This window comes from Desmodus rotundus, chromosome 4 (assembly GCF_022682495.2).
Source record: "Desmodus rotundus isolate HL8 chromosome 4, HLdesRot8A.1, whole genome shotgun sequence".
NCBI lineage: Eukaryota > Metazoa > Chordata > Mammalia > Chiroptera > Phyllostomidae > Desmodus > Desmodus rotundus.
Genome location: NC_071390.1, coordinates 100320729 through 100897444, shown reverse-complemented (window position 1 = coordinate 100897444; position 576716 = coordinate 100320729). Strand labels below are relative to the sequence as shown.

At 42.6% G+C, this 576716-nt stretch overlaps 4 protein-coding genes and 2 non-coding genes across 19 annotated transcripts; 2 read left to right on the top strand and 4 right to left on the bottom strand.

Annotated features, from left to right (window-relative positions):
• Positions 1–23050: 23050 nt before the first annotated feature.
• LOC112296392 (small nucleolar RNA SNORA51) lies at positions 23051–23181 on the bottom strand. Its single transcript, XR_002973876.1, has one exon. It is a non-coding gene; the product is annotated as a small nucleolar RNA SNORA51 (small nucleolar RNA).
• Positions 23182–194956: 171775 nt separating this feature from the next.
• Positions 194957–309930, top strand: LEF1 (lymphoid enhancer binding factor 1). Of its 5 annotated transcripts, XM_053923168.1 has the most exons (12): positions 194957–196356; positions 198871–198937; positions 200392–200525; positions 275450–275582; positions 280925–281015; positions 282667–282750; positions 284805–284927; positions 286193–286355; positions 291501–291608; positions 295845–295893; positions 296562–296602; positions 308734–309930. In XM_053923168.1, the coding sequence occupies exons 1-11, from the start codon at positions 196144–196146 to the stop codon at positions 296594–296596; spliced, it is 1200 nt and encodes a 399-aa protein (XP_053779143.1). In that variant the 5' UTR covers positions 194957–196143; the 3' UTR covers positions 296597–296602; positions 308734–309930. The 5 variants fall into 5 exon arrangements, with proteins under 5 accessions (XP_053779143.1, XP_053779145.1, XP_053779142.1 ...); XM_053923170.1 differs by lacking the exon at positions 282667–282750; XM_053923167.1 differs by lacking the exon at positions 296562–296602.
• An 8579-nt stretch (positions 309931–318509) lies between these two features.
• Positions 318510–371151, bottom strand: HADH (hydroxyacyl-CoA dehydrogenase). Its single transcript, XM_024551194.4, has 8 exons — positions 370904–371151; positions 345163–345291; positions 342146–342303; positions 336570–336696; positions 333187–333276; positions 329715–329787; positions 320474–320590; positions 318510–319315 (listed from the first exon to the last, which is right to left on the bottom strand). The coding sequence occupies exons 1-8, from the start codon at positions 371033–371035 to the stop codon at positions 319197–319199; spliced, it is 945 nt and encodes a 314-aa protein (XP_024406962.1). The 5' UTR covers positions 371036–371151; the 3' UTR covers positions 318510–319196.
• A 10617-nt stretch (positions 371152–381768) lies between these two features.
• On the bottom strand, positions 381769–400294 carry CYP2U1 (cytochrome P450 family 2 subfamily U member 1). Of its 4 annotated transcripts, none has more exons than XM_024551204.4 (6): positions 399382–400290; positions 392279–392914; positions 390423–390584; positions 388938–389105; positions 388011–388185; positions 381769–384043 (listed from the first exon to the last, which is right to left on the bottom strand). In XM_024551204.4, the coding sequence occupies exons 1-6, from the start codon at positions 400106–400108 to the stop codon at positions 383989–383991; spliced, it is 1923 nt and encodes a 640-aa protein (XP_024406972.2). In that variant the 5' UTR covers positions 400109–400290; the 3' UTR covers positions 381769–383988. The 4 variants fall into 4 exon arrangements, with proteins under 4 accessions (XP_024406972.2, XP_053778424.1, XP_053778426.1 ...); XM_053922449.2 differs by having other exon boundaries at positions 381769–382581; XM_053922451.2 differs by lacking the exon at positions 388938–389105 and having other exon boundaries at positions 399382–400294.
• LOC112296464 (U6 spliceosomal RNA) lies at positions 384545–384647 on the top strand. Its single transcript, XR_002973909.1, has one exon. It is a non-coding gene; the product is annotated as a U6 spliceosomal RNA (small nuclear RNA).
• Positions 400295–413178: 12884 nt separating the features above from the next.
• SGMS2 (sphingomyelin synthase 2) lies at positions 413179–495731 on the bottom strand. Of its 7 annotated transcripts, none has more exons than XM_053922694.2 (8): positions 495181–495433; positions 468791–468929; positions 436627–437313; positions 433096–433213; positions 427935–428088; positions 420262–420428; positions 418770–419011; positions 413179–413960 (listed from the first exon to the last, which is right to left on the bottom strand). In XM_053922694.2, the coding sequence occupies exons 3-7, from the start codon at positions 437079–437081 to the stop codon at positions 418808–418810; spliced, it is 1098 nt and encodes a 365-aa protein (XP_053778669.1). In that variant the 5' UTR covers positions 437082–437313; positions 468791–468929; positions 495181–495433; the 3' UTR covers positions 413179–413960; positions 418770–418807. The 7 variants fall into 7 exon arrangements, with proteins under 7 accessions (XP_053778669.1, XP_053778671.1, XP_053778668.1 ...); XM_053922696.1 differs by lacking the exon at positions 413179–413960 and adding an exon at positions 452810–452909 and having other exon boundaries at positions 414261–419011; positions 495181–495432; XM_053922693.1 differs by lacking the exons at positions 413179–413960; positions 495181–495433 and adding an exon at positions 495530–495731 and having other exon boundaries at positions 414261–419011.
• Between the last annotated feature and the right edge of the window lie 80985 nt (positions 495732–576716).

The window sequence follows — 576716 nt, the reverse complement described above, 5'->3', positions numbered from 1 at the left end:
AAATTATAGTTGCATAAAACTGTGTGTAAATCTTGACCCAACCTGGCTGCTCAGTGTTCACAGGGCAGGGACTGAGAGCAAACTCCAGGGAGGCCCTGGCCATGTCTGAGAGGGGCAGAGTGAGGAGGACCTAGTCCTTCTTGGGTCTGACCACGGAGCCGGCCCCGGGCAGAAGCAGCATCCTGGGTGCCCTGAGCCTGCTCTAACGGTTACAGGCCAGCAAAAATAAAGACTCCAGGCTGGGCCCAGTGGGCTAGGGGTGGGGTGGCTGGGGGTGGAGGGAATGACAGCTCATATGAGCCACCCCTTACCCTTTTTTATGTGGTAAGGAAATCTAAGATCTAATCCTTAATTGAAAGGTTCAGTGAGGGGGGTCTTGCAGCTCCTCTTCCTGCCATTAATTTTAATTTTAGCCCCCTCTGGCATATTGACGGGAGTGAAGGTGGTGCTTGGGGACCAGCCAATCTGAATCCTGTAGCAGGGGGAAGAGGGGAAAACGCTTCTGCACTGAAATCTGCAAAGCCCCTGAGGAGCAGGCGCACTGGTGGTGCGGCCCAGGTACACAGCGTCCACCCCCTCAAAGCCGCTCCTGCCCAAGACGGGAGACCTGGCCTGTGGCACTGTCCCTCAGCCACCTTTCATGAAGGCCACATTCATCAGATGTGGGATGGGGGTGGGGGGTGGTCAGGGGAGACCTGGATAGAGAATGGGAAAGGGTCCAGAAGATGGGGAGGCGGGGAGAAAATGAACCAACACAGCAGCAGCAAGGAGTGCTGTTGAGGAGCTTTAAAGGAGCATTGCCTGCTCCTTGACCTTTATTTTTGCAGGGGTGTTGGATGCTCCTATGAAATGCGAAGTTAAAATCTGTGGTCGTGCTAATTGAGCTACCGCTTTGGTGCACACTACCTGCTGTTATACAGGACGAGCTTTGTTTTGCGGGAATTAAGACTTTAATAGTGTCTCCTTCGTGTTTTCACCAGTTTAAAGCCGGAGCAAAACATAATTATGGCAAAGGCTGGTAATGGATCAGGTGGTGGCTTTTGCGGCCTCACTGTGTGCCAGACTTTCCCTCCATGTGGCTGTGCTGGCTCCTGTCATCTTCTAATTACCTGTTCCACTTTTGTTTGATAGCTTTAGAAGTTGCCAGGATACTATCTGAATGCAAATTCAATTTCTTTTTTCTTTAAAGGAAACGACAAACAAGAGTAGGTTCTTTTTAGGAGTGGCATACTTCACTCCAGACAAACCGAAGACAAAGGACATGTAAAAGCATCTGTGGTTTTCAAAATCTACCAGAGCCAAACCACCCCCGAATCCACGCCAGCCCCGCCTTGGAGGCAGTGGGCAGAGTCCGTCTCTTCTCTACCTGAGGATTTGCACCAGAAAAAATAAAAAAGAGAAAAGAAAGAAAGAAGTAATCGCACTTACTCATCTCAGAGTGGCAATTGGTGGATTTAACAGGGCCCTGAAAATGAGACTCCTGGGTTTAATACAGCATTTCATTCAAAGGTTCATTTGGCTAATAAAACCCCTGTTTTACACTTGTGTTTGAAGCTCGTCTATTATTCTCTCGCGTGTGGTGTGAACCAGTTTGCTGTGCACTGCGGCTGCTCCTGAGGATAGATATGAATGGCACTTATTAGGAAGGGAAGAGCTCATGAATTCAGATCATCCTTAATGCTGAAATGAGCTGTAATGAAGGCCTGAGATCAAAGTGCTTGAGGAGCTGCAGCCGATAAACAGGCCTCCGTGCTTGGTCCAGGTTACTGCAGAAGGGGATTAGGGAACTTCACTTAAGAAGCCATAATTGTTTATGAGACCCATGGAGGGGAGACACTTTTAACAGACATATAGTCTCCCTCGGAAAAGACAGGCGTTATCAGATATTTTCTACAGGGGAGAGGGAAAGGCTTTAAATGAGTAGCAGGAAGAACAGAAGCAAGGCCATTCTTAGCTCCAGGGAGTACGGGGATGCGGGAAGAACACAGACCCAGAGAGAGGGGAAGAAAGGGGAAGGAGAACAGAGGAGCCACGTGAGCACCGCCGCCTTCCCCTTGGCCCTCTGAATAAGCATAGACCCCCTTTCCCAGGAGAAGCGCACCTCTCTTTTTCCAAATACTGAATGAACGTGAAGCAAAACAGAGCGCCTGAGTGACAGCCGGATCCCTCCCTGCCATGCGTCACTGCAGCAAGAGGCCGGGGAATCGAAAGCAGATGCGGTGGCCTAAGTGCTCCAACATTTCACTCTCCTCCTTGAAAAGATGTCAAGGAGTATTTGTGTTACGTTTGCGGGAAAAGCAGAGACATTCTCTTAAAGGTTGAATGAAAGAGGAGTACAAAGAGTTAATTTGAAACCAGTCAAGCCCCGTGTGCATCTGCTGCTTCAGAAATCCTGCTATTTTAATGACGAATTTATTTTCAAAGCAGTGCTGATTCTTTTGAGGGGAATCCCACCTCTCACAGCTGCACGGTGTGCCCTGCAGTACTGAGCTTTCTCACCCACCTGCTCTTTGTGAAACAGTGTGGACTTCCCAGAGCTGAGCGTGTGCCAAGCTGGCTGAGCCGCCGAGGACCCATCCTCTCTGCCTGCAGCCACCAAAGTGTCAGCGAATACACCACAAACCCCTGCAAAATGGGCAAAGCAACGTGGGGAGCCACACAACCACATGGCGAAGCCACAGCCTCCCTCTCACCTTGCAAAGGACCCTCTTGAATTTTCTATGGTTGATCTGTTAACCTAACTTGGCTTCCCCACTGCCCTGTTCAAAAGCAATTGCATTGAAAATATTATTTGCAAAAAGTTTTCAAAACATCACACCTCAGAATGCTAAACAAAATTCCTATTTTGTATTCCAAGTACAACTCCCAAAGAGACCAGAGGATTCTATCTACTTTAGCTGGAATAGTGCGGGTGTGTTTGTTTTGAAATCGCACCTAGCCATGACGCTCCAAGCTCCCCTTAATAGCTTTTGGTTCCCTTTACAAAAAAAAAAAAAATCTTTATTCCAATACCTCTAATCGTAATGTTCTGGAATTTAAATGTGGTTGCCATGCATTTGGTTATCAACAAAGAACTTCTGGATGAATGCGAGGCCCACTGAACAGAGCAGAATACTGTCCCTTTGTTCCTTGGAGGACACCCATAGTCCTCTCAGCGAGGAGGACCAGGAGATCTTACCTGTGGCTGAGAAACACATCCTGTTCCCCTCTGTAAAGGGAGGTCTCCTTCTAGCTCCTCGAGCTATCTGAGGTCCATTATTATTATCCACTATAGTGTTACAGCAAATACAGTAAAAGGGAAACATTATATCAAATTACCTATTTTATAATTATGACTCACTGAGAAAATGCACAATTTATTCTAAATTAAGTTTAATGAAATGTAAATGGAATAACCTTCATTCTTTCCTTTCAACCTTAATACCCCAATTTTACATACCTTTACAGTTCCCTCAAAGTTGACTGAGAATCTCACAACGAGGTGATGGACACTTTATTTGCGAGTCGTGGCAGTGATAGCAATGGTGATCGTGATAGCAATAGTAGCAATACGAGTAGCAGCAATAGCAATAGTAATGCTGGACTAAAGGCAGGGGACTGAATTTTATGGAACTTCATTGAATGCGTTTTGATATTATTACCCTAGAGCAATAAACTTCACGTGCTTTCTTTCCATCAGTCTCTGCAGTGAGTAAGACAAAGATCACTGTTTGTGCTGTAGCATCGTATAATTTAGAAATCTATGAGATGCAGCTCACAAGTGTTCTTCAGACAGCAGTTTAAAGATGTTCAGGACACAGCCTGCTTCAGGAAAGCATATGGTCTGTTTCTATTGAGTGGACAGAACTCGCATACGCCCCAGGTCCTGGTGAAGGACAGAATTGTCAGGAGCCACCTCTGGCTCTCATCCCCACTTCCGGCCTTACGGTCATGGTGGACCCACTAGTGACCGTCCTGTCACAAGTGCAGTCTGCCAGGCTGCCGGACTGTGCAGACACACCTGTCACAGAGAAACTTCCCAGGCAACTGGGGCAACAGCCACACGGCAGTTGCATTCTGCTCTCCCCACACTCCCCTGGGCCAAGACTTGAGTTTAATGTACCATGCGATCACCTCAATCAGTTATTTTAGTTCACTTTACCTAAATGTTTAAATACATTCTTTCCATCACAAAGCTTAATTGCTTCCAACCGAAACTCTAAAGCAGCATCAAGTAGGAAGCTTGTAAATCCTCATAGTGAACCTACCCGTTGTGCTTCCTCTAATTATGGGTTTCAGACCAAAATCTACTTGGCGGGGGTGTAAACGAACAAGCCCTCTGACTCCTGGTGCAATTCCTCTACCGCGTGCCATAGGCTAGGAAATTATTCTAGAAATATCAGAACAACAATTTGGAGTTTTGTCCCACTTCATATTTTAAGAATGTCAAAGTTGTGCTATGAATGTTTTAAAGATCTGCATATAGGTGTTTGGTGAGACTGGACAATGCACAGGCACGGTGTATAGCATGTGGTCAGTTGAAGCAGAACTGATTGCTTCCCAGCATCCATTCCACCTCTCCTGCATCAGGTAGCGTCTGTGTATGGGACTGTCTACCTTTGCTCTAAATCCAGGGTGGACCCTAAATAGTGTGGACCAGTCAGTAGAATCTCAATTTTCTACCCACAGTGATTGTTTCAGAGAAGGCACATAGCCCAAACTGGTTCAATGGGAATGAAACCCAGAACTTTGCTGATTGGGGGAGAAATTCTTTCTCACTCTGGACAGACTAGTGTGCAGATATGAGCTATGACGTAAAATAGCTATTTTTCTACTAGGAGAAAAATACCTGAGAATAAAGGTAGTACCCAGAGGAGAACCAGGGCTGAAAGGAGAGTAAAGAGCTTCCACATTAACACAAAATGGTTCAAAAATATTTATTGAATGACTGCAGTTATATATAGTGTAATTTGGTCCATGTGAAAATAAAACATTGCTAATCACCACATTTCTATCACTAAAATCTCTATCATTAGAAAGCTCTAAGAAAAGATTTGATAATTGTACAGTACCATATTTTTTATCCATGGTAATAGACCATTGCCTGAGAGAGAATGGACAGCAAAAGATGGTATCAATTCCTGAAAGATTTCTATATTTCCCATAGAACTAAAAGATGTTGCGTGCACTCTCTGCACATGTGGAATAAGTTACAAAAGCTTAAATTGCTAAGGTAAAATGTTTTGAACAAATATCTTAATGGCTCACAGTGAGGAAAAGAAGATCGTCTCAAAAATGGTGATTTGTTCTAAGCCATCCGTTCTCTCACCTGATCTTCCAGTGACCAATGGCTCACAGGTGTGTGGCAGCGGACCAGGGCTCTAAGCCGGGTAAAGACCATCTCCATGCTAAATTAATTGGTTCCCCCACAGATCCTAGAAAACAAACTCAAAGAGGGTGGGGACTGGATTTATTCTCCATTGTGTTCCCACACCCAGTACGGGACACACGGTATGTGCCTGCGTGTGGACAGTTTGTGACACGTGGTAGGCTCTTCGTCATTAGTTGTTGAATAAAAGAACAATACTCATTTATGACCTGAGTCTCATTGGCACTATTCTTATTCTAAGCTTCATATAAGAAGTTGGAGGAAGTGAAAGACGTAACTTAGTTAATTTGCCTTTTTTTCTCCCAAGCTGCTCTTGACCCTCACCAGGTTCTTGCATCCCTCTAAACTCTCTCTAGGATGCCCTCACATACGCTTAAGGCATTTTTCTCGACAGAAAATATGCAGTCTGCCTATAGAGAGAGGAGAAACAAGTGAATTCTTAACCTAAAAAAGGGGATTTGTGACCTTTTTTTTTTTGTTAATTGTGAGACCTTAGAGAAGTCATTTTACCTCTCTGGGTTTCAATTTCCTCATTCTTAAACTAGAAGGAGGGAGTTGAACCGTATGAATAGCTTTTTGAGCTGTGTCTCATAGAACCTGGTGTATTTTGCAGAGCAGAAAGACAGAGGAGTAAGGCCAGGACCCAGGGTTCTCTACTCCCACATAAACACAAGAAGGTTCTGAAGCTGACTGCCTGGGTTCAAATCTCAGCCCTACTCTTTACCAGCTCATAATCTTAGGCAAGTGACTTGACTCTTCTGCATCTTAGTTTCCTCATCTGTAAATAGAGATGACAATAATATTTCTTTATAGAGTGTTATGAGGATTAAATCAATATATAAAACCTGGTACGTGAAAATGCTATATAAATTTTGAACATTATTTGTTTTATATATTGGAGTCCCTCATAATGTTTAGATTTAAATTTTTAAAGGTCTTCTGCTGCCAACAAAACAAAAATACTTAGATTTTTAAAAACATTCAGTCATTAATTTAGAATGTAATAAGGAGTACGAATTGCAAAGGGTCTGGCAGGCTGTCACCTTCTCCAGCTACTGCCGGGCCACTGTCACTGACACCACACCTCTCTGCCACCAGCCAGCCAGACTCTCCCCCATGCTTAGCTCAACACAAGGGGCTTCCGCCCCCCGTGGGAGGTGGCTGTTTCTTCTACAGCTTATTCTACAGTCGGATTCAAAAGGCCTCTGCCGAGCCGGGCAGCTGATGCCTGGCACTAGACAGAGAAGGGCTCCGTGGCTAATTGCTTACATTCCTGTGAAGACTGAAGGAAGAGATAAATTTCCTTAGCAGTCAACATTTCAGGGAAGGCAGTTCTTAACAGAAAATGAAGACTCTCTGAGAAGACAGAAACATCGTGCAGTTTAAAATTTGCAAGGAAGGAGTGCCTGGCAGTTCGACTGCTTTAAAACCTCTTTTGCCCAAGATCCTATATGAATCTAAATAAAACTTGTATAATTATGGCAATTCTCCCCACCAGTAATCTTGCTCAGGAACTTCTTTATTGCCGTTTCACTTCCAGGACATCCTAAAGACTGCGAGGCATCAACTTCTTTTCCTTACCTGGGGAAGAAGGTGAAAGTTCATCGGCATACTTCTCAGGACCTGAGATTATGGCACAATCTATTTTTGGACTTGTCCAGTCTCTTCCCACCCTGGCCTGATACCACCCTTCAGCAAGCCCCATTTTCCTAGTTTGCTCCCTGAATGCTGAGCAAAATTTGGCTTACATATACATTTTTTTAAAAAAGATTTGTTTTCCCTCTTTCTCCCTCTCTTCTTTTGTTTCTCTCCTTGAGCTCACTCAGTATAAATTTTAAAAAGTGCTTCTGCCTGTTTCTTAGGACTAAGGTTGGACAGGGATGTCTCTGTTCCAGAAATATGCTGAGATTAATCCAATTTGCAAGGGCACGCAGGAGCTATAAATATTTGTGGGCGACAGAGAAGAAATTGACCCAACACACAAAGTAAAGGAACTGGGCAGAGGAATGGCCAAATAGCAGTGAGCCCAGATGTCACTCGCTGGGCGCCAGGGGCGATTAGCCACAGTGCCTCCCTTTTGGGGTGAGAAGTGGCAGGAGAGCGGAAGTCTATTATGGCAGTAGACGCGTTCTCTCTCCCTTTTCCTTACCCCCCCCAGCCCATTTCTAACTACCAGTCTGTTGGAGCTTTTAGGGACCAAGTTAGTAATTGAAAACTTCCCACTCGGCAAACCTGCCTCTCTCTGGCTTAGAAGACTGACTTCCTCCTGGGAAGGAGAAAACAGATGCCCACTATCCACTCCCCCACCCTCCACAGCGTTTTCCATACATGCACCCAAGCACATGTGAATTGTTTGAGGTCTAGGGTTTAAGAGCAGACAAGTCAAAATCCACAGAGTTTCTAGAATATTCTCCTTATTCATTCCAATGTAGACAGAATAATTTAGAAATAAATACATTGGTTTATTACTAGGTGATTTATTACTAAAAATGTATTGTTACAGAGAAAAATTTCCACTAAGTGGTCACCAGCCACTTTTTGCATTCTTCCAGGAATGGGGAACTCACTACTACCAAAGGCAACTCAATCATGTGGGCCCAGTTTTCTTCATTAGAAAAACGTTTTGAAATCAAATTAATTGGATTTCAAACTGCTTCCCAACTAAACATACCGATTGCTCTTTTTCCCACCTCTTAGGGTTTTACACAAGTCATCACACATTGCTACTTTATAGTCTACATTTGCAGGGTTTTCTTTTTTATTTGTTCGTATCTGTCTAGGACCCTAACTCTTCTTCTTTCGGAATTATTCTCAATGCTGTGAGTCTTAGAGGAAGGCAGAGCCCTGCCTCCCACCATGGAAGCTGAAGGGGACTGGGCATTCCTTCTACACCTCCCCAGACTCCAGCACATGGTCGTGGAGCCAATTGCAAGCTCTGAGCAGGAGTTTTACTATGTGAGAGGAGGGAAGGGGCAGGCACAGTCCCATACATCCGAGGAAGCGGAGGAGGGTCCAGCAGCAGTGGCCACAGTGTGTCATCGAGGTGGTATTGGGCGGCACCCTGGCTAGATGGTTCTTGCGGCAGAACCACGGTCTGCCCTCCGCTGCCAGCCCCTCAGCTCTTGAGTGTTTGCCTATCAGGGTCCCCAGTCTCCCGATACCCTCAAGTCACCCAATAGCCTCACAACAAACTTCTTTCCTGACTAAGTGAGCCAGACTCAGTGTTTATTGTCAGCAGCCGTGAGCCCTGACTGGTACACTTTCTTTCAAATATTTGAAGATAGTTGTTACGTACTCTTGCTGTCTTTTTTAAACCTCCCTGCTTCCTCCAACACTTTTCCAGATGGTGCAGCTTGCCTTCCCCTCCCCACCTTTATTGCTCACCTACAGATGTGCCCAGTTGTCTCTGCACACCCTGGTGAAGCAGGACTAGCAGGCTCTACTCTCTCCTTCTAGATCTAGACAGATACTTCTAGTAATACTGATGCTACCTAGAACTTGCAACCATATCACACTGTTGACTTGTACTGAGTCAAATTAGGTCCCCAATTCTTTTTTTAAAAAATAATTTATTTATTTTATTTTTTAAAATTTATTTATTTATTTTTATTCAGTTACAATTGTCTGCATTTTCTCCCCTTCCCTCCACCCCACCCCAGCCAGTCCCACCTCCCTCCCCCACCTCTACCCTCCCCCTTGATTTTGTCCCTGTGTCCTTTATAGTAGCTCCTATAAACCCCTCTCCCCACTATCCCCTCCCCACTCCCCTGTGGCTATTGTTATAATGTTCTTAATTTCAATGTCTCTGGTCATATTTTGTTTGCTTTTTTCTTCTATTGATTATGTTCCAGTTAAAGGTGAGATCATATGGTATTTGTCCCTCACTGCCTGGCTTATTTCACTTAGCATAATGCTCTCCAGTTCCATCCATGCCATTGCAAAGGGTATAAGCTCCTTCTTTCTCTCTGCTGCGTAGAATTCCAGTGTGTAAATGTACCATAATTTTTTGATCCACTCATTTGCTGATGGGCACTTAGGTTGCTTCCAGTACTTGGCTATTGTAAGTTGTGCTGCTATGAACATTGAGGTGCATAGGTTCTTTTGGATTGGTGTTTCAGGGTTCTTAGGGTATAATCCCAGCAGTGGAATTGCTGGGTCAAAGGGCAGTTCCATTTTTAGTTTTCTGAGGAAATTCCATACCCCAATTCTTTTTTCTAGGTATTTTAACTAAGCCATATCTCCTTCATTCCATTGTGTGTGTGTGTGTGTGTGTGTGTGTTTTCATTTGAAGTCCTAAGTCATTAACAGGCTCAGAATTTCTCTGTCTTGGGGGAATCCCACATTCCCCAACAGTTAGGGAATGAGTCCGACTGCACATCCCATTTTGTCCAGGGGTCAGTTTTTGACCTACCCCTTTCCTTATTTTTACTACCTCTCCAGGGGCACTGAACAGCCTGCCTGAGTCTCCAAGTCACACAGCTGACCATCCCTCAGGAAAAGCCCCCGCTGGCATGGCCAGCCCTGAGCCCCATGTGCAGGCCCTGCTCCACATGCACCTGCAGGACATCAGGCCCCGGAGGCTACTGCACGGCTTTAGGCATAATGCCTGTTCTGGTCCTTGCAGACTGACCTCCAGGTTTATGTCTCAAATAACTAAACCCCATATTTCAGTGCCTTCTCTGCATTGGTCTTGGACATGGGAAAATGAGGGAAGGTATAAAGAAGGAGATTATAATTGTTGGGTGCTTACGATATACCCACCATGGTACTAAGATATCTTGTCTTAGTCACCAGCTCTCTGTGACAGATATGACTGCCCCAATTTTAGAGATCAGACAATTGCGTCTCAGAGAGGATAAATGATATTCATCCAGGGGCAAATCTAGAATTCAAACCCAGATTTTCTCCAGACTCTCCCGGCCCAGTTCTGACATAAGTAATGAAACTGAAGTATGGGAAGGAGAGTTCGGAGCAGAGAGCCCACCAACACCTGACACAATCTCCTTCTGGATCCATTTCGCCAGTCAATAAAGAGTGTCTTTAAATAAAGAGTGAGTCTTAAGGGTGACTCAGAGTCTTCAGTCATTTCTCCCAAGATAATCTTGTTGCCTCTTCAACACCTTGTATGAAAAATAGGGTCAGTATGTTTAGGCAGATATTCATCCTGGGTGGTCTGCATCCTCAAAGTGCTTCTTAACTGTGAAGGTTATTTCACCAAGACTGTGATAGGCTTTGGGCAAGAGGGTCCCGCCCACCCCAGTCCCACACAACCCCACTCTGAGGACCAGAAATGCTAAAATAGGAGAGGTCTAACCCTCTTCTTGGTCTCACAATGGCCAAAAGGAGTGGGGAGACCTGGGACCTGCTTGGCCAAGTCTTTTGATTCCCCCCAGACTTCTCTCCATGAGGACAAAGCCACGTATGTGCTCACATAGCCTGAAAACTTAATTATGGTCAGTAGCCTGAACCATTTCTGCCACCAAACCTTTTCTATAAAGTGCTTATACATAAAAAAATTGTCTGGGTCGAACTTTGTTCTATTGATTCTTCCAAATAAGAAGGGAAGAACAAAGGTCTGGGTAACCCACCAACTGGAAAATTGGTGTCTGATGAGAGCTGATGGTATCTTCTGGGAGGTAATACGGTGCCGACAGCACTGGCCTAGTTTTGTTTTGAAACCTCCCATCCTGAAACCACAATTGCTACCACTTTGGTGGCAGAAGGAAGATGTTTATCCTTCACCAAGACTGCAAGCTTTCCAGCCCTTTATGTAATCTCCCAGGCCACCAGGGGCCAGCCACATGGTGTCTGCAGATGCAGAGAGAGGCCGACAATTGTCATACCAGGAATTCCTCCACTGTCCTTTTAGTGTGAATAACAGGCCTCTTCCCTTCAGGTTGCTTTGCTTCCTTCCAGCCCAGGGAACCCGAGGCTCCATTACTGACTGCCAACTTCCTACTCAGACCCTACAGCAATTTGTAAGTCAGATTCACAGACCCCCTACTGTCTGTATTTTCATTTGCAAAATGAGCGATTTGCTCTGGGTTGCTTGGCTCCCCTGTGAAGGCAGCCACAAGGGCGGCTCAGCAAGGGGGACAACGGGTCAGTGGAAGTGGAAGTCAGATCCCCAAGCGCACAGCCAGTGCCTGGCCTTGCCTGGATCCCGGGCGCAGTTTTGTCACACAGATTTGCTCTCCAGAAGCCTAGTGCCAGATCTCCTTGTGTGTAATTTGCAGCGACAGAGAAGTCAACCCAGAAGGAAGTGTTGTTGATGAGATGTTTGGGATGACTGGGCAAAGGCAGTGCCCTCTGGCAGCCACCTTCTTTTAACAGACTTTGACGTCTTCTCTTGAGAGAGGAGGCCTGGGAGCAGGGAAAGGAGGTGGCAAAAATTTGTCCTAGCTCACACTCCAGGGGTGAAACAACCCAACGCACTTGTCAAGCGATAAAGACGTGGTGAGGAGATAAAAAACCACAGCCGAAGCTTATTGCCTCAACGGCTACGACATTATCTCACCACTCATTTGGAACATATGTTCAACAGCAGTGTGAGGATTGGGGGTCTCAACTGCACTCTGAACACAGAGGGGAAGAGGTGAGAACTAGTGCATGGGAAAGGCCACGTGACAAATTCCACAGACATTCTGAGATCCGCTTTCCCCTCCCTTCTTCCTCCCAATGCCATCACCAGCATCTCTACCACATGCAAACTATTTTGTCATTGAGAACCAAAATAAACACATGTGGCTGTTTCAGCTACCTGCATTCAACATTTGCAAAGATGGGGTAATGCTACCTTACTCTCCTCCCTGATCGCCTCCCTGCACCCCTTCCGTCAAGGGGAAAAGGTGCAGACTCACACTCTTATCAAGCATTCAAACGATTTCATGGGAACACTACACTTTGTTCTATTCTGGCTTCCCTCACAAGGGGTGGAGGGGGGGGCGGCACATCTTCAAACGCCTGCTAGCTTAAATGGTGACAGCTGCATGCAACGGGCTTGCTTACAGCCCGCCTGGTGCAGTGAGAGATAACTGCAGGGTAGGACTTCAAAGACAGACCCACTGCAGTCATTCCAACAGCCCCGGGCTGCCGCCTCCAGTTGGTGGCTCCCTGCATGCAACAAGTGAGCCAGGGGAAGCTAAGAAATGAGACCTTTCCCATATGCACTGTGAGTTACGATGCAAGAAGGCAAGAATGAACCAAGAGAAGTGTTTAGGACTTTCTGCAAAGTCCTAACCACATTTGTCCCAGACAGATGTTTGTGTCTAAGGTAGATAGCGAAGAGAACCAGCTCATCATAGCGTGTCAGTTTCATCAACACTCATTAGTATAGCAGACTATGAATTACATTTTAAAAGATGGAAATGGGCTGAAAATTTTATTTTGTATGTGTGTGTATTTCCCTGATGTCACCTAAATTACCCATTTTTGCGGAAATCATTTACTAAAAGTTGGCTCCATGTTAAAATGTCTGGTGGCCTTTGATCTTCCACTAAGGAGCCGTTGTGGGAGAAACTGTCACACAGAAGATTCAAGAGATGACTTGAAATCCTCGGCTCCTTGCAATGGGTAGCGCAGATGGCTGTTTAAGGGACCACATTAAAGAGGCACCGTGAAAGGTGGTTATTTCCTGTCTCCTCCATCTGGCAGGTCCTGCAGAAATGCACCCCAAGGAGCAGACTCACTGTGACATTATATAGACAAATGTGGCTGCTGAAGCTTTTGGTGAGGCCATTCACGTTGGTAAATTGCCCCCTCTGCCCACTACCCAGTGCAACCCTCATTCTCCCTTTCTGCCTGCAAAACCCTAATTGAACACGGGCAAATTTATGTAACCTCTAAGCCTTGGTTTTCTTGTCTGTGAAGTGGGAATGAAAATATAATAACTGTAACAAGTTTGTTTTGCTTCTGTTAGGTTGAGTAGGCTCAACAACTTTGAGGAGCCTAATTAATAAGTAAATTATGATGTCTTCATATGATGGAATGTATGGAATTCAAATGATGGAATATAAGACAATCAAAAATGTTTTAAGACACAAGAAGAAGATTGCACTGTGATTATTAAGTGAAAAGAGCAAACATTTTGAAGAATAAATGACAAAATTCATGTAAAATGATTAGTATAGTGTATCACTTGGTCAGCATGTAAAACACTTAAGTTCTTGTCACTTTTACCTCTCCCTTGTCCCCAGTTCAAATACCATCTCCCTTATGAGACCTTATTCAGTTGCTCCATCCAGAGCTCGTCTTTCCTTACAGTCCCATATTCACCCTGCCCTTGGCACTTACCACTGTATACCTTGAATTGTACTAGTTTATGTCACGTTTTGTATTACAAATATTCCTCTCCTTGTTTTGCTTCAATAAACTTGAGTTGGCCCTGCAACTTGAAAGGGAGCTTAACTGCCCTGGCCAGTGTGACTCAGTTGGCTGGAGCACCATCCTATAACAGAAAGGTTGCAGGTTTGATTCCCAGTCAGGGCACATACCTGGGTTACAGGTTCGGTCCCAGGCCCGGGCCGCATGGGAGGTAACCAATCGATGCTTCTTTCATATTGACGTTTCTCCCAATCTCTCTTCCTCTCTCCCTTCCTCTCTCTACAACCCAATGAAAAAATGTCTTCAGGTGAGGGAAAAAAATAAAAGGGAGCTTAACTAATAATTATGGTGTATTCATATGATGGAATATAATATAACCAAAAATAAGACATAGGAAAATGTTATATTGTTAACTGTTAAGTGAAAAAAGTTACATGGAAAACTGATACTACAGTATGTTTGCAAACAATAAAAGAGGACCCCACCCCCCCTAGAAAAAAATTGAAAAAAATTACTGCTAGGAAATACACTAAACAATAACAATGGATATTATTTGGCCATAATTTTTAGCTGATTTTTTATTGCTCATCTTCACATCTCTTTAATTTCCCCATTTCTACTAATCAGGAAAACAAACAGTAATATGCTCTTTTTTAAAGGGTAAATCATGAGGTATGAATATGAGGTAAAAAATAAAGCAATGGACTAGGAAAGATTTCATGAGGTTCCAATTTTATCTGTTCACCCAACAAACATTTTTAGAAGTACTATAAGTATAAGGTTTTAATAAGTGTTATAGGAGAAAACATGTTTAAGACAGGTTCTAACCTCAAGAGTCTAAATATTTAGTTGGAGAGATGGACATACAGACAGAGGTAAGAATATAGGTAGCATCAGAGGAAGAGACAAGGTGAGTGATTTCGGTGGATGTGTCCACCATGCTGGGGAGGGTTGCACAAAGGGGCCTCGCTGAGGACTCCGTAAGCTGGGACAGGGTGCATGGCCATCCCTGATTAAAGAAGTCAGGGATGGAATGATTAAATTAAATCTATATACCTAACATTTTTATTTAAATCATTGATTTCAAACGTTTTCCCCACCAATTTTTTTTCCAGAGTTACTAGCAAGTAGCAAAATAGCTTGAGCATGAATTCCATCAACTTTTGGTTGATCAACCGTGAAATGCCAAAAAGACAAGGAGCAGAAAGGAAGAAAGAAGCAGGCCTGACTATCCTCAACCAGATTTTTCTCCTCACAGACCATTAAGACTTATAAAATTTGATTTTGTAATGCTAAAATATTTTCAATTCTGAATAATGTTATAGAAATTAAGGCTTTCCTGTAATGTTTTTAAATAGGAAGTTTATCTGATTTTTCTCAAAATAATAGAAGTAATTTAATCCTCTACTCTGTCTTAGCCACATTTTTCTCTAGTCTCTGCAAAGCATTTTAGTGGAATTTAGCATTAAGATATCCAAATGCATCTCTTATATAAAGGTGTAACAACAACAGTTTTACTTTGATGGAAAGTGTGTACCTGTCCAAAGTTTCTAGATTCTCCATTCTACTAACTAATGGAAAAGTTGATAATCTCAAACCATGGCAAGTCCAAATAATTGGTTATTCCTTTGCATCACATGTGGGAAGGGCAATGAGAAAGAAGAGAAGTGCCCTACTGGTCCCTTTAAAAGAAGCCATGGTGTCGGTGTCATCAGAGGTGGTCCCAGGGAGGCAGAACAGACACACAGGTTGGTGAGAAACCTTGCTGACACAACCCATTCCACCAATTTAATCAAAGGTGACATTTAGGACAGAAATTCACTTTCAAGAAAGTAAGAGGCTCCTTTAGTCGAGGTCAGAACTTTTTGTTACTTCCCACTAACTCTCAACCCACAGATTTGGGCTTCTGAATGCTTTCTGAAGGCTCTCCACATCAAAAAGTTCACCAAGGAAACACACGTTTCCCAGTTCTGGAGAAATCCCAGAGCCAGTGCTTAAGTGGAGATGTTGATGTCACCACTAGCGACAGCTTTTTATCAGGTTCTTAGGTGCAGTGTCTCAAGGTGGTACTCTTGAGAACGCTCATCCTCATGCATGGCCAGGGGTCCACAGTGACATTCCGATGCTGAATCCATCCCACACGCAGGCCAAACGGCCTCCCGATGCAAGCGGCCAGTGGCAGCCGGTGCCCGTAGCAGCTGAATCCTGGCTGCAGTCCCGTCCAGCCCTCCCTCCTTCTCTGGGGCTCCCCCAAAACTTCTGTTTCAAAGACAAGGCCAGAGGCTGCCTCACACTCGGCCAGAAGCTTGGTCAGAAGCTGGAGGTGTCTCAGCACAAGAACGCAGAGTACACAGCTTAGTCTTATCCCTCCTTGATTTGCAGAACTGAAACTAGAGCCTCCAAGGCAGTTTTCTAAAAACATTTTTTTCAAGTCATTAAAAATATGCATAATATTATCAGTTACCATTTATAGCTTCTGTATTTCTAGTAACTGGCATTGTTGTTACTTGAGGCAAGCCAAAAAATAAGCATGCCAGGAACCGACACGGAGTCTTACGTCACCAAAACAAAACACTCACACTGATAAATGTCAGGTTGGCCTCTTTGTGGTCCCCCCACTTCCTTCTGCGAGTTACAGCTTTGTCCTCTCTGCCACTCTCGGTGTGGGGTGAGGTGTTGAGCAGTACAAAAACTGCAGTCTCTTTCAAAGGTTTCTATGTTCTAAAGGTAGGAGTTTATGGAATGGCCACAACTTAAGCAGATTCAAGAACTCTAACCATTTCCTTTGTCTTAGATCTAGGAATCTAGTAATGTTTTCAAATAATGGATATCCCTGGGAATCGTGCTCATCTGGCGTATTCATCATGCAGAGAGGAAAAGGCAAGATCTTTTTTTGCCGTGAAAACCCTGGGTGGTCAGGGCTGCTTGAAGGAGGGGAAGACACTAGAGACTTTCTCAAGTGGCACTGAACTAACAGAAGTAGGTGTCGGGAGGAAACGTGAAAGCGGAGGGAGGGGTGGGAGGGTGGCGAGATGACTCTGAAAGACCAGGCTGCAGAAAGCCTCGCTCTTCCGTTTTCCCACCGACCAGTCTCACACTCTCAGCATCCATTTCTTTCACTGGCTGACTTATGGCCATTACAGACAAAATAAGAAAAGGTAATCTCTGCAGGGGCCATTGTCATTGGTTTTTGTCTTCCCTAAACCCAACACTCATTACTGCTTTTGTAAAAGAGGAGCTAGTATTCTTGGGTTTACACGTGTGTGTGTGATTTGTTTGTACTTATTTCTGCTCTGGGTAGATGTCACATGCTGCCTGAATGTAAACAAGTGTGCACACATAGTAGACACAAACAACTACTCGTGGTGGTAAAGACTGCCAGACATTCACACCAAATCTCTCTCTCTCTCTTTTTTTCTTTTTTCTGGACACACAGCTAGAAACACTTTGAAGAAAATCCACGCTGACCAGGAGCACTCACTGTGGACTCATTCGTGAGCAAGAAATTGACTGCTGCTGTGTTTAAACCATAACGCATTTTCAGTTCTACTTATGAGAGCAGTTTACCCTAACTTAACAAATACACTCTCGGTCACATCTCATATGAACACACACACACAGCTATCACATAAGCACTGTATCCTCAAAGATCTTTTGAAAGTTAGAGAAAACATTTAGTGTTCTAAGAACAAATTACGTCTGAAGACTATTTTCCAGTTGTCAAAGCACTTTCATGTATAGTCTCTCATATAATCTTTCTAGCAATTTTGCAAGGCAGGTAATCACAGCTTACTGGTGAGAAATCTTGGCTAAAGTGGTGAAGTGGCTCTCATGAAGTCACAGAGCTGGTAAGAGAAAGAGTCGTAGGCTGGGCCTCAACCCAGGCCACTCCCCCTGGAAAGCCCTTTCTCCTTTCCCCCATAGGCTTGCCTGGCCACTTCCACCCCCGTTAGAACTTACCATCTGTTCTTTTGTGACTTAGCGCTGCATGTACATCCACTAAGGCACTTCCCACATTGCATTATACGTATTTATTTACATGGACTCTAAGAGTCCCGAGTTTAAAGGAAGCAGATCTTATTACTTCTTAGACCTACCACAGAATGTAACTCCCAGTTAACTGCCAATCCACCAAAATGGTACCTAATATGGCTCCAAAAGTGTGAGAACAATTTGAAAGGAATAATTGTGGAAAGCAATGTTTCCTTTGATAGAATTCAGGCATGATTAACAAGCCCAGCAAATTTTTTAGAAGTTACATAAGAATCAACTAGGCCTTCCTAATTTTGAAAGCTAGCTGGAACACAGATGATCCCTGGTGAGGTCAGAACCCCAGTAGTCCGTTTAGACTAAGTCAGTTTTGACAGCAGGAGTGATGTGAAATAGCCCTAAATAACCCCAAAGGCAGCTCTGTAAGTGAGCATCGCCGTAAATATACACACAAACACATCTAGCCACACATTAATGAGGAAGAAAGACACTATTCTCTAATTTTCTTTAACTTCACCTTTTTAATGTGTTTATCTCTGTTACAGAAACGCTTCACACGGTCCCATAACCTGCACAAGTTAGGCAATGGTGTTAAGCTATTGTCCACTCGATTATAAGTAACGCACTTTGGGGTAGAGACTCATCACATCTCCACGAGCCATGCAAGCAGTCAGACTTAAATCTTGTAGGGCTTAATTCCTGGCAGCAAAATTACCAGAAAGAACTCTCATCTCCTTCTAGTGGGGGTTTAAGACTTGGCAGTGATGCTGTCCACCCAAGAGTGTGTCCAACCTTTTGGAGTCTCTGGGCCTCTCTGCAGTCTCTGGTAGAAGAAGAGTTGTCTTGGGTCACACATTAAATACATTGCGACACATAATCACAAAAAAATCTCATAATGTTTTAATAAAATTTACGATTTGTGTTGGTCCGCATTCATAGCCATCCTGGGCTGCATGTGGCCTGCGGGCCGCAGGTCGGACACCCCTGGGGGCTCTAAGACTTGGCGGTGATGCTCCAGCTTCATGAAGGCACATAAGGACTGAGGAAGTAATACTGGTCTGCTGGAACCACGTGGGAAATTCTAAAAGACCCACCAGTTGTCACTCCCAGGAATAAAACTGGGAAGGATGAACACAACTCTTGCCAATGTTAGTTTTCTAGACCATGCCTTAGGCATCGTTAGTGAGGAAGAAAGAGAGAGGAAGGGGATGAACTGGTGAGGATTCCTGGCTAAAAGGCAAGATTCCAATGAGCTGTTTAGCCTTTGGTTTCAGCGTTCCCAAACATCATAAAGATTTCAGCTCTTGTAAAAGGGGAGCCAGTTGTTTACAATAGACTATTCTGGAGGGAGTGGGTGTGTCTCCTGAGGCAAATATTTGCCCATAGGAGGTAATAAAATTGAATTAAGCTTTTACTCCACTGCCGTACGTGGTCATCAATGTGATTAGCTCACTCAAGTTTATTTTCAGACCCCGTCAGGCACGAACATTGACAAGAACCTGGCATTTCTCCTTAAGAATATATAATTGACCTTTCAAGTCCGTAATCTTGTTTATCAGAGCGGATGGCAGGGGTTTATGCAGAATAGTTTGCATACCTCTTTGATTTCAGCCCCCTGAGAACCCAAACATGCATCCCACCCAATCCTGTTTTATTTTCGCCATATCCTGTGTTGTTGAATGGGCCTCTTGTAAAAATTCAATGTAACCCCCCCACCTCCAGTTTTTTTCTGGTGTTCTAAACAAATCTTACATCAGTTTTGTAAAATGTGCCGCTTTCTTACATTCCTCAGGCAAACTTTAAAGGTCACAGTTCTAAGGAGTTGGGGAAATCTATTTGTGTGGACAAGAACCCACGTGGGTGAAAGCGAGAAGGCCTCCCAGCAGACAGACAGCAAGCTTTATGGGCAAATTTGCACTCCAGAAAATATTGCATAGAGGTGGGTGGGAGTGCACAGGTCTGGAGTTTTCTTGTCATTCACCGTTTCCTTATGTTACATCTTTTAACAAAACTTTCTGGCAAAAAATGTGCGGACCAACAGCCCTCTTTTTCACCACGGCCAGTGAAATAGAAGGAGAGAACTGCCAGCTCCCCAGGAGGAACTAGAGCTAGTGGGAGAGCTAGAAGGAAACGGCATCAGAGCCTGCTTGCCCCCATCAGAGTTAAATCCACCCGTTAAAACTTCTGTGGGCATTTTCAATTGTGTGCTTTAACTGTTGAGCTCAACCCCTTCTCATCCCGGGGAAATCGTTTTCTCCTTTCACAAACATTCATACGACAACGTTCCTTATACTCGTACACATCCACGCTTTCCCTCTAAATTGGCTTTCAAGTCAGTTCAGGCACCAGCAAGAACCCAAACCACTCTTTGTATGGGTCTGAATGATATGCACAACCAAAGAAATGCACCAAAGATGCCCTCAGCTCTGTTGCCATGAAACTAATAGAGCAATAAACAGAGAAAACCTTCCAGAGACAGCCCGTGCTCCGGGGTTGGATGCGGTGACTCAAAGCAGCAGGCTCCCCACATTAAGAGGAAGAGCAAGGTTGGGGTGTGAGGCTAGGAAAGGGATTACATGTCATAAGAAAAAGGAAATTATGTTGATAATGATTCCTGGAGTCACGACCAACAACGTCAGCCAACGTGCCTCACTGAAAGGCGCCAAGTGTAGGTCCACTGCTGTCAGGGTTAAGACCGCTCTCCACACTGATCGAAGGAAGACCCTCAGAATAAGTTTTCAAATTCAGTACAAATATTGGCCCCCAAATCAGAGATCGTCAGACTCCTAGACTTACTTAACATGTATTAGAACAATTTCCCAGATGACTGTTTTAATTGGAAGCTGGGGCTAACCCTTAATACCACCTGAGACTCATTTGTTCATTCATTTATTGTATTGGTTGGGCACTTACAATATGCAATTTATTTTGCTATTTTCTGTGCAGGATCCAAAGTTGGCAAAGCTAAGAGGTAGGACAGCATTGCATTTAAAAATACGGGCTCTGGTGAAATTCAAATCTTCAGTTTGTCACTTAGTAGATGTGTTATTTAAGCCACACCTACCTCATAGGGTCACTGTAAAGATGAAATGATAATGCATGCAACCCGCTTGGCTGAGCCCCTGGCACGCGGATGTGCCTAGTCCACGTCAGTCATGGCTTTAAACCAGGATTTCTAGAGCAGAGGCAGAGCTTCTGAAGGAGAAAAAGTATTAGACAGGGTCACCCAGACCCTTAACGCTCAAACTTACTCCCTCTTCACACACACCGTACGAATACAGCCCTCAGACTGTCTTCAAGTAAATATTTGCAATTAAGTTTATTTACTCATTTGTGTCAATGTTTTTTTTCTTAAACCGTGTGGGGAAAAAGCAGGGTAGGAGGTTGTGCAGGGCCCACTGTGGACTGGCATTTGAGCCCCAGCAAGTACGGTACAGTCTGTGCCCAGAAGAAACTCCTGCTGGCATCCCCAGAAGCGTGTTTACTTACCCCTACATTATGCCATTGTCCACCTGAAAAGAAAGTCAGTCAGCTGTCGAGGGGGAAAACAGATGACAAGACAATAGTCACGTGTTACAGAAGAGAGGGTTTTTACACACCTCTGGGGTCCTGGACACCTCTGGCTCTGCCCAGGAATGAACTTTCTCAGCAAAGCTTTGGACTCGCTCAGCTGTGTCCCCGCAGAGCTACCTGCAAAGCCTTTTCCTGAAGTGATGGACTTGTCTTTTGCAACCAGTTAGCACCTGTTCTCAAAACTTGATCCCTCCCCGATTTGTTTCAAGTAGAGCCAGGGGATCAGGACTTAATTAGCAGTGATATATCTCTACTGATCAGTTCCATCCCGCTTCCCCCGGGGCCCCAGATTTGTCTATTTGGGATTCCCGTGCTAGCTGGGCGGCTGGTGTTTGCAGCGAGCCGGCAGACCGGTCTGTGCAGTGTTGGGCGGGAGCCCCCCTGGTGGTGCAGCAGATGCTGCCGCCTCCCCAGAGCTGCCACCGACACAGGGACCCTGCCACGAGGCCTCTCTTCGAGTGAGAAGGTGACCGACAGGAGGAGGGCCACAGGCGCTGGAGCTAGCGCGGTGGAAGCCTGAGTCCCTTGTGTTTGCAAATGGCCCTGGGGCTGCTGAAGCAGGATTTTTTTTTTTTTTTCATGAAGGGAAACCGCCTCCTGCTCTGTACCAGCTTGAAGCCAAAATAACTTGTTTTGGCAACCGTTATTTGGCAATTAGGGCCTCAGCTCACTGAAAGCATTCTTCCATGCAAAATATGCCTTGGAAAGAAAACCCTAAACCACATCTGAGTGGAAATATAGGAAATGAACAAAGGGTGACAGAGCAGTGAGAGTCGGAAAGGGAGGAAGAGGGGGCAGAGGCCGGCCCCTGCGGCGGGGGATCGGCAGGGGCGCGACTGGATGTGTCCCCGGCCTGACTCCAAGTTGGGCCCAGGCCACGGGGAGGCCAGAGGCCAAGCCCGGAGGTCTAGTGTGTCTGCGGGGGGTCGTCTCTCATCGTGCCTCCAAGGGGCCCTCGAGCAGGATTTAAGTGAAGGCCAACTACAGCAGCGGGTGTTGCCTGCGACGGGGCTGTCGCAGGGGTGCACACCTCCTAGCCACCTCCCAAAGGGTGTGCAGGGGCAGGACTGGGTGGGCCAGGGCGCTTGCAGACTGACGCACCCTCCAGCGCCGCTAGCCTTTGCTCCCTTTCAGCCTGGCATCGCCCCATGGAGGGGAGGGTGTGGCAGAAACAGCAGTCCATGGCACCCACATCGTTGTTGAAGAGCGAGAGAACACCAAGCGGAATAGCCTCCTTCCTGGTGCAGTCCGACGAATAAGGGGAGGCTCTGACACGCGGCGCTCTGCTCCGCATCCCTGCGTGGGTGTCTCCTGCGTGTTAACCGAGCTATCCCAATGCACACGCTGCCGCGTGCTGTGGACTTCTCTCATGTAGGGAGCGCCTTCTTTCTTCCCTTCCCTCGCCCAACTCCCCAACTATTTTTTTTTCTTTTCTTTCTTTTTTGTTTTTGGTGGCAAACTTAGGGTAAGATTTTGAAGGCAGGATAACACGACTCCACACTGGGCAAAACAAAACCCCATCCTCAAGCGCAGCAGCCACAGAGGGTAAGTGGGTGAGGGCCAGGACGCTGGTCTCACCTTCCTTAAAACCCCAAAGAACCACCTGAAATTACCAACAGAAGTGTAAATGGTTTCATTGCTGACGCTGATGTCACCCTGTCAACGTGCGCATATCCCAGGGACACCGGTTTAACTTCGCAAGTCAACTACTTTCCCCTCAATATTAGGTTAATTTTCTGATGCTTTTTCTTTTCTTTTTTTCTCTTCTCTTTCTTTTCTCTTTCTTCTTTTCTTCTTCCATGTCCCCCCATCCACAATACAGACCAGGCAAAGGACCTGGGCTGCAGTGTGTGCCAGGTGGGTTTACTCTGCCTCCTCTTTCTGTGAGGCCGTGTAAGAACACAGCCTGTGGTAAGCCCTGGGAGGCCTGATTTTTTCTCTAATAGTGTGAATGTTCACACAGAAATTTGTTAATCCTGGGTTGCTTATGCATAGCCATGGGATGAACCATTTCTAGGCTAATCGGAAATTTGTCCGTGTCTGCGTGACCTATTTCTATATAATCATCCACCTGATACACAAGATTTAGTCATTACAACGGCATTTCTGAATTCAGCTTTCATAAGACATATTGGTTTTAACATTGGTACTTTAAAATCAAAGTATTATTTATTTTTGCTTATGTATCAGATTTAAAGTTTCTAGTGGTCATAGACTAAGATATTTAAATTAAATCTGAATAGTATCTGGCACACTATCTTATAAATCTAATGTGATCTATAATTTTGCATAGATAATACCCTCACCTATGTTTAAATGAATGAAATCAGAATATTATCAACTTCTTTCCATTTGTGAATTATCCTTTTAACTTACATGTAGGGTGGCAAGGTAAACCAGACCATGCAGACTTGGAAGAAAAGTCCAGTTAGCTTGGCACCAGTCTTGCCAACTCTCTGTTCCCTCTTTTCTGGGCCCCCTTTGCTGTGTCTTCAAGCCCACAGTCTGGAAGAGTTATGGAGGCTTGGTGGTATGCCAGCACATTTTGGCTTGCCTTTCTTTTGAAAATTTAGGAAGAGTTCTGCCTACAACTTATAAAGAGGGACCCAAAAAACTCCAGAATTATCTTCTGGAGGGTGGGCCTCTTGTAGTACAGGCTTCCTCCACTACGTGAGTGTTCTAGGAACCCATCTGCATCAGTGTACCAGCTGGCGTTGTTGTGAGAGGCTGCGTTCAGATTCAGAGAAATTGTCTTTAAAGACTCTTAATGCGTTTGCCCATTTTATCATGGGTGGTTTACAAGACCCCCTGCCTCACCACGCTGAGTGTTGAGCAGTTTTTGACCCAAAATGGCATGCCCCCCATGCCCTATCTCCCCTATTCACCCTACCTCCCCCAAAGGGACTTTTTGTTGTTGTTGTTTTACTGGATGAAAAAGTCCTCAAAAGGAAATGTTTTGCTGATGTAGAAGAGGTGAAACAAAAAATGGCAAAAGCACTAAAAGGTATCCAAATTAATGAGTTCAAAAACCGGTTTGAGCAGTAGAAAAAAAATGTCTCGATAGGTGTATTGCATCAAAGGCAGAGTACTTTGAAGATGACTGAAGTTTAAGTATGTACAAATAAATACACATTTTTTTACAAATAAATTCTGGGGTTTTGGGGTTTACACTTGTAGTCTGGACCATGAAAAAAGTAAAGTATATAACATTTTCTCTCTGGGCACGGGTATTGAGGTCCCAACGTTCTAAAACGGTTAGTGTCTTTCAAAGTTGGCTCCAAGGGCTTCATCCCTTCTTCAGCCAACCACCTGCACTCACATGGGTGAGCTCTACACGTAGGTGCAGCTGGCTTTTGGAGGGCAACAGGTAGCTACTGACAGGAGCAATAGGAAGAGCATATGATAGCTCTAGAGATTAACTGCATATATGTTTTAATATAAATTTCTGTCACGTTTAGAGATGGCAGCTAGAATATTATGGCAGAATGCTACTCTACCCTTGGAATTGAAGGTATTTCTACCCCCAGCAGAAACAGAAGCTCATTTTGCCAATATTTGAAAGGCCCGTGGGCATAACAGGCATAGAACCTTTTCAGAGTAATTTTTTAAATCAGTTAGTCTTTGGAACATCAAAAGCTATGTAAATTCATATTGCATATTGTAGGAACTAAATAAGTAATTGTTAAATGAATAGATGAATATTAGAATCTGACAGACCTCACATACTTAGCTTCTAAACCAACTTTTAAGGTTCTGGAGTTTTGCAGGTGCATGCATCTCCCTGCATCACTGAAGGACACCCTAGTGTACTCACCCTTAAATCATTCAATACCTGGGTGAGAAGAAAAATGTCCCTAAGCTGATTCTCCTTATTAATTGGCTTAAATGCAGTCAGGAGGCAGGTTACCTGAACGCGAACTGCCTTTTCGTAAACATGCTCGGTGAATTACATGCTAAGATTTTCCTCTTTGTCCACATCTCATAATTAAGACTATTGTCAAAGTAACACATAGCACAGATATCACTTGTCTTTAGCACTCATCTTGACTTATACTTCCTTGCCTGAAGTCACTATGCTGCAGGATGACACTGTCAAGTGCTTTTCTAATAAGTTATTCTTGTTTATATTAGGTTAGTGAAAGACTGCAACAGTTTTAAAAATTAAGCTAAAGAAAGAAATGAAGGGTGAATTTCAGATGTAGCCAGTGAGGCATGGTGGGGAAGTGGGCATGTGTTGTCATCTTGTAAAACCATCTAAAATGCAGTCAGTCAAGCAGGAAGAGCTCAGCAATCTGACTCGGGAAAGTGCCTCATTGGAGCACCGATGGAATTTACCTCCCAAGATTGGGAACTGAATTCTTCTCCATAGGAAGGGCTCCCAGAACAACATACGCATTTGTGTGGATCTCTTGAAAAATTGTAACCACTTTGCTTTGCCCTGGGAGAAGCAGATTTTGCTGACCTTGGGTAAATAAGTTAACCTCTGCAGTTTGGTGTCTGAATCTATACAGAATAACAATTTTGTAGCACTTCCCAGAGACATGAGGAAGATAGTGAGCTGCCGTTAAAGGGCCTGCAGTGCCTCGGGTAGAGCTTCAACGTGAGGTTATCTGTTTGATTGGAAGGTGAGATTATTACCTCTTTGACTGAAATTCATATATATGAGAAACCAACACTGCACCCCAGTGTTGTTCTTAATTCACAGAGGTTGGTGCACTTAGTACGCTAGAGGAGTATTTTATATGTGTTACTCACAGAAAACAACTCCCCTCACAGTGCCCCCAGTGTCTTTGTGCTCTCCCCACGCTGCTCAGGAGCTCGGCGGCCTCCCGCTCCTAAAAGCGAGGGTTTGTCTGTGTCTGTATGTGGGAACAGCAGCATTCAATTCTCTACACAGAGTTTGAGAGTTGTCTCCTTTATTTCCTGTTGACTCAGCTATCTTCTTCCCACATTTTGGGGTTTGTGGTAAATGAAGAATTTGTATTTGGCCACTGGAAACAAGGCTTTTGAATAAGCAGAGAATCATGTGGATCCTATGATTTTTCTAAATGATCTGTAATTCTCCTTTCCTCAGAGACTCATCAACATGAATAGGAATTCTATGTGCATTTGCTAGGAGTGAGACCTCAGTGATAGGAGAAGGCTTAACTAAAAACCATCTAAAACTCAGCTTTAAGATTCCTCACTTCCTTGACATTCTTTCAAAAACAAATGAGCCCTTGTGAATGATGCACAAAGCCTTGTTTTGTTTCTGCAACTTTTCTCCCTCTTGACAGGCAATAGGCCTCCACCAAAGGAAGAAATGCTTAAATTCATACCGATAAAAATAGACGTTGTCTATGCAAATCCGAGGGCGCACTGCAAAAGAACTTGATGTACATTTGACCCAGTCCATTTAATAAATTTGAAGGATTTTACACATACTTTTCTATTTCTCTTTCTACTTTTTATTTCTCTTTTCTTATTCCTTATGCAGTTACCAAAAAGAAAATCTTTAAAATTATGTTAAAGTTCACCATTTTCCCTGTAAACATCCTAAACTGGAGAGTGAACTCATTGTAATCACTCAAAAACCTTTTAACCATTTTTACCTGTACAGTTCACTGCTGGGCCACGTTCACCGCCAACGATCTGCAGAACACCATTGTCTTTTAAGCATCGTACTTTAAAGCTCTCCTCCAAAAGAATTGTTCTCACTCCCAGCACACGACTGGGAATGACTGGTCCCAGCACAAGATTAGGAGGCTTGTTGGAGGCTGGGTCTGGCTTGGGGTGAATGGAGTTCAGGCCCCAGAGGTGAAGGCCTGTCTTGAGCAGAGGGAAGAGGCGGACGTGTGGGCAGACACAGCCACGTCTCCACGTAGCAGACGAATAGGATACACTAGGTCCGCGGGACGCAGCAAACTGTCACAGGAGAATAAACGGTGACGCCAGTGGCAAATTCTCTAGAGAGACGGAGAACAAGGTACGAGGTGCGGGAGGGTTAGAAAGTTCGGAAGGCAGATCTTCAATGAGTAAGCGTCCGGGAGTCCCTGTGGGTCACTGTTTACTTCGCTGCAGGACAAGAATACCTTTTAAGGTGTTGTTTCCTAATTTATTTTTCTTCCTCATTCTTTTGAACTCCCGCTTCCCCCCAGTGTTTACTAGGGAGAAATTAACTCCTTTTCCATCAATCACGACTTTATATTTCATCCTATTCTAAGTATTTTGAAACGGAGCATGTGGGGTTGTAAGGAAAGGTACCTCAACTCTGCTACTAAATACAGCACTCTTCCTTCTTCCTTCTCCTCCCCACCCCGTTAAACTTACCTTGTTGCTCATGTTGGACTTTCATGGTTGCTGTCGTTACTTGCTAACTAGATAAATAGACAGGAATTTGGGGCAGGGCTTGGTAGAAGGGTGTGCAGGGGATGGCGAAGTGTGTTTCCTGACCTTTTCCTGAGGGGGATAATCAGAAGCTTACGAAACTGTGAGGCCAGAGGCTCATGAGCTCAGTGATCAAATGTGGCCCAGAATTTTGGAGAAAGCTATTCTTTCTGCCTTTGCACAGGAGCTAGCGTCACTCTGATATCCCAAAGGTGGCAAGTTCCACGACTCTGTCGTGAGCATTGCTTTTCTCCTCCTGAGTGGTGGCAGAAGAAGCACTCTTCAGAGTGGCTTCCGGGCCAGCAGGTACAGACACTTTGGGACCAAAGGCAGAGAAGAGTGGGGTGGGTATCATGTGGTGACAATAGCTGACAGCCCCATTTGTGGGCACAAGTAAAGCACCCCCTAAGGATTTCCGCAAGTAACCTATGGACCTGTGGAAGAAGGGCTAGGAACCTATTTTATAATATCATCACAAGGGTGGAGGCTTTGCACTGATACATTATATGACTCCAAAATATTCACATTATTCCTAAACTTCCTCTGCCAAATGACAAATACACTAATTATTGTCTAAAACATGTGACTTAATGCCCTAGGGCACAATAATAGCTCAACAAAGGTACTGAGATATTTCCTGTCAGAAGTATCTTATAAAGATTTGCCAGCCAAAGATATGACACTGTATTATTTTAAAGTGGCAAAGATGCTACAAAATTTCAATTCAGTGCAGGACCCACAAAAGTTAACTCATTGGACTAGAAACATATTCTGAGATACAATTATGAGCCAGGTTCTAGGGGTGAAATTATGAAGCAGGGTGTATTCTTTCAACTCGGAGACACAAAGTTAAGAATTATCTGTGTAAGAGAGACCTGGAGGAAACATCAGTACTCGAGGACTATGCAAAGGAGGAGTCCCCTCGGGGACACAAGAGCAGCTGGAGACAAGTGTCCTTCGCGTCCTGGCTCTAGGTTCCCTGTGCACTTCGTCCCCCCAGTGAGGGTACTCCAGGCGTCTGGATATCTTCCCTGGCTGTAGAAGGCGCCAGGGAGGAGCCAGCCTAGAGCAGGGGTTCCCTCTACTTGAATAGCACATTTTTTCTCGACGGCGGAGGCTCCACACTACTCAGAGCATTGTACCAGGTAACGGTCTTCTTTCAGAATCCCGGTGGAGAAGGATTACACAAAATTCTTTCAGCTCCAGGATTCCCAAATCTCTCTGGAAGATCTCCATTCTTTCTCCCTCACCCAGTACCCCTCTTCTACTCAAGTTTAAATCCACAGTCACCTCTCACCCCCTGGTGCTCCTCTGCCTTTTTCATCAGGTTGTACCCCCAGGCCAGGGCCAGGACGGGTTTCTGTTTTGCTTTGCCGTGTTCCCTCTGGTATGACAGGAAACCACCATACATCATGGTGTATCATTTATCTTTCTTACTCTGTGGCGATCTCTATCAACTGTGCTCTAGTTCTCTACTTTGTTTCCTTGAAACTCACACATCCTCTCTTCTCTCAACAAAGCCTGCCTCTTGCAAATGGAAACCTTGGCGTTCACATCTATTTTCCCTAAAATGAGCTTCAACAGCCTCCTTTGGAGAAGCTCAACACTGACTCCTTTGTTTTCGGCTGGTTTCTACCGCCTCCCTGCTGAAGCAAGGGGCGCCCTCCCCTTCAATGGACGGCAGGCAGTGGGAATTACTGGGGAGGAAAAATACATCCAATAATATTTTTAAAATACTGTCCCATTATAGAAGAATGTCAGGCAGCAGCTGAGGTTGAAAACCCTAAATTTGTAGCCGCTCTAATCTCGCTATCGCATGGTTTTCTCTGGCAGCACTCAGGAGGCTGAGCATAAGCAGAGTTGAACAGATCCAGGCTGGGTGTTCAGAGGCAAGTTCTTCGAAAAGAAAGGGACAAATGAGTCGAGCTATTGACAGGACAGTGAGTACTGGATGATGGAAAAAGCGAAGTGAGAAAAGGGCCAGAGGAAACATAAAGGTCAGGAAACTAGAAGTTTCTGAATATTTGGAATGGATTGGGAAGTAACTGAGTGGGAGTGAGTGACAGTCTTAAATGTATAATTTTAGTGATGAAATAGTTTATGGAAGTTCAACTCAGGCGAGGTCATGCCCAAGTGTGTGGAAAAATATCCTGCCACTCTCCCGATTAGGCTATGAATACCAGAGTCGCCTAAAACCCAGTGCACTATTCCTTTGGCATTCCCACCCGAATGGCTCCTTCAACTTCCCCGGGGTGGTCGCTGCCAGCAGGAAGGACTGTAGCGCAGGCTTCCCCGTTTCCTGCCTTCTCGCCGCTCCCTGTGGGAACACCTTGTCCTCGCGTTGGGAGGGCTCTCTAAAACAAAGCCAGGGGAAGAGTAAAACGTTGGCGACACTGATGTCAGCCCTTGTGGGTCTTACATGCTATGTCTTCACTGCTGACCCATGGAAAACAATTCAAAGATACAAGTACAATGAGAATAAGTATTTACAAAATTTACAAAATTGTTTTGTCCATTTTATTAACCCCCATGCCACTGTGACACCTATTTTACAGATGAGGGAAATGAAGGTTCTGTGAGGTTAGTCCAAGTTCACAAAGCTAGTTTATCCACTTTGCCTGTCATACCTGGCCCAGGTACCGTCTCCCTCTCGGACTCGTCTCCTCCTCCTCTCAACCATACCCCACAGCTTGTCCTGTTCCCGACCTGCTTCTTGACCTGTGCGCACTCTGTGCACAGCTCTTTCTGTCTGACTGGCGGCAGGTACTCTATTGCCACATCATCACTCACCCGTGTGCGCACCATCACAGGAGCACCGAGCACAGAGTACGGCTCCTATCAAGGCCCTCTGAGTGGTTCTTCAGTGAAGAAGTAGACAACCTTGGCAACAACGTAGAAGGAAAAGAGCATCTGTGGATAACAGTGCTTCCCATAGTCCATTTGCCAACAGCTCTCATGCCGCTGGGGGCTGCCAGGCTGCGTGCTCTCAAACTGACTTGTGGAAAGAGAAGACGTGAGGGCTTGGACTGACCTGCTCAGGTACACTGAAGGTGATACTCCAGGGAGACAGGAACTTAGGAAATGGGGGTGTCATAGGCAGATAGCCAATCCTGGACCTTTGGGCTTCAGGAAGGAAAGGGCAGGAAGGAGAACAGGATTTTTACAGCCTTGGACATAAAGATCTTCTTGTAAAACCAAACTTCAAAGGGAGACAGAATATCACTCCTCTCCAAAGAGTCTCGTCAATGATCACAGTATCTCTGAGAGGGAAGTGCGTTGGAAGGAGTATTCCTCCAATGAGGAAACAGTGTGAAATGGCTTGATCACCGGCAAACTAGAAAAACATGGCCCAGTGTATTTCCAGACTCTCCCTCTAAAGTGCCAGCAGCGTCCACCAGACCGGTAGCCACTCACTAAAGAGGCATTTACAGAGACCGCGTGAGGCCCAGCACCGCGCCAGGAGGCGGGAAATGCAGTCTCTGGCCTAGAGGGTTTCACACAGCACCTGATCACCAGAGAAGTTTGCAAATAACCGGAACCGGCAAACAAATATCTGTGACACACGGTGCGAAGTACAGGGTAGAAGTGTGAACATGGCTAGGGGATCACAGAGGAGAGAGTGATTACGTTTGCCTGGGAGCATTCAAAAGCCTCTCACTGGAACCGTCTGTCCATCACAAGGCTCAGGGAGCTGACATTATTAGCAGAGCTCTGGGTTAATACCTTGAATGAAGCTGTTAAGTGAGGACAAGCTGTCCGTCCACAGCACTGTTTTCATACCTTACGGCATTATCTTACAGAATTAGTCACCTGCGCCCCCGCTGCCCCCGCAATGGAGATGAACTGTGCGGAGGGTTGTCACAATCCCTCACGTTATTCGGTACTTACCATTTACTACGCTAGTGTCGTTACACGAATTATTAACTTAATTCCCACAACTTGTATCAGTAAAAAATATTTGCATTGCCATTTTATAGATGAAGTTTAGAGGGATTAAGTAGCTTGCCCAATAGTTCACACTGAGACAAATTACTGTTATTTTCAGAACAGTCCCTGTTTGATTAATGAGGGTGATTAGTTGTTTTGGTCACATGTTTACGAAGTTATCCAAATTAGCATTTATTTTTGTTGCTCAAAATTAATAGCGTTCATTTAATTACATAAAATTAACGTTGACCTTTCTCGTGAAATGTTTCCTTTTCTCTCAGTAATACCTCCCCCACAAAGCCCTCTGAACATAAGGAGGTAAAGTAACTATTCACTTGCCTGCCATGTTATGGGCCATGTAGTTGAGATGCGGACAGTGGTCCCACAAGCTCAGAACGCCATTCATATAAGCATGACTGGTGAGTTAGAGTTAAAGAGGCAGCAATTTTTTAAAGCTGCAGCTCAAAATCACCTGGACTGGATGTGTTAAACCAATGCACCTAATTAGAATTGACTTAGAGTGATACCTTTCTTTGTCACTTAATATCCTCTCACCTCCAAATCCAGAGGTTTTTACCTGTACCACAGAAACCTCGCTTCCGAAGGCAGAACACCCACTCTCCAGGCCTTTAGCCTCTTGAACTCAGGCAATGGGAAGTTCAGGTCTCGTGACCACATTCCCACTAGGGAAAATTCCTGATTACCTCACTCTTCCAGCAGAGTTAAGTAAACTCCCACGACAGATAGCCATTTAAAGAAAAGCAGTTGCTGATGAATTAATTATACACAGAGCTGTCTATATCGATGTCACTTAAATGTTAAATTTCCAGCCTCAAAATGCCTGGTTTGAATCCCATCGCCTCTACTCAGTGAGTATGAGTCATTGGGATAGTTATTGAAACTTGCTAAGCCTAACTTGCCTGATTTGTCAAACGCAGGTGATAACTGGGAGAGACTGCAAGTGCCCAAGACCTGACGGGTTTAGTCAGTTAGGATTTCAAAGAAGCCTGAACATCTGTAAGGAAAGTGCCAGCGCTGGTGCTGAAGCCCTTTCTCCCCGTTTCCCACAGTACTGGACTAATAGCTGAGTACACAACTGCTCAGCTGGATTACTTCCTTGTCTCCCTGGGTACCAGATCAGCCATGACCAAATTACCTCTAATGGAATGTAATTCGCTGTGAGTCACTTCTGGGCTAGGTCATACGGATCCTGGAAGAGCAGTCTTCCAAGCACTGTTTGCCCTTTCTCCTGCCAGAAATGGTAACAATGGCAATGATCGTGAGGTACTGCCCACCATCCTGGGGCCCTGGATGACTATATGGAAGAGAGGCATGTGAGTATATCTACTGGATTCATGAGAAAATCAGAATCCTATTCTGTTTCAGTCGTTACATTTTGGATATTGATGCAATAACAGTATATAAATCACCAAAGAGTTATAAGGATTGAGAAGGATAGTACATGTGCTCTTAGCATAAAACATTACTAAGCGTCAGCTATTAATGTGAGAGGCTGTAGTGGCTGTGTTTCCTTAGAACCTGCTCAAACTGAGAGATGTTTTACAACAGGGAGAGGGGAAAAATGAGAAGTCTCCTTCCTGCTCAGGATTTGCCTGAGAAAACCTGCAGGCAAAGCGAGGAATTCTTTGCATTGTCACCGTGACGCCAGTTCCTTTTTGCAGGGAAAGCAAGCAATTGCAGAACTCTTAAGTCCAGTGACTCAGAAGCCTTTATTTGACCCAGAAAACCTCCAGCCAGATTATATAAGGCACAAGGTCAAATAGATAAGATAGATAAGAATCTAAAAGCCAAACAGAAGTCTCTAATTAATGCCAACAATCTGCTCTTTACAGCTTCAATTTGGTCTCTAGTTGGTAGTTAAATTAACTGTAGTTCATTTCCTATTACAGTCAACTTACAATTAGGCATAATAATGAAGGGAAGTAATGGCATTCACGACTAAAAAGAGTGAGTACCACAAAATTCATTTTCTTTGGCTTTGGAACTGTGTGCATGTGGAATGTACATGTACATTCGCCACTGTGCCATCTACACACAGACCTGACCCCTCCCAAAAGAATTAGGAACAATTGGTCCACATCTCTTCTTGGTTGTTGATTTTCTATTCCCATGATTAACTTTACACAGAACTGAAATAAAGTCTTTTGTTTCCTTACTAGTGCAATTATGCAAAATCATTTCTGGACCAGTATTTTATTTAAAGTTCAATCACAGTTTAAAACGAATCCATCAGATTTCTGGAAAATATTAAGCGCACCTCCTACAGCACAATAAGAAGCTCTACAGTAACTGTGGCTGAAACAGTGTCCAGGACGCGGTCTTGTCCTTTCACTCCTCTCGACTCTATTTCGCCTCTGTCCACGTGCCCTGTTGTGAAAAGGGGCATCAACATAGAGACCTGGAATTCTTTAATGAACCATTTTCAGTTCGGTCGCTTTATTTGTAGGAGTTTTACTTTAGTGGGATTCCTCAGGAAGAAGAGTATTTAAGAACTACAAGAGACTATTTGTTTCCTCACCTTTTGACCCATGTTGAGTGTCTGGTTTTCTCCAGCCACATTCTGTTACCAACAATGGGCTATACCAGGACCACAGTATAGGAGGGGTCATTAGCCCTGGGAAGAAAAGAAATAACTCGCACTCCACAGCCACTGATAAGACAGCAGCAGCCTCACCTCCTAAATCAATTCTTGGAGACTCAAAGAAAATTGGGCTACTAAACATTTACTTAATATATTCCCTTCCATTTAAATGCCCCCCAAACCCTCATATGCTGTTAAAAGCAATTTGGCGATACCTGATAAAGATGAAAATGTACATCCCTGAGGACCTAATAATTCTACTCCTAGATATACACCAATGACAAGTATGCACATAAACATACAAGAGCATGCACAGATGTATGTTCATTGCAGAATTGTTCAAGAAGGGAAAACTGGAAATAGCCTAAATGCCTACCAATAAGAGCAAGAAAAAATAAACTGTGCAATGGAAGTCTGCACTGCAGTAGAAGTCTACCCTCTTTTATTTTTTTTTAAACCTCACCCTAGGATATGTTTGTTGATTTTGGAGAAAGAAAGGTGAAGAGAGAGAAAAAGAGAAAGAGAGATAGAAACATCGATGTGTTAGAGATACATTGATTGGTTGCTTCTCATACATGTCTTGACCTAGGTACGTGCCCTGAGTGGGAATCCAACCTGCAAACTTTGGTGTACAGGATGATGCTCCAACCAACTAAACAACCCAGCTAGGGTTATCCATTCTGATTTATAAAGATGTGTGAGTATGAATAAATATAAAAACATAATATTGAGTGAAGAAATCCAGTGGTAGACTTTTATGTTCTAATATACCATTTATACAAAAAGCAAAACTAAATATTATTTATGGATATATATATAGCTATTGCCGTAACTATATATAAATTTAAAAACATGGAATAATTAAAACTCAAATTCAGGATAGTGGTTCTTTCAGAGCAGAGATGGGATACTAAAAAGAAGAATGGGCTCAGGGAGGGTATCAAGAAACTCAACCAAACATCTAGTCTTTTATTTCTTACGAAAAGATTTGAGGAGCTATGACATTATACTAAAATGTGTCAAAGCTCTGTGGAGCATCAATGACTATTCGTGACATTATCTTCTAGGTTTCCCTTATGCCTGAACTATAGGACTTTCTCAAGTGGTGTCTTGATAGTTGGATGTGGGTGGGCGTCATCACTTCATTTATGTTCACAACAGGCAACGTGAGTCATGGCTTCTCCAGAGAGCAGCAGCTGAGGCCCGGCCAGCGTGTGCTGAAGACGAGGGCCCCTTAACTGCCCTGGAACTCCAAGCAGTAGCTAAATATATATGCATTTACATATAGCAAGCATTTATTATGGGCTAGACTGAGTGCTTAACACGCACTATCTCCTGTACTCCTTACAACAATTCCGAGGGTAAGACACTGTTGTTATACCCATTGTATAGATGAGGAAACTGAGTTGTACAGAGCAACAATTTTCATCTTGCGGCACACGTAAACTTCAGTGGTACACCAGAAAGTATATTTTTTGCCCATCTGACAAAAAAAGCAGTTATAATTTTCTTTATTCATACCAGATGCTATTGTTGTATTGGCTGCTGTCATTTTGTTATTTGACAATCTAAGGGAAATGAGGTCAGTGCCCCTGACAAAATAGTCAGGTACTGCATGTTTTAAACATTCTTGTGGGACTGGTTGAAAATTGCTGGTGTAATCTGGCCCGGGTCCCATGGCGCGTGGAGAAGGCAAGAATCACTCCAGGCCCTCTGAGACTCTACCACCACTCTCTACTACCTCCTCACAGTTGATGTCCATCGTCTTTACAAATAGTTACTTTCCAGAATTTTCAGGATCAAGAGTTCACCAAAGTTCCAAGTGCAGGAGGTGTGGGAACCACAGTGTAGCAATTCTCTGACGCTGGAACTGTCCCTGCTGCACACCCGTCACTGCATGCTGAGGACAACTCCTCGGAGAACTTGAAAGCTGTCCTGCCAACCAGGCCTCTACTCGGGAGCCAGGTTGGCTGAGGCCTGTCCTCCTGACAGCTCTGGAGTCAGCAGTGTTCATTCACAGTTTCGATCCATTCAGCGGCAGGCCTGAAACAGAGACGTCATAAATCCCATCAAAATCTCCTCCATTATGTGACACACTTTGTTAGAACAGAATAAGGGGTTCGGCTCTGTTGGACCAAATCAAGTTGGTCTATGTGGAGTATCACATTTTAGATTCAAATCCCTCTTAAATCCTCTGCTTAGGCTCGTGGTTAACAATATTTTTATATCTGTCTGCAGAGATGACAGGCAGCCCAGCTCTGGAGCGGGCCCAGCGGCCTCTGCGCGGCTGCTTTGCGAGGCAGGCTCCATAGATGAAAGGCAGAAATCCCACCACCCCAGTGTCTCCTGATTAGCCTGGAGAAAAGCTGAATGACAAACATGTTTCCAGTCTGCCTGGCCCATGCAGGGAAATGGGGCAATCTGGCCTGAAAGGGGATTTAGACTTTTGTTGTGTGCAAGGGAGGGGGGATGGAGAAAAAAGCTGATTTAAATCCATCCACAATGCTTTCCCTCTTGGTGATCTCTCAGATAAGAGGCAGCCTGGCTGTGGTTCAGACCCCCACCATGCCCGTGCGCCTTCCCTGTGCCCGCCTCACCGCTGGGTAACCTTGGCCCTCTCAACACCAGACACTATATGGATTATGGCAACTGGTCGTTTCAGAGTGCTCGCTCTTTTAGCCAGAACCTCATACTATGCTTGCTGATTAATAAATTTGGCCTACAGTAAAATTCTCTATAGAGCTTCTAGCTTAGAATAAGCCTCGGTACAGTGTATACATTACCTAGTTAGCTATTCAGTTACTTGCACTAATCATATTACCCTATACTAGCTTCAAAATCATATAAAATGCTCCATAAAATGATCACAAGGCTTATGCTGCAAATACTAACTGTTAAACATGTGATTTTTATTACAGACACTTCAATAAGACAGAATGCTTTTCTCTCTTCCCAATAGAGAGGAGTCCACAGATATCGAAAGCATATATGGTTGATGCAGAACTTCTTTTAATTATATAAGTCAATAAATCATCACTTTTTATTACATAATTGTGTGTTCAGGTGGGCAGGGCTTGATGCCAGGTATTTCTGAAAAATCCACAAGCCAGACAGAGGAGAACTCTGTCCTCTAAGAGCATCCATTCTGGCTTCAATGCATACACTTGGGCGTCGCTAGTGTTATGCTGAGGGAATCAAGGGCGGATTCAGGGAAATCGGTCCCCTCCGAGAGGCCCTGGGCCGGGATGTGATTTGAGAAGAGCACCCACAACATGGCTGCCCGCTGCATCTGCTGGCCGCCTGGGTCAGCCAGGGCATCTTGCTCTGCGGGCATCAGTACAGGGCTTCATCAGACACAATTATCAAGACAGTCTCCAGCGACCTCTTATTGCTGCCTTATTTGGGAAAGGGCATTCAGATGCAGATTGACCTAAATCCTATCAACCCGCTCAACCATGTGTGTGACTGTGCGTGTCTGCGTGTGCACCCGCACATCTGTGAACACATATCACATACGCATTTACACGTACATATATTCTCCCAAGAGCTTTTAAACCCCCAACGTAAAATTTCCAAGTGAGGAGAAATGCTTATTCTCCCAGGCAACTTTATCAATTGCTCTTGTGCTCGCCTTATAAATATTTCATAGAAAATATTTATCATGACTCTCCAATCAGATCAGCTTCGAAATGCTCCTCAAAGTGAATTCTCCCCTAACAATAGCTTGATGCAAAAGCTTTTTTTCTGCTTTTAAGCACATGGTCTGCTGCCATAGCAGCACGAATAGTTCTTATTTAATGGAAAAGAAAAGATACTTTATATTGATTCCGTAGTCGCTGAAGGGGGGGACGGGCGGGCAGGACGGTGGAAGGCGGAAGGCGCAGCACATGCGTACCTTGCGCCTCCAGGGTGGAGGCCCAGCCTACCTTGACCTCCCCTCCTCCTCCCCCACAAACGCCTGTGATTATCACTCAGCCTGAATTAGAACTGTAATGGGAAGTGACAAGTTTATGTAAATGATCCACATAAGGATTTTGCTCTTGTTAATACCGAGCAGTTACTTTGGGCTTTCTAATTATTTCATGCCTTCTAGTTCTCTGATGGGGCAGAGATGACTACAGTTGAAAAGTACCCTGTGATTGATAGACTTCTGTCCCCCTGGAGCTCATTAGGGCTCTGGCTTTGGAAGTGGGAAATAACCCTACCAGGCACCCCCACCCGCTCAACCGCCAAAAAAAAAAAAAAAAAAAAAAAAAAGAATTTACCTTAGCACTAGTGATTCTGTAGATTCATTTGTTCAGATTTATGTTCGGTTGGGGAAACAGTGTTATCAGGAAAGTGCACTATTGCCTTTCTGATCCAAACAGACTCTGCTTTGGTGCTTTTGATTTTTGTAAACTGCATGTCGAGTCCCACAGGCTGTATGAGGTAGAACTTGAAGGACATGGAATGCCAACAGGATTTTTCACAAGGAAGAGGAGAAGAGGATCAGGTGAGCAGAGCAGTATGCCATATGGAGCAGCTGTGGACTCTAACCAGACACTAACCATTGTTGCCGCTCTGCAGACTCAGCACTACCTCTTCCTAAGTCACATCCGCGGAGAAATCAATGAAGAGGGCAAACAAAATGGAGTCATTGGTTAGGAAAGTCTGATTGTGTCTTCAGTTTAAATACACCCTGGTGAGAAAGAGAAGTGCTGAAATGGAGCGTGACTGTGAAAGAAATCCATAAAGCTGGAAAGACTTTAAGTTTTATTTGTTTTAGTCTTCCCATTTTAGGGGTTAGAAAAGTAAGAGACAGAGCAGTCACACAGCCAGCTAGCAGTGCAGGCAAAACGGGAGCTGAGCCTGCACCTTCCTACCCGATGCCCACTTGTCTGGGGCAGAACCAGGAAAGGAGTAGAACTGGGGGAGACCAGGTGACGTGAGGTCTGCCGGGGGATGAGGATCGAAGATGAGAAAGCCAAAATCCATTAGTCCAGATATAGGGGGTTCACATTTTTATCTACTACACTCAAATGTGTAAAAACTGGAGCATTATTTACATTTCTATAACAGATGTTACTTTCAAGCCACATATCACTGTGTAGTTAGAACAGATACTTACATGCCCTAATTAAAGTAAGTTCAGTGTCTCTCAGTTTTAAAGTCTCCTTCAGCTTGGTTTATTTTCTTTTGGATAAATATTCAGTCAAATTCAATGTCTAAAGTTCCTACCAGGGCCATTGGTCTTTCAAAAGTTCCCCAATCCCCCATGCCTACTTTCTCAAGAAGCCTTCTGGATATGTTTGCGTGTGTTTGTAGTGACGAGAGGAACTGACTGGTTCAAGTTCAGGAGTGTGGGGTGTTCTCTGGCTCTTTTATTTTTTAAGTATATTTTATTGATTATGCTTTTATAGTTATCTCAGTTTTTCCCCCTTTTCCCCCCTCTGCCCAGTACCTCCTTTCCCCCCCGTGATTCCCCCCACTTAGTTCATGTGCATGGTCATGCATATAAGTTCTTTGGCTTCTCCATTTCCTATACTGTTTCCTATACTGTTCTCAACATCCTCCACTCTGTTCTGCAGAATATGCTTCTAAATATGCTTCTAAATTCCTATACCTTTTCCCCCATTCTCTCGCTTCCCCCTCCCAGCTGATAACTCTCCAAGTGATCTCCATTTCTATTATTCTATTCCTGTTCTAGTCATTTGCTTAGTTTGTTTTTTGTTTTTTAGATTCATTTGTTTATAGTTATGAGTTTGTTGTCATTTTCGTGTACATAGTTTTGATCTTATTCTTTTCTTTAAATAAGACCCTTTAACATGTCATATAATAAGGGTTTTGTGATGATGAACTCCTTTACCTTTACCCTGTCTGAAGCACTTTATCTGTCCTTCAGTTCTAAATGGTAACTTTACTGGACAGAGTAATCTAGATTGTAGGTCCTTGCTTTTCATCCCTTTGAATACTTCTTGCCAGTCCCCTCTTGACTGCAAAGTTTCTTTTGAGAAATCAGCTGACAGTCTTATGGGAACTCCTTTGTAGGCAAGTCTCTCCCTTTCTCTTGCTGCTTTTAAGATTCTCTATCTTTAACCTTTGGCATTTTAATTATGATGTGTCTTGGTGTGGTCCTCTTTGGGTCCAACTTGTTTAGGACTCTCTGTGCTTCCTGGACTTGTATGTCTACTTCCTTTGCCAAATTAAGGAAGTTTCATTATTTTTTCAAATAAGTTTTCAATTTCTTGCTCATCCTCTTCTTCTGGCATCTGTATGATTCAGACTTTGGCCCTTTTGGAGATGTCCCAGGGTCTTCTTAAACTCTCCTCATTTTTTTGAATCTTGTTTCTTCATTTTGTTCTGGTTGAATGTTTATTTCTTCAATGTGTTCCAAATCATTGAGTTGAATCCTGGCTTCTTTCCCTTCACTGTTGGTTTCCTGTGGATTTTTCTTTATTTCCCCTAGAATAGCCTTCATTTCTTCCCTTATACTTTTGCCGTATTCAATGAGCTCTTTGAGCATCCTGACCAACAGTGTTTTGAACTCTGTGTCTGACAGGTTGGCTATCTCCACATCACTTAGTTCTTTTTCTGGGGTCTGTTCTTTTCCTTCATTTGGGCCATATTTCTTCATCTCTTCATTTTGACAGCCTCCCTGTGTCTGTGTAGCTACTTCGTGGTTCTGTGTGGAGGGAGGGGTCGAAGAGAGGACAATGCCACTGCTGACTGACTTCTGGGGGTTTGCCTGGCACTCTCCTCTTTGCCAGTCACTTTACTCACTTCCTGTATGTGACTGGCATCCCTCTAGCTGCTGTCCTGGTTGTGGTTCCCAGAGTGGGTGAGCTTGTGTATGTTCCAGGCTCTCCTGAGAAACCAGTTTCTTCCACCACTTCAGTCCTCACTGGGTTTACAGCCAGTAGTTACTAGGCTTTATTTTTCTCTGTGCTGGAACCCTGGGCTGTGAGGCTGGGATCATTCCCTCACAAGGTGTCCCCCTGATTTTTATCCACAACAAGTGAATGTGGGACTGCTCATTCTGCTGGTTACCACCACCTCGCCACCCCCAGCTTGCTGCCACCATACTGCATCCTCTCCTGCCCAACTCCCCTCTCAGCCCCTCCTACCTATCTGGATGAATATAGCTTCTTTAAGTCCTTGGTTTTTGGACTTTTGTACAGTTCTGAGTATTTTTCTGCATGATTTGCTGGCAGTTCCAGGTTATTTTCATTTTTAAATTAGTTGTGTTCCTTTGTATGGTTGTGCAATGAGGTAAAGTATGTCTACCTACATGTCCATCTTGACTGGATGTTCTCTGGTTCTTTGATGTCTCTTCAGCCATGTCTACCATCAGGTAGATGCACATGCAGACAAGCCTGCTTCCCCTCCCCTCACTCATCTTGGAACCTAAAAAGGAAAGGGGAGGATATTTCTTCAAAATGAGACTTATTAAACTGTAAGATACTTAGATACTTTTTTTTATATTTGACAAATTTTAGCACAATGTCATGACCTTACAATGCCCTTCCCAACCTTTATCATTGACAATGGAGGAAGTATGAGTCAGTTATGAAAAATAAAATAGTTACACATCTGAGCCAAACTGTATAAATTTTGACCCGCTGCTATATATTAGCAACACAGAGCCAGAAACAAAGGCACAAACCATAGACTAGAGATGAGATGAGGCGGTAACTCAAGTGCCAGAGAAGCAAGTAAACCAAACCAGGTAGACGTAAATGGATAAGTATGGAAAGGAAAGAAGGAAATCCTGCAACAGAGGCATACTGCAAAACTTCCACATCAAAGAAAATACAAGAGAGGGAAAGCTTCCCAACTCATTTTGGGAGGCTAATAAAACGTTGATTCTAAAATCAGTATGGACAGGACAAGGAAATAAAGTGCATGCCAATTTAATCTATGAATACAGGTGGGAAAATCCTATATAAGTTACTATCAAAGTGAATCTAATAATGTGCTAAAAAACAAACACAAGTGAGGTTTATCTCAGGGATGCAACAATGGTTTAATATCAGAAAACCTATCTTAAAACAGAAAACAGAAAGAAAGAAGAGGAAAAGGATTGCAAAAGGATTTCATGAAGTTTAATATTTACTTACAATAAAATAATGATGGTCTCAATAGCCAGGAATAGAAGGAAACTGCTTTAATCTGACATAGATTTTATACTAAAAAACTAAGGTCAACGTGATGGCTGCTGGAGAAAACATAAAATTTCCATTCTTGTGACCCTACCATCATTTAACCTGTTACTAGATGTCCTCACCAATAGAAAAAAATTTTAAGGCAAAAAGAAAAAAAGATTATAGGATGTGGTGGTTTAAAATATGTTCACACATTCTCTGATGGTGCCTTCAAAAAGTGGACCCTGATTTTTCTCCCCTTGCACTTGGGTGGGATTTAGTGAATTGCTTCTAACAATAGAGTAAGGTGAAGTAATGCTTTGTGACTTCTGACACCAGTTAGATTCCTGAATTTCTGACCTCAGAGATTGTGTGATAATTATCTGTTGTTTTACGCTGATAAGTTTTGGGATAATTTGTAGCAATTGATAACTGATACACAAACATTGGAATAAAGGATATTAAATTGTCATTCATTGCTGATAATAGGATCACCTACATAGAAAATCCAATAACATCAATAACGTATTAAAACTATGAGAGTTTGGCAAGTTTGCCTTAATGCAAGATCAACTTACAAAAATCAGTAGTCTTTTTCTACCGCAGCAATAACCAACTAGAAAATAAGGTATCATTCACAATAGTACCAGAATTGTAATTTATGTGGAAGTCAATCTTACAATGACTGTGCAAGACATTCTTATGGACAAAATATTAAAATTGTTAATATTAAAATATTAAAAGATAAGGAAAGACTGAATAATGGAAACATACCATATTCAGGGTTGCTGAGTTAGAATTATATATTTCAAAATTCTCCCTCAATAATGTTAAATAAAGACAATAAAAATTCCAGCCAGATTTCCCACCTGCCCAGATGGCTTCCCATCACCTAACACTGTGTCCTCTAAACACCCCATACTGAACACCATAAACACCAGGCTCTGCCTTTACCAGGTTCCTCAGGTAGCCTTTAGCTGGGTCTATATGAAAAGCCTGTCTCACTCTTGTGGCCATGTCTCTTTCCCAAGTTTCAGCCTCCACCATGCACTCTGGCTCACCTTGTTATTTACTGAGTTCCATGCTTCTCTTGTGGCTTGGGCTATGATAAGAGATGAGAAGCTAGGCAAAAGAGGAAGGAGGAGGAGGTGGAAGAGGAAGAAGGTTGAGGGCAGAGCAAAAATAATAACATTTGGGTCCTGTGAAGATAGGACCCCTTTGAAGGCAGTTTCATTATGAAACCAAAAGACCAAAAGATGTGGGATCCTGATTATCAACTCATTTGAATGAACCCATGGGGCATATTTATTTGCATTAATAAAAACTGCTAGAAGTGAAGACTGTTATGCAAAGTTTAGAAAATATATTAGAGGAGAAGATGCCAGACTGTGTTGTTTTTCTAGTCAGCAGACTAATGCAAATGACATTTTTATTGTCTACATGAATAATGAATAAAATAATAGATTTTAAAATTATAAACTAGTTTAGATTTGGTGTGGAGGAGAGGAAAGATAATAAATAGACTTTTATCAAAAAAAACATATAGGATCACCTAAACAGAAGTTCTTCTCATTCATGAGCCAAGAAAGGCTATAGTTGATGAGGAATGCACTCAAAAAGGACATCTTGTAGCTATATTTTAATAAATCATCTGAGTGCATGAGTAATCAAGTAATTCAACCATGAAGGATTTGATTCAATGCTAAGGCAAATATTGGGACCTTATTTAGAATCTGCACTCCCTCTAACATATTCACACCCCACTTCTCCTGACTTACTCCTAATTATGCTTCAAAACTCAACTCTGGCATCAATAGCCCTGCAAAAATGCTTTCCTTTCTATCTCTTCCTTGCACCTCAGTTTCCACTAATTGCCCTTTCTCAATTTACCCTTCATTGCTCCTTCCATAGACTTGTCACCCAAATGGGATTTGTTTATTCATCTCTTTCCCCACTAGACTTTGAGCTCCTAAAGGGCAGGAACTATATCTTGAATTTCTGTCTTCTAAAGACCCAATCAAGCACCTTCAGGATAGTAGTCTCTCAACAATATTCACTCAATGAATGAATGAATGAATGAATGTCATTGCTCTCTATAAAAAGAGAATTAGATATAATTTCTACAAAGCTAAATTGAGTATGCATGCATAAGAGAATAGCATCACTGAGCCAGATGTGAAGGACCAGGAAGAAGAATGAAATAAATAACAAAAGTGTCCAAAGGCATGGAAGAAAGTTATCAGGGACTGGAAGAGACAGAAAAAAGGAATGGTGAGTAGGAATTAAAAAATAAACAACAGAGAAAAGTAAAGAACATATAGTTTAGGCTGCAATAGAGGGAACGGAAAAATAAAAGATATTTCCAAAACCTCAAGATAAGCAAAAGTGCAGTGAAAAGAGGGAAAAGTACCTGTTGCGAAGTGAAGATAGGGCGGGCAGGTTTCAGAAAACTTAACCATACCTGAGGTTCCTACAAAGGAAAAGTGAAGGGTGAAGAAATTAGGAAAACAAAGAAATGGGGAGGTTTAAGGGAAATGAGATTATGCATGCCCAAGAAGTTACATAAAGGACAGAAAGGCAGAATGAAGGAATAAAATAAAAACATTTGTTGAGCATATCCTTGGGCCACTGTGCTAATGTATGTCATTTCATTTACCCTTCATGATGGCAGGCACTATTTTACAGGTGAGGAACTAATAACCTAGAAAAGTAAAGTTTAAGGCTTAAATGCACAGAGTAAGTGGTAGAAATGGGTCTCCAATCTAAATCTTTTGGCCTCTGAAGCTCAGAACCTGAAACGAAAAGGAGGAAGACAAATAAACCAATGTGGGAGGGGAGGAAGAAAAGATTTTTGCAGGAAGCCCAAGTGTACCAGGCACATCTATCAAATGTGGGCGACACACAGCTCAAGGGGGATTGCACAAGCAGTGAAAGAATGTTGAATTCTGCCTTCTGAGCTCTGAGGAAAGAACTTTTTTTAAAAAGCCCAAGAAGGAATGTCTTCTTTTGCACATTCGAGTTTAGTTCTCTCTCTGTAAGAAGAGACACAAACTTGTTGCAACTTAAAGAAGGCAGTACAAACTAAAAGCCAACTCCTGTGTCTCCACATGGGGCCCCAGTTTCATAAGAAAACGGGCAGTTCTCTACATGATAAAGTGGGGAAAGAATTTAAGTTTGGGGGGAGAAATGTATGAAGAGGAGGAGGAAATGAGTAGTCGAGGATGTAATGGCGCACCAGCCACGAGAGCAGCATGAGAGAGGTGAAATGGTGAGCTGAAAGGTCTAATTGGTTTTGTGAAGTGTTGATGTGTGGTTGAGTTAGAATTAGGGTCAGACACCCCTACACAGTCTTCAGCAAAAGCGTCGAAAAATAAACGTTAACATTCTGAAGTGGTTGGACTTCTTATATAAAATGTTGAAGGTTGCCAGGTCAGAGTATGGTTTTAAATGGAGACAGAAGAGCCTGTTTGACAAGAGAAAAGCTAAATCAGAATTGTATATGTAATAATACTTTGAAAACAAACCCATAAAGCATCACATATCAAAAACCTAGAAAACTGAAAGTTACATGTATGTGTCAGAAAATTGCACTACTTGGAATTTGTCTTATGGAAATAATAGATGATATGCATAATGATTTTTGCCTGCCATGATTCCATGGGAAAAAGGATGTGAGGAAAATGACCTGCCCAGCAAAAAGTGCCTGGTTAAATAACTGACGATGCATACTTAGGAATGACTGCTACCCACCTACAGAAAATTACACTGTAGAGTCATTCATTTATTTGGCAAATATTTGTTGATGTGGCTTTTAATGTGGCCAGTGCTGTCCTAGGCTCTGATGACTCAGCTGAAAACAAGAAAATGTTTCTGCCCTCCTGGAATTTATATCCTAGTGGAGGAGAGAGAAAAACAATGTGCAGGTAAACAAATAAATAAGCAATATGATTCAAATGGTGATGAGTGCCAGGAAGAATAAAGAATAAAGGAGGTCCCAGCGGCTGTGGCTCAGGTGGTTGTGTGTCATCCCACAAGCTGAGAGGTCGCTGGTTCGATTCCTAGTCAAGACATATGCCTGAGTTGCGGGTTCAGTCCAAGGTGGGGCACATATGGAAGGCAACTGATTAATGTTTCTCTCCCTCCCTTCCCCTCTCTCTAAAAATCAAAAATAAAATAAACTTTAAAAAAAAAGAAGAAAAGAGGACAGAGACTGATCCAAGTGCATAAGTTATAGCTATTTCTCTAAGGATGTTCAATAAAGTCTCATTGAGCATAGAATCAGCTACTCCACAGGACAATGTGTCCTCTGGCCAGAAGTGTTCTTCTTTTGGGAACCAGGATCTTTATATCTGAGTAGCTCAGAGTTGGAAGGACAGGAAACACAAAATCCCCAGTGTGTAACTAGGAGTGAAGGTGTGCAGGACTACTCCTATTTCCACCCATTGAATCCTAGATTCGTGTATTCTACCTATTGAGACACTCCTCACGTAATTTTGTTAATTTAAAGTGAGTACTTCCCCATCCTCGAAAGCACCTCCAGGAAGACACTTCCGCTATAACTTGAGCTCGTTCCATTGTTCTATTAGGCTGGCAGCTTCTGGGTGGTGCAGTACCCAATATGACTCTGGATCCTGTGGGTCTGTAAAGCGGATTGTTTGGTCTGATGTGATGTCATTGGGGATCTTGTAGAGACAGATTAACCACATCATAAGCTTTCACAATAGGGTATTGGCTGAGATCCTGAAGGCAAGCAAACCCATATTCCAACCACTTGTCTCTTCCAGTCAAGATGAATGCCACCCTTTCTAGTATAAAAGGGACAACAGGTCAACTTGCCACAAGTGGCTGTTACAGACAGCTTGGTCATTTGGCAATAGGGGTTAGCTACATTGTTTTTAGTTGGTGAGATCATGTAGAGATGCCTAATCCTAACCCAGGTCCACAGCAAAACACTTCAAAAATTTCAGTTTCTTTCATTTCAGTTCAATAGACATTTTCATTCTGTCTAACATCTCTCAAAGGTGGCTTTCTGCCCTTGGGAAACTTTTCCCCCTGCTGCTTCCCCATGGAGCCATATTCTTGTTTGCTGACTCCTCCTTTCCACTCAGCCTCCATCCCTGCCTCCATGGCTACCCTCTCCATGCTGTCATTGTGCCAGCTCCAGGATAATGACAGACTCTGGTTGGTATCAGCTGCTAGAGTCATTCTGCCTACTTTTCCATGGTGGGTGCTCTCTGGTGGGCATTTATTGGCATGCAGTCCAAAGGTCTTCACAGTGCATGCTCATCCCCACGTTGACCCACATGCCTTTACTCCTCGTCTCCTATCTCCCGGTCTTTCTTCCTCTAGGATACTGACCAGCTGCCTAGGCTACTTGCCACTGTCTGTGGGTCTGTGTGTATTCTAATCTCAAGCCACTCTGTTCCCCACAGAGTGGGTGACCAGGTGTACCCCCCTAATCTCTGCCAGTGGGAGAATTTTCTGCCACCCCTCAGTGTTTGGTAGTGCAGCTGTTGTCCTTTTTCAGTTGGCACACAAATACAAGGCTGACACATCGTGATCCAAAGATAGCTTTTTCTCCTGTTAGTTGGTCATAAAGGATCCCGGGGGGACTATCTATGTGAGCTGAGGGAGAAGGATGTGGAGGAGAATACTGGTGGATGACATGGATGTGGGCTACCTTGTGCGACTTGCTTGTGCTCTCTGGCCCTACTCATGCTTGGTCCTGATGTTCCACTGGCATCATACGATGGTTCGTGCTGGGCCCACATCACCTCATGACATGGTGGTCTGACAGGGCTTGGCTTAACATGAGCTGTTCTGGTGGCTTGGTCACTTGGTGTCCTAAGGTCAGGCACTCTCAGGGTACAAGGTTGAGAGCTGTTTTTCAACAGGTACATAACTCTCCACTGCAGATGGCACACTTTGCTCCAGACACCCAAAGCCCTGTGTTATTATTCTTCCACTGAGGCCTGTCATAAACTCCAGACGATGACTTTCCCACCATGACATCTCTAAAGCCATAGGGCCTGCTGGTTTATAAGACCTAAGTGGCAGCGCTGGACCACAGCCTGGACCTGCTAGAACTTGCTCTTGATTTTACTCTAAGCCGGTAGTCTCTGTGTCATCTGATGTGGATCAGAGCTGGACCTGCAGGTGTGTAATACGCTGCCTCCAGCACCCAGAGGACTATGAGACGTTATGTTTCCTCCTTTTTGGGGGATGCAAGATGCAGTAATTTGTCTTCCATCTGGGAAGGAATTGGGTGATTTCCCCCCCATGCCCAGACCACTGTGTCCTCAAACACTTCACTAAGTGATCTGAAACTTTATAAGGTTTATTGTTCACCCTCTGGAGGCCATGAACCTGACAGAAGATCAGCCACCTCTTATTCACTGACCTGATTAGCATAATATCATCACTCTAGTCTACCAGTTTGGCAGAAAGTCCCAGTCATTCAAGACTTTTCACACTATATTGTGATAGAACATACGAGAGTTAATATATCCTAAGTCAAGTTTGTGAATGTGATCTGTCGCTTATTCCAAATGTTGTGTTTAATCCTCTTTCCTTATAGAGATGGAAAAGAACATATGTGGCAAATCAATGGCCACATATCATGCACTCCAGGCCTTGTTAATCTGCTGTAGCACAGACCCCACATCCGGCACAGCAGCTGCAGTTGTAGCTACTACACAATTGAGTTTGTAGTTCCCTGTCATCCTCCAGCATCCACCTGTTTTTTTCAGGGGCAGACTATTCAGTAAAATAAAGATATGATGGGTCCACGATGTCAGCATCCTTTAGTCTAGAAAGGTGGCTGAGATGTGATTTTGTTCTTGAGTTATTATTTTTGCTGGAAGTAGGGGAATGGCTTGCTTGGTTCCACTTGGCCTTCCCACTATGACGGATCTTCTTCCAAAGGTGAAGGAACCAATATGGAAACTTTGTCAAATATTGTACGAAGTGTATTTTCTCCCACTGTACACTTGGGGGCAAGGAAATGACCACTGAGTGGTCCATGGACCCAGTGGACCCATGATGAGCCAGAGCTGGGCCAGGATTCAGTTTCTTACTTGGCTGCCATAGTTCCTCATATGATACTTCAGGTCTCTTGGGGTCCATGTTAAGTTGGGACCCTGTGCCAGGGCACCCCCCCTTCTCTAGTGCATGCTCCACAAAGTAAATGGCCACAGGTCTCTTTGGAGAAGGACTGGGGACCCATTACCATCTGCTTGTCATGATGATGCAAAATCCTTCATCCTGAGAATGGCATTTCCTTCAGGTGGAGATTTCTTGGTGCCAAAAGCAGGCAAGAGATTAAAGCTACTTATTAAAGTGACTGTCCTCAGCATCCTGATCACGCATCCTTGATTTGTTTTGACTGAACACCTTGACTAGCTCGCTGTTGGCTGCCTATCTACCTCGTCCCTAGGGGTCCTGTTCTATTACCCAACTGCCTACCTTCCTGTGGGGCAGGCCTCTGACTGCGCTTGGACCTTGCCAGTCAGTTTTTGACCTCCGATGGTTAAGCACCCAACCTAATCCCCGTTGCTATCAGTGAGTCCAGTTTGACAAGCATCTTCTATCCTGAGCCCTCAGCCAGACAGGAGGGTCACCACTGAACTTCTTAGGGGCAACAGTGCCCTCTCACCAGCGCACTCCTTATTGCTTTGGTAAGCGGTGAATCCTCCGAACTCTCCCATGAAGCATAGTCATCTCACATAGCAGATGCGCTGTAATCTGCCCACCTCTCGGGGCCTTTTAATCTCTCCTACCATCTGCCATGGCAACTCTGCTGTTTCTGTCTCACTTAGTGTGGACCATTTCTTTTTCCCTACTTCGAGGACCCCTCCTGACAGTGCATTTGTACCATGGATTAGTGTCCTTGCTGAGTGTTGAACCCTGCAGCCTGGGAAATTACTCTCAAATCAATAAACTTGCCCTTATCCAACTCTGTAGCATGACTCCAGCCTGTGTCCCCCACCTACCCAAATCCAGCATGCGCAGAAACCAGTTCCTTGCGTACTCTCCTAGCTTCTGCTGTTCCATGTTAGAAGGGTCCCATGGCTCCCTTTCCTCCCTTACCAGACACAGAATGTTGCCATCCAGATTATGCTGTGACTTAACCCTTGTTATCCTGACCAGGAAGCAGGGACAGGTCCCAAAGAAAGAGCATGTTCTCTTACAGGAGAAAGGTCTCTGCAGCATCTTCAAGCAAGGACGCAGTGCTCACGTGGAGCAGGGAAAGGCAAACTGCTGCTGCTAGTTCAGAGTTCAGAGAAATCTGAGGTACAAGATCTGGAGTTCATCAACCCAGATGTCTCTATCCCACGTACCAGGAACCCATTCTTTCTTAGCCTACCTGCCTCAACTGAGAATTAAACTTTTAGAGCTCTGTGAATTTTATGATTCAGTCCCAGTCTTGGTCCTTAGCTCTCCATAGCCTCTGGCTATAGAAGATTGGAGCACTTTATAGGCTACCACTCTTAGCATTTGACTGTCAAATAATCATTTCTGCCTTTTATTAGCTTTTCCTGAAGCACTAGATGAGTTTTGCAATAGCCATTCAATTCTGCTGGCCTTATGTTATTTCTCCCTATTTATTAACACTAGCTGGTGCATTTTATTCTACCATCATCTCATCCCAGTTCACCATCAGTGAAAACTTTAACAATGTTCTGCATCCTTTGGCCAGGGGTTATCTCTGCTCTACCCACCACCACTGATGGGGTCCTCATGGCCAGGTACAGGGCAAGTGATCCAGCCCTAAACTTAATGCCTGCCTTCTCAGACCAGTCCCAATACCAACTGTTACGGGCTGGGTTCCCCAGAAAGAAAACTCTGAGACAAAGATTAGCATATTCGAGGTGGTTAAGGAAGTACTCTAGGATTGGGTCTCTGGAAGGGAAGTAGTGGGTTGGGTGAGACTGAAAGGAGAAGTGGGCTGTGATGGAATCCCAATTGAAGATCTCAACCTACCCCACAGGGAATTCTGAAGCAGGACTAGCCCTTCAGAAGTGTCTAGACTCAGGGCTAGGGAGGCTGGCCTTTATTTCCTCGCATCTGTCAGCCCTTAGAAGCTAGCAGCTGATGGAAAGGGGTGTGCCCCTGGGCAAGGCAAGTACTTTTGTCCCACAGTTCTAAAGAGAACTGAGGGCCGAGGGCTGTCTGCCAGTAGCCAACAGTTGGGTAAATCCGTCTTCTAGGTCTGAAGGGGGATCTGGGTGGGATGACACAGCACATGCTACAATCCTCTGGATGAACCAGAAAGATATTCAAAATAGATTAATATGTGAAAGCAAGTATCAGGTTATAAAAGAACACGTCTAGATGACCCCTTCTGGAAGGGTACACCCAAGGCATTGGCAATGGTCCTGTCTTGATAGTGACGGGATTCTGATTTGGTTTTCCTCTTATTTATTTATATTTTCTAATATTCCTTTAATCGATTACTTATAAATTAAGAGGTTCCTTTTAACTTGAAAGTAGTCTGAAGATAAAATTGGGCATATGTGAGAAATTAGAAATAAAGTATTTTAAATGTCCCTTATTATTTTAACCTATTTAATTAAAAATATTTATGTTGTGGCCTTTGTGGTCTTAAGTAGTTGAAAGTATAAAAGTGAGCTAAGGAAAATATATTGGATTTCATAATTAGTAAAAATATTCACACTGCTTAGTTTTCAAATTAAAAGTTATATTGCTACTATAGTGTGGTTTTTATCTGGACACTCAAAAACTCTTAATGAGAAATTATTATAACTCCTAGTTAGCTGATGGACAAAATAAAATATAGAAAGGTAAAGTGATCCAGCCAAAGCCACACAAATTACTGACAGAAAAGATACCCCTGGGTTCTGATTTGGAATCCCATTTTCTAATTATTCAGCTGTCCTTTCTCTAAGGAAAGTTTAGGTCAAGGGCATTAAATACCCGACTCCTTCTAAAATGGCCCTCTTAATTACCAGTGCTCATTAACTTTATGTGTCATTGTTAGAGCAAGGAGGTGGGAAGGGAAGTGGAAGATGTAAAGGAAACAGGAAGTAATACATTAATTTCTAACCAAGGTCAGCTGTTCCCCAGAGCACAGAGCAATCGAAGGTGGATTACTCCAGGAACTCATGTTGGCAAAGAAGTTATTTTGAAAAAGTTTTTAAGATGTGGACAGAAAGTTCTGTCAGATAGAAAATATTCACCAGCTAAAAACTATGGTGAAAAAAAGAGATTTGAGTTTAAATGTTTTTCTACAAGTTCTTTCTTCTATATGTCTATTCTTTACAGAATAAGTTGAAACTAAAGGAACCCATAGGTAAAAAGACTGAGATGGTCTTAATTAAAGGAATCTGAAAGAGAGAGGGAGAGAAGAATGAATGGGGACCTCCAAGCAATTTTTTAGTTTGTCAGGAAATTTGGATGGGCATTTCAATTTTTATAGTCTTCTTCAAGCGGCCTTCAGCCTTGTGGAGAATCACATATTACTAAAGTCATCAGTAAATTACAAATTCATCGTTCATCACTTGAAAAGTAAATAAAACCTGTCTATACAAACTAACAATAGTTTGCCATGTGAGATACATAAATATAAAATACAAGACGTAATTTTCTATGTAGTCAGATGCTACAAACTTCATAGAATTTGTGGACAAGGATAGAAAACAGTTTCAAAAACTAAAGTTGATAAGAATCAACACATAACACCTTAAACAAGCTTAACATCAAATTGACATTAAGTCCTCCCAATGAGATACAAAGGAAGACGTCCTCACCTGTACAGTAGTCTTACAAAAAGGTTTCACCTGGATCTACTAGCAAGCAAAATCCAAAATGTCGGCCTGGAGTTTCACAAAGTCACTGTAATGAAAGGGAAAAAGCCAGAGGTGGGGATAAGGGATTATTCTTGATGAACATTGACTAAAAGAGACATGAGCACTAAATGTAATGAATGATATTTGAGAGAATCCTAGATTTTTTAAGAGTTATATGGAATATTTTTAATTGGGTAAACTTGAACATGGACTATATCTTAGACATCATAACAATATTTTATGCTTGTCTGTGATGATGGTGTTTTGGTTGTAGAGGGGAGCGTTTTTCCGAGATGTGTACTGATGTGTGCTGATGTGTTCAGAGGCAAAATGTCGTGCTGTGTGCAACTTACTGTACAATGCTCAGGGGAAAAAGGAAGTTCATATATAAAAGAGAAATGTTTATGTATATATATTTATAGATACATACATAGAATATGTACATGGATAGAAGTGTTCATGTGTGATGTATATGTATATAAGTATGATATATGTGTATACACATATATATGCACAAATATGTGTGTGTGTATGTACTTACATACTTAGAGAGAGAGATGTGACACAGGTGAACAACTGGTGAATCTAGTTAATATACTATTCGTCAAAGTTTTCTATAGGTTGGACTTTTTTTCAAAAGGAAATAAAAAAATGAACTCAAAATGGAGGTGGTCATTTCATGGAAGTGATCTGTCCACCAATGGAAGGGTGAGTGGCTTTCCCATGTTGTGCGTCTGGCATCACGTCCTCCCACTCAGTGTGTGTGAGCGGCAGGCAGAGGGGAAGGGTGCTGGCTCTCAGTCCTCACGTTGGAGCCCCTTTCAGAGTGGATGTCCAGAGGGATGAGTCTAATCATTCACTGTTTACTCTTTGGTCAAAGGAGATATACTTTTAAACAACTTTTTAATTTATATGAGATGCTAGCTACCAGATACACTCTGGTATAATTTCTTTTTATTTTAAAGAAATTAACAAAGTTTGAGCTTTAGTTGCTTCTTCTAGGGACAATGAAAATAGAGTTCATAAATACATGGCTTATAATCAAAACAAATGTACAATCTGGCTATAGAAATTTAAATTTTGAACCATGGAATAAATAAAAGGCTAGTTTTGTAGTCAAATTAGACTTTTCAAATTCATGATGTCACAAAATATAATTGAATTAGGTTGAACACATGAATTTGACGTTTTCATGGGTCAAAACAGTTGGGGAGAGGCAATTTCATATGGTTCAACTGTAAATTTTCCGTTTATCATACAGATTCAATTTTAATGAGGTGCTTTCATTTGTTCAAAAAAATATCCTCCTAAAAATGTTTACTCAAGCATTGAAAATCCTCTCAATTTTTAGGGAGCTCTATAATTATTTTAAACAACAAAATATTCTGAGGGAAAGACATTCGCCTGAACTGACCTCAACCAGTGCCCACGTTGGGTGTTTTTCATGGTTACCTGGCAGGATCAGTTTGTTCTTTAAGTAAAAAAAAAAAATTAACAGAGATTTAGTAATTATTCCAAAGGACTTGGTCTCACAACATAAATGTTCGATTTTATTTTGCTTGATTTTATCCTTTATTTATTTAACTGTGGTGAGATATACATAACAACACTTGCCGTCACAAGCATTTTAAGTGCGCAGGGTGGTGGCATGAGGCACACGCACACTGTCGCGCAGCTGTCATCGCTGTCCTCTCCAGAAGTTTCATCTTGTAAAACTTCAGCCTTTGGAACCCTCTAAATTATAACTCCTATTCCCCTTCCCCGAGCACGAGGCAGCCGCCATTATTTCTATCTCTACGAATTTGACTATTACAAACATCAATACTTCATGTAAATGGATTCACACAGGATCTGACCTTTTGTGACCGGTTTATTTCATTTCCTCAAGGTTCCTCCAGTAGAGCATGTGTCAGAATTCCCTTCCTTCTTAAGGCTGACTAATATTCCTGTGTGTGTGGAGCACATTTTGTTTATCCATTCACCCATCAGTAAACGTTTGGGTTACTTCCCCCTTTCGGCTCTTGGGAGTGCTGCTGTGGACTTGGGTGTACAAATACCTCTTTGTGACCCTGTCTTCAATTCTTTGTGAGTGTCCCCAGCCATGGGATTGGGATTGGGAGCATATGGTAATTTTATTTTTAATTTTTGAGGAACCACCATGTTGTTTTCCACATTATCTGTACCATATAATATTTCCACCAACAGTGCACAAGGGTTTCAATTTCTCCACATCTTTGCCAGCACTTGTGATTTTGTGAGGGTTCTCTTTTTATAGTAGGCATCCTAACGCATGTGAGGGGGTCAATTTTATTTTTGAACAAGATTTTTAAAGTACATTGTAAATGATTACAAGATCATAATTATATATATCTTTGAAAAGATTTGGGGGAAAAACTATTACTTAATAAACAGGTACCCATGGCTCATATTAATTTACAATGACAACATAAGTCCTGGATTTAAAAACGGACAGAAAATGGCATGCTCTAGAAAGTATTTGAGGAACTAAAAGATGGCTCTATGAAGCAGATGACCTCATGCCGAAGTTGCCCACGAAGAATCTGAATAAAATTGTTTCATGACATGTGTGAGTGGAAAAATACAATCTTTCTAAATTAATATTTTATGCATATAATTTTAAATATGTATGTGTGTCTAAATTAATAAATTATAACTAAGCAATTGCCTGTTGTAGTCATATTCCAAAAGTTTATATATTCAAATTGGCAAAAAAAAAAAAACTAACTTAAAAGTTTATATGTTCGAAACCACCAAAAATATGAGACCAATTTATTTCAGGGCCTCCTTCTACTCAGGTGTGTCCAGAACATGATGTGTCAGGGTTCTCGAAGCACTTCCGACTGCCCCTCTCTTTGCAGAAAAAAACATCCTGGGCACACCCTCCAGGCAGAGACCAGAGCCAGTGTTTGAGAAAGGTGAACTCAAAAATGACTAGCTATGTTTTCAGTGGAAAACTACATGAAGAGGTCATATGCTAGGCCTCAGGAGTCAGACTATAGCAGTATTGCAGAATAGTTCTCCTGTGGGACAGAGAACATCATTTGCCTCAGTATACAACAGGTACAGTGACGGAGTGGGCTGGTCCTGTACAGGGTCGGGCCAGTGTGTGGGAGACCATGTCAGAGGCCTCTGAGCACAAGCAGGCTGCACTGCGCGTGAGGAAAGATCAATTGAACAGTTGTGGCTCTTTTTTCTCCAAGAGCTGATTTGCCTCTTAAACGGGTGCTGACAGAGGTTTCAGAGTGTGCTGCAGACTAAAACAAAACAACCCCTCCCACCCCCCACAACACACACACACACACACACACACACACAGAATTAAGATAGCTAAGAATGGCCCTGGCTCGTTAGCTCAGTGGATTAAGCACAGGCCTATGAATCAAAGGGTTGTGGGTTCGATTCCCAGTCAGGGCACATGCCTGGGTTGTGGGCCACGTCCCCAGTTGGGGAGCACATGAGGAGCAACCACACACTGATGTTTCTCTCCCTCTCTTCTTCCCTTCCCCTCTCTCTAAAAAATAAATATAATCTTTAAAAAAAATAGCTAAGAATGTACATGTTTGATTCAACAAACAAGTTTTGATTGCCTGCTATATGTGTATATCAGAGCTTGTGTTAAATGCAAGCATTAAGCTAAACAGGACCTAATCACAGAGAGAGATGATGATGATGATGGCAGCAATTTCACTGAGCACTGACCATGTGCCAGGTGTGTTCCCAAACAGTTGGTGTGAACCGAGTCAAGTAACTCTCACAGCAACCCTTACCATGGCCTGTGAAGCCCTATGCAATCTGGCCTGAGGTTCCAGCCGACTTCATTTCCTAGCACTGTACTCTCTCCATTGGCCTGTCCTCTTTAGCCACAGTGGTTTTGGGTTCCCTGACCACATCAAGGACATTCCATCTTCAGAGCCTTGGCAATTCTGGTCCCTCTGTCTAGCATGCTGTTTCCCAAGACATCTGCAAGGCTCAATTCTTAATTTCCATCAGGCCCCTCCTCAAGTGTGACTGTATCAGAGAAACCTTCCCTCATCGCCGTATGTAAAATAGCACATCCCTTCCCACCTACAGTGGACGGAGATGCCCCGTGCACACGTCCTTCAGGGCCAAAGCACCGATTCCCCCAGATGCTGAAAGTGATGGCAGTTGACAGCCTGTTCTCAGCACGCTCCAGAAATCACTCTCAGCTGAAGAACCACCTTCCTAGGGGCACGCCCAGGGCCTGATGAAAGCAGGGCATAAATGCCCAATACCCTTGCCCCGCCTGGGGTCAGACCTGAAAGGCCATCCAGCTTCAGAGTTTCCCATGGTGTTAACGGTGGCCCTTTATCTGCCTGTGCCTTTCAGCTCCCACAGGTGTTCATCATGCACACACTCCCTGAGTCCTGCACAGCAGCCTCTGTCTCAGAATCTGCTTCCTGGGGAACTAAACTGCCAACCCCCCGACCCCTGTCATTCTCTTTCTCCCCTACTCTGCTTTATTCTTCTTCAATAACTTAGCACAGCTGAACATACTGCATACTGATTTGCACATCTTTCTCCTCCACATGTTAACTCCTTGAAGGCTGGGATTTATGTTGTTCATCACTATATCCCTCAGGTACCTGGAGTAGCACCTGGCACATAGTAGGAGCTCAAGAAATATTTATTGACTGAAAGGATGGATGGATGGATTAATAAACACCCTAGGAAGTAGATGTTGTTTTTGTTGGCATTTTACAGTAGAGGAAACCAAGGCTCAGAAAGGTTAAGTAACTTGCCCAAAGTCACACAGGTTTGGTGAAGTTAGTAGAAAGACTTGTAAGTGGACTGTTTCAATGGAATGTAGACAGTGAGGCATTGCGTCATGTGCTGAGAACACTAGAAGCAAGCCAAGTAAAAGGACACACTGCTGGGGCACAGTGAAGGGAGAAATGGGAAAAAGTAATTTTTTTCTGTATCAAAATTTTGAAAGGTGTGAAGATTTTGAAAAAGTTAAGAAAGCAAAAAGAATCATTTCACCACCCTGATGAATGGCTAAATATTCTGGACTCCAAGTAAGAATAATCAATTCCCAAGCCAACCCTTTGTTCAGACCTGAAGCCATTCAACATTAGGTGTTTCCATTAAATTTTCTTTTTTTTTCTAAATCATCAGTTACTTATCATTTATCTAAGATTTGGGTTGAAATAGATGAACAATCAAATTTGTTGTCATTGCCTGTATTCCTGGCTTTTCCAAGGTAGCAGGGGCTGGGGGGATAAGCAAGGAGAACAGTCCTTGGTCACACACTGAGAATTTAATGATACCGACAGCTAACAGATGACAAGACTGGGAAAAATGGATCCTTAGAGAAGCCTCTACCTCTTGATTATAAAAGTCCATCTTTAGACAATGGAATAGTTGCTTAGAAAAATACCACTTCTTTGTCTTTTTTTCTCTTGGAAGAAGAAAAGATTAATAAAAAGAAACCGAAAACAAGTCCTAAGTCTCTGTCACAGAGAGAAGTAGTAGAAAGTCACAGTAATTTTTGGAAGGAAAACAAGGGGCTCTGAGGACCTGAGTGAATAAAATGTTGGGGGTGGGGGTGGGGAAAACGGGGTGGGGAGAAAGTCGGCTGTCCTACAGGCAAGAGAAAATCTTGACTTTCTTCTTCCCAACAAAGAAACAAGTAGCTGTCACTTGGACCTTGTAGGCATATTTCAAAGATCACAAGTAAAAATTAACAATACAGGAATATGAAACCATAGAAGAAAATCAAAGAAGAGCACGTGATTTTGGTGGCTTGTGAAGAAAGATAAAGGAAGCAAGGCGACAAAATGAGTTACATCCAAGAGCTAGGGAAAAAAATTAGGCTTTTACAAATCTGCCAAGGGAATAAAACCATGAAAGGGAAGTGTACCGCTAAATAAAGGAGGAAGAGATGAGATGAAAACACAATTAAAATACATAACAGACCACAGTGAAAACTAAAAACTCTTGAGCTCCCTAGAAATCTCTACCACAGTATATTTTTCTGTAATTATTGAGATCTCAAGGTTGATCATCAGGGCACTGAGTTCGATGTGATTGAACTTTGCTTCATCACTGTCTCCTTCACCAAAGGCTAGTTTGGAGCCGGGCCAGCTTTGGATTGGGGTGTTGCATGTGCGAGTATGGGAAGCACAGCCAAAAGGCACCCAGCTTTGTCTCAGTCCTTCCAGAGGCCCCCTCCCACCTCCACCGTGCCCCACCGCCCTACACACACAGCCCCAGACAGGATTACCTGGGGCTTTTCCTTAGTCTTCCACTTCATAGCTACTTATTGACTGCCTGCCTACTAAGTGCCCAGTGCTGTGATAGGCCTAGAACCTGCAAAAGAGAACAAAACAAACAAGGTTTCTGCCTAACATGGAATCACGTGGAAATGGATACATTAATCAGATCATCTTACAAAGATTATATTATAAATCCTCATGAATGCTAAAGAACTATGAGAATGTACCATGTGGGCTCAATCCAGCCTGGTGGGTCAGGGGAATTAAGGTCTGTACCTGTAACTGAAAGACAAGCAGTAGAAGCCAGATTTGAGGGGGTGGGGCTTGCAAAAGAATATTTCAGGCAGAGGAAACAGCCTTTGCAAAGGCCCTGAGTCAGATGGGGTGTGGCACAACTGAGACTCCAAGAAGGCCGGAGTTCGATAGCCAGAAGAGATACAGGGGCTGAGAGGTGAATGGGGACTTGGGGGTTTTGTAGACTTTTGTGGCTATTTTAAGGAATTGTGTCTACTCCAAGAATGAGCAGTGAGGGTTTTTAAGTGGGGGGGGAGGTCTGACAAACCAGATATTTTTATCTAGTCTGTTAAGTGGAGCCAGGACCAACTGGGACTCAGTACAAAATAAAAATGAGGGTCTCAAAAATTAGTAAGAACTTCAAGGCTGTGATAGCAGAGCATTAAACTAAGCACTGGGCCTCCTAAAGCAGCCCAGGTTGGCACAGCCCCTGAGTCCCCAGGATTATTTTGGTCTTTGGTGAGTTAGGATGGCTGTGTGGCAGGTCCTTAGCCTTTGTGCTAGGCCAACTGTGAGCTCCATGAGAAAGCAGGTTGGTCCCCTCACCATGCATGGTTTCTGGTCTTCAATTTCTTAAAACTAACCAGTAAAAGAAAGAGAAGTTGAGCTGAGGTAAATACACGAGAAGCACTCAATCAAGCTGTAGAGACCTGGATGTGAGGATTTTTTCTTTCTTTCTTTTTTTTAATTCTCAATTCAGGACATTCTTATTGATTTTTGAGAGGGGAAGGGAGGGAGAGAGAAACATCAATCAATTGCCTCCCATATGCACTCCTAGGGAGACAAAACAACCAGGAGGCAAGTGCCCTGACTGGGAATTGAACCTGCAACCTTTCGGTTTATGGTCTGATGCTCCAACCAACTGAGCCACACTGGCCAGGGTTTGGCTGTAAGGTTTTTAAGGCTAATACAATTCTCTCTCCAGGCCAGAGTCAAAAATAAGGGGAGGCAAAAGAGGCTCCCAGGGTGCAAAATTTAAGGAGACACTTTTTCTCAAGGTCGTGAAAATCCAGGGTCAGCACCTGAAATTGAGAGCCTCCTTAAAGCTTTTGCCTTCACTTTGGCTTACCTCATCCTACTCCAGGCTCTGGTCAGGGCCATTCACCAGAATTTGTGAATCTGAAGACTCTGATACCAGTTGACACCCCATGCCAGGGCTGGATGAAGACCCGAAGGTTAGGAGGAGGCTGTCTGTGGGTTGGCAACACTTTTGTAGAATTCGGTGACATGGAGCTCTTCTACTTTGGACAAGTAAGCTCGAGCCAGTTAATGACCTGAGACCGCACATCTACCTGAGCCATGTTACACTCTGCACACTGCAGTGACCTGTGACCTTTGGCTCTGGTCAGTCAGAAACAGTGCGGCTGACGTACTTGTCTAGGAGTTCAGACAATTAACGGTGGATGTGAAAACAGCTCCAGCTAGCTCAGCTTGTCTCGTTGATGCTACATTCGCTTCATCCAAATCTCAACAACACACAGGCTCCTGCTATTTTACGCAAAGAGAAATGAAATGGTGATTCTGCTGAACCTTTTCTTTTTCCGTTTTTTGCCATCACACCACTCACCTTCTCCTGCCTGCCTCTTTCCTCCTCTCCTCATCCCCTGCCCCCTAGTTCGCACCCCAGTGGCCATTACAAACCTATTGAAAGTGGTTTTGTTTGTGGCCAAGTCAAAACCCTCTGCAGGTCCCATCAGCGGTCTGGCTGGGTACACCGATAGTCCCTAAAATGCAGACCATCCTCATAAAGTAGTTTGACCCTGGAACCCTGTCTGGCTTTGTCTTTCTTCTGCCTGTTGCTTTGTCTAAATGTTTGCTCCTTTTCTGCCTTGAAAAGTACAATTATTCCATGGCGACTGATTTCCCTGGTAGAGAATGGAACGGCCGTTATTAATTTGTCCTCACATTAATATACTTCATTTCCTTTCATCTTTATTACCCATCTATATCTTCCTCAGAGGTCTTGTTTACATAAAACAGGACTCTTGGATGCAGAAAGTGCTTAATGAGTCTCAGCCTAACCACTACAGAGCAAACACGGCGCACACCCCCTTTATAATTATGAATCATTTGACAGTATTAAAAAACGTCTTCAGCAAGTGGTGCCAGGCAGCTTCTTTCTAGATTTTTTATTACTATAAAGATCAGCCGTAAACTAAATTATGAGCTTGGTCTATGACATTTTGGCCTTAAGCTCTAACAGTAATATGAACTGTGCTCATATTACAGGCTTGAACAATTTGGCTCTTCTTACTCTCACAAGTCCCTCCCTCCCTTGTTTCCTTCCTTCCTTCCTTCCTTCCTTCCTTCCTTCCTTCCTTCCTTCCTTCCTTCCTTCCTTCCTTCATCCTTCCTCCCTCCCTCTCCCCTCCCACCTTTCCTACCCTCCTTCCTTCTTGTTTTAACCATTTGCTCACATTCAGAGCACTACACACAAAGAAATAAGACTTCAGAGGTGTCAGCCCCCTTAATCCTACTCACACTGTTTCCTCACCAGAAGATCTCTGTTCCAGCAAAATGAGTGTCAGAGCCTGAGCTGCTGGCCTGTGAATTGTCCTCTGACTGAGTCTGTATCATGAGCAAAATGCTGAAAGCAGGCACTTCAGTTTGAACAATTAGTTACTGAGCACCTGTCATTGTTTTAACCATTGATGAAAACCAGATGCGGGAGAAATTAATTTTTTCTTTAACTATGGAGTTCAGATCGTTGATCTAGGCTTTGAAGGATGACTAGGAGTTCGCTAGCTAAATAGGGAGAAAAGACCTGTCACAAAGAAAGCCCAAGATAATAAATAAAGATATGGAAATGTAAAAACATACCAGGGTTTGGGGAAGGCTGCTCCAGCCTGTCAGGGTTGCTTCCAGGGATTCTAGGAAGGCATGATTGAACTGGAAGAGGAAACGGAGTGAGGAATAAATGGCTTGTGAAGGGACTTAGGTATATACAGTAACAAGTTGCTCAGTCACACAGAAGTGATCTTTCTTAGTTGTGAATCATTGAGCACAGTTCACCGTGAAATTCAAGGGTGAATAATGTGGGACAATTCATTTTATCACGCAGACATTGTTTGAATGCCTTCTATGTGCACGGCACTAACTAAGCATTAAGAATAGAAAAATGTGGTTCTCACTCTTCAGGGGCTCACAGTCCACCTGGGAATACAGAGGCACTTAAACAACTACAGCTCAAGGCAAAATGAGAAGCGAACGATAGGAAATACATAAAGAAAGCATACGGCTGGGAGCAATGAATGCCACCTGAGAAGGTTCAAAAAGAGTTGACTTGGGTACAAGGAATGACGTGAAACAAGGGCAAGAGCTTCCAGGCATAAGGAATGACCCGAGCAGCATGCGCAGTATGCAAGCGATCAGTCTGTGTTTCGGAAACAGTAGAGAATAGAGGCTGGCTTTGAGGAAGAGTGGTGGTAAAAAGATGGGATGGAATGTGTTTAGGAAAAGCCTTGAATACCATAACAAGAAGCCTAGGCTTTATCCAGATAAAATGGAGATCAATAAAAGGTTACTAAACAGTAACATCATATCAGAGGCATAGTCTAGGCAAATATGTTTCATCTTGAGAACCTACCCTTTTTTATTTAGTAATTGTTGCCAGGAATATTGTATTGAGAAGGATTCTGAGCTCAGTGAGGAAAAAATGATCCATTTATCCATTCAATTATATACTAGCCTAAAAAGTATTCATTCTATTTGAATAAAGAACCTCTGGGAAAAAAATGATTTTATTGTCCTTGGGCACATCTCCCTTTTATTCACCTCAATAAGATCTCAGGGATAGTGAAGCGACACTCATCAGGGGCTTTCATAAGAAAGCAATCCTACCCTAATCAGCTCAACTGCAGAACTGAGACATCATTAGTTAATAATACTGGCCAAGTCTTATGAAGTTCAAAAGTACCATAAACACACTACAAATTGTTATTAGTAACCAATGAAAGAGAAGCACCTCTCCAGCACCCAACATAAAAGACTTTACAGATGGCACTCCCTCCCTCTCCTAGTTTACTGTAACCTCTCACGACACTGCTTCCGCTGATGTCAAGGGCAGCTCTGCTTTTCCTGAATATCAGGGGCCATGGGAATAAACAGGGGCAGCTGGGTGCAGGAAACCTGGGCGTGAATTGCAAAAAAAAAAAAAAAAAAAAAGGGTGGGGTGGTGGGGGGAGAAACAACCCAGATCAGCCGGGAAATCTTAGGAGAAGACAGTCATTAGTCAGAGAAGCAGAATCTTCGAGATGGGGAATTGGATTGATTGAATTCTCAGGTCTAGGTTAGGGGTCTCTCATCAGATCCATAGAATGCCCACCTCCCCAAAGGGTCCCACGGATGAAATTTGAGGGGAGAAAAATAACTTACATCTTTATTTTCAATGACCTGTAATTGAAATTCAGCATTTCCTTTCATTATAAATGTAATCAACAAGCCATAGTGGCATCAGCAGTACCTGTGGTTTTTTTCACTAATAAAAATCGCAATTATTTTCGTGTCATATTACAGTAGTTGCAGATATCTTGAAATGTTGTTTATGGTGGCGACCTAGAATTGTGGTAGGTGTTAGACTCAGTGCTAGGTCTAGATCTTGTTAAGTGTTAATAAAGAAGTTCCTATATTATTACATCATAAATGTAGTTTTTTAAAATATATACAGGCTATTTTTAGAGCAGTTTTAGGTTCACAGAAAAATTGAACAGAAAGTACAGAGTTCCCATATACTCCTGTTCCCCTTCCACACACACAGCCTGCTTACTACCAACATCCAAGACCAGAGTGGTACATTTGTCACAACCGACCAGCCAACATAACACACATCATTATCACCCAGAGTCGGTGGCTGACACTCTGGGGGTTTTGACAAAGGTATAATGGCACATATCCACCCTCATAACATCATACAGAGCAATTCCACTGCCCTACAACTCCTGTGTTCCTCCTACTCAAACTTCCCTCTCCTGGATAGATTTGTAGTTTAAGAACTATTCTGATAACTACTTTACTGTAATTGCTTTCTTTTTTAATCCTATGAATTTTATGTCTTTAAAAATTCTGAGAAGGGCTCCTTGGCTTCCCTAAACTCCCAAAGAGTCTAAGGCAGAAATAACTGTCCCTTCTCCTTTTTGTCTCAGCCTCAGGGATGGGGTCTCCTCTCTTCCTCCCCGGCAAGCAGGCTTTCTTCTTCCACCTGCCCCCTGGGAGACCTTCCATACCTCCTTTATGATGCACAGAGGTTTAACTTTGTCCCAGTCTCTCTCTCTAAACTTGCATACTTAACTCTTTATACTGTGACTGTGAAACTTGTGTGTGATTAGCACACCAAAGATCCTCTGGGTACCAAGACCCACCCTCCTTAACAGCAGGGGGGATTGTAAATAACAATTTTTTTTCCCATCTTATGTTCAAATTAAAGGCTAGAGATTTGTTATATGTCCAGTACAGGAACCAGACCATTTTACATTTCACCCATTCCATAACAAGTAACATGGGGAAATGGTAGTTAAATGGCGCCATCTTTCTAATGTTTTTCCAGGGATATTTTTGTACCCTTTGTAGAAAGGCACCTTGGAACCGGGGGCTTGTCCACCCCTTAATTCCGTTCTGCCTCCATCTGAAGCACCGCTTTCCCACCCCCCTGGCCCGCCCATCCATCTCTTAAGCAAGCATCTCTTCTAGAAGGTGTTTGTTTCCTAACATCCAGGCACCGTCTCTATGGACATAAACAATTATATTGTATTTAACTTGTTTGTTTATTAATAACAGCTAATACTTATTAAGTATCTACCATGTTCCAGGCACTTTTATTTTACAGTCTCAACAGGGGGTTACAAAATGTTTCACGAGGGCTGCACTGTGGTAGGACTTTATAAATCTGATGTTCACAACAACCGTAGTGAGATTACAATCACCCTTAGTTCATGGATGAGGGATTTGTGACCCAAAAAGGTCACCTCATATTTCAAAGGTCACACAAACTTGATCAGTTTGACTTTAAACTCTACATCCAAACCTAAAATTTGAACATTGACTGAATATTTTATGATTTTAAAGAATTATTGTTAACTGTTTCTTTAAGTATGATAACAGTACTATTATTATATATTTAAAGTCCTTTTCTTTTAGAGACACATTCAGAAATATTTACTGATAAAAAATCAAATAAAATCCAGGTCAGTAAATAATGTCAGGCCTAAAGGACAATATGTCATCAGGGCACATGTCAGGGTCACTGTGGTTTAGAAAGACCCAAACCCAATGGCAAGAGCAGGATTTTTCCCCAACAAGCTTTGTGACATTGGCTGAGTCACTACCCTTCCTTTTATTTATAAAAGGTAGCCTTCAAATAAGGTGATGGTTATTTTCTTCTGTCTTGCAGGTCAGTTCCATAATTAATGAGTCTTTAATAGAATGTAGACTGTAGCCAGATATAATCCAATCTGCCTGAGTTTAAACGTACTCTCAATGAAGAAATTATTTTCTTATTCTATGCCAAAAATTTCAATAATGAAACTTCTTACTTCATTTGTGTTTATTTGTATAAGTAGTAGAACCCTTTCTTCAAATGAAATATTATATAGATGCGTAACTTATAAGCCCTTTAAAAAGAGTTGTTCTGGTTTAAATAGGAGCTGAGAATAGCATCCTATAAAAAAATCAGTTGTCCAGCCCTGGCCAGGTGGCTCAGTTGGTTGGAGCATCATTCCATAACCAAAAGGTTGGGGGTTCGATTCCTGGTCAGGGAACATGCCTAGGTTTCAGGTTCAATCCCCGATCAGGGCACACATGGGAGGCAATCAATAAATGTTTCTCTCTCTCTTTCTCATTCTCTCACATGCCCCCTCTCTCCCTCTCCCTTCCTCTCTCTCTCAAATCAATAAACATATTTTTTAAATAATCAGCTGTCCATACCACTCAGAAACTGTTGTAATGATTACATTTATTAACTTATTTAATTTTCATATCATCTAAATAAGATGGATTCCATTTGAAGATGAGGAAACTGAGGCATGGAGAGGTTAAGAAAGTTGTCCAGTGTCATAAATATAGGAAGTATCTAAGCTGAGCAGCCTGGTTCTAGAACCTGTACTCTTAGCTACTATACTATGGCCCTCTCATGTGGTTACACAGTTATCTTTCATTAAGCACTAAGGTCCTTGGGAAAGAGTGGGGATATGCGACTTCGTATTCCCAGTGTCTAGTCAAAATCAGGTATTCAATAACCATGTGTAGAATGAATGAGATTTATTGGACACTTTTCAGATGTGAAATTAAAGCTTATTAAACTTTATGGATATGAATAGGCATAGAGATCAAGCTAAGCCCCTTATTTTTAAGATGAAAAACTTGAGGCCCTAAAAAGTTAAGTGATTTGCCCAAGACCAGCCAGTTAGTAGCAGAACCAGAACTAAAGCCTAGGTCTCTTCACTACTAAGCCACTAAAAGAATCTAAAGCATTAAGGGATTGGATTAACAAATGCTTACTTCTCTTTCTATCTTGAAGCTGTTCTTTTTCTAGTCATGGGACATTGATGATTAGGAGAGTGGTGAAACTTTGTCCTGGCCATAGTAGAGCTGGAGGGCAACCTAGAGGGAGCTTTAGGAGGGGTCCTATGGCATCCAAAAAACCCTTAAGTGTCACCAGTTGGCAAAACACAAAGTACCCACTTGCAAACATTATCACTAACAATATTGCCTGGTTCCCCCAAGTTATCTCTTTCCTTCATAGAACTTGAATGAGGAGACTACAGACTACAGACTCAGCCCCGTTCCAGGCCCAGGAACAATCAGGGTATAATTAAATTCCCCAATTCCACAATTTTTAGAATATGCAACACCTGACTATTCAGTCTGGGACACTGACCTCTTTGCCCTCACATTGTCAAATAAAAACTTTGACAATAGCCAACACAAAAATAGCCATCCATTGTGAATGAATCAAAATTATACTTATTTTTTTTATTAGACTGGCAAAAAGTACATTTTTTGGTGTGCTACAGAATTTTAGTAATTAATTTATGTGTGCCATGAGGTGAAAATGTTGAAAATCACTGATGTGATTTACATCACTGATGTAACAGATCCAAGGAGTGGATAATAGGTGGTGAGTGGAAAGATGTATATAATCTGTCATATTTTTCTTATCGTGAGGAAGTTCAGAGTCACATTTGCTCTCTGATAATAGTAACTATATTAGCTCTCATAACTTGGCTATCTGATCTCACCTTCCCTTAGAGGTTTAATTTTTTTTAAATATTAGGTATGTCTAAATATACATACATTACATATGTATTAATTTTTGCAATTTCCATTCACAACAAGAATGGGTCAGTCACATTTTTTTTAAAAAAATTTTTAAATTAGCTTAAAAAAAAAAGCCCATAAGGCCTTAGACATCCGTGTGGAAGGAGAAATTTAAACCACAATGTTCTTTGCCGTGGATGCCTTCACATTTCTCCCTCTTCCTCTGCCTGTGGTGCAGGGACAGGTCATGCCACCCTAGACACTCCTGCAGAGTAGCATTCAGAACGAAGCCATGCGGCTCAAGTTCCAAACTTACAGTTCCCTCTACAGAAGGTTTAGACTCAAGTATTTCAGCAAGAGGCCTGTTTAAAATGATGTAAAATTTTATTACTTTTATTTTTTAATATATGTTATTGATTATGCTATTGCAGTTGTCCCATTTCCCCCCCCCCCTTTATTCCCCTCTGCCCTGCATACCCCCTCCCACCCACATTCCCCCGCTTTAGTTCATGTCCATGGGTTGTACATACAAGTTCTTTGGCTTCTACATTTCCTCTATTATTCTTAACCTCCCTCTGTCTATTTTCTACCTACCATTTATGTTACTTATTCTCTGTACCTTTTCCCCCTGTCTCCCCCTCCCACTCCCCCACCAATAACCCTCCATACGATCTCCATGATGTAATGAGTACAATGATGTAAAATTTTAAAACTACCAAGGAATGAGAGGCAAGAAATCTTCAGTTGATACACTTCTCTCAATACAGCTCAACCTGTCTTTATTGGGTGTCGAATACATGTTGTGCTCTAAATTGGATGCTGTGAAAGACACAAAATCAAAGAAGTGACTGATGTCCTTTAGGAGATTAGCATCTTCTTGGGGAAACTGACTGTACAGTCAGCTCAAGTGGAGATGGTCTACTCATCCTGAAAGAGGTAAATTCCAAGAACAATTATGACCACAATTATTAATCATTTCCTATGTGTCAGTTGATTCAATAGCCCCTCAACCCTTCCACCATCAAAAAAAAAAACAAAAACCTACAAAGAAGACAAAATTATGATTGCCAATTTACAGAGGAAAACATGGAAGCTGGGAGCAGTCAAGCAGCTTTTCTAGGTCCCCACTGTGTGTAAATGACTGTCAAATCTGAACCCGAATCTGTCTGACCCCAGAGTCTGTACCCATCACCACTTACTTTCATTAAAGAAATGAGCTGTTTTCTGAGTACCTGAAAACACAGAGGTCCAAGCAGTAAGGCAACCCACCCACCATATCACCAACCCTACTGCCAGTTTGTGTGGTATCACTTCATCATTAGGCCTGCAGTGTTATTTTTTGCATAAAATATGAGAGCTTCTGCTATGTGCCACCCAGTTACCTGTGAGCTGGAATGAATTGAGGTATGTAAAACTTTAGAGAACTAAGGATGAAAAGTGTTATAAATAGTATTATTACAAGTGGCAATAAATCAGGTAAAGAATGTAATGTACAAGTTGGAACATAAACTGGAATTAAGCCTCATAAATATAAAAGAACCCAAGGCACGCAGCTCTTTGAATCTAATAGTAAAATTCTTAACCTAAATTTTAGATTAACAAGGCACCCAAACAGCCACCTCAGAAAGGCATAATCTGAGAAAGTTGGGGCAGGATAATCACCAGGAGCATTTTGAAAAGGTGGCTAATCTGATGTGTATCTCTAATGTGTTTTAGGAAAAATTAGGGTAGTAAAATTTGACAGTTTACTATGTGCCAGGGACAGTTTCTCAGCTCTTCGCATTATTAACTCTTTACTCTTCGCAAGAATTCTGTGAAGTCAGTCATATTAGTATTCCCCATTTGAAAGATGGATTTTTAAAATCGAGAAACAGAGTTCATGTGAGTATTTTTACCTGAGGAACAGAGGCCACCTGACTTTTTAAACTGGAGAACTGAGGGCACGAAACTGGTAAGTGGGAAAGTCAGGGTAAGAACTCAGGCAGTTTGGCTCCAGAGTGCACAGTCCTAACGGCAGCGTTTGGCCTAGTACTTATACGTTGATGACTTCCTATTTCTAAATCCTTCTCCCTCTCCCTCTCCCTCTCTATCCCTCTCCCTCTCCCTCTCCCTCTCTCTCTCCATCCCTCTCTCTATCCCTCTCCCTCTCCCTCTCCCTCTCTCTCTCCCTCTCTCTCTCTCCCTCTCTCTCTATCCCTCTCTCTCCCTCTCTCTCCCTCTCCCTCTCCCTCTCTCTCCCTCTCTCTCCCTCTCTCTCTATCCCTCTCCCTCTCTCTCTCCCTCTCTCTCTCTCCCTCTCTCTCTATCCCTCTCTCTCCCTCTCTCTCCCTCTCCCTCTCCCTCTCTCTCCCTCTCTCTCCCTCTCCCTCTCCCTCTCTCTCCCTCTCTCTCCCTCTCCCTCTCCCTCTCTCTCCCTCTCTCTCTCATTGGTTTGTTCTGTTTATCCTTCTGCTCTGTCTTTTTACCATCATTTTCTCTGACCGGCCAATGAATGTTGCAATAAAATACAACAAAACACCACCACAATGACCATGACCTTATTATTCTTTATGAATGAAGCCATCTAGACAATATTAATAAGGAATTTTATATCAAGGAACCTCAAAACAACAAGTGAGTATTTTGCCCTGACACATAGTGTAACAAAAGGAACAGAGAACATACACCCATCAGTTCTTCACACTCAGCGATAACCCTTGCTCTTCGAAGCCTCACAGGCTTCCTTCCTCTGGCAATTCTAACTTGACTTATCTAAAAACTCTGCCCCAAATTGATGCCTTCCAGATAACTCTCTCAGTGTAATTTCATTTCTAAGTATTTTACAGTTGGTCAAATTCTTAGAAATCAATTAAAATGATCCCATGAAGCCCCCAGAAGTAAGCAACTTGCCCAGAGTAACTCAGAGGGTTGGTGCGTACAATGGCGCTGCACCACAGACCTGTCCTGGGCCTGGCTGCCCCGAGTCTGAGTGTGAAGCTGGAACCTGGGCCCTGCTCTCCAGCCAACCTGACCGCCAGTTCCAGGCTCCCCACTTGCTCGATGTGTGAGCTTAAGAATTATTTAATCACACACTACTATCAGAGAGACATTGAAACACAATCATTTCCAAAAGGTATATGACTGTATACTTAGAAAAGCCAAAGAAATTCATTAAAAATCTATTTTATTCCTACATAATTTTTTATCTTCCCTAATCATGATAAATATACAAAAATTAATAATATTCCTGTATATCAATTATAATTCATTACAACATATAATTCATTTCTTCTCAAATAGCTACCAAAAATATGAAATGCTTATAGATTTAGCAAGTAAGATATATTACTTATTTTTGAGAGATAATTTTATTGGTTTGGTAGAAGGAGAAATATTTCTGCTTCCAAATGGAAAAATTACATATACAAAGATGCCTGATTCTTCATATTTTTCACATTCTTTAATGCAAACCCAGTCAAAAGCCCAACAAAAATTTTACTAGCATTCTGCAAAATTAAAGTAAAGTTTATCTGGAAAAACAAATGGGTGAAATTATAAGTAATATATTGAAAAACATTAGCAAGGATAAAAGACTATTTTAATCAGATATTAAAATGTAGTATAAAGCAAATTCAGAACATGGTGTTAGCTCTAATACAAAACTAGACACACACACTAATGGGCCTATGTAGGAAGTTTGTCATGTATAAAAATGTAATATATGATATGGAAATTAGAAATATTTAAATAAATGATGTTATAGTCTTTCATTAAAAATTGGGGAAAAGAAATAAACTTAAGTCTATATGTATCTCTCAAAAAACCCAATTGAAAATTAAAGAAAGAAATAAAAACTAGCACAAAAGATGATCTAATAATAATCAAATATCAAGAGGAATAATAACTTCATAAATTTGAGAAGGAAATTTAAACTATGAACACTAAAACAAAAAAGGCAAATAGACTAAGAAAACAATTTTAGTAAAATTGGAAAGGGTAATTTTTATATCACCTTTGCAATATAATAAGCCTGGTTAATGTTTTTAATAATGTTGAAATGAAACTAAAATAAATTATATAAAGAGCTCCCACATTTGGACAAGAAAATAATAAGACCCTAATAGACAATTAGGCAAAGGACAAACCACAGATAATTTATACTAAGAGAAATAAAATTGATAAACAAGTCTATGGAAAAATTATAGCATCGTTACTGACCAAAGAAATGCAAATCAAAGCAACAATGGGCACCGTTTTCCCACTGCAAAATTGACGAGCATTGTTTTTCACTGTTGGTAAGGTCGTAATGAAACTGTACACTCATACATTTCTGGTATCAAGGTAGAGGAACACAAAGACTTAAGCCATAAAAATGAACTTCAACTGTGTCAAAAAAAACTTATAAGTGGAAAAAGTGTGAGTACAAAGGTGTTTATAGCAGTGTTATAATTTTTAATAAAAATTTTAAGGATTATCTAAATGTCTCAGCATAACAATGTTCTAGGAATGTCTCTAGCAAGCTTTGCCTCACTTCCTGGCCTGCTGTTTCCTCACCTTCAGGTACCTCAGTATTTCTATCACTCACATATCCCAAGCCTTTGGCACAGGCCCTGGCACATAGTAGGGGGTTGAGTCATCATTAAGTGAATGAATGAATGAATGAATAAGTGAGTGAAGGAAAGAGTAGGTGAATGAAATGAATGGAATCCATGTTAAACAGTAGCAGATTGCATTACTATGGCTCTTGATGAAATGTGAAACTATTAATTTGCTAATTATGAAAATTATGTTGCAAACTTGGAAGGCTTCAGTACAGCAGCAGAAAGTGGAAAGAAAGCAGAATACATGACTGACTGCACAGATATGATGATTGTAACTCGATAATTGTTGTAAGCACGTGGACAAACCCCGGAAGATAATATGTAAATCTAATGTTTTTTGTTGGAGTCATGGGATTGTGGATGTTTCAGTCTTTTTCTATTTTTAAAAAGCATATTAATGTTTTTTCTTTTTACAATTGTAAAAAGGCAGGGTAAAAAATTCACAGGCCTTCAGAAAGAATGCTTGGGTACCAGTCTTGACTCTATTATTTAATAGCTTTCTGACCTTGGACAATTTACTGGAACTCTTTGAGCCTCAGTTTCCTCATCCATTAAATGGGGACTGTAATAGCAACCTCGCAGAGCTGTTGTGAGATATAAATGGCCTAATGCTTGTGAAAGAATTTTATAAACTATAAAGTGCTGTGTGAATGTGATGTCATTATTATTAAAGTAGCCTCTGTTTCCTAAGAGAAATAAACTTTTTACTTCTTCCAAATGTCTACATTTGGTTATTTACATAAAATGTAAAAACAATTCCAATGTCCTTGAACTGTACACCATCCTGTGTTTCATGAGCTAATTCAAAACCAGCCCTAAGCCTGGCCTATCAGCAGTAATGGGTTTCCAGCTGGGTAAGTAGAAAGGACTTATGAGAGGCTGGGAATGCATGGGAATAGAGCCCAAAGTGAAGTAGTTTCCCCAGGTAATCAAATCAGGAAAGTCACAGAAATCTATCACCAGCTTTTAAATGTTAATTATTTATGTTTTTGCTTAATGCTTTTATTATTGTTGTTATTCTATTACAGTTGTCCCTACTTCCTTCCCCCTTGCCGTCCTCCACCCAGCCTTCCTCCAGTTCCCACGGTCAACCTCCACACTGTTGTCCATGTCCATGGGTCATTCATACGTGTTTTTTGACTGATACCTTCCCTTCTTTCCACCATTATTCCTTTCCCCTCTCCCCTCTGGCAGTTGTCAGTCTGTTCCCTGTATCCATGTCTCTGGTTATATTTTGCTTATTAGTTAATTTTTTTCATTAGATTCCTCTTATAAGTGAAATCATATGGAGTTTATCTTTCACCAACTAGCTTATTTCACTTAGCATAATAGTCTCCAGTCCCATTCATACTGTCACAAAAGGTAGGAGCTCCTTCTTTTCTTCTGATGCATAGTATTCCATTGTGTAAATGTACCACAGCTTTTTTATCCGCTCATCTAGTGATGGGCACTTGGGCTCTTTCCAGCACTTGGCTATTGAAAACAGCACTGCTGTGAACATAGGGGTGCATAGGTTTTTTGAATTGGTGTTTCAGGATTCTTAGGGTATATTCCCAGTAGTGGAATCATTGGGTCAAAAGGCAGTTCCATTTTAAATTTTTTGGGAAGTTTCCATACTGTTTTCCACAGTGACTGCACCAGTCTGCATTCCCACCAACAGTGCACTAAGGTTCCCTTCTCTCCGCATCCTTGCCAGCACTTGTTGTTTGTTGATTTATTGATGGTAGCCATTCTGACAGGTGTGAGGTGATATCTCATTGTGGTTTTAATTTGCATCTCTCTGATGGCTAATGATGTTGAGCATTTTTTCATGTGTCTATGGGCCCTCTGTATGTCCTCCTTGGAGAATTGTCTATTCAGATCCTTTACCTATTTTTTAATTGGATTGTTTGTTTTCCTAGTGTTGAGTTATATGAGTTCTTTGTATATTTTGGAGATTAAACCCCTATCAGATGTATCATTGGCCAGTGTTCTCCCATACGGTCAGTTTCCTTTTCATTTTGCTGATGGTTTCTTTAGCTGTGCAGAGTTGGGAACCACCCTGCCTGGTTTCAGAAGCTGTAACCCCCCATGGTTAAGGCTGAGTGAAAGATCTTGGGACCCTAAGCCACTGAGGAGACAAAGCTTATCTCCCTGGCGGGGGCACCACCTCTGCCCCCTTTACTTTACCCTGCTTGGCCCCAAGCCTGACCGGTTAGCCAATGACGGGTAAGATTCCTCAAGTGAGGGATGACATAAGACAAGCATGGTCATGAAGAGGCCCTCAGGGAAGGACTTGGGAGGCTATAGAAAAAGGGAGTGATTGACCCTGCCCCTCAGCTCTGACATAGACTGAGTCCTCATTCTGTCAGCAAGAAGTCTCCTAATCTCTTGGCTGCCTTACTTCCCATGCCTTCCTTAAGCCTGAAACAATGCTGGAGGTGGGTGCGGCCCTGTGCTGGAAAGGGCAGATTACCCGGGGTGATCAGGCCTAAGAAAGAATACATAAAATCCTGTGAAACCTACTTTGTTAATACCCTCAGTTTAAATGATAAAGATCCAAGCATGAAATGAGTTTGTTCCCAAAGTTTTATAGCCCTTTAACTATCTGACCCTGACTCAGAATAAGCCCTCATAGTTCTTCGAATGTTATCTATTATTTGATCATTTCTGCCTGACAATGATTGATGAGCTTTATGTATACACCCTGTATTCCTATGCAAATTAAACCCAATAAAAGCCCATTGAGGAACAGGTTCCTGGCCCTTCTCCTTTGAGTTCAGCCACCTTTCCTCCCCAAGCAGATAATGTCTTGGTAGACTTATTTTCATCCGTGGTAGAAAGGGGCTCTGTGGCAGAGCCCCCCACAGTGCAGAAACTTTTAATCATTTAATTTTTAAAACCAAAACCATAAGGGAAAAGTCTTCCTCCCATCCTGTCCCTGGTCACTCAGTCATTCCTCTTCCTCCCAAATGGTGACTATTATTGCTTTAGTATGTGTTCTTCTGTAACAGGGTGCAGGCAATGGGAGGCCCCAAATAGGGATTTATAATGGGGTCCAGAACTCAGGGTGTTCAGGAAATATTAGAGAAAAAAATATATATGATGTCCTCACCCCCACCATCTGAACTGGGGGGTGGGACACATGGAGCAGGGCCATTGAGAGCTGTTTTTTATAGCAACAGCTTTGCAGCTAACCTCTAGAATGGTCATTTAACATATCTGTAACCTTTAACTGGTTTCATAGATATGTTAAATAGCTGTGGCCATGATTTGAGCCAGGGGGGTGGGAGTGACTTCAACCCAGGATGGAACTGGAAAGAAATTCCCCCTGGTTACAGAGCCTGCGTGAGAGCTTGGAGATGATTGACTCCACGTCATGGGACCATGCCTGCCTGGACTTACTATGGCAGCCCAGTAAAGCTGGAAGAATAGGGAATGCTGGCAGGTATAACTGATTGTAGGAGGAGTCAGAAATGGAGCTGCAGAGGAAGATTGGCGTGGGGATTTAAACCCAGGCTCAGCAGCCATACCAGAGAGGACCACTCGGCTTTGGCGGAGTAGGTTGGGACCATGAGGCTTTGGGGTGCTCCCTTTTGCCACGTGGCTTAGGCAGCAGGAGAAACTTTGCCTGGAAGAAAATGGGAGAAAGGACTCTCGCTGGTGGGCCATGAGAAGGTGCCACATGGCTCTGGATTAACTGGAGATTGCGGCAGTGACACAGTGGATGCTGCCAGAACCAAGGGGCTGCCTGAACCATGGACTTCTACTTTTTTTCCTGATATACAGTACCCCGGACTGGGCAAAGGGGAGAAGGAAGGACTGTGTGCATTTGTGGGTATTCTAAACAATTTTAGTATTTTAATGAAGACATTAAGTCATTACTCTAAGTCTGTATAAGTTTTAAATAAATAATTCCTTTCCTTTTCACCAATCTCTGGTATTGAGAGACGTTTTTCCTCTGGTGGCGGGCAAAGCAAACCTAGTGGGGGGGACTCCTGGAGAAAAAAGGGGGGTCCTTTCAGCAATAGTAGTATATTGTTCACCACCATCCCCATGGGTCTGTTCTGTAGTGTTCTGGAAGTGTTCTAAACACTTCCAAATTTTATGCATATGTAAGCAAATATAAAGGTATTAATTTTTTCTTTTCAAAAAACAAACTATGCATCCTGGTGCTATTTACATATTGGCACACAAAGAGTTTCCTTATGCTTTTTTTTTTTTTTTTTTTGCTCAGCAGCAGTGTTCTATTTCATTGAATAGATGTGCCTTTATTTATTTTTATCAGGCTCCTTCGAAAGAACACCCAGGTCATTTCCAGTTATTTGCTCTGCCCCTAAGGAAGGAGGGTCTCATTCTGCCTTAAGTAGTGATAAGGAGCAGCCTTCTAGAGAGCCCATTGCTTGCTTCTCTTCCAAACAATCAATTAGGCCTTTAAAACAACCTACTCACTTGCTCTTCTTGCCCTGGATGGAGACCACATGGTTGGGAGAATTTCAGTTAGCCCTTTTCCTAATAGTCAGTATAATGCTGTATGCAGAGTCTGAAGCCAGACTACCTGGTTCCTATGCCGATCCGTCCCACTTATTCAAATTCTCTCTGTGTCAAAATGGGGATAATAACAGTATACACATCACAGGGTTTTATAAGGCTTAAGGGAGTTAATATGTGCATCAGTGACCTTTTTTATATCCAGCATCTTTCACAGGGTAATTGGAAAGGAGCAACTGAAACAATAAAAGGTGTTTTTATCTCAAAAAATTATGCCCTAAATCGGTGGTTCTCAAAGTACGGCTTGAGGGCCAACAGTATCACCTGGAAACGTGTGAGAAATGCAAACCTACTGAATCAGAAACTCTGAGGGTGGGACCCAGCAATCTGGGTTTTAACAAGCCCTCTAGGTAATTCTCAATGGTTTAAGACCTATTGTTCTAAAATGTAGGGTTTGGCAGGGCAGGGTGGTTTTAAAACCCATTCAGATCACGGAACACCTGAAAATCATGGTTTTTTTTGTGGGACACCATGAATTGGTAACATAAAATTTTATGCATTTTACTAGTGGAAAAATATGCCCATATTATTTTGTATTCTGTTTTCTGCACCTCAAAAATATATACACAATTGTTTTCCTTTAAGTCACATTTCTGGTTTTCTCTTAGCATTTGTTTGCTACTAGTTCTGTAGCACTGATAGATTAAATAGTAGCAGGTGTCAATATTTTAATTAAAATATAGAGGGGAAAATTCAAAGCTGAAAAAAAATCTAACTCCTAAACTCACTCTGTAATTACAAAATGAAATTTAACCACTATGATTTAACTTCAGTCTTTTTTTTTCATTTGTGAATTTATTCAGCGAATGTTTTCTGAGCATTGACTACATTGTCAAAACTGTGCTGAACATTTGCAATTCTAGCGAATAAGACAGGCTGGAGGAGATGACCTGTCCATTGACCTATCATATGATCTATCCACAGAAAATCACAGTCCAACTTGTACTATTACCCATGTTTCCATGCCATTGGGCAGAGTTTACAGGAGGGAACAAGTCATTACTGTTCTTGTTCTTCCTTGGATCCAGCACAGTGGTTTCCCCAATGAAGAAATGCTACTATCCGTAGCATAAACCAGGACAATTTCAGCCAGCTGGCGGAGCCTACCTGGAGCATTATTTTCAGAAAGATTCTGGGACAATATTCTGTCTGGGCACGAAAGAGTGCTATGCACATGAAAGAAGGGAGTACCAACATAAGGGTTCTTTTTATTTGCAACCCTTGAAGAGTGTAGTTTTTCTTTCCCTTTGAACAGGGGAGGCTATTTCTAAGCATTTCTTGGATTATAAAATCATACCATTTTCCTTGTCTACCCCTGAGGCCTCTAATATTGTTGGCCTTCTCCTTTCCCCTGTTACTTTCTTTCTCCAGAGCCATTGGGTATGACCTAGCCAAGTTCAGAGTCAGTGAACAGTGGTTTCCTGATGTCAAGCACATTAGCATGAAATGATTTTCTCTGTGGTGTTTGGGCTGAGGCCCAAGTGCCCAGCCCTGTTGCTTTCTTCCATTGGCTTCAAGTCACCTGGCTTGCTCCTAAGCATGAAGCAGCAGGATTTGTTTTCCTGAATGAGAGAGCCCACACTTTCTCTTTTGCTACGCAGTTGGCATTACACAGATATGAACAAACGTTCCTTCATCTTCCACCTCCATGCCAACCAACCTCTTGGAGTAAACATAAAGAAGATTTCCACTGCGAGCTTTATACAAGAGAACACAAGAGGAGACAAAGTGGGCATTATAGTCAAGAATCTACTGGTTGGGCTGGTTTTCCATTTGCTCTACAATTAAAAAGGTGTGTACAGCATTTCCAGATTGCTTTTTATTTGCTTCCATGCCTCTCTACAAGGTAATCATGAATCCCCATTTAGGATCTATTAGGCTCATAGCTTTAGGGAAGTTTGAACCAGATCAATCTGGCTCATATGGTCAGCTAAACCTTTAATAATGTGGGATGTGTGGTGCAGAAAACCCATTTCATGCTTTAAGAAATAACAAAGACCCAGGCCCTGTCTAGGTAGCTCAGTTGATTACAGCATCATCTCTGTACACCAACGTTGTGAGTTCGATCTCCTGTCAGGGCACCCACAAGAATCAACCAATGAATGCATAAATAAGTGGAACAATAAATCGATCTCTCCATCTCTCTTTCTCTCTCTCTTTCTCTAAAATCAATTAATAAAAATAATTTTTAAAGAGAAATAAAAAATACCCTGAAACTCCAAAGATTTTTTAACCAATTTTGTTCAAGAATAGCCAATATGGAAACACTATGAAGAGATTTTTCAGTTAGTCCTACTGAGAATACACGGAGATTGTATTTATCCTGATTTGCTAAAGACATTAGAAATCACTTTTCTCTCCCCCTAAAATGCTATTTTTTCCTCCTGTTTTCTCTTATTTGCCTCTTTGTTCAGATCCAAATAAATTTATGATACTTGTTCATCACTTGATTTTTCAGGTATTATTTGGACTTCCTTTCCTTAGCCTTCCATTCTAAATCTGTTTTCTTCAGATGCCTTAAATATACTGTTTTTAAGCTCTTTATTTTTCTTTCCATTCATGAAAAAGTGCATATATTTGGGGTTACCTAAGTCTAAATTCTACCACAAAACAATGCTTTATAACTTCTGTAAAGTTGTAAATTGGGTATCAAACCAGTGTTTCCCACAAAATAGTAATTGTAAAAATATTAGGTCTTTACCAGATTGATTCTAATTTTACACTGCTGTGATGTCTGATCAAAAGATGGCCAGTTAGAGACTTCCAGCCAAGACAGAGGTGTAGGTGGATACACTGTGCTTCCTCGCACAACCAAAAGAAGGACAACACACAAATTTAAAACCAAAAAACCAACCAGCACTGACAGAAAATTGAACTGTATGGAAGTCTGATAACCAAGGAGTTAAAGAAGAAACATTCACCCAGACCTGTAGGAAGTGGGGAGATGGGCAGCTGGTGTTGAGAGGACTCTTGGCATGGTGGCAGCTGGCAGACTGGGCAAGGCAGTAGCTGGAGGACCAGGCAGTCCCACATGTGTGTGTGGATAAACTTGGAGGAACAACTGGGGAGCAAGACAGACCACGCAACCCAGGGTTCCAGCACAGGGAAATAAAGCCTCAAAACCTCTGACTGAAAAAAATCTGTGGGGGGTTGCAGCAGTGGGAAAAACTCCCAGCCTCCCAGAAGAGTTCGTTAGAGACACCTACAGAGTCCCAGAACATACATCAACTCACCCTCCTGGGAATCAGCACCAGAAGGGCCCAATTTGCTTGTGGGTAGTGAGGGAAGTGACTGAAAACCAACCAAGAGCTGAGCAAGTGGCACTGCTCCCTCTAGGACCCCTTCCCCCACACAGTGCCACAATACAGCAATGTTTGTTTGTTGCCCCGATCTAGTGAATACCTAAGTTTCCACCCCTCACTACATAACAAGCAAGCCAAGAAAAGAAATGGCCCAAAAGAAAGAACAGATGAAACCTCCAGAAAAAATACAACTAAGCAATGAAGAGATAGCCAACCTATCAGATGCACAGTTCAAAACACTGGTAATCAGGAAGCTAACAGAAATGGTTGAGTATGGTCGCAAAACACAGGAAAAAGTGAAGGCTATGAAAAGTGAAATAAAGGAAAATGTACAGAGAACCAACAGTGATGGGAAGGAAGCCAGGACTCAAATCAACAGTTTGGAGCAGAAGGAATAAATAAACATTCAACTGGGACACAATGAAGAAACAAGAATTCAAAAAAATGAGGAGAGGCTGAGGAACCTCCGGGAAAACTTTAAACATTCCAACATCCAAATCATAAGGGTACCAGAAGGAGAAGAGGAAGAGCAAGAAATTGAAAACTTATTTGAACAAATAATGGAGAACTTCCCTAATCTGGCAAAGGAAATAGACTTCCAAAAAGTCCAGGAAGCTCAGAGAGTCCCAAAGAAGTTGGACCTAAGGAAGCACATACCAAGGCACATCATAATGATATTACCCAAGATTAAAGATCAGGAGAGAATCTGAAAAGCAGCAAGAGAAAAGGAGACAGTTACCTACAAAGGAGTTCCCATAAGACTGTCAGCTGATTTCTCAAAAGAAAACTTGCAGGCAAGAAGGGGCTGGAAAGAAGTATTCAAAGTCATGAAAAGCAAGGACCTATATCCAAGATTACTATATCCAGTAGAGCTATCATTTAGAATGGAAGGGCAGATAAAGTGCTTCCCAGATAAGGTCAAGTTAAAGGAGGTCATCATCACCAAGCCCTTATTCTATGAAATGTTAAAGGGACTTATCTAAGAAAAAGAAGATCAAAACTATGAACAGTAAAATGACAACAAGCTCACAACTATCAACAACTGAACCTAAAACAAAAACAAAAACAAAAAACAAAGCAAACTAGAACAGCAATAGAATCACAGAAATGGAGATCACCTGAAGGGTTATCGGTGGGGAGTGGGTGGAGGAGGAATGGGGGAAAATGTACAGAGAATAAGTAGCATAAATGGTAGGTACAAAGTAGACAAGGGGAGGTAAGAATAGTATAGGAAATGGAGAAGCCAAAGAACTTATATGTATGACCCATCGACATGAACTAAGGGGGGTGAAATTCTAGTGGAGAGGTGCCAGGTGGAGGGGAATAAAAGGGGGAAATGGGACAACTGTAATAGCATAATCAATAAAATATATTAAAAACTATGAAAAAGATGGCCAGTTAATTAATCCTAATAATAATGGATAGAAAGAGTGCTTCAAGTTAAATTAAGTCATAGATTACTATTTTTATAATAATATCAATCCCTCCCCCACACACACCAACAGACAGAAGTGACATTAAGGGTAAAATTGTCTGGCTTACGTTTTGTTGTTTTTCTTCCTGTTTCTTTTTGGAAAACAATGAACAAAGATAGTGAGGGGGAGGGGAAGAGTAAAGGATGAATATCAAGAGATATATGAAAATGCCAGGAACTATCCCTAGAGAGTAAAAAAGTTGGCTTTTGTTGGGACTTTCGAGATTGTGGACGTAATATGCCGTGTCCATTCACTGGCTTTAAATACAGTTTTTATAGCCAGTCATAAAATGGAAAGTAAAGGTTCATTGTGAAACAGTTGGCACATATTTAACAAAGGTAAGACAAGCTGGCACCACTGTAATTTATGCCCATTAGCATAGGGTTCAGTGGTGATCCTGTGGTAGAGGGCACAGCTAATAAAGAAACTTCAAAGGAAGAGAGAACAAATTATGAAATGTAGATTAGTGTAAGCAGTTTACATTTTCAACTATGGTGAAACTAAATTTAACTCACAAAGATTAGCAAATATCACTATTAGTTTATATAACTAACATAGCAATTCTATAAATGAATACAGATTTCCTACAAGTAGTGGCTTAAAACAGACCCAATTTATCGTATCTAAAATCTATACTATTTAACTTCTTCAAGAAATGAAATGATAGCTCATGAGAGCACTAAGAAAGGTTACCTGTCAATCTTTCACTTGTGAAGATCATCTTTGTGAAGACGGAATAACTGGATCCCTTTGCCTGGTAATCACCCTCAATATTTCTAAAAATGGGAACTGACTCCATAATCCTTGGTTTTTCAGGTGAAACAATTCCATCCCCCTCAGCTTTTTCTAATAGAACCCACTTTCTATATCTTTGGTTATTTGATTACTTTTCTCTGGATCTTTTTCCCACTCTCATTTTTAAAATAAAATTGGTCTCAGGAAAGATTCTTCCAAACCTCACCCAGAAACATTTCCATATCTTCTAACTGTATTCTTTTCTTTAGTTGGGGCAGTTCTGTCGAAAAACATAACCAGACACTTTTGAATGCCTAAGAAAAGAGATGGGAACACAAATCAAAGACGACAACCAAACCTCTGAAATCATAATAACACTAATCCCTCTGTTCGTGGATGGAGGGTCTGCGAGCCACATGCGGTCTCGCTGGAGAGCGTGGCTGGAGAACCCGTGAGCTACCAGCTTTGCCATCAGAAAGTCTCTCTGCTTGACTTGGGTCCTGCTGAGTTGCCCAGTGTTTCATACAGGGTCTCTTCCTTCAGTCATTCAGTTTTGATTGTTATGTTCCACCCCTCACCCCCAGAAATTGAGTCTGCTGGTGGCAGTTTTGGAATACTAGACTGTTCAGAACAAGCTATTCAAGTCTGTCCTATTAAGCTTCTTTCCTTTCTCTTTTCTTTATAATATAGACTTTAGAATTCGCAGTTTGACCCCCCATAGGAGCCATGTTGGAAAGTCTTAATACATTTGAAACACATAAAATAGTTCCTTTTAAATTTTACCCTAATCTGGTATTTTAAGGACCAATATTAGAAATAAAAGGTGTAGTACACATTTTTTTCTCTTTATTCCAACAACCATTTTCATTTCCATAGTTGTACTGATTTTGTACTCATTTTTAAACTTATTTCAGCTGCATTTTCAACTTATGTATAATTTGAAATCTATAATGTATCTGTTATTTGCATAAAGTGAGCCATATATACACCTTTCCTTAAAGATGAAAGCAGACAAGGAGGGGCCACATCTGGGGATCACACAACAATTTAGCCCTGTGGCAGCCTCTGTAATATCTGGGACAGCAGAGAAAGCAGGAAGATGTGAGAATGACCCTTGAAGAAGAAACTGAGTATCAACTTCCTATCACTTTCTCTGGATCGAGGCCAGTCCTTAAGAAAGTTGTAAGACTGTGCCTATTCTACTTGGCCGAACAGGGCTAAGTTGCCAACAATGATTATGGGAACGGATTCAGGAGAGTGTAATTAGATTTCTGACGCAAGGTCTGAATGTATTCAACATTACACACCAGTGTTAGCATATACTAGAAAACCTAGCATTTACTAAAACATATAGGAAATTAACTTACTACAAATAAGACAACACTGCAAATAACAGAGTCTCCATGTCCTGAATCTAAGTCCTAGGACTGTGGTTTGTTCGTCTCCTCTTTGCTCTGTGGATACATCTGAGAATGGTGCTAACTATTCAGGGAGGCTGGGTGTCTCAGAATTGCATCCCTTTAGATGAGGCAGCAAAACCTTCTTATTACCCACCACCTGTGAATTTTGGATTTCTCATGTCTACCGTCTTAACTCTTTACACTTCAGTTTTTTGAATCACAACCATCTTTTTGTTTTTTATTATTCACTGGCAAATTTTCTTCTTCTCTAACAGTTCTAATTCTTAATTCCAAAGAGATTGCTTTTGTTTCCCTGACTTATGCTTAGATTAGGGTTGCACCCTCCCCCTACAAAAGTTTACAGCTTTAGAGAGCTACCTCTGTTAAATGTATGATTTTATTCATCCAGTAAAAATAGATTATGAACAGGCAACAAAATGAATATATTCCTTTCCCTATACCCTTCCAGCTGCCTTTTACCTACTTCTCACAATAGGAACTGCCTTATCCAATTTCAAGTTTTGGTTGAATATGTTTAGCCATTTTTGCTCAAAGAATCAAGTCAATGCAATGGAAAAAGTATATTTCTGATCACATATCCCTGTTTCTTTAAAACATATACTTATTTATATTTTTTTAATATTCCATACAGGATGAATTCATGCAGGAGAATTGGGTTTTGACTAGAAACCTTTGCACGTTGATTTCTTTGGTTTAAATTTCCAATGTAGAAGGGGCATGAGCAGTACTGTGATGAGGATACTTAACTCAGTTGTTTTTAGCACATTATTTTAGTCTTGAGAAAGCTGGATAAGTTGAGCTCTTTCTGAGACCCCAGAGATCAAAAGAGAATTCAGTTAAAGGGCAATCGTTTGAAGAGCAACAACTATACTATTCTTCAGCAGAAGTTCTGTGAAATGCATACATTTCTGTGATTCTTAGGCACATGTCAATGCCAAGAAAATCTGTTGGACAATGTAGATCTAGCCATTTAAAACGTGTATGGCCTGTCATTTTGTTTCATGACAGCGGGCTGCACCGTCACGCAAACTGAAGGTATATAGATGTCACTTACCAGTATAGCAATGGTCCCATCAGGCATGCCCCTCACACACACAACTGTGAAATGCCTAGTAGTCAAACAGAGACTTCATGCTGGGACTACACTGTAGAACTGAAAGGAGAGCTACAATCCAAAAATCTTAAACCCCTCCTCACTTATCACCTGTCCTTCAGTACCTCACATCAAAGTGTGGGCCCCACACTGGCAGCACGGGCATCGCTCGGGAGCCTGTTAGAAATGCAGGATCTCTGGCCCAACCTCAGATTTATTAAATCTGTATTTTAACTAGATTTCCAAGAGATTAGTTTGCGTATTAAACTTTCAGTAACACTGTTTAACACATAACTTTCTTTTCTTTATTTAAAAGAAAAATGAGCTGTAAAATTCCCTCTAAAGTTCTAAAGAATCTAAAGTTTTCTCACCGGGAAGTTAAAAATGCTATATTAACCAAAATATATTAATTACAAGTCTCTTGTAAGGCCATCGGCAATGCCCTCCATCTAGATTCATGGGGTGGCCTATTTTACCCAAGCACAAAGGCCTGGAGGGAAAAAAAGAGTTAAAAGACAGCTCTTGGCAAGACATCAGATATATTCCCTTCCATGTTTTACCTTGTCTAGCGAGGAATCTCCCTAGAATCAGCTTCTTTATTTCATACAATTTTCTACCATTTAGAGTCTAGAAAAACTTCAAAGGAGGGCCAGGTGCTCTACGATTAACAGCTGTTTATTATTTTAATTAATTAACTGAAAGAGTTTAGTTCCAAAGAAGTCCTGGGGAGATTCTGAACACAACTGGAAGAGCAGGCAGCCTGTATGCCCACTCAGCACAGATCAACTCCATCCCACAACTTACAGCAGGAGCACCGTGCAGACGGGGGGAGGGGAGGAGACTCCATTCCCAAAAGTTCTGACACTGTCCATCGCCTGTTCCAATTAACACAAGCATGGAACTGTGGGGATCTGACTTCAGGTGGAGTGCCTTTCTTTGGAATGCTTCATGACTTCCAAACCGGCCTGGGGGTCAATTTTCCGCGACGTCAGGCACTGGGCAGGACGTCCAAGGACAGAACGTTTTAGGAATGGGGCATGAGTTCTGGTAGAAAGGGGCGGATAGCTAAAGACTAGGTTCCTAAGGATATGAGGAATAATTTCTCACAATTCTAGGTTGCTTTCACTGGGGACACAACAGCAATTAGTGGCCATTATTGCTAATTCCCCAACTTATCCCTTTTCAGAAAGTACTTAGAGAGTTTCAGGCATTTCAAGGAATCGTTTGTAAATGGGCTTTTAAATTTCTCCTTTGTCGTTTTTCTGCCCAGCCTCTATTGTGTAGCAGGATCTGCAGAGAACAGTCTGAGCACAAGTACATGATTCCTTAACATAGCACTTCCTGAAAAGTGGACTAGGCGTCACCTGGGCCAGAATATTCCAGAGTGCTTTTTAAGATGCTCTCATGAGTCTCCAGATCTACTAAATCGGAATCCTTGGGAGTTGGGTCTTAGAATCTACTTTGTTAACAGCCCTCTGGGGTTTTTTTAGGCTTGAAAACCACTGTTTACAGTTTAAAGTAAGCTGAATTTTGGACTATGAGAGCACTCCAGCTTGCATCAGATTCCATAAGTATCTCCAACAGTTAGGCAGGGCTCTGAATGAGCCTGAGGTGTCTACCATCTTGGGCAATCCCAACTCAGCCTAGATCTTTTTCTCCCTACAGAAGTGTTAGGGGAAGAAGCAAAGTATTATCAGTGGATACCCTGATCCACTGAAATTCTTCCCTAGTGATTTACATTGTAGCTTTGTGGACCTTCAACCCAGATCCTCCCTGCACAGTTAAAAGACGTTTCCACGACCAATGAGCTCCCAGTAGATTCTCTCAGACTGTGGGATTAGAACAATCAATGCAGGAGACAAGTGGTATGCAGCTAGCTGGACTGTAGAAACCCCTCAAGTTTCCCCTAGACTACCCAGGAGCACACAGCATTCCAATTAGGTATCTAGTTGGTCCATGCCTGAACTCCCTTTGCAACAGATTGACCATGTCTTGGGTTGTTTTAGAATTTGCAAAGCCACCAGAATTAGGTCTCCATTTCTTAATTGCTACATTGAAAATGATTAGATTTAAATTTCCCATTAGGATGAGTAGTGGACAGCTCTGGTTGAGTGTGCCTATTCTCCAAGCTCTAAATCCACTGTGTTCTTATTACAGTGTTGGTGTTTCTTTTGTTTTTCCCTGGTAGAAAGGAAACATTTATATGGATACAATGAAAAGGCAGTCCTGAAAGAGAACCATTACAAACAACGTTCTAAGTGTCTATGAGTATTAATACTCAATTTAATTTAAGCTCCAAAGACAACAAACAAATCAATTACTACACATTTTTAAACCACTTACACAGTAAAAGAGTTATCTTTAAATTCTGTTTCTTATCAACTTAGGTTCAGTCTTCCATTGAAATAAGCAGTAATGTAACAGATTTCTGGCAGGGTTTTTTCACCAAAACCATACACCCTGCCCAGATTCATAAGCTGTCATCTGGACACCTACATTTTATGATCAATAGTTAACCTGTCTCATGTTTCATGTAAGGTGAGACTTCCTCTTTGAGGTCCTGTATTTAAAAAGAAATACACAAAGAATGAAGTTTCGCTTCAAAGGAGTAATAAAAGGAATGTTATGCTTGGCCTAAGAACTAAATGATTTCCATTCCCATGAAAAGCAGACAGCCACAGGTATATAACAGGTCCTAATCGGTAACTATCAGTTTTTTTTCCTAAAATGATTGACTTTTGCCCCTATAAACTACTCAGAACTAACCATCTCAGAATGAGGTAAGCTTGACATTTTCATGACAGGAAGTGAACTTTGAGTGACACGCAGCCACTCTCACATTTTAATCCTTTATTGTTTGTGCTGTTAATATCATTGATATGTAAACAAAGATTTATTCTGACGACTCAAGAAAAATTTTAGTCACCCCAGTGATCTACCTATGTAGTGTTTGGTGTTTCTGGATCTGAATTGTCCAGATAATCAGCCAATTCATTTAGAATATTTGAATACAACTTGTATTCAAGCAACAAAAGGGTAAATTATGTTTAATGGTTAGTTAGAGGTTTTAAAAATGTCTCTTTTCAACATAGGCACGTGTCCACAGTCAGATGGGAATGAAGAAGTTGCTGCCTGAGCATCCGTGAAGCTACACGGAGTCAAGGTGAGTGCTTACTCCAAGTTCCCATTGCTCCCAGGCCAAGTGTGCAGTTCTCATTGATATCAGTTTACAAAAGGACTGAGGGCTTGTTTGCCCTTCGTTCCTCAGAGAATCGGTAGGAAATAAAATCAAAGGTTATCACTACTTAATAGATCAAAAATAGAAAACTTTTGAAATAAGTTGAATGATTTGCCTCAGGTTGTAGAATAATTTTGTGCCAAGCCTAGATTAATACTCAGAATGTAGAGAGGTCTGCGAAGAGGGCATAGAGCGTGTTCTCTGGGCCAATTCTCTGTTATCAACAGGACCTCATATATCATTCTTACAAAAATCCCAGGAGGTCAGTCCTCTCATACCCCTTTTCCAGATGAGGAAATAGGGACTGAGCTACCTTCACACACCACTGGAAACTCTCTGAGCCAGGAATCAAACACAGGCCGTCTTTCCTCAAAGCCCATGTCGGTTAAGCTCTAAATCTAGTGTTTCCCGAAGTATAATGTGCACATCGCTCCTTGGTGGAACACGGCAGATGACTAATGCAGCAGTTCGGCTTGACTCTGAATGAAAATCGCCCGTGAAGCTCATTAACCTGCAGAACCCCACAGCCTCCCCAAGAGCTTTGAGTCAGCACCACCCAGGTGATGTCCCGATGGTCTCACCGTGAGAAACTCACTAGGGATGAAAATATAATTAGCACTATGAACCCACTTCACGGGCATTTTCCTTTTTAAATAAACTTAGAAGTAAAAAGCTTGGGGAGGGGATTATAAATTTACGCACATTATTTTTTTTTTCATTTCACTTTATTTAAAGAAGAAAACTTGAAGGAAATGGTAGTAGAAGTGGTAGGGGATCGGTCAAAGATCGTGGAGGCGTGCTCTCCAGACTGAAATCTGGGAAACCCAGTGACTCACTGCCCTGAGATGGAGAGGAAAGGGATGTGCCTCTGTTTGCCCAGATGAAGGCAGGAGCTGAAAAGGCAAAGACTTCCCTGGGAGCTCAGGGGCCCTCTGCTGCTTCAATGGCCCGATAGGACCACTGAGGACACAAGAATGATCACTGAGGTGCTGTCAGCTGGAGGCACAGAGAAGCACCCGGCACCGCCACAGCGGTCCAGCAGCGTGAGGCGCATTACAGCCTCTTCAGGTTCTCTCTCTAAGGGTTCTGGACCATGTGACATCCCAAACCACTCTGATAATTAAAAACAGCATGGAATACCTTCCCCAGAAAAATTCTCCTGTAGACCACAAAAACGTGTTGTAGTGTTTCAGGGGCTTTTCAGGCTCCTTGCAGTTCATCCACAGGCTCCCAATGTGAGAGCTCTTTCTTGATGTGAAAACAAAGACTGCGTTTCAGCCCACGGCCGCCGTGTTTGAATTCGAGTTGCCCTTCCTCTGAGACACTCTTCATCTGGATTCCACGGTTCCTGGCAAGGTGGGGCTGGAGAGAGGGTGTCAGAGTTGTGCCTTGTGCCCTGACTCTACGAGAAGCAGTCAGACGTTGGTACTTTTTCTAGGGAGTACTTTCATGGGAATGTACTCCTTTTACAGGAGAAACAGTTTTTTAAAAACATATTTTTAAAAACTTTATTTAAAAAACCTTTTTAAATGTAAAATAAAACACAAATAACAGAAAACTCCCACAAACCAAAATAATGATGTTGTGAATTATTATCCAGCAGAGAGAGTACCCCCACCACTCAGGCCAAGAACTAGAACTTTGCCAGCCACGGCAGCGCCTTCACGGGCCTCAGCCCCTCACAGCCCCTTCCTCTCTTCAGAAATAACCACTATCCTGAGATTCACAGCAGTCATTTCCTTGTAATTCTTTCTGATTCTATCACACAAGTATCCACCCTAAGACATTGTCATTTAATTTTACCCATCTTTTTCTTTCATCCTCACCCAAGGACATTTTTTCTTTGCTTTTAGAGAGAGAGGAAGGGAGAGAGAGAGAGAGAGAGACTGTCATGAGAGGGAAATAGACTGTCTGCTTCTGGCAGGCTTCCCTGACCAGAACTGAAACCACAACCTTTTGGTGTACGGGACGACACTCCAACCACCTGAACTACATTGGCCAGGGCTCATTTTGCCCATCTTTAAAATCTGGTATATATTTTCAGTCTCTTTTAATCTACCAGTTATCCTCTATGCCTTACTTTTTAAAAATAATGTATCTTTTAAAAAATATCAGGCTATCTCACCACAGTTGCTCACAAAGCCAGATTTTGCTAGCGCATCCCCTCGGTGCCTGCAGTGTACTGTGTTCCTGTGCCCGTGGTATTTCTTGCCAATTGGCAGTCAGGGCCAGAGACTGGGCTAGACTCAGTTTGGACAAGTTCCGGAGGTGTTGTGCTTTTCCATCAAGAAGCAAATAACATCTGGTTTTTCACTTTTTTTGATGTCCGCAGCCATTGCTTTAATACCTGGATCTATTAATTCATTAGGAGTCACAAAATTGTGACACTCGAATTTTATCATTTTGTTTTTACTTGTTAGCTGCAGTTTTATAAGGAGATACCTGGTGGTACCATTCACAAAGACAAGCTTCATAAATGCTTGATTCTTCCCCTTCATCTACTCAGTTTTTAAAGCAGTGAATGGGTCCCTGTTATCTCCAGAAGGTGACCAACTAGTGTAATATATAAACACATATATATAATCATGGACTGACAGACTTAAAAATGTTTGATGGATTTCAAACCTTTGTGATTCTTATCCGTTTTGAAGCTCACATTAGTCAGTGGAATCCTTGTCTTCAAGTTCATTCTCAAGTCCATTAGCCATGACCCTAGCAGTCTTTGATAACTTCTTTGCTATCTGGTATTACAAGATGTTCAAGGCTCATCTTGTATGTCTCCTGGCCCAGACTTGGGATCAGCTGTTTTCCACTAAATCCTGGTTTCTTTTAGATGGGAATGGCATTTCAGGACCACATCTGAGCCCTAAGGATATTCATTGTTTCTAGGCCTTTCCAGTGAACAGAGCTAGTGAGTACACACACCAGACATGCCTATATGTCTTTTTAAAATACCACACCTCGTAAAGTCCTAGTGGTATTTCCAACACCAATCTAGACAACCCAGATTTTCTCAGGGTTCATGGAACAATATTTAAAGTTGTTCCATGTTGATTCCAAGTTTTTGTGCCCTTTCTACTTGCAAGTCAGTTTTTGCTAGATGCAAGATCTTGGCACACATTTTCCTTGAGTGTCTTTAGTATTTTACACCATTTTCTTCTGTCAGAAAACATTGCTCTTGTTAAGTCTGATGATCATCTAACTGTATTTTCATTTTATGTCATATGTTTTCTTTTTCTATATGCACAAAGGATTAAGATTTTTTCCCCCTTTTTCTTTAAAGTGCAGTAATTTTACAAGAATTTTTCCTGGTGTTGGTCTTTCTGGGTTGATATTCTGAGGTTCACAGTGTGCCTTTTGAAATGTCATTTTAATTATTTTTCTATTTCAAAAACATTTTCTGGAATTTTATATTTGTTCTACTCCTGCACATTGGTTTTCTTCCTTAGGGACTCCTGTTATCTGCATATTATCTTTTCTTTGCCTATTTTTAAATATCTGCCTCATTGCCTTAAATCATTTTTATTTCTTTTGTCATTTCTTTTTGAGCTTTAATTTTTTTCTCCTGTTCACCTCCTCTTAGGGAATTATTTATTATAGTTATTCACTCTTTCATTTTTTCTAATTTAGCCTTTGCTTTTCTTTTATTTTAAATTATTTTTGACACCTGTTCCCTGACTTCTGAATTTTTCAATTTTTTTGTTGTTTTATCATGTTTTGAATAATGTTTTAAAATCTTTATCTTGTTTTAAAATAGTATATTGTAGTTTTTATCTTTTTTGCACATCTTTCTGGTATGTTTTATTGCCTGTAGAGATTTTATTCTGCCCTCAATTTTTTTTTCTTAAAGTAACTGTGTAGAATTTGACCTCGATAATTTTCTGTTGCTAATTTTTATGTCAAATTAGGTTTCCTGAACTTTTAAGAAGAATTTTGTTCACACAGCTTTTCTAACTTCACAGAGATCTCTCCTTTCTTGTTTTCACAGATTGTTTAAAAAATATCTATAGCAGCTACAAATACGTGACAAGCACTCCCCCAAACTGCAAAGGCCATCGAAAACAAGGAGAGTCTGAGACACTGGCACAGCCAAGAGGAGCTCCAGGAGGCGTGATGGCAGAATGTAATGTGGCATCCTGGCTGGGACCCTGGAGCATGACAAGAAATTAGGTAAAAACTAAGAAAATCTGAATAAACTGTGAACTGCAGTTAATAGCAATGTATCAGTATTGGTTCATTAATTATAAGAACAGTATGATACCAATAAAGATTTAAAGATGTTAATAACAGGGGAAACTGGGTTGGGAATATATGGGAACTCTATACTATCTTCTCAATTTTTCTGTAAATCTAAAACTGTTCTAAAAACAAGTCTACCGCACACACACACACACACACACACTCCAGCAGCATCAGCTTTCTCTCTAACACTTCCTGGCTCAGTTTTCCCCACCCACTCACCCACTTTTATCTGAACCTTCTCTTTCCTTCACTCTTCAGGCTGTTCCTGCTCCAGTCACTTTAAGCCTTGACATAGGAAACTTGTATCACCAGCCGATGAGGTGGGCCGAACCTGACAGTTTCAGCTGTTGTTATCAAACTGGCCTGCTTTTGTTCCCAGAGTCATCTACCTTGGGATTCTTCCATTCTCATATTTATCAACCTGGCCTCATTGCTTCCTTCTGTTTTCTCTTACACAAATGCCAGAAAATGCTGGTCTCATGGCTCTATTTAGGGTTCACTGGTTTACCTTGTTCCCTTGTTGTGTGTGTGTGTGTTTTTCTTTAATACATGTTGTCCGTGGATATTTGATTTTATTATCTGGTTGCTCTGTTGGCTTTTTTCCTTACTGTTTAGGATCCTGAGCCTTCACAGTGTACACACACATACACTTCTTACAGTTTTATTGAAATATAATTCACATACAATTCACCCTGTATTTTTTATGGGGAAGTTAGGAAACCCCACGAATCATGCTGCCACCATTTCCCAGCATTGACAACGCAGACCATCGAGATGGTGAGGGGTTCACCATGGTAGAAGACGCAATGTCTCATTCAACTACAGGTGGGCCAGAACAGCGTGTGTGTGGCAGAGATGCGGTGCTGTACATTTTGGGGTGTTCAAAAGCTGAAATTCAAGGGCTTTCTGTCACGTGTGGCCTATCACCAGTCCACAATTATTAACGGTGCTATAGTAGCAGCATTGGCAAAGACATTTGAAATCCAGCAACCATCCCAATAATCTCATTAATTTTATTTTCTTTCTGGCCTGAGTTTCTCTGACTTGACCAGGCTTTGAGGACTGAAAAGAAAACCCAAAACATACACAAGAGTAATTTCACCATCGTCTGCCAGAGCATGCGTATCTGTGGAATTTTCCTTCCCTCACCCGGAAACACAGCTCTGCACTGGAGGAGGTCTCCAAGAGACAACACCCACGTAACATCAGAACAAAGATGCTGCGAAATGATACACCTTATTTCCAGGGGTCCACTACAAAAAATCTTAAAAGAAAACACTCAAGCTCTCAAGGTCTCCTCTGAATTTCCTTCTGGCGTCCATGATTTGGGGGACTCAGGGCCTGCAGCACCATCCTGAAGAGTGTTTCCCAGGCCTGTGGAACAAGGAGCTGTGTGTTGCCGAGGCCCCACCAGCCTCATTCTACTACCAACTCTGATAGACACATTTAGCAGGGCCAGCTCACGCCACAGTCTGTGAACTGCTAACTGTGCAAAATCGAAATTGTTAGAGCTATTCCACTCAGCCCCCAACAATTTCTTCCCCGAGGTGTTAGTGAGTTTAATATGACCTTATACAAATTTCCTACCTTCTGTCTGCCCCGGCCCGTTCTTTAAGCAAAGAGCTAACAGGCAGCCAGGGAGAGGAAGTAATAGGGTCCCTCCCATGACCCATGGCCTGGATAATCAAGCCCCAAATAAAGGACAATGGGCTCCATAATGTCTTATTTTAAAGCTACAACCAGGCCTTGTTGGAATGAGACAGTGGCTCTTTCTCCCCAGAACATTCTGAGGATGAGAGGCCACCCTCAGAATGCCACCCTAACACAGACTAATCCCCGTGCACACCACTAGTCATGGTTTGTTTTCTTAAATAGCAAAAGTTTATTTTATTTCACTGCTCCATCAAAATTATTTATCTCATTTATCCTACCTAGTGTGTTTTGCCAGAACTAACATGCATGAAAATTATGTTAATGGGCCTTGGACTGGTTTTAATGTACTTCATATAATCAAGAAACTAAACAAACAGAAAGGGCTCTGAAAGGTGCTCATTCTCCTCGGAAGAACCGCTTGCTCTTGTAAGACACGTTTTTGAGGAGAGTAACTGCCAAGGACCAAACCACCAGCAGTGCCCTTAGAAAAGACCTGTTTATTCAAAAAAGAAAAGAGACGAGGGAGTGATCATTGTATCCCCATTCCATCAAGTACCCCAGGTTTGCACGAACCAGAGGTGGTTTCATGGAGAGAGACTGGGAAGTGATTTGGAAAGGATTCTTAACACGTAAACTGACCAAGAGAAAAAGTGTTTTGATTTTTGAGGAGAAGCCAGCTTGGTGGAAATCATCCATTGCTGGAGGAAATCAATGTGTGTATACACAGGGATGTCACGATAATGCTGGCCTGGTGGTCTCCTTCCAAAGCTCACTGACGTAGGGAAAAGCCATATTATAAAGAAGTCTTTCTGCTACTACTGAGAAATGACTATCCTAGGATTTAGTACAAGTTGGACCCACATTATCATAAATTTTCCTCCATAAATAGGTCTTATGAAAAAACTCCACTAAACTTGCTAAAGAACTGAAATTGTCAGCAGCAGTTTTAAACAGTTTTGTGAAATGACTCTAAACATTTATATTTATATGCTAATTTTTTATAAACAACTGAAACATTTCTTGAGAGCCTGAAATGGGGCTAGTTTCTAGGATACAACAACCACAGAAGACACACAATAAACCCCCATTAACAATATCAAAAGAATGGTAAAACCAGAGAGAATCTATGTGTCTCAAGTGAAAATAAAGATACTGGTGAGCTATTTTCAGTCATTTAAATAAGCAATAGTATCAGATGAATTGATTGACTGATCAGACTTATAGAGTTGAACTTAGTGGTTAAAATGACCAAAATATGTGATCTCAAATGGATTGTAATGTGTAAAATATGTAATCTTCATTCTTAGCTCAGATCCCACCCAGGACATTGGTGTTACCTCTGTTTCAGTGACAGGAGGAACTTTGTGCATTTCATGGGAGAAATGAAGCTGCCTTTCAAGTATTTTTGTTGTTGTTATTGGTGTTTGTCTAATCTGTCCTCCACTGAGAACAAGAAGTATTTTTGCTTCTTTAAGAATAAGAAGGCAAGCCCTGACAGGTGTGGTTCGGTGGGTTGGGTGTTGTCCCACAAAGCTAAAGGTCACCAGTTCGATTCCCACTCAGGGCATATGCCTGGGTTGTGGGGCCTGGTTGGGGCACCTGTGAGAGGCAACCGATCAATGTTTCTGTTACACACATCAGTGTTTCTTTTCCTCCCTTTCTCTCTCCCTTCCTCTCCCTTTAAAGTAAATAAATAAAAATTTTTAAATTAAAAGAATAAGAAAGCAAAACACAGCTGGATGTCACCAGCTCAGAAAAGCAGGCTGAGGTAAGTGTGAGAGTAAGTAGCAGGAGCAAGTTGCTGAAGCAGGGCCCTGGAGATTGCAGGCTGGCAGAGTCTACGAACCAAGTAGGGGCCTGAAATATAACATAATTTCAATAAAGCACCTTCACAGCCCATGTCCACTAGTAGATGAATGAAAAAAAAAAAAGCTGTGATATAGTTTCAGAATAGAATACTACTGAACCATAAAAATGAGGAAATCTTATCTTTTTTGACAGCAATTGATGGACCTGGAGAGCATTGTGCTAAGTGCAATAAGCCAGCCAGAGAAAGACAAATACGTGATTTCACTCATATGTGGAATCTAATGAACAAAATGAACTAACAAGCCAAACACAGACTCATAGACAAAGAGCAGGCTGACAGCTGTCAAGGTGGTGGGGGTTGGGGTGCTGGAGGTGGAGGGATTGAGAAAAAAGGAAAACAAACTCATGGACATGGAACAATGGTGTGGGGATAGTTGGTGGATGGGGCATGGGGGGAGGCAGAGGAGGGTAAAGGGGGGGTAAATAGTGAAGGAAGGAGATTTGACTTGGTATTCTGAACACACAATACAGTGTACAAATGATGTGTTGTGGAATTGCGCACCTGAAACCTGTATAATATTGTTAACTCCATCACCCCAATAAAATCAATAAAAAGGAAAAAATAAAATAAAGCACCTTCCTAATGTGGTTCAACAATAGCTAAAACTTCACAATTGAAAGTTTTGTTCTTTGACTCAAATTAAACAAGTCCTTATCTATAGAAATAAAAATATATACTCCTGAAGAGAAGTGGCATATTAAACTTATCATTTATTTTGCATTTCAAATTCTTTCCTTACTTTTTGTTGTAAGAAGGAGCAGATTGGGAAGGGGCTGTGTGGGAGGAAGGGCACAGAGGTAGCAGTGGTGAGGTGGAGAGAAAAGGGGACAAAGGGTGAGAGGACCCCTGTGGTGAAAGGAGTAAATAAACCCTGAAGGGTGAAATAATGAAAGTAGAAGTATAAGTAAAACTAGAAATGGAAGTCAAATCTTAACCATACATTTTCCCCCTTCAGCACTTCATTTACAGTCGTCCTGCAGGTGGAACAAGATACCAACCCCTCTCCACTCTGTTCAATCTTGTGGCAAATACTAGGTCTATGAGTATGCCACATTTTAAAAAAGATGTTGATCAACTGTTGTACACCCAGAGGAGTATGACTAGGAAGATGAAAATTCTGCAGGATCTTTGAGGAGACTATGTATGTTTAGCTAGAGAAGATTTAGTAGAAGCATCATAATTAACTCAGAGTTTGTAAGGCTCAAGAAGGCAGATAAAGACGTACACTTACAAGTTGCCCTTGAAAATACACAGAGGACCAATGAGAGGAGATACATGTGGAATCAGAGCAAAATTTTCTTACATTCAGAATCCTTCACAAAATAGTGAGGGCCCTATCTCTAGATATATTCAAGAGTTGGCTTCTGAGTTTCATTAGAGTTGTTGCAGAAAGAAATTATATTAGTGAGAGCTCCCCAATGCAAGTGACAAAAAGTAATTGAAATGGCTTAACCAAAAAAACAAACCAACTTCCAGCCAAGATGGGGGTGTAGGTAGATAATGCTTCACTTTCTCGTACAACTAAAAGAAGGATAACAACAAATGTAAAAACAAAAAATAACCAAAACTGCCAGAAAATTGAACTGTATGGAAGTCCAATAACCAAGGAGTTAAAGAAGAAACATTCATCCAGACTGGTAGGAGGTGAAGAGACAGGCAGCTGGGGCAGAGAGGATGCATGGACCAGGTGGGTGAGGTGGTGGCTGGTGGACCAGGCAGTCCCCTATTCACGATGCAGATAAATTGGGAGGAACAACTGGGGAGTGAGATAGAATGCCCAACCCAGGGCTCCAGTGCAGGGAAATAAAGCCTTAAAACCTCTGGCTATAAAAACCTGGGGGGATGTGGTTGTGGGAGACATTCCAGTCTCGTAGGAGAGTCTGTTGGAGGGGCCACAGGATCCTAGAATGTATATAAATCCACCCACCTTGGAATCAGCACCAGAAGGGCACAATTCACTTGTGGGAAGTGGGGGAAGTGACTGAAAGTGGGGCAAGAGCCAAGCAAGCGGCATTGTTTCCTTTCTGACCCCTCCCCCACATGCAGTGCCACAATGCAACAAAGTGGGCTGCTCTACCCTGGTGAATATCTAAGGCTCCATACCTTAAATATAACAGGTGTTCCAAGACAAAGAAATATGGCCCCAATGAAAGAACTAGGACTCAAATCAATGATTTGGAACAGAAGGAAGAAATAAACATTCAAGTGGAACAGAATGGAGAAAAAATTTAAAAAAAAAATGAGGAGAGACTTAAGAACTTCTGGGACAATTTTAAATGTTCCACCATCTGAATCACAAGGCTGCCAGAAGGAGAAGAGGAAGAGCAAGAAAGTGAAAATTTATTTGAAAAAAATAATGAGGAGAACTTCCCCAACCTGGCAAAGGAAACAGACTTCCAAGAAGTCAAGGAAGCTCAGGGAGTCCCAAAGAAGTTGGACACAAGGAGGAACACACCAAGACACATCATAATTAAATTATCCAGGATTAAAGATAAGGAGATGATCTTAAATGCAACAAGAGAAAAGTAGACAGTTACCTACAAAGGAGTTCCCATAAGACTATTAGCTGATTTCTCAAAAGAAACCTTGTAGGCAAGAAGGGGCTGAAAAGAAGTATTCAAAGTCATGAAAGGCAAGGACCTACATCCAAGATTACTCTATCCAGCAGAGTTATCATTTAGAATGGAAGGGCAGATAAAGTGCTTCCCAGATAAGATCAAGTTAAAGGAGGTCATCATCACCAAGCCTGTATTACATGAAATGTTAAATGTACTTATCTAAGAAAAAGAAGAAGATCAAAACTATGAACAGTAAAGTGACAACGAACTCACAACTATCAAGAACTGAACCTAAAACAAAAACAAAAACAAACTAAGCAAACAACTAGAACAGGAACAGAATCATAGAAATGGAGATCACATGGAGAGTTATCAGCAGGGAGGGTGAGGAGGAAGAATGCAGGAAAAGGTACAGGGCATAAGAAACATAAATGGTAGGTATAAAATAGACAAGAAGAGGTTAAAAATAGTATGGGAAATGGAGAAGCCACAGAACTTATATTCATGACCCATCGACATGAACTAAGGGGGGGAAATGCTGGAGGAAGGAGAGGTACAGGACAGAGTGGAATAAAGGGGAGAAAAAAATGGGACAACTGTAATAGCATAAATCAATAAAATATACTTTAAAAAATCATAAAATAAAATAAATGGCTTAACCAAAAAAGAAAATAAATTGTTTCAGTGTAATTCTAGATTCAGCGTAGACAGATCCAGAAGCACAAATGGTATCACCAGGAATCTCCATTATTCAGTTATGCCTGCTTTTGGCTTGGCTTCGTACTCAGGCACATTATCCTGAGATGGTGGCAAAGCTGACAACCTAGAGCTTCAGTTTTACACTACACCAACTAAGCAACAGAAGTGGAAAGAGTTTTTTTCCTTCTTGATAACACCAGCAATTGCTAGACTTCACTCTAGCTTGGATCAAATGCCTCCCCTGAACTTATCTATATGGCCATGGGAAAGCAGCAATCCCATTAGCCAGAACTAAGTCACATGCTAACCTCTACACAGATTTTGGTCGTCAGGCCTTGTGTGTGTACATCCTGAGAGCAAAAGAGGCAAGTGGTCATGAAGTCAATAATCCCTCCCTCTCAAAACATGTAGACTCGAGAGTTGCCAAGGGAAAATCAGGTGCTATTATCAGAAAACGAGGGAAGAGTTTCAGGGCAGACAAAAATTATAGCCATCCTCTAATAGGGGCTCTTCATAGGGTAGGAGACAGTCCTACAAAACTTGTACTGCCTTTTCTAATTAAAATTTTATTGCTAAGTCACACTTGCTAAGTCAAGAACTGGGTACTTATTCTATAATTAAAGCCAAACTGCTGACTTTTTAGTGACTTAATCCCTTAGATATTCAGTAATATTGACACAGAAAGTGAATTATTCAAGTAATAGCCTATTATTCACCTCTCTTTGTAAGATCTATATAAATGGAAACCAGTGGTGTGCTGGTAAAAAAAAAAAAGGCTCTCTGGAAAATAAAGCCCTGATGTATACTACAATGTTGGCCAATTCCCATTGTGTAAATACTCCCCTAAAGGCCAGTTTCAAGCTATCAACACGAGGTCACTAAGCACGGGGTTGGGAAGAAATGCATGTACTCGTGGCTCCTGAGTTGGTGCTGTCCAGCTCCAGCACACCACTTAACAAGCCTGTGAGAAATGATTTCAGATGAAGGAGTGCAGTTTTGTTTTTTTTTTCCGATTTAATTTGAAGATAGAGTAAGAGACTATGGATTTAAAACATAACATTAAATATTTAAATTAAGTATGTCAATTTTCCTACAGCAAATGCTGTTAATTATAACAGCAGATTTTTTTCAACATGATATGGAATTTCCTCTTGAAGTCTTCATAAAATAGTTGTCATTTCTTATGGCTGAATTTGAATGATCTAACAGACACATTGCTAGCTAGTGGCTTATCATGATATCTCCAGACTCCTAAGGCCCCTCTCTACCTTACAAAAGCTGGTCTACTTTTTGCCCCCCCCCCAAAAAAAGCCACCTAATGGGTAATAAAAATGTCTATAATAGTTTATCAAAGATTTGACTTATTTTGTGACAAATACAAAAACATCCCACAAAAGCAAGTACAAATGTATATGAATGTCATATGGTGAGCATTCGGCAAGAAGGGAAGAGACTATGAGGAAATGCACAGAAACTCTACAGGAGTGTAACTCTTGGCAGTGTAAGAACCTGTACAAGCTACCCCTAGCAAAGCATCTTATTATGGTTCCTTCCTTATTAAAGGTCTCAGTTCAACCTTTAAGCATCTTATATCCCAGATAGACAATGACAATTATCTTTTTAAAAGGAATTGCTTTTAATTGAACCTTTTCAAATATTGTAAAATAGAATATAGCTAAATACATGTTTCTTAGTTTGTTTATAGCATCATGTTGCCGGTTGTAAGAAGCCATCCAAACTGGTGAGGCCCGAAGCAGGGATGAGAGTGGATGGAAGCCAGAGGTGCACGGAGGACAAGATCAAGGGGCTGCCCAGGGAGGCCGGAAACAGGGACTTCTGCCGCTCTCCAAAGTAGATGAGGCTGCTTGTTCCATTTATCATGTCATAGATAGAACAATGTAGAATATCTTTTTAAAAATTTGAAATCTCAATTTTGAAACGGGTGTATTTTAAAATTTTTGTGGGGAAGGTCTTTTTAAGGAAAACATAAAACCCAAAAACCATACAAGAAAAGATTGACCTATTGAATTTGCCTCAAAATTTGAAACTTCCATAGGAAAAAATACCACAAATAAAGTATAAAAAGTCAAACTTAATAAAACTTTTGCAATACATGAAAAACATCTCTTACAAATCAGAAGGAAGGAAGGAAGAAAGGAAGGAAGGAAGGAAGGAAGGGAGGGAAAGAAAGAAAAAGAAAGAAGGAGGCAAAGGAGAAGTAAAAAAGGAAGGCAAAAAGAAAAGTAAACAAAAGACAAATAGGAAAAGCTTCTCATAATTTTATATACTTCACTTATAATTTTAAAATAAAACATCACTCACAATTTTTAACATGTATATTAACACAAGAATAAAGAATCCTTTTTTTAACCTACACACCTAAAATTAAAGCAAGCATGTCATCAAGTGTTTGGTGGGAGATAAATTATGCAACTTCCCTCAAGGACAACTTGGCAAAACACCAAAATTTAAAATGCATGTATTCTTTGACTTTGTAATTTTACCTAAATCCAGAATCCAGAAAAATAAATGAAATCAAAATTTTGACTAATTAAAAAACAAGCCACCTAAAAATGAACACTATTGTTCCTAGATGATTTATGATATAATTTATAATATGAGAGAATGTGAGCTTTCTTAGGCTGGACTGATGGATAGCAGGTCCACTTGGAAGAATATTTATGAGCAGAACTAATAACAAATTCGGAGCCTACTTTGATCTGTGACTTGCTTGAATTGGCTTTACCTTTGTCCTCCCCCAGACTGATCATCCCGTAGAAAGTGAGGTTATTCAACACCCAGCATATCACTTATGTTAGTGAGTTATGAGCAACACTGTGCCAGAGGCCAGGGAGGGGAGAGTGTGTGAGTCAGGGTAACAGAAAACTAGATGCTTTGAGACTGCATAGGTGAAAGTGGCTTTATAGAAGACATTACCTGAAATAGGTCTTGAAAACCAAGAGGGGATTGAAAAGCTGCAAAGGATTGGAAAGGGTCTTCCAAGGGTAGGGGAGAACAAGACCAGGAGTCAGCAATGGGCAGGGAAATTCAAGACTTAAAGACAGGCCTAGAAGATATTGAAACAGGAGCAATTAGAGTCTTGCCGCTTATCCACAACCATCGACAGACCAAGGAAAACAGAGCCCCTGGGTGGCAAGTTCTTCTATATCACCTGTGTGCCAAACTATGCATTCATGACTCTCCCTCAAAAGTCTTGTTTTGACCTACAGATCTATTTACTCTAAATTTTTCCTTTAAGTCTACTATTGTTCTCAGCCTCATCCTAAGGGATAATATATGTGAAATAACAGGTTCGATATGCTGGAAACAGTTCCTCTAGTACAGGTCAAGTAAACCCATAGCCAATAAAATGTTTTTAAAAGTTCATTGTAGATCACTTAACATGATACTGTGAACCAGCCAGAAGACACACATCCCACCTTGACAAATTCTGGTCTTCAGACATAGTTGCTTCTCACTGAGCCCTGGGAAAGCTGTCATTTATGTTTACATCTCATATGACGACCTAGCCCAACCATGAAGTGTGAATCTGAGGGTACCACATGGCATTTTTAAACAGTGCTGAAGCACAAACCAGCATCCAGTAGAACGAGAAACTCACATTTGGCGGGGGGGGGGGGGGGGGGGGGAATTCTCATGTGCTGTCTGTGTGCTGGTTATTTCGATTTTCTTATGAATGGATGTGGGATTTACACAAAATCAAATAATGTAACTCACAAGTAACCTCCTAATGCAGACACCTTCATATTCCAGAACCCTGACAACCTGATATTAAATATCATTTCAAAGTGGTTTTGGCTCAGTTTTGAATTCCAACCTTTGAGGAAGGTTGTTGGATCCCACTTAAAAGGACAACTGTCCTCTAAGGAGGAAGACCACAAAACCACAAGAAACAAGAAAAAAATACAACCATCAATTATCTTACAACGTTTACTAAGGACAGAAGAGCTTTCAAAATAGTGTGGCAGCCAGTTGGAATCATGGTATGGTTTCTCCTTTATCTGTTCACTTGCCTAACGTACATGCATTCACGTCTCCCACAGCATAGATCCAGGTGACCAAGGGTGATTTTTAACTGGGATTATAACTGTGTTAGTATGGATCTCTCTGCATGTAAAACTCTGTGACTTATCTTCTACTGGGGACAGAAAAGAATCAGGGAACCGTGGCTGCCTTACTGTCCTGGTTTGGGGATTCTGGCAGAGTCTGTTTCTACTCCTCTGTTAATCACTAAACCATAACAAGAATGCTCTTCTGCATGTGGCTGGTGAGGGTGAAGTGGGATAGGGCTGAAGGTTCCAGGTGAGGCATGCTCTGGGGCACTGGGAGGGAACAACTAAAATGATTAACTGTTTGGGAAACAGTGCTCATAGTGAAAGAAGTAAAATAATTTAGATATATTGTGTCAAGAAAAGACAGCTGAGGGCAATGATGTGACTCTGTTCTTAAAAGATAGGGGTGGTTATTGACAGTCGGATGACAAGGATCTGCGGACCCCATGCACGTGAGTGGAGCAACACTGAACTTGACAGGAGGTGTTTCTTGTGAGCTGCAACTCCTGGACTGCTTTCTAGAATATCAACAGTGCATGAGGGTGGGGCAGCCAACGGGCGGCCACGCAGAGTCTGGAGTCAGACGCTGAGCCTCAGTTTCCTTCCCTGTGAAGTAACAGTCACAGAGCCTGCCTCATTAAGTTTTTGTGAGGATTGTATAGTAATAGGTAAAATGCTCAACCCATGCCTGGCACGTAAGTTCTGTGTGTTTGCTAAGGTTGATTTGTTCGTATGACAGGAACTGCAAGCACTTGCTCCATTTCCATCAAGATTAAGAAGTTTGGGGATTAAATGAAAGTGCATAAAAATGAGGTGAGATGAGCAAACGAAATTTGTTACAAAGGGGAAGTGGAAATCTTATCCTTCGGGGTTGGCCTGTTTTTGTTGTTTGAGACAGCGTTTCTGAGCTGGTGGTGTGCACACAGTCCTTCCTAAAGGACACAAAATGACCTGTTAGTTCTTCCAAGGCAGCTAATTTGGTATCAACAATGTAACCACACCAGCTTTGGTTAAGAAATTTCCCCCAACTGCATCTCACAGGAAGCATCTCCTCTCAAGGTCTGTTGACTTGCATGTTATGTTACTCGCATGCATATGGCCGGCAGATCTTTGGACCCACCAGTCAATAAACATGTGTGATGGCGTCTCTTCCTATGGCAGGAGGGGGATGAAGAAGTGTCTCTGAATCCAAACTTTACAAAGGATGTGAGCGGGCTCTGTGGGTCTCCGCTGTCCATGTCAGTCAATAAAATTAGATCCTTACATCTCCTCTTTCTTGAAGGCATTTAATGAGTTACATATTCTTTGCTTAAAGAAGCACACTCGAGTAACAATACAGTTTGTGGGCAGAAAGAAAAAAAAAACCTACTCAGGCTAGGTTCTGATGCCATTAAAAACTTGGTGATAGGAAGTAACCTCAAACACTGGTGAAATCTTCTGAACGAAGTGGGAGTCGGCCTGCTGAAAGACTGCAGGATCCCATCTGAGGGGGGAGCTGCCTAGTGGCAGGCAGATGTGGCTCGGTGGGTGTTAAATCCTGGAAATCCTTGACATTTGCAGATCGTCTATTCACAGTAGACCATTGGGGTGCAACTCAATGGCCTCCACCACATAATCATTTGTAATTCTGCTGCAAGGCTGGAGTTCTTGAAAGGCCACATAGCTGGTGCTGGGACCTGGTGGACTACCCAAGGGCAGTCCAACATGTCAACATTGGGACAATTGACTTACTGTACCCAGTGGAACAACGTTTGAGAGTAAGAGGAGATGTTATTAATAACTACAATGGGACAAGAGTCATAAACTGAGTCTGTCCTGGGCAAATGGAAACATACTGTCACCCCTCCTTCTCCATCTTTAGAATCCTCTATTAGTGTCAGCCTCATCTCTGTTTAATCACTTAAAAAATGATTTCTTTATTTAAAATGGCAATAAAGTGAGGGATGCATTTTTAATTCAGACTTGTTAACTCGCATGAAGTTTTGCAGACAAGGGGGGGAGCCGTAAAACACGTCCATTTTGACAATTCATCAAAATCTTGCGCTAGAACTATTATGAGGCTCCCCAAAATTTACTGAATTGACAAACAGAGCATCACTCTGAAGACAATAGGTCCTCACCCAATTTCTATCAAAGGAGACGATGCCCCCCCCCCCCCGCCCCCAAGCAAAGCTCCAACCCACCCCTAAGGATTGTTACTCAGAGCACTGCAGGGAATGATCACGTGGGTCCCTGGTGAGATTTACATCCTGTAAGTTTCTTACTGAGAGCTGAAATTGATGAATTAACTTGAAAAAATTTTCAATTAGGAACATCATATAAAAACAGCCCTACTAAGGCTTCTGGGTAAGAGGAAATAGGCAAATAGCACATGCTGTACACTCAGAGAATGCTGCACACTCTTTGCTAGACTCTCTGTGTATGAGCTCTGACTGAACCTGCGCAACTCTATTTAGCAGCTTGAGAAATGAGAAAGCTTGTGTATTTGCTCAAGGAAAGTCAGTTAGATTTTCAGGAAATGTTTTACACAATCATGATCAGGAGGCAGTGGAAAATCAACTTTCATATTCTGTTCACCTGGGAAGGGGAAGAGAAATTAATTATTTGTTGCCTCCAAGAAACCACTGCAATTGACTCTATCGTGCAGGACAGCATTCTGGAGGCTAAGCAGACTGAGGCTAAGTAGACAAACTTAACCTGTCTGTCTGTTGGCCGTGATTGTGTTGCTCCATGCAATTCCCAGGACATCTGGAGGAATTCTGGGGCAGCCTGAGTGACAACAACAGGGCAGTGATTTGCAAATGTTTTACTATTAATAGTAAGAAAGCCCTATTTTAGGGAAGCTCTTTCCAACTTTAATCTAACATCTGTTGATCCATTAATGAAGAGGAAGAAAGTGGCATTAAGGGATGTACTGGAAAGAGACAGAAACTACAAATTACAGCCCAGAAGTGACTGAAAGCATTTTGTTACAAATGCAATGATAAAAGTGAGGCCCTGGCTGGGTAGCTCAGTTGGTTAAAGCATCTTCTGATACTCCAAGGTTGCAGGTTCGATCCCTGTCAGGGCACAAACAAGAATCAACCAATGAGAGCGTAAATAAGTGGAACAACAAATCAATGTTTCTTTCCCCCTCTTCCTTTCTCTCTGTAAAGTCAATAAACGAAAAGTGAGGAAAGCCCCAGTCGGTTTAAAAACTAGGCACCAGTCTGCGGTGCACAGCTCCCGGATGAACTCACCAGGTGAGAAGGCGAACAGACTCAGGTTTACACTGCAGTGATTATCTGTAATTATCAATTGGATTTTTTTTTTTTACATGAAAGGAGACAGGTTGTATTTATGTTGCAACAATCCACTTAAGTACAGTTTCTGTGAATTCTGTCTATGATGGGAGATGGGAGGATGTGGGGAAGAATTCTCTTCAGTCAAAGCTTTAAATGAAAATGTGTTTCATGTCACCACAAGTCAGGTAAATGCAATGATCTGGGACTTTTAATTCATAAAGGAAACATTGGAAGACTGACACTGGCAGATTTCAAAAGTAAAAGAATAATTCCACTACCTGGCAAGATTGCCTGGGTTTGTGTGTCCAACAGGGCAGTGTGTTCAAAGATGAAAAAATGTTTTGGTTGACTTTCTCCAGGACACGCCTTCACTCCGGGAAAACTCCTTTGATAGAAACAGCTTTCCTACTCCTCCCATGGCCCCTGGCAAACTCCTGCTCCTCATTCAAATGCATCTCAAGTGGGACCTCTGCGTGAAGCCTTCTCCTGACCCCTCTGTGATCCCTTAGAGACTCCTTTGGTCCCCTGTGCAGGCATACCTGTCCCAGGCTCCTCACACACCACACCAGGTTAGCACTGGAGAGTGATGGGCCTCCAGCACGTCACCCCTCCAGCCCCAGGGCTGACTGAATGACCGGAAGGATCAGACACAGGATCTCTTCCTCATTCAATACCCAAGAAGACGCTGTGCGCACCTAGTAGAAGGCTTCTGTACAGTACGGGGCAAAGCAGCAGCTTGCAGGTAAGTGTCGGTTTGCGCGCATGTGTGTATGTGTTGCCCACTAGACCGTGAGTTCCTTGGGCCCAGGAACTTATTGATCTTATTGGTCTTATTGATCTTTTATAATCTTTGCTTACATAGTACAGATTATATGTGCCTCATACATCAATGGATATGCCCATGCAATAAACTGCATGAAAATAATGTAACCATGCACCTTTTCTAAAAATCCCATTTCCCAAGTTTTTATTTTCTAGGATCCATCTAGATTTTTAAATGATTTTATTTTTACCGTAACTGAAGTAGCCTCAAATTTGTGAAGGAATCCACGTTTGTATTTCCAGCCTTGCGTTCCAAACACAGGTAAGCGACTTCCAACTTGCCTCTCCGCTTGTATATCCAACAGGCATCTCAAGCCTTTTGTGGTCAGAATAGAACTGTGGATTTTATCCTCCCCCCACCCTTGAAACTGATACTCCTCGTTCTGGCCATCTCATTATCCTCAGTACGTATCTTGTATCTCCAATTTCAAATCTAACCACTGCTATCACCCTGGCCTGAGCCACTGCCATCTCACCTGAATGACTTCCATCTAGTCACCTGTTCCCTACACACAGCAACAGCTATTGTGCTCTCCTTAAGATAATATTCCCACACTCAAAATCCTCCAATGGCTTCTTAAGATACCCAGAACAAAATCCAAAGTCCTTCTAAGCAGCTCCAATGTTCGTAGGCCCACACTCCATTCTGCAGTAGGAACCTGACTGCTCATCCTCTTCTTAGGACCCATTAGGACCCGTTCTATTTGCCCACAATGCACTGCGGGTCTTCTCCTGGGCAGCTCCATCTGGTCCTCCTGCCTCAGCCTGAGCGTTGGCTCCTCAGAGGAGCCTTCCCCCACCAACTCTCTGAAGTAGATCTCCAAACACTCGCTAGAACATCTCCTTATTTTATTTGCTTTGCAAATTATTTTGTTATTGTTACTCTCCCCACCAGAGTGCAAAGTTTGTGAGAGTTGAGAATTTGCCTGTTTCATTCAGCTGTATCCCCAGCTCCTAGAACAGAACAGGTGCTCACTTGTGGGAAGAAGAGGGAGGAATTTTGAAAAACAGAAACAAAAAACATGATGTCAACAAGAAATCTGAATTTCAGTACAGTCACCAGGAAGCGGCTGTTCTGTAGGCATGTGACGCTTTCTTTGTTGTCCTCCCTCGGAGTGAGAGAGGACTGCACACAAAGAACACTCTAGTGACAAATGTGCAGCTGTTGTTCTGTGACGACATCCACAGCATGGGAGACCGTCAGTGTGCTGGGAGAACAGATGTGACCCAAATTGCCTGAAGGGCCAGCACAGCTGTGTTGGACATGCGGCCTGCTCAAAAGACAGTGGGCAAGACTCCTGACCTCACAGAAGAGACTCTCACTGACAGAAAGCACTGTGGCAGATCCAAAACATGCTATTGCAAAGAAACAGGCCCACTCTGCAGTGCAATGGAAGGAGGCTGAAGAACAGGCGTCTTTTATAAAATACGAATCTTGATCCTACCATGACCCAAACCCAGGTCACTGTGGCACATTAGCTCCCTATTTCGGATACATACATTTGCCTCTGGTCTCTCTAATGATGGCCCCCGGATACCGATCTCACATGTGCCAACAACCCCTTTGTGTCACAGCGAAAATGGTACATAGGTACAGGCACACCCCATAGGCCATCCCACAATGAATTTCATTACTTGTGGTCATTTTAGTGGCCAGGATGATGTATAACATGAGCTGTGTGATGACTGTGATAACTGCTCGTCCCTGGGGTTATCAGAGCCACCAGCACGGTACCAACTGTATGGACATTATGTGGACACAACTCTACAGATTCCTCCAGCCTCCTCTGTGCTCTTGCTTGAGAATCTAAAAGACTCACTAGTCTCCCTCCATAACCACCCACCAACTCATCTAAAAATATCTAATTTTTGCTTTCCAGTCAATTCTAGGGGAAAGAGTCCTTACTCTGCTTTTAGTTGAGTCCTTACTTTTCTGCCCTGTGGAAGAACATGGATTTTGCAATCACACACATCGCATGATCTGGGCAAGTCAGTGAACTCCTGCCATCCGGGAGCTCCTCTGATGTTCCCTGTCCCCATTTCAGGCCCATTCATAATCAGCAAGTCACATTTTGGCCGTCACCTACCACAAGCAGGAAACATTGCGCATCTCAAGAAACACTTTTCCGTGAACCCTCTTGTGCCACACGGCCTATGTGCCGACAGGGGCTGCGGTGGAAAGGACACACCTCAGAGCTCTGTGATGCGGTTACTGGACGAGGTGGATGGAGGGCCAAGCCCTGTCCTTTAGCGGCTGTGAGTGCAGTGAAGGACAGCCTCTGACAGAGCTGGGTTTTGAGATAAGATAGTTAGGAATTCAAGCTCTGGAATAAAAAAATGTCCGATTCTGTCACTTACTGGCTATGTGATACCAGGTGGCTAACAACCTCTTCAGCTTCTGTTTCTGAAAATGAAAAACCAATGCAGCATCTACCTTGTAGGCTGATGAAAGGATTGAATTGCATCTTTAGTTATACTTATTATTTGATGACTTTGTTAGAAGGTCCAATTAAGAAGGTCAGCGGCTCTCCCTGTCCTGTGTTTCCCATGTTCCTGGAGGGTCATCAGAGGCAGGGCATGTGGCAGCAAAGGCAGGCCCCCCAAAACCAATTACCTGGGAGTCTAGCGCACAGGCGCCCTGGCATGGGTACTGTGTGAAAAATAATGATGGAAGTACCCACCTCATAAGGTAAGATAATTGTGAGAACTAAGTGAGATACATCTTGTGAGACTACCTAGAGTCTGAGAAGTCATTTTCTTTTCTTCTTTCCTTTGCATGGTTTGGAAAATATCTGAAGTCTTTATTTAGTAACTTAGAAAAACATTTTTTTACCTAATATCTGAAGAAACTATCTCTTTCCATGATAGATTTTGGGAGTGCTATGTGTTTACTGCACTTTTTTCCTAGTGCTCTCCCCTTCCTTTCACCCCATGAGCCTTCTTTCCCCTCGCTGTCCCTCTATTCTGACATCAATTTACATTGGGTCGCAGAGTCCTGGTACAAGAGCTCTACCGTGGCACCAATCTCAGAACGACTTTTTTAAATGGTCGATTTCTACAGAAAAAAGCAGAATCCTAGCAGGATGCATCCTGCCACACACCAATAGATATTCTTTTTTTTTTCTGCTTTGAAAAAATGGCTCTTTTGGTATTTTATGCAAATGAACTTTGACTATAAGTTGGAAACACATTCAGCTGCCTCCTCAAGCAAAAATGTCTCTAGCATGTGAGAATTCTTGAAAGTCCTTGAATAAAAATTCACTTCCCTCAAGAGTTGTACTGATGTATTTTTAATATTGCTATTTTTCTTTTATTGTTGCGTAGAATGCATTCTAATTTTATTTGTAGTTTATAATAAAAAGGAACCAAGGGAAAAACTAGTAAGGGTCTATTGAAAGAGTTAAATCATTTCCCTACAGCTTTTCTAAGCGGAACTGATAGTCTTAGTCTGACTTAGAGAGCTGGAATAGAAAGGCTGCCAACATCTGCTTTGGTCAGAGACAGATAAAAGAGACTAATTCATAGTGGGAATAACCCATGTATGGCATTCTGTATTCCATTACCCTTTTCACAAAAACACACCCATGATATAGATAGACAGATATATTTCTATTTCAACTTTTCCACAGTGGAGACAAAAGAAAAGTAAAAGGCTCGAAAGAGTTATTGTTGATTTTGTTACCTAAAGTGAAGCCAGGAGGCACAGCACACACACCGACATCACCACTCTGCAAGAGTGGGTCTTAGCAATTTCGCAGAACGGGTCTTAAAACTTAACATTACAGAAAGGAAAATAAATTTTCACAAACCCATGGAAACATGGGTTAAGGCTGACATAAATGACTGAAATGCAAGAATAAAGTAAAATCTTTATCTTTTAGTGTCAACCTTCTCTCCATTAACACTAATTCAAGAACTGCTCACGTGTAGCCAGATGAACTAGTCTGAGACCCTCTTTTCTCACTATTGACAAAGATGCTAACAGGGAGGCAAGAGAAGTGGTTAGCTGTCTGGATAATTGGTGAAATGAGTAAGCCACACAGCAATGATCAGGACATGGCTGTATCTAGAGATCAACCCAAGAAAAAATGTTCTGCATTTGGCAGGGGTGCAGCTGTGGAGGCGGGAGGGGTATTTGTTTTCTTGGGTTGGTCAGCTGGTTGGTTGGCTGGGGATGAAGACTGTCAATTCCATTTCTTACCTAAGAACACACAAAAAGCTTCCAATACCCAGGGTCATCGAGAAACTCGTTTAACTCTGAGTTACTTCAGATGAGTAACTCAGGCTTAAAATCTACTTTCCTTTTTGACAGCGATATTTGCATAATTGAAACAGTATTGTGATAGGAAGAGGGTTTTCTGGTATACATTTGACAATGACCAGGACAATCTCGAGTCACAGCAGCCCAGTGGAAAACTACAAGCCACCCAGGACTTGTGACGCCCACTCTGAACATGGAGGGGTGGGGGCTCTTGTTTTCCTTGAGGTTTGAATCCTCATCTCCTTACTTAAAAACTAAGCACAAGCCTTTCATGACTATCCTACTTTTTTGCTCTCCTACCTCTTTCCTTCTTTCTTTTCTTCTTGGTCATCTTTCTCACCCTCTCTTTCTCTTCCATTGCCTTGGAAATTGGTCACAACCTGGGTGGGGAATGTCTTCTAGCTGAATACTGAAAGCTCACTGGGGGCTGAGACTGTACAATGAAGGCCAGGAGAGGTAATCAAATAAACACTTTTAATTAATTAAATGGAATAAAGTTAATAAAGTAGAAAAAATTAATAAAAAGAATAAAATACAACGAAACCAGGATGAACCCCAAAGCCCTGTACTGAGTAAGAAGCTCCCACACAGGGAGGGTGGGGCTGACGTGGCATACTGTTCCTTACATCTCAGAATCTGAAAACATTTGCTTGTGAGCAACTGTCTTGTAAATAACAACTGTAGCCTTTGATACTCAGAACACAATTCAAATGTTTTATATTTCTGGATTCTTTAAACATCTGAGAACCTTCATTAACCGAAACTCAGGGAAATGGAACATTACCACCACCACCACCAAATATATTTAGAAATTTTGTCATCCCACTTTTATGAGAAAGATTTAATAATTTCCAAATTATATTTTATTGATTATGCTATTGCAATTGTCCCAATTTTCCCCTTTTTCCATCCTCCACCCAGCATCCCCCACTCCCTCAGGCCACCCCCACACCTTTGTTCATGTCCATGGGTCATGTGTAGGTTCTTTGGTTTCCACTTCCTAAACTGCACTTTACATCCCCATGGCTATTCTGTAACTACCTATTTGTACTTCTTAACCCCCTCACCTGTTCAACCATTCCCCCACCCCACACCACATCTGGCAACCATGAAAATGCTCTCCATATCCATGATTCTGTCTCTGTTCTTTTTGTTGGCTTAGTTTGTTTTTTAGATTCAGTTATTGATAGATATGTATTTTGCTATTTTATTGTTCATAATTTTGATCTTCTTTTTCTTAAATAAGTCCTTTTAACATTTCATATCATAATGATTTGGTGATGATGAACTCCTTTAGTTTTTCGTCTCTGGGAAGCTCTTTATCTGCCCTTCAATTCCAAATGATAGCTTTGCTGGCTAGAGCAATCTTGGCTGTAGGTCCCTGCTTTTCATGACTTTGGATATTTTTTGGACAATCCCATCTAGCACAAAAAGTCTCTTTTGAGAAATCAGCTGACAGTCTTATGGCAACTCCCCTGTAGGTAACAATCTGATTTTTTCTTGCTGCTTTTAAAATTGCCTCTTCATCTTTAACCTTTGGCATTTTAATGATGATGTGCCTTGGAGTGGGTCTCTTTGCATCCATCTTCTGTGGGATGCTCTGTGCTTCCTGGACTTGCACATCTATCTCCTTCACCAAATTAGGGAAGTTTTCTTTCATTCTTTTTTCAAACAGATTTCCAATTTCTTGCTCTTTCTCTTCTCCTTCTGGCACCCCCTATGATGTGAATATTGGAAAGCTTGAAGTTGTCCCACAGGCTGCTTACACGATCCTTGTTTTTTTTGGATTCTTTTTTCTTCTTGTTGTTCTTATTGGTTGTTTTTTTGGATCCTTATGCTACAAATCATTGCTTTGATTCTCAGCTTTATTCACTCTACTGTTGATTCCCTGTGAATTGTTCTTATTTCAATTAGTGTATTCTTTCTTTCTGACTGAATTTTTTTGTGCTGTTGAGGTTGTCACTAAGTTCCTTGAACATCCTAATAACCAGTGTTTTGAACACGGCATCTGATAGATTGCTCATCTCCATTTTGTTTAGTTCTTTTTCTCAACTTCTGTTCTGTTCTTTCATTTCGGCCATGTTTCTTTGACACCTCATTTTGGCAGCCTCCCTGTGTTTGTTTCTATATCTTAAGTAGAGGTGCTATGATTCTTGTCTTAGTAGTGTGGCCTAATGTAGTAGGTGTCCTGTTGGGTCCAGTGGCACAGCATACCTATCACTCAAGCTGGATACTCAAGGTGCACCCTCTGTGTGGGTTGAGTACACCCTCCTCTTGTAGTTGACACTTTATTGCTATTGGAAGGTCAATGGAAGGGATTTACCCAGGCCAGTCAGCTGCAAAGGACTGGCTGTGACCACTGACCACCAATCTCTGCCCTCCATGGAGGATCAGCTATGCAGGGGCAGGGTGGTGGTACCCTGACCTGGTCTGTAGCTGTCCATTCGGTGCACAGACTCTGGGGTTTCCATGGCAGTACAGGTCAAGGTCAGCCACCACATGTGTTCTGCCTGGAGCCACCCTGCATGAGCTACAAAGCAATCTGAGACAGCTGCTACTTGTGCTGGACTTAGAGGTTCCCAGGCGAAGCTAAGGTATGAATCTAGGTTGGCTGCTGCTAGGGCCAGGCCTGGGGCCTCTTAGAAAGAGGGAAGGGGGCTGGGAGCTCACTGAGGCCAGCTATTGCTTGTTTGAGAGAATTTAGAAAGTTGTGAAGCATGAGGGAGTCACTCATATGGAACCACTATTAACAGCTTGGGTGGGCCCATGAGTTGAGGGTGGAGCCTCAGGGAATCACCAGAGCAGGACAAACAGTGTTAGCTAGGTTGATGGAGTCTCAGATATGGCACACACCTGCCAGCTCTGTGGCTCTGTGGGGGGAAGGATCAGAAAAGGAAAAATGGCCTACTGTTTTGTATGGGAGAAAGCTGTCCCCCAGCTCTCACCTGGATGCCAGATACTTCGGTTCATCCCCATATGCCACTGGCCCAGGAGTTGTGAGTAGGACCATTTTTTCAAGTGTGTGAATGCTGGGCAGCCTTTCAAGCTGCCACCCCAATGCTGGAGCTCAGAGGGAGTAAGTCTGAATAAGTCTGTGTGTGGATTCTTTAAAAGGAACTGCTTGGGGATCCAGCAGTTTCTCCCACTGACTCAATCCCTACTGGCTTTTGCAGCCAGACATTATGGGGAGTTATCTTCCTTTCATAGGAACCCTGGGCTGGGGGTGGGGCCTGATGTGGGGCTGGGACCCCTCGCTCTGGAGATATCCCTCCTGAACTTTTATCTACCACACGTGGGTGTGGGACCAGCCCATTTCATGTCTCCACATCTCTGCCCCTCTGTCCCTTCTACCAGTCTGGATGGGTGTGGATTCTTAAATTCCATAGGTGTCAGACTTCCATTAAACTTGATTTCTGATGGCTCTGAATGATGGTTGTTCTATAGTTAGTTGCAATTTTGATGTGTTTGTGCAAGGAGGTAAGCCGTATTTATCCACACCTCCATCTTGACCAGAAGTTCAGAAAGATTTAAATTTTAAGTGACTCACAGAGACTGCAAGTACAAATGATAAAGATGTGCATGTACACCTAGGACAGTGCATTCAGGCCAATCTCTTAAAGCTTCTACAGGCAGAACATACAATGCTAAGTGCATAATGATCATCTGTGTTCAGAACCTTAATCCTCAAGTAGAACAGAGCCGTGATAATGGAAGAAATATTGTTTTGTCCTCTGTTCTTACTGAAGCAGAAGAAACTGCTACTGCTCTTAAAAAAGATTTTCAACAAGAAAGAGCATTCTTTTTTCTTTGCATTCCAGATAATTGAATTTCTTTTTTCATCTGCCAAAGAATGTCAGTGCTCTGATACTTCTAAGAAATCTGGGAGTAGTAGCCTGGAATTATTTATGATTTATGCCTACTGCCATAAAGGATTTGAGGCCTGGGATTCAAAGAATTGATATGACCAATATGTTATACTCTGCCCTTGACTTTCTGACCAAAGATGTATGCTTCTGCTACTCTAACTGTAAAACAAAGGACCAAGAATCATAGGATGACACAGGGAGAGGGGACCTTTACTACTGAAGACTGTAGATCACTCTGTAGAAAAACAAGTCCTGGAGAAGTAAAATAACCTGTCCAAGCCCGAAGGACTCTCAGTAGAAGAACTAGGAGTAGAGCAGATCCCCTGACTAAAAATCATTTCCCACTGGCCCAGGAGTTGTGAGTAGGACCATTTTTTAAAGTGTGTGAATGCTGGACAGGCTCTGGAAGAACAAAATATTAAGTCCTGTTCTCCTCTAAACACCAAATTCCACCCCGATACTTAGGCTAACCCAGGTGTACTTCAAGTGGGTTACAAACTAGCATCTAAGCTACCACATGGCCACCACCCCGTTCCTCCTTTCTCTGCCATTGTTCCTGGGGATACTGTCCTTGGCAAAGCCACTGACCAAATGGAGTCCAAGAAGCAACTCTGAAACCCCCAGTGCCCACCATTAGGCTTCCAGGCTGCCCGCTGTGTGGATGAAATGGGTGGTGGCGGGTGTTGTCTGCCTCGCGTTCTACGGGCCAGAGCCAGTGACATTAGCACATGCCAGGCCCCCAGGCTGGGGGTGGGACACATAAAGAAAAAGGAGGGATAATAGGTTATAAACTAAAGAGGCAGGAAGCACGTATTGGGAGATGGACTGTGGCTCCGTGGGCTGAGAGTACTAGAGAAAGGGACTGTCGTGAGAGGGCAGTTCACATGAATGGCTGAATCTTTTGTTTTTCACATGTAGTTTATTGTTTTGCTTTGTTTTGTTTTGTTTGCTTTTTATGAATCAGGTCCACATTTAGGGCCGGAAGGAGGAGGGCTAGAAAGACTGTTAGACTGTTTCTTCCTCTCTTTCACCAAAGCTGTGGTTCGTTTTGTGCGGGTCCCAACAGCTCTCTCAAGCAGGCTAAGTACTGTTGTCCCTCACTTGTGCCACAGCTCCTTCTCCAGGACCTAACACAGAAGAGACTTTGCTCTGGGAAAATGGAGGCCAATTCCGAGGAGGAGGAAACTCAACTTTATTAATGTGTCATAGTGTGCTAGTAGAATTTAACATTCAGCTCTCCAGGGGGAAAAATGTATGCATAAGTTTAATATACATTTTATGGATATAAAGAAGGTGTGGCTACAATTTATAAACACAATGAAATACACAGAACTCGGTATATAAATCCTATATACTTAGGCAAATGATTTCTCACAGAATGCTATTATTTTATTTTTATCTAATTCTTGTGTCCTTAGCCAACTTATGGTTGCAATTATCAAACAAGTAAAATTCCCAAAGTATACTGGTTAATATTTTTATTTATGTTAAGGAGTCATAAACAAAAGAAACGTGGGTAAACTGTTTTGTGACTATGGAAGCAGCTTCTTTGCTGAATCCCATAATGTTTTTTTGAATATAGAAGCCTATTTCCTCAAGTTCGAGGGCTATGCACAATGTGATGACTGTAGACACAACCCACACTGAAGTTTAATATGCATCATTACCATTGTCTCCACCACTTTCTTAAGTCTACAGAATCAACAAAATGCTAAACCAAGCCCTAATTTGTAGCTAGTTTCTGTGATGTAATACTCTCATCATGCTGATTTCGAACTGTCACTATGACATCACCAAAGGTGGGGTTGTAAAGAGACCCACCGTGACACAGTCGGTCCACCGGACTGCTGCAATAAGTGCCAATCACCTCAAAAGCACAGGTCGCATTGAAATGTAACAAAATATTTACAGGGTGTTCAGTTTGAGGTATTTTTTACCTTTGTTTTTAATATAACATGTAATTGTAAGTTTATAGAATTTAATTTTTAATCGTGGCTATGTTTAAAAACTGGCTTACAAAATGCCTAAAATCTTACTCATCAGCACTCCTATGCTGGCATAAGCTGGCTCCAGCACTCCACTTGGGGAACAGATACTCTTTTAAGAATGAAGTATCAGGAAAAAAATCCTAATTTCATAAGCTATGTTCATATTAAGTTATAAAGTCATTTGTTAAGAAACTGAATTTTCAAAATCCTTGTCCAGTCAGTGGATTTGGCACTTCTGTTCAAGTGTGTGGGGGGTCAGATTCCCCCACTTCCCCCACATTAACCAGCCCCACCGCCTCTTCCACAGACACCCACTGCACAGAAGGGATTCATTTCACACACCTCATGAGAGCTTCACCTTGTCCTATCCAAAATAACTCTTTCTGGAGCCAATTTTTTAGTGTAATTTATTCCAAACCTTTGATGGGGAAACTTGTACTCTTGAAGCTATTCAGATGTGCAGCCAGCGGGGAGCTCCTGGACCACATTGGCTTCTACAGCTACAGATGCTGCGGCCAGCCCCGACACCCAGGGACACCACGTGGATTTATAACATTCCTGGAGGGATCGCAGATCCACGGCCTGTAAATGAATGCATTATGCTTATCCATGTACATGGTTTTCATCTGTGACAGGTATTTTATGGATTGGAGCCTTCATTTAAATGTTACATAATCCTCCCTTAATAAATAATGTGAATATTCAATGTAGTTGAACAAGAAAGACTGCCTTTGTTTCAGAGTAACGGGTTCAAAAAAAAGAAAAGACTCACCACAGCCTAGAGACTGTAGAGACTGATCATCAAAATATCAGTTACATTAGAAGATATGAGCACACATCTATCAGTTTTATCCTAATGAAAGAAGCATAAATGATGTAAGGAGGTTTGCCTTTTTATATGGTCATCTTGAACTCCCCAGACATAAGAAGTTAGAAAAATGCACCATTTGGTCACACTAACTAATTTGGCTTAACTAAAAGAAAGGCCAGGGTGAATTAATCTTAAATGCTAAGTTAAAAAATACTTTTTACAAAACACTTCGTAAAGCAATTGAGGTGTATTACTCTGCGGCATAAGGCATAACTGCGATTTCTGTCCATGTCACCAAGTGGAACTCTTACTTCAGTGGCTGTCGTGTGTGGGCTACTGATGTCAACTAGGGAATCTGTAACCTCACTTACAGAGTTTCTGCCTGTAGCATTAGCACGGTGCCCGGCTAAACACTGAAAAGGAATTTCTAGAATGAAATGTCTAAATGACTAATGTTTAATGACTAAAGACATTTGATTAACATTATTTTAAAAGTTTCTTCTGTTATTTAGACTAAAGAATATGTTTGTAATTTTACTTATGACACTAATTTCTTAAACATTTTCTCCATTAATACTATCAAAATTCAGTCCTTCACTAAATTATTATGTTTAGATTATGGGAGCTGATAATTAAGAAGTTATATAGCTCCTCTGTTGTTTTGTCCTGTCTGGGATCCATTTCCCTTTCTTCCATTAACAGCACCCTGATTTTTTCCTGGGAAATCAGCTCTCACCTTCTTATGGTCCATCAGGATATATATAAGTTGACCCCAACCTCAGTCCACAGATGAGTATATGACATCCAAACCTGGATTTCTTCCTGCTGTCCACAGCAACTGATTTAGGGGTGAGCATGTGACCCATTCGGAACCAATAAAATCCACTCCCCAGACTTCTGCTAGGACTGGTATCAGATAGACGCCCTCTTGCTGCTAGTGTGCTAATCTGGTAGGGGTATGCTTGGTGTTGATGGTAACCACATTAAGCTTAAGGAGAGAGCCAGACCAGGAATGAGGCCAGTGCAAGGGAATGCAGAGCTGAGAGATAAGGAAAGATAGAGTCCTGCCGAGTGATATTATCTGCATGACTGTGCAGTGACTAAAGGCTGCTCTGGTTTGGGATTTTTCAATTTCATAAACCTATAATTGAGTTGGGCTTCTGTCATTAACAGCCAGATGAGTCTATTCCACAAGTTTCTTCTATGCTGATTTTCAAAGCTTACTCTCCTTGGTTACATTTTAAATCCCATTGGAAGTAAATACATTTATTCAGCTGGCCATATGCATGATTTAAAGTCTTGCTAAACTTTCCAAACATTATAATTAAGGACTTCAGTAATTCAGAAAGCCAAGAGTTATGTTTTAACGGAATCTATGAAGAAAAGGGTTTTCTGTGTAGCTTGATAGTACACAGGAGCTAAAAAGGTACCTTGTTTTCAGAAAATAACTCAAATTTTGGGAGAGTAGTATTCAAAAAGTCCTTCATACAGGACTTTTTTGTACTGTTAAATAATACCTATCACCACCAATAGGCAGGAACCTAGAAAGACGGCATTACAGTGGCACAAGTACGGATTCTCAAAGTGAAAAACCTAGAAGATTGCCACTCATCTAGGATTCATGGAATGTCTCACAAAACTTCTCAAAGTGGATCTTAAAGAAAACTGTCCTTAAACAATTTCTTATCATCTCAAATACTGTACCATGGACTCAAAAGTGGATGGAAGCGCACAGAGAGAGAAGCTTTAATCTGGGTATGGGTAACACTGTGGGGACTTACCAATTGCTTGATCCAGGGTGTTAGCTTTAGTGTCTCCATCTAGAAAATTAGGGTGATATTTTTTCCTTGTAAGAATCAGTACAGACAGTGAACTTTAAATACCCCAAGAGCTCTATAAATGAGATCTCAGCTATCATTTTCATCAACATACTGTTAATTTTATTATGTTTATTGACAGAATTCATGTACTTTAAAGAAAATCTGGTGTGGAAAGCAGTTAGTATACAGGGAATTTATCCACAAAGCCCCAGTCTGTGTACCTAAGACAGACCTAAACAGGGGTTTAAGTCTTTGCAACAAGAAGGTAGATAGTATGGGTGCTCCTCTGCTTTGTGAACTGTGCTTGACTGTGGGTAGCATACTGAGCCTTGCTTTTCTATCCACAGCTGACTCAGACTCCGGCCAGTGGGGTCGGTATGTTGTGGCTGCAACAAACAACTTCAAAAGGACTACAGAAGTCGTGTGGAGAAAAAGGGACAGCACGGCCACTCTCTCAGTGAGAGAGGGCCCCAACCCCTGCCTGGACAGGCTTTTATTGCTTTTCTGTGTACATTACATCATACTCCTCATTTACTATGCACAGGTTTGCTTTAGGTGATTATTTTTACAGGTAACAAAGGAGAGGATGTTGCTAATTACTTCAAAAAAAAAAAAAGGATATTTGCAAATGCAAGGGGAAAGGTGGTTGAACTGGTTACACTCCATACTTGGGAAGTTTAGCATAGGTTTTAGGAAAGTTATTTTAAAGATATGCAGTAAACATTTGCTGCCTCAATTCAGGGTGAAGGAGTTTTAGCAAAAATCAAGACTCATAGCAGCCTAGGTACTATGCAGGCCTGATTCCCCACGGAAAACCACCCCATGGGCTCTGTTCCTGTGTGCTGACTGACTCCCCACCAGTTTTCTGAATCAGGGTCTGGGCTACATTCAGCACTGCCATGCAGAACGGTTCCCTACCCTCAGCCACATACTAAGCACTTACCAGAGCTACCAGTGTGTATAAGACAGTCTCTAATTCTAAGAGCACAGAAGCCATCTATAGAAGTAAATGTATCTTGGACCAAGCATAGCATGAGTGCTAGAACAGATGGGCAGGCAAAGGGCTATCTCAGGGGCAAAAAAAAAAAAAAAAAAAAAAAAGGATTAAATCCATTTGACCATCAAAAATGGGCATTTCTGCATCATTTTAGAAATGGCTTAGGATTAAACTGGTGCTATGTAAGTATCCTCACAAGAACAAGGAAAAATATGCAAAAAGGCACTGAGTAGTGAAAATGCATATGGGATTCATGGAGTTAGGGATAAACTATGAGTGAAGGTTCATCAGATTGGGAAGGGCTGGGAACAGCTAGATAAGAAGGTGAGTTTTATTCCATAAGCGGTAATGAATTATTGCATTTTTAAATGAGTGAGCCACAAAACCAAGCTAAAAATTAGGAAGAAAATTCAAGCATTAGTGTAAAGGGTTTCTTTTTTTTTTAGGTATTTTTTAAAAGATTATATTACTTTATTTTTAGAGAGGGGAAGGGTGGAAGAAAGAGAGGGAGAGAAACATCGATGTGAGAGAGATACATCAATCAGTTGCCTCTTGCACATCCCCAACTGAGGACCTGGCCTGCAACCCAGGCATGTGCCATGAGTGGGAATCGAACCAATGACCTTTCAGTCAACAGGCTGGCACTCAATCCACTGACCCGCATCAGCCAGGGTGTGAAGGATTTCTTGCATAGGAGAAAATATATTGTCAGGTAGAGAAGCAGGGAGTGCTGTAATTTATCCAGTTGAGGGAATGCTAGAATCTGAATTAGCAAGTGCCAGTGGACACGAAAATGAAGGAAGATATTCCAGTGACTTCTGCAAATACGCTAAAAATATTACTTGATACAAAATTGGATATGGGCAATAAAGGAAAGCACCAGTACTTATTGATAGAATGACTAGGAAGTTGATAATAATACTAATCAAGTAGGAAATTCAAGTAGAGAAACATGGTTGGAAATGAAGGCATATTGTGTACTTTTGGAGTTTGGGGTGGTGGTAACATAGGGCAAGAGATAGTGAAAGTCAACTGGAAATGAAGATATCTAGTCAGGATGAAGGTAAGAGCTAGAGATAGAGATTTAGACCTCGTGAGACCTTCCCCAAGGAGAAACTGTTGAATGGTACATGGGGGTACGTGTAAAAAGAAAAGCCAGAAGTGACCCAGCCCCTCAGAAGTGGAGGGGTGGCGAGTTTTATGAGGGAGTGGTCCTCTCATAACAGGCTGCATGAAGAAGGAAGATGAAGAGCAGCATTTGCCCATTCAAAGCTCAATTTGACTTGAACTGAAAGCTTGCAATTTTTTAAAAATCCAATTGTATATATACAAATATTGCAATTTTTTTAAATCCACAAAACCAGGGCCAATTAACACACTGACTGTAAAACTAGATATTATAACAAGGTGGCTTAAGCAAGAATAATCATTTACATTCCTTAAATCCCAAGCACTCTCTCAAATGTTATTTTCTGGAGGGGGGGTTCCCCAAAGGAAAAAGTAACATTAGGGATTTGGGTGATTTTTTTTTAGCGTAACATTTTTTAATGTTTTTCTATTTTTTAAATATTTCAATCAACTTTATTTACAAAATACTCACCTAGGAATTACAATTCTACAAAGCATCCATTTGTAAAAATATACAATCAGATTATGATAGATAATTCAAATTTACTTTAGGAGAAAGACAAAAGAATTTTGGTTTCTTGCTTTTCTAGAAGCTCAGCAATGAAAGAGAATCCAGTCTAAGAAGAGGAAAATGGGAACTCCTTGTTGGAGAGATACCTATTTTGATAGAAGGATATTGCAAACCAGAAAAACTGCTTGGCAAAAAAGGTCCTCATTGTGGTTCATGAAAGTCTCCTCAGAAAACAAGAAGATAGTGGCCCGTTGGATCCACCAGCATCACAAACACTTAATTGGAGTTACAGGTGAAGGAGCAAAACAAAGGTGCAAAGCTCAGAGGAGGGAAGAGAAAGGGTCTTCCCTCTAATCAGGGCTGACCCCTGGGGCAGGACCACGCCAGAGGACTCAGCATGGAGCCCTAATGGAAGAGGCCACTGGTGGTTTCATAAACTTGATTTTTTTCCCAGTGCCTACATTTCCAGAAGAATCAGTCTTTCAGTGTATTTAGATCTGACTGTTTAAATTTGTTTGCTCAGTTCTTTTACTCTAAAATCTGTTTCACTCTGAAAGACAAGAATTAGTTAAATGGAAAAATGAAATGGAATTAACTTCCACTGGTCACCTCCTTCTTACCTGTTCCTGATCACTCATAGTTAAAGCTGATGTCTTTTTAGGATAACTTGTGGTTACTAAGCATTCATGTAAGTTTAAACATCTCAAAATTTTTACACTTTCTTTCAAGTACTTTGGAAAGTTGCATAGCAAAATGTTTCTCCCCTTCTCTAGCAGATGGTTTTTAACTGAGTGAAAACTTTTGCTCAAAAGAGAGAGAGTTATCCAAAATTCAAGGTTTGCTGCCCATGCCATCATTTCCAATCTGCCACAATGAGGACCTGGACTCAAGTTTCCAGCTGCCACACAGTCTTATGCAGCTTCTCCAGAAGCTCAAGACACAAATCCAAAGCAGTTCCAGCCTCTTCATAGCCCTGATGGACTACACAGAGTTGCTGTTAGCTGCCAGTGTCCAGGGAGTTACAACAAACCAAGCAGAACACAGAATTCAACCTAGATCCACCCCTGCCCCTGGTAAATGGGAGAGCCTGTCAGTGGAGCAGGTCCATGACACTGCCCCCTCAACTCTTCTCTCTTCTCTTCCCCCCCCCTTTCCCTCCCTGCCTCTCTCCGCTCCTCCCCCTTCCCTTCCTTCCTTCCTCCTTTTCTTCCTTACTTTCTTCCTCCTTCCCTCCTCTCCTTTTACAATTTTATTGAAAAGTAGTTGACATAAAATAAACTGCCTATATTTAAATTGCCAATTTGATAAGCTTTGCCAGGTATGTACCCATAAAAACATCACTACAATCAAGATAACATTTCCATCGCCCCCCAAAGTTTCCTGGTGGCCCTTTGTAATCCACCCTTGCTTCCACCTCCACCCCAGGCAAACTCTGACCCGCGTTCTATCACTATAGATTTGTTTGCATTTTCTAGAATTTTATGTAAATGGAACCATGCATTATGCACTCCTTTTTGTCTGTCTTAAAGCATAATGATTTTGATATTCATTCACGGTTTTTGTGGGTCAGCACTTTTTTCCTTTTGTGGTAGAATTCTGTTATCTAGACATACCATAATGTGTTTAACTATTCACCTATTGATGAGCCCAGTTCTATAAATGGAGTTGCTGTGAACATTTGCATATGAGTGTTTGTGTGAAAATATGCTTTCCTTTCTCTTGGGTAAACACCCAGGACTAAAATGTCTGGTCATGGGGTAGGTATATGTTTAACTTTTTAAGACATTGCCAAAACCTTTGTATCGCAGCATTGGTATAATTTCTTCCCTACGTGTGTGGTAGGACACACAAATAAAGCCATCTGGGCTGGGAATTCTCTTTGTGGGAAAAATTTAACTACTAATTCAATATCTTTAATAAGTATAGGATTACTTAATGTTGTTTCAATTCCCTCTCTTTTCTTCTGTTTTGTTTTCTTTTTTCTATTTGTGGTCCTTTCTCTTTCTGTGTTTCATTTTGGATAGTTTAAATTTGTATGCCTTCAAACATACTAATACTCTTTTCTGTAGTGTTGAGTCTGCTATTAATCCCATCTGGTCTATATTTTATCTCAAGCATTAATTTTTCATCTCTAGAAGTTTGATTTAGGTCTTTTTTATCTTTTCAATGTCTCTCCTTACCATGGTTATATTTTCCTCTATTTTCTTGAACATATAAAGCACATTTTAAATGGCTATTTTAATGTCCTTATCTATTAATCTTATGATTCATGTCATACCTGGGTCTGTTTCTCTTGGCTGGTTTTGTTCCTTGGTATATATTATATATCTTCCCATTTCTTTGCAGGCCTAGTCATTTTTTTTAGATGCCAGCCATTGTGGCTCTTTAGCTGTGGAGTGATGTATTCCTGCTCTGGTATTCCTTTATATATTCTTGAACCTTGTTCTGGGAAAGTTAAGTTACTTAGAAATAGGTTGATCCTTTCAAAGTTGCTTTTAATTTTTGTCAGGCAGGGTCATAGCAACATTTAGTGACCCACAACTAAGGAAACACCTTTCTGAGCACTCTACTGAGTATCCTATGTGTGAAGAGGTCTGAATGGTGAAAAGGTGAACTATCCCTGGCTCTGTGTGAGTCTGGGGATTGCCCTACTTCTACTTACTCCTTCCCTTTGCCTCAGAGTTTTCCCCCATACATGCGCTGACCAGTACTCAGCTAAAGACTTGAGGGTACCCTCTGCATATCTCCAGAGCATTCTCTCTCTCTCTCTGTCCCCCACCCTGTAGCTCTCTGCTCTCTGGTACTCCAACCTGTGAATTCTAACCACCTTTGTCTTCTCAAGGCACAGACTCTTTCTCCTCCACTCAGGGAGGAAACTCACTGCAGCCTGGAGACGTTCACGAGGCAGTGAGCTGGGCCGATCATAGGACACGCTTCGCTCTCTTCTCTTTTCTCAGAGATCATTGTCCTCCACTATTTCAAAGTAACTAAATGCTATTATTGTTTTACATGCTTTCACCCATCTTTTTAGTTGTGTAAGGCAGAAGGGCAAAAACACACTGCCAATTACTCCATCACAGCATGATTTGTAACTCTGATTCAAGGGATTTAAGAGCAGGTTCAGAGACCTGAACTATAAATTCCACGGGTTAACGTTGAACAATTTCTACAAATTTCTCAGTCTGACCCACAGCCACTAACACATATGAAGGGAATTCAGTGTTCCTGATGGGAATCCTATTTTCATGTTCATAAATTAGGATTCCAATTATTGGTGTGTGCTGCTCCACATTTTCAAATCCTAGCCCAGAGATTCGGAGATACTTTCTCTCTCACTTTGTGTATGTGTGTGGGGGGAGGAGGGGGTTGGGAGGGGGTGAGCAGGGAGTGCTCCTTCAGACACACATGTGTATATATTTTGTATCCAGCTGTGTGACTGAATTTAGACTTAAAATAAAATTGATGGGTACACTTTGTTTAATGCATGCAAACAGGAAATTGTTACTTGTGAATTCATTAATTAGAATCCTGTTTATGACATTATTGCAAAGGATAATCCTTTGCTCACAAAAGTGAGATCCTGCTGTCAGAATGAAAGAGAGACTGAGGTTCTGTTAAGGAACCACCTTAGAAGTTCACTGCACAGCCAGCCAGTTTCAGTCCAGAGCCTCCTGTATCTCCCATCTCCTAAGACTGGGTCTTCCTCTCAAAGGAGTAGGCTCTTGACTGCACTAGAGCCTTTCATAAGTATTAGTCACCAATTCATCCCGCCTCCCCCTTCCTCTGAATCTATTCCTACAGCCACCTTGGCTGCCTGCCCAGACCCTTGACTTCTTCTCAAATTTGGACTCACTTTGTTTTCCATGCCTGGCTGAACCCAAGGCCCATCTACCTTTCCTTGACCTTTGGTATAAACTTTCTAGGCTCCTGTCTGCCTGTCCACCTGGCCATTGCTTGGCTTTATGCCCAGTATATGTTAAAAGCAAAAAAGCAGGATATAGGGATCTACTTGTTTCCTCTGAACTATGGAAAGGCAGCCAGCGGCCAAGCAGGATGGATATGGTACCTATTTATAACGTTAAATGAACCAAGGACGTACATACAGTTCAACCAAACACTACTTAAGCCAGGTGCTATGCAAAGGTCTGGAAAACAAGCTGAAAACCAACACTAGCCCTGATGATGGGGGCTCACATTCTAGTTTGGGGGACAGACAAGAAGGAGATTGTAATACAGCATGTGAAAGAACCATGGCTTCTCCTTGCCTGTCTAGTTTCAGACACTCTGCTTTCACTTACCTACATGTTCGGACAACAGACTAGACACATCACTAAGTGACTGATACCGTGTCCAGACTGGTTTCCAAAACCCGTCTATATGTCTGTTTTTAGGGCTCAATTATAAATTCCCAAAGGATAGGGGTCATGTCTTATTTCTCTTTTGTCGTTCCCCGTGCCTCACATAAATTTTCCTTATACTAAAATATATGCAATTCATACATATAAGGGTCTACTATAAAGCAATAAGTTAATTATAAAAGAAATACATAATAAACTAAAGTACGCCTTCTGATAAGTAGCAATAATTCTATTTAAGGAAATAGAGATGGTTACAATTCACAGTGGGAAGTTAATAGGTTAACTAAATGGTTAAAAGATTAATAAAGTAAATGTATTAAAGTTGTTCATGTTTGTTCATCTTACCCCAAGTGACACCGTTAATGTATGTGTGTAGTAAGGTCCCACCCACACATGGGCAACTGCGGCACCGCCGGCACCAAGCACTTGGGTGATGGACAAGATGGCAGCTAGAACTCATATTTTCAAACCAGGAAAAAACATCTACATTCTGCCATCATTACTGTTTTTCATCATCTTTTGGCCACTACTTTGATCTACCACACCTCTGCTCTATATAAAGTTGCCTAAGAGAAAGAAGATAACCCTAGATAGTTTTGTGTCTAAGAAAAGGTAGTAGTAAGGATTTAACTAGCAGCCACGGAGGGGCAGGAGGTGGGGAGGAGGTCCAGCTGACTCTGTTGGTTAGGAATCTTCCAAGTGGCAAAAAACTAAACTCAAACTGATATAATAATAAATAAATAATAAAGGTAAAGGGTTTATGCTTCAGGTACTGCTAGATTCCGGGCTCAGACAATGTCACCGGAACCCCGTGTCTCCACCTCACCGTTCAGCCCTCCTCTGTGTCAGCTTCACTTTCAGCCTTCATTCAGCTCACTGAACAATTCTACCTTTGAGGGAAGCTGATTGCAGCGACGTATCTTCCAGAAACTTAGCATCGTGTATGATAATGAATAAAGGATGAATAAAATTGTTTGAACCACTCTCTGCTGTGTTACACTGCAGTGTCAAGGTCAGGGACAAAAGCATGAAACTCGATCTAACCAAGAGAGGAGCAGCCCCTTCCATGTTAGCAGTCCCTGACTCAGTGGTGCGGTCAGTTCTCACGAACACAAGCTGTGTCACACAAAATGAACGGTACGCGATTCCGTGTGTCTGTTGAAGGCAATGAAACTTCATGAGCAGTACGTGTTCAGTGTCTCTCACAAAGACCATGATGTGATTCATAATTCAGTTTTTAATTGCATTTTATGTCCTCAGTTATGCATTGTCATGGTAAAATAATATCATTTAGTTCTAGCCTTTGTATTGGTCTGGTTTAGTACACATAATTTTGCAAAGTCAGATTGTTTTTAGTCAAGTATTTATTTCAAGCAGAGTACTTGGTCCAAAGTAGGGGGGCGACGAGTATATTTTAAATGAGAGCCCTCCATCTTCAACAGTCTGTCAGTGTGGTGTTTTTCTGACGCTGCCAGCACCTGCGTGCCAGCTTACTAACTCACCCACCGAGTGCACACCGCTACCAGTCATACTCTGTGTGTGTGTGTGTGTTCTAATTGGGGTTTAACTCACGTGTAATGCAATGCACAGATCTCAAGTGCTCAAGAATCAAACTTCATGAATTTTTACCAGATGAATAAACTTGTGTGACTATCAACCAGCTCAATAAATAAAACATTTCCAGGAGGCTTCCTTAGGCCCCTCCCTGACAGTACCCCACCAAAGATAACTGCTGTCTGACCGCTATCTCTATGGATTCGCCTTATTTTGAACTTCATATACATAAAATCATACACTGTATCAGTTATCTTCATATTACAACAAACCACCCCAAAGCATGGTTTTTTAAAACAACAACCATTTATCTTATTTGCTCACAGTTCTTTCGGTAGGCGATTTGGCCTGGGCTCAGCTCTGCTGTTTGTCCCACCTTGGGTCACACACGCCGCTTCTGTCATCCGCCAACTCAGTTTGGTGCTTCATCATGTAAAAGGGCCCAAATAAATCTCTGGTGACTTTTTACTGTTCGTCTGGACTTTATCACATGGCATTCATGTCCCAAGAAGGTGAGAGCTGCAAGACTCCCAAGCTCAGGCTGAGAAGTGATCATACGTTGCCTCGTCCACATTCTCTTGGTCAAAATAGGTCATAACAGCAACTGACACTCACAGGAGGAACACCCAGACCCTGTCTCCTATTGGGTATAGTTGCAAAATATATGTGACCCTTTTTAATTCAACACATATAACAGATACTATTTTATGTCTGACTTCTTCCACTCAACATTATGCCTATAAAATTCATACATGATAGTGTGGTTACTATTCTGAAAACATTTTTCTAAGCAGTAATTGCAAAGCATTGTGACCTAGAAGTTTCACAGTGGCTTGGAAGCCTATTTCAACACCACTACCCATGTGTCTTCTTAGGTTCTCTAACAAAACTTTGGATTTTTTTCTCAGTCATATATTCCCATAATTCCTTTAATGGTTAAAAAAAAGTTTTTTTACATAGCCATTTTTTAATGACTTTGGTCTAAACAAATTTCCTTGAACAATCAAAATACAAATACTTTTTTCTGAATGGCCTAGAGATACGTGGCAAAGCTAGGATGTCGATGACAGGCAGGGCGCAGTAGCTGAGTCAGACAAACATGACCGGAATCACGCCAGCACCAAAGTGGGAGACGAGGGTAAGGGGAGGGCGAGTAACATTTATTGGAGACCTACTGGGTGAAAAGCACGGTGCTGTGCACTCTGCCTAAGGGACCTCAGTGAATCTTCACAGTATTGTGAGGTGAGCTTGATTATTCCCATATTATAGATGAGTAAGTAAGGCTCCTCTACCCACCGAAGTCATTTGTCTGCAAAGTGGCAGAGCCTAGATATACATTTTCAAATGGGCTACCTAGCATTGTATCAAATAATTGTGAAACGAATGTCTTCAAGATGAGGAAGATTCATGAATTACAACAAATCAGACTGAAACTAATTCCTTGATTAGCACTTGAATACACGGAGACTCAGAGAAAGCCAAATGACAGGTGTTGCAAACTTCTCAGCATGTCCTCAAAACACAAACTAAAATGCCTCATAGTTTTTTATGAATCATTTTTCAAATCAAATCCTCACCTGCCTCAGGTGTCAGAGGATGAAATAACACTGTCCACGTGCCCAGGACTGAAACCACCGTGTAGTTGAAATGAACCAGGGTGCAAGAAGAGTATGCCCAAGCCCGTGTTCACATATTCCGTTTCCTGACACTACCCTCCCATTCCAAATTGCTCTGTGCCCTGAGATGACGGCCTTCTGAGCTCCCCAATAAAGCGCGCAGTGCTCTACTGGAGTCTCTGTTCCCACCTTCCCTGTTCACCCCTGACTCGCTCTGCGCTGACAACATTGGACAAGTCTATGTCCTCTGCACACCAGATACCACCCCCACAGGCCCTTCGGTCTCTGCTCAACCCTCTCATGGGCACAAAAACAACCCATCCAAACCTGGGGCATGATTTACAATTTAAGAGTACAGTGGTCCTTCGGTATCCACAGGGCATTTGTTCCAGGTCCCTTCTCAGATACAAAAAGCTGTGGATGCTAAAGTATCTTAGTTGGCCTTCCAAATCCACAGGTTCGCAACCATGGCTATGGAGGGCTGACTGAATATAGTTTGTGCTTCCTACAGTTTTGTTGCAGTAGGAAAACACTTGGTTCTGTATCACATGCTGTCAAAACAATGTATCTCCACACACAACTGTTAATTCTCCCATTTTCAACACACACACACATGTGCATACACACAAATGCACACACACTGCTTCATGCAACAACCTCTTCATGGAAGTTGATCAATGCCCTTGTTTTTTCAGTCTGTTACTAAAAAAGGCATTTTTCTCTCCTGTCAAAGCTAAATATTTTCCATAATGATCTAGGCCTTTTTAAGAAAGAAAATAAAACTAAATCAATAATCTATTCCTGCTGCAATTGTCTCGGCCTTTGAGGTGCTTTTCAAAGCTGCGATTCACTGGGGAGCTCTGAGGATCGCCCGCCCCAGGCTGGACAAAATTCATGTTCTGCTCCCACAGACTACCTAAGAGAACACAGGACTGAAGTCTCCTGAGTCTTAGAACTTCACCCCTGGGTGACATGTGGGACATGTCTGTGAAAAAGCAACACTACTTGCTGGCACTTGGGGGTTTGGAGGCTGAATGATTTAGTGGACAGGCTAAGTCCTAGGCCTGCTCCTGGCCAATGTGTGGCCTTGGGGAGGCTAATACATGTTTCTAGAAAACAGAAATGATACTTTCTATCTCATATTACTGCTGTGGGAGTCAATGACATAATTCATGGGATGTGCCTGGTACACTACCTCGCCCATAAGGAGGCTCAGTAAATGTTAGCTATTATTGTTTCCCTAAACTGTCAGTATCACCATTGCACCTTCAGCCTGACTCCCCATCTCCTTCCTGCCTCCTATTACTGGAATGTTGCCCTAGATGGAAGTTTCCACCCTCTGTCCTCGCTTCCCATACTCTCATTCCTATTTGGCTCAACCCCATCCCACCCCCCACTCCACCAGGCTCTTCCACTCTGCCCTGTGGAACCTCTGTCCTAATGTAAACACATACACTCTTTGTCCTTTTTCCTCAATGCTGGCTTGTGCCTAAGCCAGCCCTTTCGAAGGTGACCTGCAACCCATCTCCTTGGAGGGAAGCATACCCCAATGACAAACTGAGTGCTTCAGTAATCTCCAAACACCTGTTTACCCTGAAATCAAAGCTGTCCACCTAGATCTCTTTCCTCCCTTTTTCTTGCTGCCGTATTTCTCAGCTTTTTCATAATTCTACTTGGTTTTGGTTGTTCAGACTCACGTATTTAACAATTACTGTGCATTAATCGATGCATGAAACCCTGCATCTAGCACAGGAATAAAAGGTAAATAAGAACTATGCATTCGAGTTCTCCGAATTAGCATTCTGGTGGGAAGGCAGACAGGTGGTGCTAGCGAGAGAAGGGAGGCAGAAGGAGCGCTACAAGGAGAGAGTGCTGGTGCAGCGGAAGCTCCAACCCTGGAGCGCCTCCAGGTCCATTACATCAGCCCTTCTAAGCCCTGTCTCTTTTGTGACCTGGTCACCCCCACTTTTCTACTTTCCCTGCCCAGAAACAGACTCCCACTTTTGATCTGGTCATCCACAATTCAGAGTTGCTCACCTCCAAGACCTTAAATTGCCCTCTTTGATGATAACCTCCAATCCCTATTAAACTTGCTCTCTGCTTCATTTTCCATTAATTCTTAATATTCCCCATCCTCACTGCTCATTGGTCTCTTTTAGACTTTTTACAATCTCCATCTAGTGCCACCAATTCTATCTGCCCCTGTTCCCAGTCTTACCTTACGTGAGTCTTCAAACCATCCATATTCACATTTCTCTTCCCAAGATGCTATTATTGGAAACGTTAAAAATAAAAATAATTTAACACTCGTGTGCTCTCATCCCATGAAACCCAATCACAGTCCCTACAAAGCCAGTTGCACATCGTTCCCTTTCTCCAAATCCTCCTACCATTTTGTCTCAGCTGAGGCCATGGACCCATTCCTCCTCAAATTATCTTTAAATTTCATCCAGTTTTTCATCTTTCTTTCCCAGCCAAGAGCACAATTTTCTGCTTGCCAAGGCTAACCACTATTCATGTGACCTTGATCTTCCAGGTCACCTCCTTGAGCAGCCATATCAATTGTCAGTTTACTTGATTCTCCTCTTTTTCCCCCTCCACTGATCCTGCCTAATCAGCCTACAAGCAAGCTGAAATTGCTCTCCCTATCCTAAAAGAGCATTCCCTTGATATACTACCCCATAGGCCATCACCCATTCTCTTCTCACAGCCAACTCCTTGAAAGTAGCCTTGTGTCACCAGTTCCTGCTCCCTGACCCACTCACTGTATCTCATGCCTGTGATCTGGCTGCCGGCCACTGGCTTTCACAGTATTGCTGCAGCCCAGACCAAGAAAAATACAGGCTACTGGAGAAATCACTCAAAACCAAGGTTAAAACAGAATAGTTAGGCTTTTGCTGTGAAATTCTCACAAGAATTAAACACCACCCAATTCTCACGGTTGTATGTTGCTGATTTAAAAAGAAAAAACAATGTCCTTAATTGTTTTTCTGAAAGAGGAAGAAACTTCAGGATGTAAATTACAAATCATGTGAGCTCTTTTTCCTCTTTCCTAAAATACTTTAATTTTTGGAGCGTAATGACAATATATAGTATTTCAGAGAACCATCTTGATTTATAATGTATGACTTTTCCATTTTGCATTGAATGAATCCTATCATGTCTTATGGTTTATACAGTATTCTTTATTTATAAAAGTATCTCCTAAGTTTAACTAATTCTTCCACTATTCTGAAGACAGGAAAGAAAAGGCATAGAAGTCTGGGGAAACCTATCTAGAATGAATACATAGTATAGTATGTTTATAATCTCCTGTCCTTGCGACCAGAGACCATAATAGACACCCTTCTAACTATTGGAGAATAAAATTCAATATTATTATTATGTTTTCACGAGTTTCAGAAGGCTTTCACACATGCTGGTTCTGTCCATGCCTTTACTGTGACTCACTTTCCCTGGGATTCTGTTGACAATCTGTTCTAATGCCTTAGTGAGAAGCCTAGAGTAAAAGTCCTGTACCCATCATTAAGGCTGGGATACATCTTGTATTTGTCCAGCACTGCGCACTTACACAATGTTATTCACTCACCAAAGGGAATTCTGGGCACCATGAAACAAGCCACAGGAACACTATAGACATTTCCCACAATTATTTGTTCCAAAGTAAATACATTCCCTTTGATTTTGACAAAACCATAAAACACAGAAGTGTATTGTAAGGCTCTGTTTAGCTGTGTGTTTACCAATACCCTGGAGGCTTCACTCTTTGAAATGCACGCTTACCTCATGCTGTTTCATCTGCCATCACTTGGCATGCCTGTATGTTATACCTAACAATCAGATGTCAGCAGGGACAAACAATGAACTAATTCATGCCTTACATTCCGTTTGTGAAGGATTATCATGATTTGGCTTAAATAAGACTCTGCCTGGATTACAGGTTTCAAAGCACGAGAAGTGCTGACCGAGCCTGGGTCCCTGATACAACACATGAAACAAAAAATATTCATACTGTCGCTGCCCAAGGACTGCACAGGTGCTAACTCATGTACCGTACAGGAAACACAACAGAGTGTACAGAAGGTTGCCATTTCTAAATTGTATCACTGTTCTTCTCAACCATAACAACAGCTTTGTTTTCGCTGCACTTTCTTGTCTCTTCCGATCAAAAAGGCCTTCAATGTTTGTGCCCCGCCCACGCCATATCTCTGCTCTCCAAAAATCAGACAGTCACTTCAAGGGGGCACTCTGTTTTCATTCGGATAGAAAACTTCTCTTTGCTCTCTTCATCTATTTCATTAGCTTATGGGAAAAGTCGGATTGTAAAAGAGCTCACAAGTAAAGTTTATAGTTATATGTCAGGCACTAATCTTCCAAGAAACAATACAGAAGGGTCTTGTAGCTTTATGACCTCCTTCACTCCAGTTCACTTACATCCATTCCCGTGGACACACCTTAGCTTTATCACCACCTGGAACTGGGTCACCCTGAACTCAAACCACACCTTCCTACCTATGCCCTTCTCCCACTCCTTTCCTCTTTTCAAATGTATTATTTGATATTACTGACACCTTAATTTCTCTTTCCTTGGAGTTCTCTAAACATACCTGGATTCAGACACTCGCTTACCTAGAGCCTACAGTTAGAATTTCCGATAACACTCTATCCAGTGCGCTTCATTCTAGCCTCCTTTGTGCCCTCCCTGCTGTCCCCATGACCACCCCAGCTCAGTCCGATCCGACTGAACCACCGAAGGCTTGGTGGAATGGCACGGCCCCAGAAAAAGCCCTGGCCTTTGGAATGAGTCTGTGGTTTGCAACTGCTTCCGCCAATAGCCAGCTTAATCTCCATCAGCCTCAGTTTCTCATCTGGGTGTTAGAAACAATCATAGGCTTCGTTATGAGAAATAAAGAATGAGCATCTTAACCGTATAGCATAGATCCTGGCACATAGTAGGTATGAGTAAATGGCAACTAGCATTATTTTTTCTGTCGCTGGAAAATATTGCATATTCATATTGCTGATCGTCATTATAAATGTATGAGCCCCAAGGCTCATCTGGGCTTATCTGGGCCCTCAAGGAGTTCTCATCCCTCTCCACAACAGCTGTTGTGAACCTTACCACTTCCCTCAAAGGTCCTACCAGCTCCCTGCCTCATTGCCCTCAGCAGGCAGCCTAACCTCCTCCTTCACTGAGAAACAGGTGCCTGTAAGCAAGTGCACATTCCTCTTCTGTCCTGACCTCCATCAGCCTTTCATCACGCCTCCTCTCTCACTCTACTCCTATCTCAGGGAAAGAAGTATCCTTGCTTATGAGATCAATAACTAAATGACACAGGACGTATGTATCGAATGCTGACCATCAGTATGTCGGGCCCTGTGCTGGGTGTCAACTTGCCCTCACACATCTTTAGCTTCATACAGGAGTCAGACCAGTAAACAAACAAGAACCAAACAACGGGATTCATGTTACAACACATGCAAAGACAGGTATAAGCCAAGACTTGCAAGCAGCTAGGACAGCTTTCTATAGGAGGTTGCACCTAAGCTGAAAACTGAAGAAATAGTAGTAACCAGGTTTGGGGAAGGGGAGGGGCTTTCGGGCAAAGAAAGTAGGATATGCAAATCATGGAAAGTGGAAGAGCCAGGGGCTGGGCCTAGATTTCATTACAGGTGTAAGAAACCTGGAGCAGCACAGCGGTTGGATACAGCAGCTGGGCTGGAAACTCGGTTTGTGGCGCTAAGTGGGTAGGAATGGAGAAGCCGGACGACCCTCCCGCCTTGCTCCAAAGCAACTCTGGTGCTATAGAGGATGATCATAAAAACCCCTAACTGGGGTATGACACTCTGTGCTGGACATGGAATGACATCCCCTACATATGACTCAGGAGGGACCTATTGATTATGACCACAGTCCTTAGGAAAGATGGGCCAAAGTCACTGCACCATTTCCTGCAGGAAAGGAATTGAAGTTGGAACCATATTTGTTTAGAAATCTGGCTTGCTTCCCCCTACCCCACCCCCGGCTTTCTTCTTCTTCTTTTTTTTACCATATGCACCTCCATGAACAGATTAGAGAGAAAGTTGTCCTTTTATATCCCAAATAAGGCAAAATTAAGTTTTATGCACCTTTCAAAATGTAGGCCCACAACTTCTTCTTTGGAAAGCAAAGAAAATATTGGAGATCTTCGCAGTTTACTAGAAAGACATTCTGGGCCAGCTTCAGTGACCTTGCCAGGGCCATGGCCATGCTCCGCCACCCTTCCCACCCCGCTTCCCCTGCTCAGGTCTGAGATCTTCCAGATAGCTGCAGATTCTCGTCCTCAAGCAGAGGGTTTGTAGGGTAAATGGAGGCAGTCTGGCTTCCTCAGCCAGGAGTCTTGGTAACTAAGGGAAGCGGTTTCCCATAACCTTGAGAGTGGGCCTGATGTGCAGTGTTCTCACAGCCTTGAGACTGAGTCCTATAAACTGTTCCCATAGCCTTGAGGGGGCTCACATGTGTAGTATGAAGCTCTGTTGCAAAAGATTTGTTGGCACCCTGCCAGCTTTGTTTGTCTCTAGTCCTTAAGCAGGTAGTGACTCCCCACTGGGTGCCATGACATGTGTTATGCAAGGGGACAGGTGACATACAGTGTGCCCTGCAGGGACAATGTAGGGAGACACACAGCTTGCAGTGTGTATGGCTCGCCCACCTTTGACTAAAGGCCTATCAGACATCCCAATGGCCCTGTGAATATCGTTTCATCTGCCCGAATACCATGAACTTATCCGGCTTTGAATGGTCGCAACACAGGGCTCAAGGCCATGTGGGTCTTATCCAAATCTTGTTTAGATATTAGTTTCGAAAGAAATAAAAGGATATGAAATCATGTGACTGGGTTCTACCCCTTGATGCATGGAATTTTTGTCTCTACGCTTCAAAGAAGTGAAGTCATCATTCCCTTGGTGGTTGTCATAGTTCCCATTTCCAACACAGAGCTTCAAAAACTCTTGGCATTTTTTAAGTGATAAGAGAGATAATGGTGTCTTTGTTGATCTCTTTCTGATTAATTTGTAAGAACTTTATAAGTTTTGTTTTGCCATATTGGCTGCAAAATAATTTTCAATTCAATGAAGCATTTTTCAGTGCAAAATGTTTTACGTCCTAGAAGGATTTTAACTTTTACTAATATTGCAATGGTCCCCTCTCTTGTGTTCAGTGTATTTTGTCTTAAATTCTTTTCTCTTACAATATTTCTATTCCTAATTTTCTTTTGCATGCATTTTACTTCTATCTTTTCATGTCTCTTTTTAAACATAATTCTTTGTCAGCTAATTTTAAATATATCTCTTATGAAAAAAATATAAGTGGTCTTGCCTTTTTACCCAAATGGAAAGCCTTTGCTTGTTGTTGAGTGCTATAAGGAAGAGAATTAACTCATTCACACTTATTGTAACTACTGATATATTACTACTGACTTAGTCTTATTCCTGCCATCTTAATTTGTACTTCAATGTATTACACTTGCTCTTTGCTTCCTTCCTTCTTTGTTACATTTTGCCCTTTTTATCCCAATAAATACAACTGAACTTATATATCTCTATCAAAGTCAAGAATTATTCAGAATCTATAATCTATCTTTACACAACTGATCTATCTTCAAGATCAGATTGAGCAGAATTTTAATTCCCCTCCCCTCTCTTAGGCTTCATTGAAGTAAACTGAAATTTTGGCTACAGATTGTTTTATTGTTGTAATTTATTTCTTCTGATATAAAAATCCTACCTTAGCTGTAGGATTTCTGTGTGTGGAATTCTGGGGCTATGGTCATTTTTCCTTAGAATCCATCATCTCCTAGCTTATAGTGTTTGTTTATGAGAAGTCAGATTCCAATCTGATTATCTTTCTTGTTTTCCTGATTTTCTATTTTTTTACCTCACCTAGAAGCTTGGATTGAGAATTTTCAAAGCATATGAAGTAAAAAGTTACTCAAAAAGAAAACAGTAATGCCTGTCTTGAGGATTTAATGGTTTCATAAAAGCGATTTAAGAATAATTTATATTCTACTAGAAAATAATGGCTAAGTTTTTTAAAAGGCATAATAATTAGTTTTTAAATGAGTAGCAAAAGAGCAAATGTGATTTATCTCTATGACCAAAACAAATAGGCTAGGCAGAATGAATTATTTTTGGAAAGTTTATAAAGTTAAGTACTACAAAATAAGTTTCTCAAGAGTCCACGAGGGTCCCTGGAATTGGGAGGGAATTCCAGGTCCAATCATATAACATTCAGAAATAGAAGAGGATGTGTCAGGCACTTCACCTGCATTATTCTTCATGACCAGTTCACAAAGAAGATAAATACTCACTCGAGCCCAGGGCACTAGTAAGTAAGTGGCAGAACCAGAATTTCCACCCAGGATTCTAGGCCTTGTCTAACGTCTTCTTTGGAGCACACCTTGCAGAAGTGAATGCTGAGTCCCTTCAACCTCCAAGTTGTTATCTAGGTAGACCCTATTCAATGTACTTAGTTTTAAAGGAAAAATAAGGCCTAGAACTTTTCTTCTTGTTATTAAAAATTGGTCCATGAGCCCTGACTGGTGTGGCTCAGTGGATTGGGCATTGTCCTGCAAAATGAAAGGTCACTGGTTCAATTCCCAATCAGGGCACATGCCTGGGCTGTGGGCCAGGCCTCCTGGTCGGGGCATGCAAGAGGCAATCAATCAATATTTCTCTCAGCACATCGATGTTTCTCTCCTTCTCTTTCTCCCTCCCTTCCCTTTTCTTTAAAAATAAGTGAATAAAGTCTTTGAAAACTAACTAACTAAATAAATAAATTAGGCCACGAATCTGTGATGCAGAAGAAAAATGTCCTTATCCAGGTGCATTTTTATACATTAGCATTTAGGGCAAATTGCCCAGAACTCCAACACTAATTTACCTCCAACTTCTCAACCCATAGTTACAGTTGAGTCTTTGGCAAGTAGATTTCCCTGAGGGTAATAGTCAAATTAAGAATCTCCTTAAAGAAAAGGTGTTAGTCTTAGGCAACAATTCAAAGCTTGGTGTTCAGAGGTGGGAGGCACTCAGCAGTGCCCTGGTGGTAAAGGAGGTGAGAGATTGCCTGTTTCCCTTGGCTCACCCCTGCTTAATGGACCAGTGGTAGGATTTCATGTGTAGCGGTGACAATCTTTACTTTGCACTTAAAATTATAGTGAACCGTATTTTAACTTCTAACTCAAAGGTTGTTATAGCAGATTTGGGGGCGGGAGGGTGAACATTTCCAGGATCACACTTGAACTGCCTGCAAGTATGAAAAAGCAAGGTGAGTGTGGCAGTCCAGACAGGTACTGCCCACACCTCTCCTGTGCCCTTACAGCAGAACTCAAATGGTTGAGTTTGTTCCCATTGAACTGACAGTCCCCTTGGCTCCACCAGGAAAATAATCACAATATCGACAATAACTAAATTCATAGATCATTTGCTATTTGATAAGTATATTCTAAGGGCTTTCTTTACCCTTCATTTAATTCTCACAACAACTCTGTAAGTTTAGATACCTTTTCCATTAGATGGGAAAACTAAGGCCCAGTGACATTAAGTGATTTGCTGACGATTATACAGCTGGTCAGAGGCAGATTCAGGATTTGAACCATATAAACTGACTCCTGAATATGAATAACTAACCACTGCCACTTACAAGGTTTTGTGTGATCACATCTGACCTTTAGAGAAAATATTTTTGTCACTTCGATCAATGTTGCTAGGACTGAGTGAGAGTTTTATTGAGAAAGTTGACTGTTACAGGACTAACTCCTATAAAGTTAAGCAGTATCCTTTGCAGACTGAAAGGGATCCAGAAGACAAAATGTCAAAGAAATGTAAACACCAAGATGGGGTGGGGTGGAAATCAGTGGTGGGACTATAGCAAGGGGAAGCCACAACTGAATGAACAGGTCAGTACTTATCCCCAAAACACAGTCTGTGGCAGCAAGATTAAGTTGGGCCTCACTTCCTGGTAAGGTACTGAACTTGCTCACTGTCCTGATCAGAAGTGATTTAAGAATTGGGTATAATTTATCTGAAGAAATCCAAAACACTAATTTGAAGAGTGCATCATTACGTTCCTTACAGCATTTTTTACAATAGCCAAGACATGGAAGCAACCTAAGTGTGCATCAATAGACGACTGGATGAAGAAGATGTGGTGCATATATTCCATGAAATATACTGAGCCGTAAAAAAGGATGGAATCTTACCATTGATGACAACATGGATGGACCTAGAAGGCATATGTAAGTGAAATAAGACAGACAAAGACAAGTTCCACATAATTTCCCTTACAGGTGGAATCTAGAGAACAAATAAACAAGCAAACAAAACAGAAACAGGCTCATAGACAGAGAGATCAGACCGATGGTTGCACGATCGTTGGGGGCAGGGTGGAAAAGGCGAAGAAAGTAGGAAGTACAGACTGGTAGTTACAAAACAGTCACGGGGATGGAAAGCACAGCATAGGGAATGCTGTCAATACTATTGTAATAACAGTGTATGGTGCCAGGTGGATACTGGATTTATCAGAGAGATCATTCAGTAAATTACATAAATGTCTAACCACTTGCTGTATACCTGACACTGATATAAAATGATATTGAATGCCAACTGTAATTTTTAAAAAAGAATTGGGTATGGCTGAGCCAAATGGAAAACGTGTGGGGGAGGGGCTGAGAAGGCAGAGGCTGGAAACCAGAATAAACATAAAAGGAAAAACTTTCAGATCCATGTCCAATTCCAACTTGGGAAAACATGTACTAATAATTTCCCAGTTTGAATTAAATTTCTACTGTCTAAGATATCTGACCTACGTTAATGTCCCTTTATTATATGCATTGAGTAAAAGGAATGTTCAATGCAAGTTTGTTGATTGATGTCTATGTGAGATAGAAGGAAGGATTGCCCTTCGTGTTCTCCCCATCTCCCAGGGATTCTCTGTTGCCAGTGAGCACCTCCCCCAATAGGACACCCACTCAAGAAAGCCTGCAGCCGCACCATGGCCAGGGGATGGCTGGCTAGGTCACAGATGGCCCACATGAGCTTGACCCATCAGATACAGGGTGTGGCAAACCAAGGAATCAACAGCCCTGCCTAAAACAGCCAATGGGGCTTTTTTTGAAATACCCACAAAGGACTGTCTCAAATTAACTAAAATTCCTCTTCAGTGAAGTAGGACTGACTAGGAACCTAGAGATCAGAGCCTTAGGTATAAGCTTTCCTGGCTGGCTTTTTAACTTTATACGGCTGTGAAAGACCTGGGTTTTTTTCGTGATGTGCATCTTCTCACATTCAAGGTTTTCAGTCAAGGATGTCTCTGGCTATCCGGGGGAGATATTGGCAGCTGGAAGGGGAGATTGGCTACCTTTTATTTCCATCAACCTTAGAGGCGTTGCTTTTGGCCAAACTTCCCACACCATGTGAAAGGATTCTCTTTCTTCTCCTTTTGATCTAGTTTTCTGGCAAGACGAATGTACTGTTTCTTAGTACTCCCGTCCACTGGCCAAGGCACAGACTGTTTGGACACACGGCCCCATTTCTATAACCCTTGAACCTTCAGGAGATGTGTGCGCCAGGGTGGACAGTGGGTCTGCTGGGGCCCCATCCAGAACAGAGAAGGAGTCGGGGGGTCACATCCTCATGGGACACAAGTCTAGGAAAAGACATAAGCTCCATGGGATGAGGGTCTGTGCCGGTCTTGTGCTGCCTCTGTCCCCAGCTCTGATCATAAAGCCCGGGACACAGCGAGCATTCAGTTAAGGTGGCGGGTGTTCAATAACGTCTTCTATGGGAATTTCTGAGTAAACTTCCTCTTGCACAGAACCTAGTGGTGCTAACTGGCGGCGCACGGGATAACCTGGAACAAATTTTTCCCATCTGTATTCTGAGTGGCTAACACTATAGATTATAACATCTTTCCCACATATTTTCTGGGACTCTAGACTCAAAAGGTGCTCAGCAAAAAATTGATTTAGTGATCAAGCAGTCACTTGGGGTTCCCAATTCATATTATTCTATTAAAGAGAACTTTCAGTTTTTCTGTAAAGAAACATGTTTAATTTAACCCAGAATTTCTTTATATTTCTTTTCACTATGGAGTCATCACCTTGCATGCATTAGTTGCTATCCCAAGGAACTAGTGCCCCTTGGAACTCACCTTGTAATTACATTCAGAAACACTGAGTTATATCGTGATTGGCCCTCCATTGCTCCCAACCGTCTTTCAAATGGATATTCTAGACTTCCCTCTGAAGTCATTTATTAGGTGAGACTGAGGAACTGTACTTTCCAAGTCACCCTACATGAAAATAGGAATAAAAGCCCCCATCTTTCACCCTAAGAAGAGAGAGGTTAACACTCTCTGAGGACTTTGCTAAGGGTGCACTGCCTGGCCTGGAGCTCAGGGTGGCTCAGGCACCTGGTGGGAGCAGAAGTTGGACCACTGGTCACAAAGAACGCTGGCCTCCTGTGACTGCCTGTGACCTGTCAACCTGGCGAGGCTAATGTACCTAGTTATAAGATTAAACACTAATCTGGGTGTTGTTGGGAAGGTATTTTGTAGATGTGGCTAACATCTACAATCAGTTGACTTTAAGTAAAGGAGATTATCCTCAATAATCAGTCTGGGCCTCTTCCAATCAGCTGAAAGTTCTTAAAAAGAAAAACTAAGGTTTTTCCTGAGGACAAAGAAATTTCACCTGAGTGTGTCCAGTGTCCTGCTGGTTCTGGTTCTCGGGTAGAGCCCTGATTAGTGCTAACACACTTTTCAAGCACAGTAAGGAAGGATGAACACAGCATCCTCCCCTCAGGCTGCATAAAGGGTCTGCCTCAAAGCCGTGGGGAATATTAGAATCTGCAGTGACAAGAAGGCTGGAAAGGAGAGACAAAGAAGCCCTTTGCCCTCTACCCCAGGGGAGTGTGTGCCCCCGATCAGTCTGGGTCTCTTCCGGGTTGCTGCCCGGCAGTGGGGCAGGAGGAATTGCTTGTGTTTCCCTGTCTAGGCACACCCAGGGGCACTAATTTGTGTAAAAGAACGCCTGCCTTCAAGTTAACGAATTTTTCACAGTTTAACAGTACCTTGGGGCATTTGTTTTGATTTAAGATGAAGAGCCTAGATTTGTACGTATTGTGGAGACAGACTGCAGTGCTCCCTTTGGGAGCAATGGGAAATCTGGCCCATTCACCAGCATTGACACGAGGGAGAGATGGGACATGTGTGTGCACTTACATGGACTTTCTTTTCACGGTCTATAAGGAGGACTTTAATTTTCATAATTTATGCTGAAAACATTAAAATATGCATACTCAGCAATTCCAGGTCTAAGATTTACCCTCAGGACATGTGCAAAGTTATAACTTATAAAGGATTTCATTTCAATTGTAAAACATTAGAAGCCACTTAAATATTGAACATAAGAGGTCAGCAAGCTATGACATAGCAATATACAATAGAATAAAATAAAAATAGCTACGATTCATTTAATAGTGTGTGAGGCACTGTTCTACAAGGGTTTCATATGTATTAACTCAGTCCTCACCACAAATCTACAAGGCAGGCTCTCTCATCTTCTTTCACAGATGAGCAAACTAAGGCACAGAGCGAGTGACAGGTAAACTGCACGAGGTCACACAGCTCACGGATGGAACCAGGACGCCAGCCTGGGCACGACGCGCTGTGTCTCTGCTGTGCCTCGCTCTCAGAAGGAGGATGTCATTTCAAACAGCTGTATGTTCATACATGTATTTACAAGGCATAGCAACAGCAAAGATGGAAAGTGCTACACTTTGAAATCAGTGAGCTTCTTTTTTCATTGCTCATCTCTATATACTACATTTTCTACCATAAATGTCTAATATTGATCATTTATATGTTAAAAATAAAAACAAAAAAATCATGTTATTATTTTTACTGGGAGCCAGCTGGATGCAGACTGATGTTGAGGGTAGCAACTCAAGCCAGAATGTTCCAGAAGAACACGGACCAGGCAGCACAGGAGGGCTCCTACCGCACGCGACCTCCAGGCTCCCTAGTCACACACACTGTCCGTGAGTCAGTGAGCCAATGAACTCTCTGCTAGGAATAGAGAGCTGATCAGGGGACATCTCCTGGACCTTCCTTTAGCTAGTTTCCAAACCTCAGTTTTCTCCACCCAGCCAAGTGTTATGGTTGCCAACAGTGACCAGGAGTTTCAAGTCCATCGTCTTTTGAAAAGTCAGGAAAAATAGGAAGTAACGCACGTGATGAGTTGGACTCCACAGAACTCTGCGGTGTGCTCTGCATCTCCTGCAGACTGCATACCTGTTGAGTGACGTGAAAAGGAATCTGAAATGTAAAGTTTAGCACTGGATGGACTCTTAGAGATATAATCCAAATATCTTCATTTGACAAAGATCCCAAAGCTCAGAGAGCTGAAATAACTCGCACTGCTACCTGGATGCCAAAGGCAGAACTAGATTTAAAACCCAAGTTTTTAGCGCCTAGTCCAATGCTCTCCCATTCAGCGTGCTGAATGGGGCTTGGACTCAGGTGAAATGAGGGAAGGAAATGTTGGTGTGAAAACAATAGATATTTTATGAAACCCATTTTCTATTCACTCATTCCATTAGCAATATATACAAAAGAGAAGTACATAAAGTCAATCATGAAGTTTCCCCCACCTTCACACACGACAACTCCCCACCAGGAGGTGATTACTGCAGTCAGTAACTTGGGGTGTGACCTTCCCCTTTGGGGTGTGACCTTCCCCTTCCCCTACAAACCCCCTTGCAGAATGTCCTAGATGTATTTACTAGTGTGCTAGATACAGTTCACTCTGGTTCCTGAGAGCCAACATAACTTTTCAGGAAAGTTGTGAGCTGGTTGTTAAACACAGTCAGTAAAAGTTGTAAGTACTCAAAACTCATCACTTCCTCTTTTTTTTACTACAGTTTACTATCATCTACCTCTTGGGGTTATTTACATTTATTATATTTCTATGGTAGAAACAGAAATGGTGTTTCACTGTGCATCTTTTCCCAACTTCAAGCCCAGTGATGGTGCAGCGGTAGAATCTGCCAGAGTGGGAGTATTTACACCACGGAAATTGACAAACACTACAAATCAGGCCTCCCCTCCCTTCTCCTTCCTCCAGAGAGCCAATATTTAAGCATTTATTAACATACCATAATAGACTGTTTTACAAGGTTTTTTTTGTTTCTATAAAGAAACAAGGTGGGTAAAACTTTTAAAAGTCTGTTAAATGCATTTCTGTTCCTTGGTGGAAACAGCGAAGAAACACTCACTGAAACATGTAAAACATCTTTGCCATCAAACTGTTTTTTAAACTGTAATTCTTTTCTCCCTCGATAAACTGCTCCCTTGATAATCTAGCCTTTTATTTTAACTAAATCCCAGTTCCTTTTAACTTTCCTCTTCAGGTTTAACTGCCTCCCACCTCAGTTCACCCCCACACATTTCAAGCCCTCTGAAAGAGAGAAGAAGCATTTTTAATGGTAAAGGTGAACTTTTTCAAAGGTAATTACTTAATAGGCAACCAAACAAGAATGGCTGGGTTTCCTTTGCCTGGTAAGCACTAGATCTTGTTAGCTGCTACTCCGACACTCCTCCGCTGTCGAGTGTCAGAGGGAAAGCAATATACTAACGTCGCTTTTGTTTACACACCAAAAGATTAGGTTTCCTTGAATTCCAAAGGAATTTCAGAAGATTAACTTTCAGATAGGAAACTTCATAGGCTGAGCAGGCTGAGAAAAGAAAAAAGAAAATAAAATCATGTCACCCTCAAGCAGTTCCATCAAGGGATGAAATTTTAAATCACATCATGTCTCACACCCATTTCTTAGTGCAAAATAAATCACTTGAACAGAGTGCAAGCCAATTTTTACTTTAAAAATGTTGTGTCCTAAGGCTGTCTTCTTGAACTTCAAAAGCACACTTTGTAATTACTCTACCTATCAAAGGAGACTCAACATTTCACCCCCAATCTTTTTCAGTCTGTGTTATCACTTTTAATTGTTAATAAACCACATGAATTTTAAACTGATTATTCTGTTTAGAAATTCTACACTAAATTATAATAAATGAATTTATTTATGAACAAGCTTATCAAGTGGGTCTTTTTCTCTGCCCTTCATTGGTTTTATTTTTAGTAATTTCTGACATTTTGGAGACACAGCAATTCGTGCCCTTCGTTTTTTAAAAGAACAGTGTTCTGGGAATGAGAAGGATAAAAAGAAGTCAGGGATTTTGCCATTGACATCATTTGATTGTGGGTTGTGAGCTTGACTGCGACATTTGTTTGTTTGAAGGAAAGTGAAAAACTAAGAAATAATTTGCTAGGTTCAGACCACACTATTAACGTGTATAATTCATTCATATTTATTTAAACCCTTCATCTTCTTTTTTTAATATATATATATTTTTTAATTTTTATTGTTATTCAATTACAGTTGTATGCCTTTTCTTCTTAACAAGTTTTTCCACAACCTGGAATTAACCAGCTAAGTACTTCTTACTGTCAACCCCTGTCACGGTAGATGCTGACCGTGCCTACCTGAGAAAAGCATTCGTTTACAAACCATACTTTTCCAGCTTGGCCAATTTTCTCTCGGAGTACAAACAAAACATCCTTGGGATGGAAGCATGCCATGTTTGTTCCCACTTGGACACCAAGCTCAAATTTCAGGAGCAGGGAGCACTGGCTGCCTGACTCAGAAGTTCTCAGAACATCCTTCTGAGACCCTAACTGTACACGTAGTGCTGAACCTTCCACCTTTTGGGAGCGCCCTCTGCTCTGTCACCCTTCCCAACTTCCTGGATGAAACTGGCATGCCTTTCCCATGTCCCCACCCAGGAGCAGCTATCACTGCTCCACCCTCCCATCATCAGCATCCTCATCCTGTAACAAGGGTTTTCTGTGGTGCCAAGCACTGTTCTACATGTTTTACACATGTTAACTGAAGTAATCCTCACCGCTACCCTGTTGTAAGTGCCGTTATTATTCCCACTTTATCCATAAGGACGCTGAGGCCCCAAGAGGTTGGTGTCTGAAGTCACCCAGCTGGTAGATGACAGAGCAGGACAGCTCCAGGGACTGTGCAGTCAAGTGCTCTACCATACCGCCTTTCCGCATTGAGCTACTTAGCTACCTGGTAGTTTCTCCACTGGCTCACACCTTCTCAGAGGGTGGGGACCATCTCTTATCCATTCCTACAACTCCCAGAGCACCGGCTATAGCACTTGGTAGATGGTAGGGGCTCCTTAACTGTTAATGGAGTGAATGAATGGAGTTTTCCTACCATTTCCAGGTATGTGAATTGAGAGATATCCCCACAAGAAGCTGGCTTGTGGTAGCATCAGAGAAAGAGCTCACCAAGCGGGTGGCTCTGGGCTTACATGGCCTAAAGCCAAGATCTGCCCACTCCTGGGTCATATGAGGTAAGCAACAAAACTGACTTTGTCAATCAGGTAAACACTAATCCATTATCCCCTTCCCTAGAAAGGAAGGCGCCCCGGGTGGCACTTGACATTGATGCTGGTATAAGCTGCAGGCTCATCCTGGGTTGGTGGTAAAGAGGGGAAAGTTGCCATTAGCATATTTTTCTGACTCTGTTAGCACTCCCCTAGCAAAATGATAATGTAATGTATTTAATTATTTATGCATACCCTATCTTTCCCCCCAAATGGTATAAGTATTCAGCAGGTTTATAAACTGGAAGTGGAAAGAAATAAAACAAAAATAAGGACAACGAATGGAACTTAAATAGGGACAACAAACAGAAGGAGGAGGCCCACACAAAAATGTGCATGGTAGAGTTATTAAACGTCTGCTATGGCTGGGCAAAAGACTGAAATGCATATGGCATTGCACACTGCACATTCACAGACTGGCCTGTTGGATCTTCACTGTGACCGTTCCCTACAGCTAATGTTATCACGTTTAGGTTGCAGGTGAGGAACTTGAGGCTCAAAGAAATCATGGAACTTGACCAAGTTCACAGAGAGAGTAAGTGTGACTGTAACCAAGGCCGACACAAACTTTGTGGGGTAAGAAACTGTAGTTGACCCTTAAACAACACAGATTTGAACTGTGGGGGTCTACTTACACACCGATTTTTTTCAATAAATAATGTAAATGTATTTTCTCTTCCTTATGATTTTCTTAGTAACGTTGTCTTCACTCTAGCTTAATTTATTATAAAAATAAAGTATATAATACATATAACATGCAAAATATGTGTTAATCAACTGTTTATGTTCTCGGTAAGGCTTCTGGCCAGCAGTAGAATATTCATAGTTAAGTTTTGGGAGAGTCAAAAGTTATCTCGGATTTTAGACCATGCAGGGGGTAGGTCTCCTTATCCCACACATTGTTCTGGGAGAGTTACTTCCAAGGAAGGACCTATGCCTTACCAAGGTGGACTCACCTCCCTCCTCCCTCTCTGCCCCTCCAGCTTCACCTCTGTCTCCGTCACTTCCACTCGCCGCCCCACCCCACCACCCGCCGCAGGACAGTTCCCCACCTGAGCAAACCTAAGGAAAGTGCTTCGACATTGCCTTTACAGAAATGTGTTTCTGAGCCTCTGCAGCTGCCATTTACAGAAGGCCCCACTGTAGGGTGCACCAGTCTCACAGTGAACATAATCCTACACACTTAGACGTGGGATTAGTGGCAGCCAGGCACACTGAGGAACAAAACTTCCTCAGCCTCCAGCTGACTTGACCTGGGAAGGAGAGGTCCAGCTGATACGCTAGCAATCTTCCCCGAACAATGAAACAATTCAGCATTTTCTGTTCGCAGATCCAAGCACCACTAAAAGGATCTTACCAACGACACAAACACCCTGCTGCCCCCACCTTGGCTGACTCTCCTCGCATGGCCCCATTCTGGCTGTGATAATGTACAGCGTGTATAGATGTAGGCACTTCTCTTCAGAAAGCTAATCACAGCTCAGGGTAGCTTGAAGTACCTGAGTCCAGTGACTTTGGCCAGCTGTAAATCCATCTACCAACAACAGACTGGATTTTTAATAAATGCTTGTGAAGGAACATGAATTAAAGGCCAAAGATACCTCAAAAAAAAAGAAAAGGGATTTTAGGAAATAGTTCAATCATCTTTTTAGTCAAATACTCTAATAAGACAAGCACAAAATAACAGACAACTCATTTACTGGAACAAACTTCGAAGATAATATAGCGCTCCTTCACTTTACAGATGAAGAAATTGAGGCCCAAAGGAGGTAAATGAGTGCTCCAAGGTCACAGTACAAGTTAGTGGTGGGACAAGAAACCAAGAACAAGACAGGCAGCAGGAGAAGGAAAGCAGTAAAAAGAAAGCAGCTTTGAGAACCCAAGGCTGCTGGGATGATACAGTCTCCTCCATAAGTCGGAGACACACACCCTGTGTCTCCCACTGGCCTCGATGGGGATCAACACTCCCTCCCCATTACTATACCCACTGCTCACACCCAGCCTGGAGCAGGTGCGATTTCACATTTCCATCTGGGGACGTTGTCACAGATGGTAAGATGCAGACTGGAGAACAGAAGTCAGTTGAGTCCCTACCTACACTCAGTGGGTCCACTTCCCACCCCAGGAATGGGCGAGGGAGGAGAACAGTACAAGGAGCAGCAGCAGTTGCTTTATTTATCCCTATTCATATATGTCCCCCTCCCCCCGCAAAAAACAACCTGTTGCAAAAAGGTTTCAAGATGACTGGTTTTCTCTAAGGCCTAAGAATCAGAAGTCTAGGACCTTTCGCATTTAAAAAATGCCACAATGAAAAGTGAGTTCAGAATGCCATCGTCCTATTGCAAGTGAACAGCTGAAATACCCTCTTCAACTTGCTTACAAAAATAAGTCAAAGAGGAATTGGAAAGAAGACTACAGAACGTGTTCACTGAGTTCTGGGTTTTAAAAAATCAGTATTATCACTGAACAACTAGCTTCCTTTCTTCTATAGTCCAGTACTGTAGCTTGAAGTAACATTTGGCCCTTGGTGACAGTCCTCCTAGGACGCTACATCTGCTCCTAACTGTCATCTTGGAGGCTCAAGACAGAAGCTGGAGCCCTTAAGGGACTCCTGAAACCTGGATTCTAATTTATTCACTGTTGATTTATTTACACACTTGTTTTCTAAACTCCTTTGTGATGTTTAATAATACATAAAATTAAGTTTTACCATATAAATAAAACTGATCACCACTGCCAGCTGCAGCAAAGATAACTGCTAAACTGTAGATCAGCAGAGAGGGGCAGTGTTCAGAGCCTGGATATGCAAACCAGCATGAAACACTGCGTGTAACTGAGCACATCTGGGAAAAGAAACCCACTGCCGCTTAAAATACCTACTCTATTCTGTAGCACATCTGTGATGCAATTAAAGAACCTAGTGCACAATTAAAATTCAGGTCAGCACACAGCAACAATGGGGCTCTTTGATGTGAGGTCAGCTTTGGTCATTCTCACAGACTCATTAAACAGGTTAATCAACTTAGTGCAGGATATAGGACAGGAGTAACCCCAAATCTAATTACCATTACTCTGAAAGCATCGGCAGAAAGATCTGTTTTATTTGTTTGACACAGCAACTGCTGCTTCACTGTCAGCGCACACGGGAGCTAAAGGCATCCTTTCTGGAATTGTGGCCTTTCCCCCAGCTTACAAAATGTAGATATTACACAGATACTTGTTTGTATTTATTATTAATGAATATGTTACAAAAATAGATGATCTGGTGTGTGCCTTTCTTTGTTTCCCTACACGGTTCTCTTTCCTGGTTAAAGTAACAAACGAGGGGTTGTGTTTGTGGCATCTTCCTCATGTTCTTTCCATTTGTTTGTCTTCCTTGGAGTCAAGAAGGTGCTAATGTGATACATGCAGTTCAGATAAGTAGACCTGGTTCAAGTTCTCATAATGTGCTTCACCCAGTACCTGCAAGGAAGAATAGTTACCACAGGCAAGTGGTGCCTATTATGAGTGCTTTAGTAGAAGGATCTGGACTTTAGATCAAATAGGCCTGGATTTGAATCCAGCTCCCCCATCTGCAGATGCTCCTTTGAGAACTGAAGATCATAATCTACTGTGCAGTGTTGTTGTGAGGATGCAATAAAGTAACAAATATAAAGTGCTCAGTGCCGTGCTTGGCACATGATAGAACTTAGTGGTGACTGTTCTTATCATTAAGGAAACGCTTTCCTAAGTCACTGAAGAATATATAACATCATTAATCAGGGTACAGTTTTCCTTCCCTCCCTTAAAGACAGTATTCAGTGCTTCTTAATACAAACCACTGGGTTTTTTAATGATGAAATTGAACATACAATATGATGTAAAATTAAATAATGGAAATCACTCACTAGACTTTTAAAAAACAGGGCTGTATGGCCTCAGAAGGAAGGCACTGTGAGTAGATATCACAGGCACCCAAAAGCTTCCTGTGTCATACTCAAGTAAGATATAGGGAGTCTCATCTTTGGAGAGCAGGAGGTAACATGGGGATACTCAGGTAGCCCCAATAACTCTGGAATATCCCTTAGGAAAGAACACTTCACTTGGTGCTCATTATTCATGGTAGTTAATGTTCCATAACATCACCGCAAATATAGAACCATTGTTTCTAGAGGAAATAGAGGATTAGGTTCCTGTGAGGCTCTGTTCACAACGTTTTTGTCAACTGATTGACACATAACCTTGTTTTCTATGTGTTTCTGTTTTAAAACACTGCATTTAATATACATTGTTGATTCATTAACATTGAACTCATGGGCAACATCCTTTCAACTCTTGACTGAATGAAGCTTATCTAAACATGTTTTCTCCAGAAAGCACATCACGGCCCTCCTGCACAAGAACACCAAATTGCACTGGGCAGGGGCAATTTTAAACAGCAAAATCGCCAACAAAATAATACAAAAAGTATGGCACCAAACTGACTACAAATAGGACACTTGTTTATAATATGAGGACAGAAACAAGAACACAGAAGGGTGTGTGGTTTGACCTCAGCTGGGAAACCTATGCATTAGGCAACTCAAAGTTTTCATCAGTCTTTGCATGTCTGTGAATGAGTGTGAAAGCACCAATATTAATTGTGGGGGGTACAAATAAATGTGAACAAGTAGGTGAATTCACAGATGCAAAACCCATGAATAATGAGTATCAACTATGTGAACTTGAAAATTGACATATCACCTCTCAGTACGTTCAAAATAGCAAGTCTTTTCTTCAAAGTTTGAAGGAAAGTTCTTTCTTTGCGTAAGCACCAGGTGAAGCTGTTGACTTGAAATTAGGGACCACAGTGCATGAAAAGCATTAGAACAATATTTTTTTATTATTTTAATTATTTTTATTGAGTATACTGTTACACTTCTCCCAATTTTCCACCTTTGTGCCCTTCTAACCAGTACCCCAGTTTTCCTCAGGCAATCCCCACACCATTGTTCATGCCCATGAGTCATGCGTATAAATTCTTTGGCTTCTCTATTTCCTCTACTGTACTTTGCATCCCCATGGCTACTCTGTAACTACCAGTTTGTACTTCTTAACCCCTCGTCTCTTCACCCATTCACCAACACGCCTTCCCATCTGCCAACCATCAAAACACACTCTGTATCCATGGTTCTGTCTCTGTTCTTCTTGTCGGCTTAGTTCATTTTTTAGATTCAATTGTTGATAGATACGCATTTGTTGCCATTTTATTGTTCATAGTTTTGACCTTTTTTCTTAAATAAGTCCTTTTAACATTTCACATAATAATGGTTTGGTAACGATGAACTCCTTTAGTTTTTTCTTTCTTGGGAAGCTCTTTATCTGCCCTTCGATTCTAAATGATAGCTTTGCTGGGTTGAGCAATCTTGGCTGTAGGTCCCTGCTTTTCATGACTTTGAATATTTCTTGACAATCCTTTCTTGCCTGCAAAGGCTCTTTTGAGAAATCAGCTGACAGTCTTATGGCAACTCCCCTGTAGGTAACAATCTGCTTTTTTATTGCTGCTTTTAAATTTTTCTCTTTGTCTTTAACCTTTGGCATTTTAATTATGATGTGTCTTGGAGTGGGCCTCTTTGCATCCACACTGTTTGGGATGTTCTGTGCTTCCTGGACTTGCTCATCTATCTTCTTCACCAAATTAGGGAAGTTTTCTTTCATTCTTTTTTCAAATAGATTTCCAATTTCTTGCTCTTTCTTGTCTCCTTCTGGCACCCCATATGACATGACTGTTGGAAAGTTTGAAGTTGTCACACAGGCTGCCTACACTATCCTCCTTTTTTGGATTCTTTTTTCTTCTTGTTGTTCTGATTGGTTGTTTTTGGTTCTTTATGTTCCAAATCATTGATTTGATTCTCAGCATTCTACTGTTGTTTTCCTGTAAATTGTTATTTATTTTAATTAATGTATCCTTCATTTCTGACTGGATCTTTTTTTATGCTGCTGAAGTTCTCACTAAGTTCCTTGAATATCCTTATAACCAGTGGTTTGAACTCTACATCTGATAGATTGTTCATCTCCATTTTGTTTAGGCCTATTTCTGGAATTTTGACTATCCTTTCATTTGGGTTATGTTCCTTTGTCTCCTGATTTTGGCAGCCTCCCTGTGTTAGTTTCTATGTATTAGGTAGAGCTTCTATGACTCCCTTCTTGGCAGTGTTGCCTAAGGTAGTAGGTATCCTATAGGGTCCAGTGGCACAGCCTCCCCTATCACCCAAGCTGAGTACTTGAGGCGAGTCCTTTGTGTGGGCTGAATATACCCTCCTCTTGTAGTTGAGCCTTGATTGCTATTGGCAGGTCAATGGGAGAGATTTACCCAGGCCAGTCAGCCACAAGGACTGGCTGTGACCACTGGCCACCAACCTCTTCCCTCCATGGAGGATCAGCTGTGCTGGGACAGGGTGGCAGTACTCTGATGTAGTCTGCAGTTGTCCACTGTGTGTGCAGGCCCTGGGATTTCCTGGGTGGTGCAGGCCAAGGTCAGCCCCCACCTGTATTCTGCCTGGGGCCACCCTCCATGAGCTATAAAGCAATCTGAGATAGCTACTACTTGTGCTGGGCTTGGACATTCCCACTCAAAGCCCTACTATGAATCTAGGCCGGCTACTGCTAGTGTCAGGCCTGTGGCCACTTAGCAAGCAGTATGGGGGATGGAAGCTCACTTAGGCCAGCTGTTGCATGTTTGATAGGATTTAGGTAGTTGTGAAGTATAAGCCAAGAGCAGCCATTCATATAAAAAAGTCACAATTAACAGTTCGGGTGGGCCCATAAGTTGGGTGGGAGTGGGAACAGAGTCTCAGGCGATCTCCAGGGCAAACAATGTTAGCCAGATTGATGGAGACTCAGGCGTGGCACTGGCCTGCCAGCTCTGTGGCTCTGTTAGGGGAGGGCTCAGAAAGAGACAATGGCCTCTGCCCACCTTTCTATCTGAGGAAAAACTGTCCCCCAGCTCTCACCTTGATGCCAAACACATTGTTTCCTCCCCACATGCCACTGGTGCCCTTCAAGCTGCAACCCTGGTACTGGATCTTGGAAAGAGTGAGTATGAATAAGTCCATGTGTGGGTTCTTTAAGGGGAACTGCTTGGGACTCAAGAAGTTTCTTCCACTGACTCAGTCCCCATCGGTTTTTTCAGCCAGAAGTTATGGGGAGTTACCTTCCTGATACTGGATCACTGGGCTAAGGAGCCTTATACACACGCTGGTGTGGGGCTGGGATTCCTCACTCCTGAGATATCCCTCCCAAATTTTTATCCACTACACATGAGTATGAGACCAGCCCCTCTCCACGTCTCCACCCCTTCTACTAGTCTGGATGGATGTGGTTTCTTTTAATTCTGTAGTTGTCAGACTTCCATTCAACTCAACTTCTGACAGTTCTGAGTGATGGTTGTTCTTATTTTAGTTGTAATTTCGATGTGGTTGTGCAAGGAGGCAAGACATGTTTACCTATGCCGCCATCTTGACCAGATGTCTAGAACAACATTTTAAACTTTAAAGCAAAACTCTAGAGAGTCTCTGAGTTAGGAGATCTTAACTATGAGAAGCAAGAGTGAACTGAGGCCAATTAAAAGGTCTGTAAATTCAGGTCTCCCATAACCCATTTGTTATGGAATAGTAAATAAAAGTATAACAACAAAAAGTAATAGCTTATAATTATGCAGTGTTTATTTGGTACTAGGCATGAATCTAAGTTTAACTTATCAGTTAAATATATATTAACAAAGTAATTTATAAATACATTTACTATTATTATTTAAGCATTGTTGTCTTCCTCATTTTTCTTGAAAAAAGTTGGTTTGGATGCCCCAGGAATGAAGCCCCTGGTGATTGAAAGCAGCAAGGTGCACTGGTAGGAAGACTAGAAGCCATGGTTTTCTAGAAGTGTTCTCAGCCCCGCACCCCTGACATAAGAGCATCTATGAACTCATGCAGAAAACAGCCACAACTACCGTATTTTGCCATGTATAATGCGCACTTTTTTGCCCATATTTTTTAGGGAAAAATAGGGTGTACATTATACATGGGTATAAGGATTACATTCCATGGATATGATAATGTGTGTGATAATGTGGGTAATAATCCCATGTATAATGGGCACAAAAACATGGGTGCACATTATACACAGCAAACTACAGTCGTTTCAATGAACTAACCAAATGGCATTTTTTTCAGAGAGCTAGATAATTTTTAGGAGGATAAAATGTTAGACCTTGATGGGAGCCTAATTGAACACCTCCTTTTTCAGAGAAGAAAAATGAACTCACAGATATTAAGTTACAGATAATATATTAATAATATATGTATGATTTGACAGTTAGAAAAATTATGTTATCTCCCTAACTGTGTGGCTCAGTGGGCTGGGCATCATCCTGCAAACCAAAAGGTTACCAGTTCAATTTCCGGTCAGGGTACATGCCTGGTTTTCGGGCCAGGTCCCCAGTTGGGGGTGTGCAAGAAGCAACCAATTGATGTTTCTCTCAGCACATGGATGGTTCTCTCCCTTTCTTTCTTCCTCCTTTCCCCTCTCTCTAAAAATAAATGAATAAATAAGTCTTTTAAAAAACAACAAGAAAAATTATATAATCATAACAATAGAGGTTGACAGTAATTTGATGAAACCCACAATTTAAAAGAAGATAAATGAGGATGGGTGCTTGCCCTATTACAATTAAAATATGTTATAAAAGCCATATCATTTTAAAATATATGGCACTGAAGAATTAAACAGACAGACCAGTGTCATGAAATATTGGCACTGAAAAAGTCCATTTAGTTTTTTCCATAAAATAAAAGACACGTTTTTCATTTCACCAAAAGCTTTATTGATTTGGATGTTTTGAGTATGTCAGCTATCTTCTGTGTGGTATAACATTGATTGTTCTCGATTAATGTCTTGATGTGATCGCTATCAACTTCAACTGGTCTACCTGACTGTGGAACATCATCCAGTGAGAAATCTCCAGCACAAAACTTCACAAACCACTTTTGACACATTGGATCAGTCACAGCACCCTCTCCATACACTGCACAAATCTTTTCTTGCATTTCAGTTGCATTTTTACTTTTCTTGAAATAATAAAGGATAATATGCTGAAATGTTGCATATTTTCTTCCATCTTCAATATTAAAATGGCAACACAAAAAGATTCACCCATTTTGATAAGTTTTTTTTAATGCACATTGATTTGACAGCTGTCACAATACAATGTAACAAAATTGTTTCTTTTCTTTTCTAACAAAGTTGCTTTGAATGAAACTAAAGACAATGAAGCACTACTAGAGCCATCTTATGGAAAAAACAAACGAAGTTTTTGGCCAATCCAATATATACCCACAAACAAATCATAGTGTGTTTATATGGATGTATGGGTAATCATCTATAGTATCACTTGAAATTATTCACCATAATAAGATATAGGTAGATTAATGAGCTAAATATTTTTATAAACTAGAAAATACAGGTAAAATATGTTGATATTTATCAGACCTCCATTAAGAAGGGCATTTTAATTTTACAATATTGGAAGAAATTACAAAAGAAAATACTATGTAAAAATTTTAGCCTTCTGTTTAAAAAATTGCCAAATGTTAAAGTAAACAAAACGAGAAATATATTTTAGCAGACTGATGGCTATCTAACCAATATCCATTCTCTCCTTTTCACTTACTAACAGAACTCCAATTTCCTCAAAGTACCAATGTACTTTGGTACCAATTTAAAATCCTGTTTTAGACATGTTTGCAGTGAGGTGTGGCTAGGCGATAATTTAGATTGAAGGAACATACAGGAGATTGCTAAACGAATCATACAGAGAAGCTTCATAACAAGACAAACTGCAGCGAACACTGGGTGCTCTGCCCAGACGCCCTCAGAAACCCGTTATCCTCTCTGTGCACCCTTTTTTCTGTGGGTTCTGATCCTAATGCTTGGCACCTGTTTCTTTCTTTAGACAACTACCTTTGGCTGCTACAGCCCCTCTGCCCAGATATCAGAAGTCTGGGTCTTCACATCCCCATCCCTCCTCCACCGATTGGGACAGGAGGCTGAACGTGGAGCCACTTGGCTTCAGAATGACACCAACCTGTGGGATTTATGCTCAGAATTCCCCTTGAGATTAGGCCGAAGCACTTCTTTGTTTGCCTTCATCTTTTCCTTTATGCTGCTTCCTTTTCTCCATTCACTAATTTCTCCTAGAAATTCTTCCTTAGTCAATACATGAACTAACAGTAAATGCAAAAAACTAACACATGAACAGGCCAGGGTCTACTTCTGGGGAATCTGACCTAAGTCATATTCTCAGCTGGCATACCCTTCTATCTTTCATTTCTTTGCCCTTCACTCTGCCACCTTTTTCCTTCCTGGAGCCTGGAAGAAATGCCCAGAGGTTCAGCAGCCATTTGGCCACCATGAAGCAATAAGCACAGAGTCAAAGGTCCATGCACTAAGAATGATATAGAAATAAAATGGAAAGAACCCGAGTATCCGGTGACATAAGTTATACTAGTCCTGGACTGACACCCTTAGACTTATTTTAGCATAAGACAAGTAAATACCTTTGTTTTCTTGACTGGTGTAGCATGTAATAACGCACTTCCCTGCCCTGGCTGGTGTGGCTTAGTGGATTGAGTGCCAGCCTATGAACCAAACTGTCACCGGATCGATTCCCAGTCAGGGCACATGCCTGGTTTGCAGGCCAGGTCCCCAGTAGGGGCTGCACGAGATGCGAACACACGTTGAGGTTTCTCTCCCTCCCTTCCCCTCTGTCTAAAAACAAATAAATAAAATATTTTTAAAATAATGCACACCCCCAAGATGTCCACATCTTAATCTCTTAAACCTGTCGTTATGACCTTGAACCTGTAGTTATGATAAGTTACAGGACAAAGAGGAATTACAGGCATAGATGGAATTAAGAACAGGGAGAGTTTTATATGTGGGCCCCGTATAATCACAGGAATCTTTAAAAGTGAGAGAGGGAAGCGGAGGAGAGATCAGAGCCAGAGAAGATGTGGTGGTGGGAGCAGAGGTGAGAGTGATGGTATGTGAGAAGGACTCAGCCTGCCCTCGCTGGCTTTGAAGACATAGGAAGGGATCATCAGCCAGGAATGCTGGCCAACTCCAGAAACAGGAACGGGCAAGAAAACAGATTCTCTCCTCTGTGGCCTCCAGGAGGGAACACAGCCCGGCCAACACCTTGATTTTAGCCCAATGAGACCCATTTTAGACCTCTGACCTAAAGAACTGTAAAAGAATAAATTTGTGTTGTTTAAGCCACCAAGTTTATGGTAATATGCTAAAGCAACAATAGAAAACTGATACACCTGTGTTTACTAGAAATTTGCTAAGGAAGATTTGAAACATTCTCATCAGAAAAAAAAGGTAACTTACTATTGAGGTGATGGATGTGTTAATTAACTTGATTTTGGTAATAATTTATATATATACATATATATATCTCAAATCATCACCTTGTATACTTTAAATATATACAATTGTGTTGGTTACTTATACCTCAATAAAACTAGGGGGACTAATACACCTGATTTTCTGCTACTTGTAGCCTAATTCATTATAGTATAATAGAACATGAAGAAAATACAGAAATCATACTGTATGTTTCCAACTAAAATAAGTATTAAGGAAAGGCTAAAAGAAAAGATTTTTAAAAATAAGTATTAAGGAAAGGCTAAAAGGAAAGATTTTTAAATGGTAATATTTGGGGTGCTTTTTCCTTCTTTCTATTACTATTTTGTATAAGTCATATCCCAATGGCTACTTCTCTCACTTTACTCAGCTCTCTTTAATAGGAAAAAGAAAATAAACATTGCCTTAAAAATAACTACATCACAGAATGCTATTTGTGATAATACATGGAAGGAAATGGAAGGCCCAGTGCTGGGATGAAGGAGGGGATGAGGCTTTGCCTGGGAGCCCTGGGAAGGCCTCAGAGAGGGGCAGTAACTGAGTGGGATCTTATCCAGGCCCACAAAGGAAGAAGGGCTCTCCAGGTAGAGGAACGGCTGCGCACCAGCCCCAGCATGTTGAGCAAACTGCAAACAGCTGTGATGGCCATAATGTGGCATGGGAAGAAGAGAGCAAGCGGAAGATTGGGCATGGACAAGTAGAAGTCAGACCTGAAAGGGCTTTACATCATGAATAGTAGAGTTTGACCTTCATTCTCTGGGGAAGTAATTTTTGGCAGGAAAGTGCCATGATCATATTTGTAATTTATAGAGATTTTCTGCCAGTGTGAAGATGGACAGGGGAGCCAGAGGCAATGGATAAATCAGTTCTATTGCCACTGTCCAGGCAAGAAGTCTGAACTGAAGCACAAGCCAGGGAGATGAGACAAAGAACAAATTCAACCGATACATGAAGAATCTCTGAACCAAGGGGAATGTTTTAGAGGAAATAATGGGGTCGACTCCCAGTGCTTATTGAGCATCTTTCTACCACTTTCCCCTAGTTTTTAAAATGACAGCTAACACACACACTGGAAACAAAGCAATTAAATGCATGGCATGTGCAGCTCCATGAATTATCACAAAGTGTATACACTCAAATAATCACCACACAACCAGTTACTTCTTGGGTCATTGGGGCCTCAAAGGAAATGACATTCACTTGCTCCGACCAAAAGCCTAGAAGTCATCTTTTATTACTTTCTACTCTTCAGATCATACATCTAAACCATCAGCAAGTCCTATCAGCTCTAACCTTCAAAATAAATCCAGAACCCAGCCTGTTCTCACCATCTCCTTCTACTACCCTACTCAGAGCCAGCATCATTTCCAACCTGAACGCTTGCCACAGCTTCCTGCCTGCTCTCTCTCAGCCCTCCCTTGCTCCTGGCAATCTGTTCTCCACACAGCTACTGGAGTGGTCCTTCTAACATGGGGATTGCATCCTGTTACTCCCTGTGATGAATTACCTTAATGGCCTTAGTTCTTTGTCCCTTCCTAAGATGGTGACATTTGTCACTTTGCAGTGATCTGGCCCACCCACTTTGATTCAGGGGTCAGCTGTGTGATTTGCATGGTAGATATGATGCAAGCAGAAGCTTACACTGGATTTGAGCATTAAGACTTTTTCTTTGCACCCTGGCTGGTGTGACTCAGTGGGTTGAGTGCCTGCCTCAAAACCAAAAGGTCACCAGTTAGATTCCTATCAATGTTTCTCTCCCTCTCTTTCTCTTTCCCTTCCCTTCTCTCTAAAAAATGAATAAAATCTTTTAAGAAAGGACTTTTTCTTTGCAAAATTGTGTCATATTCCATGCTTCTCCCAACTTAACTGAGGTCAGAATTCAAGTCTCACAAAATGCACCTGATTGGTATGAGCTAATTCACATCCGCAGCTCTGCTGCAAGGGCAGCTATGAGCAATAGGCACTACGCTATTGGAAGAAGCACACGAATGAAGTTACCATGAATAGAGAACGACCCCTGTCTCACAGACTATCGCCCTATCTTCCCACTCCAGCGTGCCTGTCCTGATTGCCTTGCACAGCCTTGCCCCCGTACCTGCCATTGCCCCCGGCTCCCCCACTCTACTCTCTGGCTCTCAGGGTCCTGGTCAGTATCCCACCTTTCCCTTGGACCCTTCCCCACCCACACTGGCCCATGTTGGTCTCTGTCCCACTCTGCACAGTGCCTTTTAGCAATCTCCTCCCAAACTCCAAAGCTGGCGTTAGATAAATAAAATCTCCTCTCCCTCACTATGCATCTTTCCCCCTTCCTTCCCACTGCGCTCTGGACTTTATTCAGCTGCCCACCCTATCTTCCCCTTTTCCTGGAAGCTGACCACTTAGCATCATCTTTTGGGTCAACTTTGAGTCCCTAAGAGCCTTGGTCCAGGTCTATACAGTCTCTTCCTCTTCTGACTTTTTTCTTACTGTGTCACATGTGGAACTAGGACTGACTGACCCACTAGGGACAACAACACAATACCTAGAGGCCCACAAAAATGTTTTTATGTTAGTTTCTTTTCAAATAAAAAAGAAAATAATAATAATGAATCCAGCCTGGGTTATATTTGTCTTTGTACTACACATTTGTAAAATATATTTTTACATATTTTTTAATGGAGGAAGGGGCCCACAAAGACAGAAAATCCCGAAGGCAATCAAAAGACTGTGCTGCTGTCTTGTGTGGGTGTATGTGTGTTTGACTGAACTGCAAACTCCTTAAGAATGGAGGTGGCCTCTTTTACATATTTGTTTTTGTTTTTCCTACAGGAACTTTCTTCTTATTAGAAACTTGTTTTAATTGGCCGACCAAGTGCAACACGCCCCCCACAATATAGTGAGATCAGTAGTTCCAGTTTCTTTTCTCCCTTCTAGGGTCAAGGCCCCAGATGGTAGACCCAGTGAGCCCCACACAGTTGCCTATTCTGCGTGAAGATAGTGAAGATCACTCACTTGGGGTTGAAAGTTCATGAGCAGGTAGCATTCTCACACGTTGTTTGTGGAAAGTGAGAGGAGGCAGTCGGTTTTCTCATTCATTGATTCATTCATTCATATAGTGGAATCCTGGCTCCTCTCTTCTAACTAGTTATGTGTCATAGATAAGTAACTTAAGCTCCCTTTACTTCAGCTTCCTGAACTAGAAACTAGTCCATAAATACTAGCTTCCGAGTGCCATGATGAAGAGTGAATGAGCTAATCCACATCGAGGCCTACAGTGGAGCCTGATGCACTTTAGCAATGGTAGCTGTCAGTTAACAGGACAAAAATTTGAGTGCCCACAGGTTTATCAAGGTGGCACATGTCAGTTGAATGAACCAATACCTATCGAACATCCAAAGGCCCTTTCTCTGGGCTCTGTCTCTCCCCAGCTCTCTGCAGCACACAGCCTGGGCCCTTGGGTCAGCTCGACCCAGCTGCATCCGTCAGGCACATTTCGCTCATCAGCCTGAGGGAATGCAGGCACTCTGAACACACGTCTACTGACTGAGGAGAGAACTTGTCAGCCTCCCCATGGGGCTGCAAACAAAGTATCTCTAATAGTGGGGGGTTTACGACAAAAGCCACCTACCGGTCTTCCCAGCCCCAGTTCCGCCTCCATATCAGAATATTCTCCACAGAGCAGCAGACAGATCCTTGCAAAGGTGTGCATTAGAGAACGTCCCTTCCCGGATTATCTTCAAAGGCTTCTCTTTGAGTCTACAGAACAAACTCTCGGTGGCTTACCAAGCCCTCCATTTTCTACCCCAGCCTGCCTCAACAGGATGGTCTCTCTCCCACTCTCCCTCCAACTCCCCACTCCACACTTGACCTTGGCTTTTCAGTTTCTCAAGCAGGACCTTCCCTTTATCTCACAGATCTCCTGCCTGCGCACCCTCTCCCCACATCACACACACACCCGTGGAGTTCCCTCTGCCTGGAGTAATTGTCTCTTCACTTGGCTAATTCTCACTCCACCCTGGGAAATAACTCTGACCCCTAGACCAGATTAGATCCCCCTGCTTTGCTCTCCCACAGCAGCTAGTATGTCCCCAACCATCACTGCAGTGTCTTGTAATTATCTGTTATTAATCTGTCTTTCCCACAGGTTTGTGGGGGGACCACTATGCCTGTCTTGTCCATAATTGTATCCTTGTCACCTAACACAGTGCTTGGCGCTTTGGATCTGTCAACACATATTAGTTGACTGAAAGAATAAATTAGTAAATTAAAGAATAAAGTCCCAAGAAGCAACACCAAAAATAAATCTCAATGCCAAGATTTAGTCTGCACCACTAAAACAGCACAGGGTTGGGGCCAGAGAATAAATGAAGTACATGGGTAACCAGTCCGTTCCTCAGTTTCCTCATCTGTAAATCGGTGATACTAGAAAGCCTGTCTTACAGGGCCGTTGTGATGTTTAAGTGAGTGAACAGAAATAAAGCACTTAGAACAGGTTGTGACACATGCTGGCACTGTATGTGATTATTCTTTTCTCTTATTCACTTGGGTCATTTTTCCTGGGTGGTGCACTTCATCCCACACGGCGAGTGTGGGGGCAGTTCACTGTGGCAAGCACGTGCAGGAAGGGACATTCCTGCACAGGCGAAGTCCAGTGCCCGTCCTCCAGGAGCAGAGAGCAGAAATGGCTGAGGCTGCTATTGCTGGGAGAATCCTGTTATCTACGATATGATACAGATTAGAAAGTTATGAGCCTGCTCTGTGGAAATGCATGTAGCACACTGCTGCATTTTCAGCCCATGTGGAGAGCCGGGCCCAATGAGTATTCCATCTTTATCCTCCCAAGTCCCCAAGAATAAGACATCAAAGAGCGTGTTTGCATCCCTACAACAGATAAGAGCACTGCCATAAGCTTCAAGGTCCACACAAGCTACAGATAGAATAAATTAATAATTTCACATATTTATAAAATATAAATTAACACAAGAAATATATAACTTTAAGTAAAATTCCTGCTTTTTAAAACTGAGCAGCGAAAGACACTTTGATAAGTGAAAGGCTAGTAAGTTTTCATTACATGGCGTCACCAAATTGGCATTTATCACACGGAGTAAATCAGGTGTCTCTGATGTATAGATGCTGACACAACAGAAGCATCAGGCTACTTTGATGCAGACAGAAGGGTTGGAATCCAGAAAATTGACTTTTTAAAATTACATTCATTATTTGGCCTTTTTTTTAACAATAGGAAAGCAAGTAATATGATCAGTAAGAATTCTAGAGGCTCTAGTGCATTTATATAAGCACAGTAAATTACTCATGAAACCATGAAGCATTTACCTCTGTCTTTGTGTATAATATACCACGCCTGTGTGGAACCCAGTTCGCTTTGATGGTAAACAGCTATTCTTTCTGAAACCCGGCCTTCTCTTACTCTGATCTGTGTTGAGAGGTTCCCTTAATAGCTGAACTGGTTTTCCTGGAAGAAGAAAAAGAAAGCAGTGTGAAAAATGTATTGGACTTTTTTCTTTTCTATAATACTGTCAGGATAATTTACATTCATATGCAAAGATGTAAAGATCCATATTCCAGCTTTTCTGAGAAGCAATAAAAATGTAAAGCAGAATCTTACATTAAACATACCACAGCAAAGAAAAATTCGTCAGTGTATTCTGCAAGGACATAATAAATTGAAAACCAACCTTTCCTCTCCTGGTGCCTCTGACCCTGAAACAGAACAGTATGTACATCTGCAAAAATGCCACAGGCGAGTAGATTATTCATCACTGGGTGTGGGGATTATTTTGTTGCTAGATAGGCTTGAGGTAGACTGGGCATTATCTATGAGATACGTCCAAACATTATTAAGGACATATCATGAGAAAAGAGACCAACCTTATAACTTCAGGTTCTATTTTCCTCATAAAAAATTTTCCATTCAGAACCTGAAATGATATCATTCATACACACACACACACACACACACACACAGATCAGGTATATATATATATCAGGATTTTATAATCATGATAGAAAAAACAAGATTAAAAAAGGAAGACAAGCTCTAGCTGGTGTGGCTCAATGGACTGAGTGCCAGCCTGCGGACCAAAATGTCACCAGTTCGATCCCCAGTCAGAGCATATGCCTGGGTTGTGGGCCAGGTCCCCAGTTGGGGGCATGCAAGAGGCAACCACACATTGATCTTTCTCTCCCTCTTTCACCCTCCTTTCCTGTCTCTCTAAAAATAAATAAATAAATAAAATATTTTTTTAAAAAAGAGGAAGACAAAATCATTAGCATCACCTCCAGGTAAAGAAGTATGTGAGCTCTAATGGAAGACCTTTATGTATAAAGCCAAGAATACTTTATACTGCAAAATGTGTCAAGTTTTACACAGTTAATAGCATTGACTGAAAATGTTAATTATAATAAATGGCCCAGAAAGACCCTGGACTAGAACCTCTCCCTATTATTGCTCAGGATGTTCTGTAGAGCAGACTAAGGAGCCTGTCCCTGCCCTTCTCTCCTGTTCTCTGGCCTTTTCTAAATGCCTCAGGTGAACTACAACATTTCTCTCTGGCAGCAGAGCCAGGAAGCGGCATTCGGAGGACCCAAAGTTACCCTAGAGGAAGCTCTCTAAGGTGCCCCATAGCCACAGCCATGGAAGAGCCACCCTGAGATTCACACAGAATCAGGCCTGTCAACTCCACTCCAGCCTGGGCCACCCAGCCTCTTGGCAATGCCCATCTGGCCAGACACTCCGGCACTGCAGCCACACACAGAACCGCCTGAGAGAAGGGAAGAGATCCTTCCTGCTCCACAGTCCTCCTCTCTCCATGTGTATCTGAGCCAATTCCATCCTTCCCACTAGCAAACCACATTGAGAACAGGATAAAACAGCATTGCATAGAAAGAGGAGAGGCTGGAATCTGCACTTGACAGAACCCTTATTCCCAACCTTCTTCCCACACCTGTTCCTTCACAGCCTAACAATTACATTGGTAAATTCCAAGCTATGGTCCTGACGGATGTATTGGATATAAAGCTTATTTCAGAACAGGGAAGATAGGAAATGGCTGGTGTATAAAAACGACCTCTTATTAGAAATTGGTATTGTACTAAGGGCTCTGCATGCATTAACTCTGGAAGTTTCTATGATCAGATCATTCCATTTTGCAGAGGGTGAAACCTGAGCTCAGACATAAAGGAACTTACCCAAGGTTGCATAGACGCTAAGTGTCTGAGTAAGGTTTAAACCCAGATTTTTAAGAGCCCGTGATTTTAAGCACAGAAACAAATCATACTGTTTATTTTCATAGTTCAGGTAAATGTAGACATTATGAAAAGAACCCATTTATTGATTTAATAAACAATGGTTTCATCAAAATACATATGACAACCTTATCAGTAGCATTTGAAAGACAGCCATTGCAAAGGCATAAAGAAATGTTGATTTGCCTTTACATTACACACACACAGATTTAGGTTCAATGCGTGGAATGCTGCAAGTACAGAAGGAACATGTAGAGCAGGAATGCTGTATCATGCGATTGAATGATCAGATTCTGTGGTCTCAAGGGTTTCCCTCCAGCCATAGGACAAGCGCTGACGTGGTTAACCCCAGAGGCTGCAAAGAGCAGGGTTGCTGCCTCCTCTGTGGGTCAATCAAAGAGCAAGACTACGAAGTGCCAGATGGTTTCCTGACTGGATCCTGGAACAGAGATGACGTGAATGGAAAAACTAGTGAGACCCAAATGAAGTCTGGGGCTTAGTTAAAGTAAGGTCAATGCTAATTCTCAGTTTTGACAAATGCTCCACAGTTATTTAAAATATTAACCTTAGGGCAAACGGGGTGAAGGGAGCATAGGAACATTTTTTGAAAATCTAAATGTTTGGAACCTTTCTGTAAATTTAAAATTATTCCAAAATAAAATATTTGGTTTAAAAAGTTAAGTAAAATTTAGATATAAAAGTGAGAGAGAGAGAGAGAGAATGCTACAGGCCAAAAAGTCATCTTGCTGGACTCTCCCATATCCAAAGGGAAAAACCGTGTGCAATAATTTTGCACAGAGGTTGTTTATGTGTTACTAATATGGTCACACAGATGCAAGCTCACCAACTGTGTATACTTAAATAAAGAGGAAGATGATTCCCAAAGATTATAAGTATACATTAGTTAAGCCAAAACTTGCTTTGTCTGGCTAGCTCTTGGGGGAGATGATCCTCTTGCCAGCACCTCATTAGGAAGGATTCTCTTGCTGGAGTGAGTATGAAAGGAATCTGCTACTAGTCACAAAGGAAGACTTGAAAAAAAGAGCAAAAAATACCATGCTCTTGGTATTACCACGAGCTTGGTATAAAGACCTACCATCTTAAAATTTAATTTTTCCTACATCAATCTGTAAACTTAACAGGTTTTCAAAAAGATAGGCTAACTATTTTTGTGGGGGGGGAACTGGACAAACTCATTTCAATGTCCATAAGCAAGCAAGAATAGCCATGCAAATTTGGAAGAAAAGAGTAATAGGAGAGAACAAGCTCTACCAGATTTCAAAATGCATAAATAAAACTTTTGAAAGTTTTGAAAACAACATGGTACTGGTGCAAGACTAGATGTATGGAATGAAACAGAATGCCCAGAAATAGACCTAAACTTATGATGTAATTTAATATATAGTAGTGCCCTAGCTGGTGTGGCTCAGTGGATTGAGTGCCAGCCTGTGAACCAAAGGGTCGCCGGTTCAATTCCCAGTCTAGGACACATGCCTGGGTTGTAGGCCAGATCCCCAGTAGGGGGTACACAAGAGGCAACCTCACATTGACATTTCCCTCCCTCTCTTTCTCCGTCCCTTCCCCTCTCTAAAAATAAATAAATAATACCTTTTAAAAAATAATAATAGAGTAGTAATTTTTAATATTAATAAAAAGATATGTACTATTCAACAAAAATAGTGTTGAGGCAAGCAGATAGCAATATGGAAAATAACAGTAAAACTGGTTTTTTTACCTTACACCTTCCACAAAAATAAATTCCAGATGTATCAAATATAAACTCATAGGCAAATAGACAAAAGTATGAAAAGATTTTTAAAATAACCTATTTTGGGAAAAGAGTCTTCAAATTTCATGTAAAATCTTTAAGTCATAAAAGATAAATATCTGGATATTTGATTACATAAAAATAAAAACTTTCTGCATGGTGATGGAGGGGAACTAAATAAAATAAAATAAAATACAAAAAGCAAACTGGTAAATACATTTGTGATTCATATTCCAGAGGGAAAAAAGATTATCATCGTTAATATGTAAAGAGTTATAACAAATCAATAAGAAAAAAATAACGATAGAAAAATGGGCAAAGGATATAAACATACAGTTTACAGAATACAAAATGCACAACGAGCTCTTTAAAGGTAGGCAAGGTGTCCGTCCTTACTTGTAAGAGAAGTTCACGTTAATCTATACTGAGACACTGTTTTCACTTTCCAGACTGCAACAGTCCAGAAGTCTGATATCACGCTGTGTTATCAAGGATGTGGGGAAACAGGCACTCTCTCCTATGGCTGTGGGGGAATAAATTGCCTTAATCTTTATGGAAAGTGAGGCAATACAATTTCTACCAAAACCACCAATGCTCATAACTCCCAATCTAACAAATCCAATTCTAGTTATCCTCCAGGCACACTCTCACAATTGCAAAATACCACAACTACAGGAATATTAATCATCCAGCTGTTGGTAATGGCAAGAGATTAGAAACTACCTAAATATGTAGCAATAGAGGACAGGTTAAATAAACTAGGGAACACCCATATAATAGAATACTATGCTACAGATAAAAAGAATGAAACCGTTCTATAGGGATTGAGAGTGAAATGCCTCCAGAATATACCAAGTTAAAAAAAAAAAAAGCAAACGATGAACAACATGCTATCGTTGTGGGGTGGTTTATAAACGGATATAAAATCTGTAGAGGCAAGTGATTGGCTGGGGGGACAAATGTAGAAAAAGACTTGGTGACAGAACTTTGTAAGTTTTCTTTTGGGCCTCTCTAACTATTTTGTAATGGACATTAATTCCATTTTAATCAGGGAAAATCGGCCAAGTTAATTTTGTAAGAAATTCGATCAAACAGTTCGTAACTACTCCATGGCATTTCTGAGAAGAAAGAAAACAAATCAAGCCACCTGGTTCCTCAGGCCCCTCTCCTAGATCCTCTCCAGTCCCTACCTCTCCCTAGGAAAACAATGTCCTGTTAAGCCCTCAAAGCCTTCCAGCTCACTTGTTAAGGTAATTGTGTTTACTCTTTTCCAAATGGAGTAATTTGAATCAGAAAAGTAAACGTGCTCAGTCTTCAGGGTCTTTGATGTCATCTTCCTCCTTGCTCGCATCGCTATGCGCCCAGGGCGCTGCTGCCCAGGGCGGGACACACGCATTCTGCACGCATTGCCATAGCTACACCACCCCGCCTGTGATGGCGACATAAATAAGAAAACCCAAATTTGGACTAAAACAATAGGCTTTGAGAAACACAAGCCGTGGACACTTGCGGAGATCATGAAACTTTGGAGCACTTTAAAATTCCAGAATAATTTCTAGTGTGGCAAAGTCCCAGAGACAAGACTGTTTTCTTTCCTGAAAATAACATCTGATCGAGGTAAATGGCATGTCTGACGCATTAAGAGCCAGTGCCTGTACCTCCTGAGCCTATCAGATGCTTTCCCTCTAGCTGACCCTTGCGAAACATCACATCAGCTCTAAACACAATTTTAGGATTTCAGGTTCCTAAGACCCCAAAGCTGGTGGCTAGTTACTCACACAGGCTGGACCTACGCAGACAGAGGACAGGGCAGTCTGTGCCACACCGCATCAGATGAGCCATTTGAATCATCCCAATAAAACCCTCTAGTCTGTGAGACACCTACTGTCTCCTCTGCCCCAAACCACCAGGCCCCCAGTCCCTTCTCCTCAGTTTGTGGGGTCCTGGGTCTACTCGCCTGAAGCTTAGGTTCTTCTTACTGTTCCCCTTTTGTGACACTCCTTTCCCCCCTTGCCCTTGTAACAACAAATTTGAAGTTAGAAGGTTTTTAAGAAAAAAAATACAAAAAGATTTTTAAATATGCTAGAATTTCCTTTGCTCTTTTAACACCCTGGGGTTAAGCTTCTTTAATGGCATTTAAATCCTTGGGGTTTTCTTTTTCATTACTTTATGTACTTGCAATAAAAACATTCCTTTAGACTTTAGAAATTCTAAATAAAACAAGAACAAAAGAGTGTTCTTTTTTTCAACTCTCCACCCAAATGTTACCACTGTAAATCAAGGTAAGAAAGTAAATTAACTACTGGCATTTAAATGTTTGCTGTCCCAAATATTTATTCCTTCCCTCTCCCCCAAATTTGTTTTATACAAAACAATGCTCATAAAAACAATAAATATTCATTTGTTATCTACTAAAATTTGTAGATCAAAGTACTGTGTGGCCCAAACCCTGAGTAACAAAAAGTGATGCTGTTAGTTCAGCAGGAAGCCCTCCTCTTCCCAGGAGCCACCTGACCAAGTTTTGCTTCCATTTTCTCCAAGTGCTGGCAGTGTTATGCACATACTTAATAATATAATTGTCACTCCACATTTGCATAATACACTTAGCAAATAGTTTGACTCACGCCTTCAGTGCACAGTGTGCTAGAACAGGACACAATCTGGCCTCCGACCTGGGTTTGCATCCAGGTGCTGTCACTTACCTAGCAGCACACTGCCACAGCTGGATTCAGTTCGTCGTGGGTAAGACCAGAGGATGTGCCTACTTCACTGGGATGCTGTGATGACTGAACGAAACAATGTGTCCCTGGCAGCTGGCCGGCAGGCCTGCCCACAATGGCACACACCACGCTTCCTGTTTTCCTGCCTTGCAGGTTTGCCTCCCAGTGCTAAAATGTGAACTCCTCTAAGGAGAAATTAGAGGTCTCCTCTACCTTTGAAATGGACCTACGTGTACAACAAACATCTGATTTTTTAATTCTTTCCTTGGGCTCACAAAACTGCTACTGTGCCCCCCCACATGCATCCCCAACGAGAGGGAACTAGAGCCCCCATTTTTCCTGCCACGTTCCTACTTCTCCTCCAGCCCCATTCAGTCTGAACGTTTGCAGGAGCAGTGAGAGCCTCTGAGAAGAGGTTCTCCCACACCCCAGTTTCGAACCAGGCGAAGTTAACACACCCACCCTTGCCAGTCCGACTTGCCCAGAGCCTCACTGCCCTCCACTAGCTGGGCTTCACCTTGTGCACACACACAGGCACACACAGAGGCCACGCGCACACACGCTTGACTGGGCTCAGCGTGCCGGACAGCCCACCGCTCCCTTGCAGAGCCGCAGGATCGCCAAGGCATTCGAACCTTTCTGTCAGCCCCTCCCATCTGCCCAGAGAGAGGGAACAGCTCCGAGTTTCCCTGAGGTGGATTCCCCATCCCAGACGCTTTGTGTGTGTGCCTTGTTCAGTGACAAAGCTGTAGTAATAAACTTAACAAACAACTTTAAAACGTCTCTACTCTAGGGCAGATTACCAAAGGGCAGATATACTCTCACCCCTGCAAACTGCTCTGTGGTCCTTGAGTGCCCTTGGGCACCTCTTTTAGAGAGTACACGGAGAAAGGATGAGGTCAGGCACTTCTGGCCAAGATGGAGGCAAAGATAAAAATGCTTCGCCTCCTCACACAAACAATTACAACTAGACTACAAAACAAATATCACCAGATTCATCCGAAAAGCGAGCTGTATGGAAGTCCAACAACCAAGGATTTAAGGAAACTACATTCATCCAGATGGGTAGGAGGGGTGGAGAGACGAAGGCACATGGAGAGGTGAAGAAGCATGAAGCTGCAGAGTGGTGCAGAGAGGCACAGAGACGTGGAATGGGTGGTCCCACATCCACATGTGGTGGATAAACATTGGGAGGCAAACCTCAGGAAAAAGGGATTCTAGCCCCAGACCAGACCACCCAACCCAGGGTTCCAGTGCCAGGAAGATAAGTCTCCATAACTTCTGGCTGTAAAAACCAGTGGGGTATGGGGTGGTGGGAGAAACAGCAGGATTCTCAGGACCCTCCTCTTAAAGGACCGCAATGGACTTAGGACTTAATGCAGATGTACCCACCCTGGAATTCAGCACCAGGACAACAGCTGGAAGGGCACCAGTGGCATACTGGGAGAAATTGAAGTGACTGGCAACAGGGCAAGTGCCAGGAGACAGCTTCCTCCTGAGCAAAGCTCCAGAGACCAGAAAGCAGCATTGTCCCCATTCTGAGCCCTCCTCCACACAGAGACACAGAGCAGTGACTCGGTTTGCCCTGTCCTGGTGATTACCTAAGGCTCTGCCCCCCGCAACTTACCAGTGAACTTTTCTACAACAGGCCATGCTACTAAGACAGGGAGTTAGAGCAGCTCTACCTAATACACAGAAACAAACACAGGGGAGCCACCAAAATGAGGAGACAAAGAACTATGGCCCAAATGAAAGAACAGAACAAAACTCCAGAAAAAGGACTAAATGAAATTGACATATGCAACCTATCAGATGCAGAGTTCAATTAAGGAACTCTTAAGTATTTTTAAGGAACTCTTAAGTATTCTTAAGGAATTCATGGGGTGATTCAACAGCATAAAAAAGACCCAGGCAGAAATGAAGGTTATACAAAGTGAAATAAAGAAAAATCTACAGGGAACCAACAGTGGGTCAGATGAAGTCAAGAATCAAATCAATGATTTGGAACATAAGGAAGAAAAAACATTCCATCAGAACAGCAAGAAGAAAAAAGAATTCAAAAAGTAGGATAGGCTAAGGAGCCTCTGGGACATCTCTAAATGTACCAACATCCAAGTCATAGGGGTGTCAGAAGGAGAAGAGGAAGAGCAAGAGCAAGAAATTGAAAACTTATTTGAAAAAATAATGAAAGAAAATTTCTCTAATTTGGTGAAGGAAATAGATATATATCGTATTTTTTGGACTATAAGATGCACTCTCCCCCAAATTGGGGAGGAAAAGGGGGGTGTGTCTTATAGTCCGAATATAGCTTACCTGGCTCGTTGGGGGCAGGCAGTGGAGTGGGGTTTTTTTCCCCTATTTTCCTCCTCTAAAACCTAGTTACAACTTATGGTCCCGTGCATCTTATAGTCCGAAAAACACAGTAAGTCCAGGAAACACAGAGTCCCAAACAAGATGGACCCAAAGAGGACCACACCAAGACACATCACAATTAAAATGCCAAAGGTTAAAGATAAAGAGAGAATCTTAAAAACAGCAAGAGAAAAGGAGACAGTTACTTACAAAGGAGTTCCCATAAGACTGTCAGCAGATTGGTCAAAAGAAACTTTGCAGGTTAGAAGGGATTGGCAAGAAGTATTCAAAGTGGTGAAAAGTAAGGACCCACATCCAAGATTACTCCATCCAGCAAAGCTATCATTTAGAATGGAAGGGCAGATAAAGTGCTTCCCAGGTAAGGTCAAGTTAAAGGAGTTCATCATCACCAAGCCCTTATTATATGAAGTGTTAAAGGGAATTATGCAGTGTCCAGCAGAAGTAACTTCTGCTTGAGTGTGGTTGGCAGGGTAATAATATGGGTGTAATAATTTATAGTTTTAATTTGAACATTTCACCTAAAATGTCATATGGTGTGCCTTAGTGTGATATTGTTATAGTACAGAATTACATGCTTCTGATTTTGTAATAAAAGATTTTGCAATTAAAAAGGCGCACTATTTGTGCCGGACCCTGTATAAGAAAAAGATCATAACTATGAACATTAAATGACAAGAAATGTACAACTACCAACAACTTAATCTAAAAAACAAACTAAGCAAATAAGCAGAACAGAAACAGAATCATAGATATGGAGATCATTTGGAGGGTTATCAGCTGCGAGGGGGAAGGAGAGAGTGGGGGAGAAGTTGCAGGGAGTAAGAAGTATAAGTTGGTAGGTACACAATAGACAGGGGGAGGTTAAGAAGAGTATAGGAAACAGAGTAGCCAAAGAACTTATGTGCATGACCCATGGACATGAACTAAGGAGGGATTACTGGAGGGAATGGAGGTACTGGGTGGAGGAGGGCAAAGGGGGAAAAATTGAGACAACTATAATAGCATAATCAATAAAATATATTTTAAAAATTCTCTGGCACACCACTGTGCCATAGCATACGAGCTGAAAATTGTTAAGCTAAATTATGACCTACTTTAGTATATTATTCAGTGTTTACTTAAATAGCTTGCTTTGGTGGAGTACAGAATGCTAACGAGTCAGTAGATGGATACTGCGGAGGTTCCCAGCTCTTGATGTAGTCTAAAATAAAATAAAACTTTCTTTGTGGATGGAAAAAAAGAGAGAAAGGATGAGGTTATTCATAAACCTGATCAATAGTCCTTGGTGAAATAGACTTCTATCCTACTGAATTATTCAGTGACACATGTTTACCGCTGGACTACGAGCCATCATTGTGCCAGCTGCTGTGAGTGAGACACTATAAGACATGGCCCCTGCCCTCCTCCAGGAGAGGTGGTACAGGGCAAACTTTCCACATCCCAGCTCTGCCACAGATCATCTGGGTGATGCTTAGCCTAGCTCTGAGCTTCCATTTTCATTCTGTGAATTGAGATATGCTGCTTTGCAGACTGTCTCCAGGAGGAGAAATGATGTCGTATGTTCATGGGCATACAGCACAGGGGAGTAGGGGAGTGGTGGAGTCGCTCGGTAACGACAGGTCTTGTTTTGCTGGGGTTTGAGCGCTTGCTGAGAGGCACATAGGAGGAGGGGCCCACACGTAAAGAAACTGCATGGGCACCAGAGTGGACTCCTCCATAGGGTAGAATCCCAGGGTAGTGAACAAAGGATGCATGCTCACGCCTTCTGGGATATGGAAGTCCTCCTCATGGGAGAGGTGGCACGACTTGAGCCACGAAGGATGCTTAGGTACAGGACAAGTGGTGGAGACTGGAATGGCACTGTAGATGGAGGGAATGGCATGAGCAAAGCCTGAAAAACTGCATGTAGTTCGGAATTCCTGGAGCCTGCAGTATAAGCCTGGCCCACGGGGCATAAGACTGTCGTGTGCAGAAAGGAAGCCTGAGGGGGAATCAGCGACAGAGGACTGAAGTTTTAGCCTCCTGCTTGTAAGCACAGGGGGTGTTCATTGAACGTATTTTTTCCTCTTGAAAATCTTTATCTTTATTCATTTTCATTGGCGAAACAATATGTGCTAATTGTTAAAGAAAAATCAAGTTGTAGAAAAGTGCATAGAATAAAAAGCAAATGATCCTGCCCCATTCCTTAGAGAAAACAGTTTAGTTTTCATTGGAGAGTGTTTTAAGCCAGAAAGGGTCATGAACAGATTTTGTCTTTTTTTTTTAGTCACTGAGCATACAGTGAGGACACTGAAGGCAGGTGACAGGGGCAGTGGTTTCAGAGGCACCGAGCGCCTGCATGGAGGCAGCGCAGTGGTGGGGGCAGGAGGGTGGACACAGAAGGAGGAGGCCAGGATGACTCATTGATTTTGGCTGAAGTTGATGAGCTTGGAAATACAGAAGAAACCCAGGTTGGTGAGAAAACATTATTATTATAATTTTGGACACGATGAGTTTGATGTGGCCATGGCACGTGCAGGAAAGGATGTCTTAGCTCTGGGGCTGAGGAGTGCACTCCAGCTTAAAGAAGTAGACGTGGAGTGGATTTCACCTGGCGGCGAGATTGAAGGCCTGCAGTTAAGAAACGAGCAGAGTCCTGACCGGTGTGGCTCAGTAGACTGGGTGTCGTACTGCAAGGCAAGGGGTCACCAGTTTAATTCCTTGTCAGGGCACATGCCTGGCTTGTGGGTTCAGTCCCTGGTTGGGGCGTGTATGAAAGACAACCAACCGATGTTTCTCCCTTGTATGGATGTTGCTCCCCCTCTCTTTCTCCCTCCCTTCCCCTGTCTCTAAAAACAAATAAATAAGTAAATAGAAATGAGCAGAGACAGATTTTTACAGGAAGATGGAAGAGCAGACCCAGAAGGGAAGGGTTCAGTGTCGCAGTCAGTAGGCAGCACAGAACTTCAAGAAGGATCAGAAAGAAGGGAACAAGTAAATTGACTCAGGTGAAACTGAGCATCGCCCTTAGTGTTCCTCAAGGGGCCTTACCAGAATGGGTCCGTCTCATCATGCATGTATGTTATTAGAAAAGAACAGGAGGGAAATGTAACATAATGTCGACAGTAATTATTTCTGGGTGTTGAGATCATGGGTGATTGCTATTTCCTTCTCTTCCAAGAAAAGAGATGAGGGATAAGGGAGAAATAAGAACGTATGATATTCCAAAGGGAGACGTTTGAAGATTACATGGATGAAGCAACTTTATTCAACATGCGCAAGTATTTAAATCATAAGGGAAGATACCAATTTTATGGGGAACAAGCCATAAAATAATATTGCTGCTACATATCACTTCTTGCTGTTTTGTGAAGGAGCCACATGAAGCATGGCAGGAAACTCTTTGGTTCCCTCAGAGACCCGACAGGGCCAGTTAAGGAGCTAGCAGGATGTTCCCCAAACCTCAGTCGTTGAAGTCCATGATTTTTTGTCAAATCCCTTTACCACCAGTTCTGTTATTTAATCAACATTGTATAAACCAACTCACTTTTACACTTGAATGGATCCATTTAATATCACAATTGTAAATAGAAAATCATTATCACAATAAATTGGTTACTGAAAAATAAGTGTAATAAAAACCAAACAGCCCTAGCTGGTGTGGCTCAGTGGATTTGGCCAGCCTGAGAACCAAAGGGTCACCAGTTCAATTCCCAGTCAGAACACATGCCTGGGTTGCAGGCCAAGTCCCCAGTAGGGGGCGTGCGAGAGGCAACTGCACATTGATGTTTCTCTCCCTCTCTCCTTCCTTTCCCCTCTCTCTAAAAATAAATAAATAAATTATTTAAAATAAAAACCAAACAACTGTCAGTAATTCCAGCAAGAAGCTCTCAAGAACCCAAGGTTTTCAGCCTGAGGCCTGAACTAGTTCTCCTGTGAAACAGAGGCTCTGTAAGCACTGTAACTGGTGAAAAGCCTTACTGGTACTGCCTTAGTGTGATTTCTTCAGAAGCAAAGCCTTTGACAAGAACTCAGGTGCAAGTACTTTACTGGAAAGGTGAAGAAACATGGAAACACAAATAAGGGAGTAGGGGCTTGTGATGGAGAAGGGAAGGAAGTCAAGAAATGATGTATCAGGCCATCAATCTCTCCAGGAAACTGGAGCTTAATCCCCTTGGAGAAACTCTGGAAGCCAGTGTAGACTACACCTCTTAATTAGCCCCCACCAGGGGTGAGAGCTATATACCCACTGTTATACCCAGAGTACACTGCACTGTCCTCTTAGTTAGCCCCCACCAGGGGTGAGAGCTATATACCCACTGTTGTACCCAGAGTACACTGCACTGTCCTCTTAGTTAGCCCCCACCAGGGGTGAGAGCTATATACCCACTGTTGTACCCAGAGTACACTGCACTGTCCTCTTAGTTAGCCCCCACCAGGGGTGAGAGCTATATACCCACTGTTGTACCCAGAGTACACTGCACTGTCCTCTTAGTTAGCCCCCACCAGGGGTGAGAGCTATATACCCACTGTTGTACCCAGAGTACACTGCACTGTCCTCTTAGTTAGCCCCCACCAGGGGTGAGAGCTATATACCCACTGTTGTCCAAGGCTGATTCTGGGGACATTACTTCCCCAGCATTCCTGGGCTGCCTTGTGGGCAGCAAGGCAGGCCCCAGAGGCAAGAGAAGACCTCAGGCAAAGAATACCACCAGTGCTGCAGTTGGAAGTCTGGCCTGAGAACACTGACTTGATAGAGGTAAGAGATACAGACCAGCCCACAGAGGCTGCTAGACACTAAACTGAGACTAAAAGATAAAAAAGGAAATAGCTTTCCCATTATTTACGTCAAAGGAATTTATGCTGGGCTGGGCCTGTTAATCACTCAAAATCAACTCCCATACCACCAGCCTAAGGCCTCCCCACGCAATAAGGCCTGAAGCAGCTCCAGAGGCATAGAACCTAACCCAACCACCTTCCTGAGGGGCCTGGCTGAATCTCATCCAGACCAGACCACCGAGAAACAGAGCTTCTAAATACCATATGATCTCACCTTCAACTGGAACATAATCAACAGAAGAAGAAAGCAAACAAAACATAACCAGAGACACTGAAAGTAAGAACAATCTGACAGTAACCAGAGGGGAGGTGGGAGGGGATAATGGGGGGAAGGGTTTTCAGGAACTACTATAAAGGACACACGGACAAAACCAAGGGGGAGGGTTGAAAGCAAGGGAGGGAGAAGGGTTTGGCTGGGGTAGGGGTGGAGCGGTGGGGGGAAAATGCAGACAACTGTAATTGAACAACAATAAAATAATTTTTAAAAGTAGTTAAAATAAAATACATTTAAATTTAAATTTACTTTCCTCCCCATCAATGAGAAATAGCCTCATCATATCTACCTGCCCAGTCGAGTTGTCAAAAAGATTCTTATCCTGTCCAGAGCTCAGTTGCTTAGAGCACTGTGCCAATATGCCAAGGTTGTGGGTTCAATCCTGGGTCAGAGCACATACAAGGAGCAACCAATGAATGCATAAATAAGTGGAACGACAAAGCAGTGTTTCTCTCTCTCTCTCTCTCTTCCCTTTCCTTTCCCTCTCTAAAATCAATAAATACAAATTTTAAAAAAAGATCCCTCTCTATGAAAGCAATTCATTAGGATGAAAATCTATATTGACAATATAGACAAATGAGAATAACTGATCATTTTTTAAAGGAAGTTTATCCGCATAAAAAGACCATCATATTCCTTGATCCATTTAAAATGATTTATTTACAAATATCAAGCTACCCCATCTATAGCTCACAACTACACAAGGGATAAAGTATACAGGTGCCAAGTGCTACCAAACTGTGTGTATACATGTTTAAATATATTCTTTCATTAGCAAACATGTATTGACTCTCTTTATACCAGGAACTGTCCTAGGAGACTAGAGACATAGCAATAAAGGAAATACAAAAATCTCTTCCCTCCAACGAACTACATTCTAGTGGGAAAGATGGTCAATAAAGAAATGAATAATATATAGAGGGTGTCAGCTGACAATAAATGCTACAAATAAAGCAGGAGAAGAGGATGGGGCGTCCCAGTGGCTGGGAAGGGGTTATAATTTTAAATAGGGTGATCAGAGAAAGTTTTACTGGCAAGGGATATTTGGAAAGACCCAAAGGAGGAGAGGGAGTCAGCCAGGTGAAGATTTGGAGAAAGATTACTACAAGAAATAGCCTGTGCAAAGATCCCAGGGCAAGGACATGCCTGAGATTTGAGGAAAAGCAAGAGTCCTGGTAAGGCTGGTGCAGAGTAAACAAGGGAAAGGAGATGCAGCAGGAGACAGGACCAAAAAAGTCAGGAGTGAGAGAAGATAATGAAGGGTCTTGTAAATCACTGAAATGGTCAACATCTGGATGGTCCTGAGCAGAGGAGAGGCCTGAACTCAGGCTTCAGAGGATCACTCTGCTGGCCGTGAAGACAACAGGCAGGTGTGGCGAGGCCAGGAACAACACATTGGTTAGAAGGCTGCTGCTGAAATCCAGATGGAAGATGATGGCAGATTGAGCCGGGGTGATGAGAAGTCATTGGTTCTGGTTATATTTTGCAGGTGAAGGACTTGCAGCTAGATTAGATATGGGGAGTAAGACAAAGAGACTTTTGGCCTGAGTGGCAGCAGAACAGACCTGTCGTTTCTTGAGAGAGAAGACTGTGGAGGAGCAGATCTGGGGAAATATCAGTTAGATTTTGAGCCCGTTAGATGTCAGATGCCTACTAGACATCCAAATGGAGAGGTCTTAGGCAGTTGTACCTGCAGGTCTGTAAGTCAGAGGCTAGGTCCAGGCCAAAGATATAACTCTGGGAGTCACTAGTGTCTAACGTATCTAAGGGCACAAGACTGGATGAGGTCATCAGGGAATGAATAGGTAGAAGAGAAGCAGTTGAGAGGCTGGGCCACAGAGCATTCTGCCAACTTCAGGTGAGGAAGAAGATGAAGAACAAGCCAAGGAGACTGACAGGTGGCCCAGGAGACCAGGAAAGAACCAGAGCTGGTGGGATCCTGGGAGCAAGTGAGAAAGTGAAGAAAGAGTAATCAGCTGTGTCAAACGCTGATGATGAGTCACGGAAGAATCGACCATCAGATTTAGGGAAGCGTAGGGCCCAAAGCACGTCTGAAGTGTGTTCAGGAGAGAATGGGCGAAGAGGCATGTGCCTACACCTGCTGCCCCCTGTGTGCCAGTGGTTTGGGCACTGTTTGGGACCTTTAAAAAAGTCTGATATTTTTCCCCTGACAAAATAAAGTGTAATTAAACATTAGACTTAACTGATTAGTTCAGGTTAACAAAACAGCCTTTTTTCTTCAACAATAGGGTGCTTTGCCTAAGACATTTGATGACTGGTTTAATTTTCTGACTTACTTTTTCCACAAACAAAAATACTGACCACATCCTGTAATGCCTGTAGCATGTATGACAGATATTGTGCGTATAGCATCACTGTTGTGAGCGCCATGTAGTATCTAAGTCAGTAAGTCAGTTTCTGCCCTTCTCTCTGTTCCCTCCTGGTACAGCACCAACGATCTGGAAGAGGAGAGAGAGGAGACAGCGGGATGAAAAAGAGGAGCAAGCAATACGTCTACATTCTCTCCAAGCTGATGATGAAGTTAGTTCTATTTAAATCCAGAAGTAATGTAATGGGTGAACACAAAGTCACGTTCATCAGTGTTCACAGTGGGGCTGGTGGCATAATTACTGACTCAGGCGCAGTGTGACTGGGTTACCAAAATAAAAAGAGAACAGAAATTGCCCCCTCTTCCCTTTTAAATTAAACCTTGTGTCATGTTGATCAGAATACAATCCTGAGTTTTTAACCATATAAATTAGTTGTAATGTCTGCAAGTATCATCCTTATTTGATTGTAAATTCCTCTTTCATCTTAGACAAGAAGAAACTATGAAGAAATAGGATATCACTCATCCTCCGATTTAATGAGAAGTGTGGGCAGTTTTATTCAAAAGATCATAGTCTTAAGCTAGAAGTATAATTATTATTTTATTTATTTCTTTTTCTTTTCTTTCTTTTTCACCTTATTCTTTTTCCTCTTTTTTCCTTCAATAAAAAAGGAGCAGAGAGAGACAGTACCACTGAAATAGAGCCACTTCCCTGAAGTGTTTCTTCCCCAGTGCTGGGAACCCTGAGATAACAGTCCTGTATTCAAATGTGAGAGGCAGAAAATGTCATTTACTTGAAGCATTATATGAAACAGAATAGCTTTTTTTTTTAAATCAACCATAGTAAAGTGAAATACTCACAGTAACTAATGTACGATGTCCATTTGATTTTCAATCTTTTTTCACTTTTAGTAAAAAAAATAGATATAATGACAATGATTGTCATTTAAAGACCAGTTTTGCTGTTACTATTGTTGCACTAATGACTGTAATTAATTATAGAGCATTAACTCTTGTAGGGAAACAAGCAGACAAATGAATACCCACCTTGGTCTAGAAGTGAAGGGGGCAGACAAAAGAAAATATTAATTATTAAGTAAACTTCCTCTCTTGCTTCTTTTTCACAGATTATAACTTAATTTTATTATTGCTCTGTTTACCTCTTTCTTATTATCTCAATTTTCAGCTCACTTATTTCTTACCTACATGGCCACTGCACAAAGGTGTTCCTTACCTAGGTTTCTGGTGACCAATTCACCACCTTGATTCTTAATTCTCTTCATTTTCAGGGGGCAAACTATGAAATCCTCATGGCTCACCAGTGCGAACAGTTTGTCAAGTGATTTCACACCCCACGTGCTTAAGGGCCCGTGGAGAAAGGGGCAGATGAAAGGCGAGGAGAAGCAGGACGGCAGCTCTGGAGCATTTTGCAGTCCATCCTTGGAGTAAATCCTGAATGTGGTTTTCACATTATTGTTTTTATTTCCCTCACAGCATGCAACATCTTTCTGGACTACCAGGATAGAATCCAAGAAGTTCTGACACTTAGCTAAGACATCACCTGACCTGAGTCATGCGGCAATCCATTCCACAGAGAACGATTCTGACCTGTTTACTGATCAGATTGTTCAGGCACAGGCCTTTGAACGCATACTTAAATTGACTAAATTTTCTCCTTCCTGGAAGCCCAGGTTTATTTTCACGTAGGGGAGGGAATGGGGAGAGAACTGAGAGACACAGAGAGCCACTGAGAGAGAGAAGACAAGAATGTCAACTATTTCACAATAAGGGGGAAAAGCATCAGACTGCATCCTGTCTGTATTTTTTAACACTTCCTATAAGAGAAATCCAGGAAATGCATCCCCTCACCCCATCCTTTTTTTTTTTTTTTTACGATGAGTGCTATTTTGTGCCACAGCCAAGAGACCCTCCCATTACCTTTGCTCAACTGTATGTACACAGCAGACTGGACCAGACAGAAGCCAGAGGACTGCTAAGCTCAGGAGCACGTGCTGGAGGCCTGCGCAAATCCGCCGTTTTGCTGTCCTGTGTTGCTACGCCTACTGAAGATCTTCACATTTCCAGGTCTCTCGGATGCAGCTGCCTCTGGAAATCACCCCATCACTTCTTTCTCAACTCACCCCACAGTCTCCTCCCTGAAGCACAGTGACCAGAGCACCCAAGACCTCTTTTGACTGTTGTGTCTGCTGGGGCCACAGACATCACTTCATTGGCTACATTGAAAAACAATTCGTAATACAAATATCTCCCTGAATTTACCTGGTGTTTCACTTCAGCATTTCAATGGCCAACCCTGCACCATGAGTTCCGTTTCTGCCCTTCCTATAAAATATATTATTAGCACATTTTCTGGAAAGGCCTATTTTCATCAGACAGGTTTTTCAGATGGAGACGATAAATCACGTAGAATTTAAGGGATATTTCCAAAGCAGTCAGCAAGGAAAAGATGATCTAACAACAGATGACATTTCACCAAAAAAATGTAGCTTTAAAAGTTGCTTCAAGGTAAGTTGCTCCCATGGGGGGAGGTGATTGAAATGTTCTGTATCTTGATTAGAGGGGTGGTTTCACAGGTGTATGCATTTATAAAAACTCATTGAATTGTACACTTAAAGCCTGTACATTTCACTCCATTCAACTTTAGCCTTAAAAATAAAAAGCCCAGCCCTAGCTGATGTGGCTCAGGTGGTTGGAGCATTGTCCCATGACCCAAAGGTTGCACGTTCGATTCCCCGTCAGAGCCAATACCTAGGTGGCAGGATTGCTCCCCCTCCAGGCAGGGGTGCGAGCCCATGTGATGCCTGGTCGGTCACATAGGATCCCTGGTCCCAGCATGCAGGGAGGCAACCAATCAATGCTTCTCTCTCGCATCGGTGTTTCTCTCTCTCTCTAGAAGCAATGGGAAAAAATGTCCTTGGATGAGGAGAGAGAGAGAGAGAGAGAGAGAGAGAGAGAGAGAGATAGCCCCACCTTGCGCTTCGCTGTAAGTGATCAGAGCCCCTTGCGTTAACTTCCGCGCCACTGGCAGGCCCTGCAACGTGGCCGCTGCGGCACAGTGGCTCCGACGCTGCCGCTGCTGCCTTATCCTCTTCTTGTCCGCGGTGACCTCACAATCTCTTTCTATTTTTTTGTTATTATTGTCAAAATACACAAGGATTGGCTCTTTTATTTTTTAAACCTTTTTAATCATATTATATTTTAACATTTTTAAAGTTTCTTCCTTTAGTAATGTTTGTTCATTGCATATGTTTTTAAAAAGCACAAAGAAGAGGATAAAGCCCACCTGGGCCCCATTATTCAGAGAAAAATCCATTGGTATTTTAGTATATCCTTCTACAGATAGCCAGCAGATTCGGACTGAGTGCCCATTTCTGTGGCAGCAATTGTTGGAGGCACGAGGTATACTGTACTGAACAAGGCAGCGCCCTCGCTATCACAGAGCTTGCATGCTGAAAAATAACAGCAGGAAAGGGATGTTAAGTATCGATACTTGTTCATTTATAATCTTTCACCATGTAACAGTTTAGCCCTGCTATCTTTTCAAGGGAATAAAAGTAATTATACGACATCATTTTCATAGCTGCATAATGCTCCTATGTGGCTAAATTAGAATTTATTTAATAACTCCCCTACTTCAAACAACTAGACCTTTCAAAGTTATAAACCATTCTTCTATGAACATCCTGTCGAGAGCCTTTTGCATGTATTTTTAGTGATTTTCTTGCTGGCAAATAATTTCAGGAATCACCGTTAACATACTTAACTGTTTCCTTTCAAGCACCCTTCACTTTAGTTGTTGCATAAGCTGACTCTTGAACTCTGTATCGTTGATGGAAGAATCTACAGCTCATTTTCGAAACCGTGGGACAGGACGACGTGCTCATGCACTTAAGTCCACATGACGTCGAGGCGCATCGAGGCTTTGAAGGCAAATCCCTCAGCGGAAAATTCTTTACCCATTTCTTCCAGGAAATTACCTAACTTTTCATTGCATCAGGGTTTAAATCCCTGAAATGGGCAGAATGATTTTTGCAACTCTAAAGCATTTGCCTAAGTCGAAGGCGAATGCTTTATTAAGGTACCTTATTGGAAAAAGCCAGGCACAGCACAGAGGAGATTTACTATCTGGCCCACGTGTGGCCAAGAAGTACTAGAGGGAGGAGAGCTGAAAATAAAGCCTGCGGTGTGAGTGGGAGCTCTCCATGCCATATACTTCCTAAGAAACCATTGATCCTAGAGCACTGTAAAGAATTTAGCAGTTTTGCAGGGGAGGAGAAAATCATTTTAGAAAATATGATTCAGGAAATCTTCACCTTATATATTTCTAAGAATGTAGCAAATTAAACAAACTATTCAGCACACACTTGAACCACAACTACTCAGTGAGTCCCTATTATGTGCAAAGCACTATTTTAATCATTTAAGATGATTCTTGCAATCTCAAGCTAGCTCATAAACTTATTTCACCCTCCAATGAAGTTGAAAGTAAGTTTGTAGTTGCTGTAAAACTAGTATGTAACATTATAATATTCTTTGATACATTTTTGATTGTCTACTGTTTTAAGAGAATTGTGCAAGGTGCTTTTGTAGCAAGGGGCTTACAAAGATGAATTAGACAAAAACTTGTCATTAAAGAGTTGATCCACTACAGCTACACTGTCTAATATGGAAGCCTGTAGCCATACATGCTGCTGAGGGGCGGAAATTTGGCTACTATGAACCGAGAGTGCTGTAAGTAAGTGATACACCAAATTCAAACCTTAATATGAAAACAAGAATGTAAAATATTTAATTAATAAGTTTTGATGATGATTACATGTTGAAATGGTAATGTTTTGAATATTGGAGTTAATTGAAATATATTATTAAAATTAATTTAACCTGCTTCTTTCTAGCTTTTTAATTTAAAATTACATGTGACTTGTGTTCTATTTCTATTGGCAGTGTTGATCAGCACAATTATAATTACTAACCTATTTACTGTATATACAATGTGCCAGGTAATTTTATATTAGATATATGTAATGTGCCACAAGGAAGGTATTACAGATGGGGAAACTGAAGGGCAAAGGCTATATTTATTCATTATTCAACACATACGAAGGTCTGTCTAGAAAGTCCAGTCATGTAATATGAAAAAGAGACATTTATTGAAGAAGACACAAGATACAAGAAACATTATACACAGAATAGTTCAAAACACTCTGCAAAATCCTTTGCTGGAATCTCCATCAGCTGCCCCATTATATTTTTTTGAATCTCATTGAGGGTCTGAAATCTCTTCCCTTTCAAAGGTGATTGTAGTTTTGGGAAAAGCCAGAAGTCACAGGGTGCCGAACCTGGGCTGTAGTGGGGCTGATTCACCTGGGTGATTTGATGTTTCACCAAAAATCTCTGCAGGAGACACGATGCAGGTGCATTGTCGTGATGAAGCTGCCGATCCCCAGTTGCCCGCAGCTGTGGCCTTCTGAAGCACCCCAGTAGTCTCTGTGGAGGAATGTGCAAGCAAAAAGCTGATGCAGATTCATTGCTCTACTTCCTCAGTCATTGTGAATGCGATGGCCACACAGTACACATGCTCACTCAGTGGCATCTACTGCCCCCACTGACTAGTACAGTGAAGTGGTCATTGTTCCTGCATGTGCATTCCAGTCCACTCGCCTTGGCTGCCAGGTTACATTGATGTCACAAACCATTCTCATCATGTTAACAATGGCTGGACTTTTTCTGGACAGACATCGTATCTTGTGTATATTCTGTGCACCTAGGGCAGTTGTAGGCAGTAGAGATACAACAAAAGTCCCTACTCCCATGGAACTTATGTTCCAGTGGGAGAGAAAGGTAGTAAATAAAAAGTATAAAAAATATGTCAGGCAGGACAGTGAAGAAAGATGAGGCCTGTGAAAGAACGCATAGTGCCCAGAATCGGGGTGAGGTGGGGTGGGCTATCTTTTAGATAACAAGGTCTGAGAGGGAACTGTCATCTGAGCAGATACATGAGGGAGTGAGTCCTGCCTGGCTTCTGGGCAGAGGCAACAACAAGTAAAAGACTAAGGGGTGTGTGTGTGTGTGTGTGTGTGTGCACTTTACACATTGGAGGAACAGCAGGAGAGCAGTGAACAGGGAGTAGAGGGAGAGGAAGCCAAAAGTCTATTCCTGTAGCAACTTGGAAGCCACCACGACTAGGAAATATTGAAGGATGACTTTGGCTGCCTATGACGCATGGACTGTTGTGGGCATGCCTGGAACCCAGCAAGAGCGGAAGCCGGAGACCAGCTAAGAGGCCACTTGCAGTAATGCAAGAGAGATTTTACAAGGTCTGTCTGACTCAGCCACCAGAGATTTGCTGTTCCTACAATACAAAGTAAAATAATCCAAAAATTATCCAGAGAATTAGACCAGCAAAGGTCAAATATCTGGATAATTTAAGCTTCAAAATATATTTGGGAGTCTGTAGAGTTATCTGAAACGGCAGTAAAAAAACATCACTGTCTAACTTCATAAGACAGTAATTTGTCTCTGTCTCTTGCTTTCTGCCAATTTCACCTAAGGAAAGTGGACTTGAGATCTGCAATTGGAAGAATAGGACTGCAGGACCCTTAAGTCAAATTCAGATCAGGCAGATTAGCTTTATTTTTGCCAAAGAAAAGGGTTTAGTTGAACCAGATGACAATTTTGTAGCCTAAACTATGTGCGTTGGCTGTCCACCTTCTGAATGAGCTCCCTAATTGCTATTTCTGAGATTGAGCATAGCTATACATGCAAGACACAAGCTGTGTCTTGGATAAATATATGTATTAGTCTAAATAACCCCCCTCAATAAATGTGTTTTGATGGACAGAAGTACTTTTAAAAAGAAAGCATCCTCAAGGTCAAATGTTATATAGGCCAAGTCCCTCCTCTGAGAGATATATTAAGGTTTAAAGTAGGTGCCCAGTTTCAAACGAGAACAAGTACAGAGCAGTAACCCCCAAAAAGGACACCCCCAAAGTCTTGTTTTATGAGACGGAGGCTAATCTTGACCCTCCAGGTGGTTTATTTACTTTGGTGGCATTCACTGGAAAATTCTTCAGCTCCTTGTTTCACTGTGCCTGTGTAGGTGTGCTTTCTGGGCACTGGATATAGTTCCTGTCAGTCAGGCAGTTTCCCCCAGAACTAAAATGTACAGATCACGCACATCAAAGGCAGCTGCAGCCACTGCAGCTGAAATTTGCACAAATCTGCGCTTTGAGTAACTGGATAAACAATGAAATGAATGACCTTGTTCTGCATTAATCTCCATAGGACTCTGTTGGTACGGCTCTGGTCTTCAGGCAATAAGGCTGTATGTAGCTGGAGCTTCTGGCTTCCAACCAGGGATTAGGCGCTGGCCCATGGCTGGCAGAGCCCAGGGCCCTGCTCCTATTATAGCCCAGGAAGCCTGAGAAGGCTACAGAGGCCGTCCATCTTAGCAGGTGCCTTTGCCACCATTCAAGAAACCCCTCCATTACCACAGCCATGGAGGAAACACATTTATAAAAATAAGAAAATCCTTTAGCCATACCTCTCCCTTCAGAGAGCTTGCCTTCTTCAACAGAGGCCCCAAGATTTCCTTGAGTATTTTTAGGGCCTCCCCACTGCTCCGGCTCCTCACCCCTCAAAGGAGACAGAACTCTCAGTGCCTTGGGCCATGTTCCTCTTTCCACCAAGAATACATTTCAAAATGGCTGCATCTGTAAAGAAGGGGGAAAGGGAGGACTCAAGCTGATCAATGAATTTGATCGGCATTTACTTCTAATCTGAGATACTTGGGGAAAGATATTTTTTAAAAAGAAACTTACTCCGACATGCCTTCCCCTCTGATGGCCATAGAATCCCTTCGACACTATTGGCAAAGTCTGAGTGTTGCTGCAGAAAGAGGTGGAGCAGCATTGGGCCGTGGGAAACGGAAAACAGAACGCTGGAAACCAGCCCCTACTCCTGCTTCATCCCGTGGTACACAGGTCACATAGAAAGTTTATCCTGAGAGGTAGAGAGGAGGCAGTGACTCCGTCAGCTGGGTTAGCTCAGGTTAGAAAGGGTCCCGCGTGAAACACACTGAGCCGAAGGCCCCGAGTGCTGCACATGTAACACTCCCGTCACTTCCCATCCAGCCCTGGCCATAGTCTTTATTGCCTGGAAAACTTGAGATGCCTCAGTCTGAGACATGCAATCACATTCTATTCTGTAACATAAATTCTGGTGAGATTTACAGTCCCAAGAAACACCTCTTATGCACCATTCTTCTCGCTCTCCCTGTATTCGTATGGCTTTTATTGTCTGAAATACTTTATCCAGGTATATATACATTACCCCTTTCATAGGCCATCAGCCTATATTGTGAGCTGTGTCAAATGCCTCACAAAAAAGTATTCTATTTTCAGTGTCACTTTTCTTCGCCCACTTATCAATTCATTAAGAGCCCATCACAAACATGAGGCAGAGGTAAGGCGCATTCCCTCTCTTCCTGGAATATTCTTTCTCTCATCACACTCACTCTGGGTAGCAAGGGCTAAGGTGACTTTGGAGCCTTTGTAATACCACTGCTGCAGTTGTGGAGACGGTCACAGCAGTGGACATAGGTGCTTGACACCATCCCCATTCCCCCTGCGGTAAAGGCCCCTAGTGCTCTAGGAGTTTCCTGTTTTGTAACTTATGGATCTCCCCAAGAATCATCTTTGCTTTGTGGACTAATAGTACCTTAGATTTGTACATACTTTCACATGCATTATCTCACTGGATTCTTAAAACAATCTTATCAAGTAGGCAGCTATCATACCCATTTTGCAGGAAGGAAACTGAGTCTAGGAGAGGTAGAAAGTCTTTCCTGAGGCCATCACATCATGGGAGGGAGCGGCAAAGCCCACCTCCAACCCAGGGTTTCTGACTGTTTGCATTACACTCTTTCAAAGCTGTCTCTTTCTATTGGTCATGTCTAAAACGAGAGAATACTGTTCAAGAAGCGATTCAAGAGGGGCCTTACAGTTTAACCATCAAGACAGAAACTTTCTAGTCACTTTCTGACTGTAGGAAAAGATTTTTGAAACCTGCCAATAAAAGGACTTCAAATCAGTGAGGCCATTGAGATAATGAGTGCTTTGATAAAAACAAATAATAATATTCACACTGGTTCTGCAGACCCTGACTTCTGTGGGAAAAAAACTATGTGGTGCACCGTACTGTGTGTGTGGAAAAAGCAACATTCTGCAAATACGTGTGCACGTGCTGTGTCAACGTTCTCTTCCCAAATGTGGCTGCAGAAGAAAGTGTGAAGCATACTGAAATGAGACAATATTTATGGCTGAAGAAATTCGGCTCCACATAACGGTAATTATGAACAAGATATTTTCCTTAATAAAATTACTGCAAAACAAAATCTGGAGGACCTAAGTGTTTCCCCATGTCCTCTTTATTTTATTCCATGTGCTCAAGAACGGCTGCAGGAAAGGAAGGGAGAGAGGAAAGGGAGCAGAGGGAGAAAGAGAGTCATAACCAGACGGTCTCTGCTGAGGGTTGGTTTTGCTTTAGAAACTGGAATGTGTCCAGGCTTGATTTTTATTTTCAATTCACATTTCAGATCCAGCTCCCCCAACTCTTTGATCTTTCTCCCTGTCTCCTTACCCGGAAGAGAACCCTTGGCCTTCTCAGCTGGGAGCTGAGAGCACACGTGGAAACACTGGCTCGGATCCATATTCTTGCCAAATTTAGTCACACAAAGGGGCCTGCGAGGGAAAAAAGAAAGGATGAAAGCGGCAGCCGCCGGGACTTCAAAGGCCGCGCCGCCGCGCCGGGTCCTGCGCAGGCGCCGCCCTCCCCAGATATAAGACGAAACTAGCGCGCGGGCGGCCTCTGCGCACCGCTGCCCGGCCAGCCTCCCCGGCCCGAGGGTGGGTGGGGGGTCCCCCAGGGGAGTGAGGGGCGGGGTCCCTGTGCCACCCTCGGGCTGCCCGAGGCCTGTCGCCAGCCAAGTCAGGGCGCTTGAGAAAAGTTCTCAGAACGTAGGAGAAAGACTGTCACGTCCAAGCGCCCTAGGCGAGCTGTGCTGAGCCAATTTATTCCAGCTCCCATTACACTCTATGTTGGGGATCCCCCTTGCAGACGAAATGCCAGCTCAGTGCGGGAGCCGGGACCCTGCGCGGCTTCCCCTCGCAGGCCGAGCGGGGAGGGCGCGCGACAGGGCTCTTCCCGGTCCAGACGGGCCGTTCCGCGCTGCGGCAGTCCGGTCGGAGAATGACGAGAATGACCGGTGGCCTTGGGACTTGAGCCCTTGCGCCCGGTTGGCAGAGGGTCTGCTGGCGAGCCCACAGACCACGGGGTGGGACGCGGCCTGCCCTCGCAGGCCGTGGGAGGGCCGGGACCCTAAACTGGGGCTCCAGGGCCCCCAACCCAACGAGACCAGGACGCCAAGCTCGGCCCGCACCCGGCGCGGAAGAAGCCCCCCGAGGGCGGGCGCGGGCTCCGTGGGCGGACCCGGCGCTGGCCCGCGGAAGCCGGGTGTCCGCAGGCGGCCGGATTTGGGAACGACATTTTTACGGTCCCACGAGCTCTCTGCGGCCCGGCGGGTGGGGGGTTGAGTTTGTTTGTCTTTGGAGGAGAGGAGGCGGAAGAAGCCCTGGGACACAAACTGCCGTTTCCCCCGCCCTCGCCTCTCCCTTTCCCCTTCGTCCGTTAAACTGAAGGTGCGCACAGCTTTCCGTCTCTGTCTCCGGTGAGGCTGGAGTGGAAAACCCGGGCTGCCGGACGGAGCTCCGTCTCTGTAATCGCATTCTTCCTTTCTCCAATCCTCCTTAACCCTCGCTTCTCTCTTTTCGAGCATCCTCGGCCGTGGGCCCCCGCCACCCGGGATCCCAGCAACGTTGTAGCTCGCTGGGAGCGAGTCCAGGCCACACAAAGGGGAAGACCCAAAGCTCGAGTGGGGCGGGGGTGAGGGACCGCGGGGGCGGAGAGGGCTCTGCAGGGCACCGCGCTTTTTCTCTCCTCCCTGTAATTAAGGACTCACTTTAGTGTTTGTAGCTGACTCGATTTGGCAGCAAAATCGCTGGGGTGGGGGTGGGCCCGGTGGGGGTGGGGGGTCATTCTCCTAGTTCCCCTGCGGGCACCCGCGGGGAGCTGCGCCCAGTTTGCCCTGTGGGCAGCGGGCCGCGTCTCCGCTCCCCCTCCCTCGGTTCCGGCGCAGGGTGGGCGCCTCGCCCCCCACGCGCAGCCCTGCCCGCGGCGCCCGGCGCAATGGGAAGTGTTGATATAAAAAAGTCACTGTTCGCTCGCTCCCAAACTAAACCCCAACCAACCAAAGCCACCAAGAGGGGAAAAACCAACAGCAATCCAGCCAGCCCCTAGCAATTGTTTCACGGTCGGAATTAAATCACATCAAAACGCCCCCTGAAACCCACATCCTGAAGGAGTGAACCTGCAACAGCCAACCTCCAGTCGTTCGCTCGAGTTCACACGAACAACCCGCCTCTACATCCGAGGGAAGGGGGCGGCGGGGGTTTCTCTCGCGCCGCACCCACCACATCCCGGACCGTGCACCCCAAGAGGCGGCTGTGTACGTTAATAGCAGCCCCCACACGAATTAGAGACCTGCTGGCGAAGGAAATACCTTTGCCTGGAACTTCACCCCACCTGGAGGGAGAAGGGATCGTCTTCTCAGAGCCACTTCGCCCCTCCTGCGCCCTCACCCCCTTTCCCGGAGAGAGAGCCTCCGTGTGGAAATGTCAACCTCCTTCCCAGACAAAGCTTTTGAAAACTTGGTTGAATGTTTCCTAGTAAAGCACACTTTTTAAAAGACATTTGCAACAATGCTAAGGACAAGCAGCCAACATCTCGCACGCCACAGGGAAGGAAAGCAGTCACGCACACAGAGCCGGGCGCGGGGTGATTCCGAGGGTTATGGCCACGTACTGAAAGCAGACACCCACCTCCGGCCCTTCTAGTAAACAGTTCCCACTGGTTACTGGTCCCCAAATTCCCATCTTCTCGAGTGCCTCATCTCCAGGACACCTGGAGTTGAGTTCCAAATGACTCAGGGAGTCCAGATAATTAACATGAAGGAGAAAATGGGATTCGAGTGAGTTGCCACACTTTTAAACGGAGGGGGCGGGTAAAGTAGGGGGTCGTCATTTAACCTTTTTTGGCTTCCAGAAACTACCTTCTGGCCGTGCTGTGTGCCCTCTCTCCCTCCTCGAGTTTGAGGAAAAGGAACTTCTACCCTGGCTGCTTTGGTGAAGCTGCATTTTTCCAGTTCTTTTCCTGTCGGCCAATTGGCCCCCCCACCCCATATTTCTTTTAGAAAAGAGAGTATAAATGTCTGGCGTAGCGACATGTTCCCATTTCTAGGACGTTCTACTCACACTGGTACACAACTTCAAGGAAAATTGCATATGAATGCCAACCAAAAAATAAAATTGGATTCTTTCCAACCTTTTCAGTATTGCCATATAGACACACTGCAGCAGAGTACTCTTTTTATTTTTCTTCTCTAAGGCATGGCATTGTCAGCTCTGCCAAGTAGCTTTAATGTTTACTCTTCCTGGTTCCCTTCACCAGCCCTATGTCCCCAGAAAGAATTTACATGTGACTGTTCGCCGTACTCTGTGTGACCTAGTGAACCCTTTAAATGATAGTTTTTTAAATCGCTTCCTAGAAAATCCCCATCCCTAGGAAGTAGTTACCAGTTGGAGAAGTTTTAGGTGCTCACGTAGAGCACTGTTATCAGTGTGCCACCGCATTCCCTCTCAGGAAAACAAGAGGGATCTTTGCCTGACTGTTCCGGTATCAGAGAGCTAACGCCTGATTCTGTAGTAGTTTCCTTATTTTCAAATTAAGGGAGATGTAGACACATTTCTTACTGCCCCGTGTTCACTGTTCTGAGGTTTTTACAGATGGCTACTGTATTGGGTATAATAATTTTGCCTGAATTTTTAACTGAGAGGGGTTTGAGAGCAAAGGAACAAAATGTAATGTGTTTTCAAACTTCAGCTTCGCTTATATTGTTAACTTTCACAAAGTATCTCCTTAAAAGTCCTGTCCTTGTATAAAATGCATCAACGAGACAGTGGAGACTGGAGAATTTTTGAGGTTGGATTCGGATTTGCAGCTTCAAGGGTCCCTTTGAGCAGGCAGTCAGATGTGCCCAAAACTGCCAATCTTTTCTCCCTCTGCTGGCCTGGCTCTCCAGGGTCCTTCTGCGTTCTCTTCCTCCTCCTTCGGCTGCTTTTTCATCCTCTGACATTCCCACACACTGTGGGTATAATTTCGAAAATCCAGGGGAGACCTAGGTAACTCTCTATGTACATCACATGGTGAGGCTGTGATGTAAGAGAGCTTATTTCAAAAGCGATAATTAAGATCTTCAGGTTTTTTTCTTCCTCGTCCTATTACTCTCGGTACGCCTGGAGATTTTATTTTTGCTAGTATCTGATCCCTTGTGCTTTGACATTACATTTAGGAAAGCCACGACTCTCCCCCTTGTCCTTCTTGCTTCCGTTCACTCGTGAGTTGAGCCATGTCTGTTATATTTTCTTTTCCCTTCTCTCCCTCCGATTCCCGCCTCATCCGCTCGGTCAGAGCATCTATCAATGTGGTGTCGATCACAGCTGCGGCGGCTCCTCTTTCATCTTTTTCCCCTTGCCAGAGCGGCGCAGGGGTGGGGGGTAGAAGGGGAGGCGGCGAGGAGGTGTGGGTGCGACTGCAGAGGAGGGGGTGGGAAGGAGGTAAGAAGAAAAGAGATACTTAGATGATGAAGTTAAACCAGTCGGGGAGTTTCTTGTCATTTCACGCGGGCAAAGCCTGACTCTCAATAGGTAACAAGAAGAGTCCGGTCCTTCCCTCCCTTGCCAAATTGGCTGATTCTTCCCTCCAGGAGCGCGCTCGCACACAGACGCGTGCGCGCACACACAAACACACCCTAAAACTAGGACTCGTCTTACAGGCTCTGGGAAAAGAAAAAAAAGTCCTCAATCACCACCTCCACTCGCGGTCCCCCTCCTTCCCCCCCCCCCCACGGGCAGCCAAGGAGAGCTGGAGGCGGGGGATGGGAGGGGGAGGAGGAGACGCAAATGGGTAGCTTTTCAGCGCCAGCGAGGCGCGGGAGGAGGAGAAGCGGTGGGGAGGCACAGCCGCTCACCTGCGGGGTAGGGCGCGTTGGAGCGACCCAGGCTGCGTGCTCTCCGGCCAAAGAGCCGGGACGTGCCCAAATCCCGCACACGGCCAAGCCCGCAGCGTCCCCTCCCCGTGGCCGGGAGAATCCGAGGGGTGCAGCCCTTTGCTTTGACAGAGAGGCCCAGCGGAGGCGTGGAGAGCGGTGAGCGAGACAGCCCGCGAGCCAGGCTGAGAAATTCGAGCCGGGAACAAAGAGGGGTCGAGCTCTGAGCGTGTGTGTCGGCTCCAGCTCCTGGAAGAAGCATTTGGGTTCGAGGCCCCTGCTGTGACTCTCCGAGACCCCGCTGTGCCCTCCACTGCCGACTCCCAGCGCTCGACGGCACAAACTTTATTCTTGGCAAACTTCTCTTTTTCTTCTCCTCATCCTCCGCCCCCACCTCCTCCTCCTTCTCCTCCTCCTTCTCCTCCTCCTCCTCCGCCTCCTCCTCCTCCACTAGCAGATTAAACGCGCCTGGGGAAGGAAAACCGAAGCGAAAGGGAAGGAAATAAGAAGCTCTAAAGAGGACATCTCCAGCCCGGTGGCTTATTATTATTATTATTATTATTATTACCCTCCAGGAAGTTGCCAGTTCGTTATCTTCTGATTCTCCTTGCACCTTTGCCGCTGGGGCAGACGGAGCCTTTTTTGCTCAGCTCTCCCTTTTTCTCGGAAAACCAGTTCCCAAGGCGGCATCCGGCTAGGGTTGAAAGGCTTGCGCACAGACGCTCCGACGAACCTTGCTCTGCACTTCGGCAAGTCGTGCCTCTGCTGGAACCAGCGTCCCCGCGCGTCTGCTGGGGGCGTGGGGTGGCCGCCCGCTCAGTGGAGCCTAGAGCACGCCGCACCGCGCCGCACCGCCCCCCCAGAAGTGCCGGCTGCCGGGCCCTCGCAGCCCGGTGCCCGTGGGCCTCCGGAGCGGGCGCCAGCGTCAGTGTTCGCGGAGCGGGAAGGTGCGGGCGGCCTCCGGGACTCCGGAGCCATCGCAGCTGCTCCGGCTGCGGGCCGCCGGCCCCGCGCTAGCCGACCTCGCTTCCGCCCACTCTTACCGCACGCATCCTTCCAATTCTTCTTTCCTCTCCCCCCACTTTTGTTGAGTGCTCCCCCAGCAAAGCGGAGATTACAGAGTGGTCGGGATGCCCCAACTCTCCGGGGCAGGCGGCGGCGGCGGGGGGGACCCGGAACTCTGCGCCACAGACGAGATGATTCCCTTCAAGGACGAGGGCGATCCCCAGAAGGAGAAGATCTTCGCCGAGATCAGTCACCCCGAAGAGGAAGGTGACTTAGCCGACATCAAATCTTCCTTGGTTAACGAGTCCGAAATCATACCGGCCAGCAACGGACACGAGGTGAGTGGGCCGCTGCCCGAGCGCCGAGAGGCGTGGCGGGTCCCGGGATGGAGCTGCGAGTGAGAGAGGCCGGGATGGCGCCAGGCAGCCTCGTCGATGGCCCCTCCTGGGTCCCTCGTTTGCTGGGGGGTGGATGAGCCCCTGGTCAGCTTTCGACCTTTGTGTGTGTGTGTGTGTGTGTGTGTGTGCGCCCCGCGCGCGCGTGTGGGGTGGGAAGTGGAGAGCTGTGCAGGGAAACTTATTCCAGGTGGGTCCGTTTAGGGTTAGGTGGCCAAACCGTTGGTCTGCGGGTGGAGAAGGTGGCCTTTAACACGACGTTTGTCCTTCGGACTTTTCACTGGCGTTGAGAGGGTGCCATGCTCTAAAGCGAGGATGTCTGCAGTGAGAAGTTCTGCCCTAGGACGGAAAACAAAGCAGCCGCTATCTCGGTAGAGATCTCTGCAAAAATGCGTTAAACCACCAAAGGCTTAGGTAGAGACGAGCAGAGCCACAGGCGCAGAGGAAAGGGAGGCGGGCGTGGGACGGGAGGGGCTGGCCCAACCGCCTCGGAGCTGGGCTCGTGCGAAGCCGGCTGAGGGGCTCGCGCCCAGGCAGCGGGGGCAGCGTGGGGCTCGGTTCCCGCGATCGCCGGAGTCCCAGCGCCAGGCCCACTGCCTAGAGCCGTGGGTGCGCTGAGCCGAGCCATCCCTTGCAGCACCTCCCGCAACACTACATTTCTCCCACACGCGTCGCTTAAAAAAAAAAAAAAACACTTATATTTTTGGGGTTACTTTGGGCCCTGTTCAGGCCTTCAATCTACACCGAAGACAGGAGAGTCAGAGCGGTGATGGGACGGAAGCCAGGGCACCCACTCAGGGGAGGGTGGAAAGCGTTTTATCAGATCTCCTGGCCCGTGGCGGGCGACAGCGCTGGTAACTCGAGTAGAGTAAACAGAGACACGTGGGTGCCAGCGGGAGAAAGCCGCGAGCGGGGACCCCGCGGAAGGGCTATTTCAGGCTGTTGTAGAGCTGCAGAAAGGGGTGGGGTGGGCGGGTGGACCCTGACACCGGACGCTCCACTGGCCACCCTAGCTCTGCAGCTGGGAAACGCTTTGAAGGCAGTCCGGTACAAGTGTTCTGACACTTGGATGATTTCACCAACGATTCTTCCCTCCAAAGAAATTTGGAGGGTATACCCTTCTTCCTTAAATGGCATCCTTCTGCCCCCCAAAAGAAAGCGTGTGGTTTGGGGGCGGGGGCATTTGGGGTTTTAAACAACGCGTTTAAGAACACCTCAGAGTTACCTTCTTTATTGCAATGGCAGGGGTGAGTACGCATTTTAAAATGGAAGAGTGGGACCTGGGTTCTAAGGAGCATATAAGCGTGTTCTTTAACCTCTGAATCTTTCTTCCCATTATGCCAATTTGATGGGGACGTGGTGGTGGGAGGTAGGGTGAACCCAACCCCATTTAAATGGTTTGTGACCGTGTGTATTGAGGTGGGGGGGGGAGTCATGGAGTAGGGGGGATACATGTCCAAAGAACGAAAAAAACATCCAAACACTCAGGCCAAACTCTCATGCTTGTAGAGGAGCCTCTATTTCTTCCTACCCATGTCGCTCTCCTTCCTTATTCCACAAATGAATTTGCCACCATTTCACATCTTCTGCATGTTTCTGCTCTGGGGAGAAGGGTGCTGCATTTGAATCCAGGTATTAGGGCTCAGTCAATCTTTGTCCTGGAGGTAAATGGGCATGGGGCAGCCCCGAGGAAGATGGTGAAGGGGGTAATACCACTGATTTGCACGTGGTTGAGCCTGGGTGGATGGTGGTTACCAGAACTGATATTAGCTGGGCTACCTTTTAGATGTCTACAACCCGACTCTCAAATTTTCCTTTCTTTAACCACAGAGTAGTTTACTTTTCTCTTGTAGGCTTGCACTCAGCCAGCCATGGTAGGTTATAAGGAATGGAGCTCCTGCTGGGTCTGGCTTGGGACAGTGGCCTTAAGCCCGCATGTGGGAGTGGTTGGCCTGTTTTTATTTAAAATGTCATTTTCAGTTGCAAAGTGATATTTCAGCGTGCTTTTAATTGGCTTTGATTGAAGTGAACAGTGGTTGAAGAAGCTATCAAAATGATCAACGGCATTAACGCAAACTCCTATCAAAATGATCAACGGCATTAACGCAAACTCCTATCATATTAGGCATCTAAGTAGCCTTGACGCATTTTAGCAAACAGCAGTCAGACCAGCATGTGGATCTTTCCCAAATTTACTATATTGTTGTTGTTTTTCCTCTTATTATTTATCCTTCCTCTACTCCTGGGTAGATAATTATGATTTGGAAGTACTTGTTGAAAAGAAAAGGATTTTCCAGTACTTAACCCTCGCCTCCACCTCTTAGATTACTAAAACAGCTGATTGAGTTGTACCTAACCTCCTCCTTTAAGTTACCAATGGACACATACTTATATTAGTATTGTCACAAACTCTAAGGTGATTTTTTTTCTTTTGGGGGTGGGGATTTATGCTGTTAGGTGGCCAGACAAGCACAAACCTCTCAGGAGTCCTACCATGACAAGGCCAGAGAACACCCTGATGACGGTAAGACTTAATTCTACTTCTCTCAACTTAATCACTTAACAAGTGTAATTTGTGATTGTAAGTATGTTTTGCTATTTTGAGTTCCCCCTCAAAAAGAAAAAAAAGGATCAGATGTGATAAGACTGTGCCCACTCTTTTTAATAAAATGTGGGGAAACCCAGGAAACGTAATGCTTGTCTCTAATGTGTATTTATGTAATTTTAAAACTGTCTTTGAATGAGTTAGGGGCCTTTGGATTTCATTTGGCTTCCAGATTCTTTGTGGAAGAGGAAACAATGACTTTTCCTCTTTTTCTTATTTTACTAAGTTTTAATTGGCTTAGATCTTTAGCATTTGTTCCTGCATTGTTATAAAGAGTGACAGTCTAAACCAATTTATTTTCTAACATGAATAGTTTCACATGGATTTTCATTTGTTAAAATGCTATTTCCACTTACAGTGAGAAGGCAAAGAGAGAATGCATAGAATAAAGCAGGATGCTCAGTAAAGCAGAATCTAACTCGTAGAAATATAAAACTTCATTTGTAAAATTAGGAGCTATGCAAATGAAACATGATAGTCTGACTTCCTCCGCATTTTTTATTCTTGCTCAAAACTTAAAAAATTGAACATGTATTTTTTAGATTTAAGGAGGATTCTGTGTGACTTTAAAAGAATCAAAGAATATGTAGGGTTTCCTCGTTGGGCAGTCTGCTTTTTTCCTTTGATTATTTGCAAGTGGCCTGACCAGACGAGGTGTTTATACATACAGTGTGTCAGCCAGAGAAGAAAGGGAGAGAACTATAATATCAGGCTTCTTTCTGTGCTACAAAGTAGTCACACAGGTTAAAGAGAAGAAATGTATATACTGAACACAAGCAAATTGCCTTGGCAAAATGATGTAAGAGTAGCACATAAAATTAAGCTACTGGAGTTACTCCTTATAAATTTGGGTAGTTCCTCATGTACTAGTTACAGCTCTCTTCCTCAGTAAAATCTAGAAATTTTCTAGAAATTTAGAAGCACAGGTAGGATTTTCAAGCTTGCCTATAAGGTGGAGAGTAAGTTTAAGTGTATAAATATATGCTTGTGTGAATAGCTAGATGGCCTAATATATTTATATTAGAGCTTCAGGTTTGTGTATGTTCTTTCACGTGTCTCTTTTTCTAGTCCAGCCTGTTGGTATCCGAACAAATTAAATTAGATGGGTAACACTTATTTTTGTAAAAACACCAGTCTGTAGTAGCAGTAAATTGAAACACATGTTTTTAAAACATCTGGTTCCCTGCTAATTTCATTTAAGGGAATAAATACTATCAATCTAAAATAGAGCGCAATAATTCAGTTACAATGTTTTGTAAACAACTCTTTTATGAAAGGCCTGATTTGTCATGGAACTAGATGATTTTCAAATAAAAAACAGTAATATGAAAAGGAAGCCAGTGCATCATCAATTGTTCTTTGGATTCTCCCAGGGAAACATCCAGATGGAGGCCTTTACAACAAGGGACCCTCCTACTCGAGTTATTCTGGGTACATAATGATGCCGAATATGAATAATGACCCATACATGTCAAATGGATCTCTTTCTCCACCCATTCCAAGAACAGTGAGTAACATGCAATCTGTAACATGTTGCAGATTATTTTCAGAAGAGCAAATTGATTTGTATTTTGGCAAAATGTTTTTTTAAACACATTGGAAATGCTTTTTATTATATATGACCAGTCAGTCATTGCTAAATAAGATCTGTTATGAGGAATGGCTGCCTTAAAAGTGTTCTAACTTGGATGTCTTGCATTTGGAATTTCATCTATTGGCTTTTTGGGTTAAGATTAATAATAACAGATCACCAATTATCATGAAATCAAGTAAAGTCAACAGATTTATGATTTTATGAGTATTGTGTTTTCTGTGCTGATGAGAGGGGAAAAAGGATTTACTCTTTCAGTTAGCTAAGTAGTATATAGCTTTCACTGCCCTGAGGCTATCCAGCATCAGAACTAAATTGGCTCATTTGGAGCTGAACATTCAGAATGTTACTTCAGCTTCTAAAACAGTGTCCTCCTTGTATTGTATTAGCTAATGTTTCTTTAATATCAGTTGGAATGAGCTATTTTTACTTTATTGTCAATTGTCGAGAAAATGTCACTTAAAGATAACCCTATGAAAACGGTCCTTTTTATCTTGTGATTCAGTTAACGTTTAAAGTTGTAAAAGTGCAATGGCACTATGACTGCACGGTGCAGATGCGTAGCACTGTGAGGGGTTCCAGATCTGTTGCTCGATGGTATTTCTCTTTTGCTGGGAAGCGGAAACCTCATTTATATAAAGCAAGCGTCTAAAGGGGAACATGTAGTATGGGAACGTATGACGTGCTGGTGATGCGGTGCCCCTGAGAACCGTCCCTGTGGCAGGAGGGTTTGCTCTTCACTGCTCCATCAACACACTGACCTTCTTCACTCCATCTCACTCTCCCTCCACCACCTAAAAGCCAACAAAAAGCACGTATGTCTGGGTCTTAGGGATTACAGTTTCGTTCTACCTGGCCCTCCTTGAAGTCAGATTCTGATCGTAAAAATGAACCTATGATTTTTGCCTTCTTAGCCCAGTTCTTCCACTAAGTGAAAAAAATTAGCCACAATCATCTGGAGAAAGTAGTGTCATTCAGACCTCAGTGAACAGAATCTGGGATGGAGAAGATTCACCAAAATTGCCAAGAGGAATGGCTCATACTCACAAGAGTATTTGTGTTTATCTTGATTATCTACAGTACTCAGTTGTTGGAATTATAGGTATATGACATGTAACTATTTTATGTGGGCACTGTAATTTAGATGTTACTGTAATTATTTTTCCACAGTTTTCAAAGAGATATTTGACCTTTTGTGCAGGGAGTAAGATTTTTCTAGTTTTCGTGTCATGGCCACAGTGGTGATCTCGGAGGTCTCTTGACGGTCGCTCTAGGTGATAACAACTTCACATTTCATTCTAAAAGGCTTTTTCAGTATGTAACGTAGAGATGCCTGCGTGGTAAATATGAATCTCCTACCGAGAAAGTGAATAAACTAATAAAAACAAACATAGTTTAATATTTAGAGGCCACCCCCAAATACATGGTTCTCTAAGTTTTAAAATTTGTAGGAGAGTTTGCGTTTCTTGAACTGAACATGCAAACATAGCAGATATTTCTTTTATAACTGTGGTATTTTGTTTTGTTGGGGGGTTTTTAGAGGAATGTGGAGAATATATTTTAGATAAGGAATAATTGAAGATTAGTGTTGAAAGGCTTTTTAGAACAACAAATAATCTTTCTGACAAGTCTAGATTACAGTCTCTAACTTGTTAAACAATAGAAAATAGCCACTAAAACAATCACACTTTTCAAAGCTGAGCACACAGTTAATGCTTAATGAGTATTTGTGGGGATTTGTTCCGTAGTTCAGCTACTTCTTCTTTCAAAACATTTTTAAGGACAATGTAATAAAAATCTATTGGTGTTTATAAATGATCCCTACTAATGTTGAAAATCATTTCTTCTTTTTTTCTTTCAACCAGCAGTTTCTTCCTTCAGCATTTCTCTCCAACTCCCCCTGACCCCTGTATATTAATCATTTTGAAATTTTGATAGAAAATGGAAGGTATTTATTATTAGTGTATGTATTAAAATTTTGAGGCCAGTAAATTGAACAGCCATTCATTGTTAAGGAAAGATTTGTGGCCAGAATAAATGTTGGTGGGTGTAGAGTGGAAGAGAGTGGGGTGTGGTCAGGAAACAGTTACTTTACCCTCTTATCTGCTGCTTTGCTTTATTCTGTTACATTTTAGGACACATTTATTTTAGGCACATTTTCTTGCAGATATTTTGCAGGTTGCACAATTCCAGAAGCTTTTCTGATTTAGCCACAAGGCTATGTCCAATTGTTTTACTTAAGGCTGGACCGAAATGAGTTGCAATCTTTGGTGTTTAATATCTAACAGCTGTTTTTAACGTGTCTGAGACCCAAGACACTTGAATGGGAAGGCAGCCTCTCTCCATCACCCCCTAACCACACTTCTGCCTTCTCGATCTCTAACTCTGTCCTTAGCAGGAGTGTTTGTGTAACCGATGTCCCAGTGATAGGTTTTTATGTGGGGTGTCAGGAACAGGGTGACCATTTGTGTTTGGATTAAGGTGGGAGCAGCCCTCAGGCATCCCTTTACTGGAATTTGCATTACAAACAACTGCTTGTTTACTGCATCTGCCACCTGCAGGTGTTACGACTAGAAAAACATCTGGGGGTGGGGGAAGGTCCCGACTGCTCCTTCCCACACAGAATCTTTGTTAGTAACTGCAGGTAATCTAGAGAATACCAGCTAGGGCTACAGGCACGCACAGAAATGTTTCTGCTGGTAGCTCATTCTGCCAATTCCGTATGCTTTTCCTCTTTTTTAGACAAACACTGACATGTACGGTCACACAGGTTTTACAGTACTTGTGACCTAAGTACAGGATTGCCTACTCAGGAGAACCACCCTGGCCAATCCAGCTTTTTTCCTTCAGGAGGGAAATTTTAATGGGCTAATTACACCCTTCCACAGCTGGAATTCTTAGTGGTGTGTCTATACCACAAATCTTACAGTTGGGTGTTTCTCCGAATTTTAAATAAGAATTCTTAATTCAGATCAAATGGACCTAGCAAGAAAGTACCTATAATGAAAATGCATTTGGTGTCAGAGTGAGTTCTCGCAGCCCAGTAAACCTTGGCTTGTCTTCATAGAGAGTGAGAAGAAGATGCAGGAGCCTGTTGAACACATTAGAGCAAAGACCTGGCGACTGTATTAAAAGCATACGCTCAAGCCTTTCTTTCTCTAAGTCTCCTTTATGAAAATCCCTGTAGGCCAATGGTAAAGGTTAATATTCAAAGAAAAAACTAGTTTGTTTCCTCCTCTGTGGGGTCCTGGCACTTGTATGCCTGAATATCGTGTGAGCAGTGAGCTTGGCCGGCTTTAACCTAGTGAAAGTTCCCATTGGCCTAGTGCACTGTGGTTATTCATCTTAGGCGTCAGGCTTCCATTTGTCCCTCACACAACCCAAATGTTTAACACCTTTGAAGAGAAACATCTCCTTTCTCTTCAGCCGCTTGGGGGAGGGAAAAGCAGCAGGCTTAGTGCAGCTGTCCCACCAACCACGGGAGCACCTGGGCAGCACAGTGCTGCCGACTGCCTGTTTGTTTCTCTGCTTTCTTTCTGAATGGACTTGTACGTGGGAAAGGAAGGTGTCTGTTTGCATTTTATCTTCCTTATTTTTATTAGACACTGCTATTAAAATGTTTCGGGGGTTCTTTTTTCATTATTTCCAACAACTCATTAGTTTGGGTTCCAGTGTATGGTTTTTACCTTAAGGGAATCAACATCTGGATATCTGATGAACAGAATTATACCTATCATACCTTTGTCTTAACCTCCCCCCGTGTTTTTATTTGCTTACAAATAGCTGAAATTTGATTTCTGTCATTGCTCCCATCTGGAATTAAGGAACTAAGGTGGATACGTGCAATCAGTAAGCTTACCCTTAAATCACTGTCACATTCGTGTGTAGCTTTGAAAATAGTCACAGAAATAATAATTCAAGGGTAGAGGAGACTATGGCTTGTATTTTGAGCAAGATTTTTAAAAAGATTTTATTTATTTATTTTTAGACAGAGGGGAAGGGAGGGAGAAAAAGAGGAAGAGCAACATCAATTTGTGGTTGCCTCTCGTGTACCCCCAACCAGGGACCTGGCCTGCAACCCAAACATGTGTCCTGACTGTGAATCAAACTGTGAACCCTTTGGATTGCAGGCCAGCACTCAGTCCACTGAGCCACACCAGCCAGGGCTTGAGCAAGATTTTTAAGAGAGTATGTCTTTCCACTTTACTGCAAGGAGCTACTTACTTTCACTTACTGACAAGTTACTTTTAATTTTCTAATCTGAGTTGTATACTTTTTGGAGTTAAGTGTATTAAATTTTCCTCTTTACCTCAAGTGCAGGAGAAGTTAAGTTTTTAGAAAGTGTGTTCTCTTTCAGATTTGAATATAGATGTCAGAAGAAAGCATGGGAAAATTCCCTAGAGGTTCCAGACTCTTCTGTTTGATTCATTCTTAATTGTACTGCTACAAAGTTGGGAAAAGGTCACAATAAGAATAATTGGGTGCTGTTGCATCCCCCTTACGCAATTATCTTAGCTATCTTACGAACAACAGTTTGCTTATTCCAGTGGCCCAGGGCTCACACTGCATGGGCCTGCGGGCGCTGGTGTATGACTGGTACTGCAAGAGTATGATCCTTATTCAGATATATATTTTTTGAAATAATCTTAGAAATTTCTTGTTTATTTATAAGGACCTGAGAACAAACCAATTTCAGTAAAACAAGGCCATGAAAACAACCTGCAGAAAATCTTCCTCTTTTAAGTAACCTTCTTCTACCCCCATACAGGTCCTGGGTTTGCTCTTATCAACCCCATTATTTTGATTCAGTCTCTCTTGTGGCCAAAGACTTATGTGGGATTTAACAGGACAGAGATAGGGCCTCACAAAGGGGTCTATCTGAACTTGAACTTTAGCCTCAGAAGTATTCTTCCATAATACCAACTGAGAAACTTTTGCAGCTTTTGAGGCTTTTTTTTTTTTTTTTAAACTAATCCTGTTCTTTAGACAGAACCATTTTTGGTTTATGTGACTTTTTTAAAAAAAATTGGATCATTCCATTCTTCTCTGTCTCCTTTTGTTTCTCATTTATGTATTATAGATATGATTAGAATTTTATAAAACTAGTTCCCCTTTGACATTGAGATAGACTTGGAATTTAAAGACAAAAATATGCCAGCATGGTCTGTGGGCCAGCAGAAAAGCACATCTGTTTTATTTCTGGGCAAAGTAGAGCTCAGAGTTACTGGGTTGGCCAAAAAATTCATTTGTTTTTTTCCATACAATGGCCCTAGTAGTACTTAGTTGTCTTTAACTATATTCAAAAAATTTTTGTTAGATTGAATTGTGACAGCTGTCTTATCAGTGTTCATTTAAACAACTTATCAAAATTGATAAATTTTTTGGAGCCATTTTAATATTGAAGATGGGAGAAAATATGCAACATTTTTAGCTTTAGTATTATGCTTTATTATTTCAAGAAAGGTAAAAACACAACTGAAATGCAAAAAAGATTTGTGCAATGTGTGGAGAAGGTGCTGTGACTGATTGAATGTATCAGAAATGGTTTGCGAAGTTTCTTGGTACTATTGACATTTTGGCCAAATGATTCTTTGCTGTGGGGCTCTCTTATGCATTGGAAGATGTTTAGCAGCACCCCTGGCCTCTGCCCACTAGAAGCCAATAATGGGAGATAGCTGATATACTCAAAATACCCAATAAAGTTATTGGTGAAAATGAAAAATATATCTTTTATGGAAAAAACTAAACAGAATTTTTGGCCAACCCAATATAGAGGTACTGCTGTTATGGGACTACAGTTTGTAAAAAGAAGATATTCATTTAACACTTGGATCTTTAACGTTATTAAGGGTTATGCCAAACTGAGACAATTTGTGGAAGGTAATATTGCAGCAATCAAGAGACTTAGTACTTTCTACTGTCCTGACAGTTCCTTACTCATTTGGAAAAGGCAACCGTTGGATTTTATTTAAATAATTAAAAAAATACGTTTTAGCTTCATGGTCACTTTTTAAATATTAATTGTGACCTTATGAAGTCACAGTCTAGGAATGTAGACTCTGCTATAAGCTATTAAGTCATTTTAGGCAACTTAGTGATCCAATCTCTAAGATTTAGAGGCATAAAGCCAGAAAATGACCTACAAATGAACAACGAAGAGTGGGCGGCAGGGTTTGAAATGCACCCACGGGGGAGTGGGGAGTTGAACACAGATAGCGAACAGGGGTTCCTAACTCAAGAGATTTTGGTAAGGTAGCCAACCTCGTCTGTACTATTTATAGACAATTAACCGAGGCTCTTCAGAGGAGTAAAGTCTCTAAAATAGTATGTTTGAACACAGTGCCTCGTCTATCTAGAATTATAAACCTGCCAAAGTTATTTACTTGCTATATGGAGACCACTTACAAAGCTCACTGAAGAATGGTACTCTCCTGCCTTCAGTTTGTAGTGGCAAATTTGCAAGGGTATTAGGGAGCCAACAAGATTTTTGGTTACCTGTGTCCTTTCTCCTATCTGGCTGAGAAATATGACTGGAAGAGATGTTGCATCACAGAGGTCTAGAAATGGGTTTTATTTTTGCAGGTAATGAGAGACAAGTAAACTCTAAAAAACATTTGACTATTGACCATTGTTTCTAGCTATGCCCACAAGTAATTTGTCATACAAATGTGTTGTTGCCCTCCTGGCCGCTGCCCCTTCCCCTCAACCAACTAGCTCAAACCAGTCTTGCCTGTACGCAGCCTTGCGTGCCGACTTCTGCTCCAAGCATATGCAACCCTGCAGCCTGGAGGCGACCTACAGCATGTGGGACACCAACGTTGGCCTCACCCCTGGTTTCTGATGGAGAAAAGGGAAAAGCTATCAAGGCTGCATTCGGCATGCCCCTAGGGGCCTGCCTCAGAAAATCACAAGATGGAGGTGTAGGTAAACAGGGCTTGCCTCCTCGCACACCTCGCAAAAATGCAACTAAACTACAATACAACCATCACCCAGAATCATTAGAAAATTGAGCTGCATGGAAGTCCGACAACCAAGGAATTAAAGAAATCACATCTGTCCAGATGGGTAGGAGGGGCAGAGACACAGAGATGCAGAATGGGCAATCCCACATCCACATGTGGTGGATAAAAATTAGGAGGGATACCTTAGAAGTGAGGGATCCCGGCCCCACACTTGACCACCCAGCCAAGGTTCCATTGCCAGGAAAATAAGTCCCCATAACTTCTGGCTGTAAAAACCAGTGGGGGTTGAGGAGGTGGAAGAAAGTTCAGGATTCTCAGGACTCTACTCTTAAAGGGCCCCAAATGGACTTAGGACTTATGCAGACTCACTCCCTCTGGGCTCCAGCAGTGGGGTAGCAGCTAGAAGGGCACCAGTGGATTACAGGGAGAAACTGAAGTGTCTGGCATCAGGGCGAGTGCCAGGGGACAGCTTCCTCCTGGACAAAACTCCAGAGGCAAGGCAGCAGCCATTGTCCCTTTTCTGAGCCCTCCCCCACACAGAGCCACAGAGCAGTGACACCATGTCTGAGCCTCATCACAAGGGTTTCCTCACCCTGGCGATTACCTAAGGCTCTGCACCATCCAACTTACAGGTGCACTTTTCTACAATAAGTCACACTACTAAGACAGGGAGTTAGAGCAGCTCTGCCTTATACACAGAAACAAGCACAGGGAGGCTGCCAAAATGAGGAGACAAAGAACTATGGCCCAAATGAAAGAACAGAACAAAACTACAGAAAAAGAATTAAATGAAATGGAGATAAGCAACCTATCAGATGGAGAGTTCAAAACACTGGTTATTAGGACTCTTAAGGAACTCACTGTGTACTTCAACAGCATAAAAAAGACCCAGGCAGAAATGAAGGTTACACTAAGTGAAATAAAAAATTTACAGGGAACTAACAAGTGGAGTGGATGAAGCCAAGAATGAAATCAATGATTTGGAACATAAGGAGGAAAAATATTCAATCAGAACAGCAGTAAGAAAGGAACCAAGAGGGAGGCGTAGGTAGACACACTGTGCCTACTCGCACAACCAGAACTGACAGAAAATCGAACGGCAAGGAAGTCCGACACCAAGGAGATAAAAAAGAAACATTCATACCGGTAGGAGGGGCAGAGACGGGCAGCCGGGCGGAGAGGACTCGCGTGGCTGTGGTGGCACCAAGACTGGCGGAGTGTGGGATGAACTGGGCAGGCAGTCTGACCACTGGCATACCCTGCGGCCCCACATTCGCGCACAGATAAACCGGGACAAACGGCGGGGAGCGAAGCAGACCTCACAACCCAGGTCTCCAGCACGGGAAAATAAAGCCTCAAACCTCTGAGTGAAAACACCCGTGGGGGTTGGGGCGGCAGCAGGAGAGACTCCCAGCCTCACAGGAGAGGTTGTTGGAGAGACCCACAGGGGCCTAGAGCGTGCACAAGCCCACTCACTCGGGAACCAGCACCAGAGGGGCCTAATTTGATTGTGGGTAGTGGAGGGAGTGACTGAAATCTGGTGGAGAGTGGAGCAAGCGCCATTGCTCCCTCTCAGCCCCTCCCCCATATACAGCGCAACAACCAGCGTTACCCCGCCCCAGGAAACACCTAAGGCTCCACCACTTTACGTAACAGACGCGCCAAGACAAAAAAAAAAAAAAAAAAAAAAAGGCCCAGATGACAGAACACTTCAAAGCTTCAAAATAATTCAACTAAGCAGTGAACAGATAGCCAACCTATCAGATGCACAGTTCAAAACACTGGTAATTAGGACACTCACAGAATTGGCTGAATTTGGTCGAAAACTAGATGAAAAAATGAAGGCTATGCTAAGAGAGACAAAGGAAAATGTACAGGGAACCAATAGTAATGCGAAGGAAACTGGGACTCAAATCAACAGTGTGGACCAGAAGGAAGAAAGAAACATCCAACCAGAAAAGAATGAAGAAATAAGAATTTGGAAAAATGAGGAGAGGCTTAAGAACCTCCAGGACATCTTGAAACGTTCCAACATCCGAATTATAGGGGTGCCAGAAGGAGAAGAGGAAGAACAAAAAATTGAAAACTTATTTGAACAAATATTGAAGGAGAACTTCCCTAATCTGGCAAAGGAAATAGACTTCCAGGAAGTCCAGGAAGCTCAGAGAGTTCCAAAGAAGCTGGACCCAAGGAGGAACACACCAAGGCACATCGTAATTACATTACCCAAGATTAAGCAGAAGGAGAGAATCTTAGAAGCAGCAAGGGATAAGGACACAGTTCCTACAAAGGAATTCCCATAAGACTGTCAGCTGATTTCTCAAAAGAAACCTTCCAGGCAAGAAGGGGCTGGCGAGAAGTATTCCAAGTCAGGAGAGGCAAGGGCCTACATCCAAGATTACTGTATCCAGCAAAGCTATCATTTAGAATGAAAGGGCAGATAAAGTGCTTCTCAGATAAGGTCAAGTTAAAGGAGTTCATCATCACCAAGCCATTATTATATGAAATGTTAAAGGGAGTTACCTAAGAAAAAGAAGATAGAAAATATGAACAGTAAAAATGATAGCAAACTCACAGTTATAAACAACTGCACCTAAAACAAAAACAAAAGCAAACTAAGCAAACAACTAGAACAGGAACAGAACCACAGAAATGGAGATCATATGGAGGGTTATCAACAGGGGAGTGGGAGGGAGAGAGAGAGGGGGGAAAGGTACAGAGAATAAATAGCATAAATGATAGGTGAAAAATAGACAGGGGGAGGGTAAGAATAGTATAGGAAATGTAGAAGCCAAAGAACTTATAAGTATGACCCATGGACATGAACTATAGGGGGGGAATGTGGGAGGGAGGGGGTGTGCAGGATGGAGTGGAGTGAAGGGGGGGAAATGGGACAACTGTAATAGCATAATCAATAAAGATATTTTTTTAAAAGAAGAACAGCAGTAAGAAATGTGAATCCAGGATAACAAGGATAGTCTAAGGAGCCTCTAGGACCACGTCAAATGTACCAACATTCCCATCATAGGGGTGCCAGAAGGAGAAGAGAAACAGCAAGAAATTGGAAATCTATTTGAAAAACTAATGAGAGAAAACTTCCCTAATTTGATAAAGGAAATAGACATGCAAGTCCAGGAAGCACAGAGAGCCCCAAACAAGATGGATGCAAAGAGGCCCACTCCAAGACACATCATAATTGTAATGCCAACAGTTAAAGATAAAGAGAGAATCTTAAAAGCAGCATGAGAAGTTAGTTACCTACAGGGGAGTTGCCATAAGACTGTCAGCTGGTTTCTGAAAAGAAACTGAAGACTAGAAGAGACTGGTAGCAAGTATTCAAAGTGAAAAAGTACGGACCTACAACCTAGATTCCTCTATCCAGCAAAGCTATCATTTAGAATGGAAAGGCAGATAAAGTGCTTCACAGACAAAGTAAAGGTAATGGAGTTCATCATCACCAAGCCCTTATTATATGAAATGTCAAAGGGACTTATTTAAGAAAAAGAAGAGCAAAACTATGAACATTAAAGTGACAATGAATTCACAACTATCAACAATTGAATCTAAAAAACAAACTAAGCAAGTAAGTAGAACAGAAACAGATTCATAGATATGGAGATCATTTGGAGGGTTATCAGTTGCGAGGGGGAGAGGGAGAAAAGGGGGAAAGGTACAGGGATTAAGTACAAATTGGTAGGTATAGACTAGACAGGCATATTAAGAATAGCATAGGAAATGGAGAAGCCAAAGAACTTATATGCATGACCCATGGACATGAACTAAGGGGGAATTGCAGGAGGGAATGGGGTTCCAGGTGGAGGGGGGCAAAGGGTGAAAATTTGGGACAACTGTAATAGCATAATCAATAATATATATTTTAAGAAAAGAAAAAAGAACCACTAAAGAAAGAAATGTTGTTATGTTCACTTTTAAAAAAGAGGACTTTTGCTACTTTACTCCACATAGAGAGAGGTCGACTGAGGGCTGCTGGGGGGAGGAAAGGCTCTGTAATATAAATAGAGGACTGGCTATAGTATAGTTTAATGTTCCTTCATTATCGTCAGCTTCTGACTGAAACAGGCACCAAAGCAAAATTTTAAAAGCTGACATAGTAAGATATTTTATAAGCCCAACCCATGTATTTTTATTTTGCAATGAAACCTATCAACTGTTGATGATAGTTGATTATCTGATCAATTGATCCAAGACTACTGATAAATTATGACATAGTTACATTCAGCCTAGTACAGAATAGGCACTTCAGAAGATTTGCTGAATAAAGAATGTACTGGAAAATTTTCATGTAGGTTTTTTGGATACTTCCAAAAGACTTCTGCTTTTCTAACCAAATGTTATGTGAAAAGCATAATCTGAATGTGTCTGCTAAATAATCCTTAGCATTTTATTTTAATTTTTCTGCAATTTGTTGCATCAATGAAAAGAGCATTAAACCAATGTCTTTCATGAGGAAGTCCAAGTCACTCCTGACAGAATGTCAAGTTTCCAAGTGAGAGCTGAAAGCAGTCGGTGTCTGAGCTTGCTGCTGGAGTGAAAGGGATGGGAGGAGACCTTCCTGTGAGAACTGGTTCTAAGTACGTATTTCTTACTTAGGTCCAGACACCTAGTTGAAGAAGAGGAGATAATAGAAAAGCGTTTTCTTTTTTTTTTTTTCCCAGAAGGGTACCTGACATGGAAATAGAATAAAAAGAAAGCCATCTTCAATTATGTTTTAGTATCATATGGTTAATGCTTTTCACTTCATTATTATTCTTTCCCAAATAGAAAGGATTCTTTTCTTTTTCAGTAACACTTGAGATATTTTCCGATATTAAAAAATTCTTTGTGTTCTTTCTAAATACATGCGGCAACATCAGTGCCGACTTTTCCAGGCCAGTGTATGTCGTAAATTGATTATATCTTTCTGCAACGGGGCAAGCAATTTCTGAGTCTTCATTGAGGGTAGGCAGTGCCTGTGAAGGCTGAGCCTAGCCCCAAGTCTACTACTCTTCCTCAAGAGCCTTGGGAAATTATTTAACCTCTGTCAGCCTTTGTTTCCTCATTTACAAAATGGCATATTGATGTCTGGTTTGCCTACCTTATATGGTTGATGTAAAATTCAGATAAAGCCTGCAAAAGCACTCAGTTTTCTAGCAAAAGGAGCAAAGTTCGAGTCTTAGATGGTATAAGCCAGTCCTCTGGTTCCCACCTGCTGGGAATTCTGCAGCCACAAGAGTTCTTGGCTGTGGCCGGGAAGCAACTGAAAGGGAAGAAGTTTTTGCTTCTTACTATGCTACCATGCTGACCTGGAATTGGAACACTGAGCGGAGGCCTTACATTAACCTTTAAAAAAGGTTTGCACAAAAAAAGTTTGGGGACCTGTCATTGCACCCCTTACAAAGGTAGCTTTCTTCTCTTGGGCTTCTTTTTCTCCTGATTGTCAGAGCATCTGATCTTCCTCTTGAGCGCCAAAGTCTTCTGTAAGGGAATGAGATGTGTGAGGGACCAGATTTCTAAATTTTGTATTGTTAATAATCTCATATCCTTCTAATATTTGTTACAGAATTTCCAGATGATTCTAAACCCCGTGGATTGGAATAAGAATACATTTTTGGGGAGGCTGCTTTCCCCCCTTAGTCCTGTAGGAACTGGGTTTCTTCTCTCCGCTGCACGATTCTTAGAGAAAGGAGAGCTCTGTAACTGTGGATGTAGAGGACAATGGGCAAGATTTTTACCCCTTTGAATTTTCTTTTAACTGAAATCTTTCTAGCTTTCCTTGGCACCTAAAAGAACCAGGTCCAAGGGGATGTGTTGTCTGGGCAGCAAGAGAAATCAGTGTTTTTTCAGAGTCTCACGGAAAACTCCAGCTTCTATCCTTTCAAGACCGTTTTTTCCCTCACAATAAAACCCAGTGAATATTAACTATATTTCAACATGGAGTCAACTTTCTTGGAACAGAATCCTTTTAAGCACTGTATGTTACACCTCACGATAACCGCGGTCACGTGCATCATCCGCTTCCCCGGCGCGGAAGACTTGGATGAAGGGGAAGATACTGTGGCCTCCTCTCAAGTGTGTTAGACTTTGTCTTGACTCTTAACACTTATATTTTTTTAAAGTTTTAACCCTAAAAGTACTGAAGTAAAATTGTGTTTACTGTTTAGTACGATTGGGTTAACCACTTAGCTCACCAGCAAGGTTCAGAAAAGAATTGTCTCCCAAACAGTGCTTGAATTGGTTTTCATTCATTTTTTTATGTACACATTAAAAGCTTTAAATTAAAACTGAAGTTTGGTTTTTTTGAGAGGGAAAACAATTACTTTTTAAATTCTTTTAAACTACTCCCTTGTGCCAGATCCTGTGTGAGGCAGTTCATGTGGTGATGGTTTTGAATTCCACCTTAACTGAAAACTGTGGCTGGATGCTGCGGTCTCCATATGAAGACTGGGGCCCATCCTCAGGGACAGCAGTGATCTGCCTCGATTTAGTGAGCTGTAGACTCAGTGCGCTTCCCTGAGGTCTACAACCTTATTTTCAGTAAAACAATCATATTTGCCTTTCAGAACATTTATTAATGAATCATAATAGTTATTAAAATGTAAGACAGGAAAGCAATTATTTTGATGATTTTGTTGGAAATTTCTTTTCAATAATCTTAACTATTTTTAATGAAAAGAAGAATAATTCATTAAAAATCAATACATGGTCACTGGAAAAATTAGAAAACTCAGATGAGCAACCGTAATAATGAATATTAAGTTCCCAGGATCCCACTGTCAGAGATGATCACTATTGAAACACACCTGTGGCCTTTAGTTATTCCCATGCACACAGAGAAACATACGTACACACACACAATGTGTGTTACACACTCATGGCAATGGGAGCATGATATACCATTTTGCAACTTGCTTTTTCCCCTGCCTGTGTGATACAGTGGATTTTCACTCCAATGTAATGTCATTTTAAATGATTGCCTAAGCAGTTTTTTGGTAGATATTCAAACGGTATTACCTTCCCCCCTCCCCATCTTAGGCAACATTGTAATTAAATACATATTGTCTCATTAAGTCTTTGTACAAATTCTATTTCTTTGTAATAAATTGCTGGAAGTAGAATTGTAGAATCAAAGGCAGCGCACTTTTTTAAGTTGTAATAACCCAGATTGCAATTCAGCCTTAAACACATTTATTTAAAGTAAGTATTTGAAAGTATGTACTCGATTGTGTTAAGCTTGGTTATGGTTGGTGTTTTGAGGCTGATAATTTTTGTGCATTCTTCCAGTCAAGAATAAGTCCAGCAATAGCCAAGAAGCTGGACAGATGGAGAGCAGACTATGAGCTTACTTATTAATAAGGCTGGACTGCAGAATGTGGCTTGAACCATGACATGAATTTGGACTTCTTTGACTTCCTTAAATTGAATACGCTGCTCCTTGACAGAGGCCGAGGTTTACCTGCCAGAGAATTGGCAATGAAAACAATCCCATGCTTGGGCAAGCTGGCCCCAGAAGAGAAAACCAAGACTCTGTCTGTCTTTGCCCAGTTTCTTCTCTCAATTACCAGAGATGAGTAGGCCTCCCTCCTGGAAAGTGAATGAGGGAATGGGAGAGAAAAAGGCTACTTCTACTGCCAAGAGGGCAGAAATTCCTGCTTTATTGACCAAGCTAAGGAGGAGGGGAGAAGGAGTGGGTGCTTATCTCCTTAGTCCTAACCGTTGATCAGACCGATCAGCCTGTGGACCACACGCCGTGGTGGTAGCGCACCTGGGTGCGTGTGACGGGGGTTGCCGCAGAGGGCACTGCATTGCAGTCAGATCTAGATCCCAGTGCTCGTTCCGAACTAGCTGTGTGCTCTTCAGCCAGTGACTTACTCGCTCTGAACCTTGGTTTCTTCACCTGTCACGTAGACTGCCACCTTTTCTGCTTGTAAAAGTACAGGGTATTCTGTGTTAGTGATACTGTGTCTGGCAGGGGAACCAAGTACAACAAAATTACTGGTGTTCTTGTTGAAAAGGCAGGAACCTGGGCCCATGTACGAATGTCCTGAACCAGAAACTGCAGGCAGGTCGTGCGTATTCTCTCTCAAGTTACTTTATTGGTTCTCATCTGAGATAAGGTTGAAGAAACACTGCCCCAGTAGCTGTTCAAAACTTAACTGAGATTCAGATGACCTAAGTGGCTTACACAAAGTCTCACCCCAAGAAAGCAGTGGAACTTGAACTCGGAGTCAGGTGCTTCGGCCCTGCCCTGAGCTCACTTTCCACGCAGCTCTGTCCAGCCCGTCCCTCACGGAGACTACTGGCACTCTGTTCCCTTCAGTCAGACCTCAGGAGGTTTCGTCCCCCAGTGTCCTCTGCTGACCACAGAATAAAACCCACATTGTTTGGTGTTATTTTTGAAGTTTTCTACAATCTGGACCATACACCTTTCAAGACTTGCCTCCTCGCTTCCCTAGCCTGCAGCTTACAGTTCAGCTACATTTCCAGACCTGCACCTGACACCCATTCCCCCGTCTCCCTGCAGTGCCTTGCCAGTGCGATCTTGTTCCTCCTTCAGGGTCCGGGCCAAGTGGTGTGTCCTCCAGGAAGCTCCTCCTGATTCCACACCAGTTAAGACTAAGTGTTCTTTACTGTGGGTTCCCGTAGGGCCTCTTCATAACTCTGTTACCACGTCTACTAATTGGTTGTCTCTGTGCCTGCATTTCTCACTAGTTGTTAGTTCCTTTAGGATAGGGAGCATGTCTTACTCACGTTCATGGCCCAGAACCCATTATATTACCCTGCATAGAGCAGGTTCGTCCCTGGGTATTTGTAGCATAAATATCGCAGGAATTTTTTCAAAATCCTCACCTGAAGATATGTTTATTGATTTTAGAGAGAGAGGAAAAGAGAGAGAGAGAGACTGAGAAACAGAAACATTGATGTAAGAGCCCTGACTGGGGATCAAACTCAAAACCTCGGTGTATGCCCTGACCAGGGATCACACCTGCAAGTTTTTGGTGTACAGGACAATGCACCAACCAAGTGAGCCAACCCGTTAGGGCTAACAGAAGTTTAAAGACTTGCACGGCGATAACACCAGTTGTCAATTCGTATTTAAATGAAGACTTAAAAATATATAAACTCATACAAAATCGCAAAGCTGGCATTGAGCTTAGAAATTATCTGAGCATTAAATACAGAGTCCACAGACCAGACATTAGCTATTAGTATTGAGTTTGTAGTGTGTGCTAAGACCTGCTTTAGGCTCATTTAATCCTCACAATAACCTGCCAATATTCCCTAATATCCCTATTTTACAGATGAGACACTGCGCATAAAGAGAGTTGAGAAGCTGAGGCATAGGGGGCATAGAAAGGGAGTGGACCAGGAAGTAGAAGGCCAGGTGGAGTAGGTGCTTTGCTTGGATCACACCCCTGCTGGGCAGTGGCACCGCCATGGGGCCCCGGCCCTGACCCCTCCTGCAGGGTGCCCCCTGCAGCCTCGGCTCCTTGCTGCCATCACTGCCACTGGCACACGGAGGATGCTGGGTTATTGTTGAATCAGTGAATTTCTCGTCAATCAGATGTAGTTGATTCGTAACTTACAGGGATTTTTGTATAAAATGAGATATGGTATATGACATTATGAATTGCTTTAACATAATTTTTGATAGTAATAGCTGTTGTGCTAGTGGAGCACATGGGGTCAGAGGCAACCAGTGAGATGCAGGGGAGGGGGAGGTACAGCATGATGGAGAAAATTCCCGCCTGATGATGAGGGGCAGTATTAGTGGAAATAATGATTCTAGAAAGGGGCAAGTTGTAGGACGGCCATTCGTGAGTTTAGCTTAAGGATTATCCAATGTTTTCTCTTTCATGGTAAGAAAACCAAAAAATTAACCAATACCTGGAATGAAACATTTTATATCACGGACATCTTTTTGGTCCATGTTTTATTTAGGTGCCTCAAAAAAATCACCTAACTTAACTCTGAAGCGATGTGGATCTTGACCAGAAGCTTCTGTATGATTGTGGGAGATAGAACTGCATATGGCCTAGAGGTGAGGGAAGGAATAGCATTGATAACATAGTAGAATATAATCTTTCATTAATGTACTTAATGCATTTTTCTTATTAAAGACTATGGCATGAGTACTACTCATCTTTCCATGTTTCCGATAAAGAAACTGGGGCACAGAGAGGTTATGTGATTGCTACAGTCCCACAGTTTAGTAAGTGGTGGGATTTGGATTCCAAGTCAGACACCCCTGATTTAGGAGCCAAGGCCCAATTCATGAACTAGTTTCTCCTCAAAAGGGTGTTGAGAAGAATCCTTTAGTCAATGTCAACAAACTACTTTGAGGGTCATAAAAGCATCTGTTGTATTTGTGTTTCATTAAGTGATGTAGACAGTTCAGCTTTAGTGGTGGCTTTAACAACAGGTTCTAAGAATACTTGAGAATTGCCTTCTGGTTCATTCAACGCGCAGCCATGTAATTGCTCAATGTGTTTATGAGAGTTCCCAGGAAATACTGGATCCTTGGGTGTAACAGACACATGTTGATAAATGTCTAATTTTTATGAAAATCCCATTGCCCACTTCTGCAGGCCCAGGATTCCAAAATCTGAAGAACCAAAGAGAATATAACCAAATAGCTGCATTGCCAAAGAGTTTGTGATTCTTGAATTCTCTTCGGTAAATGATGTTGCCTCCTTATTCCATGAGAACTGAGCATTCACAAGCAAAAAAATATGCTGCCAGAGAGGGTGCTTTACACAATAAGCAATTAAAATGTGGCATGTGCTTCATTTTTTAGACCTGTTAGTGGTGATTTTTGTGGTATCACGGTGTTATGTTAAGTAAGAGAAATTAGTTTAGGATTAACTAGAATTGTGATCATTCCTGAGCAGTTACAACAGTGGGTTTTCTTCAAAAAGTGAAGAAACTTCTTGTTAAGGAGATCTTATTAGGAGTCATCTTTTCTTCTTTTTTACTTTCTCAAAAGGAAACACCTCTTTTTGGCTGGTTTGTTTTTTAAAAAGTAGTAATTTTTTTTAAAGTCAGGGGAAAACTCGTTAGGAACAGAAAAAAGTACTTATTCAGATGCTTTCATTTACACACACACTTTCAGATATTCCTTTTGCATCTGCGCTTAACAATACAAGCATTTTTATAAATGAGTTCATTAGGTCAGTGGTTTATCGTATTTTTTCTATTAAAATATATTGTGTGCTCATCTTTCATGGGAATATATATAGGTCTATATCATCAGTTGTAATGGCTGGCTACTATCCAGTTATAAGAATATTTCAACTTATTGATTTTATCCTCAATTATGAATGTTAAAGTTTTTTATTGTTTGTTTTAAACAATGCTAAAATGAAACTGAAAAATACTTATTTATCTATAATCCTTTTATAGGCTATATAGATTTATATGGAAATCATTTAATTTCTAATAGAAATCAATTTAAATAGATTATAAATATGTATTTTTACATATTTTTATGTGTGATTTACATACTCATATTATGAATTGCTTGTTCATATCTTTCTTGACTTGTGAGAACTCTTTATATATAAAGCATTTAACCATTTTGATCACCTACTCTTTAAATAATAATGGTTCAAATCTATTCTACACCAATATCATCAATGTTTTTCTCTGTTTCCTTACAACTGAGATCTGTCTACTGGTTATCGTATAAGCAATTAGTGACTTGTTACAAGAAAACGCTTTTCAGCATGAGTTTGGCTCATTTCTTGTATTTTATTTCAGGAGATCAGATGCTAATACAGCTTACTTGACCCTTGTAGGATGGTGCAGTAACCAGAAATGACATTTTATTCCACTTCACTCATCAGGAGAAGTTATCTGTGGTGACCGTCTCTGAACTAACCCAAAGTTTAGGGTTAAACAAGTTTCCTGATAGAGTGAAGACTAACACCAGACAAAGTTTATCTCGGTACTAACTTAATCATCCATCCCAGAAGTAGTCACTGAAGGTACCTATTTTGAGAGTTATGGTGCTGAGCCCCATTGTGGATGTTTGACAATTAAGAGTCACCACTCTCAAGGAGCTGACAGTGTAGTGAGCGGGAGACACCCTGCAGACACCCAGAACTCAGCTGGGAGTGAGCAGGAGCCACGTCATTAGTACAGATATGGGTACAGGGTGGCAGGGACAAGCCAGGTCCTCCGGAGTGGGGCAGCCTACTACTGCATCCCACAGGGCAGCAGTTTTTATAAAGTGCCAGTCTTTTCTTTCTCTGCTTTCAGTTCAGTGTGGCCCTTTGGAAGTACGGCAGGGAGTATTCGGTTTACTTGTTTAAAAATGGGTGTGGAGAGAGCTCTGTTCAGTTGGGCCAAGAAAGTTGCTTAATAAACACTTTTTAAATTGAAAGGTCACGCATATTAAGCAACCTAAGACTATTGAAGAAAGAACTCAGAACTACTTACAGGGCATTTAGTTTTATTTATTTTAAAATAGAGTTAGTTAACACATCCATCATGAAACATTTTAAATGAACCATTTATAAACACTGGTGCCGAGTGAGTGAGCTGGGGGCTGGTGAGAATGAAGGCCAGCAGTCAGGCCCTCCTCTGCTTTATGCTGTTGGTACTGCCTCAGCGTTTCGTCAGCACGGCCACCAGAACCCTGGGCGCATAAGGGACATTCGCTCTGTGCCCTCTGGAAGCATAGTTTCAATAGCTGTCAGACTTGACTACAATTAGAACTAGGCAAATGGAATCTCATGAAGGTAGATAAGTTTCCATTTATTTATATGGCACAGTGGCTGGGATCGCGTGCCCTGGACCTGGACCGCCTCAGCCCAAATCCAGGATCAGCCGCTTGCTAGGTGTCTGATGAAAAATTACTTCTAGCTTTCTGTTTCTGTTTCTTGACTCACAAAAAGTTTGAAAAACTCTGTGATAGTTGGAAACACAGCAGGAAATGACTGCTCTGAGGATCACGTGGCGCAGTTACCGTGTATGGGAAACCTTTGGTCAACACCCACGGCAGGGGTCACTGCCCGCGGGGACGGGTGCCCAGGCAGACCTGGGAGGTGCAGGCCCGAGGATGTTTGCTTTCATGTCTTACGTACCATTTATCAAATAATTCTAAGCTGAAAGCAAAGTTAAATAAAGCAAGAGAACATTAACTAGATTTATGAGGGTTTCTTATGTAGCTAATTGGGGAAATAGCCACATTCAATTTTTCAAGAAGAAATGTTTTCTCCCAAGATGGCTGGTAATCAGGAAAGAACAGAAGTTTCTGTGTGGTTATAAGAGAAATGTGACATTTAACCTACAAATGAGGAAACAGTTCATAATTCAGGGACATTTCAGATGTTTGGGGTTTTTTTGTTTATTATTTGTTTTTGCGTGAATTCAGTAATGTGTATGCAATATGAGGTTTGAAAGTTGGCTACCTGAAGAAAATCACATTTTAAAATGTCCTTTAATAAATACTTTTTAAGTCCCATTGTTGCTAATTTAATGGTGGAGCAAAAATACTGACGTGGAGTTAGACAAGTCATCCGCCAGCCATGTGTCTTTGAGCAAGTCCCCAGCTTCTTCAGCCTCGGTTTTCTTATCTAGAGCCTGGTAGCAGCAAGTGGTTGTTGGTGGGCTAAGGGAGGCACTGCCTTGGTAGTGTGCCCATTCAAACCCACGGGGCTTCCTGGTGCCAGGTCTCTGAGCTGGGTCAGAGAAGGAAGCATTTGCACGGCTCCCAGTCCTGCAAGCATCGGAACTGACCTCAGTGCTTTGGCAAAGGAGGTTTTTCTGCCCTGGGAATAAACAAGGTAGAAAATTGACCCAGTACTGCTTTTGCCTGTTCTGGGAGGGCATTTCATTGCTCGTTAGTAGCTTTCTGGGGCACCAGGAGTGCGGACTTTTACCAGGTAACATCTGGATATCTGACTTGAATAGCTCCCCTTACCATAAAAGTCTGCCTCAGGGAATCAGCCCATCCCTATTTTCTGTTCTTCTCTTCTCACTCCCCAGTATAGTCCTCGAATTCCTTGTCCACGACTTCTCGTTCACGTGCTGCCTTTTCATGAGTAAGCATTCTGTTGTGTTAAAGTCATCAGGTAGCTCCATGGACAAAGATTGAGCCACACAGAAGTTTTACTTAGGAAAATCGCGTCCAGGAAGGTCTCCCCTCTGCTGTTTAATAATTTTTTTTAATTGGGTGAAGAGGAATTTATTTACATATTCACTCAACAAACATTTATTCATTGGTTACTTATTGTTTAAGTGACTTCGTTGAGGTATAATTCACACACCACCCAGTTCACCCATTTAAAGTATACAGCTGAATGGTTTTTAGTATTTTCACAGTCAATTTTAGAATGTTTTTATCACCTCACAGAGTAACTCCATACTCTTTAGCTATCATCTCTGTATTTCCAGATTCCCTCATCCCCTGCCCCACTAATCTAAGAAAGATCAGTGGTCTAAGAAACCACTAATCTATTTTTTGTCTCAATAGTTCTCATTTGGGACATTTTATAGGAATGGAATCATGATATGTGGTCATTTGTGGCTGCTTCTTTCACTTAGTATAACATTAGCAAGTTTCATTCAGGCTGTAGCGTCTATCGGTACGTCATTCCCTCTTCCGCTGGCTTTCCATAGCTGTGTCTTGCCCCCAAAGGTTACATCTTCTTGGTGATGCAGACGTGAGCATCAGCGCAGTGAGAAGAAGAGGTGGTTCGGTCCATTTTAGGAGGAAGGAAAATCAAAGTTGATTGACAACTTTAGATTTAAAAATCAGTAGTGAGAAGTTTTTTAATTCCAGGTCCGTGTCAGTCAAAATTTTTGATCATTGTATAATTATTTATGAATTATATGCCCGAATTGTATAATCATCTAATAACTTAGATTACAGTGTACACTTCGGGCAATGTTTATGGTCACTGATGGAAGCTGCGAATTCTGATTTCAAATAAAATTGGTGGTTTCTAATTATTCGGGTCAGCTCCTTGTCAGATCGCATTACAGATTTCAGCTCTGGTGAAAGCTCTTTGTAGAGTTGGTATTAGGAGCATGACAACTGTTAGCCTTGCCATTTCCTTGATGTTTGCCTGTGTTTGCATTATTCAGATTTTTTCAGTCCCCTTGACATTCTTGCCCATCTGACATACAGAGCAAGTGGGGGCACCAGTGATGATGTGTATTAAATATTTTTGTAAAGCTTAAAATTTCTAATGTAAAAATACATTTAGGCCTCGTGGTGTTTTCTCCCTGCGCCGCAGCGGACGATGCTGTGTACTTTTGTGTAGGGCAGTACAGCCCACTGCTGTAGCTTGGTGGGGAACGAGAAGGGGGGCTCTTCCTGTTGGTTCCAGTGAAGTGCTTCTGACAGCCTGGCTGCTGCTTCACAGGAGGGGTTTTTATGAGACCAGCAGACTGTGCAGCACTCACGAAAATACTTCTCTTTTCGGCTGGTTGTGTCAGCCCCTGGCGGTGCGGGTTCCTTGCAGATTGCTCGGAATCACCGGGGTTTGCTGCTGCACACTGGGCCACAAGCTGAATGGGAGTGTGATCCTGGTGCGGCCCAGCCAAATTACGTCACTCGAGGTCGTGCTTCACGCTGACCTTGCGGCTTCTCCTGCTCACCCTCCTGTGGCCCTGCCCTGCAGCAGCTGTGTGGGAATCCTGTTGCCTTCTGTCCCCCAGATTAGAATGTCTGCGTGAGCATGTGGGCTATTTTCAATCAAAAAGGTCATCCTGGGTGTGCTAGTGACGAAATCCCTTGAGAAGAAAGCCCTGCAGTATCTGAGACAGTTCTCAGTCTTTCGTGAGCATGTTGAAAATTGGGCACAGTTCAAATCTTGGCATATTCTGGTGGCTGTTGATGGCGGAACTCTTTGCTAGTCCCCAGGGGGCCCTGCCTGAGAAGCCAGTCATTGCACTTGGAGGCCAGTTTGAAATCATCTCCAAGTGTAAGACTGTTTCTTTCACATGGCTTTGTGACCAACTCTGTTCTTCACTGAAAAAACATCCAAAGGAAATGGGCTTAAATGGTTGACAGAATTTAGGTGGGAAGAAGTGCTTCCAAGGAAGGGCTCTATAAACACTGGATGGTTTATCAGAGGAAAGCATGGAATCTGATTATTTAAAGGTTTCAAGAATAAACGCTTAGTTGTACGAAGCGTCATTAAATGCCTTACCTGGAGGGACCCCAGACCTCTCTCCCTCTCTGCCTTTGAGGCAGTTCTGCCTTCTTTCCAGTAAGCAGCATGCAAACCCTCCAGGTCCTCCAGGAGATTGCATTCCTTCCTGAAGGGAAAAATAAATAGGCCAGCACACGGATTACGCTCTCTAACGAGCCTCCCGTGTATTCTTCCAGTGTTGTCACCTCAGTTCTCCATTATGACAGTTTTTGCTGAGGGGCAGTCTTAGGAGGGTGTGGAGCCCAAGGCCACAGAGGTCGCTGAGAATCCGTGGGCTTCAGTGTGTCTCTGCTCAGCCACGCAGTGTCTCTCTCAAGGTTGGTGGCTGAGCACCCCTCAGGTGCTGTTCAGGTGACTGAAATTCTAAATTGCAGTTTTTCTGCGGAGATCCTTGCAGAACACTGGGCTCCCTGGAAGGAGTCTGACAGGGTGTGTGGGCAGGGGCCTGCATTCAGTCAGCCGGGGTGACTCCTCCTCGGGTACAGATGAAAATCCGGGGATGTGTCCAGTAGCTGCTTTGCTTGTTACTTTGCTGGAGAAGGCTAAGGACAGAATCATAAAAGAAATGGTTTTTGTCTGATAATCTCAATAAACTGAGGCCTTGGGATGTGGAAAATGTGATAAGCTTACTGGAAATGGAAACTAGAGAAAACCATTTGATAACTGGATCTTATTTCTGGCATTTTCTGCAAACAGTGAAATTAAGGAAGGTAAGGAAGGACAGCATTTTTTCAAGAGAAAAGGATCTAGACTTTGAAATGTTATCATTCATATTTTCTTGCAGAAATTTGCTGTTGCAGTTCTGAATTCAGGCAGTTTGCACAACTTCCTCCAAAACAAACAAAAAGCAAACTCCATACAGCACAAACATCAAAACTGAAACCTAGTAAACTGAGGTGGACAGGCTGTTAAAAGAAAGAGTTTTCTAGTTCAGCACAGTTTCAGACAAATTTTTCAAAGAAAATATATAGTTAGGTACCTTACACCCAGGCCTGTTGATTCAAAATCCTGTCAAACAGACAAAGGCAGCTTTTGTTCACCAATTACTTGGAGTTTCAGAACTAAGAGATTTTGTACAAAATTGAAAAGAGGCAAGTTATTTTATAGTCATTTCTTTGATATCATTAAGTTTCAGAACTTCACAGACTTGGAAAAGTAAAAGGCTGATGGTTTATTGACTAATACCTATATAAACAATATTCAGTCTTTGCAAAAAAGGGCTTTAACAAGTGAGATGCATTCAGTTATATAAATTCTTTAAAAATTCTGCTTTTCCACTCTCTCTTAAGCCGTGTCATTTACTACGTTTGGAGTTTCTGCATAAAGCTACATATAAGCTAGGGCAGACATTTTCTCAAATAGCGATGTAAGTGTTGGAATTGGAATGTCAGAGAATTTTCCGACAGCTAGGGAGAGGAATCACTGGGCATAACAACACTGTGTGCGTAGCCCGGAAGATGCAGTATCGTGATATGGTTGACCTGCTTGTTTTCTATGTTGATTCTAAATGCAGTAATGGATTATTTGCACATCGTGCTTAATAATAATGACCAAGATGCCTTAGTTACAGCTCAGGTGAGGGGCGGGGGTTAGGGAGTGGAGGGACTGAGTGAAAAAGAAAAAGGGCTCGTGGACACAGACCACAGTGTGGTGATGTGGTGAGGAGGGCGGTGGAGGTGGAAGGAGGGTGTAAGGGGGATAAATGGTGATGGAAAAAAATACAATAGGAAAAAAAGATAGAAAAAAATCAGAAATACCTTCACTCTTATTTGGTATTTTAAGAAAGAGTAGAATGCTAGTGTTGATATATTTTGATTATTGTATCTGTAAGAACTTTTGTGCCTCAGGTTTGGTGGCCTCAGGTTTTGATTCAAGTGTCAAGGTGTAATCATGGACACAGATTTGTGCCTGCGTATCTGGAGCCTGAACCGAATACCTCCTTTGACTTCTCTGTTGTTATTTTCCTGTTAATAAGGAATCGCGAATTCACAATTTGCCAAATACCTGTGATTCATTACAAATGCAAATTCCAGCCTTACTTAATCGATTGGCAAGGGAGCAGGTGAGGGGGTGGGGCTGCTCTGAGCAGCTGTGCTGGTTCACCTTGCATCAGGTGCCTGCAAAGACTTCAGATCCAATGAATGCATGTCAGAGTCCCTCTCCCAATTGGAATCACTTACCCCATCGTTTTCATTTTACCCTCTGGGCTTGAAAAAGTGTGTATTTAGCCATCAGTTCATTTTGTGTGGTCTGAGTTATAAAAATGCCCCTGCCGTTTTTTCCATATGAAAAACATGTTTTTCATTTGTGGAAACTTATATAATTTTTTTTTGCTGGCTTTCTTTTGTGCTGCTTTAAATTAAAAGCAAATGTACTTCCCTCCCCTTCATTCTTGCTTCCCCACCCCCATCTTTGCATGTTCCAATTACAGAGTTGTGAAAATAAGTCATCTTTCGGCTTTTGTTACTTTAAAACAGCTATCGGTGATGTCAGAGTCAATACTAAAAGCATTAAGAATGCTGGCAGAATGTAATGCAGCTGCGATCCAACATGATGCTGGAAATGGGGTTGAGAGCATAAAGGCTTTCCATATTCCCAGGGCGCACAACTGCTTGCGGCCTTGGCTTTGATCTCTTCAAAGGCTGCTGCCTCCTCCTAGATGGAGAGACTTGGCTGCCACTCGCTTGCATTGAAAAAAGGCAGAGGTCTCTATTCAGGCAGAAATCAATCACTGTGCAGAAACAATTATGTGTAATTCAACCATCATGAAAACAGGACAAGATTACGGGTTTGTTACCTGAGTGACTGTGTGGAGACAGGGAGCAGAGAACACTGGAGTCCTGCTGACATGCCACATCTCGATGACAATTACAGACGTATGAATGATGTGGCAGGCGGGGGAGTCACGATGACAAATGCTGGTCATGCTGTCCAGCAGAGCAGAAAATGAGGTTACAATTGGGAGATAATGTTTGCATATGTAACCATATTTCATCAAGCTGAACAACTTCAGGGAACAGACCCTCAAAAACTCTTCTGGTGTTTGTCTGTGTATGTACACGACCATATGAACGTGTTATTAGCCAAATTAAAGCGCAAATGACCCTAATAACCTGATCATTATACTGGAGGAGAGAAAGACAGTGAAGTTTGGGTTATTACATTAGGTAATTTGGAGTATATACTCCTGACATCAAACTTGAAAAACACAACTAAGTTTCTAACCTATGTATGTGAGTCTGCCTTTCAACATCTTCTGGTTCAAGAGTAACATTTTTGCTTTGAATTTGTTAATCTGCCTCCAAAAAGCATTATGTTTTTTTCATCTTAAGCCCTTTGGGAAATAGTTTTGTCAGTCGAACCACCTTCCCTTATTTTCCAATGTTATTTTTCTAAGGCAGTCTTCTGAAATGCGTTGAAGTTTCCTTTCATTGTGAATGAAAGCAGGGCCTCTTTTCTAGGTAGGAAATAACTTTCTGCTTTAAGTAGACATATATTTAATCTCAGAGCCCTGGCACACAAAGCTGTTGAGGCATTTATTTTTATTTTTATTTTAACTTGCTCTTGTCACCTAACAAAGGCGTAGGAGTAACCTCACACTTTGCCAGCAAGCCCCAGTTAAGGGTTGGGAGGGTGAGGGGCGGTGAGGCAAAATAAGATGAAAACCTAGATGGCTGATTATAAAATGGTATTGCTGCCGCTCAGCTTGCTACCCAGGCCCGGGCTTACCTTTTATGCTGCTCCAGCTTAGACATCAGAGGCGTGAGAGCTGCTTTGAGTTACAGATCTTCAAACAATAAGTCAAAACAAAAAATCAATCCCCTCCAGTCCCTGGGTGCAGTTATCGAAAGATAAAAGAGAAAAATAAAGTTATGCTAAAGCAGATAGAGGGAAGAAGCAGATATGCCAAGGAAACTCGGAGGACAAGTGCAGAGTCGAAGTGGGCCTCGTGCGAGCCAACATCAATGAATTTTGTCTTATCAAAAAGTTTTAGGGTTGCCAGTTCTTTTCACACTGGATCCCGTCTGCTCCAGGGCTGCCTGGAGCATTGGCTTCAATAAAATAAAATGCTTCCCCGCTCCCTTTTAAACATAACCACACAGGAATTAGATTGCATTTCACTCAAGGTATAAAACTTGCCACAGACTTCAACACAAATTAGGGGTTTCAATAATCCCTTGATATTTTGAATATAAATTGAGGGGAGTTTTTTTTATGTTTATTGAAAGCTGTAGATTTACATGAAAAGTAAGGCAAATCTCTATAGTGGTGTGTTTTCTTCAAGCCAGATTTCTAAGGAGGGCTGGAAAGCCCCATGCATTCTTCTTGAGGGAAGAAATCTGTACTTTTCCTGGGTTACGTGTGAGAAATGTCAGATATTTTTGGAGATTAACTTTAAGTATCTATCTAAAATAAAGCATTTTGGCCAGCATTTTGATATATGAGCCAGTATTTATTTTTGAGAATCCAAGTTATAGTAAAAAAAAAAGACATATTTTTAGATATTCTTCTATAACAGTGAACCTGTTGCTCTCTAATTTTATAGCTGTAAACATTTCTGATATTATCCAAGATGGAATTCCTTCCCTAGCACTCCTAACAGTCTTTTCAAAGCGGCAGCCCGCATTTCACTCTTTCCCTTCCCTTGATTTCTCTTCAGTTTCCTCCTGATAGAGTAGTTAGTGTACCTGAACTTGTGTCGGAGAGCCAGCTCCCCATCCATCTCCCTGACCACTGCGGAGCCCAGTCTGCGCCTTGCGGGGTAATCAGATTTCAGATTTTCAGGGAGCAAAGGATAGTTTGCTTAGATAGTTAGAACTGGATGTCCTTCTATTTAAAGAAACATGTTCTATATATAAACTATAGTTAGTTATTTGAGTAAAACCATCATAGCTTGCTTTCATTTGCGTAGTTCAAATGACTCACTGTTTTGAAAATTAAATAAACTCAAACAGAAAACAACCACACACTGCGGGCTGCAACTTTTATTTCCTAGTCTAGAGTTAATGAGCAGAAAAATGGCAGAGCCATTTCCAAACATCTAAGGCCTAAATTTTTTTTTGAACTATTAATGAATGTACTTTATTATAAACATTGAAGCTTCAAGTATGTGCTGTAGGCCCTGAGAGAAGAAGTGGAATGAAGACTCTTTCTAGTTTCTTATCATTAAGCTATGGTAGAGAATTGCAAGCTGTATTTTTAGGCCTTTGTCCTCTGACTCTCCTTCAGGCTGGGTTCAGCTAACGTTTTCACTCCAGCCTCTCTCTACCATTTCCTGTCCTTAATCCCATCTTGTCATCCTTCCAAACTACTTAGAGGATGTTGTTGTAAGTGGCTTCAGGTTCATACTCAAGGAAGAAAAGAAGGCAGAGGAGAAAAATGGGGGCAAGGTGGTGTATGCCACCCATGGGGACCTGCCCCAGCAAGCACCGTTCTGGCCCGGATAGAAGAACCTGTGAATTCCTGACATTCCAGCCCAGAATTCTGAGCTCTTTTACTCTCATGCAGGCAGGGGTGGATGGGTGGGTGGGCGCTAGCCTCTATAATCACTGGCAATATCCTCAACCCCAAATAAACTTCTATGCTCAGTAAAAACATTCTTCAAGATAGAACTTCTAATCCCCTTTTCCAACCAGGTTGCTGTCCCTAAGTGCCTGTTAGGTAAAATGTCTATGCTAGGTAACCTGTCCGGCATGTTCACCTGTGTGTGTGTGTGCACACGTATGTGTACATATAATGCAGTGTTTAAAGCTCATGAATCAGATTGACTGTATGTGAATCTAAGCTCCCCCACTTAATGGCTGTGTGACCTTAAGCAAGTTACTTAAGTATTTCCATCCTCTGTTTCCTTATCCGTGTAATGGGAGTGTAGCCAACCACGAGCTTTGTGTGAAGGCAGCTCAGATGCGAAAGGCAAGATGCTTGACGTCTGGGTGCCAGCAGATGTTAGCTGCTATTGTTGTTGTTCGGAAAGAACACATCTTCTGCATTCAATTGATTACTAACTTTTTGAGACGTACTATTTTTTCTATTTATGCATTTTTGATATTTGAGTTTCTTTATGACCTGTCCCCAGAGTGGCGTCCAGGCTCTGGAGGGAAGCATTGAGTCCCGCCTGTCTTAGGTGAGCCTGAATTTCTACTGAAGGTGCAGAAATAGGAGGTTCTGTGGTGGCCCTAAAGGTGACATAGTCATGGGAGAAAATACATGGCTAATAGTTCCTTAATTTCCTAGGTTTTGGTGATTTGGAATTTAGGGATAAAACCATAATTCACATTTTTCTAATGCTTTTAATAGTCTAAAGGAAATAGCTTATCTCTTTCATAGGAAACATAAACTTTAATTACATGAATGTTATATTTTTGGCATTTTATATTTAGTTGGATATATTCCATAATACAATATTAAGTGCTTATTATAGAGTACTTGCATATGTAATATTTGGAATGATAAAAAGGAAAGTCATATTTCAAATGTTTTGAGTCAAATAAAATAGGGGTTATGGATCTGAACTTTATAATCAGGGATATGGTGGATAAGACAAGCAAGATTCAGGTCACAGGATTAGCACAGTCCTCCAGGACAAAAGCAGGCTCTGGGCTGGCCGCACAGTCGCTGGGCCTGCCCTTCCCCATTCAGATGGCCCCAGCCCGCAGCGCTCGGGCCTCTGATCTGCGCGCCTGCCCGCAGTCAGCAAGGCGGCCTGACCTCTCCCTCTCCTCCTGGCCTTGCGGGCAGTTCTGTCTCATACAAACTCCAAATTGAAATCTAAGTTGCAGTGTGACGATAACTTCATGATATTTAAAATATTACTTGGACCTTCTGCTTTAAAAGGAAATCTCTAACTTTTATGATGCTGGTTTTGTAAAACTGTTTTAAAATAACATATTTAACAGTTTTGCTCCTTTCAGCTTCAAAATTCTGTAAATTGAGAAATATTTATTTGGGGAGGGGCACTAAAATATTTTAATGAATGTTAAGTAACATTAGTTTTAAAGTATTTAAAATAAAAACACTGACTTTACGACAAGCCCAAAGAAACTTACTCTGAAACAGCTCTATCCTTAGCAGAAAGAGCAGTTAGCCTCTTATTTTCCCCCAGCTTCACTGAAGTGTAACTGACAAATAAAAATTGTGTATATTTAAGGTGTACAAGGTGATGTTTTGGTCAAGCTCTCAGAATTGTAAAAAAACACTCAGAGCTCTTATTTGTAATTTTCAGCGACTGCATACCTATATAATATCTTCATAAAAATTTTTGGACAATATCTCCCGTTTTACTCTTGGCCATTTGGAGTTAGAACATTGTTTCAAAGATCTTACAAGTGTAACAGGGTAAATGATCGCACATATTTATGCTTTGGGAAGAAAATATAAATCTTATCGGACCCTAACTGACTTAATTTGACTCCTCGGGCTCTGTAAGACTTTACTGTCACACTTTGTAAGAGGTGTGAATCCTGACTAGCTCCGCAGTGGTCACAGTCCCAACGGGGGACCTTTTGGCGTTTGATCCTAAGTATTGATGAGCTTTCCAGATCTGACTGGGGTATCCAGACTTGGAATGTTAGTATGCGGCATAACTATCGAAAGTTTAAAAAGGAAATTTAAGGAGATGTGCATTATTTCATTAGAAGTATTTGAACTGGCAATTCAGCACACACATGTTTCTATAAAGGTGAACCCTTTGATTTTAGAATATTTGGTTGAACAGCCAGTAGAACTACAGTGTTGAAGATTTCAGGGAATATTTATAGTAGAAAGACAAAGCAGAAATGACATATATTTTATAAAGTGCTAAGTCAACACCACATGGATATTTTAAAGGTAAGAGTTCTTTGTAGAACTTACAGTGTTGCTTGTGCATCTTAGAAAAGATGAACTGTGTTTTATAATAATTTTCAAGTTTTTAATATGATCATCTCCTGGAAGTTATTTTACATTTAAGTTCAGAGGTGTTTTCCCCTTCTCTTGTCTACCACGTTTGTCTCTCTACCTGAATTTTAACCCCACACTGTCACCTTCCTGTGACAGGTCACACTGCTCCCAGATAAAATGATACCAGTTTTCGTTCAGTTGGCCTGTTTGCCCAATAGTATTGTGACTTTTTCTTTGTGAATGGGCAAAGAAGTCAGCCTAAGGAATTTTTAAAGGATGCATTTAATCACACAGACTGATGTACATTTGGGCATGGTGGGGGGAGGGGTATACGTGTCATGAAGCCAAAAATAAGAGATTCCTTGAAACCTCGGCCAATGGGGTCAGTGGGAGGAGGGCAGGAGGAGTCACAGGCTCCAGTGGGCTAGCCCTTGAAGGATTCAGAGTGGATAATTACCAGCCCTGTAGGGCTTGAGGAGGACGACATGTCTCTGCTTGCCTAAAATCTCTCCCCTGCTGGCAGTCCATTGAAATGTCACTCAGCCGGCTCACTTGCTCCCAATTCCCACTGTTACAGGTCCTCCACTGACAAAGCCTACAGGCCCCAGTTCAGTGCCCAAGAACAGAACCTGAGGAAAGGGGGGCCTCAGAAGTGGGCTGGCCTAATATTCTGGCTAGTCAACACAGCCCTCCCTCTCCCCAGGTGAGGCCAACCCCCTGCAGGAGTAACTCCTTCACCTCCCACTATTCCACCATCCCCCACCCCCAGTGGGAGGGGCACCTGCATTTCAGGGCCATCCTGACTAGAAATGGAATCACTCTTCCGTATGTGTTTGAGGCTGCTGTCATTTGCTTTCCTCCCACCCTTCTTCACTCTTCCAGACTAAACAGGTATTCTTAGTTCTTGGAAGCCTCTGGTTTTGGAACTTTTGCTGTTCTGCACCCTTCCTCATTACATGCTTTTTCTGGTTCAATAAAGGCTTGAGGTTCTAACTCAAGTGCTAACTCAGTACTTCAGATTGGGTCTAACCACTGTGGCACAGGGTTGGTCTGTGGCAACCCCCATTCTGGGCATCAGAGAAACCTATTAATGTAGCCAGAGGATTAGTTTAAATCACCTTTTGATACCTGGGCTGAAAGTTAATTTTATGCAACTGAAACTTCTGTCTTTCTCCAACATGTTTGTCTATGGACCCATCAACTTGTAAAGTTTTACATTAATCTGTATTAAATTGCCCCTTCTCAACGTCACTTGGTCATTTTTAGCTGCTTTGGTTCATTTGGATCCAGTGATAATTTTTTTATTCTTCCCATTTTCTTGTCCTGTTGGATTTTGAAAGACAGGCATCTTCACCCTCTTTAAAGGCATTGGTCATTATTGTTCCACTTACTCATGCACTCATTGGTGGATTCCTGTATGTGCCCCTACCCAAGTCGTCGATTGAAATGTGTGTGGAGGCTCAGTAAGACAGAGTCACTGAGCCCTTCATCAGAGGCCTGTAGGCATATTGGAAGGATCCTGCATAGACTTTGGGATCAGATAAGAATCCTGGTTTTGCCTTTGGCTTGCTGTGTGACTTCAAGCAGTTAACTTCTCAAGGTGTTACTTTTCTCATGTCTGAAGTGGTGACACCTCCTGCTTCACAGAGTGGTTGTAGGGATGGAGATCATGTATGTAAATCATCAAACATAGTGCCTGGCACATGGCAGTGGTCAACAAGCATTAGTCCTTCTCTTTTTTCTATGTTTTGGAATCACAGAGAGAAAGTTTCATTCTTCGTCCATGTCTTGAATTAATTAAATCACAGTCTTGCCCAGCAGCTTCACAAGTCCCTTTTTCTAAGGCTGAGTGCCACTTCTTCTGGACTGCTCTTCCTTTGCTCTGACATTGCTGCACATTTGATCTTTAGGTAATGAAATGAGGCTGCTTGGGACGAGAGGTTGACCTTTTTCCTAGTCCTCTTTCATTACGCTGGATTACTTTATCAGCTGGTAATTTAGAAGGATGGTGACATGTAGGAAGAGGCATAGCGGGTAAGGGGGAGGGGCGGTAGCTGTCTTCAGATAGTTGAAGGACTGCTAGCATGGAAGAGGAAGCAGACTGACTTTGCAGAATCACAGAGGACAGAATCATACAGGTCCACAATCCTTTACTCATAAATTTGGAATCAAAACATATCTGTAAATTGAGGCGGGGTTTGTTTTGTTTTGTAAATTTGGTGGCAAAATCTGACCCTAATTAATGTGAAGTTATTTATGGTTTTTATTGCACTAAGCGTACATATTTATATGCCTCATTGCACAACTAAAAATGTGTTTGATTATAGACTACTGCCTTGGAGCAGACCAAGGGCCATGTGTGCCAAATATTACTTTTCTTTTTTTCCAAAATATTACTTTTCTAAAGAAAAATTAATTCATAAAACATATGGTCCCAAGGGTTTCAGTTAAGAGATCGTAGGCCTATACCAATGGGTAAGTGGAAGGAAGTCTTTGAAAGACAAAGTCCAGCCTTTGTCTAAGGAAGCCTTTCACGTAGTACTGCACAATAAAGTGGAGATATTTTCCAATGTGATAACATCTCAAACCCTTGGTAGGGGTGGGGAGGTGCTGTGCACCCACCTCTTAAGGATCTTGTCAGAAGAGTTAATTGAGTAGGAGACTGGACCTCTAGAGTCTCTACCAACCCTGCATTTAACTTAAAAGACACAGTTTGTTTAGCCTCAGGTGGATGAGCTCCAGCAGAGGTTTCTTTGGGAGAATGAGCCCCAGCCCATTCCAAGAATTAATTGGGGCATAAACTAAACATGGGGTGCCGTGCTAGAGAGTGCAGGGACCTAATGATAGAGAGCCTGTGATTGCTTTACATCAATTGCTTACATCTCATGATTACACAGAATTCTGTAGTCATTGTAAATTTCAAATTCCAAATAAAGGTTGTATGAAAAACTCCCTTTTCATAAGGTTGATCTAACCCCCAGGTTCTAGTTGGCTCCATAGCTCAGGGGTTAGAGCACTGGTCTTGTAACCCCCAGGTTCTCAGAGTGTGGTCCTTGGATCAGAAACATCAGCAGAGCCTGGGAACTTCCTAGAAATTCAGATTTCTTCTCCCGTCCTAAGTCTCCTGAGCACTCTGTAGGTGAGGCTGTCCCGGCAGTTCCGCTGCGTGCCGATTCAGTAACCATTACAGACAACACGCCCGGAGGGGGCCGAGATGCCTGCCTTCTAGTCCTCAAAGCATGGTTGTGAGATAGGCCCAGGCTGCTCTGCTACTTCAAAAAGGCTGTAAATGAAACTTAAAATGCGGGAGGAGAATTGGGGAGGAGTAAAGGATTCTAACTGGGACCATGAGAAAGGCTCTTTGGGAAGTGTGTGCTTTAAGACATGACAAGACTTTGGGGGTACAGAATGGGATAGCATTCCTGGCTGAGGGGAAAGGACAATTAACCTCTCCATTGTGGACTCAATTGTATCTAGAATGCCAGTGCCGTATAGCAGCAACAAGGGAGAACTAAGACAATACTACCAGCCAGACTACCAGAGTACATATTTCACATGCTTGGGATATGAAATCAATTCTTTCTGGACCCAAGTGCCTTACGTTATTTCATTTTGCTACCATAGGCACGTAAGTCTAGTCCTATAATGTTTTGGATTCCTGAATCTGTTACCCCATTGCCTGATTAGATCCTCATTCAAGTCATCAAAACAACTTTGAACTTGCATTTGAAATTTCCCTCCCTTTTGACCTAAACCCAAACTTCAGTTCAGTGTACTTCTTGAACTAGAAAGAAATAATCCTGAGTTTTGTGTGTAGTTTGTAAAAACAGTCTCATTGTTCTACCACCATACCCTATACAACACACTCATTTTTTATGGGGAATTTATTATGTTTTAAGCTTTTTGTTCAAGATATGGTTTATACTATATGGTAAACTGCACAAAAGCAGGGTTGTGTCTGATTTTCAGCCTGTCAGAAATTTTAAAATTTTATTTATGTTCCCAAAGGTCCAGTGCTTCACAGAAGCTTAACTGTCACTAGAAGCACATATTGGCCGGTGCCAGCACGCCACCCAGAACAAGGGCTCCTGCGCTGGTCCTCCGCGGCCTCTTCAGACCTCTTGGCAGTTTGTGGAGACTGACTTGGGGCTGTTGCTGGAGAGCTCACGGTGCTTCCAAATGTCTTTCTTTGGACTAACGTTATGTCTAATGATATACGAGAGTGTGTTTTCGTAATGTCCTCTTGCATGATTGTGAAGGCGTGGCCTTAGGTACTTTTGAGTGGCTTAAATTAAGGAAAACTGTGTCTACATAGCACCACCACCAACATGCAATAGTTTAAGATTAAGACAAAAACTTGTATACATAACCAATTGTCTTTCTTCATTGGTTAAGGACAAGCCTAAGTTCCAGGAAGCAATTTGGGGAGGGTCAGGACGGAGACATTATTTTGCTTTATTGCTGATTCACTGGAAAGCCTTTTGGTGAACTGTAAACAGCTAGTAATCATAGGCTGATAACACAGCATCACAGGACTGGCAAGTAACATGAGAGAGCATTCTGGTGCCTTTAAAGATCTCATCAACACGCAGGTAGATATCTGTCAAGCTCTTAATCACTTCGTGTAAAGAGAATCGTATAAGCAGTCTTAGTAATTGGTTCTGGTCACCTGTGTTACAGGCTCGTCTTCCCCTTTGTGAACCTAAATTCCTGCTGCTGCTCTAAAAGCCCTTGTGTAAAGGGAGGAATTTGAAGGACAGTTTTAACTCATCCTTAAACTCCAAGTGAAGTGTGTGAAGTACTATTTTTGCATAAGTGGTCATTGGGGCTGATGATGTTATGGAGAAAAGACATGAAAAGTGGATCTCCCTTGAATACCTTGGTGACTGTTCAGTCTGTAAGTGGCATTGCTACCTATAGCAGGACTTAGGAGGGCCATGTTTCTTTCCAAAACAGATGCCATTCATTATTGGTACTTTAGACAGACTAAGAAAACTGTTCAAAGAATGCACGTGTGATTCCTAGGATTATACCCTAGTAAGTATCCACCCAAATTGACACCACATTTTTGTGCCTTTGTATAACTTAAGATAAACTGGGTATATTTCTAACTTTATTAAACAATCAGACTGCCAGAATGTTACCTGAATTAATTGGGAATATTTTAAAAGTTGTTGGATAGACTTAAAGAGAATGAAGAGAACAACCATCAATAATTTTGTTGCTTGTTTGTCTTTTAAGTGGAACACCCAAAGCGGGGTTTTTGTCCTATATCTGGAATTTTCTCAGAATCCAGAAAAGTGTACTTTTACTTGGATTGTTCTCCCTCCCTCTGCCCTCCATTATTTATGAAGGGCCATGTTTTTGAGAGCAAAGCATTCAAAATTCATGCAATCCGTACGTGGTTTGAGCTTCTACTACCCCTTACAAAAATAATTATGACTCTGAGGCTTAGAGAAACTATGATTCAGAGATATTTTTTCCTCCTAAAAGTATAATTTTCTTTGGAATTCTAGTAGTCTTAGAAACAAGACTGTTTCTAAGTGTTAGAGACAAAGAGAGTATTCCAGATGACCAGTGGTTTGGGGGAAAAGGTTTGTATTTTTCTCTTTTTCTAGTAAGTTGGTTGACTAAACAGTTTGACACTGAGCAGAATTCTGTGTAATCAGAAAGACTTTGAAATGGCTAGAATCCTTGAAAGGTGTTGAAGGAAACTCGGTTTTCTGTGGTCCTCCCTTCGTCCCTTGGGCGCAGCAGGATTGGTAATGTCAGGAACTGGAGAAAGAATGGAGGCAGAAGGAATGTACTGATTCAGCTTTGAGGGGGATGGGAAATGGCTTCACCGTGCCTTATTTTCCTAAGCGATGGTGTTGCCTATGATTTAATCATTCGGGAAGTGCTTATTAATTTTATCTGTGATAGGATTTATTTGATTGCTACAAACAACCATTTACGATAGGCATTTTTATGGATCCTTTTCCTCCTTTTTACTTTGAATCTGTGTTAAAGCAACAGCAAAGGAAGTGAGCTAACTCATACACAGCCTTACCACCCTAATAATAACTCTTTTCGTTTTTCATGATGTGTTCTAGTCCTTGCCCATGTACATGTTTTTTATATTTTATAATCCTATCTGTTTAGATATTTATATCCTTTCTATAAGTATGGGTGCTATATCTTAACTATATATTTATTTTCTATTAAAGTGAACATATTTCACAAATTAGAAAAGTACTCCTTTGGAGTTGGCTTTAAAATAAGTAATATCTTCCCAAAGAGCAAAAAATACTCTTGTTTACTTTGAGTCATCAGTTTATCTTCCCAACCCCCCAAAAATACCCATCACTTTTTCCCTGAGAATTTTAATCCCACTTGGCTTTTCATGATAACTAAGTAGTTTAGCTTATAAGGTAAACATTGGCATTGAGGAGTTCTCGCTCCAGTTTTGTTCATGTTTTCGTTGTGTTTCTTGAAGCCCCTGACTTATCTTTAAGGGACAAGACCGAAGACTTTTGTGAGGGTCCCGACTGCGGGACCCTTTGTGGGAACTCTGCAACAGATGAGGTGAATACTCCCACTTTATAATAGAGTTTGCATGTGTATTTATTTTTGGGAGTTCTCCCTCCTGAGAATAGTGCACACTTTATTGCTGTTTTTCCCCCAGCAATTATATATTATGAAAATATGTTCTCCATGTGTTATATTAGCAAACCTCCAATAGCTGTGCACTTAAAGAAATAGGGCTTGTGAGATTAAAACGGAGATTCAGGGCCATGGAGGAAATCAGGACAGGCACCCAGTCCTTGACCTAGTTCTTTGCCCGGCCCGGAACACTTGAAACCTTAAATTCCGATTTCCCACAGTTCACATTTTACTATTGTACAAATTATAGTCCCTACATCCATAAGTTCTCTGTGACTTCCACTTTCCCACTGTTTACATTCCTAAAATCTCTGGTTCCTTGCCGTGGCAGGGGTGCTATAGCATGTCTTCTGCGTAACTGAGATGGGGCTGCAGTACATGCTCGGCCCAAGGAGGTGAGACGCACTATCAAGCCAGTTCCGGAGACGACCCGTGGGCTCATTGAGGTAGTTTGATGGGTGGTTTTCAAATACATGGAGAGAAGGAGAAATAACATAAGATTTATGACATCACAGTAGTTATTGTAATAATATGTTTATCATCAGTGAACCCCTGGGCTTGCTTCTTCTTGGCCACTGCACTCTCCAGTTCTCTTCAACCTCTCATTGGAGGTTCATAGTTTCAAAAATGAAATCAGTAATCTTTAGGTATCTTTCATTGCTTTAATAGCCCCCACCCCACCCCCAGCTTCCAGAGCTTTGGGATCACATAAGGAGTCCTCCCGGAGGACAACCGCAGGAGTCCCAAGTACCGGCCAGAGCCTCCACCAGTGTCAGCGTGCTGTTCCAGCCTCTGGGCCTTGCCTGGCTCTTTTTTCTGCCAAAACACTTCTCCCACAGGCCAACTTCAGCCCAATACTTCTCCCACAGGCCTGTGAGCTGGGCTGGTCGGCCACTGACCAGTCCAGCTCACAGGCCCTCTCTCCTGGGAAGCTCTCCTTGAGCCTTAGGTGGCCTTAATTACTCCCATAGTATTATATTCAAGCCTCACCCAGAACATTTTTCAGATTGTATCGAAAGTGATTAATTTACATCTCATCCCTGCCATTAGACAGTGTGCGATTTCTTCCTTCAGGGCAGGGACCACCTTTATGTTATTAGCCCCTAAAATGGAGCCACATATACACAAGTGAACAGGTAATGGAGCAGATAAGCAGCACTTTCACCTCATCTCTTCTAAAGGATGGAAATCAGGAGATGAGTGTGTTGAGAAACTATTAAATCACAGTCAGTTTCTAAGTCCTGGTAAGAGACTTAGATGAATAATTTTGATTGGGGAAGTTGACATAATTGACTAAAATAACTTCTGAACACTTGATAAAAATATGCATGATATCTGCTTTTCATTATTGTCAAAAATATAGAATTGGCTTTTTATGTGCATGCGTATATAAAATTTATTTCAATTTAAGAAACTTCTCATTGGAGCTTTAAGTCCTTAGTGAAAAATGAAAGTTGCAGAACATAATTAAAACCACTGGGGGGAAAAAAACCCCACTTGACTCTGTAACAGGACCACTTCCTGTTACAAACAAATAAAACAAACAAATAACAAGAAGCTACTCCAATCCAGTAAAGAGTTCTCATGAATTTAAACCAAGAATTTAAACATTTAAAACTGGCAGATTATTGAGTAGTTTTTGCGGAGTTCAGTAATAAATAACATGATCAGTGTTCACACTGTTATGATTAGTAACTAATAATGCAACATAATACATTTAGGATTACCACCTACATAAATCACAGTGAATTTAAGCACCTCTGTGGGTGTCATTGAATTGAAGTCCCAGGCAAGCCGCGGCTTCTCTGCTGTGGTGGGAAGACTGCACACTCAGGGTCTGCACTTAACCATCTATCACAGGTCAGTTTCCAGGATTTGACTAGTAGGCCTTCCCCCCAGAATGGGGGTGTAGGTTGAAACACTGTGCCTCCTTGCACAACCAAAAGAACGACAACAACAAATTTAAAAACAAAAAACAACCAGAACTGCCAGAAAATCGAACTGTGTGGAAGTCCGACAACCAAGCAGTTAAAGAAGAAACATTCATTCAGACCAGGAGGAGGGGCGGAGATGGGCAGCCAGGGCAGAGAGGATGCTGGGCAAGGTGGCAGCTGGTGGAACAGGTGGTCCCACCTTCTCATGCAGATAAATCCAGTGGAACAACTGGGGGGGGGGGTGAAACATACCGCACAACCCAGGGATCCAGCGTGGGGAAAGAAAGCCTCAAAACCTCTGGCTGTAAAAACCTGTGGGGGTTGAGGTGGCGGGTGGGAGAAACTCCCAGTCCCATAGGAGACTTCATTGGAGAGACTCACAGTGTCCTAGAATGTACACAACCCCACACCCCCAGGAATTAGCACCAGAAGGGCCCAATTTGCTTGTGGGTAGTGGAGGAAGTGACTAAAAGCTGGCTGAGAGCTGAGCAAGTGGCATTGTTCCCTCTCAAACCCCTCCCCCACAGATAGCACCACAACAAAGTGGGTTGCCCAGCCCTGGTGAACACCTAAGGCTCTGCCCCTTAATATGTCACAGGAGCACCCAGACAAAAAAAATATGGCCCAAATGAAAGAACAGATCAAAGCTCCAAAAATAGAACTAAGCGATGAAGAGATAGCCAACATATCAGATGCACAGTTTAAAACACTGGTAATCAGGGTACTCACAGAAATGGTTGAGTATGGTTGAAAAACAGAGGAAGAAGTGAAGGCTATGCAAAGTGAAATAAAGGTAAATGTACAGGGCACCAACAGTGATGGGAAAGAAACGGGGACTCAAGTGAACAGTTTGAACCAGAAAGAAGAAATAAACATTCAACCAGAACACAAGGAAGAAACAAGAATTCAAAAAAATGAGGAGAGGCTTAGGAACCTCTAGGACAATTTTAAACATTCCAACACCCTTAGCGTTAAAAAATAAAAAGTTCTAACATCCAAATCATAGGGGTATCAGAAGAAGAGGAAGAGCAAGAAATTGGAAATGCATTTGAACACATAATGAAGGAGAACTTCCTTAATCTGGCAAAGAAAATAGACTTCCAGAAAGTCCAGGAAGCTCAGAGAGTCCCAAAGAAGTTGGACCCAAGGAAGCACACACCAAGGCACATCATAATTTAATTACCCAAGATTAAAGACAAGGAGAGAATCTGAAAAGCGACCAGAGAAAAGGAGACAGTTACCTATAAAGGAGTTCCCATAAGGCTATCAGCTGATTCCTCAAATAAACTACCAATAATATATACATATCTGCTGAACTTTCATAAGTTTTCACTAAATAAATTTTCATCATCAAGTAAATTCTAAAACACTAAATATTTCACCTGAAATGGTGGGGAATTTAAAAATGATAATGGAATTCTACGCAGCAGAGAGAAAGAAGGAGCTTATACCCTTTGCAACAGCATGGATGAAACTGGAGAGCATTATGCTAAGTGAAATAAGCCAGGTGGTGAGGGACAAATACCATATGATCTCACCTTTAACTGGAACATAATCAACAAAAGAAAAAAGCAAACAAAATACCACCAGAGACATTGAGGGGGGGAACTGTCTAGCAGTGGCCAGGGGGGAGTGAGGTGGGGACAGTGGGAAGAGGGGATTGCAGGAACTATTATAAAGGACACATGGACAAAATCGGGGGGGATGGTGGGGGTGGGGGAGGGAGGTGGGTTCAGCCGGGGTGGGGGGAGGGAAGGGGAGAAAAGGCATACAACTGTAATTGAATAACAATAAAAAATAAATTAAAAAAAATAAAAAAATAAAAATGATAATGTGTGGAGGGGTATATTTAAAAGAACCAGAGTTCTGCCTCTGGAAACAATATTGATAAGATAGTGGCTGAATTATATTGAATTGGTAAGTGCAATGCATACTTAGTAAACTCAGTGCATTAGTCCAGAGAAAAATAATTGCTAGTTTATAATGGGAAAACATGTTGTTTATGAGAATTCTAAGTTGGGAAGAGCTAAATTCTATGTGATTAACCTTCGAGTAGAGAATTCATTGCAGATTTACCAAGTTAGAAAGTGCTGCACCAAAGTATGTGCTCCTTAGTGCTACACTCAAGTATGTAGAACAGAGCTGGGGATACCTAGACAGGAGTGTTGTAGAGAACCTGAGTGTCAGTCCTAGGTCCAGGTTGGACTCTAGACAGATTGCTTGCATATAAAAGAATGTGGATGTCAAAAAAAGCTCTGAAATCTGATACTGTTTTCATAACTTATTTGGTGGCCAAAATTTGATGTGAGACATTTTATAGCCTTTATTTACCCCACTTATTTTGCTGTTCAGTTTTGCTGAAGTGATGTTAATGCATCTGATTAAGGGGTGCTGCCCTAGACTTCTGGGGGCATTATACATTACATAGTTTATATCCTGTGTTACTTTTCATACATATGATAATTCCGTAAACTAAAAACGATTTGGCCCCACGGGTTTCATTCCTATAACACACACATCGAGGACTAGAACCTCGTTACTTCATGTACGTTAGGTTAACAATACTGTACTGTTTCGCTGACAGGAGAGTGTCTGATGTCAGGCAAATCTGGGTTTGAATCTGCCTTTGCCTGTTGCGCTGAGACAAGGGACAGACAGATTATTACTCTGAAAGGATAAAGCTTAGTGTATAGGGTTATTTATTTTCAAAGTTTCTAAAATACAGTGTTTGACAGGTGATAAGTCAAAATACTCCCTAAATTGTAGCTTTGATTATTAATTTTAGATTTAAAACTGATACTGGTCATCTAACAGGTGATGTAATCTAATTCAGGCATCATGCTTGACGATATACTCTAACCAACCGTTTTGCTAAAATAAGCTGAAATTACAGATACAAAGTGAGCCCATCACTTTCATGGAAACGGTTACATTTGTTACCAATGATACAACTCAGACTTGCATGCACAAATTAGAATTGTGGGAATTCTGTATGCTTCACCATAAGCTTGAGCTTCAGTCCTTGAAGATTCTTATGACGAGCTCTTTGGTGATACCGACGACTGCGATTATGATTTTGTATAACGAAATGTGTCAATATTTGAAGATCTGCATAACTCGGTACACCAACATTCTCCAAATAATCAGTACTTGTTACAAAACCATACAAAGGTGTAAGATGTATTCCGGGTACAGGACACACTGAGAAATTTCAATGTGACAGAGTAGGGAAAGTTCACTGGTACGGTTTCAAATTGCATATTATGGCGAACCTTATGAAATCATCACTTATCCAGTATAGCGTTAAAGGGGAATGCTCACAATTATCTAAAAAGTCTATTAAAGTAATTCTTTTCCAACTACATTTCTGTGTGAAGCTAGATTTTTCTACATATACTTCAACCAAAACAACATGTCACCACAGACTTCATACAGAAGCAGATATGAGGATGCAGCTGCTTTCTATTAAGCCAGATGTAAAGGGATTTTCAGAAATGTAAAACAGTGGCGCGTATTTTCCATTAAAACGTTATTTATAGTCACATGCAGTGGATTTACTATTGTTTTTATAAACAAATTAATATTTTTAAATGTTCTTAGTTTTAATTTCTAAAACAGTAAATATTGGTAGATAAAATGCACACAAAGCTCTTTGGGTCCTCAATAATTTTTAAGAGTCAAGGTATCCTGAAGCCAAAATGTTTGAGAACTACTCGTTTAGCAAGTGAAACTTTCAGGCTCCTTCATAGGAAAGACTTGAGGCTGCCGAATGCGCAAACACACACGTGGCTTTTTACTTGTGATCAAGGCTAGTGGTGATGAAACCCACCACTCCACGTAATCCCAGATAGGCCAGTGGCGTTGGCAAGGACCTTAAGATCTTTTATTGAGCATTTGCACTATTTTTTTTTTTTTTGCATTACAGGGGGATTTTTTTGTAAGCGTGGGTAGTTCTCACTGTCATTTTGAACATGACTGTAATATTCTTAAATGACACATTGAGTACCATAAATCTGAAGCCTATCACATATTTAAAGGAGACTCAAATTTCCTGAGTGAAACTTGGTAAGAATCGGTCATGTCCTTAGCTCATACTTAATTAAAACAAAGCAAAACTTCAGTATGTGCATTCAAAGGAGATCAAGAATAGAAATAATCTATTCTAAATGAAAGGAAAAAGAAAGTTTCCCCATTTTAACAGAAACAAAGGCAAATGATTTAGAAACCCAAAGACTTGCTTTTCTCATGTGTGATTTTCGGTAACCTGGTGTTTGAGCTTTCATCTGAACGTGGGAGTTTGCCTGCAGCCTCTGCAGGCAGGGTTATGGTCACAGCCTCTCCCCTTGGCCTTCAGCCCTCAAAACCCCACTAGCACAATTAAAGAGAGTTGGGAGCAGGAAAGCGGAAAACTCATCTTACCGTGTATCCATACAGTACTCCAGAGTGTGAAACAGGAAACCATCAAGACTGGGAAGCCCACCTCTCTGCATAATTTACATCTGTAATCTACATAGTTGCCTTACTGAGAAGGCAGAGAAATGGAGTCATAAAATCCTCCTTTTTAAAATTAACTTTGTTTTCTTTGGTATAAATTACTGGAATGTTATGTGACTGCAAACCCTGTGACATGGAGTATAGCTCTCTCACGATGATGCGCAGCTGGCATATACACACAAAACGTGTTCGGGGAAAAAAACAACAGTTTTTGCTTCGATCAAAAAGAAGCTCAATAGCAGATTAGGCTGAAACCCCAAATGTGTATAAAACAAAATGCAGAAAACAGGTTGGTGGATGTTGTGTTACACCGTCTCATTAAAGAAAATGAGTCAAGATTGATCTAATTATCTCACACCGATTCAGCACATTCACCCACTAAGCCAGGCGGCTGTGGCCATCTCCTGCCACAGCTGTTTAAACTGCTCAGATGACTCATTCTGAGAAGAGACTCTGCCTTTAAGAAAATAAGTAAACAAACTAGTTGAAAAAATTGTCTTCTACCTGATAATCATCTAAGAGAAGCATTGTAATTATGTACTTGGGAGAGTCCCTGGCCTGAGAGGCCTTTCCAAACCTGAACTGGCCTCAGAGAAATGGAGAAGTTTCCATCCGTGCGGCCTTGGAGGCACCGTGTTCATCAAGTCTCACCTCCCTGCTAGTTCGGCTCCAGTGTAGCATTGCTCTTGGCAGTGCACATTCAGACTAAACTTCACACTCAAGCCATTATCAAAACCATTCTCATATAAAATGTGTGGAGGTTGACTACCAGCAAATTGATCTGTTGAGTAATTTATGTCACTGTTTAGCAAATGCAGAAATGTGGATTTGTGAGAGGACAACTCGAGATGAAAGTATGAATTTCTTTGCCACCTCCTGAACTGGCAGTGAGTACTAATAAGCTCATCTTTTTAAAACGAATGTAATGGAAATAAAAATAATTATGCGCTCTTACAAGATGCTTGGAAGAAGCCTAGCTCAGTGTCAGACAGATCTGGATCTGATTCCTGCCTCGACCGCTTACTAACTATGGGATGTTATGCAACTCATTGAGTCTTTCTCAGCCTTACCCAAAAATGGGGATAATTACAGCAATCTCACAAGGTTGTTGTTGGCATCAAACAGGTGTTCGGCACAGTGCGCGCAGTCTAAGTGTTCCAACTGGTAGTGGTAGTCATCGTGACTGTTATCTTTGCCAGTAGTAAGTTGTATTTCACAAGTAATTAAGTTCTGTTATCTTCCTGAGTCTTGGATCTCTTATTTCTAAAATGGGGAGTTGGTCGGTGAGCTCTAAGACTCTCTCAGCTGGACATTCTGAGTGGTTCAGGAGCGTGGCGCGGTGCCCAGCGGAGGGTCCTTCGAGCGTGCTGCTCCCCTCCCCTTCTCCTCTCCCTCCCGTGAGCAGCCCTGGCCAGTTAGCGCCAGGCAGGAGGAGGTTGCTAGATCAAAGCCCCGGGAAAGGTCAGGCGTTCCTGGGGCTGTGGAGCTCAGCTGGCTGCAATAGCTGCCCTTCCCTAATCGAGTACTGAAGAATCTCCCGCCCCTAAGTGGAGAGGCTTTTCTAGAAGGCCTTTTCTGAGCACTGGGCTCAGCTGAGCTGGGGAGAAATTTAAGGGACAGTGAATACCTGTTTGGGGGGTCCCCATCAAAAGCTTTAATTGTGATGCTTTTGTTTTCTTTGGAGATAAGTAAAAGGTAAGAACAGGAAGGTGGAGGCCAAGTCTTGTCATCAAGATGACAACAGTGGTAAATGAGGGTGTAATCAAGCAGTGCGACCATTAAAACCGTGTCATAAGACATTAATCAACAGGAGAAAATATTCAAGTGTATTGGATAAAAACTAGAAGATGAAACATAACAGGTTTTTAAAAATAAGTGTATCTATAAAAAACCATAATAGAGAAAAAAGTTAAGGACAACTTACTGTGTTAAAGCTTTCTTTGGGTGGCAATATCAGGTAGTTTTTGTTTAACTTTTATTTGTATTTTCTAAATGTTTTGCATGAGCTAAGAATTCTAATAAAGAAAAAACAAAGCTGACTTTTTTTAAAAGAAAGAAACCGAATTGTCTTTCGGATGAAAGGCTTAACCTTTTCAGAGAAAAGAGGATGTGTGCATGTGAATTGTGTGCCTGGTGCCGAAGCAACTGCAGCCTGAGTTCACACGTCGCCACCCTCCAGGGCTGTGGGCTTGAGACCAGGGATGCAACCAGTTCTTTGGCTTGTGAAGCAGCGCTCACCCATGCGCAGCACTGTTCTCAGCACTCCAGGCTCAGTAACTGCATGAAGAAGACCGTGCTGTCCGTCCTTTGTGGGAGACTGAAGCACAGGGGAGGTTGACTCAGTCAGTGAGAAGGAAAGCCAAGATTCAAACCCAGAACCCAGACTCCCACCACACACTGTCCTGGCTGCCCTGGGCTCCGACTCTGCCTGCATTCCTGGCCAGCTGCTTTCCAGGCGGAGTTATACATGTGTCATGGCCAGGTGAATTGGGGTGCTGTGGGTACATTCAGGTATGAGTGGACACAAAGGGCTTTTGGACCCTTTTCTCTTACTGGTTGATTCTCTGTCCGGTCAGCTGAGTCCAGTCACTGTGCCCCTGCACTCCTCGCCAGGTCTCGGTCCTAACCCCACAACAACCTGTGTTATCAGGTTCTACTACTTATTTTAACTGAGAGTCAAAATCTTACCTGGCTGTGAGTACAGCAATGCGTCTGTAGCGTCATTTGATATTATAAAACCACCGTTTCTTTTCCTTCTGCATTAGTCAAAGGTTTCACTTCTCCCTACAAAAACAACTTTTCCAAAAGTGGCTCTCCAAAGATGGAGCAAAGCGAGGTCAAGAGGCTAGATCCCTGGCACGGGGTCTTCAAACTGGAGGGGTAGCTAAGCCACCTGTGTCTGTGATGGACAGACCTTTTTATCTCTCTGGGCCTAATTTCCTTCATTGGAAAAACTCAAGGACAGAATTACATGAATCTCAAGGTCTCTCACTGTCCAGATTCTTTGAAAAGCTTCAGTGCCATCCCTCAACATTTTCTTTTACAGATTGTTTTTTCTAGTATATTTCCAAAGCAGAGAGAAGTTAGAGTATTATTGTGTATTTGTGCAACAGCCACTAACTCTTTTGTGGCTTTAACTTCTTCCAGTCTAGTAAGTACCTCAGCTGTGTCCTATTGGTTTATAGCAACTATCTGTAATGTGGCATCCGTTACTAATTTATTTTTGATGGAGAGAACTCAGAGTTAAACAATTCTCGGATTAGCAAAATTGTTTCTACAAAGACTATTATCTTTTCAGAGCAAACCACCTTAATGTAACATTTAAATAGAAATGTTTTCAATGTTACAAAGCAGAGGAGTGATTTGGGCTCACCATGGCCACATGGAGAAGCGGTAACTTTCCAATCTGAAACCAAATTATTTCTCCCTGACTTCCCTTCACCAGGTCTTTTGACTGTTTCTGCTTGCTCCTGTTGTCACCCTCAGGTTGACATATATGTGAAATTGTGCTCATTGGTAATTGATCGCTTTGGACAAATCATGTTTATGAAGTCGGGTATTTACGTGGCCACTAGAGACCTTCTGACTCCAGCAGGGGAATATACCAGTTGCACCAGTGTATGCGTATGTGCACACGCGTGTCGATACACCTTTAGTTGACGCCTGTAATCTAAAATGGATAGTAAATAAAATGCTTTAAGTTCAGCCTCTTGGACTTAGGTTGTCCACGACAAGCCCGTGGAACACAGTTCGAATGCCAACCTCCCCCGCCCCCTTCTTCCCAGGCAGCTGACTCCCTCCCCCCACCACGCCCAGGACTGCTTGCTGCCTGGGGTGACGCCATCCTGGGCAACTGAGGGGCGGGGGGCCCCCGAGTTTCTCTTCACAGAGGTGACAGTCCTCTTCAGACTGTGGACAGTCGTTCCCTGAGACATTGCAGATCTTCGATTTGATGTGATTTGATGGGGACAATTTAGGTGTCACGTGTGACAGGTGCTCTCACTGGGGTCCTACTAACTACCCTGGTTAAACCCTTTCCAGTGTGCAAGGTGTTTCCCTTGTCCTTTGGCTGCTGCTCTCTCATAGTCAGTGTTCTCTCCCTAAACGTTAAATCCTGTATCTTCAGCTCAGGGAGCTCGTCTGCTCATAGGCGCCAAAATTCTCTCTACATTTCCTGCAGAACACTTGTTTTCGTCCCACTTGGAGCTTGTTTACTCAAGCTGCGCAACTTTTCACCTTTGTGCCTTTGCCGTTATCCTCATTTTGTCCTTTCCCTGTAATCACAGGGCCCTTTGGGTGGGGGGCGGGGATGTGTGGTGAAAGCCTCCGTTTCGCCGGAACCGCTTGCTGGAAGGGCCCCGCTGATACTGCTCGCCATGCTGCTGTGCGACAGCAGCGGTACCACCTGTGCAGCTCTTTGCATGTAGAATGCCCTTTGCGCCATCATCTAGGCGTGCTCGGCAGTTCCCCCTGGCCTGTTCTTCCACATTCCCTTATTTGACCCTGACGCATTGCTTAGGTTGGTTTGCCTACCAAATAGTGAACTATAAAGGAGAGAGAAAATCTCTGAAGGACAGTTTTTGTTTGTTTCTTGTTTGCTTGTATGCTAAATACTCTGGGCTATTACAGAGTCACAAAGTTTGAATGCTTGCAACTACTGAGCTGAATAGGCTTACAATGAAAATATGGATTTTTAGTAACTTAATAAAACAAGTAAAAAGTGTTTGAGTAATTTTCGACTTCCTGAAGTTTCCCTCACGTTCTCTTGCCTTCTAAAGCAAACAAACAAACAACAAAAAAGAAATCCAGATTGCTTTAAACTTATTTGTTGCCTTTCTTTTATTCTTTGTCCTCACATAGTGGTTTTTAACGACTTGAGTGTCCAGAGCTCAGACTTTTACAGCTGGAAGTAGGACAAACTGTTTAACTTGAGTCTGTCTTGCCTTTTCTTCGTAGTGCTTATTCTACGCAGTGGTGGCAGAGGGCGGCCACATGGCAGAAACAGCCATCCACTGCTCGTCCTCCCTGCCCTCCCTTCTCTCTCAGCACACGCACCTGCAGCTCACTGGGGGCCCCGGCCTCCCGGCACGGGGGTTACTGTTTGGCAGTTGTCCTCCCTCCCGTTCTAGAGTGCCAGGGAAATCCTGTTGAATTCTTTGAAGAGCAGATTTGTAGGTGTCTTATGTTTTGATATTTTGACAGCACTAGGTACAGACTTGGGTTTAAAGTGCTTGTGATCTGTGGCAAAAACAGGATGTTTTAGGTGAGCCTGACTCTATAGGTGGTAGGCTTGTGGCAGGGTGGGTGCTCCCTACTTGGGTCCCCATTTCCCCCTCCACACCCACAACAGTTCGATTTCTTTGTGTGCGGCCAGTTTCGGGACTTGGCAAGGGACAGTGGTTTAGTAGGTGCTCCCTTCTCCCTCTCACACAGCTCTCTGGGTCCCCCGACCCAGACACAAGTAGTTCCCCGCACCCCCTCTCCCCTGCACTCAGTCATAGCAGCACCTAGCCCTGTGGGCCTCTTCCACCCATCTCCTTTCTGCTTTCCTCACTGTATTCCATCCCATGTGCTTTCTCTCCGATTTCCAAATTGAAAAGTCTGGGTTAGTGGATTTACTGGTCACTGTATTTCTCCTTTGGTGAGTGACATCAGGCAAAGGGTGCGGTTTCCATAGGTATCATCAATTAAACACTCGGTGTATTGTTCCCCTCCGTCACACGTCCCTCTAGAGTGTGTCCCCCAGGTTGCCATGCAGAGGCTCTTGGCAGCGCCAGGCTCTCATTTCCAGGCTCCTGACCCTCCTGGAGCCTCCCTCCAAACGGGCGACTTCTCCCAGTGGTGTTTTGACTTCTTGGCCTAACAGTGTCCTTTATGGGTCTCTGGGGGGTATCTTAGGGACAGAACATTTTGCTTTTCGGAGTTAGATCCTGGCTTGATTCTGCCTTTTCTAAGAGGGCTGCTTCTCTAAAAAGGGTGTAGGTTTCAAACAAGGAGCACAAACTAACCGTGCTCATGCTCAGTCATTGGTGCTGGGTACCAATGACATTTGGTCACTGTGCCACAGACGGTGACTTATTTTCACATTTTATGTATTTAACAAACATTATTATGAGCCAGAAACTGATTCGGACACTGGAATAATAGTAGCTCACTTAATCCCTAACCATCCTGCAGACTAGGTACTGTTACCATGATCCTTATTTTCAGATGAGCCACTGAGAGAACAAGTGACTTGCCCAAGGTCATACCAGGAGCAGCAGAGTTGAGGTTCAGACTCTGGCAGCCGGGCCCCCCTTGCCCTCTGCTTTACCACCACCCCGTGGATGTGTGCCTGTATGTGGGTGGGCTGGCCAACCTGTGCTGGGTCTGACTTCAAGACGCATTCTCTTTGCCTGTGAGAAACCAGGACCAGAATCCTCTATGCAGGGGATTGGAGCACACAGTGAAAAACTAACTCTTTGGCCTAGGAACTCTTTGTACTGGTGTCGATCTTTCCTGGGCCTCTTCTAATGGAGGCGGAAACCTCAGGTGTTCACCGGGCCACACCCAAACCATCATGGGCTCACAGAATGGGGTTCCCGGGAAGGGAGTTTCTAAAGGTCCAGCCGCATGTGCTGTACATAGTTCCTGACCTGTCAGTGTGGCCTACATTGGCTGGTGCCTGCCCAACACTCCAGCACCACTGAACCCCTGATAGGTCATTACCACTCTTCCTTGTTGCCTCCAAACAACCCAGCTCTTTGCCTCCCACTCCACTCACTAGCTGCGGCCCCCTGAGGGGCAATTAGGGCGGGGCTTGATTTCATGGGTGGGACATTGTGCCCGTAGTCCACCTTAAACATAGGGCCTAAATCTGTCTGCCACTGCTTTGTATGCCAGCATCGTTCTTTCTCATCTTGTCTTCCTCTAGCGCATCCTTCCTTCACTCTCCCTCTTGTTAAGTAAGGTGATGGGGATAAATGACGGACTCAGGGCTAGGAATTTAGCTGGTAGCTGCAGAAGGGAAAGACACTTTTTTGTAGCCATCTCTTGTTTTTCTCTTCTCTGTTCCCCTCAAGCAGGAGCGTGGGGACTCTGCAGTGCGGCCTGGCTGCTGAAACATGACTTCGCTGACAGAGTCGTTCGTTGGCTGGGTCCCCCAGGTACACTCAGCAGGTGGTGCTTTCAAAATGAGCTGTAGGTTAGTTGTTGGTCTGAAGGTTGTGAGTTATTTGTTAAGCTGATTAACAAAATGAGCTATAGGCCAATGTGCTGGGAATCAAGATAAAAATACAGCTTCTGTGAAATCATCCAAGCTGTAGGCGGGTTCAGAAGAGAAAATGGGAACGGAAGGAAGGTAGCATGCAGTCTGCACGGGGCACCGCACAGGTAAGTGCCTGTGTGTGCCGTCACAGGGGTTCTGTTCAGACCGTCACCGGGAATCATCTTCTCTTCCTTCTTCTGTCACACGCGTTCCTTGGTGTATTTTATGGAAATACTGGGGGAGGGGGAGATAAGGTTTCCATTAGCCTTATGCCATGCCTAAGAAGAAGTTAGAGGAAATTATTTGCCCAAATTTTCCCAATTGCTAGGAATTTCAGCATATAGAATGATGACCCATCTTTTCCCCAATTTAATAAATGTTCGGTCCGGGACGATCTCAGAGACCCTGCAGTTATAGGACCATCCAGGCTTTGCAGTAGTAGGAATTATTGCCATGAGCTTACTGAGAAGCTGCTGAGTGCTGTTAATTCTATATATTTTTTCCTTACTCTTTATCAAAACATTGTATGGTGGATATTAACGTTTCCATTTTACGGTGGGAGAAATAGAGAGGTTAAGTAACTAGAGAAGGATTATGAAGGTGTAGAGTGGAGATTTGAACCCGGACCTGTCAGTCCTGCCTCACACCGGGAGGCCTGCATGCAGTGCCTGTGCCCGCAGAGGCGTAGATTAGCCGAGCTGCTCTCCTGTGAGGAGTGGACAGAGGAGCATTCTTCGAAGGGTGAAGACAGTAAGAACGTTGATATGTCTGTCTCTCTATTGGAAAACTACCTCCTCTGTTTGGTTCGTTATTATTATTATTAAACATCAGTAGCAGAAGTTCAGTCTCAAAGACAGTTATAATCATCCTATTAGCAACCTTCTAGGCAACAAATGGTTGTGTCACCAGGGACAGATTGAAGCTATTATGCTGTAGAGATCGGAAATGCCCATACTGTATGATGCTTGTGAGAAATTCTGACTTCAGAGAAATGAGAATAAAATAATGAAATGTGTTAATTTTAGAAAGTGAAAACATGCCCCATAAGGAAATGATTATAATACTTAGTGACCTGTGTTGCTGTACTCAAAATAGACAGAAAAATATGACAATTAAGCATTGTTTGGAGGATGTTAGTTTTCTACCTGGAAACCTGTTTAGCCAACATTGCCACCTGCCTTCCTCCCCCACCTGTCCTCTCCACTGGAGATGCCTCACCTGTGCCACCTATAAACAATTGAAAGGAAAGGCTGTTCTAACACAAATCCTCATTACTTTCCCTTTCACACCCCTCCCCCAGTCGACTTTAAAAGTGATAATTGCTTGAAATACTGGGAGAAAGTAATTTGTCTTTGTAAATCTCTGATGAACTTCAAACAAATCTGCACTCCATAATAGTGACTTCTTTTATTTATGGGGCCAGGCAAATGGGTACTTCTGTGGACCTGCTGCGTCTGATTCCCCCACCCCTACCTTCACCCCAAGAGCTTGGGCCTTGGTGATGGAAAATCACTTGTCTGGACTTTTAAAAATTTGTGTACAACAGGAGGTCATAATTTAGAAGCTCAGGGAATGAATGTCTCAGTGTTTAGGACCCTGAGTGTTTTGGTTTCTGTTTTCTAGATTAAAGTTTACAGTAGACAGTAGTAACATCTAATGCTTATTGGCCACTAGTCTGAGCACCTCATGGACATTTATTTTTGTCTAACACACAGTCCTTGCCATAGGCCAGGCACTGTTCTGAGTGGTTTGCAAATATTAATACATGTGCTCCTCACATGGTTCTTCAAGGGTACTTCTGTTTTTGTTCCCACTTTCCGAATGAGAAAACAGGGGCACGTGGGGATGGGCTGACCTGCCACAGTCACCCAGCTGGTAAGTGGCAGAAGAGATGTTCAAACCCAGGCAGTCTGGCTCCGGAGTTAGGGCCTCATCACCTCACTACCCTGGGAGACGCCGTGTCTCCTCCTGGTTTTCAGGGGCCTTCCACAGCCTTCAGCAAGTGAACAGCATTTAGCTTTCATCTGTTAATCATTGAAACAAATTGAGCACCAAGGAAGTGCTCAGGCTAAAACACTAAGGAGGAATCACTGATGGCCTTACAAAGGAGTGGATTTCTCTACTTTCCCCCAATTTAATTAGTTCTTCCACACAGGTGCCAACTCATGCCTAAAGATTGCATGCCTCCAGCAGATAAGTAGCTTCTAGCAGATTCAACAAATTATCCTTTGCCTGCCAAGCTCCTTTGTTATCAAAACTACATCCCTGGGTAGAAATGTAAGTTTTTACACATCAAAGTTTGCCTGCTAAGCTGGGGATACACACAGGAGGGACCTATTGAATTTGATGCTTGGTCTGGATCCAATCCTGTGTTCCTGGTTACAGATAGAAAATGAAAAACACACGTAAGTCGGCTCTAATTATTAGTGAGATCTTCACTTCAGATCCTTTTAATGTAATTAAGAGGGTTAATAGGGGTAGGAGTGCGAGGGAGGAGAGAAGCTTGCCGCTCAACAGGAAGGGCTTGTTTGCTTGTTTTCTGTTTATTTTTAAACCTAGTATTTAACTGTTAATCCTAACCTCGTGTGCACAGTATACTTTATAAAGAAGGAAGTTGAGAAGGTAGTGATTTGTGTGGGTATCCCGAGTGAAACTGTCTTCCTCTTGGCAGAGATCGGTCACGTGGAGTGGGATCCTCACGCTGCTCCTGAACACGGGTAGTTTTCTTGATGGAAGCGTCCCCAGGCCGAAGGCCATGAGGCATCTCCCATGTTTTCGTGTGATTTTCATGCACATGCAGAAGGAAAATAACAATTTTCATGCATGCCTTTGCTTCAGTTTGGATAGGAAAAACCGAGGCCAGTAAGACATCAGCGCTGCACCTCTGAGCCAGGTCAGGTTGCAAGGAGAAAGGGTGAGTGAGTCAAACCCAGAAGCTGAAAGTAAAAAAGGTGCTATGACAAACTGATCGCAGATAAGATGATGATAAACTGAGACCTTTTCATTACCAGCACAGTGGACGGCTTGTTACCAACCCGTCATCTGTTGCACAGCACCTGAAGGCTGATGTGGAAAATCTGAGCCATTTAGAAAGGAAACCTCAAAGCGAAGCACACTGTTAGGAAGCCACATGTCAAGGTCGTGGTCCCTGGCAGCTACACTTCACCGAATCAGTGAATGTAGATGGTCAGGTCTTGTCGATACTTCTCTCTCTCTCTTGAATTCAAGTGCAGATGAGTTTCACTTGATGTTTTTTTGTCTTACCTGTCCCTGTCCAGGCAGCCTGTCCCTTTGTAGCCAGCTTAGCGCTATGGATGCCTGACTGTGGATCGTCAGAGGTGTGCTTTCTGAGGATATCCCGGCTCCCATTATGAGACCTTCCTGTGGTAATTGTCCCCATGAGTTACATGTCTGTACCAGGTTTTCTATATCTTGTCTTGTGCTTACAGGGGAAGTGGCCGTGGGAGGCAGCAGAGTGGCAGACAGTGGGGAGTGAAACTAGGAAAGTGGACTGTTTGACTCCCTCGTAGTCAGGGGACATAACACCCAATTTGTTTTCCTTTGATGGACCTAAAATGTGTGTGTGTGAGTGTGTGTGTGAGAGTGTGTGAAGGCAATCAGCTACTTGACCAAAACATAGGGGGAAATTATGTGAATAACCTAAAAATACTCATGTGAGGCTGACTTCAGTGGCTATCGAAAATAAAATTCATAGTATATGATCTCTTTATATAAGAAAGCTCAAGTAGCACTAAAATTTCCTTTTGTTTTGTAAAATAAAACTTTTTCTTGATTATAATGCAAATGCTTAATATTGTTGGTAGAAATTTTGGAGCATACAGAAAAAAACACAAGAGTGAAAAATCACCTCTAATTCTCCCAAGTTAACACTGGGATTAACATTGCAGTGTGTGTCCAGCCTTTTTGCTGTTTGTCTACATTATTGTATATGAAATTTCATTTTTCCCAGAACTAAGCTGCTACATCTGTGTGATCTTTCTCTTTTTTTATTTTAAACAACCCTTTCCTCCCTCTGTGCCCATGAACTCCAACACGTTTGCCTGCAGAGGTCACTGACCCCAGCCCTTCTTCCTAGTGTCAGTCTGTACGTTTGGGAGGAATGAAAATAATGGGGGCAGAGAGAGCAGACTGCCTGAAGGCCCGGTCAGCCTTTCCACTGAGACCAGAGGGCCTTTTTATCTCAAGAGGCATGTGAGGTGTGGGTTTGGTGTTTTTCTTTTTAATGTTTTCTAGTCAGGCTCACGTTACCAGCCCACTGCTGGACTCTGGGCGACATGCAGTTTGCCTGGCCTGCTGTCTGATGTCTCGTGTCTCTGCCATTACTCAGCCTGTCTGCTTCCTCACTCAGATGGGTTTCTTCTCTCAGAGCCTGCACAGAAGTCGGGAGTATAAATCTGTGTAAACTGCCCTTTATTGTCAAGTGTTTTTTGATGATCATGTGATGTCACATTTTCTAATGTATTTTTAACAGTTTCCCCTATTTATGCAACTAATCTTTGAAACTCGCCCACTATGGAAGTAATAGTATAGAGCTGTAGCGTGGCCGGGGACCAGAAGTCAAGCCCTGGAGGCTGGCGTTGGTTCTACCAACTTTCTAGCCCAGTAACCTCATGCAAGTCACTTTGTTAATTTTGTTGCATGAGATGACAACAAAAATACCCTCATTGGTACAAGAACGTATGGCTTTGTTGTTGCTGGTCTGTTTCTAGTAAACAGCGCCTGTTTATCATTCTTCTTCCACCTCCCTTCCCCGTCCTCATCCACAAAGGCAGCCTTACGGTCCTCTGAGGCTCCTAGTTTGGAAGCCTGGAAGTCTTTCCCGGCCCATCTTCTCTGACACCATACCCACTCTGTCACCACCTTGGGCCTCTCTGCCTCTTCAGCAGCACTCACGTGTGTGGCATTCCTTCTGTCACCGCCATCCCTCCAGCAAGCTACCTCCTGCTGGCCCTGCTGCTCTCCCAGCTGGCCGAGTTTTGCTTTGGACACTCCACGTTATAGTTACTTGCGAACACATCGTACCTCCTTGAGCAGATTCTCAGTTTCTGGTCGCTGAGAGTTTATTTATCTTTGTCCCCTCTGTCTTGCTTCCTTGTCCTGCGCTGCACCTTAACGTGGCACACACTCAGTTTAAAGCTGATGGAGTTGGACAGAAGTAAACGGCATTGACTGGACTATTTACTCTCCTGAGCCAGAGCTGGGCTGACCTTTGGGTCTTTTGGCTGACCTGATGGTGGCGTGGTGTCCTCGGGGCAGCCCTGGATTCGGAGGGAGAGGATCTGGAGTCTGACTGCAGAGAACCAGCTCCTAACTTCCCTGGACATCACTTTCCTCATTGGCTGACTGAGGGTAGTCAGGCTTGCGAGCCCTCAGGCTCCTTTCAGCTCTCGAATTTCATTTTAATAAACTGCTTTGCACTTGATCACTTTGAAGTGGCGATTTTCTTCCTCTCGGATGAGATAAAATGAATACTTCATCTGAAGCCCAGGAGCCATTTTGCACATGCCTGTGATCGGAGGCTAATGAAAGCCCTGACAGCGACCTTACACGGAAAGAGGTGGGTCGTTTCCATCATGAGCACAAGGTTTGACCAGATCCTCTGTAGGGAAATGTGGTGGGAGACTTAACATTTCATTCGTAACAGAAAAAAAAATCATAACTTGAAACATTATTGAAGTTAATTTTAAAACCATTTGGGAAAATGGAGATATTTGAAGTGAAAACAATTTTTAAAATTCTACAAGAGTGGCCTTTCAGGTTTTTATTCCAACCCTAGCTCTCCTCTTCAGGGGTGACTATTACATTGAAGTGGATTCTTCACGCAATTCTAAATTTTAAAAAATGCTGCATTTTAAAATATTTAAACCATAGTACTTGGCACTCCAGGTTAAAATGTTTAGTTTCTAAGTTATTGATGACCGTGAACCTGGTGTGGCGACAGGGCCAGCAGATGCCCTGGGAGCCCTGCCGTGTCTGCCTTGACGCACGGTCCTCAGGTGGGCATCCTCAGCTCCCGGGGCACACACCCGTCTGTCCACCTGGCAGCCGAGAGCAGGTGAGAAGGCAGTGCCAGTTCCCAGGAGCTCTGCACACACCCTGCTCATCCTCTGGCAGGTTGGAGAATACCTGAGAAGGCACATCTTCAGTTCCCACCTGTCAGTTCACCGGAAGTGCCTCCAGGGAGTCAGACTGATGCCATTTATGAACCAACTCCGGAGAGAGCTCCTGGAAGGGGAGGGGTAAAGGGGGAGTAGCAGCCTTAGCGCCATCCCTGCGAGATAGGCCCAGGAACTGTGTCTGTGTGGGAAGGGGGAAGGCTAGCTCCTAGACTAACGTCCTGAATATGATAATGTGGGTGTCATCTGTGTTCGTAACCACATACAGTATGTCATACTTGTGCTGTGGACTGCTTTGATTACATCTAATTCCAAGTTTAGCCTTCTGAGATTCCCCTGTCACCACTGATGTAGAATTACAAGGTTCGGAGATAGAATAGACACAAGTAAAATTTCACTTCACTTTGCCTTACATATAAAGTAAAATTAGCCTTTATTCAGTCCCAATCAGCTGTGTCTTTTGTTTATCTAATTCCAGGGCATTTCCATCACTCCAAAAAGAAGGTTTTTATCTATTAACAGTCACTCCCAACTTTCCCTCCCCTCAGCCTCAGGCAACTACTCACCTACTTTCTGCCTCCATGAATTTGCCTCTTCTGGACTTTTCATGTAAATGGAATCATACAATATGTGGCCTTTTGTTTATTTCTGGTTTATTTCACTTAGTGTAGTTTTCAAGGCTCATCCATATTCTAGCATATGAGAACTTCATTTTTTACATCTGAACAATATTCGATTATATGGATGGATATACAGGCATACTTCGGAGCTATTGTGGGTTTGGTTCCAGAGCGTGGCATGTCGTGAGTATTGCAATAAAGTGAGTCAGTATTTTTGCTGGTGGAGAGTCTTGCCTTCATTTTGTAAAAAATGTAACATCTGTGAAGGGCAATAAAGCAAAGTGCAATACAACGAGGTATGCCTTACCACAGTTTGTTTAACCATTTATCAGTTGATGGGCATTTGGGTTGCTTCTACTTTCTGGCTGTTACGAATAGTGCTTCAGTGAACATTTGTGCGTAAGTATTTATGTGAACATGTGCTTTCAGTTCTCTCGGGTGTATACCTAACAGTGGAATTTCTAGGTCATATGGTAATTCTATGTTTAACTTTTCTGAGGAACTGAAAAACTATTTTCCTATCTATTTATTTTAAATATTTAAAATCCCTAAATATCACCTAATTAAAAAATTTTTAATGGGAGGCAGGGTGTCAAACAAATCAACATACCTGCTTAGAGAAAACACTACTAAATTAGTAGTAAGCTGAGGAGGAAAATTTCAGGTTATGCTAAACAAACAAAAAAGTATATTATTTACAACAATTCATGTCATCTCCACATTTACAGATTAAAACTGGTTTAAATAAGGTTGGTGGGGAAGAAGAATTCCTACAGATTTTTTAATAGACATGTTTAAACTGCTAAAGTAAAGTTTATTTCCAAGAATTACCAGTAACAGTCAAGGCTGAGAAGATATCCTGAGCATTGCTAATCAGCTGGAGGAGTTGAGAGCCCAGAGGACTGACCAATATTAACAGAAACTGGAAAAGGGAAAGTGAAAAAAGCCAAGACGCAGATTTCTTAAAATGATTATCCCTTGTTTTATGGACAGGAGTTTTCTAAATAGAATGACGGCTTACATTCTTTTTGACATTGGATTCTTCAGCTTAACTTGGGGATGACAGGCTTGTGAATAGTCTATACTGTTCTCTAGCATCCTATTAAGATGGTATTGCACAACCACTTCTAAAACATAGCACAGGTGATGATAGCAATGATCCCATGTTGAGAGGAAGGAAAGGTTCTGTGGTGATTTCTTGTTTGGTTACACATTCACAGCTTGACATTTCCCGGGTCTGCCTCTGAGGCCTCTGTGGCCTCTGTGGCCGGTCGCAGGTCACCTTTAGAGAGCGGCCCAGGGCCTGGTGAGAGGGGCTGTCGGCCACTGCGCAAGCAGAAAATAGGCTCCATCGTGGTGTGGTGAGTCCAGCCGCTTTTACTTGCTGTGTGATGTTGGGCTTTTATGAGCATTAAAAAAAAATTTTAAACATGGGGGTAATAATACTTTCCTTACAGGGTAAGGATGAGATCCAAATGAGATAAAAAAAACATGAAAACACTTTGTAAACTAATGTAAATTTGGTTGTTTTTGTTATAGTTTAATTCTGGCTCCCCGCCCCACCTGCCCCAAGACATCAGCCTCCCCTGGGAGTGGCTTATTCATAGCCAGACCCTAAGTTGAGTCGTGTGTTCTCCAGAGAGGACTTATGTTGTGTTTCCTGAGTGAACGTGCCTCGAAGGCAACGGCTTCTCATCTCCCTCTTCGTTAATCTCTAGTCCAGTGCCAGGCAGGCTCCATGCAGTGGGCTGAGGTCATTGCACCCTGATACTCTGCCTCGTGTGGGAAGCTTCGTTCTTTAGTGCACGGATGACAATCTCAACTATTTGCTTTATTTTATGTGTGTAAAAATCATTTGTTATGGATAACTTTTGAAAAAATTACATTAAGCATTTTACACGTAAAAAAACATACATTAACTATTTCCTTGCGAAGAGGGAAGAACGTGCTGGTGAATCTTCTACACGTCTCTTCTCACAGCTGTGCGGTGGGGCCTCTCCTGCCTACGGACTCAAACCCAGGGCTGTGTAAGCCCAGAGACAGTGACCCGGGGACTGATGGCCACATACTCCTTCAGGGTCGGCAGGACCTGGGGCATAGGTCAGGTCATCCTAGATCATGTGAAATGATGGTCTTTGAAATGTCTTATTCTGGAATGATTTCAGACAGAGATGAAGATTATTTTCCTATTGCTTGTCAAAGAGAAATAAGGAAAGAAAAGTTTGTTGCACCTAATAATTCAGGAAGGGGTTCAGTGTTTGCCAGTGGTGTGCTGGTATGTGTTTTAACAACTGGTTTGGGGGGAAATAGTACTGACTTTTCACGTTTGCCAATTTCCATGGTATAAATAGTCCCACCAGGCCAATTTAAAGCTACCAACATAATACTAACGGGCTCTCAAAATTAGTGAAAATTTTGTAATCAGCTTTGGAAAGCTAGTACAAGCAGCCAGCACACTGCTGGAAATTAAGGGTAACCCAGGTGGTTTGGGGAAAAGATTTATCGATCAGGAATGCAGTATCTACCTTGATTTCATTGGTATGTTCCCACCAAAAAGAGGCAAAATGAAGTTCAGGAAAAAAAATTTTCTATTCACAATAAGTGGTTAAAAATGAAATTTATCTTTGATCGTATGGTCACAGAAGCATCTTTTTTCACTAGCAGAGAACAGCTCTTGCCATCTTTGCTGCTACAGTTTTCTGACTGGCTATGCAGCGTCTTTCTTTCATAGTCTGTACCTAGAATTCAGAATCTTTTGGAAGGTCTTTACATTTTGCTTCCTCTTTTTATACCATTGAAACAAATGTTCTTAAGGAAAGTTTTCTATTCTAGTTTGATTTACTTCAGGGCTTTAAAAAGGTGAATCAAAATTACATAAAACCCAATTTTTTATAAGCTTTGTTATTTAAGTTTTCTGCTTTAATTTTCGACTCATTTCAGGATTTTGCTTTTAAATCCAAAACAAAAGGTTCTTTTTCCTTGACTCATATAAGTATATCCTGTGAATAGTGATGTCTACAGCATCATTTTCACTAGAGATAAGCTCTGGGCTTCCCCCCCGCCCCCAGCAATATGCTCTGTTGTGAGATGGAAAAGATGGTTACCCATCAAAGAGTGAGTTAATCATTAATTTTCAGTAAATCTGAAAATGTGTATTAAGTGTTTTTAAAAGTAATCTGAGCTGACTGAGAAGTGGAAGAAGTTACATAAACCACTGCGCAGCAAACCATGTATTCAAAAAGCTCTCTCAAACCTGTAAAAGATAGATATTTAGTAACTTTTTCATACCATAATATGAACTGTTATAGGTTTATACTATGTGTCATATAAATATTAAACTTACTGACTTGGCCCTCAATATGGGGTTTTGAAGTCCAATGTCTGATTGCCAGGCCTGCCACTAAACTTCTCTGACTTTTAGTTTCCTCATCCATAAGTTGCCTTTTCCACAGAAGGAGCTTTTGTTAACAAGTATGCCTGTTTCTTTTGTTTGTTCAGGTCAAACTGGAGTGCAGCTGGGAAAGGAGCAATCTTACCCACGGATTTTCCAGCTGTAAAGCCAAGCTACCTGACAGAAATATAATGCGAGTCGCAAATGCAATTTATATATGAAATTTAAATTTTTTTAGTAGCCACATAAAAAAATAAAAACATAAAATTAATTTTAGTAATTATTACTTCATTTAATGCAATATAGCCAAGATATTATCTCAACATGTAATCAGTATTAACTAGTGTTATTACTTTTTAAAGATTTTATTTATTTTGAGAGATGGGGAAGGGAAGCAGAAAGAGAGGGAGAGAAACATCATTGTGTGAGAGAAATATTGACCAGTTGCTTCTTGCACACCCTCAACTGGGACCTGGCCCTCAACCCAGGCATGTGCCCTGACCAGGAATCGAACCGGGGACCTTTCGGTTTGTAGGCCGGCACTCAATCCACTGAGCCACACCAGCCAGGGCCAATGTTAAGTATTATTTAGATGTTTTACACTCTTGTTTTAAACACTAAATGTTTGAGATCAGTGTATACTTCACACTTAAACCACATCTCCATTTGGACTAGCCGCATTCCAAGCACTGAGAGCAAGTGAGTAGTGGCTGCCGTGTTGGAGTGCAGCTCTATGCAAGAGGCTTGTTGCTTGTCTTACCTGTAAATACTGCAGTCACACAGTCATAGCGATGTTCTGAATTTCCTAATAACCTTTAGCTCTCAGCTAAAGTTTTAGTCTTAGTAGCTGAATACAAAATAATATTATTTGTTGCGTTTTTCCTTTTGATTTCTGACTCTTTGGCAAATTTTACAGAAAAATGAGGGTCCCCACAGACTTAAATGTTGCTCTTTTCACTTTTTAAAACACCCAGTTTTAAGCAAAGAATATTTTATAAATGTGGCACTTAATTAAAATCGTGGTGGCTTGGAGGGACAAAATTGGTACATAAGCCTTCTTATTCAACTGGTTTGTAAATGCTTCCCACCTGATCTTAAAACAAAAATCAATTTTGTTTAAAATGAGGCCGATGCTTTTTATAGTGCGAATGGTCTCTTTTTCAATATGAAATTATTAGGTGTAAGTCTGTTGTCTTTGTCCCCACGGAATTTTGCCCTTCCATTTACAGCCTGAACATCTGGGTAGCTGTGGGACTTCCCTGATCTCGACGGCCATGAAGGCTCCAGCCACCCCTTCCTGCTAAGGAGACCTAGCTCTAGTTTCCTGGGGCCCCAAACAGTCTTCCTTTCGCACTGGACATTCTGAGTGCCAGTGCGGAGCTTCCAACTCTGTGAAACTGGGGACTACAGAGGTGCTGCTGGAGGAAGGCTTCCCTTCCTCTCACATATGCCATCGCTGCGCAGTGGTAGAGAAAGGGGGCAGCGTGCGCCCAGACCAGCACCAGAAAACCCGACTGAGCCTGTCCAGGCTGGACCACTGATGAGGTTCAGAGAACTGGGGGTTCTCTCACCTCACAGCAGTACCCTCTCCCAGGTTCTGGAGAGCCAGGAGTTGCCTCATTTTGTTCAACCCTGGGCCCTGCGGCCTCTGCTCTGAGCTCCGGTAGACAGCATGCTCTTGCTCCTGACGTGTCCCTCACCTTCACTGATTTGTTTACCTTCTTTCCCGGTGACCTACACAAATAGTACTTTCCACAAGCTGACTAACCTCTGGCTTATTAATAATAATGAGTGATTATGCAGTGATTGCCAAGCACCTTTCTCTGGGAACAGGGCGGCAATTTTTAATGTAGAGTCCGTGTTCTCCCCTATAAACACTGCAGCCTCCACCCCAGTCTACTGATGTGTGATTGTATTTGTGTATAAAAACGTTTTCACACAGTGTTCATCAGATCACAAGGCTTGCGATCCAGAAAATGGTAGGAACCACTGGAATCTTGTTCTACCCCATGTCTTTCCACTGCGTAATTTTACCAACACGCGCCCCCCCACAGAACCCCAAGCTTCTGCAGCTCGCTGTCCAGCAGACTCCCCGTCCCTCCTGCCTCCACAGAATCGAGCCATCCTTGCCTTCACCTGTGCCCCCTCCCTTTACTGCACCTCTGGACTTGCAGCATTTTACCACTAGCACTTGTTTTGTTCTTTGGTTTGTTTAGCCTGAATGACTCCAGTTCTTTCTTTTAATTTTCAAAGGACAGTCTTAACACAGACAAAAGACAGTCTGTAACATGAAAACTAATGCGGCACCCAGAGGGTTCAGGGTGTGTGATACAAGTGTTGTGAAATCAATTAAATAATAGGATGTCGCAATGTTTCATAATTAGAAGTCATTCTCCCTTTTTCTCTAATCTTCTCTTAACTTCCATCTTTAACCCCAGTCCCTCTCTTTATAGACTTCAGTCACTGGAAGGTGGTGGTGGGGAGTCCCTCTTGTGTCCCTTTTGGCTCCAAGAATGAGTTCTTCCCCTTTGCAGCCGTTCTCTTCAGCAGTTCACAGAGAAAAATTCACCTGTCCGGGATAAAACGCATCTCTGTTTAATCCACGTTCAGCCATTTACAGGCTGACCTGTGTGGCCTGGGACAAAACTTAGCCTTTCTAAGTTTCAGTTTGTTTCCTCATTTGAAAATAGGGGAGTAAATTTGATCACAAATATGAAAGCATCATTCATGGTTCCTACAATAAGTATTCAGTGAATTGCTTCTTACCGTTCTCACTCAAGCATCCGCATTTTAATTATTGAGACTTATACTTCCTCTCTCTTCAGTTAATTGCCTTTCTTTGATTTGTTTCTGTTGTGTTTACTTCATACAGCATTTAGTGGATTATTAATAATTAATGAATTTTAAGACACTTATATGACTCTTTAATCACCTTAAAGTGTCAGATAATGAAGTTAAAATAGAACTTAAGGTTTATACGTAGCCATGTAATAGAAGAGGTGTGCTTAAATATAAAATAATGATTTTTCTAAAACTTTTCTTGAAAGGCAAATGATTGGCCAAAATCTGATAGGCTGGTTGTTAATGTTGGTCAGAAAGCAAAAGGTTTTACAAACTTTTCCTCAAAATAAATTTATTTGGACCCTTAACTCTGTTTAGAGATTGTCCTTTTCCATTTCATCAGCCAAGACCCGCAGTTACTGCGGAACTCTCCCTGCTTCCCTGCTGTCGGGAGGAGGAAGAAGATGTGCTAATCCTGACCGTGCCCTTGCCCTCTAAACTGCAGCTTCTGTCAGCTTTGATGTGTGAGGCACATACTCTTGACTTTGTAGCCCCTGGACAAAAGGAAGGAAAAAAGAAGAGAAAAACACAAAAACTAACTTTATGTGTAATCAGAATAACTATAACATTACCATGTAATAATGTTTGTAATGGCACTTCATTTTTATCTGCTGAAGATAAATTGGTGATAACGTTTTGTAGATGAGAGAAAAAATAGAAAAAAGTTAAGTGGGTTATCTTTGTCTTCTTATATGGCATTGGGCCTCGCAGCACCCTGAGCTTATCATAGCTGCCCTCTCCCTCCTCCGCTCTTCACTCTCGCTGTTGACTTTTGGAAAGAGAGATTGTGGAGTAGGCCTGACACAGTCACATGGGTCCTTAAAAAGCAGACAGGTTTCCCCACAGGTCATAGAAGAGGAAGTCAGAGATCCAAAACAAGAAGCATTCAAAACGAGCACCATTGCTGGCTCTAAGATTCTGTGTGTTTGTGTGTTTCCTTCTTCTTTACTTCCCATCCCTCCTCCCGACAGGGAAGCAGGGAGAGTTCCGCAGTAACTGCGGGTCACGGCTGAAGAAATGGAAAAGGGCAATCTCTAAAACAAAGCTAAGGGTCGAAATAAATTTATTTTGAGGAAAATTTTTTTAAATTTTTGGCTTTCTCTCCAACATTAACAACCAACAGGTCAGATTTTGGCCAATAACATTTGCCTTTTAAGAAAAGTTTTAGAAAAAGTATTATTTTATATTTAATTGCAACTCTTTTATTGCAAGGTTACTTACCAGGTTATGTGAGTGGCCCCCACCTGATAACCAGCAAGGAAATGGGGACAGATCACCAGGGGCTGAATTGTAGTAACAACCAAAGTGAGCTTGCAGAGCCTCCAGCAGGGGCCCAACCGACCAATACCTTGTGATTCCCCGAGCAGAGCACCCACTCCCACCATGCTGCAATCCTGCCTGTGGAATCTGTGAGATAATTAAGCTGTGAATAAGTTTGTGGTAATTTTTTATGCAGCAATGGAAAATACAAGGATCAGTCCCTGTTTTTCTTATTAAGGCATGAATTCTTTCTTGAAAGGAATCGGCTTCTTAGTGTTGAAAGCCTCATTCAGGCAGTTAGTCATAAGAAATAGGTATTGAATATCTCCGTTTTGCCCAGACCTGCCCCAGATGCTGGGGATGGTTACGAAGTCACAGCCTCTGTCTGGTGCGAGTAAACAGAGGCACAACAGACAGTAGCAGCACAGTGTGGTCAATGCAGAAAGAGTCACGTGTGAGGGGTTGTAAGTACAGAGCAGATGATGAGTGATTGGACAGGAGGGAGTGAAGAAGGCTTCTTAGCGCCAAAGGGTGCAGATCTACATTCATAGCTATTGTATGTCAAGATCTTTTTGAAGACAATAACTCAAAATCTAATAAAAGGACACAAGTCCAGGGTTCTATACTGAATTAAAGGAGTTTCAAAAATTTAAATATTATTTAAATTATTTTTTGTTTGCTTTTCAGATTCCTCTTTTTTTAATGATTTTATTTATGTATTTTTAGAGAGTGGGAGGGGAGGAAGAAAGAGAGGGAGAGAAACACCAATTTGGCAATGTATGGTTGCCTCTCGTGTGCCCCCTACTGGGGAGCTGGCCTGCAACCCAGGCACGTGCCCTGACCAGGAATGGAACTGGCGACCCTTCAGTTTGCAGGCCGGCACTCAATCCACTGAGCCATACCAGCCAGGACAGCTTTTCAGATTCCTCTTGATTTGACATTTAGAATACTAGGAAATAAGAGGGGGGAAATGATAGCTTGGTACATTACATAAACTTTTCATCTTTGTAATCCATAATCAGTTCTTCTCTGAATTCCACATGACTTTTCCATATTACTTTTCACTTTATTAGCTTGGATCACCCATCAATAACTACTTCTGTTCCATTACTTTACTGTAGGCATCTGTTCTTAAAAGTAGGGTCTGTGGACCCCTGGGGCTCCCCGAAGTAGGAGGTGCGTGAGGTCACACCCCTCTCGTGGTAACACCAACGCAGTATGTGCTTCTTCCCCGTGCTGACATTTGCAGTGAGGGTGCAGACACAAGGACGGGCAGCGGTGCTGGTGCCTTGGCACCAGGGAACTGCGAGCAGTCATTGAACCAGCACCACAGCACCCGCCCGGGAAAGGTGACGCCAGTGTCACTTTAGAATGTCCTCGGTGAAGCAGGAAAAATGATTAACATTGTTGAATCTTGGCCTTTGAATGCATACCTAACAAACTGTAGTTTCTTCTGACTTTGGTATTTGGCAGATATTTTCTCACAAATGAGCAGAGTCTCTCTTCAATGAAAACAAGTGACAGCATTTGTGGCCAGTGATAAAGTGTGAGCTTTCAAGCAAAAATTAGAATTTTAGAGATTTGTGTCCATTGCTATGGGCTTGATAGCTTCTTAAATTCTTAGAGCTTTTCTGAGATTGCTGATGATAGGAACACAGGTGATTTTTATAATGTGTAATGAAATACGGCAGCTCAGGGAGCCCGTACTTCCAGATGACTAAGGCAGAGTGTTACTCAGTGATACATGGGTAAATTCATGGTGTGAGGCAGTGGACGTTAATGTACGAGTAGGAAGAGAATATTAATATGGCTTTTGATTCTGCATTGCAATCTGATAAAAACCTACCATTTGCTGAGTTTTGGCATAATATCAAAGAAGAGGATTCACAATTATCTGGGGGGAAAAAAAGCTGTTAAAATAATCCTTTCCTTTCCAATAATTTATCTTTGTGAGGTCAGATTTTCTTCATATACTTCAACCAAATAATATCAAGAAGGAGACTTGAATGTGAAAGCAGATAAGAGAACCCTGTTGTCTTCATTAAACCATATGCTAAAAAGATTCATCAGCCCTGGCTGGTGTAGCTCAGTGGATTGAGCACTGGCCTGAGAACCAAAGGGTCTCCAGTTCGATTCCCAGTCAGGGCACGTGCTTGGGTTATAGGCCAGGTCCCCAGTGTGGGGCATGTAAGAGGCAACCACACATTGATGTTTCTCTCCTCTCTCTCTCTCCCTTTCCCCCCTCTACAAATAAGCAAATAAAAATCTTTAAAAAAAAAAGATTCATGAGAACTGTAAAACAAATTGCCACTCTTCTCATTTAATGCTTTTGTTTAAAAAAAAAATGGTAATTACTCATAGAAATATTTTTATGTTAACATGCTGGGGTTTGTAAATTTTAAATGAGCTAGTAAATACTTTTAAATTTCTCATTTTAGTCTCTAATATTATAAGTATTTATAAATAAACCAACACAAACAAAAGATCATCGAGATCTCAATGATTTTTAAGAGTGTTAAGGTGCCCTGAGAATCAAAAGTTTGAGAACTGCTGCTGTAAGAGATTTTTCAAATGGAGAAACATAGATTGTACTGTCTATTAAATTATAATCTAATAGGAGAAGTAAAGCAAGCACATATAAAAGCTATGTGTATGTGAATGCATAGCAAGTTCTAAACCAGAATGTTCTGCATGGTTAAGGCTTCAAGCCGTAGGTGCCACTTACGATGAATCCTGAAGGGTGGGAGGGATTTCTACAAGCAGTGACAAGAGGAAGCTGTTGAGATCACAGACACTTTCGACTAGAAGTAAAAAATGTTGGCAGAATAGGGAAGGGAGAGTCTGGTGGGGAATTCACCTGAAAGAAAGCATAGTTCTAAATTCTAAAACTTACTCCATTTTAGAGATTGGGGGAGCAAAGTAATTTATTTATTGGCCCTCTTTTTTGTCTTTCTTTTATCCATTCCACAAATATTTATCGAGCATATATTATGTGCCAGGACCTGAGTTAGAGGTTTTGTTTGCATCGCTCATTAGTCCTCACCTTATCCCTGTGAGATATTTTTTCACCCATTTCATGTATGAGGAAACTGAGATTCTGAAAATTAAGTGAATTACCTAGGCTTAGAAAGTAAGTGGCATTTAAATGTTTGGGATTTGAACTCTCTGCCTCCAGTGCCCATGTACTTAAGTTTTAAACTATGTTATCACTCAACCTCTTCCACTTGGCAATCAGAAGATGCCAGAACTGTCTCTTTTAATTCTGTGGAAAACAAGCTGTAGAGTCCAGTGCCACCAACTTGAGTCAAATCCTGCCGCTGCTACTTAACATCCTGTGCAATCTTGTATAAATTCCTTACCGTCTCAGAACCTTGGTTTTCTTCTCTATAACAGAGAAGTCTAACACCTAACTTGGGGGGTGATTTCAGGAGAAAATGAGGCATTGTATGGAAAGCATCACTTTGTAGAGATCTGGGAAAATCATGGGTGGTCCACACCTCTTCTTTCTAGCAGCTCTTCCAGCAGTCTGTTTGTAGTCCTGCTAATGACATCAGTTTTCCCCAAGTGGTCGATTGTTCTGTCCCGGTGCTGCCTGGCCACTGAGCCCATGGCGGGATACACTAGCCTGGTGGGGTGATTCGGACAGAAGCGGAGAAAGATGCTGAGTGGTGAACAGTGTGGGGTAGGAAGAGCAGGGACTTAGTATCGAATAATGCCAGCACAAGTCCTGTCGACTAATTATTACAGAGTTGTGTGTCCAGAAGGACTCAGCCTTCCCACCTATAAATAGAGTGATACTGCCCACTTATGTGGACCAGTGCCAGAGAATGTTAAGGCACGGCCATAACCATAGGCACTTACTGGGTGTCCGATTCATATTAATTCCTTTCCCTGTGACATGTGCCTTCCCCTCTTAGGAAAACATCCCAGGTGTCCAATGATGGGACACCTTTGCCTCCAGAGTTGGGCTCATGGACCATTTGTCCCTTACAACTTCACCAGTGAGCTCCTGCGCAGGAAAGCCTGCAGAGCCTGGGGCCTCATCATGGTCTGCACAGAGCGACTGCATCACAAGCAGTAGCACTCTCCGATTTGAAAGCCACATCAGACCTGAATCAGGTGTTTAGCTTTGGTGGGTCTTAGGAAAGGTGTTCAATACTAAATGTCGCTTTTGAGGTTTGGTTGATGCAAGGACCTTTGTTCCCTTTTGGAGCAAATCAAATCTGCTTCTCTTTGTGGGAAGGCTTAAGATGCTCAGACTCTCATAGGAGGAGGGAAGGCACATGATGACATTACATGGCTTCTATTGTACTTCATGAGTACCAGACTTCCAAAGAGGTCGATAAAAAGTTAAATGCCACCGTAACAATTGAAGCCAGATGAAATCTCTCGGCTAAGTTGGTAGAGTGCTAAAATTTCCCTGGATTCAGCAATTACCAGGAGGATTATTGATAAAATGCACAGCCAATTGATAATGGAACTCAGGTCCTTTCTGCACAGTTGAATCCTGTGCTGTGGGTCAAGTTGAAATCCAGAGATGTGCAGGATGGGGACCAGCTACCAGGCCAGCAGGTTTCTCCCTCCACTTAGCACAACAGGCCCACACCTTAGCCAGGAGGGCGCTGAGCCTCTTTTTAGTCCTTCCCAGAAAGAACCACGTCCTCAGAGGCTGACAGCTTTCATGACAGCTTGAGTTACTGCCAGCGGGGCAGTGGGTCATTTCTGGGAAGACTGCTGTGAGGGGGACTCTCAGGATCCCCAAGAGGCACCTATTTTGTGTCAGCAGGAGGTACAGCTTTTTGGGAACTGTGATGCCACAGGGGTCCATACCTGCAGGGAGCAGCCTGGGTGGCAGCCACACAGGCTTCCGGGAGTGTTTGCCAGACACGGGGAGAAAGGTGGCAGTTGAGTCTCTGCAGGTCTAACTGCTCCCACTGGGGTGCCTCTTCATCTGAGATGGTTCCCGTGCTCAGGACAGAGACCACACAGCCATTCTGTGGATGTACATCCTGTGGGGTACGGCCCAGATGGTCGACGCAGTGTCCAAGGTTTTATGAACTTGGCTCTTCAGGGAGGCTGCGTGGTATGCTGGTAATGAATGTGGCCTCTAGAACCAGACCTCCTGTGTTTGAGTCCCAGCTTTGCCATTTACTCGCTCTACACCCTTGGGAAAGTTGTTTAACTTTTCCATGCCTTAGTTTACCTGCCTCAAAGGTACTCGAAAGTGCCTGGTAAGTATTAGTTGCTATAATAAGGATGTGCTTTGTGGGTAGGATGGCCTGATGGGAAGGGTTTCAAGTTTGAGAAAGGCTTGCAGGTTTCTTACTGAATGTGTGGGTGCTGAGTGTAGGTGGGACAGCTGTCTTCTAGAGCCCACCCTTGATATTTTACACCCCTTTCCCAGTAACCACTCTTTCCATCTTGGTGATTTTTCCTTTGCACACCTGACCGACCACCTGCCTGAGAGTACAGAATGTGCGGTATAGTTGGCATCCAAAGATCGGGGTCCGTGGCCTGACTCGGCCACTTACTGCCCTGTGAACTTAGACCTAAGTTCCTGCACCTCTTTAGCAACATTGGATTTTTCTGGATGACACAAGGCTCCTGGAAACCTCATAAAGGGGGAGTAGTTGTGCACGCTGTTACCCTGGGCAAATGAAACAAAAGACAAACATTGGGAATTCCTGGTGCTTCTCCACTGGAAGCTACAAAACTTGCCTGACTGTACGTATGAATGGAAAAGAATCAAAGCAATGTTTACTTTCTCCCACTTATAGGGAGACATGGAGGAGGGAAAAGCCCCAGAGTGGGAGTCTGCAGACTTGGGTTTTATTAAGTGAGGTCCTAGGTGCACAGAGCAGGAGCTAAAAAGATGGAATTTCTCTACTACTCGGTCCCCTGTTCTGAGTGACTCAGGGGTTTCCACCTGTGTTGTACTCACAGAGACCCTGTGCTACCGGAGCTGTGGGTGAGCAGCCCTGTGTTGTTGTAAGTTCTGAAAGTGGTAGTGGCTTCAGCTGTTCCCTGGTGACCTCTGATTCCTGTTTTAGAAAATAAGGATCTTAGACTATTTAATTTTAAACTGTTGGTTTCTTATATATATAGCATTAACGTGATACTAAGGCATGTAATTGGCTATAGACTGTCTCTCATGTCACCAGGTTTCTTTTATTAATAGTGTTCTGTGTCGTCCTCTCAGATTTTGCTTGTTGTTGTTTTGTATTAGCACAGTTGTTCCTTGTCTCCAATACCCCCACCCCCGTTTCTAGGCCCCTAGAAAGGAAGGTGCATGAGAATAGGGGCCTTTTCTGTGTCACCCATCAGTGCTAAGAGAGTGGTTGGCACATTTTAGGTGCGTAAATATACACATAAGCCCACATACACATGTGTAACCATATATTATAACATACTTACATAAATTTGTCTGTAAAGACTAGGTAGTCACTTGGTTATTCCTCCTCCCCCTCCTTTGCCCCACCCCAAGATCCACCACGTTGTTATTTGGAGATCTGAGGACTAGAATTAGAAATGGTTATATTGTCTGTCTTAAAACTTGCTCCAAGTGGCAATGCCTGGGTCTTGCCTTATATGCGCATTAGTGTCAAAGGACAGAACTTCATGTGGTCAGGGACAGCCCGCAGTGTAGGGCCGAGGACACTTGGCCATGATGGTGATGGGTGGTGTAGGTTGGTTCTGTTTCTATGCATAGAGGAGGTGGCGGGCAGGAGCCAAATATGAACCTTAGAATTACATTCACACATATTATTGAGATTTCATATTGCTTTTATTATTTGGCCACAAAAATGGACATAATCCTTGTTGGCTTTAACACACTACTAGTAGGCTATCCATCTTGCAAAATATAAGACAAGGCCAGAGCTTAAATTAAAATCCTTGGCTTCTTATCTCCTTTCCACAGGAAAGCAAATCTGTGTTGAAAACCGTAAAATTAAGAGGGGAGAGCAAGGATAGCATAATTTAGCAAAAATTCATGGCGCCAGATTCTGAGCTATATGACTGGAGGGATAGGTCAGACATTAAGAAGATGCTGCCTGCTAATGCAACTTCCTTAAGATGGTGCTCTGGAAATAAGAAAGGCAAGAAAATATTTTTTTTCAGAAAATTTCTGCAATGCTTATTCTTTATAACTGCCCTAAGAAGATATCTTTGTAGATTGTTTGGCAATTATACTTCTTACGAGACTTTTGAAATGAAAATCAAAGCTGTTACTCTAAAGTATAGTGGAAATATATTCATTTTAGCACTTTTGTTTCCATTTCAAAAATGGTTGATAACAATATCCTCCTTTCCCTGCACCCACCCTCCCACCAGCCCCTACCTCCCCCAGCATTCCAAATTCCTTGTATTTAAGAAGCTCATCTGTGTATCTGGCAGACTGCATCATTAACACTTGAAAAGCATTGAAACATTTTTTTAACCTTTTACACATTTATATGCATAGATGTCTGTGCTGAGGTATATAGAAAAAAGGCGTGTGGCTTTGATAATGGTGCTCTATTTAATAAATGCCAAGGGCGATACGAGCTACGCAAGTTCTGCCATTAGAGAGGAGCTGTAATTATAAAATAGGGAAAAATCTAGTATGGAAATTATATCATTGTCTAAAAAAGGGTGATTTTTTCCCCCTTACTTTTTTTTTCCCCCATGTTTCTTTTGGGTGGAGGTTGTAATGATAGAGTATAGAGAATTACTGTTACTGGCTGTCAAGAGAATAAGTGTTACTAGGATAATTGTTCCTAATTTCCTGCGGGTAGACCTCCTTGTTGGAGCCACATACCTCTTATACCTAATTTGTAAAGAACATCAAATACAAAATTACGTCTGTCACAGGTGCTGGCGCCACGCACCAGTGTTACGGGCCCTCACCGTTCAGACTCGGACCTGTATTGTAAGGGGTTTTTACTGTGCGCTGCAGTTTTCAGGCATTTCCCCACATTTTTAAATACAGATATTTGCTCCTGGAGAGAGAGATTTCCTATGCATTTTAGTCTGTAGTACGGTAAAAACCTCATTAATTCACACTATGGTGAAGGCGTGTCTGAAGTAGTGAATGAATGAATATTTGAAATTCATTATATCCTGTTCCTCTTAAATTCACAATTACTCATTACTGTAGTGTTTAGAAATGGAGATCTTCATGACACTGCTCTAATTAGTATATGTGTTTAAAACAAATATATTTTGCATGTACCTAATTGTACTGAGTTTACTTTCTTTTGCAGGGGAGGAGGTGCAGAGTTTTTCATAAAAAACTATGTCCTGAATTAGGTTAACCTGACTCTTGTCCATGTTACTGATTTGTTTAGTAATCACTTTCTTGGGGGTAGGGAGCAGGGAGATTCAACTTTAACCAGACAAAAGAATCCCAGATTTCAAATTGATGAAGTCCAAATAAATAACCTGTACCTTTAAAAGTATTGTTATATAGCTTTAGACTTCCAATTTAGATAAATTTACTTTTAAACAAATGTAAAATAAAATATGTTAAAATACATAATGTTAACAATTTAAAATGTTTTTATGAGCTGTATTTCATATTGTGCATTTAAACTCAAGATTGGAGATTCCCTTTTATCAATTAAGATTCCTTGAAACTAGATGAACTGGTCAAGGCCAAGCACAATGGATGGTCAGCTTTGATTCACAAAACTGTAAAACACTGAAAATACTCTATCACGGTTCTTAGAAATGAACAATTGGAGACGTGTGAGTTCTGTAAACTAAGGGGGTAGTAATACAGCAAATTTATATTTATTGGGTTTTTTAAAAATTTGCCCTTCAAATTGGCAACATTTATTCATTTGTTTGTTTATCGAATGACTTTTATTGAGTGCATTTTTATTGTCAGATGCATGTAATGAATAAAGAGCTTATCAAACATTCATAGCTTTTGCTCCAATAACTCTTTGTTGAACTCAACCTGAAGAGATAATTTAAAAGGGAATGTAAATATGTATATACAGAGATTCACGTCATATGGAATAATGGAAATCAACCTGAGTCTCCAAAGGGGAGTTGATTAAATAACGGACAGTCCTCTAATGGGCTATCCAAACACTCAAGGGGTTTTTAACAGGGACAGATTCTGAAGATCTAGACGAGTATCGCAGATGATTTCGGTCGTCCGGGTCTGGAGGAGATTCCTGGATTGTGCTGATGCGCAGCTACTGCAATTGTGTGGCTTTTTCTTCGGGAGAGGAGACAGGAGCTGGGCATCCATTATTAACTGTTGACCTGTGGTTACTTTGCAGTCAAATAAAGTGCCCGTGGTGCAGCCATCCCATGCGGTCCATCCTCTCACCCCCCTCATCACTTACAGCGACGAGCACTTTTCTCCAGGATCACACCCGCCACACATCCCATCAGATGTCAGTTCCAAACAAGGTGAGAGCCCTGCCCTCCCGGGCCTTTTCCAGTTAAGGAGGAGCCATGCCTCGTCAGTCTGAGGGACCTTACAGGTGCCTTCGCTCCATGTCCCTGAGTGGACTCGAATACATTTGTAGGAGACAAGAGTAATTTGATAGCAATTTTTTATAAGCCATAAGAATTGGTTGTTGCTTCTTTTATGTTTCAGGATTTAAAAAAAAAAAGACAAAAAATCTAGAAGGATTATTTTCAAAGTGACAGCTCTGAAATCTAGGGTCCACAATATAATCCAATTCATTATCATACAAATATACTGAAAATTCAATCCTCGGTGGCCCCTGTAGTTACTCATTTACTTCAGCATGTACTAGGTGTTGATGGTAGTGTTAAAAGAAATGTTGGAAAAGAGACAAAGTAGGAGATTTTTACTTTCAAATGTTACCTTTTTGACCATTTAGTGATTTATTTTGGTTTCAATTATATCCCTGTTAGCTTTTGTCCTCGTTTTGTCATCTACCAGCACCAACTTAGATGTAAGTGACAAAGTACAAAACCATAACATGAATCTGACTTCTCTACACCATTCGCAAGCTCTGCTTCTGTATCACTTACAGAAAAACACACAGCAGAGGGGTCTGAAAAGTCTGAACACCGAGGGGGTGGGGCCCTGGCTGTGGGACACAGGGTCAGGCCCTCCAAGCCTGCTGCTGCGGCGTGCTGAGAGCAAACCAGGACGGACTGATTCGCAGGGTGGCTTGTCTTCTCTCCATGTGCAGAATGCACTTGGACCTCAAGGGAATTCTTGGGAGTTCAAAATAAAAGATCCCATATACCTGAAACTAATGTAAGGTTGAATGCCAACTGTGCTTGAAAAGAGACAGAGAGAGAGAGAGAGAAATAAAAGATTGGATAAAACTAAGTGAAGGCAGAGAATAGACAGCACCTCACCATTTTGATCTGAAGTGGATAACAAAATTTATTAAGTTTGTAAAAAAGAGTAGCGTTCAGAGGCTGCGTGTTTTTAGTTGAAGACAAAACACCTTCATTTCCCTCCCTGGTTAACATATGAAACTTATTTGAGGACCTAGTTACTGTTGGACTTTGACTTGAGTGGAGCCCAAGTACCTTTACGTAGAAAAGGTAAGAATCACCTATGCAGAGGTTTCCAGATTTGCCTCTGTTTTAGTCCTCATTTCCAGTTCCTTACTTCCTTTACCAAGGACCTTTAAAGAATAAGAAACATCAAAGACAGCTCTGGGGATTTATGGTGAGAATGGGAACTAAGGCATTTTGGGAAGAAGGCCAAGTTCGAGAGAGAGGCCATGATTGCGACCTTGGTCCTGGTGAGTTTGAGATCTCGAGAGGGAAACACGAGGTGGGCGATTTAAACGCCCCAGTCCCAGAGATGCGCCTGAGCTAGAGATACCCACCTGGGAACTGCAGAGGTGCGGGCGACAGTTTAAAGTAGATGTAAAAACTCAGACAGGCTATTAACAAAAAGAACCCAACAGTATATTTTATTAAGTGTTTGACTATTTATTTATTTAAGTTACATGGTGCTTTCTCTTAGGCCCTGTTCTAAGCACTTCAAAATGAACTTATTTAAAAGAATAACATGTGTTGGTGTAGTAGTTTTTCTCTTAAGAATTCTAGGATGGTTCTGTTTTTTTAAAAAGACAAGTTTGTGACCAGCTAGCAGTTAATTTCTATTTTATCTTCCGTTTCCATCACTTCCTGCTCCCCTACCTTGTTTTGCCTTACCAGCTGTAATTATATCATTGCTTCTCAAAGCTTTTTTTTTTTTAATAAACTCTCCAGAATGTGAGACGGTCCAATGGGCATGACCAAAAGTTGTCTGTTCACAGTTGCTTTGAAGACTTTATTTCCTCCTAAAAGTTTGCGTTACTTTTGTGTCCTACTCCTCGTTCTCTTTGTGTAGCTTTGACGTGAGGCCTTTGGAGCTCCTTCTTGACCTGGCGTCACGCGTCTTGCCCCCACGTGTCTCGGGGTGTGCATGCTTTGCTTTGAGAAGAGCAAATTTACGTGGCTTCGAATTTATATTTTTCCATTTGAGTACATTCATCACCAAAAATAATAATAATAATAATAATAATAATAATAAAGTGGAAAAGCTTACTAGGTTTCTTGCTTTCACTCCTTTTCTCCTTCAGTCCTCCTTTCGGCTTCATCACGGAGCACAGCTAGTCAGAACACGGTGCTGAGGCCAGGCTCACCGATTTCCGCGGTCCCGGATGGCTGGTTAGCTTTATTTAAAATAAACAAAACAAAAGAGTGGCATGTTCATACTCTAATGCTAGATATAACCATCCAATAAATATAAACTGCCAGCAGAAATGATTTGCATTTGTAAGAACATAACTTTCGATTAATGTTCCATGAGGAAGCACATTAGTTTTTACCTTTCTTTCAGGGTGTCGGTGTAGGGGGGTGTGTAGGTGTAGAAAAAGAAAAGGAAGATAATACCAATCATTTCATTATGTCTGGCAAAAATAGAAAAGAGCTTTTAGGAAATACTGGGTTTATATACCTACTTATATCTTTGTACTCTTCCTTGTATCCTGATAAACATGAACAAAGACATCTCACTTATACTGTGTACCGAGCACTTTTCTGTATTACATATATTAATGCATTTATTCTTTACAATAACCCCATTCCATTTTTATTCTGATTTTATGGAATAATAACAACTTCCTCAAAGATAGGTAGTTGAGTGGCAAAACTGATATAACCATACAGTCTGACTCCAAAATCATTTTATCTTTATTTACCAGTTACTTATAAAAGCTTAAAAATTATTAAGGCTATGCCGTGTATAGCCTACGGCACATGGTAAGTGTTCGATAATTACCAGTTAAATGGGTGATGGTAAATGTATCTTTAGTAGATACATTTCTACTCCACAACAGAGTTGGTGGAGTCACATACTCGTAGGAATCTTGAAGAGGACCTTAAAACAACAGCAAGCCGTCTAGAAAACACAGACCCGTTTTTGGCTCATGTAATGACCAAAGCCCCGTCATGTACTTGTGTGTGCCTGCAAAATGGCCAGTGATGTCGACCCAGCGTGGGGAATGGGTCTGTTTAAACACTTTTTCTCACTCGTTCATTTGTTCAGTCATTCAGCAGTACTTATTGAGAACCTCCTGTGGAGACAACCGTGGTTTGACGCATGGACTGGTGAAACACGGTTTCTTCTTCCAAGCAGTATTTAAACTCATGCAGGAAATCCCTTGCACAAACTAACGATGAAACAAAATGAAGAACATCTTTATTACCATGTTAAAGTACAAATAAAATCTTGTAGGGTCAAAGAAGAAAGAGATTTCTCAGAGCTGTAAAATTTAGTATCCCATGGGAAAGGGGTATTTGAAATATGAGCACGATTTTGATAGAAACAGTCAAATTAAATGACTAACATAGGAAGTAGCATGTAGCAGGTGCTAAGTAAATGTTAGTTTTCTCCTTCCTCCTTCAGAACAGTAAAAGTAAATCCAACTAATTTATCTACTTTGTTCTGCTGAGTCACTCCTACACAGAGGCACTGATGTGTTCTGGCATGTTCAGAACAGGGAGTAACATGGGGAGCAAAGTTTTAAGCTTATCTGCTTAGAGACATGTGATTGAAGCAAGTTAATCGCCTGTGTCCCGGTGCCCAGAGCCCGGGACAAACGTGCGCACCCCACCAGTCACTGCACCTCCCTCACAGAGGGATTAAAGGAGACAATTCAGGTAGCCTCTCACCTCTAACCATAATTTTCAAGTTCGTATTTTCGCTAAGTTTCCAAAGTCCTTCTCTGTTGGTCTGGTTTTTATTCTCAAAACTGAGCAACCCCCCTGCAGACCCTGAGGTTTGGGGAGGGACAGGAATCCCAGTTGAGGGTGCTGGCCCACTGGGAAAGTCCTCAGTGACCCTGGTGGGTCGCGAATGCCACTATAGGCCCCCTTAGGACCACCCCTGGTGCTCAGACCTCCCCAGACCCAAGAAAAGTCAGAGTATGAAGTTTGGGGTCTACTGTGACCAAAAGAAGCAGTACATCTAGCCAAAAAAGGAGATTTGAAAAACACTCTTTTAAAAACAGTAAAACATAAGATGATCATGTAAAAACATGTAAACTCTCTACTGAGGGAGAGATTAAAGACCTTTCTCAGTCCTACCTACTTTCTACAATTGAGAAATAGTTTGTCCTAACTTCAAAGTCAAATAAATATCAACTTCAAAGGCAACGCTTCTTAAGTCATTCCCATATGTTTAAGACCTTCAGTATCTTTTAAGATTCAAATGAAACTCATAACCAATTTGAACAGTAGAAAAGCAGAATACAGAAAGAGCATCGTCCATGTGCTCACCCAGCTCCACAAACTGGCCAATCAATGTGTTTACAACCACTGAATGCATCTTCTAAGTCAACTCCAAATGTGTGTTTCTATATGGAAATGTCCGTACAGAGTCAGGGTAGCTGTGTAAGAAAACTGTAGTAGCTTTTTTCTATTCAGAGTCACTCCCATTTCCCCAGATACATTGAATCTAAGTGCTAATGTTGTACATTTTTGTACATGTGTCTCCCCCTTCTTTTCTGTACCCAAGGTAGGATATAAACAAAGAGATGCCATTTGGGACTAGGATTAGGTATAATCTTTAGGTGGTTTTGACAGTTAGAGGAGAGTGTACTCCAGGGAGTGTGAGCTCAAGAAACAATTTGGTGGCTCTCTCATTGTCTGTGCAATACAACTAATCCAGAACAGCTTGACCTTGGCGCGCGGAGGACTCAACTTGATGAAGAGCTTTGTTGGAGCTGAACTGGCAGAGACCAAATGAATCATATCAAGTGTGACCATTATAGGGCTGAAGATGATTCCTAATTAATCTTTGATTCTCTGAGGTATCACATTTCCCAAATCTGTATGTCCATAAGGGAGCCAACACAAATATGAAAGTGGCAATTTACCTAATCCTTGAGCACATGGCAGGTCGTCTGCTTAGGAGGGGCTCTCATTTCCCATTCTACACAAAAACAATGGCCTACCGTTTTCTTAACCAAATGAAATAATGCGGGCAAACTAAATAATTTAAGTGTCTTATTTTGATGGCTTTTATTAGCATCATATTTACTCTTGCAGGAATTCCTCAAGATGTACTGTTTTAAAACCTGTCTTCTCAAATGCTGAAATTTGAAAAGATAGCAAACTGACTTCTGTTAAACAGATCTGATAAATAAATGCTGTTTCATTCTAGACCATAAGAAGTATGGCATAAAGCATTTTGTTGCCTTTCTGTTGCTCTAAGAGTCAAATGTCCCGTGACTCTGAACACTCTACCTCTCCATTCTTTTCAATAGGCATGTCCAGACATCCTCCCGCTCCTGAGATCCCTACCTTCTACCCGCTGTCTCCGGGTGGCGTTGGACAGATCACCCCACCTCTTGGCTGGTAAGATCCTTCCTGCAAACTCCAGCCAGGCACTTGAACACCTGTTCTACTTCCCACTTGTGGAAATCAGCTTTCTGAACGATAACACTTGTGGAGTTGAGGAAATTTTACAACAACAAGGTGGCAACTTTATTTCATTTCAATTTAGAAGATTAGAAAACACACAGACTTTGAAATGGATTGAATCCGTTTGCTTGTATGTGTAGAAAATGATTGTAGCATTTGCTTTGAAGCTTATAGTTGTATGGATTCAATTTGTGGCTTTGGGCATTTGCTATGCCCGTACAAAGTGCTCAGTGTGGTTTTTCTTTTCTGTTTTATTTATGAAAACTTATATTTTTGAAAGAAACTGAGACACATTGAATATCTACAAGTGTGTACTATCTTTGCTTATAAATGGCAAGTGATGTAAATGACATAGAAATAGAGAGAAATTTTAACATAACAAAAGCATCTTTTGAATTTTAATGAAGTAAGCTCCAGCTTGAGTTCAGAGAAGTAAAAAGCTGTTTGGACTCCCCGCCCCCCCACCTCCCGAATCCTGTTGCTCTTTGTTCGTTCTAAAAAATTCTTAACTGTAGCATTTAAAGTTTTCTAAATTATAAAGGTAAGGGAAAGGAAATATATCTTAGGAAGAAAGAATCATTTTCTATAGTATAGCCTATTTTTATTATTTTATTGTGAGCACACATCTTTCCCTGTTCCCTCTCCTGTCCCTTCTCCATTCCTCCCCTCCCCAGTGCTCACCCCGCGGAAATAGGGCTCCAACTAGGGCAGAGTTTTCTCTCTTTAGCCGACTCTCTGCCCCTTCAGGCCCCAGGTCATCGCCCCAATCTCTCTGCCTTGACATCCTCACATTATCTCTTCTTCAGTAAGAAGGGGTCACCCTGCCAGGGAGACCTCACCTCACTCTCTTTAGTATTAGATCTTAGTCGATAACCATTTGAATTAATTGATTGTGTGTACATCTTCGGTCCTACACCAGTCATTGTGTCCGACACTATTAGTTCCTTAGGGGCAGTAACCCTGTGCTGGCAGCGTTGGTGGCAGGGGGAAATACGGGACGTTTCAATGAAAAATGTGAGATGCGGGAGATGGGGGGAGATGGGCTTCTCAGAGTGCAGAGGATAATTATTCCAATGAATTCATCTGTTTTTTGACTCTGACATGGGAATATAGGGGGAGGAGGAGCAGTGTTTTTAAAATATTTGTTCATTCTTATATAAATATGAAGTTTTACTGCCTTCTTTCTTCTTTTTTTCTGAAATTCTCAAAGATTCTGATTAAGAATCCACTAACCTTCTCTGAAAGGAATATTTCACCATTCTCAGGGTTCTGTTATAGTTAATAAACATTTGTTACATGCCTACTTTGTTCAAAGCATTCATGGGGTTGGAAGAGGGGAGGGGATACGGGTAATTCATGAACTGGTTTGTTTTTAAAATTGAGGGTGGGAGATTTCCTTCAAGGCCAACGGTACTTTGATTGGGTGGAGGAAGGGAGGCAATTGGATAACTGAAGAAATGCTGTGGTCTGTGATATTCCAACAATTCTATTTGAATACCTCGCCTTTCTCCCCTCATCAAACTCTTACTGCTGGTTGGTAACTCATGTTTTGTCATTGATGGGTTCCTTTCTTCTGTGACCTCAGGCAAGGTCAGCCTGTCTATCCCATCACGGGAGGCTTCAGGCAACCCTACCCATCCTCACTGTCAGTGGACACTTCCATGTCCAGGTAGGTGGAGGTGCAAACCAGGCACCCAAGGACAAGTTGCTCTTCTGCGCTTGCATCTTGTGCGCCTCTGCTTGCCTCTCGGTTGGCTAGGAGGGTGCGTAGCTCAGCCACGTGTCTGTCTGTGCAGTGTGCCTGGCTCCCACACTAGGTGTTGTAGAGATTCCTGAGTAGGAGCCACACTCTGCGCCCCCACACCAAGCACCAGCCACACCCACCAGGGGGATGGACTCAGCCACAGGGGCAACTGTGCCTCAAGAAGACTTCACTGCCGCCTGGCTGCAGGATGTGACACGTCCCCAAAATGGACATCATAAGAGATTGTTATTCAAAATATGCTGGGGGGTGTGGTAAAGGGGAAGGTAAAGACTGGTTTGGTCTGAGTTCTATCATTTACTTTCTTTGAGGAAAGTTGTGTCAGTTTAATGTGACAGTGTTTGAAAATGCCCAGTTAGTCTAGAGCCTTCCTGGACCAAAGCTGTCAGAAGAGAAAGAATGGTGCTTATTGGCCATCAGGCCTTACGGGGCATGTGTCCTAGTGTGTGAATCAGGCCCTGTGGGGACACAGTGCCGGCGAAGCTCTGTGCGGTCTGCCGCCTCCCTGCTCTGTGTAATGCTTGCTTCTGGAAAGGATGGCTTCTGTGCCCTGTGCTTGACATACACACATTTGTGGCATATCGTCTGTGTGTTTGATGCTGCTTTTTCAAGGGATCTAGCATTATTGTGCCGGAGTCAAACTTTCGGGTTAGTAACAGGTCGTGAATCTTTACTTTTTATGTAGGTATGAAATTCGCAGTTTCTATGGTGAATTTCAGCTCTACAAAAAGACAACATTATTTATTTAGCAAATTGTAAATCTAGCCCGGTGGAAGGGGATGAAATTAATATCTTTCCCCTAAAATATATTTTTACATTTGTCAACATCGTGAGAACCACCTGATGCCAGGCGTTTCTCCCAGGCATCATGTATTTTTGCAAATGATGCATTTAGCAAAGGGTTATTATTTGGTCAAATATTTGTATTTTTACCATGCCACCTTAATTTTTAAAATTTGTTTCTGAAATATTACATATCCAAGCAGTCCTTCCGTCCTTCCCAGATGAAGGAATAAGTTGTACGGGCTGTGATGAAAGACCCGAAAATGTTGTTCCTGCTGAATTAAATGTTTACTTTAAAACAGTTTGAAAAGCAAAGAGTTCTAAAGGATACCCAAATTTATCCAAACCTCTTGTTGAAAGTAGTCTTTATTTATTTTATTTTTCTTGCATGGCAGTTTCCCTCCTTTGTGTTGGATGGTGGTGGATATTTTAAGATTATTTTTTTTATACTCTGCAAGCATATTCGGGAAAAAGCCTTTGTTCAGTGAGTGTAGATTTTACCTTGATGTAGAACTGTACATATTCTTCCCTTTGATTAAACCCTTCCCTTAATTTTGTTATCAGTTTTCCATAAGGCTAGATCTCTCAAACATTCTCTGTAGAAAATTACTTCGGGCGATGTTAAGGGCAACCTCATTAAATTGGGGACTGAAAAATATCTTCCTGTCCCTTATTTTCTCAATTGTTCTCTCCTAATATTAGTAAAGAAGCCAACAATATGAGAAGACTCTTAATGTGATGGTTTCACTGGGAATATAGGCAGAGGTTTTTAAATGTAATTTCTTTAGTTTTTATTTTAAAAATCTTTCAAAAGCTAAATCTTAATAAAGTGTTACATTTCCAATATAATTGTTATTATGGGAATGACTTGAAAACTGCTTTGCAAGAAAAGTGACTCAATTTTTTTTTCTCTTTTATCCTCTGGCCTAGAGCGTCCCAGGAAAAATGCCAGATTCTACTACTAGTTTGGGGGGAAAAGTTTTTATACAAGGAATATTATAAATGTTTTCCACCTGAACACAGAAAGGAAAGAAATTATCAGCCCACTCTAGTTTACAGTTAATGCGCCCATGTGTAACTAACGGCCAGGGGCAGTGAGTGGACTGTTTCAAAATTCCATCTAGCCTTTGCTCCAGCAGCCGCTAGCACGTACTGTTTCTTCTCTTTCCTCCTTTTAGGTTTTCCCACCACATGATTCCTGGTCCTCCTGGTCCCCACACAACTGGCATCCCTCACCCCGCGATTGTGACACCTCAGGTCAAACAAGAGCACCCCCACACTGACAGTGACCTGATGCACGTGTAAGTATGCGTGTGGTCTCCCGCGTGAAAGCCTGCAGACACTGAGGAGTTAAGCACAGTTTCTCCTTCACTGTTGTTGAACCTTCTCTCTCTTTTATTATGGAAACCAGTGTAGCTCTGCTTTGAAAGCTCTGCCCCTCAGGACTTTTAATCAGCTTGATTCTCACTGCCAGCTGATTGTGATTCTGAGATTGGAAAGGAGAACAGACTTCAAAAGGTTAAGGAAACCTCACCAAAATGGAGTAATGTTCAGAGCCCAGGCATTGGATGTCTTGAGCCACATAGCCATTACTACCAGATTTCGGTGGTTTCTGATGGATGGGAGCCCCTGGTGGTCCCTGAATTGGACAGGAGAGTTCAGTGCATGCCCAGGAGGAGTATCCCTGTTTCCAGGCTTTCAAAGCACAGAAGTGAAGGGGAAGGGGCAAACCCACCCAGGATAGGCTCTGGCCACGTACAGGAGCCAGGGGCTAAATTCCTTGAAGAAGTTAGGAATCCAGTTTCTTAATCTAGGGCTTGCAGACTGGGACAGGGAGACAGGGTAGCAGGAAACACGAGGTAGTCTATAAGATCCCTGAGAATGTAGCCCTGGCCGGTGGCTCAGTTGGTGAGTATGTCGTCCCATAAACTGAAAGGTCTAGGGATCAATTTCTTGGTCAGGGCACATGCTTGGGTTGCGGTTTGGTCCCAGGTCCCAGGTGAGTGCAAGAGGCAACCATCCCACCTATCAGTGTTTCTCTCCCTCCCTCTTTCTCCCTCCCTTCCCCTCTCTCTCTTAAAAAACAACCAACCAAACAAATAAACAAACAAAAAAATCTCTTGCAAATGTAGGCAAAAGCAACATGCATGTGTTTGGGGGAGAGAGTCTGAAGTTTCATTAACTCTTCAACTGCCCCCCAACCCCCAAAAAAAGTTAGGAACCTCATTTGAAAGAGGAGTGGCCACTTACACTACAGGGGTGGCTTTCCCAGGTGACCAGTTGCTCAGCCTCCCGGCCCTAAACAGAGCAAGCTCTACACACCCATTTCCATTTTGTGTTAAACACTTGTGCAGCCCCAGGCTGACTTTCGCTAACAGAAGGATGGATACTCACCAAGAATTGCTCTCCTAAGTTGACGGTGTTCAGGCTTGTGGAGAGCTGGAGGGTTGTCCCAGCCCAGGTTTGACTGGTGATGTAAACAGATGCTCTGCTTCTCTCCTCCCCCTTCCGGTCTCTTCCTCCTGCTGCCCACCCCTCCTGCAACACCACTACACCCACCTTTTAGGAAGCCTCAGCACGAACAGAGAAAGGAGCAGGAGCCAAAAAGACCTCACATTAAGAAGCCTCTGAACGCTTTTATGTTATACATGAAAGAAATGAGAGCCAATGTCGTGGCTGAGTGTACCCTGAAAGAAAGTGCAGCTATCAACCAGATTCTAGGCAGAAGGGTAAGTAGTGGGCTGGTAAATACATGCTTATGGGAACTGTGGAGCTGCTTCATTAAAACCTGCCCAAATGTCCTTGCATATCAGGTGGTCACAGTGCATTTGGGGACTCACCAGCCACTTTGGGAAGTAACAAAGAGAACAAGATAAGTGATAGTCTTTTGGAGGATTAAATGATATAAAGCATTGTAAACAACTTGGATTGTACCTGGCACATAAAAAACTTCCTGGAAATGATAACCCCTTTTCCTGTTACCACTCTTTACACAACATTATTTACTGTCTTTTATGTGCCCGGCACTGTAGTTAGGCAATTCGATAATAATTGCTGAATAAAATAGATACAGTCCTTGTCTTCATGGAGTTTAAAGTTTTGTGACACAATACTGATATTAGGCAAGTAATTTCCTGATGGATGTGTAATTAGAATCGTGACATATACTGTGAATACAAAGAACAGCTTCTGTGAGAAAGGACGACAGGAGGCTGGGGAAACCGTATGTCAGCTGAGCCCTGAGGCCGGAGTGGGGGCTCACCAAGTGCTGAGGGGGAGAGGCGGGCGCTCTCCAGATGGAGCCCCATGCATGTGGGCTCACGTCTGGGGCAGGAGAGTCCCGAGCCCGCATAGAGAGCAACGCAAAGGCCCTGGCCGACCAGGGGGCTTCTGGATGAACCCTGGCAAGTATGGCCCATTTTCCACGATAGAAGCAGATCTGTGTGACTCAGAAGCTTTAAGTGGAAGAATTTATATGAACCAGAGAAATCTTTGTTCTAGAAAAATCGCTCTCTGATTCTTAAAGTGTACCTGGGCCGGGTTTCTGGATTGCCCCTTGTCTTTTCATCCCTTCTGTCGCCATTCCTACGATATTTCTGTGAGCCCATGTTACGTCCCAGGCACTAGGCTGCCACGAGGACAGACGCTAAGATTGTTGTAATCCAACCACCAGCCAAAAGGCTAGTCAGTTTTTCCAGGTACTTTCCTCAGGATTGAAATATTTTCAGTTAGGTATCTGAAGAGTGGTGAAAAAAATTGAATATTTTAATTCAAATAACATTTTCTCTGTAGTTACATTGTAATTTTCGAAAAGCTTCATCACCGTTGTTGATGCTTAACATAAATGTGTGGTGGTTTCTTAATTATGCACGTGTGTATCTGATTTTGCAACCTCTCAAGAAATTCATGATTTGCAGATGAACGTTCACTTATGGGTGTCTAACAACCTTTGTGAAACTCAGAGGACCATGTTTTAGCTGTTATTGATGATGATTTTTACCATGTTTATTACAAACCTAATAATACATTTCATAAGAGAAAGCATTCGGGAGATTTCAGGCAGAGAGAAGTGGGCTTTCTTGTATTATCGATTCCTGTTGGGTAGCAGAAACTGCAGCTATTTCCAATCTGCAAGACTCCAGGGTTTCAGGGTTAGGGTGCGGTGACAGATTATAGCTTTTTGGTGCCCTGCATACAATACTCTATCTCCCTGTGGATTCTTAAACACTTAATAACAATAATTACAATGATTTCCCAAGCTAGATCATAGCAGATGAGTGATTCCCATCATCTTTGAAGAACTCTGCCTTAAAAGCTTAGAGACTGATGACCATTTCCCCTGACCCTTTAAAAGAAGAAACCAGAGGAAAAGAGTTAATGTTCTTATTTCAGCTTGTGTAAAACTCTTAGCGTTTTTTTTCTTCCTAGTTTGAGTTAAAGGTTCCCTGTCCCTCCAGCAGGAATTCTTTTCCTTCTCAAGAGAGTAAGTAAGGATATGATATGGAGGTATGATTCCTATTTTTAATGCACGTTTCCCACAATTGCTACTTTCTCAGCTCCCTTAACAATCCCCAGATCAGAGCATGTGTCCTACGGGATGGTTCTCATTTGGGGTCTCTCTCTGTCTTTGATTTGGACACCTGTTTCTATTTATAGGTCTCTGAGATCTTTGATTAAGATCAGGTTTTCTGTCTTTTCATAACTCCCCTCTGGCAGGGTAGTCCTTGCTAGTTCTTTAAAGTTCCTGGCTTTAAAAAGATGAAGTTTTACACTGGGATAATTATAATTCTTAAAAGTGGAACTTCAACCTCTGAACATTTTATCTTTTGATTTTTATGCAACTTTACTGTATCACTCAAATAGAAATGTTCATTCATATGAATTAATCAGTTTTCTTCTTCATATTATAAATAATAACACAAATCTTACTTTAAGATAAACTTTTTTAAAGACCTTCCAGGCTATTAAAGGAAGTCTATTTATTGTAAATGTGCTCTCAGAATTTTTAAATCTCGGAACTGTATAAATTTCTTCAAATTAAGTGGGTATTTTCTGAACAACTTGGTAAAATCTTGACAATGAAATTTAATTTAAAAAAATTAGCTCTTAATTTTTCAGTAAGCAAAAGCAATAGAAAAGCATTTGTAGTCAGTTGTGTGTCAGGAATTCCTATAAAGACCAACTTCCTGTATGTAGGAGACTTTATTTTTGTTTCAGTGCAAAACTTTACTACCATTTGACCTACTGTTTTACTGTGGTAAATGATCTTTTATTTGTGAGTAGATTTTTTGCATTAGAAATATAAGGAAACTAAAAGCAATGGAAAACGCAAGTAAATGGTTTGTGGCCTGCTTTTTCCCCTTGCAGTTGCTCAATTTTCTTAGCTCAGGTCTCTTTCTCAACCTGTTTTCTCCTTTAACTGAAAACTACCTGATTGTTTGGGTAGAAGACCCAGCTTCCCAAATCTTGGGAGATAAGTTTTTTTTTAAAAAAAAAAGTCCTCATCCAAGGACATGCTTATTGATTTTAGAGAGAGGGGAAGGGAGGAAGAGAGAGAGGGAGCAAAGCATCCACGTGAGGGAGAAACATTGATAGGTTGCCTCTCACACATGCCCCGTCCAGGGACCGAACCAGAAATTAAACCCTGACTCTTCGGTCTGCTGGACAGTGCTCCAACCACCTGAACCACACTGGCCAGGGGGAGAGATGAGTTTTATAAAGCTGCCATAAATTATATAAAATTCTATTGCTACATTGCGGTAGCATAATTACTTGTCAAATGAATAAACAATTTATAAAGTAAGGCTTCTTTTCTTTATTTCCTTTTGGTCTTCTTTTTTTGTTCCTTTTTTGTAACACTCTGCCTCCTGACAGTCACATTTACTTAATATCAGATGTGTCTAAACATTAATGATTAGTCTTTTCTTTAAAAAAAAAAGAGGAAAGAAAAAGAAACAGTCAAGGCTGACCTCTTCATTGCACTCAGTCTGCTTCTCCCTGTGAAGGTCTCCAGCACCAGGCAAGGCTCCCAGCTTTAGGAAAGCTGTGGGTTGACAGAAGACTTGTAACTTTTCTTGCCTGGCTGACACTTCCACAGCTGACCCAGACGTGCTTCTTCTAGGTTCCGTTTGACTTACTGTGTTTATTCTGCTAGTACAAAGAAAAGAACTGGGTCTCAGGTAATTTTCCAGGTGTTTTTTCTTTCTTCTGCCCCTCCCTCAACTCTTTTTTAAGAAAGCATATTACCTGATTTAGGCTCAGGCCAAGTCCTGCTGTGTGTTGTACTTAAGTTTACACTGCACTTCTACAGCAATTGAGAAGATAAATCACCTACCCTGTCCAACACAGAGGCCTCGGGTTTTAAGGGGCTTTCAAAGGAAATGGAATTAGTTGACCTCGTGGAGGCGGGAGTGGTGGGTAGGCTGTGGCAAGAGGTGCTTTCGCACTCCTCTTGAGATCAGCGGGTGTTTCTGTTTCCCGAGGAAAGCTCAGGGAAACAAACTCCAGGGCTGGGGCCCTGTGAGGACGACCAAGACTGCGCCTCCTCCTGGAGAACTCCCTGGTCAACCTCTCTCCCTCGCTCCTCCTTCCTTTCCCCAATCCAGCCACAGCTGTCTTTGGTTTTTTTTTTTTCTTGTGTTATCATTTAAAAACACAAGAATGGGGAAATTAAAATCAATATTCAGGGCGGACATGAATGAGAACGACTCCCCTAGCCTTGAATGGAAGGAGTGAAGTGGGAAGCCCCACACCCTAGAGCTGGGGAGAACAGGAGTCGGATGCCCAGGCTCACCCAGAGGGCGGCTGTGGAATGTGCGCATGCGCAAATATGCGGGCTCGGGTCCACTCCTGCAGTGGGCGCCTCTGTGCCATCACCTCTAGCTAATGAGTCCCCCAAAGCTCAACCAATTCTCCTGGAAGGTTCTGGTGACAGATCCCGGCACTGAGGAGGTAGGGAAAATATTTGAAAACTGCCTCCTGCGGGGGTCTGGGGCAAGTTGTGTGCAAATGTATACAACGCAATGTGCAAATGCAAGCTGCCTAAAATCTCAAATGGATACCCTGCCTACATGAGCTGTTTTGCTATATATGATATATATCGGTGATATAAAAGGGAAAAGGAAAGTTTGCAGGGTATCAGCCACTGGATTCTCCAAACAGGTACTACAGCCTCAAATTCTAGATGGCACAATAAACTTAGACAACGCTCCCTGCTTTCCATCAGAAGGAAGTGAAAAGCGGTCACCACGAAGGTGCGTGTGTGACTGCACCGCCCTCAGTGGTCTCCTGTAGACAGTTAGTGCTCACAGAAGTGTAAGGAGAGCGGGGAGAGACTGCGGCAGACTAACTTTTGGTGTCTTGCTTTATAGACAGGATCAAATGAGGAGCTTTCGGGCTCTTCCTAGGACAGCGTGGGAGAGTGTCCGTGGGAAGCGAAGATGTATCTGTGGAAGAGACGTGTAGAAATTATCATATTTTGCCTAAATAAGTGGTACTAAGGCTCAGATATCAGAATATGCTGCAAACTATGAAAAGGACTAAGCTGGGCTTTGAGGTTCAGCAGGAAAGTTCTTTTTAATTTATATTGGAAACGAGAAAGGGTGGGTGTCTGATCATTTACTCTGGGTACTGTGATTGACTTGCATGAGTTTCATGTGACATCAGAGAAGAGAACAGAGAGCCCAAGTTTGAGTCTCTCACTGACCCCCAGACTCCAACTGGATTTCTGAAGCACTTGGTCTTGTGCCATGTAAAAATAAATCAATGTTTAAGTGCGTAACATTTTCATTCTTCAATGTTTGAAACATGAAATGTATATTAGTTTCTACTTTGCTTACTTTTATTTGTTTTTCCCCCTCCCCTTTGTGTTTTAGTGGCATGCCCTCTCCCGTGAAGAGCAGGCTAAATATTATGAATTAGCGCGGAAGGAAAGACAGCTACATATGCAGCTTTATCCAGGCTGGTCTGCAAGAGACAATTATGTAAGGCCCTCTGCGTACTGACACCTGTCTGCTTTGACCCATTCTTTCTTTCTGTGACTTTCATGAGGGAAATATGTTTCATAGTGTATTTAATGTCCTATTTTTGGAAGTTAGTGGACATTGTAATAAAGATTTCATGGATATATCGAATTTCAAAAGCTTCGAGCTGTCAGTTTTTCTCTTTTTTTGGCTATGAATTTTTTAAGTGAAACCTAAAATTAAAAAAACACCTTATATTTACTTTCATCCAAAAAAAAAACAACACTGTATCATTAAGATGTTGGTGAAGATTTTTTAAGCCCATAAACTCATCTGTGAAGGCAACATTAGTGATAACTAATTACATTACCTTCCAGTATTTTTTCTGTGCTTGTGTTTTTATTTTTTACTTGAACGTGTGTGTGTACATACCCTTCTGTGTCATGCTCTTATATGCATGCATTTTTTGTTATGGAGTGGTATTTCTATGTGTCAGTCTTAATTGCTATACAGTATTTCATTGAGTGAATGTCACAATTAGCCATTTTCCCTTCTTTTAGACGTTTAAGTTGCCACCTTTAAAATTTTTTTTACACTTGTAAATAATCCTGCAATGAACATATCTGGGCATAACAGTCTTCTGTATTTAGGACTATTATTTCTGTAGGATAGATTCATAGTAGTTGAATTGTTGAGTTCAAGTATATAAATATTTTAAAAGCTTTTGATACATATTGTCAAATTGCTTCCTAAAAGGAATATATTACTTTACAATTCTTATTTGCAATGTAATCGAGTGAGTACTTTGCCGCAGACTAATCAGTACTGGGGAGAAATTTTTTTTGTTTCATATCGATGTGCTTTGATGTCTATTATCTATTTCATTCAGAGTGGGTATTACTATATTTTTAAAGTTGTACTATAAATACAACTTTATTTATATTGTCGGTTATGTTACTAGAGTGTGAACATCTTACTAATGTAATCTTAATACAGCAAAGAATATTTCCATGGAAGTATATTATATGTGTATCATATAATATAATCACATGTATTATATCACATAAGTATATCACATATTATATAATATGTGATTGAGGGGAACAATTTTGATTATTTAAGCTTTTAATTAAAAAATTTGAAGATCGTTTCCATTTTCCATGGGAAACTGGCCTTCAAAATGAAGTGCCAGCTAAGACCGTCTTAAGTGAAATGGCCCCTTTTTATAAACGCCTGAGTGACACCATTAGTCAATATGTGATTTAACACGTGGCCATTGCAGCAGATAGTCCTATGGGACTGCATGTCGGAGGCCACTTGTCCCCATGATGAGACACTGGGACTTTGGAACACGTTGTTTGTGGTACTGTGCTCCAAAGCAAAATTCACTCGTGGGCGGATTTGGAGCTGCACCGCGGCTACCACGTGACATGGGACAGCTCGTGGGCTACCTGAGTTGTAATAACTACCGAATGCCAATTGTGAAGAGCTGTCTAAATGCCTTCTGTGTTGTTTTCTAATCCTTATAATACTCCCGTAGCATAAATAGTATTACTGCCTTTTACAGAGGAGGGCAACTGAGGAGTCCGGGAGGTTCAGTAGGTTGTCGGTGGCCACGCAGAGACCTGGGTGCGGGTCTCCCCCGGTCTCCCTGGCTGCACTGTCTCCAGAGCAGGCTGGCTCAGCCCTCCAGAGCCTTCTTAAGAACGCTGCTTTCATCGAAGGGTTTTCTCCCCTCAACTGGGCTTCTCTTCTCTTGGCAACAACTAACATCATCTGGGTAGAGCCTTTGCCGGGTCCTTTAAGTGGGAATCAGTTTCCCACCTAAAAGCTCTCATAAACATCCTCTTCTGACCCTGTCCTGGATCTCTCTTGGATGTGGTTTGGCTGAAGGGGAGAGTGGACCCTCCCTCCCCAGCCCGTGGGAGAGCTCCACTGTGCTGCGAATTTGTGTAGATGGAGTTAGCATTGCTGGTGTGTTTGAGTGAAGATTCTGGTTCCGGTCCGTATGTAAAGAAGTAAGTTTTTATCTCTTTTAAAAAGAGGTAAAAGAAACGTCATCTCCCTCTTTTTCTCGCTTCTTCTTCCCATGTGGAGAGATGGGAAGAGACTTTGAAAGAAAGCCAGTGTCATGGGAATTTACCTTGAAAGATTTTCCTCTGCACAATTTTTAAAGGAAATTGTTTTGTATAATTTGATTTTAGGATCCTCTTGAATGAAGGGGAAACCCAGCTTTGTTGCATACAACTTTTATAGTAAGTCAAAATAAGCTGTTAATTACTAAGGCAAACAGAAGCCAATCAAGTGATAGCACTGCAGCTAAAGATACTCTGAAGGACGGTATAAGAACAGCCTAAACTAGTCTTACTGCATCTTAGCACTTGGTGTCGGAATGTTGTCCCGGTCCTCAGTGAGGTCACACTATGTACATCACAGTGATTTACTGTTAAAATGCCCTATTCTCTGGCACCAGAGATTTTATAACTCCAACTTGTTTTCATAACTTTTATAATGGAAGTTTTCATAAACCAAAAACAATGCATGTGTTTTCTTAGGTGAGATCAGCTAAATAATTATATTGCTAGAGCCCTCAAATTTAGTGCTTAATAACCTCAGTATTAGGTATAATTTTATGAAAAATATTTTTATGTTTGCCACACATGAATTTGTTGGTATAAGTTGGCGTGAATACATCCGAACCACTTAGTTCTTTTTGTTTACTGTAGCTGTGTGTTCTCTTGAAACACCTGTCCGTCCCTGGAATGTAGTATAGGTCGTTTCACAAAGGCCATAGCCACATGTCCCAGGCGCCCGCAGGGTGGCAGAGATGTGCTGACTCAGGCGGTGCTCTGATAGGCCCAGGTGTGCTGAGGGACTCCGCAGCCCAGCGCGGCACCAGGGAAGAGCGAGGGGGTGGCTGTGAGCTCTGCTTGAGGGCAGGGTGGGTCAAGACAGAGAAGGTTCCTGGAAGAGGTGACACTAGAGATGAATATTAAGGGACAAACGGAAGGTAGGAGGAGAAAGTGAGGGAGCTGGTTCCACATGTGAAAGAAGCTCACAACACCTTGTGCAAACCGCAGTGATTCCATTTGGAAGGGAGATGCTCTCCCCGTCTGCCCCCCTGCTCCAGAGCACCTTCAGGAGTCTTCAGGCAAGCCTGCCGTTACCGGCACACACCGTGCCCAGGGCCGCTAGCATCTGCTGGTTGCCACGGTGCGTGTGAGGGTAGTTTCGGTCAACTTTCCAAAGCTTTATGGCTGCAAAATGGGCAGGTCACGTGACATGAAGAAAACCTGTATTGGGGTTTTTATAAAAGCATACGCTTTTATGTATTCACACAATATATGCAGTACAATTTTATAGCCTTATGTTTTGTTATTTGTTAAAGTGATTATTATAGCCGACATAAGATAGAGATGTTGGATGTGATCTGTGCTCTGTTACAGTGATTTGAAATACCAGCCTAATCCAGGTTGGTCATTTACTATTCATATAAATCAAATATGTACTGTGTCTATGCCCTATTACAATTATTTTGGGGGGGGGAAAGTAACTATGATGAAAAACAGAAAACTAGACCACTATAAATGGGACCTAAAGTTTTTAGTTTGTGATTAAGATGATTTTGAAATATATTGAAAATTGCATGCATATCCATGTTATTGTGTCTGTTTTAGGAAGCAAGATCCTTATTTGTCAGAAATAAGTCTTTTGAAATTACCTTTAGTTTTCTCAGTTTGATCTTACACTTTAACCCCTGTCCTCGGTCACATAATGCCTACGCCGTGGGGACTGAGGGTCCTCAGTGAACACCCTGAACTTCTGATTGTGAGGTGGGACTTCAGTGAGGAACTTTATCACGAGCAGAAGCAGGAGTGGGGTCTAAGTGTGGTGGTTAGAAAGGCACGTTCTGCCTCCACAAGTGGGTTTTCCTTGAGGGGGTTCTGTGGCCCCCCCGGGGGCGCCCTCTCACAGCACGGGTGTGAGAGCCTCCCAGGGCCAGTGCTGCTGGTGTCCGAGTGAGGCTGTAGAGATGAAGCTCACAGAGAAATGAGAATTTATTTTCCCTCACTTGCTTTCGGACTGTTCCCAGGCACAGATGGGGGGAGGGGGAGGAAGGGGTGGGGAGAGGGAGAGAAATGAACAGGAGGTGTCTTTGTCCCTCTGTTGATTGATCACCTGCCTGCATATTTGTGTCGCGCTCACCCATGCGTTCACAGCACGGGACTAACGCGACAATGCGCTGTCTTCTTCCAGGGTAAGAAAAAGAAGAGGAAGAGGGAGAAACTACAGGAATCGACATCAGGTAGGCCCCATGTGGCTTTTCAGCCAGTTCTCATGCTTCTGACAAACACCTTTAAAGTAGTTTTCGTCTTTCTATGTACACACTGCTTTATTCTGCGGCTGTAACTTGTGATACTTCAACTCCGCTTTTCCTCCTGAAGTTCTTTAAAGATGTTTTAAGAGACCTTTCTTTTCAGTGTGGCTATGTGAGAGTACATCTAAAAACTCCTTTCCCCAGCCTGTCAATCACCTGGAATCCCGGTTAACTGTGGTTGTTTTGTTTTGTTTGGGTTTTGCTTCTTTGTCTTTGTTCTCTTTGCTTTATTAACACTTGGGTTCTTGTATTTGTATAACTATAGTAAAATTTTTTATGATGATTCTATAATATGCTACCTTATATCCCCTTGAGAATCTTTTCTGAGATTTAGGTTATTTAAAAAATATAAAACATGATGGTAGGGCTTATCTTTCCTGTCCATTAATTCAAGGCATCAGTCAGTGAGGTCCTACTTAGTTCCCTTTTTTCTTGCATTAAACGTAAGGCCACTTGGACTGCACAAATAAAAATGGCTGGTATAAGAACCATAAAAAGTAAAGCGAACAAGTCCACGTGATGTTGTAGCTACTACGTATTTGGAATGTTCAAAAACCTCTTCAATAACAATTTGTTAAAGACACAATTTTCTGCAGGTACAGGTCCAAGAATGACAGCTGCCTACATCTGAAACATGGTAAGAACGACTCTCTGGCCCCCCTGCTGACACTAGCTATGAACAGAGGCACTTGCTTGTGGATCTTCTTGCTCACACTGATGCCACTCCACAGTGCTCCTCTGAAGAGGAAATGCCACCAAAATCAAATTAGCGCTTTAACAAAGCTGATGGTTTTTATACCGGCTATGTGTTTGCAATATAGTATGCGTTTATCTCTCCCTTTCTTCCCGTTTTGCCCCGTTAATCTTTCTCCGTTCCCTTTTCCTGAATTCCCTTCTCACCCATTCTTTACTCTGATGAGTGGCATACCTGCCTGCTTGAAACACAAACAAACAACAACACAGACCAGCAAGCAAAATGCGGTTTCCCCCAGCACACCCAGGGCTGTGCGTGAGCAGCCCAGGCCCGTGCCACATCCGGACTCAGCACTTTTTGCTCTTTAGAGATTACTTTCCAATTGAGAAGATGTATTGATACTTAAAAATAATTTATTTGTTTCTTGTCAGAAAGAAAGGTGTGCTTTATTTATTTATTGTTTTAAATATGGCATGGGGACTACTGACTTGATTAACTCTTTTCTGCCAGCAAGTTTTTTCTTTTTTGGCCATCATTGCTAGATCTTTCTCTAGTATTTGTAAGTAATATTTTTTTTCATTTCTTTTGGGTCTAATTTTATTCTTGAACACATAACCGCCAGCCCAGGGAGCCTGGCTTTGTGCATCCATTTGGTCTTTGCTAAGCTTTGAACCCGTGGTGTCTGCACTTTCTCTCCGTGACAGTTCTCTTCCGAGAGGCCACCTTGGACTCTACCCTCTCTCTAGCAACCACATCCAGGTCCCGTCAGTTCTGCCTCTTGGGTCTGCCTGGCTTTCCTCTCACACTCAGCCCATCTCAGGAGCGCAGACTTTCCCATCCGGATTATTTCACAGCCTCTGGTTCATTGTCCCACCTCCAGACTTTCTTGCCAGCTCCCGGAGGGATTTGCTAAAACAAACAGATTGATTGGGTCTCTTCCCAGCTGGAAACGGTCAATGCTCTTCAACTTCTGAAGGATAAAGTACAAACCACCTAGCCAAGCTCCCCCTCGACCCTCTCCTCGGGGTTCTGCCTTCAGTCTCTCCTGCTCTCCACGTCCGTATGAGTCCTGTGCTCAGTCCAAGCAGGAACTCTCAGCGGTCCCCCCGGTCGGTGGAGGCCGCTGCACAGGCTGCCCTCTGCCTGAGAAAGAGGCCCGTCTGCAGTGTGTCTGCGGTGGGCATTGGCCTGCACATCGTTTAGTGCTTGACTAGAACCAGGTGACTCCTGCTTAATTTTTAGAACCAAATTTTGGTGCCGAAATGTCAATGGACTTTCCCCAAAGGAGACAGCAGAGATTTGGGTAGCAAATAGATAAGAATTTTTTTTAATCCTCACCTGAGGATAAATTCGTTGATTTTAGAGAAAGAGGAAGGAAGGGAGAGAGACAGAGGCATCGATTGAGAAACATTGATTGGTTGCCTCTCGTACATGCCCCAACAGGGGCTCAAACCAGATTGGGGGTTGAACCTTCAACTTTTTGGTATATGGGACAGAGTTCCAACCAATAGGGCCACCTGGCCAGGGCTAGCTCTGAATTTTAAATCCACAGTTTGCCTGGGAAATCTACTTCGACTTTTTAATTTTCCTTTTTCCCACCTGTGAAATGGGAATGACGACACCTGCCGCCCACAGTTGTCTCTGTGCCACGGAAGCCTGCCTTCTGCCGTCACCCCCTCTGCACCCCGACTCAGGTGCCCTCTCCCCGGTGCAGTTCCCGATCTTACCTGGGATCCTCGGCTTCTTCAGAACTCCACCCTGCAGTTTAATGCTATCATGAAAGTACAGGGTTTTATGCTGTCATTGAACTAGTGCCGAGCGGTAGGCTTCGCTCCAAGTGAAAAGTGGATCATCCCTCCATCTAGGTGTCCGAACACGGTACCCAAAAAACATCACAGATGCCCCTGTTTCACCTAGTGGCTATTATTTAAGCACCTCTTCTGAGCAGGCCTCCTGGCTTGGTTATTAGGAGCAGGGAGATGACACAACTCCCGCCACTAGAAGCTCATGGCATCGTAATAGAAGTAATTGTAGTAACAATCACATACACAAGCTTTTGTGGGGGTTTTGCCTTCTTTTTGAAAGAATGCTGTCCTTTTAACTACTGCACACAGGTGCGGACAGCAGCCCTTCCTCCCTACTCTTCCTCTACACGGAAGACCCTCCAAAGTGCTGTGTGCCGACGGCTGACATTCACAGATTTAGTCCATCTTCTGTTTGCTCCCAAATCTTCAGTGCTCTTTCTATTAAAAATCATGAAAAAATATGCTTCGTATTTCAAAGTTGGTTATTTGATTTTGTGTTCCTATTAACATTACATAGTATTTTAGAGTAGAACATTAAGCGAATTATATTTTTGTCCTAGACTGTATCTGAAACATCTTTAAAAATAAGTCACAGCTATCACTGTACCTTCCTTCACTTAATTGTTTTTAGAAAACCTTAACTTTAATCTCTCTCTAACCCTCTCCAATCTGTCCCAGAAAAACATACGAAAGTGCCCCCTACGCTCCTCAAGAGAAAATTCCCGCCAGCTGCGGGGTGAGGCTGCAGCCGGAGGGGCTTCACCTACCTAGAATCTCTAGTGACGCGCTCGGCCGCTCCTCCGCCGCCGCAGTCTCTGTCCTCCTCGCCGTCCTGTCTGGCAGCTCATCACTGGCAGCTGTTAGACAAGATCGAGCGACGAGGAGCTGAGATTTGCATTGATAAAGATTTCAGTAAATTAGGGGTGATAATATTCCTACTCTGCCCCCCACTTCTTTCCTTGTTTTTGGAGTTCAGAAACCTTGGTATGTATAGCTGTTGACTTGTTTTGTCATCATTCGGCATTTACTGAGCACCTAATAAATGCCATGTTACATTGTGAGACCTGGAAATAGGGGTTGAATGAGGCAGAGGAGCTCCCTGCTCTCATAATGCCTACACTGTTGTGTGCGCAGGGCTGAAAAATGAACAGGAGAGTGTATGTGCTATCATCAAAATGAAACGGGGATTGGGCTTGGTGGTCTGCTTTGGGTTGGCTGGTCAGGAAGAGCCCTTCTGAGGAGGTGACACTTGATAGTACCCAGTTGTTACTCCTGAAAAGTGGATGGCATTCTGTGTATGGTTCTGGCACAGAGCAGTGGCAGAGAAATGAAAGACAAAGGAGACAGAGCCCCGTGTTGCAGAAAAAGCTTAGACAGGAGTGAGGCCTCTCACACTGGCCCGTGTAAGCTGCCTGGTCTGGGGCGACTCATTTAAAGCCAGTGGACCTCTGGTTCCCCAGGCAGTGGGACTCAAAGGGCTAGACCCGTGGCCTCTAAGGTCCCCCATTGTCTCAGGTCCAACTTCCTAGCTTGCTTTGCTCAGCGTGGTCTACACTGCCTCCCAGTGTTGTTAAAGAGACCCGGGTCTGTTTTATATGCACTAATTTGTATTCTTGATTCTATGCCTGTGGTTTGTATAACCGTTAAAGCCCTGTGTGATCTCGAGAATGACTCCTACGCAGTGTGGTTGCTCTCAGTCCCTGCACAGGTCACTCCTGCCCACCCTGCTCCGCCCCAGAACCAGGGCCTCAGCAGCTCTGCCTCTGGGGAGGCTGGGAGCTCTGCAGACATGGTCGCATGGCTCGTTTGCCAGACGACAGTCATGCCAGTGCTGGCTTCAGCTTAGATACAAACCAAAGACATAAAATATTTGATTAGAATCAATCCTGCCAGCAGTGTGATGTGAAATCTCACGTGACTGGTGTTCACTTCTGAACACAAGTTGCTGACTATTAGCTAAAGCCTGGCTGCCCCTCCTTCGTCAGGTAAAGCTGATGGAACACAGGCTGAGGCCGGGGAGATGTCGTGACTCCCGCAGGAAGCGATTTTTTGAGATGGTTTATTTCTCTTATGTGAAACCTAACGCTGTTTGGGTGTCCTTAAAGAAAAATCCTGCCTCCGTGTCTGCAGCTCAAATGCTGGGCAACTCTTTACGCTGAACTAGGTTGGAATGCGAAGCTGTAAGGAAAATAGCCCCGCTGATAAGGACAAGACTCCCCTCAGCAAATGAAAAAGCCCTCTGAAAACTTGGGTTTCTACTCTTTAAACGGTAAATGTTTCATCTAGAGCCCCCCGTTTGATGGGAGATGCCACTGCAGTTACCTCACGCAGACCAAGGTAGAAACTGGCCCGTTCGGTGGATCCTTATCCACCCAGCCGGGTCCCCGTCTCCCTGTGTGTTCCTCCTTTCGTGTACTATAAGAGTATCTACTCGGGTGAAATCATGTTGAGACAAAGAAATAAGCATTAATCCAGTCTCCATACCTTGCAACAACTTCCAGGATAATTAGACATGGGATCCATAAAAGACATTCCTCCGGCTTGGAGGCAATTCCCAAGCTGTGGGTCTTTCATGAAAGCCAAGTTCATGCTCAGCTTTTGGACTTGTGGGAATGCTGGGAGCCCAGGGCCACAGGGAGTGAGGCTGCCTACATTCTCCTGCGTCCTGCCGGAAGGCCAGTGTCAGGAATGCCAGGTGTTAGTCTATTCACTCTGCAAACATACAATGAAGACTAGTCCCGCAAGTCTAGAAGTGCGTTAGGCAGTGGGGGTGTTTGCTAACTGGACCCTGTTCCTTCCTGGAGTGTTCCCAGTTTAACAAGATAACAGACATACAAATGGGTAATTATAAAGTAATATGTTTTATGCTATGAAGGAGGTGCATGCAGTACATTATATAAATGTAAAGAGAGCAGGAAGTATTGAAAGCAGAATGAGATCAAGGAAGGCCTCCTGGAGGAGGTAACACTTGAGCTATCTGTCACCAGGGAATTCTGGGGTTTGATAGAACAATGATTAAGTTGCTGTGAGTTTCCAGTGTTTTGGTACATGCTTGATTTGTAATATGTAACATCTCAAGAGTTTATCAGAAGTCAAAGATTATTATTAAATACTGAACTTCCCTTCCTCACTTAATTTAAATTCATAAGGAATTAAAGAAGCAAAGATTTAGAATTTTTGAAAAGATGAAAAGGATTATCATTCTGAGTTTACTAATTTAAAAATATAACTTGACAAATTGGTTAGTAACTTTAGCAAAACAAATACAAAGTGCCTACCATCTTAAAATTATATAGATTGAGATATTCTTGTGATATTTTAATGTATTTTCTTTGATTGTATAATATCAAAGAACTAGTTTTTTTTTTTAAAAACTATCTTTTTTTAAAAAAAGCAAGACACCTCTGGCTAAACACAGAGATACAGGCACTCTGCTGCAGACATTCACACACTGCTTTTGGCCCTGGCTTAGTCTTTATCTTGGACACTTGCTAAACTGAGAAGTTACAATGTTTTTTTACTGTAACCTTTGTTTTTCTGGGACTGAGAGGTTTGCGTGTGAGAGAGGCAATTCCAGTACAGTGCACAGTCGTTCATTGTGCAGTACTGGGATTTACATCTTTAAAAAAATTGTTTCTTGCTTTCCATTTGAAAGTGTGGTGTTTGTGAGCCTGCTGAGGTGGTTGGGGTTTGGGAACTTGGGGCCCCTGGGTGCTGTGGGGCCTCCCTCCAGAGTCGACTGGCTACAGCGTGGGGCAGGAGACCTGTTCAGGATGGGTGACCCTGAGGGTCTCTCAGGAGCCTTGCCTGAGGCTGGAGAGGGGCCCCTGCCCTTGCGGCCAGGGCACAGTCCGAATATTTTCAGTGGTCTTGGTGAAAAAATGTTTATTTCATATAGTCTTTGAAGCTCACCCTGCTGCATTGGACGCTGTTGTCCAAACTTTGCTCTAATTTGTCTCCTGCAGCATGACCGTAGTCACCCCCGTTAAGTGCCAGTAAGCCTCTGGAGTTTGCGTCGGGGCTGGCGTGTCCAGTTAGAAAACAGAGCTGTGCTCTTACCAGTAATAAAGCTGGAAGCAGCTAGAAAAGTCTTGTTTGAAGTCTCAAAGTAAAAATTAAGGCTTTTCTACCTAAGAAGGTAGAAAAGTAACACTGTGTTCTCCATTCTTCATCCTTTTGTCACGCACTCGGGCACCAAGTGTTGAGCACTGAGGGAGCCCCTGGCCCAGAGTTGTCACTAAACAAGCAGGAGACGCGTGAGGCTGAGGGTCCTTTGGAAAGGGAGCAGGAAGTCTGCGGGTGGGTGGCCGTCAGACCAGGGAGACCCAGGGAAGACACAGTGCCCCTGGCGGCGGGGGCTGTGCGGCCAAGTCAGCATTTCCCGGGAAAGCGCATGCGCCTGCTGCTCCGGCAAGTGGTCCTTCCAGTGCAGGCCTGGCCCGGGGCACTTCTGCCTACCCTTCGCCACAGCGGTTGGGTCTGGATAACGTCATTCATCTTGCCAGGGGCGATGTTTCGGTCTGACCAAGAGTGGAGGTCTCGGTGGCCAGCAGAGGCCTGGGCTCAACCCCTTCCCTGCGTGTGTTCCTGTCTGAGACGGTGGCCTGCCTGTGCCTTCCCTCCTCTTACGTTTGTCCACAAATCCCGGCTCAACTCATCATGGATGACACTTGACTACAGTGTTCCCTACTAGGGACTTCATAGTAAGAACATTCAACAAGGAAAATCGGCATCTGGAAGTAAGGGCAGGCTTGGTCACACTGTCCTCGGTGGAGATGGCTGCGTAATGACACTGTCTAGACTGCGTAGTGTGTGGACTGCAGGTTTTCACACTCTGCCCCTTCTGGAGGGTGCCGCATTCGCACTCCTGGACGGGAGCCTTCAGGTCACATGTGAGCGCAGGCAGGGTAGGGACTCTGTTTTAAGGGTACAGGAGCAGCTAGAGGAAGCCGAAGACAGTGGGGCAGAGGAAGGCGGTAGAGAAGGGCCTCGGAAAGCTGCGCAAATGCTCTCCCTGCCCCTTATGTCAGTCATTCCCTGAAAATTGCTTCATCCTCCCTCCTGCAGATGGACTCCCCGAGCTCTCTGACCCACTCGTGCACAACGCCCCAGCCTGTGTGTGTCGCTGTCCCAAAGAGATGGCACTGCCTTTGCGTTCCAGAGAAGGGCCTCTGGTGGGCCCAGCATGGTCAGACTGCTGCCCCGAGCCACCGTGGGCTGTGGCCAGAGGAGATGGTCACCCTGCAGATGGCTGTCAGGGCCCACTGCTCCGACCGTGGGTGTGAGGAGTGGGCACGAGAGGAGCGCTGGGCAGCGGCCCGGCACATGTGCGCCGCAATGCCGAGGCCAGCTGTGGCTGGGCCCGTCCACCTCGCGAACAGGACGGTTCTGTCTAGACAGCTGAACGTTGGCGAAGAGGTTGGGAGGGGACTGTGCATGTGGTGAAAGCTTTAAAGATCTCTTCTGTGCTGCAGTGTCCTGGCCGCCAATTCCCCGTCCTTCTTCTGTGGTCAAAAGAGCTAGAATTGTGTGTAAGTTGTGTTGGGTGACAGAAACAGGGAACTGGACCCTTGGCCACAAAGTTGATCACATGTCATTAAAATAGAAGAGAGGGACGGAAATATGAGGCTCATTAAACCCTCTTGAGACACGTAATATTTAGTGGTGTTCATGAAAGTGAGTTAAGGTCAATGCACAGGAACGGCTGATAGAATTGAAAATGTATTTTGGACAAATTTTGTTTAATTGAATGTTTTTCTCACTGAGCCATCTGGAACGATAGAGAAAATTAGCCCTTCTGAATAATGGGGTTTCCCAGAGAACTCTAGGTTTACCTCTTACTTAAGTTAACAAAGCATGTAATGTTTTACTTTTTTGGGTGTAACTCTATCTTCAACAGAGACTACATTGAAATTAAATCTTTCTTAATACCGCCTGTCATTATCCCATGGTGCCTACGATGTGGGTGCGCTCCGTGCTGACAGGCAATGGGTGCTCTGGGCAACGGTTCTTTCTTTTCCTTCAGATCTCTCGCAATCTTGGTTGGCTCTCTGCCGCTATTCTTAATGACCCCAAGTCATGTTGGGTTTTTTAAGAATCTGCTCTTTAAATACTCTGTGCACCCCTTTTCTCATTGAGGCTGTACCCCTCCCGTGCAGTAATATGTCCCTTCTGACATTATGTGAACGTGAGAATGAGAAAACAAGCTTATTAAACAAAGTAAAAATTAAAGGTAACTGGGGCCCGAGCTGGTGCGCGGAGGTTGCTCTCACGAGGAAGGTGAGATGCGCTGTTTTCCCGAGTGAACTTCTTGGGGGTACTGTGGTAGCTGGAGGCTTTGTCACTTCCTCTTCCTCAGCGGCGTTCTTTACTTACGACTGAGGCTGCCAGGTTGAGTGATACCCAGATGAGTGAGGTGGTTGTGCTAAAGCTGTCCGTGAGCTTCAGTAAAGCCGCTTTATTCTTTTTGGCAGAATGAGGAGAAAGGTGTGGTGGAGAGAACATATATTAAGGGCTCAAAAGCTAATCCTGCCACCCATTGGTTGGGTGACCTCAGGCAAGCTGTTTAACCTCACACAGTCCCAAGGTCCGTATCTGTGAATGGAGGGAAATCCGCGGAGCCGTGGTGATGGCACCGTGACGCTGTGCCTGTGAGGATCTTGTCCCAGTGCCCAGCACACCAGTGCTCAGTGGACATTGCTTTTCCTCCTCCGTCACCAGCTCCTTGCAGATGAGACCACCACGGAATCAACAAGGCTGTGACCCACATGGAATCAGGAGGCCTAGATGCCCTTGAGGGGGGTACCTGGGGCCAGTCCCTTAGCCCGCATGCCTGAGGCCCTCTAAGACGACGGCCAGGCTACTACCTCTGTCACGCTGGCTCCCTGCCCTGGAAGTCTGCACTTCTCCTCGCCTGCACCTGTGACGTTGCGTAAGGAAAGAGTTCGTGCCCTGAAATCACAGGCTTTGGTCGGCTGGCCGTGCGGCGGGGCCAAAACACTTGGGCAGCCGGCGTAAAGTGTAGCGTGCTGCTGGAAGGCAGTCTTCCTGCTTAAAATCCGCCTCTGTTCCCCTCTCACAAAACATATCTCTGATACGTCTCCTCAAATTTCACGTCATGACTTTAAAACATTTAAAGTCCCTGGTCCTTGCTAGTAACATTGGGGTGGGGGATAAAGGAAGGATCTTTTACTCCAACCTGCCTTTTTGGGCTCCTCACCACTTCTGATCAAGATGTGATATTACCTGACACCGGCTGTGGGGGTGGGGGGCAGATCTTCACATACTCCTACCGACAGCTCTGCTGTCGCACGCTGACCCGCCCCCGCCCCACTGGCTACGCCAGTCACAACAGGACCACCCTGGGTAAGGGCGCTGGGCTGCGGAACCCCAGGGTATGGGCTGGCAAAGCACTCAGCTTCCTACCTGAGCGCTGATGGAGCAGGAATTACCCCTTTTCCTTTCTTCACTTTTAAGTCAAGGCCTAGACAGCTCTAATGCCTTAGAGTTAGTGCTATTTATCTCCCCGAAACAGGTCCATCTGGAAATCTTCAGATTTTCCTTTGGGCTCCTAATAAATGATTCTGCCCATTTGGGTTTCTGGTTCCGTTTGGTTAGTGGGATATTTTGTCAAGATTGGAGTTTGGTCCAGGAAAGAGAACATCATGGGTTTCAGCTTGGGGGAGGGGTCATCTTGTGCTTCCTTGAAATCCACTCTGCAAACGGCGGCCCACAGGCCGTAGTGACTCCTGGTGGAGGGAACCTGAGCTTTCACTGGCTCCCTTTGAAGAGGGAGCAGTAATTGCGGCTTTGATTGCACCGACTTCACTGGTGGGTTGGGCTGCGCTGGGGCTCGCCTGGCCAGGCCCGGCCTCGCCACGGCCTCCCAGTGAAGCCTTAGATGTGGGAAGTCTCCAGTCTCTGAGCGTCATGCCTGTGGTTTCTTGAAAAGACTCTTGATCTGACCAGTTTTATATCTGTGAAGCAACGCTGTCAGGCCCCCATCTGTCCCGTCTGGACCTAAGCCTTGGTGCACCCCGACAGCCTTGTACTTCTGGGAGCAACCAGGTTCAGACTGCCTTATCTGATAGCGAGATGGTTTCTTTGCCAATTTACTTAAATGTTGGTTCCACTATTAGGAAAGTGTCCAGTGGGATGAGTTACTTTTCTGGTTGACACTTGTACAGAGGAGTTCTGAAGTCCGCTTCTCAGGAGGATTTGTAAGAAGACAAAGATAATGAAGTAATAGTGGGGAAATGTGCAACTACTTGGAAAGAAATGGCTTTAGGAGATGTTGAGATTCTTTCTGGAAGTACACATTATCTCTGCGGTAAATAGCCCCTCTGGACAGCCAAGCTTGTTTTAACAATTGTGTTAGTACTGTGCTCAGCCCAAAGAGGGAGGAGGCGGCTCTTTGGGGTAAGGTTGGAGGGAAGGACGCCTTGGTGAGTGGAGCTGGGGCTGCTGCGGACTGGCAGGGGTCAGGCCCTGCTCAAGCAGTGGGACCACAGCAGGGCCGTGCAGGTCTTGACCTCATGACCTCATGACCTCAGGGTCAGGCTCTGGTTGGGATTAGGGACGGATCCCAACAGAGGGACAGTTTGTCCCCTTCAGCCTGCAGACATTCCTGGCTTCTAATGGCCAGTCCATTCTGAGCCACAGCACTTGCCTTCAGCTGCTGCGAGCCCCTAGGCCAGGGCTGCAAGGCCATCCCTCCTCAGGAGGAGCAGCCTGGAGCAGACCTTTGAAAACCTGGGCTGCGGAAGGAACCGCAGTGCCCTCACCTCTCCTGGGCTCTGCTCCTTTCTCCTGCGAGAGAGAGGGTCCTGCGGCACTCTGATGACCCAGGGGGAAGGGCCGGTAAGTACCCTGCTTACATTTGGAAAACCACAGCGCTGTAGTGTGTTTTCCTGTTAGACAGGGAAAGGGTCATTTTGTAGGGGAAAGGAATTGAAATTGTCACTGAAGACCTCCTCAGCTGACAGCACCCTGCGGCTGATTTCCTTCTATTTTTTCGTTCGTTTTATTTTTTTTGGCAACTACCCAGATATACAGTTTCTCAAGTTTCGATGTGTCATTTTGAGGTCCAGCATTGGGGGCCCTGTGGTCATCACGGTGACAGCTGACACGTTCCCAGGCTCCCAGTGCTCCGTGGGCCTTCCACGCGTCCAGTGGGTGTTACCTCTCCTCCCCACCCAGTTCCCATCTCCCTGAGTTCTCTCCTTCCATAAACAGTGCTTTGCAACTGTGACCCCCTATCCAAAGTTTAGCTTTTATTGTTAAACTGTTTCAAAGCATCCTTCTGTTTCTCCTCTGATGTCTCCACTCACTTGAAAGCATGAAGTTCACTGTTACAATGAATTTTTAAAGAAAATTACTAGTGACAAAGACAGCACAGACACAAGGGCTGGGACTCACCTGCGAGTGTCAGGCACCTGCCTCCCCCAGTTCAAAGCAGGGAGGCAGGTGCTCTCCCGGGCGAGGGAACCAAACTTCGGGATGTTTTCACTTTCCTTTTGTCTTTGTCTCATCCTATTACAAAGTTATATTTTACTTTTAATTGCTTATTAAAATCTCAGCTCATTTTGGGATTGGGGGATTTTCCTTTGTGAAAAGTCATTATCAGCAATATTAAACAACAGTTACTTAAATACTTGTCAAGTGTACATTCCAAGGCTAACATTAGAAATCCTAGTTATTAGGAAGGAAAAAATCTTGAGAACTGTAAAATCGTCAGTAAAATTGGAGAGGCCTGTGCACCTTGGACTGAATGCGGTGAACCGCCACACCCCGGGTGCGGGGGCTTGCGATGGGCGCCGCGTGCGTGCCTGGGCTGGTTGGGGTACGGTTTGGTCCCATGTAGAATCATATCGTGGGCACCCACAGTGGACTCACAAACCCACACCCTTTACATGATGGTTCTTTCCCTGATTTGGCTGTTGCCCGCTATTACAATCCATGTTTGGCCAAGATCCAAAGTATTAAATATATTTCCAAAAAATCTCTTCCACATCAAACATACATACATATGTACACACATAGACATGTACATGGAACCAAAATAAGCGTTTCAGTAAAATATGCTTACCGCTCACATAGTCTGGGGACTTGGGGCTACCGTGCAGCTTGTTTTAACCATCACCAAATCAACAAAGTGGATTAATTCAATGCAGAGACCTTAAGTCATGTACTGTAGCCAGTAGAGGTTAAAACCTTTTCAAGGCCTGTGGCAAATTCACATTAACAGCATTTCATGTGTTCCTTCCTGAGGTGGAAAACGAAGCTCATTCCCAACGTGCAAAGCCAAGGCAGCGGCCCCGGGACCTCTTCTGGAGATGGAAGCTTGTTGAAACCCACACTGTCTCCACGGCTTGCCCAGTCGACCCCAAATGAGAACCGACACCAACTTCACTCCGAGGTCACTGCTAGAGACACTGATCCATAAAGACAATCACTGCCAACCCCCCTTTCATCTACTGCGAGAGCCAAGTTCCAAAATAAAGCGTCACAGGTTTTTTAGAAGAAAATTATAAAGCACATGAGTTTGCTGGCAGGCCCTGGGCCCGCTGAGCAGCTTGCCTCCCCTACCGTCCGCCTGCCGTGCCCTTCCCAGAGCATCTTGCATCCGTACCTGTCACCCTCTGGCCAGGACAGTCACTTGGCTGCTGCGGCTGCCACAAGCAACTGGAGCCGGCAGCCAGCACGCCCTCCCACGTCCCCATGGGGACCTTGTGGAAGAATTCCCTCCTTGTCTTTGTCTTTCCTTTTCTTTCTCTTCCTTTCTCCTTAAGCTTTTATTTAACAGTGCAAAAGGATCAATCTTAGCGTTTGCTTTTTTTTAAACTTGAATTTTTTTTAATTTACACCTTTTAGTTTTAATTTTCGTGTATATTTTGCTAGCTATGAGCTTTTAAGTACAATTCAAAGATCTGGAAAAGTTTGAAATAAAAACGAAATGAAAAGAAGCCGCCTTTGTTTGGAGCAGAATCTTGTCCAGTGAGGGGCTTCTCTGTGAGTGACTTGTAACAAATAGTGGCCTCTGTCTTCACAGGTGTTCGTTAGAGCTAAACAAACCTGACAGCCAAATCCACTCTGTTGGTAGCAGTGGGCAGTACTATTTCATTTTATTTTTCTTCTGATCTCTTCTTTTTTTTTAATGGTAAACCTTAACAGATACTTTCAGTAGACCAGTTTGCAGTGAATTTTCACTTCTTCTCACCCCTTCTTGTAAAAAGCCCAGCACTTGAATTGTCATTACTTTAAATGTTCTGTATTTGTATCTGTTTTTATTAGCCAGGTAGTGGAATTTTATGCCACGTGTTAAAATGATCATTGATGTACCCATTTTTTTTTAAACAGCAAGGCACAGCCTTTCCCCCAGCCTGTCATCTAACGTTTGTCATTCCAGTTTGAGTTAACGTGCTGAGCGTTTTTTAAAAGAAGCTTTGTAATAAAACATTTTTTAAAGTGTAATATTTTAAAAGAGTGAAGTTCCTGCTAATCTGGAGTCGGTAATGGTGCACTAAACCCACGGGCCAGGCGAGAGCTGGCCTGAGGTACCTCGGGTGCAACTTTCTCCTCAAAGGTACTTGTGCGGCAGGGGCCCCACCCCTCCTTCCCATGTATAGGTGGAAATCAGGGCCAAAGCGAAGAGCGTCACCTGGAGTCAGATGGCACTGGCCAGTGGCTCCCCATCCACTGAGCTAGAATGAGGACCATTCGTACTACTGGTGCAACTTAAACCTCTTGCTGAAATTCTATCTCCTCTTTCCAACCTCAGTACAGCTGGGGAACAGCTGGCTACCATACTTGTAACCCTCCACATACTGTACTTGAAGATTGCCGTTAAATCACCCCGCAAATTTCTCTTCTCCAGGCTAAGTAATCCCAATTCCTTGAACCTTTCATCATCAGTCCTTTAATCATTTTTATTACTATCCTCTGGAACCTCTCCAATTCCTCTTCATTTAGTCCTAAACTTGAACCAAGGAAAACTATTCTGTGTTCAGGGGACCTACTTGTTACAAAGGTTTCATATTCATTTGAAAATTATCTCAAATTTTTTTAAAAGATTTTATTTATTTTTAGAAATGGGAAGGGAGAAAGGAAATGTTGATGTGTGAGAAGTGTATCAACAGGTTGCCTCTCGCACGCCCCCTACTGGCCTGCAACCCAAGCAGGCGCTCTGACAGGGGATCAAACCGGTGATGCTTTGGTTCTCAGGCCAGTGCTCAATCCACTGAGCCACACCAGCCAGGACTCTAAAGTTTGGGGTTTTTTTAATGTATGTGAACCAAGTAGTTAAAACTGCCTGAAGGCCCCCACTGTGCTCTTTTCAGGAGTTCACTAGAAAATCCAACAAAATGATGTAAGAAGTGATATTGAAGTGTTACTGTTTTTTGGGGGGGTGGGTCCGCAAAGGTTGTTGCATCATATTGATGGGCTCTTCTGGATCTTGGGAAGAAACCCATTAGTGAGAAAAATTCTATCATGTAAACAGCAAGGATATAAATCTGAGACTCAGGCCCTGCCCAAAGCCCACTTAAGTCTTCTCCCTTGGTTCCTCCTCCTCCACATTTTTTGACACAAAAAAATGAATAAACGATGTTGAAAGAAATAGGTTGTTTGCATCCCTCTGAACCAGTAGTTCCTTCCCTACATTCAGTCCCCTCCTTTTTTGTATTTGCTTTCAGAATAACTTTCCCAGAGAACTTGAATGCCACAGCTGCTTTCTGCAGACAGCAGTTCTGGGGAAGGAGAGTCAAGAGACCCCTAGAGGAGCCGACCACGGAAGCTCCTGGGGGTCACCTGGCCACTGCTTCTCTTGGTCTGGGAGCGATGAGGCTTTCTTCCCAGCCACAGCCTCCGAGCTCAACTGTGTGCCCTGAGGAGGAGGGTGGGTCCGCCTTTTTTCTGGGAGCCAACCTTTCTCTTAGGTCACAGTTGGCACGCCAGCCCTTAGAAAGGGGTGTTTCCAAACAGTTCCGTGACTACAGCTGTCCTAAATACGCTAATTGTTTCCTCTGTAGTTTGGTCGAAGGCTGCAACAACGCGGAACCTCTACTCGGGGTCCATGGGTGCTAACAGGATGTCCGAGTGGCTTTCCTCTGAAGTCACCAGGGAGTACTCCATGGTTCTGATAGAAAAGGGAAAAATGCCACGTGACGGCGTAGTTGTACAAATCACACTTACTACACATGCCACGGGGTGTTATTTTTATGCATAATTTTAAGAGCTGCCTTACTTCCAGGGATATAGACATAACACACAAAACTTTGAACTGCTCTTTAATAGAAACTGAGTAGTTTGCAATTAAGCATCTTAATACTAATATAGTGTGATTCAAAATGCTGCTTATGTAGGTGTATTATGGGAAAAAATAAGATCATTGATTCTGTTGGCTGTCACTGGGTGGATACCATTTCGGAAGTTCCTAAACTTCTGCACCTCTCAGTGGGAAAACCTATATAGTCCTCCTCTGCAGCCAGGAGTGGTTCTGAGGGGGGCTTGGGGGAACGGTGTAGTAAGGGCAGTTACTAAACATCACTCACGTGAATAACCTAAGTTAGAACTTTATACCTATTAGGTAATATAGACTTAATAATTTGCGGTAAATCCTGAAGAACTCAAGTGAAAACTGGCTGTTTACTCAATTGCCCATTTGAGAAACAAGAATGCTCACGTTTACCACTGGGCAGGGCTGTGGGCCGCAGCGACTGGTGCAGAGAGAAAGGACCAGTGCGCCCTCATCCAGTGCATTTCATGGCGCACCTGCCATGGGCTATGCCGAAATAATTGTACACCAGAAAAATGTTTCTACTGTTTATAAGCTTACTCACCACCTGCGTTTGTTATAATGTGCAAGCATCCGTTTCCTGAATAGTAATTTGGACTTTACAAACCAGGTTCCGCGTGAGGAAGGAGGTGGTGCAGCAGACATACACAGAGCTGGACAACACCCCTCCCAGCACTGCTGGGCGCTGCGCACCACCCACCCCCAGCACACCTCCTTGGGGGCTCCATGAGGAGATCACTGACCTCCACAAAGCTGTGGTGAGTGGCGCAGAAGAGAGACACCTGGCACATAGGAAATAGCTAATAAATGAATTTTCCCTTGAGTTGTTCTGTGAGTTGTTATTAAACACATTTTTTTTTGCCCCCTGTAAAAAAATGCCATTCTGTATTGCCTATGCTCATAGGGCTGTGAGCACGTTTCTTCTGTCCATGGAAGCGACAGGCAGCCAGGACCAACCAGGCTGTTCTGGACCAAAGACCAAGGAAATGCAGAATGTTGGCAGAGTCTGAATTGTACTGAGTCATCTACACTGATTTGTTCATAAGCATTTTTCTTACTCTGCAATAGCTTGTTACTCCAACCTCCATCCTGAAGCTTTAGGATGACCGTCTCTATTCGCCCCTTCAGCCTCCGCCACCCACACCCCCCAGAACAGGGGGATGGGGAAGTTCAAGCCACGATCAGGAACCCGGGAGTGCAGTCCTCAGAAGGCTGTGGTCACTGGGGAGGGGCCGGGCTGCAAACTGCGGGTCCGTGGATGAGCTCTGCTGTTCCCCAGTGACCGCCCAGCATTTGACACACCTGTGACTTTTGTAAGAGGACCCTATAAACTAGTTCTCTCTCCTAGCAAAAGAAAACCCCGACACACAGGAGACTTAACAGGAAAGGGTAGATAACAGAAAAATCAAGACAAAAGCATCAGTAACAACCCCAGGCCTGTGAGTGAACGCCATGCCAGCTGTTGGCAGAATCTGTAACAGACCGAGCACTGAAAGGGCACAGGTCTCCGCCCAGGACGTGCACGGAGAAGCACGAGTTTCTACCAGCCATGCGGAGTCTGCTCTTTACCCCTCCCTCCCTCTTGCACCACCTTTTCATCTGACATCGGTGGAGCAAGTGCTGCTCACCTGGGAGCAGTCTGCTGGCGGTGGTCTCTTCCCCCGACTGGAGCCACAGAGCTGACCCAGCGGGGCCAGACGGTGGTGCCCCCAACCGCTCCCGCCACACATGGATTCGGTGCTGCCACCACCACCCTTTCGAAACTTGGACATGGAGGCTAACGAGCTCTGGTAACCTACCTTCCCAGGAGTCTGTGCCAAAACCTCCTCACGGCTCCAGGATGAGGCAGTTAGGGTTCAGCACTTCCAGCCGTCCTGAGCAGATGCTTAGTTCAAACTTGTCTTCCTCCCAGCACTGGGTTGGGAAGCTGCTCAGTTCCCTGTCCTCTAAACCCAGTGGAGTTGATGGCTGTTTATGAAGAGGAAGCAGGACCCAGAGTTCTCATTCTAGGAGGTTTCCCCTTCTAATACTTGCTTGCCTAAAAACGGACTACAGTTTTTGGGTGGAAGAGCCCAGAGGAGGCTGAGGCGTCTCACTGAGGCCCAGAGAACCAGGCTCACCTGGCAGCTTCTCCAGCGATGAAGGCTTGCACCGTCACCCACCGTGTGATGGGGCTTTGCCTTGACAAACTACACTACGGAAGGGTGGAAGTTTAGTTTCTCTTCTGTCCACGTTCCACCATGTCCCTAACTACCGTGTTAGGAAGGCTTGGGACCCTCTCCCCTACGAATTTGCTTTTTCTCTGGGGTCTTAAATTATCCAGTCTACCGTCCGTACATAAAACGTAACTAACTAGCACCAGCCGCCTCCAGCAGCTCACTGGTTTCCTGCCTGCGCCTCCCTCCTGAGTCCCCTGCCAGCGCCTCCCCAGAAGTTTGGGAAGACCTTCCATGGTGGCTGGGGGCGGGGCGTGGAGCTCCAGCGCTCATCTTTTACCCAGGTAGACCCACAACTTAACTTCTAAGACTCGTTTATAAGACTCTTGGGGCTGTTCCCAATCTTCAGCTCTTTCCCCTCAAGCGACGATGTTCCGACTCTGTGAGCCGGAGGCTGTGAAGGAGCTGTGGCTGCCTTCCAAACTGGGCAAAGAGGACTTTGTCACAGTGGGTGCATCATGCAGCGCAGTGCGCTCAACACGTGATGCCCATCGTCTCATTTGGTCCTCAACAGCCCTACAGAACTCGGGCCCCACTTTGCCCACTCTCCCAGACAGACGCCGAAGACAACCCCCAGGACTGCACAGGTGAAGACAGCGGAGCTGAGCACTAGAGCCCACGTCTGTTTAATTCCAAAGCCCATGGTATTAACCATTTACCATGTTGCAGAACTGGTTGATTCTGCAACAGCTACATTTGGTGATTTTAAATAAAACACTGTATGGGTATCAATTATGGGATTTTTGCCTTTCAGGAGTTAAAATTTCTTCTGCTGTAGAAATAAAAACCCTGATTATGAAATATTGAGACTGATTTTAAAAATAGAATTTACACAACCAAATGGGTTGAAAACAGCAATGCTTCCATTGTTCAAAGCAATTTTTGTTACTATTTATGTAGCATCAATGTCTTTACAAAAAATTAGTCTCACAAAATTATTATAGTCATACCTTGTATTTTTAGTAGACTTAATTGGTTACTTTGGTTGAAATGTTAAAGGGATTAAAATCAAGACGGGACAAGACAAAAGCTTGTTTCAAATGTGTGAAAAGTGTAATTGAAAAACCAAGAGAGAAAGCAGAAAGTATGTTGTATAAGTCATGACTAACATATTAGTTCTACCTTCTCTGTCAACTAGTGCTTCAGTCTGCAATGAGCTTCTGAGAGCTGACCTGTTAATGAGTCAGAAAACTTTCTATCTAACAGCACTCAGTGGGGAATCATTTTATACCAGTTTCTCAGTTCCAAAATCTGGCCCAACCTCGCCCCATGCTGTGCCCAAAACTGAAATACAATTTACATTTGATGTCAAAAGAAGCTAGCCAACCATTCCCCCACATAAAACTGTTATTAACAGTGAATCTTATGCACTTTGAAGGTCCATAGTTTTTATTTATGAAGATATCTTCCTACGCATTAAAACTATTCTTCAGGGAGTACGGACTTCTGGCCAAGATGGAGGCATAGGGAGACACGCTTTGCTTCCTCCCACAACCAAAGGTACAACAATTTAAAAACAAAAACAACCAGAACTGCCAGAAATCAAATTGTATGGAAGTCCCACAACCTAGGAGTTAAAGAAGAAACATTCATCCAAACTGGTGCACCAAGACAAAGAAATATGGTTCAAATGAAGGAACAGATCAAAACTCCAGAAAGAGAACTAAGCAACAAAAAGATAGCCAACCTCTCAGATGCACAGTTCAAAAACACTGGTAATCAAGATGCTCAGAGAAATGACTGAATTTGCCACAAAATAAAGATGTGAAGGCCATACAAAGTGAAATAAAACTAAATATACAGGGAACCAACAGTGAAGGGAAGGAAACCAGGACTCAAATCAACAGTTTGGACTAGAAGAAATAAACAAACATTCAACCAGAAGAAAATGAAGAAACAAGCATTCGAAATAATGAGGCCTAGGAACCTCCAGAACAACTTTAAACGTGTCTGAGTCATAGGGGTGCCCAAAGAAGAGGAAGAGCAAGAAATTAAAAACTTATTTGAAAAAATAATGAAGGAGAACTTCCCCAATCTGGCAAATGAAAGACTTCCAGGAAGTCCAGGAAGCTCAGAGAGTCCCAAAGAAGTTGGACCCAAGGAAGCACACACCAAGGCACATCATAATGGCATTTCCCAAGATTAAAGACAAGGAGAGAATCTGAAAAGCAACAAGAGGAAAGGAGACAGTTACCTACAGAGGAATTCCCATAAGACTGTCACCTGATTCCTCAAAAGAAACCCTGCAGGCAATAGGAGGCTGGAAAGATGTATTCAGAGTCTTGAAAGGCAAGGACCTACATGCAAGATGACTCTATCCAGCAAAGCTATCATTTAGAATGGAAGGGCAGATAAAGTGCTTCCCAGATAAGGTCAAGTTAAAGGAGTTCACCAAGCCCTTATTCTATGAAATGTTAAAGGGACTTTCCTAAGAAGATCAAAACTATGAACAGTAAAATGACAACAAACTCAGAACTATCAACAACGGAACCTAAAAAACAAAAAAAAACTAAGCAAACAACTAGAACAGGAACAGAATCAGACACAAAAATAGACATCACATGGAGGGTTAAAAGCAGGAAGGGGCCGAGGGAGAATGGAGGAAAAGGTACAGGGAATAAGAAGCATAATTAATAGGCCCAATTAGGGGAGATTAAGAATAGTATAGGAAATGGAGAAGCCAAAGAACTTGTATGTATGGCCCATGGACAGGAACTAAGGAGGGGAGAATGCTGGAGGGAGGGGGATGCAGGGCAGAGGGGGGTAAAAGGGAGAAAAAGAAATGGGACAACTGTAATAGCATAATCAATAAGATACACATTTTAAAAAAGAAGAAGAAAAAACCCCTATCTCAGAGAACACCACCTTGCTCAGCTGAGGTCTAGGTGAGCTCTAGCTATGCTCAGAGGCTCACTCAATCTTTTTCCAACAAGCCATTTCATCAATTGTGTGCTTTTCCTTCTAATCTCAAATTTTCATTTCTACGATAGGAATATAACCACTAAGAAGGGAGTAAAGGGAAGAGGGGGAAAGTACCCTCTTGACCTAAGACCTGGTAGTTACTGAGGACGCCACTCTCCCCGAAGGCATTTGTGAGGATGTTCAAAAAGCTTCCCAGTCACAAACATGCACAGCAAGACTTTTGAAAATGATAAAAGCGTATTCGGAGGCCAGGGTTTCGACTTGCTGGTAGGCTGAAAGTGCACTTAAGAACCTCAGCCAGAAAAAGACGGCTGTGACCCCGACCCTCACATCCTGGCAGGCTGGTGGTCCCATTGCTGAGTTTTCTCTCTTCCCTGGAATTCAGTGGTCAAGAAAGAGCCCGGACATTTTCGGGGCAAGAGCCCACATCCTGCGGGCAGTCCAGTCAGGGAGAAGGAAATGAAGCCCCTCCCAAGGCCAGAACACATGCCAAAGGTCGAGAGCCAGCCCCAGAGCGAGTGGGCGGCGGGACCACAAGGGTGACCTTGAGTAATGGAAACAGTGGCGGCACCACAGGTGCTTCCTTTTCTTCGTTAGGAAACGTTTTATAAGAATAACCTACAAGTTTCCTAACCAGGTTCTGTGTGTGGTAGAAATGTACATACATATTTATTTTCCTATTATGCTATAGTTAGATGCAAGAAAAAAAAATTAGTAAGTTCCCTTCAATTGGGTGGTGGGGGGAAATTTCTTTAACCCTTAGGCTTATGACCCAGGACCCCAAACAAGGATGCCCATTTTGGGGACAGTCCTATTTGAAAGTCTGGATTTGAAATCCTCAAATTTGCTATTTTGTATTTAATTTTATCATCAAAGCCTAGTTCTAATGCTGGCTCTGCTACAAAAGTTCTGGTGACCTTGGGCATAGAACTTAGGGTCTTTGTTATGAGGTCGCTGCATCTCAGGGTTTCTGATGTCCCTCTAGCTTCAAAATTCTACCTTGGAAGACGCTTTCGCAAGCCAGCGACTGAGAAGCTGCGAAAAAGGAAAAGGAACTCACGGAGGCGGACACCACTGGGGTGATGATCACAGAGGGGAGCGGGCGTGTGGGGACTAAACGGTAATGGTGAAAAATAAAAATAAAAATGATTTAAAAACGAAGTTGACCTTGGCACAGGGATGTGAAGTACAGCGTAGGGAATACAGTCAATGACACCGTAGTAACTGTGTGGTGCCAGGTGGGGACTGGGACTGTCGGGGAGCACTCTGTAACGTATGTGATTGTCTAACCGCTACACTGTACACCTGGACCTAACACAGAATAGTATTAAATGTAAAGGGCAATGGAAAAACACAAAAATTTTAAAAACTTTAAAAAGTAGAAGCAGCAGCTCACGTTAACATTATTTCTCTTTGTTGGCAAAAAATCTGGAGCGACACCTGCGGTGAGGGGCACATGGACACCGCCTGCCCCACCTCCGCACCTCGGCCACTTCCAAAAATAGCGACACACTAGCGACAGGGCAGAGGCTCGCCTAGCTCACCGAGCTTTACTTTTATAACCGTTTAAGTATATTATCATTTTGAATTATACATGTTTATTTCAATTCAAATTTTCACAAATTAAAAGAATGTTTTTATTGGAGTCAATTTATAGGCAGTTTGCAGTAATGATTTCTCATTTAAAAAAAAAAACAATCATTCTGATTTCAGATGTGGATGAAACCTCTTCCAGCAACCCAAGCACATGGACACATTCCTGCCAATTGGGCAGCGCATGTTGATGACGAGTTGAATAGAGACAGGGCACTTAGGTCAAGCCCAGGACACATGGGAAGGCTTGAAGCTGCAGGTAGTGAACGTTCTCAGGAAGGCGCCGTGCGATGCCGCTGCCTACACCACCTCAGACACACCACGGACACGTCCCCAGCCACGCCCCCTCGGCGGCGATGAACCCGGCTGCTCTCGGAGGAAGTGCTTCCCCTCGACGGGTGGATGAGTTTGGGGAATGAGTTGTGAAAATGATGAGGTTCAAAAAAAATGTTTGCTCCAAGGCACCAAGGGTGTAAAGGTTTTTAGAAAACACAGAAATGAACAGACTAAAAAAAGGGCATTCATTTTCAATGGAGGACTCTGCTATATGTAAATAATTATGTCAGCTAGATTATAATCAAAACGCACATCTAACAGACTGTGCTGTGTGAGAGAACGTCTGGCCCAAGAGCATTCCCGCAGGCACTTGGGGCAACTGCTGGTGCGAGCTTCCAGGGTTCCTCCTGGAGCCGGAGAACCTGCACTTGTCATTTGTATTTGTAAAATCCTTCTCCACTCTTCTTGCCAAGCTTCTTTTCTGCTACCATCTTGTTCATGCACGGGCTGGGCTGAAACAAGGGGTTCTGTGCGTCCATCTCATGCCACCCTGTTGAGAGGAGGGGAGAGGGGTTACGACGAAGTGCAGGGTCTATTTCTGCATCTCAGCATTCCCAGGGCAAGTCTAGGGGCAGGGCTTGAGGGGAAGGGTCCCTACTTTGATGGGGAAGAGCCCCTTGGGCGTGGTGCCCCTCGGGCCAACACAGCAGAGGCAGAGGAAGGCTGAGCCGGTGCAGGCCCGGGAGCCCCAAAGGAGATGTGCTGCCTGCCTCCAACCCCCACGCCGCTGAGGCCCGGCTCCGGCTCCGCCGCGGCCCCCCTGAACTCTCTGGTTCATCTCTGGCGGTGGCCCTCGTCGGCACAAACAACTTGCGGAACATGTCAAATATCTGAATTTGCTGCCACTGGTATTTTACATCCTCTCAAAATTCTAAGGGTCATGCTCCAAGTACAACCTTCCTCACTCCTCCCAAACACGTAGGTATTCTTTGTGAAACTTGGTAGTACCAGCTACATTCAACTTCAGTAGTGCAATTTTAACAATTATTTTTACCATCTTCAGAGCCTCTAGAGTAAAATGGACACTTTCTTAAAAAACTGATTTTAGAGAGAGGAAGGGAGAGGGAGAGAGAGAAGCGTCGATTTGTTGTTCCACTTATGTATGCACTCATTGGTTGATTCTTCTAAGAGCCCTGACCAGGGACACAACTTTGGTGTACGGAGATGATGCTCCCACCGAGCCACCTGGCCAGGGCCTAAAATGGACACATTAAAAAAAAAAATGGTTGTGAATCTTGATTGCAGGGGAGGTTATACCGATCAGAACACATGAGGGAATGATGCAAGGCAGCGATGTCCATGTCCAGGTTTCCACACTGCACCGCGGTCACGTAAGATGGGACCATCGGGCAGACTGGGAAAAGGGGTAAACAGAACCTGCCCGCTTTGTATTTGTAACTTCCTGTGAACCTATCGTTACCCAAAAATGGAAAATGAAAAATAAAAAAGGTACCCTGTGAGGGGACACTAGACAGTCGCATCTTTCCTTCTCCCGCCATCTGTGTATTAACTCGAATCTAAGCTGGTGCGGGCAGGCCTCGAAAAGTCTACTGAGACCCTTACCATTTGTTTTAAGTAGGCATTAGAAGTCATGGTCGAGAGGGACTACCTCAACTCAGAGAGAGACACAGGGAATCCCAAGTCCTACCGTCCATGATGAACTTGGTAGTGTCCAGCCCGACGTAATCCAGAAGTTCAAAGGGGCCCATGGGGTACCCGGCTCCCAACTTCATAGCAGTGTCGATGTCTTCCTTGGATGCGTCACCTGGGGAGAAGAGGGCAGCCCCGAGTCACCACCATCTTTCCCACAATTCTCCTTGTCAAGCCATCAGTTCCAGCATTACTAGTTCTACATATTTTCACATTCAAAAAATATTCAGAGTCAGGATTTCTAGCTTGGGTAAGATTTTGCCAAATAAGTCACAAGATTTCAAAGCTATTCCACCAGGCTGTTCTGTGAGGTGAACTCTGTCCTTGGAGAGATAAAGCCCCAGTGGCCTGGAAACATGAGTTACTTTCTAATGGCTTGGAGTTTTCCAACTCTGGAATAATTTACTATAATATCATTTAAAGCTAGAGTAGGTTTTTGATTGATAAATGGACTTATTTTTTTTTAAAGAACTAAGTTTTATGTTTTTGCATTTATTATATATGTCCATTTGTATTTATTATATACATATCTTTCCATTCTAGCTTTCTTGGTTTTACAAGTGGTGAGTATTCCCGTAGAATCACATTGACATAAACCCCTCAGCCAACATAATATTCAAAGAAAAGCCCAACCCTGATTTAGATGGCCATGCAAGTTAGAAAATGTGGTGAGAAGACTAAGACAAGGGCCAATATGCTTTTCCTTGGAACTGTATCCTAAACATATTGTCCTAGGACCACAAGAGGTCTTTACAGAGAACCACCTGTCCTCTTTCTCCGAAACCAGGAATGGGAAGAGTCTCTAATACCAGCTATCTAGAATTTTGTTCCAAAGCATAAAGGGGTAATTATACTAAAGTGTTAAAATACTCAGAGTTGTCCTACCTAAATATTTCAGATTTGGGGGCTTGAGAAACAGGAACTACTTAAACATCTTTAACGGCTTTTTAAAAAGCATATTGAGTAATAAAGTAATGCTAAAGGATTTCAAGGCAGTCCAGGGTGATTAAAATACCAACCAACTATTTGATAAGGGTGACATTATTAGTACTCCACTATTCGGTCAGGAGATCCTGAGAATCAGGATTGGAGGTTCAGGCCATAAGGAGGCCAAGAGAACAAAATGATCACATGCACGAGCCCCATCGGGTGTCCTCACTCACTTGTCCCACTCGCACTCCTATCTGCTATGTACCAGGCACCCGGACTCAGAGTGAGCCAGAGAACCACCACGACCACGGGAGTACGAGCGCTCACGACACAAGGGGAGGACTCGGAGGTGTAAATCAGACATCCCTCCATAACCAGTGCTGGAGATTCACACAGCTCTGTGGGCAAAGATGGAGAGGTCTACTCACATTTCCATTACTTTACCAAAACCACCGCGAGGCCCAGGTTCTAAAACTCCCGAAGAGAATTCCAAGGGAAGAGTGGGCAGGGAAGGGCATTCCAGGCAGCAGGAACAGCACGTACCACGGCAGGAATGAGAAAGAACATGGAAAAGTGGATTCTGCTCACAGAATTTCATTAAGCCCCAAGGCGTCTACAGTGTCAAAGCCGGAATGCTGGAATGACAGCCTAGCACATTCCTCTGGCTCAGCACCTGCTGCCCCCTGTGCCTGGTGCCCAGTGTCCTCAGAATCTGACATCTGCTCAGAGTGCCATCTCTCCCCATGCATATAAACCGGCAACTGTCGGGCCCTCGGCTAGGACCCCTGCCAGAGGTTACTGGTCACAACCTAACTTGTTATCCGTTGGTTAGTGACTAGGGGCTGTCTCCTCTCGTTGGAATATAGACTCCCTGGGGACAGAAATCTGAGAGCATAATGGTCCCAACTTACCTAAACTCATTTAATCAAATCTACATTCAAGGACAGGCAATGAATCCTAGAGGCAAGACTGTAATTCTAGATTCAGACACTCACTCGACCATTTCAAACACACACACACACACACACACACACACACACACACAGCATATCTAAAAAAATAAACGGTTTTACATAGTCAGCACAACTCTAAACTTTACTCTTAGTAATACAGAGGCAAAGAGGCAAAAAGAAGAGAGACAGAAGTAAATAAAACACACATACAAAGATTGGTGTGCCGTGTGGGCGTTCAATGCGGTATCGCGTTTTAGACCAATACTTCCTAACCTTCCTCACAGTGAAGCACATCACTGAGAATCTGACACCCTCTCCAAAAAAAATGTCCATACACACAGAATCCTGCATCAACCATAAGAGGTTCAGGGCGTCCTTGTACCCAGTTAAGAGCCCTTAACTCCAGACAACAAAGAAAAGCTTCCTCAGTGGACTCCCAGATCTTCTGCATCCTCCGAACCTGGGATCTCAGGACCTGCCCCAATGTGGCCCTTTCGCTGGCTCATCGGCGCCACCTACCAGTCATTCTTGGCATTAACCACCACCAGGGTCACAGCAACAAGGCTCAGAACCTCTGCACAGCCAGCATTCCTTTATTTAGCAATAGCAACCTCAATGCCGGTCCTACACCGGCACTTTGTGTGATATTGAGATGAAGACCCAGACACTGCCACAGAAAAGAGGACAGAAGACACTGGAGAAGGGTGGTAAAAACACAGATTAGGTCCAGCCTGCGGCCTGAGGTCACTCCGGCGGGGCGCCAGGACAAGGTGGGGGTGAGGTGTGTGGTGATGAAGGCAGGGGCAGAGGGTAAGGAAAGAAGGCAGGGGCGCCGTACTTGGCAGGTGATGACAGAACCACTGAAGGTCCGGAGGAGGGGAGTGACATTGCAAGCAGGTATCTAGTGACTGGGGGCCTCCCAGGGTGTCGCCCGAGAAGAGCTAACCACGTGGCCCCATCGCCCTGCCCGAGCTGTGATCTGTCAGAGTGGCATCTGATGGGGTCAGCTGTCTGCTACTGGGCACCAGCCTGTTCAAAGGTCTGGAGAGTGAGCTCTGACCCACAGGGATGAGGGTGACCGACCCCACCAATCAGGCCGTAACTATAGTAGGAACAAATGAGACCGGGAAGAGTGAAGACAGAGCTGAAGGGCACTGAGAATGGAGGCCCAGCGCAGACCACCCACGGTGCAGAGCATCCGCGCAGAGGCGAGGGGGCAGTGGAGTGCCTTGAGACACCACGGGGGCAGGAGGGGGATGGTGACAGCCTGTGACTTTCTGCCAGCTGTCCAGCTGCCCAGGATGCTTGAGCAGATGACAACTGAGATGGCCCCTGCTGTGATGCCCACCCCTCGTCCCGACTAGCCCCCATCACCCCAAGGAGCCCTGTGCCAGCCTGTCTGGGTGGAGCACTCGCACCACAGGCCTATCCACAGTGCTTGTTATGGGGTGAATGTCTGTGTCCCCCAGGCTCAGATGTTGAAACCCTATCCCCAATGCAATGATATAAAAAGGTGGGGCCTTTGAGAGGTGATTAGAATTAGATGAGGTCATGGGGGTGGAGCCCCATGAATGGGATTAGAACCCCTTTAAGAGCTTGCTCCCTAGCTCTGCAGTCTCCCCGTGAGGACAGAGCCAGGAGCCAGCAGTCTGCAACTGGAAAGGGCCCCTCACCAGAACCCAGCTGTGCTGTCACGCTGATCTCAGACTTTCAGCCTCCAGAACTGTGAGAAATAAACTTGTTACTTATAAGTCACCCAGTCCACGGTATTCTTGCTACAGCAGCCCGAGCTGACCAAGACAGTGTTGTATGGAGTCCTCCTCAAATGAGTCCAGAGAAGTCACTGACTTCTCTGTACGACTCTGTGCTGGGCCCCGGGGCTCCCCCGGCTGGGGGGCAGGGCAGACACAGCCGGCACTGCCTCCTCACCTCTGGGACAGCAGGCTGCTTTCCATAAAAGCGTGGCAGCCGAGACCAGTTAGAAAAGGACCAGAGGTAGCATGAATGCCTCTGCTGACTGAAGGAGCCTCACTTTATTGAGACAGGCTGACTAGCATGGGGGGACTGGGGTGACCGGGAGGAATCAAAAGTGACAAATGAACAGATGTGACAGGCAAGAGAAGGATGATCCAAAATGGCTTCAGGTTTTGAAGTCAAATGGACACAGGTCAGCCAGCCGCTTGGTGCAGACAAGTGGAAACTGGGTGGCCAGTGTGCACCTAAACACACCTCTGTGTTGGCTGAAGAAGGGAGAACCTTGAGGCAGTGGCAGGGACGCGGTAAGAAGCTGAGGTGTGACAAAAGGGGTTCAGACCACAAGGTGGCTTGCTGAGAGAAAGCGCCCACGCCAGACCCGACACCCAGCTGCTCTAGAAGCACATGCGCTGGGTCAGAGGGTCCATGAAGGCTGTGGGGAAAGGGACAAAGGGACAGCAATGACAGGGTGCTGGGGCAGCATCAAATCAAACTAAGAGCAGTTCCCCCATGGGGTCAGATGCCCCTTCCAGCTTCACCTCACAGGCCGCTAGTGACAGTGCGGGTCAAAGGGAGTCCACCTGTTTAGAAAGGGACCAGAGGCAAGAAGAGGACTTTCCACTTACAATCAGCTACAAGGTGTATCTGAAACTCTATCAAAATGACAGTATGTTTCAGTGAGAAAAACACCATTAGGAGGTGGATCACCCACATGCTACATTGTAACACATTACATGAAAAAACCAACCCCGCCTTTCAAGGTAGGGCAAAACACTTCCCGCTTCTTTGAGGTGTAATTAGGCACATTTGCTGATAGATAAACACAGAAGTGTTGGTTTGATCTTGAGCAAAACTGAGGCAAATGCTTGAAACAGAGAAAAGTTTTAATATTTAAAGCAGATTTTGAGAAAGCAAATGTGCTTTCATCTCTCCAGAAGAGCTGGTATAAACGTTTTGTTTCAAAAATGACATTCTTGGGAACAAGCATTTGTGAAGTAATTGGAAACAATTACATTTGTTTTTTATCCCGTCCTATTAAGGTCTGTTTGCCTTTGAAGCAGATGTGACAGTTACCTTCCCGGTTTGGTGGGGAAGGCAGGCAAGAGGCCACAGGACATTTTGTAACCTGGGCCAGGTCCCAAGTCTTACGTTTCTATCGACAAACGCTAAGAAAACATTTGGACCTCTCCCAGGGTTAAAAAAACAACACCCATCGTGGCACCATGAGCAAGGCCAACAGAACTGTTAGACACGGTCCTTGGCACATTCAGCCCTGTTACTTCCTATCATGCAGCCTCAATTTTATTTTTTTTAATATATTTTATTGATTATGCTATTACAGTTGTCCCATTTTTTTCGTCCCCTTTATCCTCCTCTGACTTACAACTTACACATCACCTCCACTATCATTTCCCCAACTCAATTCATGTCCATGGGTCATACATAAAAGTTCTTTGGCTTCTCCATTTCCCATACTATTCTTACCCTCCCCGTCTATTTTTTTTTTTAATTTTATTTATTTACTTTTAGAGAGAGGGGATGGGGAGGAGAAAGAGAGGGAAACATCCATTTGTGGTTGCCTCTCACAAGCCCCCTACTGGGGACCTGGCCTGCAACTTATGCATGTGCCCTGACTAGGAATCAGACCAGCGACCCTTTGGTTCACAGGCTGTGCTCAATCCCCTGGGCCACACCAGCCAGGGCCCCTTGTCTATTGTGTACATCCCATCTATGCTTTTTAAAAAATTATATTTTATTGATTATGCTATGACTGTTTTCCCAATTTCCCCCCTTATCCCTCCTCCACCCTGCATCCTCCAACCCTCCAGCATCCCCCCGCCTTAGTTCATGTGCATGAGTTGTTCACGTAAGTTCTTTGAGTTCTGTTTCCTCTACCATTTTTGACCTCTCCTCATCTATTTAATGCCTACCAATTATGCTTCTTCCTCCCTGTACCTCTTCCCCCCACTACTCCCCGCCCCCTCCCCACTGAAAACCCTCCATGTGATGTCCATTTCTCCGATTCAGTTCCTGTTCTAGTTGTTTCCTTAGTTCACTTTTGTTTTTGTATTTTTAGGTTTGGTTGTTGATAGTTGTGCATTTGTTGTCATTTTACTGTTCATATTTTTGATCTTCTTTTTCTTAGATAAGTCCCTTTAACATTTCACATAATACTGGCCTGGTGATGATGAACTCCTTTAACTTGACCTTACCTGGGAAGCACTTTATCTGCCCTTCCATTCTAAATGAAAGCTTTGCTGGATTGAGTAATCTTGGATGTAGGTCCTTGCCTTTCATGCCTTCAGATACTTCTTTCCAGTCCTTTCTTGCCTGTAAGGTTTCTTTTGAGAAACCAGCTGATAGTCTTATGGGAACTCCTTTGTAGGTAACTCCTTCCTGTCCTCTTGCTGCTTTTAAGATTCTCTCTTTGTGTTTAATCTTGGGTAACTTAATGATGATGTGCCTTGGTGTGTTCCTCTTTGGGTCCAACTTCTTTAGGACTCTCTGGGCTTCCTGAAAGTCTATGTCCTTTGCCAGATTGGGGAAGTTTTCCTTCATTATTTGTTCAAATAAGTTTTCACTTTCTTGCTGTTGTTCTCCTTCTGGCACCCCTGAGATTTGGATATTAAAACATTTCAGGTTGTCCTAGAGGTTTGTAAGACTCTCTTCACTTTTTTAAATTCTTGTTACTTGATTCTGTTCCTGATGGATGTTTATTTATTCCTTCTGGTCCAAACCATGGATTTGAGTCCTGGTTTCCTTCCTGTCACTGTGGGTTCCCTGAATATTTTGCTTTATTTCATTTTGGGTATCTTTCATTTGTTCTTTCATTTTTCCACCAAGCCCAATCAGTTCTGTGAGCATTTTGATTACCAGGGCTTTTAATTCTCCATCAGATAGGCTGGCTATCTCCTCAACACAGCTCTCTTTCTGAGGTTTTGCTCTGTTCTTTCATTTGGGCCCTATTTTTTTGTTTGGGGCCCCTGTTAAGTTGTAAGGGGGCGGGGCCTTAGGTATTCACCTGGGCAGGGCAACCCTCCTGCTGCGCTAGAGGGCTGCCTGTCGGGGCGGGGCCAGAGAGGGAACAAGACAGCTTGCCTGCTCTCTCTAGCTCACTTTTCAATGAACTCTCATGTGAAACAGGGAGTTTCTCCCACCTCGCCAACTGCCATAGTCCACAACCACCTCAGAGTCTCAGTTTCCCCTTAAGTCAGCCCCTCCCACATAGCCTGCAGCCCCACGGCAGCCAGCCCCAGCCCCACAGCCTGCCGCCTCACCATAGTTTCTCCCCATGTGCCACCTTACCGGTCTGGTTGTTCTGTTGACTGTTTCTTTAATTCCGTGGTTGTCGGAGTTCCATACAGTTTGATTTTCTGGCACTTCTGGTTTTTATTGAATTTAGATTGGTTGTTATTCTCTTTTTGGTTGTGTGACAAAGCAAAGGGTTTCTACCTATACCTGCATCTTGGCTGGAACTCCCCATTTATGCTTATTCCCTGTACCTGTTCCCCCATTCTGCACCTCCCCCTCCCCACTGATAACCCTCCATGTGATCTCCATTTCTGTGATACTGTTCCTGTTCTAGTTGTTTGGGTTTTTTTTTTTAAGGTTCAGTTGTTGATAGTTGTGAGTTTGTTGTCATTTTACTGTTTATAGTTTTGATCTTCTATTTCTTAGATAAGTCCCTTTAACATTTCATATAATAAGGGCTTGGTGATGATGAATACCTTTAACTTGTCCTAATCTGGGAAGCATGTTATCTGCCTTTCCATTTTAAATGATAGCTTTGCTGGATAGAATAATCTCTCCTTATCTTTAATCTTGGATAATGTCATTATGATGTGCCTTGCTGTGTTCCTCCTTGTGTCCAACTTCTTTGGGATTCTCCGAGCTTCCTGAATTTCCCAGAAGTCTATTTCCTTTGCCAGATTGGAGAAGTTTTCTTCTTTATTTTTTCAAATAAGTCTTCAATGTTTTGCTCTTCCTCTTCTCCTTCTGGCATCCCTATGATTTGGATGTTGGAACGTTTAAAGTTGTCCCAGAGGTTCCTCAGCCTCTCCTCATTGTTTTGAATTCTTGTTTTTTTACCCTGTTCTGGCTGAATGTTTATTTCTTCCTTCTGCTCCAAACTGTGGATTTGAGTCACAGTTTCCTTCCCTTCACTGTTGGTTCCCTGTATAGTCTGCTTTATTTCACTTTCACAGACTCCACTTTTCCCTCTGTTTTGTTACCATACTCAACCAATTCTGTGAGCATCTGATAACCAGTGTTTTGAACCATGCATCTGATAGGTTGGCTCTTTGTCACTTATTTGTATTTTTTCTGGAGCTTTGATCTGTTCTTTCATTAGGGGCATATTTTTTTTGTTTCAGAGCAGCTGTGAGGTTGTAAGGGGTGAAGCCTTAGGTATTCGCCAGGGCAGGGTAACCCACATTGCTGTGTTGTGTTGCTGCCTGTAAGGGAAGGGGTCTGAGAGGGAACAGTGCTGCTTGCTCAGCTCTCTACTGGCTTTCAGTCACTTCCCATGCTACCCACAGTCAAATTGGCCCCTCTGCTGCTGATTCCCGGGTGGGTGGGTCTCTCCAATGAACTCTCTTGGGAGGCTGGGTGTTACTCCTGCCTCTGAAACCCCCACAGGTTTTTACCCCCAGAGGTATTGAGGCTTTATTTCCCTGAGATGGAACCCTGGGTTGTGTGGTCTGTGTCACCCCCCAGTTGTTCTTCCTGGTTTATCCGCACACAAATGTGGGACCGCCTAGTTCTCCAGCTGCCGCCTTGCTGCAAGTTCTCTCCACCCAGCTGCCGTCTCCACCCATACTACCAGTCTGGATGAATGTTTCTTCTTTAACTCCTTGGTTATGAGACTTCGTACAGTTCTATATCTTCTGGCAGTTCTGGTTATTTTTTGTTTTTAAATATGTTGCCCTTCTTTTGGTTGTGCGAGGAGGCAAAGTGTATCTACCTACGCCTCCATCTTGGTTGGAAGTTCTGGGTTGCTCGCAGCCTCAATTTTAGAACCTTAAAGGCCACCTGACCCAATGATTTTTACACTATTACTACTATTTTTAGTGATAAATCTTTTAACAACAACAACAAAAAAGACCCAGGCTATAAACCCGGGCTGGCTGTGCAATTGCTCCAGCTGGGACCATGGTGGAGGGTCTTAGAGCCACACCTCAAAGGCCTCACAGGGAACCCAGGGATCCCTGGAAATACAGTGGCAAAGGTAGCAGGGCCCAGGGCAAGGCCGAGTCACACAGCCGGAAAATGGAAGCACCTCCCCTGCCCTGCACAGCCCGCCCTTCCTGCAGACCCCGCATGAGGACTCCAGAGAGCAGTGCCTCCCAGACCTGCTACTCCTGCCCAGCTCAGGACAGCTACCTCGTTCAAACAGCCGGACTGCTTCCATGAGGTATGGCACCAGCAGGCGGTTCACGATAAACCCAGGAGTGTCCTGTGTTAGGAGACAGAAAAATAAAGGGTTAGTGAATTTTCATTGAACTTTACCTTTTGTGAAGTCACCGGGTTGTCCCTTCTCACCTGAGGTTATGTTACCCAGATTTACAGAGCTATACATTTTCGAAACTGGTTTAAAGTGACAGCACGGCCTTACCAGATGTCTCCACTGCATGGATCCTGAAATAAAGGCCGATCAAGGTAGGGGGTATTAGAAGACCACAGCTTTGGGGCAGGGAGACCGGGGCTCACATTCTAACTCTTACCTTGCACCACCCTGAAATTCAGTTTCATCATCTGTGAGACGGGAGTAATCTTTTCTAAGTGCCAAGTTGTGAAGATACGTCGGAAACCACCTTTGCTGGGCATACTGTCCTGTGCTCTAATGGTAGCCCCTTTCCTCCTCTCCTTGCCCACATTCCTGTCAGGGATCTAAAAAAAGAATTGCTCCATCCCAAACAGCCCTCACAGGAGCAGCACTTCTTCCTCAGAGCCATTCCTGGACCATTCAGGATTCTCTCCTGCTTCCACGCACAGTACAGGATGGTCGAGCTGGGAACAGGTTTCCTGGACTACTGAGCAGATGCCCTGAGAGCCAGACCATGGGCCTTCACACACACCACCAAGACCCACCACCCGAGATGACACTTTCCAAGCATCCCCTGCACATGGAAACACTTCCTCATGTCTCCCGGAGGCTGAGTGTGGGGTGTGGATCCACCTACTGATCTCTCCTGGGGGCCTGTGGGGCGGGCTGCAGTTATATATATATTTTTGGTGGTATTTATCTATAGCTGATTCCATCGAGTAAATGCCACCTCCTCTCTTAATGAAGGGCTATGATCTCCCTGCAGGCAGAGTCCTCACCCTGTCCTTGGGTTCCCTTTCTAATATACACAAGGCAATCCACAACATCGAGTTAACGCGTACACTGGGCGGCAAAGCCCCAGGGTTTGGGCCTCTTCTGAGACCATCTCCTACCCCTATCTCCCAGGAATACGGAGATCCACAGAAAGCCTTTACCAGCTTAACCAAGATTATATTAATGAAACAAGTTGAGTTTATAACCAGGGCAAAAATGCTTCTACATCTTCAAAAAGTTTATTGCAGAAACCAAGACAGGGTACCCGAGTACATGAAGCACATCACAGACAAGGTCAGAAGTCAGGAAGCAGCCTGGGAAAAATACCTGCTCCCCTTACAGAATATACAGTTTCTACACAGATACAGTTAGTATTGTCTACATAAAGATCTCGGAAAGAGCGCTAAAATTCACAAAATATTCAAACACACTGCTACCCAAAGAAATACTCACTGGAACAAAATAGCATTTTGCCAGTAAGATTATTGAGAAAGAATTTTTTTCCCCATTAAAATATTCAGTGCTGCTATGGATGCTGAGACAGACGTTTCAAAATATTAGTGGAATGTAAGAGACATCACTTACATTGTTCATATCCTTTTATTTATTTATTAAGTATATTTCGCTATACTTACTATGTGCCTGGTATTGTTCTAAGTATTTTACAAATATTAATTCATTTATTCCTCCTATTAACCCTGAGAGACAAGTACCATTACTACCTCTTTGTGAGGCAGAGGACACTGAGCACAGAGAGATTAGTAACTTGCCCAAGGTTACACAGCTACTAAGCACCAGAGGCAAGATTTAACCTAGTCAGGCTGGCTCTAGAGTCCATGGCCTTACCTGTTCTACACCTGTGAATCTCACTATGAAAACAGACACGCTGCAGGCACAATAAATGCCATTCTTCTTTGTCAGGTGTTGGTAATTACCACTACAATCCTATAGTCCAAATCCAGCCCCCAGCCTTTTTTCTAAATAAAGTTTTATTGGCACGCAGCCACACTCATGGCAGCATGTGTTGTCTGTGCTGCGTTTCTGCTACAACAGCAGGGTTGAGAAGCTGCAGCAGAAACCATGTGGCCTACAGTATTCACTGCTGGCCCTTTACACAAAGGTGTGCAGACCCCCGTCCTGTGTGGTTGCCTTACATTGTCTAGACACCTCACCCACAGCCCGAATAACTGACCCACAAAGACTCCCAGAAAGTGCTAAGGTCTAGCCCAGAGAAAGGGTTCTGGATGCTGTAACAAAGGTAACTTTATGAGACCAAGGAGTTCCCATCCCTGCGTCGGCTGCGGGTACCCCAGCAGGAGACAGATCCTTACTCTCCGTGAGTTACTGACCCCGCTGCCGCTGCTGAAGATGTGCACGGGCTCGACCCTGCACTTCCACTTTCCTAACTAGCTTTCGATTTGCTACACACTGATGTTCTTTCTAATACATTGTTACTATCTGCCACTAACACGGCATAGACTGGTAACAAAGTGCAAATGTAACATCTGGTTAGTAATATGATTTTTTAAAAATTCAGATGATTTAAAACCACAAAACTAAACAAACAACAAATGAGTGTTAAAATGGTGAGACTCCCCAATAACACTACCCTGGACTGGGGCAATGGCACCCACTGGTCTGCTTTCTTTGGCTCCCGGGTCCCCATCAACAGATGACTTCTCCCATGAATCCTGAACGACATGAGTCTTCATGGTTAATACGACACTGTGAGTTCAAAGTTGAGAACCTTTTAGAAAGCAAAGAATGCTCCGAAAAGGACCACGACAACACAGAAACTTATGGTCAAAAAAGCAGGTGAGATACTTATAAAAATTTGTAGTGGCATTTTGTGACACAGCTGCTTCTGTAGAAACACTGCCGAGTCATGCGAAGTGTGGCCCCCAAACTTGGGGGGACCTAGAGATGAGCTAAACTGGCAGCGATTGAGGCAACCAGAGTGAAGCAGTGGACAGCATGGGGGTCACTCTACATCTAATCAGTGGCACCTTAAGAAAGGGAGAAAGGCCGAGGCTTGCTCTCCATCTGCCCACACTTCTCACTGAAAACAACACAACACAGTCCACAGAGCAACATTCCACTGAGATAGAGCTGTTTTAACCCGACCTAGGGCGGCGCGGCTGCTCCTTGCTCGTCACCTCCTAGGCTCGTGCGGTGGTCCGGCAGACACAGAAGCCTCGAGCGTGCTGGGCAGGCATGTGTACACCAGGCTGTGCCCGACGCACTGGGTGGTTCTGGCTCCCTGCGGCCCAACAGAAGCTAAAGCTGACGGGGTAACAAAATCCATTTATGGAAACACAGCCGCTCATCAACAGTCAGCTGGGCCCCATTAGGATCCCAGCCTCTGGCTTCCTGGCTGGCGAGCTAGAAAGGAGGCGCAGCCTGCTGTCACCGCTCATGGACAGGCCTGCAGTCCAAGCGCCCCATCAGTTGTATCACTCTACCACGCAAGAATTCTACCTGCAGTAAGTCAGGGTCCCAGGAAAATCGCCCCTTTTCAAGCTACTCATTCTCTACCTTGCAAGAAACAGGATTCTTTCCCAGGGCTTTGCTGAAGTCCACCAGAGATTCGAATGTCTTCTGGCTGGTCATTGGTGTTTTAATGACCTGGAAGTGCAAAACGGGAAAGAATTATGACCAAGAGTCAGCAAACAATTTTCATAGAACAATTCAAGAAACACTGACCAAAAGCATCCACAGAGGCAGCAAAAATAGAAAGGATCTCAAGCCAGAAACAAAATGCTTACCAAAATGCCCACTATAGATCGTGAAGTACTGCACGATACATGAAGTCGAGGCTTTAGACAGAAATGTGTAGGAGTTTCACAGACTTTGTTGCTGAGACAGACCTGGGCTCACACCGCAATGGCACCACTCACTGGCCCCGTGACTCTGGGCAGCTCTGTGAAACTGACATGACCCTGAAATAATTTTATCTCAAGGAACTGGGGTGAGAATGTAATTAGTTGAGGAGGTAGAACGTCATGTGCAGCCCCGAACAGGTCTGAAGGGCTCACTAAATACTGGCTTTTGCTGGCCTTTTACTTGCTACTGTTCACTGCTTCATGGAGGTAACTAGAAATCTACTGCAGTATGATGACTGCCCCAAAGACTCAGCATGGAGTCCTCCCTTCTCTCAGTAGAGAGAAGGAGCCCCCAAATATTGAGCGATTTGGCCAAGTCACAGATCTCCCGGCCTCTGAGTTGAGTGTCTCCCCATTATTCCATCCTCTTATACACAGATGCCCCAGAGCCTAAAGGCTCCCTTTGCTTCAGAACGGGCTCATCACAGAGAAAGGCTTTCATTTCCACCAAACAGGGGCTCATGGCTGGGGCTTGCTGCCCGCCAGGCACTCTGGGAGGGCGCCCACAGTCCTGTGAGGGCCCAGGAGGTACAGGGCAAGGGTGCAGCAGCCAGCTGGGATCTACAGGGGATGGCATCAAGCACCACGCCTGGAGTCAGCCCTCAGGAAACAGTAAGAGAATTTACCTCTCAGGAATCAGATTTTGGCAAATGGAGAGAGAGCCTGGCATATGTATACTCTATATATAATTTAAATGCCAGTTAAGAAACTTCAACGAGAGTCAAAACAAACAGGCTTGGCTTCGGCCCCAGACCCTCTCTACGAGCTCAGGCAAGGCAGACCGACCCTCAGGCCTCACCTCTCTCCTCTGAGATGGGAGAGTGATACTGGACACGTCCTCGTGAGAGCGCTGAATGGCTTAATGAGCTGTGTCTGTGCGAGAATAAGGCGCTGTACACACGAAGAGAGTTATCATTCGCGTTTCAATGTGATCACAGCGTGGGGTGTGGCGGTGTGTTCTGACACTAAAGGGAAGTAAATGAGTGGGAACAGAGCGCGGCGCCAGGGGACGGAGATGAGCTCTGTAGCACCGGCCAGAGCAGGCGTCACAAATCACCCGCAGTCTGAGAGCTGCTCCCCAGGAGGGGGCAGAAGCCTCCGGCGGAACTTTGCACATGGAGCGAGGGCAGAGGCTGCTAATTATGGAGTTTCAAAATTAATTTGTTGGTTTAAAGAAGTCAATGGTAAAAGTTTTTAACAGAAGGGCTGAATATTATTCATTCTACAAAGAGCAACATGCTACAGGTAATCTGTTATAGGTCCAACAGATTCTGAAAATATACATACAGTTCCAAGTAAAAGAGAAGGTCCACTCAGACACACACGCAAGCGCTGAAGTTAAGGAATGAACACTGAACAGAGAAGAGCACTTTTAGAAAACATTTGCTAGAAAATGCTAACATTTGCTAACAAGCATTGGCTGTTAACAACCAATGTACATTCCCAAAGACACAGACGGGTATTTTCAGATAAACACAGTTGAAAACAACATCATTAGAGTATAAAGTAAGTCTATAAAATGTCTGTATCTCCAAAACACTTATACACATAATATAGTAACTAAAGAAAGTAATTAGTCCCTAAATCCTGAAATGTTAAAAATTCCATTCCCCTTCTTTTGCGCTTTTCTGCATAAAAGAGGGTAAATGTGGTTTCCTCCACTCCCCACACCACCCCCCAACTTCATTCTTCGACTTCTTCAAAAACAGCCTTAGAGAACAGGATAAACTGGAAGAAGCTGGGGAGCAATGTTAGTGGAACAGATGGATTCCTGTCACAAGAGTGGTCAGAGTTGTCACCTGACAGGAAAATATAGTCATCATTAACCTAGAAGCTAATGCTTATGGGCACAAAGGACGGAAGGGGGCCTGCAGGAGAAGGCGGCAGTGGAGAAAGCAGAGCCCCAAACGCCCTGGCAGGGAGGCCCTCAGGGATCTGGGGCCTCCTCCTCGGCTCCAGTCCCCCACACTTGGAGGCCAATAAACCCTGGACCTCACAACAAATGCTACTCTAATAGCTGCTATTCCCCAGACCCTGTAATTAGTCGCCTGTAAAAGGCAAGCTGCCACATCTCAGGTGCAAATTGTCTATTGTGACTCCATCTCCCTCGTCCCCAAGTCTCTAACCAAGCAGAAGCAGCCCAACCAGGAAGCTTCTACCTGAGTGGGGAAGCCCTCCCTGGCCACTCTCTTCCACCTTCAGGTTTGTGGTCAGGATGTTTAAGGTTATCAGGAGCTCTTTAAATAGCTCTGATCGCAACACCTAAGAGATGTGCCTCATCTGGGGACAATACTGAGGCCCTGTTAAATGGGGCCAAATTCACCACAGGAACGGTAGACAAGGTGGTACAGTGGCTTTTGTGTAACACCAGGCTGTCTAATTAGAATTCCACTGACAGCCTGGAGCAAACTGACCTCAACAAGACCACGTGATCCACTCGTTTGCTGATGGGCACTTAGGTTGCTTCCAGTACTTGGCTATTGTAAATTGTGCTGCTATGAACATTGGGGTGCAGAGGAGATTGCAGGAACTATTATAAAGGACACATGGACAAAATCGGGGGGGATGGTGGGCGTAGGGGAGGGAGGTGGGTTCAGCCGGGGCGGGGGAGGGAAGGGGAGAAAAGGCATACAACTGTAATTGAATAACAATTAAAAAAAAAAAAGACCACGTGAACATGTGAAGCTCTCCCTGAGTCTCATTAAGCCAGGGGTCTTCACTGCTGCCTCCCCAGTCTGAGGCCTTTCTCCGCACTGGCCATCAGCTATGGCACAAACAAGTAAATGACAACCACGAAGTTAACAGCCCTCCTGGACACCACGGGTCAGAACACAGGGCTGTGAGGGAACGAAGCACAGGGGCCTTCCACTGGTTCTGAAAGGACGGGCTACAGCCAGAGAATCACAGCACAAGGGCGACGTTCCTTCCACTAAAACCCATCCCGTGCAACCCCAGAGGCAGGGCAGGTACGAATCAGAGAAGCAGGTCCAAGGGCGGGCACAGCAAGCAGACACGCGTGAGCAGGAACCCACTGACCTCCACGAGCTTCATCATGGGCACTGGGTTGAAGAAATGCAGCCCGGCGAATCGGTCCTGTCTGGTGGTGGCGTTGGCTATGCTCGTGATCTGCAAAGAGGAAGTGTTGCTGGCAAAGATTGTGTGTCTGTGGAGAGAAAGATGGTCAGTACTGGAACGAGTCCCATCTTCGGAACGGTCAGGACAACTCTCAGGCGCGATGCACAAGGCGACTGCTTACTGCCCAGGTCTGCGGTCCTGACCCCCGGAGGAAGTCAGAGAAAAGACACTTCTTCCTACAAGAAGCTGAAATCAAACGACCTGGTTGGTTTAATTTTAGTTTTATATTAAGTCATTCAAAAGTTACCTATTTCAAAGGTGCATTTAATCTTTGCCAATCTTTCCTTAATTTTACGGAGCAAAATTTCTCCTCTCTACCTGTATTAGTTAATCACATTACGTGAGAAAAAAAGGAGGCAGCTACTTAACCAACTTCAGTCACAAGACTAAACTTTAAGTGATCAAAAACTAATAAGAGAAAGAAGGACGCATCAGACACACCAAAAATTGTAAAGAAACACCTGGAATCTGGTAGGTAGATACACTGTGCCTCCTTGCACCACCAAAAGTAGGACAACAACAAATGTAAAAACAAAAAATAACCAGAACTGCTAGAAAATCAAACTGTAGGGAAGTCCGACAACAAAAGAATTAAAAGAAGAAACATTCATACAGACTGGTAGGAGGGGCGGAGATGGGCAGCGGGGTGCAAGGCAGCAGCTGGCAGACCCAGCAAGGAGACAGCTAATGGAGCAGGTGGTCCCACATTCAAGTGCGAATAAACTGGGAGGAACAACTGGGGAGCACGACAGACCCCACAACCCAGGGTTCCAGTGTGAGGAAATAAAGCTTCAAAACCTCTGACTGAAAACACCTGTGGAGGTTGAGACATCAGGAGAAACTCCCAGCCTCACAGGAGAGTTCATGAGAGAGACCCACAGGGTTCTAGAACGTACACAAACCCACCCACCCAGGAATCAGCACCAGAAGGCCCAATTTGATTGTGGGTACGGGGGGAAGTAACTGAAAGATGGCTGGCCAGGAGCTGAGGAAGCAGCACTGTTCCCTCTTGGACCCTTCCCCACATACAGTGCCCACAGCACAGCAATGTGGGTTGCCCAGCCCTGGTGAACACCTAAGGCTCCGCCCCTTACTACGTAACAGGAACACTGAGATGAAAGAAAAATGGCCCAAATGAAAGATTAAAGCTCCAGAAAAAATACAACTAAGTGACAAAGAGATAGCCAACCTATCAGATGTAGAGTTCAAAACACTGGTTATCAGGAAGCTCACAGGATTGGTTGAGTATGGTCACAAATAGATGAAAAAATGAAGGCTATGAAAAGTGAAATGAAGGAAAATATACAGGGAACCAACAGTGATGGGAAGGAAACTGGGACTCAAATCAATGATTTGGAGCCAAAGGAAGAAATAAACATTCAACCAGAACAGAATGAAAAAACAAGAATTCAAAACAATGAGGAGAGGCTGGGGAACCTCTGGGACAACTTTAAACATTCCAACATCTGAATCATAGGGGTTCCAGAAGGAGAAGAGGAACAGCAAGAAATTGAACACTTACTTGAAAACATAATGAAGGAGAAATTCCCCAATCTGGCAAAGGAAATAGACTTCTGGGAAGTCCAGGAAGCTCAGAGAGTCCCAAAGAAGTTGGACCCAAGGAAGGACACACCAAGGCACATACATCATAATGACATTTCCCAAGATTAAAGATAAAGAGAGAATCTGAAAAGCAGCAAGAGAAAAGGACACAGTTACCTACAAAGGAGTTCCCATAAGACTGTCAGCTGATTTCTCAGAAAAATCTGTACAGACAAGAAGGGGCTGGAAAGAAGTATTTGAAGGCATGAAAGGCAAGGACCTTTCATGCAAGAGTAACATTATGTGCAAGATGACTCTACCCAGCAAAACTATCATTTAGAATGGAAGGGCAGACAAAGTGCTTCCCAGATAAGGTCAAGTTCAAGGAGGTCATCATCACCAAGCCCTTATTCTATGAAATCTTAAAGGGACTTTTCTAAGAAAAAGAAGATGAAAAATACAAACAGTAAAATGATAACAAACTCACAACTATCAACAACCAAACCTAAAAAAACAAAAACAAAAACAAAAGTGAACTAAGGAAACAACTAGAACAGGAACAGATTCACAGAAATGGAGATCACATGAAGAGTTATGAGCAGGTAGGGGGGTGGGGGAGAATGGGGGAAAAGGTACAGAGAATAAGTAGCATAAATGGTAGGTACAAAATAGACACAGGGAGGTTAAGTAGTATAAGAAATGTAGAAGCCAAAGAACTTATATGTACGACCCATGGACATGAACTAAGGGGGGAATGATGGTGGGAAGGGGGTACAGAGCAGAGGGGAATAAAGGGGAGAAAAAAAATGGAACTGTAATAGCAGAATCAATAAAATACAAAATAAAATTTAAAAAGAAAGACCTGCATTCTCAACTAGAAACATCAGGTAAGACACATGAATACAGATCGTTTGCCGTCGAGTGAAAAACCTTACTTCTCCATTGAATGGGCACTCAAATGAAAAGAGAAGAAAACCACCTGGTCCAAAAGTAGCTTTAAAGGTTATACAAGTAGAACCAGGGAAGGAAAGATACATGCAGATACATGATAAGTGAAGTTTAAGGTATTCCACTTCTAAAAAAGCAGCACCATTTTCCCTCATACATAGAAAATATTTTTAAAAATACACACTGACTTAAACTGAATTTAATTTTTAAGACCATAATAAAGCTCAGTGCCAAACACAGAACAGGCAAATCTTTATTTACACAGGCAAGACTTCTAGGCTTTCCTATGGCGCCACCTTGTGGATGAGTATGCACAACACAGCCTGATGCTAATTAGGACCACCAAGGGGTGGTCACAGTACAGGAGGGAGAGCAGTCCCTTACTGATCACTTGTGGGGGTTCCTGCTTACGGAAGAACAATACTGCAATCTTCCTGAAAAACAGGGACAAGTGGAAGAGGGGCAGAGGGTCAGAAGAAACAAGTAATCTGCAAAGAGGAGTGTGAGGTGAGAGGAGAAGCCAGTGTGACTGGGTGGCTGGCCAAGAGTCTGAAAGAGGAACCACTTCCCTTTAAAGGCACCGTAACTCCTGCCTTTCCCAAACGTCCAAGTTGGCCAATTTAAAAGCTAGGTAGAGGAGCTTTCCTTTTTTAAAAAAAAAATGACATTTTAAAGTTTTAAAATTCTAGTTTTCAAAGTCAGTCAATGGAGGAAATACTATGAACTATTCAGAAGGTACTGAGAAAAGATCCCCTACAGTAATAGTGAGTGTGGGCCACACAAACCAGCACCCTGAACCACAGCAGCAGGCACTTGCAGGGCTGGTGCTCGGGTCTTACAGGAGCTTTGAAGGGCAACCTGCTGCAAATGGGGAACATTTTGTGAAAGGATGAAGTTACAACACAGCCCAGTCCCAAGTGTCCCCAACCCAGGGCACTCCCAGCGCACGTTTCACCCAAAGGGGAAAATGTCTCCTCCCTCGGGGCCTCTACACCACCCGCTTCAAATCGGTGGAGCTGGCACTGCTCCTAACGTTACCTCACATGCCTTCTTTCCACTCAGTGTGCGGCACATTCACTCAGTTTCAACACATTCCCTATACACCCTCACTGTTTCCCTGAAACACTGGACTTTCTTGGACCACGTTTTGTTTTTCCCATTCTGACACTCAGGCACAAAAACAAAACAAACAGACAACCAACAAAAGACCCTACTTTTCTCTTAAATATACTGCTAAGAAACCAACAGCACAAGTCTACTGATCATTAGCAATGCCCGCAGGCCTCAGGTGGAGAGGACAAAAGAGGGTGGTGGGGACTGGGGTGGATCGGGGAGTCCATGAGTGTGGGAAGGGGAGGAAGAGCCGGGACTCAGCTCAGCGGCCGGGGGCCCCAGCTGAGCTTTGTATCTGCAGTTCACACACTGCAGCCAGGGAGTCCTCCTCCAGGGTCCAGCCGTTTCAAAAGACCTTCCTCCTGGAATGTTATCACTGGAACATATTCTGATCTCCTGTTACAGGACCTGACTGCAAACATGGCAGTAAAGTCTCTCTCAATCAAGCTACTTAGAATGAAAACAAGAGTGGGTGGCTGATGCCCAGAAGCAAAGTCACATGTGTGGCGTGCAGTACGCGCCACTACTCCTATTCGAGAGGTTACTAGAGAACCTGGTCTTAGAGTTAGAACTGGGATGGTCTTGGAAACTCTACCCCAACCCCCCAACTTAAATTACAGACGATAAAACTGAGAGCCAGAAGGCTTCACGACAGTCCACGGTCAGAGGGAAGTGGTGGCAGGTGGCCCCAGGCCCCCCACTTTCCCTACAGCCCTTCCATTACTGGACACTGACAAAGAGGGCAGTCAGACCGGTCACCGTCACTAGGGAAGGACCAACATTTCAATAGCGGCGAAACTGCTGGGTTATACTCCCTTTCCTGGGGCAGATGTCTGGTAATCTTAGAGGGTTCCCTGCTGACTTGGGAGCCAACACCCCTACCTTTCTGTCAGATATTTCTGCGGCCCCCAAATGCCAGTGCACAGAGCATGCAGATCAGCACAGTGCTGGACGGGTGACAGAAAGGTAAGCCTCTGCTCTCTGTTAGGGGCAGGGCCTCTCCATACACCAGGCCACGCAGCTCTGAGAGTTGACACTCCACCAGGCTGGCATGCAAGTCTCTCTTTAGCCACTGCTTACTGGTGGCTGCTTCTGACTTACTTTTGTCATATAATCTCATTCTGACTTTCAGTTCCATCGAAGAAGGGAGAAGTGTGGTCAAGCAAAACAAAAGGAGAACATGAATGACTCAGTCAGGTGTCACATTCACCAAAAGCCAAGAGGCAAACACAGCACAAGGCTCCAGACTCTGAGCACCTGAGCTGCATGTGTGAGCAAGCTCGCTGATAGTGCACGGGGTCCTGAGCCCCAGGCACCTGCACGCCTGACCTTCACGGGCTGGCTGTCCCCTCCCGCCCTTTGCCAGAAGGCAGATAAGAACTTCATGCTCCTTTCATGCTCACAAGACTGTTTCAATTTAACATAGGTAAAGCTCAAAACAGGAGAGTTCTGGGGACTCGGTGGGGACACAGGCATCCCCTTCACTTACAACCATACTGTCTGTTCACCTAAACAAATGGGACACATGAAACTACTCCGAGGTTCCTCAGCAGACACCGAAGGACTGGCCCAAGCCTCCTCCATCCTCTGGCCTGGAAGACTCAAGACCCACATGCTGCAAGAGACAGAGGCCATCCCATGGATGGACCCTTCATCGACTATGGGAAATCCCACCCTGGCTAGGGGACGACAATCAGATCAGGACAGTTCAAGCCTCAGGAAGCAAACTGGGAGTCAGGGGTGGAGAACAGAGCAAAGAGCTGCGGGCTAGAGAAGGGGAAGTGGGCTTCATGTCAGAAGATGCCTTCCTGAGAGCAAAGCTGGAACCCGGGAAGGAGCCCTCCGACCCAACGAGAACGTCAGGGGCCACGTACTCAGCAGCAAACTTGTCCAGCCTCTTGAAGAGCTCGGTCTTCACCTTCAGTTTCTCCACAATGGCCTCCACCACCAGGTCCGTGCTGTGGACAACAGATGCCGCGTCCGTGCTGGTTGAGATGCTGCTCAGGGTCTTGCCCACAAATTCATCGCCTGCCTATTGCAGAAGGAGAACATTCACTGAGCTCACTGGAACAAGGTGTGTGATTTGCTGCTTAGGCAGAGGGAAAGGGGAGGGTGAGAAGAGGCCCACACACCCCAGACACAACTTGAACGCCAACTGCAATTCTGAGAAATTAAACTGCCTGTGTTTCTGCTTAGGGACAAGAGCATGTCCATGTACTTCACACCAAGGCAAGAAGTCAGTCTGTGAGCAATCCCAACTGTCGGTCCACCGGCACTGTCAGGTACAGGGCGTAATCTTCCACGCTTTTGGCCACATCTGCTCCTGTTACTAAACTGTCTGTTCACGGCACCTGTGTTGGCCCGCTGTGTCTGTCCCCAGAGTGACAGCCTGCTGTGTCCTGTGCCGTGAAATCTGTCCTCCCAGAAAAGGGGGAAAGCTTAGCTCAAGACCATCCATTAGTCGGGAGGTGGCGCTGGCTATTCCCCTCTCACAGAAGGTCGGGAAGAGCTGAGTAAGGGCAACAGAGAGGGTACAAGAGCCAAACTCAGCAGTCATTCATCGAATAATCATCGCCCATCACGTGCCGGCAACCGGTGTTTCAAAAACATGCCAGACACAGCCTCCGGCTCAAAGGGCTTCAAGTCCTACGTTTTCCTCGTTGGGACTCCAGTCTCCACAAACAGTCTCCAGGCAGAAACGGACAATTCCTCTGGCAACTGCCATTTGGGTTCAAGATGTAATTTGCCCACGGGGCACCAAAATGGTCATAATCAGCACAGGCTCCCACATCATCAGGAAACAGCCAACTATCCAGAGCCGTTCAAAAGAAACATAATGGGAGATGACAGGTAATTTTAAAATATCTATTTGGCCACATTTTAAAAAGGGAAAACAGGTAAAAGTTCTTCTGAACCCAGTATATCTAAGATATTATCATTTCAAACTATAATCAATATTTTAAAAATTTAGATGTGTTATATTCTTTTTTTCTATTGAGTCCTTGAAATCTGGAGTCTGTCTTACACTTCCAGCACAACTCACACTGGACTAGCCGCATGTTAAGTGCTCAACAGCCGCTTGTAGCTAGCGGTGCTGCCCTGGTCAGGGCAGAGCTACGTGAACACAGGGTGTCGACCAGACAGGCTGAAGGTGACACGCCCCTCCTCCAAGCAGGTCCCTGGCAGGGGTGAGAAACACCAGGAGACCGGACTCCTGCGCAGCGGCTCTCCAGGAGCTCAGCCACCTGGGCACAGGGGCACCTATCACACTCAGGACAGGCCCCGTCTCTGCTCAAGGCCGACAGCCCACAGAACTCTGCAGGGCGAACAAGCGAAAATGCAGGTTACGCATCTGGGTCCAGACTCACTGTGAAAACTGTATCCATCCCCACCCCTCTGGTTTTTAAACAGTGACTAGATATTAATAAAATGTAACCCAAAACATGAAGTATCACTTTCACACACCCTATGATGGCTTTTATGAAAGAAGATGGAGAATAAGAAGTGTTGGCCAGGACGCAGAGTATCTGGAACCTTTGCACACTGTTGGTGGGAATGTAAAATAGTGTAGCCACTGTGGAAAACACAGCTGGGTGGTTTCCTCAAAAAAACAAACAAACACAGAACTTCCACAGAACCCAGCGATTCTACCTCTGGGTACATAACTGAAAGGACTGGAAGAGGAACTGGAACAGAGAGTATACAACCTTTCACTGAAGGATTATTTGTAACAGCCAAAAGGTAAAAACAACCAAGTACCCACTGACAGATGAATGGATAAGCAAAACGTGGTATACATACACAATGGAATATTATTCAGTCACGCACAAGAATGAAGTTCATGGATGAGTCCTGAAGACTTATACCAAATGAAAGAGATCAGTCAAAAAAGGACAAATATTGTATGATTTCACTTACATGAGGTCCCTAGAAAAGGCGAATTCAGAGAGACGAAAAGATTAGAGGTTAACAAGGACTGGGGGGAGGAGGGAATGGGGAGCTATTGTTTAATGGGTACAGTTTTTGTTTGGAAAGATGAAAAGGTTTTGGAAGCAGCAGTGATAGTTGTACAACAGTGTGAATGTCATTAAGTCACTGCGTTAAAATGATTAAAATGGCAAATTTTATCTCATACGTATTTTACCACAATAAAAAGTTGGTTAAGGCAACTAGACACATCCCTGTGGATACCTCAGATGAAAGCCCTGCCTGCGCTCTTCTCTGCCCGAGAGGATTTCCGCTGAAGCCACAAGGCAACCAATCTCCAGCAACTCCCGCAAGTTGGCAGAGGTAAACAAAGAGCCACGGGGGTGACTTCTGCAGTACTTCTAATTATTTGTGAAGGTCCAGCGAGCAAGAGTCAGTAAACCAGAGTTCCCACACTTCCGGGGGTTCCTCGGGTTCCTGCACCTCTTCTGCTGCAGACGGTGACAAGGACTCACTCTGCGTTGTCCCCTCTAGTCAGCACGTGCACTACAGGCATAAGACCTTACCTGAGCAATCAGGACTTCTACCCAAGTACACTTTTATCGTATCATTCCCTTTTTAACTTGCAAGTACAAAAATCACCTTCCTGTTTCTCCCTCATCCATCCTCGTAACAAAATAGATGTCATTCTGTCCCAAACTCAGCAGAGAGAATGAGTTCACTACCCACAGAAGCTTACTCCTCAGCCTCAAATCCTACCCAACAATGTGACTATTTACTTCTCCTGTTTTCTAACCAGTGTCCCCTGTATGTTTAGTGACTATGCTATGTTGGTCTAAAGTTATGGAGGAATGGGTTTTACATAAACAAATTGAAAAAGTAGGCAAAGGCCAGCATCTCTCCTTCCCAAGAACGTGACGTGGTTGGAGGACTGGTCTTGGGGACACTGATAACAAGAAATTACCTTGGGGTTTTCTGCGAACTTCTTCTTGGCTACTCTCCGAAGGCTTTCCTCAATTCCCTTTTTGGACTTTGCCAGGATGTCCTCTGTCTGGTCTACCAACACGACTGTGTGGCCAGTTGCGGCAGCAACCTAAAGCAAAAAAAGAATAATTTGTTTAGAAAAGAAAGAAAATATAAAAGTTAAAAAAAAGAGAGATTCATATTCCACATGAACTTTGCCACCATTCTATTCAACACATTAAATAAACAAAATAAGCCAAATTAACTAGACCCAGTTTCTGCTAAGAACACAGCTCTCCCCAGGCACTGCTCTTTACGGGAATGACGACAGATCCCCAATCCTGTGGTCTAAATCAAAGTCCCAAAGGCCACCCTGTAACTACTTCCTGTACTGCCCAGTACAGCATGAAAGCCACCGGCAACATGTGGCTACTCCAATTAATTGGAATTAAGTAAAATTAAAAATTTAGCTCCTTCCCTGGCTAGTGTGGCTCAATGGATTGAGCACTGGCCTAGAACCAAAGGGTCATTGGTTTGATTCCCAGTCAGGGCACATGCCTGGGTTGCAGGCCAGGTCCCCAGTGGGGGCCACACGAGAGGCAACCACACACTGATGTTTGTCTCCCTTTCTTTCTCCCTCCTTTCCCCTCTGTCTAAAAATAAATGAAATCTTAAAAAAAAAATTTAGTTCCTCTGTAAAGTCTATGTTTATCTAATCACTATGTCGAACATCCGAAACTAATACAAAATAACATTGAAAGTGAACTGCAATTGACATTTTTAAAATCTAGCTCCTCAGCAGCGCTCGCCGTCATCCCAGTGCTAAGCAGCTGGCCCCCGGGTGCACCTGCCGCCCCCCCATCAGAGCTGGGGCCGCCTGCGCAGCTCTGCCGCCCACCCTCCGATCACTAAGACGCAAATGGCACCAAAAACCCTCTTGTCCACAAGGGTTATTAATGACACGACTCCCTTGAAAGGAGGCCTTGGCGATCAGCCGATTGAGGAGGGCAGTTCCCCTCCCTTCCCCATACTCGCCCTGGCTGAACCCTGAGGGCACAGTTAGTGAGGCTGCCACGAGTTTAATCATAACCAGCTTAGTTTAGCCGCCACCAGTGACCATTCAACCCCTGTGTCATCACAGTTTACCCATAGTTTTGCCCAGGGCTGTGCAATAGCTGATGTGGCTAAAAATGGACCTGGTCACATTACAGGCAGGTGGGAAAGTGAATCAGTTCAAGCCTTAAGTAGAGGCACATGTGGCCTAATACAAGCATAACGGACAGGAGGCCAGACACTGCGGTGCCCTCCCGGCTCTGCGAAGCCCCTGCAGAACCGGGGCACAGGAGAGGGGCCGGCATGAACCTGCCTGGAGATGGCACTAAAGAGTACGGTGGACCTTTGAACACAAGTTTGAACGGCACAGGTCCACTTACATGTGGATTTTTTTCCAATAAATACTGCAATGTATTTTCTCTTCCTTATGATTTCCTTAATACCTTCTTTATCTTATTTATTTATTACAGATAGAGTATATAATACATCTGACATATAAAATAGGTGTTAATCTAGTGTTTATGTTATTGGTAAGGTTGACAGTCAACAGTGTGCTGTTAGTACTTCAGTTTTGGGGGACTCAAAAGTTATATGTAGATCTTTGTGCCAGAGGGTTGGCACCTCTAACCCCTACAGTGTTCAAGGTCAACTGCATGTGACTTCCAGACAACATGGAGGCATAGGTAGATACGCTGCCTCCTCACACAACCAAAACAAGGACAAGTAATTTAAAAACACAAAACAACAGAAAGGACAGAAAGTGGAACTGTATGGAAGTTAGACAACCAAGGAGTTAAAGAAGAAGCATTCATCCAGACCAGTAGGAGGGGTGGGAACGGGCAGCCGGGGCAGAGAGGACTTGCAGCAAGGTGGCGGCTGGCGGACCTGTTGAGGCAGCAGCTAGCAGAGCAGGCAGTCCCACATTTGTGTGCGGATAAACGGGAGGAACAACTGGGGAGCAAGACAGACCCAACCCAGGGTTCCAGTGTGAAGAAATAAAGCCTCAAAACCTCTGACTGAAAACACCAGTGGGGGTCAAGGCAGCAGCGGCAGAAACTCCCAGCCTCGCAGGAGAGTTCATTAGAGAGACCCACAGGGTCCTAGAACGTACACAAACCCACCCACACAGGAATCAGCACCAGAAGTTCCAATTTGATTGTGGGCACAGGGGGAAGTGACTGAAAGACGGCTGGCCAGGAGCTGAGGAAGCAGCACTGTTCCCTCTCGGACCCTCCCCCACATACAGTGCCTGCAGCACAGCAATGTGGGTTCCCCAGCCCTGGTGAACACCTAAGGCTCCGCCCCTTACTACGTAACAGGAACACTGAGACGAAAGAAAAATGGCCCAAATGAAAGAAAAGATTAAAGCTCCAGAAAAAATACAACTAAGTGACAAAGAGATAGCCAACCTATCAGATGTAGAGTTCAAAACACTGGTTATTAGGAAGCTCACAGAATTGGTTGAGTATGGTCACAAAACAGATGAAAAAATGAAGGCTATGAAAAGTGAAATGAAGGAAAATGTACAGGGAACCAACAGTGGTGGGAAGGAAACTGGGATTCAAATCAACAGTTTGGAGCAGAAGGAATAAATAAACATTCAACCAGAACAGAATGAAAAAACGAGAATTCAAAACAATGAGGAGAGGCTGAGGAACCTCCAGGACAACTTTAAACATTCCAACATCTGAATCATAGGGGTGCCAGAGGGAGAAGAGGAACAGCAAGAAATTGAACACTTACTTGAAAACATAATGAAGGAGAAATTCCCCAATCTGGCAAAGGAAATAGACTTCTGGGAAGTCCAGGAAGCTCAGAGAGTCCCAAAGAAGTTGGACCCAAGGAAGCACACACCAAGGCACATCATAAAGACATTACCCAAGATTAAACAGAAGGAGAGAATCTGAAAAGCAGCAAGAGAAAAGGACACAGTTACCTACAAAGGAGTTCTCATAAGACTGTCAGCTGATTTCTCAAAAGAGACCTTACAGGCAAGAAGGGGCTGGAAAGAAGTATTCAAAGTCATGAAAGGCAAGGACCTATATCCAAGATGACTCAATCCAGCAAAGCTATCATTTAGAATGGAAGGGCAGATAAAGTGCTTCCCAGATAAGGTCAAGTTAAAGGAGGTCATCATCACCAAGCCCTTATTCTATGAAATGTTAAAGGGACTTATCTAAGAAAAATAAGAAGATCAAAAATATGAACAGTAAAATGACAACAGATTCACAACTATTAACAACTGAACCTAAAAAAAAAAAAAAAAAAAAAAAAAAGGACCAATCTAAGCAAACAACTAGAATAGGAACAGAATCACAGAAATGGAGATCACATGGAGGGTTATCAGCAGGGGACGGGGAGACAGGGGGAAGAGGTCCTGGGAATAAGTAGCATAAATGGTAGGTAGAAAATAGACAGGGGGAGGGTAAGAATAGTATAGGAAATGGAGAAGCCAAAGAACTTATATGTATGACCCATGGACATGAACTAAAGTGGGGGAACGTGGGTGGGAGGGGGTGTGCAGAGTAGAGGAACATAAAAGGGGGAAAGCGGGACAACTATAATAGCATAAACAATAAAGTGTTTTTAAAAAAGAGGGTCAACTACCTGTAATTCTAAACCACTGTTAGATGTGAGATTTGTGAAACCAGGCAACTAAAATTCAAAAAACCAAAAAGAAAAAAAAAATAGAAACAGAAGAGCAAAAACTCAAAAGCGAAGAGGTTCAAATCTCATAGACAGATTTCTAAAACTACTTTTAAAAACAGTAAGACAGGCCTTAAATGGAAGTTAACTAAAAACCTGCCCTGCCCTCCCCACTACCCCCATTCTCCCCAGAAAGCTGTAGGTCTGGGCCTGTGGGGCTGGGGACAGAATGGCCAGTGCCTCCGAGCCCACCTAGGGACCACGGAAGGAAGCAATGCCAGGGCCCGAGGGTCTGAGAGCCCCAGCAGGGCAGGGGTCAGGCGGGAAGAAGGCACCCTGATGAAAGGACGGAGGCGGGCGGTTCAGTTGCCCCGTGGACGGAAACCCAGGCTGCGAGCGAGCAGGCAGCACTGTCAAAGTACAACCATGCCCAGCAAGCAAAATGCCCATCGGTCCAGACCACAGTTCTCCCTCAGTTGTGACAGACCAGGGCCCGTCTAGCCAACACCTCAATCACCGGGCACAAATGTGAACCTCCAATTCAATAAGTTCAAAGTAAAAAGAGAAACTTTTTAGAAACTGTGCCAAAAAGACAATACAGCATACTCGAGACTGCTTGCGCCCTTGGCTGGCACCTGGAAACTCAGATGTGAGGAGGAATCCCAACTGCTCCCTGGTAAGGAAGGCTTGCTGCACCTGGACTCTGTGCAACGTGGTTCACGCTGAACCCGTGCTTTCCTTCTGAGAGTCGGGAGTTTTGGCACTCGCTAGGCAGAGGATGCCTACGTGAGCCGCTCCCATAAAAGCCCAGAGCTCTGGGTGTCTAATAAGCATCCCTGGTAAACAAAACTTCATACATGCTGTCACAACCTGTTGCTGGAGGAATTAAGTGTGTCCTTCGTGACTCCACTGGAAGAGGACTCTGGAAGCTTGCGCCTGGTTGCCTCTAGACGTTATCCCCCGCACCTTTTCCCTTGGCTGATTTTACTTTGTATCCTTTTGCTGTAACAAATCATAGCCAGGAGTATGACTCTAGTCTTTCCTGGGTCTCCATGAAACGATTGGCTCCCGGACGCTGTGACCACCAAAATCCACAGATGCTCAAGTCCCTTACATAAAATGATACAACATTTGCATAGAACCTATGCACACCCTCCGGTATATTTTAAATAGTCTCTAGATTACGTATAATACCTAATACAACGTAAATGCCATAAAAATAACTGCTACACTGTATTGTTTAGGGATCAACTTTCAGGAATTTTTTTTCCTGAACATTTCTGGTCTGCAGTTGGTTAAGTCTGCAGATGCACAACCAGCAGGTATGGAGGCCAGACTGTACAGGCTGGGTCCTGTGAGCCGTCTTAGTAAGTCACCAGACCTGGGGTGGAGGGGGTATTGGTGCGGAACTGGGACACAGAACCTAAGAAAGTAAACCTCAAATTCCAGATGGAGCTGGTGATGAAATCAAATGGCTTTGAGACCGGCACCCCTGGGGAGCAACAGCTCAAGGGAGGAGAGGTGACCGACAACCATACAATCCGCTGCAAGGCTGGGCAAGCAGGGGTGCTGGCCTGGGAACCCCCCGCTTTTGCTTTAGCTCCAGTGTTCTGACAAATCCCCCATGGAACGACACAAGTGATTTTCACTTTGTTTCTTTGAACCTCTGACCTAGATCATCCTTGCCAGGCCAGACATAATTCCTGAGGTTCCCAGGTGCCCAGATCCCAACCCACTTTCCCCCACGTCATCTCCAGCCCCCAACACTGAAGGTGTTGGGGTGTAGGGGGAAATTCAAGCCTGAATTTTCTCCTACGCCTGAACGAACACACTCTAGACACTCTGTACACCTGAATGAACACACTCTAGACAACACAATATGTAGACACTGGCCAAAAAAACCACCATTAATTCAAGGGAACATTCAAAAGAACACAATGCACATGTCAGGTGGCCGTATGACAGTGATGGAGTGTGTAAAACATTTGTTTATTTTCCCACCTCACCCAGAACCGGAGTACACAGGGGCCAAACCTAAAAGAGAGGAAGACAACAGATTTCCTGTCCCAGTGTGTGGGTGATCACACTCGTGTTCTGCGACGTTGCCCTTAGCCATACAGTGCCTCACTGATCTGAGAGAAGCTTGTCTTGGGAGAACCTCAAATCACTGGAGCATTTTCCACAGTCCTGGGCTCTCCACAATGTCTGAACTGGTATTTCCAGTCTAGTGAGGAGGTAACACTCCCTAGCAGGGGTCTTTTTTGCCGGGTGAGGCAGGGGTCACTTTCTACTTTAGCTTTTCTTTCCTTGGTTAATTCGCAAAGCTTCAGGAAAATACAAAGGAAATGTTATGGTGTAGTCATTCCAAGACACAGAGAAAAAGGACATCCCTGTTTCAACCCAACAGGGATGTGGATGTGGTTGGTCTGAATGGAGAAAATACAGGCGAAAAAGAGAAGCAGAGGAGTAGAATAGGTAGAAGAGGGTACGGGGGGATAAACGGTGATGGGAGGAGACTTGACTTGGGGTGGTGAACACCCAGTACAATATACAGATGATGTGTTATAGAACCGTACACCTGAAACCTATACAGTTGTATTAACCAATGTCACTCCAATAAATTCAATAAAAAAGAAAAAAAGTAGACACTTTAAGTCTTTTTGAAATGTGTGCCATTTTACAGTGAAACTTTGTGGTGCAGTCCAAAATTTATTGCATAGCAAAACACTACCATTACAGCATAATTCCAAGTGATTTCAAGTCATAGCCGTGTTTTCATTCTACCCACCCACAGAGAGCAACACAATCAAGTTCTTGCAATCATTTCCTGCAGGCATACCCCAGGGGCACAGGTTGGCAAGAACCTGAGAGCAACTTCATCCTTTCAAACCCCAGTGCCTGGCCCACTGTGAGCACTCAATTCACAGTTGTTGAATGAATCAGTGATGAATGAGGCACATCTAGCTCACTGCCTGGCACATATTAGTTGCTTAATAAAAGATCCATAGGATACTGGGTCCCCTGTTCTTTGTGCTAATCTACTCCAAAAGGGGTTGGTATTCCTCTCTAAGCGGTATGTCTAAATGGCCTACCAGAGATGGACTCAGGATGCAAGCAGTCTGTCCCTCCCCCGCAACACAATCTGTGACCACTGAGGCAGCCTTAAGCATGGCTACGCAGACACAGGCCACGTAAAGGCCACCTCATTTCTTCCCCAATCATTACTACACTTGTCTTATTCCTCCCTGAGAGCTGGGAGAGCTTATAGAAGCAATGGTCTCTATCTAACAGAAGGAATATAAACCTTTAAAAAGAACAAAGTCAAATGCAACAAAAATAAGGTATCATGTACTGAGCACCTGCCATGGGCCAGGCACACACTCTGAATATGCCAAGACTGTTTCTGATCAATCCTACAACTTCGTTGAAGAAGACAGCACCCCCGTTTTGCTAAAGAAAGAGAATGAAAGAAGAGGGGTCGGTCGCTCAAGGTCACTCAGCTATGAGGCTGTGATGCCAGTTTCCAAGACTGCCCGGCTCCAGAACTTGTCCTCTTATAACCTAATTAGAGGTCAAGGGATGCTACCTTATTTGCTGAGACAACCAGATTTCAATACACAGTAATAATAAAATGCTATCTTACAGAAATTTCATGTTACTGATTTTTTTATATTCTCCTCTCTACCTTCCTTAGTAACTATGATAGGCTCAGTGATTAATAACAATAAAAATTCCTCCTAAATAACTGCTTGTCAGTTCCTTCCAAAACTAGTACCCTAACCAACACACCTTCACAGTCCTTATGAAATTGTCATCACCTTCCATTTTATAGATGAGGAAACTGGGCCTCGAAGACATTAAGTAACATTTCCAAAGTCCCACGGCCGGTAACAACATAAATAGCATAAGGTTCAATGAAATCACAGTCCTATCCAGAGCAAAAATGAACTGACAAAGAACACCTACACAGACAAATGGCGGTTTCCATGGGAGCATTAAAGACGCAAAAGAACCCTTAACAACACTGGCTCTAGGACAGGGCTTCCCAAACCCCTGCAGCATCAGCACCACCTGGGGACCGGTTAGAAACGCACATTCTCAGACTGCACCCCGAACCCCACGCATCAAACTCTGGGCTGGGGCTCCCAGTGATTCTGATGCTCTAAGGTCTGTGCTCCCATCTGGCTGGTGATTAGAATAAGCAGGGGGACATTTAGGCTGACCACCTCCTGGCCCCACTTGCAGATACTCTGATTCATCAGGTTTGGGGTGGCACATACACACTGGCATCTTTAAAACATCCCCCACGGTGATTCTGATGTGCAGCCCATGTGCCGAGGCAGCACCCCACAATTAGGACTTAACCCAGATCCCTGTCCCTAACCCTCCTCACCCCAGCCACTTCGGGGGCGCCAACTATCTCCTAAACCCACTGACAGGCCATCAACTTTCAATCCTTAAACCATTTGGGTCCAATGTCTTCCTGCTGCTCTCTGTCCAGGAGACAGTTCCAGACATTACTCAGAAGACACTACCCAGAAGACTCCCCTCTTCTTGGCTCTCCCCAAATTCCCCAACAAAAGGCCAGGCTCAATCAGGCCCCCCTTCTGCCTGGGACCCTTGAACATCAGGGCCTTGCTACAGCTCTCCTAAACGACTTGCTTCTGAATTCCTGAAGGTCGGGCCCTACACTTGTCTCCCCAGTTATGTTCTAGTCCCTTGAAATGGCTCTCTTCTAGCCTTGATCTCTGGCCATGTTTGCACCTGCCTTGCCCTGCACTGATGTTGGATTGTCAGCTGCTGGCTACTGGCTCACACCCACCACCCTTAAGCTAGCCACTCTGTGTCATTCTTTTCCACAGGCCACAATGCTGGGAGGAATCCTGAGTCTCCTAGAGAAAAAAATTCCCTTAAAAAGTCCATGGAGGTTTGCTACCCCTAGTAACAGCTATAGTTTAGAGTACTTTCTGTGTGCCAGACACCAGGCCTATCCATCGCATCTCACTTATTATTTAACCAATTCTCCAAGTGTCAAATGCCAATTTTAATGAAGTGTCACTTTACAGCTCTATAGCTTGGTCTCTTAAAGAAAATTATGATTATAAAATCTGCAATAGATAAGCGTGTAAGATTATTTTTGACATCCGGAACATTGAAAAAATTCCTTAGTCATCGCTATGCCTATAGCTAATTATTATTCATCCAAAGGACCCACGGAAAACCCGGGTCTCCAACATGAAGACGGTGCCGACCACGTGGGGCTCCGCTCCTCGGCATTCACAGCCCTTGCGCAGCAATACCGCGTGCCGGTAACCACTCCGTGCTCCCGGCACTTCTCTTTCTGCAACTGCGGCGAAACGTTCTTGGAGGTGGCTCTGTGGCTTCATCTGGCACAAATGATACGCTGAACATAAATGTACATTCTGGCACTGACATCTCAGATCTCACCAGTGATAAAACAACCATTTTTATCATCTATAACACAACTCGTATCTTTAACATTTTAGGATCATCAGTGAAAAATAAAACACATCATTTAAAAACTTAACAGAAATTTTGGATCCTCAACATAAGCTTCAAGGCCATAGTTTAAAAATCAATGACCTCGCAGGAACTCTTATAAAGGACACATGGACAAAATCGGGGGGGATGGTGGGGGTGGGGGAGGGAGGTGGGTTCAGCTGGGGTGGGGGGGAGGGAAGGGGAGAAAAGGCATACAACTGTAATTGAATAACAATAAAAATTAAAAAAAAAAAAATCAATGACCTCATCTAAGCTTTATTGTAACCGTAACACCAAATGTTAAGAAAAAAGGTATGTACACTGAGTTACAGTATCAAAACCACTTAAACTGAAACTAGTGTTAGCACTGAGTCCAACATGCCTCTGTCGGTCCCACAGAGCACCCCAGTTTAGGGGCTCATTACCTTCACCAGCAATGGCCTCCCAACTGTTTCCAGTCTCCAAGCTCACCTCTCGTGACCCTAAATGAATGTTTGCTTCGTCTCCTTAAAGTGCAAGTCTGTCTCCACAGTTTCCATTCCTTCCTCCACTAGACACCCAGGTCTCAACGCGTAAAAAACTCTTAACTCCTAAGGCTGTCCTACACAAGTTCCTTCAGCTTCTTCTTTTTGACCTTAAAATCTCTTCTCCATTTAACTTCTCCCTTTCTTCATTCTTTTCTTGTAAGAATTATCGCTAATTGCCGCTGAGGCCAAGCTCACTCCTATGAAAGGTCATGGAGGTTCATGGGTACAGGCTTCCGGTACTGCTCCCGAATAAAATCAGGAGTCCTGCAAGTGCTTAGATCTTTTCTCAGCTTTTGGCTACACATGGTTTGAAGGCCGAGAACAGAATAAGTACTGTGTTTTTCTTGGAAGCCAAGCAGTTGCACTGGGGTATAAAAACAATCTGGATGACAGGGAAGCCTTCAAACAGGTTGGGTAAAATGCAAATGACTAGAAAATGCGGATTACTAGAAAATGCTTTCCACCAAATGATCAATGGTCACTAACAAAAACCTTGTCTTCTCAGAGGTAAGGACTTTGATCTGCTCGCACCAGTACACCCTTAGGGATGAAGGGGAACTACCATCCCTAGGGGGAGAGTCCACGGTGGGCCCCTCCCTACGCTCATTCCTTTACTGACTGCTTCCTTTTGACTCAACACCCGTGGGCCTGTTCCGGGCCCTGGGATAAGGTGGTGAACAAAACAAAGCCCCTGCTCTCAGAGAGCTTTCACTCCTCATCAATGATCACATTTAATTAATCTTCACGGAGCCTTTGGGGAGGGCTCTGTCAGAACAAACACAGTCTGGAGCTAGGGCTGCCTGCACCCAGAGTTCCCTCGAGGGCTTTGCCTGACCCCAAGAGGCATGGCCGAGTCTAAGGGAGCAGTCCGAGATGGTTCTGAGCTGGGGAAGGGCTGGCCTCTGGAGCCTTTTGCTGCCTGTGAGACAGGAAATGCTCCTTAATCTCTGCAGGGTGTCTTATCTATAAACACAGGGCAATAGGGCTGTTAGGAGGACTAAAGGAGTTAATACAAGTTAAATTCCCAGAATAGTCCTTGACATCACAATAGCTTGTTATTTTCAGTCTAGGCAGTCCCCTCCCTCCTTCTGGGAGGGTCTGAGGCCTAATACAGGGTCCAGGTACAGCCTCCTAAAATAAATTATTTTATACTGCTTTTGAACTTACACCTTCTGATCCCAAGACTTGCTCTCTTTCTGGTTTTTACTTTCAGGTTTTCTATGCCCTTCCATTTTTGCAAACAGGCTGGGATCTCTCTTCATTTAAGAAAGAAAGTGGACTTCCGGCCAAGATAGAGGCATAGCTAGATACACTGTGCCTCCTCGCACAACCAAAAGAAGGACAACATTTAAAAACAAAAAATAACCAGAACTGCCAGAAAATCAAACTCTGTGGAAGTCCAACAACCAAGGAGTTAAAAAAGAAACATTTATCCAGACTGGTAGGAGGGACAGAGACAGAGACAGGCAGCCAGGGTGGAGAGGATGAGCGTCAAGGTGGCAGCTGGAGGACCAGGCAGTGGAGGCAGTGCTAGCAGACCGGGCAGTTCCACATTTGCATGCTGATTAATCGGGAGGAACAACTGGGGAGTAAGACAGACCCCCCTAAAACAGGGTTCCAGTGCGGGGAAATAAAGCCTCAGAACCTCTGACTGAAAAAATGTGTGGGGGTTGAGACAGCAGGAGAAACTCCCAGCCTCACAGGAGAGTTCATTGGAGACACCCACAGGGTGCTAGAATGTACACAAACCCACCCACCCAGGAATCAGGACCAGAAGGGCCCAATTTGCTTGTGGGTAGCAGAGGAAGGGACTGAAAGCCAGCTGAGAGCTGAGCAAGCAGCATTGTTCCCTCTCTGAACCCTCCCCCACATACCGCATCACAACACAGCAAAGTGGGTTGCCCAGCCATGGTGAACACCTAAGGCTCCTCCCCTCAGTACCTCACAGGAATGTGGAGACAAAATAAAATGGCCCAAATGAAAGAACAGGTCAAAGCTCCAGAAAAAATACAACTAAGCAATGAAGAGATAGCCAACCTACCAGATGCAGAGTTCAAAACACTGGTAATCAGGATGCTCACAGAAATGGTTGAGTATGGTCTCAAAACAGACGAAAAAACGAAGGCTATAAAAAGTGAAATGAAGGAAAATATACAGGGAACCAACAGTGAAGGGAAGGAAATCATGACTCAAATCAACAGTTTGGAGCAGAAGGAAGAAATAAACATTCAACCAGAACAGAATGAAGAAACAAGAATTCAAAAATACAAGGAGTAGCTGAGGAACCTCCAGGACAAGGAGAACAGAACAGCAAGAAATTGAAAACCTATTTGAAAAAATAATGGAGAAATTCCCCAATCTGGCAAAGGAAATAGACTTCCAGGAAGTCCAGGAAGCTCAGAGTCCCAAAGAAGTTGGACCCAAGGAAGCACACACCAAGGCACATCATAAAGACATTACCCAAGATTAAACAGAAGGAGAGAATCTAAAAAGCAGCAGGAGAAAAGGAGACAGTTACCTACAAAGGAGTTCCCGGAAGACTGTAAGCTGATTTCTCAAAAGATACCTTGCAGGCAAGAAGGGGCTGGAAAGAAGTATTCAAAGTCATGAAAGGCAAGGACCTATATCCAGGATTGCTCTACCCAGTAGAGCTATGATTTAGAATGGGAGGGCAGATAAAGTGCTTCCCAGATAAGGTCAAGTTAAAGGAGTTCATCATCACCAAGCCCATCATTTTATTCTATGAAATGTTAAAGGGACTTATCTAAGAAAAATAAGAAGATCAAAAATACGAACAGTAAAATGACAACAAATGCACAACTATCAACAACCAAACCTAAAAAAACAAAAATAAAAACAAACTAAGCAAACAAGTAAAACAGGAACAGATTCACAAAAACAGAGATCACATGGAGGGTTATCAGAGGGGAGAGGGATTGGGGAGGGGGAAAAATGGGGGAAAATGTACAGAGAATAAGAAGCATTAATAGTAGGTACAAAATAGACAGGGGGAGGTTAAGAATAGTACAGGAAATGGAGAAGCCAAAGAACTTATATGTATGACCCATGGACATGAACTAAGGTGGGGAAATGATGGTGGAATGGGGGTGCAGAGCGGAGGGGAATAAAGGGGAGAAAAAATGGGACAACTGTAATAGCATAATCAATAAAATATAACAAAAGAAAGAAAGAAAGAAGGAGTGTGGGGGCACAAATATTCTTAGCCACCTGATGCTGGCCGTCACTTTCTCACCAAAGTCCTTCAATTTCTGGGTGGTGCAGTGGCATGTGGAGCACAAGCTCCAGAACGGGACTTCCTAGGTTTAAACCTGGGCTTAGCCACTGACTACGTGACTCTGGGCAAGTGATGCAGCCTCTCTGCCTATGGCTTCCTGATCCGTAATAAGGGTTAATAACAGCACCCACCTCACAGGTTTGTTGTGAGGATTAGAGAAGTTAATGAAGTGCTCAGACCAATGCCAGGCACGTGGAAGGTGCACAGTGCCTGTTAGCTGATGCTCTCCTCACTACATTAGGCACTTCCACTTTCTCCTGAGCCTTGCAATTCATATACCCTAGTGACACAGTTCCTCCACCACCACTGCTGGAGAAAACAAATCGCAGGTAACTCACCAACAGTCTTCTGATTGCTAACATCAAGGCCTGTTCTTTGGCTCCATCTGTACAGCCTGCACTCTGTCAACCAGGGCTTCCTTTCTGAAACTCTTCAGTTTCTTATTTCTACTTCTTATCTGTCTACTCACTTGAGCCATATTAACTGACTTCTCTTAATCTTTTCAGCCTCTAAACAAAGGTATCCTTCAAAGTTCTGCTTTCAATATTCTTTTGTCTCTACATCCTTTTCCTCTGGAATCTCAATCATCCTCAAATTCCAACTATGCCTGAAACCAGCATATTCTGTCCTAAGCTACAGTCATCATCTTGACCTGGAACCAGTTCTTCTCGACCTTCGTTAATGGCGCCGCCTGTCTGAGGGTCACAATCTAGCTGAACAACACTTTCTTTTAACTTCACCCTTACTGTCAGAGAAAGTCTAACCATTATTCAAGGCCCATTTCAAATGCTACACTCCCCAATGAAGCTTTTTTCCCTCCCCAAATGAATGTACTCTTTCCTCTTTTTGAAACCTCAAAGCTAGATTTTTACCACTCTTATTACGGTACTTTATACCACAGTAAACTGTGTCATTTAGATCTTTTTCTAGCGATCTCTGCTCTTAGATTAAAAATCCTGTAATGGCAGGAATTAGTTGGTCTTTGTGTCCCCTAGTACTTATCACACGCCTTGCACATTACGGTTGTCCAATAAATAACGGCTAAATACCAAATGCTTTGGCGTGCAGTAACTGAGCCTGTGCTCTTCTCCAGCCACGCCACACTTCTCTTCCGTGCTAGTCCATGGCTCCACGCCCTGCCTAAGTGGTTTCCACCACCAGGAAGCTCCTTCTCCCTCATCGCTGCCTGGGGGACTCCAACTCATCTCTCATAATCCAACACAGGCTATCTCTGCTTTAGTGCTATGGTGGTCACTTCCTCTTGGGCCTCTACTAATGTACAGATATAGCAGGTCTTTCACCCAGGACTTGAAATACTGAAAGAAGACAAACAAGGCATGGAGCTGGCGTGAGCCACCAATGGCCACTCAGTTGTAGAATAATGGTGGCCCAATCCCCAGGATGTGAGCACAGCCGCTATTTCACCGCTATTTCATGTTGTAAAAACCCACAAATCTCAGAGAAAAGGTCATTAACCAACCAGTATGTAGGAAAAATTCCAGGCAGTAAAGAGCAAAGATGGAATCGTTGACCGATACCAAATTTTGATGATGAACTCAAGATAATACCTGGAAACTTTTCCAACACAGCTGTTATATCATCCACTTCTTCAGAGTCTGAAGTTGCTGTTTCCACAAATCCCAATGTAGTGCGGTTCTGGCACATCCCTATCTGTAGCCCACCAGCATTTCCAGTAAATATACATATATGTATATGTGTATTTCCAGTCATATACATGTATGCAGTACAATATATACATGTCTTTTTTTATATATACTTCTTAAATGTCCTCTCTTCCTTACTACAAGAAGATATATCCTATATGTCATACATCTTAAGTGCTTAGAGCCTTATCTTAAGGTATTTAAACCACCAAAACTTTCCTCTAACAGGTAGGCTGACTGTGCCTTTATTACGGTGAGCTCCTCAGGAGGAGCAATCACATTTTGCCTGTCGTCTAGCCCAATGTCCAGCACATGGGCGACACTTGATAATATTCATGGAAAGAATACATGGACAATAGACCTAGTTTTTAAAAACCTCGATGTGTAAATTATTTTAGGAATAAGTTCTCGAGGAATCACGACAGGTTTTGTTAGAAACAGTAACAAATTTTACAAATTTCAAGTCATTTTAGATTTATGAAAAATCACATTAGTTTGAAAAGGATAGAAAGAAAAAAGTTAATAACCGAAGTCTGTAGTCAATTACCAAGTGGAAAAAAAAATACTTACAAAAGTCTCTGTTCTTTCGGTGATCAGCTGGCTGAACGCCAGGCAGAAGGAAAACTGGAGGACAAGTACAGCACAGTGTGACCACTCCTGGGCTTCTAAGTGGATTCACGCTTGGTTCCCTCCAGGACGTGAATGGGTCATATACCTTTGTCTAAAGGGGCTGCAGGCAAGGGCAGAGGCAGGCAGACCCCGTGTTTGTGTCCCACTCTGAGGGGCACATGTGTGAACAGGTCAAAGATTAGCCACAGACACATAAGCTCGCTCCCTCCAACACAGGTTTCTTCTGTACCACACTAGGGAAACGGAGGCACCTTTGTTTCTCAACCACTGTAATGTCAGAGATGAGAGCAAAAGCATTTATTGTTCATGTTCATTAGTTACAGATAATCAAAACCATCAACTTTTCGAGTAGGAAGATACCCTAGAGATCATTCAGTGCAGTGGCTTTTGAAACTTTCGTAGCCATAAAACCCTTCTTCACAGAAACGCAAAGAGCAATACGTAAAACAGAGGTCAGGGAAGGGAAGTTCGGGAACCATCAAGGACATTCATGGAACCCCTAAAGTCCACAGAGCACAGTGTAAAAACCTCTGATCTATTCATATCCATTAGGGTGGCTATTATTTAAAAAATAGGAAATAAGTGTTGGCAAGGATATGGAAAAACTGAAACCCTTGTGCACTGCTGATGGGAATGCAAAATGGTGCAGCCACTGTGGAATACAGTATGGTGAATCCGCTTCTGGGTATACCCCCCAAAGAACTGAAAGCAAAGCCTCTACCAGATACCCGTACACCCATGTTCACGGCAGCATTATCGCAACAACCAAAAGGGAGAAGCAACCCAAGTGTCCATCAACAATGAACAGATAAACAAAATGTGTTATGTACATGCAATGAAATATTATTCCATTAAAAATACTCCAGTGGAATCTTATTTACTTAAAACAGGAAAAAAAAATCTGTAAAGTTGCAGGATACCAAATCAATACACAAAAATGTTCCATTTCTACTACATCAATAACAAACTAGCAGAAAGACGAATTAAGAAAATGATTCTATTTATAGCTGCAACAAAAAGAACAAAATGCCTAGGAATAAATTTAACCACGGAGGTAAAAGACCTATATACTGTAGGACATAAGAAAACGATAAGCATTGATTAGAGAAACTGAAGACACAAACACATGGAAAGATATTCTCATGGACTGAAAGAATTTATATTATTAAAATGTCGATACCACCCAAAGTAATCAATATGCTCAAGCAACCACTGTCAAAATCCCAATGGCAATTTTATAGAAATAGAACAAAGAATCCTAAAGTTTGTATGGGACCAGGAAAGACCTCAAAGAGCCAAAGCAATCTTGAGAAAGATAAACAAAGTGGAGACAACGCGTGTCCCAATTTCAAACTATATTACAAAACTATGGTAATCAAAACAGTACAGTGTTGGCGGAAAAACAGAGACACAGATCAATGGAACAGATAGAGAGCCCAAAATTAAACCCACACATATATGGTCAATTAATTTATGACAAAGCAGCCAAGAACATTCAGTGGGGAAAGGACACTTTCTTCAATAAATGGTGTTGGGAACTGGACAGCCACATGCAAAAGAGTGAAACTGGACCACTAACTTACACCAATCACAAAAGTTAACTCAAAATGGATCAAAGATTTGAATGTAAGACCTGAGGTCATTAAACTCCTAGAAAAAACTAGGAGGCAAGCTCCCTGACATTGGTCTTAGTGATGATTTTTTGAATTTGATACCAAAAGCAAAGGCAACAAAACTAAAATAAACAAGTGGGACTGCATTAAACTAAAATGCTTCTGCACAAGCAAGGAAACCACCAACAAAATGAAAAGATAGCACACTGAATGAGAGGCAGTATCTACAAATTATATATCTGGTAAGGGGTTAATAGCTAAGATATAAAAAGAACTCATACAACTCAACAGCAAAAAAAAAGGAAAGGAAAAAAATCTAATTTAAAAATGGGCGGAAGAATTGAATAGATATTTTTCCAAGTAAGACATACAGATGTCCAAGAGGTAACTGAAAAGGTGCTCACCATCACTAATCATCAGGGAAATGCAAATCAAAACCACAATGGGACGGCATCTCACACCTGTCCTGTTAGAATGGCTGTCAAAAATAAATGTCAGAGAGGATATGAAGAAAAGAGAACCCTTGTGCCCTGTTAATGGGAATGTAAATTGGTGCAGCTACCATGAAAAACAGTATGGAGGTTCCTCGAAATATTAAAAATAGAATTACCATATAATCCAGCAATTCCACTTTTTATCAAAAAAAAAAAAAAGAAAGCACTAGCTAGAAAAGATGTATGCACCTCCATGTTCACTGCAGCACTATTTACAGCAGCCAAGCTACGGAAGCAACCTACGTGTGCATCGATGGGTGGGTGGATAAAGAAAATGCAGTGTGTGTGTACGCACGCACACACGCACACACACACGGGAATATTATCCAGGCGTAAAAAAGAACTAATCTTGCCATCTGTAACGTGGACAGACCTTGCGGGCATTACGGTAAATGAAACACGTTAGACAAAGAAAGAAATACCATATGATCTCACTTACATGAGGAATCGAAAAGCAAACGAACAAAACACACGGATACAGAGACAGCCTGGTGGATGCCAGAGGCAAGGGAGGCAGCAGTGAAGGGGATTAAAAAGTACAAACTCCCAGCTATATAGTTAATAATACTATGTTGTATATTTGAAAGTTGGTAAGAGAGTGGGTCTTAAAAAGTTTCATCACAAGAACAAAATCGTTGTGAGAGATGTCAGCTAAGCTTGCTGAGGCAATCACTGCTCAGTATGTACAAATACTGGACCGTGACGCTGTGCATCTGATGCTAATACGAAGTTATACTGGCAGTTGTACCTATAATTTTTAAAAAGGAAGGAATTATGACACATGATACAACACATATGAACCCTGAAAACATTACATCAGGTGAAATAAGCCAGTCAGAAAAGGATGAATACTGTCCGATTCCGCTTGTACGAGGTACCTAGAATAGCCCCACTCACAGAGACAGAAAGCAAAGCAGTGCTTGCTAGGGACTGGGAGACGGGGAGTCACTGTTTAATGGGTGTAGAGTTTCAGTTCTGCAAACCGTAGAGTTCTGGAGGTGAATGATCGTGACGGCTTCACAACAGCATGCTAGTACTTACATGCCACGGAACTGTGTATTTCCAAATAGTTAAAACAATAAATTTTGTTATATATGTATCTTTTACAATTTAAAGAAAAGCAAAGGCCTCTGTTCTGATTCAACACAATACCTTCATTTTACCAAGGAAAAAACAGGAACTAAAGCAGAAAAATTATTCACCTAAGATCATAGGCAGGCACTACTATTCTACCTAAATGTAATTCTGTAAAAGGTAGTTTATTGCTTACTCCATCAAACTCTTCAGTGGTTCCTGGTGACCACAAGATAAAAAAGTAGTTCGCACACACGGCATGCAAGGCCTCCAGGGTGCGCATTCACCTCCTCTCCGGACACGCTATTCACTGCTGCCCGGCACTCCAACACGGCAAGGCCTGGAACTCTCCCCATCTGCCGCTGCCTCTCTCACCTCCAGGCCTCTGCACTGCCCACACCTTCTCCCCAGCTTCGCCTGATTAAAGAAACCTGAATATCACCTCCAGATACTAAACATCCTGGCCCCAAGATCCTCTCGGCCTCAGGTAGGTGTCCCTCATGCTCCTATAATACCCCACGTACCTTACCACTGCACCCATCACAATGTGTTACGATCATCTGTTTAAGCGTCATCTCCCCTACTCCCTTACTGCAGGCTCCTGCCTAAATGTCATTCATCCTTGTCTGCTGAGTACCTAACCCCAGCTGGCTGTGGCACGCCCTCAGGAAATGGTGACTTACAAACAGATCTGGTGGAAAAGCCAAGGTCCAGGGCTCTTTTCATCAGGGTAACTGAGGGCCTCCCCTCGCAAAGTGAGCATAACTATTGTGTTGCGGGTTCTTACTTAGCAAAGAATTTCATGTGTCTTAGATGTAAGGGTACCAATCCTACTCATTCCTGAATTATGCACCCAAGTTATCCCAACTTTCTGAGGAGATGGCAGTGGAAGAGTGGACCACAAAAAGTAAACATTTTTCCTCCTACCAAACACCTGTTAATTTTTACAATAAATGAAGAAGACTCTTCCCGGCACTTTAACTCGCGTGACCAATTTAAATCAATCATGAAGAACTCTTGTTTTATGACAGTGACCTACACCCTGTATGACCTTGAGGACGAGCAATCTGCAATGGAAAAAAATTTATTTGAAGGCTATGTCCTCAGCTCCCTAACTTCTGTAGCCTTGGTAGAAGGCAGGCTTAACCAGAGAGAAATATTTTTAGGCAGGGTGCTTCAGAGCTATAAAAATAGACCCAGTGAACAGCACACTTGTCAAAGCCACGAGTGAGTAGTCCAGCCACAGGGCCAAGGAGACGCGCCAAGCGGAAGCACACTGAATTTACGTCTTTACAAACGCATCACCAGATTGGAAGTAGCTTCTCTGAGGCATGACGTGAGTGGTGAATTTGTAAGAACTGCGTCAATCGGTCCAATGAGGTGTCCCACGTGCCCCAACACTACAGCAGGGCTGTGTTTCTCCAACATCACACTCTCGCAGAAAAATCGCAAAGCTGCATGAGCCATCTGCCCCACGGGAATTCCAACTTCCTCCTGACGCCCAGAATAAGTGTGTCTGATCAGTGCCCCCGCGCTAACTGCGCCTCACAAGCTCCTGTGCCTTGCCAACAAGGGCTGGCTTCGGGCTCTCGTGATTTGATCCAGGGAAGAGAAAAGTCATGCATCAGTGACATCTCTCAGAGCTGGCAATTCTGAGTGTGTCATTATCCCTGGTTGTGCAACACTGTAAACACTGCCATCAGCACAAGTTGTCTTCAGTAACTTGCACAATCAGAAAAAGGCATTCTGTCGAGGCTTTCAACCACAACTTACCACTGTAACCAGCTTGTTCTTAAAACAGTTCAATTCACTGGTGGCCTCTTTATATAAACTTACTTAGATTTTTATATTTCAAAAAGTATTTCTACAAAGCCAAGCAAATGTGCCTCTATTTTTAGATAAGAAGTCTGTTAAACATACAAATTTTTTAAAACTTCAGTAAGCATCTAGGTTTGGTAACGTAGAGGAATTATCGCTAACTTCCCTCGCAGGGCTCTCCCCCCAACCCCATCTCCCACAAGTTCTACAAAGGAGAAGGCATAATGGGCCACATTGACAGCATCAATCAAGTCTTAGCTACATTTCAGAATCTCTGAAAGGTGTTACTATGATGGGGACACTTTCTAGGTAGAGGAGAGAGCTACAAATCCACACTGCTCCCCAGGAAGATTAATATGGCAATGCCTGTTAGGATAGTGGCGTTTCAGTGAAAAGGACTAATTAAGAGGCTCCCACAACAATCCACGTAATAACACCTGGCCCAGAAATTGCAAAGGAAAGAGCAGGGGAGAACCTTCCTCATAGAGGAAAGCCTCAGAGCCATCTGCAGTGTAGAACAGACCTGACCACGACCCAGAGTGTGTGTGGCTAGAAGAACAACAATGGCAATAACAAAAGGAGGAAACTCTGGAAAGGGTGAACTGAGTTTTGGCAATGGACTCCGAGTCTATTGGCAGAAAGATGGCGGCTGAGCATCCAAGTAGAGATGATCAGCAGGTGACTCTAACTTTGAGTCTACAGCTGAGGAGAGGTCAAGCTGGTATCTGTGGATTCCAGAGAGCCATGAAGGATCCCCTTGTCCATGGAGGCCACACCCTCAGCTCCCCATAGATAGCAGAGCCAGAGGTGCAGGCACAATCTTGGCCTCTGGGATCTCAAGCCAGTGGAACAGGTGTTAAGAGACCAGACTTACAGCCCCAGCTCTGCCTCTGACCCTTGACCCCACTACCATCTCTGCAGGAGAGATTATTATAATGGTCACATGAAATGATGGAAACATCAAGTACTTTGAACAGAACAAAGTATCGCATTTGTAGAGTAGCTGTTGTTTTTTTTAAGTGTCAGGCTCTTTTGTAAACGCTTTATGAGTATGAACTCATTGTAATACCCCAGCAGGGGTGCCCAACCGGCAGCCCATGGGCTGCATGCGGCCCAGGACGGCTATGATGCAGCCCAACACAAAACTGTAAATTTACTTAAACCCTTTTTTTTTTTTTGCTCATCAGGTTTCATTAGTGTTTGTGTATTTAATGGATGGCCCAAGACAACTCTTCTTCCAGTGTGGCCCAGAGACACCAAAAGGTTGGACACCCCGATGGAGCACTAAGATTTTTCCCAACAATCCACATAATTAGTCTTGAGATCTTTAGAATTGTTTGAGCTCCCCCTTATCTCCCCTATCAAATATCTTTCAAGACTGTTAGGATAATCTAAAATAAGAGTCATCACCAGAGGAGATTTGATGGAGCTATATAAAAGTATTTATTGAATAGTCACCACTGAACACATTAGTATGACTCTAAGCACTTAGCTCATTTAACTCGCAAAACACAGTGAAACAAGTATCCTAATTCCCAGATAAGGGATAGAGGCAGAGAAGGGTTAAAGGACTGGCCCACTGGCCCAAGGCTCCCACAGCCAGGAAAGGAAGGGCGGGGATCCAAACTCCAGCAGGCAGCTCACAGCAGGCTCACTTTCAAGCATTAGACCACCGCTCACCAGACACACAACAGAGAGCAGCAGCTTTATCTTCCTGTGGTTCCAGGAAAGCTGGGCAGGGAGGGGTGTGCCTAAGGCAGAAAGGGAGAGAAGTGACAAGGGCAAGGGAAGGAAATTAGAAACTCAAGCAGGAGACAGACAGCGGTGAGGCTAGATCTAGCACATGGCAGAAAAAACTCCAAACCTGAGGGGCCATCTCTGCTCTACCATGTCCAAAGGTATTCCACGGCATTCTTTTCATGCCCGTCAGCCCCACTCCAAGTCCAAACAGTAACATGCTGACAGATGCTGGCTTACTGCCCCAGTATATCACAAAGAGCAGCAAACAGCCCAATCAAGAAGTGAGCGACAATACAGGAACTGAGGGAAGCACCTAAGCCAAACACACCCCATACCCTCGAGGAGGAAGTTAACACCTGGGAGTAAAAATACCCCTCCCCTAAGAAGAGTCAAAAGAGAGATTGTGCCAGTCTTCTGTGAGCTCAAAACTTCTCCCAGGCCACTGCTAGGTTTTCAAGCAAATTCCAACAGATAAGAATTCACTGTAAAACAGAGGAAAAAGTGAAACGTACGAACAACTCTGATCCCTCTTCTATTCGGCATCAGAAAGTTCAGAGCTGAGGGCAGAGAAAAGTGAGGGGTAAACAAATTCAGTGGCTGAGGAGATGCTTTTGGGTCACCTGAGTCCTTATGAAGCGTCGCAAATGTCAGGCAAATGTTCATCTGTAGCTTAGAATGTTGCCCCCTCTTTTGTTTTAACAGCCTAAGGTGCTCTCCCCAGAAGAAATGAGCACTCTTTGCTTTTTAAGAAAAAAAGAAAGGGAGGAAGGGAGGAAGGATAAAACACACTTGGGGAGAGAAGAACCCAACCGAAATTCAGCCTCTGAAAGGCCATACCCACGGAGCTCACCACTCCTCACCAGTAACTTAACCAACACTACAAGTTCTCTGGGCTCTTTTTTTCCCTCCTTTATAAAGCAAAACACAACCTAATCCCCACTCAAGGGTCATTTGATACTGTAAGTCTCTTTGCCAGCCTAAGTATCCAGCTGATGACAAATTGGCAATTAGAAACAAGTCAGAAGTGTATAATGGGCAAACACAAAAAACAGGTTAACCTTACTTAAATATTAACCTGCAGCCTAAGCAATTTTTTAAAATTTTAGACAAACAAAAAAGCAATGACAGGCAAAGTAGATACTCTTGGAGAATACACATGTACACATAACCTGTGCTCTGATCAACTGTAATTAAAGCACAGACCTCACTAGTCTTAAATTGCTTAATTGCTCAAGAAATGCGTCAGGCTCCCACAAAATCTGCTGAATTTTTTTTTCCATCCTACTCAGCACCAACTGGACCATATGGCAAAAATGATAAATTTTTAAAAATTAAGATTTTTAAACAGAACTACACCTTGATTAAAATTAAAACTATTTCAGAAAGTTCAGGAGAGTGAAGCAAAAGCTGAATTAGCAGCCTACCTTACATGCTAGTTTGTTCTTGTTTTATGAGGATTAACAATACAATAGGGAGAGACCAGGAAGTGCCTTCCGTCTTTTCAGAGGTCCCTGGACAAACTGCAGTATCAGCTGGCACTGGCCTTCAGCATTAAGCGAGATGGACAGAATCACAACCCATACTCTCCATCTAAACGTTACAGGCCTAGCTCAACAGCAACAATTTCCACCACTTGTCCGCTTTTTAGACTTCTGGTCTTTATCAACTTTCGGAATGACAGTTCCATTATATTCCCAACCTGCGGGGTAAACAGCTCTCTCTTATTCCTCCGCAAGTTTCAAAAGGCACTCCCTGGTCCAACTACTCAAGGATTTGATCCACAAGTCTGTGTTCCTATCAATGTCAGTCTCCTCCCTCCTTTCTCATATGAAAGCTCCAACACCATACCCATAATTTTATTAGGTGTCACCTCTGGGCCTTTTTGTGCAACACAACACCTTTTTCCAACCAATAATGGATACAGCATTCCAAGAACTGAGCAACCTTAAATACTGCTTTCTACTTGGTTTTTAATCTCTTTCATTGATGTCTCCAAGGCAGCATCAACAATAGCGTCTGGACCCATCTCCTATATTGGTACTGGAGGCTTAAGGCCCTAATATCTTGTCCTTACAATGTTGTTTAAACCCTGGCTGGATAGCTCAGTTGGTTAAGAGTGTTGTCCCCATATGCCAAGGTTGAGAGGTTCGATCCCCAAGTCAGGGCACATATAAGAAGCAACCAATGAATGCATGAATAAATGAGTGGAACAACAAACGGATGTTTCTCTCTCTCTCCCTTCCTAAAAATCAATACATTAAAAAAAAAAAACTTTTTAAAATGCTGTTTAAATGTTTTTAAACAAATACATTATTTTTTACTTTCCCACAACAAATCTCACGCTCACACTGTGGAAGGTTTTTGGTGGAGCAAGGGAATACAAGTGCACTTAAGCTAAAATTTCTATATACTAAAATGCAGTATAATGTTTGGGCTTATATTAAAGGGACTTACTCCTCACATCCCTTGCAGACAAAAATTAGGGAAACACCATAACCTAGCAGCCAAAGCATCCACACAATAAAATGGGCAACGTATGTCCAGAAACATGGAAAATTGTAAAAAGTTAGAAGGATAAAATCTTAGTGAAATACTGATTTTAGGAAAAAAAGCAATCAAATTAATATGTTGCAAAAAGTTCACAGGGACAGGAAAATTACGATATTTAATAGTAAAAGATTTTTAAAAGATCAAGCATAGAAATGTGGGCTTGACTGGAAGGACATTGAAAAATAAACTCTTTCATGACTGTATCCAATGCATCTGAGTCTCCACTAAGAAAAATTAGTCTCCCCTTCAACATTACAAGGTGCAAAGGGCTGAAATGCTAATATAATCAACTAGGATGTGAAAATCAAGGTTCTCCAGTATGAGCTGGAATTTGCTAAAAATAAATGAGACAAGTATCACAGTATCCGGGTAATCAATTGTACAACTGACCTTGAGCCACAGCTTGGCTGGTACAGGGCAATCTTGAAGAGGTATACTGAGATTGGAGGCCCTCCCGCCTGCGCTTTATCTTCCCCTCCCACTTCTCCAAGTCCTTAAATTGTGCAGGTTTCAGCACAGAGGGCACTGGGTGAAAGGTCAACGTTGTGTTCACAGCCTTCGGTGGACTCACAGGGCCTCTGGAGCAGATTAGGTAACTTTACAAAGCTCTACAAAAGTGGTAACTATTATTATTATTTGTAATCCAGTAAGCAAAGGAAACACACGGGGGGGTTAAAAGGAGAACATTTAGGAGAGCAGAAAACTCCTCTCACAAAGATTATATGATTCTAAAAAATCCCTGGTCGCTGGAAGCAATTTGGGTGTAAGCCAAGAAGCAAGCAAGCACGTTACGTCTCAACCTCGGACACAGACAACACTATCTTCTCTCTGCAAGTCTCAGTTCCAAGGTGCATTCACCAACACGCTCCACCCAGCCCTCATCGGGCCCTGGGGGCGGCTGGAACTTAGACACTAGGAAACGGGCTGAGCCCCAAGACAGTGGATCTTTGGGGCATGAACACTCACAGGCCCAGACCCGAAACGTTTCAACTACACGGGGCAGAAGCGGGGTGGAAATTCCCCGGCTCTCCCGTGGACCCCAGCCTCTCTGCAAGACACCCCACCAGGTCGCTCCCTCCAGCGCTCTCATCTCAGGTGGGCAGCAAAGCGACCTGCGCTGCCGCTGGGCTGCTCACCTGGGCAATGCCGGCGCCCATCAGCCCGCCGCCGATGACCGCCACGTGCTTGACGACGATTTTCTTCGCCGAGGCTGAAGCTGTGGACGTAGAGGATACGGTGCGCACGAACTGCCTGGTTACGAAAGCCATGGTGCAGCGGTGGAGGCGGAGGCGGCCACGGCGACAGCTGCGAGACCCTGCTAAGTAAGCTGAGCTGCGCTGCACCCGCAGCCAGCGGACCTCTGGCGGCAAAGGCCCAGGCGGCCCCGCCTCCCTGCGCGCCCCGGGCGTAGCCGTGACGTCACCGAGGATGGGGCGGGGACCTGCGGCCCGCTCGCCAGTGTCGGAAGCCGTGGGGGAGGTATTCCAGCGGCGCAGGGCGGCGTCTGGGCCCGAATGGGCTGCACCCCTCGCGGTCTTCAGCCGTCTAGCTAGGGGCTCACAGCAGCCAGACATTCTGGGGGACTGAGGGTGACGGCGGAGTGGGGCTGGGCAGTTTGCGCTCCCGGGGGACCGAGAGCCGGCCCTTCCCTTCCTCCCGCCCTTGGTAAGATGAAGACGTAGTGTTGACTTGTTAAATCGTCGCCTTTGATGCTTGTGTATACCTCTGCGCTGAGTTAAAACGTCTTCTTTGATGGTAGTGATGAAGAGACTGAAAATGAGCACCCTTGATTCATGTCGCCAAATAATCAACTCTAGGGATTATTTTACTCTTGTGGATAATGAGTGTTTCTGCTAAAATGGAAAGAAACTACTCACACCGAAATAAATAGCTAATGGCCCATGAGTTTCTATGTAAAGATCAGGTTTAGACATCTTCATACAGGGTGCAGCCAGAGGGCCCCCAAATAGGGATTTGTAATGGGGTCCAGAACTCAGGGTGTCTAGGAAGAGTGTGTGTGTGTGTGTGTGTGTGTGTGTGTGTGTGTGTGTGTGTGATGTCCTCACCCCCACATGTCTGAACTGGGGGATGGGACACATGGAGCAGAGCCATTGAGAGCTGCTTTGCATAGCAACAGTTTTGCAGCTAACCTCTGGCATGGTTATTTAACGTATCTATAACCTTTAACCGGTTTCATGGATATATTAAATACTGTGGCCATGCTTTGAGCCAGGGAGATGGGAGTGACTTCCACCCAGGATGTAACTGGGAGGCAACTCCCTCTGGTTACAGAGCCTGTGTGAGAGCTTGGAGATGACTGGCTCTGCCATGGGGCCATCCCTGCCTGGACTTACTATGGCAGCCCAGCAAATCTGGAAAAATACGGGATGCTGGCAGGTGTAACTGGTTGTGGGAAGAGTTGGAAATGGGGCTGCAGAGGAAGATTGGTGCTGGGATTTAAACCCAGGCACAACAGCCATGACAAGAGGAACCACACAGCTTTAGTAGGGGGGAACTATGTGGCTTTGGGTCTTCCTTTGCCACACAGCTTAGGAAGCTGGAAAGCAAGAGGTAGCAGTGACGCAGAGCTCTCTCTTAGCAGTTTGGAAGAATGCGGGAGAGACGCTGCAGGAAGGAAAGGGGTGAAAGGGCTCTTGCTGGTGGGCCATGGGAAGGTGCCATGTGGTTTTGGATTAAGAACTGGAGATCCTGGTGACACAGCTGATGGTGCTGGGAACCAAGGGAGACCTACCAGCCAAGCACGGATTACTGAGAAGAACCAGGGGCTACCTGAGCCACAGACTTCTATTTCTTTTCCAGAGATACGGTACCCCAGACCAGGCAAAGGGGGGAAGGATGGACTGTGTGTGTTTGTGGGTGTGTTAAAGGACTTTGGGATCTTAATGAAGACATTAAGTCATTACTCTTAAGTCTATATAACTTTTGAATAAATAATTCCTTTCCTTTTTACCAATCTCTGACACTGAGAGCTATAATTCCCTGGTGGCAGGCAAGATGAACCTAGTACAGGGGGACCCCAGGAGAAGGGGGGGTCCATTTGGAAACACTGTGTGACCCCTTCTCCAGTGGCCAATCAAGGAAAACCATGGGAGACCACATGCACAGTAGCTATAAAGTAATACAACTACTTGCACATGCGCAATAAAAGCCCGCCAAAACTAGCCAGGAAGGATCCGCCCTATAAGATTAGAGTCCCTCCAGCCCATGAGGTCAATCTCTGCTTGGAGTTGGCCTGCTGCCATGTTCTCTGCTATAAACTCAGTGTGTTTGGTTCAATTCTTTGTCCAGATCACCAAGAACCTGGTTACCTTTGCCCACCTGTGACAAAATGACTCAGCCAATGTGGCTGAATGGCAGCCCTCAGGCTCATTACCTCACCATGCCACCATCCCTCCAGCTGCCCTCAGCCCAGTGTCCTTCTGAGATCAACCCTCCTCATGGTCAGTCATTAATTCACTGAAGAAATATCTGTTCAGAGCCTTGCCTGTGGCAAGCATCATGCCAAGGGCTTCGGGGAGGGCCAATGTATAAAACAGATGCTGTCCCCACCCTGTGGAGCTCCCGACTGAAAGGTGAAAACAGAAATACACACACAATCCCAGATTTGATAGGGGCCATCAAGGAAGAACAGCAGGGTGGTCAGGGAGGCCTCTGGGGCAGACAGGAGCAGGGTGGGCATAGCTGGGCCAGCTGTGCGGTCGGCCTACTTGTGTGGCTGGAGGAAAACCAGTCTGCTAGAGGTTGGAGGTGCTGTCAGCTGAGCTCCCAGCCAGCGACTGGCACGGTCGGGATCCCATGGGGCCTTGGAGGCCATTTTTAAGGACTCTCATCTTTGCCCATCTGCAAAGGAAGCCACTGGAGGGTTGTGAGCAGGAGAGAGCTGATGAAGTTTACATGTTTAAAGGATCCCGCTGGTGCTGCTGCAGAAGATCAGAGGGGTCAAGAGTGGAAGCAGATGGGTCCTTATCTCTCCCTTTGGTTTTTGGTGGAGTCCTGTCTTATCTTGCTATCTAGAGAGCTCCTTGAGGCCAGGGAGGGTGTCTGCCTTGAAGGTCACAGAGCCTAGGCTGTCCTCCCAGGCCTGGCCGGGGGTGTGGTCTTCTGGCCTGTGCTCTGTCTCTGGGGACAATCTGGGACGCGCTCCACTCTCGGCTCTGCGGGGCTCTGTGGCCGCAGCTCGGGCAGAATGTTTGACAGAGGAGTGCACGTGTTCTCCAAACAGATTTGATTCATGTTTCCAGGAGGAACTTGCAAACAGACTTCTGCTGGCTGCATCCATCAGGGGAGAGACGGGCTCTGTAAACAAAGGCCCACAGGCTGTCTCCATCCTCCAGGCCGACACCTCTCCCTGCAGGTCCCTGGCGGCCCCCTGCCCCACCCTGGCCATTTCACCGTGCTCTGTACCAAGCCCTTCTCCAGAGCCTCAAAGACACACTGTCCCTAATCCCATTTTATAGGTGAGAAAACAGAGGCTCAGAGATCTTAAGTCAGTTGCCCAAGCTCACACAGCCAACCTGGCACTATTACTGTATTTTCCTACTATACTATTAATAAAAATAACAGTTCAGTTACTCACATTTAGTTATGAGTACTCACTAGGTGCCAAGCACTATTCTAAGTGCTTTATGTCGATGAACTCATTTAATCCCCACAACAATACTATAAGGTAAAGGCCCTTACTTTCCCACTTGTCACATATGGAAGCCAAGGCACAGAGAGGGAGGGCAAGTGATTGCCTCAGGTTCTTCCAAGAGTCAGCGGAACGGCGGGACCTGACCCCAGGCAGGGAGAACTCAGAGCACCTCTGCCTCAGCACTCCCCACACTCCACCCACTGCCCCTTGCTTTTCTGGCCTCCTGGGAGTGAACAGCAGGCCCATTACTCTCCCTCACTTTGTCTCTGTGTGAGAAATGGGGAAACCAAGGCCCCAAGAAGAGAAGGGACTGTGTCCCAGGACATGGCTTCCAGGCAGAGTGGGGCCTGGAAGGGGCCTGGGGGCTGTCCTTTTCAGAGGCCAGGAAAGGAGGTGGGGACCTGGTCCCCCCTCCCCAGCAATGCCACTGCCTTGCTGCTGTGTGCTGCCCTGTGACAAGTCACATGCCCTGTCTGAGCCTCAGTTGCCCCATCTGCTCAATGGGAAAGCCTGCTGTAAAACCACATGAGTGCAGGGCTGGTGGGACATCCTGTTGCCTGGCCTGGGTTCCTGTGCAGGGAGTGGAATGTCCGAGCAGCGTGGTTCTGGGGTAGAAAGTCCCATGGGGTGGGACCAAGCTGGGCCTCCTCCACTGTGAGACCCCCCCCACCTTGGGCTCCAGCCCAAACTGTCAGACACAGGCCTAAGAGGAGGGCCCCCCTCCGGGGGGGGTGACCAGGAGCCAGCCAGCTGGCCATTTGTCCACAGATGGGTGTGCAGATAACAGACGTCTGGAGATAAGGCAGGGGCTGCCCACAGCCTAGTGGAGGGCCAGGCCAACTTCAGTGGGGAGGGGGTGGGGAGATAGGAAACTCGGGGTGACTCAGGCAGAGAGGGCTGGGGGGCTGGCAGCACAGTCCTTCTGCCACCCCATAGCATAGAGCCAGCGCCCTCCCTTCTTCTGGACCTGCCCCCACTTCCTCCAAAACAAATCAGACTAAAGCAAAGAAATTAATAAAACATTCACTTTTAACAGAAGTGCTGAATAAGCTGGATCGAGCCCTGGACCAGCACTGGTCCCAGTCTCTACCCGCCACTGACGTACTGGGCAGCTGCATGAAGTCACTGCCTGACCCTGACTCTCGGTTTCCTCATCTGGGCAGTGGGCATACGAATGCCTTTCCCTCCGTCCCCGCAAATGCAAAGGACACGAATAATAAACGGCCAACACTGTGCTGATGCTGTGAAATAGGGACTGTTCTAAGCCCTAGTTTACAGATGAAGAAACTGAGGCACAAAGGGGTTAGGTCATACAGCTACTAAGTGGTTCAAATGTAGGCAATCTGATTCTAGTGGTGGCCTGTTAACTTACTGAAATGTCAGTGCCAATATCATCAAAGGAACAAAGCCAAGAGCAATTAGGGCCCATTTCAGTCATGAAAATACATTTATCTTTTTATGTTCATAGACATTTGTTGAAACATGTACATGCAAATATTAACCGCATTAACATCTGGAACGGGGTTTCTCCACCCCGGCACTATCACCACAGGCCGGCTCGTTCTTCGTGGGGGGAGCCGTCCTGTGCACTGTAGCATGTTGAGCAGCAGCCCTGGCCTCGGTCCCACAGATGCCGGTATTAGCACTGCCAGGCTGTGAGACGTCTCCAGACCTTCCCAAATGTCTGCCCCCACATCTCCGGTGAAAACCACTGGTCTAGAGGACCTTATAAAAGGGACATTTGCTTTCTAAGCCCTACACTGAAAATTTTTCCACGAGCAAACACAGCACATTGAAATGAGAAGAAACACTAATAAAGATGAAAAAATAAAGTCATTGGCTGATGGAGGGACAGGAGGATAAATGAATGTGGACTGAGGAGCAGGATGAAAACCAGAGCTCAGGGGAGCATTGTGAGACCATCTGGCGAACTCCTGCATTTTACCAAGGGGAGGGGCTTGTCTGCATCCACAAAATGGGCTGGCGCAGAGTAAGATGAAAGACTGGGTGTGTGGACTCCCAGTCCAGTGCTCTGAACCAAGGAATGTGAAAAACGAACATGAGAATGGTCACTCTGAGAAAACTCTGCTTTTGCTGCTGGAGGTTCTGGGGCTTGAGGCCACAGCTGCACCCACCCCGATATCTTTGGGTGATCACTTATGGAGGCAAGTGACTCCGCTGGTGACCTGGCCCTGATGTGCCCTCAGTATGGAGGGCAGACAGGTGCGTACACATGGCAGTCTGTGCTGAGAGACAAATGACGGTGAAAAGTCTGTTCCGTGTGAATGTGAAGGCTGACAGAGACTGAGGCAGGTTGGGGGGACCGGAGCACCAGGCCCAGGAGAAGGTGGGGAGCCTCAGGGCTGCTGAGGGTGGGATGAGCCAACAGGTGAGAACCTCTCCCAGAGATGGCCACAGTGAGGGTGACACTTCTTCACTGAACACTTACTATGTGCCCCAGGTCCCACAGTGTGTCCCCAGGGTGGAGCCACCCAAAGGAGGCAGCGGGAGCACCACTCACAGCAGCCACAAGTGAAACCAACCAGAGTGTTCACCAACAGATGAATGGATAACAAAACGTGGTATCCATACAATGGAATATTACTCAGCCTCGAAAAGGGACATTCTAACACATGCCAGAACATGGATGAACTTTCAGGACATTATATGAAGTAAAATAAGTCTGTCACAACATGACAGATGCTGTATGATTCCACTCAGATGAGGTGCCTGGGGTAGTCAGGTTCACAGACACAGGAAACACAATGGTGGGTGCCAGGAAGAACAGGGAGGTGGGAATGGGAGTTAGTGTTTGGTGGGTATGGAGTTTCGGTTTTGCAAGGTGAAAAGAGCTCTGGACATCGGCTGTGCCACAATGTGAATGCACGTACCACTAGGGAACTATATACTTAAAAATGGTTCAGATGTTAAATTTTATGTTGTGTGTATCTTACCACAGTTAAGAAAGTAACAAAAAGGCGAGGCAGAGCACGGCAGGATGGGGTGCAGTTAAGCTCTTCGGCTTTAGGCAGATTTCCGCTTGCACTTCAGCTCGCCTGGCACATGGTGAATGCTGTATAAGTTAGCCATGCTATTATTATATTCTGTAAAGTGAACTTATTATGCACTGTAAAATGTAAAATAAAAAATGAACTTATTTCTCGCGTTTAAAAAATGTAATGGTAACTCATGACCCAGCCCAGTCATTTATGAGGTTGCCCACCAGTTGTATCCCACCTAAATGAGGCCTTTTCAGCATCTTGGAGCCAAAATGTTAGAGTACCTCTCACTTTATAATCCATCTGCCTCCCTCCCTCTCGTTCCCCCCCCCCCACCCCCATCCTGCCCAGACCCATGAAGGAAAGCCTCCTGTGGGACTCTGCTCCTTCCTGTCCTCTGTGTCTCCCACCTCGACAAGATGGCACCTAACCGGACTCCCTCTTCCCTCCACACAGCAGGGTAACCTTTCTGCAAAAGCAGCTCTGAGTTGCACAGTCCCTCTGTGAGACTTTTCAGTGGCTCCCCGCCACTCTCAGGATAAAAGTTCAGAGCCCTTCATGACCTGACTCCTGTGCCACCACCCCACCGACGTCATCACAGTCGCTCCCTTTCAGCTACTGAGCCCCAGCCTCAGGTCTTTGAACTCAAAGCCCTTCCTCCAGCTGCTGTTCTCTGCACTCTGTTATCTTTGCCTACAACTGTTCTGTTCCTCTTTGCCTTCAGGGCACAGCTTACCTTTCCCTCACTGCCAGGAGACTCAGATACACCAGAAGTCCCTGTGCACACACTGTCTCTTTTTGTATTGTATTTGCCATTTAGTTTGTCTGTCCCCCTGCTGGGCTGAACCCTCCTTATGCCTGGGGGTCTGGTCCAGCCAGGGCCTAGCCTGGTGTGTATCAGGTGCTTGCTAAGGGCTCCCTAAGCCTTCCCGAGGCCTGAGATGCCCATCCTTGCCTCCCCGCTCTGGGAGTGGCATCAGGACTGGGGAAGCCACTGCTGCCCTGGCACCCAGTGCCTCTGTGCCTGCCTGAAACAAGGAGCAGGGATGCTGGGGCAACCCCAGCTCTGATGTTGGCAACAGCCCCATTTCCCGCAGGCCCTGTTCCTAGAGAAACTTTGCCCAGGGCTGCCCATCCTCTTCCTTTTCCTAAAAGCCTGAACCCGAAACAAAGCTGGTAGGAAACTTCAGGTGGGCCCTTCACCTCTCCGGGTCTCGCTTCCCCAACTCTGACCTTCCTGGTGTCCCCTCAGTGCACCTAAAGGTTGCAGCAGGGTTGGCATGGTGACAGACTGAGCAGCTCCTGCTCCCAGAGGCCTCCGTGGAGGCCAGCGTGCTCAGCACGCAGGGTGATGCTGCCGTGGTGAGGCCCTTTCTGGGGAGAGAGCCCCCCACAAGGGTGGCCTGCAGAGGGAATGCATGCTTTACCCACAGGAGCAGGCTCGGGTCAGGCTGGGAGTCTGGTTAATGCCTCTGTGCATTAGGCCTGTCGCCTGCTGACAGGATTTTTAAACTACAGATGTAAGAAAATAGTAACATCTGTCGGCATGAGGAAGGCTGCAGGAGCTCCTTGGGGAGAGCCCTCGGGGTGGGGGGCAGTCTGCAGTCTGGGCTCTGCCTCGTGGGCTAGGTGACACTGAGCAATTCACTTCTCTGTGGATGGCCTACAGCTTGCTAACACCTCTGATCCAAAAAGCACCTGCATCAGGATTTCCCAGGGGGCCCATTTAATTCCGAGTCCCAGGTCCCATTCAGCTCCACCGACCCAGGGTCTCCGAGGGAAGAGGCCAGTGAATCGCCACATCCTGACCTGGGCGAGAATTAGAGCTGAAGTCCCCCAGTGTCACCACAGGGTCTGGCATGTGGGCAGGGCTAGCTGTCCTTAGGAGCTGAAAGTGGCCAGGATGTGCGCGAGAATGTTAATGTGTGGTACTAAGCTAGTGCTGTCAAATTTTTTCCTTTTTTACCCTTGAGCGCTCGCTGAGTTTTCTACAGTGAACACTTATAGCTGTGTAATTGACAAAAATAATTTTGGGGGGGAATGAAATGGCTCTATAGTTTGGATTATTGCCAGTCTTGTAGGCAGGTGCTTATGTAATTGTATTTAAGATTTTTCCTTAATTATTGCTTTCGGACAACAACAGGAGTGCACGCTTCCCAAAACAAGTAACGCAATACAAGTGAAACAGAGGTAAGCAATGTTACTGCCCAAGGGGGACCCACTGCACGGTGCTCTGGCTCACACACAGAAGCCAACGCCCTGGTCAACAGCTATTTGGGATCTGTAGTTTTTGTTGTTGCCTTTACGGAAACCAAGTCATCTCGCACAGGACCCTGCAACTTGTTCGTCTCTCTTGACAACACCATGGACATCCTCAGGAGAGAAAAGTACCTCCGTTTCACTTCTCTCTAGATTTATCATATTTAACGTTCTTTCTTGCCTCTCCAAATGGAAATAAATGAAAATGAAAGCAACTCTGAAACTTCTGGATTCCAGTTTTCAGCTTCGAGCTGAACCATTCCATACTCATACCCTTCCAATACGTGCACACACGGACACGCGTACACAAGGTGTGTGCGTACCTGTATTAAGTGCACACCCTGCCTTCTTTCCTCCCCTTGTGTTGTTGGTGAACATAAAATCTCACCCCATGAACTCTTACCTCCTTCAAGAGCAGATACAGATCTTAGTCACCCAGACTCAACTCTCAGTAGAAGGTCACACCCTCCTTCTAAATGAGCGTCTGAAACCAGTCAGCCCAGGGTAGAGGCAGCCCCCAAACCAGCCTCATCTTCAGGTTCTGAATGTGGAATCTGACAACTGGGGGCGGGGGAGGTGGTGGCTTTGCTTTCATACCGCCATCCACCGAAACCTTTAACCCAGAGTTGCAAACTGAAGCCACCTCCAGCCACAGATGGTTTTGGTTTGGCCGAATCATCATTAAAAATGTGTTTTAAATTAAAGCATTTTAGAACTGGCTAATTTTACATAATAACCTAGATTTCCCTGCTTTTCTTGAAAACTCAAGATCTGGCCACTCTGCGCCCTAATTCCTGAAGTGTGACAAAGCCCCCTCCTGGCCCACTCTGGGTTACCTGCCTGGCCTTTGCAGGCCTGCCCCACTCTGTAGCCCTTGGGAGGATCCCTCCCTCACCAGTGCCCCTGGGGTCAGGACAGAAGCCTGGGAGAACACTGGGAGCCCCGGGCCTCCTCGGGCCCTTCACTGGCTAAAATATGTTCCAGGTCACCCCCGTGTGACAAGTTGTTCCAGTAGATGCACAAGGCAGAAGATAAAGAGAGGAGCCAAATATGTTCCCTTCCCGACTGTGGCTTCATATGGACCTGAGACAAACACGAGCTGTGGGGGTGGAGGGGTCACAGGCAGAAGGCTCAGCTTTCAGTCCAGTTTGAAGGTATGAGGATTTGGGGAGAATGAACTGAGACTATACTTAGTGACTAGAAGTGGTTGTAGGACTTTTTACTACCTGAAGTGACCAGAAAACTCATGGCTTTGCCCAAGTTTTCATTCAAGAGACAGGATAACTAGCTTCATGCAATAAACAGAGAGAAGGGGCAAAATTCAAGTTCCTTCCACATTTGAATCTACATGTTCTGTATGTTCCCATAACGGCTGCGTGTAGCCATTGGAAATTACATTTCAAATGTGTGGGCTTAGCGCATTGGGGCCCGAGTTAGGCCTGAAGGTCTCTTAGGAAAGCTGGACCCTTTCAGTGAGCCTGAACCCAAGGTCGCCCTGTGTAATGAGACTTGGGGTCCAACTTGGGCTAAAAAGCCCCAATTCTGCATAATGCCGTCTCCAAGGGTTCAGTGCTCATGATGCACGCCCTACGCCTAGGTGTGAGAACGGAAGCTGTCTGAAGAGGACATGATGTACGTGAGCCTGTCTCCAGCTGGGTGGAAGATGTTTCTGGCTCCAAAGGCTTCTAGATTCTCAAATTCCAGCCGTGACGCGATGGCTCCCGGCGGCACTGCCCTGATGTAGGAGGCTGCACGAGAGGTCTGTGGGTTTGATATATGGGGCGGGGTGCTGGCAGTGACACATAGGACTTCGTAAGGGTCGATGCAAAGTGTGCAAAAGCGAAATGAGAAACGAAGGAAATCACCTTCCAGGTCTTATTTTGAAACCAGTGAGCTGTCAAGAGCTGGGAGGCCCCGAGACACCATCCAGTCTCCTCCCAGCCCTGAGACCCATGTACGGCCAGGGATGTCAAGGGGCTCAGTCAGTCTGGACTCAGGCACGAGCGGGCTTGAACTTTGGACTTACCTCCAGAGGACACTAGGAGGAGATGAATTTGTGCGGGAGGGAAAAACATGTCTTTCAGAAAAATATTGAAAATTGCTTTTATTTAAAAAGTGCAGCAGGAAATATAGTCAATAACATTGTAATAACTATGTACGGTGTAGGTTTCTAGTATCCACTGGAAATACCAGGGGCAAGGCTTTGTAAAGTACATGATTGCCTAACCGCTATGCTGTACACCTGAAACTAATACAGAATAACATGGAATGTCAACTGTAATTGAAAGGAAATTTTTAAGTAAGAAAGTAAACAAAGTTTTATTTAAAAATGTAAATGGAGGAGTATCAACAATTATCAGCTTGCACCCATCCAGCCTTGTCCCCTCCCACCCAGCCCCCTGCCTGTAATTATTCTGAAGGGAACCTCAGACAGCGCTTGACTCAGAAACTGCTTAGAATGTATCTCAAAAGGACTCTTTCCCGAAAAGAGTAGGCACAATGTCATTGTCTCACCTAAAGTTTTAAAACCTAACAAGAATTTCTCGTCAAGTAAAAAAAATACGCCCACAACCCAATGCTAAATGAGAACAGTGAAACGGGATAGACTCTCCGACCTCATGTTGGAAAACATTCATGTCATGATGGTAACAGTTATGGGTGATGGGGTTCTAAGTGTTTTCTCTTTCCCAAGTTCCCGGTAGTATGACTTTTGACACTACAAAATAACATGAACAGGAGAAGGGTAGACTTCTTTTTAAATCTAAATCCTTTGATTCAGCATCCAAGTTTCAAGAGTTTATCCTGATCCATCTTGAGATGGAGAAGACCCAGACACCGGAGAAGTCGGGGGTCTCAGCCATGACCCCCAGGAAGGTGAGGCTGTGAAGGGAGATAGGAGCCTCTGGAGAGGAAACATAGAAGCAGAGGTTCTGGGACATCTCTCGAGCTCTGGTCCCTGATGTCCTGCCACCTTCCCACCTTTACCGAGCCTCACATGTTTCGGGCACTTTGTTGGTAGAATTGACAGACCAAACGAAACAGAGGTGGACAGCAGATAACCAGAGTCCTTTCTGGCCACACAGGGGCCTGGAAGAGAAGGCATCTTGTTTCCCCAACACATTCCAGAGCCAGGTCCCCCTGGCTGCTTGGCCTCCTCACCAGATGCCCCCCAGCCTCCCAAGTCTTCCATGGTGGGGACAAAATGGGAATGAGAGACCTGACATTGTTAGGCTCCTCTTTCAAAAGGCAAAAGTCTCAGTGTTGCTGTGTGACTTGGGCAAGTCCTTCTCCTCTCTGGGTCTATGTTTCTGACAACTGAACAGCAAACAGGTAATTTCTGAGACATTCATCTCCCCTCACACCCACCCAACTCTGATATTGTTCAGAGTTCCTACATTTATCAGAAGTAGAAAGTAGACCCAACATACCTCTACACATCAGGCCGGAATTTCATGGCTGCTCCAGCCCCTGTGTGAAGGCCAGTTCCTAAAACTATTTTTTTTTTTGGCAGAGTGTACATAAGACAGACATTGTACCTCAAGACCCAGAACACCCCCCCACACACTACAAATAAAAGTTCCATGCACTAATACCCTTCTTTTATTATATGCACTCTGATATTTTCTATTCTGTTCATTTAAAATTTTTTTCTAAAGGGGAAGGGCCTATTTAAAAAACAAGTATGAATGGCCCACAGACATGGACAACAGGGTGGGGATTGACCGTGGGAGCGGGAGGTGGTTAGGACAGGGACAAGCAACGTAGAAAATTTGGGACAAATATAATAGAACAACAATAAGAATTTTTAAACATTTTTTTCTGATTATAACCCATTAAGATATTTTCCCAGTCTATGAAACAGGCATCATTTGCACTTTGAAAAACCCTGATTGTTACCACTATGCCCCTATTTCTGATAAGGCAGTACCAGCTCAGGCAAACACAAATGGACACTAATTTGGGTGAGACTTCATTTAAAAAATTCCATGTGCTACCTTTCCTCCTAAAAGATTGTTCTTTCAACCACGTCTTCCTAAGCACCCAACATAGGATGGGGCTGTACTGTAGGATCAACTTCTGGACGAGCCTATCACCAGAGGCACTGCCCCTGAATTGTCGATATTAAGCAAGTTATCATTCATTCATTCAACAAATATTTGTTGAGTAATTTCTATATGTAGGTACTGTGCTAAATGCTGAGGATACATCAATGAATAGAACAGATTCAGCTCCTCCCCTCATAGGGTTTCTATCTCATTATGACAACTGATCAATTTATATGCAAATTGATGACCATCTGATGCTATGATTAAAACGATGAACATGACCTCCAAGCACCAGGAAGAAGTCTTAGTATACAGTGTCTGTGGTGGGGAAGAAAAAAAGAAAAAGTAACTAGACTACTTCCTTATACCATATACAAAATAGATTACCCACTTAAATGTAAGTTTGAACAGCATAAAACTCCAACAAAAACCATATTCAGTAATCTCTTTGACATCACCCTTAGCAATATTTTTTTGTATGTGTCTTCTGGCAAAGAGAACAAAAGAAAAAATAAACAAATGAGACTACACTAAACTAAAAATATTTGCACAGTGAAAGGAAGAACAAAACGAAAATATAGCCTACTGAATGGGAAAAGATATTCTCCAATTATACACCTAATAAGGGGTTAAAATCTAAAATATGTAAGGAAAAGAACTTGTATGTACAACCCATGGACATGAACTGGAGGGGGGGATGCTGGAGGGTTGAAGGGTGCTGGGTAGAGGGGGGATAAAGGGGGGAAAATTGGGAAAACTATAATAGCATAATCAATAAAATATACTTTAAAAAATAAAATAAAACAAAATATATAAGGAGTGCTTGCTTTGGTAGCACATATACTAAAATTTGAATGATGCAGAGAAGGCCAGGCCCCTGACCAATGATGACACGCAAATTCTTGAAGTGTTCCACATTTTTGTGAATGAATGAATGAATGAATGAATGAACATTAGGACTTGTACAACTTACAACAAACCAAAAAACACTTAGACTAAAAAATGGACTGAACACCTGAATAGACACTTCTCCAAAGAGGACATACAGATGATAGCCAATAGACACATGAAAAGATGCTCAATGTCACTAATTACCAAAGAAGTACAAATTCACACCACAATGAGCTATCACCTCACACTTGTCACAATGGCTGTCATCAATAAATCAACAAACCTCAACTGTTGGCAAAGATGTGGAGAAAAGGGACTTTCTGCATTGGTGGTGGTACTGTAAATTGGTGCAATCACTTTGGAGAACAGTATGGAGATTCCTCAAAAAATTAAAAATAGTACTACCACTTGACCCAGCAATTCCAATTCCGGATATTTATCTAAACACATCCAAACACTAATTCAAAAAGATTTGTACACCCCTATGCTTACTGCAGCATTTTTTACAATAGCCGAGATCTGGAGGCAACTAAGCGTCCATCAATAGATGAGTTGGTAAAGAGCATTTGGTGCATGTACAAAATGCAGTATCACTCAACCATAAAAAAAAAAATGACATCTTGCTATTTGCAACTACATGTATGGAACTAAAGTGCATTTTCCTAACTGAAATATGTCAGAAAAAGACTAATACCACAGGATTTTTCTTATATGTTCAATGTAAAAAGCAAAATAAACAAAACAAGCAAACTTGATAGTAGCCAGATGGGAGAGCGTTGGGGTGATGGGTGAAAAAGATGAAAGGGATTAAGAAGTACAAACTGTCACTTATGAAAAAATAGTCCCAGGGATGTAACGTACAGCTTAGGCGATATACTCCATAATGTTGTTAACTTTGTGTGGTGCCAGGTGGGTACCAGACTTACGGGAGTGATCACATCACAATGAATATAAGTGTCTCATCACTATGTTGTATACCTGAAACTAATATTCTGTTGTATATCAACTGTAATTGGAAAATAAATTAAAGAAAATAAATTGAAAACAACACTTTGCCAAAAGAGCCTGTTTAGCGTCATCCTTTCTCTCAAACAATGCTGGACTTGACATGGCAGATAAGACACTTGGGCTGTGATGCAGTCCCGAGGGTAAATATTTACCCAACTGTCTAAATTGCTTGTGTAATACTGTGGCCATCTCTCTCTTTTTGGAGGCCTACTCCCTCTTCCATATCCTAACTTGACATCTGGTGAAACAGAATTTTGTGTAGCAGTTATAATGAAGCAAGAAACAAAAAGCCTAAACTGACACTATCAAAGTTAAAATAAAATGTTTAATGAAAGCATATAATTATGCGAGAGATGAATACTAAAAATTATACATCAGGCAGATTTAAAAAAACAAAGTATTGTAATTTTTATATTTCAAAGAAATCACTAAGTATAAAGTTGCAAAATATCAACATATGCAAGGGAAGTATTAACAGCCCTTTGAATGACTTACCATATAAAGCTGTTTTTAAAGTGCCACAGGGTGAGGCCTTTAAAACTGAAAAACTGAATAAACATTTGATTTCAACATAGTCTCACAAAACAGTTTTTTTTCTCAAGTAAGCTGAAAACTTTCATTAGGAAAGTTGAAATTAAGCACGTGTAATAACGAGGAGTTATAAGTTTGCTAATCCCAAATTATTAGAGCAATTCAGAAGCACATACAATTCCAGATTAGGGACAAACTGTGTTGCTCACGGTGCACTTCAATCCACACATGTATCTCATTTAAAATCCATGCAACAGCCTCTCCATTTACTTATAGTCTGTTCCCAGGAACTTTGTTTATTAGTTTTCTTTTTAATTAACAAAAATCTTCAAGGCACCTAAAGGTCAGCCTGCATTTCATTTGTCCATATCGGAAATGCAGAGGGGTAGACTGCTATGGGGTCAAGTGGTGGCAGCACAGGGAAGTGCTTTAGAAAGACTCTCCAGACACAGAAACACCGGTGAGTTTGAAATGAACAATGGTACCTTTTAACTAGGTGCCTAAACATCTCTAAGCTTCAGCTTTATCAGCTACAAAATGGCATCCTCTTAAGAGTTTCTGTAAGAATTTGTATGCCTACAAGTAAAGCATTAAATATGATGCCCGCCCAAGGGGAGGCTCAAAAATATAATTATTTATATAAGTATCGTGATCACTCCTATACAAGGAAGGAGTACTGTGGGTGAGTAACGGAAAGGCTAATCCTTCTTTGGACTGCATCCTCACTGGGAGAAATATTGGCACAGTGGGCAGGACCATTCTTGAACAGAATTGCTCAGACATTTAGCATCCTGGCAGCAAGCGGCCAGGAGCTACCCGATCACGGTGATAACCAAATATGCACCCATTCCTTTCCAAACCACTGTTGAAAGAGGCCATTTACCTTTCCTAACAACATTTTTTTAGAGGGGCCTTCTAAATTAAGACACAATTCAACTATCTTGAGAAGAATACCTTCCTGTCTTTGAGAGTGGTATGTAAGGATGAGATACATTAGGCCCAGTTGTGGGAGAATAGGAAAGAAATGTTCAGTACAATCCGAATCCTTTCTTGATGAATCTCAGTACTGAAATCCCCAGGCTCACTATTCAGGGCTCAAGTCAAAAGTAGAGCTGTGTCTTTGCAAGTACCCTCGACAGAAAGGAATTGTGCCATGAAGCCGCTTCCTCAGCCAGGCTGTTTATGTAGTTGACGGTAGACATATAAATTGAGACCTTTCCTCAACATTACCAGAGCAGGGTCCTCATTCTTTCATATGTCTATAAAATGTAAAAACTAAAATCATAACAAAAAGACTAACAAGAACAAAACAAGGCCCCCCAAACTGACGAAGGATCTGTGCAAAGAGAGCTCCCACTCAGCTTAAACTCACATCCTTCTCTGAAAAAGTATTTAAGTCTGAACAACACTCCCATCTTGTCACAGGTCTGAAACCAATAGGTCTTCCTTTGATTCCTAAATCTTTTTTCCAGGACTTAACAATGTTTTGGTGACATCAGAAAAGACACGGGGCATCTGACCTTCGTTAGTGCAGAGAGTTAGAAGACAAGTTTCGTTACCAGGTGAAATGACTAAGGCACTGAGAGATGAAAAGAAATTTCATTGGTGGAAGCCACTGGGAGTAAAATTCTGATCTCCTGTTTCCCACTCCAGTACTTCAGTCGCACCCACTAAGTCACAGACGAGATGAAAGCTTCCACACTTTCTACCCTCTTTTTAGTCTCTACTCTGAACCTAACCTGGCCCTGCTGTCAATTGCCGAAGAAAGAATGTGTTTAGAAGACACATATTTACAAGAATGTGTTTAGAAGACAAAAAGAGATGTTCACCATCTCTTTTTGGAGATGTCCTTTACCTCTTTGAAATGATTATATTGAATGGATGTGGGGCTAAGGTTAGACCGTATCTTCCAGTCAGGCTGGGCTTCTTAGAACCTTTAGGTAAAGCGAATGTGAAACTCTGCATTAGACTCACAAACATCAGGAACAGTTCCATCTTCGCCAGCTGCTCTCCCATACACACTCGCTTCCCTAAAATGAGATCAGAAAAAAAGCAAGCATTATAATGCCACCCTGTTTCCTACCTAAAAAGGGACACATTTACATGAAATATCTGAGTTGAGTGTTTTAAATGCAGATATAGAGATTTAAAGTAAAATTGCCATATATGCCACATGACCTCTTACAGTAATGCCGATCAGAATTTTTACAGAGAAAATTCACATTTCAACCCCATGCATAAAAACTAACTTCACCCCAGACAGGAACTAGAGACAGATCCAATGTGGTGGCCACCTTGTCCCCTCCTCCTTACTATGTACCCACTCATTTCTTTCCTGGGCTATTCCCTGGATGATTAGGGAGGAAATAAACGAGGTTACGACTCTCTGGAGCACTCCTTTTCTATAGAAAGGGTCCCACATGTCCTAATGGGGGAACCTACACGAGGGAGTGCTGAGAACAGAGAAGCCCCCTCTCACCCGCCAGCCCAGCTGGTATTGCCCTTAAGGCCAGCAGTTCCTGGGACTCAAACAGTCACCTGAGCAGTTCACAAGTGAAGATTTCTGGGCATATTTAAAGGTTTAAAACCAAACTGCTTTCATTTGGTTTTTAAAGTCTGAAATGAACCAGTGGAGATGTAGTATCTAAATATTTAGCTCTTGTCTTACATTAGTTTGCCAGGAAAGAATATTTTTTAAAACAGTATCATGAAACAATAAAAGAGTCTTTTGATTCTACTTCATTTTAAATTATGCCATGAAGAAAATAAGAGTTTAACTGACCTAGCCCAAAAGGAATGAATGTTTCTTTTTTAATTACTTGTCCTTGATCATCCAGAAATCGATTAGGGTCGAAATCATCAGGTTTCTCCCAAATGGCTGGGTCTCTGTGCACTGCCCACAAGTTGGGTATTATCACTGTGCCTTTGGGGATAGTGTACCCTTGGAGCACTAAAACAGACAGACAAACAATCCAGTGTCACTCAACAGGCTTTTTGCTGAACAGTTGTCTGTAAACATCGCTATTGAAAAAATATCTAGTTACATATCCAGCTTCTTAATTTGCTGAGCCTGAACCTTGAGTTACTTGCAGGCAGGGGCAAGACGTTACCAACTGACATCCTTTCCTCCACATCACCCCAGGCCCCAGGCTCAGAGGCAGTCCGACAAACGCTGAGGTAATGAATTGAATCATTCAAAAAACATTATGATTAAGAGAAAACACTAAAACAAATTACAGTGCATACCAGATAAGCTTTCTCAAATACAAATTCCCAATCTTGAAATACTTGTATAAGACTTTATAAACTTCAGAGTCTTTTATGTCCGCAAAATAATACGATGAGGAAGGTAAACTAAGGTAAAGGGACATACAGGGAAGTCAGCACTGCCTCTTCAGCAGCGGAAAATTTCCTATGCACTTTAAAGAATGCCCAAAAGATGGTGCTCACACAGCGTATCCAATTTGTACCAAAGAAACTGTTAAATGTCACTTATAAGTGATTGCTGCCTATGACTGTCTCATGACTAGATTTAAGCCTCTTACATGGTGGTCTGTCTCCAGAAGGTAAATTCCTTGTGAGGAGGGATGTTTACGGAGAGTCTGACTGCCTATACCTGGTGGGGGCACAGTAGGTTTACAGTTTTGACCACCCCAAACTGTTTATTTTTGTACTACTATTTATTGGTTATTGTATTGATTTCCATGTGAACAAATGTGAACCTACCTTTGTTCACCATGCGTGCCAAGGGCATGACCAAAAGGACACACTTCACTGTGAGAGGTTGGAAAAAGCACCCTTAGAATCAGATGGGGTCTTCTAATTCTTCACTACTTACACTTCCCGGGCAGAATTGTAACAACTGACGTAGGATAGTTCCCAGTTAAAATCCTGAATTCCGTATTTAGACTAGCTCTTCTACCTCCGAGAAGAAGGCGGAGAGGCAGGCACTTTGGGAATTCTAGAGTTTCTTCTGTCAGTGCAGCCAGCGTAAGTGGCGGCACAATTTGTTTGACCAGGGTGAGCGTCGGTGCTCTGAAGACTAGAGAGCTGTTTACCAAGCGAAGCTGCGCCGGAATGCCGGACAATAAATAATGAACAACTTGGACTGAAGCATTCCCTGGGCATTTGATCGTCCATGACATGAGGCTAAACCATCAGAAGGATCAAGCTGGATGAGGGTCACCATACCTTCACCTCAGCTCTTCTGGATTAAGGGGCTGGGCTTCCCAGAAGGGCATTCGAAGGAGGAAGCCCAGAGACTTGCCTGTTTTCTCTGAGGTCATGTGAGGAATGGCAAGTGGCACTACCATAGTCAGCCTCTGGACCTCCATGATGGTGGCTTCTGTGTAGGGCATCCGGGCCTTGTCAGTGAGGGAAGGGGCTCGGTCAGCACCAACGACCCTTTCGATTTCTTCATGAACCTTGTCTATACAAAAAAGGAAGGAATAAGCAGGGGAAGAGCCAGGAGTGAGTTGAGACTGCCCCTGACGCCCACTTTCCATCACCATAAACCCACCGCCGGTAACTTGGCAGTACCGGCCTGAGCCGTCCTGCGTGAAGTGCAGCATTGGTCAGGTAGTCCAGGGACCCTGCGCCACTCTGTGACTTTGACAGATAACAGAACAGGTGGAGGGCAGAGGAGGAAGCACTCTGTATTCAGGAGCCCTCTGAACCGTTCTCTCCTATGAACATCGGACTGACTCCCTAAGCTTTTGTGGGTGACAATGTGTGGTAGCCCTATGTGGCCCTCAACGACCCCTGTGCCTCTTGGTTTACACATTCTTATGCTGTCCCCTCCCTCTTTGTACCAAGTTGGTCCAAGTGACCAACAGAATAAGGGAGAACAGTTGGCACATCAGCTGTGAACTTAGGTTATAAAAGACACTGTGGCTCCTGTCTTGGCCATTCACTCTCTGGGGCCACGTCAAGCAGCTCCATTAAAAGGTCCAAGTGCTACGGCCTGCAGCCAGCAGTCAAGCGGGTAAGCCATCCTGGAGGTGGATCCTTCAGTCCCCGTCAAGTTTATAGATGACTGCAACCCCAGCCAGATTTGACTACAACCTCACGAGAAATCCTAAACCAGACCATCCAGGCTAAGACACTCCTAGATTCCTTATCTGCAGAAACTTTGTGCGATGTTGTTGTTTTCAGCTGCTAAATGTTGGGATAATGTGTTACTCAGCAGCAGACTAACTCTTGGGAGGTACGATTCCATTTATACTAGGAAAGAATTGCCCCTTTAAAGATGTCCTCAACCTAGTATCCTGAAACCTGTAAATACTAAATACACCACCTTACCTGGCCAAAGAGTCTTGCCAGATGTGATTAAACTAAGGACCTGCAGATAAGGAGATTATCCTGGATTGCCTGGGTATGCCCAATCTAATTACTTGGGTTTTAAAATTAGAGAAGTTCTCCCAGTGGCGTTTAGAGTCAGAGGGAAATGTGACTATGGATGAGTGGGCAGATACACAACATTTCTGCCTGCAAAGATGGAGGGAACTGGAAGTGGATTCTCCTCTAGAGCCTCCAAGAAGGAATGCAACCCTGCCAACATCTTGATTTTAGCCCAGTGAGACATGCATCAGGCTTTTAACGAACGGAACTATAGCAAATTTGTGTTAAGATGCTAAGATTGAGACTATCTGTTATAGGAGCCATAAAAACTAATACATTATCCTCCCCTGTGTTCTTCCACTACGAACGGCCACTGGCATTCACTGCCTGTTGGTATCAATGTGGTGGAACTAGCTGTGTGAACGTGTGAAAGTCACATAACTTCTCTGGGCCTCTGTTCCCCATTTTCAAAATAAGATGAATAGGCTCCAATGACCATTATGATCCCCTCCAGCCCAAAATTATTATTCCTCTCTGAAGTTCTTTCTTCATCACAGATTCCAGAGAGAGTCAGCGCCTCTAGAGACTTAAAGCAGTACGACACTATTAGAAACCTGCCGTTTCACTGCTAACACCGTACCAAGCCCTGTGAGATGCAAGGATTTCCATTTTGGTGTCTGGCCTGCAGACACTGCTTAGCGCTGGGAGCCACAGCATCACCGAGGTGAGTGATCCTAATTTCAGCAACCCAGTTTTGCCATGAACGAAGGGAACATTAATTACCTTGTATGTCAGGGTTCAGTGACATGTACAGAAGACACCAAAGCAGAGAGTTAGTTGTGGTATCAGTCCCAGCAATGAAGAGATCCCCAATGATGTAAAATAAGTAATCTTCATTAAAACTACTATTGCTATTATTTTTCTTCTCTTCTTCCACATGGAGAAGGTACATATCTATGAAGTCCTGAGGGTTCTCAACATCCAGAGACTCTCGATGATCTTTGATGATTTTCTTAAGGAAAGTGGTAATATCCTTTTCAATTTGTCTTAATTCCTTAAAGGGTCCAAAGGGAAGGTAATAAAACCAGGAGCATATGTTAACCAGTTGGAGCTGGCTGTTCAGGCAGATTTCTAACCCTCGTGACATAAAATTAAGCATTTTCTTAAACTCACTATTGGTGTAATCAAAGCGCTGTCCAAAGCACATGGAGCAGATGATGTTAGAGACGGCGTTGTTGACAATGGGGAAGGGGTTGAAGGGGTCTCCTCCTCGCGTTTGCATTTCCTCTTTCACATATTTGAACTCTTCGATGACCTTGGGCTCCAAGCTAAGCTTTCCTAAGCCAAAATGACGAAGAGTGGAATGAGAGAACTTCCTCTGTTGTCTCCAGACTGGACCATAACGTGCGAATACAATCCCTGCAAAAGGACACGGGAGGGAAAAGGTGAGAGAGAGAACAACGTCCGTTAATGCTCACCAGGACATACCAGGAATGCATTCTGTATTTCTCAAGTCACCAGTGCAAAGTTCATACAGAGATAAGGATCACCAGCCAAGACAAATGATTAGCAAAGTAGAGTTGTCAAGATAGCATATATGTTTCTCACAACAAAAACACATGCAATTTGATCAGGGAAAAATTTTGCTGTACAGCTTATTATTATAGATACTAACTCCTGATGAAATGAAAAGCAATGACTTTCAATTTCTAGAGTTAGTGTACATTTCAACATCTTATTTTCATGAGTGAATCCAGGCTTAGAAAATATTTCAGGCTGGATACATCCATACTCTGAACATCCCCAGAAGAAGGATCAGTATGGTAGCAGATTGCATATGAGGGCAGGAAAAATATCTGATGGTGCTTAGCATGAAAATCCCAGCTTCTGGTGTCGTGCTGGGCACAAAGCAGGAGCTTGTTAAATATGAGCCCAATAAATTAACCGTCCAACTAGATCAGAGCACTGGACACCAAAGTTTGGAACCCAGTAACGGGCAGGAAATCTGAAATGTCTGTTGTTGGCAACAGCCCTGATGAAAACATCTGAATTCGAGGTCATCCACAACTGCATCTTATTTGACCCTCACTTACGTTATACATCTTCGACCACCAAACCCAACAGTATTGCTCTCAGATAGTCCTTGTTTCCTGTGATTTGTTTCATCCTCCTACCTTCCATAGTGTGCTTTATTGTTTCAGTCAGTTCTTCTCCTTTCTCACTTTAATCTACTCCATTTCTGCTACCTTCAATGGCATGCTTCATTCACTTAACAGATATTTCGGAGTTCCTACCATGTGCCAGGAACTGGGATGTAGAACAATAAAAATAATTACTGTTACTTTATAATAAGATATACAAAATCTTTATAATTAATCTAGTATCTCATGGAGATGTTTCCCTGCCCTACCCATCACCACCCCCATGTCCTTGTTTAAAATGGTTTTTTATCATTCTCAGCTCTTTATTCTTTTATGAAACTTAATCGTCTGGTCGAGTTATATTTTTTTAAAAGTGCCTTTGGAATTTTGATTGGATTTGTTTTTAAAATTCATATTTGTGAATGAAAATGCCTGTAAATTTTCACATACTGTACTTGTCTGGATATACTGGCCTCCTAACATGAACCAGGGTGTGCTCTTTCTCTGTGGATGAATTTGTCTAAAATTACGACATGGTCCTCTTTTTCTCTTTGAGTTTATTTTTGTTGTTGTTGTTCTTTTTTGGATATAGAAAGTTGTTCTTCTAACTCACTAATTTTCACACCATTATCTTAATAAATGAGTTAAGGCTTTTTGCCTCTGGTACCTCTTAAGCTGAATCCACAAGAATTTTTTGCATGTATTTTCATTACAGTTTAGTTTAAAGAACTTTTTCTGTTGTGTTTCTCTTTTGACACCTACCTCAATTTGTCTCATACTGATTTTTGACACTGATGAGCATGCTTTTTATAGCCTGGTATGTGATTAATTTAATGAAACTTCTGAATAGTTAAGAATAATTTTTATCCAAGCAATTTTGTGTATAAGGGTCTTTATACTTCCAACAAAGAAAGCTTGATAACTGTTGGACTCAAATCTTTTATGTTCCTACAAAACTTTTTATCTGCCAGTTTTCTCAACTACTCAAAACTTATGTTAAAATACTCTGCTATAGTGGTTTGTTTGTCAATTTCTTTTTGCAGTTCTGTGAGTTTTGTTACATGTAAATAAATGGCATAGCTGTTTTATATCTCTATCTATGTATCTGTTGTTAGGTACATATATACACTAGACAATATTGCTAGATATGTTTAAGTTTAGAATTATTCTGTGTTGCTTGTTTGAAAAACATCATCAGGAAATACCCTTCTTATTCTTAACAATTAGTGTGACAAAAGTATATTCTGTCAAAAATATGTCAGCTTTTCTTTTAAGAGTATTTTCTATTTAAAAATTTTATTCATTTATTTTTTTCATCACCATTTAAACTCCCTATGCCCCCTTCTACCTCCTCCCACTCCCTCCCCCATCATCACCACACTATTGTCAGTGTCCACCAGTCCCCCCCACCTTTGCTTAACGCCTTCCCTTCCCTCTGTCACACACCCCACCCTGGGCTGTCAGCCTGCTCTCTATGGATGAGTCTGTCTCTATTTTGCTTGTTAGATCAGTGTGCTCATTAGATTCCTCATATGAGTGAAAATATACTTGTCTTTCTCAAGTATGATTTCACTAGCATAATGTTCTTTTCCTTTCTTTTACTTTGAACTTGAACATATCCTTGTATTTGGGGTATGTCTCCTTTTGGGGGGGATGACAGACTCTTTTAAAACAACATATATTTGGGTTTTTCTTAAAAATCCATTTTGGCAGTCTCGGAGCCTGTAAATATAGGCCATTTACATTTAATATAACTACTATTCCTAAAACCATTTTGCACTGTCTGTCTGTCCTGCTATATCTGTTCTCTTTTTCCTCTTTTCTTCTTGCCTTCTTTGGCTGTGAAAGAAACAGGTTGGGTATTTACCCTTAAATTTTTAAGAAGATAACTCAATGTCTAGTTCAGTGGTTAGCAAATTAAGAGACCCAAACCCAAAACTAGCCTGCCTCCTCTTTTTGTATTGCCACAGAGCTAGGACCAGCTTTACCATTTTTACATAGTTGGGGAAAAAATATGAAGAGTATCTGGTGGTATGTGAAAATGATATGAAATTCAAATATCGGGGTCAATAAATGAAGTTCAACTAGAACACAGCCGGTTACTGAGTCACCGTAACTCATTTATAATAGTCTATAGCTTCTGTACTAAAATGGCAGAGTACTTGCAACGGAGACTAGTGGTGGGGAAGAAAATGTTCTCTGTCAGTGTTCACGCCAAGACAGGCAAACTGCCTTCTTTTCTTTTACTGGTGGCCAGGTTTGTTGAGTGTTCACTGTCTAATTCACTGAGTTAAGCTCTTTAAGGGCCCTATCTTTGTCTAGGGGTAACTTTTCATCTTGTGTGGTACAAGGCCACATCCCTCTGACCTTGCTTCCCCCACGCTGCATCCTGAACTGGCCAAGAGTTCACTAAAACCCAAGGTTGTCCAGAGCATCTGCTTTCTATTTTCTGCAGGGCTTGGGGTGGTAACAGGAACTCCTCTAAATACTATGGTTTATAGGCATCAAACAATGGCTGTTTTTAGCCCACTAACTGACCCCTGTATCCAATTCCTGAGCCTTTTGAGATGTTCTTCAGAGTAAACTGTTCCACGCCTCACTAGTACTATCCACTGTAGACACTTAAAGGTTGTCATCCTTCAGTCTATGAAGTCATTTGCCCATCCTTTGTCCACCTGTCTTCAGATGCCGTAGTGCAGGACTGTAAATACATTTCATCACAGATGGAATACATGCTTCTGTTAAAAGTCCCCCTGGTTTGGTGTGTGATTGTCAAGACAAATGTTTCAACAATTCCCCAAAAGAGAGCTCTGCCTTCATTTACTAAAACTCCATAACCTATCTCCTAGGTGACCATAGCTTAGTCACTCTTCCTGTTTTTAACCATGGCCAAGTCTTTTGCTGCAGGCAGCATTCATTAAGTGTTGTTGGGCCTCCTCTTTTCTTGGGAAGATATGGTCTCTCACTCTAACTCCAGGATTCGATACTTATCCTAACTACCTTCGCATCACATAAGACATTACATGTGACATTTCTGCTTTGTCCTATTACTCAAGGAACTTTATTTTCCCTTTGTTAGGTCCTCAGTCTACATCATCTACTCACCATCTTTTCAATTACACGTCTGCATTTTAGAAATACTGTAGCAAAATGCCCTTTTTCTGTCAGCTTTCAAATATTTATTTAGAGTCTCCATGTGCCAGATACTAAGGGCAGGAAGATTTAGAAGACACAGTCCCTGTTCTTGGGATGCTTACAGTCTTGGGAGGAATGAGGTAAACCAACAATCCTAATACACTGTTGTATGTTAGATTGTATTGAACGTTGTATGGTGGAGGTGTATCGAAGTTGCAATGTAGACAGACGAAGGAACACCATGTCAGCCGAGAAGGCAGTGCTTCTCAGAAGAGAGGTCATCTGGGCTGATACTTCATTTGTTCACGAGATGCATGAAAGCACTTCTTAGCAGACATAAATAACTTCAGCAAGGTTAAAGAGGGTGTTTCAAGAAGGCCTAAATTATCTTCAAGAGGAAATAACGTTTAGGCAAGGCAAAAAAAGAGGAGGGAACATTCTTGGAAGTGGCTAATATTTGAGTGTTGGGTTTTTTTAAAAAATGTATTGATTGATTTTAGAGAGAGGGAGAGGAAGAGAGAGAAGCACTGATTTCTTGTTCCACTTATTTATGCATTCACTGGTTGATTCTTGTATGTGCCCTGACCAGGGACTGAACCTGCAACTTTTTGGTGTAGGTGAGACGACACTCCAACCAAACGAGTCACTTGGCCAGAGCGGTCTAAGTATGATAAAAACGCAAATACAATAAATAACCTCCCCACATTCTAGACCTTTTTGGCAATGTGATCACTATTTCCAGCCGCTATATGCACATCACAGTTTATGAAACATTCCCTTTTCTGCTAATCTTTAGCAGCAAAATTATTTTAAATATCTTGTAATTAAGTATTTAAAAATGTTATTGGTTTCTAATCCCTAACATCATGTCTTTTCTCTAACAGTCTACACATCTTGTTTCTGGAAAACTTCACATTTTATAATTTTGCCACTGAAAACATTTAGCCAAAATAGGTTGGAAATTCCTCAAGTCTTGCTCCACCTTTAGCTTCAATGGTCTCTCTTCCTCAGCTGATTAGCTATCCATCTCTTGTCCTGTGAAATCTAGTGAGAACTCATCTACTCTTTCATTCCTTGATGGGCATCTAGAAATAAACTCACATTCTCCTCTCTACTTCTTCACTCTTGAAAAAGTTCCAATAAAAAAAAAGTGAAACGATCTGTTCTCTATTCCAAGTGAAGTCCACAAGCATTTCCTTTGTGATACATGGTTCTTCCTCTACCTTTTCTTGCCCATCATCTTCATCAGCTATAGAAAATTTTCTCAGTTCTTTCACAGCACATTTTGTCCAACACACATCCACCAGAGTAAGGGCAGCATTGCCTAAAACACCCTGTCTCTTGGAGGAATGAATGTGTTAGCTGAGATACCGAAGCTCTTAATTTTCCCCAGGCTCCCAGTGCTTTCTTCAATAAAGAGGGAGCTGATAATAATGTGTGATCTACCTAAGGCTTAGAAACTGTCTTATTGTAAATTGTTGGTCAAACTATACATCCACCAAGAAGGGCCTTGAAGAAGAAAATCTAATTCCTACCTTGGAAAATGTACAGGAAAAGACAGACATGCAACACAAATTACAATACGATGTGGTAAATGCGTCAACAAACGCTATTATGCACACATTCATTCACTTCTTGATTACCTACTCTGTGCCAATTAGTGGGCAAACAGTGGTTACCAAGATGAACAAAATCTTTGTCCCCACAGAGCTCACATTCCAATGGTAGGTGGACTTGGTAATAGGCTAAATACTTTCCAAGTGCTTATCTTATGAAGAATGTGAAAAAAAACAAAAGTTGTGGTACTGGACAGTGCCAAAAATAGGGCCAAAAGACAACAATTGGCCTGCGAGATGATGAGGAGTCAGTCAAGTGAAAAGTTATTTTGGGCTCAAGGATGACAAACTCAGTGGCCTGAAGCAGACACAAGCCTGGTAGGAGTCAGCTTATTGTGCCTAGAGTAGGTTGACATGTGCAAGCAAAAGGACAGTGGAAAGAGGGGAAAATCAGAAAGGCAGGTAGGGTTAGAGTAAACGTGAAATTCTATTGAAACAGATAAGGTGTTTTCTAACCCAGAAAATTTGCCCAAATCAGATTCCCATAGGCAGGAATCAGAGCGGCTACAAACCCAGTGTATTAAGTTAGCCAACGGGCTCGCAATAGGCTCGTGTTTTCTGGACTGTTCATCTTATGGGAAAATAAATATCTTAAACTCTTGCACGCAAAACTCAGAAAGTGAAAAAATATTCCTCCCTCTTTCTCACTCAGCCCCATTTCTTCCCGGGACACCGCCCGACCAGTGAGGCCTGGTCCCGGGAAGGAGAGAATACCGCTGGAGAGACGCAGCCCGGCTTCGCACCCTGCTGGCACCCCCTTCCTCCCTCCGCACATCCGGAGTTTTCCGGTGCGCTTCCTACTTCCGATCTGGACACAGGAATGAGTCACTCGTCAGTTACATCTGGATGGCATTTTAAAGACGCGGGAAAGGGGGGCGCCCCCGGCGCCCACCCCCTGGGTCCGCATGCAGGGGTGCGACAGCGGGCCGGGGCGGACGGAGGGGGCCCAAGCCCCGCAGCCTCGAGCGCGCCCACGGCCCGCGGCCCAGCTCACCCTTCTCCTTGGTCACGAGGGAGACGAGCGGCACCCGCGGGCGGTCGCTGAAGACCTCGGCCTGCTGCACCAGCGCCTCGCGCACGCTGTGGAAGTCGTTGAGGACGACCACCAGGTAGTGGCCGATGAAGAAGCTGTAGACGTTCCCGTAGACGCGGGCCAGGTCGGTGAGCAGCACCTGCGAGCCCACGGAGGCAGGGTCCACGCCGGCGGCCCTCGCGCGGCGGCTCACCCAGCTCTTCCCGCGAAGGAAGGGCGGCAGCAGCACGAAGCCGAAGTTGCCCACCACGGGCCAGGGCGCGGGCCCGGGGGGGATGCCCGGCGGCCGGCGCCGCCGCAGCCAGCTCCAGCCGAGCAGCGCGGCCAGGCCGAGCAGCAGCAGCGCGCCGCCCGTGGGGTCCAGCCGCAGCAGTCCCGGCGGCGCGGGCAGCACGCTCGGAGGCCGGAGGGCGCTGGGGGCTGGGGGCTGCGGCGGCGGCGCTGGGGCGGCCATGGCCCGGGAGCGGGCAGCCTGCGCTCCGCTTCCAGGAGTGGGAACGCAGATGCGCGGCCGCGGCCTCGGCCGGGGCCTGGGGCGGAAGGAGTGGCGGAGGGCGCCCCCGATTGGCTGCTGCGCGCCCCCCTTTCTCCACACCTCCTCCAAACAGCGACACCCGTTGGAAAATCGGACATGCTCGCTGCGCACCGGCTGAGGTCCGGTGACCGGGCGGGGCGCGCCGTCTGCCATTTTGCCCGCTGATCGCCATGGCCGCCTTCTTTCGGGCCGGCCTGCGGATGAGGTGCTTGCAGGCGACGCGTTCTCGCGCTCTGGTTGCTCCCTGGACTTCCTGGGGTCGTTCGGGTGTCCCGCTGGTGTCTAAATCCTGCCGGGGAAGCCGGTCCCTGAGGTGACTCAGCCTCCACCCCAGCAGCTCCTCCCGGACTCACCCCTTGATGGCAAACAGACAGGGCTACCTCTTTATCCAAATCGGGATTCGGAGGAAGAAAGGTCCCTTCTCTCCTTCCAAGACAGGAGGATGGCGGAAACGTAACATGTAGGCGTAGGTGGCCAAAGCCGCGGAAAGGATGGGCAGGGGATGGTGGCCGGTAGGGTGGTGGAGTCAAGTTTCTGGAACTTGCCAGGGTCAGGGTCAGGGTCAGGGTCAGGGAAACCTCTTCACTCCGAGAGTGAACGCTCTGCGTCCATTTCAGCCCGTGACCCGGGCAAAGCAGACCTGTTTCAGGAACTTGCTTGGAAGATTCAAGTAGTTAATAATATAAAAATAAAATTAATAGGGTGAGGAAGGCGTGACGATATTATTCTTGATATCAGACTTGAAATGCTGGGGTTAAGTAATTCTATATGAATTGTATAACAATTTTAAGACAAAAGTCCCTCTTTTAATCTTCTGTCATAATGGCTTCCAGCTGCTTCCCTTTTTCCTCACCTACTGCTAAATCCTCTACTTTCTCTTTTGTTGGGTTGACACATAGAATTGTTGATACTACACCATTTCTTTTAATCTATTGAAAGGCCAGTTTCATATGAATCATCTTAACTGATCATAACGAACACATCTGTTTCCCTACATCTGATTATTTTTTATTCTTCTGCACACACCAAAGGTTTGAACACCATGCTGTGCTTACAGTAGTGTGGCCAAAACATAGTGAGCCCTGTTTATTTGTTCTGTGATCCATTGTACGTTTTCTAAAAACTGATGCCAGAAGGCTCTGCTAAGTTTCAAGTCTACTCTGTTCTAGAATAATTTTTGCCATGTTCTTTGTAAGTTATCTTAGCTTAACAAAAAAACCGTATATATTCTAGAACTAATCAATTAGATTACTCTTCTCATTGTTTTGAATTTAGAGAATTTTTAACATTTAAACTACAGTCCTTGTTTGCAGATATGAATGTCAACATGTCATCTGGTTCTCGTCATGGCCCTGTTCTCTAAAATAGTAGACACTAACATCTCTCCTTACAAGCCACTTATTTCACAAATGATTTTAGAATAGTGGTAGATGTGACTAATTTAACAACCCTAAGAGACAACCTCTTGCACAGGATGTAACTGCACTCATAGTGTTTTCCTCAATATTCTCTAATTTCATCAGGTCTGTGATGCAGATAGGAAGTGTTATGGGCTGATTGTGTTCCCCTGACAATTTATATGTGGAAGTCCACACCCCCAGTACCTCAGAATGTGACTGTATTTGGAGACAGGGGCCTTAGAGAGGTAATTAAGGTAACATGAGGTCATATGAGTGGATCTTAACAGGGACCCATAACAGAGAGGGGTGGAGAGTGGAGGGTGGCTTTCGCGCACAAGGAAGGACCCAGCGGAGTGCAGGTCAGTTGGCTGTCCGGGGAGCAGCGTGCTTGAAGGCTGGCACTGCTGCACAAACTGACATCTTTGTCATATTCTGGGGGGCAACAGATTTGGCATGAGGGTTAGAAGGCAAAATTAATACCCTAACGACTAAGTGACAAAGGCACAGGCCAATTCTTCAATATCCCACATTAGCCAAAGAGCGACTTCTTTAGGGGAAGGCATGCAAGGCATGTCACACCTGTCCAAGGCCCTTTTGCCTACTATGTATGCTTAGCTTGGGCTGAGGGGAATATTTCAGAATTTCCCCCCTTTTAGACCTCTGAGCCCTTTCTGTCCCAGCCATTAGTGCGGAAAATGAAACCAGTTTTAAAGTGAAGCCCACCGATCGCCCCATACTTCACCAACCCAGCCACTTAGTTTAGCCAAACTGTTGAATCTCAGGAGGTGATGATGCTGATGGGCTTCTTAAGTGAGGACTGTCTTGCCACCAGTCACTCAGGTAATGAGACCATAGGCTTACACCTGGATAGAACAGAAGGAAGAACACACATGATAATTCACACAACCCACAAACCAGTCTCTGAGGCTGCAAGACTGTCTTTTGGGAAGACATCCAGTTGCAAGGCCTTTGCTGGCATGACATTTAACAGTGCCAACTTGACATATTCTTCTTGCCTATAAATTGAGCATCTCTGGTGATACCACAAACCCAGTTTGAACTTCCAGATGAAAACAAACTTCAAAGGTAGCTGCACTAGTCTAATGTCCACCACGGAACATTGTGCTTTTCCTTGGATCACAATTTTTCTCAAGATCACCCTCATTGTCATTAATGGACTTCATTAAATGCAGTTTTAATTTTGCCTGTTTGTTTGAATAACCACAAAAAGCAACACTTGATTACATATGATCTCTAAGTCTGCTCTGCTGTAACTTATGCAAGGAACCCTTAGATTGACTCTTTAGCCCTCCCTTCGGGGCACAGAGTCTGAGCCACACACCTGCCATCTGGCCTTGCCTGTACCACCTGCTTCTCTCAAGTCCTTGAGGTTTTCCATTGTGCCTTAGGTTCCTTCCTTGCCATCTTTCGGGAAAGCAAACTGTTCCTTCCCTGGGAAGACTGCCGTGAACCACACAACCAGTCAGGGTACCGGGCTTTGTCTCGTGGGCTTTCACTGGCTTCGAAAGTCAATCCCAGTTCCTCAGGGCTTTCTGGTGATGTCCAGAGCTCAGGCACGCCTCCTTCAGGTGTGACATTCCAGTCAAAGTCTTGGTGGACAAAACCACCATTAGCAGCAGGTCTTACTGGCTTTATGCAAACAAACCTTGTATCATCACTTACTCCTTCCAAATGCCAAATTCTGGAGGGATCAAGTGGGGGGAAAACACAAAGTGTAAAGGAAAGTCCTTGTCCTTCAAATAGCCACCAAGATTGCAGCTCCGTACCTCATTCCTTCTATTGCTAAAACCATACAATTTCTTCCCAAAACTTTCACAAACTTCCACAACCTTCTATACGTGTTTGCAAACCTTCTTACTTTCAGTACTAAAATAACATTTCCATGCCTTACACTTTCCCTTGTTCACTTTCCCACATAGTGAGAAGTTTTCCCAGTCTTCCTGGGAAATCTCAATTTTTCTTAGGGAAATCTCACCTAAGAGCTGAGGCTTCCTTTCCTCCAAGTTTAAAACTTTCATAACCTTTTATAGCCTTTATGACTTTCCACAGATGTTCTGCAACATTCACAAGCTTTCTATATGCCATACTCCTTCAGATTTAACCATACTCCACTCTCAATCCTTACTCTTTTCCACACTAGGAAGGACCATACTCAAACTTGTTATCTGGCAGCTAAAGTTCCCTAGCTTTTCAAGCACGTGCATAAAGGTAACAGAACCCTTGGACCCAACTCACAGCCTTCAGGACCAGAGACGTCCCTATCAGAACCCAGTTGCACAGAGAACCCTACTGGTGCAGTGCCCAAGCAGCACATAACCTGAAGATTGCACCTAGCCCACCATTTTGCCCAGGTCCCAGAGGAGGTACCCTCATGTGCTGCATCATCCAAGATGGCAGGGCAGCCATGTAGCACCTATAAGGTGGTGGCATGCCCATGTGATTCATCCTCCATGGTGCAGCACTCACGTGATTTACCCAAAATGGCAGCACAGCCGTGCGACTCAGTGTCTGAACTGCAACATGCACATGGGTTCTGCTCACAGAGCCTAGAGGTTTCCTCCTCCCCAAACCTGTTTCCTTACCCGATTCTGGCATTCCTGGTGACTGGTGCCTTGAGCTGGGGTGCAAGGCAGTTTCTTGAGACTGGGAAGTCCCCACAGCCCTTCTCCAGGGGTCTGCCTGCCCCACGTGGCTGGAACTTGACTACAGGTTCCTTTAGTCCCATCTGGGCTCACCAAAACTGTAACCAAACGGGGGCCCATCCACGTTGTGCCTTGATGCATGACCCAATAATTACTGTGGAGAGAAACAGGTTTTTATTTACCAGATTCCAACCTTGGGGGCGCTGAGAGCACTTATGCTCGGAGCCCTGTCCTTCCCTGAGACCCAGCACTTCCCTTGCTCCCCAAAAGGCTAAAAGCCAAAGCCAAGCCCAGTGGTTCCCCATATGCTGTGTGTGCCACAGTCAGCTATGCGAACAGTGTCACAGCAGCTCTCTCCTTCAGAATCTGGGGCTCGTGGTCATCAGCCTCCACGTTATAGTCCAGGAATACATGTGCCATATCACACTGGGTCATGGCAATGTCCAGGAAAGGAACAGGTCCCAAGAGAGTGGCCTCTCGTGTGTTCCAAGTCCCAAGAGTCCAGAAGAGACTGGGTTTCCCAGGCAGCAGGTCAGGGGCCTGGATGGCTTACAAGTCAGCTGTAGCAGGCACGATCAGAGCAGCAGCATGCCGTTCTCTCCCACACTACACCGGGCTGCACAGCTGAATCCTAACTACAAACTGCCTAGTGGCTACATCACGGCTCGCTCTTCTCTACACTCACCCCACCCACACGGCTCCTATCTCACTGTCGGCAGCTTGCTGAACTCCCTCACATGACTGCCTTTTTTACTACAGGCCAGCACAGCTGCTCCCTACTCTCTAAGCCCTCATGTTGGACCAGCCTTTCTCTCTCTCTGCCCATCCTTAGTTTTAGCCCTGACCCAGAGCTTCCTACGTAACCCCCTATGTGATCCCCCCACAATGAGCTACATTTGCCAGTTTCCCTTATCATTTCATTCACTTGGCTGCCCTCTCTAGCCAGGGCAAGAGTGACTCAGTGACCCAGGGGCAGCCACCTCCCTGCTGCTTGCAGGGATGTCACAGTTATACATGCCTTACACCCTGAGCAGTAGCACAACTATTATCTTGTCTTTTGCTACGCAAAGTACCACAAACGCTGTATCATCTCTTCCCCTACACCCCAACACCCAACCACGGGCTGTGGGGACTTTGGGGACACCTCACTGAGTGCCACATTTCACGTTGTCATGGCAGCATTAGCAAACTAATACAGGAAGCTATTTGGTTCATAGTACCATGGATAAACTACATTAAACACGAAGGGCCGTAGCTCATCCAGTGCCTCTTAGGGATGAATTTACCCAAATTGTATTCAGGACTTTTTGACAGAAAAGGGAGGACTTTCTGCTCCATCCTTCCTATTTTAAATAGGGGAATAATATAATAATCAGTAGCAGTAAAAGAAGAGAATACTAAATCTTTGGGGTGGGTAGAGAGGGGAAGGGAGCTAAGGAGAGCATTAAGGAAAAATATCATTTTTTAATAAATCCCTAAGACCAGTTTTAAATCACTCACTTTCCCACTGAAATTCTTTCTTGCCGTACATGGATTTTGGCCAGAATTGTTGGTAATAGTATATCCAAAGTATCAAAGTAGTCATTATTTTGTTATCAAGAGTGCTGTTAAATTACTCCATTTGTAAAACTATAGTGGTCCAGCTGGTCTGTAATTCCCTGGGAGGTAAATGTCACACTCTACACCCATTCAGAGTCAGTGAGCAGGAACAGAGAGGGCTTAAGGCTTAAGAAGAATTTGCAACCTGCCAATGAAAAGAGAAGGTAAAAGTGCTATTTATGCTCTTTAGTTGCACCACTAGTGGTTTAAAAATTAACCCCTTCATTTCCGTTAAGTTCCTATGATTTGCTTCACATACACTCCTTTGAGTAACTTCTTTATGTTTCTGTTCTTTACGTACCCTCTGACTGACCGATACTCTACCTGAAGCTGGGATAGTAAATGCACTGACCTCAAGCACAAGGATTAGATAAAATGATTAGCCCAATGCACAGCATTTAGTTAAGGGTCAATTATACAAGTTGTGATTGTAATCATTATCATTGGGGCACCAATAATGCCTTAAACTCTACAGGTTGACACTATTGCTTCCCCCCTTGGTGGTAATTTGTAACATTTCTGTATGTATCGCTCCACTCTTTTTAAAAATATAGATATCAGTATTTTAAAACTCTATAAGTATTTCCATTTACAATATTCACATATTTAATAAATGTGAATAAGTATACATAATTAACATTTTCTGTGTTGTTGTGCACAAATCATGGACAACAACATAGACTCTAGTGCAGGGGTTCGGCAACATTGTCTTGAAAAGGACCAAACAGTAAATACCACAGGCTTTGCAGGTGTGTGGTCTCTGTGGCAACTATACAATTCTGCCATGGGAGTGGGGACATGGTCATAGACAGTAAGTAAATAAATAGGCATGGCTGTATTTCAATTAAACTTTATTTATGAAACAACACAGCAGCTAGATTTAGCCTTCAGGCTATTATTTGCTGACCTCTGAGATTTAAAAAATCTATTGTTTAGGAATATTTCAAAATTTATCTGACCAATATCTTGCTGTTGACACATAGGCTATTTTCTTTTCTTTTTCTGTTTTCTTCTTTCTTTCTTTCTTTTTGCAATTATGAACAGTACCGTGATATTTTGATAATTTCAGCAGAATAAACTAAAACACAAAATTTTGGTACTAGGGCTATTACTGAGTAAAACGAAGCACACACAGACATGTACATGCACACAAATATACGTGCACTTCACCTTTCTACCCCTCAGAGGTAACCTGTGTTAAAAACATGATATATATCCCCTCAGATTTCTCATATTCTTACGTAGATTCCGCCCTCACCCATCCTGCTCTCCCCAATGGCATCATACTGCGCTTTGGTTCACTAACCTCCTTCCATTTACTGGTATTTTTTGAGAATCCTGCAGTGTCACTGAGCATTGATCTGCTTCCCTCATCTTGTTTAAGCTGTCTGGTGTTTCATTAAAGGGACTCATTCAATGAATGAATAATATCAATGAAAAATATCATGCATTTTTCTTGGCTCTGAGAATACTATGTGAACAAAACAAAGTACTTGCCCTTCAAGGAGCTTATTGTCTAGTGGGAAAAGACAGATAAAAGATGAACAAGTGTCTAATGTGTCAGGGATAAGTACTGTGGGGCGAATAGGCATGTAAAGAAAATGGTAGCGATTGCTGTCCTTGTTTATGTGAGGGGAGGGGTGGCACTCTTACACCAGGTTTCAGGGAACCTTTGGTTTTGAGTAGGTATCAGATCACATGATGGGAGCTTGCAGATACCTGGGGGAAGAGCATTCCAGACAGGAAGGAGCAATCGCAAAGGCCCTGAGGTTGAATTATGCTGAGAGTCTTCCAGGAACAAGGCCACAGTGAAGAAGGCAAGGGGAAGGGTGGAAAGAGATGAAATCCAACAGGTAGCCTTGCAGGGCACTGGAAGGACGATGACTTTTACTCTAAGATGAGGAGCCACAGAAGGGTTTTAGAGGAGGAATACCAACATCTGGTTTATATTTCAATAGAATCACTTTAACGGTAAAGGGATAGAGGTGAAACCAAGACCACTAGGAAATTCATCTAGGTATGTCACAATTTATAAGCAAAATCCTCTGTTAATAATGTGGTTACTTTGTTTTCTTTACTTATTGTGGTAAAATTTACATAACACAAAATTTACCATTTTAACCATGTTTAGTGTGCACCTCAGTGGCATTAAATATGTTCATAATGTTGTGTTTAAGTGGACTCATACAATATTCGTCCTTTTGTGTTTGGCTTATTTTGCTAAGCATAATGTTTTCGGGGGTCACTCGTGTGGTACCCTATTTCAGAATTTCACTCCATTTTGTGGCTGAAGAGTACTGCACTGTGTATATAGTACATTTTGTTTATCCAGTCACCCATCGATGATCAGCCGTTTCCACTGTTGGTGATCGTGAACGGTGCTGCCGCAATCACTGGTGCACAAGATCCGCGTCCCTGCTCTCGGTCCTTTCAGGTACCGGGGTTAAGCAGCTGAATTGTACAGTAGCTCCACGTTCAACCTTTGGAGGAATAACCAGACTGTTGTCCACAGTGGCTGTACCGTTACACTTCCTACCAGCAGTGACGAGTGTTGTAATTTCTTTGTATCCTCACCAATTGTTCCTTTCTGTTGTTCCTTTTTCCCTATAATATTCATCCTAATGAGTGTGAAGTTATATGTTATTGCGGGCTTGTTTAAATTTTTCTAATAACTAATGATGCTGAGCCTCTTTTCATGTACTTATTGGCCATTTGTATATATATTCTTTAGGTAAATATTTATTCAAATCATTTGCTTATTTTTGAGTGGAATTATTTTTGCTGTTGTTGTTGAGTTGTAGGAGTTCTTTATATATTCTGGATACTGATCACTTACCAGATACACGATGTGCAAATATTTCATCCCATTTGGGGATTGTCTCTTCCCTCTATTGATACTGTCTTTTGATGCACGAAGGTTTTTAAGTCCAATGTATCTATTTATTTTGTTGCTTATGCTTTTGATGCCACACCTAAAAACTATTGCCTAACCAATGTAATGAAGATTTTCACCTATGCTTCCTTCTGGGACTTCTTTAGCTTTCAGTTCTAAATTTAGGTCTAGCCCTCACAAGTGTGGCTCAGTTCACCGGACTTAGTCCCACAAAGTGAAAGGTCACCAGTTTGATTCCCCGCCAGGGCCCATGCCTGGGTTGCTGCCTTCTCCCTACCTGGGGGGGGGGGGGGGGGGTGTGAGAGGCAATTGATTGATGTTTCTCTCACAAATCAATGTTTCTCTCCCTTTCTCCCTATCTTCCCTTCTCTTTAAAAATAAATAAAATCTTTAGGTTTTTTTAAACCCATAAGATGATATCATCAGTGAATAGAGTTAATTTTACTTCTTTCTTTCCAATTTGGATGCCTTTTCTTTCTTTTTTTAATTTTTCTGGCTAAAACTTCTAATACTATGTTGAACACAAGTGGCAAAGGCTTGCATTCTGCTGTCTTCCTGGTCTTAAAGCATTGACTGTGATGTTAGCTGTGGGTCTTTCATCTATGGTCTTATTTCTAGTTTGCTCAGTATTTTTATCACGAAAGGGTGTAGGATTTTGTCAGATGCATCTTCCGCATCATTTAACACGATCATGTTTTTCCGTGATTCATTCTGTTAATGCAGTGTGTTATACTGATTGCTTCTCACATGTTGAACCACCCTTGCATTCTAGGAATAAATCCCGCTTGGTCATGGTGCATAACCCTTTTCATACTCTGCTGAATTTGGTTTTCCAACATCGTTTAGGGGATTTTTGTGTCAATATTCACAAGGGGTATTGGTCTTGAGTTTCCTTTTCATGTTGTTTGGCTTTGGTGTCAGGGTAATTCTGGCCTCTTAAATGAGTCAGCAAGTGTTCCCTTCTCTTCAGTTTTCTGGAAGAACCTGAGAAAGACTGGTGTTGATTCTTCTTTAAATATTCGGTAGAACTTACCAGTGCAGCATTTTCTTTGTTGGGAGGTTTTTGATTACTGATTCAATTCTCCCATTAGTCCTATAGGTTTATTCAGATTTTATATTTCACCATTCATTACTATTTTGTGTTTCTAAGAATTTGTTCATTTCATGTAAAGTATTCCATTTGCTTGCATACAATTATTCATAGTAGTGATTTTATTTCCATAAAATTAGTGATATCCACATTCTAATACTGCTTTTAGCAATTTTAACCCTTTTAACTTTATCTTTCATTGATTTCTGTTGTTTATTCATTTATCTCAACTCTTACCTTTATTTCCTTGCATCTGCTAGTTTTGAGTTTAGTTTGCTCTTCTTTTTCTAGTTAAGATGTGCTGTTGGGTTACTGATTTGAGATCTTTCTTCTTTAAGAATGATTCACACAAATGATTGTATTTGATTTTTAAATTAATTGGGGTGACATTGGTTAATAAAATTATACAGGTTTCAGGCGTGCAGTTCTAGATCATTTGTATATTGCATTCCCCAGGTCAAGTCTCCTTCCACCCCCGTTTCTATCCCCTTTCCCCTGTCCTACCCCCACCCAGGCCCCTTTCCCGCCGGTGGTCACTGTGCTGTGTCTGTCATCTTTCTTATGTAATGCACGCACTCGCAGTTACAATTTCCAGGCCAGTACTGCTTTCACCCTGCCCCACATTTTGCTTGCTCTTTTTCCTGAAGTCATTTCCCTTAGGGTTTCTCTTTTTTCCCCTCCAGATGAATGTGATGGTTAGTTTCCATATATTTGTGAGTTTTCCTATTAGGACAATATCATTTTAAATTTCTCCAGCAGGTTTCTCATCACTTCCCTTGGGAAGGCTGATATATAACAAAACAAACTTTAACAACTTTTTCTGCTTTGAGCTCAACTCTCTTTGATATTTAATCTCAGCACCCCTGTGAGCTTGCCCAACCCAGGTGTTCCCTGGGATAGACAGGCAGGTCACTCAAAAGTCAGGTCACTAGAGTAGTTACTGGTGAAATATAGTAACTTTCTTGGTAGCACAACACTGTACCAGACATACTACCCCCTGTGATAGGCCAGCTATGGCTACTAATGACCGGGACAAAATGATCACGCTCAATCCCATGGTCATGGGCCACAGGGCCAGGGTTAACTTCATTAAGTGAATTGTCCTTGTTTTAGTAGAAAAAATATTTCCACATGAGTAATTCATCACTCACTTTTCTGGATGTTTCTGGAGAGAGACAGTAAAACCATGCAGATACTTTATTAGTGTACAAAATGTGGGGACGGTATGCAGAGTGAGGTCTTTGGAAACATAAACCCTTGACATCGTTATCAACTGATATCCAAAAACTTGTACAGCAGTACAAATACTTGTATCTTGTATTAAATAAAAATGCTTCATTTAAAAATCCTTAAATTCTTACAATTTCCTTATAATTTGAAAAACATTTGAAATCCCATCAATTAATCTTATTAGACTTTAGTATATGAGTCAGGTAGTATCTAGGTCTCTCCTACATATTATCTCTAATCTTCAACGTGACACTGGGAGCCGGTTTTTCACTCCCATTTACTAGAGGGACAGAATGACGCAGGCAGGTAATCTGCCTAAGCTTGGATGGCTGGGAAGCAACTGCCTCGGCAATTAAACCTGGGGGCCAAGTCCACAGTCTTTGAATTTTCCACTTCAGCCTTTTCCAATCCACATTTGTGGCCAAAACACATTGTCTATGATTGTTACTGAAACATGTTCAAGTTACAAACATACAATGGTTTGGTAAGTGCTTCAATTAGCTTAAAGTATTTGGTGGCATGATGGGGGATTTCCTTTTCATTGAATCTTCATAAATTTTGTTAATAATCAAAACATACATTTTAAAATATTCAATTAATGTTTGATGAGTAACCTGTGTGTGATAAGAACTTTATCACACACTGTAATGAACATTAAGACAGTCCTTTCTCTTAAGGAACTTTAATTTAGTAATAAAACAGGATATATTTTTTTAAATCTTAAAGTAGTAATTGTATCTCACCTTTTGGCAACTTTTATGTGTCTTTTAGGAAGGAGTTCGGAGAAGAAGGTGAAGCTTGCAAGAGCTAAGACTTCAGCTGAATTTTCAGGACAGGCAAGGTCTAGATATGTATTAATATCTTCAGTGCTAGAACCATGGTACCTAAATCTTTGTTCACTGAACTTGACCAACATTTATTGAATGCGGATCTTGTAACAACAACTCTATGGGACATGGACTATTATTATTTCCATCTTACAGATTAAGAAGGTGAGGCACAGAAAGGTCAGGCGACTTGTTTAAGGTCTTGCACAAACCACCAGTACTGGAGGAACTGAGATTCAAACCCAGAGAGCACGGGGCCACCAGGTTATGTAACCCCCTTGGGGGACAGGTGATATACTGCGTGGAGAAGCATATCATGTGACAGGACTGACCACTGCAGTGCAGAGGACAGGGATGAGAGGAGTCTGGCCAGGACAGAGGGCACTGCTGGCCCAAAGCAGTGGAAAAGTGCCTTTCACAGGTAGGACTCACAGATCAAGAACCACGAAACCCAAAGAGCTTGAGACGTTGCACTCTAAGCAGTGCACTTTGCTTTAAAAACACGTCTATATAAGGAGCATAGAAGACTCGCCGGGCACGACTGCTGTGCGTGTTAGATGAGAGGAAACCTATTACCCATGCCTCATATATGGGAGCTTCTCGAAAGTAGTGGCTTCTTTTCTTTTTACCCAAAATCAGTACCTTATTAAAGGAACTTAGAAAGAAAAGGACGTCCGTGCTTGGATCTAAGACCTGAAGTATTATGTGCCCAGAAACTTGGCCAGAGGCAAGCACAGATATTGGTTTGGCCAGGTGTTCAGTACAGAAATCTCACCAGTTTCTGCCAGGACAAAACACCATGACTTCACTTTGGTGCTCTGGGGGCCCAGAAGCCATCCGGACTAGACTGATTCCAATTCTCTTGTTTCCTCAGAGCTGTGCTGTCCTTGGAAAGGTCCTCACAGCTTTCCTTTTCACATTCCCTTGGGAACAAGTCCTGAGAGTCGTTTGGACATAAAGCCTTCTGCGCGGTTATGTCCGCCGTGTTAACCTGTGTAAGGCTAGAAGTGCATAGTCCTGTAAGTCAAGGGTATCAAACTCATTTTCACTGGGGGCCACATCAGCCTCAAGGTTGCCTTCAAAGCGCTGAATGTAATCTTAGGACTGTATAAATGTAACTACTCCTTAACAGTTATGCGAGAGCTCAGTGCTGCTGCGGGGCAGAAACAAGGTGCGAGGGGAGTGGGGGGGGTAGAGATAAAACAAGGTGGAGGGCCAGCTGCGGGCCTTGTGTTTGCCACCTGTACTGTAGGTGATACGTGCAGTAAGTCTGCTCCAACAAATTTGTGAGTAAAACACTTGGGGATCTTTTTTTGAAGCCTTGACTTCTCTCCCCTCTGAAATGTAAACTGTATTTAAATGTAAATTGCAACTATAAGAAAAATCAGTAACATTTGACAAAGAACCTGTTCCAAAGACCAGTTTCTCTCTTAACTAATTGGCTGAAAAAGGAATAAACTCCCCTAACAAATAGACACCAAATCATTTAACAAACTGTGGTGGCAACCACGGCAATTAGGACTGGGAGGCAGCAAAACAGGAAACAAAACTCAGGTTCCAAACTCTGACACTATGAACTCTTTCATTTCATAAAAGGTCACCACCTGTAGCTCTGTGAAGATTACAGAATGTATGTCAAGCATAAAAACGACTAAGAATGTATGTCAAGTATAAAAACAGTAAAATGCTGTGGCTCATCACACGTGCCATGTTTGAATTAAATATGCATTATGTAGGCACATAGTGCATACCCATTATTATTCCATCAGTGAGCAATCTAGGATCAAGCTTCTGATACTGCAGTATATTTTATTAGAACGAAATGGAATGTTCAATGTGAAGCACCACATCGGCTCCCTGTATAATGCATTTTGGGTAAGGCAGTCTTTGAGGCCACAGCCGACAACATCAGCACGCTAATGTTTCAAACAGGAGGATGGGACCATCGATGTGATGAGCTTTTCATCCAAAGCCTGGGTAGGGGCGGCAGAAAGGCTAATCTGATCTATACTCTGTCATTTCCAGATAATCCAAAATAATCTTGACTACATCCAAAAACTTAACCTTTGAAACATTTATCTTACTCTGGTTCCCCTCATTCTACTGAGTTGCTGTCACTAAATAGGTCTTGGGAGTCAGAGGGTCTAAGAACAACTTGCTACATGTACTGCTGCCATGACCGTCCCATCCAGGTTCAGTGGAGGACATCACCCTGGGGCCCTCTCAGTGAAGGAGTGAAGGTGACACTCTTTGTAGAACCGGTGGGAAGGACTCCGCTGTCCTTGAAAAGTTCATGGTTTTGTCTGTGAGCAAAGAGAATCAGAGTTATGGAGTGGTTAACTGATCTTTTTCTTCTCCATGAGTGACCTTATTTTGTCATGAATTATTTTTTCACCTTAAATCCAAGGGCAGGAAAAATAGCACACGGTTTATTTACAGTTCCATTCATCGAAGGTTATCAGCTTATTTCAAAAATAGTGCTTGAAAAAATAACCCACTGTTGTTTTAATAAGTACTTAAGGGAAAATAATTTTTTAAAATCTCTCAAGAAAACAACTTTTTTTTTTAATTGAAAGAAATAGTAGTACTGATTTTGAAAAGACTGTTGATACCACAGTGGTTTATTGGGTAAATACAAAGTATAGACTCTTGCTTTTTTAAAATTTTTTGGAAAGCAAAGCCAAAGAGATTAGAAAGCAAGCACACATAATCTCTTCAGAATAAAAACATAAATTCGTTTTAACTAACAATTAGGCACTTAAAATGTAAATGTAAATGTAAAACAGCATTTTGAAGTACAAACTATAGTTGTACTCCTAAGTTCCTTCTGAAATGTTTTTACAACCACAAAAGCACAAGCATGGAAAACATACTTCTAAACAAAGATAATTTCCTCTTTTTTTTTTTAAAAAAAAAGAACCTGAATTTAAATCCCATATGATAGACCAATGATTAAGGTACTGGTGGGCAGAAGAAAAAAGAGCTTCTGAAATTTACCTATTTGATTAAAACATAAGCATTTAATAAAACTATTACAATAACGTACAGTATATATCATGGTGAAAAATATATGTCAGGAAAATAATGCATTCTAGGCTTAAAATTTTACTTTACAACAAGGCACTTAACACATTGAAACAGTCCAGTAAGTCTCTGAGAGAATGCAATTGGCTACTACTCAGACCTGGTAATAATATCTCTTGTGAACAGACCGTAACATCACCATACATTTGCAGCATAAATCATTGCATAGGAGGTAAATTAAATAATGAATTCCAACTTGGCAACTAGATTAGCTTATGTAGCTTCTTTCTCGTTTAAAAAACAATTTTAAATAATTCCAGAATAAAGAATTATTCTCACTCATGATTCATTCATAACATAGCATAGTTACATTAATGAATAATAAAATAAGCCACAATTTATAAGGTGTGTATCTGTATAAAAACTTATCTTTGGGTACCTTTAACATGATTTTAAGTGTTTTAGGTACTGAAGTCAAGAGCACTTCTTACTAGACAAAATATTTTTAGCAAGTAACTCAAATGAGTTCAATTACTGCAACACAATGACATTAAAAAAATACCAGTAATCTTTATACATACAAACAGAAAAACCTTCAACACAAAGTACTTTTAATATGCTTGATCTAAACATTGCAAACTCATTTATTAAGAAATTCCTTCTTACACTTCCTTTACACTACAGAAGTGTGTTAGGACCGGCTTAAACTTTTAATCAATTCTACAGTGCAAAATAAAAATAACAATAAAAAAGAACTTTTAAAAAATGTTGAAAATATTCAAGGAACAAAATGTGAACTTTCAATGAAAAAAGAAACTGCCTGAGTTAGAGCATGTAAAAAAAGGCAGCCGACTTGGTGTTTCAAAGTAAACATAGTGTTGGTAGTTATAAAGGGAGACATTACTGATTGTGAGGGTGAGAGGTAAAGATGGTCTGCAAATTCTCTTTGATCAATGGATTAAAAGATTAGAACTGCAACACCCTGTGATCCAGTACCTTTTCCCTTTGGGAAAGGTTTAAAATACCTTAAAAATAACTCCTTTTGCACTATGCTTTCAGATTATTGGCAAAATGATTAAAAGAAAACCATGTCTTTTGAAAATGCACTTTAAATGAAGTGGCAAGTTTGTGTTCCACGTCACATTTCCACAAGGAGGCGCTGGTATACAGCAGAGAACCTGATACAAGGCCACCCGCAAACGAAACCAGACGAGAGACTCGCCCTCCCTCAAAACAGCCTTCCTTCCACAGCAAAACTTGCTTCCCAAGATGCCAGTGGATTAAATAACCAATTCAAAATTACTCCCAGTGGAATTGGGAAAGAACTCTTGATTTTCAGAGTTAGTGGAGGAGTCTAAAAAATAGAATCTGAGAGGAATTCATTTCCATTTCAAAAAAATTTTTTTAAAAGTGGTATAATTTATAGGAATTATATGTTATACATACTGCACAGATGACTAAGTTATAGGAAAAGTTCCCAAAAGCAGTAGTAATTTACAAAAACAAGAATAATCGATAAGATTCATATCTTGATTAGCAAGGAAAAGGAGTTCCCAACATTTGTCTCAAAGGCAAGATCAAAATTTTTCAAAATTGAGATAAAATCTACACATTATATTAGTTTCAGGTGTGCAACATGACAACTTGCTATTTCTCTATACTGGGAAATGACCACCACAATAAATCTAGCAATTGTTTATGTTTTATCTTCCAAAGTGGCATGTCGGGTTAAACCTCAAGTTTGCTTTCCTGAATGTAAATGTAAGAATTCACTACTTCTCTTATTTTCCTGTCTTGAAACTTTGGTGTTTCCGCCTCTCACCCTTCTTTTGACACCACGCACTCCCACAGCCTCTACGAGACAGCCGGGACAAACACTGTAAGGAAGGTGGCGGCAGCAGTGTCCGTCCACAAGTGGGGTCACAGACGTTTCCTCAAGTTCTTTACCAGGTGATGGCATTATTGAAAAAAATCCGACACTAGATGACTCGACTAAAATGCAAGGTTTACTGTTTCAAGGGTTCCCAACAATCATTGCACCATGATTTTAAAAGCTGAAATACATTTCCTAATTTAGTATGAAGAAAAGTGGGTTATCTAAGATGTAGCAGAATAAGGCTCTAAGGTATTCGAGGCTGTCTTTTTGTTATCAGAGGCTCCACCTCCCAGAGTCACAGAGCAAGCCCGGGCTTCAATGTTAGATGTTCTTCCTCACAATCGGACGGCAGAAATTTAAAGCCAGTGTTTCCAAGCAGAACACCTTGTTTCAGCACACCTTGTCAATATTTAAGAAATGAGAAATTATGTAGAATTATAGCTAAACACCTCAGGTAAGGTATACATATGATTCTTATTGGTTTAATAATAAATACTGGAGAAACTTCTTGCATTTCAAAACCTGCCAAGAAAGTGCAGGGTTTCATTTCTATTTTTAAATAATCTGTCTTTGAATTCAACCGTCTTTCCTTTAGTGATGCTTCTATTACACAGAGCAAGAGCCATACTGAGAACACACAGAATTTTAGCACCAGTGGACGATGGCCCTTCTGAACATATTTAAGTTTGTACTGTGCTTCTTTTGGGCAATTTAAAGGCCAATTTTGTATATCAGATCAAGGCTGATTGGTTCATAATAACAAATTTATGGATTTTTTTTTTCCATTCTAAGTGGAGGGTAATTTTTACCCTCAATATAAATGTAACTGACTCTTTGTACCCCAGTTGGCCTCTCTGCTGTCTGGTCGATGATTTTGTAACCTTAAATCTTTTTGTAAGGTTACTAGAAGTCTTAAGAAATTAAGTAAGAATTATCCACAAGATCCAAAAGCATTAAACAATACTCTAACTCTCATAGTGTATTAAATCTGATCAAGTCCATCTTTTTCTTTTTTGCATCACCTGAAAGAACTTTAGAAACAATAAGCCCCCTTTATCGATGAGCTGTGACCATCAACACCCTGATTCCAACCACAGCTTGCAGAGCAGCAACATGGTGTGATCTCAGGGTCAGAGTAAAATGACTCAGTTGTGTCCTTAGTCCTTCCTCCAAATACTCAGCCTATAAGAAGCTGGGTCTTTTGCAAAAAGGCAAGGATGCCTTAAACTTTCAGACTCCATGTTGGTTTTTTCCATAAAGCAGAAAGAAATGGTTTTCAGTGAAATGTGACCAATTATATTTCTGAGTTTCAATAAGCAGCTCTAAAACAGATCTCACACAGGGCAAGACCTGAGAGAGACACACCGGTTCCTTCCTCGTGTGCAGGAGCATCGGTTCACACACATGTGTTCCACCTGTGCTCAGCAGCCGACTGCCCATGGTACCAGGTGCAAATTCACCATGCAGACAGCAGGTAAGTGCAAACCAGGCCCACTGGGAGCAGAAACAGCCCAATGTTTCCTGTGTGTCTGTCATAGAGATCTTAAAATTAAGTATTTTCAAACAAGTAAAATCTGTGGGGTGTGTCAGATACTTCCATATTTACTTAGATCACATTTCTTCCATTTTTAAGTAAAACCATCGGTTTAAAAAATAAAAACTGATAAGATAGTACATTGGGGGGTAGCAGCAGTACACATGCCCAGGCCTAACCTTATCCTTCCCATGAAAGGGTAGAAATGAGCGTGCCAAAGTTTACTCACAACTCTTGAGTCTCCCCCTCACTAATACGCCTAATGCTAAAACCCACTCTCAACATCATGTTATTCTATTTACACAGTAGCTGTATCTGTCCAGAGAGTTTATTTAAAACATTAACAAATTCTTCTGACCTTGGAGGGGAAAAAAATCCTGAAAAAATTCTTTAGTGGAGAAAGACTAAGGAAAGGTGTGACGTGTTCTTTGGCACCTCTTTGACAAGCTTGCTAGTAAAACCCTGGGTGGAGGGCTGTCACCAATGAATGAAGAGCCACAGGAGAATGTAACTTTCTCAGGATGAATGAAAAAAAAAAAAAAACAGTCAAAGGGTAACACTTTGTTCACCTTCCTAATAATCATTTACCCCAAATTTGGTCCTCTTCTTCATTTATCAGTCAGTTCTCCTAAAATAAAAAACAAAAACAAAAAACTACACCTTTGGTGACAGCAATACCTCTTTTGGTATAAGAGCTGCTGCCTTTGTTTTGCGGCTCAGGTAGATTTCTCGTTGTCTTCGCCTATCTTCTGAACCCGGGAGTACTTTTTGCACGAGGATTTAAAGCAGCCAGGAGGCCAGGAGAGCGGCCAGGAGAAGCAGCAAGGAATTGAGCCTTGTACGTTTTTCTCAAAAAAATAAAAGATGGGGAACCACCATGCACGAGACAAGAAATTAGTCTGTGAAGAGACCTTCAAGTTCTGTAAAAGGTAGGGGAAAAGTCAAATGAGACATATTTTTCATGATTCACATCCTAATTTTTTTCCCCAACTAAACTGTCTATCACTGTAACTTAGCAGGGAAAGCAGCAGAATCCAGATCACAAGGCAGTCTTTACCCTGTTCCCTAACTCTGATGTGACCTGCCCCCCACCCCAGCCCCTCTTTTGTCCCTCTTTGTGGCTTGTGCAAATCTTCTGCCTGCAATTGCAGTGACAATGGAGACTTAGGGAGACGCCTGACACTTATTCAGGAAGAACAATTTTCAGGAAGTGTGAGTGTCAAGGAAGATGGAAGAGGGAAAGGAGAGCTCACAAGACTGAACGTGTTTAAGAGGAAAGATGAAAAATTTGGTTCAGTGGTATCAGCAGACAACTACATGGAAGATGGAAGTAGGAGACTACAAAGCAGGAAATAGAGCTAAAAGACAAATAAATGCATAGAAAGGGCATTTATTAGTGGACACCACTAAGTGAGAACTAGATTTAGGTCCCTCGGGAAGGACACATTTCAATCTCACAAATTCTCCAACCTTGCTATGTATCAGACAGTATGCTAAGACGACCTCAAGGTAAGTTATGTCACGGCATACAGACTAACTCTAGCACGCCAAGGACACACACCGGGGCTAAGGAAGCACAGAGAAAGGGAGGACTGATTCTGTCTCAGGACTAGAGGCAGAGAGCAGGAGTTCGGGATGGCTCCCTGGAAGAGGTGGCATTTGAGCTAGCACTTTCAGAATGAGTGGGAAAAGAAAAAAAAAAAGTCATCCGGAAATAAGGTGAAGCAGAAATAAGAATAAGAAGGGAAGCCAGATAGCACAGCATCACCAAAAAATGTACTAAATCCAGTTATTCATAAGTAACTTACTTCACCTGACTTTCAAAAACAGTACTATCTTGTTCTCAAAATTAAGTTCTCTAAAAGCAGGGCGTGTCTTACTTAGCGGCCCACAACACTTCTACAGAGAAGGTTCCTAAATTTTCATGTAGCACAGATATTTTTTTAATTCTCATAAAAATTAGTTGAATTAGTACAACACTGTGCTCTACAATCATACAACACTTTTATCCTCAAATGTTATTTACGTTCGTGGTGTTCTTTATTTTAAGAAGCAACGATGGACGTAAGTTTAAGAAGTGAACTGAATTAACCCAAACCCCACAGTATGAAAAGTGCTCCACTGCATTTAAAGAAAAGAAACTACCCAAGGGTAATTTCACCACTCTCACCTTTTCATTGGCCATTGAATGGTACCACCAAAACAGCCGTGTTGTGATGTAATAGGCAACGATGACGTCGACAGTATAGTGTTCGTGTGCCACAAGAATGCAGACGATCCCGGCGGCGCTCAGCAGCCAGCAGATTAAATGATACCACCAGAAGTGACGAGGCGAATCTGGACAGTAGAAAAATTGTCCAGTTAGTAAGATTCCACAGATGAACTTAATGATTTAGTCTATCCTAATGACCTTCATTGGAATAATGTAAGGCCAACAAGTCATGGGAAGGAGAAAACTAATGACCCAAATGAGTCACTGTGAACAGCCCAGGACTTGCTCAGGTAGGAAGGAAGAAGGGGGTACCACTGGGAGCAGGTCTAACAGTCATTCCCCGGGGAGGCTGGTCACCCTGGACACTCTATGCCTCCCCCCTGCTGGGCTGTCTGATATGGAAGCGAACAGAATTGTGTCTTATTAGGCTGGTTGGACTGGCTCACACAGGGATTCCAATAGAAAGAAAAACAGCAGGGGTCAAAGGAAAGGGTAGTTGTCAGTGAAAATGGGGTGGGGAATGAGAACACCGGGGTAATACTTTCCCCAAGGGGAGAAAAATGGCATTGTGGCTTTTCCCAAGGGGAGAAAAATGGCACTGTGGCTAACAGTATTTTGATTCTGAGCAATTTTATACTGTTACTGCCCATAGCAACTATTAAACACTCCATGTGTAAAGCTTAGGATGCTTGCCCATTCACTGATGGATTTTAGCCTTCCTAGTGAGGCCACTAAGAAGTTCATGACACTGATCGGTTGGAGAACAAGAGTCCTCCTCAGGTGAAACGGGAGTCCCCACCGCATTCCCACACAAGACTTAAGGATACATGTGAATGGGGCCAGAGTTCATTTCTAGCAACTCCTCTTTTTTCTTTAATAACCGTTTCTTTTTTCTATTTTAAAACTTTATTAGCTCACAATGTTAATAATCTAAAAAACTAAAATTTATTTCATATTTGTGTTTACATTTATAGTGATATTTACTTTCAAGTGTGGAAAAATGGTTGAAAAGCAAAAGTCTCCACTCCAGAGCTTTCGATGAAATACCAAATCAGGTATCATTCAAATAAAAGAAATTTTTTGGCAAAATAGCTGTTGCTCTTTTGTTCTCAAGTATAATATTTGCATCTGAAAGTCTGACTTTCTAATTATGAATGTGCAACTCAGCATTTTTCATTTGGTTCATCCTGCTACTAAATCCTGGCAGAAAACTCATAAAGTCCCAGAATTTTAAAGCTGGGAGAGGCCTTCCTCCTACAGCCTGGGGGAGGGGGGTGCAGCTCCAGTCCCCATAACTATTCTGGTTTGTTCAATTGTTAACATTCTGAGCCTAACACTTAGAAATCTGGAGATTTCACATTCTTCAAGTGTCATAACCCTAACCCCTCCCTAAAGTCTCACACCTGCTTCCTTTGCTTATTATGTCATCTGGTATTTACCTTACAAGTTTAAAATGTCTGAGTAAACCAGACTATTTTGTATCTGTTTATTCAAAAGCAGCAAGGCCAAAGTAGTGGAGGAGTAAGAAGGGGGCCTGATGGTCATTTTATTTCCCATGGAATTGAACACGAGGTTTCAGGATAGGTGGGAACCCTAGCACTGATTTTCCTTGAGAATGCACCCTCTGTTACACTACCACCCTGGGACCTCTGCTTTTTAATTGAGAAATAGAAATGGCCAAATGGTAATCCCCTCTGCTCTCTGATATTACCCAGCAGGGTAACACCAAACTAAAAGTTGATAACACAAATATTAATAACTCTGCTGTCTATGTGGCGTCCTAGCCCAGTTATCACTGAATACCAGAGACAACTGCAGTCTGTGTGGTAGCAAGGTGAAACAGAAAATATTTTCTCAACTAGCAAGACATACATATATGGTATTGGGTTGACCGCAAAGTTCATTTAGTTTTTTTCCGTAAAATAAAAGGCACATTTTTCATTTTAACCAATAACGTTATTGATTTGGACATTCTGAGTATGTCGGCTATCTCCTGATATTGGCATCTAGTGGGTAGAGGCCAGCGGTGCTGCTAAACATCTTCCAATGCATAAGACAGCCCCACAGCAAAGGATTATTTGGCCGAAATGTCAATAGTACCAAAAAACTTTGCAAACAACTTCTGACCTGTTCAATCAGTCACAGTACCTTCTTGATACACTACACAAATCTTTTTTTGCATTTCAGTTGTTTCTTGAAATAATAAGGCATAAAATGCCAATGATGTGTATTTTCTTCCATCTTCAATATTAAAATGGCTACACAAAAATTCACCAATTTTAGTAAGTTTTTTTTTAAAATGCATGATGATATGACAGCTGTCACAACACAATCTAACAAAATTCTTTCAAATGAAGTTAAAAACAACTAAGCACTACTAGAACCATCGTGTGGAAAAAACTAAACAAATTTTTTGGCCAACCCAAATCTAGGAGCCAGGCTCACTTCTCCAGTCTAATTTTATAAGAAATCTAGGCCCCAATGATATAGTATCTGCACAACTGTGTAAAGCCCACAATTGTTAACCTCAGACTGGTCCTGGTCCCACATTTTCATCTGCTCGTATGACTAAATTCAGATCCACTTGTCACAACAGGGCCAACAAGGAGAGAGTCCACATTGATCAAAAGGCAGTAAAGCAAAAAATATATAAATGATGCACCTAATTCTAGAAGCAGAGTGTCCAAAGGAACCAGTGGAACCATTGCTTACTCAGAACGTAACATATGGTATAATTTAGAAAGTGATTGTTTCCTAATTGCATAGGAAACAGGCAGAAACACGGAATGCCCTGTTTATGCAGAGAACTGACTTTACAGTTGAGTTGCATTAAGCATTACGGATTTGCCATTTTCTCATCAAAGACTGGGAAAAGTAGAATGTAATTCTTTCCTTGCTGTATATAAACTTACACAGTTTTAAAAACCTCAGACCAAAATCATATCTTGAGGAGAAAATGTCTCTACATACTTCCCAGTCTTTGTTAAGGTATAAAAATTATCGTAAGTTGCCCTGCTATTGTTCTGTGGTAAAAGAACAAACAATAATAAGCAAAGTACTCACTAGCAATTTTACAAAATCAGACAACTTGGGCTTCCAAAAATTCTAAACAGAGCCAAGAAATTAACAGCATAACTTCTAGAGTCAGCCTGCTTGGGCTTGGATAACCCTCCCTCCGATTACTAACTGTGGGCCATGGTCCCGTTGCTCACTTTCTCTGTGCTTAGGTTTCCTCTTTGAAACATGAGAAACAGTGTTCCCTTCATGGGTGGTCGCAGGATTCAACAGGTTAATTTACATCAAGGCCTAAATCAGAAGAGTGCCTGACACAGAGGAAGTATTATGTGTGTCTGCTGTTACTGTTAATATCATGTGGTCTTTGCTTATTTTATAAAACTTTCTCTTGCTTCCCTGGAGTGTTTTCTCTTGATTACTTTATGGTTTTCAACCCACAGTGGATTCACTCTTAACATACAATTCCTCCCTAACTCTAATCCTCATCTTCTGTAAGATTTTTATGATGCTCAGATTAGAGAGATTGATCCTTCAACTCAAATGCCCCTTTGGACTGAAAAATGACTGATCTTACATAAAGACAGATGGAAGTTTTCTTGATGGAAGTTTTCTCATCAAAAGCTAGAGTTAGAGACATAAGCTACACACATCACTCCACCTGCTCTGCAGAACCAATAATAACTAGGTATCAGAAATGTAGTGACTAAAATGTAAGGTAGAGATGATCTTCTGATATTGGTGCAGAGACAGACCTGGGTTCCTTCCACCACAACTTCCCAGAGGGCGTGAGTAGAAATCAGGGTGCAGAAGGCCCTTCACCTTAAAGTCAAGTGTGGACTTCTGTTCAAGATGGCGGCCTAGGTAAACAAGGCTTGCCTCCTTGCACAACCACGTCAAAATTACAACTAAACTATAGAATAACCATCATTCAGAAATGTCATAAATTGAGCTGAATGGAATTTCTACAATTACAGAATTAAAGAAACCATATTGTGACTGGCAGGAGGGGTGGAGGTCCCACACCGAAAAGTAGCAGGTAAAAATCAGGATGGATATCTCGGGAGCAAAGGTCCCCAGCCCCACACCAGGCCCCTCAGCCCAGGGTTCCAGTACCAAGAAGATAAGTCCCCACAACTCCTGGCTGCAAAAACCAGCGGGCATTGATGTTATAGAAGACAGAAACTGCTGGACTCCTTGGCAGTTCCTCGTAAAGGGCCCACAGACAGACTTACTCCCTCTGAGCACCAGCATGGGGGCAGCAGATTAAAAGGCACCAGAGACATACAGGGAGGAAGTCAACTGTCCTGTGTCAGGGTAGGGGTGGGAGGCCAGCTTCCTCCCAGATAGAAGTGCTGGCAGAGGGCACTGTACCTTTTCTGAGCCTTTCCCCCAAAGAGCCACAGAGCCATCAGGCGGGCACCATATCTGGGGTTGCCCAGATATGAGATCTGAGGTTGGTGAGACTCCATCAACCTCACACTGTTTGGCCCACCCTAGTGATTCCCTGAGGTTCTGCCCCACCCAACTTTCAGGCCCACCCAAGCTGTTTCCAGTGGCTTTTCCATAAGAATGGCTTATCTTGGTCTATGCTTCAGATTTTCCTAAATTCTCTCAAACAAACAGCATCTGGCTCCAGTGAGCCCCATACCTCTTGCTAAGTTGGGCCAGTTCACAGCCTGGCCTTCCCTGGCACCTCCAAGCCCAGCAAAAGTAGCAGCCATCTACAGACCTTTTTGTAGGTTATGCTGTATGACCCCGGACAGAACACAGGCAGTAGCTGACCCTGGGTGTGCCAGAAGCAATAGAGGCTAACTACAACAGAAGGGTGTGCACAGCCTGGGTCATAGGGGAGGCTGTGCCACGGACCCTACATGATACCTACTATATTAGGCAACTCTACCAAGCCTGGGAGATGTAGCAGCTCTACCTAATACATAGAAACAAACACAGGGAGGTTGCAAAAATGAGGAGACCAAAAAAACCAAAATAAAATATATGGCCCAAATGAAAGAACAGAACAAAACTCCAGAAAAAGAACTAAACAAAATGGAGATAAGCAATCTATCAGATGCAGAGTTCAAAACACTGTTTATAAGGATGCTCAAGTAACTTAAAGAGGACCTTAACTGCATAAGAAAGATCCAGTCAGAAATAAAGGATATACTAATCAAATAAAGAACAATTTACAGGGAAATCAACAGTCGAATGAATGAATTTGAGAATCAAATCAGAGATTTGGAACATAAGAAAGCAAAAAACAACCAATCAGAACAATAAGAAGAAAAAAGAATCCAAAGAAATTAGGACAGTTACTGTCAGCAGCCTCTGAGACAACGTCAAGCATATTAACATTTGCACCACGGGAGTGCCGGAAGGAGAAGAGAGAGAGCAAGAAATTGGAAACCTACTTGAAAAAATGACAGAAAATTTCCTTAACTTGGTGAAGGAAATAGACATACAAGTCCAGGAAGCAGAGTCCCAAACAAGATGAACCCAAAGAAGCCCACCCTAAGACATATCATAATTAAAATGCCAAACATTAAAGACAAAGAATCTTAAAAGCAGCAAGAGAAAAGGAGTTAGCTACCTACAAGGGAGCTCCCATAAGATGGTGAGCTAATTTCTCAAAAGAAACTTTGCAGGCTAGAAGGGGTTGGCAAGAAATATTCAAAGTGATGAAAAGTAAGGGCCCACAACCAAGATTAGTCTACCAGCAAAGCTATCATTTAGAATCGAAGAACAAAGAGCTTCCCAGACAAGAAAAAGCTACCAAACCAGCATTATATGAAAAGTTAAAGGGTCTTCTTTAAAAAGAAGATCAAAAATATGAACAATATATGGCAACAAATACATATCAACAATTGAATCTGAAAAACAAACAAACAAGCAGAAGAGAAACAGAATCATAGATACAGAGAGAGTTTTGATGGCTGCCAGATGGGAGGAGGGCCCGGGGAATGGGCAAAAGGGGTGAAGGAATTGAGAAGTGCAAATTAATAGTTACAAAACAGTCACGGGGATGTACAACACGGCATGGGAACTAGAGCAGCCGAAGGACACATATGCTTGACCCATGGACAATGGTGTGGGGATGGCCTGAGGGAGTGGGGGCTGGGTGGAGGGTGGCAAAGAAGGAAAAACTGGGACAACTGTAATAGCATCATCGATAAAATATAATTAAAAAAAAATTTTTTTAAGTTGAATGTGATGAAAGTCACATACTCAACATGCTACTCTCCCTACTCTAAGTTTATATGTAGCATTTACAAAGGAAACAACTCAGAAGCTACACAATTCTCACCAAAGAGGAAAAAAAAGACTTTACTGCATCTGCTACAGAGGATCTCAATACTCTGTCACACTGCCTATAAAGGAAAACTTAAATCTAACACTCCAGGCAACCTATGGGGCAAGAATTCACTTTTCCGCCACTGGAAGGTAAACCTTGGTGTCCCCACTGCCAGCAGATGACGCCAAACCCGTTCAGATTAATGACTGGCCAAGACAGGAGGGAGGAAGGAGGAGGGCAGAGGGGGTAGGCCACCTTCCGCTGGTCTCGGCAAAGCACCTCCTCTACAATACAAGAAAGCGCCGAACACTGAGATGAACCTCTGAAAAATGCTGGCATGGGGTATCCTGGAAGTAAAGATGAAGGTCATCACAGACCAGCTGTGCAAAAATGGAGGGGAAGCATCACAATTTCACAAGGGGTTTGAGATAATGGGTCTAAATATACAATACCTCAGAAATCTACAAGAATGGGACCTGCTAGGCAGCTAAAACCAAACACAACCCACAATAAACCAGACACTGTTCCAGGTGCTGAGATACACTAGAGTTTTGTATAAGGGGAATTCAGCGTATAAATCAGGAAAGATAATTCAAATTCTTGCCTCCATAACTCTTCTTAAGAAGAAAATGATCAGTATTGGCAGAATGTTCCGTGAGGATGCCTATTAAACCTTAGAAGTCAGCTGGAAATGATGAAATTAGAATAAGTTGGGGCAAGGAAATGTTTTAAAAAGGAAAAGAGAAAAACTGACTAAATTATTTGAAATGATGGAATGGAAGCTTCATACACAATGGTTGTTTCCCTCAAAAGTCATTTACATTTGGCTTTAGCACACACTGATTCTTTTTGCAATAAACTTCACAACTGTTCTTGGTTCCAACGTCAAAAAGCTTTTCATACCTTGAGAAGTACTACTAAGCAAGGAGGGAGACATTTTGGAGGTATGCTAAATGTTAGAGAGAAGCCAGGGTCACGTTTTAAAGCCTTCAGTGCTTAAATCACGTATGACTAGTTGAAGTGATTGGAAGCTGACTCTCTCTCTCTCTCTGTCTCTGTCTCTGTCTCTCTCTCTCTCTCTGACACTCTCTCTGACACACTCTCTGACACACTCTCTCTGACACTCTTCTCTCTCTCACTCTCTGACACTCTCTCCCTCTCTCTGACTCTCCCCCCTCCTCCCTCCCTCTCTCCCTCTCTCTCCCCCCGCCTCTCTCTCTCCCTCTCAGCTATCAATTCCAATAGAATAAGAGGTCCCGTCAGTTTCAGGGCCCAGGGATCCCTCCCACGACAGCAATCAATCCCGTGGGCATGAGTCAGTGCTTACATTCTTTGATGAACAGATAAGTAAGTGTCAGCACAACCGTGTGCCCGCTGAAGAGAAAGTCTCCACACAAGATATGCGATCCAGTTATGGACAATCCGCCCCCGGAAATCAACCGCAGGATCCGCTGCACTTTGGCCCGGGAGTCTCCGTTGAGCTGAAAGACACAAGAAGATCAGGAAGAACATTTATAAGCTGATAAAATCATATTTCAGCCTGATTTGTGGGATACTTACGAAGGTCAGCAGGTTGTGATTTTTGTTTTTCTTCTTAACTTAAAAAGTCAAAAAGAACTCCAGGGGAAGTTCCTCAGACTGGGTTTTATACATTATTATTGGCCAGTTTTAGTGACACATTTTAAATTATTCAATACGCTACTAATAATATGTCTTGGTGATGTTGTGTCCTTGAGCAAAGCTTTTAAAAATATTAATAACCAATGACCTCACTCAGCTATGTGCTAAAAAAGAAGACCAAAGCTCCGTTCTTTCTTCTTTGCAGGGGGAAGTCAGGGTTTCGGATGATTAATATTTAATTCAGCTGCATACCACACTGCTAATATCATACCTTGTGTCAAATGGGCAGCCTGAAGTGTACGTGTAGGTGTGTTAACATCTGATCAAGCACAGTTAGAAAGGGAAGCTGCAACACATTAATACTTTAAGCAGGTTTGAAAACAACTGATTAGCAAAGTACTGGCAGCTTTAAAAATGAGTAGCTCTGATCAGGAAAAACATCTCCCAAAGAAATAACCTGTGTGCAATGGCAGGGGTTCAGAACAGGGCTCCCTTAGACAAGGATGTGGAAGTCGCTAGAGGCCACCTCGATGACCCGGAAACAATGATGGGATGGGCAAGAGTCTGAGGCAATAGTCAAAAGTTTATATCCCATTAACACTTCCGCCTACAAGAAGGAGAAGTGGACTGAGTTGGTCAAGATGGTAGGCATGGAGAGTTGCAATACTGACACACTGGGAGGCCACATGGAAGATTTAAGATCAATCTAGGATAAACTCACTATGCTTAGAAAATTAAAGAATGATACAGAAATAAGGTTGGGTAACAGAACACAGGAGAACAGAAATATAGAAAGACCATTAATGACTATTCATTTGGGACTTGAGGGGCAGCTATGTCACATGCTGCCTTTCATATTCAATGCTGATCCTTCTGGGTGGCTGGTCCCTGAAGCACGGCTAGCTCAGCATGATGCTGGTTAAACTGTTTAGTGGTAAAGACAGGTACTGTCTTGTGCAGGTGGATTTATGGTGGTGAAGGAGGGTAAGATGTGTACAGATGGGTGGGAAGAGAGTTTAGGAGAGATTAAGGTAGCCTGCAAAGCACATGGAACTCCACCCTATCCAGTACAATAAGGACTTGGGGCAGGAGTCCTTGCCTGAAACATCCGCAACGGGGTATATAAAACTTTCCCGAATAATGACCACCTCATGGGTCTGGGCAGCTTTCCGGTATTTGGGTGACCCTTGTAAAAAAAGCAAACACACCATGACTGCTCAGCAGTTGAGAGCAGGTCTCCAACAGAAGGAGACGTAAGCCAGGATTCCAGGGCAGGGGGAGAAGCAGGAGGTTTTGAAGAAACAACCTTCTTCAAAAGTTTGCTTAGGGCAAACCCGGGTGACAAAAACCAAGAGAACTTGTGTATTTTTATCAAGAGTTTATAGTCCATAAAGCAAACACGCCAAGTAATAGGTGGTCCTGCCTTGAACAGACAGGCTCTAGAAGGCGGTCGAGGATCCACAGCCGAGGAAGGTGAGTCCTGTTGACAGAGATGCAGGACTCTTCCAGGTGCAGCGCGAGAAAGGCGCACTGCAAACTACAGGAGGGATGTGATGTGCCCTGATGGGAGGGCGGGACCTGGCCATGGGCTTTATCACATGACCTGCAGCCCTTCAGGAATGTGCCGTGCAGTTGGAACAAGCGACTGTCAACACCGAGATCAAATGTAAAGGTATGTATGCTCTGCCCAACCACCGTGTTCCCAGTTTAAAAGGACACATTAGTCTTTATCTCAAAACCACAATTTTGTTATCCACTCACTCATCTCAATTCAACACTCTAGTTTTTTAGGGGCAGAAACACTTAAAGCCATCAGCCCCTTTACTTGGGGTTGGAGGGATCCAAAGACATAAAAAAACTAGGAGCTAAAATAAGCCAGACATTTCTCTTCTCCCTTCTCTCAGCAGTGCTGGTGAATGCAGATCTGAGAGCATTTGATTCAATGTGCCTTTACAGAACAGAGGAAGGACTCTCTTCTTGCTGTGTCTTCTCAGTTCTTAATTCCTCAATGTTGTCATTGCTACCCTGAGACGTCCAATCATGCCCAGTAAAAATGCTAAATAAAGCCTCAGCTGGGGGCGGGGAATGGAATAAAAAGAGCATAGAAAAACTACTGGGAAGTGGGGGGTGGGGATAAGAGTTGGGAATGAATGGATGGCTTTCTAGTTCTGTTCTATTTTACTGGAACCCCCTATCACACACCACTTAAGACCCTAGTTTCTATTAACTTCTTCATTTTTCAGACATCAGGAGATGTAGAAGTTAAGAGAAAAAGCATCAACCATAACAGCCAAAGCAGAAGGACTCAGTATCCCTAAGGGTTCCTCAAACGATGACCACCACACACCATATTTTCTCTCTCTCTTTCTTTCTTTTTTAAAATTCTTCTTCTTCCAGAGACAGGGGAAGGGAGGGAGAAAGAAAGGGAGACAAACATTGATGTGAGAGAGAAACACCGATCAGTTGCCTCTCGCACGCGCCCTGACTGGGGACCGAACCCACAGCCCAGGCATTTGCCCTGACCAGGAATTGAACCTGTGACCTTCTGGTTTGTGGGATGATACCCAACCAACTGAGCCACACCAGCCAGGGCACCAGACGCCATTTTCCACAAAAATAAATAGGGCGCAAGAGAGTCCAACTTGACTATTGCCAAACCAGAGACCTTACCACCCACACCGCCCCTTCAATTAAGGGGAGAAGTCCTTTGGACATCTACGAGGGGAAATTTTCTCAGGGAAGAGACTGGATCTATGCCAGCCCAACATTCTTATATGTAGCAAAATGGGTTTAAAAAGCTATGTAATTTCATGTGCAATTTATTTAAACACACTTTTCAGAACATAGATTTTGTGACTGCAAACAAAAGCTTGGGCTGGTGGTTTGGAAGTGAATCACAAGCAGAGGACCAAAGGGAAACAAGAGGATGGATAAGGGGGAAGGCAGCTGGAAACTGTGAAAGCCAAGGACTTCATCAAGGGTTCTATCAGAGGATGGCTCCTGTGGTGACCACATCCGGTGGGTGACAAGTTGTGTTAGGCATCGGTGACTAGATCTGACACCCAGCCATAGAGAGTGGTTTCTGTATACACAGTTCTGTCATTGCTTATAGTCACGAAGGGCATTCTACAGAGTTGGCAACAAAGGAGTCAGGCAGACTCCCTAATAGCCTTGTAACCGCAAAATCTACGGAGCACTCAAAGCCAGCAGCCAGACCACATTTAGAATGCCATTCTGACTCCTGTTCTGTAACACCACATCGCTTCCATCCAACAAAGTGATGGCGTTTGTTTTACTGAATCACGAGTCGGGCACCTTCAGCCTGCTTACACTCCAGGAAGAGGTCCCGACACCTGAACACGGGAGCTGATTAGTAAGGATGCTCCCAGAGCTTCCACTGTATTTGTAGCTGGGTTTTCCAGGGGTATTTTTACTAATGTGGCTTCCGAAAACTGCAACTCCTCCATGGAGGATACTTTCTTTCTATAATCATAGCAATTCACCCCAGCAAACCTCATCCATTACTAGGATGGGCTTGCCTTTTTTCCTGTGGCCATTTCTTCCTTTAACACGATGCAATAACCCCTTAGAAGTGTTTATTATGTTTCTGAACTTCTCCCATGCCTTAATTTAGCTCCACTAAAAATCAGCCAATGTTTAAATTCAATATGCACACTGTTTTAATTACAGATACTTTCTGCTTTGATGGCTTTGGAAAATTACAGCTTCTCCAAACCACACCTATATTTGGTGAGGGAGACTGTTGACTTCTTTAGAACAACTCTATTTTTCCTTCTACTTTGGACATCTGCTTAGTGTTCAGTGAAATATGATGTTAGACTTCATTCCTTCGTCCAGAAAGCACAGGATTTGTAAGTTTTCCTTTTTGTAAACCAGGGTATGCTGGGGTCCAAGATGCTGAACAGCTCTCTCAAGAAATGACTCCTTCTGGCAAAGCTGTGAATCCTGCTTTAAGACAGCTTCAGTATCCATTCTCACACTGTCTCAGCGAAAGGCCACTTAGTCTTTCCAGTTGCTAAAAACTGGGCTCATCCTTGGTTTCTTTCTCTAAACCCATACCCAACTTATCAGCATATCCTGTTGGCTTAGCTTCAAAATGCATCCGGAATCAAACTACTTCTCACTTCTTCCTTACTTGCCACCACCAAGGTCCAAGTTCTTACAACGGCCACAAGGTCTCACGGGATCTATAGCTGCACCATGCTCACCCACGCAATTCTACCGGCCACAATGGCCTCCCTGCTGTCTCTTGAACATACCGTGACTGAGCTACTTTCTTGGCCTGGAGTTCTCACCCCATCCACATGGCTCACTCCCTCACCTTGATTTCTGCCCAAATGCTTTATTACTAAAGAAGCCTTTCTGACCTCTGTATAAAACAGTACCTACCCCGTAGTCCCTTTCGCTCTTACTCAGCCTCACTGTTCATCTGATCAGTAAGACTGGCTTATCACCATGTGACAGGTTACACCTTTCTTTATCGCTTGTCACCCCTCAATAGAATAGAAGCTCTAGGAGAAGAACCTGCTGGTTGCTGCTGTCACCAGTGCTTGGTAGGTACATCGTGGCGCTTGTAGAATGGGTGCGTAAGCAAGTAAAGAGAAGGTGAAACAGCAGAGCCAAATTCCCAATCCTAACTTCCAGTTAGCAGAAAATAAAATTTGTATGCACAAAGATATACATTTTATGGATACACTTTTATTTCTTCCCTCCAAAATCTAAAGAGAAACAGAAAATATGCTAGATTTCAGTTGAACGCATGGAAGTGCATCGAAGAATGTGTAGCAGCGAGCCAGTGTTTACTGATGGTTTCTTGATTTCCTCTCCGTGGTCACTCAGGCGCTTACCTTTGGGGCACACTGGAAGTGCATTCCGGGCACAGGCAGGGTCGTCACGTACATTGTAATACAGCGATACAGGTATAAAGTTCCAATGATAAAAAAGAATCTGCGTCCCACTATTGACCTACAGGAACAACAGGGATGGGGGAAAACAAGTTTACTGGTTGTGTCTGTTGCTAATGCAATACAAAGAGTGTTTAACAGAGTAAGAAAATGACACAGAATGGCACTAACAGACCACAGCGTGGCAGCCTGTTTCGGAGCGGCCGTCCCCACAGCTCGGGGAGAGGCAGCACTGCAGGCTTCACGTGTTGTAAGGAGTCTGGGTGGGCTGGCCCAAGAGCAGTGAGTCCGCGGGGCACGCGGCAGTTCAAACAGACTGCGGGCTCTAGAAAACCACCTCTCCTAAAAAAAGCCACTCTTTGTGAGAATTCAATGAACCTCTCTACGTTTCCAGTCAACTCAGAGCATTAATAAAACCCTCCCTTGAGAACATTTCAAAGGTATAAGCAACCCATGGTCACAGAGGAATTAACTAATGAGCTAAGGTGATGCCATATAATTGGACACACAGGGAGATGGGACAACTCATTGAACCTGTTATATAATAAGCAAGGTTTATTTGGGGACCACCCAAAAGTATTTTGACGATCTGGGCATGAACTATTTGGCCTAAGACTGTACTATAGATTTTCAGAGAATATTTTGAAGAAGTTCAGAGCATCCTGGTACATTTCAGAATATTTGATAGTGCAGTTATAAACTGATCATTTTACCCTGATTTTACTCAATCTTGAACAAGAAAGGCAAAAAAAATTTTTTTAAATCAAAACCCCACTCCATCAACAAGTCCTTTTTCACTTTTTATTTTTTGGTGAAGATAGTTGTCCTGACTGACATTCGTCCCTGTCCCCTACCATCCATGTTCCCCATCTAAGGCAGTGGTTCCGAGCTGTCCTTAAGCGCACTGTCCTCCAAAGGGAAGGGCTTCGCCCATTTGCACCACTGTCTCATGGGTAGCTGAACGGGGGTCTCAAGGGTGCCGAGTGTCCTCGGTTCTAGTTGAAGATGACAGCTCCTCTTCTGCTGGGTGGTTACGGGGTGGTCTACAGACTTAGGGCTCTGGGGACTGAGAGATGAGTGGGATCCAGAGAGCCCCTAGAATTACAATGTGTAACTTCCCCAGTATGTACGCTCTATTATTCCAGGTCTCCCGTTTTCAGACCTATCAAACTTCCAACACTGGTAGTAGTCAAAGACTTCTGGAAAAAACAGGCAGTTTGGGGTATGTGTCATATTTTAACTTTTCTACAAGACTGTGGTCTTACATGTATCACGGTCTACTTCAGGTAACTTCTGGGACTCCTAATTTAAAGAATCATGCACAAATACAAGTTTAGATGCCCAGTTCTAGTAGCTATTTTAAGAATATTCCAGGGCTTCTGGGGTCAAAATAGAGAGAAACACCACCTTGACTAGTTGATGAAAGTATGTATTTATTGCAAGGCTCTTCTTTTAAAGGCTTCCTGTTCAGGCTTTGCCTTTTCTAGTGCTGAAGAGGAACAGGTGATAAAACAGTGCTAAAGCTCACAGTTTGGCTAAGTGAAAAACAATTCACCTTTTGATTCAACCCCAGGCCTCCAAAGAGTTCCAGATTGTGCTCCATGTGTTAGACAAGGTGAAGTAATAGGCAGGAATTATTATGAGTCAATTATATTCACTCCAGTATTTTGAGTTCAGCTGTATAGAAAATTAACTAAGAAGGTGCAACATGCACTCTGCAGCCTTACTTAGAAAAAGAGCTAATGACTTTTGACTTTTCACTTACTAATGACTTCTTCCAATAGCTTTGAAGGAGCTTTTGAGAGACAGAGAGAGTTCTTATTCAGCTGAAATTCTCAAAACAGATTATGAAAATTACTCCTCTAGTTACTAAAATATAAGCTCCAATTCTACCTCCAAAGTGAAAGCAAAATTAGTGTGATTTCCCCAACAAGTTTTTGACGATGGGTTGTGCCCGAAACAGGAGAGACCACTAAAACACGCGGCCAGCTACGTGACCACAAGTTTTGACACGGTGAACTCTGAGGTGACGACGAAGAGGCAGTCGACAATTCTCAGGGGAGGATCCAAACGAACTGAGATCGGCTTCAGGCTGGAAGCTAGAATATTTCTTTCTCACCCATATATGAACAAAACTTGGCTCTAAACTAGAGGAGAAAGCAAACATCTTTGGCCCAAGTAGTCTCTCTACGTTCAGTGTGAATTCCAGACATAAAAAAGGAAAAGGCTGTAGTTCAACAAATATAATTCACTTCTAGCATAAGCATGCCATAACCAACAACTTTAGCAGCAAAAAGTTACACTAAGTAAAAGAAAATTGATAGCTATTTTACTTACACATATTAAGGAAACATACTAAGAGAGGTATTTTAAGGCAAATACTTAGGGGACTTGTCAGTAAAGATAAATAGATTGAATTCTTCTAACCTCACAGCAAAAACCAATGGAAAGAAAAATAGAGCATAAATTCCCTCTTCTAAAGATGATCTTGAGGCATTAAGATTCAAATCCTACTGAATTCTGAATTTTTGAATTGTATCGACTCAGCATACATTTTCAAAAGCCTCAGCTTGGGATCTATATTTGATTAAACTTCTATTTTAGTGATTTAATGACTAGAACCTTAACAGAGGACAAATATCTGAATGATGGATGAGAGAGAAGGGGAATAGAGGGGATTTTATTTTTTATGGAATAGGAAAGCAAAATTACCACTTCAGAGCTATGCCCTAGTTTTTAGTGTCGTCAAAGCAAAAGTACCTGGCTTAGTACCTCCTGATTCCTGCTACTCGGAAACAGGGAGACGCAAAGCAGGGAACTAAGAGCCCCTTTGTGGTGCCACGGGGGAAACCAGACAGCACATTTCCTTTAGAAATCTAAAACCAAAACCGCATGGACCCATTTCTAAATTCAGTTTCTTAAACGGATTCTTGTGACTGGATTGCCAATAGACAAATGGAAAAGAAATGTAAATTGAGAACTCCCGAATAAAGGCAAACCTCAAAGCACGCTAATGTCTGGAGACTAATACAGTCATCACGTTGTGAGTAATGGAGAAACAAGCTCCCCAGCCTACCCCTTGCCCCACCTGTCAAGGGCCTGGAATAACACCAGCATGATGAAGTGAACGGTGTTACTCTCCAGGACTCTTGATTTATCACGCAAATACCATAGTGCCAAGTGGCTTGAAGTCACAACTGCACCTTGAATTCATAAGCTCTGAATCACCTACCACAGCATTTCTGTTCTTTCCTATACAATTGTCACTTTCATACACAGTTGCCCCATAATGTTTATTGAGTGGCGACTGGATTTATCCAATGTGGTACACCTTCCTATAGCTTCCCTTCATCAAATGCCTGAATAAGACTGAATGGACGAGATAAAACCAAGAAAGGCAATTTCAAGTACACATCTCCTGACTTAAATACAAACTAAGGGCAACTCCCCCCAAAACATGTTAGGCCTACTTACTTGTATCTCAGAAACAGCCACTGGGTGATCCATAATCCAACTAATATAATCCCATTTATTTCTGATACAGAAAATGCCCACGTCACCCGATCAATGTAATCAAAAAACTTGTCTGGGAGTGGAGGGCTGAGCTCCTTGGGAGGGACCCTCTCGTGCACAACGGTGATCATCACGGTGGTCAGGACGAGGTTGAAAAGGGCGTACACGAAAGCGATGCCCGTTTTCCACCACTCCAGGGGGAACCTGTTCCTCGAGTCAGTGGGCACGGCGATTTGGATGTAGTCCGGGTACTTTTTGGTGCCCTTCCGCAACCCATTGGATAAGCTCTTAGGTTTACCGTTGCCATTTTTTTCTTCTTCTTCAGCAGGTTCAGCAGGCCTTGTGTAAGTATTTGCCGGGTCACCGGTTTGATTTTCCATATGTTCTTCAAGTTTTGCTGTCTCTATAATATCCATTGTCTCACAGGCTTCAGATCAAAAGAGAGATGGTAAAGGTTTTTATAGAAACGTTTTTCAGTCCTGCTGTTTCCAGGATCCGCATGGACTCTTCGACTGGCTCTGCTCCCTGGTACAAAAGGTAGAAAGTCGCCACCTGAGGACCGACCCTCCCATGCGGCTCGCCGCGGCGCATCCAGCCCTCTCAGGGCAGCGGGCTGCGTTCTCCTCCCAGACGGTTTCACTGTCCCACCTGTCAAAACAAACCAAACTACGTTCAGGAATCGTGCCTGTCCAATTGTCAACCATCCAAAACAAAACGTTATCGAAACACGGAAACAAATACCAAGGCCATTTGCTTTAGAAGTATACTGTCAGAACATAGAGCTGCTGAGATGAGTTTATTTAGAAAATATTGAATCGTTTTATCTTGGAATTCTTCTCCTTTTGAGCTGATGTCAGCATATCAATTCCTTTTAAATTTCTTTAAATAGAAGTCAGGACCCAACATTGCAAACACTTCCTCCGACACTACTACCTGTTGCTACCCATGAAGTCATAATAAGCTAGAACCTCCCCCGGTCGCATCATTCTTTCCTAAGACTGTACCTTTTCCATGAGCCTTAAAGAGTTCAAAACTGTGATGACTTGATTATATGCACTGAATAACTGTTACCCTCAGCATTTACCCAAACGGTCCCATTTTCTCATTAAAATTCTGGAATCTTTTAAAGGGACCACTCCCGAATATATTCAAGAAACGGAACTGCCTCGCTTTACCCCTTTATAGTCAGAGATGCATGCCACACACGAGGAAAGCTGACAGCCTCCGAAATAACAGAAAGCCTTAGTCACACAGAGCCCTAACTACTACGTCTCTTGAGGTAACAAGCTCCACTTGTTTCTTGAAGGATAAAACAATTTACTACAACTGACATGGTACATTAGCAACATTCTGATGCAGCCACCACAACGTCGGGCAAACAACAGAAACTGGCGGGCAGAGGATGGGCTCTGGGCACTTACCCACCAGGACCCCGGTGAGGAAAGGGTGCCTTTAGCTGACGCTCCACAGGCTCCAAAGAGCGGAGGCTTCTTCAGAACACAGAGCACCAGCACAGGCCCTTTATACTTGCTGGGAACACGGCTCCAGCTGTTCTCAATTTAGGAAAGCGGTATTTTAGTCCTGCTACAGTGCCCAGCCACCTGAAGAGGTTTTCAGACCTTGTAATTAGTCCCCAGCCTGAGTACACTTCACAATTTAAGTATAATCCTTTGCATTTTTAAAGGCCTCTCTTTCAGGGTAACTTCGGGGAGAAAAATTAGCAGGAGGAAAAAAACTTAAAGTGGTGACAGCGAAGCCTTTATTTAACGAAAGAAAAAAATGTTAAAATGACAGTTAATAGGTAAAGGCAGTATTTGTTGACAGCTGTAGATGGCAAATAGAGCAACCACAAGTGTTTATTGTGCACCTAGATGCCCCAGTGATGAGGGGTATGTGGGGGCAATCAAAAGGAGTTAAAAAAACAAAAACCAACCAAATGACACTGACCTGCACATTCACCCAAAGAGCTCACAGTCTAACTGAAAAGACAGAAGAACTAAAACCAGCCGACTTCTTGAGAAGACTGCATGGCATAGTGTAAAAGGAAGAAGAGGGTGATCACTAGATAGAAACAGCTTTACTTATTATATTCCTGCCCCTCTGACAAGATGTGTCCAGAGAGAGGCGCTGTCATTTCTGAGGAGGCAAAAATGAGGCAAGTCAGCTTGGCAGGGAAACCGGCGGGTCAGGTCAGGATGGAAGCCAGCTAAAAACTTTGGGCATGTCACTTTCATCCCTGTGAAAACCCCAGCTACTAATGCATTGGACTAGGCTGAGAAAGCCGCAATGTCCCTCTCTGTAAAACGGGCTTCACAGAGGTCCTCTGTAGTGGCCTAGCACAGTGCTGGAGGAAGAGTACGTGCAATGAAGGGACGCCTCAGTAAGGTAGTGTCAGAAAGAAACCTTCCACACCATGGATTCCTACTTCTAAGTGAGGTACCAAAGCACTAACTCAGCCATTACCTGTCTCTTTTTACCAGCCATGGACTATACCACTCAGAGCATCTTGCCAAACTACTACCCAAATCTCCTCCAACTTTACTATTCCACATCTGCCTCGAGCCTGGCATCTGTATGTGAAAGAAGCTTGTGATTTTAAAACCCAGGTCCACCAACCGCTGACATACAGATGGTCTTTATATAAGGTAGCTACCCAGTTCTAGAACACAGAGTGTAGAACAGAAGAAAATCCAATTAGTTACCTTTTTTTTTTTTTTTTAAAGAGGAAGTGCTTAGCCACCCACCTCATGGGACAACCATGAGGATGACTGAAATAATTAATCGTGACGGGCTCTGTGCTCCTGGGAGTAGGAGCACTCTGTGAGTGCAAAGCCCATTTATCGTCATTAGCAGCTGGATTGATATTTTCCTTGGGATTTCATTAAGAAGATTAAATATACAAAGCACGTGTCAACCAACCTTGGGCTGCAGTGTTTGTCAGCACGACAATTATGGCAACACACGCTCTGCTTTGGTGAGCCTTCCAGATCAGAAAGTATCTGGGAGAGCGACAAAAGCCACAATAGTCCTCTCCAAGGACCAGCGATCCCATTAGTGTATTTGTTTAGGGTACTATGCTGGAGCGTAAAGCAGCTTTCCAAGTCCTCTTTCATTGCAAAATATCAGAAGTTACCCTAGATATAACATTTGAAGGAGCAAAAGATCTCTATAGACTAATTTTCCTTTTGAAGGCAAATGCAAAACTCTGAAACTTTCAGTATGCTGATATTGTTTCATGACTGTTTTTTTAGAACGAGGTGATTCCAGAAATCGCAAGGAAGGTTTCAAATTAGTAAATGACCATGACAAAATACAAATGTATGTAGAAAGAAGGTATGGTCATCTCGAGTGCAGTCAAAAAGGCATTTTGTAACAATTCCACTGCATCCACATGACTTTTGGGGAAGTTTTCAACAGGAGAAATAAAGGTATACTTAGCTACACTCTTTTGATGCCAATGCCATAATTTTAACTGTGTAATACATGTTCTAATTTCTGCCAGGAAGAGACTTCCACTGCTACTCCTCTTTTTCTCTCTAAGAGAACTAACTTTAGAAGCATTTTGGTCAAATTACAAGAAAACATATCATTTTGCTTCTATGTTCTATTTCTATTACCTCCATTATACTATAAAGGGCTTGACACTACCATATTAATATGTAACAACATTTTCTCTTAATAATCCCAAGAGAATTGTTCCTTAATGTGATGATTCTCAGCTTCACCAGGAAGCAGGTGGGCCCAGCAGTCAAAGGTCTGCACCAGCAGCTATCAGACTACATCGCATCACTAATGTTGGGGTAACGGCACTCAGTTATTCTATTTTGTGAGTTGCCCAAAAGAGATAAGGATGTGCAAAAGAATATTTCTACAAGTATGCTTGAAAACTGGAAATAGCAAAATATCCGAAGACAGGGTATTAAATAAATTATGGTTATCTTATTATAAAATAACATGCTTTGACTCAGCAACTATACTCAGCAAGTATATAAATAGCATATACCAAGGGTGAAGTACTGAATTAATAGAAACTTAGATTTGAATAGATGTAGAATCTCAGCAATTCACATCAGAGGTTATGGTTTAAAAGGGGAGGGGCCATGTGACACACACTCAAGGCTGTAAGAACAGGTACTAGGGTGAGGCTCATGACTCCCTCCCCCAGCGGCTCTGACCGCAGGCTCTCTGGCAGCACAGAGGTGTGTCCGGTTGAAGGGCTTGGACATTCTCTGCTGTCAGATTTGCATGTTGGTGCGGCTACACATTTGAAGTGTTTAAGAAAGTAATGTATTAAATGTGTAAATATAATTTAAAACTTAAGGAAATGTCTAAGTTTATGTATGGGTTTTAATATAATCTGTTATTTGTATGTAATCTGTTGGAGATGGAAGTTAAACACTGAGCAAACACAGAAAATGTGTTTCTAACATTTACAAATTGGAACAATAAATAGAGATTTATACAATGAACTTAGAAGGTTTAAGAAATCTAGGTCTTGAAACAGAATGTATTGAATTGACTATCAATGAAAACAAATAGCTGATGAGTTTCTCGGGCCTTAGAAAAACTCAGTAGTCACCAGAAAGCCTCTAAAAAGTCAAGCTGTAGCATAAAATAGCCACAAAGTAATGGTTCTCAGTAAATGTTACTCATGTGCACTTTGTGTAATGTCTAATTAATCTTCCTACCAACCCTAGGAGATATTTTAAAGAACAGAAACGGAGATGAAGTGAGATGCCCAAGGTCAGACGGGTGGAAAGTGGCAGAGACCAGATCTGAACCAGAAATCTGACCTCAGGAGCTCCCGTTCTAAATGGCACCACTCCCCCCACCTCCCAGTGCCCTCCATTACATGTTACAGGTCAACAATATAGTCAATGGAAAAGACTGAGACAATCAACTATGCTTTATTTTCTGAAAAGTGATACATAAATACAACAGGAAAGTCCTCTTGATAACATTACAGACATTTTTAATCTCTGTAATTTCTGCAAAAATTAATATATACTAAGAAAAAAATTAATATATAATTCAACCCTCTTCTGGGAGAGGGGAAAAAAGTCTGGAAATGTTTCCCTGTTACCCATATGTGCCACTTAATTATAGTAACTGTTACTAACAAACCACCATGTTACATTTATAACATAGGTGTATCACTTTATGTGAACAGGAGCCAGTTTACCCAAGACATTTTATGCCAATAAAGTTTTTTCTGAGACCAAGACATCTTAGCTTTTCCTTATTAACATTCTTAGAGCTTAACTTATTTATAAAAACTTCCCCACCTAAGACTGTGAAGTACTAACAAGCGTGTGGATGCAAGGGTGCCCGCCTTGTGAGACATGAGATCCCACTGCAGGAGCATGCACACAATTTGGTAAATATTTTTACTAGAAAGTTTTTGAAACTGAAAAAGAAGATCCACTGCTCACGAAAAATGTATCATGTATATTTGTGAAATACTTTCTGAACAAACTAGCACGGAAAAGAGTCCTTGAAAGCGCAGTGTGTGTTTTTATACTGCCGCCAGGCCCCACCCTTGTGTAGGTAGGGCAGATTTAAAGCGGGGAAATGAGCAGGCGTGTAAGGTAGCTTGGTGACACAATTCAGAGAACAGACCGGGGCAAACATTTTTAATGTGGAAGACAGAACTGAAAAATCAGTCACCAATGACGGCCCTTCTGAACTTCGGGAGAGACACGCTCGGCGGGGGACAGGCCTTTTGATTTCTGGTGCTTACTGTCCCGTACGAGAGCATACTGGACATTAGTTCTGTACCCGGCTGTTGTGAGGGAAAGAGACACCCACCCACAGTGGTGGCCAGGGCCGGCAGGTAGGACTGAAGGGCAAACACACTTGAAGTTCCTGTTTGGGGTGATGAAAATGTTCTCAAACTACAATAGTGACGATGGCTGCACAATTCTGTAAATTGACTGAAAATCATTTCCTTGTACCCTTTTAAAATAAATGAATTTTGTAGTAAATTACAACTTATTAAACTGTTAAAAAGATAGCACCCACTGAGGTAAGTTGCTTGTCAAGAATTAGAAAAGCAAGGCATATCCCATCCTCTATTATAATCCAGGACCACTTACCCCTTTAACGTGTTATACTTCCCAGCTGAGCAGCGACTGAAATAACACACATTTCCACGTTTTCTACAGACAGGACCAAGAACCAGCCAATGAAAGGCGAACGGTTTAACAAATTGTGCTCCAAAAATAAACATGTAACTAAATAATATAAAGTGACAAAAAACAGATGGGTTTTCTAATATAACTCATCAAAATTTACTGTAAGTTGGTTTAAAAGGAAAATAAGATGGTCTGTCTCCTTTCTCACTAAGAAAAAAATCGTGATCACTTTAACAAGCCAGGTAGACAATATAATACTTGTTGAAATGAATGCTTGTTTACGCAGAGCAAATATTGGCTGTGCAACTTTGCAAATAACGACTTGCGGGAATGGGGTATTGGTCGCCGAGTGTTGAGAAGGTGGAACAGTCCTCAGCTAGTATCAAGTGTCTCTGATTTAACTATGTTTGATACAATCAGGTATCTTCACTAAAATTCAACTTGAAAAGCGTTCCATAGCATGTTTCAAAATGTGGCTCCTATCTTCTTCTACCTGTCAATCTTTTTGTTGGTGGCTGGAGGATTGCGGTGATCAGATCGGATCACGCTGAATTTTGCAAAGTCGAAGCTGCAGCCATAGCTTTGAAGGAAAGAAAGCTCTCCCCTGGGAGGAGAGGAACCTTACAGAGAGGTGGAGTCACAGGGAAAGAGAAGTTAATGACCCTCAAGTGAATCTTGGAGTGAGTAAGGCAGACAGGATAAACAGATTAGAGTGATCAGAGTATGGATTATAGGTAGGTAGACAGGCAGACAGGCAGGGACTCTTAAGACAGAAGAGGGCAGTAAAAACGGGGTCAAAGATTAGGGAATATTGAAAATAATCCTTTCAATTGCCTATGGGGTATTGTAAATCAGAGGTTCTCACAGTTAAGGGATAGAGTGGGGCACATCAGGCTCCTTTCCCAAAAGCTGGCTGCTGCTCGCCCCTCCCCCACCCCACCCCCTTTCCAGGTCCTCCAGGAGAGTTTAGAGAATTCGAGGGTGGGGGTGGGGACTTGCCAAGCGGTTTCTTCCTCCTCTAGATAAGTGTTTCCAGTGTTTAGTAAAAAGAACTAGGCTGGAATTTTCTACTTCCCACCTGTTTCTGAACTTAGCTGCCAGTGACAAATGATACACCATTATGGGCTCAGAGAATAAACTGGGTGGAAGGCTTATCTTTGCGTTTAAATACTTACCTACTTTACCAGGCAAACAAAAGACATCCCCTATAATTTAAACAGACAGTGGTACTTTGAATAATCCAAACTGTTAATTCTATTATTTCAGGAGAAATGGAGAAGCCCTGCAAGGTAGGCGTTGGGCCACTAGAATCATCCCATACAACAGGCAGGACCACTCCACTGTCAGCGGTCCCACAAAGGCAGCCAGCACTGGTTTAGCATCAACACCCTGGAGGTTTTATCAGAAAGGCTACATCTAACAGCCTAACTGAACAACAGTGATAATTATCTGCTTCTGCATTCTTCACTTGCCTTATATGCCCCAAAGATTTACACACCTAGAAACTGATTCCCGTAGGTTTTAATACTTATTGCTCAGGGATCGGCGTGCGTGTAGGTTACCTATTAAAGTGAGAGGTTTCTGAGAACCATAAAAAACACTCCATTTAACATTTACAAAACACTCCATTTATCGGATATTTAAGTCTGATATAGGAGCTTATATTTTCTCCTAAGAACGGCTGGACTAAGAAAGAGAGAAGCAGAAGCTGGATCTAAGAGTTTAACATTATCCTCCCCAAAGCACACCTGTTCTAACTGATGTTAGACGTCTTCTTCTTGGTAAACAAAAGTGATCACTAACAGAGTCCCAGTATATTTCCTTGTCAACAGCAACAAAAATGTTTTCAGATTTGGAAACACAGTATCTTATTACAGGAAAACATGCTAAGAAATAAGAAGAAAAAAATAGTTCCTTAAAAATAATTTCAGAATTCTCTGTTCTTACAAATAAAGCTCCATTATTCCATACCCTTTAGATTATTCAGAAATATACCTATTGATTTCTCCATCTACCACATGGTGACCAAACTGAGTGTCTATTTCATAGAATTTCAAAAAAAGTTTGCCTGGAATAATATAAACAGGTTATTTAGATGGGCATCTTAAAACAGCATCTTGAAACTTTGCTTGCTGTTTACTAGTGCATTAGAAGAGAATACTACCACTTTGTTTTGAGATTTAAGTGAAATTACCTTTAAGCAAGAATCTAAAGAAGGGAGTTAAATAATCCAGCTCTAATGTGGAAGCAAAAGCAGAGACTTTAGGAGAAACATTTAACCAGGCACCTGGGGTCAAGTACACGCTGTGGTTACAGCAGGGGGCAGGTGTCTAAGAACAAGAAGCTTTCTCCACTCCAGTGCTGGTGCAGGAATGACTCGGAGCTACACGATTTCCCTGCAGAGGTCTGAAGTCTAGAATCAGACATTTTGATATGTATTTAAAGAATAGTGGGTTATTATTATATTTCCGCTTACTGTTGTGTCAACAACACACATTCAAGAAATAACTTAATACAACCTGAGAGATTTAGGAGGACACTTCCTGACAGCCAGAATTAACACTGAAAAATTGAGAAGGAAGGTTCTAGAATTTGCACCCTCAGCACATTGGCCCCATCTGCTTGTCGCAATTCAGGAGTGGTGGTTTACTGGCCGTGGCAGAGGACAAAGGCGAGGAGGGGGCGTGAAGACCAGAGGGCTCCGTGCATCTGAAAGTCCTGTGCTCCAGCCCACCTGGGCCCTGGAGGCAGAGCATGGTTTTCACTCGAAGGAAAGGAAAAACCACGGAAGGAGAGAGACCATGGAAGACTCAGAACGCCTTGTAAAAGCCTACATTTCTCATTCTCTTATGCCAACCACAAAAATGTCCTACAAATGAAGTAATACAGAATGTGTTCTGCTCACATAAGGCATATACTATTTTCAGCTTCCATCAAAAAACACAGGGCTGTGTATTTTCTAGAGCTGCTTCCGCAAGACTGGCAGAATAAGCCCTTGCTTTCAAATGGGGTGAGACTATAAAAAGCAACTCCAAACCATTAAGGCCAGTGTGTTTGCCTCTAGTTTCTCCCAGAATTCAAACTGCTATGTTGTATTAAATAAATTATTTCTTATTTGACCAATGCTTTTAATCTAGGCTTTGGTTTCTGCAAATAACCTAATAAGGGTGATATATGTTTCCTAGATTTGGGGCTGGGAAGGGGGACCCAGATTCTCCAACCCAATTCAACACAAGGAAGACTACATAATGGGGAAGAGGCAGAAAAGGTAACTTAAAAGACTAAGATCCTGAGACTAAAAGAATGCCATTTTAACAATGTACTTGGATATTCAGAACGACTGCTAACAAACATATGCTCTGTGAGCGGAATATGAAATTTTTTAGAACGAAGTCCTGATGTCTTTAGCAAGAACCAATAATCCAGGAAGCTTTAGCTGTGTCAAGATGCTTCGATGCATTTGTCTCTTATAACAGGGAGAACAGCTCACTGAAGTCTCTTTCCATTTGTGACCGACCGTGCTGGGTCACAAAGTTGCAAAGCAAAGGTTCTAATAAACAAATGTGTCCTTCACTGTTCACTCTCCTCACTGTCCCCTGTCTGCAACTTGAACACTGCCCCGCAGAGTGTAGGCAGCTGTTGGTATAATAAAGGTCACAGAATGGATGTCTGCATACCATTTTGTAGTGATCCTCAGCCAACTGTCCATTTCCTTTAAGCAAAAAAAAAAAAAAAAAATCAAGAACGGGATACACAGTTCTTGTTTTGTATTGCTTTTAGGAATACCATGACATGAGAAATTGAGTTCCAATACAACATACCCAAGCAGTCCCTCCTAGAGATAATTGGCGGGGGGGGGGGGGGGGGGGGGGGGGAACAAACATGGGGAAAAAAAGATATACAATAACAAGGAAGAGGCTTTTTACACTGAAGCCAAAAATAGAAAGAAATATAGAAAAGTAAAAATAACATGATTGCTGTATTTAAATGGCTCTTAGGGGCCCCAAATAAGACATATTCTGTAAAAGGGCAGTTTACAGCCTGGAGAGCACCCAGAGGCGATGAAGCTGAGCATCAGCGTTTGTCATTAGAACCAGGAGAGCCCTGAACACTTGGATGGAACAGCAGACTGGCGCAGGGATTAGAGGTAGGTATTGTTGCACAGCAACATAGTATTAAAAACCTGGGGACACCCTATGCTGAAACATTTCCACCGTGGCAACAGTAAACACAACTACCATTGAAATTAATTTTGCATGTCAAAAGAGCTAAGATAGTCTATTTAGCAGAAACTATTAGTTACTATATGTAAATAAACAAAGACGTAATTAAAACATGAATATAAATCAATTCTACCTAAATAATATACAAAGTATATAATTATGATTATTTATTTAATCAAGACTTTCAGGTGGGGCCTTGGCTCTCATCTTTCTTTGCACATTAAGTCCATTTTTCATTCTCATATGCTTTGCTTTGCAGTAAGGGCCAGAAGCCGCCCTCATATGCCATTGGGAGAACAGGGAACGTGACAGAGCACAGGGAGTAACTTCTGCTGAGAGAGCCTTGCGGTCAGTGGAGAATGGGCAGGCTAGGAAACAGAGGTAGAGGATAAAACTACAGTGGCCCAGTCTCACTTCCTTGCTTTCTACTTGGAGCTGATTACTCCTTCCTTCTCCTCTGTTGACAAATCCCAGCAACAGAGTTCCTATGAGTAAATAGCTCCCAATATTTAGAACAAAAACTTCCTCCAGAATGTCTTATTGACAAATTAACACACAAGCTTCTACCTCATCACTATCCATAGACAGGAACACTGAAAGGTGACCTTGAACCAAAGCCCATTAAAATGTAATTTAAACTGTAATGGGAAAGCAGCATGAAAAGTGCCGTGAATTGTTGGTGGCACCATAAATCGGTACAGGTCTTTTGAAGATCTGCCTCTCTTTTTTTAAACATGACTGAGTTTTAAAAGTGCTTATACATACCCTTGACATAGTAAGTCTACAACTGAGAATTTTCGAACATGTCTTAAATACAGAAAAAACATTATCCAAAAATACATTTGATGAAACATTAAAACAATCTAAAAATCTCCAGCAGGACACTGAAGTATTCATGAAACACATTAAATTTATTGCTTAAAAACAGCACTATATTCTTATGTTCATAAACATGTAAATGTATGCACTAAAACAGACCAAGTTAATAAATCTAACAAAAGAATATTACCCATGAATGCTGGTGGTAGCGTTTACCAGTTATTTTTATTCTCTTTGGTACTTCCCTTCTCCAAATTTTCTGTGACAAAAGTATTCACCCTTGCATCTGCTTACAAAAGTATTTTCAAATAGTTTCTAAAAATTATGTTTAAGATTTTAATGACAAGGAAACTGCAGTTAAGATTTCGGCAATGTAGCCCTGACTGGTGGCTCAGTGGCTTAAGCGCAGGCCTCAGAGCCGAAAGGTCGCCAGTTCAATTCCCAGTCAGGGCACATGCCTGAGTTGTGGGCCAGGTCCCCAGGTGGACCTGGGGTGGGAAGCAGCTGATCAATGTTTCTCTCACATATCATGTCCTTCTCCCTCCTTATCCCTCTCTAAAAATAAATAAAGCCTTTAGATTTCTGCAGTGTAAAGATATATATTATATATATCAAAAGGAGTCTGAAGAAAATATACCAAATATTAACACGGCTTGATGAACTTACGGAAGGTTACTTTTCATGTATTCTGGATTGTATTTTCTAAATTTCCACATTGATCATCCTTATAATCAGATAAATACTAGTGGCTATCTTAACTATACAGGCACTGACAGAGTTAATGGGGAGAATGTGCTTCTTTAAAAAGGTATTGTGTTTTGTAAAATTTCAAGTATGTAAAAAATGCATGTACAGAGAAGTCAGAGCCCAAGTACACTAAACTACTAAGAATGGCTGTCCAAGCAGTAGGAGGAGGAGATTTTTTTCCTTCCTACATTTGTGTACAGTCCATATTTTTAGAAATTTTCATTATAAATGTGCTATTTATGGCTAAAAGTATCAGAAACCAGGTATATTTGTTACTGTTGCTTCTATAGAAGCATTTGCATTTATTAACTGAAATCTCTATTTCATGTTTTCAACTCAGCCTCAAGCAACTGCAACAAAAAATACAGAATGTTGCAGTTTTGGAAAAGTCCACATTATTGCTGCTGCTTGAGAAAGTCTAATAAACTAATAACCAGGTGGGTGCTGCGGCCCTAATCTGAAGTCCATGCAATCAATTAAATTGGCCTTTATTTAGTGTCAATTTTGAAGAGACTTAATTGTGCTCAAGTGTGATGTCTTCTTTTCTGCAAGGTTTATGAGCAAGAGGGGAGTGAGGACTACTTTATAAATGAATCATTTCCATATAATGGATATCATTCAATATTTCACAGAACAAAACCAGTCATTTATTTGGTGTTGTTCCCCTGGAAAAAAAAAAAAAAAACCCAGCTGCCAAGTTAGCAGAGAATCAGGCTGAACTGGGTTTGACGGAGAAGACACTTCAGTCAAAAACACAAATCCCCCTGCCCTCTTTTGCAAATACTGGTAATTTTTGTGCACCAAGGATGTTTTAATAAGCTTGTGTATTTGGCATTTTTTTAACTTTTTTTTCCTGATACTGGGTGAATTCTTGCCTTATGGCACTCATTATCAGCTAACAGTTTCTGTCCTCTGCTCTCTGTGACAACAAAACTTTGAATGTAAGCTAAAATTACCAAATGATTAAATAAAGTATGGCTTTCAAAAGAGTATGTAGCTTATATATAAAAATCATTTTAACAAACTGAAAGAGTGATTGGAAACATTAATTTAAACAAACACGCTTGCAAAGATACATTAAAATATTACTGAATAACAATCCCAAGTATTCCAAAATTCTAATTCCATATTTTTTTAGATTAGTATTTTCCCCCTAATTTCAAAAGCCATATGTCACTTACTTTGAATCACTTCTAGGAATTTATCTTAAAGATACTGGATAAGCATGAAAAGATTATTTTCCAAATTCACTAATTAGAATTTTTTGGAAACATGATTTGAACAGTCAGAACTTTGGATTTCAGAAAGGTTATAGATACATGTACCATGCACTAGGTCGCACGGCTCGCCACCACTGCCTGGCTGGGCTTGGGAAACACCAGATAACCGAACATTAATGTATCTGAACGAGACAGCGGGATACCGCACTGCATGGGTGAAGAGACTGTAAAGTAATCGTGATCAGTTCAAGAAGGGTGTTGACACCGAAGGTTATCAAGGGAAGGACAGATGTAAGGAGGGAGGGAGGGGCAGAGGAGGTAAGGAAGGAAGGAGTAGCCTTTTGTTTTCAGAAGTTTAGATTTTGAAATCACAGATAAGTGATTCTGGACCTACTAACACTAAAACCATACTGTCAATCAGGACGGGACTAGTTACATTAAAAATGTTTTACTTGTACAACAAAATACTACCACACAATGTGAGGTGAGGGAATTAAGTTGCAAAATGGAGAGTACAGCACAATTCCTCATTGTGGGGAAAAGTTGTGCTATATATTAATATACATAAGTCCGGTTATGTATATTAATCAAACTTTATATAAATTTGGTTACATATATTAAACCAATATATATAACCAAATGTATGTATATATCAATATACATAACCAAATTTATGTGTATGTAATATACATAAATTAACCATGTTGTTTTATACATATTAATATATACGTGGTTAAAGTACAAAGGTGAAATTATATGGAACATCTACTTTACCTTTTTTAACATTGAAAAAAATAAGCAGCAGGCTTTGATTTTACTGCCTACAAAGCCAAAGATTATTCACTCAGCAAAACTTGGTGAGTACTTGCTCTGAACTAGGGACTGTTGTAGGGATTCAACAACGTTTTAAAAGTCACTTCCCTCCTGCTTACGATTTGCTGGCATGTAACAGGCACAACAGCAACAAAAGGATTAAAGGTGCTGTGAAGAAAAGTAAAGCAGGACGGGGCAACAGAGTTACAGGAGAGCTAGTCAAAGTAGGATCCGGTTTATGAAGTGACACTTAATTCCAACATTTAAAAAAAAACACTCGCTCTCAGGGAAAAACATCACAGTACCATCAAGTCAAAAGAATATCAAGAACATCTCTGTTCCAACTGCAGAGACCCAATACAGTAAACAGCTCCTAAAACCTGTATGACGTTCTGAAACTAAAAAGGGATTCCACTGAAAATGGCCTCGTACTTATAGATTTTTGCCTTGAGTTCTTTTCCATTTGTAATAGATCAAAATAATGGGTGTCTGCGTATAATATTCTAATTATGTTGGTCATAATGGACTTTTATTTAATCGATCACCCCAGCGCTGTCTTCTAAGAAATGTTTAATCTACATGAGGCTTTTAAGAAAAGGTTAAAGATGCAACGCTGTAAACGCAGGAAGGATAAAAACAGACATTACATGGGGGCGGAAAAGCTGAAGCCATCGAATATCCAGTGAGGTTTCGGGACTCCACTGGACTTTCAATGAAGAAATTTTATAATTTTATTCTGAGCGGGCGGGATAGAAATTACCAACATAGAAAACGTTTTACACTGTCCCGAGTTTCATGAAACAGAATGACCAAACTCCAGATAAGCAGAACTTGAGAGTTAAATGTGTATGTGCTACCCCTGCTGACTGCCGGGACGGTTAGGCAAATTAATGGACAACCATGGGAGACAGAACTATCTCCGCCCTTCCGTCCCGTGCACACGGGCTTGGGCGCTAACCACCGAAGGCGGCAGGGAAGAAGGCTGGCTCTCATCTTCGGGGCATTTTTGACTAAGTAACTTCACCCCCTTTCCAACCAAAAGTCACTAAAAAAAATAATGAGCAATGAAAATAACTTTCATAAATTTGAGAGGAACCTGAAAAACCACTTGAAGTTTAGTAAAACCACACACCAGATAGAGGTAAAAGTAAAAAGGAAATTCAAATAATGAACATAAAATGGGGGGAAAAAGACTGATTACATACCAGTTAGGAAGTTTTTAAGTTTAGGGTGTATAGATGAAACTGAAAATGAAATTTTTAATACTTAATAATAGTCTTTATTTTTCCAAGAACCTTTAAACATGCCAAGCTCCAGAAATCAGTAGTGAATAGAAAAGCAGCGAAGTATAAAGTTATCCGATTCAGGTTGCACTGGCCTATCCTTGGGAGTGAACCTCAGTCAGAACTGCTCTCTACAGAGTGGAGCAGATTTAGAACAACACAGGATGGTTAAAAGCACTTTCTCTAAACCTCGACATCATGCCAAGAGGTAGTCAGGAAACACTATAAACTCAATGTCCAATTAGTATCAGGAAGCTAAAAGATGTAATTCCATATTTAATCTTATTTCCATTAAATCTAATTTTCATTGATGACTCTACCTAAATAAAAGTATTTGACTATAAATAATCACTTGAAATTGGCTTTTAACCATATGTGTGCTATTTTTCAAAAACCAGTGTTTTAAAAAATCGAAACAAAGTTAACAACCTAGAAAATAAGAAGGTATTTGTTTTCTGGGGGTTTTTTTGAAGGGGGCTTTTTTTTTTTTTTGCTTCTGCAATATCTTTATTAGGAGACTGGGAGCCCAAAGCTTGTACTGAACAAGACCAGAAATCCTCCGGTTAACATGTATCTATACTTTAGGGGCACATCTTAAAAATGCCAGAAAGGATTATGGGTTGATGGGGGTAAGGAAAAGAGTGAATTCCATCTGAAGGGTCCACAGCCCCAAGAACAGAAAAAGCAGATGCTTAGAACTCATGACCCAAAATGCAACTGTCATTTCCCTCCACCAGGCGAATGCCTCCACTTCCGTTTCTTATCTCAGTAAACTGTCCCACCACCCACCCAGTTACTCAGGGTAAATAAAACCTTAGCTGTCATCTCGGCTTCAAACTCCCCGCTCTGCTCCCTTGACAATCACCCCAGGTCCTGCCCATTTTAATCTCCCATCTATTACTCACCTCTGCTCTCTCTAGCTCAGTTCAGTTCACAAACACCTCTTATTGGCAGAGGGCAGGAATTAGTCCAAACATATCAACAGCCACAACAAATTAAATCCACCTACCAAAAAGATACATTAACATTATTTAATTTTTAAAATTGATATTTGAGAGAGAGAGAGAGAGAGAGAGAGAGAGAGAGAGAGGAAGGAAGGGAGAGAAAGAAAAACATCAATTTGCTGTTCCACTTCTTTCTGCGTTCATTGGCTTATTCCTGTAAGTGCCCCAACCAGGGATCAAAGCCACAACCCTGACACACAGGGCCAAAGCTCTGACCAACTGAGCTATCCAGCCAGGGCCACATTATTATTAATTTTTTTTTAACAAATAGAAAGGCAATATAGTCCTAGGAATATCAGGCGCTGCTAGTATTTTGTACTACTAGAGCACAAAGTGAATGTGATAGGAGAAAACAGGTAATAGCAAACAGTTCACTGACAAGAAGAGATCAAGTCATGAACATTCTCCCACGAGGAGAAACTGAGGCGCCACGATCACTGGGGAAGAGACCGACTGGGTTTTTAAGGCAGCGCTCCTCCCTCTCGGGTTCCCAGTCCATTTCCTGCTTCACTGACTTGAAGCCTTTACACGGCTCCTGATGGTCAAAAGTCCATTGCTTATTTTGATTTAAAAAAAAAAAAAAAAGCTTAGAAAATTTCAAACACGTTATAATGAAAGTGGAGAGAATAGTGTAGTGAAAAACCTCATCACGGAAAATCTTCATCTCCCCTCTACCTGGATATTTTGGAAGCAATCCCAGATATCGTATCATTTCATCTGTATCTCATCTGATATTTCAGTATCTCTCTTGAAGATAAAGGCTCTCTTAGAAAGACCCTCAATGCCATTGTTACGTCTAAACAAAATTAACATAATTTCCGCAATAGCAAATATCCAGTCAGCTCCCCTTTCCCCAATTACCTCACTTATTTTTTCTCCTGACTGCTTCTTAGGTGGGGGTGTGCCCTTCTGGCGTGGCTCACAAGGACCTTCCCAGTCAGGATCAGTTCCTGAACTAGTTTTTTCTTTCCCTTAAATCCTGTGCTCCCCTCCATATTTACTTAACTTCTGTTCCCTTTTATTAGGCCTTTATATATAATTTTTTAGCAGCCTAAACCTCTTCTCAGCCCTACCCTCTGGGTTCAGGTCTCAGCTTAGATGTGAGTTATCCAAGAAACCTTGCCTGCTACAACTCCTGGGCCAAGAAGTGAATGATCTCATAGGGCACTCACTCACTGCCCCGTGAGGTTACTAAACCTAACAGCCCCTCCCCCCAGTTCCCATTTGAAAACAAATGCCAATTTATAACTTCCGGCTTCTTAGAAACTAACCTTCCCCTCTGGGGTGGTTTGTGTCCAACATTTTCAGGGTACAGTTACTATTTTTTATGTTTGCCTTTTGACCGATATATTCATGCACGATTATTATATAAACCTCTTAAAAATGGTGTTCTATAGGTGTAAATCAGACGTCATTTCAAAGGTTGTAAATAGTAAGAAAATCCAGAATTACTTAAACACTATATTCAGTCATCGTATGCGGCGAACATGTGCGTGTGACAAAGCCAGGGACAAAGCAGCTAGCGGGGAGAGGCCCGAACTCTGCAGCAGGGCTCGAATCCGGCGTCAGAGGAGCAGAAAAACACTTCATCTTACTCTGAAGGTTGCACTACTCCTAAAAACAAAAAATGCACCCACCAAGGCCATTACTGTTCTTCAACAGCCATCTGCCTAACTAAACAGACTTTCTCTAGAGAGATCTTCACCCAAGTACAGGCAGAAACCTACATTGGAAGACCAACTGTGGAAAAGGGTTTAGTAGGAAATGTCGGTTAACCACATGGTGTCACTTGCCTCATCATGAATAATAACCAGGGAGAAGTGAAAATTTCTCTGGGGCCCCAAGTCTCATTTAGATTGTGAAGCTCTTTGATTATTCTATTTTTGGCTTTGTGGTTATTTTAAGAAAGCTTTTGTTTGAAAAAGTACTTATAAATATACACTTTAAATACTACATTGGAATATTTAAGTGTTTTAAAAATGTTGACTTTGTATCCTATTAATGATTTAAATTTATATGGCTTAGATTTAAGAATAAGAGCTACAGTTAACACTGATAGATTAGTCATTCTTGCCCAAACACTATTCTAAATACTTTATCTTGCTTAATCTTCACCACAACTGTACGAGGTAGATGTCACTACTACCCACATTTTGCAGATGACACAGAGAGGTTATGTGAACTGCCCAAGGTCACCAGCAGGTAGGTAGTAGGACTGGCATTTGGTACTTTGCTGGTTCCTGACTCAGTAGGCCCTTCTACCACTCTTTGGGACAAGCATCGACAGGTGAGCACACAGCTTCAGGGCAGAGTCTAACAGCAAAGAAAAAGGAATGGGGTAGGGTGCCCTGCTGAGTCAGAAGAACCAGCCCTGGAGATCAGTGGTTTCGCAGAGCCAGACTGCCCCCACTGCTGCCTCTGGACACGCAGTAAACACGTTCCAGGTCAACTGGGAAGACCTGCCCTTCACTTTATAGCTCTGACTCCCAGGCCGGGCAACTAGCCTCCCCCAACTTTTCCATTGTGTTCACTGTCAGATATGGGGGACCGAAAATGCTCCAGAGAAGCAGAACAAGGCCAGGGTTCGTGTGACGCGAGGGGCTAGGAGAAGGGCCACATGCGTTACCTGTGTTGTGACCCATGTTGCAAAGAGGCCCGCTACAAGGCAGCGTCTCCGGGAGACCATGCAGACATGTCTGCAGGCCCCCCTCTTACTTCCGCTAGTCAAGCTCTGCTTTGCTTTCAATTTTGGGGGGGTTACCCAAAATCTCAGCTGAAATCTGGGTTCCGTGGCCAAAAAGTTTAAAGACTAGTGGACCTCGATGCAAGGCCCTGGATCCGAAGTCAGCAGGCCGGAATCCTCCTCTGTATTTGGCCACAAAGAATCCATGACTAATCCTGGGTAGGTAATTTAGCAACCTTAGGTTTCAATGTTTTCACTAATACAACCCTGTTATTTTATGGATTTCTAATACATTGTGCCATTATTAAAACATATACAGGGTGGGGCAAAAGTAGGTTTACAGTTAGAGTATATGAAGCACAGAGTCTATTCTTATATTATTTATTAACTATTGTATTATTTTCCATATAAACTGTAAACCTACTTTTGCCCCACCTTGTACACACATATCATTCTATAAAAAGAAAGCAAAGATATCTTAGTGATCTCACCAAAGAGAGTTAAAGAACGCAAACAAACACCCTGCTTCTCACAGAAAGAGAAGTCGGGTAGGGCAACACTGACGAAGAGCGCAGCAACCATCGGGTGCTCTGGGCGTTTCCTCGTAGTGCTCAGACCGCCGCCGTGACGGTGGTCCCGTGATGTGAGAAAGCGAGTCCCTTGAAGATCAAAAGTGTTTGGTACTTTAATTTAGCTTGATGTAGATAACTGATGGGTTATCTTAATAATAGTAAGCCCACGTGGGCTTATTAAGACCCAGGTTCTAACCCTGACTCTCATCACTTGATGAAAATTAAAGCAATTTCTGAAATATCATCTGTATATTGCATTGTGTGTCTGCCACCCGAAGTCAAATCTTCTGCCATCACCATGTATGTACCAGAATGGTGCACTTGAAAACTATAATCTTATTACCGTATTTTGGACTATAAGACACACCCCCCAAATTTGGGAGGAAAATGGGGGTGCGTCTTATAGTCTGAACGTAGCTTACATTTACATTGGTGAAATATTATGTTATTTATGTTATTAAATATTTTACCACATTTTTTGCTTCAAAATTCCCCCCCCCCCCCCATTTTCCTTCTGTAAAACCTAGGTGCGTCTTATGGCCCGAAAATTATGGTAACCATTGTCGCCCCAATAAATTTAATTTAACAAGAAAAGGAAAAGATAAATCAGGCTCCTTGGACCTCAGTTTCTTCTGCCCTACCTTTCTCAAGAGGCTATGTTAAATGACTGGCCATTAGCATATCATAATTATAAAAAACACGGTTTAACTTTTTTCTTTATTTCTCATGGTCAGAAATCACAATGTCAGAATAGGCCACATGAAAAAGCAAATAAATTCACGGAAGATTTGTCCATTAGGTTCCATTCACTATTTAGGCATCTGAATGGAGTAAGGAGACTACTGTGTGGGATCTGATGTGAATGCCCGTTCCCACCAGGGCTGAACCAGTTAAACAGCATCTTCATGAAGAGCTCCTGATCTCAGGCTTATTAGAGGGGGGGAAAAAAGGCATTAAAACTAAAAATAATAGTAATTCCATAAGGTTGAAGGTGAAAGGTCCTATGTCCTAGAACAAGAGATGGCTAATTAGACGCAAGGTAAATGACACAAAGTTACTAGATGAGTTCAGAGGTCAACACCAAAGGGCATAAAAGAATATAAAGTATTATACTTAATTATACTGATATACTGATATACCATTATATGAATACACATTCAAAATCACAAAATAATATGATACAAATTAGCATAAGCTATGTTGAAAATATTTGGTGTTTAAAAAAGGTCTTTTCTGAAATATTTAAAATTAAGAAATAAAAATATCCCAAATAATCTGAAATTGAGTATCTTGATTAAAAAAGTTAATCCATTCTGCTAGTATTACTGTTTAAAACACACAATTTATACCATCAAACAAGAACAGACTTCTCTGGTAATGGATTAGCAATCCTACACATGATATTTTTTTCTGGGTAACAGGCTATCCTATTTTTAATCCGAGACAGGACAAAAAACACTTTTGAAAAGCAGCTGATCATATGTTAGAACTCTGAAGCATTATTTTACGGCTTCTTCTGTTTTTGAATATATAAGTTGTTTGTTCACTACGAATAATGATTAATACAGTTTTCCATTAAGTATAATAAAGATTTCCAATGAAAGACTGAGAATTTAAATTAATGGGAAAATTCTAGCTTCTTTATAAAACAAACTGAACTTAAAAGCATTTCTCCTAAATTGGTATTCTAAACTCACAGAAAGTTACTCAAGTCAGAAGACTGCATTTAAAACATGGATTCTACCGTCAATGCCAAATTTGAAGAAGCCACTATATATGTGGCTTCAAGGAATCTCAGAAAATTTTAGAGTTCAAGAGGTTTTCCTCTTACTTTTAATAGAGATCCAAAAGTTAACCTTAAGTCACTAGGCTATTATTTTGGCAATAAAGAAATCTTTACAGTTACTCAATAAAATGGTCATGTACTTATTTTATACCACTGACTAGGGCTTTTAAGCATTTTCAAATTAACTCTAGTACATATACTGAAAACCTTTGGAGAGGTTCCTTAAATGATACTATAATTATAATTTCTATAATTGCAGCCCTCCAAGTCATAAAAGAAGAGATAAATCATTAAAAAGTTCTTACCTATCTTTGGGTTTTCCCTCACTCCTTCACAATTGTGCCCCCAACATAGAGGGAGTAGTCTGGAGAGTGGAGGGCATAACACTTCCCCAGAGCTTAGGATAACAGACGGGGGCTCCCCAGATATTAACATGTTAATATGCACGATCACTTTATGAGGCAGGTACCTTTATCACCACCATTTGAAGTATGAGGAAGAGAAACCTAGAAATGCAGACCCAGAGTTCATGTTTTTAGCCACGATGCTATGTTGTGATTTTCTAAGGTCTTGGTCTATTTTTACAACTAGAGATGTACTATTTCCCCCCCTAAGGGGCATGAATTAGTTTCCCTTCCCCATGAGTCATTCTGGGGAGAGATCCCCGCATTCCCCCATCTGACTTCCTCCCCAGAGTTTCGATGCAGGTTACAGTCTGTGTATGCCCTGTGAGGTAACTTCCTTCCAAACGGTAGCCAGCCCTACCTTCTAACACATGGTTACCAGCTCTGACTCATCTGATGCCTTCAGTGCCCGTGTGAATCTTTATCCCACTCCCCAGTGACTTATAAGAGAGGCATTTCCTGGAAACACCACAGATGGACATTTCACTGCAGTGAGGTGTTTAGTGCCTGAAATCACTCCTGTTGCTTAGAAACCTATTTGTGTTTGGCAGGAGGAGGGTGACTCAGGCCCAGGTACAGTCAGATGTAAGGCAGACATTTATTAAGCACGACCTCCTCCTAGCACTAGACTGTTGATTTCATGTTTAACCTTGACAATGTTCTTTCCCATGTTCTTTTTAAGTCACAGAAATTCAAAAGGCCCTACACTGTGTGTGCATGGAATGGACAGATCCTTTACAGCTGAAACATGGACATTGTTTTACTTACTGAATTCTGAAGAAAAGCTTTAAGACAAAAGATAATTACATGAATCTTATGTATATAGGGAATTAAAATCATATGGTGTCATAGAAGTTACCTCCCATCCCTATAAGAATTAGTTCTCTCTCATAAATTCAGTTGATATAATGTATTCTTAAATAGCGCTGAGTCATGACTTTTGACCTCATAGTCAAAAAAGAACTTTTTCCAGGCAACTGGATGGTTGACTCATTTGGAAGGCCACATTCAGGCCAAAAAACCGGTTACATCTTTCTCTGACTTCTCTTTTTTCATTTGGGGGGGAGGGGGGAGGAATAACAAAAAAGAATTCATGGCAACATAAGTAGCTTCAGAAATGAGGGGGTTCACCCTCAAACACCATAATGAATATAAACATGTTGCAGTTAGCCTAAGGTTACTTTGCTGGCTTTTATTTTCAAACTTAAGTTAGCACGCGTGCCTAAGTCATTCTAGAAGCCAACAATCTGAATAGAATACAACACTCTAGAGTAAAAGAATGGTTTGCCTTCCATATAAATTCTCTACCAGTTACTGCTATTCCTCTTATCTTTTGTGGCACCGCTATTTTTCTTAGTCATTTCTATGCATTATATATCCAGAGGAAAAGTGCTTTAAACAAAAGCAAACACATACACGCACACCAGATACTGAAGTTTTCTCCTTGTCCTCGTTTTTACCCATGCCTGCTAAAGACACAGAAAGCAAGACCTGAGGGTGTATCTAAATGCTACCTTACCTTTATGGGAAAGTCCCGACTCCTAAGTTTATGTAATGCTTGCAGACTGAAGGATACCAAGTAATTTAGGAAATTTTTTCTTTACCCTTACCAAATAATATTCACCTGAACACAAGGGTTCCGGTATGCCTGACACCTATTCAGTACTATTAAAAGTCCGATAGATGGAGGCTTCCAGTCAAGATGGTGGATGGAGGAGGTAAATGCTGTACTTACCTCTTCCCACAACCACATCAGAAGTACAACTAAACTACAGAACGACTATCTGAAGTCCAACTAAACAGAAATCCTGTAACTAAGAACACGCAGAAGAACCACATGGAGACTAGTAGGAGGGGCACTGGTAGGGGGGGCAGAGACACAGAATAGGCTGGTCCCACACCCATGTGTGGCAGTTAAAAATCAGGAGGGATGTCTTAGCTGTGGAGGTGCCCCTGGAGAAGCAAGGGGTCCCAGCCCTATACTGGACTCCCTAGCCCAGGCAGGATCCAGTGCTGGGAAGAGAAGTCCCCAAAACCTCTAGCTGAGAAAAGCAATGGAGATTGTGGTTTACTGAGACGGAAAGCTTCTGGAGTCCCAGGTGTTCCTCTTAAAGGGCCCTTGCCTGGACTTACTTGCTCTGAGCTCCAGAACTAGGACAGCAGCTCAAAAGGCTCCAGGGACAAATGGGGAGGAACTGAATCATTTGGGTTTGGGTGAGGGCTGGAGGGGCAGCTATCTTCCAAACAGAAGTACTGGCAGAGGCCATTGTTCATTTGCTGAGCCCTCTCCCCACAAAGCCAGCAGGCGGGCACCATATCTGAGTCTCCATCAACCTGGCTAACATTTTTCGCCCCACACTGGTGATTCCTTGAGGTCCCGCCCCACTCAACTCGTGGAACTACTCAAAGCATTTCCAGTGGTTTCTCCACACAAATGGCCTGTCTTGGCCCATGAGGAAACATAAAAATGGAGATAGAAACATAAAAAGTACCAGTGAAAAATAAAGGTTACAGTAACTGAAATGAAGACTACATTACAGGGAATCAATAGTAGAACAGATGAAGCAGAGGATCAAATCAGTGATTTGGAAGGAAGCAGAAAACAGCCAGTAAGAATAGCAAAAAGAAAAAAGAATCCAAAAAATGAGGATAGTTTAAGGAGCCTCTGGGACAATTTCAAGTGTACCAACATTTACATCATGATGGTGTCAGAAGGAGAAGAGAGAGCAATAAATTAAAAACCTACTTGAAAAAATAATGATGGAAAACCTCCCTCACTTGCTGAAGGAAATAGACATACAAGTCCTAGAAGCACAGAGAATCCCAAAGAAGATACACCCAAAGAGGCTCATACTCACAAACATCATAATTAAAATGCCACAGATAAAAAACAAAGAGAAAATATTAAAAGCAGCAAGAGAAAAGCAGTTAGTTTCCTACTGGGGAGCTCCCCTAAGGCTGTCAGCTGATTTCTCAGTAGAATCTCTGCAGGCTGGAAGGGATTGGCAAGATACATTCAAAGTGATGAAAAGCAAGGACCTACAACCAGTATTACTCCACCCAGCAAAGATATCATTTAAAATCAAGGAACAGAGTCTTCCCAGACAAGAAAATGCTAAAGGAGTTCCTTGTCACCAAGCCAGTATTATAAGAAATGTTAAAGGATCTTCTTTAGAAGAAAAAAAAATAAAGTTAAAAATATGAATAATAAGTCCTGGCTGGTGTGACTCAGTGGATTGAGCACCAGCCTGCGGGCCAAAAGGTTGCTTGTTCTATTCCCAGTCAGAGCACATACCTGGGTTATAGGCCAGGTCCCCAGTTGGGGGCATGAGAGAGGCAACCACCCATTGATGTTTCTCTCCTTCTCTTTCTCCCTCCTTTCCCCTCTCTCTAGCAAAAGAAACCGATGAAATCTTTTAAAAAATATGAATAATAAAATGGCAATAAATATACACTATCAACAATTACTTAAATGCAAATGGAATGAATGCTCCAATCAAGACGCACCATGGCCGAAAGAAAAACAAAACAAGACCCTTCCATGTGCTGTCTGCAACAGACCCACTTCCGATTGAAAGACACACACAGACTGAAATTAAAGGAATGGATAATGATATTTCATGAAAATGGAAATAAAAACAAAAAAGCTGTGTAGCAGTACTTATACCAGACAAAATAGGCTTTAAAACAAAGGCTATATAACAAGGGACAAAGAAGGAACCAGCAATTCGGCTTCTGGCTCTTCCTCTAAAGAAATCCAAAACACTAAAAACACACATGTATCAATATATTCACTGCAACACTATTTACAATAGCCAAGGGGTGAAAGCAATCTATGTGCCCATCAATAGAGTGGGTAAAGAAAAAGTGGTACACATATACAATGGAATATGACCCAGCCGTAAAGAAGACTGAATTCCTGCAACAACATGAACAGACCTGGAGGGCAGTATGCTAAATGAAGTAAGTGGGGCAGAGAAAGACAAATACCATATGGTTTCATTTGTATGTGGAATCTAAAAGGAAATTAGTGAACAAACAAAACTGGAAGAGACTCATAGATACAGAGAGCAAACTGATGGTTGCCAGATGGGAGGGGGGTTTGGGGGATGGGTGAAAAAGGAGAAGGGATTAAGAAATACAAACTGGAAGTTACAAAACAGTCATGGGGATATAAAGTACAGCAGAGTGAACTGAGTCACTGATACTGTGATAACAGTGTTTGGTGTCAGATGGGTACTGGATTTATCCGGTGATCGATCTGTAAGTTATGTACATGTCTGATCACTACGTTGTACACCTGAAACTAATGAAATATTGTAGGTCGAGTATAACTGAAAATAAATCTTTTTTAAAAAGGATAGATGATATCAATTTTACTTTGTCCTTGACACCTATAAAAAGGGTATGTATGTAAGTTTACTTAGCAAAGATTTTCATCTTAAACATATGTGAAAATGATTGTCTTCAAGGTGTTTTTTTTTTTAAAGGCATGCTAGAGAGGGGAAAAATTCTTTCCATGTCTAAAAAGTTCCTGAAATCCACCAAACTCTGTAATAGCTTTACAAAAGGTGTATTCTCATTGTTTAGAACTGGCTTATTGTTGATTATTATTAGTACTGGCAAGCAATATGGGGGTCAATTTTTCTACAAAACATTTTGAAGCCCTTACCCCTGACTAAAGATGGTCCCCCCAGTGTGGGGCTCACAGATGGTAAGCAGATCTGCTTCAGCCTCATGGAAGGCGTGGGCTCGTGGCTGTGGCTGGGGACACAAAGCTTTGTTCTTCAGATTTCCAAAATGGAGCTTAGTCTTGGGAAATGAAACTGTCAGCAGAAAGCTGAGGATTCAAGTTCATGACTCTGTTGCTGACAACCTGCTTACTGCAAGTCTCAGCAATAAAAGAATGCCTGTCCCCACACTATAACTAAAGCTTCCTGATACTTACGTGGGAGGAAAGCCTCGTCTGTGATCGCCAGCAGTTTGCTGCCTTGGTGTGCTCTGAGAGCTAAACCACCATCAATTCTGTCTCTTTTGAAACCATACTGAACCTTCACTTAGATATCTGAACGTCTGTCATGGCCAGGTGAACCAGACAGGCCTTGTCCCTGCCTTCACAGAGCTTGAAGTCTAGTTGGGGGAATAGCGGTAACACAGGGAAAGTGTCTGGATAATTAGAAGTCAATGGCTTCACGGAAACCCATGGACAAGGCACACCCGCCAGCCCAAGAAGGCCCTGGAAGCCTTCCTGGAAGAAAGGGCCTCTCAACTCCCATCTGCAGGGTAAAGTGGGGTTAGTCAAGTTGGGGTGGGGTCATTTAAGGCAGAAGGAATAGTATGCAAGCACCAGGAACCATGTGACCCCAGAAAGCAGAGTGGCTTAAGAACTCAGCCTCTGAAGAGAGGTGAGCTGAATTCAAATTCTAGTTCTGCCTCATTCTAGCCAATCATTTAACTCTGAGCAAGTCGGTTAAACCCTCTGTCTCAAAGCGGAGTTAACAGTAGCGACCTCACAGAGTTGCTGTGCGAATTAAATAAGGTGTGCACGTGAAGCACAGCGCTGCCAGAATGGCACTTCTAGTTATTATCATGAAAACCATACCAGTCCACTGTGGGCGTGAAGAGCACCACCCTGGTCTACGTTTAACATTTGAAACCACGTAAATATAAGTGCTTCCCTTAGACGCCATCTAATTCTTTAGCAAAAGCAGTTTAAACAAACTAATCTTTATGTTTAAGACGTGTGTCAGTTGTCTATTTGAGTATTTACAAATTTCAAATGAGATGCTAACACAAAATTACATGAAATAAAACTTTATTACAAAATCTTTGGCCTTATGTCCCATCTAGACAAAGACCTGCCATCCCGAGGGGGTTTCTGGGATTACTGCTTTGCGGGTAAGCTTAAGAATCAGCACAGTCAGACGTCAGCCTACATGACTAAAATCCCGTGGCTGTGAATCCAAAGGAATCTGAATAAACCACTTAGCTAATGATCACAGTATAGAAAATTAAGGCCAGAAACTTTTAAGCCTAAACATGGACGTCGGGAGGACCCAAGGACCAGGTGTGGATTCATCACTAAACCTAAAACCATTCCGTGCCCGGCAGCCTTCCTGTTGCCTCCGTTTGTAGATGTAAATGCTAAATCCCTGTTCAGAAATCTCATGATTACACATTTTACAACAGAACACAGACTGCGAGTCAAATATAATGCCAAAGGTCAATTAATTGCATGCAGAAAATATTTGTGTCACCACTAACACTGCAGAGAGACAGAGTATTATAATCAACAGAAGAAAAAAGCAAACAAAATATAACCAGAGACATTGAAGTTAAGAACAATCTAACAATAGCCAGGGGGGAGTGGGGAGGGGACAGTGAGGAGAGGGGATTACAGGAGCTACTATAAAGGACACATGGACAAAATCAAGGGGGAGGGTGGAGGTGGGGGAGGGAGGTGGGTTCAGCTGGGGTGGGGTGGAGGGATGGGGAGAAAAGGCATATAACTGTAATTGAATAACGATAAAAATTAAAAAAAAATCTTTGCAAAGGTGATTGTTTCAGAGTTTCCAAGACCACTTCCCGATCAGTGACTCACTAGGAGGACTCACGGGACCTAGCACATAGTTTCTTCACCGCTATGATTTGTTACAACAAAAGGATACACAGTAAAATCAGCCAAGAAAAAGGGCACATGGAGCACACTCCAGAAGCGACCAGCAGCCAGCTTTCAAGGCTCCTTCCCCAGGGGTGTCCCATAGGTCAGACTCAGCTCCCCAACAATGAGTGTGACAACACCTGTGAGATATTGTCTACCAGGGAAGCTCATTAGTGACTCAGTGCCTGGGGTTTTTATTGGGGTTGCTCACACAGACACCTGCTACCGGGCATGTCCCCAAATTCCTCCCAGAAGGTGAGCAGGTATTCCCATACACCACCATGGTTTGCACAGACAGGTCAGGCACAGTGACATCGTGATGGAAACCCTCCTCAAAGCTCAAATCCCAGAGGCCAGCCGAGGCCAACCCTGCGAGCAGGCCCGGGTAGGGACGGCAGTCTAGGCCTGCTGTGGTGACTCACTTTTGTACACCGTCCTGTTTCACTCAGCTACAGAATACAGCACCGAACTACAGGAGAAAGGACTTACTCTTAGCAGGTCGCCCAGGTACATCACGAGCCTGAGAAGCACTTTCATCCTGTGTGTTTTCAGTATTTAAAATGTAGCATTTTTAACCTGAACAAGGATTATTTTAAATTACATAACAGAAGATTTCGGATGGCCTTTAATAGTCCACTTATATAATAAAAACAGCCGAATTCTAGTGCTGTTTAGGTTTCTGAGCATTTTATTCCTTTGAAAAAAATACACTGAAAGTTCTGAACAAATAATATTCCTACACTGAAACTATTCTGAGACACCCTTTAGCCCACCGAATTAGCAAAAATTCCAGACCCTGGTGACAGTTCACCTCACAAGTTCCTAGCAGTCAGTGGTCAGAATAAGAAAAACCCTCTCTGGGAGGCGATTTGACAATATCTACCAAAATTATACATACACTTTATGATCAGCAATTCTACTTTGCCAACTGTACAAATTGGCAAATATCATTTGCATACATGGTATCGTTGCATACGTGCAGAACAACCTACGCACAGAGTTATTTACTGCAGCGTTGCTTAAGAGCACAGGATTGGCCACAGCCCAAATGTCTATCAATGGGTCACTATTTAAATTGTGGTACATCCATACAATGGACTACTCTGTAACCGTTGAGGAAAAATAAAAAAGAACAAGGAAGCTCTCCTGGTACTGATGTGTTAAAACCTCCTACATCCACTAGGAGAAAAACACATATTGTAGAGAAGTATAGTTTGTTATCTTTATGAAGGGGGCACATATTAATTCATATTCATAGGTGCTTGTCTGTGCACAGAGAAACTGGAATGATGCATTAGACTCTGACAACGAGGCTGGGAGGGGATGTTAGAGGCAGAATTTGGGCAGAATCTGGACAGAATCTGTACACCTGACAAAAATGTACTCAAGGAGTATACTTGAAAAGTACCTCCTCTTTCTTTTCTAAGCCACGGTAACATCAACTTGGCATCTTTCTGTTTGTTGTTTTAATAAGCGTCTATATTTTTGCAATGATTAAAGTAGAGCACAAGGTTATTTTCTAAATCAGGTTCCAATAACCTTCTTTTCATCTTGAGCTGGGCGGCCGTCTTCAAGGGGTTTTCCCCAAGACACCTGAGAGTGAGCCAAGTTCTCTGTACCTCCCTTTTCCCGTTTGTTTGCTGAAGACACATGGGAGTTTTTTAAAGCTCCATGAAAGCAAGGATTTTGTTTTGTTCATTGCCCTCTTTGCAAGACTGAAAAAAAGTGTTCACACACAGAAATTGTTCAGTATGTGTTGAATAAATGAATTCTTTTCTTTACCCGGCTTCACTGGGAGAGACAACCAGGCAAAGAGAGAGATATCACTGGGGTCACACATTTAGAAGTAGCTGTCATTCCCAGTATTGTAACAGAGGGTTCTTGGCCAGATTGCTGAGGAGCAGGGGAACCCCCACCCTGCAGAGAGGCGGCACTTTCCCAGAGACAGGAAGGGTTCCAGGACCCTTCCTTTGGCTTCCATTGAAGCAGCAGCTGGTAAAAGAGCCTGCTTTCCCCGAGAAGAGAAGGACCCCGAGAGAGGCTGGGAAGTGCAGAAGGCAGCCCAACATTGAAACCAGAGCTAGGGCTTGATAGGCTTCCATGTCCCTGGGGAAAAGTAAACAACGAACGCAGCCCATGACACAGTTTGCACAGAACCTGCACAGGGATGAAAAGGTCACAACACACGTGTAACAAGGTGACGCCCCGCCGTGGGCGGCTAGAAAGCCCTCCTACCTGCTTCCGGATCATGGTGCGGGGAGGAGAGGCAAGGACAAGCGTGGGGCTGATGTGCATGGTGGACATTAGCCCAAACTGGCTAACAAAACGGACACTCCCGCGGAGCGTGGGTCTTGGGGGTGAAGGATTTAAAATGGAGCACGTGTGAAAGCTTGCTCTCTTTCCTTTCTCCTCACTAGCCCTGCTGGGGCTTGGGGGCCATGGTGTTCCTGGGCCAGCAGGCACTGCAGACCGCGTACCAGGCTATAAGCCCCATACCCCGCCCTGGGCACAAAGCACTGGCAGCAGCCGCTGTTGCACAGCCCTGCCCGGCCAGGCACCCACAGACTCGAGAGAGGTGCCTGAAACCAGGCTGTGACCAGGAACCAGCCAGGCTGCCTGGAAAATCATGCTGCAGCCACCTGCATATCCCAAAGGACAGTATTTTTAACAGGAGAAGAGATTCCAGGAGCATCCTTGAACAGAGCTGGCAAGAGGTGGAAGGGTTATTTGCCTTTGGGTGTTTTGAAGGGAATAGATTTTGAGGCGGAAGCCTGTTATTCTTCCAAATTGTATAGCCTTTAAATAAACAACTCCTTTCCTTTTCCACCAAACCTCTGCCTCTGGAATTTGCGGGCAGTGGGCAGCAGAGCCCCGTGTGGCTGTTCAGTAACAGTGTCAGCCCAGTATAGACATTAGAAGCCCAGGAACATTCCTAGAATTATTTTGAATTTTACAGAAAGCAAATAACCCTACAGAATGCTATATTAAATAGTGACTCAAATATTCATAAAAACTTATTTTTAATTAAATTTGGATTACATGGCCTTGGGGTCCATCTTACAGCTGAAGTCTTTTTAGGCAAACACCACAGTAACAAGTAATGGCGAAAAAGAATAGCTATCCTAAGAGTCGAATGAGCCCCGGTCCTAAGGTTCTCATATATGTAGAGAAAAAAGAGAAACTACTTTGTATTAAAAATGCAACTGCTATCTTTATTTTCAAGAATAAAATTGTCACTGAAATTAAATTCAAATTAGTACAGACAGTGAGCTGACTTGCATCACGTCAATCACAACAGAGAAAACCTCCTTCCTCCTCAATGGGGACAGAAGAGGTGCAACTCCCACCCCGCTGTAACCTTGGTTTAAACAACTAGAAAGCGGAATAACATCGCTAATAATAATTGTAGTAACGTTGCCAAATAGGGGCAGAGCTGACTGATGTTTCTTTGAAGGTTTTTGGTGCCATAAACTTTTCCTAGTGCGTCACTGGCGCAGCGACTGAGTGCTGTCTCTCAGCAGTGATGGAATGAGGTTTGGTGTTTTGATGTTACCACTATTTCTCTTGCTGGCATTTAAGACAACAATCCAGTGAATGAGGAAGCATCCTCTCACCTGAAACAGCTTGCCATCTAACTCTTTTCTGATAGTAAAATAGAAATTCTCATTGTTGAGGCATTTATGAAATGAATGTCTTAACTGGAAAGAGAAGCCAGCGGAGAAGTCGCAGGACAACTGGGAGGCAGCCAACCTCCTGTCGATGGAAATTATACTTACGATACAGTTCCAGGAGACACCAGGCCTACTGTGTGCAGATGGTGCCCAGCAATCCCACGCTGGTCCTCACAGCAGTCACCAATCCCAATCTCGCAGCGGATCCTCCCTGCAAAGAGCAGTGCAGGGCAGAGGACGACAGCTGTAAAAGGCGGAAGAAATAAGAGTTAAATAAGAATGATGCTTTCTTATAATGTTTTGTTGGTTTCCGGGGGTAGAGGTAAAGTCAAGAGCTGTCTGATACTGTCCCCAGGAAAACACTGGCTCTAACAGGTACCAGCATCTCCGGAGCAGGAAAGCAACTGGACCATTCATTTATGGGTATTTCCTTAATACACGACAGACCCTGTTCAGAGGTGGAGCAGATTCCCTTCCCTCATGATACTCAGGTTCTCGCACAGGAACAAACCAATAGGTTAACAAAAAATTGTGATAATGTCTCCTAGAGAAGTCAGTGAAAATCAGAGCACAGCTAATGTGGCTGAATTAGAGCAAACAGTGCAGGAGTCTGTCTGAGGAAATGCTGTTTTAGTTAAGACGGTAACTGAAATGCGGGCGCAAGTATACACCCACGGCCGCAGCCCAGGTCTCCAGTCCAGAGAACCACAGTGTAAACGTCCTACGGGCACGCCCCGGGACCAGCTACCCAGCTGCAGTCCCACACACGGTGGTTGATCTCTGTGTCTTTTGACCACCTAACAATCACGGGACATACACCTGTCTGCAGCCAGAAGGTGGTTTTCAGTTGAGATGCCACTTTCACCAAAAATATTCAACTGCTGGAAGAGGCTCAGGAATGAATGTGTCAGTCCTAGGTACGGACCCAAGAAAAATGAAAACATTAGTCCACACAAAGACTTGTGCGAAAATGTTCACTGCAGCATTATCTGACAGCCACAAAGTGGGAACAGTCCAAATGTGCACCGACTGCTGAATGGTAAACAAAATGTGGCGCATCTATAAATAAAAAATATTTGGCAATGAAAAGGAGCGAAGTGGTGATACATGCTTCAACATAAACAAACCCTGACAACATTATGCTAAAAGAAGGAAGCCGGTTTCCAAAGAGCACATGTTGTACGATTCCGTGTATGTGACACGTGCACACAGGCAAATCCACAGAGACAGGAAGGAGGTTAGTGGTTGCCAGGGTCTGGGGGGTGGAGGCAAATAGGGAGTGAATGGCAGTGGGTTTCTTCTTGGGGGCGATGTCAATGTTCTCAAATTAGACCGTGGAGATGGTTACAGAACTCTGTAAATATACTAAAAACCAGTGAATTGTCCTCTTTACAGGATGATATTTATGGTAGGTGATTATATCTCAATAAAGCTGTTATGAAAGTAAAAGGCCAAAAGTGCATCTGAAATGCAGTATAGAAGTAAAATAAACCTCTACTGGTCAAAAATGCCATGTTCCGGTACGGCCCATAATAAGAGGTCAGCAGCTTAGCTTTCTACTTCACTTACCTGCAACACTCTCAGTGGGACATGCGCAGTGCTTTGGAAAGACCACCCCACCCTTGGAGGATGTTTCTCTCATTTCACTTGGAACCTTACTCCAGCTACTACCCTCCCTCTTGACCTCACTTACATCCCCACTAACCTGACCCTACTTCCAGCCACCACCCTATTTCCCTGGATTACAGTAATCTCTTTGTTAACCGCCACCCCAATTTTCCAAAGCAGTCTTTCTAAAACTTTACCCTCCTCTTTTACACCCTTCAGAGGTCCCCAATATTAAGACATTTCTACAGCACAGAGGTGATTAGGAAATAATGTGCACTCATATTCAGTCACAGGAACCGAAGGGGTCACGTGGCTCATGGTATCAAAGGTGCTCACACAGGGGGCCTGCAGGTGGCCCCACGCTGTGCCTGCCCTGTCTGCAGCAGCTGCTGCAGTGTGAACACCCACCAGTGACCTCACTGGGCTTAGCTGTGTACCTGCCAACTGGAGTGACTCCCTCATAATGATCAATTTAATCACCCATTTATAAAGTCAAGCGAAATTAGCTCAGCGCAGCAATTTTCAACTAGTGTTGAATTTTTTAAACATGCAATACCTGACTATCTAGCCGGGGCTACTGACCTCTTTTCCCTTAGATTGTCAATTTTTTTTTTTTAATGCCAATAGCCAGTACAACAATAGCCATCTGGTGTGAATGAATCAAAGTGATACCTATTTTTTTTGTCAGATGGGCAAAAATATGTATTTTTTGGAGTGCCGCAGAATGTTAGTAATTAGTTTATGTGTGACATGAGATGAAAAGATTAAAAATTTCTGGCTGAGAGAAATACCTGATTGAGCGAGAACTAGGCTAACAGATTTGTCGAGGAGACACATCCCGAGGGTCCAGTGGTTTTCATGTACCTGCACACAGCCATATGGACACAAGCCAAGAGTCAGACTGGGAGAAGCTGAAAGTTAAAGCAGCTCGTAAAACAGCAACATCTGATTTCTTAGGTGGGAAGCCTAAGTCTGATGAAAGAAAAGCAGACAGTTGCCCTTGGTCCGTAACTTCAGTCTGTGGACAACTGTAACTGATTATAACATGGCATTAATGACATTAATAATGTCATCAGCTCATACATTTTATTCAATTACATAGCTAAATGTGACTTTCACCTAGTCAGGCTTAAAATGTGTGCCCTTTTCAAAAAAAAGCATTAAAAAGTGGGTGCATGGTAGAATAATCCCACTAATTTAGGTGGGTGCTTTAACAGTGAAACGGTATCATCAGCTTGCACAGTGTTTTCTAATTACAGATTCTTAAATTTAAAATATCTTGAAAGGGCACTCTGTACTTTCCTCTGCCTAATACAGGCTGCATTCAAAACATCCTAGAAATAGGATTTTTTTTAAAGCCCAGGAAGGAAGGTTGAACAACAGATTAGAAAGCCCCGTGCCTGCAGCCTCTGCTTTCTACAGTTTTTCTGTTGGGTCTTCCATGAAGACACAACGGCCAGCCTCGTTCTTTCCTTCCTGACGCAAAGCTGTTACTGTGACATCCACGCTCCTGAAACCCCTCACAGTGAAAATAAGGAATGACGTGGAGGTCACATACTACCATAATAGTGAAACTTAAGTAATTATTTAATTTCGGACAAGGCGTTCAGACCTTCTGCTACAACAGGAAATAATCCCTTTATACCTTTACGTTGAAACTGAGAAAGTGGTTAATTTTGCTGGTGACCAAAGAAAGCCAAATCAAAAAAGTGGATTTTATGTCTTACATATTGAAAACAAAATCATCAAGCTGCTCTCCAGAGCTGCTGTAAAATACATTCCTAATATTTTATAAGCACCCTAAGAATGTGAACACAGGGCTCTGAGTCTCTGACACTGTTAAAAACACTGAAAAACTGGAAATGACCGTGCCCAAAACTTGCGGACCACTTAAATAAACCGTGGTGAGGGGTGCAAGGAACAGGGAAACGCTTCTTTGCCCTGTTTGGCAGAGAGTGACAACTTCATGATACAGTCACGAGTACAAAGAGTATGTGCATGAACATATTTTTCTTGTTTTCTTAAAAGCTGCATGTATAAGCACAAACATGCTGGAAAGACAATGCAAAATATTCACAGGTGACAGATATACAGATGACTTAAATTTTCCTTTTGCTTCCAGGTTTAAAATTTTCTAAAATAAACATGAATTCTTATTGGCACTACAAAGTTAGAGAAAAGATGAGTTAAAAACTCCCAAGACAAATTTCCAAATATCAGCTACTACATTAACAGTCTCTAAAAAAGGTTTATTGCGACAAGTACATAGTCTGTTTAAATTATGTACTAAGGATAAAAATAGTAAACCTCAATTTTTAATTTTGGTCACTATGCGTGGGGTGAGCAAATAAGAATACTCTGTCCTGAAAACTTAAAAGTTTTCTTTCCAGCAAGATGCCATGTGTGGTGAGGCAGCACCAGGTAGCTAAAAGGTTAGCCTCGCCGGGTAAACACAGCGTAATTATATAGTACATAAAATTAAAGTAAAAGTGTACATATTTACTATGATTATTACTCTTGCTCAAACAAAATTCTCTTTGAAAATAAAACACTCTAGAAAAATGAAAGTAGAGATGGATAAATATGAATTAAAATAGAAACAAATTTGGGAGGGGTATTATTAGAAATAGGGCTCCCAGAGAGAGCTCACCTCTGGTCAGGGAGAGAGGATATCTGTTGGAAGACAGGGTTACTCTTCAGGATATATATACATAAGCGTTATAACCCTAAAGGACCCTGTCGTGTATATAAGTGATCGAGTTAACAGAATGTGCAGACTAGTTCACACCTGAGTAAACTCATGCTAAGTCTTCAGCTCTTGCTTAGAAGTTTCCTTTAGATTCCCAGCCATCCAGGTCTCTTAGTTCTGTAATACATTACATCAGTTTAAAAAAATTTTTCTCTCTCCTAATCTTTCATTGTCTTAAGATTTCTAAGAGGTTGCTGACTCGAGCCTCCTCACTAGTTACCAGCAGTTTGCTTCTCTTGTGAGACACTTGTTTTAGAAAATGAAAAATCTATACATACTTTAACTCTTAAGAATTTATTTGGCTTTCCTTGTCTGTTACTACCCATATCAGACATCCTCACCCCAGGCTTCCAAGATTTCTTCTAAGAAACTCAAAGCACATTACATATTGGCATATTTACATTACTTTCTATTTCACAAAGTAGCATCTTTCGTCTTTTAAGTCTTGGATGAGGTACAATGTTTAGAGAACAAAATGACAGTCAAGAAATAAACTCTCAGGACCCCAAAGAGCTATTTGGTGTCCAAATAAAGGAACAATTAAAATACCAAGAATTACTGAAAAAGAGGAAGAAGAAAGAAGGAAGTGAAGTAAGGGCCGACAAGTTGAAGTTTGTGCAACTGAACCTTGAGCAAAAAGAAGGAAGATGAAGCAAAGTACCCAAATGCCTGAGATGAAAAACACATTTTAGGGACAGGCGTCAGAGGTGAGTAGCAAGATTGAACCCTGAGGTCCTGCTGGTGGAACACGAGGCATCATTCCGGCTCTAAAGGTCTGTCACCAAATGGATAGTGATTCTGACCATGTTAATAAGCCAGTCACCTGCTACACCTGAGGACACAGGAAGGAACAGTTTAAGGAGTAAGCACTTTGAATACCATTATTAATAACCATGCTACTCTTTTGCTTTCGGAGTACAAGCCACAGGCTTTGGATACTGAGATACCACCATGATCTCAGAATATGGTACCTTTAAGAGAAGGGTGAGCTTTGGCAGCATGGGGAAAAAGAACCCTTGAGGTCCTCCACCAATTCCCTAATGTGTAGAGCTTGTTATAGGGAAGATTAAAGAATAATTCTTATTCATCCTCACAGAAAGGTTTACAGAGAGTAAATAATCCCACATTTCTGTACAAACAAAAATGTGTAAAGCAAATTCAAGCAGGTGTATTCTCTCCAGTGAGAAGAGGCACATTCGTTTTTCGCTTTTCATGGTACCTTGGTTAAACTGTAATAATGCATTACTTGGTGAGCTGCTCTGATTGAGAGCAGTGGGAAATATGATGAAAACAAGAAGTAAAGGGGCTTTATGGGGGAAAAGAGCACTGGCAAAGAATATTTTATTACAATTAGGAAATCTGGTTTTAATCTGAATTCTGATGTTGCTAATTGTGAAACTTAAAAAAATCACTTCAGCAGATCCAACAAGCGGAAAATCAGTAAAGATATAGAACAATACAATCAATCAACTAGATTTAATGGACATCTATAGACTACTTCATCCCAAAATAGCAGAATAAACATTCTTCTCAAACTCATAAGAAAATTCACCCAGAGTCCTGACTAGTGTGGCTCAGTGGGTTGGGCATCTGAAATGTCACCCGTCCAATTCCTGGTCAGGGCACATGCCAGGTCCCTAGGTGGGGGGTGCAGGAGGCGACTGATGTTTCTCTCACAAACTGATGTTTCTCTCCCTCTCTTTCCCCTGCCCTTCCGCTCTTTCTAAAAATAAATAAATGAAATCTTAAAAAAAAATAAAATTCACCAAGATAGACCATGTTCCAGGCCATAAAACACACATTAATAAATTTAGAAGAATGGAAATCATACAATGTCTCCTGTCAAACCACAATGGAATTAAACTAGAAATCAGTAAAACAGAAAGATAGCTGGAAAACTCCAAAATACGATAGTTGGAGATTACATACTCTTAATTAACACACACAGGGCAAGGAAGAAATCTCAAGAAAATGTTAAAAATAATTTGAAATAAATAAAAATAAAAACATAACTTTTTAAAATTTATGGATGAAGCAAAAGCAGTGCTTGAGGACAATTTATAGCAGTGAATGCATATTACAGAAAAGAAAGTCTAAAATCAATAACCTAGGTGTCTACCTTAGGAAACTAAAAAATGAAGAACAAATTAAATCCAAAATAAATATAATAACACAAAATTACAGCACAAATCAATGAAATTGAAAACAGAAAATCAATAGAGAAAAATCAATGAAACCAAAAGCTGGTTCTTTGAAAAGATCAATAAAATCAATGGGCCTCTAGGTAAGCTAAGTAAGAAAAAAAGAAAGAGAGTGCAAACTACTAATATCAGAAACAAAAGAGAGGACATCACTACAGATCCCATGGATGTTAAAAGGATAATAAAGGAATACTATGAACAACTCTGTCCACAAATTTGGAAATATGGATGAAATGGACCAATTACTTCAAAGATACAATCTGCCAAAACTCACACCAGAAACAAACCATCTGAATAGGCCTACAGCTATTAAAGAAATTTAATCAATAATTAATAAGCTTCCAAAATAGAAAGCACCAGGTCCAAATGGGTTTACTCATGAATTCTACCAACATTTAAGGAAGAAATGATACCTATTCTCTATAATCTCTTTCAGAAGATAGAAGCAGGGAAAATATCTCCTAATTCATTCTACCAAGCCAGCATTACCCTAATACCAAGCCAGACAAAACTATTACAAGAAAGCTACAGACTACTCTCTCTCATGAACACAGATGGAAAAATCCTCAACAAAATATCAACTGAATCCAATGATGTATGAAAAGAATTATATACCATGACTAAGTGAGATTTATACTAAATATGCAAAGCTGGTTACACATTTGAAAATAAATTATTGTAATCTATCACATCAATGGGCTAGGGAAGAAAAATCACATGATCATATCAATAGATGCAGAAAAAGCATTTCACAAAATTCAGCATCCACTCAAGATAAAAACTCTTAGTCAACTAGAAAAAGTAGGGGGGAACTTACACAACTTGATAAAAACATATACTACAAAAAAACAAAAACAAAAAACCTAAAGCTATTATCATACATAACGCTGAGACTCTAAAAGCTTTACCACCAAAATCAAGAACAAGGCAAGGATGTTCCCTCTCCACTGCTTTTTAATATGAAACTGAAAATCTGAGGTAATTTATGATAAGAAGATGAAGGAAAAAGTATACAGATTAGAAATGAAGACATTTTTACACAGAATACATGGTCATCTATAGGGAAAACCTGAAATAACTGATCAAAAAAAAAAAAAAACACTCAAAACTAATTAGCAAGTATGGCAAGACTGCAGGATACAAGGTTAATGAGGAAAACCATAAGACTCCGATAAAAGACATCAAAAAGAGCAAGAAGAGATATTCTGTGTTCATGTACAGAAGACTCAATATTGTCAAGACGTCAGTTCTTTCCAACTTGAACGAGCGCCAATGCAATCCCAACCAAAATCCCAGCAAGTTACCTTAAAGCACTGATAAAATGATTCTAAAGTTCGTATGAGGAGGCAAAGACCGAGAATAGTCAACTAAATTTTGAGAAAGACTAAAGTCAGAACATTAACTAGCTTCAGACTTAATATTGTTTAAAGCTACAGTAATCAAGGCAGTCTAGTGTTTGTGAAAGAATAGACAAACGAGTCCATGGAACAGAACAGAGCGCCCAGAATAGATCCCCATAGAGAAAGTTAACTGATTGTTGACAAAGGAGCAACAAAAATGCCATGGAGCAAAGACAGCCTTCTCAATAAATGGCACGGGAACTGGCCACACATGAGGAAGGAAGAAGACGAGAAGGACAAGGACGGGGAAAGGGAGGAGAAGAATCTAGACACAGATCTTACACCCTTTACAAAAATCTAAAAATAGATCATAGGCCTAAATGTACAGTGAAAACCTCCAAAACTTCTAGAAGATAGTGTAGCAGAACACTAATTGACCTTGGGTATGGAGGTGACTTTATTATAGATATAACACCAAAAATACAATCCATGAAAGAAGTAAGTGATAAACTGGACTCCACGAAAATTGAACCTGTGCTCTGTGAATGGCAACTTCGCGAGAGTAAGACAAGCAACAGACTGGGAGAAAATATTTGCAAAAGACACATCTGGACTATGATCCAAAATATACAAAGAAGTCTCAAAATGTAACCACAGGAAAACAAACACCCAATTAATAAATGGGGCAAAGGCCTGAACAGACCTCATTAAAGAAGATATACAGGTGGCAAACAAGCATATGAAAAGAGGCTTCACACATATGACACAGGGAAATGCAAATTAAAACTCGGTAGCAGTATATCTAATAGCACAGCCAAAATCTGGAACAGTGACAACACCACGTGCTGGTGAGGATGTAGAGCAACCGAAACTCCTATTTACTGCTCGTGGCAATGCTAAATGACACAGCCAAAGGCATACAAAAACTCTCCACACTTTCTGATCAAATTTTCTGTAAACCTAAGGACAGGCTGGAAGTTTACCATGAAACAATGTATTTTCACTATACGATCCAGCAATCATGCCTCTTGGTATTTAACCCAAAGGAGTTTAAAACGTGCTAACACAAACACCTGCACAGAGATGTTACAGCAAGTTTACTCACAACTGCCAAAACTGGCGGCAGCCACGATGTCCTTCAAAGGGTGAATTAATAAACAAACCATGATACATTATACAACAGAATGTTTAGTGATAAAAAGAAATGAGCTATCACAAGCCACAAAAAGACATGAGGGAACTGTTAATGCAAACTGCTAATTTAAAAAAATAATCTAAAAAGGCTACAGACGTATGATTCCAACTATGTGGCATTCTGGAAAAGGCAACACTAGAAGAGACAGTGAAAATTATCAGTGTGCCAGGGGAAGGGAGGGACGACTAGAGGCGGCACCGGGGATTTTTAAGGTGGTGAAACCATTCCATATGTGGTGCTGTAACGGTGGATGAACGCCACACGTTTGTCAAAACCAAGAGAATCTACAACAGAGTGAGCCCTGACACCAACTAAGGAATTTATCTAGTAATAATGTATCAATATCGGCCCATCACCTGTGGCAAATGTACCACACTGATGCAAGATGTCAATGACGGGAAACTGGGGGAGGAGGGACATGGCAGACAGGGACTCCACACTTTCTGCTCCATTTTTCTGTAAACCTAAAACTGCTCCAAAAATCAAGACTGATTAATTTACAAAAAAAGTACTCCTCCGAATTACATATAAACACACTCATATTTAAGATCGTAATAATTTTTTCAAAAATAAAAATAAGAAATACTCCAAATATTGTGATTTAAGCTGTTAAGCGACACTCAAACATCAATGGCAGAACATTAATGGCAGCACGGTGCTCAGCAGCTTGAAGAACAATGAAAATTTGCTCAAGCACAACCATTGATCTAAATTTGCCTTACAGCTCAAAAGCACTTAAGGCTCCTAAATGTAAAGAACATTCTAAACACTGTTTAATGTTGATGAAAATCTGTGATCAAGGCAGCACGCCCTTCTGAGCTGTGGCGTGTTCAGATTTGTAACCCCATCCTCGCCACCACAGGCTGTCACTCTCCACACACACATTCATTCCAGCAGACATGAAGTGACACTCTATGTGCCAACATGGCAGGGCACACCTTTTGCCTGCAGAAATTAAAGGTTTTGTTCAGTGTGCAGCGTAACATATATAGGCAGGGGGCTTAGCATGAATCTGTAATGTGCCATTTTCAAAGTTGTACCCTGATGAAACTATACCTAAGACTTGCTTTGCTTCCAAAATGACATCTTGATGGCATCCCTTAAGAATATTCTTGTAGCCAAAGACTCACTTTCATGGAGCCCCCTAAGGGATAGGTGCCCAAGCTGTGTGCCTCAAGGAACCCTGCTACCAAGAGCCTTGCTATCAGCTGAGAAAATGAAGCTTGCAGGAAATGCGTCTGCCAGTAAGACAGAAATTTGACTACAGAAATAACAGCCAGGTCCCAAAAGATGTTCTTCTGCCATTTGCAAAATTCCACGTGAGTTTTACACTGTGATTTTAAATTAAAACATCTCAATTTCAAACAGCCTTCTTAAGGCTTTTGTGGATTACATCTACAGTTCATAATTACACATGCAACCTGGGTGGTCACCCTGGACACCTTCTATAAAGCAGTGTCACTGCACACTAATTTTATTCTTCAGCCTTAACCCAAAAGGTCCGGGATCTTGGAGCCTCTTCCTGTAAAAGCAGCCTTAAAACGGATGTGGATCCCGAGGACTCTGGACCTCAGTGCTCCACCTCCGATCTCCCTCTGCTGTGGTCACACCCTCTGCTCCTTCTGTTTCTCACTGGCAACTGTGTCCAGGGCAACTCACAGCTGACGCTATACTACTTTCCCACTTCTGTTTTCAGACACAATATTTAGAAACTATTAGTAACACTTGTGGTTTATAAACAAACAGTTAATAATACAGCTGGCTTATCAGACAGCAATATTTATTAAATTCTGGTTATGTTTAAGGAGTCAAAGCAAATTTCTCTTTAGAATATAATCTAATCTCACTTAAATGAACAAAGCTGATTTTGAGGACAAGTGATTCAAAAACAGCATTTTGTTAATATTTTCCTCTTTTTTAGTTTTGTGTTGGAAGGGATCACAGGAACCTCAGAATTCCAAAATAGCTAATTAACTAGGTATCTAAAAAAGTATGTATGCAACCCTAAGGCTATTTTACAAATAGCATTCTGGAGGTAAGGTTCAAGTACATCATTTAAAACAAACAAGAAACCCAGCCTCATTTTCCTTACTGAGGCCGGCAGAGTGAGGCAAGGGCTCAACGGCCTGTGTGAATGGGGCAACACACACACCAAAAACCCTAGAAATGACATGTAGGCACTAACGCCATACGTTAATTACCTTTATTTGTTTTAAATTAAGCCATTTAGAAAGGACTTTTATAAATTTCAGCCTTCCAGCTATTGTTTCATAATTTTCCTGCCCCATGCTCTCCTACTAAAGGCGATTGACTTGTTAAGAAGAAAAATAAAACAACAAAAAAAGAAAGATTAAAAGAGGGGAATAATATAGGCTTACATTACACCACTGGATAAAGACTACTGGGGAAAAAATGAAGGTCTGCAGTACATGTGACTAGCAGTCGAGGAAGAAACAATAAAAGGAAGCAATCGCTGCGAAATTTGTCTGTTCGACAGTCTGAGCCCACCTCTAAAATCCACTGAGGCACAATTGAAAAAGAGAAGACAGTTCATTAAGACAGGTACACTTTACGCCAGTTTCCATCACTGTTTGCCAAACAAGCAAACGAGCTTCACCTAAATTTCTCTCTCACACACATACTAACACAGAGATAGACAAAGATACAGATTAGAGCGTCCTTCAAATACAGAGTCCGCAGAAGTAAGGCCTGTTTGAGTGTGGTTGGTATAATATGGGTGCAATAATTTACAGTTTTAATTCAAACATTTCACCTAACATGTCATATGATATGCTTGAGTGTGATATTATTATGTTACAGAATTACGTACACGCTTATGATTTTGTAATAAAAAAGAGGGGCGTTATTTGTGCCGGACCCTGTATATTCCTGCATTCCACCCAACCTAAAATACGTAACATTAATTACCCTTAATAAACCCATGTCCTTTAGACACGTATGTCAACTTTAATGACAAGAATCTCGGTGATAAAGTAGTTATATCACCCCCTTAATCTCCTTCTCTTAAAAGTTACTAGTTTAGTTTACGTTCTTCTTGATTCCTACAGTTATCTTTTCAGAAAATGTGCTGCTGCTGAAACACGGGAACAATTACTAATCAGAGTCGTCCTCTGTATTCCTGGTCACGGCTGTCGCCACGCCTCAGAAAGTGTGGGAAGCGTGGGCCTAACTAATCCTCCTAGGCCTGCAGCTGTGTGCACGTCCACATCTTTCAGACATCCAGCACACCCAAAACGCCTCCCCTCGGCAAGCTCCTTCTTCCTGGTCCTGGAAACAGCACCAAATTGAATTAGAGAGATGGATGTATCTGGACTTTCCTAGTAATCTTAGTTTCTTCATCTAAATACAAAATTACACTAACTAAACTACTTAAGGATTTTTCATAGTCTACTTCCAACATTTTTATTCCATCCCTCCCAACCTTTTGGAAGACTTTTTTTAAGTGTCATGTAAGTGGCATCTATTTATTGTTGTTCCTGCTAGAGATGGTCTGAAGCCTCAGGCAACTTAAATTCCAGCTGAAGATCCAAGGACACTAGATTAAACCAATAAAAGCCTATTTCTGATTGTCCCAAAACGAGCCCCGCAGACGACAACTGAAAAGAGTGTGCATTCTTAATAGCAAAAATCACTGCTCTTAGGGTGAATAAAAAGGGTTTGTGGGCCAAATTTTGGGTGGGGAGGGCAGCGGCTAGGAAAAACCTGTCTAGAAAAGCAAAGATGGAAAGGAAAAAAAAAAAAGGTTGAGAGACACTGACAGTAGAATCCACAGGGAGCTTTACATTTGCCAATTGGTTAAATTACCATGACCAAAACTTCACCTAGTCTCACCTTGGTACACCTCCAAGAGCATGGGTTTTTGCTTGGATTCCAACCACATCTTCTCACCCTTCATTCCTCAAGATGAATGTTGTTTCCTCAAAGGGGCCCTTTTCTGACCACTGTCTAACATAGGTCTCCCCTCTTTTCCTCTCTCAGATCTCATCCCCTTTGCACGGTGTAGTTAAGAACTTGTTTTCTGGTTTGAATTGGATGTCTCCCATACTCGGTGGCGGGCTCCAAGGGGCAGGCCAGTGTCTGGTCGTGCACGAGAGTACACCAGCGTCACCAGAAACCCGTGCTCGCTGGTTCTTGCCAAGCCCTTCCTCTTCACCAACTCGTGTTCTCCTGACACACTGAAGGGTGTGTCAGGACTATGTTCGAGAGATTAACCTCAAGGGAGGGTCTCCATTACTAGCAATTCACTAACTCTTATTTTCCTTTGAAACCACTTTAGGTGCCCCTTGGTCCCAGAGCATAACCTGCCAATTTTCTCCAAAATCTTTATCAATTATAAATATTTAGTATGATTTTTAGAGATTTTACAATAATAAACTTTATATAAAGGGGAATGGGTTGGAGAAGGAATGTGCGTATTTTTTACATGAAAGACTGAGTGTCAAAATGGCATTTCTTACTCTTCAAGATGTCCAAGAATTTAAAAGACCTCCCTCCCTTATCCAGTGGCTGCTGTTCTACTTTCAGGTACATCAGTAACTGAGCTGCTAACAGAGAGATGAGACCAGGGAACAGTCTAGGATATGAGCCCATTCCACACGCGGGGGGAATCTGACGTGAATGAGAGGGGAGCAAGCATATGGGGCAGAGGAACCTCAAACCAGAGATATGGGAAGTTGTTTCGAATCAAAACAGCGAACATCTGCACCTTATTGCTGCCCTGAAAATAGGCTTCTGCCCATTTAGGCGGAGCAGGTCGGGCATTATTACAGTGAAATGCGTCTTAGTAAAAATATATCATGAAGAGATCAGGAGGACGGAAGTTCTTTTGACTTGCTTACAACAACAAGTCCATACCTATATCCTTCTACAGTGTCAAGACATTTCGCAAGTGCTAAACTATAAGTTTAGTTGGAAAGAGCAAAAGAAAAAGTATATATACGCTTATGTGTATACGTATGTATGTATGTATATAATTCACTTATATCCATATACATCTCTATATAAAAGTTACATGGATTAAAACAAAAAAATATTTAATTCCCTCAGTTTTCTATTGAATGTGGTTTTTAATTAGGGTGACATAAAATTTAACATCCTTACTAATAATTATACCAGGACAACAGGTATTCACTGGGATATATAACTAGGACACATAATCACCTTAATTATAATAAAGTCCATGAAAAACTGCAAGGTTTCAGGAAATAAATATCAGATGAACAATGTCTCCTTTAGTAAAATTTTTTAAAAAGGTTTTAAGAAATGAATTTTAAAAGATGAAGTCCACAAAACATTTTCTCTCTATGTGGCAACATCCTATTAAACAAAGGATATAAAGGAATCAATATTAAATTATTAAGAGAAGGAATTAATCTCTAATAGGACCAGAAGCTTAAACTAAAACTTTCTTTAAGAAAACCATTCCTTTCTAAACACATAAGCTGGCCACATAGCATTTCTGCACCCCACTCTCTAGTACCACTTAGTTATTTTTGTTACTAGGAAACAACTGCACAAAAACAAGACTAAAATCCTCCTCTTGCTTCTATTCTTCCACCTAAAGGAGTAACCTCCGCTATTAGCAATACGTTTAGTATCTCCACAGCAACTGATATAATTGGGGTGTTGCGACAGCAGGATAACGAAGTGGAAAACAAAGGGATAGTAGTGTAGAAGAAAAAAACACTTCCACACAGCCTTGGTGGGGAAATAACTACCAAGGGAAGAAAAAAGAGGAAAAGTTGCTAACAAGAACCTTTTGAGGTTGCTAGGGTCAGTCGCTGCCAGGCCTTTACGATAAAGCACGCGGTGGGGCGAATCGAGTCTCAAACATGGTGAAATGCACCGAGTACCTGAGTGACTTCACCGAAAGAATGCAGAGACGGGGAGAGAGAAAGTTTCTGAAACACGTAAGAAGTGATTCCCATAGGTGTTCACGTGTGTCTCCTAAGAAGGTATATAGATGTAATACAAACAGAAAAACTAGTATTTGAGAACGCTCAATTCATTAATTCAGAAACATGTATTTAGTATCTGTATCGTGGTACAGAATACTCAAAAAAGTATAACTTTTGTTCTCAAGAAGCTCAGTCTAGAAGGAACATAATTTCAACAGAAAGGTCATATTGTAATATGGTAGTCCAGTGACAGAGAAAGGCCAAAGGACTCTGGAACAAAGAGGGAACACCTAGCCCTGTGAGTGGAATGCAGAAGGGAGGGAGTGAGGAAAGCAGCCTACAGGGGAGGCTGGAGATCAGATCACTTGTGCTTTAAATCATTTCTCTAAACACGGGAATCCTCCACAGAGCAAAACCCAGTGAACACTGTGTTCTCATCAGTACTCAAGAACTTACAACAGAACTGAGGACTCCACCCTGCTTTAAACACAAGATTCTGTTTTGCATCTGCAACAGGCTCTTCTGGCCTCCTCACTGGTTCTCCCACCGGATCTTTTAATTCTGTTATTCCTCAGGGTCTGATCCCTATTTCCCTGCTCTGCCTACAAAATCTCCCTAGGTGATTCTAGATTTCCCTAACCTTACATAACCACTTCTATGCTGACACAGCTCTGGCCCTGACCTTGTGCCTGAACGTAGGTCTCTCAGCCACAGCTGGCCATTTCACATGTATGTCCATCAGATGACTAACAGGCAACTCGAACTAACCAACGGCCAAAAGAACTCCATTCCCTACAAGCCCATCACCCACCAAAACACTAGGAGTCCTGTCTGATTTACCTGTTCTCTCGTCACCCGTCCAAACCTGTCTCCATAAGTTTTGTTGATTCTATCTCCAAACCTCTCAAATCCGTCCATTGCTCTCCACCTCCAATACCACTACTCTACTCCAGGTCACACCACCTCTCATGACAAATGTTGCCAATAGCTTCGTAATTGATCTCCTTGCTTCTCTTCTTGTCCCTTTCTACTCCCCTCTGCCCAGCAGCTAAGCTACACAGTTGTGATAAATATAACTCAGATCATATCCCTCTCCTTCGCGGATCACTTCACAATGCCTTCTCATTGCATTTGGAATTGAGACACACACTGCTAAAAAGTCTGCAAGCGCTACCCACCCTGGGCCTGCCCACTGTCTCTCCTTCTCACGCCACTCTCTCCTGCCCAGATGCTGCAGCCAGACTGGCCTCCCCCGCTTTCCCTGTGTGAGCAAGCACTTTCCCTCCCCAGGCAGATGCACATTCTGTTCCCTCTGCTGGCTCCTTCCTTCACATCTTAGCGCAAGTCTGACCTCTTCCAACAAACCTCTCCTGCTGGTGCTCTTGCAGGTGTCCCAGTCACTCCACTGTGCCACCACATTGCCTTCAAAGTCCAAATCTGCACTTACCTTGTTTATTGGTTTTACTTACTTATCATCTGCTCAACCTCCCTTTTCAACACCTTTCCCCCTCTGAACACAGAAACTCAAACAATCTCCATCAGGGTAGAAACCTTGACCACGGTTCACTGGATCCCTAGGGTCAAAAATTATGTCTAGCACAAAGCAAGTGCTCGAAAAAGTTGTGTTGAATGCATTAATCAATTTCAGAAGGAATTAAGGAGGGCTTGGAGTCTGTTTCAGCCATCTGTGCAGTGCGGGTATCTGATGGAGTCAACACATGTATAAAGTCCAAGGCAACCTATCTTGAGAACTTTGTGAGAACAGTAGCTTGCCCAGTGGCTGGGGGAATATTCTGGTATGAAATCCACTGCTATGGGTTCTTATAGATGGTTACATCCTGGGGGCAGGTCAGCAACTGGTCCCAGGTCTGGCCTCTGCAAGCTCAGAAACTATTTTGCCAGTTCACCCAGGAGAGAGCAGCTCTGGAGCTCTGATCCGTACTAACAAAGATGCAACAGAAAACATGAGCCATTAACTTACTAATGACAGCTGGGAGATGACTAGGGAAGGCACTTACTTGACCATGTATATAGCCATGACATCCTCCTTCTGCTGGAGAGATACTGGCAGGGAAAAGCAAGCTCTGAACCAATACTTGCTTGATGAGGATAAAATGCAAGCAAGCGAGGCAGTCACGTAGGCCATTACACCCACAGAGCCACGTCTTGAGAACTTTCTAGACAAAAGCATTTTAGAACACAGATCAAAACTTTCCTTCACTCACATCATTTGATTTTTTTCTACACCTTCATATTTATAAGAGGAAATTGATCATTTTATGTATAGAGTCCAGCACAAATAACACCTTTTTTATTACAAAATCATAAGCATGTAATTCTGTAACATAACAATATCACACTCAAGCACACCATATGACATTTTAGGTGAAATGTTCAAGTTAAAACTAAAATTTATTACATCCATACGATTACCCTACCAACCACATAGCAGGCGATACTTCTGTTGGACGCTGTGTTTCCCCCTAAACTAACAAAGCAATTCCAGCTCTAAAGAGGGGATATTTAAAGAACTGCAGATATGAAAATACCTTATCCCATGATTTTAAGTTTTTATTATTTTTATACTTCTACATAAGAGAGCCTATTCCACCCCCGCCCCCCGAAACTGCTAGACGTATATTTACATGATCCAGCTAATTTGCCACCATATTTCCTTAAAGTTATTTTTTAAAAATCTTACATTATCCTGCATTTTATTTCTCAAGACAAGAAGATTCCCAAGATTTTATTTCTTACTCTGGTACATCGTACTGATTTTATTCCTTGCTCTTTCTACATTGTACCAACAGGAGGCCTTTAACTGAAGGAAGTTGTCTACGAATTACAATGTAATATTGCTTTTGGAGGATTTCTTAAGGAAAAAAAACCCTCCATGCCTGACAGCATTTCTTCTAATTTTTAATTTGCATAATTGACACTTCCATTCCAAGATATAGTCTACTCTGGGGGCCTATAGTCCCCTAGGTACTTCCTACAGATGACCCCATGAATGATAACCCCTTTTATTTGTTTAATTCATTCCAGTTTGGGAAGCCCTTGTGCCCTTGCTTTCAGAGAATTCATAAGAATATTGTTAGGCAAGCAGAGCACATAAAAGGCTAAAAAAATTTAAAGGGAATCTGAAGTCAAAACTCAAGTGATAATCTCCACTACTGTATTTAGGCTATCACTTATCCCAAACAAATGCAAGGTTATGACCACCACTCCGTGCGCGGGACGCAGAACCACATTTCTGTCAGGCAACTCTGATGAAAAAGGCTGACGCAGCTCCACTTGCTCCAGAATCAATAAGACTGTTTTTTTGCTGAAATCTTGGTACTGTCATTTTAAATATTTGCTAGTTATAAGAATGTATAGAATTACTAAAAGTTAACTCCCCTTCACACCCTTGCCCAAAGCAGTTAATTTTATATGTAAACTAAAACAGCCTCAAAATGTAAACACTTGCTATGCCTGATGTGTCCGTAACAATGTATCGGGAGATTAGGTAGCCCTTTCCCAGGGCTGGCATAGGAACAAATCAAAACCTAGACTGTTCTAGTAACTCTCTGTACCAGTTTCCTGTTGCTGCTGTAATGACTTACCACAAATTTTGTGGCTTAAAACAAAACAAATTTATTTCCTTACAGCTCCGGAGGTCAGAGTACAAAGCAGATCTCACTGGGCTAAAATCAAAGTGTCAGCATAGCTGCATTTCTTCCTGGGATCCAGGGGAGAACACACTTCCTGGACTTTCCCAGCTCTAGAGACTGTGCTTTATTCCTTGGCTCGTCGCTCCTTCCATCTTCAAGCCAGCAATGGCCGTTGGAGTTTCTCAAGTGATGCCAACTCTCCTGATTGGACTCTTCTTCCCTTCTGCACTTATCAAGGGCCCCTGTGCTTACAACTGGGTCCACCCAGAAAACCCAGAATTATCTCCGTATTTTAATATCACCTGATTAACCACCTTAATCCCATCCACAACCTTAATTCCCCTTCCTCATGTACTAAAATAACAGGTTCTGGGGATTAAGATGTGATTCTGCCTACCACTGTCTTCTACTGTCTTCAACAGTAATTAGAAAACAGCCAAATAAACTTGAGGTGGATGAGCTACTCTCCTCAAGTAAGGACATTTTACTGTTAATTTGCAATAGGTGAAAGCCCTAAAACTAAACATAAAAACCGTTCGAATAGCAGGCGTAATTTGCAGCTCTTCTTGCGGAGGTGAGGGTGCTGAATAGTGGAATGGGAGAGAGAATACATTGTTGCTTTCCCAAACCTGATAGAGCACTCAGGAGCTTTCAGGGGAACACGTGTGACAATACTATATGGAAATGCCAGCATCAATATCTTTCAGTAACATGAAGGAAATACATGGCCTAGTTGCAATTCTCCACATGGTAAGTCATAAGGAGTTGACAACATGAAGAGTTTGGATGGGTGTGCCTTTTCCTTTGATAAAGCTGTAAATTGAAGACCACCACTGGGGCCCACACTGTGAGATGCATGCCGGATTCCACAATGAACAGGGCAGGGGTTAGACTGCAGCCACACGGTCTGCTTCAGTTCTGTTGTGTGACCTTAAGCAAGTGACTTCACCTCTGTTTCAAACAGAAACCCTAAAATGGGTATATCTGCTTCACAGTAACTTAGAAGGAATAAATGACTAACAGCACTCAAAACAAATCCCGGCACATAGTGAGCACTTTTAAGTATCTATTAAGTAAAATTTTAAATGTTCCTGCTTCCTGATCACAACTGGCTGATCAAGCTGTATTCCAAGGGAATGTACTTTTCAGCACTAACTAATCTCTCACAGAGGATATGACATTTTATACATACACACAATTTAACACAAACAATGCCCCTTCTTGCTTTTGAAGTTTGGTAGCAACTACAGGGGTAGTAATAACTGGATGGGTAAGCAACTCAATGAACAAATGCAAATCCAGAAACAGTAGCAGCTGTGTTAAATAAACTGTCTCAGGGCCTCCTAAAGACAGACGCAGAGCACTGGGGAGGACAGCAGGGAATTGCCCGGCATTTCCCGGGAAGTGGTGCTCCTGGTACAAAGCTCCCCTGCAAGGGTAGCGGCGTTTGCGCTACCCTGACCACCAGCAGCTGCTGAGAGGCCCGGCATATTGCGACTGCAGCTTTGAAAGCTTTGTAGCATTCACAGCTGACCTTATAACTTCTCACGGAAGTTCCTGAATTCAGTGGCAGTGTACAACTGACTTCAATATTTTAATTTTAACCCTGAAGGAAAAGAGGAGGGGAAGAGGAGGCGTAGGATCCAGGCCCTCCCAGTACAGGCAAGATGTGACAAATACATACTCTAATCACAAAATAAGCCATTTTAATGAGAAATAACAACTTGATTTTTGAGATAAAAGGACTGAACCCTTGGTTTTCAAAGTCAGAGGTGGAGCTTCCACGGAAAGAAATAACAAGAGCTGCGGCCCTCAGTATTTACCCTGAGTCAGGCATTATTCTCCACGTTTCACCCACATAACGTCATGGCGTTCGTACAGTCACCTTATGCAGTAAATACTGTTTTATTTCCATTTTTCAGCCAGGGAAAGTTGCTCAAGGTCACCTAGTGGTGAGTGATGGTAGTGTCCGGACTCAAGTCCACGGTGGCCTAACTCATCTTTGTGGCATTACTTCACCACCTTAAGGCAGCACAGGCCAGAGACATGTTCCAGGAGATGGGGTGGTGATACACAATCCCATGCCAAAAGTACATCCCAACAAACCTGCCATATCTCGGAAGCCAGTGGAGACATTACAGGAAGACAGGAAGGATTTGGGGCAGCTCATGGGTACTAGAATCCCCCGCCTCTGACTTCAAATCCCTGCTCCACCTCCTGGCAGCTCTGCAGCCTTGAGTACATTAACCTTTCCTTGTTCCTACCTCCACAGGAGATAACACAACTTCTATTTCCCAGGCCCGTCTGAAGATGGAGACAGCATTTCATTTGGTCGTCGCCATCCTATCTCAGGGGACCTACCATTATTTAACCCTCACTGTTTTACCTCACTGCCTCCAGCGTTGTGTATGATAAAGCTCGGAGAACTAACCAGAGCGTTTGGCCCCTCTGTTTCAAAGGCTTACCTTCACTTCCAACTACTGCCGCCAGTCTTCCTGAAAGGTCTCCACAACGCTTTGGAGATAGGTGCTCTCTGAAGGTATCCCTCCCAGGCACCCCTAGTCGTTAAGCAGTCCACGACACAAAACCACTTACTCTTTGATTCTCTTCTCTACCCCAAAATTAAAAAAAAAAGACAAACATCCTTGGCTGGTATAGCTCAGCGGATTGAACGTGGGCTGTGAACCAAAGGGATGCCGGTTCGATTCCCAGTCAGGGCACATGCCTGGGGTGCGGGCCAGGTGCCCACTAGGAGCCACATGAGAGGCAAACACACTGATGTTCCTCTCCCTCTCTTTCTCTCTCCCTTCCCCTCTCTCTAAATACAAATAAATAAAATCTTTAAAAAACAAAACAAAAAAACCTCATTCCTTCTCATTTTCTCTAGGTGTTATATCAGACCACCTAATTGAAGTACTTCCCAGATAAGGAAAAGTATCCTTGGCTTAACCCATCTGGGTGGGCTGTGTGTTAAGAGGCGGCTTTCCAGGAACATTCTCATTGGAGAGCAGGCGAGAGACGCCTCCGACACACATTCTTGCTCCTGCCAGGCCCTCAGGGATCATAGACACGAACCCGGTTCCAACAGAAGAAGCCAGTTCCCAGCATGCCTGGAGAGGACGTACACCCCTCCAGAGCACAGAATCTGTCTTTGGCATTGTCCCATTTTCTTTCTGTAGTTACTTCCCCAACTTCAGGGACACCCCTCCCTGCAGTCCCTTCTAATTTGTGGAAAGGATTTTTAAAAGTTTAATTCTTATCATGTATTTTGCATTTCTCATCATCTGCATGAAAAGTGATTGACGTCCAGAGGTAGATGTTTATTCCCCAATTTTCAATAAATACGATGTCTCCAGTTCCACAGTTTCAGTTGGACAGTAATTCGCCTTCATTCAGATAACCACGGTGCACTTTCTTGGTGTGGGCAGGTATGCTGGGGAAACTTAGAGTTGAGACTGCTTCAGGTGGCTATTTCAGCTCCTGCTCAGTTTTGTCTGAGGCTGGCCCTGACATTTGGGCGTTTCTCCTTCTACAGTCAAACTGTGTCACCACACACGAGCCTCAGCACAGGCGCTACCAGGCAGCACAGTGCAGCATACCCGATGGGCCCTCTGATACAGTTTCGCCGGACTTGAATTTGTTACCTTCCATCCCCCTTCATTCCCCTCTACTTTAATAATTTTAGCACGTGATTTTATTTAATTTTTTAAGAACACTACAAAGGGGTATACTGAGAGAAAAGATGTACATACCAGACGCTCAATCCAGTTGGTGCGTCTTCAAAAAAAAAAAAAAAAAAAAAATCTAAGAATGTGCACAAGTTTGGTTTGGAAGTTTTAAGCAACACTATCAAATGAAGACACAAAATCGTAAGATTGAATTGTAACAAATAATCAAATTAGGGTTTGGAAGTAGGGAAAAACAACCAGCAAGTAACTGATTATTCTATTTATACATTAATTCTATTAACTGTTTTTTTTTTTTTTTTAATTCTGCTTCTAATTACAAATCATTGTGAGAAACTACTAAAGTGAACTGATCTGGGTTTCTGTAGGAAAAGGCTGAATTGAACACCTCCTATATCCCAACACCTTTATCATATCTATCAGGATAACATAACCAGCACTGGAAATGGAAAAATAAACCCAAGGCAAAATTAAAATTTTGACTCAGGGTAGCAAAGAAAGTATGATATTATAGTGTTGGATTGGCAAAAAAAGTCCATTATTTTCTTCCATAAAAGACACATTTCTCATTTTCACCAATAACTTTATTGATTTGAATATTTTAAGTATACCAGCTATATCCCACTCCTGGCTTCTAGTGGGTAGAGGCCAGGGGAGCTGCTAAACATCTTCCAATGCATAAGGCAGCCCCACAGCAAATGGTTATTTGGCCAAAATGTCAATAGTACTAAGAAACTTCACAAACCTCTTTTGACGTGTTCAGTCAGTCACAGCACCTTCTCCATACACTGCACAAATGTTTTGCATTTCAGTTGCGTTTTTACCTTTCTTCAAATAATAAAGTATAATATGCCGAAAATGTTATGCATCTTCTTCCATCTTCAATATTAAAATGGCTGCCCAAAAATTCACCAATTTTTTTAAAAGCATACCGATATGACAGCTGTCATGATACAATCTAACAAAATTATTTCTAACGAAGTTAAAGACAACTAAGCACTACTAGAGCCATCATATGAAAACTAAATGAACTTTTTGGTCACCCCAACAAAACTTAAGAATGTTTAAATGAAGTTATGCTTTACACCTGTAATGAAAAGTAGCTCATGGAAGTTTCTTGCACTTTCATTAAGTCAACCCAGAATGTCTTACCAATGATATACTTTTCAAAAAATTCAAACCACAAATACGTAAGGTTTTCTTTTAAAAGGTGACCTATTTAAAAGTGAGTAAGCCTATTTAAAACCTAGTGATAAATCTGGTAAATGCAATACCTGAAAAATTTAACTTGTCTATCTTACTGGACACCTAAGGAAGCAAACTGAAGAAGTAGAATTTATTCTAGAGAGCTGCTTGGCACAATTAGCTCTGCCCCATTCTGCTCTCCTTCCCCATGAAAGAAGTTTGCTTTGGTGCTAATAACAATAATACAAACAAACCGTTCTTTAAGAAAGCCTGTGTGTTCCATTTTCATCAGATAAAGCCCTTATGCAATGAGCTCCTGACCCATTGTGCAGCTCCACAGGGAATGTTGATCCTATTGCTGAAACCTCGTGAGAAACACTAAAGGTACACAGAAATTAAAACTCAAATTTTAAAGCGGAAGGAGAAATTTTTCTAATTCTGAATATGGTTTTAAAAAGGGCAACTAAATTAAACATTATAAATCACTTTTTAAAATGACAATAATAATCATGGATGTGCACAGAGATACAGCTACAAAGACATTTAATGCAAAGTTGCTTAAAATAGTGAACACTGGAAACAAACTGACTAACAAGAGGAGACTGAGTCAAAATGCAGATAGGTAACAGAAAACTATAAATGATGTTGTGTGAATATTTTAAAGATATAAAGATGCCCGTGTTTGGGTGGGAAAAAAGTAAGTTAGAAAATAGTATGTAAAGAGTGAACCCAGTTCATTCCAGTGTCCCCCTCTTCTTAGCATCCATCGCACCCAGCACAGTAGCTGAATAGTAGTTGCTCACTAAACGTTCACCAACAGAACGAACTGGATAAATGTCTGATAGCAGTAGGTCAGAACAGAAGCTTCAGTTTCTCCATCAGAGAACTGGACAAAGGTAGATAGACTACCTTTAGTCTGAAACTGTCTAGAATTCTTAGTAGTTGTTTCTTAAAATAAATAAATAAATGATCGCACTTCAAAGTATCACTTCTTTAAAAAAAATTTACCCTGGCTGGTGTGGCTCAGTGGATAAGCACCAGCCTGGGAACCAAGAGGTCTCCGGTTGGATCCCCAGTCAGGACACATGCCTAGGTTGTGGGCCAGGTCTCCAGGTGCGGGTGTGAGAGGCAACCAATTGATGTATCTCTCAAACACTGATGTTTCTCTCCTTCCCTTTCTCCCTTCCTTTCCCTGCTCTCCACCAAAAGTAAATAAATAAAATCTTTAAAAAGGTCTCACTTGTATTCCACTGGTCTGTTTTAATGGATGTAAGATTATTTCTATTTTTTCCTTATTTTTTTTTTAAAGAATCCCAAGAATTTCACAAGAATCCCAGAAAGCTTAATAACTTGCTTAGAGTAACTCGGCTAGTACCTTACCACCCAGATAGCCTCAGGTATTCTGGGTGCCACAGCAGTCTCAAGATCCTTCTACAAAGGAACTGGGGGGAAAACACCCATGACCTTTGACCCTAAAAGTTGTAGATATGGGAAAAACAAATGTTTTCAATAACCTGAACCAATGCTTAGGCTTCTTTGGAATATTTCCTAGGGCTTTCATGAGACTCTGGGAGAAGAAAAACTGAGGACTGGAAGCAGCAATTCAAAGGTGTCCAAATGTTTCCCTCCAGGTTCAGAGGTCAACCAGCTTTACTCAAAAACAAAACTCAAGAAATCAAATTAAATATTAACTTATTAAAAAAAAAACCACTTCAACCAGAAGACTATTGTGAAGTAAGAGTATCATTAAACCAAGGGAATGTTGCACAGCTTTTTTTTTTCTTTAAAGAAAAAAAGACTTAAGGATAAAGTTAAAGAGTTTTCCACACACCCAGTCTTTCTCCAGATTCTAGGTTTTCATTTTCAGTAACTCTGACTTTGTTTCAACACTGAATGGCAGTTTTCTCAACTTGCGGTGGAAACCAAACACCTTTCAGGTAGTGTACACACTGAAATGTTTACCTTCCCGAAGACACCCCTTCTCCTTCGGAGGACTTGCCAAAGGATTTCACATGCAAAACCTCAGCCTATCAAATTTGTAAGCAGGACAACTTGTGGAAATTAATTGGTTACTACCTGAGCCAGCTGGAACACCCTACTATTTATATATACACAGTTACAATCTGTTGGGGTCTGCTTTGTGCCAGACATTACAGTTTACAGGTCTTTTGCGCTTTAATTCTAATGATCTCTGAAGTCCTTATAGTCCTATTTAACTGAATCATAGTGTTTAATGTAACTGAGAACCCAACCGTTAATATAGGAAAGGAGGGGTGAAACAAAGATTTATTTATAAAGTTTAAAATCAAAATTCGCACCTGACCTAGAGACACTAAACAGACCTCTCCGAAAATTTAAAATACATGTCAAAATGATTTTAAGGTCGTATCAGAGCAGGCAAGATAAAATAGAAGAATGACGAAGATTGATAAATAAAAGACTGCAGGACACGACACTTGAGTTTCAAGACACAGCTGCAAGTTACTAACAACTACCCATATCGCAAAAAGATACACAGGTCCTTCCCCACCTATTTGCGATGAGAAACCACGTCTTTCCTTACGGGGCCGCGGAACGTTGAAAGGTTACACTGCGGGCTGCCCAGAGCCTCTCAAAAAGAAAAAGAGTATCAGTCCCTCCCTCACCACCTGAACTTCAGCCTTGACCTCCGGAGTGACTCTGAACAACCTACGGTTTACAGCCTCCTTTCAACGCCAGGACCGAGTTACCCGAAATGGTTGCAAATGAATGAGCTGAATGCTCAAGGCAATGACACTAAAGCCACACGTCAGTCCTCGTTCTGGCAAAACCGCGGCGGGCTGCCCCGGGGTGGAGCTCGCGGCGGCCGAATTGGAGCCGCGTTCCTGCTAGCAGTGGGTCCACCTTCCCCTTCCCCGCGCTTCGCAGGACGCGCGGCTCCCCCGCCCATCCTCCCCCCAGCCCCTCCGAGCGATCCCTACCTGCTCCACGCCGAAGGCACTAGCTCCCCGCCGCGGACTGGCTGGCGGGCAGAGCCCGCATCCGCAGCCGCCTCCGCAGCCGAAGCCGCTAGAAAGTTTGCTCGGGGTCTCGCCCTCCCGCGGCCGCCGCCCTCGAGGCCGGTGTCGGCGGCGCTGCAGCACCAGAGGCGCTGGCCCGCTCCGTGCGCGCCGAGGGCGGGGTCTCCCCGGCCGTCTCCCCGGCGGCGCGGCGCTGGGTGTTTACCGCGGCCCGCGGCCCGCTCTCCCCGCCCGCCGCCCTGCGCGCTCCTGACATCATTCATTCTCTCACACCCTCGCCCGCCCACTCCACGTCCAAACGGTGACTCACCGCGGGCCGCTAGTGGCAGCGCCCGCGCCCGCTGCTGTGGCTCTCCGGGCGCGGAGCGGAGCTCGACAAACCGGTGCGACTTCTTAAGAAGAAAACCCCGGCCGCCACTCCCCTTTCCCAGCCTTTAAAGGTGCAGGGAAGGAGGGGCTGGGCAGGAGGGCGGATTGGCTCTGCGCGCTGGGGCTGAGCGCCCGCAGCGGACCTCTCCGACCCGTGACTGCGATCGGCCTGGGAAAGTTGTTGGTTTAGGTGTCACTCCCAGGAACTTTCAGGGGTGGGGCCGGGAAGGGATTCCCCCACCCCCGCAACTCGTCTAATTCAGGAACTGCTTCCTGACGCGGGCGCGAGTGGGTTTGGGGACACCGGCGGTTATTCAGAGGCTGTTGCCGGGGCCTAAGTCTGAGTGGTGGGTGGCCAGCCCTCGCAGTGTGGCCCAGCAGGGTTAGGCGTCCGTCTGCACAGTGGCAACTCCAGGTGCGAGCGGGAAGGGTGCTCCAAGTTAATGAGGCTAATAATACTTTCCCTTCAGTGACTAACCACCGTGTCATTTGTCCTGTTAATTGACTCACTTCTCTTAAGGATAAGAAACCGTAACCAAAATAAACAGTGCAAGAGTCTTTCTTTGCTCAGCTGAACACTGCACTTTGCCACAGCTTTTGGGGCACAAGGCAGTCATGTGTGGTTTCTTTGATGAGCTCAGCAATTATGTTTTTAGAAGGGGTGTTGCCTTCTTAAAAATCGTCAAGGCTCTACAGTTTGTGGTGTTGCTATTCATACACACCTGCTGGGCAGTTTTCAAAGTAAAGGATGGCAGTCCCAGAAATTCTAACTAGGGTGAATTACAGGGGATGTTGCCAAATCTTCATTGAATTTAATTAGCAGAAATGATTTCTGTTCATTTCTACCTGTGGACAGGGTAACTATGTTTAAGATTTACACTGGCTTATGGGTGATTCCATATAATCAACAAAAATAACCCAGAGGCACCTCTGGGTGCCTAGTGTAGAAATAATATGAGCGAACAATCATTTGTCTATAGTAATTAAGCACAATGGTAGCAGAGAAAAAAAAAAAAACCCACGCAGGGCAGTTGGAAACAGACAGGTGTGAGATGTTACTAGAGATGTCTCCCCTGAATGAACATGCTCCTGAAATTAACCAAAGGCTCCACAGCATTGCTGTGGGAAGTGCACCCAGTAGAAAACACCAACAACTGAAATTTGTTTTCCTTGGGTCTATTTTTTCATTTCAGTAGGAGTTCATTTTTAATTTTACAAAGCCCAGGCATTTTGCCCAGAAGGCAATAGCAAATGGATCGGTTTGCTAGGGTGCAGTCAAAGCAAATGGAAATTCAAACTACTCTGAAAAAAATCTTTTAATCCTCACCTGAGGATATGTGTATTGATTTGAGAGAGAGAGAAATATTTTAACAGGGTGCAGCCAAGAGGGGGGCCCCAAATAGGGATTTGTAATGGGGTCCAGAAGAGCTTGGAGACAACTGGTTCCACACCACAGGGCCACACCTGCCCAGAATGCTGGCAGCTGTGGCCAGTTGTGGGAGGACCCCGAAATGGGGCTGCAGAGGAAGATTGACGCTGGGGTTTAAGCCCAGGCGCAGCAGCCATTAGGCCTTTCTTTTTGGGACCCCGCGTCTTTTGGGGGACCATGCAGCTTTGGCAGGAGGCTTGGGTGAGAGTCAGGACCACACATCTTTGGAAGTGCTCCCTTTTGGCAGGTGGATGGTGCTGGGAGCCTGAATCACGGACTTCTACTTCTTTCCCGAGATATGGTACCCCAGACTGGGCAGAGGGAGAAGGAAGGACAGTGTGTGTTTGCAGGTATTCTAAAGAACTTTAGTTTGTATAATTTTTAAGCAAATAATAATTCCTTTCCTTTTCACTAATCTCTGGCATTGAGAGACATCTTTCCACTGGCAGCGGGCAAAGCGAACCTAGTATGGGGGAGGAACCCCTGGAGAAAAGGGGGGGTGTTTTACATCGTTCAGCCCCCCTCCCCTGCTGGGTTTGTTCCGTAACAATATCAATTGTTTACCTCCCCTATATGTTCAACCAGGGATAGAACCCACAATCTAGGTGTGTGCCCTGACCAGGAGTCGAACCTGCAAACTTTTGGTGTACTCCTTGCCAACCAACTTAGCCACCCAGTCAGGGCCAAGCTAACATATTTTACAGACTACCACAAATATAATCAGAACCTTGGGTGTCCTGTCCATGGGTAACGCGGAAAAAGTAGATTCAAACGGGCAGCCAAAGGAAAGTTTGGGTGAATATCCCATATACGTACTTCCTATTTTATGGCCCAAATATTTGGACATTATGGAAATATGTGTAAATGAAACTTTCTATAGATATTAAAAATGATGTTATGGGCTTTTGGGCCTAAACACACAGATGAAGTAGAAAAGACCAAAACAAAACCTGCCGTCCTGTCTGCGGTATCACACGCCGTAAATCCTGCTGCTCTGTGGTGGGAAGGTCTCTGTCCAGGAGGCCGAGTGGGTAGTTCTGCACTTGTGGTTACTATTGGGCTTCAGTTTAATATTGTGAAATAAATAATTAGCTCATTTTATTATACCACCTAAATATCCTCCAATAAAAACAACAACAGTATAATTGTGATTGAGTTGCATGAAGTTTTTTCATTCTACTCATTGTCAACATATGAGACATATGTCTTAATTTCTGTTTTGAAAAATAGTGTCTTGTCCATCTCACAGAGGTGATTTCTTTGTTTTTTCTCTTTAAAGGCATCTTTTTGTATCAAAGTCCTCGATTATCCACCTTCCAAAAATGATAATGCTAAGTGTTATAAGGGAGAAAAAGGCGGACAGGTATGTTCCTGTTGATTTTTTTTCCTAAACCGTTGCATACTGTATGTAAATCAAGTTTTATAGATACTTGCTTAGTTTGATTAAAACATACTAAGTTAGGAAAACTTGTATCTGTTGTGTCTATTCCCTTCTATAGCAACTCCTACTCTGGATGTACCTAAGTCATTCCCTCAACCAACAAATGGTTATTGACTTTCCACTTTGTGCCCACGTTGTTTCTGAAAGAATCCCTATGTGCATATTCTCAACATATGTCTCAGCAATGGGAAAGCTTGCTTTTCAAAAAATTCGCATAAGGATTTTTATTGCAGCATTATTTATAATTTTCCTAGGATCCAGCATGGTGCCTGGCATGTTATTACTAAGTGAGTGAAATAAATGAATGAACAAGCCTTAAAGAACAAACCAATGGTAAAGTAACTCCATGTAATAGAATTCTGTGTAGGCAATTAGAAAAAAAGAATAAAATAGTCCCATAGGCTCTGACTGAGAAAACCTGCTAAGGGTGTCATGCAGGAGATAGCCGACATGCTCAAAATAAACAAATCAATAAAGTTATTGGTGAAAATGAAAAATGTATTTTATTTTTCAGAAAAATGTAAACAGACTTTTTGGCCAACCCAATACAATGAGTCCACGACTTAGGGCAGCTTACGTCCTAGTTGGAGAGATAGTAACTCCCAGAACAACTAGAGATTGAGGCCACTCACCCTGTGGATTTGGGCTTTCAGCTATTCACCCTGTGCCAGAGCAAACACATACCGTTTACTGAGAACTTATTGTATGCCAGGGACTATGCAAATTGATTTCCCTGTATTATGTCATTTAATCCATTCAACAGCCTTCTGAGGTAGGCACTCCTAATGCCCTTCTCTGCACATGGGATAACCAAAGATAAGAGATTGCCATTTTCCTGAGATCACACAAAAATAAGTGACATTCTTGTATAAAACCAGGACATCTGGCCCCAAAGTTTATACTTTTGACCACCATTTCTTAAATTGTATCATCTACACTGATGTAACAATAATCTTACTTTTTTAGTTTTAAAAACATTTTAAACTTTATCAAAAATATAAGGTAATATTGCCATATTATACAACAAGTGGAAAATAAAAAAATAAAACCATCGTTACATTTTGTTGTCTGATCTGCACTCTTTACAGTTCTTTTGTTTAATATAATTTCAACATCATACATATGATTTTTATCCTGATATTTTTTAAATAGCACCGTACGATGTGCTCTTTTCTCACAATTATTATATTAGTGGGTCCTACTTGTGCACCTGTGTGTATATTGAACATGACCTGAAATCTGGTAGTCCAATTATATTTTGGGAGCAGTGTAATATAATATTTTTACAGTTTTCTATGAATGGAAAATTTTGGACTACCTTTTCTCTACAGTTGGTACTACTATACTACATATACAATGTTCTAGTTAAATAAAAGTGTTTGGGGTACTCAGAAAAGTAAATGAAAGACACCATGTACCACATTTTGTTAATATTATTGTCCATACTTCTGGACTGGAGCAAGACGGATGGGGGACAGGGGGCATGTAGGGAGAGCAATAAGTAGCTTTGCAGCAGTCCAGGTGCAAGATAGCAAGTGGTCTAGGTTAGGAGAGTGGTCATGGGAATGTAGGAAGCAGAGTGGATTTCAAGTATAATGGGCAGAATCTGAAGATCAATTAGATATGGGAATGGAGCCAAAATAACTCCTGCTTTTTCTGTTTGTTTGCGTGTGCACTTGGGTGGATGGTGGTGCCTTTTACCAAGCAATACAGAGAATGCGAAGACAGGAACAGGTTTGTGGAGGAAGAGGCTGAGTTTTAGACATGATGAGTTTGAGATGTGCAATGACTAAGTGGAGATGTACATGGACGGCTGGTGGTATCGCCTGGAACTCAGAAAAGAGGCATAAACTAGTGATATCAATTTGGGGATAGTATGTAGATAACAAGGAAGACATATGATAAAAATGAGGTGGCCCGGAAAGAGTATAGAGAGAGAAAAGGAGAGAGGTCCAAGAGAGAGTCCAATGCTACGGGTTTGATAAAGGAGAACAATGAAGCTATGAAAATACAAAATGAGAGAGAGAGGGAGAAAACCAGGATAATGTAGTGTCAAGGAAACCAAGAAAAAAGGAGGTTTGAGAAAGGTGGAATCGTCATTCCTATCAAATGCTCCTGAGAGGGCAAGTAAAACAAAGACTGAAAAAGTCCGTTGGATCTGGTGGCAGGGAGGTCTGGGTTGACCACAACCAGAGGGAGCTCGGGTATGCGCTGGTGGGGGAGGATCCTGATGGAGTGGGCTAAGGGAGAGTCCAGCAGGAGGCCACTGGATTGGCTTCCTGAAGTGCTGATCTATAAGGGGTGCTAAAGTAATACCACGATAAATTCACAAAATACAGTTTGGGTTGGCGGCAAATGAGGAGTGAGTGCTAATGCATACCAGGTATTGTAGTGATGAAAATGTTCTGCAATGGAATGCCGATGGGAAGGAAACAGTAAAGGAGATGAGGGAGACAGTGGGGAGGGTAATCAAAAGTGACAGTTCAGCAGAAGTCAGGAGGAGATGGCATCCAGAGCACAGATGGAAAAAATAGCCTGAGAAATGAGAAGGAACAGCGCCCCCAATAAAACAAGAGGGAAGAGGAGAAAAAGAAAACCATGGGAGCGATGCAGTAATGTTTGCAGACTGCAGAAAGTTGAAATCACTCCTTCTGATGCTTCCGTTTTTCTGTGAGTTAGAAAGCATGTATTAGTTTTCTATTGCTGCTATAACAAATGACCAAAAACTTACTAGTGTCCAACAACACAAATGTATTATCTCACAGGTCTGTAGGATAGAAGTCCTACCGGCTTCTCTGCTGGTTTCTCAGTTCCAGCTTTCACAAGGTTGAAATTGGGGTGTTGGCTAGCGAGACTCTCAGCAGCAGGCTCTAGCAGGACTCCAAACTCATTCAGTTTGTTAGCAGAATCTACTTCCCATTAGTAGCAGAACCAAGGTCTCTATTTCCCTGCTGGCTGTCAGCTGTGGGCCACCCTTAGCACCCTGAACCTGTCCCAGAGCCGGCAACACTGTTTTGAATCCTCACATGGAGTCTATCCGACTTCCTCTGCCTTAGCTGGAGAAAGTTCTGTTTTTAACAGATCATGTGATTAAATTAGGCCCACCTGAATAATCCAGGCTGTTTTGCAAAGTCCTTTTGTAATGTAATATATGCACGGGTTCTAGGGATTAGGGTGTGGACATCTTTGGGGGCCTATTCTGCTGACCACCAAGGAGCATCATCAACTGGGAATAAAGAAGTGGAACAGGTGAAAGGCTTTGGAAAGAATGGGAACCATTTGAAGTACCCCCACTGGAAAGTAAGAACATGAACTGACTAGAAAAACTTCATAAATCTAACACATGGAATTGAAGACTGAATTGAATTCGGGGTCATAGTGTCTTTCTCCAGCAGCACTCAGCCACTTAGGCATGGCACAGAGAGTGGAAGGGTGGATGGGAGACACAGGCAAAGGAGGGAGGGAGTCTGGGATAGTGTCAATAAAACAATGGACTCAGAAATAAAAAATGGTCAGGGAGAGAAGAGAGGATGGAGCCAATCATTAAAAGAAAAGTAAAAAGATCAATACCTAGATATCTGGTGAGGTGGCGGAACCTGCAAACCAGGGATAATAGATGGGAGAATTTGGAAGAATAAGAGATCAGCTGGTAAGATTTATGAAGTATTTACCTGAGCAGTTTGAGCCAACAGCAGGGCCTTGGGATGTGGCTGTGTGTGGGTGAGTGAGGTGGAGGAAAGAAGAGAAAGAAGTCACTTCAGAGTTCAGGGCATTAAAAGAGTAATTCTCATGGATGCTGAAGTTACCCAGAATAATGGCCAGACAAGATACAGAGACGACTGTAAATAAGGAGCCCAAAATTAACATTACGTTGGGGTGAGGAGAGGAAGAAGATGGTATAGAAGACGTGAATGCCTCAAAGGAGTGGGGCATCTCGCTAAAGCCTGGCATAACCTCAGTTCTGAAGTGTCTCTAGAAATCAAAGGGACACAGGCTTTCCCTTTCAACTCCAAGGTACATTGAGTGTGAGAAGATAATCAGATACCCTTTACAGGCCGCAGAGAACGTGTGTTCCCAGATTTCAGTTAGGGCCAAAAAATACAGGGAGTATTCCAGGAAATGACTGAGACTATTGGACAGTTTGTGATCATGAAGTAGGGGGTAACAGGCAGAGTCAGGGAGGTCAGGGGAAATCAATGACAGAGTATTACAGAAATAAGCCTATAGGGATGGAATAGGCATGTGAGTGAGGTGGGGCAGGTTTTCTTCCTAAATCCCCACCCCCTGCCTTTTCTGGAGCTGATAGCTTGACCCTTTCCTAAAGCCGGGGTAGTGGAAAGTGGTCTTGTGTAAGACTGGAATGGAGACATACTGGGTTTTTTTTTTTAGCATAATATAGTTCAGGAGATATGTCAAAAAGGAGGTGAATCTTAGCACAATTGGTCTCATTTTATATTAGCTGTTCCATTCAGAGGCCAACCAACTATGAGGATCCCTGCTCCTGCCTTTTTCCTTAGGATCCAAAAGAACACTGACCACTGCTGACCAAGAGGAAACCACGGGTCCGTCAGGAGAGTACACGGCTGTGGTGGAGCGATGTGGAAAGGGAGTAAACTGACCGAGCTAGAGAGAACAGTGCCAATGTCCATCACTCTGGGGTGGGGGAGTCTAGTTGGTCGAAATATAGCACCTGAACCAGAAGTAAGGGTTGGTTTAGCCCCTAGGGGTCTGAGGGTATGCTTGGCTGGCTAACAGCGACATTGTTTGGGTTTTACTGCATGACCTTCACTTCCAGGGTGGAGGGTTAAGTTTTGGGGCCACATGAGAAATGGCAGATAAAAGGTCTGAGAGTCCCCAGGAGGGTAGTGGGAACAGGTGACTTGGAATATTCAGCAGCAGTGAAAAGGAGGCCTGCATGACAACAATGACTTAGTGTCTAGATAGAGTAGCCTGGAGCGGCATTGCCCAGACTTGCTGGGTTTATAAGAATCGCCATCATATGAGGCTTACATGAATCTTTAGGGGAGGAAGTCCAAGACACCACTTAAAGTAAATGGCTGAGATGATTCTTACATTGAGAAAAATTTGGAAAAGACAATGATTCTCTACCTTTGTTAAAAATATAGAGTTGAGAAAATTAGACCCTTCCTAAAGAAATATTAGCCACAAATTTAGTCAAGGGACCATGACATCTTGGAAGAGGCTAGCAGAATTTTAAGGCTGTCTCGAGCTGGGTAAGAGGGGCATGGGTGGAGAGGATAGAGGGGACTTAAGTAGCTTTAAACAGCTTCCCCAGAGAGACTGAGGACCCTTCTCAATAGGGAGGGTCATTCCCCACCATCCCACTCCCAACCTCCTTCCCTCTTGGATAGTGACTGGTCTCACATGGAATCTACTCTAGAGAAACAGAATTCACTAATGAACTTCACAGTTATATCCTGGTGTTTAAAGTGTTCTGTGACTAATTCTTGTGAGTCAATCTCTATAAGGCCAGTCACCTTGCTTTTCTAGCACAGTTGAATTTTTAAGCCTACTAAAGTGAACTAAAGGCCAGAGTTCACAGACTGGTGTCCCCACCAGGAAACTGACTCCCTGTAGAACACATCCCGGCAGCCTGCTAGTTTCCCAGGCCGCACTCACTTTCTTCATTAGCTTCCTCCCCAATAGTTTCCCCTGATTCTATTGCAAATCGAATGTGTACACACCCATGTGCTCCTCCACACAGTTTATTAGGGTGCTGTATCACCTCGCTCAGCCTGGCCCTTCTGTAAAGGGGTAGGGCTTGCACTGCAAATTAAAGCAGGTTATTTTTTTCCTAATTTAAAATGTGAAGAAGAATGATATTGTAGGAGAACATGCTTACTTTATGCAGCTGTGACTTCAGCTGTTAGTTCAAACAAAAATGTCTAATGAGGAAGGTACAAAGTCCATCTAAGCCTTTCTATAATGAAGGGGAGTAATAACCGTATAGTCAATGAGATCAAACATATAATAAATACTATGTCAATCACCTTTACAGCTGCCTAGTAGTTAAATATAGTCAGGGATAAAGATACATAGAACATAAGTAGTAACAGATGAAAATCTTTGACTTGTCAGTTTTTTCAACCCTTCTAATCTTAGGTGTGTTTTCAAATTAAATTTCTATTTAATTTCTTGACATCATCCCCCCAACACACACACATCCCAACTGGCATTCTTCATGCTCTTGCCCTTGCCCTTTTTTTTCAGTTCTTATAAATTAGTCTTGTCCTTTTAACTCTCCCGTCCTCTGGTTTAGTTTCATTTCTTAGATTTACTTTTCTTCTAATTAAAGTTGAAGAAAAGAATTTAATTTTTATTGTATATAGTCTATGTTTCTCCACTTAGCAACCTGTTGCTACTCAATAAATAAATTTGATTATTTATATTTTCACCCATTTTGAGCCCATGTATCCCATAAACTTTATCAAGCACTACCTACTTTTTGCTGAATTTTGTAATGGAGACAAAGGTGTAGCACACATCCCTGATGTGAAAGTATTCTCAATACAGCTGGGGAAATAAACACATTACCATTACATGCTTACAGTGTGATCATACTTCACCTGGAATTAACTTATAACTTAATGTGCTTATTTTACATTTATTTTTAAAGGGTTTTAACCCAATTAATGGACAGCACGCCAATCTGCTTAGAATTGTCACCAGGCTACCTTCTTCCTTCACACTGCCCCTTCACTCCTAAGGTAACACCCTTTGAAACATGCTAAATAATTTAAGTTGTAGATAACTAAAGAAATAGAAAAGGTTAAGACAAACGCATAGAATAATAATAGTAATGATATTTACCAAAATGCTAAACCATAAGCGTATGGCTATACATTCACTTCTATAGATGAGGTTGTAGCAGGAAAAAGATGGCATACTCAAGAGTTTGTGTTTGTTAAGGATCTAATTGGTTTTATTAAGTGATTCATGAATCAGGCAGCATCCCATCTAGCAACTAGAAGGGCGCTCCCCAAAAGAGTTTAACTAAAAAGAGTTTAATGAAGGGACTATTTATAGAGTCTAGTCAGACAGGCAAGTACAAAGATACAACAAGAAAGATGAAGCACCCAGGGACCCTGGGAAGCCATGTCCACCTCTAAGGCCTTAAGGCGGAAGGGAAAAATGTTTCCAGGGCCGATAGGAGGAGGTAGCACTGTGGAAAGGGGCTGCCAAAAAGGAGCCATGGCCTTAGGGGGAGGAATGCAGCAAGAGGGAAGAGATTGAGAATAATGATTCTGACCTCCCTCCTCCTGCCCTCAGAGTTCCTGCTGATGACTGACCCTGACCCAAAGCTGATGGGTGAGGAAGCCCCGATGACAGCATGGGTAGAGACTCAGTGTCCGGCGGTACAGAACAGGGCTGAGTAGGGGCAGAATGTATCTGGAATGGCAAGTGGAGAATAACCAGCCCACCTCCCTGTAGTTTTGACAGTCCATTACAGGTGGGTTTATGATAAGGTTTTTCTAAGGACATGAACTTCAGTATCCACAACCCATTTGGAAATCATGATAATAGGGCAAATTAAAGAGACCAGTGACCTCAAAAGTTAGCTTAATCAGTTACTTTCTCAAACTGTTTCCAAACTACTACACAGCTTAGGTGTAACCAAGGTGTTCACATTCCATCCCCTCTTATTTTGGTGAGAAAAAAATGCTCTTTTGTCAAGCCAAACCTTATCTTGATAGTAAGGGCCAACCAGGAGAAAAAGAGAGGCCAATATGAAGTAAGGCCAACAGGTACGCAGGTCTGCCCTGGACAATCCCAAGGTAAACCACACGCAGGACAAAACCACCCTCCCGTTTGTGATGCAGAGACTCTCTAAACGGCCTGTCCTAAGAAAAATGCAAATAATGCATGCCTAGGGTCTTAATTAGAATTAACTTGTGAAAACATTCTAGGGGTACACTAATATACAAAATGATTCTTAACTATCGCAATTTACCCATTGTTTAGTCAATTAAGACTCTGGTGTCCTTTGACTATAGCAAATGACCTTCTCTGGTCACGTACTCTGACCCTGGAGCCCAGGCATTGCCCGCTGATGGCAGAGTTCTCTTAAACAACTGGGCTTCAATCAAGCAGACAATGAAAGGAAGGTAGCTTGCTCTTCTCTCCGCATACTTCCTGGCTGCCAATTGCACATTATATTGAAAAACTGTGGTCATTTGAAGTAAAGAATGCCCGTGATCAATACACTCTGCTATAGAATGGACATGGACAGAGAAGCAAACATTGCACTTGTCAGTGAAGTCACTGGTGTGTCCTTTGCCAGAGCAGTTTCTGTGGAGCAGAGCTTCCCACCCGGTATGCCAAGGTAGGCTGGTGAGCCATGAACATTGCACGTGAACTGAAGAATAAGCCGCTTAAATTCCTGACGTGTCAGGAGGGATTAGAGTGACCTTGATCGCTGTCCTCAGGGTGCCAAATAAATATATTAATTTTCTTTGGTTGCCATGACATGAAAAAGTTGGGAAAGCACAACTGCAGAGTGATGGCAGTGGAAGTCAAACAGAAATTCGGGAGGAGTAAGTAGAGAAATGGGGGTGGAGGCTGCAAGCGTAGAGAATTCTTCCAAAATATATATCAGTGAAAGAAAGGAGAGAGAGAATAGACAATTCTAAGAGGTTTTAATGGCAGATGTTTGAGCACATTTGTAGAGAGGAGAGAAGGATCTGGCCATAAAGAGAAATTAAAGATACAAGGGAGAGAAAAGATATTTAATGTTAAGGTAGAAAGGAGGGGTGCTGAGGGAGTTCAATACAATGACTACTATTTTCTTTGTTAAATAAGAGGTTGAATCATCAGCTGAGAGTGAGAGTGTGAGTTTTAAGGGAGAGATGAAGATTTGAAATATTTGCTATCAGAAATGAGAAAGGAAGCTGGCCAAAATAAGTAAAAATTTGTGTGAGGAGAGTCAAACTAAGAATGAAGCTCATAAATTTATAATGGAACTAATCAGCAGAGTTATATGTTTAGTACAACTGTGCCAGGACACCTGGGTGCTTGAGTAGAGACAGTGGTTAGTTGATTTCATCCAAAACCAAGGTCTGGAAGAGCAAGTATAGTAGAAGGATCAGCTGGCAAGAGAATTCAGAGGGGGAGTAGAATCTGAACTTGTTCTAATACAAGCCCTGCCTCATTTGTCTTGTTCATTGCTGCATCTCCAGTGTCTGGAGCAGTGACCCTTACCTTTATCTGTGGATTAGAGTTACCTGGAGAGCTTCAGAAACTCCTGATGCCTAAACTGCACCATAAACTAATTAAATTGGAATCTCTAGGTGGGTCCCAGGCACAGTATTTCTTAAAGGTCTCTGAATGATTCCAATGTACACAACCAAGAATGAGAATGACTGGTCTAGAACAGTGTCTAGGATGAAGTAGAAACCTAGTAAACTGAGTTCAGTGAATGAGGGAATGGAATTCAGGTCAGGTTAGAAGGGGGCTGGCCCTAAAGCTAGGAAGGGCTGAGCTTGAGAAAAGGGTTAGAGATTGAAGTCTCTGAAGTTGAAGTGTAGGTTTGAGGCCATTGTTTTCCAAGACAGAGATCTATATGTTTATTATTTTGGAGTGGGCACAGGTCTAAGAGATTTTTGGCCAATTCTGGCCAAGAGATTTTTGCGTTAGTACCGTGGGGTTGAAGCTTGCTCCCATGGTGGTAGTTAAAGATCCAAAGTCAGGACGTTGTGAAGTGAAATGTTAAAGTTGCACAGGATACGGCCAGAGGGCAGGAGGGGAGGCAGACTCGCTGTTAGCGGCTCTCAGATTGGACACAGATCTCAACTGAACCAGTTCTGACTTGCGCTTCTTTCTGTTATTTTCATGACCCTAAATTCATGTTTTTCAGAAAATCCCTCGGGCCCTCTGAGACCACCTTTGCTTCTGTGGGACTGGGCCCACCTTACCCTAACAGACTCACACTAAAGTCTGATTGTGAATTAGTTCATTCATTTTCTTGCTTTCAAGAGAGTGTTAGATGAAGGTGTTGGAGGCTGGGAATGCAAAGAATAGTGAAATGTGGAAAATGTTGTCTAAATTCACCTTATTTACTTATAATGTTGCTTGAGGCTATTTTGACCAGGGCTTCTATTGAGCAAAAATGACAACAGAAAACTCCATAAAACTCCTGACACCCCAAATACCATAAGGATTTAGGAGGAAAATAGAGAGGTCGATGAGTTCTAAAATGGCATTTCTTTTTTATTTGAAGAAGATACTTATTGCTCGTTTATTTTATCACAACCCACAACCCCTCTATTGGACTATGAGTTCTGCTGAACTCTGATGGTAACAGGTGATTAGAGTGGGTTGGGCTCCCAGGAGAGAGTTTGTGTACACCACCCCCACTGCCCAACAGCCAAGTCCTTCCCAAAGAATAGTTGGGTCAAGTATGGTCAGGTGGTGAAAAAGCTTGAAACTCATTATTTTATGAAGAAGTACTTGTATTCCTTCTCCCAGTGAGGTAAATATTAACCTTCTGGGTGGAAACCGCCATCCTTGTCATCTCAGAGGTACTGGGTCATGTGGCATATCTGGGGCAGCTCCAGATGGCAGCGTGTCAAACAAATGGTATAAGCCCCAAGCAATACTGAATTAAGAATTGTTCTCTTCAAGGGAGGCAATAAGCCCTCAAACCAGCGAGCACTGGTGAACTCTCCTCCAGCTATGTGGCAGGATGTTTGGGGAAGGTTCGGAAGAAAAAATAACACCTCTTGCTACTATAGGTGAGAAAAGGTGAGCCAAAGAAATGGTCACCTTGGCATCTGCATGGGAAGAAAGAAGAAGCCGAAGTGAATGCCTGAAGTGCTCAGAAATAGGGAAGCAGCAGAAGTGGGGAAGGACGCCAGGTGTCCCCATTCCATTGTCACAGCCACCACCTTCCAGCTCTCATTTAGAACCTAGAACAGGCAGGAGTTCCCCAAAAGGAGCCCTGCCTCCAGCCTTGGTGCCCTCCATGCCCGTCCACATCCTGCGGCCAGTGGGCTCTTTCTAAAATGCCATCCTGGTGTTATCATTCCCCTACTTAAGCCCATTACATGGCTTCCCATTTCTCCCATCTCTCACAATCAAGTAAAATTCCATGTAAAAGTATAGCTAAAAAGGTCTATTATAGCTTAGTTTCTGCCTACTCCTCCATTTTTAAATATGCCACCTTCAGCTCTCATTCTTCACTACATTAAACGTCTGGTTTATTTAATCTGGTGGAGCTCTCTCATTTCCTCTTCTGGAAATTCACTTCCCCTTCCTTATCTGGCTAGCTCTTTCTTAGTTATCAAGACTCAATTGAGATAGCCTAGTGGGTGCTCCTACAGAACCTTAAACTTCTCCAAGCGTAAGATGGTACGTCTCTTAGGCTGTTTGGTTATCTTCCTGTCTTGCTGGACAATATTAGTTCATATTGAATGCTTAATAGTCACTATATCTTGCTTAAGTATTTTCCTTGTCATATGTCATGTGATTCCCATAAGGATCCTGTGAGAGAGGCACTTGATTACAAATAATTAAACCAAGGCTTACGTTAAGTCATTTGTTTATGTCCTACAGCTAGAACGCTCCTTAGGACAAGATGGTGTCAGTCTTGCCTATCACTTCATACCTAGCAACAACTGTATACCTAGTCCTTAGATGGAGCTAGCACTTATATTGCACTTACAATGTGCTGGGCATACCTTAATCTTATAGCAAAGGGCTGGGGAAACTGAGAGAGATAAAGGTTAAGTGACCTGCTCATGGTCACACAGCAAAGAAGTCGCCAGGCTAGGATTTCAACCCACGCAGCTGGCTGCAGTGCTGGCTGCACTTTGCCCACTGTACTGATCTTCCCTTGCATGAGCAAAAATGCTTCAAACTGCAAAGGTGTTAAGGAAACAAATACAAGTCAATAAAGTAAAGCAAATTGCAATCACCATTTAATAAGGCAATTTGTTAGGCCTTCAGACTGCCTCCCGTGAATTCTTCCACAGTACACAAGACAGAAGGATGGGTACATATTTCCTGCCAAATGAAAACATGTCAGAATCATTTTTTTTTTATCTGAGAGCATTCCAACCTCACTAAGTAGTAATCAGTGATAAAAAAAGATTCAACTAAAATTTCCTTTTTGGCACTGAAATATGTACTCAAATCACATTCTCTAGAGAAAATGGAGAGAGAAATCCAATGGGATTATGGTGAAAAGTTGAACAAACCAGCTATATTAGAAGAGAACTGCTGTGGTATGGGAAAAAAAGAAGAATGGAAAAATCCTTGCAGTTCCAAACAAGGCAAAAAAAAGTTTAGTTTGGCTTTGTCAAGTACAAATAGAACTTGGGTGGCAGAGAGAAAAAAGCAAAGGATCGCTTTCAGAATCATGTTTTTCTCCCTTCCCCAAATGGAAAATTTTATTGCTGTTTCTTCTGATTTCTGTATTGTTCTCAGGGATTCTTTCACAATGAATTGTTTTAAAAGGTCGTGTTGGCATTTTTTCCTTCTTATAAAATGGAAGAAACTTGAATAATTAACAGGAAATGTTTTACTTTTTGGAAGATAGGTAGAGGATGATGACTTGGAGAGTATGATGGAAAAGGATCTCTGAGTGAGGAGCACTCCCCTGTCACCAGAAGATATGTCCCTGTAGCTTTAGTAGCTCCAGTGCAGGAGACCCCAATAATTGCCACAGATGCCAGAAGCTTCTTTGACTTGGCTGCTGCCCTTTGTCGATAAGAGACAACACATGTTGACCAGGAATGATAGCTCGGAGATGGAGAGGAGCTCACAGAGTCGGGATGGGATTGGTAGTGGATTTAGGGAGAAGCAGGTGGTAGAAGAGAAGGCAACTCATAGATCTCTGACCTTAGCTTTTGTGTGGAGTCAATTTTTGGAATAGGGAAGTCCCTGGGGAAGAATAGATTAAGGGAAAAAATTTTTTAAATTCAATTTTGTACATGCTAAATTTGAAATGTCTGCACTAGGGTCCCACCTGGTCTCCCTTGTTTTACCCATGCATTATAGTATCTACTCACTGTGCAACAGCAAAAGGATCCTTCCCAATTATAACTCAAAGTCACCCAATGACTGTGTCATAGGTGGGCAAAGGTAACCAGGTTCTTGGTGATCAGGACAAAGAATTGAACCGAACACACTGAGTTTATAGCAGAGAACATGGCAGCAGGCCAACTCCAAGCAGAGATTGACCTCATGGGCTGGAGGGACTCTAATCTTATAGGGCGGATTCTTCCTGGCTAGTTTTGGCGGGCTTTTATTGCGCATGTACAAGTAGTTGTATTACTTTATAGCTACTGTGCATGTGGTCTCCCGTGGTTTTCCTTGATTGGCCACTGGAGAAGGGGTCACACAGTGTTTCCAAATGGACCCCCCCCCTTCTCCTGGGGTCCCCCTGTACTAGGTTCATCTTGCCTGCCACCAGGGAATTATAGCTCTCAGTGTCAGAGATTGGTAAAAAGGAGAGGAATTATTTATTCAAAAGTTATACAGACTTAAGAGTAATGACTTAATGTCTTCATTAAGATCCCAAAGTCCTTTAACACACCCACAAACACACACAGTCCATCCTTCCCCCCTTTGCCTGGTCTGGGGTACCGTATCTCTGGAAAAGAAATAGAAGTGTGTGGCTCAGGTAGTCCCTGGTTCTTCCCAGTAACCAGTGCTTGGCTGGTAGGCTTCCCTCGGTTCCCAGCACCATCAGCTGTGTCACCAGGATCTCCAGTTCTTAATCCAAAACCACATGGCACCTTCTCATGTCCCACCAGCAAGAGTCCTTTCACCCCTTTCCTTCCCGCAATGTCTCTCCCGCATTTTTCCAAACTACTAAGAGAGAGCTCTGCGTCGCTGCTACCTCTTGCTTTCCAGCTTCCTAAGCTGTGTGGCAAAGGGAGACCCAAAGCCACGTAGTTCCCCCCTACTAAAACTGTGTGGTTCCTCTTGTCATGGCTGTTGCACCTGGGTTTAAATCCCAGTGCCAATCTTCCTCTGCAGCCCCATTTCCGACTCCTCCCACAATCGACTACACCTGCCAGCATTCCCATATTTTTCCAGCTTTTCTGGGCTGCCATAGTAAGTCCCAGCAGGCGTGGCCCCATGGCATGGAGCCAATCATCTCCAAGATCTCACGCAGGCTCTGTAACCAGGGGGAGTTGCTACCCAGTTACATCTTGGGTAGAAGTCACTCCCATATCCTTGGCTCAAAGCATGGCCACAGCTATTTAATATATCCATGAAACCGGTTAAAGGTTATAGATATGTTAAATGGCCATTCTAGAGGTTAGCTGCAAAATTGTTGCTATGCAAAGCAACTGTCAATGGCCCTGCTCCATGTGTCCCTTCCTCCAGTTCAGACTTGTGGGGGTGAGTATATCCCATATTTTTAATATTTCCTGGAAACCCTGAGTTCTGGACCCCACTACAAATCCTTCTTTGGGGGGCCCCCTGGCTGCACCCACGTACAACTCCACATTTAACTCAGAGTAAAAGCCAACCAAAGTCATCACCTTATTTCTACACACCTCCTTGGTCATTCTGGTCCAGCTATACTGGCCTCCCTGCTGTCCCTTGAACATGTGAGGTACACTCCCACCTCAGGACCCTTGTAGTGTCTCCTCTTTTTTCTTAGAATGTTCTTCCTACAGACAATACAGATAGCTTCCTGACCTCACCTCCTTCAAATCTTTGGCTGGATTTCAGCATCTCATTAAGGTTGTGCTGACCTGCTTATAATCACAACTGCTCTTCCATCCCAGCACTTCTTTTCTTTTCTTTTCTTAGTTTTTCTTTCCTGTTTTGTAGCACATCACCTTCCATTATGCTATGACTCTTTATGGTCAATTGTTAATCTCTATCTCCTTCATGGGAATATCAGCATCACAGAGAGAGGTTTGATACTAATATGCTCCTAGAACCAAGAATATTTCATGGTACATAGTAAATACCCACCAAATATTGATTGAATGAGTAGGAATAATTATCCAGTGTCAGAGATGTCAAATAGATGGTTGAATAGATGAGTCTAAAGCTCAGAGGAGAGGTGAGGTCTGGAAATATTAATTTGGGAGTGGGTAGCAATTAAACCTATGAGAATAGATGAAATTACCAAGGGGAAAAATGACTAGAGAAGAGAAGTTTCAACATTAAGACCTGAGAAATGCCAACATTTCAACATTATGTAGAAATGGAGAAACCAAAAAAGGATTCAGAATTAGAGCCAATAGTGTAGGTGAAAACTAGGAGATGACTGGAAAGGGTAGAAAAACTTCCATTACATTGGCAACAATGGGGATCTTTGCCAACCTTGGTAAAAACAGTTTCTGGGGAGATGAGAACTGAGGTGAAGTTTGCCAAAATGGCTTGAGGATATACTGGTTCCGCTCTTTAGTATACCTTCCCTAAATAAGAACAAAGGAATGACAAGAGATAATAACTCATGAGGTCAACACTAATAGAAAAGGAGGCAGCAGCAGATAAGCCCCGTCCATACATTTTTGGAAGATGGAGAGCAGAAGTAGAAACCGACTTAACTCACAGGGCAGGGGAGTCCTCTGCACCCAGGGGCGGGGCAGGGTTGAGGGGTTTCGATGAGGAGCAAGTCAGTTTGCAGAAGACCTGCATTTGGATTCAGGAGGTATTGCCAAAGGTTGAGGTGATGTGCCTGGATGAAACAGGGATGGTGTTTGCACAGTTTTATAGAATGATTGAGCTCACAAACCCCTTCCTTACATGACATCTCTGAGTGCCTCCAACCTGACCAAGGTGTTTTAGTCTCTGAGGAGAGAGAGATTCTTGACTTTTGGGCATTGGGTCTGGCACAAGGATAGGATGAGATGTGGAGTCAGAAATATGTGGATTAAGTAAACATTTTCATACTGAATTATAGTTCTTAGACTCTCTTCCCCTGATGGACTCCTGGAATTATTTCAAAACATTGGATAGTAGATTGGAGAATACTTCCCTAGAGAATCTAAGTTATGTGTGAGAAAAGACTGACAGATATTGATATAGTCAGATTGAACCAATAAGAAAGGTACTGTCTTAGTCTGCTCAGGCTGCTATAACAAAACACCATAGACAAAGTAGCAGACAGGTATTTCTCAGTCTGAAGGCTGGGAAGTGTAAGGTCAAGGTGCTGAAAGGTACAATGCCTGGTGAGAGCCCTCTTCCTGGCCTGCAGGCAGCTGCCTTTTGTTGTGTCCTCACTGGTGGAGAGAGATAGCTCTTCCTCTCTTCCTCTTCTTCGAAGGCCACCAAGCCTATTGTATTAGGACCTGCCTTTATGACCTCATTTAGTCTTAACTCTCTCCTAAAGCCCTTTCCCCTAATCCAGTTACGTTGGAGTTAGAGTTTCAACATAGAATTTGTGGGTAGGTGAGGCAAGAGAGACCTTGACAGTGCATCTTTTCAGATATTTGGGGATCTGTTTACATCGGCAGTTACCCCCGCCCCTTAATACAAGGGGATCCAGCAGAGGAGCATAGCGATCTGACAGCCATCGCCAGGCCTCTCTAGATGGCAACCAACCTCTCCTGCCTGGAAGAGAAGAGGGCTGATGTTTTCCAATGTTTGGGAAAAATTATTGGTAAAGGTTCAGCGGATCTATGAAACATGTAGAAAAAAGTAAGTGATAGACAGATGGGAAGCCAAGCAAAGGCAGTTTCAATTCCAGGAAAAACAAAATGTTGTATGACAAGAAAATATTCATAACGTGCAACTTGGGTTGAACAGTGAATATCCACCGGTCATACTAATGCAAGTGGCTGCTGACTTAGCCAAAAACTAGAACAAGGCTATGACGGGGACCAAAGTTTGCCGCCCCCCAAATACGCCTTTTGTGATATTGATTTTAAGCTGGTTATTAAGAAACAGAAGATTCAGAAAGAATCTTTGACGCTTTCTGCCTTTCCTGCCTAAAGACATTCAGATAGAAGAAACCTGGTTACAGGAAGGGAGCCTCACCCTCGTGTCATCCGACAATCAGAATGAGGCAGACAGGGAGACGTCTAGCGAATCCTGCGTTCCCTCGGTGTTCCACTGTTTCTGAGTGGCCCAGGCAAATATTAGTTTACCGCCTTTACCCTTTCTCATCTACCTATAGATTGCCTCCCTTCCTGTTCAAATCCCAGACTCCTGCCTCCCTCTCCTTCGTCCAGAATTGGCATGTAAGCCTCAACTGCCCCGTGCCTCCTTGGGTCTCATGTTCTATGGAACCCTCACATGCACATCCATAATAAATTTTGACATTTTCTCTTGGTGATCTGTCTCTGTTAATTGGATTATTAGCCCAGCAGAAGAACTTAGAAGGGTGAGAAGAAAGGTTGTTTTTTTGTGCTCCCACAGCTATATTGAGAGGATGAAGGAGGATAGGGAAGTTGTATGTGTGTGTGTATGATGATATACTTTACATTTGATAACAGGAGGTGCGTAGAAAACATTTCAAATAGATCAAAAAATAGCAGTGAATTCTAGAATATTAAAACATGTAAATAATTACCAGCAGACACAGCATAAAAATTGAGAGTGTTTCCCGCTAGGAGAGGGGTTGGGGGATCAGGATTGTAGACTGAGGAGGGAAGTGTTAGTTTTTACTAAAGTCTTTTAGTACTAGTTGAACATTTAAAAATTATACCGGAGCCCTCAGTATAATTTTGTGGCTCAGTTGGTTGAGCGTCAGCCTGCAGACTGAAAGATCACTGGTTCAATTCCTGGTCAGGGCACATGACTGGGTTGCAGGCCAGGTCCCTGGTCCAGGCACGTGCAAGAGGCAGCTGGTTGATGTTTCTCTTTCACCTTGATGTTTCTGTCCCTCTCTTTCTGCCTCCCTTCCCCTCTCTCTCTAAAAATAAATAAAATTAAAAAAATTAAAAGTAAAAGTTATAGTGGATAAAAGTCAGGTACACATTATTCCTTGCTTAAATATATTGTACAGGGGCTGAAAAACGGGAGCCAGGAAGTGTGGGCAGCTTTTCAGGAAATCTGCCTGCAGGGAGGGGCAGCAGCCCAAACACTCAAGGGTGGATTTAAATATTTTAAAAAATTAAGGTAGTAATACCTAGCTAGCAAATCAAATAATGCTGGTTTATAATAAAAAGTAAAATTTCCTGCCCCACGCTTTCCAACTCATAACCCATTCACTGATAAACATTTAAATGTATGGCTCCTCCTCTGCAGCAGCCTGAGCATAGGAGCCCAGGGGAGAGGAAGGTGCAGACAGAGTCTGCAAAGGGAGAAGGATGTTGCACTTCCCTGTGAGCAGCCCTCTGGCTGGCTGACTGCTCCGCCCAGGTCTTACCACCAGCAGCCCTTTCAAAGGGAGGGCTGCCCAGAGGGGAAGCTAGGAAGGCGGTTAGGGCAGTTCTGTGGCCCTGCTCTTTCAGAAGCCTACGATCTCTCAGGGTCACAGCATCTTCTCTGTGCTTAGAAAAATGCATGTGCAAAGAGGAAAGAAAAAAACAGTTGTATTTGTCCCACAGCTTAGAGCGGTGAGGCCTGAATTCAATGAGGGAGTAAAGAGAGTGCTTCCTATTTCTGCACTCCTTGAGAAGAAAAGGTGAGACGAGGCTTACAAAAGTTTTCTGTTGGTATCTTGGTCTAGACCCTGTGTCACCATAATTATAAAGAGGCATAGAATAGTTCTTGTGTCCACATCTCTACTAAGAGTTCTGTTGGTAGGGATGAGTTTTATTGTACTCAAGCGTCTCTAACAATAATGGTATTTTGTAAACATACTTTGAAAGTAAACATACAGTGTTTATTTTCTGAACATTGATGAGACAACCATATTAGTACAGGAAAACAACTCAAACTAGGAACGACTTCAAAGCAAACATAAAAAGCCCCTAAGGAGAATGACTTAGCTGGCTTGCAGATCATTATTTAATGATTTTTAAAGATTACATTTTAAATTATTTGGTATCCTATCCTTCTCTTTTCCCCAGCATGTTTAAGAGAAGGACAGATCTGCCGAGTTTGAAGTAATGTAATCCATTACAGAATTTCTGAGCTTGAGAGCTGTAGGCAGGACTAGTGCACCAATATGTGCTACTGCCCCCGCTGGGAATCCACTTTGGAGGGAGGTCATGGTAACCACCTTGGGATGAATCATCCAATCATTTCCAGAGGGATATTTCATAAGTACTCGCCGACTTAACTCCCTGAAGTGTTCCATGCTCCTGTCCGCCATTGTCCTGAAATGTGCACAGGGGCGTGAAGCTGCCACATCATTCAGCTCTGTCACGTTGTTACAGCAGCTTAGAAGAGGGAAACTCAAATGCCTTCAGGGATCAGACAGGTAAGTAGAGTGGGAATAATGCTGGGACCCAAGAGCGCATGGATTAAATTAAACCTACATTTATATGTACATATATACATATGAGGTCTGTCTGCAAAAAGTCCAACCATTGTTGATATAACAAGAAAGCTTTGCACAACACGGATACAACCTGGCAGCCAAGGAGAGTGGACTGGAATGCGTCTGCGTGAACAATGATGACTTCACTGTACTAGTCAGAGGGGGTGGTAGACAGCATTGGGTGAGCATGTGTACTGTGTGGCTGTCACATTCAAAATGACTGAGCTAGTAGAGCTACGAGTCTGCATCAAATTTTGCACTTTGCTCCACAAAATTTCCTCCACAGAAACTATTCAGATGATTCAGAAGGCCGCAGCTATGGGCAACTGGTGATTGGCAGCTTCATCAGGACAACACGACCACTCATGCATCACATCTTGTGCGAAGTTTTTTGGTGAAAAATCAAATCACCCAGGTGACACAGTCCCCTACGGCCCAGATTTGGCACCCTGTGACTTCTGGCTTTTCCCAAAACTAAAATCACCTTTGAAAGGGAAGAGATTTCAGACCATCAATGAGATTCAGGAAAATATGGTGGGGCAGCTGATGGCGACTGGGAGAACTGTGTGAAGTTCCCAAGGTGCCTACTTTGAAGGGGACTGAAGCATCATTGTCCATCCTATTTACAATGTTTCTTGTATCTTCTTCAATAAATGTCTCTCTCTTTCATAGGATATGGCTGGATACTTTCTGGACAGACCTCATACATACACAACAGCCACACTGTGCTAGCCAGATAAAAGTCTGTTAATCACATCCTTCCTTGGGGCTACCAGTTTGTGATCTCTGCTCAGCTATAGCAATAATATCACTATACAAACTCTAGGATCCTAACCCATCTCTAGAATCTTCAGGGTTTCTGACCCCACACTGGAGTAGAATGAATTTAGGCCAAAAGTAGTCAATTCAAAATGACTGCCTGATGTCCTACCTATCCTTCAAGGCCTGCTCAAACCCAAACCCCTCCATAAATCACTTCTTTCTCCCTCTGAGACGGAGCCTCACCTTTGGCCTACCTTGCTCTGCTGCAACAATTCCATTATCTCATGTTGCAAAGGCTTGGGAATGTATCAGCCTTGGCCCCTGGAGGGCAAGGCCCAGCCTTATCTATGCGTACCCATATCACTCTATTTAAATAAAGAAATCTCTGATCATTTTGATTGGCATATATAAATTATAAAAAATCCTATAACTACATTCAAACAAAAGAGTTCCTGCCACCCAAAGTATTCTCTCCATGTTTCCCAAACTGGTGTTCCTAAGAACACGAGTCCTAAGAGATGCTCCCTGAAAAGTGCTCTTTGGTCTAACTCATCACTCCATGTCCTGACAGAGTTACAAGCCACCTTGGCATTGGAAAGGCTCTGAAAGATCAGAAGAGATTAAAGAAAAGTTTACTTTTTCTTTTTAACCCAGGATTCTCTTCATACATTAGGCCATGGGATTTCTTTTCATAGGACCATTTAATGGCTTGCTTCTTGGAACGTAGCCTTTGCAGAGGCAGCACGGACAGACTCTGGCCCCTAGGCCTCAGCGTTCATTGCCCTTAGGTGAGTCACTTGACCTCCTCATGCCTTCTCATCTGTAAGGTGGGCACAATAGCAGACATAACTTTATAGGGCTGTTATAAAGGTTAAATGAGTTCATACCTGTACTACATGTCTAGACTGGACTTGGAGTTAAGGTCAAAACATCAGGCCTCTCTCACTGCTTCAAATACAGAAATAACTGAGAAATAAGATAGTGATCAAACTATTGGCTTTGCTATCAATAAAAGCTATTTAGAGAAGGAACCTGTCTAATGGGTTTGTCAATGTGACCCGCTACCTCCCTGCCTTCACCCCCGATTGCCTCAGGCCTCTGAGACACAAGCTGAGGTAGACATGCGGGCTTGCTTTGCAGAGGCAGGTCATTTGCAGCGGAGCAGAGAAAATGTTTGTCTTGTGTATTCACTTGGTAGAGCTGCTGTAACAAAGTACAGTATGTCCTTGAATGTTTCATTCAACGGCATTTCCTTATAACGTTGATGAGATGCAGTAGGAATTTAACTTTTGTATATATCAATTAGCCTATGGTACATTTGATTTTGTTATACTATATGTCGTTTATCTTCAGTTCCGAGAACCTATCAGCAACATTGAGGATTTACTGTGCCACAGACAAGGTGACCGAGAACAGAAAATACTGTTTCACGGGTCTGGTGACTAGAAGTCTGAGATCAAGGTACTGGCAGGGCCATGCTCCCTCTGACACCTGTAGGACAGGGGCTTTTCCTTGCTTCTTCCAGCTGCTGGCAGGCCCGGGTGCTCCTTGGCTTGTGCAGCGTAATTCCTATGTCTTCCTTCCTGGTCACATGGTATTCTCCCCCGTCTCTTCTTAGGGTCCTCCTTCCATGTGTGTCTGTCTCTGCATCTAAATTTCCCCTTTTTATAAAGACAACAGTCATATTGGATGAAGAACCACACTGGTGACCTCATTTTAACTTAATTATCTCTCTAAAGACCCTGTTTCCAAATCAGTTTACATTCTGAGATACTGGAGGTTAGGCCTTCAACGTAACTCTTCTGGCGGATACAACTCAACCCATAATATCCTGAGACCAGGCCCTCTAAAGTAGAGGGAAAGGGACTGAAGACAAGTTCTGACCCTTCTTCCCGCATCACCAATCAGAGACGTCATTCCTTGTTGCTTGGGAAGGAGTAAGGGGGGACTAGGAAAGTCTAGAAGTGCTCCCAGTCCTTTCTCTCCTCCTAGGGCTGGGATTTAGAAATTTCGTTCTCTCTCTTTGGAAAATGAGGAAGCAGGGAAACATCCCCACCACCAACCATGAAATGTAGCCTGAGGATGGCTTTGAGGTTAAACTGGTGTTTAAAACTTCTATGGTCTTGTCTTAAATTTTTTCAGCTAGTGTCCCTTCATTTCTCCTGGAGCTCGTGGGATACCTGTGTGTACTGAGTAAATTGGTTACACAGGTGTTGGGAGACTTGAGTACTGCTTGATGTTGTACTTGGGGCCACTTCTAACTGGCTATGCCCTTGGGACCTGGGTTCTTTCAAGCCTGATCTTTTTTTGGGAGGATGAGCATTACTTTCATTCATTTTGAAAATGGCTTTTAGTAGCTAATGTACAACAATGTGTATTTAGATTTTTAATAAAGATTTGGGGGAGAGGAATAGTCATTCAGTAATGAGGGAAAAAATGAAGTTACACATGAGACAAAGATAGTGTTTCAAATAGCAATGGATAGAACAAGTCAGGTATGTTAGTTTGGGGAGAGAAGCTAACAAGTGTTAAGAATTTACCAAGTGATTGACAAGTATTAGCTCATTTAAACCTCACATCCTGTGAGGCCTAATGCTGGGTTGTGGGATGGGCAATCTGTCCTCAGAGTTTGCACCCCTAAGTGCACAGCTAAAGAGGTTGCTCTTATCTCTCTGCTCCAGAGCGGTTTGTGTAAATACTTCCACAGCACTGAATACACTTGAAACTATTCCCTCTCTTGATTGTAAACTCCTCCAGGACAGGAACTGGTTCACATTCACCTTTATCACTTAATTTGCTACCTGTCACTTTGTAGGTAAGTTTTTAGTTAAATGAATGAATATATATATTTACTGAAAAAATATATATACATATTTACTGAATATATACATATATATATTTACCAGAGCCTTATGAAGATTTCTCTGATCCACAGTTATTAACAGTCTTGAGAGTAATATGATTTGTGAATTGTGATTTTTCACACCCAGAAACAAAAATGTCTAAGCTTAATTACCTATGTGATACTGTGTTGACCATTGTTTTTCATTACTTAGAACTTTCCCCACCATTTAGACTCAGAAAGCCCAGTTTACTTCTGGGTCTCGTTGTGGAAATATCCAGGGAATGGTGCTCAGTGCTCAATGGCTAGAGTTTTCAGGGAACCTGCTGAGTGGTCACTTACCAAGACTCTTCCTAGACCTGGTGGGATAGGAAACTCTCAGCCATTGTCGGTAGAGAACAGCAGACTAGCATGGTGCCGCATTCAAACCTGGAGTTTATTTACATAGTGGATTTTAGAGCAGGAGGTGTTGACTGAGCTTTGTGTTTTGTTCTACTTCCAAGGAAGCCCCTGATTTCTGGACTTCCTGAAGCCCAGGCTTGGTCTAATAAGTCACAGAAGGAAATGCATATATTAGAAAATCTCAAATCAGAACCTAATGGTAACTGATCTGTGTCTTGCTTTGGCAAATGGAAGGGGAGGGAGCCCCAGCTAATTAGCTGCTTATTAAACCAAACATCTAGTCCTTATGTTACTCTAGGCATTTTTTTCATAAAGAACAAAGGAAAAAGCAAAGGGTAATAATGTGTTCATAGTAAAAAAGTTATTGGAGGCTGCATGGAAGCCAAAATGGTAGAAATGGTGGCAAAGAGTATGTCTCTTCTGTTTCCTAAACCCAAAGAACAGAGTGGAAAACAGATGTTGCTTCTCGTTATGGTGGTTGGTCTCTGGCAGACTAGATCTTTAAGTATTTGTTTAGTGGCTTTTCTTTCTTTCTCTCTTTCTTTCTTTCTCTTTCTCTCTCTATTCCTTCCTTCCTTCCTTCCTTCCTTCCTTCCTTCCTTCCTTCCTTCCTTCCTTCTTTCTTTTTCTCTTTCTTCCTTTCTTCATTTATTGATTAACTTATTTAAAAAGAATTTTATTTTGTACCTACTGTGTGCCAGGCACTCAGTAGGATGCTGAGAATATACAGATGAATAGACCTATTGCCTATTCTTCAGAGTTTCAGGAAGAATTTAAACATGGACGTGGAGTAGGCTGAACACACTGTGAAGGCAGAGGTAGAGACTTATCCTCATGATAACACCAATACCTGACGTGGTGACACATATTAAGCAGTTAATAAATGTTTATTGAATGACTTAATGACATTATTGGTCATACATTAATTAAACAATTATTACATTATATGTAAACTACCCAACATAGATAATATAGTCGAAGACTTCAATAAATACTAAAAAGTGGCTTGCATGGTAGTAATTTAGTTAGATTTGCTGGTTGGAAAACATTCCCAACATAATCTATACAGTATCATTCTTAAATGTATTGAAATGTCAACTGTGCCGCTGTGCTGCCAAGTTCTAATTGTGCTTTAAATGATTGCTCATAAGTTAAAGGTCGCAGGGCGGGGTACTCTTCCCCAACACTAGCTGATGTTCCTTTCAGCTGTGTCTCAACCTGAGTAAACCAACTGACATAAAAAGGACTTCAATTGTTCTGGTTGCCTCTGTGAAAAGAATAGCGTGACAGGGGCTGATGGTTGCTGGGAGGACATTCATAATGGTGGTGTGTTTATATGCTTATTGATTTCTGATAGAACTTTTTAAAATAGAAGCCATAAATTATGTATGGCCGAGGCCTATTAGGAACTGCAAGGGAACCACACTTAAACCAAATGGTGGCAGAGAACTGTAAAGTCAGCTGGCTCAGAGCAAGAATTTCTAACAATAATTTATTTGTAACTGCTACTAGTCATGTTCATGGCTTTGGAGGATGCTAAGGAGTGTCTCCGGTGTGGCCACAGCCACAGGTCAGACGCCAGTTATGGAGGGGGCACTCAGGGCCTGGTGCTTGCCTATCACCAGAAGTTATTCTGTCTAGTGGCTCCGGGACTACGCTTATCTCCACAGATGACTGCCCAGAGGGCCACTGAGTTCCTCTCCTGAGACTGTGTCCTTTATAGCTGGGCAGCACTCTCCTCATGTCGTGGTGAGGACAGGAGTTGTGGAAGAGCATGAGAGGCTGCATGTGTTCGGTATCAGGCCCAGTGACACTGCGGTTTGAATATGCTTAGCAATGGTTTGTCCTGTAGCTACACAAGGAGGTCTTGAGGCAACAGCTGTCCTGCCGAAAAGTGGCATGCACGTCATGCTATCCTAGTTAGAGAACTCCGGAGACACAGGATTGGACTTAGCGCTTATAGAATCCGGTCTCCTTGGCGTTCAGTCTAACCAACATGTGGCAATCTGATTTGAGCAACTGCAAAAGATAACATTCTTTAAATGACAACATTTGAAGACATAAAAGCAGTTATTGCGAGTGCTTTCATGCCTTCTCACTTTGCAAGGGGAGGAGGATGTCCAGAAGAAAGTGGGGAAAGTGGATGGACAGTCTTTGTGGAGAACATAGGGAAGCACACAAGTAGCTTCTGGTTGTTATGCACAGGGACTTTGTGGCCAGCTGCACCTGGCCTTCTCCTGCCACAACCAGGCAGGGAATGAGCTAGCTGTTCTTTTGAAGGACAGTTGAGCAACCAGAGCTGGTTAGCAATCTCTGGACACACGCCAGCTCTGTGACAGTTAAGACATATCTTGGTACTTTTCAAAAATTTCATCATAAGACAAGGACCTAGGATCTGGAAAATGTTTGGCCAATGTTCTGAGACTTTTCCATCTGGTAAGCAATGTGGAAGTAAAGTTTGTTCTTTCGACTAACATTTATTTACTGAGCATTTGTTACATGCTAGTTGTCAGGACTACTGTGGTGAGAGACACAGACTGCATGGATGGAGTTTATTATTAGCCTAGTGAGGGAAAAACAACTTTAAAACCAAGTCACAATATGTATTTTCAAATAGTGACATAAAAGAGAAATACCGGATAATTTGAGCCATTGTTATAGGACTGACTAATTTAGATTTGGCGTTTGGGAAAGGCCATATTTTGAGTAAATGACATTAAGCCGAGAGTTGAAGGCTGGAGTCGCAGTTAGGGAGAGAAGGTGGGTGTGGGGTGGGGGGGCAGAGACAGTGTGCCGTGTGGGTGAGAGGGGGAGAGGAGTGCTGGGGAGATGGCAGTATCCTGAACTGAAGGAACAGCAAAAGTCTAGGGGGCAAAGCTTGGTGCTTTTGAGGAACTGAAAGAAAGCCGTGGTGGTTGTCATGTGGTGCCCGAGGCAGCGACTGGTATGAGTTGAAGTTGGAGGTAGGCAGGGGTCCTCCAGCAAAGGGCTTTGTAGGCCACGAGGAGCCTTTGTGACTCGATTCTAAGGATAGAATGTGTCTGTTGGTGACCTGCAGTGGGCAGGTGGATTGGGGTTTGTGCCCCAGCTGCTGACCTGAATGACAGTGTTTATCAGCAACGGTTCTTTGAAGCAAACAGGAATTGGAGTGTGACCTTCGGTGCGAGGCCAGAGGCCCAGGGTCGCATTTCATAACACAGTTTGTAGGTTCTCAGTGTTGGCGATAACGCTTTATCAAGGTTGTGAGAGAGCTGTGCAATCACACAGGAAAATACTTCGTGTTGATTGGCTCGGCCCCAAGCCTCAGTCACCGTGATCACCTGGGCAAACGTCCACCGAGGCAGAGCCGGTGGACAAGAAGGGTCCCTGCTGGAAGGGGGATCTGACAGCAGTTGTATCCCCATGTCCTGCCCTTCCAGAACACCTCCTTGTGAGCTGCTCCCTACTGGTTCTCAGCTTGAGAAACAGGAGGGGACTTTAAGTAAACTCACTCACTGGCCCTTTCTCATAGTTAAACATTTTTTTCCTAAATATTTTTTAGGAAACAGTCATCCCAAAATACCAACCTGCAAAATCTCTAACAGCACAAAGAACGCCCGTGGTGCTGCCTGCATTGGCAATGCCTGGGCTAGGATTCTTTTTTTAATTAAAATCCCAATAATAATCCCAGGGAGAATGTACCGTATAAAGTGCTTTTGGGAAGTATGTAATTCAACACGTTTTGCATTTCATCTGGGAAGTGATTTCTTTTTCTTTTAAATTTGGTGCATGGAAATTTATGTGTCAAAACCTACAACCCCAATGAACCGGTAGGAATCTTACCGATTGGTAGAAAGAAGGCTACCATTTCAAGTTATGTTTTTATGAGTTTAATCATCAAATATTAAAAAAAGAAAGTTGTTGGTTAAAAGCATTATTTATAGATGGTCAGATGGATTATATGACCTACTGTTTACAGATGTATTAGGTCAGAAGAAGAATAAATTCTTGGCCGTGAGAAAATACTACAGATCAGAACCCTGACTGCTACAGAATGACTATGAGTGGGTTGAAGAGGCCATGGACTAATTGTTTCAAAAGACTGAGAATGAGAACAAAAATGAGCTAGAAATGCACAGCATATGGGAACTCCGTATACTGAGGAAGTAAATATAAAATAATACTTTTCTCTTACGTGCTTTATTTTATACAACAGTAACTTCCTGTCTCATTTGGGTAATCTTAAGAAAAGTAGAAATATAATAATAACCTACTTGATTCCATTGGCAAATTGGGGCTAGATTCACAGAACTGAGGAGTATGAGGATTGAACAAATATTTCTCAATTTCTATTTGCCACAGGATTGTGAAGTTGGCTTCTAGAGAATATAGCTAGACCATTCTTATCCCTGAGCTAGTCTTGGACCTTGGAGAATGGATATAGCCAGCTAGACTAGACAGTTTAACCATAAAATGTTACATAAACCAAACCACTACAGACTAAGGGTTACGTAAATACTTCATTACTTTTACTGGTTCTTGACTGCCGGTTGTGTCCCCTCTAAAAAATTCAGATGATTTCATCCAAGAGTACAAGGAAAATGTGCACTTCTCAGCTGTGAAAATGGCTTGCTCCCTCCAGCTGCCATTATCTAAATACATTTCACAGAACACAGTGAAACCTGGAGGAAAGGATGTTGACTTGCAATTGTTTCTTTGGATTCTTTGGCAGAGAAACAAACTCACTGTATAGAATGTCATAAGTTCTTTCAGTGAAGCACCAATAAGCCTTGTTGATATAAACCATGATTATTTTTCAAGTACTTAATACATTTTATTTGCTGAAAGGGTACGCGTCATTAACAAATGCTTTTTTTGTGTTAAGTTTCTATCCTGAAGCATAAGAACATAAACTCTATTTGCTAACTGTGGGAATTAACTTCAATTCATTAATTTTACAAGACTTTAAAGGACTTAAGGTTTTTAAAACTTTAGATAAAGCACAGTAATGTGATTTCTGGTTTACTGATTAATTTCAATACTGGAAACTATGTTTGCTGTAAAGCTCTGTGCTTGGACTTTGGACTGTAGATTTTCCACACTACATAAATCTATATCTAGTTCTCTGAAGGTCATTTCGTAGATTGCTGTTAGAAGGTGGAAAGTTAATTTATTGTTTTATTTCAGAAGTTCTAGTAATTGAGGAGATAAGAATAAAAAACTCAGAAATAAGTTTCTTTTATTTTACTATTTCAGGAGTTTTCAGCCAAACTTCTTTTTTCCCCTTCATTCTTAATATTATTTCTGCACAACTTCTGAAGTTTGCACTAAGCAATAAAATAATAAAAGTGTAAAGATATGGGCCACGTGTTCTGGGGAGTGTCTGTCTACAGCAAGTAGCAGGCATATCAGGGACTTGGCAGAGCCTTCAAATGGGATTTGCCTCAGCCTTGTTTTAATGAGAAAACTGGTGTCAATTGTTTATGTAATACTCCTGGGTTTCACACTATTGAACAGGCCTATCTTCAGCCTGTAATCTACTTCTGGGACTGCAAAGTGGGTTGAGTTGTCATACTGGATGAAATAAGCTGCGTAAATTGTAGGTAAGGTGGAGATTGTTAGCTGTTTACCAAATTCTGTTCCATCCTTCTTCTAAATTACAAAGTTGTAGGTGGGCCCATAGATTTCAGTCTGCAAGTGCCATTTCCAAACCCCTGATAGCTAGATATGGCCAGGTTTCTAAGTTCTCCTTAATAGAATGCAAATGGAACTGATGTGTGCCATTTCCAGGCTCAGACCCTGAACTACGTGTATACTCCTCAGCGCTCTCTCCCTCTTCTGGTTGCTAAACACGAACAATCATGGGACCAAGTCTCAACCAGGGAGGTAAGAAAAACACCCTAGACTATGGAGGAGAAACCAGATTCATTCATTCTTGCATCTAATATTTACTGAGTGTTTACTCCATGCAAGCAACATTCCAAATGCTGGCCATACATCAGTGAGTAGAGAGACCAAAATACCTCCCCCTCTTGAGCTCAGATGGACAGTAAAAACATGGTAAATATATATAATGTAGAGTTTGTTAGAAATAAATGCTAAGGAGAAAAATTAGCCCAGGAAGGGAGATTTGAAGTGTTGATTGGGTATTTGGCCATTATGGGCAACTCCATGAGATCAAATAGCAGTCTAGATGAATTAATGAAATGAGGAGCTGTTGCATTCTGGGTGAATGTTGAACAGAAAGCCACAAGTGAAATAAATGGTAATGGAAAAAATACAATAAAAAGAAATCTATTAAAAAAAAAAAGAACTTCCAAACATAAAAAAGAAAAAAAACAGAGAGCCAATAGGCTTTGCTGAGAGACTGGATATGGGGTGAGAAAGAGAGAGAGAGAGCAAAAAAAGAGTCAAGGAAAACACTAAGATTTTGGCTTGAGGAACATGAAAGATGGGGTTGCTATGATTTAGGTTGGGAAGACTATTGGAGGGTAATATATCTATAACCCAGTTTTACAGATATTTGCTGTAACTCAGGGAAATATCTGTTACCCAGTTTTAGACAAGGTCATGACGCCTGTTACATTCCAACTGAGGTGTTGGGTGACCAGTAAAAGTATGGGTCTGAAGGTTAGAAGAGGAATCCAGACCAAGAACACTCATTTAGAGAGATCCAGGCAGTTATTATTTAATACCACAATACTGGGTGAGGTCACCTAGAGATATTAAAAAAAGGAATAATCCAAGGGTTCAACCCTGTCCCCTAACCTTTAGAAGTGGGATAGATGAGGGAGAACTAGCTTTCCCCAAACACAGGGGAGGCAAAAAAGATAGGAGGTATACCAGCTGAGTGTGATGTTCTGAAAGGCAAATGAAGCAAGTTGGAGAGATGGAGAGAACTCAGATCCTTGAGTTACTAGGTGGAGCTGAGCAGCCTACTTATTCACCCTGTGGGACTGTTAAATTAGAGAAAAAGAAACTCCATTATTTTTAGTCCACTGAAGTGTTAATTCTTTGATACAAAATTTTAAACCTTTACTCTAACACCAGTTAAATAGCAAATAGTATTACCAGGTAAATCTTCAACAGCAACAACAAAATGAACATTTATAAAAAGTATCAGATATTAATTTACAAGTGGGGTGTGTGTGTGCATGCTTAAGTGTATGTATCTGGAAGAGTTTGATTATTAAAAAAAATTTTTAAAAACACATAATTTTGAGTTGACTCTACTACCACTTTTCCGGTCTCAGCCTTAGAGAAGGACTTGTTTCTGGGTAAATAGATTCTACTTACCTATACCTAATAAACACTTCTAGCTTTATTTTGTTGAGACTATCCAGAGGGAAAATTGAGATGGTAAGAAATAATTTATTGTAGATTCCTTTTTGTGATCTTTGACCGTAGTTTTCCTATGATTTTGTTATATTAATTCTCTTGATTTTCAGGGGCCAAGGGGTCTGCCTCCTCAACCAAGTTCTACTAATAGTTCTGCCTGAAGGAAATGAACATGGGAAGATAAACTCATTGTAATCCTCCTGAGTTCGTTATGCAGTAGCTTTCAAATGTTATTTCTGTGACTAGGCATTTTACAGTGGGCACACATTCACAGCCCAGTGACTAAATATTACATGAGGAGACTATGATTTTTAGACAAAGTCTATTTGCTGTTATGCTTTTCCTTCCACATCCTATTATCATCTTCTAACCTAGAGACTATGAGGACCTTTACCACTATTTTAGAGCAGAGCAGATTTTATACCCCCATACCCTTCTCTTTTGCCAAATGATCTCTAGCACTGTCCAAGTGTTCTGCAGGATCTAAAGGCTATAAAACCCTCCCTTTAAAAGATGACAGAGAACTCAACGACAACAATAAGAACAAAACAGAGTGAAGTGACAAATACAAAGCTGACTTTATCAAATGTGTAGTAGGCAACTTTGAGTAGGGGCCACATATTTAGATCTGGCCACAAATGGAGAGATCCTAACACAGAGAAGTAAAGAGGAGAATGTAAAGTGCTCTAAGTAGTAGATTGCCAAATTTCTTAACCTTCTATACAAGTACTGCAAGTCTCTAAAGTGTAAATCACGTCATGAGTCAGAAGACCTGGGTTCCAGTGTCAGCTTAAACACACACCAGCCATGCACCTTAGGCTTCAGGGAAACACTAAAATCAAGGAAGTAAGCAAAACTGAAGGCCATGGCGGGAGCCCATTCAGTATGCAGGAAGGCGGTATCCGTTCAGGTTGCCAAGGTTAAAAGGCAGAAGCATTTCACAAAGCTCAGCTTGTGTAACCAGACGTGAAAGTCGGAAGAGACCAAGGACAGTAGCTGAGTGCAGTCAAGGAGAGAACATTCCGGGGAAATTGTCCAGGTGCGTGTCAGTGACCATTACGGGACAATTGTGGGATGATCCTTGGGTGGGGGCATCGTTTTCATATAAGACAATAAACCCATCCCACTTGTACATTTGTTCCTTCACTCATTCAACAAACACTTTGATGTGAAAGACACAGAACTAGGCAGTGGACAGAAAATGGTAAGCAGAATACACTTGATTTCATTTTATCCTCATGGAATTTATAATCTAGTAGAGACCACTGATTTTAATCAAATGATCTACTTAACTTTAACTTACAAACACATATTGCTTAGTATTTTGCCAACTACATTTTTTCTGAGCACTTTGTAAATATTAACTTATTTACTAGTCACAATAGCTTGTGAGATAGGTACTGTTATTATTCTTGTTTTTATATTGAGGAAACTGAGAGTAAAGAAAACTTGCCCAAGGTCAAACAGGCAGTGTGTGTTAGAGTGGGATTTGAATCCAGGCAGTGTGGCGCCAGGGTCCATGTTTGTAAGCATTTATTTACAACTTCTAATAAGTGCTCTATAAGAAAATTATAGGATGCTGTAACAGGTTTTAATGAGGGAACCCAATCTGACTTAGGGAGAAGATATGAAATTAGATCATAAGTTCAAAATAAGGTGGTGCCATTCATGTCAAATGCTGGAGCTAGTTCAAGCAATATGAAATTAAAAACAAGACATTCATTTTTGCAGTGGGGATGTCAGTGGCAGACATAGTAACAGCTTCAGAGGATACATTGTTGTCAGTTCAGGGTTAACTGTTAGAGCTGCCCAAGGAGGAATGGACCACTTTGGGAGATGAGGAATTCCTCCTTGTGGAGATTTTCTTCAGAAGACGCTAGAAACCACCTACCATGGGCTTGGCACATACTATATGCTCAACAAATACATGCCTATATATGTATATGACTGGTAGTGATATTATAGAATGTGGCATGGTTCACCCTGATAAACTTTGAGATCTCATCCAACCCCAAAATTCTACATTTTCACTAATTCTAAATTTGTGACAACACAATGAATTTGGTTATGCTAAGATTTCCCTTTGACTTATCAAAAGGGCTTTATTTTTAATTATATTTTATTGATTCTGATATTACAGTTGTCCCAGTTTTTCCCTCTTTGCCCCCCACCACCTCCCACTCCCTCAGGCAATCCTCACACCATTGTTTATGTCCATCTTTCATGCGTGTAAGTTCTTTGGCTACTCCATTTCCTATATTATACTTTACATCCCTATGGCTATTATGTGTACTTCTTAATCCCCTCAACTCTTCACCCATTCCCCCACACCCCCCTGCCACCTGAAAACCATCAAACTGTTCTCTGTATCCATGATTCTGTCTCTGTTCTTCTTCTTTGCTTAGTTTTTTTTTTAAGATTCAATTGTTGATAGATATGTATTTATTGACATCTTATTGTTCATAGTTTTGATCTTCTACTTTTTCTTAAATAAGTCCCTTTAACACTTCATGTACTAATGGTTTGGTGATGATGAACTACTTTAGTTTTTTCTTGTCTGGGAAGCTCTTTATCTGCCCTTTGATTCTGAATGATAGCTTTGCTGGGTAGAGCAATCTTGGCTGTAGGTCCCTGCTTTTCATGATTTGAGTATTTCTTGCCAATCCCTTCTAGCAAAGTTTCTTTTGAGAAATCAGCTGACAATCTTATGGGAACTCCCCTGTAGGTGACTGCTTTTCTCCTGCTGTTTTTAAGATTCTCTCTTTATCTTTAACTTTTGGCATTTTAATTATGGTGTGTCGTGGAGTGGGCCTCTTTGCATCCATCTTGTTTGGGACTCTCTGTGCTTCCTGGACTTCAATGTCTATTTCCTTCACCAAATTAGGGAAGTTTTCTTTCATTATTTTTTCGAATAGATTTCTAATTTCTTGCTCTTTCTCTTCTCCTTCTGGCACCCCTATTATGTGAATGTCGGTATGCTTGAAATTGTCCCAGAGGCTGCTATACTATCCTCATTTTTTGTCCTGTTTTTTCTTCTTCTTGTTCTGATTAGTTGTTTTTTGCTTCATGTTCCAAGTCATTGATTTGGTTCTTGGCTTCATCCACTTTACTGTTGTTTCCCTGTCAATTGTTCTTTATTTCAATTAGTGTAGCCTCCGTTTCTGACTGTGTCTTTTCTATGCTGTTGAGGTCCTCACTAAGTTCCCTGAACATCCTTATAACCAGTCTGTTGAACTCTTAGCTGGTTCTCCATTTAGTTGTCTGGCTCTGTCACATTAAACAAAAAGCTAATGTTATGATTTCTCATTGATATCATCTGAGGTAGCAATGAAGCAGTTCCAGGACGCAGACTCAGAGGGTGCTTTACACTAAGACTATGGAGGGACAAGTCAGACGTCCACTGGAATGACATCCGGTGGCAGAGGACACCCCTTCTGTGTCCCCAGCACCTATGGCAGTCCCTCCCTGATGGATACGCACATGCTTTCTAATTTTTCTCCATTACAAACAATAATCTACTAATATTATTGCATATACTTTTTGTGTACTTATTTGAGTAGGTCTGAAGAAAATAATTCTAGAAATGAAACTTCTGATTAAAGAATAAGTATATTTTCCCTGGCTGGTGTGGCTCAGTGGACTGAGTGGTAGCCTGTGAACCAAAGCATTGATGTTTTGATTCCCAGTCAGGGCACATGCCTGCGTTGCAGGCCAGGTCCCCAGCTGGGAGTAAGCTAGAGGCAACCACACATTGATGTTTCTCTCTCTCTGTTTCTCCTTCCCTTCTCCCCTCTCTAAAAATAAATTAATTAAAATCTTTAAAAAAAGAGTAAATATATTTACATGCCTGTAGTTATTTCCAAAATGGCATTCAAAGAAGTCATAGCAATATATAGTTTTTGAAATTTGTGTTTCAAAAATATTGACTCATGAAGACAGTCACTAAGGACACAGTTGTAAACTGTCTCTGTGTGTATTAGAGCTTAAAGCACACCTTACTAGATTCCTGTTGAACATGAAAGATTCCATTTTGCATGCTGTCTGTTCTCCAGGGACATGGGTTGATGACAAATTTTTTTAAATGATAGTTGGCACACAATATCATGTTAATTTAATGTGTACAATATAGAGATTCGACATTTATGTGTTTTATGATGTGAACACCAACTCTGGTAACCACCTGTCACCAAAGTTATCACATTATTATTGATTATGTTCTCCTTCACTTTTTCACCCATTCTTCTTTCCCCTCCCCTTTGGCAACTGCCAGTTTGTTCTGTGTTTCTACGAGTCTGTTTTGTTTTGTTTTATTTGTTCATTTGCTTTGATTTTATAAAAGTCCACATATAAGTGAAATCATGAAATATTTCTTTTCTCTGCCTTGGCGACAACTTTTTATCTCTATTTTTTAAGAACTGAGACATTGTTTCCCAGTGATTGATTATGTGCTTTGGTCTGTTTTGAAGCAGTCCTTGGTTTGTCTGGTCATTTGCGTTTCGCTTCTTTCCTTTTGCCAGTTCTTTGGTAAGGGAAAGACCTGGACCAGGAAATGATAACCATGGGGAGGTAGGAAGGGAGGTGCAATTCCTTGTGCATTTCTTTGTACTTGTTTCTAGAGCACGGGTATGAGGGACAGAGAAAGGCCCAGGAATCTCTAAAAGGGCAGGTTTGGCATAGACACAGAAGGAAACAGAGAGTTACAGGGCTTGGTACATAAGATCACAGGCCCTGGTGTAAAAGGCACAGTAAAAATATAGGAAGGAAATACACCAAAAATCCTTCAACAGTTATCTTTCAGGGCTAAGACTTTTCATTCTCTATGACTTTTTTATATTTAAAATTTTTCCTACAGTGAGCATATGTTGTTGGAATGTATTTGATTTCCAATTTAAAAGAGAAAAAAAATCCTAAAGAACTTTGGCTTTAGTTCTGCCACTTGCTAATTCTGTGACCTCATGCAAATTTTAAAATCATGCTTAGCCACAGTCCTTTCATTCTTTTTTTAAAATCATTTAAAAATTGTTATTTTATTACAGTTATCCCAACTTTTCCCCCTTTGCCCTCCTCTGCCCATCCCACCCCCAACTCCTACAGTCAATTCCCACACTGTTGTCCATGTCTGTGGGTCATTCATACATTATCTCCCTTCTTTCTACCATTATCTCCCTTCTCCTTCCCCTCTGGTCACTTTTAGTCTATGCAGCAGAGAGAAAGAAGGAGCTCCTACCTTTTGCGACAACATGGGTGGAAATGGAGAGCATTATGCTAAGTGAAATAAACTAGTTAGTGAAAAACAAACACCATTATGATCTCTCCTATAATAGGAATCCAATGAATAAAATAAACAAGCGAACAAAATAAGAGTCCTCTCATTCTTAAAATAGAAATAAATAGTTAATTGTGAGGATTAAGTGAGATAATATATAAAAATGTTTAGCGCCCATTAAAGACGGACGTGGTATGTATATAATAGAGCCCAATGAATTGTATGACCATTGTAGTCGTTATCATTACTAGTGGTGGTGATGGCAGTAAATACCTTATATCTACATACATAGTGGGCTATTTCAATGGTATTACATGATAAGAACTCAGATAACTCCTGATTGAAAAACCATTGCAGTCCTCAGGAAATCAAGTACAGGAAAGTAAAAGTAAATGCTACAGGTTTCTCAAAAAGGATGCTTTTTTACACATGGCCTTTAAAGAGAGATTCATTTTAAATCTAAGGAAAACTTCATGTATTTTTAATAATATCTCATTATAGTGACATATACTCTCCAGATTTTGCTCATGAAACATAATTATTAGCTCTTACTTTGGAGTCAGACCCATATATTTTACTGTGGGTCATAGTGCTAGCACCAATGTTTATGATTGGGGTATTCAGATAAAGTCCAAGATATTGTTTATGCTTTTTAAAAATGAATTTTTTGCTTTTTGTGAAAGGGCCTCTTTATGGATCAAATTCAGGCTTTTAAATTCATTTATTAATAATCTACAAATAATTTCATTTAACTTCGGAGTATGTTTTTGTTTTCACAACTGAGTAGGGACTGTTATGATTCGTTAGCATTCATATAGCAAGAGAAAAAAAATCTTATTAAATTTATGGCTGAGGAAGCTGGGGAGTTTTTCTCAATGTTAGGGTGGCCATTGACCGCAGGCTGTGAAAGCTTCACAATGAGAGGGAAATGGAGAGAGCAAAGTTTTTGCTTTTCAGGGAAGGAAAGGGGGTAGGCCTGGAGAAAGGCACCAGCCCTGAGGGGTTAGGGATCTGAGCTTTTTTTTATTGGGGTATAAAGGGCGAAGGGGTGTGGTTGGGTGATTGGGGCGTTCATAGAGCAGGATGTTTCAGTCCGTCTTCTATAGGCTGCAGCTCGTTTGGATGTTATCTGAGGCTTGTCGGTCTGGCTTGTCCAGGAGCCTCTGCTCCTTCAGGGAGCTTCCAGTGACTTTCTAGTCCTGAGAGGAGAGACTCATAAAACAAGTCAGTCATGCTTTAGGGGATCCAGCTAGCTCTGGCAAAGAGGGCCTGAAAAAGGGGCTTTTATCCTTTTACTTAATATTAATTGTTCACATCACCTCATCACTTCAATTTTTCTACTGGCAGGAAGAAGCCTCCTCTCTGACTATCAAAGCTCTAGCCTGCAGTGTTTTCTCAGTACGCTCTGGCTTTGGGCCTGCCGTGTTTGGTCATCACCTCCTTTGTGTTGAGAGAGGTCTCTGGGCTTACTCCTAGTGAAGCGATGGACTACGCAGGATTTTTCGTTAAAAATGGACTTGTATATGTAAATAGTGTTAATGTTGTGTTTTTCTTTTTAGTCCTTATATGTACATATATATATATGTGTGTGTATATATATACACTTTTTGAAAGCAAATTTGTGATTATAGTAAAAAAAATCATCTTTTAACTTAGTTATACAGGGTCCAGCACAAATAAAGCCCCTTTGTTATTACAAAGTCATAAGCAAGTAATTCTGTGACATAACAATATCACACTCAAGCACACCATATGACATTTTAGGTGACATGTTCAAATTAAAGCTATAAATTATTACACCCATATCATTACTTACCAACCACACTCGAGCAGGTGTTACTTCTGGTGGACACTGTGTAATGAGAATTTCTTCATGTTGGTAAATAGTCTCAGAAAATACTCTCTTTTCAGTGTTGCAGTTTTTTTCACTATTTCCAGTAATGTTATAGTGAACATTTTTGTACATAGATTTTTAGAGAATTAAAGATGTTCATATTTGAGTAGCACTGAAAATCATAACCATCTGTAAGACTGTAGATACGGAAAACACATTTTTAAAGGCTCTACATTGACCTTTAAAAAATCTATTATGAAATTGTTTATAAACATTTCAAAGATCTGTGGTGTTTGACTGACAATGCAGAAAATGCTGCAAAACCTTTATTAAATAAAAATGTTATTCCAAAAAGAATTGATGTGTACAAATCTGAAAGGAGGTTTTTGGCCATCTACTTTAGACTCATGATTCTAATTTTGACCTGAAACTTGAGCCATTAGTCCTTATTTTTTATTAGTAAATGTTTTAATTGTTATTGTCATTTATGTTCTTATTTTTCAAATTATGGTTTGTTTTCAAATCAATCGTGGTGTTTTAAAAGAGTTTATGTCATTAGAAATATAGGTTGATGTATATAGCTTTCTCCTGGAAAAATCTTCTACGGGGAAAAAAGGTTGATTTTAAAGACCACTTTTTTAGAAATATGAACTGCAGCTGTGTTATGAAGTCTTTCATTTTCAGATATTTTTGTGTCTTCGGAGCCTAACACAGTCGCTGGCACTGTGCAGGCCCCCAGTGAGGGTTTATTGGTGCTAAAGCGACCGGGCCTTTGGTTAGAGACCTGCCCGAGTATTTATGTGGTAAGACGTGGATCTGTGCTGACAGCCCTCCCTCCATTAAAGCCATCTTGCTGATTTAAAAAGATGCCAGTGCTCAGGCGTCACGGCAAGACAATTAAGTCAGAATCTCAGTGAGCTGGGGCCCAGGCATTGCCTATATTTTAAAAGTTTTCCAGATTATTCTACTGTGTACTGGGGCTGAGAACCACTCATGCAGGTCAATTTTGGGGGGGATGGTGTGGGAATTTCTTCTAACTTTTCCCTAGTTAATTTTTTTCATTTCACAGTCATTACATTCATATCAAATAACCTAGGCTTCCTTCCCATGAGACTTAATGCAGGCATTTGCCCAATCTTTTATAAGCTACCTCCCTCCCCCAATTTTTCTACCTTCTTTTCCTTTCCACTTTTATTTAGTACATTTTAATATTCAACATAAGAAAGATAGAGATCTTGAAGGTAATGAAGTTTTACTCTCTAAGCCTTTGTTCTACCAACTGGGTTTATTATAACCTAACCCTTTAATCACTAGTACGGAAATTGGCCCTGGAAATGGTAGCTGGCAAGTACATGGACACAGTTAGTGAGGGGCCTCTCTTACAAATGCTATTTGTAATCCAACAAATAGTGGCTTTGGGACTCGAAAAATTCAATGAGAGAGTAGAGTTAAATTTTAAAAGCTATTTAAAGTTCAAGGAGTTTTTGCCTTCAAAGGCAAAGCAAAGTTAAATGAAGGGGTTTAAAATCATAGTTCTGAGTGTGATGTTCTTTAAAAGACATACTTTTATAACTAGTTTAGGGTACAGTTTTGCCTAAGATTATAAACACTGCTTTTTAATCTTTTTTCTTGTTTTTATGACTCATGGGTAAGAACTACCAGAATTAAAGGCCTTTACGGTGTTCTTTTGTAGTAAAACACTGTATTCTTTCCATAGTAAATAAAACAACCACAAAAACTATGATCCCACTTGTAAGATAAATAGATGGATAATTAGAGTGGTTTTAAAAAGAATTGTCCCACACAACAACATAAACAAGAAGATGTTAATTTAGTGAATAAAAATATTCTATCAGTAGAACATATAATTTGAGAAAATATTTGTTCCGGAGGAACTAGCATTCCTAGAAAAGCATGAAAAATATCTCACTTCAAATTATAAACAAGTATTTGTGTAATAAGTTTATTAGATATAAACTAAAGAGAAAAACTGACTATTTTACTGAGGGAAAATCAAATCCATCAAACTACATCATTTAGACTGCTCAAATGTACTCTAATTGAATTTAAGTTAGTAAAATAATTACCTCTTTTAAATTTATTTTTGCATTTTATCATATTATCATCATTCTTTTTTATAACTATGTATAATTATAATTTCACTTCCAGTAAATAGTTGATTTCAAAATTTAAAAGTGTATCTTAAATGAAATATCTTATTTCTTGTTAAGATTATAAAACTTTTAAATTAACACATTAAACCACCTAGTTGTTTGGCCAATGTCTACCCAAGGAAATACTTTAAGGTGAACAAACTTAAAAATTAACTTTTGAATTAGTCTGTGTACATGAATTTATGATTTATTCTTTGTTTTTTCCTCATAATTTCAATGTTTGTACATAAACTAAGTGAACTAAATGCTTTAAAATTTGGGGAAGTTAACCAGAAAGCATGACTGCTGCAATGTATTCACATTGTTGCGATTGTACATACAGAACAAAGGCATTAAATGGGTAGATTTAGAAGAACAACCATGTTCCCTGGGAAATTAACAGGAGAGTTCTATTCCCATGATATATTATTATTGGTTTTCTACTCCTGAGTATAATTGTTTAGTTTTATTCCTTTTCTTTTCTTTCCTGGGCTTCCCCTTCCTCCTCCCCTCTTCTCTCCTTCTTTCCCTTCCTCCCTCCTTCATGCCTCTTTCCTTTCCTTCCTTCCCTTTCTTCTTCCATAAAACATGTAGTGAGTTGATGCTATGCACTGAGTATTGTGTCAAGTCTGGGGACAGGAGCAAGACAGACTTGCTTAAAGACAATTTTATATTCTAAGTTGGATCACTTGGAAGGAAAATTGGGAAACTCAATGAGGAATTATAATACTGTTAAATAGTAATTATAATAACTATCATATGTTTACTAGGTGTTGGTAGTATTCTAAATATTTTATTTCTATTTTCTAATTAATCTTAATGACAACCCTATGAAAGTAGTAGCCTTGCTTCCCCTCTTCCATAGGTGTAATTGAGGCCTGAAAAGAGTTAAATAACTTGGCCGAGGTGCAGAGTAGTGAGTCGTGGGAAGTGCAATTCAAACTCAGGAAGTCTGACTCCAGAACCTGTAGTCTCAACCACTAAACTGTCCCACACACCAGAGAAATTCTTTAATTGAAGAGAAGGAAGGAAATTAAACAGTTTGGTTGGTTTATTTTGACCATAAAAATAAAAGAAAATTTTTTCTGTGCTCTTTATATAAACATAATTTTAACCTAGCTGAGCAGTGAAGCTTTCATCTTGATTATGTGGTCACTATGGGTTGTTTTACTAAGGTTCAGTTCGTAGTTATCTTTTTATATGTGGGATCCAGTTTGGATTGAAAATGTTTTGACTGCAGAACTGGACGTTGTCTTGACTGCAAAGTAGATTGATCAACTAAACCTTCCAACTGAATGGCTTTTCAAATGGGTTTGGCAAAGGATATGTGTACAATGAAGATCAATGTAATGTGTAAGCATTGATTGGTACGGTGTTCCCTTAGGAGAAATGGTTAATATGGCACAACTAGCATTTCCCACTCCAATTTTGATGTAAATCAGGGAATCTTTCAATTTGGGAGCTGATGTGCTATAGTTATAGCTATAGCCTTACCCAGCAGCTCAGATTTCAAATTCTAAAGATAGATGCTTCCCTTCAGTGTGTGGGTGTATGTGTTATAGGTGTATCAAATGGTTTCTAAGTTTTTTCACATATAAATGTGCCAAAAATCCTAGAGAGAAAAAAAAGAATTCTTTGTATATTTTGGATAACTGCCCTTTATCAGATGTATCTTTTGCAAATATTTTTCCCCCAAACTATTGCTTGTCTTCTCATCTCTTGACATTGCCTTTCACAGAGTCCAAGTTTTTAATTTTCGTGAAGTCCAGTTTATCAATTATTTCTTCATGGGTTGTGCCTTTGGTGTTGTATCTAAAAAATAATTTCCATACCCAGCGTCAGCTAGGTTTTCTCCTATCTTACCTTCTAAGAGTTTTATAGTTTGCATTTTACATATAAGTCTATGATCTATGTTTTTGGAAGGGTGTAAAGCCTGTGTCTGATACATTTTTGCATGTGGATGACCAGTTGCCCCGCACCGTTTGTTGAAAACATTATCTTTGCTCCATTGGCAAAGAACAGTTGTCTTTATTGATAATATGGAGTCTTCTTATGCATGAACATGGAGTATCTCTCCATTTATTTAGTTATTCTTTTGTATCTTTTATCAGAGTTTTGTAGTTTTCCTCATATAGATCGTGTACATATTTTATTAGATGTACATGTAGTTAATTTTTTATTTAATAAATGGTAATATGCTTTTTAATCAAAACAAGATTTTATTTATTTATTTTTATTGCTGTTCAGTTACAGTTGTCCTGCCTTTTCCCCCATTGCTCTCCCCTGCCCTGTGTCTCCCCACAACCACAATCAACCCCCGCCATTGTCCATTCCCATGAGTCCTCTATTCTTGTTCCTTGTCTTGCCCCTTCCCCTTCTTCCCCCTGTTATGCCCCTCTCCCCTCCCCTCTGGTCACCGTCACTTTGTTCTTTATTGCCATGTCTCTGGTTCTATTTTGCTCATTTGTTTGTTTTGTTGACTAGGATCCACTTATAGGAGAGATCATATGATATTTGTTTTTCACCTCCTAGCTTATTTCACTTAGCACAATACTCTCCAGTTCCATCCATGCTGTCGCAAATGGTGGTAGGAGCTCTTTCTTTCTTTCTGCTGCATAGTATTTCATTGTGTAAATGTACCACAGTTTTTATGATATTTTTAAATTTTAAATTCCACTTGATCATTGCTGTATAGAGGAGAGCAATTGACTTTTACATATTAACCTTATATCCTAAAGCCTCGCTATAATTGTTTATTAGTACTAGGATTTTTATTTTCCGATTCCTCCAGACCTTTTACATAGATAATCATGTCATACCAGCACTGGTTCCCATGGAGGTTTCTGCTCTGGTAGCTGGTGACTCTCTGTGTCTGCCTGTCTGTCTCTCCAGCTTTTAGCACAGTGGTTTTCCCTGTGACTTCCCTTCTCTGAAGAATCTAAGCAGAGTTGTTGTTTTTCAGTTTGTTCAGTTTCTTACTTACTGTTAGGACAAAGCGGTGATTTTTAAGCTCCTTATATGATGGACTGGAAATCTACGTTTTCCCCCTATTATCTTTTTTAAAAAATTAAATTTATTGAGGTGACATTGGTTAATAAAATTATACAGGTTTCAGGTGTACAAATCTGAATATTGTATTGTGTGTTCACCACCCCAAGTCAAGTCTCCTTCCATCCCCATTTATCCTCCCTTAACCCTCTCCTACCTCCCCCCACCCCCTTTCCCTCTGGTAATCACCACCCTGTTGTCTGGGTCTATGAGGTTATTTTTTCTTTGCTTAATCCCTTTACCTTTTCATCAAGCCCCATAATCCCTCTCCCCTCTGACAGCTCTCAGTCTGTTCTCTGTATCTATGGGTCTCTTTCTATTATTTGTTACTTTATTCATTTATTCATTAGATTCCACAAATGAGTGAAATCATGGTAGTTGTCTTTCTCTGACTGGCTATTTCACTTAGCATAGTGCTCTCCAGGTCCATCCATGCTGTCGCAAAGGGTAAGATTCCTTCTTTTTTACGTCCAAGTAGTATTCCATTGTGTAAATGTATCACAGCTTTTTTATCCCCTCATCTACTGATGGGCACTTGGGCTGTTTCCAAATCTTGCCTGTTGTAAATCATGCTGCAGTGATCATAGGGGTGCTTATATTCTCTTGATTTAGTGTTTTGGACTTTTATTTATATATTCCCAGAAATGGAATCGCTGGGTCATAAGGCAGATCCATTTTTACGTTTTTGAGGAAACTACATGTTGCTTTCACAGTGGCTGCACCAGTCTGCGACCCCACCCTCAGTGCCTATTATGTTTTAATAGTTGGTTCTTTCTCATATTTCACTGGAGTACACTTTCAGTTGTAAACATTTTCAATAAAATGCATTCCTGTCACTTTTAAAACATATCCTAGTTTTTGTAACAAGTTTATTACATATTCTAATAAACTGCTGACATTACTTACTAAATTCAATTTATTGCCTCTCCACTGTTAGAGTGATTTTTTTGGTACAGACATTTATGCTGGTAAGACATACTTATATTCAAATGTAAGCACAAAATCACATTGTAAAGCCACACATTATTTTGAAGAATCTGCCACTTTGCCCTCCTGTTTCTGTGAACTTTGAATTCACTATGAAATAAGGTGTTTAGCCCTTATTTTGGTGTGGCTCAGTGGATTGAGCACCAGCCTGTGAACCTTAGCATCACTGGTTCGATTCCCAGTTAGGGCACATGCCTGGGTTGTGGGCCAGGTCCCCAGCAGCAGGCCCATGAGAGGCAACCACACATTAATGTTTCTCTACCTCCCTTTCTCCCTTCATTCTCCTCTGTTTAAAAATAAATAAATAAAATAAAATCTTTAAAAAAAAAAGATGTTTTACCATAAATTCAGATAAAGTTATCATTATTCTGAAGTGACTAGAAATGAATGAAGCTTCTCTGTGTTTTTACTCCTACCCCTAGAAATAAATAAAGGGCACCATTTTGAAATTACCTGGTTATCTACTAACAAGCAGATTTTGATTTTTTTATTAGAAGAGGAAACATGGCTACTCAGAAGTTCAATCAATCTGTTTTAAAAAATAAGGTAGGAGTTCAACATATGCTCATACACCTTTTAAAACTAAATTATCTTTTAAAATGCCTGCATAGATAATAGTAGAAAAATTCAAAAATCTCCAAAGACCATCCAGTGAAAACTGTTTTCTGAGACTCCCAAGCTACATCTTTGCCCAGTGGAAACCCTTGTCACCAGTTTTCTTACAAATTTTTCTAAAGATAGTCTATGAATATTATATTTTCACAAAGCGTGGTAATGATGGTGATCACAGATGAGAACATGTGTGCAAAATACTGTTCTAAGCATTTTCCATAAATCTATTTAATCCTCACACTGGCCGTACGATATGTACTGAACCCTATGATAGTACCTTTTAGAATAAAGAAATGGAGAAACAGGGAGGGTAAGTAACTTTTCCAAGGTCCCATTTTTCTTTTTGTTGATCTGGTTAAGCCCTTCTGTTAATTGGAATGATAACACATCAAAACACAAAGCTGACTTTCATTTACATAATGAAATACTGGTGATCCAAAATGAGTTCTATTGTAGAGAAAATTGGGCTCTCCTCATTTCCCCTTAGCTAGAGAGAGCTGATCAGCCTGGCCAAGACTCCTCTTCCTTCTGAAGCAATTTTCTAATTAAAAAAAAAAAATCTTTTCTCCTTCAGTAGTATTTTAAGTTTTAATAAAAGCAAAGTTCCAAAGGTGATAAAATGGAATTATGATAAGAAATATCTTTGCCAATCCTGAAGCAGGCTTTGGAGAACAAGAAGGCTCTGGCCAGGTGCAGAGGAGGTGAACCTAGGTATTTAGTGATAGCTTGAACCCAAAGATAACAGCAGCTATGGCCCAGGGTATGCATGGTTCTGAGGGATCCATTCAACTTGAAGGGAGAGTGCCTGTGGTGATGTAATGGAAAATAAGGTTAGATAGGCAGAGGGCGGTGAAAGAAGGGTAGGCATGAAAACCAGATGGAAAACAATTTGGACTGAATGCAGTAAATTGGATGAAATGAAATAAGGAGACACTCTAAGATTCTCAGCCAACAGTTAAGAAAAAGTGAACAGTTGTTATCTTCAGCAGGGTGGGGACGCATGTTCTTAACTAATTCTGGGGGGGGGGGAAGAAAGGGTATTCCCAGTTTGAAAACAAAACAGCATTTTTTCTCATTGCTTTACATTTTTTTCAGTCACAAGTTTTACTTTATTCTAATCTTCAAATAATGTTAAAAGAACATATGGGAATTTTTTGGTTTTGTTTATCAAATGCAGTCATGGGTTAAAAATTGTTAAGAGACACAGATTACAAGCTAATTTAACTAAAATAATGGGATATATAAAAGTCTTAGAGGAAAACATTGGCAGGAAAATCTCAGACATTCCATGCAGCAACATCCTCACAGACACATCCCCTAAAGCAAGGGATATAAAGGGAAGAATAAACAAATGGGACCTCATGAAAATAAAAAGCTTCTGCATGGCTAAAGAAAACAGCATTAAAATACAAAGAGAACCAACAGTATGGGAAAACATATTTGCCAATGATACCTCAGACAAGGGTCTGATCTCCAAAATATATAAAGAACTCATAAGACTGCACTCCAGGAAGGCAAACAACCCAGTTAAAAAATGGGCAAAGGACTTGAACAGACACTTCTCCAAGGAAGACATACAGAGGGCCCAGAGACACATGCAAAGATGCTCAGCATCACTAGCCATCAGAGAAATGCAAATTAAAACCACAATGAGGTACCATCTCATAGCAGAGTGGCCAACATAAACAAATCCACAAACAAATGTTGGAGAGGATGCAGAGAAAAGGGAACCCTAGTGCACTGTTGGTGGGAATGCAGACTGGTGTGGCCACTGTGGAAAACAGTATGGAATTTCCTCAGAAAACTAAAAATGGAACTTCCCTTTGACCCAGCAATTCCTCTGCTGGGATTATACCCTAAGAACCCTGAAACACCAATCCAAAAGAACCTGTGCACCCCAATGTGCATAGCAGCACAATTTACAATAGCCAAGTACTGGAAGCAACCTAAGTGCCCATCAGCAAATGAGTGGATCAAGAAACTATGGTACATTTACACAATGGAATTCTACGCAGCAGAGAGAAAGAAGGAGCGTATACCCTTTGCAACAGCATGGATGGAACTGGAGAGGATTATGTTAAGTGAAATAAGCCAGATGGTGAGGGACAAATACCATCTGGTCTCACCTTTAACTGGAACATAATCAACAGAAGAAAAAAGCAAACAAATATAACCAGAGACATTGAAGTTAAGAGCAAATCTGACAATAGCCAGGTTGGAGTGGGGAGGGGACAGTGAGGAGAGGGGATTACAGGAACTACTATAAAGGACACATGGACAAAATCAAGGGGGAGGGTGGAAGTGGGGGGGGAAGGTGGGTACAGCTGGGGTGGGGTGGAGGGATGGGGAGAAAAGGCACACAAATGTAATTGAATAACAATAAAAATTAAAAAAATAAAAATAAAATAATGGGATATAACAGAACAGTTATAATTTAAAAAAATGACCCACCTTTCCTTTTGCCCAGTCTTACCCCTCAATTTCTAGTCTGTTTCCAGTGTCTCCTGGTATTTATTTTTATATATTAAAAAATTGGGTGTTTATGTTACTATATGTTGATATCATCAATTTTATACATGATCTATTGACCTTTCACATTGGTAAATAAAGATTTAGCTGTCCCATACACCCTGCTTCCCCTCACTCTAACTTCCCAATGTAATGAAACCACAGATTGGCCTAAGCTTTATTCTGTATTTACATGACTGTAACTGTCTACAAATATTTCCTTGCTGATCTAGTAGTATACTGCGATTATGCTTTCTTTCTTGTTTCTTGGAGTTAATAATTGTGTTGATTATTAATTTAGTAGTCTTTTAAATAAGGCTTCACATAACCCACTACTTGCCAGATAATCTGAGTTCCATTTTAAATTTATTTCCAGAAACCTTTGCTCTCCTGCTCCTATCTCAGCTGGTTACTTTCTAGCCCCATGTATGATTTGTCATTCTGTCACTTCCTTTTGCTGTTATCCTGGGAATTTCCCTCATTCTCTCTTTTTTGTTGGATCCTTTGGTTCCTGAATCATGTTTTCTTCTTTACTGGTTTTCTCCCAGTTTGAGACTTTGCATGCCTGCAAATGGCTTTGAATCTGCAGAGTATTCTCAGGGGTTATTCAGTTTCTACACAGAAAGACACTCAAGTCTTGTGCCAGACTGTGGTAGGTGCTTGGGGACTTGGACAGAGAAAGAGGGCTGATGAATGATGGGGATGTGCTTTTCTGATATACAAACTTGTACTTCATTCCCTATTTTTAGCTGCCTTTGAGCTTTTCTGCACCCATCGTCCTTAAGCCCAAGAACTTTTTGATTCATATTTACAAGGAATCAATCCCAGGTCTGAGAATTTGGGAGAGAATGTCACCAGCTCTTTGAGGTCTGTCTCTCATGCCAACTCTCAAATGATTCCCTTAATTCCAGATCTCTGCCTCACAGTCCCTTTTTACAAAACCCATTGTTTTCTTTTAAATATTTAATTGTTTATGCTGTAAGAGTTGTCCCAATTTTTCCCCTTTTGCTCCCCTCCACCTAGCCTCCCGCCCGTTCCCATAGTGAATCCCCACATAGTTGTCCATGTCCACGGGTCATGCATCTCTGTTCTTTGACCCTTCACCTTCTTCCAACCAGTCCCTCTTCCCCACTCCCCTCTTACAGCTCGTCCAGGTTTCTTTACCTTTGATTCTATTTTGCTCGTTAGTTTATTTTGTTCATTAGATTCCACTTATAAGTGAGATCATATGGTATTTGTCTTTCATTGACTGGCTTATTTCACATAGCATAATGGTCTCCAGTTCCATCCATACTGTCACAAAAGGCAAGAATTCCTTCTATGTTACTGCTGCACAGTATTCCCTTGTATAAATACAGCACAGCTTTTTTTAATCCCCTCATCTACTGATGGGCACTTAGGCTGTTTTCAGCACTTGGCTATTGTAAATAGTGCTGCTGTGAACATAGGGGTGCATAGGTTCTTTTGAATTGGTGATTCAGCATTCTTAGGATATATTCCCAGAAGTGGAATCAGTGGGTCAAAAGGCAGTTCCACTTTTAATATTTTGAGTAAACTCCATACTGTTTTCCAGAGTGGTGGCATCAGGTTGCATTCCCACCGAAGGTACACTAGGGCTCCCCTTTCTCCACATCCTCAGCAGCACTTGTTTGTTGATGTATCAATGATTGCCATTCTGACAGGCATGAGGTGATATTTCATTGGGGTTTTAAATTGCACCTTTCTGATGGCTAGTGATTTTGAGCATTTTTCCATCTGTATGTCCTCCTTGGAGAAATGTCTATTCAGGTACTTTGTCCATTTTTTAAAAAAATTGGATTGTTTGTCTTCCTGATGTTGAGTCATATGAGTTCTTTATATATTTTGGAGATTAAACCCTTGTCTGATGTGTCATTGGCAAATATGTTCTCCCATAGAGTAGGTTCCTCTTCTCATTTTGATGATGGTTTCTTTAGCTGTGCAGACGCTTTTTAATTTGATGTTGTCCCGTTTGTTTATTTTTTTTCCTTTGTTTCCCTTGCCCTAGGAGATAATATCGGCCAAAGTATTGCTACATGAGATAGGTGAAATTTTACTGCCTACATTTTCTGATAGGATTTTTATGGTATCATGACTATATTTAAGTCTTTTATCTATTTTGAGTTTATTCTGCTGTATGTTGTAAGTTGAAGGTCCAGTTTCATTTTTTTGCAAGTACTAGTCCTGTTCTCCAAACACCACTTAATGAAAAAACTGTCTTTACTCCACTGTATGCTCTTTTCTCCTTTGTCAAATATAAATTGACCATAAAGGCATGGGTTTATTTCTCAGCTCTCTATTCTGTTCCATTGATCTATGAGCCTGTTCTATGCCACTCCAAGTGTTTTGATTACAGTGGTCTTATAGTTTAGTTTGATATCAGGCATTGCAATCCTTCCAAATTTATTCTTCTTTCTTAAGATTGCTGTGGCTATTTGGGGTCTTTTTTGGTTCCATATAAAATTTTGGAATATTTGTTCTAGATCTGTAAAATATTCCATTGGTATTTTAATAAGAACTGTGTTGAATCTATAGATTGCTGTGGGTAGCATGGACATTTTAATGATGCTAATTCTTCCAATCCATGAACACCAGGATCCCATATGCTTCCACTTATTTGTGTCTTCCTCAAGGTGTCCTATAGTTTTCTGAGTACAAGTCTTTTACTTCCTTGGTTAAATTTATTCCCAGGTAATTTTTTTCTTTGTTGCTATGGTAAATGGGATTTTTTTCTGTGTTTCTCTTTCTGATAGGTCATTGTTGGTGTACAAAAATACCATAGATTTCTGAGTATTGATTTTGTATCCTGCTACTTTTGCTGAATTCACTTTTTAGTAGATTTTGGGGGAGCCAGTAGGATTTTCTATGTACCATGTCATGTCATTTGCAATTAATGACAGTTTTACTTCCTCCTTTCCAATTTGGATGCCTTTTATTTCTTCTTGTCTGACCACTGTGGCTAGCACATCCAGTACTATGTTGAATAAGAGTGGGGAAAGTGGACACCACTGTCTGTCCTTGAACTTAAGGGAAACACGTTTAGTTTTTGCCCATTGAGTATGATGTTGGATGTAGGTTTTTCATATATGGCTTTTATTATGATAAGGTATATCCCTCTGTTCCCACTTTGCTGAGAGTTTTCATCATAAATGGGTGTTGTATTTTATCAAATGCTTTTTCTGCATCTATTGGTATGACCATGTGATTTCTATCTCTTACTTCTTTTAAGTGATGTATTACATTTATTGATTTGCAAATACTGTACCAAGTTTATATCCCCAGGATAAATCCCATTTGACCGTGGTGTAATCTTTTTAATGTATTGTTTGAACCAGTTTGCTAAAATTTTGTTGAGGATTTTAACCTCTGTGTTTACCAGGCATTTTGGACTATACTTTTCTTTCTTTGTTGTGTCTTTACCTAATTCTGGAATTAGGGTAATACTGGCCTCATCAGAAAAGCTTGGAAATCTTCCCTCTTGAATTATTTGGAATAGTTTGAGAAGGACAGGTGTTAGTTCTGGTAAAATTTGCCTGTGAAGCTATCTAGATGGTCCAGGACTTTTGTTTATTGGGAGTTTATTGATTATTCTTTCAATGTCATTAGTTGTTATTGGTTTTCATTTTCTGCTTCTTTCTGATTCAGTTTTGGAAGATTGTATGCTTCTAGAAATTTATCCATTTACCCAGGTTGTCCAATATCTTGGTATATAGTTGTTCATAGTAATCTCTTATAATCCTTTGTATTTCTGTGGTATCAGTAGTTACTTCTCTTTCATTTCTGATTTTTTTTGGGGGGGCTCTGTCTTTTTTTCTTGATGATTCTGGTTAAAGTTCATCGATTTTGTTTATCTTTTCAAAGAATCAACTGCTGGGTTCATTGATTTAAAAAAATTTTTTTTTAGTCTTTCTGTAATTTATTTCCACTCTGATCTTTTTACTCCTTCCTTCTACTCACTCTGGACTTGGTGTGTTGTTTTTCTAGTTCTTTTATGTGTATGGTTACGTTGTTTGTTTGAGATTTTTTCTGTCTTCTTGAGGTAGCTCTGTAATGCTATGAACTTCTGTGTTAGGACTGCCTTTGCTGTGTCTGATAGGTTTTAGGTTGTTGTATGTTCATTTTCATTTGTTTCCAGTTACTTTTTGATTTCTTCCTTGATCTCACTGATGGCCCATTTATTATTTAATAACATGCTATATAGCTTTCAAGTATTTTAATGTTTTTGAGGGTTTTTTTTTTATTGAGGTTGATTTCTAGTTTCATGCCGTGATCCAAGAAAATGCCTGATAGGATTTCAACTTTTTTGAATTTGTTAAGACTTGTTTTGTGGCCTACTATATGGTCCGTCTTTGAGAATGACCCATGTGCTCTTGATAAGAATGTATATTCTGCTGCTTTGAGCTGAAATGTTATGTAACTATCAATTAAATTCATTTGATCTGGTGCCATTTAAGGTCACTGTCTCCTTGTTGATATTTTGTCTAGAAGATCTATCCATTGGTGACAGTAGTGTGTTAAAATCCCCTATGATGACTATATTGCTGTCAGTCTCTTCTTTAAGTCCACCAAGATCTTTTTTACGTATTTAGGTGCTCCTATATTGGGTGCATATATATTCACAAGGGTTATATCCTCTTGTTGGATTGATCCCTTTAGTATTATGTAGTGACCTAATTTTTTTCTTGTTAAGGTCTTTATTTTGAAGTTTGTCAGATACAAGTATTGCTACCTTAGCTTTAGTTTCATCTCCACTTGCATGGGATATTTTTTTCCATCTCTTCACTTTCAGCTAGTATAAATCTTTCGTTCTGGCGTGTTCTCTTGTAAGCAGCATATATATATATATATATATATATATATATGGGTCATGTCTTCTCATCCATTCATCTACCCTATGTCTTTTGATTGGAGCATTTAATCCATTTACATTTACACTTACATCTACATTTAAGGTTATTATTGATAGCTACTTATTCATTGCCATTTTATTCCTTTATACCTATGCCCCCCCCACCCCATATTTCTCCTTAAAGCAGTCCCTTTAACATCTCTTGCAATGTTTATTTGGTGTTAATGAACTCCTTTAGCCTTTTATTTGTCTGGGAAGCTCTTTATTTCACCTTTGATTTTAAATGGTAGCCTTTCTGAATAGAGTAGTCTTGGTTATCATTGCTTTTCATTACTTTGAATACTTCATGCCAATCCCTTCTGGCCTGAAGTGTTTCTATTGAGAATTAAGCTGACAGTCTTCTTGGGACTCCCTTGTAGGTAACTGACTGTTTCTCTCTTGCTTCCTTTAAGATTCTCTCTTTGTTTTTAAAATTTGCCATTTGAATTATGATGTGTCTTGGTATGGGTCTCTTTGGGTTCATCTTGATTGGGGCTCTAAGTACTTCCAAACCTTGTATGACTTTTTCCTTCCCCAGGTTAGGGAAGTTTTCTGTCATTATTTCTTCAAACAGGTTTTCTATCCCTTGCTCAGTTTCTTCTCCTTCTGGTATCCCTATGATGTGGATACTATTACATTACATGTTGTCCCAAAGTTCCCTTAAACCATCCTCATTCTCTTTAATTCTTTCTTTTTGTTGCTCTGATTGGGTGTTTTTTTCTACTTTGTGTTCTGAATTGCTGGTTCAGTTGTCTTCTTCATCTAGCCTGCTTTTAATTCCTTCTTGTGTATTCTTCATTTCAGACATTGCATTCTTCATTTCCAACCTGTTCTTATTCATAGTGTCTATGTCCTTCTTCATGCTCATGTAATTCTCACAAAGTTCCTCATAGTTCTCACTAAGTTCCTTGAGTACTCTTATAACCATTATTTTGAACTCTATGTCTGATAATTGCTCGTCTCAATTTCATTTAGCTCTTTTTCTGGGGATTCCTCCTTTTCTTTCATGTGGAGTTATTTCTTTCTCTCCCCATTTTTGCTGGCTCTTTTTATTTGTTTCTTTGTATTAGATACATCTGTTTTGACTCCCTGTCTTTGTGGGGTGGCCTTTTGTGGTAGGAGTCCTGTGGGACTCAGTTGTTCAGTCTCCTTGATCTCCTCAGCTGGATGCTCTAGGAATAGCCCTTGTGTGGGTTATATGGACTCTCCTGTTATATTTGGGTTTTCATTGTTGTTGGCCTGTACTTTGGTGGGATCTTCCCTCTGGCTGGCTAACTGTGAGGCTCTACCCCCATGAAATCTCATATGCTGTTGTACAGGTTCTGGCAGAACAAACAAAACCACACAAAAAACAGTATTAAAACAAGCAAAAACAAAACCCCTCCAGCAACAACAGCAAAATCAACAACAAAAGAGCAAATAATAATATAAATGGAAAGAGAAATATAATAGTAAAAGAAAAAAGAAGACAAGAAAACCAAAGAAAAGAAAATGATTACAAGAGAAGAGAAGGAAGAGAAAAAATAAGAGTAAGGAATATGAAGAGGAAATCACCAAAAATGACAAAGAAAATGAAAGAATAAAAAACACAAGAAAAGGAAGAAAGAAGGAAAACGTGAAGAAAAAGGAAGAGTAAAATAAGAGATATGAAAGAAAACATAGAGAAAAAATAAGAAACATTGAAGAAAAAGAATAATAAAAAAGCTATGCAAAAGAAAAAAAAGAAAAAGAATGAAAAAGAACAAAGTGGAATTTGTCTCAGCAGAGATTAGTGTTTGCCTGTTGGGCTCTCCCTTTGGATAAGGCTATGATGTTGTCTGAAGCCGGTGTAAGCCAATGTCAGATGCTGTCCACGTGTAGCCCTCAGGAGCCTGTTCAAAGCTACCACAAAGCTGTCACCACTCTTGATCTGCACCCAGGATGGGCCTCACTACACTGCAAGTCTGGCTTTTATCAGCACAGAGCCCAGGGATGAGCCAGCAAACCACCCAAGGCACTACAGGATCTGCCTCCACCGCTGTTAGCATTAGTCTAGTCACTAACCTGATTCTGAGAGGGATTCTGGTGGACTCGGGATGATGGATGCCTGGGTCTCCTATGGGAGGTGCCATTCAGACTTCAGAAAGATGGTGGGTGTGTTTCCCCATCCCTGAGCCACACGTCTAAATCTGTCTCAGATTATTGCCCTGAATTTGGCAGGGCGGCACTCCTTGTAGGAAAGCAGGTGGGGCCACCAGAGCCCAGAATTTGGGTCTGCTAGAAAGCAGTAGGGTGTTTCTATGGCTCTCCTGTGAGGGAAAAGAGCCAGTCTCATTCCCGGGACAGTGTATGGAATGGCAGTGCCCTAAAGCCAGTCTCTGAGACCCGCTCTGTGTGCCTATGTTGCTGTCTCCTCAGCGGAGGTTAAGAAGCAGGGCAAGTAAAAGTAAGAAAAAAATAGATGCAGGGTGGAGAGATCAGGATACCAGAGGGTGGGGTGAGTGGGTTTCCAGAGGGTGGAGTGAGTGGTTTCCCATAGGGTGGTTTAATTGTCTTTTCCCTGGGAGAGGCATATTCTTCTCAAGAAAAGTGGCTGCTGTGGTATTGAGGTAAATCCTGGCAGAGGGAACCCAGCAGCCATTCTCCCATGTCTCTCCCCAAAGCTTCCCACTCCAGACTATCCTTAGATGACTCCAGTCCATGCTGCCCTCCCTTTGCCTGAGCCCAAGATGAGTGGCTGTGAATGAGAAGCCTCTGCTTTCGCCCCTTAGGAAGAAAAAAATAGTGGCTTTGTCACTAGTGGGCTCCCTCTCTCCCAAGCATGGAAAAACTCTGCAGCCTTTCACTGCCAGTTGCTACATAGGCAGCTGATCCCGGCACTGTTGCTCTGTGCTCAGGAGCCCTGTCTGGGGTCCAGACTTCACGCCTCTGAGGGGGGAAGCTCCCACAGCCCTGTTGTAACCTCAGCTTGCTGCCTGTGGCATCGGTGCCGGACTCTTTCACATCTGGGCCCTTCCTACCAGTGTTGAGATGGTTTCTGCCCATCCTTGATCAAGAGAGTCCTCTTCAGGTAGTCTTCAGCTGTTTATTTTGAGTGGCTGTTCCCCTCTTTATTTCTATTTCCAATTTGGTTCTGTGATGCAGTGTGAGACAGATCTTCCTACTTTACCACTATCTTGCCTACTTCTAAAATATTAAGCCCAATTCTTGAGCTTTTGCAGAATCTTCCTTGTTCTGAAGAAACTCAGGTTCAGTTTCCTCTGCTTTCCTAAGTCGTCAGGTGTCTATCTGCCAGAACATGTTGATATTTCCTATCCCTTTTGTCTTTTTTCTGTTTTTTTAAAAAATCTTTTAGGCCTATATATTTTAAATATTAGTATTGTCATTTTAACAAGCATTCAAGAGAGAATGAGGTGTAACATCTATTCATATTCACAATATTGAGTTAGAAATCCCTATTTCTGTTTAAAATCCTATGGTAGTAGTTTATTTTTTTATCTTGCATTATGGGATTTGTTTTTCAAAGATACTTTTCGCAGAACTATAATAATGAATTGAGTCATCCTCCCTTGTTTTAAATAGGGTTTATAATAAGAGTAGCATTATCATTCTTTGAACTGACTTTGGAAATGTGATTTTTAGTTTGTCACAGGTGATTTTTTATCACTCTTGAAAATCTTTTCCTGGCCAAGATAAAAGCATAGGTAGATACACTTCACTTCCTCACACAACCAAAAGAAGGAAACAACCAACTTTTTAAAAAACTGCCAGAAAATCAAACTGTATGGAAGCCCCACAACCAAGGAGTTAAAGAAGAGACATTCATCCAGACTGGTAGGAGGGGCAGAGATGGGCAGCTGGGGCGGAGAGGACGTGAGGGAAGGCAGCAGCTGGTGGGCTGGGTGGGCAAGGCAGTGGCTGGAGGACCCAGTGGTCCCACATTCACATGTGGATAAACCAGGAAGAACAACTAGGGAGTGAGACAGACCACACAACCCAGGATTCCAGCATGGTCAAAATAAAACCTCTGAACTTCTGGCTGTAAAAACATTTGGGGGTTGTGGTGGTGGAAGAAACTGCCAGTCTCTTGAAAGCAGGGTGAGAGCCAAGCAAGCAGTATTGTTCCTTCTCTGACCTCTCCCCAACATACAGCACCACAAAGCAGCAACTGTGGGTTGTCCCATCCTGGCTAATATTTAAAGCTCCATCCCTTATAATGTAACAGGTGTGCTGAGACAAAGAAATTTGGCCCAAATGAAAGAACAGATAAAAACTGCAGAAAAAGAACTAAGTAACCGGGATATAGCTAATTAATCAGATGCAGAGTTCAAAACACTGCTAATCAGCATGCTCACAGAAATGACTGACTTTGGTTGCAGAATGAAGGAAGAAGTGAAGGCTATACAAAGTGAAATAAAGCAAAATATTCAGGGAACCAAGAGTGAAGGGAAGGAAACCAGGACTCAAATCAACAATTTGTAGCAAAAGGAAGAAATAAACATTCAACCAGGATAGAATGAATAAACAAGAATTCAAAAAAATGAGGAGAGGCTTAGGAACCTCTGAGACAACTTTAAACGTTCCAATATCTGAGTATTAAGGGTGCCAGAAGGAGAAGTGGAGCAAGAAATTGAAACCTTATTTGAAAAAATAATGAAAGAAAACTTCCCCAACTGGCAGAGGAAATAGACACACAAGTCCAGGAAGCTCAAAGAGTCCCAAAAAAGCTGGATCCTAAGAGGAACACATCAAGTCACATCATAATTACATTACCCAAGATTAAAGACAAGGAGAGAATCTTAAAGCAGCAAGAGAAAAGGAGAGAGTTACCTACAAAGGAGTGCCCATAAAACTATCAGCTGATTTCTCAAAAGAGACCTTGAAGTCAAAAAGGGGCTGAAAAGAAGTATTCAGTCATAAAAACAAGGACCTACATTCAAGATTACTCTATCCAGCAAAGCTATCACTTAGAATGGAAGGGCAGATAAAGTGCTTCCCAGATAAGGTCAAGTTAGAGGAGTTCATCATCACCAAGCCCTCATTATATGAAATGTTAAAGGCACTTATCTAAGAAAAAGAAGAAGATCAAAACTATGAACAGTAAAATGACAAGAAAGCCACAACTATCAACAGCTGAACCTAAAAAACAAAAATAAAAACAAACTAAGTAAACAACTAGAACAAGAACAGAATCATGGAGATCACATGGAGGGTTATCAGCAGGTAAGGGAAGGGGAGAGAATGGGAGAAAAGGTACAGGGAATAAGAAGCATAAGTGGTAGGTACAAAATAGACAGGGAGAGTTTAAGAATAGTGTAGGAAGTGGAGAAGCCAAAGAACTTATATGCAGGGCACATGGACATGAACTAAGGGTGCAGAATGCTGGAGGGAAGGCGGTACAGGATGAAGGTTGATAAAGGGGAGAAAAAAATGGGACAACTGTAATAGCATAATCAATAAGATATACTTAAAAAAAGAAAAAAGGAAATGATTTTTCACTAGTGTTTCCTCATAATCAATTTGTTATATTGATTCAAATACAACATTCCTATGTCTCTGTAAGTATCATCCCTCCTCATATCTTCCAATTTCTTTAAAATTGCCTTTTGTAAATAAAATTATTTATTATAATTTTTCTATATAACTACATTTCTGGAAAACACAGCAGCTGAAGTAATGCTGTTAAAGTGAAAATGAGAGTTCGGTTACCAATTTGCATACATATGACTCTAAGAATTCTATAGTGAATTTCTTTTAAACTACCTAATATTAATACTGCATATACTTACCTTCATCTCTGGAACTGCCTTTGTCATTTTTACAAGAAGCAAAGAAATGGGAAATAATACCATATTTTTTGGACCATAAGATGCACGTAGGTTTTAGAGCAGGAAAATAGGGAAAAATTTTTGAAGCAAAAAATGTGGCAAAATATTTAATAACATAAATAACTAATATTTCACCAATGTAAATGTAAGCTACATTTGGACTACAAGACGCACCCCCATTTTCCTTCCAAATTTGGGGGATGGAATGTGCGTCTTATAGTCCAAAAAAATACGGTAGATAAGGCCGTGTTATTATCATATTGATATGAAATAAAGGTGATGATAGTTGCTATGTAATATAAATAATTAATATTTAAGAAATTAAACACCAAAGCAGATAACCAAAAGCACTCCCATAGTACATAATGATCCTTTGGCAGTGTTTCAAGTAACTTGGGGTGACTGATGATCTCTGTACGCTATCTACATTAAAAAACATTTGTGGTTTGAGATGCCAAACAATTGATATTTATTTTCTCCATTGAATTGACTGTTAATAAAGTATAAGCATCATCAAATTTGTTCTACATTTCACTCTGAGTTTAGTTTCATGCATGATGGGCTTAAATTAGCTGTGTCTATATACTAATAAAACAATTAACACTGAAAAATTAAAGTTTTAATCACTCATGGATTGACTTATAACAGCTCCTCCTATATCTCTTAGAACAGAACCATTCTTGAATGAAGTAGCTGCTCAATACATGTATGTTTTTTCTTGTTGTTGTTGTTGCTTTATTGTTTTTTTGTTTTTCTGGGTTTTTTTTTTTTTTGCAATTTGCTTAAGGCTTTTGGCATATGAACAGTGGGTAAACTATAAGGAAGTTTGTTCAAAACAGATGTATGTATATCATGAAAGAATTATTTTTTACTGGATGCCTTTTTACCTTTTTTTACTAAAAAAGGTAGAAAAGGATTTTCTTACCGGTACTGAAAAATCATTATTCTGCTGAACATGCTTTCATACTCAGTCTCTAATCAATCTAGTAAATTATCAGCTCAATTTACATCTTCTACTTCCCCTGAATGGTATTTCCTTTCTCAAAATTTTAGAGAAGAGAAAGCTTACTAGGTAGGTGGGATTCCCTGGCCAGTTGTAGCGGCCTCACTGTCAACAACACTTTCTGCATCATCGACCTCCTTCTAGACCTTCCAACGTAAATTATCTGTTTTTTTCCCCCCCCCCCCACGTCTTACTTCCAGACTGTGGGATGCAGCTTGGAAGCAATACACAAAAAGCTCATTGTATCTATAACTATTTGATGATTTCCAACATTAGCCAATTTTACTTCCTAGATAACTTCCCTGCCAATTGACCACAAAGATTGAACTTCAGTCATTTTTATCACACATCCCACTTATCTCTGCCCTATTAAAGAAAATAACAACAGCTGTCATTAATGAGTACTTATTGCCAAGCACTTCACAACAAAACTACACAGTAGATCTTTTATGCCCTTTTTGTAGGTGAGGAAAGTGAACCTTGGAGGGGAAAAGAAACCTGTTCAAGGGCACACAACTCATGCATACACAGAGTTCACCAGAAGCACCTGATCATGCCTTATCGCTTTCCTTTGTTTTTCCATTCATTATCATTTCAAATGTAATATTTGATATTTATAAAGGTATGAATCTAATGTATATAATTGTTATAGCTAAATAATGAAATGAATGTTTACCATTCCATCATCTAATTTAGGAACTAGAATATAATCAGTACTATGTTGTCTTCCCTTTCTCTCCCTCTGGCCTCCCCTCACTCCCAGAGGTAACCATCATTTGCAATTTGCATTTATCATTCCTTGGACATTTTTTTTGTTTTTATTTCAAAATAATGTATTTAAAAAAATATTTTATTTATTTATTTTTAGACAGAGAAGAAAGGAGGGAGAAAGAGAGAGAGAAAAACGTCAATGTGTGAGAGATACGCATCAATCAGTTGCTTCTCACTTGCCCCCAACTGGATATCTGGCCCACAACCCAGGCATGTGCCCTGGACTGGGAATAGAACCAGCGACCTTGTGGTTTGCCGGCTGGTATTCAATCCACTGAGCCACACCAGCCAGGGCCATTTCAAAATAAATTAAAGCACTATAAAGCTTAAAGAATATTACAAAAAAAGATCTGTATACCCTTCATCAGATTCAACAATTGTTATCATTTTGCCACATTTGTTTTCTCATTCTTTTTCTCTGTGCATGTGGTTATAGTTGTTATTTATTAACCACTTGAGAATAAGTTGCAGATGTCATGCCTCTGCCTCTAAATACATGAGTTTATATTTTCTAAAAACAAGGACATTCAATTTTCAAAATCAGAATATTTAACAGTGATACATCATTATGTCTAATCTATGGGCCATTTTGAAATTTCACTGGTTGTCCTAATAAAACATCCTTTATTACCAACCTTTCACCCTTCCCCCCCCCCCCCCCCCCACCCCCCACCCCCGCCCCCCCACCAACCCCTTACGGGATCTAGTCTAGGATCACGTATTACGTTTAGTTGTCTCTTCAGTCTCCCTTAATCTGGAATAATTCCTTAGTCTATCATTGTATTTCTTGACCATGACATTTTTTTTAACATTTCAGGCTAATTATTTATAGAATTTCCCTCAATGTGACTTTATAATTTTCTTCATAGGATGCTTCTTCATAATTCATTTAGTTATGAAATTTTGACAAAAGATATATAAGTGAGGTTGTGTCCTTTTTAATGCAACACTCAAGGAACATATGTCTGTTTTCTCCATTTTTGGTAGGGTCAACTTTGATTACTTGGTTAAGGTGATGTCTTCCAGTTTTAGCCACTTTAAAAGTACTACCTTTTCCTTTGTAATTAATAAGTAATCTCTGGAGAGGTGCTTTGAGACTATGTAACTATTTTGTTCTTCATCAGATTTCAACCCAGTAGTTTTGGCATTCATTGACAATTTTGTCTGATTCACTATCCCCGCAATGGTTGCCAAATGGTGATTTTCTACCTTCATCATTCTTTCTACATGAGATTCCACTGTAAGAAAAAACCTTTTTCTTCTTCCCTATTTATTGTCAGTAGAAACTAATCTATTCATTTAATCTCAGCATGAACTTTCCTTACTAATCAGCATCACCACCTCTGTCATGTATCACGTTTCCAAAACGTTCTTGGGTCTTTCTGGGCTCTCTCATTCAACTGGTCATTTGCCCTACCCAGTGCCAAAACAACACTATTTCAATTATCATGGTTTCATATTAGTTTCAATATCTGGTTGGCCAAGTTCCCTCTTTTTACTGAGGAGTTCCTTGTATTCTTGCTTTTCCGTAACAGCAACAGAATCAGCCATCACAAAAACCTCTGTTGATATTTTGATTGGAATTACATTAGCTCTGTAGGTCAATCTGGGGAGAATTTACTTTAAAAAAATTGAGGCTTTCTTTCCACAAACATAGCCTATGCTCTATTTACTTAGGTCACCTGAGTATCTTTTAATAGTTAACAGTTTTTTCTATACCAGCCTTATACATCTTTTATTAAATTTAATTTTAGATATCTTATTTTTGAGATATTTAAGTGAAACCCCTTTTTAAATTATGTTTACTATGTGCTCGTTATAGAAATGTTTACTGAGTACTTTTTAGATTTTATAGAAATACAACTGAATCCTGCATATTGATCTTATGGTAAACTCACTATTTGTAGTAAGTTGCCTTAGATTTTTTATAGACTATCATCATTTTGAAATAATGAAGTCCTTTGTCTTCCTTTCCAAACTTTTGTCTTAGACTTATTTTTCTTGTCTTTCAGTATGAGATTAACAATTGAGTAGGAGAGCCTGCACAGCCATGGGGCTGTGACTTCTCTCTCCAAACCCATCCTGGTCCCCCCTACAGTCTGGCATCATCTGGTGGTAATTGTCCACTCCAGCTTACACTTCTGATGGGAAAAATTCAGGCTCTGTAAGTGGACTGGAATTCAATGATTCCAAGAAATTCCTAGCTGGACAGCACCAGTTTTGTTGGCCCAGTTTGGGAGTACTGAATTGGGAGATTACTGAGCAAGCAGGATTCCAACTCCACCCCCCCTCTGGGTTTTGTGCTATATTTCTCCCCACTGTGTCCTGTTTCATTCCCCAACCTCAGAAGATAAGAACTTTATCCTCCCTCCCTCTGCTCCATGTGTGTCTGTTGGGTGGTTGATTCATCCACTCTGTAACCTCAGAATGCATGATGTCCTGTATGTATTTTCACAAGATTTTGTTGTTTTTTTCAGTATATTTTTCTCCCTCTTTCTATTGTAACATAGCTTTGAAAGCTTGAGGATTTTTATGTTTCATTCATAGCCAATGAATATAAGAGTTCCTAGTACAAGAGCACTCAAAAATATTTGGTGAATAAAGTGAATGAATCAATCTTGAAATCTTCTGTAAGTGCAAAATACATACTGGATTTTGAAGTCTTAGTATGAAAAAAAGTAAAATGTCTCATTGAGTGCTAATATTGATTACATGTTAAAATGATAATATATTAGTATAAGTTAAATAAAATATGTTGTTAAAATTTAAAAAACATATAAAAATCTCCCTTTATATGGTAGATTTGCTAATGTCTTTCTTTAATTCTATCAACTATTGCTTTATATATTTACGGCTCTTTTATCACATGCATAGAAAATTAAAATTGTTATAGCCTCCTCATGAACTCCATCTTCCTTAACAATATTTTGGGTTTTTTTGTTTGTTGTTTGGTCATGAAACCTATTTCAATACTAACATGCTACCAAGCTTCTTTCAGTTACTATCGGCTAAGTATATTTTTTCACTTTTACTTTCTTTTTGTTTTCTAACTGTGCTGGCATAGCTGACAACAGAGTTGGCATGAACCAGGTCCAGGTACCAGCTGCTGTTCTCCCAGCAATGTAACTTTGCTTTTACTTTCGACCTTTGTAAGTCCTTTTGTTTTATTTCCCTCTCTTCTCAATAGGACTTAGTTGGATTTTAAAAATACAATTGTACTATCATTCATTTAATTGGTGAGTTTAGGTCATTTATATTTATGTATCAAGTTAATTTCTATATATCTTTAAAACCCATTTAATCTGGTTATTGATTTAAATGTTTTTTTAAACATTTTTACATTCCTAGGAAATCCTTTTACTTCTTTTTCCAATAAGGTTATTCATCTTAGTCTTGCTTTGCCTGCTCATCTTTAATTTCATTGTTTAATTCCATTGTAATTTGAATAATTCCATTGTTTGCTTCCATACCTATTCTATTCCTAATCCTCCACTCAATGGTAAAGTTATAATAGTTATACAGGTAACATTTATATAGTGCTAACATAACTGTCACATGCATTGGATAAACATATATATGCCAGGCACTCTTTTTAGAAAAAATTAATATATTTTATTTAATCCAGTATATCCAAAGTATTATCATTTCCATGAACCCTTATTTTATTAATTAACCCCATTTTACAAATCAGGAAACTGCAGCAGTGAGAGGCAAAAAATACTGCCTCAGGTCACACAGTAGGCAGATTTCTGAGCTGAGATTTAGACTCAAGCTGTTACTCTCCTCTCCAGTACTCAGTATGGGAAGAGGGTGTGCGGGTAAGGAACCAAACCTTGTTTTTGGCAAAAGAGAATTTGATTTTTGATTTTTGAAATGTTAGTGATTTTCAACCTCATTCACATGGCTTTTGCTTTTTTCCTTTAGTTTATTATTTATAACTTTTGTCCTTTTTTTTTTTTGGCCTGGGAGTCCTAAATAATCTTTTGTATTAAAAGATGTTCTCTTTAAGTATAATAAAATGTATTTTTATTTAATAAAATGTTATATTAACAGTTAACATTTTAATTTTCTAGGGAAAATTAAACAGAAGATTTATACAACAATTCCCTTTTCAAAGGAAATGCACTCTGCCCTTCCACATTTTTACTATCAGGAAATTCTCAGCTATTATTTTCTATTCTTGAGGTTGAGTTTCCATAAAGAAAACATGAAGAAAGAAAAAGATATATGTATCTTTCTGTTATGTATATTATGTAGAGTATCTTTTCTAGATCTGTGTGAAATTAAATAAAAATTTATTAGTTACGCCAAATAACTAATTCTATCTAAAATGCCACAAACAGAATTTTAGATAGTTCATAAATAGACACAATTTTAATGTTTTAAGGAAACAAACAAAATTCAAAAAATTAAAAAAAGGTAAAGATTAATAATCATTCAAGGTATAAAAATGTATACTTTGTTCCAAAATGATCGGCTATAGAGTTCCTTTATGAAGAGACCTAAAAATTTATGTGATTTTTAAAACTAAAATAAATAAATAAGTAAATAAGTAAATTCAAGAAACTAAAGAATCACACACTTCCATTTAGCAATTACCATGATCAAAACCAAGTCTTAGGGAAACAGTACGATTTACAAATGTTGCCATCTAGTGGTCTCCTTTAGAACTGGCCCCATCAAATGAGTGTAATCTAAACAGATTATTTGAAAATATAGTTAAGATCTTGACTCCTTGAAATTGGAACCAGAGATTAAGAGAGTTTCCTGGGGTAACTGAGCAGTTTTTAAAATTAAGGAAAGAGCCCTGGCCCATGTGGCTTAGTTGGTTGGAGCATCCTTGCACAACCAAAAAGTTGCCGTTGGATTCCCAAAGCACATGCCTCGTACATCCCTGTCCAGCGAAGGCGTCTGAGCCCCCGTCCCCGATGTGTACAATTCCGCCTCTGGCGCATGCAGTAGGCAATGGATAGATGCTTCTTTCTGGCATCAATGTTTCTCTCTCTTCCTCGCTCTCTAAAAGCAATGCGGTAAGCATTAAAAAAATTAAGGAAAGAAAGCTGGAGGCTACTAACAATATATGTGTATATACATGGGGGAAAACAATGAATGAGAATAAACAGTAGAAAGAGAAAATGATAAATGCACACGATCCTTTACCATAAACAAACGCCACGAGGAAAAGTTTGACTTTTTGAAGTTGTAAGAAAATAGCGCAATTGGTCATTGAAATGTATTGGATGGGAAATTAAAAAATATATAATGTATTAGACATTTCCAACTTCTGAAGAACTTTTGTTTTAGATAATAAAAGCTACCATTTGTTGAGTGTTTAGTGAGTGTACGGTATTCTAAATAATTTTCCTGTAATATATATTTGACTTGGATTGCATAATTACTCTGCTAGTTATCCCCAGTTAAAGTTGAGAAAATTGGAGTACAAAAACACTACTGGTAAGTGGCAAGGCTGATTTGTCCAAATCAAGAGGTGGGCTCCACTGTCTGCATTCCTAACCCATGTGATACACTTCCTTTTAAATTAGGTACAGAACTTAGTTAGGTTGGACATTCACAATTAGATAGAAAGTTTAGTCAATTATCCAAATAATTTTGACCAAATTTTATTATTTTTATTATCTGCATCCGGTGTTTGCACTGATAAACTTGTCCAACAATTGTTTTGTTTTCCTTTTACATCTGTACTATATTCTAATAAACTCTGGTACCCAATTTGTCTTTCATATAAAAATATTATAGTACTTATTTTTACTTATAATGTGTGTGTATTAACTTCTTAATTAGTAGTTATGGTAAATTTCTTCTCTTCAACTCTCGGTCCTCTTTCTGGTCACCAGCACAACTGTGGTCACTATTATGGGTTGACCTGTGCGCTCTCCCCCTCAATTTCATGTGCTGCAGTCCTAACCCCCAGTACCTCAGAACACGACTGTATTTGGAGATGTGGTTCTTAAAGAGCTAAGTGCGTATGAAGTCATCGGGGTGTGCCACGATAAGAAGAGAAAATTTGGATGCAGTTGCAGAGGGAAGGCTGTGTGAAGACAGGGAAAAGTCAGCCAGCTACAAGCCAAGGAGAGAGGTCCCAGAAGAAACCACCCTTGCTGACACCCTCATCTTGTACTCCTAGCTTCAATAAATGTGAGAAAATACATTTCTGTTGTTTAAATTACCCAGCTTGCATTACTTTGTTATGGTATCCCGAATAAACTAAGACAGTCACTGTATGTCAACTGAGGTCTTGGTTTACAAAAAAACTATGTCAAAACAAAATGAAAACCCAAAACAAAAGAACCCCCATTCTTGTTAGTTTAAACAAACAAATGAAAAAAAGTCAGTTCTTAAGGAACGTTAGCCAGCTCCACGATTGTTGGAGGGCCAAAGAGCCAGGTTGGAGGTCAATGTAGTCTGCAGCAATGCCCAAACCACACTATGAGACTGTGCCAGTGGATATAAATTCCAGGACTCCCAACTTCTGACTGGGAAAGATAGCATTTCAGCTGCTACATTTGCAACCAATCAATCAGTCAGTCAATCAATAAATGGCTTTTCTGCATCTCCTGTCATGTAGCTCATTTCTGGTTTGACGTCTCGTGTGTGTGTGTGTGTGTGTGATTGGGGGAACCTAGGTTCCACGCCCACAGAACTAGCTGTGAACGAATATGGGAGAGTGTTTTCTGGCTTCTGCCGTGGGGAGGTGGATCAAAAGGCAGGGAATGGGCTGGACGGGGAAGGGGTGTTCAAAGGGTGGTGGTACCACAGCAGTATGGTTCTTTGACCAGCTGCTGTGATGGTTCATTTCCCTGAGACCTAGTTGTCATTTCCACAGTCCTTAAGCTTTTCTTGAATCTATTCCTATTTCCATTGGATAAAACTCTTCCTTGTCTAGAATTCAAATAACTATCAAGAACAAATAGTTGGACCCCTGACCCCGATTTATTGTGTACCTTTGAAATTAAGCAGCTTACAAGGAAGGTGTTGCTTGCCAAGAATTCATTCCTCCTTAGGCTGGTAAAATTTCCTCGGTAAATCATCCCTTTCCCCGTCTTTCCCTGGGGTTTGTGTGTCGATAACACACCCTACTCTGTTACTCCCATCCAGGAGTCTGACTTCTGTTTCATTTCGTCAGTTAGAACATACACCCATCCCTCCCGCCTGGCCCTGTGATTAGCTCTAGAATAGGGACACACACTGTCCAGGACACACTAATGGGACTCAGCCCGGGACACCTCCTACCACAACAGACTTGTAGCTCTCTGGCCCCTCTCTTTCTGCTGCGGTTGCTAGGCTTGGGTGTAATCCTGGAGATGCTGCTGCCCAAATTGATAGTCTTCGGTAAGAACTTTCCCAAGAGTGAAGCTGGCGCAGAGGAAAGTAGAGCCAAGAGATAGACAGCGTCATGGTATCCCTTGAGCATCTAGGACCAGCTTTGCTTGAAGCTTGTGCTGCATCTGCACTTCCCTGTTTTCTTTGCTAATAAAGTCACTTTTGCTTTGGCTTTAATCCATTAGGATAATGTCAGTCACTTGCAACCAAAGACTATGGACTAATTTTATTGTTTAAATAAAATAAGCACAGATTTCCCCCTAACAATTCTACTTTAACAAACATTAATAGTACCTCTAAGTCGATGTTCAAAGGAAAAAAAAAATTCTCTGTGACTTGCTCTGAAAACCTAGTATCAGAGCCCCCATCTCCCTGTTTTTAATTTATTATTGTAATTAGTAACACCCTTAGAATAGAAATAAAGTTTGTACTTGGAGTTCAAAAAAACCCCACTTGGTCTTGTTTTTATGTGTGTATATGCCACATACATACACACACAAAGTAAAAATGGAGTAAATACATCAAAGATTTTATTCATCTTGGTTTCTTTATCTTTAGATAAAATGACCTTATTAAGATCTCATGAACAATAAAACATACTTGGGTCTATTTCTCCATATTTCTTGCTTTATCCAAGTTTACTTCTAAATATAACACAATTATTTTGCTATTTCTCCTGTCTGAGTGTTTGGAGATTAGCAGTGGGTTAACTGCATTTATTTTTTTAAGTGGGTGGCTTCACTGTCTTCAGGTTTGACCTTTCAATCTCATTCTTACTTCTGACTGTTCCTGGTTAATTGCTGGGGTGGAAACATGTATTTAACAGAGAAGTATTACAATTTCAGGCTGGCTTGCACCTCTCCGTCTTCTGTGAGAATTTATGACCTCTATCAAGTAACAATAGTATCCTACTTCATTGTGTTTCACCTTTTAGCTTGCAGTGCCCAGTTTTAACTGTCCTTTGTCCTCTCACCGTAAATCAGATCCTACTCTACCAATCTGTATTGAAGGAAAGAGATCACTATCACAAATTTAAATCTAAATCCGCTTTAAAGAAAATATTTTATTAAAGGTACTGAACCCAAATATATCAAGAATCTAATTCTCAAGTTGCATTTCTGCATAAATTATTGATACAAACAGATTGAGACATAAGTGAGTGCCCTGGGGACAACTAGGGACATATGCAGTGTCTTAGTCAGTTCAGGCTGCAATAACAAAATAGCACAGCCTGGCAGGGTAGTTCAGTTTGTTGGAGCGTTGCCCCCATATGCCAAGGGTGTGGGTTCAGTCCTTGGCCAGGACACATAGAAGAATCAACCAATGAATACATAAATAAGTGGAACAACAAATTGACGTTTCTTTTTCTCTGTGAAAAGTCAACAAATAAAGGAAACTACCACAGACTAAGTAGTGTATAAACAACAGATTTATTTCTCTCAGTTCTGCAGGTTGGGAAGTCTAAGATAGAGATGCCAGCATGGTTGTCTTCTGTCGAGGGCCATCTTCCTGGTTCCTAGCCGGTGCCTTCTCATTGTGCCCTCATCTAGGAGGGAACTGGGAATATCTATGAGGGTTTCTTTTCTAAGGGCACGAATGCCATTAATGAGGGCTCCACCCTCATGACCTGATCACCTTCCAAAGACCTGACCTCCAAATATCATCAACTTTGGGCCTTAGGATTCAACATACGGATTTTGGAGAGGGCATAAACGTTCAGAACATAGCAAGCACTAGGACACATTAGCTTGAAGAGTAGAAGCTTCGTCTCTGTTGTTCCATAATGCCTTCCTTTCTTTTAGTTTTTTCCTTAACAACATTAACTTTGTGTTTTCCTGGGCATAATGTTATTTACTGTATCTTTTTATATTATCTTGAAATATGTTCCCATAATTCCTAAATAAAAACTTACTTACATATTTAAATTCTTATTCTCTAACTCTGGTTTGGTGAATTGCACTTACTCAAATTTCTATATGGAATAATTTCCCAGTGAATATCTGAAAGTTGTATCCAGTAAAACTAACCAGGAATACAGCTTTTTACTACGGAGTGAAGAGCTGTGATTTAGGATTCTGTGTATCTTATGTTGCTAGATTGCTCAACCTAGAAATGAGGTTGCTCATGCTACAATAGCGAAGATGTTGTTACTGAACAGAGGTGGGGTCCTGCTGCCCATAGATTTCAGAGGCAGGCAGAGGTTTGGGGAAAAAGGAGAAGAGTCTTTTATTCAAAAGCTACACAATTTTGGAACAATGGCAGGCTTCTGCTTCAGAACCCATTCCTTCTAAAACACCCAAAGAAAAGCAGCCCTGCCACTCTTTGTCAGACTAGTTCAAGGCTGTACCTGGAGTTCCTTCTCCCATTTAAAAATACTGTTGCAGGTAGCTGCTGAGTTGTCCTCCAAGCCGCTCCACTTTTTCGCCGTCACTGTCTTGCCTCAGGCTCCATTCTGGAGTCTGCACACGTGGCCCATGCCATCACGCCATCACGCCGTTATGCCAGTTGCTGCTGCTCTCCATGCACAAGGCCCAAGGCCGCTGCTGGCCCACACGATTTCCAGGGTTTGCCAGTCTGTGAACACTCTGGCCCCAAACAGGGCACATGAGGGGACGAAGAAGGGACCAGTCTCTCCCTGCCCTCCATTTAAATTTCTCTGTCCAAAATTCCATGAGCTCTGGAAGTGTCCAGTACACCAGCCAATCAAATAGGCTTAGACTGGGAGGTCAGCACCTCCCCCTTGCCACCAGGTTTTCCTTAGATACACAGGCCTCTGTGATCTCTTGTTTCCCCTTCAATCAGGAACCTGAAGTGGGTAGAGGGCTAGCCTGTGTCAATCACTCTGGCAGCACGCAGCATCTCTGCCTGGGGAGGGGATCACACAGCGGGCCAGCTTGGTTGTCAGGGCAACGAGACACTGCAAGGCTGTGGCGTCAGTTCCGCTATCTCCTCCCTTCTCCACAGCAATCCCTCTGTATCAATATCTCGCTCTTACAACATAATAACATCTGGGCTTCTGACAGGCTTCTCTGAAATGAAAACATGGGTTTCTCGGCACCCTACCTCACAAAACTCACACCAATGCCACCGACTTAATACTTTGGACCTCAGGGCAAAAGGTTTAAGGGGAAGGGGAAGGCGCGGCTGAAGGGAAAAGGAAAGGTGGAGGAGGAGAGAAAAATAACTGTTTAACTGGTGCATTTTACCTTTGATGGGGTAATTAGTATTCCCAAGATTGTAAACAACAGGATAATGTCCTCTGACAGATATAAAAACTTGGTTTTTTGTTCGTAAATTATAATTTTCTAATTACCATCGATATTTATTGCAGCCAAAAGAAGCAGATGTACTTTTAAATTAGATTTTCCTATTATAAACAAATGGATGTCTCAAGTTCAATCCAATTTTGCTTAGTTCCTTATTGTATTAAAGTATTTTAATTTTGTTTACTGCAAGAAATATGTATTAGTAATTTGGCTTCTCTGTGATTCAATATTTTATAACATTATTTGATTTTTAATTTTTACCAATAAAGCAGCTATATTTTAAAATAAATGAAGGCAAATGATTGTAGTAAACAGTGAAGTTATTTAAGTATTTCTACACAAATACTTGTACATGAAAAAGGAGTTCTACGGAGAGTAACCTCACAGGGTGATCTGATCATAAATTCCTTACAACAGAGCATTGTGGGTAGTCACGCCCCAGCTATGTAACGTTTTTTGTGAAAGGTTTATTTTTGCCTTAAGTAAACCCTGTCCATTGTTTCTGTGCATGTAGGTTGACACACCTTTGAAATGTCTCTTCAGAAGCCTAACAACCCTCCAGAGAGCACCTAATCTTGTCAACTGTTGTGTTATCCATTTCCCCCTTGCTTTCTCCCACCCTGAGGTAACCCTCTTTATGATCCCTCCTTAATTCCAAACGCAGAAAAGAAGCTGTGGTGCACTTTCCCTCCCAGGAGCAAGCCTGGGCCTTTCCTCCCCCCTGTTCTTCCCTCACAGGCAAGCATCTCCCAAACTCTGAGGGACCCCGTAAGACTTGCAATCAGGGGAGCAATGGGCAGTGGCAGCTCATCCCTGGCTAACCCTCTGGACCTGTCCCCAAGGCCCCTTTCCTCTGACTTCCTAGTGAGCCAAAGCAGCCCCACACAGGTTTCTCCTATTGCTTCTTCTATGCCAAGCCCTGCCTCGTTTCACTGTCCCCAGCTTTAATAAATGTACCCTCAGAATCTAACAAACAAACAAACAAACAAATAAGAGACGCTGTGAACTGGCATTCCGAGAAGCAGTTTTCTCAGTCTATGGCTCTCTACTTCCAGGCATACCATGAGTTTAGTGCAAATAAAATCTAATAAAAATTCCTTATAGGTTTGGATGTTTCTTATGTCTACGTCCTCAAAAATGGGTCATTTCTGAAACACACATGTATTTATAAATATAGTTTAGGCACGATATATTAAGTTTATGTAATAATTTTTCCAAAACAGTTCATATACAGTGGTACCTCAGTACTCGTTAACTCATTCCAGAACGTGTGACGAGTACCGAACTGTGAAGCGTTTTTCTCTTGTGGGGCGGCCTCATAACTCCTACAAGTTCTAGTGAGTGCCATGAGTCTCATGCAAGGGCCAAGTGCTGGAACATCTTTTTCTTGTCAAAATGCATTGCGTACCAGGTTTGACAGGTTCGGAAGCCGACTAGTACTGAGATATGACTGTGTCTTCTGTTTTCCTATTGATGCCTAACAAACCACTTGAGAACTTAGTGGTGTAAAACAACAAACATTTTGTTATGCCTTCCAGTGTAACAGAGGAGTCAGGCCAGATCACCTGGAGAAGGCAGGACCAGGGGAGAAAACCCCAAAGCAGAATTGAAGATTAGAAGGAGCCTGCCTTCCTGGAAAGAGGAGCCGCTGCCAGGGAAGGGTGGTTGCTCCAGGGAAACTATAAACGAAGGTAACTAAATTAAAGCTGCATGCATTGCCCCAACAGCCTAGCAGCCAGTGCCTTCCCAGCAGGGAGGGGCTGCAAGAGAAGAGAAGACTACTGCGTCAGGCAGCGTCACTAGCAGCATAGTAAGCAGGAGAAGGGGCAGAGAGGCAGAGCTGCACTCTCCCGAGGGACACCTGAAAGGGACTGGGAAACACCAAAGGCAGCTTGGTGTTGAAACTGGAACTAGGGCAGGCTTCCTTCTCCTCAGGGAAAGTGAACAGCCAAGGCCACTCGTGACACAGGCTGCACAGAGCTTGCATGAGCTGTGGGGGCCAGATGCCCCACCCCGGGTGACTGGAGACTTTGCCCCCGTATGGAACATGGTGGCCAGAAGAGCTACAAAGGCCAACATGGCCAACATGGCCCACATTGGTTGTAAAGGTGGACACTCCCACTGGCTTCTGGCACACATGGGATTTTGGGAAAGGACTTTTTTAAACAGAAGGCGGGCAGAAGCTGCTCTTTTTTCCTGGCCCCGCACGAGCAGGGGCAGCAGATGCTGGAAACGCTCTGGGCCTAGGCCCTGCATGGGTGGAAGTCAGCTCCCAGAAGCAGGGTTCCATGCTGGGATGCATGCCTTCCTGGGCACTGGCCATTGGGATGCTACGACCCAGTTCAGCATGGCACACGGGTCCTGGACTGCTCCTACTCTCTCACCCTGACAGCAGAGCACGGAGACTGGGAGGAGCACGTGGAAGCGTGAGCTGGGAAGTTTCCCTGTGGCTGGAGCTTCCCCTGCAGGACCGTCTGGAGTGATCTGGCAGTGCACCCCGAACCCTGAGAGAGACAGAGAGCTGCTGGGAGGCAACGATGACTCTGGCACCAGAGGGAGAGAGAGGGCCTGGAGCTGGAGAGACAGAGACTCATTCAAGTACCAACTTGGGCTACAGATAAGCAATGATGGGAAATTTCTGGACATGGATTTGGACTTCCTGGGGGACTGGTTCACCAGTCACTGCAGCTGGTCCTGGCATCACCCACCTGGTTTTGCTGTTTTTCTGGGTCTGGAATGAAAAATAACTGAGGCCTAGATGTTATCTTTAGGGAGGAAAAGTCAGGGGGTCTAAACCACATGACCAGCCATGTGCTAGGGGAGGAATAGTTGCCCTGAGGGCAAGCTCTGTTTCCCCAGTTTTTCCTCTTGCTAAGCATCTGGGGCTTTTTGCCTTGGTGACCTGTATCTGGCCTATCATTTTTGCTCTGCTCACATCTGTCTAACTGCCTATTACAATTTGAGTTCTTGAATCTGCATTATTTCTTTGCTGAACTCAAGAACCAAGGTCCAACTTCGCTGGTAACAACAGGTGCCGTTTTGCCACCAACACTGCCAGTAACAGGGTCCGGCTGAAACAGCGCTACTGGGATCAGATATTTGGGACTTTGGTTCTCCCTGTAGATTGTGTTCCTTAGTCTTTTCCATGTGTTATCAGAGCCTCTCTGTCTCCATGTGGCCTCTCCATGTAGTTCTCCTGGCAAGATAACCGGACTTTTGTCAGTCTTGAACCTGGAACTGATACACGGTCCCTTCTGCCACATTCTGTCAGCTAAAGTAAGTCATAGTGTCAGCCTGGATTCAATGTGGTGAGAACTACACAAGGGTGTGAATACCAGGAGGGGTGGGTCCTCGGGGCAGAGGATATAGCTGCGGAGACTAGCTACTATAGTATAAGTGTCTCTTGACAACTTCACTGCCTGGATCTAAACTGCAAAATCCAGTGTTTCTTGGGATACATCTTTTGTATAATCCGAGTGTCTTGCAGCCTATCAAGGCCTGGCAGATTCACTCTGGATTTGGGCAGACAGGAGAAAAGTCGTGGAGCCATGGGGAAGCTTGACATGCTTTTATTCAAGGGTGGGTGATCCACACATGCTGTGTGCTCCCAGGGGGAAGCCCGTACCCCTTATATACTAAATGCATACAAAGCCAGCAGGGTGCCAGAATACATTGCATAACACAGCGAGATTCTGCTCACGTGAGCCCACTCAGTATTAAGGGAACTGTTTATCGGACCCAGTCTCAAGGCTATGAGAACACAGCTTATCTTAGTTCCCCAGACATCTGGGTGAGGGAGCCAGACTGCCTCCATTTACCCTACTCTTAGGCTTAAGAAATACTTTTCAGAAAAAGATTACTGATTTAATATATTTGGGAGATAGTGCAAACTATAGCCCTTTTCTTGAGCTAAAGACAATAAAGATTTTATAGTATAAAACTCTGTTTACTTTGCTTGACCGAACATTTCCCAAACATTTAAATGCACAGAAGCCCTGGCTGGTGTGGCTCAGTGGATTGAGTGCCAGCCTGAGAACCAAAGGGTCGCTGGTTCCATTCCCAGTCTAGGGCACATGCCTGGGTTGTGGGCCAGGTCCTCAGTAGGGGGCACGTGAGAGGCAATCACACATTGATGTTTCTCTCCCTCCTTTCCCCTCTCTAAAAATAAATAAATAAAATCTCTAAAAAAAAATAAATGCATAGAACTGTGCCTGGAACTTCTCCTGTAAATATTTATTGAATGGAATTTATCACAGGACCATTTTTTCATAAAACACCCATTGATATTTTAAAAAACAATGTTTCCAATGGAAAGAACTTTGGGAAAAACAGGTGTATTCTGTAAGAGAGGAGTATAGAATTCTAGTTTCTTCTTGACCTACAGTCCCATGTAGGTGTTTCCTAATGAATTAATTGTTGTACTTTAGATGTACTTTAGATGTTGTACATGCCCCCACTTCCTGGTCACAGGTGACTAGATTCCAGTTGGTCACAAGACCCAAAGCTATAGTTTGGCCAGCAACTTCAAAGATATCCTGGTACAAGGGCTTCTAAGGTAGCGTAATTGGATTGTGATAGGCAGACCAATGTAGAACCTGTCACTTAAGCAGTTGGAATGTGAGAAACCCAGTCAGTGAATTGGTAGGGGTAGAAGCTGAAGAAGCAGAAGCCGCGACTCAATGAATTCCCATTGTATGGGGCTCAGATACTAGCTCTTCATTATCCTGCGGTGTGGCTGCTGGAAAAACTTCCTCCTTCCCTCTCTTCCCCATCTTCAGGAGAAAACCTCATTACCTGAGGTTGCCCATCTGTGTCTCTATTTCTTACTATTTGAAAAAGTCTAATTACTACATGATGTCAAGGAGAGAGAGGCCTTATGTTCTCATATTCAGAGTGAGAAAACACTCTATTACTTGTCTAGTCAGGGAAGAAGTGCCACGATGATACGCTCCTTCACAAGCACGCCACACCAGTGGGAATTCTCACTAGGGAGTCAATGGGAGGTGGGACAGGTAGAGTAGGTTGGCAAACCAGCTGTCAGTCAATGGCTTCAGCTGTCATAGGAAACTCTTTGGTCTGTATCTGCAGAAGAAACTGGCTAAAGGTGGGAATTTTTCTTTAAAAAAATTCTCAGGAATATATGCTGAAAGCTCTAGTTCTGGACACGTTATTTCCCCCCATTGACTATCAGAAAGGAATAAGGAGAAAGTGAATTATAGAATAAAGGTGTCAGGTAGAAGGAGAGAGCACACGGACAGCAGTGCAGCTGAAACTATTGTGCCGAATTTGGCCAATTCTGGTTTCTTTTGGTATAAAGCAGAGCTGGCCAGGGAATAACGGGAAACCAGCAGAGAGGTGTGCAGGCTGCTAGTCTAAGTCTCTGGGGCAGTCAAAATGGAATCACTCCCTAGGGGATTTATTAGGAAACATTTTTTTATTTTTAATTTCGAAGAGACAGTTTTAAGGAGTGGGAAACAGCATCAAGAAAATTCAGTTTAGGTCCACAGAAGTGCCAGGTCTAGAACGTCAGTGAGAAGAGGCAGAAGACTGACCTCTGAACACCAAGTCAATCAGTGGGTGCAGCTGCACTTTTCATGAGACAAAAGAAATTAAGTTGAGATGCCAAGAGCAAACAGAACTCTTGTCTGGACAGCCTCACTGTAGGCTGAACATCTGGAGATTTATCACAAGACAGAAACATGTTTGCTTTCAGGTGTCAGGATTCTTTTAAAAAGTACTCTTTATTTTTTAGAACAGTTTTATATTTACAGAAAAACTGAGCAGGTACAGAGGTACATGAAGATGGTACAGAGGCTCCCTGGAAAGCACCACACTCACTTTCCCTATCGTTACATGTTACCTTGGTATGGGGATTTTTACATGTAATGAACCAATAGTGACACATTGCTATTAACTAAAGTCCTCAGTTTCCTTAGTGTTCACCTAATTTCTTGTTGTGCTCCGGGATCCCAGCGTGGCTGCCGCATTACCTTTAGTCGTCACGTCTCCTTAGACTCCTTCCGCTGTGCCAGTGTCTCAGACTTGCCTTGTTTTTGATGACCTTGGCAGTTCTGAGCGGTGTTGTGCAGGTATTTTGCACGTTATCCCTCTATTGGGATTTGTTTTATGTTTTCCTCATGATTCACCTGGGGTTATGCATTTTTGGAGGAAGAAGATCACAGAGGAAAAGTGTATTTTCATCATGTCACATCAAGACAGCATATTACCATGATTTATCTCTGCTGATGTTGATCCCGATTACCTGGCTGAGGTAATGTTCGTCACGTTTCTTCACCCTGACAATCCTCTTTTTCTCTCCATTTCCATAACACTAGTTAGAAGGAAGTGTGCATAGTCCCTATTTAAAGAGTAAGGATTTATGCTCCCTCTTACTGAGAGTCAAGTGTCTGTATAAATTATTTGGATGCTTCTGCATGGGAGATTGTTTCTTCTCCCCATTTACTTATGTTTTCAATCATTTATTTAATATCAATATGGACCCAGACATTTATTTTATATTTGTGATAATCCAACGCTGCTTTATTCATTTTGTCGTTCAAATTGTTTCAGCTTTGGCCATTGGGAGCTCTTTCATTTGGCTCCTGAGTTCCTTTGACAGACCCACATGAATGTGGTGGGTTTTGGTTTGTTTGTTTTGTTTTTGTATTTTGTACTTCCTTACTTTCTGACATTCCAAGATGTTCTAGGTTCCTTCTGTATATTTATTTGTTAATCCTGGAATAAGCCATTTCTCCAAGAAACCCTGGTTCCTTTCATTGGATATGGTATTAGACACCAAGAGCTGGGCATAAAGTGTACTCATTGCTACTGGGGTGTTTGTTCTTTTGAGCCCTCTCATCTGGCAGAGCGAAGACATATACATGTGCATATCATATATCATATATATATCAACACACATACCTATAAATATTCTTATATATAATCATTTTGATCTATATTAGACTAAACATGAGTTCTTACTATTGTTTCCAATTCTTGTCTGGTACCAAATGAATCCTTCTAGCCTCCTCCCAACTCACACCCTTTGCTTACCTGAATCCTACTGCAACAGTTGAGAAACTTGGCTCCCACTTGTGCCATCCGTTTACTTAACTGTCTGATCCCATAATGCACGCACAGCAGCATCCGAATTGCTCACCTGTCCTGTACCCTCATGGGGAATAACTTTACCAATAAGAGTACCACGCTTATGGGCACTTCCTTTTGCCTTCAGTTTTCAGACTCCACTCAGTTCCACATGTAAGGAAATTAAAAGGATGGAGGAGTATATTTATAGGTTAAAATAGTTTTAAAGACATATCATATGTTTAAATTTGTTACAACTAAACTACACTGTCCAGTGATGTCCATTTAAGTGGTGAAATTTTTTAAAAAAGCAAAGAAGTTATTATATAGAAGTAACCTCATAAAAAAGCAACTTCTACTTCTGAGCAGAAAAAATATCAGTGAGTGGATATACTCTCCCACCACCAACAACTAACAAAAACCCAATAAAATAATATATAACACAGTGGTTTTCAGACATCGGATACCAGGCCATACATGACAGTGATCCCTGAGAAATGGGGATGTAAATGAGACAAGCCCCACAATCGCCTTAGCTTACTATTCAAAGAGAGTTTGCAGGCTACAATGCAGGGTGGGATGACCCAAGCAGGGGCCAGTGGTCCCCTGAGTGAAGAAGTTGGATCTGGGAGGCTTGGAGACAGGGTAGAGGACTCGAGAGGAGAGAGTGACCACAGAGAAAGCCCCAGAGATGGCAGGAGGTTCACCTGGCCAAAGGCAGTGAGAAAACAAACGCGGGACAGAGACACAGCGCGCGAAAGGAGCAGAGGGAAAACGCCTGCAGCTCACCACCCGTGGTGGATAGGCTGCGTTTCCACTAGCCAGAGTGGAAAATGTTGGTCATGGGCAAAGCACTCAAAATGGTGTTCTGCGTGGTGGGGCACGATTAGTCATGGACTAACAGCTGCTCTGATACCCCCCAATGATGCTGAAAACAAGCCTTGAAAGGATTAAATTGTTTCCAAGTAACTTAACTGTGACCCAGAA

Bases quoted from the DNA above. Each gene is read 5' to 3' on its own strand.
- LEF1 (XM_053923167.1), top strand. From the start codon at position 196,144: ATGCCCCAACTCTCCGGGGCAGGCGGCGGCGGCGGGGGGGACCCGGAA. The intron at 196,357-198,870 runs GTGAGTGGGCCG...TTATGCTGTTAG, and splicing joins CGGCCAGCAACGGACACGAG to GTGGCCAGACAAGCACAAAC. The intron at 282,751-284,804 runs GTAGGTGGAGGT...TCCTCCTTTTAG, and splicing joins GTGGACACTTCCATGTCCAG to GTTTTCCCACCACATGATTC.
- HADH (XM_024551194.4), bottom strand. From the start codon at position 371,035: ATGGCTTTCGTAACCAGGCAGTTCGTGCGCACCGTATCCTCTACGTCC. The intron at 345,292-370,903 runs GTGAGCAGCCCA...TTTTTGCTTTAG, and splicing joins TGGGCGCCGGCATTGCCCAG to GTTGCTGCCGCAACTGGCCA. The intron at 329,788-333,186 runs GTAGAGAATGAG...CTCCTAACACAG, and splicing joins AGAATCCTGTTTCTTGCAAG to GACACTCCTGGGTTTATCGT.
- CYP2U1 (XM_024551204.4), bottom strand. From the start codon at position 400,108: ATGGCAGACGGCGCGCCCCGCCCGGTCACCGGACCTCAGCCGGTGCGC. The intron at 392,915-399,381 runs GTGAGCTGGGCC...GTCCTTTTGCAG, and splicing joins CCTCGTGACCAAGGAGAAGG to GGATTGTATTCGCACGTTAT. The intron at 389,106-390,422 runs GCAAGTCTCTGG...TGTCTGTTTTAG, and splicing joins CATGACCTCAGAGAAAACAG to TGCTCCAAGGGTACACTATC.
- SGMS2 (XM_053922693.1), bottom strand. From the start codon at position 437,081: ATGGATATTATAGAGACAGCAAAACTTGAAGAACATATGGAAAATCAA. The intron at 428,089-433,095 runs GTAAGCGCCTGA...TGTGTCTTTCAG, and splicing joins ACTTCCAGTGTGCCCCAAAG to CTCAACGGAGACTCCCGGGC. The intron at 419,012-420,261 runs GTGAGAGTGGTG...TACCTTTTACAG, and splicing joins ATTCAATGGCCAATGAAAAG to AACTTGAAGGTCTCTTCACA.